The sequence below is a fragment of the Felis catus genome, chromosome B3 (assembly GCF_018350175.1).
Source record: "Felis catus isolate Fca126 chromosome B3, F.catus_Fca126_mat1.0, whole genome shotgun sequence".
Classification (NCBI taxonomy): Eukaryota; Metazoa; Chordata; class Mammalia; order Carnivora; family Felidae; genus Felis; species Felis catus.
The window spans coordinates 118,110,724-118,648,295 of record NC_058373.1 but is presented as its reverse complement, the minus strand read 5'-3'; the positions used below and the strand labels follow the sequence as shown (position 1 = coordinate 118,648,295).

The following is a 537,572-nucleotide window of genomic DNA, read 5'->3' as shown; positions in this document are numbered from 1 at the left end:
AACATTAAGGGAAGGGGAGGAATTATATAGGGAACCCTGTACTATTTTTGACCCACGTTTTTGTGGGTCTAAAATTATTTCAAAATGAAAGGTTTAAACAACAAAGAAAAATATCAGAGAGTGATGAAATCACCAAAAAGGATACCTTTGATCTTCTGTGCCCCACTTGTAGGGTTGGTAAAACCTGTCCACCTCGGATCCTTCCTCCTCCATATCTTTCAACATTTAGTCTTTCCCATTTGATTGAGGAACTTGTGTTATTTCTGATCCTGTGTCTAAAAATCCGCTGAAATACTTGAATATTTCCCTTGTCTAAAGCATCTAGACCTAAGCATATGATTTCTCCGGAGGAATCTGATATTGTAACAAGTCTAGAGAGAAAGGGCATTAGGGCCACATGTCTCCCCTGTGAGGGAGTCTTTAAGGAAAGGCTCCTTACATTCAGAGAGATTCGATTAAACGGAAAGCATAGTTTTCAAAATAAACACTTGCTGTCTGGGTACAAAAACAGCTATACTCTTAGCCTGGTAAGCCTGCTCTTGGCTCAGTTCCCAGAACTTTGAATTACAGAAGTTACCAAGGTGAGTGCTTGCCAGGAGTTTTGCCCTAGGTGGAGCTGTCAGTGGGGAGTTTGAGAGATTAACTCTTTCAGGTGCTATATCATTTACTTTTGTAATTAAAAAAAAATTTTTTTTTTGAGAGAGAGAGAGCATGAGTGGGGGAGAGGGGCAGATGAGAAACAGAATCCCAAGCAGGCTCCGTGGTCAGCACAGAGCCAGACACAGGGCTTAATCCCATCACCCTGGGATCATGACTTGAGCCATAATCAAGAGTGAGATGTTCAACCAACTGAGCCACCCAGGGCCCCCCTACTTTTGTAATTGTATTAAATCACTAGTAATCAATGACGAGATAGTTTGACCCAGAAACTATTGTACGAACAGAATGAAACGCTAGTTCACAAAAATACAATTTTAAAATATTTTAAGGAAGCTCTACACCCAACGTGGGGCTTACAACCCCAAGATCAAGAGTGGCATTCTGTACAGACTGAGCCAGGCAGATACCCCCTAAAAATGTATTTTCTATTTGCCAGTTCTCTGGCTATTCACCACCAGCACCATCCGTGCCCTGCAATAGCTCTGCTTATAACCATTTGGAAGAGCAGGATGTAAATCTTTGAGAAAATATGAATGCCAGTTTATGTGCAATGTAGTGAAAGCAGATTATTTGGGCAACTGGGGCAGCCTGCTTCAGGCTGATTCAGATGGTCTCTTTAATTATTCCTGATTCCTGCTGTTATAACTCTTCATGACTGCAATTATTTTCCAACTTCCCATAAGTAGGATCGTGCTAATCTCCATAAGCTCATCAAACACAGAAACAGAGCATCTAACTCTTAGATATCATATTCAGAGGAGAGCGCTCACTGTGAGACCCTCTCTCCCCCAATTCAGCCTGGTCAATCTGAATGTCCTCTGCCTGATCCCAGTAGCCAATTTAACATAGATTTTCCAGAAGTCCGGTTCTATATTATAGTAAGAGCTGGATTTCTCGGTGAGTCAGTAGGTCACTTCTCAATAGTGTGTCTATTTGTTGGCCCTTGGAAGCCTTCTTCTTTTACCTTTATTACTGGGAAAGTTTGAGGTGATTTATGGAGAAGGACTAAATAAATTTGCCCTTCAACATCATGAGGAGAAGTCAGAGACTCTTGTCTCAAGAGACCAGCTGAATGCTCCCTGCTGCTCTGATTTCTTGAAAGCCCAGGAGGTAGTACTCTCATCCCCTCATCTTTTTACCCTAAGCTTTAAACTCCAAATCTTCTCCCCAAATAGACTTTCCTCTCATAACATCACAGTTTTCTATTTTAATATTGTCATTATAAGTCAGACCCAGGTCCTGCTAGCTGGAATTGTCTTTGCTGCCTAACGTCCTGTCAGTGTTTTTTCCAGGTGCACAACCTAATTCTAGCATACCCCGTGGACTACATAGATTTAGACTACATAGTATTGTTTCCACTGGGGGTGCTTTGAATCTGGAGTGTGGTTCCCAAATTGGACATTTGAAATCTCTACCATAGGACCTTGAACTTGTCTAGGAGGTGATGATATCCTTGGATTCATGGATGGATTTAATCCTTGGATTAAATGAATGGCATGTGCAGGGTCTTAGAAGAATGTTGTATGTTCACATCATCAAGAACAACATGTAAGAACTTGGCCCTACCAGCAAGAATTACTGGGAACTAGTAGAAACCTCAATACTGGCTTATGATACACAGTGACTGCGCAATATTTACTTTAACCGATGCCAAAGTTCATATAGTTCCAGGCTTTGGACATACCTGAGACCAAACAAAAGCTACATCAGAATCCTGGGAATATGAAGAAAATCCAGAAAGTTGATACCTTCATGCAGATTTTATATAGTTCATCTTAGAGTGGACAATGCCTTTTCATTTCTTTATGAGTATGAAGTAAGGTAGATATAAAGAAACTGATTGGCATTTCTGTGATTGGTGAAGATCTTAGGGATGGCACAATATAGGAGACACTCTTGATGAACCCCATCATCCCTTCTCATGTGATTAAAAGTCAAAGGTGTCTGGAATTACAATTGTAGTGGGCAAGATCTTGTACTAGATAGATAGATAGATAGATAGATAGATAGATAGATAGATAGATAGATAGATAAAGAGAGACAGAGAGATGCAAGACAGTAGAGAACCCCATCATAAGACAAGAGAATCATTCTGTAATAAGAGCACCACCCATTCATGTACTTACGAGATTAAAATGGTAAGAAGAGTGCCTCGCTGGCTCAGGCAGTAGAGCATACAACTCTTGAATCTCAGGGTTGTGAGTTTGAGCCCCATGTTGGGTGTAGAGATTACTTAAAAATAAAATCTTAAACAAGCAGCAAAACTAAAAGGCAACCAACAGAATGGGAGAAGATATTTGCAAATGACATATCAGATAAAGGGTTAGTATCCAAAATCTATAAAGAACTTCTCAAACTCAATACCCAAAAAACAAATAATCCAGTAAAGAAATGGGCAAAAGACATGAATAGACACTTCTCCAAAGAAGACATCCAGATGGCCAACTGATACATGAAAAAATGCTCAACATCACTCTTCATCAGGGAAATACAAATCAAAACCACAATGAGACACCACCTTACACCTGTCAGAATGGCTAACATTAACAACCCAGACAACAACAGGTGTTGGCAAGGATGAGCAGGAAGAGGATCTCTTTTGCACTGCCGGTGGGAATGCAAACTGGTGCAGCCACTCTGGAAAACAGGATGGAGGTTCCTCAAAAAACTAAAAATAGAACTACCCTATGACCCAGCAATTGCACTACTAGGCATTTATCCAAGGGACACAGGGATAAAGGGACACATGCACCCCCATGTTTATAGCAGCACTATCAACAATAGCCAAAGTATGGAAAGAGCCCAAATGTCCATCGATGGATGAATGGATAAAGAAGATGTGGTATATATATATATATATATATACACACACACACACAATGGAGTATTACTCAGCAGTCAAAAAGAATGAAATCTTGTCATTTGCAACTACGTGGATGGAACTGGAGGGTATTATGCTACGCAAGATTGGTCAGTCAGAGAAAGACAAATGTCATATGACTTCACTCATATGAGGACTTCAAGACACAAAACAGATGAATGTAAGGGAAGGAAAACAAAAATAATTAAAAACAGGGAGAGGGACAAAACATAAGAGACTCTTAAATATGGAGAACAAACTGAGGGTTACAGGAGGGGTTGTGGGAGGAGGGATGGGCTAAATGGGTAAGGGGCATTAAGGAATCTACTCCTGAAATCATTGTTGCACTATATGCTAACTAATTTGGATGCAAATTAAAAATAAAATAAAATAAAAATTATTTCTCCAATAAAATAAAATAAAATAAAATAAAATAAAATAAAATAAAATAAAATAAAATAAAATAAAATAAAATAAAATACAATCTTAACAGACGTGCCTGGGTGGCTCAGTCAGTTAAGCGTCTGACTTTGGCTTAGGTCAGGGTCTCGCCATTCTTGAGTTTAAGCCCCTCATCTGGCTCTCTGCTGTCAGCGATGAGCCTGCTTCAGATCCTCTGTCTCCCTCTCTCTCTGCCCCTGCCCTCAAAAATAAATAAATATTAAAATGAAATAAAATAAAATCTTAAGATAAAATGGAAGAGGTAGAATTTCCTGCTGGCTCAGTCAGTACAGCATATAATTCTTGATATCAGGGTTGTGAGTTTGAGCCCCATGTTGGGTGTTGAGTGTTTATTTTTAAAAAAATAAAATAAAAATTTAGAAAAAAAAGATGTAGAGGAATTGCAATGCTAGTGAATGATTTTATGCAGAAGAATCTCAGGAAAACCACAAAAAGACCCAAAGCGTACCAATCTGTAGCACATCACTAATTTATGAGATTATAATGAATATGTGTACAGAATTTAAATTACTGGTCCATATTCATCTGATTAGTAAGGTTTTCCGAAAGAACCAGCATCAGAAAGGAAGTATTACTTACTGAAGACCATTATCTGTTGCTCTTTTTTGAAATGAAACTGGTTTAGTATTTGTATATTGTTGCTGTGGTATGTAAGTATATTGGGTTCAGACCGATTTAAGACATGAAATACACCCAGGGAGTCATCTTAAGCTGTCTTATGTTGGGTAAGAATGGTCAGGGGAAATCAGTCTAGCTAAGAAGATCTCAGTAATAGATTTGAGAAGCTGGGTAAGGAGCTCAGAAAAAGTAGAGACAAGTGACTCTTCTTGAAGTCTATATCATTAACTTCTGTCATAAAAGAGCAAAATGGAAAAATGTAGTAGAAATATAAAGTAGATAGGTTATCGCATATCAGATAAACACTACAGAAGGACATTTGCACCCATCCCTTGGAATAGACCTACACTGCTCCCTTTATGTGAATCAGTTCGGGATGCCTAATGTGGTTCTAAATACTGGTGGGCAACGAAGATGTGCAAGGAACACAGAGGGTCCTAACCTAAGGCAGGCAATTCTTCTGGAGTTTTCTTTCTTTTTAAATCTGTATTGATTTTTTTAAAAGTTAAATGTTGAGTACATCAGAAGAATAATTGAAAAATATGTGAGACTTTAAGGAAAAATAATGACCATTATCTAGTAGTAGTCATAAAACATTGTCTTTACTTCTGAAGCCCCTGTGTGCTGCACCCTGATCCCAATCAAAGGTAATCACCATCTTCAATTTTGTGTCTATTAACCTTTTAGCTTTCTTTATAATTTTATCATGTTTGTATCTTTGAACAATATTTTTTACTTTGACCAATTTTTGAATCTTACATAATACATTTATTTTTTTTTCTTGATCAAAGTTAAGTTTTTATTTAGCTGAATGCAAATCTTTTTTTTTTTTTAATGTTTACTTGTTTATTTTGAGAGTGAGAGAATACATGCTCAGGAACTGAGGAGGGGCAGAGAAAGAGGAAGAGAGAGAATCACCACGCAGGCTCCAACCTGTCAGCACAGAGCCAGACATGGGGCGTGATGTTTAGAAATTTGAGGTTATGATATGAACCGATATCAAGAGTTGGACGCTTAATGGACTGAGCCACCAAGGCACCTCTAAATGCAAATCTTATGAGTATATTCTACTTAAAAGAATAACATCTCTGTGTAGTATGATTTGTAGATCATACCATACAATGTATACTTATTTAAATGTATACTTATTTAAAGTATACAATTCAATGGTTTTAGTATATTCACAAGGTTGTGCAACCAGCACCACTACTAATTCAAGAACAATTTCATCACCCCAAAAAGAAACCCTGTACCCCTTAGCATCACTCTCCATTTCCGCCCAGGTGTCTCCACTCCCAGCCCTAAGCAACCACTTACCTACTATCTGTCTCTATTGATTTGGTTATTCTGGATATTTTTTACAAATGGACTCATACAATAGTGGTCTTTTGTGACCGGCTTCATTCACTTCACATAATGTTTTCGAGGTTTATATTGTAGTATGTATCAGTACTTACTTTATTGCAAGACAATATTCTGTTTTGTGGATATGCTGTACTAAATTTTAATTTTCTGTTGAATGATTTACACTTGGGTTGTATCTGCTTCTTGGCTGTTGTGAATATTGCCAATATTTCTTGGCTATTGTGAATATTTCTGCTGTGAGTACTCATGTGCAAGTTTTTATGCATATGTATATTTTTGCTTTTCTTGGATATAATCTAGGTCTGGAATTGCTGGTCATTGCAATTCTGTATTTAACCCTTTGGAAAAGCCAGACTTTCCAAGTAGCTGCACCATGTACAATCCCAACAGCAGTGTATGAGGGTTCCTCTTCTCCACATCCTCACTAACACTTGTTTTTATCTTTTTTAAAATTTTTTTTCAACGTTTATTTATTTTTGGGACAGAGAGAGACAGAGCATGAACGGGGGAGGGGCAGAGAGAGAGGGAGACACAGAATCAGAAACAGGCTCCAGGCTCTGAGCCATCAGCCCAGAGCCTGACACGGGGCTCGAACTCACGGACCGCGAGATCGTGACCTGGCTGAAGTCGGACGCTTAACCGACTGCGCCACCCAGGCGCCCCTTATCTTTTTTTAAAAAGTAGGTTCCACTCCAACATGGGGCTAGAACTCCCGACCCCACCATCAAGAGTCACATGTTCTACCTACTTAGCCAGCCTGGCGTCGCTCTGTCTATTTTATTATAGCAATTCTAGTGGGTAAGAAGTGGTATCTCATTGTGACTTTAATTTGTATTTTCCTGACGCCTAATGGTACTGAGCATCATTTCATGTGCTTAGTGGCAGTTTGTATATTTTCTTTGGGGAAATGACTATTCATATCATTGACTATTTAAATTCCCTCAGCCTGGAGTTCCACTCACTCTTTCATCTTCAATCAAGTCTCTGCTCAAAGACTACCTATTCGAATATGCCTTCTCTCACCAGTCTTTAAATAGATATCTTAAATGGTATCACCTCCCTCAGGCTCTCATCTTATATTTTTTATTCTTCACACCATTTATCATTTTATTTTCTTACCTCCAAACTAGAGTAAATGCTTTTGACAGCAAAGACTTCGTTATCTTTGTTCGTCTTTGCCAGGAGCTTAGAACATTCCCTGCCACACTGTAGGCTTTCCATAAATATTTGTGGAGTGAAGTGGGATGATTGAAGGCAACAACAGGAGAGAAAAAAAGCTTTTCTGTTACTTTTGGAGTTCCTTTCAACAAAGGTTGAATAAACACAGGTTTATTTCACCTTGACAAAGTAAATGCCATATTAGTAAGACCTAATATAAATCCATTTGATTATACATAGGAGATATGGAGTTTAAACAGATTGGTTAATATGTTTTCACTCTTATGTGGATCCTGAGAAACTTAACAGAAACCCATGGGGGAGGGGAAGGAAAAAAAATGAGGTTAGAGTGGGAGAGAGCCAAAGCATAAGAGACTCTTAAAAGCTGAGAACAGGGGCGCCTGGGTGGCTCAGTCGTTTGAGCGTCCGACTTCGGCTCAGGTCATGATCTCACGGTCCGGGAGTTCGAGCCCCGCGTCAGGCTCTGGGCTGACGGCTCAGAGCCTGGAGCCTGTTTCGGATTCTGTGTCTCCCTCTCTCTCTGACCCTCCCCCGTTCATGCTCGCTGTCTCTTTGTCTCAAAAATAAATAAACGTTAAAAGAAAAAAATTTTAAAAAGCTGAGAACAAACTGAGGGTTGATGGGGGGATGGGAGGGAGGGAAGTGTAGGTGATGGGCATTGAACAGGGCATCATTTGGGATGAGCACTGGGTGTTGTATGGAAACTAATTTGACAATAAATTTCATATATTAAAAATAAACAAAAAAACATTAAAAAAATAAAAATAAACAGATTGGTTAAACTGACTTTAATTTTCATGGAGATTTTATTTCATTCTTGTTGAAAAAATTCTTAGAACAACGTTTAACTATCATAATTCTGTTACCTTATATGTTTACTTTATACCCTATACATGTGCCTACTGTCACTTGAGGTTAAGGTGTCCATCTCTTATTTTCTGGAAGGAAGTCAATACTATATATGATCTTATAGCATTTTTTAGAGCACAAGATTGAACACACTAGGAAAATCAACCTGATATCTTGCCCTTTACTGAAATGTATAGTCCAATTACATTTAATGTAATTACTGATCTATTTGAGCTTAAATTATTATTTTCTTTCCTGCTTATTCTATAGTTTTTATCTTCTTTTAGATTTTTAAAAATTATTCCATTTGCCTCCTATATTAGCTTATGGTAATAACTTTCCTGATTTATTAACATTGAATAAAAATTAATATTTGTATCACCTTGTGAAAAATGCAATAACCTCTACTTATTTCCTTCCTACATATGCTATTTAATTCTTTGTGTATTTGAAACCCCATAGTATATTATTTGTAAATATTTATTTAGATTTATCTATATATTTACACTTTTCATTATATTCCATTTCTTCCTTCACCTACTTGCTTTCCCCTAGAATCATTATCCTTGTGCTTGAAGAATACTCTTTAGTTTTTCCGTTATTGCAGGTAGGCTATATTATCTAAATTCGTATTTTTCTAAAAATGATTTTATTTTGGGGGCGCCTGGGTGGCGCAGTTGGTTAAGCGTCCGACTTCAGCCAGGTCACGATCTCGCGGTCCGTGAGTTCGAGCCCCGCGTCGGGCTCTGGGCTGATGGCTCAGAGCCTGGAGCCTGTTTCCGATTCTGTGTCTCCCTCTCTCTCTGCCCCTCCCCTGTTCATGCTCTGTCTCTCTCTGTCCCAAAAATAAATAAATAAACGTTGAAAAAAAAATAAAAATAACATATTATATAATACATAATATACAATATAATGTAGATTATATTGTATATCTTGTGGTTATATATATATTATATATATATAATATAATATATTGGCTCAGGGCACAGTTGGTGAATTTGAGTTCCACGTCATGCTTTGTGCTGACAGTTCAGAACCTAGAGCCTGCTTTGGATTCTGTGTCTCCATCTCCCTCTCTCTCTACCCCTTCCCCACTCACACGGTCTCTCTCTGTCTCAAAAATAAATAAGCGTTAAAAAAAATTTTTTTTAAAGATCATAACTGTCATGTGTCCTATTATGGCTTCAAAAATATTTGCCACTGAAACTAAATGGCCACTGGACCAAGAATTTCTGCTTTAGAGCCATACAATAACCGTGTGTTCTTTGAAAAGTACTTGTTAAAGTCCCTCTATCTTTGAAGATCTCCAGCTTTAGAAAAACAACACAAGTGGGGCACCTGGCTGCCTCAGTCTATAGAGCATGCAACTTTTGATCTTGGGCCTGTGAGTTCAAGGCCCACATTGGGCATAGAGATTATCCTTTTTTAAAAAATATTTTAATTATTTTTGAAGGAGAGAGAGAGCATGAGCAGGGGAAGAGCAGAGAGAGAGGGAGACACAGAATGCAAAGCAGGCTCCAGGCTCTGAGCTGTCAGCACAGAGCCCGATGCGGGGCTCAAACTCACAAACTGTGAGACAATGACCTGAGCCGAAGTTGGACACTTAACCAACTGAGCCACCCAGGCGCCCCTGGGCATAGAGATTACTTAATAATAATAATAATATATATATATATATAAAGAGATTACTTAATTATATATATGTATATATATATATATATATATATATATATATATATATATACACATAAAGAAAAAACTTAAAAAAAAAGAAAAAGAATTCAAGGAATTTTTACTTCTGTCTACAAAATCCAACGTTATAGTGGCCACGAATATTGGATTTTGTGCATCACTGCACATACCACCTGAAAAAACAGAATGCCTTCCACAAGCTTTTATCTTCCAGTGTCCAAAGACCATTTAAAATGAATGTGCATAGGGGGACCTGGTTAAGTGTCGGACTTCGGCTCAGGTCACGATCTCACGGTTCGTGAGTTCAAGCCCCACTTCAGGTTCCACATCGACACTGTGGAGCCTGCTTGGGATTCGCTCTCTCTATGCCCTCCCGTGCTCATGCGCTCTCTCTCTCAAAATAAATAAACTTTATCAAAAAATATTTTTTAATATTTATTTATTTTTGAGACAGAATGTGAGCAGCGAAGGGACAGAGATAGAGAAAGGGAGAGGGAGACACAAAATCGGAAGCAGGCTCCAGACTCTGAGCTGTCAACACAGAGCCTGACACTGGGCTTGAACCCACGAACCAAAAGATCATGACCTGAGTAGAAGTTGGACGCTTAACCAACCTGAGCCACCCAAAGCCCCTCAAAATAAACAAACTTAAAAAAAAAAGTTTCCTATGTGCTCTGGAAAACCCAATACATGTTGTATGAATTAGATTTTTATTCATAGTATCTGGTCTATGATTACAATGTCACATTTTGCTGGACGGCACAGATTTTTTACCATTGAGATGTTTATGGAAGAAAGTTTGAATTTCCTGCCAGGCATCTACCTGTGCCCTTGACTGTGCCTTTGGCTCACCTCCATGCAGTATTGCTTGGCCTAACACTGCATGCACAGAAGCTCTACAAAGAGGAAAATAAGGTGGTTCAATACAGTGACCAGTTCCTGGGTAGTAGATTATCTGGGGTCTGTCTTTCCCATGGGCTTGTAACCGTTCAGAGGCTATACGAGCATAGAATTCACTCTTCCAGTTATGATCATCCAAGCCAACAAGAAACAGAAAAGGCCCCTGGGCTCTTTCCAATGGAATAATACTTTGATAGTTGAGTTCCTCCAGTGGATTATCCCAAACATCCAAAAAAATTAAAACCCCTGACTCAGTAGCTACAATTTTCCCTGGGTCACTGCCAAGACTGGGAATAAACATATCCTTGTAACGCAGAGGAGATATTGCGCTGGCCACACAGGAATTAATAAGTACAGTGGCTGTGATGCCCTTCAAGAAAGAGGCCATTGAGAGACACAGGTCACCTCCTTTGGAGAAGCCAAGAAGCCCAACACCAGGACCTTTCACCTGAAAAAGAACAAGCCTAGAATTTGTAAATGGAGGACATAAACAGTGATTTTATATTCTCTAGCTAGCTTTCTTAAATGTCATTTGCTTTCTTGTTTTTTATGCAACAATCCACAAAGCTCAAGTGTGTTTTCTAATAAGCAAATCAATTGACTTCCTAGTACACAGGCCTTCCACTAATATTTGTGGCAACTGGGTCAAGAGTAGACACAGAGACCCATGTACCCCATACTTAAACATGTAAAAGCTATTAAACAAACAAACTATTAAAATATATTATTTTCTTGGGGAGCCTGCGTGGCTCAGTCGGTTGAGCGTCCAATTTCAGCTCAGGTCATGATCTCACGGTCCGTGAGTTTGAACCCCGCAACGGGTCTATGCTGACAGCTCAGAGCCTGGAGCCTGCTTGGGATTCTGTGTCTCCCTCTCTCTCTGCCCCTCCCCCACTCATGCGCGCCCCCCCCCACCGAAAATAAACATTAAAAAATTTTTTTTAAATAAAAAAATAAAATATATTATTTTCTCCCACCTTGATAAATATACTTTCATAACAGTTTATAATGTCAGGCTCAAATTTGAAATCTTGGAACTCCTTGAAGTTCTGTACTGGAATGTGGCATGGGGGAGAGCTAGCCCCAGTCCTTGGTCCCTGGCCCCCATTCCTTCTCTTCCCATCCCTGGCTCCACCATGTACCTTGAGGGGCCTCTCACACATGTATATGGACACCCCAGTCTCCATATTTAAGGCCTAGGCGTATTCACATTGACAGACCCTGAGAAAAGACATAGGGCCTGGAAGCAGGATCAGTGCTATTTGGCAAAGAATTCTGGTATTACAGATCACAAGGGTATGGGGTGTTTGTGTGTGTGTGTGTGTGTGTGTGTGTAAGGCACATGGGTTCCAGGTGGATACATTCCCTGGGTCCCTTGGACTCCTCACCCTGTGGGCAGGGAGTGTGGCCGCCTAAGGCTTCTGTCCAGGACAGAAGCCCCTCTTGCCCAGGTCTAAGGGCAGAACTGATAGGATATATTGGTTTCTTCTTTTTCCCCTGGGGCCTTATCTCCCCTAATAAACCAATAATCACAGTTCAAGGCCATTGAGGTTCTAGCAGCTCTGCTAACAGACCAGTCCCTGAATTCTGACAGATTTAGATCACCCTTGTAGAACATTTTTTAACATTTATTACTTAACATTAGAATATTTGGGTTTCTTTAAATCTAGATAGTTGCAGAGCATGTATTCCACTTTTAATCACACTAAAATGTTTTGATTATTTTTTACAGTCTTAGATAAGAACTTTTTCTATAAAAACATAATAGCATTATCACATTTAACAAAATTAATGATTCCTTAATAGCATCCAGCACAGTCCCTATTCAAATGTCACCGACTGTCCTAAAAATCTCTCTTAAGAGTCAAACTTTTTCCTCTTTTTTTTAAATTTTTTTTAATGTTTATTTATTTTTGAGGGAAAGAGAGAGACAGAGTGTGAGCGGGCAAGGGGCAGAGAGAGAGAGGGAGACACAGAATCTGAAGCAGGCTCCAGGCTCTGAGTTGTCAGCACAGAGCCTGACGCAGGGCTCAAACTCACGAACTGTGAGATCACGACCTGAGCCGAAGTTGGACGCTCAACCGACTGAGCCACACAGGTGCCCCTACATTAATCTTTCTTTTAAATTAAATTAAATTAAATTAAATTAAATTAAATTAAATTAAATTAAATTAAATTATTATTTTATTTGAGAGCAAGAGGGAGAGAGAGAGCATGAACAGGGGACGGAGGCAAAAGGAGAGAAAGAGGGAGAACCCCAAGCATGCTCCATGCTCAGTGCAGAGCCCGACATGGGGCTTGATCTCATAACCCTGGGATCATGACCTGAGCTGAAATCAAGAGTTGGACACTCAACTGACTAAGCCACCCAGGTACCCCTACATTAATCTTATAAATGAGAAAAACTGAATCCCAGAGAAAGCACTTGCCTTATTCAGCATTATAAGGCCACTTGGGGGTAGATGGAGAAGCAGAATTTAAGGTTAGTAATGTCTTAGTACAACTCTTTGAATTATGGTCAAGAATTAAAGGAAAACAGGGGCACCTGGGTGGCTCAGTTGGTTAAGCGTCCAACTTCAGCTCAGGTCATGATCTCACAGTTCATGAGTTCAAGCCCCACGTCGGGCTCTGTGCTGACAGCTCAGAGCCTGGAGCTTGCTTCGGATTCTGTGTCTCCCTCTCTCTCTGACCCTCCCCTGCTCATGCTCTGTCTCTCTCTGTCTCAAAAATAAATAAAACATTTAAAAAAATTTAAAAAACAGACAGGAAAATAAACAGTTCCTTATTAAAGGAAAATAAACAGTTAAGTCTTAGGGATTGGAGAGAGATGGGTGGAAGTGAAACAATAATCCTAATAACTTTGGAAGGAACTTTTGTGTCTCATGACATATTTCTAGCCCCCAGTGTCCTGGTAGGGTTTTGAGATCCAGTCCTGTGTTGGCTCTACCCTCTCTCCCCTGCATTCAAGCAAACACCAGAACTCACCTTTGGATGCTGCAGCATGAAGTCTACAGCTTCTTCAAAGTACTCCAGGTGCACAGCATCCAAATATTCAGGGAGGTCTTCAAATTTGAAATAAGCCAAAGCAAGCACAGCAAAACCATGTCCAGCCAGGAGGCTGGCCCTGTATTCACAAAGGCCACCACCACTCCCAAACAGATCGATGATCCCGGGGAAGGGTCCTGCACCTGGAAAACACCACAGATCATAAGGAGCTTTAGACTCTCCAGAGACATTCTGGAGTTTCAGATTTTGGCAGGCAGTGAGGACAAGTTTCTCAAGCAAGAAGGAAGGCTGGGAGTGGAGGAGCAAGTGGAAGAAAGGACCTTTTTAAAATGTTGCCTTTTTTTTTTTTTTCCTTTTTAGTAACCTTCAGGGAGAAGGAAGGGGGGAACAAAATGCTTTATTTTCTCCAGAATTTTTCACCTAATTTTCAAAAATGAAATATATATTTCAAATTACAAGTAGCATATGATGAGATGTACATTTTCCACAAAATCTTCCTCAAAAAAAAAATCTACTTGAGAATGCTTGAAGAACTGTACAATGCTCTACATATATAAGGCGTATTGATATACTCCCCACCTCCTTGCATTCTCTGCTCCAACCTTAAAGAATGCTATCCCTAAATATGCTCTGTTCTCTTTGGCCCCTGAAAATGGTATATGCTATACTTCACTCTCCACTTTTTATCACCTGGTTACCTTCAGCTTTCAAATCAAAGTTTAGATCTCCCTTCCCAGAAGACTTCCCAGATCTCCCCCAAGGCTGAGTTGAGTCAGATACCCTTTTATGTCTCCATCAGCACCCTGGGCCTGTATTTCCCTTATCATAGCACTTAGCAAGCTTACAGATGCAAGTATAGTTACCTGGGTCCTTTATTAGGCTGTAAGTACAGTGAGGACCACGTCTGACTTCGCTAGCTATCGCATCCCACTATGTAGCATAGTCATTGGCTTAATACATATTTGTTAAATGACTGAACCCTTCTACGTTATTTACAAAAGTCTTGAGACAGAAAACAAATTTTAAATGGGCCACAAAGTAGCCATTGAAATAGTTAACACAAGATTGACTTGACTGAAATATCAGGTGCCAATATGGGTGGTAAAAGGTTTTTGTTTGTTTGTTTGGTTTGTTTTTGGGTGGGTGGGGGGATTCTTACTGATTCAGTCAGTATGATTTATTGAGTTCCCACTACATCCCTGGGCAAGCCTCTAGGAATCTGGACATACAGAGATGTATAAGATCCAAGTCCAACCACAGGATTTCAGTTGAGTGTGCAGCCACTGGCTAAGGTTGTGAATTGCTGATGAGCTGTAAGAATAAAGCAGAGCCTCCTGTTTTGGAGAATGACAGAATTCAGTTTAGGGATTCTCTGAGATATGGCCACTCCAGCATTTCTATACAGGAGGGGTTTCAGTCTGGAATTTGGTTGTAAAAGGTGGGGTAGGGGGTCTTGTTTCTGGGCCCCTTTAACCTAGTAAGCACCTTGTTTTTACTTAGACTAGGGTGTCTCAACCTTAGCACTCCAGACACTTTGAGTAAGATATTTCTTTGTTGTGTGGACTGTCCTGTGCATTCTGCATGCTTGGCAGCATCTCTGGCCTCTACCCACTGGATGCCAATAATATCCTCCCCCACCTTTTGGTTGTGACAACAAAAATGTCTCCAGGAGTAGGGGTTAATCAACCCAGATTGAGAATCACCGACAGACTGTTTATGATGGGGGAAGAGGACAATCAGTTTGTTTGTTTGTTTGTTTTTTTAGGATTACGGGGGACGGCCTCTAGATTAGCTCCCTTGGAAGTTCCACGTGAGAAGAGGCAAAGATCACTCTTGCACAGCAGCATAACTCATTACCTAACACTGGTATTTGAAATACAGCTGCGTGGCTGGCACTTAAAAGAAATGCACTTTGTGAGTATGTTGAATGCACTTTTTAGCATACAGCTCAGTGGCATTCGTCCAACATAAAGGTTATTTATGTGGAAGGGTGGTGGGTGCCCGGGGTGACGTGGTCTGCCCTGCCTGATCCCCGCGCTGCTCCCACCTGCCCTGTGACCCTGGCCCGGCCATGCCCGCCAGCCACCGAGCAGCCTGTTTTCCCATCTGAGAAATGGGCATGGATAAGATCGCTCATCGCCCTGGGCAGTGGAGAGCCCCAAAGACAGAAACCACTTTTTAGCATACGGGAAGTGGCATGAAATTTAAAGAGGAAAAACTTCCATCCAGAATGTATGACAAGCTCTGGAGTGCGGCGGTAAGTTTAGGAAATGTGGGTCTCAGTTACCAATTCTTTAGAACAGCCTGGGACGCAAGGCACTCACCAGGCGGCAGGAAGAGCGTGCCGCGCACCCGGCCCGCGCGCACCGGCACCCGCCGCATCCCCGGCCGCAGGAAGTCGCGCTCCAGCACCGCCCGGCCCAGGAGCCGCCCGGCGTCGGGCTCGTGGCCCTCGAGCACCTCCAGCTCCACCGCGAAGGGCGTCTGCACGTCCCGCTTCACCAGCCGCACCAAGGGCTTCTCGGGCTCCAGGGCCCAGAGCAGCCCCATGGGCTCGAGCCCCGTGAAGCTGCCGCCCAGCGCGGGCGCGCGCGCCAGGTCCAGGAGGCCGCCGGCGTCCGCTTGGTACAGCGCGCGGGCCCGGAAGAGCGCGCCCTTCTCGTCGCGCAGGGACGCGCGCAGCGTGACGGGCTGTCCCGGCGCGAGGCCGCGCACCGCGATGTGCACGGGCTCGTCCCAGCCGCAGCGGCCCGCTGGCTCCAGGTGCCAGGTCGCTGTCCTCCGGGCAGGTGCCCACGAGACCCGGCCACCAGACCATAGCTTTGGAGAGCCTGGCAGCTGACCCCATCGGCGGAGTCCAGAAGCTCGCAGTATACCCGCAGAGTAGGCCACCATTTTGTGTTTTGACTTTTGACCTCGTTTCAATGAACGCCGTGGAGAAAGTTTGAAACCAGTAGAGACCCTCTAGTGGCAGGCTGCCTCAGCTGCATGCTGAGAGCCCTGTGCGGCCAAGGAGGACGCTAAATTGAGCTTGGAGGGCCAGACTCTTGCACATCAGGTCAGTAGCTTACTTGTAAAAAAAAAAAAAAAAAAAAAAAAAAAAAAAAAAAAAAGCCAAAGCGGCGCCTGAGTGGCTCAGTCGGTTAAGCATATGACTTGGGATCAGGTCATGATCTCACAGCTCGTGATTTTGTCCCAAGTCCGGTTCTATGCTGACAGCTCAGAGCCTGGAGCCTACTTCAGACTGTCTCCTTCTCTCTCACTGCCCCTCCCCGGCTGGCGCACTCTCTCTCTCTCAAATAAATAAAAAATAAAAGAAAGAGCGAAAATAGATATACATGAACTTGCTTTATATACTGAAAAACCTGCACTTTTTACGTGGGATAAGAATTTCCTAGTTCTGCTTCTCATAAGCTTTTTGGCTTGTGCAGTGTTGGCTGCACAGGGGCTGGTTGCTGGCTGTCAATGGCTAAGACAAGTGCAGGCCTGGAATTGAGTCTTATCAATTTGTTGACTGATTCACTCCCACTAATAATTATAGGGCGTTTCATTAAAAGTGTGCATCATGGTGTTTTGCTTGTATATTTACCTGTGTATATGCTTATCTTCTACACTATCCTACATTTTAGGGGCCTAGCAGCATAACTCATTACCTAACACTGGTATTTGAAATACAGCTGCGTGGCTGGCACTTAAAAGAAATGCACTTTGTGAGTATGTTGACTTTTTTTTCCCCAATAAAAAGGTGCTTAATTCACAAATCATATTTTTCCATTAATACAAATATATGTATGTACATGCAAATAATATGGTTCTGTAAGGGTATACTTTTTTTTTTTTTAATTTAATTTGGAGAGAGAGTGGTGGTGAGGCAGAGAGAGAGAGAGGGAGAGAGAGAATCCCAATCAGGCTCTGCACTCTTCGTGCAGAGCCTGATGGAGGTGCTTGAACTCATGAACTGTGAGATCTGATATGAGCAGAAATCAAAAGTGTCAGAGGCTTAACGGACTGAGCCACCCAGGTGCCCCTGGAAATGTATGCTTCAAGTTAATAACTGTAATTAGCCCTAAGAAAAGCCTGGAATTGGGTAATGAGTTAAGAGGGTTGAATTTTATCTGTATTACTCGAATCTTTTACGATGAAAAATGTATTGATATAATTTAAAATGTTTTCCACTGTAGAATTCTATCTTAATTAAAACACGTGTAAAATGAGGTGAATATATCCAGGTGAAAACATTCCATTAAACTGCTGTGACAAGGAATATATATATTATATATATTAATATTTTATATAATTATATTATACATTGTATATTATATATTTATATAATATATAAATATTAATATTTGTATTAAAAATAACATATTATATGGGGCGCCTGGGTGGCGCAGTCGGTTAAGCGTCCGACTTCAGCCAGGTCACGATCTCGCGGTCCGTGAGTCCGAGCCCCGCGTCGGGCTCTGGGCTGATGGCTCAGAGCCTGGAGCCTGTTTCTGATTCTGTGTCTCCCTCTCTCTCTGCCCCTCCCCTATTCATGCTCTGTCTCTCTCTGTCCCAAAAATAAATAAATAAACGTTGAAAAAAAATAAAAATAACATATTATATAATACATAATATACAATATATTGTAGATTATATTGTATATCTTGTGGTTATATATATATTATATATATATAATATAATATATTGGCTCAGGGCACAGTTGGTGAATTTGAGTTCCACGTCATGCTTTGTGCTGACAGTTCAGAACCTAGAGCCTGCTTTGGATTCTGTGTCTCCATCTCCCTCTCTCTCTACCCCTTCCCCACTCACACGGTCTCTCTCTGTCTCAAAAATAAATAAGCGTTAAAAAAATTTTTTTTTAAAGATCATAACTGTCATGTGTCCTATTATGGCTTCAAAAATATTTGCCACTGAAACTAAATGGCCACTGGACCAAGAATTTCTGCTTTAGAGCCATACAATAACCGTGTGTTCTTTGAAAAGTACTTGTTAAAGTCCCTCTATCTTTGAAGATCTCCAGCTTTAGAAAAACAACACAAGTGGGGCACCTGGCTGCCTCAGTCTATAGCGCATGCAACTTTTGATCTTGGGCCTGTGAGTTCAAGGCCCACATTGGGCATAGAGATTACTTTTTTTTAAAAATATTTTAATTATTTTTGAAGGAGAGAGAGAGCATGAGCAGGGGAAGAGCAGAGAGAGACGGAGACACAGAATTCAAAGCAGGCTCCAGGCTCTGAGCTGTCAGCACAGAGCCCGATGCAGGGCTCAAACTCACAAACTGTGAGACAATGACCTGAGCCAAAGTTGGACACTTAACCAACTGAGCCACCCAGGTGCCCCTGGGCATAGAGATTACTTAATAATAATAATAATAATAAATAAATATATATATATATTAAGAGATTACTTAATTATATATATATATATATATATATATATATATATATATATATATATAAAGAAAAAACTTAAAAAAAAAGAAAAAGAATTCAAGGAATTTTTACTTCTGTCTACAAAATCCAATGTTATAGTGGCCACGAATATTGGATTTTGTGCATCACTGCACATACTACCTGAAAAAACAGAATGCCTTCCACAAGCTTTTATCTTCCAGTGTCCAAAGACCATTTAAAATGAATGTGCATAGGGGCACCTGGTTAAGTGTCGGACTTCGGCTCAGGTCATGATCTCACGGTTCGTGAGTTCAAGCCCCACTTCAGGTTCCACATCGACAGTGTGGAGCCTGCTTGGGATTCGCTCTCTCTATGCCCCTCCCGTGCTCATGCGCTCTCTCTCTCAAAATAAATAAACTTTATCAAAAAAATTTTTAAAATATTTATTTATTTTTGAGAGACAGAATGTGAGCAGCGAAGGGACAGAGAGAGAGAAAGGGAGAGGGAGACACAAAATCGGAAGCAGGCTCCAGACTCTGAGCTGTCAACACAGAGCCTGACACTGGGCTTGAACCCACGAACCAAAAGATCATGACCTGAGTAGAAGTTGGACGCTTAACCAACCTGAGCCACCCAAAGCCCCTCAAAATAAACAAACTTAAAAAAAAAGTTTCCTGTGTGCTCTGGAAAACCCAATACATGTTGTATGAATTAGATTTTTATTCATAGTATCTGGTCTATGATTACAATGTCACATTTTGCTGGACGGCACAGATTTTTTACCATTGAGATGTTTATGGAAGAAAGTTTGAATTTCCTGCCAGGCATCTACCTGTGCCCTTGACTGTGCCTTTGGCTCACCTCCATGGAGTATTGCTTGGCCTAACACTGCATGCACAGAAGCTCTACAAACAGGAAAATAAGGTGGTTCAATACAGTGACCAGTTCCTGGGTAGTAGATTATCTGGGGTCTGTCTTTCCCATGGGCTTGTAACCGTTCAGAGGCTATACGAGCATAGAATTCACTCTTCCAGTTATGATCATCCAAGCCAACAAGAAACAGAAAAGGCCCCTGGGCTCTTTCCAATGGAATAATACTTTGATAGTTGAGTTCCTCCAGTGGATTATCCCAAACATCCAAAAAAATTAAAACCCCTGACTCAGTAACTACAAGTTTCCCTGGGTCACTGCCAAGACTGGGAATAAACATATCCTTGTAACGCAGAGGAGATATTGCACTGGCCACACAGGAATTAATAAGTACAGTGGCTGTGATGCCCTTCAAGAAAGAGGCCATTGAGAGACACAGGTCACCTCCTTTGGAGAAGCCAAGAAGCCCAACACCAGGGCCTTTCACCTGAAAAAGAGAGAACAAGCCTAGAATTTGTAAATGGAGGACATAAACAGTGATTTTATATTCTCTAGCTAGCTTTCTTAAATGTCATTTGCTTTCTTGTTTTTTATGCAACAATCCACAAAGCTCAAGTGTGTTTTCTAATAAGCAAATCAATTGACTTCCTAGTACACAGGCCTTCCACTAATATTTGTGGCAACTGGGTCAAGAGTAGACACAGAGACCCATGTACCCCATACTTAAACATGTAAAAGCTATTAAACAAACAAACTATTAAAATATATTATTTTCTTGGGGAGCCTGCGTGGCTCAGTCGGTTGAGCGTCCAATTTCAGCTCAGGTCATGATCTCACGGTCCGTGAGTTTGAACCCCGCAACGGGTCTATGCTGACAGCTCAGAGCCTGGAGCCTGCTTCAGATTCTGTGTCTCCCTCTCTCTCTGCCCCTCCCCCACTCATGCGCGCCCCCCCCCCCACCGAAAATAAACATTAAAAAAATTTTTTTAAATAAAAAAATAAAATATATTATTTTCTCCCACCTTGATAAATATACTTTCATAACAGTTTATAATGTCAGGCTCAAATTTGAAATCTTGGAACTCCTTGAAGTTCTGTACTGGAATGTGGCATGGGGGAGAGCTAGCCCCAGTCCTTGGTCCCTGGCCCCCATTCCTTCTCTTCCCATCCCTGGCTCCACCATGTACCTTGAGGGGCCTCTCACACATGTATATGGACACCCCAGTCTCCATATTTAAGGCCTAGGCGTATTCACATTGACAGACCCTGAGAAAAGACATAGGGCCTGGAAGCAGGATCAGTGCTATTTGGCAAAGAATTCTGGTATTACAGATCACAAGGGTATGGGGTGTTTGTGTGTATGTGTGTGTGTGTGTGTGTGTGTGTGTGTGTAAGGCACATGGGTTCCAGGTGGATACATTCCCTGGGTCCCTTGGACTCCTCACCCTGTGGGCAGGGAGTGTGGCCGCCTAAGGCTTCTGTCCAGGACAGAAGCCCCTCTTGCCCAGGTCTAAGGGCAGAACTGATAGGATATATTGGTTTCTTCTTTTTCCCCTGGGGCCTTATCTCCCCTAATAAACCAATAATCACAGTTCAAGGCCATTGAGGTTCTAGCAGCTCTGCTAACAGACCAGTCCCTGAATTCTGACAGATTTAGATCACCCTTGTAGAACATTTTTTAACATTTATTACTTAACATTAGAATATTTGGGTTTCTTTAAATCTAGATAGTTGCAGAGCATGTATTCCACTTTTAATCACACTAAAATGTTTTGATTATTTTTTACAGTCTTAGATAAGAACTTTTTCTATAAAAACATAATAGCATTATCACATTTAACAAAATTAATGATTCCTTAATAGCATCCAGCACAGTCCCTATTCAAATGTCACCGACTGTCCTAAAAATATCTCTTAAGAGTCAAACTTTTTCCTCTTTTTTTAAAATTTTTTTTAATGTTTATTTATTTTTGAGGGAAAGAGAGAGACAGAGTGTGAGCGGGCAAGGGGCAGAGAGAGAGAGGGAGACACAGAATCTGAAGCAGGCTCCAGGCTCTGAGTTGTCAGCACAGAGCCTGACGCAGGGCTCAAACTCACGAACTGTGAGATCACGACCTGAGCCGAAGTTGGACGCTCAACCGACTGAGCCACACAGGTGCCCCTACATTAATCTTTCTTTTAAATTAAATTAAATTAAATTAAATTAAATTAAATTAAATTAAATTAAATTATTATTTTATTTGAGAGCAAGAGGGAGAGAGAGAGCATGAACAGGGGACGGAGGCAAAAGGAGAGAAAGAGGGAGAACCCCAAGCATGCTCCATGCTCAGTGCAGAGCCCGACATGGGGCTTGATCTCATAACCCTGGGATCATGACCTGAGCTGAAATCAAGAGTTGGACACTCAACTGACTAAGCCACCCAGGTACCCCTACATTAATCTTATAAATGAGAAAAACTGAATCCCAGAGAAAGCACTTGCCTTATTCAGCATTATAAGGCCACTTGGGGGTAGATGGAGAAGCAGAATTTAAGGTTAGTAATGTCTTAGTACAACTCTTTGAATTATGGTCAAGAATTAAAGGAAAACAGGGGCACCTGGGTGGCTCAGTTGGTTAAGCGTCCAACTTCAGCTCAGGTCATGATCTCACAGTTCATGAGTTCAAGCCCCACGTCGGGCTCTGTGCTGACAGCTCAGAGCCTGGAGCTTGCTTCGGATTCTGTGTCTCCCTCTCTCTCTGACCCTCCCCTGCTCATGCTCTGTCTCTCTCTGTCTCAAAAATAAATAAAACATTTAAAAAAATTTAAAAAACAGACAGGAAAATAAACAGTTCCTTATTAAAGGAAAATAAACAGTTAAGTCTTAGGGATTGGAGAGAGATGGGTGGAAGTGAAACAATAATCCTAATAACTTTGGAAGGAACTTTTGTGTCTCATGACATATTTCTAGCCCCCAGTGTCCTGGTAGGGTTTTGAGATCCAGTCCTGTGTTGGCTCTACCCTCTCTCCCCTGCATTCAAGCAAACACCAGAACTCACCTTTGGATGCTGCAGCATGAAGTCTACAGCTTCTTCAAAGTACTCCAGGTGCACAGCATCCAAATATTCAGGGAGGTCTTCAAATTTGAAATAAGCCAAAGCAAGCACAGCAAAACCATGTCCAGCCAGGAGGCTGGCCCTGTATTCACAAAGGCCACCACCACTCCCAAACAGATCGATGATCCCGGGGAAGGGTCCTGCACCTGGAAAACACCACAGATCATAAGGAGCTTTAGACTCTCCAGAGACATTCTGGAGTTTCAGATTTTGGCAGGCAGTGAGGACAAGTTTCTCAAGCAAGAAGGAAGGCTGGGAGTGGAGGAGCAAGTGGAAGAAAGGACCTTTTTAAAATGTTGCCTTTTTTTTTTTTTTCCTTTTTAGTAACCTTCAGGGAGAAGGAAGGGGGGAACAAAATGCTTTATTTTCTCCAGAATTTTTCACCTAATTTTCAAAAATGAAATATATATTTCAAATTACAAGTAGCATATGATGAGATGTACATTTTCCACAAAATCTTCCTCAAAAAAAAAATCTACTTGAGAATGCTTGAAGAACTGTACAATGCTCTACATATATAAGGCGTATTGATATACTCCCCACCTCCTTGCATTCTCTGCTCCAACCTTAAAGAATGCTATCCCTAAATATGCTCTGTTCTCTTTGGCCCCTGAAAATGGTATATGCTATACTTCACTCTCCACTTTTTATCACCTGGTTACCTTCAGCTTTCAAATCAAAGTTTAGATCTCCCTTCCCAGAAGACTTCCCAGATCTCCCCCAAGGCTGAGTTGAGTCAGATACCCTTTTATGTCTCCATCAGCACCCTGGGCCTGTATTTCCCTTATCATAGCACTTAGCAAGCTTACAGATGCAAGTATAGTTACCTGGGTCCTTTATTAGGCTGTAAGTACAGTGAGGACCACGTCTGACTTCGCTAGCTATCGCATCCCACTATGTAGCATAGTCATTGGCTTAATACATATTTGTTAAATGACTGAACCCTTCTACGTTATTTACAAAAGTCTTGAGACAGAAAACAAATTTTAAATGGGCCACAAAGTAGCCATTGAAATAGTTAACACAAGATTGACTTGACTGAAATATCAGGTGCCAATATGGGTGGTAAAAGGTTTTTGTTTGTTTGTTTGGTTTGTTTTTGGGTGGGTGGGGGGATTCTTACTGATTCAGTCAGTATGATTTATTGAGTTCCCACTACATCCCTGGGCAAGCCTCTAGGAATCTGGACATACAGAGATGTATAAGATCCAAGTCCAACCACAGGATTTCAGTTGACTGTGCAGCCACTGGCTAAGGTTGTGAATTGCTGATGAGCTGTAAGAATAAAGCAGAGCCTCCTGTTTTGGAGAATGACAGAATTCAGTTTAGGGATTCTCTGAGATATGGCAACTCCAGCATTTCTATACAGGAGGGGTTTCAGTCTGGAATTTGGTTGTAAAAGGTGGGGTAGGGGGTCTTGTTTCTGGGCCCCTTTAACCTAGTAAGCACCTTGTTTTTACTTAGACTAGGGTGTCTCAACCTTAGCACTCCAGACATTTTGAGTAAGATATTTCTTTGTTGTGTGGACTGTCCTGTGCATTCTGCATGCTTGGCAGCATCTCTGGCCTCTACCCACTGGATGCCAATAATATCCTCCCCCACCTTTTGGTTGTGACAACAAAAATGTCTCCAGGAGTAGGGGTTAATCAACCCAGATTGAGAATCACCGACAGACTGTTTATGATGGGGGAAGAGGACAATCAGTTTGTTTGTTTGTTTGTTTGTTTTTTTAGGATTACGGGGGACGGCCTCTAGATTAGCTCCCTTGGAAGTTCCACGTGAGAAGAGGCAAAGATCACTCTTGCACAGCAGCATAACTCATTACCTAACACTGGTATTTGAAATACAGCTGCGTGGCTGGCACTTAAAAGAAATGCACTTTGTGAGTATGTTGAATGCACTTTTTAGCATACAGCTCAGTGGCATTCGTCCAACATAAAGGTTATTTATGTGGAAGGGTGGTGGGTGCCCGGGGTGACGTGGTCTGCCCTGCCTGATCCCCGCGCTGCTCCCACCTGCCCTGTGACCCTGGCCCGGCCACGCCCGCCAGCCACCGAGCAGCCTGTTTTCCCATCTGAGAAATGGGCATGGATAAGATCGCTCATCGCCCTGGGCAGTGGAGAGCCCCAAAGACAGAAACCACTTTTTAGCATACGGGAAGTGGCATGAAATTTAAAGAGGAAAAACTTCCATCCAGAATGTATGACAAGCTCTGGAGTGCGGCGGTAAGTTTAGGAAATGTGGGTCTCAGTTACCAATTCTTTAGAACAGCCTGGGACGCAAGGCACTCACCAGGCGGCAGGAAGAGCGTGCCGCGCACCCGGCCCGCGCGCACCGGCACCCGCCGCATCCCCGGCCGCAGGAAGTCGCGCTCCAGCACCGCCCGGCCCAGGAGCCGCCCGGCGTCGGGCTCGTGGCCCTCGAGCACCTCCAGCTCCACCGCGAAGGGCGTCTGCACGTCCCACTTCACCAGCCGCACCAAGGGCTTCTCGGGCTCCAGGGCCCAGAGCAGCCCCATGGGCTCGAGCCCCGTGAAGCTGCCGCCCAGCGCGGGCGCGCGCGCCAGGTCCAGGAGGCCGCCGGCGTCCGCTTGGTACAGCGCGCGGGCCCGGAAGAGCGCGCCCTTCTCGTCGCGCAGGGACGTGCGCAGCGTGACGGGCTGTCCCGGGGAGAGGCCACGCACGGTGATGCGCACGGGCTCGTCCCACGCGCAGCGGCCCGCGGGCTCCAGCGTCACCGTAGCCGCCATCCTGATTATTGCGGAACAGCGAGGCCATCTCCCCAGAGGCACGTGTCCGGCCGGGAGTCCCTCCACCTCCCGGGGAAGCAATTGCAATTGGACACTTTGCGATATTCAGATTGGACGCTTGGACACGCTAAGCCGCTGTATGAAGTCAGCTAGAGTTTGTGAAAATCCACTAGTGTCTAATTGGAAGGAAGTATCTGCCGAAATAAGAGTTCATTATTATGCAATCCAGCGCAGTGAGTGTGGAAATAGACGTACCAAGACCGCTGAGATTGGGACAGATAGTAGTAGTTCGGAGAACCTGGAGTTTTATAAAGCATCCCAGGCGATTATAATTCAGATGATCAGTGGAGAAACAGTCCTAATCCTTCCATTGCCTCTCAGTCCTTTGCCAAGTCTTTTTCTAGAGTTAAGAGTACCTAGGGTGGCTTCCAGAGCAGGTAGATGTTTCTGGGATGAGATCTACCTGGGTTCCGGTCTGATCCTGCTCCTCAAGAGCCTGGTGATCTTTAGCAAGATATGTAATGAAGCCCCTGAATCCAGTCTCCTTATCTGTAAAAGGTTTATTGTGATGATTACACGGGCTAACGTGTAAAAGCACCGCACTAATCCACCTATAGTGGGTGCTCAGTAAGAGTTTTGCTCTTCATTCGCAAATCTTGACACTGGCAGTGGGAGGGTTGAGTTGTGTCTGAGTTCTGGCAGGAATCAAGTGGCACATTCCAAATGCGTAGTTTGTGGAGAGTTTCATAAAGGGCCTATTCCCAAAGGCATTGGCAAGGTTAAAAAACAAACAAGGTTGGCGGCAGACCCTTGGGCCTGAAGTCTCAAGCGAGAGGGCTGCCTGGCAGGAGTTGTAGCTATGGTGGTGGGAGGCAGGCAGTCCACTGTGAGATAGTAGGAGTGGAGAGAATAAACACCTTGACCTCACTCTCCTCTTGCCCTTCATATTCCTGAGTGTGTTTCTTTAGCTGAACCCAGGCAATCAGCTCAGCCTACTAGGTTACACAACAAGGTGGATGGAGCATACAGAAGATGCCCAGTGAGGGCAAGCTCAATATTTATAAGCTGAATAAAAAGAAGCCAGAGTAGGTCCCAGATCTCAGAGTTCGGTGAGCTTTGACTACTCTGTCTCCCGAGTAACTGCTGCAGGGTTTTTTAAACACCTGTTGCTTAAAGAGTTACAGGCTGTGCACAATCTAGGGACACTCAGCTTACAAAGACTTCGTGGGCTGTCACAGCCGCCAGCACAATTGAAATCTGCACTCAGATTTCAGAAAGCCATGGTGAAAGGTGACTTCTCCCTCTCCCTTCCCTGATACCCAGGATGCTGTGAAGAGACACAGAAATGGCTCCCAGGCACATGAGGGGAAAGCAGCTAAGGAGGAGGCCTTGCGTTGGTCCTTCAAAAGTGCCTTCCTGTAGGGAATTCAGCACGTAGGAACTCCATGGAAGAAATAAGTATTGTACAGGCCAACTGCCAGGGCGGCTTGCTCACAATATGAAAAAGAATCAGCTGCTGTAAGAGAGGAGCGACTTCATACAAATGCCAGTGTTTGTCTAGTGACTTGAAGTAGCTGTAGATTAATACCCCAATATGTGGCATATTATCTCCAATATTAAACATAAAAATTAATTTATGTGCCCCTATTTTAAGGGTAGGGACTTATGGATAGACAAAAGCCTTTGCCTGATTTAGGGTAGGATCTCTCTGGTTACCCCCAGATAATTACACACCCAGAAATGTTTGTATCTTGTAAAAGGCCCCTGAACTTTTCCATGCTTAACAGCCCCCTGACTTTTATTATAAATTCAATATGGAAAGGTTGAGTTTCAGAAAGAATTATTTCAGTGTTATCTCTGATCAGTATAGCATCAATGAGTAATTTCACTATCTGAATTAAACTTAGGACACCTGTTTAAATATTGCCTAAACAGATTATGTCAAATGTTAGAGAACTGGAAGTATCTTGGAGGCAAGATAAATCATTGGCTGCCAAGTGAGAGCAAACTGCTGTTAATGTCTAAAATGTAAATAAATACATACATACATATATACATATGGGGATCAAAAACAATGCCATGGTAAGATTAATAAAATAACAATCAGAGATGACTGAGAAAGATCTTCCTGTAGAGAAATAGTGTCAACCACAGTTACAGATTCTTTTGGGTTTTTTTATCCTCCGTTGACATCTGAGATCCATTTACTTTTCCAAAAATCCGAGTGAGAGTTAAAGGTGAAAAGGTTGGAGGTGGGATGGGCTCCCAGTTAACTCCAGTATTGGTTATGATTTCACTCATGATCCTGCCTGGGTCTATTTCTTGTTTACAGTTTTTGTGGGACAAGAAAGCTCCAAGTTTCCATTTCTTAGCAGCCAGTATACATCCCATTTGAGTAAGTCCCTTCTCCAAGATAGCGATAACTTAATTTCAATAATACTCTCGTGGTTACATAGTATTGTATCAATGGTAACTTCCTGATTTTGGTATTTGTAGTATGGTTATGTAAAATGTTAACATTAAGGGAAGGGGAGGAATTATATAGGGAACCCTGTACTATTTTTGACCCACGTTTTTGTGGGTCTAAAATTATTTCAAAATGAAAGGTTTAAACAACAAAGAAAAATATCAGAGAGTGATGAAATCACCAAAAAGGATACCTTTGATCTTCTGTGCCCCACTTGTAGGGTTGGTAAAACCTGTCCACCTCGGATCCTTCCTCCTCCATATCTTTCAACATTTAGTCTTTCCCATTTGATTGAGGAACTTGTGTTATTTCTGATCCTGTGTCTAAAAATCCGCTGAAATACTTGAATATTTCCCTTGTCTAAAGCATCTAGACCTAAGCATATGATTTCTCCGGAGGAATCTGATATTGTAACAAGTCTAGAGAGAAAGGGCATTAGGGCCACATGTCTCCCCTTTGAGGGAGTCTTTAAGGAAAGGCTCCTTACATTCAGAGAGATTCGATTAAACGGAAAGCATAGTTTTCAAAATAAACACTTGCTGTCTGGGTACAAAAACAGCTATACTCTTAGCCTGGTAAGCCTGCTCTTGGCTCAGTTCCCAGAACTTTGAATTACAGAAGTTACCAAGGTGAGTGCTTGCCAGGAGTTTTGCCCTAGTTGGAGCTGTCAGTGGGGAGTTTGAGAGATTAACTCTTTCAGGTGCTATATCATTTACTTTTGTAATTTAAAAAAAAAATTTTTTTTGAGAGAGAGAGAGCATGAGTGGGGGAGAGGGGCAGATGAGAAACAGAATCCCAAGCAGGCTCCGTGGTCAGCACAGAGCCAGACACAGGGCTTAATCCCATCACCCTGGGATCATGACTTGAGCCATAATCAAGAGTGAGATGTTCAACCAACTGAGCCACCCAGGGCCCCCCTACTGTTGTAATTGTATTAAATCACTAGTAATCAATGACGAGATAGTTTGACCCAGAAACTATTGTACGAACAGAATGAAACGCTAGTTCACAAAAATACAATTTTAAAATATTTTAAGGAAGCTCTACACCCAACGTGGGGCTTACAACCCCAAGATCAAGAGTGGCATTCTGTACAGACTGAGCCAGATACCCCCTAAAAATGTATTTTCTATTTGCCAGTTCTCTGGCTATTCACCACCAGCACCATCCGTGCCCTGCAATAGCTCTGCTTATAACCATTTGGAAGAGCAGGATGTAAATCTTTGAGAAAATGTGAATGCCAGTTTATGTGCAATGTAGTGAAAGCAGATTATTTGGGCAACTGGGGCAGCCTGCTTCAGGCTGATTCAGATGGTCTCTTTAATTATTCCTGATTCCTGCTGTTATAACTCTTCATGACTGCAGTTATTTTCCAACTTCCCATAAGTAGGATCGTGGTAATCTCCATAAGCTCATCAAACACAGAAACAGAGCATCTAACTCTTAGATATCATATTCAGAGGAGAGCACTCACTGTGAGACCCTCTCTCCCCCAATTCAGCCTGGTCAATCTGAATGTCCTCTGCCTGATCCCAGTGGCCAATTTAACATAGATTTTCCAGAAGTCCGGTTCTATATTATAGTAAGAGCTGGATTTCTCGGTGAGTCAGTAGGTCACTTCTCAATAGTGTGTCTATTTGTTGGCCCTTGGAAGCCTTCTTCTTTTACCTTTATTACTGGGAAAGTTTGAGGTGATTTATGGAGAAGGACTAAATAAATTTGCCCTTCAACATCATGAGGAGAAGTCAGAGACTCTTGTCTCAAGAGACCAGCTGAATGCTCCCTGCTGCTCTGATTTCTTGAAAGCCCAGGAGATAGTACTCTCATCCCCTCATCTTTTTACCCTAAGCTTTAAACTCCAAATCTTCTCCCCAAATAGACTTTCCTCTCATAACATCACAGTTTTCTATTTTAATATTGTCATTATAAGTCAGACCCAGGTCCTGCTAGCTGGAATTGTCTTTGCTGCCTAACGTCCTGTCAGTGTTTTTTCCAGGTGCACAACCTAATTCTAGCATACCCCGTGGACTACATAGATTTAGACTACATAGTATTGTTTCCACTGGGGGTGCTTTGAATCTGGAGTGTGGTTCCCAAATTGGACATTTGAAATCTCTACCATAGGACCTTGAACTTGTCTAGGAGGTGATGATATCCTTGGATTAAATGAATGGCATGTGCAGGGTCTTAGAAGAATGTTGTATGTTCACATCATCAAGAACAACATGTAAGAACTTGGCCCTACCAGCAAGAATTACTGGGAACTAGTAGAAACCTCAATACTGGCTTATGATACACAGTGACTGCGCAATATTTACTTTAACCGATGCCAAAGTTCATATAGTTCCAGGCTTTGGACATACCTGAGACCAAACAAAAGCTACATCAGAATCCTGGGAATATGAAGAAAATCCAGAAAGTTGATACCTTCATGCAGATTATATATAGTTCATCTTAGAGTGGACAATGCCTTTTCATTTCTTTATGAGCATGAAGTAAGGTAGATATAAAGAAACTGATTGGCATTTCTGTGATTGGTGAAGATCTTAGGGATGGCACAATATAGGAGACACTCTTGATGAACCCCATCATCCCTTCTCATGTGATTAAAAGTCAAAAGTGTCTGGAATTACAATTGTAGTGGGCAAGATCTTGTACTAGATAGATAGATACATAGATAGATAGATAGATAGATAGATAGATAGATAGATAGATAGATAAAGAGAGACAGAGAGATGCAAGACAGTAGAGAACCCCATCATAAGACAAGAGAATCATTCTGTAATAAGAGCACCACCCATTCATGTACTTACGAGATTAAAATGGTAAGAAGAGTGCCTCGCTGGCTCAGGCAGTAGAGCATACAACTCTTGAATCTCAGGGTTGTGAGTTTGAGCCCCATGTTGGGTGTAGAGATTACTTAAAAATAAAATCTTAAACAAGCAGCAAAACTAAAAGGCAACCAACAGAATGGGAGAAGATATTTGCAAATGACATATCAGATAAAGGGTTAGTATCCAAAATCTATAAAGAACTTCTCAAACTCAATACCCAAAAAACAAATAATCCAGTAAAGAAATGGGCAAAAGACATGAATAGACACTTCTCCAAAGAAGATATCCAGGGGCGCCTGGGTGGCGCAGTCGGTTAAGCGTCCGACTTCAGCCAGGTCACGATCTCGCGGTCCGTGAGTTCGAGCCCCCTGTCAGGCTCTGGGCTGATGGCTCGGAGCCTGGAGCCTGTTTCCGATTTTGTGTCTCCCTCTCTCTCTGCCCCTCCCCTGTTCATGCTCTGTCTCTCTCTGTCCCCCAAAAAATAAATAAACGTTGAAAAAAAAATTTTTAATAATGATTTTATTTTGATTTCATTAAATTGTTTTCAATAAACTTTATGAACAATACATGCTTCCATACTGAAGTATCTATTTTGCTAGTTATAGGCTTCTAGGTTGTCAGGTATTTTCTGTCATCACATTGAGGATATTATTCCAGTGGTTTCCCTTTTCCATTATTGCTGTTCTTAAGTCAGGTGTTAGATCTATTGTTTTTCCTTTGAAGGTTATCTTTTTTCTGTGGCTACTGGTAAGGTGTTTTTTCCCATATTTTTCTTTTTTTATACACATATTTTTAGATTTAGATTCAAATTAGTTAACATATAGTGTAGTATTGGCTTCAGGAGTAGAATTTTGTGATTCAGCACTTACATATAACACCCAGCGCTCATCCCATCAAGTGCCCTCCTTAATGCCTGTCAACACATTTAGCCTATCCACCCCCCCTCCCCACACTCACACACACTTTCTGGTAAGGTTTTTTGTTTTTGTTTTTTAATGTTTATTTATTTATTTTGAGAGAGAGAGAGAGAGAGTGCCCTTGCACACACAAGTGGGGGAGGGGCAGAGAGAGAAAGGGAGACAGAATCACAAGCAGGCTCTACACTGTCTGCACAGAGCCCAATGTGGGGCTCAGTCTCACAAACCATGAGATCATGACCTGAGCCCATACCAAAACACAGACTCTTAACCCACTGAACCACCCAGGCGCCCTGCTGGTTAAGTTTCTAATCTTTATCTTTCTTTTCAGTTTTCCTACATAACAAACAATTCTGTGGGAAGACTGCATTTTCCAAAGATCACTGCAACACTAACTCCCATCTCAGATGCTCTTCTAGAAAACTTGCCGTTTTCCTTATCAGGAGATGAGGGTCTATAGCCACTTCTCCTTGCACTTGAGGTCTTTGTGTCCACCTCAAACAATAGAGTACAGTTGAAATAATACTATGTGACTTCCAAAGCTAGATCTTTTTTTTTTTTAATTTTTAACATTTATTTATTTTTGAGACAGAGAGAGACAGAGCATAAACAGGGGAGGGGCAGAGAGAGAGGGAGACACAGAATCGGAAGCAGGCTCCAGGCTCTGGGCCATCAGCCCAGAGCCTGACGCGGGGCTCGAACTCACGGACCGCAAGATCGTGACCTGAGCCGAAGTCGGACGCTCAACTGACTGAGCCACCCAGGCACCCCCGAAGCTAGATCTTAAAAAATGCCATGTATTTCTGCCATCTTCTCTTGGGAAATTCATTCTTGAACCTCCGGTATTATGCTGTGAGAAAACTCAAGCAGCCTGTGGACATACCTATATATACAGGAATCACAACTGCTTTTAGGACTAGGTGGCAGGTGGAAGCTGGAAGGATTTCAAGGAGACTGTTAGTTAAAGCCTAAAGGGCCGCATGGAGACTATTATTGAGGGCTAAAGGAAAGCAATAAAAACTTACTGGAAGCTGAAGGCAAGAATGACACAGTAAGGTGAAAAATGGAAAATATACCTAAATGAATTCAATAATCTGGCTAAGGTGATTTCCTAGCAGAGTACCCACAGTGCCACCCGGCTTCTTCTTGCTGCTGTGATAAAATGCAAGAGGACAAATTAGAGAATGCTCTGTTAAATATGAAGGAAGCAGGACTTGCCAAGTTTGACAATAATACTGTTTCTCCTTCCCAGACTTCCCATGTGTTATTTAGTCTTTAAGTAAGACAGGACCTCAGGTCAAAGTCAAACCTGGAATGGGTCTGTGGAAGATCGTTCGTAAAGACCTCAGAGAGATTCAAGGTAGCGCTTCATGGAACATTTCAGACTGACAAAAGGCCCTCTGAAGATTTTAAGGTGTCCCTAGCAGATCCTATCAAATAACAGAGCTTCTACAAATCTTAAGAGTATTATCCTGCAGCATCCTCACAGGAAGCCCCAGGTAGGGAAGTTCTTATTTCAAATAGACTTCTAGTGGTATGTTTTATCTAATAAGGTGAATCTCACTAAGGTTTTTAGGAAACCCACATAGTTCTTAAGAGAATTGTTCTGGTAGAAGTACAAATTTGAACTAAAACAGAAAAAAAATGCCCAAAAAAGGGGGAGGGCGGCACCTGGGTGGCTCAGTGAGTTAAACGTCTGACTTTGGCTCAGGTCATGATCTCATGGTCTATGGGTTCAAGCCCTACATCGGGCTCTGTGCTGACAGCTCAGAGCCTGGAGCCTGCTTTGGATTCTGTCTCCCTCTCACTCTGCCCCTCCCCTGCTCATGCTCTATCTGACTCTCTCTCAAAAATAAATAAAAATTAAGAAAAAAAAGAACTTTGGACTCCTAATATTTTTCATCTAGGAAGCAGATTGAGGAGGCTTTGTAGTTACTAATTCAAGTTTTCTTATGGAAAATAAAGGTAACTCACGGGGCAGATTTTCAAAAAATGGTTACAATGTTTCCCATCCCACATTCTTCTAGAATCTCGCCACTCCCCTTTTTCAGAGGTGAACTCTATGTTCTCCTTGAACTTGGGTGGGTCTTTGTGACTGCCTTGATCAAGAGAGTAGGGCAAGAGTGATGCCATTTAGCTTCCAAGACTACGTCAAAAGAATGGCATGCAATTTTGCCTTGCTCTCTTGGATCCAAGCCCAAGTAGCCAGGGAGAAGGTCCACGAACTGTGAGATCATGACCTGAGCCAAAGTCAGACGCTCAACCGACTGAGCCACCCAGGCGCCCCCATAAGAGACTCTTAAATACTGACAACTGAGGGTTGATGAGGGGTGGGGGAGAGGGGAAAGTGGGTGATGGGCACTGAGGAGGCACTTGTTGGGGTGAGCACTGGGTGTTGTATGGAAACCAACTTGACAGTAAATTATATTTAATATAAATAAATAAAAAATAAATAAATAAGGGCATGAGAGTGAGACCCCCCCCCCCCCATGATGGAATTAGTGCCCTTCTAAAAAGAGGAAGAGAAACCAGACCTCACTTTCTCTGCCACATGAAAACACAAGGAGAAGTCAGCCATCTGTAAGCCAGATAAAAGCCCTTATCAGGAACTAAATCTGCTGGAACATTGATCTTGGACTTCCCAGCCTCCAGAATGAGATAAGTATCTTGTTGTTTCAGCCATCCAGCCTGTGGTATTTTGTTACAACAGCCCACGCTAAGACATAGTGCTTCTTGAATTGTGGCTTGATGTCCTTATCAGTTTTGGAAAATTCTCAACCCTTATTTCTTCAAATACATTTATGCAATGCTTTGTAGCCCTGATGTCAGGAAAATGAGGAATGATGCCTCTAAGAATGTCACACTATGATTTTCCAAACTATTCTTTTTTTTAATGTGTATTTATTTTTGAGGGGGGGAGGGGCAGAGAGAGAGAGAGAGGGACACAGAATCGGAAGCTGATTCCAGGCCCTGAGCTGTCAGCACAGAGCCTGATGCGGAGCTTGAATCTGTGAACTGTGAGATGACCTGAGCCGAAGTCGGATGCTTAACCGACTGAGCCACCCAGGCACCCCTCCAAACTCTATTCTTAAAGCCAGGAAGCAGGAAAATAAGTCACAGTCATTCATCCTTGGAACAGAGCTTAGACTTAACTATTCTTGGGACAGATGCTCCCCTTCTTACCTCAACTCCTCCTCCCAAAGAATTCATCTCTGATATCTGTGAGGAAAAGGTCAGTCTGGCTATCCTCATATCAACACCTCTCTATACAGTTTTGGCCAATGAAAATTCTACCCTGCTACCAGTATTTGAACCAGTAGCAAACATTGGATGGCAATTCTCCCAGAGATAAAAAAAGTAACCTAGTATTTATTCAACTTTAAAGTTCATCCACAGCTCAAAGTGGTAAGTAAAAACCATCTAGAAGAAAACACAAATTTTAACAGGGAATGCTTTTTATTTGTGTGTGTGTGTTGTATACATCTAACTGAATCTTCTGTAATATGCACGTATTACATTAGTAAAATTAATGAAAAAATAATTTATTCAAATTGTTACCTAAAACACATCATTAATACCCATGACATGAATTTAATGTTATCCAGGGGACAACCAATTCACATATGATTATTAAACACCAGAATCTGACCTTGAATTTCTTGTGTAGACAACAGACCCAACACATTACAATTTGGGAGAAGCTATATTCTGGGGACCTCCAAGATGTTTGCAGAAAAAGGTTAGAATTTGTTTCCAAGCATCTTCCTGGGCCTTAGAATGAGCCCTGGGCTCCCCACCCCAGAGCACAGGTTTGTTCAGTATTTTATGCACAGAAGCTGGGCACAGGGGGAAGTAAGGAGGCTCAATGTAATGCCCAGTCCCAGGATAAGAGATGATCTTAAGTTTTTCCTTTCCATGGGCCTGTAACCGTTCAGAGGCTATTTGGGCATATAACTCACTCCTCCAGTTATGGTCATCCTGACCCACGATGAAGAGGATGGGCCCTTGGGCCTTCTCAATTGGAATCATGCTGGGGTTCTCATAGCCTCCTACAGTATCATTCCGTGTATCCACAATGTCCAGGAGGCCTGAGAAAGTGACCTTGATTCTCCTCAGATCATAGCCCAATGAAGGGATGCAAGTCTGCTTGTAGTATATAGGTTTGTTTCCACTTAACCCAGATCCATTGATGGAAACTGTGGCTGAGATGTTCTTTAAAAAAGAGGCCATGGAGAGACAAATATCAGCCCCTAAAGAAATGCCCAGAAGCCCAATGCCTGGGCCCTTTACCTGGAAGAAAAGAAGAAAGAAGCATCAAGAATGTATCTAATAGAAAAATGTTCTACAATGATGGCAGCATTTTTCGTCAATAGCAGCTCACCTAGTGAGTGTTCATACTTTCAGTCTTAGTGAAGCTGAGGGTAGAGGAAAAATAAGAAGTAGCTGTCCTATTAGAGGTTGACAAAAAAAAAAGGAAAGAAAGAAAGAAAGAAAGAAAGAAAGAAAGAAAGAAAGAGAGAGAGAGAGAGAGAGAAGAGAGAGAGAGAAGAAAGAAAGAAAGAAAGAAAGAAAGAAAGAAAGAAAGAAAGAAAGAAAGAAAGAAAGAAAGAAAATGGGCATCTGGCTGGGTCAGTGGGTAGGTGGGTAGAGCACACGACTCTTGATCTTAGGGTCCTGTGTTCAAGCTCCACATTGGGCATAGAGATTAGTTTCAAAAAATAAATAAATAAAGGTATTACCTATTAAAAGAAAATGGAATGTAACTAGAGATGCTGTTACCTTTAATTTGTGAATTGGCCACAAGAGTATCAACTTCAGCTCAACTTCAACCTCAACCTCTTTCCCATATTAAACATATCTGGCTGAACACATGGCAAACAATTCTTTTTTTTTTTTTTTCATGGCAATCAAAGATTAACCTCACTGGCAAGTCTGGGAATCATTTACAAATGTTCCAGAGAATCATCCACTAGAGAATGCCCAATCATGGAGCCTGTGAAATTCAGGTCCACATTCAGGTAGGCACAATCAAGTCTCAATGGGCCTAGGTATCTAACTGTGTGGAATCAAGTTCTGTTCTATTAAGTGAAAGATTCATCAAACACCATCTAAATACACTACCAAATAATTAACTCTATAGAAACAAAGTTAAGACTTCAGAATCAAATTAAGTAGTTCTTAGCTTCTGAAATGCATGAGCAAGTTCTGGTCAAAATTTGGGAACACACATAGTAAATTAAAGATTAAAAAATCAAAATAAAAAGATTCCAGTGAAGGAAACAAACAACAAAACTAAAAGGTAACCTAAGGGATGGGAGAAGATATTTGCAAATTACATATCTTATAAAGGGTAGTATCTAAAATATAGAAAGAATGTATAAAACCCAACATGCAAAAAACAAATAATCAAATTAATAGATGGGCAGGGGCACCTAGCCAGTTCAGTCAGTAGAGCATATGACTCTTAATTTCAGGGTCCTGAGTTCAAGACCCACACTGGGCATGGAGCCTACTTAAAAACAGTTAAGAAAGGAAGGAAGGAAGGAAGGAAGGAAGGAAGGAAGGAAGGAAGGAAGGAAGGAAGAAAGAAAAATGGGCAGAAGACATGAATACGCATTTTTTCACAGAAGACATACACGCCAAAAAAAAAAAAAAAGAAGAGGAAGACATACAAGCCAACACACATATGAAAACATGCTCAACATCACTCATTATCAGGGAAATGCAAATCAAAACTATAATGAGATATCACCTCACACCTGTTAGAGTGGCTAAAATCAGTAACACAAGAAACAAGTGTTGGCATGGATGTGGAGAAAAAGGAACACACATATACGGGAATGCAAACTGGTGCACCAAATGTGGAATACAGTATGGAGGTTCCTCAAAAAGTTAAAAATAGAACTATCCTACAATCCAGTATTTGCACTACTGGGTATTTACCCAAACAATGCAAAAACATGAATTCAAAGGGATACATGCACCCCTATGTTTACTGCAGCATTGTTTACAGTAGCCAAATTAGGAATCAGCCCAAGTACGCATGATAGATGAATGGATAAAAATGTGGTGTGTGTGTGTGTGTATGTGTGTGTGTGCGTGTAGATAGATAGATATAATTGAGCCATAAATTTCACTCATAGGTGGAATTTAAAAATCAAAATGAGCAAAGGGAAAAAGAGAGGGAGGGAAATCAACAGACTCTTAACTACAGAGAACAAACTGATGGTTACCAGAGGGGAAGGTGGGTGGGGTTAAATAGGCGCTGGGGATTAAGGCTGCAGTTGTGATGGGCCTTGAATCATTATACTGCACACCTGAAAATAATATAACACTGTATGTTAACTATACTGGAATTAAAATTACAAAACTTAATTAAAGGGGCTCCTGGATGGCTCAGCCAGTTGAGCATCCAACTCTTGATCTTGGCTCAGGTCACGATCTCACGATTTGTGAGTTGGAGCCACACGTTGGGCTCTGTGCTAACAACAGGGAGCCTGCTTGCGATTCTCTTTCTCCCCCTCTCTCTGTCCCTCCCCTGCTTGCTCTCTTTCTCAAAATAAATAAATAAACATTAAAAGAAACTTAATTGAAAAAAGCATGAAAAACTAACAAATTAGAAACCCCATTTGCATAACAAGAGGAATTTTAATGTCCCTGAATAATTCCTTTAAATAAAATCTCACATGGATTTTATGATTAATTCCGCATTACTAAGCCATCTGACAGAGAAAGTGTAAATAGGCACCTAAAGCCAAGGAAGTCTCCAAAAGAAATCTCTGTGAAGGAAGACTAGAGCAGCATCAGGGCACCTGGTACAGGTGAGTGCAAAGTGACACCATCTCTGGATGTATTTCTGGAAAGAATGATACAATAAAGGACATTAGGAGAACCTGGGAGAGTTGAAGCATGTAGCACACGGCTTCTTCAAAGTAGGTCAGGTCTATGCTATCCAATTCCTTGGGAAGATCTTCAAAATTATAATAAGCTAGCGCCAACGTGGCAAAGCCATGACCAGCCAGAAGGCTGGCTCTGTATTCCAACAGGCCCCCTCCAATTCCAAAGATGTCAATGATCCCTGGGAAAGGTCCAGGTCCTAGAGAATAGAATAATATAAAGGAAAGGCATTACACATTTAATGAATTTGTTTTCCTTTTAGAGATCTTTCTAAATTACTTAGTGGGTTCCTATGAATCAAAGGCAAAAATCTGCTCCCCAAGTTACTACTGCAAAGGAACACAAGTACCTTGGAAAGAGGAAAATCTACAAAGTACCTTCTCAGTGATGAGTTTATCCTCCATACGATTCTATAAATTATCTACAAGATTCTAAGAATTTTTGGTTGTCAGGAGAGTAACAAAGTCTGTCATTAATGACTGCAGCATGGAAGGAGGAATTTCATGTTTCAGACAGTGTTGATACACAGTGTCCTGTTAGGGGATTGGACATAAAATTAAGAATCTTGAAATAAAGCTTTCTGTTGGGTTGCATCGACCCTTGGCTTTCGTGTGTGTGTGTGTGTGTGTGTGTGTGTGTGTGTGTGTACTGATATTTCAGATGTCTATCTAGAGAGAGGAAAGAAAAATAAATACCCAGAGATGACTTCAGGTGAGAAAGGCAGGGGAGTCTTAAGTGTGACCTGTGGCACCGAGGGGCATGAAGAAGTGGGGAAAACGCCTAATGCACCCAGGACACTAGAGAAGGATGACATGGCAATCCTTCCTTGATCGTTATCATTTTCCCTAAGACCAGTCGGGCTGATGAGATCTACAGAGTAGTTTTTAATAGCAAGGTGGACAACATGCCTACCCATTTTTTTTTTTTTTTTTTTACCTTCGGAACAATACCCACCTCATTGAGATATTACGGAGATTAAAAGAGATAATGCCAGCAAAACGCATAACACAGAGCCCAACATCTCAAAATACACACCCCGGTTTGTGCACTGGCTTAGCAATCATCAGCTTCTCTGTCCTTAGGGACGACCTAAATTCTCCCTAAAGCAGTACCGGAAACCACGGCCACCAGGGCACCCTGTCCCGCGTGCCTAGCACTCACCAGGCGGCAGGAAGAGCGTGCCGCGCACCCGGCCCGCGCGCACCGGTACCCGCCGCATCCCCGGCCGCTGGAAGTCGCGCTCCAGCACCGCCCGGCCCAGGAGCCGCCCGGCGTCGGGCTCGTGGCCCTCGAGCACCTCCAGCTCCACCGCGAAGGGCGTCTGCACGTCCCGCTTCACAAACCGCCAAAAAGGCTTCTCGGGCTCCAGGGCCCAGAGCAGCCCCATGGGCTCGAGCCCCGTGAAGCTGCCGCCCAGCGCGGGCGCGCGCGCCAGGTCCAGGAGGCCGCCGGCGTCCGCTTGATACCGCGCGTGGGCCCGGAAGAGCGCGCCCTTCTCGTCGCGCAGGGACGCGCGCAACGTGACGGGCTGTCCCGGGGAGAGGCCGCGCACGGTGATGCGCACGGGCTCGTCCCAGCCGCAGCGGCCCGCGGGCTCCAGGATCACAGTCGCCATCCCTGCCCAGATCCGCGTGTAGCGCTCGGCTGCAGTCGCGTCTAGACCGTGGAGAGCGCGCTGGAGGTCCGAAGGGATCAGGCGTCCCCCGGCACCCGACGGTAGGTGGTGGAGCCGCGTCAGGAGGCGTGTCAGGGCGCTTCAGACCCGTGGACCGCACGCCCGGGACTCGTCTCAAGGAAGAGCAGCAGGTCGTTCTCCGGAGCCTGGGCGGTGCGCGCACAGGGCGTCCTGAAATCTGGGTGTAGCGTCGAACCCGCCTTCAGAACACTTGTCTCCCTCTGGCCATTGTCACTTGAAGTGAAAATTGTTGGGTGATTGATTCGTGGTGAAACCATAGCCTAATGAGCTTAGGCAGAATTCCAAAAATTCCAGCCTCTTCAGGGAAAAGGGCTGCTTGTTTTTTGTTTTTTTTTTGGGGGGGAGGGTTGGGTTTTTTTTTCGTTTTTAATTTTCAGTACATTATAACGTACACACAAAAAGCGCTCAGACCGACCCTAAGAGTACAACCCAGGAAATTTTCACAACCGGAACATTCCCGTGTAACCAAGCACACGAATCCAGAAACATCATCACCAGCACTCCAGCAGCTACCCTCATTCCTGCTCTAAGCACCTCCCCTGCCCCCACAGGTACTCCATCCTACTCCAACAAAATGGGTTATTTTATGGAAATGAATCCTTCCATGCGTCGTCTTTAGTGCTTTCCGCTTTGGCCCAACATGATGTTTTTGAGATTCAGATTCATGTATATCGTTAGGCGTGGTTGCAGATGGTCTATTATCACTGCTTAATGCTATTCCATTTTGTGATAGGAAAGGATTTGTCAATTTTACTATCAATGGGCATTTGATAGTTCTCAGATTGGGACTGTAGTGCTATGAACATTCAAGAACCTATTGTTTGATGGACATATATGTGCTTTTCAGTGAAGTATATACCTGGGAGTGGAATTGCTGTATGGTAGGGAATGCATGGGTTTCAAACTTAGTAGATGCTAAAAGTCAACTTTTTGAATGTGACCCTTGAAGCAGCATAAGGTTCAAAGATGCCCAGCGTTTTATTTATACATATAACAGCTATGCTTTATCAATGCCCAAATGCTTTACATGCAAAATCCAGCATGTTCACAAAACACTGGGATTATGTTTCAAATATTGCAAAGGAAGAACTTGAGGCTTGAGAATATGAAGCCACGAAGTTTACTCTCTAATAAGTGACAGAGCTTTGACCAATTCCAAATGTGGAGCTCAAAAGTGAGAAGCAGCATGGTGGTGAAGTATAATCAGAGTTCTACCTCTGGCCTCATTAACTAGTTCTGTAGCCTTAGGCAAGTTTTTTTTTATTTTCCTAGGTCTCAGAGTTCTTGTGTGTAACATGGTAAAAGTCTCTCATAGAGGATGAAACAGGATACTGTATGTGAAAGTCTTAGAATGTGTGAAGCAAAATGTAATGTTTGATTTCATAATTGCCAGAGACTGAGCCCATGTGTGTTTCATTTCTCCTGGTCTGAAGATCATTGCCAAAGGTTTGTATATTGCTTTTTAAACTGCTCTGTACAAGAAAAATCATGGTTCTTTTTTAGAGAAAAAGAATACATTAGAAAAAAATTTAATTTAATTATTTATCTTTGAGAGAAAGAGTGAGCAGGGGAGAAGCAGAGAGAGAGAGAGAGAGAGAGAGAGAGAGAGAGAGAGAGAGAAGGAATCCCAAGTAGGCTCCAGTACAGAGCCCCATGCGGGGCTCAAACTCAGGAACCGCCAGGTCATGACCACAAGATCATGACCTGAGCCAAAATCAAGAGATGGACGCTTAACCAACTGAACCATCCAGGCGTCCCCAAAAATACATATTTTTTGAAACAGATGTAAGCAATACTGAAAAGTTTAAAATGTGAAGTGATAGAATCTCTTCTTCCAGTTCCCCCTTTCCCCGAAAGATGGGTGCATACATCTTAATTTTTTTCTGAATGTTTGCAGTGTGTAAGCATATGGAAGTGTGAACATACTGAATCTATGTTCTGCAACTTGCAGAACCTATGTTTTTATTTTTCTGTATATACAGGAATAGAATTGATAGGCCATATAGTAACTCTATCCTTTTGCTGCCAGACTGTTTGCCAAAGTATCTGCACCATTTTACAGTCCCATAGCGGTGCATGAGACTTCCAGTTTCTCCACATCCTTGCCAACACTCATTATTATCTGTCTTTTTCATTATAAACATCCTAATGGGTAATAGTTCCTTTGTACTTTTCATTTGCATTTCCTTGATGGCTAACGATGTCAAGCATCTTGCCATGTACTTATTGACCGTTATATATCTTTGGAGAAATGTCTCTTCAGATCCTTGTCCTGTTTTTTGTTGTTGTTGTTTTGTTTTTGTCCTTTTTTTTTTTTTAAGTTGGGCTGTCTTTTTATTATTGAGTTGAAAGGGTTTTCATATATTCTACATACATGTCCCTTATCAAATATGTGATTGACAAATATTTTTCCCATTCTGTGAGTTTTTCTTTTATTTTTTTTAAATAAAAAAATTTTTAAAGTAGGCTCCATGCCCAATGTGGGACTTGAACTCATGACCTTCAGATTAAGAGTCACATGTTCTACCCACTGAGCCAGCCAGGTGCCCCTATTTTTTTAATGGTATCCTTTGATGCATGAAAGTTTTTAGATTTTTTTGGTTATTATTTTTTAAGTAAGCTCTATGCCCATTGTGGGGCTTGAACTCATGACCCCAAGATCAAGAGTTGCATGCTCCACTGACTAAGCTAGTGAGGTGCCCCTACTCCTGTGTTTTCTTCTAAGAGTTCTGTAGTTTTAGCTCTTACATGTAGGTCTTTGATTCATTTGGAATCAATTTATGTATGGTTTGAGTTAGGGATCCAAATTCATTATTTTGCATGTGGATATCCAGTTGTCTCAAGACCATTTGTTGAAAAGATCTTTCTTTCCCCCATTGAATTTTCTTCTCACCCTTGTCAAAAATCAGTTGACTGTAAATATGAGGGTTTATTTCTGGACTCTCAATTCTGTTCCATTGATCTTTATGTCTGTCCTTAGGTGTGTACCACATTGTCTTCATTATTGTTGCTTTGTACTAAGTTTTGAAGTTGGGTATTACAAATCTTACAACTTTACTCTTTTTCACGATTCTGGGTTCCTTGAATTTCCATAGGAATTTTAGGATCAATTTGTCAATTTATGCAGAGAAGCCAGATGGAATTTTGATGGAGATTGCATTGAATCTATAAATCAATTTGCAGTCTGCTAGGGTGACCATAACAAATCCCACAGATTTGTGGTGGCTTGAATGACAGAAATTCATTTCCTACAGTTCTGGAGGATAGAAATTTAGGATGAAGGTATCAGCAAGGTTGTTTCCTTCAGGGGGCTGGGAGGGAAAAATCTGTTTACAGACCTCTCTTTTTGGCTTCTAGATGACCATCTCTGTGTCTTCACATGGTCTTCTCTCATGCATATTTGTGTCCTAATTTCCTCTTTTTATAAGGACACTAGCCATATTGGATTTGGGCACATTCATATGGCCCTATTTACTTTAATTACCATTTTAGAGGTCCTATCTCTAGGGTGCATAGTTGGCTCAGTTGGTTAAGCTTAGGACTCTTGATTTTGGTTCAGGTCATGATCTCAGAGTCCTGAGATCTGAGATCAAGCCCCACCTCAGGCTTCGCCTCAGGCTCCACTTCATTGGTTTCCACATCGGGCAAGAAGCCTACTTTAAAAAAAAAAAGTTACTGTTTTAATGGTTACTGTTAAAACTTTAACAGAGTGAAGAGTTACTCTTTGCCTTTCTGTCAGAAAATGACGAAGATCTTGGAATACTTTTAACTCTCATCAACTCTCATATTTTTGTTGCTTTCTGTTTCCATTTATTATCTGCTTTTATTTATTTTATCAGTGCCTTCTTTCCTGTGTTCATATAGCTATATTTTTATCTAAGTTATTGAGATAAATGATTGGTTCTTTTATTTATTTATTTTTTTTATTATGTTCCAATGAGTCTATTTGTGCTTTTCTTCTGAATACCAATATGGCTATGTACAGGAGGGTTTGATGTGGACTTTTTCAGTATTGTTTCATCATAATTTTTAACTAGTTTTTAACGTTCTACAGCTCCTTTTTTTTTTAATGTTTATTTATTTTTGAGCAAGAGAGATAGCACACGTATGTGAGTGGATGAGGGGCAGAGAGAGAATCCCAAGGCACCCTGGCACCCCTAACTTTCTACAACTCCTTTTTTAATCTGAGTTATTTATTTATTTTCTAAATCTGAGTATTTAGAAGGAGCTTTCATTTTAATTGAAAATTTAGGGGCACTTGGATGGCTCAGTTGGTTGAGCATCCAACTTTGGCTCAGCTCATCATCTCCCAGTTTGTGAGTCTGAGCCCCCCTGTTAGCCTGTCAGTGCAGAGCCTCCTTCAGATCCTCTGTCCCCCTCCCTCTGCCCCTCCCCTGCTTGCGCTTTCCCAAAAATAAGTAAATATTAAAAAGAAGTTAAAAATTTTCCCCAAGTAATTTTGTATATTGTAAAAGTCTAGGAGTAGGAAAGAGCTTAAAATGGAAACCAACAATCTTTTTCCTACCCCTCTTCTATCATAAAGTTCCATGTCCTTCCGGCAATCTCTTTTAAACTGTTTCTATTTTCACTTGCTTTTATGGTTACCTCCATTATACTAGATACTATGCCTATACCTCTATTTCTTAATTTTTACATTTTAGAATTATCTATTGACTCATGAGTGTTCAACGTACTCTTTCTTCCCCTCTCAGTGTTTGACAGATGTGTTACTTTTGACTATTCTGTTGATTACTTTTGTAATTTTAAATACTATATTTAAGTCTTTATTTCTAGTTCCATTGGATCTATGACTTTTTTTTTTTTAATGTTTATTTATTTTTGAGAGAGAGAGCATACATGCACACGTGAACCGGGGAAGGGCAGAGAGAGAAGGGGACAAAGGATCCAAATCAGGCTGTGCGCTGACAGCAGCAACCCTGATGTGGGGCTGGATGGAACTCACGAACTTTGAGATCATGACCTAGCCAAAGTCAGACGCTTAACTGACTGAACCATCCAGGTTCTTTTAAAGATATGACTTTTGAAGATAAAGATTTTAGGCAACCTCTATGTTTTCCTTAATGTTTTCTTTCACTTTTCTTCTCTCCCAGAGAGCTGTTAATATTCCATGTAGATAACAAATTTCTTGTTAATTTCTGACTAAACACCTTGCTTGGTGTTTATTTAAAAAAATTTTTTTTAACGTTTTTATTTTATTTTTGAGAAGAGAGAGACAGAGTGTGAGTGGGGGAGGAGACAAAAAGAGGGAGACACAGAATCTGAAACAGGCTCCAGGCTCCAAGCTGTCAGCACAGAGCTGGATGCGGAGCTCGAACTCATGGACTGCAAGATCATGACCTGAGCTGAAGTCAGACGATTAACAGACTGAGCCACCCAGGCACCCCTAAAGAATATATTATAGGGGTGCATGGGTGGCTCAGTCAGTTAAGCGTCCAACTCTTGATTTGAACTCAGGTCATGATCTCACAGTTTGTGGGATCAAACCTCACATCAGGCTATGTGCTGACAGTATGGAGCCTGCTTGGGATTCTCTCTCTCCCTCTCTATCTCTCTCTCTGCCCCTCTTCCACTCACACATGCTCTCTTTCTCTCAAAATAAATAAACATTAAAAAAAAAAGAATATATTGGGGCGCCTGGGTGGCTCAGTCGGTTAGGCGTCTGACTTCGGCTCAGGTAATGATCTCGCGGTCCATGAGTTCAAGCCCCACATCGGGCTCTCTGCTGACAGCTCAGAGCCTGGAGCCTGCTTCAAAGTCTGTGTCTCCCTCTCTCTCTGCCCCTCCCCTGCTCATGCCCTGTCTCTCTCTCTGTCTCAAGAATAAATAAAAATATTTATAAAAAAATATATATATATATATATATTATAGTCTACATCATTTTTATTCTCAGGATTTTCTTGAACTTTTTTATGTTCTGTACATTGTCAACTTTTATATATATTGTAAGAGTATTTGAGCAAAATATATTGTCTGTTGCAAACAAAGTTCTCTCTTTCTCTAACTAAACAAATTAATTAATTATGTAGTTTAAATCTTCTATATCTTTACTAATTGTTTATCTTAGATCTATTAGTTTCTTAATGGTTGAAACACATAAACGATTATTGGAGAGCTATAAGTTTCTTGTATTTCTAAAATGTTTGCTTTATGTATTTGAAACTTTATTAAATAGGTATATAAATGTGACTCTTCTGTTGTCTTGCTGAATTGCCTGTCTTTTTAATACATGGCCACCAAGAATAAACACTATATTTTCACCTCCTTTGCAGCTAAGAGTGAACGTGTAACAAAGTTCTGGCCAATTGTATACAGGCAGAAGTGGAATGTGAAACTTTGGGAAGTTATTCCCAAGGGAGAGGGTGCCCTTCTGCGCTTTTCTTCTTCCTGCTGGTTGGATTTGTATATAATACTAGAGCTGAGGCGGCTAGTTTTCCTTACCTTAGAGAGCAAAATGGAGTCTCCCATGTTAAGCAGGAGCCTGTGTCGAGCAATGATGCAAGCAGTTAAAGGTACTGCACCTATGAGATACAGCTAGGACCCGCATCAGCTGACCACCCAGAACTGATAACAAGCAGGAGTAGAGGAGGTCTGCAGAGACCCAAGATCAATTAAATCCCTTTAAAAAGGGGAAGATTTTTGCAGCAAACTGTCGGACTCTTCAGACATGACCCCTTCATGTCTGACCACTTAAAAAAGGCAGCTGCCACCGAAGGCCCTGCCCAGTTGATCTTGGAACAGAACTGAGATCCTTCACTGCCTAAATGGCAGCAAGTGCTGAGAGCCAACCTGGACCGGACCAAGGCCATGTCTCCACTGCCTGCCCACAGACTGACTTCATGTTTGGTTCCTTAACTTCCTACACCCTTCTGTTATCCTGTTGTGTTACTTGTCTTATGTTCTGCTCTGTGTGCTTGTAAGAAGCCAAGTTTAATCACATGGTAAAATGTCATTGAGTTTGGAATTCCTGAACCTGCTTTATAATTATGATTTACTTTGCTTTATGATTGAATAAAGCTGACATTGTGGAAAGATCCAAATCATGTGTGCGCTTTCATAGCACGCTCATGATGCTTATATCATGATATGGGGCTACTTAGTGATCATGGTATCTCCCCTACCAGATCACTATGATATTGAAGCCACTTAGTAAAGGCAGCAGAGCTTGGGCCCCTGACATTGCAGAAAATAATCCTTGCATTGTGCCACTTACCTGGAATATTTGCGTGAGAGAAATTAATATCTATGTTGTTTACACCACGGCTTGGGGGATTTTTCTGTCACTAGCAACCAACTCTAACCCTAAATCCTCTTTTTAACTTTTGTGCTGATAGTTGCGTCTCAGCAAGTCTCTTAAGACTGATAGGAATTTCTGCTAATTTAGAAAGGAGGTTCAGAGGTTAGGCCGCTAAAGAAATGATAAATTACCCCTTTCATTATGATTGGTGCAGGGAATTTGGGGCAAACTACTAAAGAAATAGTTCTTACAAGAGATTACCCTCACTTCTGATACCAACTGCAAGTTTGGTATGGGGGAGGGGTCTCAAAACTACCCACAGAGTCAATAATATGCTGGAATGACCCAGAGAACAGGCAGAAAGCTATTATATTCATATTGTGGTTTATTACAGGAAAAGGTACAGATTAAAATCAGCCAAAGGAAGATGTGTCCAGGAAGTTTCTATCATGGGGGCGGGGGGGGGCGGGCAGAGAGAGAGAGGGAGACAAGGAATCTGAAACAGGCTCCAGGCTCTGAGCTGTCAGCACAAAGCCTGATGCGGGGCTTGAACCCGTGAACTGTGAGATCATGACCTGAGCCGAAGTCGAGTGCTTAACCGACTGAGCCACCCAGGTGCCCCAGTGTGAGGCCTTTTAATCTGAAGGCTGAAGTTGGCTGCACATACTCACCCTCTAGGCATGTGACCACATGTACTCTGAGTGTGGGAGGACTTTATACTGTGGCTGTGGGTTTTCTCTTATCCTGAATGTTATTTATTTATTTATTTATTTATTTATTTATTTATTTATTATTTATATTTATTTGGGGGAGAGGAGGAGCAGAGAAAGAGGGAGAGAGAGAATCCCAAGCAGGCCTCACACTGTCAGCACAGAGCCCAACAGGGGACTTGATCTTACAAACCATGGGATCATGACCTGAGCTGAAATCGAGAGTTGGCTGTTTAACCAGCTGAACCACCCAGGTGCCCCTTACTTATCCTGAATTCTTAAAGCTAAGTAAACTTTGGGGCACCTGGATGGCCCAGTCGGTTAAGCGTCTGACTTCCTCCACTCAGCTCATGATCTCAAGGTTTGTGAGTTTGAGCCCCGCCTCAGGCTCTGTGCTGACAGCTGAGAGCCTGGAGCCTGCTTCAGATTCTGTGTCTCCCGCTCTCTCTGCCCCTCCCCTGCTCCGCACCCTGTCTCTCTGTCTCTCAAAAATAAATAAAAACGTTTAAAATATAGATAAATAAATAAAGCTAAGTAAAGTTGGTGCTGAGTAAAGCCTATTTGTTTCCTAAATTTGTGTAATCCAAAGCCAAGACGATTGCTATTAAGACAGTGTTTGCTGGACGTGGGGACCTCCCATTGGGTGGAGACCAGCAGCATAGATGATGAAAGAATTCACCCAAGGCCGAACAAAGGAGGTAGAAGTTTATTGAATACAGTGCAAGGGAGCAGAGGACAGTACAGCAAAGGAGAGACTACGTGCCAGGAGGCAGTGGTGGGGGCTGTCGTTAAGGGGGAAGGTGAGGAGGTATGGGAACCTATGGAATTGAACTTTGGTAACTGTGTCCGAAGGTAAGTAACCCACTGGTCAGCTAGGACTTCTGGTTATTTTGAGGTGGATTGCCGAATGGGCCTATTTGTATTCAGCCCAGGGGTTATTACCATGGCTCCTTCTGCCTTGCTCAGGTTTCTATTGCTAAAATTGGTTGCCTAGAAGTGGCCTCTACACTGGAATTTTCCATGCCTTAATTTTTTCTCGTACATTTCCCACCTCTTTATGTTTCAGCAAAATTATGAGAGGTTTTCTTAACTCTTCCTTCCAAATTCCTAATTTGGCTAATTAGCCATAGCCATTTTGTTTTTCAGCTTATCTACTGAATTGTTTATCTCAGCGATTATATTTGTAATTTCCTTTTTTTTAAGACTAAAAAAATTTTTTTAATGTTTACTTATTTTTGAGACAATGCAAGACACAAAGTGCAAGCAGGGGAGGGGCAGACAGAGGGAGACACAGAGTCTGAAGCAGGCTCCAGGCTCTGAGCTGTCAGCACAAAGGCCGATGTGGGGCTCGAACTCACGAACCGTTGGATCATGACCTGAGCTGAAGTCAGATGCTTAACCAACTGAGCCACTCAGGCTCCCCTTAAGATTTTATTTTTAAGTAATCTCTACACCCAGCATATGGCTCAAACTCACAACCCCTGGATAAGAGTTGCACACTTCACCAGCTGAACCAGCCAGGCACCCCTATATTTGTAATTTCCAGTGAATTCTTTGATTCCTTTTTCAAATTGCAATTTTTTTCTCATTTTCATGTGAAATATCTTCAAATACCAAATCTGAGGATGCTGAGAATTTTTTCTAAGTTATATATGGTTCACTGGATCATCTGTGTTTACTTTCGGGTCAGTGGTTCTGTTTGCTCAATGTGGTCCTTGTGATTCGTGCTGCTGGTTTCCCTCATGGTCCATTTATATTTATAAACAAAGGATTAGACTAATTGGTATAGGTAGATTGCAAGTTCCCTCTGCAGTTGCAGGAGTCTTTTTCCTCAACAGGCCTCTCTCCTCAACTCCTCAACGGAGAGAGTAAACCCCCAGTTACAAACAGTATGACAGTATTTCCCAGCCTCCTCTGTAGTTCTGTTGGGTTTGAATGACTAATGATGAGGGAGTGTGAGGCAAGCTGAGGGCAAAGTGCAGGCTAACAGCACCCGCCCTTCCCACATACACAGGGGATATGTGTGATTTTCCTCAGACACTCCTGGCTACCCAAGAACAAGGGAAAGGAAAGAAAACATGGTTGACTGATAGAGATCACAGTCACGCAGGACGGGAGTTTCCTTCAGTTTATGGATAACTTAGTAAACTGCAAGAAAAGGGCAATCTTATCCATAGCCTAATCTCCAGAAATCGATATAGACTCCATTTCCTGGAGCCCTAATATCACTCTCATTAAGATGTAAGGAGGTTTAAGTGCTTGCCATGGTGATGTGGGAGACAAAGGCAAATGAAAAATTAAATTCCCTTACTGACTACAGCCCAATGACAAGTCCTTGAAACAGGCAGAGTGACCTTCCTCTAGAAGTTCAGCTGCCTTGATGATGACACTTTGCTAGGGGCAATAGGGAATCTGGCTTAACATTATCCTGACCCCCCAGGATTCTGTAAATCTACCTTAACACATAAAAATTCCTTTGGAAACTTCCTTTATCTCAACTCCCCCAAGATATATGCTGGCAGTCATACTCCAAGCTTATGGTTCCCTGATACACATCTGAAGGGTCTCATGACTGAGGTTTTACTAAACGGTAATAAATGGTGTTTTCCTAATAGCAGCTGGACCCTCAAGGTCCTGGAAACCTTGCCTCCAAAATATCTTAGAGACTTTCTCTATCCCTGACCCCCTCCCCACCTGAAGGCATATAATCAGTTACCCTGTCGCAACCCCAGTGCAGCTCTTTCTGCCCAAGGGTCCTATCCCCGTGCGTTAATAAAATCACCTTTTTGCACGAAAGACGTCTTAAAGATTCTTTCTTGGCTGTCAGCTCCAGACCACCCCATCATCACCCCAAAACACCATCAACTAAGTACTAATGGGATGAGGGCAAAAATTATACACCCTAGGCTGGTCATAAAACACGACTCCTTTTCTCTTTCCTTCACATGGCGATTTTGGAAGCCAACCCAGATGTTCCAAATGGCAGGGCTCCATCATAGAAGCCTGGATCCATAAATCAATGCTTGAATAACAGCTACTTAAGTTTGGTTCCCAACTTGCTTCAAATTGTGAGGATAGTGACAAACCATTGTTGTTTTAAGCCACTGAGATTTCAGTTACCAGGGCATATCTAGCATAACCTAAATAACTGTTACCATGCCCAGGGCAATTGGTCCAGAGAGTCATCATGTTCTTTGTGTTTGTTCATTTTGAGTAAGATTTTTTTTTTTTTTGGAGCAGTTCATTTTTGAATAGTCTCCCCATATTTGGCCTATGGTTTCTTTCATTCATGTCTATCCCATTTCTTCTGTGTTTTATGTTCTAGGAAATCTTTATATTCTCTACACCTTTAAATATCACTCTTTTTTTATTTTCTAAGATTGTTATGGATTTATTCTTTTTTCTTTTTTTATTTTAAGTAGGCTTCATACCCAATGTGGGGCTTGAACTCACCACCCCTGAGGTTAAGAGTCATGTGATGTATGGATGTATGGACTGGGCCAGCCAGGCACCTGTTGGATTTATTCTTTTTTTTTTTTTTTAAGTTTTATTTATTTATTTATTTATTTATTTATTTTGAGAGAGAGAGCAAGCATGAGTGAGGGAGGGGCAGAGAGAGAGGGAGATCCTTCCCATGAATTGTGAGATCATGACCTGAGCCAAAACCAAGAGTCAGATGCTTAACGGACTGCACCACCCAGGCACTATGAATTTATTTATTTATTTATTTATTTATTTATTTATTTATTTATTTATTTATTTATTTTAATGTTTTTATTTATTTGTGAGAGACAGAGCATGAGCAGGGGAGGGGCAAAGAGAGAGGGAGACACAGAATCTGAAGCAGGCTCCAGGCTCTGAGCTGTCAGCACAGAGCCTGATGCAGAGTTCAAACTCATGGACTGTGAGATCATGACCTGAGCTGAAGTCGGATGCTTAACCGACTGAGCCACCCAGGTACCACTGGATTTATTATTTTTTTTAAGTATGTCTTGGGGTGGGGGCCGGGCACCTGGGTGGTGCTGATGGTGCAGAGCCTGCTTGGAATTCTGTCTCTCCTCTCTGTCCCTCCCCTGCTTGTGCTCTCTCTCTCTCTCTCTGTCTCTCTCTCAATCTCAAAATAAATAAACAAACAAACAAAAAACTTTTTTTTTTTTTTTAATGTGCCTTGGGACACCTGGCTGCTCAGTTGTTGGAATGTGCCACTCCTGATCTCAGGGTCGTGAGCTCAAGCCCCACATTGGGTGTACAGGTTACTTAAAAATAAAATCTCAAAAAAAAAAGTATTATCTTTCATTTGAAGGGATTTGGAAGAAGAAGAGTGATGAATTTAGTCCATCAAGTTCAGCCAATATTATTTCCTATATTTATTATCAATTTGTATTTTACCTTCTGAGAGCAGTCTTTTTATATCTTTTGGCCGAGTTTCTTATTGGTTCATAGAAGCCCTTTATATATTTCCTGTGTGTTATGTGTTATATTTTCTCCTATTCTGTAATTTATCTTTTAATTTTCTTTTGCCGTACCTTCACATTTTACAATGTTCAATCGCTTGGTCTTTTCCTCTAGTGTTAAAAAACAACATTCAACCAAGCAAATTTGAAGATCTAAGTGACCTTATTAATCGTAATTCATGAATTGGGCAGCATTCCGTCTAGGAAGTGGAGGGGAGCTGTGAAGAGTTGTACAAAAGGGAAGATTTTTAGAGGGAGAGTGGGGCAAGACGTTATTAGCAAGGTCACCCTTCCTTAGGGAGAGGATCAAGGGGTTTTATTATGCAGATTACCTCATCTTCCTTTGGGGAATGGCTAGGGCCTCAGGACAGATTCCTCAGTAATTGATGCCGACAGAAAATTCTTGACTGACCAGTTAAGACTGTTTATGGGAGAGGTTGGAATTGGGGGTTAAGCCCAGGTTTGGTGACTTGGCCTAAATGACACCGTTTTAGGCCTGTGATTTTCTTTTTAACAGTTTCTGGGTTTTGTGTCATGCTAAGGAATACCTTTCCCTATATATGATTATTACATTTTCTCTCTTATATTTTTCCCTAATCTCTTACTTGTATGGCTTTATTTTTTAACAGTTAAACATTTTTAATGTGTTTATTTCCCTTCAATGAGTTAATGAAGGCAGATCACAGGCATACCCAGAGATTTGTCATTCTTCTTTTGTTTGCTTTTAATGTTTATTTTATTTTTGAGAGAGAGCCTGCGAGCGCAGGGCAGGGCCAAAAACGGATGTTTAACAGACTGAGCCACCCTGGTGCCCCAACAGTTAAACTTTTATTCCTTCCAGCATTCAGTTGGTCTTTTAAGAATTCTTTAGACAGGGGTGCCTGGGTGGCCCAGTTGGTTAAGCATCTGACTCTTGGTTTGGGCACAGATTAGGATCTCACGATTTGTGAATTTGCATATGTCTGCCTCTGCTTCCACAGCACGGAGTCTGCTTGGGATTGCTATCTGCCCACCCCCTCTCTCGAAAATATATAAATAAACATTTTTTTTAAAAAGAATTTTTTGGTCATGTTAGTGACATTATAGTAGTTAAGCTTCTTTTGATTGCAAGTAAGAAAAACAAATTCAAACTGGTTTAAAAGAAATTATGGGAATTATACATTGTAGGGGAGGAAAAATGATTTCTCTCTACCCTTCAAAGTCTCCTAGCTGGTCTAAGAATTAAATTGACGTGAGGAGACAGATTAACAGGAGAGAAAAAACAAAGTTGTATTATGTGCACATGGAAGCCCAATAGTGAAATTCAGACCCAAAGCAATGGCCAAGGCAGGCAGTTTTTAAAAAATTATTTTTATGGTAAGCAGTCTTTATACATTTTAGACAAAGATACAGTACATTTGTGAGGAATTAACAGTACAAAAAAAGACTTGTGTTTAGGAACTTAAATTAGTAAGGAATTCTGAACAGAATTTGGGCTAAAGTAGTAAATTAGTAAAAGATAGCAAAGTTGGGGTGGGTGGTGAATGAATTCACCCAAGGCAGAAGAGATAGAAGTTATGGAGTACAGTGCAGGGGAGCAGAGCGCTGGACAGCAAGGGAGTGACTGTCTGCCAGGAGGCATTTGGGGAGTGGAAGGCGGCCAGCTGAGTTTGTGGGGGAGTGAGGAGGTATGGGAACGTATGGAATTTTCCATTTTTACTACCTGTGCCTGATTATTAAGTAGCCCATCGGTCAACTAGGGTCTATGGGTGTTTTGAGGTGGGTCGCCTAATGGGCCCAGTGGTCACTGTGGACCCTTTTCCTTACTCGGGTTTCCACTGCTCATGTCTACTGCCCAAAAGTGGCCTCTACAGTTGGTTTATACAGCCTTTTCAGCTCTAAATTCCCTATCTCTGGTGATAAGGATGTCTCTTTCCCTTCTGGTACAGGGAGGGTGCCTTTCTCAGGAAAGATTTATTTCCTTCTTTCTGGGGGACAGAGGGAGTTCTGAGTGTCCTTGCACAGGCTGGTTTTTTTTTACATAGTTTTAATTAGAAATAATCAATTTGTCATTGTGGTACATTTAGGGGTGTTCTGCCCAGGGCCCCTACAGCATCTATTAGAATGTCCAAAATCCAGAACACTGACAACACAGAACACTAGCAAGGATGTGGAATAACAGGAACTCTCATTCATTGCTCCTGGGAATGCAAAATAGTATAACCACTTGGGAAGACAATTTGGCAGTTTCTTACAAAATTAAACATACTTTACCATATGATCTAGCAACTGTACTCCTTAGTATTTACCCAAAAGAGATAAAAACTTATATCCACACAAAAACCTGCATACAGATATTTATATACCAGCTTGATTCATAATTTGCCAAAGCGTGACGCAACCAAGGTGTCCTTCAGTAGGTAAATGGATAAACAAACTTTGGTACTTCCAGACAATGAAATATTATTCAGCAATAAAAAGAAAAGACTATGAAAAGGCTATGAAAAGACATGGAGGAACTAAATGAAAGAAGCCAAGCTGAAAAGGCTACATACATTATGATTCCAGCTCTCTGACATTCTGGAAAAGGCAAACATGGCAAAAAGACCAGTGGTTGCCAGGGGTTGTAGGGGAGGGAGTGGTGAAACAGGTGAAACAGGTGAAACAGGTGAACATGAGGATTTTTAGGGCACTGAAACTATTTTGTATATTATAATGGTGGATTCATGTTATTATACATTTGTCCAAACCCATAGAATGTACATTACCAAGAGTTAAACAATGTAATCTAAGGACAGGTAGTAATAATGGGTCAATGTCATTTCATCAGTTGTAACAAATGTGGAGCTCTAGTGGAAGGTATTGGTATTGGGGGGGAGGGGGGCTGTGCATGTATAAGGGCAGGGGGCATATAGGAAGTCTCTGTACCTTCTTTTCAGTTTTACTGGGAACTTAAAACTGCTCTAAAAAGTCTTTTTAAAAAAAAAACAAAATAAGGAAATTTATTGCATGGAAATCAAGAATAAGTCTGGTTTCATATTTGTTTGATCAATAGCTCAGTGACGACACCAAGAACGATTTCTTTCTATCTGTTCTGCCATTCTTGATGTGATAAGGCGGCTGTCAGAATAATTGGGGCTTCAGGCTTCTTCATTCGTGTTTAGTGGGAGAGAGAACATTCAGATCTCCAAGTATGTGACCTAAATCACATATTTTCTTCTTTTTTTAAAATGTTTATTTTTGAGACATAGCCCATGCAAGTGCACGGGGGGAGGGGCAGAGAGAGGGAGACAGAGGATCGGAAGCTGGCTCCACACTGACAGTAGAGAGCCTGATGTGGGGCTTGAACTCACGAACCATGAGATCATGACCTGAGCTGAAGTCAGATGCTTAAATGACTAAGCCACGCAGGCACCCCTAAATCACATGCTTTCCCTGGATGGAATGTTGAGATTGGCTTAAACCAAACAGGGACCACCATCATTGCCTTTGCCGCCAGAGTGGAGTTAGCTTTCCCCAAAGCCCATTGCTACAGGGAATGGGTGATGCCTGAATACAAATCAGGAATTCTTCTAAAAGGGAGAGGGGTAGTGTTTGCTGGGTAAGTACTTGACAATATCCTTGAAAGCACTGGAAGAGACCCATTATGGCATTGATGGCCTTTAGAAGTTAGGGTAAGAAGGGAAGTTTGTTTTTTTTTTTTTATTTTTTTTTTCAACGTTTATTTATTTTTGGGACAGAGAGAGACAGAGCATGAACGGGGGAGGGGCAGAGAGAGAGGGAGACACAGAATCAGAAACAGGCTCCAAGCTCCGAGCCATCAGCCCAGAGCCTGACGCGGGGCTCGAACTCCCGGACCGCGAGATCGTGACCTGGCTGAAGTCGGACGCTTAACCGACTGCGCCACCCAGGCGCCCCAAGAAGGGAAGTTTTTAAATTTAGAGAAAGAAAATGGGATTGATAGGATTTATGACCATTAATGGAACTAATTAAGGAATTTGGAGGTTGACTTTTAGAAAACTCTTGTGTTTTTAGATTTGAACAGAGAATTTGACATTAGAAAACAGGAAACAAGAAGAAATTAAGCACATAGCAGTGCGAGATAAAAATTCTCCCTTCGTTTCTCTTCAATTCTCAAAATCAAGTGGAGAGGAGAGAAACACAGTGGAAATGAGTCGGGAGAAGGGGTTCAGGGGACGATACCCCAATATGTCCCTTAGGCATACTGATCATTTTGAGCTAAAGGCAATTGAAAAACAGCAGGTGCCGGAAAGGCCCTCATCCCCTCTTCCCCCTGAAACAGAAGATGAAACTCCCAGGTGAGAACCACCCTCCCTATACCAGGAGGAAAGAAATCAGTCTTAATACCAGAAGGAGTCAAGGCTGAGAGAAATCTGCACAAGATCTTATTAAAATCCTTCTTTTCCTGGGGCCCCTGGGTGACTCAGTCAGTTAAACATCAGATTCTTTTTCTGATTTTTTTTAGAAGATATTTATTCATTTTTCGAGGAGGGGTTGGGCAGAGAGAGAAGGCGACAGAGGATCCAAAGCGGGCTGTGCACTGACAGCAGCGAGCCCAATGTGAGGCTCAAACTCACAAACCTTGAGATCATGACCTGAGCCGAAGTTGGGCACTTAACCAACTGAGCCACACAGGCGCCTCAAATGTCAGATTCTTGATCTCAGTTCAGGTCTTGATTTCAGGGTTGTGAGTTTGAGCCTTGCGCTGGACTTAAAAACCAAAACCAAAACCAAAACAAACAAATAAAAAAACCTTCTCTTCCTTTAGTTTCCCCATATACTCTACTTTTTCACAATTGCCACTCTGTTCAATCTAGTATGTAAGTACTTGGGTTTTGCCACTTATTTGGGTTGTCCGTTTCTTGTGGAGAGTTCCTTGTACATGTAAAAATCAAATTGGTATGTTTTTCTTTTGTTAATCTGTCTTATGTCAATTTAAATTTTTTATTTTTTTAATTCATTTTTGAGAGAGAGAGAGAGAGAGAGAGAGAGAGAGCGAGCATAAGCAGGGGAGAGGCAGAGAGAGAGGGAGAGACAGAGTCCCAGGCAGGCTCTGCAATGTCAGTACAGAGTCCAAAGCGGTGCTCGATCCCACAAACCTTGAGACCATGACCTGAGCCGAAGTCAAGAGTTGGACGCTTAACCAACCCCAGGCACCCCTGTCTTATGTCAATTTAATTCTCAGGCTCAGGTAGAAACCCTAAGAAGGCAGAGGTGAAGCTTTGCCTCCCTACACAAGTGGGATAAGGTAAACCCACAGGAAATTCCTAGCAGAAGTTTTGTTGATACTAGAATAGTAATGAGTGTCAAAATAGAGCACAAATGAATGTTGCTGAAATGGGGAGTGAGGCAAGAAGTTCGTCAAATTCCTAGAATCAGTTCTTGACGACTCCTCAACAAGTATGGAAGATACAATACTCTTGTCAGTAAGATCAACCAGCAGTCTGTCCCGACACTCAGAAGAGCTGATCAAAGAAGTGTTCCCTAGGAATGATGGGTGGCAGATTGCAGGGCTGAAGAAATCATCTACTGTCTACACCAAGCATGGAATAATCTATTTTTTCTTTATTAGTCAGGAAATGAAATAAACTCAATATTCTGTGGTAATATCACCACAAGACCAAAACATGAGGACATAAAAAACATAGATAAAACAGAGACAAAGTATTGGATACGGCTGAACTTTAATGACAAAGTAAAACAATGTTTTCCATGAGAATCCAAGAAATTACACTGGTTTGACACTTTATGTATCCTTAGAACTCTGGTTTAGCTCCCCCGCCCTACTTTTTTCCACAATTCTCAATTGGTGGCCTCCTTTAAAGTTTGCTCTTCCACAAGAATGATTTTTTTTTTATTATATATTTAACACCCTTCCATTTTATACTGATTAAATTAGTAACATAGTATTTGATTAGCCAAGCTCCTGCAGACTTTATGATCCTTAGACTTTTTTGAGGTAGGGAATGTTTATTTATGGATCGTTTTCTTTCAGTGATTTTCCAGCATTATTCTGTTGAATGTTTGTAAGAATTTTTTTTCAAGAAAAGTAGATATTCAGAATTAAAAAAAAAAACAGCTATTGGAATTGAATGTTGGTTATATGGATGTTCTCTTTTATTTAATGGATATTCTTTTTGAACTTATTCATTAGTGGCGTATTCTGTATATTCTGTATATCAGGGAAGATCTATAGTTCTCATCCGATGTCTATCTTTCCTGTGTGTCTCCTTTACTACTGACACAGAACACTTTACTTCTGACACTTCTGGTCGCTAAATGTGTGGAGTGGCGTTTTTTCCTCACACGCAGCAATGTTCTGTGACACAAGCCGGGTATCCTATACCCAGAATTTAATTCAATGCTGACACTATCTACCTAGAGACAGTGTCTGATCTCACAGGTTAAGGGCTCAGTCGCCCAAGGCAGCTCCCACCCTATTTCACATGCCGATTCCAAGTGGTAGGGCCCCAGGTTACCCACAGATTTGGAGGTTCCCACAACCCTCTCTTCAGGTTCAGTTAATTTGCTAGAGCAGCTCACAACACTCAGGGAAACGCTTATTTGTGTTTACCAGTTTATTACAGGATATGATAAATGAGATAGACGAGCGGCCAAATGACAAGATACACGGGGCGAGGTCTGGGAGGGTTCTGACCACAGGAGCTACTGTCTCCATAGAGTTGGGGTATGTGTCACTCTCCCAGTGTGGATGGCTTCAACCTGGAAGCTCTAAAAATCTTGGAGCATGTGACTCTTGATCTCTGAGTCATGAGTTCAAGCCCCACGTGGGGTGTAGAGATTACTTAAATAAATAAAACTTAAAAAAAGTTATAACACATCTTAACTGTAAACCAATTATTCTGTTCTTTGAGTAATCTGCCACAATAAATGTAATACTATTGTCATGGAGAACGGGCACTTAGTGTAGTGGCTAGGAATTTAGCTTTCGAGTGGAAAATTATGTTGAAATGCAAAATTATGGATTTAAAATAGTTTAATTTCAAGTGTTTCTTTGGTAGAACTAGATAGATTACATTCTAAAATTGATTGAGGTTATACCTTCTTAACTTCTGTACAGACATAGTAATAAATTCACTTATCCCTTATTTCTGTCCAGGAATACACTCATCCTCAACAGTACCTTTTTTTTTTTTTTTAATTAAAAAAGTGACAAGAGTAACTCAAACATATTAAAGTTATGGAGTTTGAACATTTTTAGCTTCACTTTTACCTTATAAGAGTGTTACTTATTAGTCATAACCTAAAGTGCCAGTGAATTTTTGGGTTGCCTTTTTGCGGGGGTTGGGGGGGGTGGTTGCAAAAAAGAGTTCCAAGAAAGGGAAAACATGGAAAAAGCATAACCAAGTTATCCCATGAAAATCATGAAATTTTGTTTTTTTATTTGTAGGCATACCCATAAAATATACAAACTTATTCATTCAGGACAGGTATAGCTATTTGAGATGATATCTTATAATTTATAGCTATGACTATATCTTTCATATGTTATTGAAGCAAGAGTCCTAATGGAAGAACCCTCCCTTTGGAGCCACTTCTCAATTCATGTGAGGCTTACACATCTAGGGAAAATGTTCATGCGGGGTTTTTGTTTGTTTGTTTGGTTTTTCATGTCAGAATAGTTTTGAAGAGGCAGAAAGAAATTTCTCTTTGGGGGAGATTTCCTTCTGTGAGCCTAAACTTTTTCCACATAGAAGCTCTCCTAGAGAAGGGTCTTTTGGTCTGGAGTACTGTTTATTACCCAAAGAACTTCTGAGAGTATAACCTTTCCTCAATTGTGTTGCCACAGAGAATCAATCACATTCCAGCTTAGGAACAGAAGCTTCTTGGTGGAGAGTCTCTTTTCTAACCCATCATACACATACAACTTCTTGTCACTTTGTGGACTTGCTAGGGGATGGCATGGACTTTTTTTTTTTTAATGTTTATTTATTTTAGAGACAGTGAGACAGCACAAGCTGGGGAGGGGCAGAGAGAGAGAGAGAGGGAGACACAGAATCTGAAGCAGGCTGCAGGCTCTGAGCTTTCAGCACAGAGCCCAACGTGGGGCTCGAACCCACAGGCATGGCATGGACTTATACAAAAATGAGACCACATTTTGGCTCATGTGGTAATTTCTCCGCTTTTTGATCTGATTCATTGTCATTTGCTTTGGAGAAAAAGAAGCATCCTTCAAATCACATTTATAAATATCCTTGTAACTCTGGCTATCTTACAACTACTCAGTCCAGGTTACCCTGAAGGACACTGCCTTTATTTCTATGAAGCTGTAACTCTATTCATACTTTAGATTTTAATGTAATTAATAATTCATTTTCCAGGAAAGAAACTTAACTCCTCAATCAGATGTACCAGAAGTATTTATACTGTAATAGGGGAAGAGAGCAGTCCCTCTCACCTTGCTGTGCCCATTGGAGCCCATACTAATTCATACTCAACTGATTGGCTGATTCTCATTCATAAATCTGAATAGACTCCATCATTAATGTCTGCATTCTCTTTGTTTCACCTTACATGGGCTCTGTCCATCTTCATAACAAAAAGATAACTGTAATTTATTTTATTTTTATTTTTTTAAGTTTTTATTTTAATTCCAGTTAGTTAACATACAGTCCTATAGTCATTTCAACTGTACAACATAGTAATTCAACAATTCCATACATCACCTGGTGCTCATGACAAGTGCACTCCTTAATCTCCATCCCCCCCACCCAACTCCCCTCTGGTAACCATCAGTTTGTTCTCTATAGTTAAGAGTCTGTTTCTTGACTTGTCTCTTTGTCTTTTTTCCCCCCTTTGCTCACTTGTTTCTTAAATTCCATATATCAGTGAAATCATACAGTGTTTGTCCTTCTCTGACTGACTTCTTTTGCTTAGCATTATACCCTCTAGCGCCATCCATGATGTTGCAAATGGCAAGATTCATTATTTTTTATGGCTATAATATTCCATTGTGTAGACACACACCACATCTTTTTTAGCCATTCATCAATCCATGGACACTTGGGCTGCTTTCATATCTTGGCTATTGTAAATAATGCTGCTATAAACATAGGGGTACACGGATCCCTTTGAATTAGTGTTGTATTTTTTGGGCAAATACCCAGTAGTGTGATTGTGAGGTCATAAGGTAGTTCTGTTTCTGGCTTTCTGAGGACCCTCCATACTGTTTTCCGTAGCGGCTGCCCAGACTTGCATTCCCACCAACAGTGCACGAGTGTTCCTTTTTCTCCACATCCTTTTCAACGCCTGTTGTTTCTTGCGTTGTTAATTTTAGCCATTCTGACGGGTATAAGGTGATATCTCATTGTAGTTTTTTTTTTTTTAATTTTTTTTCAACGTTTTTTAATTTATTTTTGGGACAGAGAGAGACAGAGCATGAACGGGGGAGGGGCAGAGAGAGAGGGAGACACAGAATCAGAAACAGGCTCCAGGCTCTGAGCCATCAGCCCAGAGCCTGACGCGGGGCTCGAACTCACGGACCGCGAGATCGTGACCTGGCTGAAGTCGGACGCTTAACCGACTGCGCCACCCAGGCGCCCCTCTCATTGTAGTTTTTATTTGCATTTCCCTGATGGTTAGTGATAATGAACATCTTTTCATGTGTCTGTTGGCCATCTGTATGTCTTCTTTGGAAAAATGCCTGTTCATGTCTTCTGTCCCTTTTTTAATTGGATTATTTGTTTTTCCAGTTTCAAATTTTATAAGTTCTTTCTGTATTTTGGGTACTAACCTTTTATAAGATATGTCATTTGCAAATATCTTCTCCCATTCTGTAGGTTGCCTTTTAGTTTTGTTGATTGTTTCCTTCACTCTGCAGAAGTTTTTAATTTTTTTTCATAGTTTATTTATGTATTTTAATGTTTATTTAGCTTTGAGACACAGACAGAGCACAAGTGGTGGAGGAGCGAAGAGTGAGGGAGACACAGAATCCCAAGCAGGCTCCAGGCTCTGAGCTGTCAGCACAGAGCCTAACATAGGGCTTGAACTCATGAACAGTGAGATATTGACCTGAGCCAAAGTCTGATGCCCAGCCGACTGAGCCACCCAGGTGCCCGTATTTATTTTGAGAGAGAGAGAGAGGGTGGGGGAGGGACAGAGAAAGAGGGAGAGAGAGAGAGAGAGAGAGAGAGAGAGAGAGACAGAGAGAGACAGAGAGAGACAGAGAGAGAGAGAACCCCAGGGAGGCTCTGCACCATCAGTACAGAGCTTGATGCAGGGCTCCAACTCACGAATCATGAGATCATGACCTGAGCTGATGTCTGATGCTCAACCCACTGAGCCACCCAAGCACCCCAGAAGCTTTTTATTTTGATGTAGTCTCAATAGTTTATTTTTGCTTTTGTTTCCCTTGCCTCAGGAGACATATCAAGGAAAAAAAAAAAAGTTGCTGTGGCTCACGTCAGAGAGGTTACTGCCTGTGTTGTCTTCTAGGACTTTTATGGTTTCAGGTCTCACATTAAGGATTGTAATCCATTTTTGTGTGTGGTGTAAGAAAGTGGTCCAGTTTCATTCTTTTGCATGTTGCTGTCCAGTTTTCCCAACACCCTTTGCTGAAGAGACTGTCCTTCCTGTTGGATGTTGTTTCCTGCTTTGCCAAAGATTGACTCTATAGTTGTGGGTTTATTTCCGGGTTTTCTAATCTGTTCTATTAATCTATGTGTCTGTTTTTGTGCCAGTACCATACTGTTTTGATCACTACAGCTTTGTAATATGACTTAAAGTCTGGAATTGTGATGCCTCCAGCTTTGCTTTTTTTTCCTCAAGACTTCTTTGACTATTTGGGATCTTTTGTGGTTCCATATAAATTTTAGGATTGTTTGTTCTAACTCTGTGAAAAATGCTGTTGGCATTTTGAGAGGGATTTCATTAAATGTGTAGATTGCTTTGGGTAGTATAGACATTTTAACAATATTTGTTCTTCCAACCCATGAGCATGTAATATCTTTCCATTTCCTTGTGCCATCTTCAATTTCTTTTCATCAATGTTTTATAGTTTTCAGAGTACAGGTCTCTTAACCACTTTAGTTAAGTATTCCTAGGTATCTTATTATTTTTGGTGCAATTGTAAATGGGATTACTTTTTATACCTCCATCTTATTTCAGAAGGGATTAAAGGAGGGTCTCTTCACCTCCCCATGTCTGTGCTCTAAGGCCCAGTCAAGGAACGTGGTCATCCACACTGTTTTTTTTAAGTTTATTTATTTTGAGAGAGACAGAGAGTGCAAGTGGGGGGAGGGGCAGAGAGAGGGGGAAAATCTCAAGCAGGCTCCACACTGTCAGCACAGAGCCCAACGTGGGGCTGGAACTCACAAACCACAAGATCACAACCTGAGCTGAAATCAAGAGTTGGATCCTTGAACGACTGAGCCACCCGGGTGTCCCTGGCCATCCACACTCTTAACATCTTTTTGTTTCAGTCCTGAGGCTCTTTCAGGAACCTGCTCCACGATCTCTGAGGATGCTAAGTATTCCAGCATGATGAACAAGGGAAGAGATTGCCTTGGAGAGTATAGTTAAACCAGTCTGGTTTTTCTTGCCCATGTGCTTAGGAAGGCATGCAGAAAGCACACTCAGCAGTGCAGAGAAAGCTACCTACCTGCTATTACATTCCTGGGCATGGGTGGAAGAGGCATCCCTCAGCCCACTGAGGTTAGTGGGGACTAGAAACTATATAAGCAGCACATTTTCTTCATGTGAAAAAAAAGAAAACAAAATCTTCGAGTCTTTCATCGCTTTTTGCTTCTTTATTTTTTTCAAAGTTTACTTATTTGAAGGAAAGAGAGAGAGCCCACACGCACCCACAAGAGGGGGAGGGAGGGGCAGAGAGAGAGACAGAGAGAGAAAGCATCTCAAGCAGGTTCCACAGCTAGTGAAGTGCCTGATGCAGGGCTTGATCCCACAACTGAGAGATCATGAAAATCAAGAGTCGGGTGCTTAACTGACTGAGCCACCCAGGCATCCTACTTTTTGTTTCTTTTAGTTCTCAATTTTCTTCTATTTTAGTCCTGACTTGGCAGAGCCAGAAACCACAAGCCTCAAGTTAGCACCCTTACTAGAGTTTTTCAAAATGACATTTTATTTATTTAGGTGCTATCTGAACCTGAGGCAGGATTCTCAGTAATGTAGCGATTTAGAAAAATTCAATGAAAAAACAGAAGAGAAAGGGATATATAAATAATATAAACCATAATCCATATTAAGAAAAAAAATTACGTTGCCATGTTTACATCTTAATAATCTTCCTTTCCTCAGGGCACCTGGGTGGCTCAGTCGGTTGAGCATCTGATTTTGGCTCAGGTCATGGTCTCACGGTTTGTGAGTTTGAGCCCTGCTTTGGACTCTGTGCCTCCCTCTCAAAAATGAATAAACATTTTTAAAAAGTTTTAATAATCGTCCTTTTCTTTTTCTATAATTGTAAATATATTTCCATGTCTGTGTGGATTTCCTGTGCATATGCTATTAAATTTGATTTTTTCCCGTTAATCTGTCTTAGGTCAATGTGATTCTTAGTCCAGCTAGAAGGACTTATGACAGGACAGGAATTCTTGCTCCCCGACAGTGGAGACAAGGCTGAAAGCACTGAAAGGAAACAGCAACTTTATCTGTAATGTCCCAATATTTAAACTTTAATAAAAGTTGCTTATACTTAAGGCTCTGTTTTCATTCCTGACATTGTTTGTATGGAGACTTGTTGCGGACTTTGAGTCTGGAGTTCTCTCTTGTCCAGCAAGAGAGTGGATGCAGAATTAAATGTGAGAGAGGCTAATGTCTGGGAGGAGACAAGAGCCCTGAGTAAAGATCTTTGCTCTGTTTTTATTAGGATCAGAACGCTTACAAATGTGATGAACATGCAGAAAGAGACCATGAAACCATGAACATTAACTCATATGTGTGAGAGAAAGGGGGTTTCAAAGATATGTAGTGTTAAGCGTTTGGGTCAATACAAAACAAAATCTTTTCTGCTGAGCAGATGGTTGTTTACACAGGCATGAGGCGCTGTGTCTGCTTATCTTAACTTGCCTAAGGGAGAAGACAGATACAGCAGGCTACCTCAGGGTCAACAAGACACCTTTCTTTGGCTAATTAGCTCCACTCTGGGCAGCTTCACCCTGCTGCTGTCTATAGCCCTGTTGACCTATTCTGGACATTCCTTCCTGTGAAAGCAGCTTTCTGCCTTTGTACTATGCTGGGAGCGCTTTTCCCTGTTGACCTAATCTTGGATGCTTTCATTCTGTGGCTTCCCATTCTTCTGCTTTTGTACTATGCTGGAGGCGCTTTCGCCCTGTTTACCTTTTCTTGGATACTTTCATCCTAAACCTTGTTAACCCATTGGTGCAAGCTCAGGGAATTCCTAAACTTATTCCCCACAGAGACTATTTTTAACAGTAATGTTATTTAAAGAGAACGGAATAAAAACCCAAAAGCGTTAGCATAATACCTCAGATGAACTGACTTTGACGGATACTTTTTAGCATATATTGGTCTCACACTCACAACCTTCAAATACTGGGTTATGTTTTCAAGAGAGTCTGCCTAACTTTCCCCCACCCAAGTGTTTGTGGAAGAAAGTCTGGAGCTGCTTCCAAGCATCCACCTGGGCCATGGCATGAGCCCTGGGCTCCCCTCCCCAGATGACAGGACCACCCACCAAGGTGTGTAGGGAAGCCTGGCACAAGGGGAAGTAAGGAGGCTCAATATAGTGCCCTGCCCCAGGGTAACAGATGATCTGCGGCTTTTCCTTACCATGGGCCTGTAAGCGCTTAGAGGCCTCATTAGCATAGAATTCACTCTTCCAGTTGTGGTCATCCAGACCTACTAGGAACAGGAAGGCATTCTCAGCCCTTTCCACAGGAATGAAACTCTTCTGGTCAGGTCCCTCCAAAGGGCTGTTCAGCACATCCAGAATGTCTGCCAAGCCGTCTCTGGTCAGCTTGATGCGACTTTGCTCGAAGCCCACAGGAGGCAAAGTTTCATCCTTGTAGTGTAAGGCTCCCCCCACATTGGCCACAGAGCCATTGATTATGACGGCGGCGGTGATGCCTTTCAGGAACGAGGCCATGGAGAGGCAGAGATCACCTCCTTTGGAACTCCCAAGCAGCCCAACTCCCGGACCCTTTACCTGAGAAAAGAACAGAGGAGAGAGGAGAACGAGTCCATGAACAGTGCAGCATGATCTGTAGTGCCTGGAACTGGATACCAGGCAGAACTGAGTCAGAATCTGGGCTCTACCATTTGCCAATTTTACAACCTTGGGGTATTTACTTTTCTTCCTCTCTGTCTTTTTTCCTACAGTCTCTCCATCATCATTCTTGGGTGACTTCAACAACCATGTGGAGGACAGAGTAAATACTTTGGCTTCTCAGTTCCTTGACCTCAAACTTAAACAATGTTTTTTTCCCTACCCTGTCTCAGCCATCCACTCCCACTGTCATAACCTAAACTGAGTCATCATCAGTGAGTAGTTCATCTCTAAAACCTCAGCTTCAAGCATTCCACTCTCTGATCACCATCTTCAATAATTCCAGGCTAACCATTCTTGTACCACCCATGTCCACCTCTCGGTGGCCTTGACTGCCACTGTTGTTTTAACTATCAGTATGTCTCTTGTGTTCTTACTTGCCTCTCACTTACTTCAGATTTCAAGCTTCTTTGTTATTATCACTTCCTTGTAACCACCCTTAACGCTAAGATCTCTCTGCCTTTGGTCATACTTTCCTGGGAAAACACTAACCTTGGTTAAACCCCCCTATTCACTTCCTCCAGGCCTGTATTTGTGCAAGTGAACACTGCTGGAAAAAAACTACACATTTATGCTGACAGAGCTTACTTTCATTTCATGACCACAAATTTCAGATAAGCATCCATATTTCCCATCTATCCTGCCACATTTCACTTATGTGCGCTTCCCACTTCTGTAAAAGACTGTGTCACACCTCCTACCTCCTCAAGCCCCTTAACCTTTAACCTTGTTTCTTTCACTTTCAGCTCTTCTACTTGGTGGAGAAAATAAATAGCCCAGTAGGAACTGCTCCTCATTTTCCCCTGCGAGATCTACTTAGTGCCATGTGAACTCAAGCTCTATACCTTCTCTTCTGTTTCCAAAGAAGCATCTCTGTGCTTATCAAAGGCCCCCTGCTGCTTGTACTTGGGATCTCCTCTGCTCTCATTCTCAAGGACTTCACTCCTACAATTACATCATCTCCCTCTCCTCTTTCATAACTTTCTTCTCAAATGGCCCATTCCCATCAGTGTACTTAAATGCTCTAGTATCTCTTCCATTTTCACAACAGTCCCTCCACCTCACATCCACTCTGCCCTAGTTTTCTACTCTCTTTGACAGCAAAATTTGTGGAGACAAAATTGTCTATAGCTGTTCTTCTCGTCTTCCCTTTTCTACCTAATCCCCTCAGGGTAGCTTGGGTTTGCACTATTCCACAAGGACTGCTCTTGCCACGGTTACCAAAATCTTCTATTACAAGTGGCCATTTGAGGGGTGCCTGGGTGGCTCCAGAATTAAGGATCCAACTCTTGATCTCAGCTCAGGTCATGATCTCGGGGTCCTGAGTTTAAGCCCCACATCGGGCTGTGTGCTGAGCGTGGGGCCTGATTAAGTCTCTCTCTCTCAACAAATGACTAAACTTAAAAAGAAAAACAACCCCAAACAAACAAAAAACCAAATGGCCATTTGAGTCACCTGTCAACAGCAGTCTTTTTTTTCCTTATGACTTCTCCAATAGCACCCTTTACTGGTTTCAACCATTTACTCCTCATAAAAGAAAAGTACTAGGAATTAAATGATATGTTATTACCATCCCAATTTTTCGGAGGAAAGGGAGGCCCCAAGGTCATGGAACTAGTTACTAGTTGGTGAAATCAAACTTACATTTAACTTTAACTTTTGTCTGTCTACATCTTGTGCTGGTGCCATTACACCCTATCACCTTTTCTAAGAGTTCCACAGCTTCCCATCCACTGTGAGCTCTGAACTGTAAAAGTAAGTAAGGTGTATCTTCTGATCCTCTGAACCTATAAAGCCCTCAAAGCACTTCCTAATAACTAGCTTCTTTGGCGGCCCAGTTCTTCATTTAATACTGTGTTCTCAGAAGGGCCACAAAGAAGGGAGCATTGTTAGACACAAACATTTAACCTACGGCCTTCTGGAGATAAGTGATTACCTTCCCCTTTCCCTCTCCTTCCTGTATCGAACTTAGGGTTCTCACATGTGTTTGAGCTGAATATAATAAACTATAAAATACTGGAATTTAAAATTCCAAGCCGAAGAAGAACATCTTTAGTAGCAGAATATATGATAACATATAATTGCAGACAAACTGTCTACATGAAGTAACTATAAATGGTAATGTGTGTTGGGTACTGGGAGTAGCTGTTGTGAATTTGTCAAGTTGTATCAAAACCAAGAGCAGTCAGGAGAACACCTGATACACAGATCACAAAACCTAGAGACATTCCAACCTCAGGATGATCCAGCAGGTAGTTCACAGCTTCTTCAAAGTACTCCAGGTGGAGGGTCTCTATGCCCTGGGGGAGGTCTTCATAGTTATAATAAGCCAGAGCCATCACAGCAAAACCCTTGCCAGCCAGCAGACAAGCTCGATATTCCGGAAGGCCACCTCCAACTCCAAAAATGTCCACAATCCCAGGGAAGGGCCCAGGTTCTTTGGAAGAAGCAAAACACAAAACTGAACTATTTCTTTTTTTTTTTTTTTTCAACGTTTATTTATTTTTTGGGACAGAGAGAGACAAAGCATGAACGGGGGAGGGGCAGAGAGAGAGGGAGACACAGAACCGGAAGCAGGCTCCAGGCTCTGAGCCATCAGCCCAGAGCCCGACGCGGGGCTCGAACTCACAGACCGCAAGATCGTGACCTGGCTGAAGTCGGACGCTTAACCGACTGCGCCACCCAGGCGCCCCAAAACTGAACTATTTCTTAAACTCTTTGCAGTGGTGTCAAAAGCCATGTGTTGTCTACTTGGTGATGTCAAACTTTTCTATTGACAATCAGAAATGTTAGAAGACCTCTGGCCTTCAAAGATCCAGAGAGTGGCACAGGCTCAATCCACATTTCCCCTATGCCCAGAGCTTCAAAGCCCCATAGATTTTTTACAGTAAGTATGCATCACTTTTCTAATTAAAAATAATTTACAAGTAGACAATGAAAACAGCAAAACCACTGCCCACTGCCCCCCCCCCCCAAAAGTGACAATGCCAAATGCCAGAGAACATGTAGAGCAAGTGGAACCCTCATACATTGACGGTGGAAATGCAAAACAATACAGCCACTTTGGAAACCAGTTGAGCAATTTCTTATAAAGGTAAACATATACTTGATCATATGATTTAACAATCTCACTCCTAGGTGCTTACCCAAGAGAAATGAAAATTGGTGTTCATACAAAAACTTGTATGCAACAGTTTGCAGTGACTTTATTCATAATCTCTAAAGACTTGAAACCCAGCCTGAAAACCCAGTCCTTCAACTGTTGAATGAATAAAACTGAAGTATACCCATAGAATGGAGTACTACTAAGAAACAAGAAGAAACGATTGGATATATGGAGCATGAATGAATCTCAAATGCATTAAACTAGACTCTGTTTATGGGACATTTTCACCATTTACACAAAAAGTTTGTACTTAACATGCAAAATCTGAAAAAATGATAAGGCAAACACTTTACACCCAACACCTTAAGAAATAACTCAGTACTAACTATCCAAGCCCCCGAGTATCTGTGTGCCCCTTCTCTCCCTTTTCACTATGCTGAATTTTATCATTCTCTTATTTTTCTTTACAGTATTACCACTTATACATGTACCTTAAACAGTATTTTATCTTGCCTATTTTTTGAGTTTTATTTATCTGAATGGAATGATATTGAATGTGTTCTTCTGGGACTTCATTGTTTCACTCAGTGCTCTTTTGAAATTCATCCATGTTGATTTTTTTTTTTTTTTTTTTTTTTTAGGGAAACAGCTTCTTTCCTTCCCTTTCCTTCCTTTCTTCCTTTCGAGAGAGTGCTGGAGGGCGGGGCGGGGGGGGGGGGGCGGAGAGAGAGAATCCCAAGCAGTCAGCGCAGAGGCGTTGCTAACCCACCAAGCCTGAGATTATGACCTGAGCTAAAACCAAGAGTCAGACGCTTAATGGACTGAGTCACCCAGGCGCCCTATACCAATTTTCTTAACCTTGATATACTGTGGGAGTTAGAAGCAAACTTGCTATACTGAGAAACTATTTTAAAAGTCGTTAAAGACTTGGAACTACCTATAAAATGTTTTTGCTTTTACTTACAACTGTCTTTTCCATTTCCTTATGATGTCTTCTAACTGACCTCTAAGTTTTGCAGCAACAGAGCCACCTCCCCAGGCAGGGTACACTTTAACGTCCCCACAGACCTCTGCAATGTTGGGAGTTACATCCTTACTCTTGGTAGACGTGCAGGAGACCAGAGAAAGGCAGACAGGACAGCCTGGGACGCAAGGCACTCACCAGGCGGCAGGAAGAGTGTGCCGCGCACCCGGCCCGCGCGCACCGGCACCCGCCGCATCCCCGGCCGCTGGAAGTCGCGCTCCAGCACCGCCCGGCCCAGGAGCCGCCCGGCGTCGGGCTCGTGGCCCTCGAGCACCTCCAGCTCCACCGCGAAGGGCGTCTGCACGTCCCGCTTCACCAGCCGCACCAAGGGCTTCTCGGGCTCCAGGGCCCAGAGCAGCCCCATGGGCTCGAGCCCCGTGAAGCTGCCGCCCAGCGCGGGCGCGCGCGCCAGGTCCAGGAGGCCGCCGGCGTCCGCTTGGTACCGCGCGCGGGCCCGGAAGAGCGCGCCCTTCTCGTCGCGCAGGGACGCGCGCAGCGTGACGGGCTGTCCCGGCGCGAGGCCGCGCACCGCGATGTGCACGGGCTCGTCCCAGCCGCAGCGGCCCGCTGGCTCCAGGTGCCAGGTCGCTGTCCTCCGGGCAGGTGCCCACGAGACCCGGCCACCAGACCATAGCTTTGGAGAGCCTGGCAGCTGACCCCATCGGCGGAGTCCAGAAGCTCGCAGTATAGCCGCAGAGGAGGCCACCATTTTGTGTTTTGACTTTTGACCTCGTTTCAATGAACGCCGTGGAGAAAGTTTGAAACCAGTAGAGACCCTCTAGTGGCAGGCTGCCTCAGCTGCATGCTGAGAGCCCTGTGCGGCCAAGGAGGACGCTAAATTGAGCTTGGAGGGCCAGACTCTTGCACATCAGGTCAGTAGCTTACTTGTAAAAAAAAAAAAAAAAAAAAGCCAAAGCGGCGCCTGAGTGGCTCAGTCGGTTAAGCATATGACTTGGGATCAGGTCATGATCTCACAGCTCGTGATTTTGTCCCAAGTCCGGTTCTATGCTGACAGCTCAGAGCCTGGAGCCTACTTCAGACTGTCTCCTTCTCTCTCACTGCCCCTCCCCGGCTGGCGCACTCTCTCTCTCTCAAATAAATAAAAAATAAAAGAAAGAGCGAAAATAGATATACATGAACTTGCTTTATATACTGAAAAACCTGCACTTTTTACGTGGGATAAGAATTTCCTAGTTCTGCTTCTCATAAGCTTTTTGGCTTGTGCAGTGTTGGCTGCACAGGGGCTGGTTGCTGGCTGTCAATGGCTAAGACGAGTGCAGGCCTGGAATTGAGTCTTATCAATTTGTTGACTGATTCACTCCCACTAATAATTATAGGGCGTTTCATTAAAAGTGTGCATCATGGTGTTTTGCTTGTATATTTACCTGTGTATATGCTTATCTTCTACACTATCCTACATTTTAGGGGCCTGGAGTCTTACTAGCTGTGTGACCTCAACCTCATTCCTTATAGGTGTAAAAATAGCCAGTTGAGATTATACTGCTTGTCAAGTTGCTGTATTTAGGCAAACGTGATCTCTTTCTCATCCGGGACATTTCACCTTTTCCCCACTTTTTTTTTTTTTTGCAGTCAAGTCTTTGAAAATTTTTTTGATGTTTATTTTTGAGAGAGAGAGAGAAAGAGAGCTAGAGCGAGTGGGGGAGGGGCAGAGAACAGGAGATACAGAATCCCAAGCAGGCTCCAGGCTGACAGCACAGAGCCCCATGTGGGGTTCAAACCCACAAACTGGAAGAGCATGACCTGAGTGCAAGTCAGATGAGACACTCCACCGACTGACCCACCCAGGCTCCCCTCCCCACTTTTTCATAAAATCCACCCAGGAGTGGATATTTCATTAAACTTAACTTCAGGCCCTTTCCAAGGCCTTGTATTTGATTTTACATTCATGATTTTTCATATCCTTTTTATTAGAGAAACCTGCAAATTGTGTAAGCTTATTTCAAGCCCACAATTTGTGTTTGCCACTGCTCCCAATAAGGCCACCCAAGGACTTTTTACTTAGTTTCGAATGTTCTTCTGTCCTGCTGGTCATTAATCACACAACTCCCTATAGCTCTAATTACTTTTGCACTGGTTCTGTGGGATATTTCAGTGTATTTTGGGCACAGAAACTAAAGAAAGTAAATAATAATAGCTAGCTCTTAATCCTTACAAGAACCTTATGAGAAAATTAAGAAAATTAAGGTGAAATGATTTGCTAAAGTTAGATCAAGCAACTAGATATACTAGGATTTATATCTCTGCAATCAGATTCCAGAGTCTGTGCTCTGAACCATTATGTTTTAAATTTCTTCTTTTTTTTTTAAGTTTATTTATTTTGGGAGCGCACACACAAGCACCAGGGAAGGGCAGAGGGAGAGACAGAATCCCAAGGAGGCTCAATTTGGAGCCTGATGTGGGGCATGATCCCATCACTGTGAGATCATGACCTAGGCTGAAATCAAGGTGGACCCTTAACCAACTGAGCCACCCAGGCGTCCTGTATTTTGGGTAGTTTTAATTTTCTTCTTTGTCCATAATTTCTATCAGAAATAACATGGCTTTTATAATTAAACAGTATTTTTTTAATTGTATATAGCAACATAAAATGTGCCATCTTAATCATTTTAAGTGGGCTTCATGCCCAGAGCAGGGCCCAAACCCGTGACCTGGAGCTCAAGACCCAAGCAGAGAGGTGCCTGGTGGCTCAGTTGGTTGAGTGTCTGACTTCAGCTCAGGTCATGATACCATGTCTGTGGGTTCAAGGCCCACATCAGGCTCTGTGCTGACTGCTCAGAGCCTGGAGTCTGTTTTGGATTCTGTGTCTCCCTCCCTCTCTGCCCCTCCCCTGCTCATACTCTCTGTCTCTCAAAAAATAAAATGTTAAGAAAAATTAAAAAACAAAAAGACCAATAGTTGGACACCCAATGGACAGAGCCCAGGCACCCTCATTTTAACCATTTTTAAGTGTATAGTTAAATACACTCACATTGTTGTGCAACCATCACCACTGTCCATCTCCAGAACTTTTTCATCACCCAAACTGAAAAGCCCCCACAGCCCCTGGAAACCACTTTCTGTCTCTAGGAATTTGATTGTTCTAGTTACCTCATATAAGTGGAATCATTCAGTATGTGTCCCTTTGTGTCTGCTTATTTCAGTTAGTGTGTCTTTCAGGTCCATCCATATATGTAGCATGCATCAGAAATTCCTTCTTTTTTAATGCTGAATAATATTCTGCTGCATGTATGCAACGCATTTTGTTTATCCATCTACTGATGGATATGGGGTTGTTTTCACATTTACTATTGTGAATGTACTGCTATGAACATGAGTGTACAAATACCTGTATAAGAGCCCCTGTTTTCAATTCTTTTGGGTATATACGCAGAAGTAGTAGGATTGCTGGATCACATGGTAATTCTGTTTAATTAAAAAAAAATTTTTAACATTTATTTCTTTTTGAGAGACAGAGACAGAATGTGAGCAGGGGAGAGGCAGATAGAAAGGGAGACACAGAACCCAAAGTGGTCTAGCTCCAGGCTCCTTGCTGGCAGCCAAGAGCCTGACATGGGGCTCGAACTCACGAACTGTAAGATCATGACCTGAACCGAAGTTGAACCAACTGAGCCACCCAGGCGCCCCTGTTTTAATTTTTTTTAATGTTTTTATTTATTTTTAAGAGAGAGAGAGAGACAGAATGTGAGCAGGGGCAGGGCAGAGAGGGCGACACACAATCCGAAGCAGGCTCCAGGCTCGGAGCTGTCAGCAAAGAGGCCAGCGCGGGGCTAGAACTCACGAACCGTGAGATCATGACCTGAGTCGAAGTCAGGTGCTTAACTGACTGAGCCACCCAGGTGCCCAAATTCTGTTTAATTTTTTTCAAGTCTTTCAGTCTTTTCATCTCAGAGACCATGTCTTTTCACCCTTTTGTAAGGGTCCCAGGGTCTGAGCACAGCTTGAGCCCAGGCACTGAAGTGAGTGCTCATTTTCTCACTTGGTAGTGCTCACTTCTCTCAGTGGTAACCACCTGGATAGCATGGCCCCAGGTCAACACAACAGACAGAACCTTATGCCCAGAAATCTTCCCTACCGTCAGGACAAATTAGTTCTGTAAAGGAACTCCTGAAGACTAGTATTCTGGAAGTCTGGGATTTTACTATTAGAAATAGGGGATTTGAAGAATCCCTTTGTAAAAATAGTGTCATCAGCTGATAATCTAGCCAGGATTTGGGGACCAGGGGAGATGGAATTGAACTATGTGAAGGAAGGGGATTCAGTGGGGGGTGGTGATGAAAGGGGAACAGAAAAGACCCCAAAGACAGACCCATTCTACTTTACGGTTTGTTCTATCAGCCTAGTGATCTTCATGCCAGAGCTGGGTGTTCATGTGTTCACTGCTTTGCCTTTTCTCAGCGGTACTTATGAAGCCTAGTGGGGGAAAAAATTGAGCAGCACACATCTAGGGGTTTATTTTCAAAGGATGACTAAGGAATCCATTGTGGCATCAATCAATAAATACAAGGCAATTTCCCGAAGTTGTTTACAAAAGGAAATTAAATAAATAGTCGAAGATACCACTGATTGAACCTGCAAATTCTGTGAGCAGACTCATGGAATTATAAAGAGGTGGTTGCCTGGTAACCAATATAAACAGCTTTGGAACCTAAGAAACTACAGAAGGTTTAAGATGCTTTTTGGTGACTGTGTTGTAGGAGGCCATTTTGAAGGTAATTTCAAAACACTTCTATTTTACCAGTACCTGAAAAGAGTTTTCGTCAGCTGAATGATGTAAGACAGCCTGAAGTAGTTGAAAAGATTTTGATTAGGCGTCAAAACGGTATTACTTCAGGTATCAACCACTACTGTGATCTTAGTCATGTTTTTCCTCTCTGGGCCTCAGTTTTGATATTTGCAAGATATAAGAGTTGGAACAGAGTCATCTTTCTGGCAGTTACCTTAGTAATCTCAGGAGTCGGCAGTATATCTGTGTGAGTACATGGCCAGGAATAGTAATTAGAAAGCAGAGGGGAAAAAAATGAAGGAACTTTCTGATGAAAAAGAGGCAGCAGAGAGAGGGGTGTGAGTCAAGTCAGGTTGAGGCTGTGTTCCCTGATCCTGCTCTCCCCACCACCAAGCTTCTTTCATATATCCCAAATATAGCTCTTGGGGGGGCGCCTGGGTGGCTCAGTCAGTTGAGCGGCGGACTTCAGCTCAGGTCATGATCTCGCAGTCCGTGAGTTCGAGCCCCCCGTCGGGCTCTGTGCTGACAGCTCGGAGACTGGAGCCTGTTTCAGATTCTGTGTCTTCCTCTCTCTGACCCTCCCCTGTTCATGCTCTGTCTCTCCCTGTCTCAAAAATAAATAAAACGTTAAAAAAAATTTTTTTTAAAATTAGATCTTGGGGCTATGGCTTCTCTCAATTTAATGTGTATGAACACCTGTGAGAGCTGGTTAAAATACAGATTTCTAGGCCTCACTTGCAGCCTACTCAATCAATATTCTGGGGTGTAGCACACAGGATTCCTCATTTTTAAAAATTTTTTAACGTTTATTTTTGAGACAGAGACAGAGCATGAGCAGGGGAGGGGCACACAGAGAGAGAGACAGAGAGACAGAAACAGAATCCAAAGCAGGCTCCTGGCTTGAACCCACCAACCGTGAGATCATGACCTGAGGCGAAGTTGGACACTTAACCAACTGAGCCACCCAGGCGCCCCTGGGATTCTGCATTTTAACAAGCTCCTCAAATGATCTTGATGCAGAAGATCCTTAGCCATTAATACTGTTGTAGAAGGTGACTGTCCCTCTTGGGCCCTACCTTAAAATCTGTGGGTGGAGGGGAGAGTGTATTTTCAAAAGCTCTCAGAAATACTGTGCTAAGGTTTATTGCTTTTTAGCCTTCTTTGACAGTTTCTGCTGCTTTAATAACAAAGAAAAAGCAAGGTATTACTCCTTTTGACATGAATCATTCAGCCCACTATAATTATTTCTGGAGAATAAAGGTACCAGACCAGGGGGTGAGGGTAGGGGAAAATTTGGAACCTCTGAGATAGCACTCATTTTGAATCTGGATTCTTCTATTAGGTTTTACTTGGAGGCACGTGGCCTAGCCCTTCCAGCCCCACTCCTGCCTGTCTAGCCTGGTTCTGAGAGGCACAGAGATAATGTTGCTGTTTACCAGATTGTGGGGCCTGGTCTGCAGTTATCCCAGGTTTGACTACAGGATGCCATGTATTCAATTTCTTATGCTCTCAGTATACAAAGGCACCTGGACCTGCCACCCTGTTTTGTTTTGTTTTAAAGTAGGCTCCATGCCCAACATGGGGCTCGAACTCATGGCCCTGAGATCAAGAGTCGCATGCTCTACTGGCTATGCCAGCCAGGCTCCCCCTGCTTTTGGTTCTTAAGGGGATGTTTGTGCCTCAGTGTTGGTCTAGGTAACATTTAAGTTTGGATAATATGGAGCCTCCAAACTCCATTCATAGGTTTTTTTTCTTCCCTCTCTATCCACCTTCTAATTGCCTAGGGCCCCAATAATTCTAACCTGTTCCCTGAGTGCCCAATGTACCATCTAACTGTGGGACCCCAGAGACTTGCCTTCTGGCGGCAATAGTCCATACTGTAAATCAGTTAACAGTTCCTCTTAGTTGTGTAATACTTTGAAGCTTGCCAAAAAAAAAAAAAAAAAAAAAAAAAAACACAAACCCTTTCATACTTGCTCCTTAATTTTGAGCTTCATATCTACACCAAATTAGATATCAAACTCTATTTTCAGACTGGCAAACTGAGACAACCTAGAGATATTAAATCACTTCCCCAAGGTAACATGGCTGGGAAGTGCAGAACTTGGCCTTACACTTGTCTTCTGACCCTATGTCCGTCTAGGACAAGTCGCTTTTGACAAAACCCTTCAACATTTTGTCCTGTCCTCATTTCTCTTCAAAACACATCAGGTATTATTCCTCTTTTCACCAACCTGCCTTATTAGATGAGAATAACTATCCCTTGAGAATTTACAAAAAATGGCAATGCTAACATGGTATTCTCTCTGGGATGCTGGCACTGTAACCAAAGATTCTGTGTGTCACAGGCTAAAGAGTGTATATATATGTATTCTGGGACATCCAAAATCATTCCATATAGTCATCTTGGGGCAAAACTGGTCCTTATCTGTTTTTCAGGTGTTTAGGATCAAATGCCTCCTATCGTAGGAGCAAGATATTGACACACTGATGTGTTAAGAATGATAAAATGTTCTATTAGGCAATACACAAGGCACAAGAACACTAATATTGTTTTCATCTAACAATTCATCTTCAACCAGTAAGAGTAGGCACTGTTTCAGGAAAAGTATCACTTGTGACCACCTTCTAACCTTGCCATAACTTTTTTACATTAACTTTTAAAATACTCAGTGCCCTCATGGCCATGTTGCCTTCATGGTTGTGAAGAGATGGAACAACTAAATTTAGTCTTATGTGCAAAAAATCCTGGCGGGATATCATATTAACCACGTATGACTTAATCTGAGTGACAGCTAGATAACAGCAGGCTCTTAACAAAAAGAAGTACACCAATAGGTCAGATTCCATACACAGAAGAAAGTAAAAATAATCAATCATCATCATCATCATCATCATCAATCAAGCCCTGGGAAGCCAATGTGGCATGGAGGTGAAGTGCTCTTAAGTTGGAATCTGGCAACTAGGTTTAAAACCTGGCTCTTCTGCTTATGGCTTGTGTGACCTGAAGCAATTTACTTAACCACTCTGAGCCTCAACTTCTTCCCATTCACATTCAAGACTGTAATATCTTCCCCATGTAAAGCCCTTAGCAAATTGCAGGCACACCTCATTTTATTGTGCTTTACCTTAATGCACTTCACAGAGATTGCATTTTTTACAAATTGAAGGTTTGTGGCAATCCTGTGTCTATCACTTCCATTTTTTTCAACAGCATTTGTTTACTCTGTGTTTCTGTGCCACATTTTGGTAATTCTTGCAATACTTCAGACTTTTTCATTATTATTGTATTTGTTATGGTGATCTCTGATCATGACTCACTGAAAGCACAGATGATGGTTAGCATTTTTTAATTAAGGTATGAACATTTTTTTTAAGTTTATTTATTTATTTTGAGAGAGAGAAAGACAAAGAGAGCAAGTGGGGGAAGGGCAGAAACAGAGAATCTCAAGCAGGCTCTGTCAGCGCAGAGCCTGATGCGGGGCTCAAACTCATGAACCGTAAGATCATGACCTGAGCCCAAGTCGGACGCCTCGCCAGTTGAGCCACCCAGGTGCCCCTGAGCGTTGTTTATTAAACATAATGCTATTGCATACTCAGTCAATTAAAATTTAACTTTTACATGCACTTGGGAAACCAAAAAATCCATTAGACTCACTTTTATTATGATATTTGCTTGACTGCAGTGGTATGGAAAAAAACCCACAATATCTCTGAGGTACATCTGTACTCCATTATTGTCAATTATCATTATTAGATGAAGGACTTCAGAAGGAAAATTTTTTTAATGTTTGTTTATTTATTTTTCTGGGAGGGGCAGAAAGAGAGGGAGCATCCCAAGCAGGCTCTACGCTGTCAGCGCAGAGCCTGATGTGGGGTTCAAATTCGTGAAAACTGAGATCATGACCTGAGCCAAAATCGAGTCCAACACTTAACTGAATGAGCCACTCAGGTGCCCCCAGAAGGAAAAAGAAAAAAAAAATTTTTTTTAAAGATAATTTACCTTGAGAGAGACAGAGACTGTGCAAGTCAGGGAGGGGCAGAGAGAGAGGAAGAGAGAGAATCCCAAGCAGGCTCCACACTGCCAGCATAGAGCCCAACGTGGGGCTCAAATTCACAAAACCGTGAGATCATGGCCTGAGCTGAAACCAAAAGTCAGAGGCGCTTAACCAAGCCACTCAAGCACCCCAGAAGGAAAATTTTTAAAAAAGCAGTAAATGTAAGCTAGCTAAAACATGGAAACAGCTTGCTCCAGTAATTAAGAGGAGGTGATTTAGCTACTTGGTGAAATACCCTGTAGCTGTTAGACACTTTAACAGTGAGGACTATGTAGTAAGATGGTAAAGTACTGGGGGCTTTGGAAGGGCAGCAGAGACAGAAGACATGATCCTTGGGCAGTACAGTTAGCCAAATATTTAACAATGTGAGGTGTCACAGGATTGAGAGTTAAAATTACTGGTACAGAATCAGTGAATTGTACACCTGAAACTAACGCTGTATGTTAACTATACTGGAACTAAAAACACAGATAAGAAACTGGTACAGAGTAGGAGTGATTTATAAATTTGTGTGGGACATGGAGGCCTGGATAAGGTCAAGAAAGTTGTGGAGCAGGTAGGAACTGACCTAGGCCTGCAAGAATGGACAGAATTTGTCAAGGATGGAGTGTGCTAACACACACAGCGGGCACAGAAGGAAGCTCCACTCTGTGGAGGGAGCGATGGGTGGAGATGAGCTAAGAGACTCAAGAGGTTACAGTCGGACAAGGTCATAAACTGGGGTCACACTCATGGAGAACCCTGAATGCCAGGCTGAGGTATCTGAACTTTATGCTATAAATAAGCCTTTTGAACATACATAAAGCAATATTTGAGGAAAAATGAAGGGCTGAGATTTGAGAACAAATGGCAGAACTGGAAGCAAGGGGCTGATACAAGGAATGTTTAGAATGTTCACCATTTCTTCTTTTTTTTTTTTGTCCCTCTTCTAATTCACGTGGCTTCTCCCCACTCGGACCCACCCCTGCTCCCCTTATCTGTCTTCCCATTTCTTCCCTTTCTGTACTGCTATGGCCTACCAATTTCTGCTGACCTAGAGCTCTCACCAGTTCCTCCCATCTCCTCAACAGATACCTGGTCACACCTCCAAACCCTGCATCTGGACCAGGGAGTATGGAAGGAAGCCTTTGCTGGGAAAGGATGACCAGAACCCAACATGGAAAGACCTTTCTTTCCCACCATTTCCATCAGTCACTCCCCCCACGGCTGGGATGGGGCATGATCTTTACCCCTTCGAAACCAAGGAACAAGGAGGAATGTGCCTCTGTCTCCAGTGTACCTCCAGTCTACCACTTTAGCCCACATCGCTGTGTGCACCTCAAGAACCAATATCTGAAAAAGGCTGCTACAAACCTTACCTTCTCTGAGGAGGTGGTGTGGCAGCGAGGGCTTTCCAGCATCCCTTTCAGCCAGTACAACTTTGACCATCTCTATAATGCAGACCACATCATGCAGCCTACCCAGATCAGGAGGGCCCAATATGAGAAACCTATCAGCTTCAAGTTCTTGGGTTCTTCAGGTCCCTCAGCAAGGGTCACCTCCCAGGCTGTGAAGACAGAAAGCTCTGCTGAACTTAAGAAGCAGCTGAAGGAATCAAAGCCAGCAAGTGTAGTCCAGGAAAAACCTTGCCCTCTCATCCCTCATTCCTTCAGGGATCCGGACGTGCTAGGTCTGTCACTTTCTCCAGATGTGAACCTGGAAGTGAGGGAAGCCTGGCTTCCACCTCCTGAGAAGGAGGCCAGAGCCTGGGAAGCCATCGTGCTGGAAAAGCTGAACAAGCGCACTGCCCGATGGATCCAGAGCAAGCGTCCCCTAAGGTCTCGGGTATCCCCCAACAAGTGGCAGAGCTTTCTGCACCAGCAGTACGACTGGAGCCACATCCGGGATGAGCTTTCTTCCACCAGTGACCTGGAGCTCTTGAAACAGCTGGAAGAAGAAGAAACAGCAGAATTTGAGGATCGAAGTGTTATCCTGCCAATCCAGGAGAAAAAGAAGCCAGAGCTGCTGCTTCCTGTTTACTATAGGTAGACTGGCTGAGGCCTCTGGCACACCTTTGAGAATGCCCGGCTCCCCTTCCAGGACTCCTGAGTTAGTTCACATTCCTTATTTCAGAATGTGCTGTCCCATCAACCTCTTGGAGTACTCCACTGCCAACCTACTCTCTAAGATCTCCTTCAAGTAAGGTTTCACAGCCTAGGCACTACTGACATCCTGGACTGGATAATCCTGTTGTGGGGGTCTGCCTTATACCTTGTAAGATGTTTAGTAACACCCCACTGGATGCCAGTAACACTCTGTAGTTGTGACAACCAGAGAGGTCTCCAGTCATTGACACATGTCCCCTTAAGGGACAAAGTCACTCCCAGTTGAGAACCACTGCCTGTAAAGGGGTTGGTTTTGGGCCTTTCCTAACAGACTGAGCGATTCTGCTGATCCAGTTACTATGCAGGTGCTCCCAGAAATGTATCCATGGGGAAAATAAGGTTTGGTCCTGCCTCGCTTTGAATTAAGGAGCCAACGCGTCAGTGCCTCAAAAACGAACTGGCAGCAGGACAGAGAACTAAACAATTTGAGGGAAGATTACTGCATATTTCTGGTTGCTTCCTTCTCATTTATAGCTAGATGGAAGACTGGAGCTAGTCTAATGTCCCTGATTCCCAAAAGCGAACTAAAAGTAAGTGGGAATCCATTAATTTGTCCATTTATTAGATAAATATAAACTGCATTCCCACTACTTGCCAGGTACTCTGCAAAGTGCTGGGAATACAACGTAAACGAGACATATGGAACCTTTAAGGAGCTTATATGTTCATGGGGTGGAGAGGCATGAACTAAGCACATACATAATAAAGTGAAATAATATAGAATTGGTTCCCTTCCCCACGTCAGTGCAATCTCTAAGGGCACCAATGTTGTTGTTGTTTTTGTTTTTTTTTTAAAAAGGGTAATGCTGGGAGCATGGCCACTCTGTCATACTGTCCAGTGGCTACAGGAGTGGCTCTATTAGAGGAAGAGGAAGTTGGCTGCTGATAGGTACCTTCATAGGGCATCTTGGGAGCAAAGTGAATAGTTAAACATAGGTGTTTTCCAGATGCTCATGTGTGTATGAGGTGAGCTTAAAGAGGAGCTGTGGGTCTGATGGAAAGCAGGAGGTCCATCTCCCACCTTTCCCTTCTCTCCCTCTCTCCCTCCTGCTAAGATTGCCCAATTACTCGCCTCAAGTGCAGACAGGTGAACCTATGCCTGGCAACAATAAGACTGCTGAGGGTATCAAAGGAAAGAACATCTGCCAGCCCCCCAACCAGAGGTACTTTCGACAGGTGAATCCTCGAGCTGGAAAGTTTGCTTACTCCACAGACAACACCTTTGAACAGGAAATATACTTTGGTAATAGAGCTGGGGTGTCGTGCTGGGGGCTGGGTGGACATGGAGCAGGGAGGTGGAAAGTAGCCAGGGGATGAAACAGTCATGAGTGTGGACAAGAGGCTCTGGATGACCAAGGTGTTCATGGCAACATCCCCTAGTTACCAGCACAGGATTTTTTTGGGGGGGGGGCAGGGGAGGGGAGAGGGGCAGGCAGGTATCTGGTGCAGGCGAAACTGTTTTCCCTCTTCCCCTTTCTCTATCCCTTTCTGTTACTAAGGAGGCTGTGGAGGGTGGGGTCATAAAGTAAACAGATTTGGCTCTGAGAACAACTACCTCTTGTCTTCTTTCTTTCCCTTTGAGATAATCCCCCATTAAGGTGCTATGTTAGAAAAAAATCGTGGGATTTGGAGTCTAGTGGAGCCTGGCTTAGCACCTTTCCACTAACCTTCAGTAAGTTATGTAATCCCTCTGAGCCTTATGGACCTTATTTGTAAAATGATATTAACAAAAATGCACCTCAAGTAAAGAACAGACAAGAATAACAGACAAGCATCTATAATGCTTCTTGGCTCATGCTCAATAAATGTCCACTACCTTCCCCTTCCATCTTGCTATCCTTTAGACGCTTGGGCTTCCAAGATACACGATCTAGGTCTGTATGTTCCAAGCTGTTTATTCTTCCTTGCCCCCATCTTTTTCCTAAACTGTCAACTGAAAGTCTTCCTAAAGCATTTAACAGAATTATTCAGATGAAGGTATTTATGAATGGTAGGAAATGAATTAAATCTCCCTTTATTAGTACTTAACTTTTAATAGGGGACAATGCCTGTAAGTTAGACAGGTTCTGCTTTGGTTTCAAGCCTCTATGAAGCCACCAGCTCATATTTCCAAGCAACAATCACCTTCAAGGGATGCCCCACATCATGGTAGTCGTAAGTCCTAAGAGCTTAGAGTAAAGCAAAAAGAAATTGGGTCTGATCCTGGTGACTGAAAACCCAGCAAGACAGGAAGGACGGTGGTACTAAGGACTCCTTATTTATCTGTTCACAGATAAAGTCCAGGTCATCCACCAGATTGGTGCAAAGAGAGACCATATTTTCCTGGAAAACTTCAATAGGTACAAGAAGCAGCTCTCCAAAGTTTTCCCTGAAACCCCAGAAAGGTGGACTTCCCAGCCGGTTCCTGAAGCACGTAAGCGGGAAGTGGATAATAGGGGTGATGAGGGAAGTGTGGCTGTTTCTTTAAGGACCCTGTTTTATAGGCTGGGCATCACCAGCATGTAGCGGAGTCGCTTCCTGCCAACTAAAAATCATCTCATAAAATTATAAAACACTAACTGTAACTAGGAAGAACCTTTGTGGAACATCCATTCAGTTGAAATCAGGTCAAATTTAGATGTAACCAAGAGATTTAGGGCTTGGTCTCCTTCCAGGAGAAGTACATTGAACCCTTGATCCAGCACTGTCCTGTCCCTTTGGGCTGGCTCTACCGTCCCATTCCATTCTCAGACCCATACCTGCCTCAGGTACTAGGGTCATCCTCTGTTCTAAATTTGTTTTATATCATTCTTGGGGTGCCTGGCTGGCTCAGTTGGTAGAGCATGAAAGAGGAGAATCTTTTTCAAAAATTTTTTCTTGTTTTTGCTACAGGTTTCTTATAGCTTTTTTTTTTTTTAAGTTTATTTATTTTGAGAGAGAGAGAGAGAGGGAGAATCACAAGCAGGCTCCTCACTATCAGCACAGAGCCCAACTTAGGGGCTCAAACCCACAAATCGTGAGATCATGATCTGAGCTGAAATCAAGAGTCAGACACTTAACCAACTGAGCCACCCATGCATCCCAAGAGAGAATCTTAAGCAGGCACCATGCTCAGCACAGAGCCCAATGCCGGTGGGGGGGGGGGGGTCGGGTCAATTCCATGACCCTGGGGTCATAACTTGAGCTGGAATCAAGAGTGAGACACTCAACCAAGCCACCAGGAACCCAGAGCATGCAATTCTTGATCTCTGGGTTGTTAGAGTCCCACGTTGGGTGTAGAAATTACTTAAAAAAATCTTCAAAAAGAGAGTATCATTCTTGATTCTGACAGAGAGAGGGAAGAGAGATGGCTAGGAAATGAGCTTATGAAACAAAAAGTGCCCATCCTCCAAGGGACTATGCTTCCATGTCCCATGACCCTTCTCTTTGCAGTGTCACTGCTCCAATGGGCCTCCTGGCGAACAGAAACTAATGGTAGCGGTGGAAAAAGCACCCCAACAAAGCTTTTGATTGGGTCTATGCAAATCACCTTCTGGGGCTTCACTAGCTTCATTAGAGCTACTAATTGTCCCTACAGCAAGGCACTTTTGTAATACTGATTTTTGTGATATTTATTGATACTTAGGGGACTTTGTGAATGCATTTTGTAAACCATCAAGTGCTCTACAAACTCAAGGATTTATTATTAGTATACTACCTTCCCAGAAGCCAACTGGATTGTTTATATCCTCCCCTCTGAAAAGAGGTGAATCCATAGAGACAGAAAGTTGATCAGGTTGCTGGGGGAAGCGAGGAATAGGCACAGGGTTTCTTTTTGGGGGGATAAAAATATCCTAAAATTAGACGTTGTGATAGTTGTACAACTCTGTGAATATATTAAAAACCACTGAAATGTATACATTTAATTTTTTTTAATGTCTTTTTTGGTTTTTTTTTTTGTTTTTTTGTTTTTAATTTTTGAGACAGAGAGAGACAGAGCATGAGCAGGGGAGGGGCAGACAGAGGGGGAGACACAGAATCTGAAGCAGGCTCCAGGCTCTGAGCTGTCAGCACAGAGCCCGATGCAGGGCTTGAATTCACAGGATGTGAGATCATGACCTGAGCTGAAGTCTGATGCTTAACCGACTGAGCCACCCAGGCACCCCTGAAATGTATACATTTTAAAAGGATGAATTTTATAGTATGTGAATACTACCACAAAGATGTTATTTTTTTTTTAATTTTTTTTTTCAACTTTTATTTATTTTTGGGACAGAGAGAGACAGAGCATGAACGGGGGAGGGGCAGAGAGAGGGGGAGACACAGAATCGGAAACAGGCTCCAAGCCATCAGCCCAGAGCCCGACGCGGGGCTCAAACTCACAGACCGCGATATCGTGACCTGGCTGAAGTCGGACGCTTAACCGACTGCGCCACCCAGGCGCCCCACAAAGATGTTATTAAAAAAAGAAACCCCCCTGCTGCATTCAGATGCCTCACCACCTGCCTCAGGCATTTTTTCCCTAGTGTGCTAGATGCCTGCTATCTTCTTCCCTAGAACACAGAATATTTAATGAACTGAAGCTGTGGAATCTTTCCCAAACTTCTTTTTTTAAATAGTGTTTGAAATTGGGGGCACCTGACTGGCTCCATTGGTAGAGCCTGCAACTCTTGATCTCAGGGTCATGAGTTTCAAGCCCCACGTTGGGTGTGGAGCCTACTTTAAGTAAATAGTATTTGAAATTGTTCTGGGAGAAGGCAAGTCAGAATAGTAATATACATACACCTTCTTATAACTATTTTACTCCTTATTTCAGGAAATACTAGGTATGAGAGAACCTGAAAAAAAAAAAATAGGAAAATTCCTGGAGTTAGATGTGGGTAGATTATTTTACTCTCCATTTTGATTGAATTGAAAAACTTAGATAATTTCTTTAAAATGACAAAAATTCTCAAGATACAAAGTGTACTTACTGCTATATAGCCTTCATTTCCCCCAAATCATGATATAAAACTCTAGTGTGCCCACAAGATCACTACAGTTCTTATATATTAAGCATAGGTCTTATGGTACAAAGTCAAAGGCACCATTTGTTTCTGCTAAAAAGCATACTGTGCCTTTTATACCACAGAAAGCCACAAGGTTGTTGCTTCATGTGCTCCCTTCAGAGGACTTTTTTTTTTTTTTTACATTTATTTATTTTGAGAGAGAGAGAGAGAGAGGAGTGAGCGAGCATGGGGGAGGGGCAGAGAGAAGAGAGAGAAAATCCCAAGCAGGCTCTGCACCATTAGTGAAGAGCCCAATACAGGGCTCCATCCCACGAACTACAAGATCACAACCTGCACCAAAATCAAGAGTCAGACACCCAACCAACTGAACCACCCAGGCGTCCCATCTTCAGAGGACTTTTGACATAGAACATGGCTAATGGGTGTGTTTTAACCTGCCTAGAACTTAAAGGACCAGAAGTAGAATTAGTGTTGGCAGTTGTGCATGTTTATTCCCATGGAGGTTAAATACCAGAGATTCAAGAGTTTCTCACCACATCTTTTTTAACTCCCTGAGCAGGGGGACAGAGGAAGAAAGGAACTAATCCAGCCATGTCTCACTTTCTTGGGAGGGATTTCAAGCAGGCTGAGAGGAAAGAAATGGTAGAGTGTCATGTGGCAAAGTATCGACTCCCTGGGAGCTGACCTGTCTGGATGTGGTTCTACCACTCTGGCTGCACACCCTATACTGAAAGGAAGCCAGCCCTCAACAGGGTGACTGAGCTCCTCCAGTATGACCAACCTGCGGCAGAACCATTCGGAGGGCATGCTCTGTATGGGCATCTGAACTAAACTGCCCTCGAGTCTCACAAGACTCTTTACGTTAGAAGAAAGAAATGGTACTGCCTTCCTTGCTCAAAGGGAAGAATGGATTCAGAACAAATCTAAATGTGTTAGAATGAAATCTTGGAAGAAACACAAACCATTGGTAGTGACAGATTAGAGCATGAGACTGATAAGTGATGCAGCAGATAATGAATTTGGTAATCTGGAAAAGTTTTTATCTGTTTTGCCTTCTCCACACAACTGCTCTTCTTAGGAAGAGGCTTTCTGAATTTGACACCAGGGAGATCACCAAGTCTAGAAAATCTAACCAAATTTATATAATATGCTCTTCTGTCCTCAAATTTCCAGCTGTTATTGGTCAGAATGAGGAAAAACTCAGAGATACTAAAACCTTTCAAACTTAGCAGCTTGTAGCAATGTTCCTTCTCCCAAATTAAAAACATTAAAAAGAAACATAAAACCAGCACCTGGCTGGCTCCAGCGAAGAACATGCGACTCTTGATCTCAGTGTCATGAATTCGAGTTCCATGTTGGTTGTAGAGATTACTAAAATAAACTTAAAAAAAAAAAAAAAGAAAACCTCATAAACTAGGAATGGACAATTACACTCTACCTAAACTGCAATATATCAGATACTGGATTTTATGAGAAAATCTTACTACATACAAACATATTTATGTTCCTAAAGATTAAACTTATAAAAAGGTTTGCACAGATCTCAATCCCCCCCTACCCACCCCTCCATCAGCACGGCTTTATCATGTCTGGCATCAGGACTTTTCCTAATTCTCTATAATCATGGGAAAGTCTGCTCTCAAGAGTTTTGTTTCGCCTTAATGCGAGCTGGGAACACAGGGTCTAGGGCACTGGGGTAAGACTATCTCACACTGCTCTAATGAACAGCCTGCAGGCCTGTGCAAGGAGTCCCGCGCTGGATTGCTCTGCCCACCCCAGTCAAGGATCTGCTGCTCCAGGTGGATGAGGAGGATGTGCCCATTAAGACCAGGAGGCTGAAGAAGCAGGAAGAATCCCAGGAGAAGGCTATGACTTGGGAACTGGTGGTGCTGCAGCGGATGCTGCAGGAATGGAAGACTGCCTGGGCTCTGAGTAAGTGAAGGGGTGGGGGTGGGTCCAGAGATAGCAGTATATATTTTAGGGAGGAAGTTCTTACCTTGGACTAGTTTCTCAATCTCTCAAAATCCATTCCTTGCAAAACATACAAATCTGGTTGCCTCCTCAAGTTTACAATAGAGAAGAGCCTTTTACACAATCATAGTTGACGTATAGGCTCTTTGCATTGGCAGGTTTGACTTCAGAAATTTGTGTATACTCACTATCACTACATCGAGGACTCTTCTCAGACAGGGCCTGTCTCATGACCTCTGAAACTTCATGCTCAATAAATGATGCAAGAAGGGAATGACGAAATATGCTGCCCAAGCAATGGAAATGTAGTAATCAAAAGAAACTGTAGTTGGCTGCGGTATAAATAACCCTTTTCTCAAATGTGTATGTGAGGCTGGGATTCTCATATATACATTCTGCCTTTGGAGATATGGGCGTAGAAGGCTGAGTGCCTAAGGGCAGAGTAAAGGCCTAGCAAGGACTGTGTAAAGCTAGAAGACCTGAGGACTCAGGGCTGCTGGCCTGCAAAACACGAGACTAGTTTAATTAGCGTGGGACAAACAGGCAATCCATCACATATACTAGATTAGATAAACAAAAAAGGGTTGAAAGAGATTGAGAAAAACCTACTTGATGCTTGCAGAGAAGTTAGCAATAAAGTGAGGAAGACCCTGAAAGCCAGATAGAAGAGCCCTCAAAGGCAGGGAAACATAATAACCACTAACAGTTGAGCCCTTGTCAGGCATTTTGCTAAATACTTTGTCCAGTTAACTCATTTAATACTCAAAGTAGCTCAATATGGTAGGTTCTAGTATCATTACCATTTTACAAATGAGAAATATTAAGCTCAGAGAGGTTAAGTAACTCATCCAAGGTTACACAGCTAATAACTGTGATTCCAAACTGGGTATGTTTGACAACAAAGTACCCTTAATCACTATGTTTTATCACCCCTATTATTTTCCATATGGTAACAATGAAGAGCTATTTAAACAGAGATAGAATATAAAATGGGATGGGGGGGTGAAGTTGTGTTTGGGAACTGCCCCAGAGGGCCCATGGATTATCAGGGAAGTAACTTCCCAAAGAACCCTGGAGCCCTTTATTTGTCTGAGCTAATGTTTTGCTTGAATTGTGCTAGAAGAAAGCAGACTAACTCTAACCTGATGGTTTTCTTCTCATTTCCCTCCCTGTGGCATAGTTACTGAGTGGCACCATGAGACAGTAGAGGGCCTGCTGCGGGGCTTGGGGGACATGCATGATGACATTCGGATCCGAGCCATCATCACATGTGCTACAGCTGCTTTAGAAAGGCCCCGGATTGCCACCAGCCAAGGGGACTCAGGTCAGAGCCAGAATTGAACTGTTTGAGAATATAAGCAACTCAACACAGCCACAATGTTAACTGGTGCAGACCTTCAACCTTATCTGAGATTATTTTACAAATGTGGAAACCAAGGCCCAGACACTGGCCTGAATACACACAGCTTATCATCAACGGAGATGAAATTAAAATTCCTGACTTATGGTCCAGTGCTTTTTACATCACATTTCATTACCTTTTATTTACTCAGCAGTTTCATGGAAGTCCACATTGTTCCACCTTGAGAGATCCCATTTGTAATAGCCAAAAATTATATGTGTGTGTGTGTGTGTGTGTGTGTGTGTATACATTGTAGTCATCAAAAGAAACTGTAGTTGGCTGTGGTATAATATACATACATGTATGTGTGTGTGTGTATACACACACACACACACACACACACACACACACACACACACACACACACACACACACACACACACACAATTCACTTTCCCCTCCTGACTCTATTTTAGCACTTCTTTTGACAGCACATCTGAAATCCAAACTGAACTAATTGCCATAGACCCCTCCCCACTTTCCAGATCTCAATCAGCAGCCCTACAATACATCTATTTGCTGAGTCAGGGCCCTGGGAGTCCTGGACAAATCCTTATTCTTCCCATAACCAATAGATTCTACTCATTCTGCTTCCCTCTTGGTATATTCATCAGTCAACAGATGAATATAAAAAGAGGGAATTCTCTTCCCCTGACTCACTTCCCAGTCCTAGTCCCACCCCATGGCACTCCCAAGTCACCAATGTTAGTTTGGCATTTCACATCTTTCTTTGTGCTTTTCCAAATATATGCCAACATGCATGTAGGCTTTTCTACTTATTATAAAAATGAGTGAATTTTATCAGCCATTTCCTAGTTTTTTCTCCTTTAATTTGTGCACACGATGAATTCTCTTGTTAGGCTATAACAGATCATGATATATTATTCTTTTATTACTCCACTGGGTTTGATTTGTTAATATTTTATTTATTTGTTTGCTTGTTTATTTAGAGAAGAGAGAGCACAAGCAGGGGAGGGTCAGAGAAAGGAGAGAGAGAGAATCCCAAGCAGGCTCTGCATGGTCAGCGTGGAGCCTGACTCAGGGCTTGATCCCACAAACCATGAGATCACCTGAACTGAAATCAAGAGTCGATCAACACTTTACTGACTGAGCCACCTAGGTGTCCTGATTTGTTAATATTTTAAAATGTTTTATTACATTTGGTAGTTTACTTCTGTTAAGTTTTAGTTTTTGCTAGCTTTATAAAATGAACTAAGGACACAGCCATTTTTTCCAATGGTCTTAATCTCTTGGGAAAGCAATGTCAGTAGCTTTTTTCCTTAGTAGTAATAAGCACTGAAAAAGGAACATTTCCCATGTACAACAGCCAAAATTGTAATCTGCTGAAGCGCCAGTTTAACAAGACAGAAGGACCCAAATGATAAAGTGCTATTGAAAGGACATAAAACCAACTGACTTATTTCTCAAATGCCCTCACATTTTATGTGAAGCCTGGACTGGCACTTTTTCCTCTTTGCTGCTGGTAGCATCCTAATATTATTCTGTCCTAATATTTATTAGTCTATCATAATAGTCTGTTTGCTTTTTTGCCTTTCCTGCCAGACAAGGAACTCCTTAATGGCAGGAACTAATTTTATTTCTACGAAGTTGTTAGGTTTTTTAAAGTTTCATTTCACTTATTTTCTATCTACCAAGTTCCAGATAAAGGGCATTTCTGCTACCGGTTTTTAAATCTGCTGGAAAACTCCTCATTTCTCTTTACCTGATTAACTTCTATACTTGTCCTTCAGTTTTCAGCTATCAACTCTTCTGAAGAGTCTTCCCTGCCCCATTACCCAGACTTGGTTCATTCTCCCCACTACATGCTTCCACACATATACTTTTTTTAAAAAAGCTCTATGCCCAATGTGGGCTTGAACTCACGACCCCAAGATCAAGAGTTGCATGTGCCCCACATATACATTTTTTATTGTATACTTATTTCCTTGGGTATTAAATGGATGATGTATTTTCAGTGCCTGGCACAGATAAAACCTTCAGTAGGCAGCAACTGATTATTATAATCTTATCCCCAGATCTTCCACATACATACAAAGAACACTTTGCTCCGAATTATGCCTTCCATTTGATCCCTTTCACATGTTGGTGTCTAGATTGATTTGTTTTGTCTTGTTTCTTCCCCATACATTCTCAAAGAAAATTGTCTTACTCATTATTTCTTGAAATACTCGTTTGACTTCTACTTCTACATATTCCCCTAAAATACATGTTTCCATCTAGCCTATTCTTAACAAATCGCAGAGTAGCCCACAGCAGTAATAAAACTGGACAGATAAGAAATCTTAAAATTCCTCGTCACAGGTCCAGCTGTTTCTTCTTGGGAAGTCAGTTAGCCTATCTGAATTTCAAATTCCTTATCTCTAAAATGAGGATAACTGTGGATGAAAGGTCAACAGGCCCCTTCCCCTTCTACTTGAGAATTTGAACTTTAGTTAAAATGCCTACCTGTTGCCCAGATAACCTGATCAGGATAGGAACTATCTTTATAGGCAACATTGTTTATGATAAAAATAAACTCTGATAAATCACATTTGGACTGGAAAAAACTGTAAGTGAAATATAAATACTTTAAAGGGGCACCATCCTTTGGGCTTCCATGAATGCTGTCACTTAATAACAGGCATACCCTTTGTGGACCCTGGAATTATATCTATGGAGTTGTTCTAAGACATACTAACTCCTGTGGAACATAGCACTTGTCCCCAGAAGGATGTGTGGAATGCTGTACAAACTGCATCATGAATTCTGGCCAAAAGGAATGCCTGCTACTACCCTGTTGGAAAACTGTGCTCCTGTCTTATATTCTTCTGAAGACCGGTGCTTTGTGTGGCCTGAGTCTTGTGAGTCTGTTTAAACCTAAAAAGACTCCTGAAATAACTCACATTTCAGGTGGGCTCTACAGTTAATACCGGCCTTGCCTACGTCAATGAGGGCTAGAAGGTTGAATGGGATAACATGAAAACACTGTAACTGGCAAAGCACTACCTAAATATAATTGCTATTATTATTATTATTATAAATACAAAAAATATACGTGGTAAATAGGTTGATTTTCATCACTAAAACTAATGGTGAAGGTCACCATCGTCTAGCTAGAAACCTTCTGCAGCTTGAATCCAACTCTTTAGAGGCCAGATGATAAAGGATTGGGAACTGGCATACCCAGCACAGAAGTGAGCCATAAAAGCCTGCCCATTGCAGGGGCTCAGCTAAACTCTTATTAAGTAGCAGTAAGCATCTGCAACTGAGACTGAGGCCGACCACTGTGTGGCTATGGGAAGGAAGCTGTGTTTCAGGGAAAATCAACGTGGCTAGCACTTCTTACCTGGGTCTCTCTTGAACATAGACAAAGAGACGGTGAAGGCCCCATCTATCAAGGACTTGCCAGAGGTTCTACAGCCTGCCCTGGAAGCTGCTCTTTGTGATAAAAATGCCAATGTGCGGATGGCAGCAGCAGTATGCCAATATGCCATACAGTCACACAATCCCCTTGCCCGGGACATCATGCAGACTGCCCTTTTAAAGGGTGAGTAACTCCTTGTCACTTCTGACCTGGGTATATGGGGTAAAGACAGGACATCTCACCATCAGCTTTTCCTGATCCTTTCTTCTCCAATATCATGCTTTGTGATGTCTACTGTATTAGAGGGTTTGGGTTTATGTTTATGAACGTCCAGAGATAGCTATTCTTAGGGTACTTTTCCAAAATAGGTATATTGCCACCTAGTGGTACCTAAATATTTCATGGATACATTTGCTAGAAACCATGTCCCCTTTCGTACAAATTTAATTTTTTTTTTTTAATTTTTTTTCAACGTTTTTATTTATTTTTGGGACAGAGAGAGACAGAGCATGAACGGGGGAGGGGCAGAGAGAGAGGGAGACGCAGAATCGGAAACAGGCTCCAGGCTCCGAGCCATCAACCCAGAGCCTGACGCGGGGCTCGAACTCACTGGACCGCGAGATCGTGACCTGGCTGAAGTCGGACGCTTAACCGACTGCGCCACCCAGGCGCCCCACAAATTTAATTTTTAAAAGAAGTTTGTGTTTAGGGGCACCTGGGTGGCTCAGTCAGTTAAGCATCTGACCCTTGATTTTGGTTCAGGTCGCAATCCTAGGGTTGTGGGATCAAGCCCTGCGTTGGGCTCTTTGCTGACAGCATGGAGCCTGCGTGGGACTCTCTTTCTTTCTCTCTCTCTCTCAATCCCCTCCCCCCCCAGTCCCCCCTTCACACTCTGTCAAAATAAACAAACTTAAAAAAAAAAAAAAGGACAAAAGTTTGTGTCTGTGTGTTTATGTATGTATGTATGTATATAATCTCTACACCTAGCATAGGGCTCAAACTCAGGACTCCAAGATCAAGAGTCACATGCTCTTTGGACTGAGCCAGTCGGGAGCCTCACCACAGATTTCCTTTATTTATTTATTTTTTTAAATTTTTTTCATGTTTATTTATTTTTTGAGACAGAGCACAAGCAGGAGAAGGGCAGAGAGAGAGGGAAACATAGACTCCAAAGCAGGCTCCAGGCTCTGAGCTGTCGGCACAGAGCCCGACGTGGGGCTTGAACTCACAAACTGCAAGATCATGACCTGAGCTGAAGTCAGATGCTTAACCAACTGAGCCACTCAGGCACCCCACCACAGATTTAACTTTTTTTTTTTTAATGTTTATTCTTGAGAGAGAGAGAGAGAGAGAGAGAGTGAGAGCGAGAGAGACAGGGAAACACAGAATCTGAAGCAGGCTCCAGGTTCTGAGCTGTAAGCACAGAGCCCGATGTGGGGCTCAAACCCAACTGTGAGATGATGACCTGAGCCAAAGTCAGTCACTTAACTGACTGAGCCACCCAGACGCCCCCACAGATTTACTTTTAATTGAAAAGATGTAAATACTAAAGAATACTTTCTAAAAAGTAAAAGAAAAAAATCACCCCTGTTCAAACACATCATGCTTCCATTCTCTACATTAACTTACAGGCATTGTCCACATAAAGCAAAAAGTCGTCAGGTGATTTGCCCAAGGGGGCTGACCCCTCTCTGAAAAAGTGCGTTTCTTCCTTTCCTGGGGGCCTGAGCAGACAAGGACAACTGGCTGACTGGTTTGGCCTTCTGCATATAGACCTTCAAAAACCTAATTCATCTTCTTAAGAAAGCCTCCACTCTAGCCTTCCCAATCTCTAGGGGAATGAATAATTGTATCTCTTACCCAGGTCGTAAGAGCCTTGTTGCTGTTACTCAGTAAAAGCCTTTTAGGATTTGACTTTTCAGGTTAAGATTTTCAGTCTATATTGAAAACCTTGATGCGATCCATTTAAATATAGGCGTTGATTTCTATACAGGGAGGGGCACAAGGAAGTGAGATACCAAGCAGGGATCAGCCTTGAGTACCAATGCTGAAGGCTGACTGTTCACTCTGTGGGAGAGCAGATCACCATTTTTTTACCCCACCTGACAGGTAACAGCGTGGACAGCTGGGCTGCAGCTCAGTGCCTGGCTCTGGAAGGTGCTGCCACATACCCCGTGATTAAGAGGATCCTCCAGCAGCTGTTTAACAAGAAGAATGAGGACACTGAGCATCAGTCTTATATGCTCCTGAGCCATCTCAGTGGGGAGACAGTATGTGTCCATTACAGGGTCAAAGAAAGAAACCAAGTTGTGGGGAACAATTGAGTCTTTGAGGTCAGTACGTGTAAGGAATCAAAAATGCAGGTGGTTGAGTAAGACGATCTCACACATAAAGCTGGAAAAAGTGTGTGGGCGAACTGGGGTATACAGGTGTGTATACAAGGAATAGGGACACCTGCAACCGGAGAGAAAGGTGAGAAAAGTAGGTTGCAGATGGTTTCTGTGTTTGCAAAAAGAGTTGTGATATGTAGGATTTGCTTCTGCTACAAGTTTAGAATTGAAAACTGCACAGGCCCACAAGTGTCTTTACTTTCAGTAGAGATGTGAAACTCACAAAGACTGAAGCATATACAAATCACTTTAAGAGTAAAGACAGTTAAAGAGAAGGCCCCAGGAGTCTCTGTTCAAGTTACTAAATCTCTATTTTGTTCTCAGATTTATGATTCCAGAAGTCAGGGGGCTCAGATAGAAAAGTACCCTGTATCTTATAAACTACTCTTTCCTTTTTGGAAGGATGGGCATCTCATGTAATTGTGACATTAATTATGCTGAATGCCATGTTAGGATTGAACTTCTTCAAGGCTCCAGCATCTCTCAAAGTTATCATAAGTATCCACATAAGTCTTCCATTCCTCAGACCCTGATACACACCATGCTTGCTGTGGAGCTGAACAGCCACCAGTGGAAGGACCGGATTGTGGCCTGCCAGGCTCTTGGGCAGATCAGTGGAAATGTCAGTTTGGTAAGCCTGCTGTGTTTCCAGGACAGAAAGTCTAAGCAAAAGGAGGCTGGGAGCCCTTCCATGTTTTGCTGCTTAGTATCCCATTCTTACCAAGCAGGTCTTTGTCTTCACACTGCTACCTTAGTCCTTAACCCAGGATTATCTTCATATGCCACCATGTCTGACTCAAGCCACCTGCTCCTTAGCATGGTAGCAAACCACAAACTGTAATCTACCCACAAATAAGCAAAAAAAACAAAAAACAACCTAGGAGAATTTAGAAACTTTTATAGTACTTTTACATTGCCTTAACATTAATCTACCATTAAGTATCAGTCAGTGACACCTCCCTCCCCCCTCAACTGGTCCTTCAGCAAATAGTTTGAGAAGTATGGACTTAAACTACCCAACAACCCAACCATACTAGTGTCTATGTTGGCTCTGAGTGTTCAGCACATAAAGAAGGTATAAAACATAGTCACTACTGTGGCGCCTGGGTGGCTCAGTTAAGCGTCTGACTTTTGGTTTCCGTTCAGGTCATGATCTCACAGTTCGTGGGTTCAAGCCCCGCATCAGGCTCTGTACTAGCCGTGTGGAGCCTGCTTAGGATGCTCACTCTCTCTCTCTGTCCCTCCTCACTTGCTTTCTCGCTCTTAAAATAAGACTAAACACACAAATGATTCAAGAACAAGTGGTAAATGTAAGATACGCTCTTAATTTTCAGAGAGACATTACTGTAGGCTAAATCTATCAGTTTAAGTTCTGGGAAGGAGTGTGGGACAGATGGACTAGACTTGGACAGAACTGCAGAGGGACTTCCAGGCAAGGTAAACCCTGACCATCATTTGGGCTTTCACTTGACCTGCTTCTTGCCATTATTTTTGAAAACATCTTCAGCTATCCAAATGGGGATATCCCCTTCTTCCTGTGTGGCGCTGTATCTTTTCCTTGTAACACTGAGCACTTCCAAAATGGCCCAGAACACTGCCATACCCATGAGAAGTGAACACCTTCCACACTTGGGCCCTCGCATGTTGAGTGGAAAGCCCAAAACCTGGTAGAATTCAGTAAAATCACCTGAAAATGTTTTAGTCTGGGTTAATTCTGCCCCAGCTGCCATGTACCCTTCCTCTAAAGTCCTGACCAGCAGCACAGGCATGAACTGGGTTTGTTATAAGGGCAAAATGTCACTTCAGGCTAACTCAGTCAGAATCTCCATTTTAAATCTGACTCATTTGCACATTCACCTCCTTAGAACTTGGCACTCAAGATTGCCAACTAAAAGTAAAAAAGACATGCAGAGCAGGTAGGGGACTGACCAGATAAAAATGAGTGCTTCATGTCAGATTGCTGGAATGAAGAAAGGCACTATGTGTATTGGTCCTTCACTCATTCAATAAGCAAGCAGTTTCTGACCACACCCTACATGCTAGCCACTATGCCAGCACTGGGGATGCAAAAATATTATGTCTTTTCTTGATAAATGTTATAAATAGCTACAACAGAAGCAACTGTAAAGCATTACAGGGATTTCCTATGCTTGCAGAGGGCAGAGGAGAGTTCAGAGATACTTTTTGAGCTAAATCCTAAAAGAGAGGTTTCAAACAGGGAGAATAGCTTGGGCATATTTACACAATCATGAACTACAACTGTAGTAATCTTTGTCTCTTCCCTTCCTTTTTTTGAGAGGGGGAGGGAGGAGGTCAGGAGGGGAGTGGGGAGAGAGAGAGACAGAAGGAGGGAGAGAGGGGCAGGCAGGCAGAGGTCATGTGGGAGGAGGGAGAATCCCAAGCAGGCTCCACACCCAGCTCAGGGCCTCACAACTGTGAGATCATGACCTGAGCCGAAATCAAAATCAAGAGTCGGATGCTTAACCAACTGAAGGCACCCAGGTGCCCCTGTCTCTTCCCTTTTGAATGAAGTACTAATATATATAGTAACATATACAGGTCAACTGTCCTGCTTTGTCCAGAACACAGGACTTTTAGTACTAAACCTGGAAAAATCCCAGGCACAGTGGAATGAGTTGGTCACCCTATTAATGTATCACCATCACATTTTAAGTCCTTCAAGTACAGGTTACATTGACCTCAACATAGTAGTTTGGAGCCTAAGCTTAGCAAACTGGGTCTGAGTCCAGGTTCTAGCATTCAACAGGTTAACCTTGGGCAAGTAAACCTAAGACTATTTTGTCATCTGCAAATGGTAATCTGCCTCACTGGATTGTTTGGGAGGATTAAGTGATGGGTAAAAACACCTGGCACAGAGCCAAGCACAAAATTGACATTCAATAAATGGCAGCTATTTTATACCTAAATTATACCCCTTTATAGGATATGAAACATAAGTTGATCCGGCTGATGCTGAGTGACTGGAATAAGGAAGTGAGACGTGCAGCGGCCCGAGCTCTGGGGCAAATGAGCCTTGGGAAAGAGGTGCACGACACAATCAGGTAAGACGCACAGTTACGTACACAGTTAATGTACAGTTAACACGCACACAGTAACTTTTCTATTCTTGTGTTTAGGAAGCCTGGGATCTAGTCAGCCAGCATCTGCTGAGTTGCTTTGTATGCTTGGCATTGTATTAGGTCCCACTGCAGGATTATCTTAAAAATAAAAATTACCTGTCCCTATGGACACTAACAATGTGCCTAAGGAAAGAATCATTAATTGAGTGCCCACTAGGTGTTAAGCACTGTTTTGGATGTTTGAGGGTTCAAAAGCATGACATGATTCTGATTGTAGGGGCCAGGCATAATTTACAAATGCTTAGTAAGGTCAGCTTTCAGAGAGGATGGATAAGAAAACTACACAGGCAGGGACGCCTGGGTGGCTCAGTCAGTTAAGTGTCTGACTTAGCTCAGGGCATGATCTTGCTGTTCGTGAGTTCGAGCCCCACATCAGGCTCTTTGCTGTCAGCACAGAGCCTGCTTCATATCCTCTGCCTCCCCCTCTCTCTGCCCGTCCCCTGCTCTGTTTCTCTCAAAGATAAATAACCACTTAAAAAAAAAAAAAAAAAAAAGACTACATAGGCAAAGAGAAGGGAAGACATTTCCAGGCTGGGAGCCAAATGCGCAAAATGAGGATGGCATGTGTGAGGGCAGTGGAGAGAACTAGACTGTAACAAGAGGTACATGAAAGTTTCCTTTATTCTGTCATTCAACATAGTTTAGTGCCTAGCATATGCTAGTAATAGGGGTCCAAGTAAATAATGGAGGTCTCTACCCAGTGAAACTTCAACCTCACAGGCATAAGGCTGACTAGGAAAGGGTGGGAATGGATAATGGAGACCCTACAGAGGTTGGATTTTATCTTGAGGGCATTGGTGGTGGGGATGCCAAAAGTTTAAGGAGAGAAAATAAAAGCACTTATGCTTTATAGAGTCAAGCTGAGTCAAGGAAATATCCAGGAGCGTGTGGAAGCTCTCTCCCTTATTGGTGGGCTCAAGCTCATGACCGCCAAGCTTCTCCCAAGTTTCCTGAATTGCTTCTCTGATGACTTCATGGTAGTTCGGTGGGCAGCCTGTTTGGCAGCAGGTGCCCTGCAGATCCGTGATAAGATGGTGAGTCAAAGAAACATGTTGCCATCTTACCTGATTAACCTGAAGAGTGCATTACCTGAGCTTCCCTTGTTGTGCATACTACACTCACCATTCTGTGGGGACACAGAACGAAAGATCAGAAACTGGAAGGTTAAGGGGTAGACTGGCCACATCAATCAGTTAGAACCACATTTTGCTCCCAGCCAGCCCAGACTTAACTCTTAAGCACATCCCTGAATCCTGTTCTCACCTCAGTTATGGGCTTTATGATCAACTCCAGTGAATGGAGTTATAATCCCTAATTATTAGGGGGAAACCTGAATCAAGGTGTTCTAAAGAAGCCTGTATGACCACAGAACTGTGAGCGGAGGAAAATCTAGATAAGCGATAATTCAGCTACTGCACTGTGTGTGTAGACCAGTGCTTCAGCCTCCAGCTCATTTGTCACTAGAATTGACAGAAGCCCATTTTTCAGTTGTAGAGCATTTTTTGTTTTATTTGAGAGAGAAAGCGTGTGCATGTGAGCAAGGGGGAAGGGCAGAAGGAGAGAGAATCTCACACAGGCTCCACACTCAGTGCATACCCGATGTGGGGCTCGATCCCATGACCCTGGGATCATGACCTGGGCTGAAAGCAAGAGTCAGACACTGAACTTGAGCCACCCAGGTGCCCAATTATAGCACATTTTAGAGATAAGAGGGGTCCCTGTCTCTGGTTCACTTTTCCTCTGGTCCTCTCCACTCAACACTGCCCTTTTATTCATCCCAGGTCCTTGAATGCCTTTTGAACCTGATAGAGAGAGATCCTTACTGGAAAATCAAGGCCTTTGCCATTCAAGGTATGACAGGAGTGGCCCCAGCTCTTCAACTTCAAATAGCCTCCCAAATGCTAGTATAGATCCCCAGAATCTCTCTAGGAAGGGGATAAGGTGTAGCTGAAGGGATGATTACACCTTCTCAGAAGTTCTTGCCTGAGAAATTAAAGACTATTTTCTTCTTTTTAATTTTCAGTTAAAGATCCCAAGTCTAGATCTCTGTCAAACTTGTTAAGGCAAAGGGCTGACAAGACAGTCCCTGCCAATAGAATTAGGACTAAGTTCTAAGTAGGTATCCACTATAGGACTCTGTAAAAGACCAGATTCAAGACTGCTACAGACTTAAAACCCTGCCCTCAAATTTTCCCAGGGTTCCTTTTTAAGGATCTTTGGCATTACTTCTCTCTTGGACAATCTTTGCCCAAGGTAAACCTGTGAAGTAATTGTGTGTCCTTTCCCCATCATCTTGACTTGATGAGGCCAGTGTTCTGAGTTATCCGCCCCATTATCTCATCCCTAGATAAATAAGTAAATTAGTTTATTTTCATATTGTAAGGGGTAAGTATGGGATGGATCCTCCCTCCCCATCCCCACAGGAATCCTTTGGAGACAATGTCCTACTTTAACCCATCCGTAAAATTCTAATGATAATTGTCATCCAGAAAAAGATACCAACAAAATACTTAGTTTAAGATTTGCAATACTTAATTTAGCAGGTAGCTGTCTATATGTTATTACTATTTATTAATAAGGCCGTTTCTGGATGTTAGGATATATAGCCAACTCCCTCTTAAGTGACAGTGGAACATACATACTGCCCTCTAATGTCTGCAGCTTTGGGTCAGATTGGCCAAGTGAGTCCCCAGCTGACAGACCTCCTGCTCTGGGCCATCCACTATGAAGAGTCACCAGGTGTACGACTAGAAGCTTGCCGTAGCATCCTAGCCCTCAACCTCCAAGGGGACCGGGTCAGGGACACCTTCCTAGATGTGCTGCTCCTAGAGAACCATGAGGCTGTTCTAAAGTAAGCTCTGAACCTGACTCCTGCCGTGACCTCTTATACTGCCCACTCTCCCATCCTTGTTAACACAATACATCCCTGCGTTTCTAGGCTGTCTAATGGCTGTAAAAGCACAGGCTCACCTGTGCCATCCACCTACCTACCTATCTAAGTGGGTAACAGAAAAACTGGCCTAAATTAGATAGGTCATGAAGTTCACACACCTGTTCTCCATTTATCCAGCCAACATTTATCAAGTGTCTACTGTGATGACAGGCTTTAGAGTCAAAAAGACCAGGGTCTGAATCCCAGGCTCAGGTATATACTAGCAATGTGAACATGGGTAAGTTACTTAAACTTTCTGAGCCTGTTTTTTCATTACCAAATGCAGATTATAAATCTGCCTTATGGGTCTGTGGTAATAATTAAAGAGATGACATGTTTAGTACCCACCATTAAGGTGTTCAATAAATGGTACCATTAGTATCTTTGAATATATCCTCCTGGAAACTATACCAACATCCCTGTAAGCTAAGCACCATACCAGTTTTGCAGATAAGGCTCAGCAAAATGCAGTGAAGATTGGAATTTAGGATTCCTGTCTGATTCCTACTCCTGTGTTTTCCACCCTGATACCTTTTTTTTGAGGATAAAAACAATCTAAGAAGTACCTCTTATCTTTCAGGGAAATTCACCAGGCCATGAAGATACTCAACTTAGAAAATGAAGGAAACCAAGAAATGCTTCAGGAGATCAAGAACAGGGTAGTTAAGTGCAAGCTATGTTTTCAAGAGTTCCTCAGACCCTTTTCACCATCACAGAAATACTTTCTGCAACCCCTCAGATACATATTTTCTGAAGATACAAAAACATCTATGCAAGATCAGACTATAAAACCCTATTAGTAAAAAAAAATAAAAAATAAAAACATAAAAACAATCACCGCATCAGCCTATCAAGTAGCCCTCAAAATCAGGGTTGTTGTTTCTGAAATATATTTCCTTCCCCTCCCATTTTCTGCCCACCATCAACTAAACCCAAGTTGTTTTTTACAAGTAGACCTAGAGATGGAATGAGTGGCTAGAGCTAGCCCCCTAGATTTTCCTTTTCCTTTTTAACCTCCTAATCTGGGCTTTTACCAAAGAACATTCTAGTTCAACAGGTGGTTTTAATTTTTCAGAGTTGTTAGAGGAGATGAAGAAACAGAGGGACAAAGACTTTAAAAATGTAAGATTCTTTCTTCATATAATTCACAAAACCAGCTTCACATCAAGCAAGCATTTCTTAGGTTCCTTTCATCATGCCCAAAAAGCTAAAGTAAATTTCTCATTAACAAGTGTAAAACCAACATCAGAAGAGAATGCTCTGAGGCATTGTATCACCACCTAACACCAACAGGCAAATACATTACTTTATTAACGCTTTTTGATGATTTGCAATCTAATACAATTGTTTTTTTCAACATCATTTCTTCTGATCTAGATTCAAACACTAAGCCAAAAGGACTTGCTGACACAGAAAATATTCAGGATGGAGAGGGCCATAGGAAAAATGAAGGAGGAAGCAAAACGTGTCTACTGGCAGCCCAAGGAAGGGCATAAACCATTGAAACTCCATACTTTTCTACAACAAACTTTTCAGGGTAGGTTCCCTAGGGGTGAGTACTATCACGTGTGACTCCTTTAACAAGCCTTTTCTGGGATCTAGTGTTTGGGGAGTTTAGTTTTGAGCCTGGTAGGATGAGTCAGAAAAGGTTACTACCTTTCCTTCTTAGCTGCCATCCTTATAGTCCTTTTATTTTTTTTTCTGTCTGTCCCCTGGTTTTTATTTGCTATTTTGTCACTTAAAAAAAAAAAAAAAAAAGAGGTAGTTCTAACTGAACTGATTTGAAAAGTTAGGTCCAAAACTGACAGATTAGAAAAACAAGAGTATAAAACAAACCAAAAAACAAACAAACTACCGTATGTTTGATTAAGCATCCAAACAAAGCCTTGTGAGTTTAACTTTTAATAGTAGTTACCTCTGGAAAGTAGAACTGGAGAGAGAGCTATCATTTTTATTTTATGTACATCCATGCTTTCCCAACTTAAAAAAAAAGACCTCAGAAAGTTCTCAACCTTATATAGAACTGCACCTATCAGATATGGTGATAGGCTCTGAAAGTTCCAGACACAACCTAAATGAAGTGCAGACATCAAGCTGTACCAAAATATACTTACAAAATCTGTGTGCCCAGGTGTAGCGGCAGCCTCAGATCATTCAGCCAGCTGCCTACCAGCCACCACCCCAAACCCAGGTCTTCTGGTTCCAAGTCCAGTGCTCTCTCTGGTACACCAGGCTCTTTTCCACCAACCATGAAAATATTCACTTTCCAGGTTTGGGGAAGATTCTTCCAACTGCCAGAAAAAAATGAGAGTGGAAAGTAACTTGAACACCAGCCTCCCTTCATGGCCAGCTTGCTATAAGTTGGTTGACTGAGGTCTATGATAGCACAACTAGGTGACATGCTATCCCTTGGGGAGCAATGCCAGCCACTGATGCAAGCAAGCACGGAGCAAAAACATAATGCACTCTTAACTTTTCCAATAGGATTGTGCTGTTTGGGGTTCAAGTAGCATGATTAAAATGAATAAATTACCCCCAAAGTTATAGAATTGGCCTCAATCCTACAACCACCCCAAGTTACCTTTCACATCAGTCATTATAGATTTTTCCTATCTCCCACCCCCCAACCCAATTCCTTCATAATAATCTAGCCTTTAAAAAGAGAAACATTCTTTGGCACTTTAATTACTAACTTTTCTAACATTCATACAAACTCACAGTAGCAAACAAGATACTGACCCCAACCCTCCCCCCAAACTGAAGAGAACTCAAATGAAGGATGCAAATTCCAAATAAAAACTTCTAATGTCTCAAGCAGAATGACACAGCAAGTGCTACACAGTACGCTGAAGCCTGAGGGTGATGAAGCTGGTGCTCTGAAATGATCAGGGATCAAAGTTACTTCTGCAAAAATTGCTCCTTTTTTCCACCTCCAACTTCTGCTTTTACTTTTGTGCCTAGATGAAGTGGTGATTCCTGGAAAACCATCTGAAATTTGTGACATTAAAGCAGTCATAAAGGTAAATGTGAGCAGTCATAAAGGTAAATGGTTATCAAGGTAAGAACATGAGTCCCTCCTACCCCACCCCCCTGCCAAAAAGATGGTAATGGTGGCTAAGAGAGAATCACCACTGTCTTGCTTCCAACAATCAAGAAGAAACTAGTTCAGGTTAGAGGCATCTTGGTGAGCAGCAGCCCCTTGTCATATAACATGGTCGCTAAGGAAAGCTGGTCCTCCACCGTGTCACAGGGCAGGTCCCCTACTCTCACAAACTCTGGGTAGGAGCGGAGCAAAAGTTCCATGGCATCAGCTTGCTGTGGGTATATCTCCAAGCACTTAGGCTCTTCCAGATGATAAACACGGGAGTTCTCCACTGTATAATAGAGAAACAAATGGCCTCCCTCACCCACCAGCCGAGCTATCCCATCCTGAAGCATGTGCACTTCTGTTTCTGTTGTCAACTGGGCCCCCACGTTAACAGGTTCTCCAGCCTCCCAGCGAATTGGGAGCCCATAAACACTTAGTGCCCTCTCTCTATCAGTCAGCACAGGGGGCAGAGAGTCGTGGATGAAGTCTTTGGCTCGCTGGTCAGCCACAGCATCGACAGGGGCAAAGTGTCCCAAGCGGGCAACCAAGACTCGCACCTTCTCCATAAAAGCGGTTCTTCGTGGATCCTTGGAATCTGAGTGCTGGGCCCCCATGTAATCCATGAAATCTCGGGGAAGACCCCTTCGGAACTCCACATTTTCTTCCATGGCAGCCTGCACTGCCAGGGGCAGGACGGCCTCCAGGAAGTCGCCCCAGGTATTGCGCTGGTACGTGGACAAGGTGAGGTGCAGAGAGTGCACTCCATCTTGGCATTCGGCTTGGTGAATGAAGCCCCGAGGAAAGTAGAGCAAATCTCCAGGTTCCAGCACAGTCTGCAGCACCGGCTCACCGAGGTCGTCCTGGCTGAAGTTGGGACTGGATGTCAGGGCCAGCTCCTCGGTCGGGACCCGGGGTCGGTACACACGCCAGAGTTTCCTACCTTCCAGCTGCAGCACAAAAGCCTCGATGTCGTCGTAGTGGGGGGCAAAGCCCTGCGAATTGGGGGGCGTGAGGTAAACGTTGGAGCCAGCCATGCTGCCAAACTGCTCTTGGAGCACGGCCAAAAACTGCCACACTGTGGTCGAGAAAGCCTGCGGACAGAGGAGGCGCAGGGAGCAGCCGGCCTGGTACAGGGCCCAGGCGGCGGCAGGCAGCGCGCGGCCGGGGGGGTTCAGGGTCTCGCGCCGCCCGTTGACGTACCGAGCAGCATCCAGGTGCTGCCCGAACTGCACCTCCTCGTGGCGCAGCATGGAGTCCAAGTCTGCGGTGGAGAAAAGCCCCTGATAGTAGGCGTGGTCCTGCCGCCGCACCAGCACCGCCTCCCGCTCCCACAGACGCCGGTAGAAATGGTCGGGCGGCATGGGCGAGATGAGCCACTCAAAGAGGCGCGCGGCCCGCCGCCGGCTGCTGGGGATGCGGTTCAGCTCCGCCAGGACGCGCTGCAGCGGCGAGTCCCAGGCCAACTCCCCGCCGGTGCTATCCACCTGCGGCCCCGACAGCGTTGCGGGGGCCACGGATGGCGGGGCGGCCGCCAAGTGCTGGGCAGGGCACAGCAGCGCCGAGGTCTCCACCACGCGCGCCGGCGCAGCGGGCACCTCCACCAGGCGCGCGGGAGGCGCGGGAGCCGGCACTAGGCGCGCGGGCAGGGCGGGCGCCTCCACCAGGCGGGCCGGCGGGGTCTGCGCCTCCACCAGGCGGGCCGGCGGGGTCTGCGCCTCCACCAGCGCGCGGGGGGTCTGCAGGGAGCGGGACGCGGGCGAGGCCTCCAGCAGCTCTGCAGGCCCCAGGTGACCGTACGGCTCTCGCCGGGCCGCATCCGGGATGGTCGCTGCCCCACCAGCCAGCGGGTCTCCAGGATCGTCGACCGTCGACTCCACCCTCGAGTCCTCCGAGTCCTCGCTCGGCAGTGTCTGGGCCCTCAGTGCGGCCATGCGGGACGCCACGCTTCTCCTCAGCTGCCTTCGGATCTTCCTGGGCCTTAAGGGCAGGGCCAGGACCGACCCGCTGTGTGGCTGCGGCTGGCGCCGGCGTCTCAACCGCCCGCGCCTCAACAGCCCTGCGCTAGCCCGAAGCCCATCCATGGTGGGAGCACCTTCTGAGCCGGGCCAGGGCTGGCTAGAAAAGAGATCTCGCGGGGAGCGGCTGCGGGGCACTCTGGGAAGGGGGCGCGGCCTCCAGCCGCCTCCGGGTTGGCCACGCCTGCCATTCTTCCGCCCGGCGCCTCCCTCTCGCCAGGCTGGTGGTATGTCTCTCACCACCATAGCGGAGTAGCTGCCAGATCAGCAAGGATTTCACGTTTGCAGGGCAATTTAAAAACCAAACTGCCGGGAACTCTTTAATCTCTGTATATTGGAGTGTGCCCCAGGACGTCCTCATTCCCGAACAGCGTGTTTCCCAGCAACTTTGCACGGGAAGTCTCGAAATTCTTATTTTAAAGGAATGTCCTCGGGCAAAGAACGAAATTCCTCAGGCAAAGTTCAAACCGGAGTGGGGATGGGGGGCGCACCGGGTCTTCTTTCTGAGCAGATGACGTCATTGATTGACGCCATAACTTCCCTCCTCCTTTGGCCAATACACAATCTCAGTAACTGTGGAGGGTGGGGGGAGCCTGGCTGACTCATTTGGTAGAGCATATGACTTGATCTCGGGGTTGTGAGTTCAAATCCCTCCTTGACACAACCTCAAATTAGAAAAAAAAAAAAAAAAGGCACGGATAGACAAAATTCCAGTCATTTCCCTCTATGATATGAGAAAGAAGTTAAAGAAAGTTATGAGCTTTTATACTTGGATTCTTGATATCTGCCTTTTTCACCCCATCTGGGATTTTGTTTCATTAGCTACGACTTCTCCAGAGTTTTGGATCACACATCTGAATCTTAAATTGACTTATTAAATCTGAGCCTCTCATTTAGCAGGCACTGTTCAATGTGGTAGGTATGAGGGTGCAATTGTTGAGAACAGCATGGTCACTATTCCATGTAAGTATTATTGCTTTGTACACAAAGATTCTGTGTCTTCATTTGAATCATTTAAGATAAATTTCCAGGAACTGAATTGCTGGGCCAAAAGGCAAGATAGTTTTTGTTATTGTTAGAAGGTTTTACCAAACTACCTTCAAAAGGGTTTACCAAATTGCCCTTCTAAAGAGTTTAGTGTTGCAAGCAATTAGGAGTATGTTAGACTACATGGCCTATAGGGCCTTTTCACTGGTTCTATTTGATCCCCAGTCCTCTGGACTCCAAACACTTACCAAAGCTTTTAGGTTTTACCCTTGCCCGTGTGTCACATCCACCTTTTAAAATTTCTGCCTGTAACATGGTCTATTACAGTGGCCCACAATGGGGGCGATTTTGCCTCAATTGGGGATGGGGTGGAATGTTATATAGTGAATAGAGGCCAGAGATGCTGCTAAACATCTACAGTGCAAAGAACCTCCCCCCCCCCCACCACACACACACCCAGATAATTATCTGACCCAAAAGTCAATAGTGCTGAGACCAAGAATTCTTGGTCTATTACAAGTAGCCTCCCAACTGATCTCTATCTTTGATCTCTCCCTGTGCTAATTTATAACACAGGTAGCTACAACATTAATTTTCTCAGGTTTGTATACCCAGACTTGCCATCACCCCACTCAAAACCCATCTGGTATTCCATCCACCAATCCAAGTTCCTTAGCTAGGTACTGAAGTCATGTAATGCTACAGCTTTATCAGCCACAACTCTCCCAAGCTCTACTTCTGTAAGTTAAACTATTTATTGCTCCTTGCCTATGTTCTCCATACCTTTACTCATGCTGTTTCCCCCAAATGCTGTCCTCCAAACATCTTTTGCGAAAACCCTTATTAAAGCCCATTTCATATTCCATCTCCTCCCCAAAGGCTCTCCCATCTCTCTAAGAGAACTTTGACCCTTTCGCACGAGTTTAGCACCTTGTGCCTTGTATTGGTGTATCGTGTGCTTGTCATATTCCTTCCTAAACTTCCTAAACTGTAAACTCTTTCAAAGATGGTGGGATTTCAAGGAAAGGTCTTCCTTATGCCTTTTTCTCTTGCTTTTAGCAAACTGCCTTTCATACAAGAGGTGCACGGGAAATGTTTGTGGGAAACAGACCAACCAGAATTGATTCCTTGTCACTCATTAGTATCTGTGGCATTATTAGCCCAGTCAAGTTACTCTCTCAGGTCTCAGCAATCTTCTCTGTAAAATGGGAATAATAATTAAACTTACTTCTTCACTGAGTTGTGAAGATAAAATAATGCATATAAGGCATTTAGCACAGGGTCTGGTACAGAACTAAACACTTAAAAAATGGTAGCTATAATAATAATTTATTATTATGGAGCAAAGCCCTATAACATGGCTTGTGTGCCCTTGGCCTGGTTTGGAGGAACTTGGAGTGGGATAAGACAGGAAGTTCTTGAATTGGGCAAAGTGACAGCTGGGATGGGGAGATTAAGATTATTTTTGCATATGTTCCATGGAAGTTTAAGTAAATCTACAGGGACCATATCAGACAAGGCCATTGTGTAAGGAACTACTCTGCAGTTATTAGACCAAGGGTCAAAGTATGAGCTGGGGCGGGTGGCAGGAGGGCAGTATCATATCCTCCCAAGTCCTGTGTCTAGTTTAGGGCTTCAGTGTACAGAAGAAGGGACAGCAGGAAAGGGATCCCTCTTCTTAATTGACACACAGGTTGTGTGTGCTGGCGAGGCCAAAATATCAGATCCCTGGGGAAATGTTGAAGAAGGTAGTTTAGTTTGTCACTGGGAGATTTAACTACCTTTTCAAAGGGAATAGTTTTCAGTAGACTAGGGATACATCCTGCAGTGAACTAGGGGGATGGGCTGTGCTTCTGGGCTCACAAAGCTTGGGAAGAAATTCAGCTAAAGGAGAGCTCTAAATTTATATTTTCCACATCCGGTACAAACATCTCCTCTCAGTGTGTCCTGTGACCTCATCCTTTGCTTTTTCAACATTTTGTGATTTCCGCAAAGAGTGTTGTTGCTATCTGTCTTCTAGTTTCCCTTGTGACTGAGAGCCATCTTTTGGAGCCTGACTTTTTAAAAATTTCATCACTTTTCCTGTAATGCTACTTAGTTCTCACTATAAAAGCAGATATTAATAACCATCTTCAGAAATACAATTGAATGACATGGAATAATGTTCTTAATGTATCATTGGGTGGGAAAAGAAGCAGACACAACAAGTATTCCAGTAGGATCCCATGTGGGGGGACATTTATGTATGTGTGATGTGTATGTGTATACCTACCTATCCATATATGCATACATACTGTTAAAAAGCAACATTTGAGTAAGTTTTCAGATCTAATTGGCTTTATTCAACAAATTTATGAATTAGGAAGCATCCCATCCAGCAAGTAGAAAGGAGCTCCAAGTTGTACAAAATGGCAGGCATTTTATAGGCAGAAAGAGGGTGGGACAAAGAAGTTAAAAGAATGGGATATTTCAGTGGAGGTTACCTTCCCATAGGGGAAGACAAAGGGTCTTATCATACGGATTACCTTAGCGGTGCAGATCTGGAAATTCCAGACTGATTGGTTTAAAGTTCCACTGTTGGGAGAGGCTGGAAGTGCGGTTAGGTTTAAATGTTGAGTCTTGATGGGGTTTAGCAAAAGTGACTCCCTTGGGGCCTGTTGTTTATTTCAAAGAAAACATGCTACTAAAGAAAGTTTTGGTGTCTTTGCACCACAATATTTAACAGTGATTACCTTTGGGGGCGCCTAGGTGGCTCAGTCGGTTGAGTGTCCCACTTCAGCTCAGGTCATGATCTCACAGTCTGTGAATTTGAGTTCCGCGTTGGGCTCTGTGCTGACAGCTCAGAACCTGGAGCCTGCTTCAGAATCTGTGGCTCCCTCTCTTTCTGCCCCTACCCTGATTACTCTCTGTCTCTCTCTCTCAAAAATAAATAAACATTAAAAAAAAAATTTTTTTTAACGTGATTACCTTTGTATAGTGGGATTCAGGTGATTTTTATCTTCTTTGGTTGTTTGTATGTTCTGGGTTTTCCACATAAAACATACTGTTAATGAAACACAAGTTCAGCTGCCGGTCACTTGAAAGGCGAATACTCAAAAGACAATAGATAAGTTTTGACTGAAAAGGAATATGAGCTTTATTCAGGAGTCTGGCCATCTAGGGAGAAGGCAGACTCTTCTGCCCAGGTTTCTGCCTGTTCCAGAATTGTGTGTGTGTGTGTGTGTGTGTGTGTGTGTGTGTGTGCGCGCGCGCGCGTGAGCACGCGCGTGCGTTCGCGAGCGAAAGATCATGAGCCAGCAGGCGCCCGCTGCAGACTCCATGATGCCAGCCTCAGTTATCTTGGTACTACTCAGAGGTTGTGCAACAAGTTCTGGTTCCTTGGTACCCAAGGGTTGTGCAAGAATAGTCTGTTCTTTCTGCAAAGGAGGACAAGGTCTACATATGTGCAAAGAGGTCAGTAAAGTCATTTGTGTGACCTTAAAAATGAAAAACATGTTGCTAAGAGGTATCTGAGCTAATCAGAAAGCTAAGGGGACTTCAAACAGACTTGCTGGCTTCTGTGGTCTGGGAACGTTGTGGTCCTCTATTCCACAAGACCAGTGGCCAGCAAATCTCAAAGAAAGCAAATTGGTTCTGTTACAGATGAAGGTCCTTCATCTCCAGCAAGCAAGGAGTATGTTAACTTGAAGCTAGTTAACTCTTAAGATCAGCTAGAGTGCTGTTACAACATCCTTGTGCAATTAAAAATACAGTGTTTTTTAAGCAACAAACTTTACTTTCCCAAACTCATCTCATTTTTCTCGATCTCCAGTCTTTGTTTGTCTTGCTTTTCTGGTTTTTTTGAGTCAATAGAATTCTCTTTTAAAAAAGAGAGATGCCCCTGCATGGCTCAGTCGGTTAAGAGTCCAATTCTTGATTTCGGCTCAGGTCATGATCTCGAAGTTCGTGAGTTTGAGCCCCTTGTTGGGCTCTGTGCTGACAGTGCAGGCCCTGCTTGGGATCCTCGCTGTCCCTCTCTTTCTGCCCCTCCCCCACTTGCTCTGCCTCTCTCTCTCTCTCTCTCTCTCTCTCTCTCTCCCTCCCTCTCTCTCAAAAATAAATAAGCTTAAAAATTTTTTGAAAATCAAAGGAACTTGACATTCAGATTATAGAAGTTAATAATTGCTTATCAGAGAAGTTGCTATAGAAAACAAGTTAAATTAGGGCACCTGGGTGGCTCAGTCAGTTAAGTGGCTGACTCTTGATTTTGACTCAGGTCATGATCTCATAGTTTGTGAGTTCGGGCCCCACATCGGGCTCTGTGCTGATGGCATGGAGCCTGCTTGGGATTCTCTGTCTCCCTCACCCTCTCCCTCTCTCCCACTTGAGTGTTTGCACTTGCTCTCTCTCAAACTAAATAAACAAAAAAATAAATAAATAAAATTCAAATACACTGGAAGGTGTATTAGTTTGCTAGGTCTGTCATAACAAAGTACTACAGACTTGATGGCTTAAACAAAAGAAGTTTATTTTCTCATAGTTCTGGAGACTGGAAGTCTGAGGTCAGTGTATTGACGGAGCTGGTTTCTGTGACCTTGTTCCTTGTCTTGTGAAAGGCACCTTGTCTTGTAAAGGACACCAGTCATATTAGATTAGGGTCTACTTTAATGATCTCCTTTTAACTTAGTTACCCCTTTAAAGACTATCTTCAAATATCATATCCTGAGGTACTAGAGGTTAGGACTTTAACATATGAATTTTGTTGGGAGGGGCATACAATTCAGCCCCTAGTGATACAAGCTGTCTGGGTTTGAGGACCCAGAGGGGGTCTTGCAGGACCAGCCAAGAGGATCCTTGGCTTTATGCAGGATAGAAATCAAACTCAAGCCAGCAGGAAGTGAGATCAGAGTTTATTGAAGATATAGAGAGAGTGCTGATGCAGACAGAGCATCTGAGAGATTCCAAAAGGAAAGAAGAATGAGGGGCGCCTGGGTGGCTCAGTCAGTTAATCGTCTGACTTTGGCTCAGGTCATGATCTTACGGTTCGTGGGTTCAAGCCGCGCATCAGGCTCTGTGCTGACAGCTCAGAGCCTGGAGCCTGCTTCACATTCTGTGTCTCCCTGTCTCTCTGCCCCTTACCCACTCACATTCTGTCTCTCTCTCTGTCTCTCTCAAAGATGAATACACATTAAAAAAAAAAAAAAATTTTTTTAAAAAAAGGGAAGAAGAATGAGTCTTGTCTTTGTTCCCAATCTGGGATTTGGGGATGATGGTCTAATGTACTATCCTCTCAGGCATCCATGAACCGTTCAAAACAAGGCCGGTGCTCAGGTGTCCTCCATAAGTCACTTATGTCCCTGGAGCCAGGGGTCTCGGTGTCAGGAGTTAGTGGTGTCTGGAGTCAGTGTTCTTGGAAAACCTTGTGACCACCCCACGAAGTCACTTCTTAGATATCATCTATTGTGTCGCAAGACTCCAAAGAACTCATTAACTCCTTGACCTTTACAAGGAGGGCATACATTGTTTGTACCATAAGCCCGGATGCAGGGTGGGAGTGTAGGTCTTAGCAAGAATAGAAGCAGGAAAAGGAGTTAAAAAACAGCTTTTGGGGGGCACCTGGGTTACTCAGTCAGTTAAGTATCCAACTTTGGCTCGGGTCATAATCTCACAGTTTGTGAGTTCAAGCCCCGAATCGGGCTCTGTGCTAACAGCTCAGAGCCTGGACCCTCTTTGGATTCTGTGTCTCCCTCTCTCTCTGCCCCTCCCCCACTTTCTCTCTCTCTCTCTCTCTCTCTCAAAAAAGAAAAATAATAATAAACATTAAAAAAATTTTTTTAAATCAGCTTTTTTTTCATGGAGTCCCTTCAGTTTCCTTGTCTCAATAACAGGGGGGTGATATCTTAGAACAACCTCAGTTTTTCCCTCTTGTATATGGAAAAGCCAGTTCTTTCCTCCTCTTGTGTCTTTCTTATGTGTCTCCTTTACCCTTCACATACAAAACATTCACAACACTTCACTCGGACACTTCTGGTCCCCAGATGCATGAAGGTTTTTCTTCACAACAAGCAATTCTCTGCAACACCAGCTTGGGGTCCTACAATTTAACTCAATTCTAACCCTATCTACCTGGAGATAGTGTCCAATTCCACAGGTTAAGAGGGCTTGGGCCCTCAAGGCTGCTCCTGCCTTACTTCAGATGCCAATCACAAGTAATAGGTCTCCAGGTTACCCTCAGTTTCTGTCCAATTTGACTACAAATCTGAGGTTCCCGCAACCGCCTCCTTGGTTTCAATTAATTTCTTAGAGTAGTTCACAAAACTCAGGGAGACATGTTTACCAGTTTATTAAGGATACGATGAAGGGGACAAGTGAAATGAACAGCCAGACCAAGCCACATAGGGGGAGGTCTGGGAGGGTTCTGAAAGCAGGTTTTGTTCTTATGGAGTTGGGGTGTGTGTCACACTCCTGGTTGTGAATGTGTTCACCAACCAGAAATTCTTTGAACTCCACACTATTGGGAGTTTATGGAGGCTTCCCCCCACAGGCATAATTAATTATTAATTATTGGTTTCTAGCCCCTTTACCTTCTCTAAAGGTTGAGGAATGGGCTGAAAATCCCAAGCTTCTAATCATGGCTTGGTCTTTCTGGTGACCAGCTCCCACCCAGAAGCCCACCCAGGGTTATCTCAATAGACCAAAATATGCTCCACTTTCTCTTTATCACTTAAGAATTTACAAAGGTTTTAAGAGCCCCGTGTCAGGGAAGGGGTCAAGGACAAATATGAGAACAAAAGATGCTCTTACTGCTCTTAAGAAATTATGGGAGCTTCAGGAGCTCTGTGCCAGGAATGGGTGGTGGAGGAGACTAACATATATTTTTTCTATTATCTCACAGGTGATATATACTGAATCACAAGTTCCTTTAAGTACTTTTCCTTCATGAAGGAAGGATCATATGAGAAGTTGTTGAAAGGGGAATAGGAAAAAAGAGAAATAAAAGGAAAATAAAAGAAAACAAATGTCCAGGGCAGTGATTCTCAACCCAAAGTGATTTTGCCCTCAGGGGACATTTGGCATTGTCTAGAGACATTTTTTGGTTGTCACAGCAGGAAGTTGCTACTGGCATATAATGGGCAGAGACCAGAGATGCTAATAAACACTCTACAATGTATAGTACAGCCCTACAGCGAAGAATTATTCAACCCAAATGTCAATAGAATCAAGATTGAGAAACTCTAGTATAAACTTTCGGATGACTTCACCAATATAAAAAATTGAAGTCTTTGACTGAATTATTCTACTTTTAGAAATCTATCCTTTAAAATATTCACCTGTGGGGCACCCGGGTGGCTCGGTCAGTTGAGCGTCTGACTTCGGCTCAGGTCATGACCTCATGATTCATGGGTTTGAGCCCCGCGTTGGGCTCTGTGCTGGCAGCTCAGAGCCTGGAGTCTGCTTCAGATTCTGTGTCTCCTTCTTTCTCTGCTCTTCCCCTACTCATGCTCTCTCTTTGTCTCCCAAAGATGAATAAATGTTAAAAAAAAATTAAAAATATTCACCCATGTGATGGGGTGCTTGGGTGGCTCAGTCAGTTAAGCATCCAACTCTTGATTTTGGCTCAGGTCATGATCGCATGGTCATGAGATCAAACCCAACGTGGGGAGCCTGCTTAAGATTCTCTCTCTCTCCCTCTCTCTCTGCCCCTCCCCGACTTGCATGCAAGTACACTCTCTCTCTCTCAAAATAAATAAATAAACTTTAAAAAATAAATTAATTAATATAAACCTTTAACATAAAAAAATAAATGAAATATTCACCCATGTGTACAAAGATACACACATACAGATGTTCATTGCTTATAATTTCAAAATTTGAAATGATGCAAATGCCTGTTGATAGGCAATTGTTAACAAGAATGACAAGGAAGGATGTTTAAAATATATTGTAAATTGGAAAATCAAATCGCCAAACAATATATATGTTGTCTTATTTTTTGTTAAAAAAAAACACAATTCATACATTTATATATGGTTTCTTTATTTTTTAAATTTTTTTAATGTTTATTTTTGAGACAGAGAGAGACAGAGCGTGAGTGGGGGAGGGGCAGAGAGAGAGGGAGACACAGAATCTGAAACAGGCTCCAGGCTCTGAGCTGTTAGCGCAGAGCCCGATGCAGGGCTCGAACCCACGAACCGTGAGATCATGACCCGAGCCGAAGTTGGACGCTTAACCGACTGAACCACCCAGGCGCCCCTATATATGGTTTCTTTAGAACCATATATGTTGTGTGCATATGTATATGTGTTTACACAGGTGAATATCAGGAAAGATATATACCAAACTGAAAACAGATGTTTTCTCTGGGAATGGGATTACGGGCAATAGAAGAACTTTCATGTTTTACCTCATATATTTCTGATTTACTTTGGTTAAGGCCTCAAGGAATAAGCCTTTGCTTTGTCCAATGTGAGACAGATTGCAGCCTAACTTTGAGACTACTGACTTCTAGTTTTTAAGACTTACCAAATTACTATAATTCAGGGGTCAATAAATTGTGGCCCTCAGACCAAATCCAGCCTGTCTCTGGTGTTTAAACACTCCATGGAGTAGGAATGATTTTTATAATTTTGAATGTTAAATGAAGAATAATATTTTGCAACATAAATGTATACAAAACTCAAATTTCAGTGCCCACATGTAAACTTATATTGAACACAGCCACACTCATTCATTATAAACTGCCTGTGGCTACTTTCCCATGAGATGATGATTGAACCGTGAGATCATTACATGAGCTGAAGTCGGACGCTTAACCAACTGAACCACCCAGGCACCGGAAGCGTGTGACTCTTGACCTCAGGGTTGAGGGTTTGGGTGCCATGCTGGATGTAGAGATTACTTAAAAATAAAATCTTGGGGTGCCTGGGTGGCTCAGTCAGTTAAGCTTCTGACTCTTGATTTTGCCTCAGGTCATAATCTCACAGTTGTGGGATGGAGCCCCACATTGGGCTCTACAGTGGGTGTGGACCCTGTTTGGGATTCATTCTTTCTCCCTTTGCCCCTCTCCTGGTTACACTCTCTCGCTCACTCTCTCTCTCTTTCTCTCTTACTCTCTCAAAAATAAAATCTTAAAAAAAATTTATTTTAAATCTTTTTTTAGGGGCATTCATTTTTGAATGCCAGCTCTCTGTAAAGACAGCTTTCATGCTATTCACATTTTCTGATCTTATACTCTATTAAACTTTTGCCTGCTGCTCATTTAAAAAAAAAATCTTTTTAAAAATGCTTATTTGAGGGGGGAGAGGGGCAGAGTGAGGGAGAGACAGAATCCCAAGCAGACTCTGTGTCACCAGCCCAGAGCCCAATGTGGGGTTTGAACTCACAAACTGTGAGATCATGACCTGAGCCAAGATCAAGACTGATCCACCACGTGCCCCCAAAATAAAAAAAAAAATCGTTACAAAGATAAGTGTTTTCATTTTAAGTTTAAATAGATGCAAATGGTCTAACTTTTAACATGTACATATTCAGTATTTACACGTTGGTATATCTTTTGTTTGTTTTTTAAAATTTATTTGTTCATTTTGAGAGAGAGAGAGAGAGGAGTGGAGGGGCAGAGAGAGAGGGAGAGACGGAGACAGAATTCCAAGCAGGCTCCGCACTGTCAGTGCAGAGCCCGATGCGGGGCTCGATCCCACAAACCATGAGATCATGACCTGAGCTGAAATCAAGAGTCAAACACTTAACCAATGCAGCCACCCAGGTGCCCCTGTTTATTCATTTCAAAATTCTTTATTACTTATTTTTTCTTTTTTGAGTAAGCTCTAGGCCCAGCTTGGCGCTTGAACGCATGACCCCAACATCAAGAGTCAAATGTTCCACCAACTGGGCCAGCTGGGTGCCCCTTCATTTTTTGTTTTTTTGAGTTTTTTTTTTTTTTTCAGATTCCACATATGAGTGAAATCATATGGCATTTGTGTTCCTCAATCTGACTTATTTAACTTAGCGTAGTACCCTGCAGGTCCAGCCATGTTGTTGAAAAATGGCACGATATCATCCTCTTTTATGGCTGTAATATTCATGTGACTGTGTTTCTCACATCTTCCTTATCCATTTCTCTATCAATGTACACTTAGTTTGCTTCCATAGTTTGGCTGTTGTAAATAATGCCGCAATACACATGGGGATGCATATATCTTTTCAAATTAGTGTTTTTTGTTTTCTTTTGGTAAATACCCAGTAGTGGAATTATTGGATCATATGGTATTTATATTTTCAACTTTTTGAGGATACTCCATACGTGTTTTCCACAGTGGCTGTACCAATTTATATTCCTACCAACAGTGCATAAGGGTTCTTTTTTTCTCCACAGAGGATCTCTCTCTTTATTATTTCATGGACTAATACAGAAAATTGATATTAGAAGTATCTAGATTTCTGAGGATGCTTTAACCTAGGTACAGGCTCAATCCTGGCCATCACTATATTGGTTTATGGGTTGAAATAGAACAGGACTGCGTCCCCAGGGACTATTCACCCTGAGTGAACACACCTCCTCGGCACACCCCTGGAGCAGGTCTCTTTATTCACGGCTACAAGAGTGGCCCATTGCTGCTGCTGCTTCTGCATGATAGTAAAGACAGAAAATGTAGGCTAACCCCAAACATCACACAGATACCCAAGACTTCTTGGGCAGAAAATTCAGGCATATTTGCCACGTTAGGCTTCTGACTGGGGACAAGGAAAGACAGGTCTTGAATTCATATGATCTGTTTTTTTAGTTATTATAGTATTTAATAGAGCTGTTCTGATAAACCATGGCTCACGAGGCTTTCTCTTTGGGTCTACCTTTTACGTGAGACCACATGTTTGGCATATGCACTCATGTGTTAATATTTCTCTGCAGCCTGTCAGGCCCCGCACACCAAATCCGTGGTCACAGAGTCCAGTCCTGGGCCTAAACACAAGAAGCAGAGGTCGACCATCACCTGTGAAAGATCTACGCACTGCCCGGGAAAAAAGGATCGTGATGGGACCGTTTGGATCTGACAATCCAGATCTCTAGCTGGGTAAATACTCTGAGAGAAGTTTTTTCCAGGGTCATATCCTCTTCCCCCCGAAGGAAAGGTGATTATTTTTAGGACGATCCCTTCTCTTGCTCCAAGACAGGCAGCAGTGGACCTAGTCACATCCTGGTTCTTTAATTGATGTCGTACAGTCTCCTTGTCATTATGTATATAAAGAAAAATCTATTTAACAGTAGTCCTGTTTTTTTAATGTGCACCATTTACCCAGAAGGTTAAAGAAAATTGACATCACATTAGATGATTGAGCATATTTTCCCATACCACCGACAGGTTACAAACTAATTTATAGGTCAGAGCTCCAAATTTTACTAGAGTAGAAATATTGAAAGACCCATCATCTCTTGCAAGGTATATAAAGAGCCCTCTGAAACCCAAACTAGAGTACCATTTGTCTAGGAAAGAGACAGCTTTCGTAATTTTTTTTTTTTATTATCTACAAGTCTAGTCTTGTTCTAGAGCAAGTTCTTTACAAGGGTGTTACAAGAAAATCAGGGTGGCGGGCTGGCTCAGTCGGAAGAGCATATGACTCTACATCTTGGGGTTGAGAGTTCGAGCCCCACGTTGGATATAGAGATTACTTAAAAAATAAATTAAAAATTAAAAACAACAAGAACAACACAAGAGTGTAGTAAGAAAACCAAGCTGGTGCAATCATTTTCCCTTTGCACCACACAGGTGGGCATGAACACTTTTAGATCCCTTGGAAACATTGATGCAGTTTCACAAGGCTGATTAACAATTCTCATGAACCTCAACAGTACCCTATGGCTTTAAAGCTTTAGGCATGATGAAAGAGTTGCAAACCATGTATGTGTCATTAGATGGGAGTCTGTAAGAGCACACTGATGCAGGCCGGCCAGGTTGAGAACCCAGAGGGGATCCTGCAGGACCAACCAAGAAGGTCTGTGGCTTCATGCAGGATAGAAATCAAACTTGAACCAACTGGAAATGAGATCAGAGTTTATTGAAGATACAGAGAGAGTAGATACAGATGGAACATTAGGGAGACTCGAGAAAGGAAAAGGAACAGGAGTCTCATCTTCGCTTGGGTCTAGAGTTTTCCCAGAGGGTTGTGGTCTAGTGTACGTCTTCTCAGGGATCCAGGAACTGGTCAAAACATGGGTGAGTGCTCAGGTGTCCTCCATAAGTCACTTATGTCCCTGGAGCCAGGGGTCTTGGAAAACCTCGTGACCACCCCACGAAGTCACTTCTTAGATATCATCTATTGTGCTGCAAGGCTCCAAAGAACTCATTAACCCCTTGACCTTTACAAGGAGGGCATACATTGTTTGTACCATAAGCCCTGATGCAGGGTGGGAGTACAGGTCCTAGCAAAAATAGAAGCAGGAAAAGGAGCAAAGAAAAAAAAAAACAGCTTTTTTTCATGGGGTCCCTTCAGTTTCCCTGTCTCACAACACAATGCCAATAAAATAAAATAAAATAAAATAAAATAAAATAAAATAAAATAAAATAAAATAAATCCCCATGGAAGAGGAGAGACCCAGAATTCAAAGTAGTGTGACTCCAGCTTTCTTTCCTAAATACTGATCTCTATTTATAACTGACAAAGTTTTGGGACATTTAGAGGTGAAAATATAAACTATAAAATAAGTGAATCTTTCCCTTTTTCTTCTCTTCCAGTGACGCTGTTATCACCAGAAATATAAAAAGCAATAATTTCCACCATGAATGCCTCACAGCTATGGAACACAGGGAAAAAAGGACTTTGGGGGAGTATCAGCTAACCACAAAACAAAATCTTTCCTTTCCCTGACTCATGTAACCCGTGTTTTTATTTATTCGTTTATACATTCCCTCCAAGTGAAATACTGATTCAAAAAGTATCATCATGGATATCAAAGTTATTTCCACTTCTATCAAGCCCGAGGATTCTGGAATCTGGCTACCATGAGGCATTTGAGACAATAAATAATTCTGTACAAGTACTTTCTCAGCCCCTCTAGCTTTGACTTTGTCATTTCATAGTGAAAGGACTTTATTGTGCACTCTGCATTGCTGGCCAGAACAAGAGGGCCCAATGAACACTTCAGTCAGTCAGCAAGGCCAGACAGAAGGTCTAGTAGAAGGTCTGCACTGTGGGAGATGTAGCAGCCGCAGAAGAAATGACCCTTGTGCTCAAGGAGTTTACAAGGGGTTTTATAAGACATACATACAAGAATCTTTCAAAGACAATATGCTTAATCTAGTAGGAAATGTGTGGCACCCAGCAGATGTGCTGTAGGAGTCGGGGTGGAGGTGGGAGGTGCTGGAATAGTCATGAAGACACAGGAGTTTGTTTGGATCTCAGTGCACAGGACTTGGATAGACAGAGAGAAGACCCTCCAGATGAGGGGAAGGATATGAGAAAAGGCTGGAGGAAGGAATGAGCTTGCTTTTGTTAATCTGTTCATATAAACAAAATATTATACTGACAAAATACTCCAGGAGTATCCCAAACCCTTTACAAAGAGCCTTACCTGTCCTTCCCGACTAAAACATCTGTAGGACGTGCCCTTCTCAGTTGTCTCCTTTTTATTGTTCCTCTTTTCCTCTTTCCTCTCCCTTTCTTCTGCCACAGACGTTCATTATCTCCACTGGCTGATTAAACAAGTGACAGCTCACTATCCTACCCTAAAAGGAAGCTTCTGTTTGGCCCAGCATGTGAGAGAAATGCAGTGCCAACCTTCTCTTGGTTGAGATCTAGAGAAAACTTCCATTTTTCAACCAAGATTCATGTCTTTATCAGTTTACACGTACCAGCTAAGTTAGTATCCATTAGTGAATTACCATCAACAGCAATCTTCTTGACAAGACCAACAGCAAAGTGGGGCTTGTGGGTCAGAGGGAAAGCATCTGTGTTAGAATTTACTCCCTCTTCTTCACAATCTCCTCCTGGTTATCACTTAAATCCTCTCGCTCTACCATCATTTCTTTAAGAAAAAAAAATTTTTAACGTTTATTTTGAGACAGAGAGAGAGTGTGCACGCGCAAGCAGGAGAGGGGCAGAGAGAGGAAGAGAGAGAATCCCAAGCAGGCTCCTCACAGCCAGTGCATAGCCGGAAGTGGGGCTCAAACCCATGAACCATGAGATCATGACCTGAACCAGAGTCAAAAGTCGGATGCCTAACCAACTGAGCCACTGGGGCACACCCCCCATCATTTCTTGATGATCTATATTGTCAGCAAACATTTATTAAATGCATGTATTATTGGAGCGCCTGGCTGGCTCAGTGGGTTAAGTGTTCAACTCTTGATCTCGGCTCAGGTCATGATCTCACAGTTCATGGACCGAGCCCCGTGTTGGGCTCTGTGCTGACAGTGCAGAGCCTACTTGGGATTCTCTCCATCTCTCTTTTCCCCTCCCTTTCTCCCTCTCTCAAAATAAACAAATAAAACATTTTTAAAAATGCATGTATTTATTTACTCATCATGGATACGTCAGGAAGCATAAGACCGTTTCTCTCACTTTGAGGAATTTGTCATCCAGTTGGATAAAATAGGCTTGTCTGTTTAGAGGCAGCATCAGACCCTCTCAGGGGTCAAGAATGAGCTGGATACTCTAACATTTTTGAGACTCAAGAAGCACTTTATTTTTTTAAATTGTTTTTAACGTTTATTTATTTTTGAGACAGAGAGAGACAGAGTATGAAGGGGGAGGGGCAGAGAGTGAGGGAGACGCAGAATCTGAAGCAGGCTCCAGGCTGAGTTGTCAGCACAGAGCCTGACAAGGGGCTTAAACTCACAAACCGTGAGATCATGACCTGAGCCAGAGTCGGACACTTAACTGACTGAGCCACCCAGCTGCCCCAAAATAAAGAAATAAACTTTTAAAAAAGTCTAGATTGAAAGCCTTTTATGATTACAAAAGGCCCCCCAGTGTAGGATGCTGAGCAGTGTGGCACAATGGATAGAACACCAGTTCGGAAGTCAAACGCATCCGAATCCAAATAGTCTGCTACTTACCAATTGTGCGACCTTAGGTGAGTTATTTAAATTCTCTGATACTTCTTTTGTTTACTGTCAAATGAAGACAACAGTTCCTCTTATAAGCCTGTTTTTGGATAACATTTATTTTATTATTACTTTTTAATTAATTAATTAATTTCTGAATAACATTTATTTTTAAAATATGTCCTAAACAGTTATTATGTTCTAGGCACTGTTTTGGTTCTGGGGATACCGCAGGTGACCAGGACAGTCAAGGTTCTCTACATTACATCTCACACAAAAAATTGAGATTTTTACATGAAATCTCTCTGATGTTAAATAATGGCAACTAATTTAAAAATATTAAGACTACCATAAGCTAACACTGTGCCAAATACATCTATGTGCCAAATTCTGCCCTTAGGCTGATAGTTTGTGACTCTTGATACAGACTTTTCACGTGGTAATTTTCTAGAATATTGCCCACTTGGCTGAACCTTGGCACTCAGCCTGTTCCCATATGTTGCCCAGCACCAACCAAAGAAACATTTCTCAAAATTCAGGGAAATCATCCTAGCAAGTAATTGAACCAAGCAGTGGCCTGGATCCCATCTCTACAAAATGCTACAGCCTTCCTCGTTGACCCAATGAGGTCCCATTCGTTTTGCATGCCTGGGCTGAGCTGGTATGTTCTATAGGATGGATTTGGAAGAGATTGTGCTTTGTATGCCTTTCAAGATCATCCATCTGTCCTCTTAGGACCTCTGTGGGAGGCCAGTTTAGGACACGGTCTCACATGTTAGACCCTTTCATTTTCTTTTACCTGCTGATATGTATCCTCTCAACTGTTTTGGCCAAACCTGTAAGCATGCAGTAACGGTACAGGCAGCTCTTTCCTGAAACTCAATAATAGATGATTAATTTAATTTGTTTTAATTCTCTAACATGTTCATGATCTCAGAAAAAAAAAAGTTTTAAATTTATCTTGTAGCTCTTCAATTCACAATCAAACAACTTCACATTGCTCATTTATCTATCTCTGGAGCACTTGAGTTTGAACTCTGGGAAGAGGGAGTCTAGAGAGAGGATTCAGGAAATCAGTGCCTTCATTGGACCATACTATCCCATCAACAGCAAACTGTTGTTTGGAGTACTTCACCCCATTGGGTCATGGAATTCCCTAATGCCCTTAAGTTTGAAAAGCTAAGTGGAGCACACCCGACTTCCAAAAGTCTTTGCAAAGGCTATGTGATGTGATAGAAAAATGGTACACTTGAGTTCGAGTTTCCTTCTGCTACTAATAAGTATAGGACTCTGGGCAGATTACCTTATCATTCTGAGTTTTACTTTGATCATTTGTAACATGGAAAGAATAATAATTATCTCGTGGGTCGATTACAGTGGTTCTCAACCTGGTTGCTTTTTAAAATTGCTTTTTTAAAATGCCACAGCACGTGCCACACCTCCAGCAAATTAAGTCAGAATCTCTGAAGGTGAAACCCAGACACCAGCAAATTTTTAAAAGCTTCACAACCCATTCTAATATGCAATGAGGATTGAAAATAACTGGTGCGGCTTGAATAATGTTACTTGTGTAAAGCAGGTACTCAGCAGTTCCTAGTTAGTCCCCAATTTAAGTTTCAAACCAGCAATTGATATGTTTGGGATGTGTTCTTTTTTTTTTTCTGATATTCATAAACTTTAATGAACTCGTTATTAGTTCTTATTGTTTACAGATTTTTTTATTATGAAATTTATTGTCAAAGTGCTTTCCATACAACACCCAGTGCTCATCTCAACAGGTGCCCTCCTCAATACCCATCACCCACGCACCCCTCCCTCCCACTCCCCATAAACCCTCAGTTTGTGTTCAGTTTTTAGGAGTCTCTTATATTCTGGCTCCCTCCCTCTCTAACCATTTTTTTTCTTCCCCTCCCCCATGGTCTTCTGTTAAGTTTCTCAGGATCCACATAGGAGTGAAAACACATGGAATCTGTCCTTCTCTGTATGACTTATTTCACTTAGCATAACACTCTCCAGTTCCATCATCCATGTTGCTACAAAAGGCCATATTTCATTCTTTCTCATTGCCACATAGCATTCCATTGTGTATATAAACCACAATTTCTTTATCCATTTGTCAGTTGATGGACATTTAGGCTCTTTCCATAATTTAGCTATTGTTGAGAGTGCTGCTATAAACATTGGGGTACAAGTGCCCCTGTGCATCAGTACTCCTGTATCCCTTGAGTAAATTCCTAGCAGTGCTACTGCTGGGTCATAGGGTAGGTCTATTTTTGATCTTTTGAGGAACCTCCACACTGTTTTCCAGAGCGGCTGCACCAGTTTGCATTCCCACCAATAGTGCAAGAGGGTTCCCATTTCTCCACATCCTCTCCAGCATCTATAGTCTCCTGTTTTGTTCATTTTAGCCACTCTGACTGGAGTGAGGTGATATCTGAGTGTGGTTTTGATTTGTATTTCCCTGATGAGGAGCGACGTTGAGCATCTTTTCATGTGCCTGTTGGCCATCTGGATGTCTCCTTTAGAGAAGTGTTTATTCATGTTTTCTGCTCATTTCTTCACTGGATTATTTGCTTTTCGGGTGTGGAGTTTGGTGAGCTGTTTATAGATTTTTGGTATGTGTTCTAAGACTGCACCACTAGGTGTCGGTAAGAGCCATACATATTGGTTAGGAGTTTCTGATTATCTGTTGTCCAGGTAACAACTATGTACTATTACACAACTATTTGTTGAGTACCTACCTTATGCCAGTCACAGTGCTAATGACTCTTAAAACATGGGATTTCTAATCCTATATCAAGTAGGCAAGGTAGTTGTCCCAATCATGAGGAAGCCAAGGGTCAGAATGATTCTGTTACTTGTACAGGTCACAGTAAGTAGCAGAACTGAGATTCAAGCTTCATTAACCCATTTTCTCAGTCAAAACCGCTGAACACTTACTATACACAACATACTGTATGTATCTGCTATTGGGGATCCAAAGGTGAATAAAGCATAGTTGTCATCCTCTGGAAGTCCATCTTTACCCTTAATTCCTAGGTACATTTAGGAAGAAAAGATGGGCATGTTCTTTTACAGTTGTTATTAGCCTTGGGATAGCTATATCTTCTGAAGAACTCAAATGCTGCTATCCTAAGAGGATGGAATGACCCTTAGGTAGAGTTTCCTGGGATAGCTGTTCCACTGTACCCAGCCATTACAATAAAAGTTTAAAAATTTGAGAGCCTGTTAGATTCCTAAAAGGCTAGAGATCACATCTGGCCTGTTTTAACACTGTGGTATTTGCTAAATTTATATCCTCACTAACAAAGTATCAGCATAGAGTACGTATCTAATTTTTAAGCAATGAATATTGCTGAATAAATAAATGAATGCCCAGTACTCTGCTAAATGCTACAAAAAAGAGAGGGGGAAATGTTTAAAGAAGTCTGCACCTTATTCTGGTAAGCAAATCTGAATACTTCCTTCCAAAGGAAAGTTCTAAGGAAATGTTCTAAGAAGCCCCAACTGATTCATCCCTGTGGCAGGAAAGTCTCAGATCTTGGAGAAGTTTCTAAATGGGTCAGGGACCACTGGACTGTTATACTACTAGGTTTGATCAGGGGATCCAGAGGCAGATGGCTGCTTTAGGGTTTGTTCCATGTCACAAGGATACCAGTTGTGCTTGTCTCTAACCAAGCCTTTTGACAGTTAGGATCATAGGGATTACTAGGCTGGGTCAAACCCATAGGCCATTCAGTAGTCTCTTTGGAGAAAAGGTTATTTAAGTAGTGGAATGTAGACCTGATTATGAATCAGAATCACTTGAGGGAGCTTCGCAAAAATGAGATACAGATCCCTGGACCCTGTTTCACCCTAGTGAAGTGAAATCCCTGGAACTAAGAGAGGAAACTGGGATCCTTTTTTTTTTTTTTTTTTTTTAATTTATTTTGAGAGAGACAAAGTATGAGTGGTGGAGGGGCAGAGAGAGAGAGAAAGGGAGAAAAAGAATCCCTAGCAGCCTCCAAGCGGTCAGTGCACAGAGCCTGACTTGGGGCTCAAACTCATGAAAACGTGAAATCATGACCTGAGATGAAGCTGGACGCTTAACTGACTGAGCCACCCAGGTGCTCCAGAACCTGGGATTCTAATATAGAATCAGGGTTGAAAAGTGGCTGGTTCACTCATAAATGGCTCTGCAATTCATATACTTTCTATATTCTGATTATATTCCTTCCCTGGGTAAGAATTTCGTGCATTTATCACTTACAGTGTGAAGTAATATTCCTTTTTATCAGTACTAAGCTTATCTCTTTTGGAAGTTTGTAAATAACATTGAAATCCTAAGATTTAGGGATTTCAGCGATGAGTCCGTGTTCATTTAACCCACACTTTTTGTGGTACTGTGGATTTGGGTCCACTTTCCCCCTAAAGCGGGCCTATTAATCACATGCCCATTCTTGTGATTTTTTGTTTGTTTGTTTGTTTACAAGCAGCTCTGGCTTTATCAAGTGATCCATTCTGCATCAGGTAGACAACCTTTGCCCGCTTTGTGCAAGAGCAGAAAAATAATATCTGTTCCTGTGATAATTGTGACCTGGGATGGCTGCCGCTTTAGGTCACTCAGGACAGGTGAGCACTTGTTGCAGATTTGGGTTAAAGTCTTGTTATGAGTCTAGTCAGCCTGCTAGCTTTGGAGAGACCGGGAAGGGGCTTATACTTTTACTTAATTGTTCAAAGACTAACATACTCCTTCAGAATGACAACCTGAATGGTTTGCAGAAAGAAACCAGAGAAGGGAGTGGAGTGGGAGTATTTATAGAAAAACACACAAGGGGTTGAATAGAGAATACCAGCTTCACATACCTGCCAAATAAAAGGAAAAAGGTCTGATTTAACCACTTTCTTTAGAACAAAAACACTGAGTGATTGTAGGTAGAAAGCTACAATTGGGGTGATCATTTGGGGATCTCCAACTGTCCCTTGATGAATCCAAGTTTCTAAGTAGCCTTATGTACATGTAAAAAAAAGAGAGAGAGAGAGAGAGAGAGAGCGAGAAAGAGAGGAGAAAGTAGGCTTGGGAGAGATACTGAGAGAGAGAAGTGTTATCCAATCACAGCCTGTACAACCCTCTAGGCAAGTTAGACCTGGCCAGCATCTGTCTGCACAGAAAATTTATTAGAGCGTGGTTGGAAATTTCTAATACTCCAGAGATGAGATTTCTGGTTGTATTCCTTATGGACCTCAACAATGACCCTGCTCTAAGCTAAGGTTATTAGAAAATAGATCACTATTTTCTACAGCTATGAAACTGGGATTGGTCCGCCCAAGGTGAAAAAACTGTGGCCTCTGATTCCAATACGGGTGCTCAAAGATGCTCCGGCTTCCGTATGATCAACACTCCAAATAATAATAACTCCACATTCAAAATAATAATAACTTCTCCTGGCAATTCTTTTCATCTAGAGATTTCAAAGCATCTCACCAACACCTACTCATCCCCTAGGTAGCTGATTAAGCCACATCTCTGACATTCATCTTTCACTTGGGGTCCTCCCATAAATTGATGACTACGCTGAAAAGAGTGTGGGCCTCCTGACTCAAGGTCTCACCCTCAGTACCTACTCCACTTTGCTACCCAGGCTTGAGCAGTTTGTGGTACTCCCACAGGGCGTAGTTCTTTGTAGGGGCCTACGTATCAAATCTGCCTGCTTCTTTGCTGTCATTACCTCCTACTGACTGCATTTCTGGTTCCCTAGTGTCCTGGCAACTGAGCTGTGCCATGGTCACATCTGGGATGCAGGAACTGTTGAAGAATCCACAGGGATTCTTCATGTCTTGTCATCCTTTATCCCAGTTTGCATCTCCTCCCACAGACTCGAGGCCATCATAGTACTGTGTTTTAGGCTTATTTTTCCTCCTTCCCTATCTCCAGTCTCACCTCCCCTCAGCAACAGGAAGCCACAGGCCCAGAGGAAGGAAAGGGAGGGAAACGTCTTTTTTTTTTTTTTTTCCCCTCTCAGATTGCCCTCTTGTTCCCACTGAGGGACTGAGGCCATGAATATTGGGAAGAAGAAAGGATTAGAAGGATGAGTTTTTGCTTCTATCACTCATCCTGAGGGAGTTAGCTTCTTATTGATTGATTGATTGATTGATTGGAGGAGGGATGGCTCAGTGCAGACCCTTAAAGGGAAATCCGTCTTAGAGTCTGAGGGCCGCCATTTTAATATCCAGTCTGTATTTTAATATCCAGACCAGAATGGTCTCGGAAGAAATTGAACTCTCCCTGTCCCCAGTGTTGGGCCTTCCCCAAAGGAGTACCTCTGTCTTGGGGAGTCTAACAAAGACAGGCAGTGGGATTCCAAATTCAGAATGCAGGGATGGGCCCTATACACTGGCGGAGGGCTTTATTTAGTCATACTCCACTACTGTGCTTTTTACCTACTAATTACTATAACCACTAGTGATCATTATATGATAATTAGCACATGCCTTTTTTATAACTCCCAGAGCACCACCCCAAAATAAGTGATGGTGTAGGGTGGCAAGGCTGCTCCTAGAGACAACTCCTGACTCATTCATTCACTAAATATGTAGTGAATTACAGTGGGCCAGGCCCTGTGCTGGGCAGCTATGAGCAGCATGAATGTGGTTCTTGGTATCACAATGCTGACACAATACAGGAGGAATAGGCACTAAGGAAGTTTACATGTGGGATGTGTGTATCCAGTGTGGAAGGGTCGTGTGTATAAGAGGGGCACCCCACCCAATGGTGGCCGGGAGAGGGGAATGTCAGAAGGTTCCGCTGTAGTAGTAGAAGCTAGTCATGGAATCCAACTTAGGGTAGGCCTACACTGTTTGTTTAATTTCCCCAGAACATAACGTTGACACCAAAGCTGCCTCCTCATATTAACCCTACAAAGTAACTCCCAGGCTATGCCAAATACAGTGCCTCCAACTCCGCTTCTGTACAGTGGGACACTACCTTGGAAAAGTGTGGAAGTGTGAAATTCTACACAAGTGGAAGATGTTATTATTGTATCCCACTAAAGAGAGTCTTTCAGCGAGGAAAATGGCACCAGGGAAATAGGTGCAGAAATCAGAGTCTTCTATTTCCACACCCAAGCCCAATTCTCTGTGCCCTTGAAAGGGTCTGGGTCTGTGATGGGAAATAGGTTTGTCTGTCTCTCCTTGAGCAACAACATCCTTCTTATCAGCTGCTGCACTGAGAAGACACTGATGTCCTCTTGCAGGAAACTGACAGGAAAAGAAAGAAAGCCTACCACTAAATACACTTCCTGAGAGCAAAATGAAATGGCTGCGGCCCTGGCTGCCTGTAGGAAAGGGCTGAATAAATAAATACAACCATCCCTATTGTGTAGTCAGACTTCCTGGGGGCAAGTCCTCATCTTCCCGCCCCTTCTCTCCCTTCTAAAATTGGCCATCCTGCAGAGGAGCAGAGGTTTTCCCCAGCTACTGAAAGGTATTGAAACTTACAAGTCTCCAAACACCGAGAAAATACAGAGTTAGAAGGAGAGAAGACAAGACTCACAGAAGGAGGAACTTGATATTGCTACACACCTCTCCTTTAACCTCACAGAACTTTTTCAGCAACTTCTGCTTTGAACCTTTCTGTGCACAAGTCTGGTAATGTCTGGAGACAAGTCAGGAGGAGAGAAGCCTAGGGCTAGTGCATCTCAGAAAATCCATGGGCCTGTTAAAATCACCGCTGGGCAGGTGACCTGATTTGGAGGCAGAGGTGTAAACTGTCATCATCTGTGAATATTTATTGAGCTCTAACGGTGTAGCACCATAGCAGAAACTGCTTGAGAAGGTGACTCTGCAGCAAGAAACAGTTCCAGGGGCTCCTGGCTGGCTTAGTTGGTGGAGCACGCAACTCTCGATCTTAGGGTTGTAAGTTCCAGCCCCATGTTGGGTGTGGAGATTACTTAATAAAATCTTGAAAAAAAAAAAAAAAGAGAGAGAGAGAGAGAAACAATTCCAGTCTAAAGGATCCTAAGGCATTTCCTTGTGAGGAGCTTTTTTTCTTCTGCATGGAACACGGACAGAAGGAAAGAACATGTACACAAATGGGGCAGGGGAAGAAGGCTTTGGGAGGATAAAGAGAGACTGGGGATAGATACTTCTGGTCTGAAAAGATGAGATCAGATGAGTACTTGAACCTTTGTCTTTCTATAGTGTCTTTGGTCTAAAGATTATTTATACTTTAGGAGAACCCCCCTCATTTTTCTCATATAATCATGAGTGAACCCTGAGAAATGACTCAGAGCCAAAATAATGGGGTTTCTTTGATTATACTTCCTCATTTTCTCTGGCCATAGGCCACCCCTCCATATCCTCCTTCCTTATAAGGAACCTAGCTTCGACCCAGTCACTCCAACCTCTTAGTAATCTTTCTTTCATGTTGCAAACTAGACTCTCTTCCTCCTACTTTCTCTTATTTAAAAATTAAAAAATTAAAAAATTTATTTTTTATCTTTTAAAGTTTATTTACTTTTGAGAGAGAGAGAGAGGGAGACAGAGAATCCCAAGCAGGCTCTATGCCATCAGCCCAGCCCAGAGCCCAATGTGTAGCTTAAACTCACAAACCGTGGAGATCACGACGTGAGCTGAAATCAAGAGCCAGTCACTTAATCGACTGAGCCACCCGGGTGCCCCTTTCTTTTTTTTTTTAACTAAAAAAATTTTTTTTAAGTTTATTTAAGTGATTGCTACACCCAAACATGGGGCTCATGACCCAGAGATAAAGAGCTGCACACTCTTCCGACTGAGACAGCCAGGTGCCCCTCTTCCTCCCACTTTCTAATTGCAAAATTGCTATTCTTTCAGTCTCTTGGTTGTTGCTGCTCCCAATCCAGGTATGGAAACTTTCTCTTGAGTGTCCTTACTGTATCCACAGAACCCGTGTGGGAATTACCCTTTCTCTTATCCTCAGTTGAGGACTGACTTAGCAGACTGCACGGTGACCAGCTTTTTTTTTGAAAGGGACAAAGACTACACAACCGAGTCCCTGCCCCCCCTGTCCCCCCTCCCCCCAGAACTTCCATGGAGCCAAGCTCAGATTTCTGCATAAAGGAGGTGCTGCCATAATTAGCCCACCTTGCAGGTTTTGAGCATATCTTCTTTGAGCACATCCCCATAGCATAGGGCAGGCAGGAAATTAGGCTGAAGTTTAGATTTGTTGGCCATATTTTATGAATCCCAAATCTCCCATTACCTTCTGGCAAGTATACGATACACATAGATAAATGAGACAAAATATTTGAAAATAAGATCATCCTGGAAAGGTTACTATAATCATAGCATATCCAGTAGCTTGGAGAGGAAAACAGATATCACGTACTCATAAAAGTTAATAATAACTAATGGCTACTGTGCACATACCATGTGCTCAGTGCTTCCTGAATTATGTAGATTATCTCATTTATTCCTCATGAAGATTTTGTTCTAATAGCTAGAAGGGGGAGAAAACCATTATATACTCAATAATAACATAAATAGGAATAATAATTATTATATAAGCCAGTTATATATGTCAGGGCTTAAATTGAATATTTTCTCTCATTTAATCTTTTTTTTCTTACATTTCTTTATTTATTTTGAGACAGAGAGAAAGCGCAGGGTGGGGGTGGGGGGGGGTGGGCAAAGACAGAGGGAGAGAGAGAGAATCCCAAGCAGGCTCTGTGCTGTCAGCGCAGAGCCGGACCCCGGGCTCGATCTCACAACCGTGAGATCATGACCTGAGCCCAAATCAAGAGTCAGATGCTCGACTGACTGAGCCACCCAGATGCCCCTCTCTCATTTAATCTTTTATTTATTTATTTATTTATTTATTTATTTATTTATTTATTTAAAAATGTTTATTTTTGAGAGAGAGAATGAGAGAGGGAGAGAGAGGGGGAGCATGTGCATATGCAGGGGAGGGGCAGAGGGAGAGAGGGAGACACAGACGCTGAAGCAGGCTCTAGGCTCTGAGCTGTCAGCACAGATCCTGATGCGGCACTGGAACCCACGAATCATGAGATCATGACCAAGATCATGACCTGAGCAGAAGCTGGATGCTCAACCGACTGAGCCACTCAAGTAGCCCTCTCATTTAATCTTTAAATGAAACCTACAAGGAGGTGTTGTTATTATTTCCTAAGGTAGGCCACTTCAAAAGTGGCTCCAGTGATCCCCCTCTTGGTGTCTATATGCTCGTGTAATCCTCTCTCCTTCAGCGTGGGCAGGACCTAATGTCTTGCTTCTCAGTAGTAGAATGTGTCCAAAGTGATGCGATATCAGTTCTGTGATTAGATTACAAGTGACTGACTTCTGTCTTGCCAGAAGTCTCTCTTTTGCTGGTCTGCCCTCTTGCTTGCTTACTCTGATGATGTAAGCTGCCATGTTTTGAGATGCTTTGTGGAGAGACCCTCATGGCAAGGCACTGAGGGAGGCCTCATTCAATAGCTCCTGAAGATCTAAGGCCTTAGTCTAAAGCCTGTGAGCTACTGAGTTCTATCAACAATGATGTGAATGAGCTGAGAACAGATCCATCCCGACTGAGCCTTGAGATGATTACAGCCTTGTAAGACCCAGAGCTAGTGGACTCAGCTAAGCTCCATCAGGATTTCTGACCCACAGAAATGGAGATAATAAATGTTGTTTTAAGTTACTAAGTTTTGGGGTAATTTGTAACTAACGCATCCCATTTTGTAGATGAAGAAAACTGAAGCTTGGGGATATAAATCAACTTTCCCAAAGTCACACAGCTAGTAAATGGCAGAGTCAGGATTTGAACACATTTAGATTCAAGAGTGATTTCAAGTCTACTTTCTTACGTAATTCCAGTGCTTGGCAAACTGTAGTTCTAGAAGGCATTCTACTCTCTGAAATCCTTGGAATGCAGCCATGTTTCCAGGAAACTCTTTGTGTGTAAAACAGAGATGGACAAAAGTTTAAATGGTGCTTGGTGCTTTGAGCAGCCCACTCCCTGCTGCGGAAGAATGGCTGGTCCACCCATAGATCTAGTGATAGTAACCAGGGGCTCTATTCAACAGCATAATGGCAGAGCTAAGAGCTGCAGCCCATCCATTTTGCAAGCACTCAAGCTATCTTATCTATAAAATGCAAGGTGGGTAAAGGGGTAGTACACATTTTTCTTGAGGATGAAAATACATGCATTACATAATGAGGCGATCTGATGTGCTATTTAAAGATCATATGAGCCCTAGCATTAGAAAATAAATGGTTCTACCTGTAGCAACACCATTTTTCACTTAAAAAAAAACCACACACACACCTTTTTTTTTTTTTAAGCTTCTTCCCATCCATGGGAGACAGCTTTGAACTTTGAAACCACAGTGCTTTGTTCCAGCAGGGAAGGCAGCTTGGCACTTCTCTGTGTTGGAATCTCTGCAGTTTGAGATGGTGAAAACATCTTCTTCCAGACGGTTTCCCTTTCTTCATCCAGAGCCTTGTGCCAGTGATCACCTTTATAAAAGGTGGCCGCACGAATCTTGTCAGCTTTGCCCTGATGCCAGAGCAGCAGGCTTTGAGCTCAGGGAGGCTTTCCAGGTGGCAGCGGAGCAAAGATCCCATAGGGTAAAGTTCTGGCATGGTTCTCCTTTCAACCAGTGAGAGGCTACACTTTGTTGGTATAATTGTGCAAGCTGGTATAAAGTCCACAGCCAGAGAGATGGGGGTAGGACTCTAAGCTGGCTCAGAACTCTGTGGCCTCTTGACTTTGTCTAGCTTTCCTTACTCTCTTCTCTGCTGGCCCTGCCCCCCACCCTCCCTATCCCAACCCCTCCTCTCTAATCCCTTCATCCCATCAGTCTCCATCTTCAGGGATCCCTGACTCAGGGAACTACCTCTTATCAAATATCTTGGCTTGCTTCCAGTTGCTAGAAACAGGCAGCTCTGGCTCTTGTCTACTATCAGAATGATTTTCTTCCCCACCAGTTGTTTGTTTCGCTAATCCATTTGGAATTGTGTCTAGAATCCAGTGTTGGGGGAGGGGAATCCAAAAATAAACAAACAGAAAAGGAGCTTTCCCTAGTGACATTGCCCCCACCCCGGACTAAAATAGAAATGACAGGAAACCTGGATTCTGCTCCCTTGAAAAGTGATATGATGAAAAGAGAGCAGAAAGTAGCATCAGCATTCGCTGAAGCCCAAGGCCTTAGACATCAGGACATCGCCGCAAGTCCTTCATTTTCTACGTAATCAGGATTTATAAAGGCTATTTTTGCCTTTAATATACCTGCTATCCTGGTCTTGCTCAAGTGCCTCTGAACAGATACCATCTGCACCACCTCCACAGCCAGCCACACAACACAAAGCTACAGACTCCCTGACTCCAGTGTTCTTGCTTTCTAAGATGGGGTCTTAAGAGTGGTGAAGACATAACACAGGAAAGAAAAGAGAGGCTGGATGAATTATGTGGTAAGGTTATGTGATAAGGCTCATGCAAAAGCAAAACGTGGGGCACAAGCAATAAACTTTCTAGTACTGTGTGGACTTTAATAACATAATAAATAGCTTTCTGTTGGATCCAAGAATGTTCCTTAAAATCTTCCTTCTTTAAGATTTTTTTCTTTTCTTACTGGACTGAACATGTTTATTTTACTTTTTTTTTCTTAACTGATTTCCATAAGGAACAGGAGTGGTAAAATGTATATGTGCATGTATGAGTGAAAACATTTGTGAGTACTTTGTTTTCACGGAACGGAATGAATAGCTGACCTTTGTGGAAGTATTCCTTGTTTTGTGATAGTTATTTTGTTGAGTTCCTGGACTTAGATGGCAAGTCCTCTTAGTGAGGCTGGACTAATTCTATGTTCTCTATGGCACCAAATCACTATGGCTGTACAAGAGCCATTATTACCCCGAGTGCCATAATAATGCCCATGCCCTCCTATGACGTTATTGTTTCCTATCTGCCAGGACATTAATTGCCTTCTAACTTGCTCTAAAATTGGTAGGTAGGGCATACTGCCAAGACTAGAGAGAAGAAAGCTGCTGGTAATATAATAAAAGACTGTGTAAAGGATATGCTGATACCTCCTTCTCATTGGGGAATCTTCACATTTGCATGTTACTTCATTTGTTATGGATGTTAGCTCAGGCTTGCCTTATGTCTTGGCTTCCATCTTATCATGGTCAATGTCTGATCTTTCCTTTGACTGAATGATTCAGACATCTCCGAAGTTATTTTGACTTTTCCACTTTCCTTTACAGGCTTTTTATGAGTCATTGAATTGAAGGGGAGGTTATTTCTAAATTGGAAGGTGAGGATGAGGGAAGGGGGAGGAAAGTTCCGGAAAATAACTAGGAAAAGACACCTTATTGTTATAATTACTGGAGGAATAATTTCTGCTTAGTTTGGTGATATGTAGTTTATTCAAAGTTGACTAAAAATATAAGCTAGAAATTAGACTTTTTTTTTTTTTCCTGGATAACGAACAGTGAAGTTTTAGACTACTTGTAGCTTGCTCTGCAAAGGACAGGGAGGTGAGCAGAAGAGATATGGGACAAAGAGTTAGCTGGAAGAAGAAAGGGGCAAAGCACAAAATTTCTGAAGTCCAGATTCTCAGTCTCACAGGAAGTTCCCAACCATAAGGTAATGCTTGTGAGGGGGTGCCTCCTTGACCTGTCCCAATCCATCTCTGGTTTGTTTCATGGTCCATGGGTTTGTGTATTATAGGTAGAGTTGTGAGAAAGGTATATTTAAATCTGACTTAGAAATTTAAAGAGTAATCAGGCAAACATTTTGTTATTTAGGAGCATGAAAAGTGGGTGGAAATTAAAAAGAAAAGCAAAATCTAAGGATGGATATATTTCTAGGAGCACAAGAGTTTTTATAGCAACACCAGATTTCTCAAAAATGCGTTCTGTGACTTGTACCCAAATGAATAAAAAATGCAATCATTTATTCTCATGCATTGTGCTAATGTGAGAAAAGAACTGCAATTCATTCAACGGTCCTAATTTAGAATGCTAGGAAAAGACAAGCTTTCAAATATCTGACACACATCTAGTAGGGCTATTTATGAACTGCTGAACATAAAAATCAAATTGGGAGAAGGGGCGGGGAGGGACGGAATTCTCATTTCCAGAGCATCACACGGGTAAATGTGGCCCATTTCGTCCAAACTTGCTCATGGCTGCTTGGTCACTTGGCAGGAGCCAGGGGTGAGTCTGGAGAACTCTCAACATGCCACTTCAGTTTATTAACGACGTTGTAACTGCAACCAAAGTGGGCTGATTTCTACTAAATAAATGGTTGTGCTTTGCCCTTTAGCATGAAGACTTCTGGAAAGAACTTCAAGAAAATAGGGTGCATTGAGACTTCAAGAAGAGGACATTTTTATCTCTGTAAGTGCTTTTCTCCCAAAGAGTTGGAAAACACTCCTTAAACACAACCTCTGATGTTGGTGTTTTGTAAGTACCACCCTCTAAACTATCAGTGATAAACTTCTCCTAATAGGGAGGGAACTGGAGAAAGGGATGAGTTTACAGAATGAACTCTACAACAAAGAGTTAACCCTTCCCCGGTAACCTCGATTGTGAACGTCGGCCCCTTCCTTGCTTTCTACTGCGCAACCAAACTGTGCCCAAGTTTGAACCAACCCTGGAGCTACATCCCTTGCCAATTGACTTAACAGACATTTTCGGTAGCCTATCATAACTTCGAACTGCCCTACCATCAACCAATTACAACTAAAGCTTGGTCCAGGGCGCTGTGAGTCCGGGAGGGGGCTAATACCGGGTCCAGGAAAAGGGGCGGTGAGGAAGCTATGACAGACGGGTAAGTGAAACCAATCAGAATAGAGAGCCGCCGCCCCACTATCCAATGGAGAGGTAAGAACTATGAAACGGGGTGGGCCTGTTGTCATGGGGGAGGTGGTGGCGCTTGATGGCTACTGGCGGCCGAGGTAAAGGCAGTGGCGCTGGAGTTGGTTGGGGGCAGCGGCAGGTGAGTGCCGGTAGCGCGGGCCTGAGGTCTGGGGGCCGTCGCGGGGCGGAAACTCCAGCGCGGAGCTCCGGAGGCGGAGGCCGGAGGAAGGGGGCCTGGACTGTGGGCCGGGTCGGGCCGGGGCCAGGGCGGCGGCGGCGGCGGCGGCTGCGGCGAGTTCGCTCCGACTGGGCTGGTGGGAGAATGGCCCGGTTCTCGGCGGCGGAGTTCGCGTTGGCAACATAGGCTGGGGGCAGACCCAAGCGGTTCGTGCCGGGAGGTCCCTTGGGACGTCCCGCTGCTTGGGCGCTGACCGGCGGCCGGTGTGTGAGCGGTAAGTTCCCTGAGGAGACGGGAGCGGACGGGGTCCCGGAGAGGGGGGATGACCCGGGGTGACCGGCAACAACCTGGTCCAAGGACCGGGTGACTCGGGGATACACACCCAGGACAGCTGGGGTGCGAGGGAAGAGAGCAGAGGAACCCGGGAAACCCAGGAGCGGCCCGAGCGGAGGGAGCTGGGGGGCCGGGAAACTGGGAGTGGCCCGGGTCCGAGGGAGAAGAGACACCGAGGGCGGCCGGGGTCCGGGGTGACAGTGAGCGGCCTGGGTCTGAGCGAGGGGCGTCGAGGAAAGGCAGAGAGGGGGTTGGGGACTCTCCTGAGAAAGGCGGCTGTCCGAGGGTGGAGGACTCCGGGGGAGTCTAGGAGAAGCGGGTCTTAGGAGGGTGGGACCTGTGGAGACCTTGAACAGCTGGGGAGGAACAGGAGCTCCCAGCCCCCACCGCTTGTCTGGGATGGGAGACCCAAGGCTGGACTGGGAGCTCCTGGGTCTGAGAATCCGCGGGGGACCATGGGACCTGGAGCAGTAGTTCGGATTTGAGACTGGGGTGAGGGGGTCTACCGGGGAGTGGAAGTTCTCTCAGTTGGAGAGTAGTCACGCAAAATGACACAGGGGTGGGCGGGGAGAAATAATTTCCTTGTAGGAAGCGCGAAGTAGATAGGGCGTAGATAGGACGCAGTAGGAGAAAGTTGCTCTGGAAGAGAGTGGTGGTCTTGTGGAAATTGGCCGTAACAGCAGATATGAGAAATTTACAGTGTAGTTATTAGTAGATTCTAAGGACTTCAGACATAGAAGAAACTTCGGCTTCATAATACTAAGGTGGAAGAGAAGAGCATCCTAAAAGCAGGGTTAAGTGACTTGCATTCTAGTGGCTTAGAAAAAAAATTTTGTTTTAGGATGACACCAATGATATTAGAAAATGAGGACATTGACAGGATGGGGAATTTGAAAGGAAAAAGGGGAGGTGAGGAGTAGCTGAAACTAAGGGAGTAGGAAGGACTGGGGACGTGATCAGAAAGAGGGGAGTCATGAAAGGATAGACATACTCTGGCCAAATTTAAAATAAATTCCACCACTTAGCTTGGATAATTTAACCTCTCTGTGCAAATTTCCTAATCTGTACGATAGTGATAATAATAGTCCCTATTTCATAGGGTTGTTTTTTCACATGGGTTAATATTTGTAGAACTTTTAGAATAGTGACTGGCATCGAGTAAGCAGTGGGTACTTACTGACTAGATTGTTAAATGAGGATAAAGACCCGAGTTTTTTTAATGCTGTGATTCTCAAACTTTAGCTTGCACCAGAATCACCTGGAGGGCTTGGTAAAATACAGACTGCTGGCCAGAGTTTCTGATTCAGTACATCTGGGGTGGGTCCTGAGAATTTGCATTTATCTCAGGTGATGGTCAGAGGATCCCACTTTAAAAGCCACTTACTTCAATGAAAACAGTAATAATGTTTAAACTTCTCAAACTGTCTACCCTGCTAACGACAAGTAGAGGCAGATTGCAGAAATGATCCAAATATAAGGGATATCCTCTATTAAGCCCTATGTTTCTCAAACTGTGGATTGTGATTTATTAGTAATTTATAAAATCAGTTTAGTGGGTTACCACCAGCATTGAAAATAAAATGAAATAGAACAGAATTGACTGGCATTGCATTTGGTGAAGAAAAATGTTGTTTTGGGAAAATTTTCTTGTGTGTGTACTAGGTCACAATGTAAAATCTGTTTCTTATAGTCAAAGGAGTTTGAAAAACTGTTTTGAGCCATGCAGTGCAGCAAAAGTAGCCCTTCAGTAGGGCCTTCTAGGGGCTGAGTTTATTATTTATTTTTATTTTTCTGGTAATTCTGTCTCAGGTGGTCGTACGTTCTATTTAATTTCTTTAGCCTCCAATTTGGTTTCTCCTATGTTTGCCTGATCACCTACTGCGTTGTGCCTCTTTTTAGATATTGAGAATCTTTGGCATGAGGACTTAAGGAAATTTGAGTCAGAGAAATGAAATTGAGTGGTGTTTCACTTGTGCCCTCTTGTTTACCTTTCTTTTTATACCACGGTATGGTAACCCATTGTCTGTAAAAAACCTAAGTATGCACAGACATATTGGCAGTAAACAACTAACGCTGAAATGGACTGGTTTGAGAACAGTTCATGTATAGAAAATAAGTAAAAACCAAGTAAGACACATTTCAAAGAAGAAAAGCAAAGGAGTGTTTCCTTTTTAAAAGAGAGTGAAAGTAATATAAGACTTCTCATGGCCTTACACTAATACAAAACATATAAAAGCATTTTTTTTAAGTTTATTTTATTTTGAGAGAGAGAGATTGTACCCGTGAGCAGGGGATGGGGAGAGAGAGAATCCCAAGCAGACTCCCTGCTGTCAGTGTGGAGCCCTATGGGACCCTGGGATTGATCATGACCAGAGCTTAACTGAGCCATCCAGGAGCCCCTAATATGAAAGCATTTTTAAGGGAATCAGATATACTTGTGTATTTTAGATTTCTAGGCTTTTGAAGAGAGAAGAAAGTGATAATAATTCACAGTAAAATGCACCTGGGATAGAGGCTTAACTACAAAGCAAATAGTTTATTAAGCAGGAGCCTTTGTTTTGATGATTTTCTCCCTTGAGAGTGAACTGGATGTGGTACATGTTGTAAACTTAACTTGTTTGGGGACCTAAATACAATCTACAGTACCTTTTTACAGCTATATTAAGAATATGTGTATTTTCTGTGCTGTTCTTGGTTTCCTTTTTCTTCTGTAAAAACCTAGATGGTTTATATTTAGGAAGAGACGATTATATTAATTTTTGTGGCTACAGGAACAGAGAAAGTATTGAAAACTTAGAGATTCTTGCAGCTCTCTTTAAAATCTTTAAGGGATTTATGTGGCCCTTTCATTAATGTTTTATGAAATTGTGAAGAAACTCTTGGTGTAGCTTTGCATTAGGATTTTTACATAATTTTTTCTCTCAAAAATAATTGTTCTCAGATTTTTATATTTCATTAAAATTTTTATTTTTGTTTGGAAGCCTACAAAACATATAATCATTATACTTTTGAACTGAAAAAAATAAGCAGTCTTTTCACAAAAGAAATTTACTGATTTTTGTAACAAAGGTTCCAAGGATGAAAGCTTTTGAATTCCTTGCATTGCATTAAATGGAGGATCCCTGCCACCACAGTGGTTGTTCTTTAAGTCATTGTGCAGTTGGTGGACACATTTGTATAGATCATTCAATTCTTTGCTAATTGATGGAGGAATGTAAAACCTTAATTGAATGTGGGGGAAAAATATAAAAGTTCACTGTTTGTAATTGTGAACATTGACCAATTTGATTACTTGCTTTTTAATAAATGGACTTTATTCAGTTGACTTATTATTCATCCATAATCTAATCACACTTACCTATGAATAGCTCTGATTGCTCAACTCATTTTATAGTGAGATTTAGTAATCTGTAGTTGAATGAATGGTGGTTTCTAAGTCCCAAAGAAACTGTGTTCCTGACTACAATTTGGTGAGACTTAATTTCACATATCAAAGAAAATTCAAGTAAATGATTTAGAAAAGAAGTTCAATTAACACTAGTTAATTAAGTTTATTTTCTATTTCAGTAGCATTTTATCTTCTTTTATAAATAGCTTCTGATCTGCTCTCTCTGCTGCTGGCCTTCAACTACCCATATAATAAACCTTGATGGAAATGTTGGTGCCCGAGAATTTAGTAGTGTAAAGGTACAGAAACCTATGTCTGGTTTTCAGTTTGCTGAGAGAATTACTTTTATCAGAAAAGATCCCTTGGGAAAGTTACCACCTTAAAAAAAAGGTGTTGTTTTTTTTTTTTTTTAAGTTTATTATTTTTTTTAGAGAGAGGGAGAGCCAGCAGGGGAGGGGCAGAGAGAGAGAGGAAGACAGAATCCCAAGCAGTCTCCACACTGTCCGCGCAGAGCCCAGTGCGTGGCTCTAACACACTGTGAGATGATGACCTGAGCCGAAAACCATGAGTTGGACACTTAACCGACTGAGCCACCCAGGCGCCCCTTGTTTATTTAGTAGAGTACTTGAAAACCTGCATTTTATTTTTAGCTTGCCAAAACATATCTATTATGTTTGATAGATTGTGATTTCCACAGAATGACTCTTGAATTCTGAATTCCAGTTTCCGAATTCTGATACATGTTTCCTTGATAGGGCTAGGGAGAAAGGAAACAATTGTACTCCTTAAATATTAAAAAATAAATTTGCTATCTAATTTTTTTTATCTTGACATGATGATAAATTATTTGCCAAGAAGATTTGTTTCAGTCATATAACCTATTGGGATTTTCATTATTAAAGTTACAAGTACTGTATCAAACCTTAGGATGTTTGTTCAGATCTGAGCCACAGGTTCTGATAAATAGGATGTCCTCATGATACTGCTTATATATTTTTGAGAATATAAAATACACACTTGGAAATCTTAGAGCAAAAGGAGGATTGAAACTAAGGGAGAACGAGGAGAACACTGACATGTGTTTAAGGAGGAGTCTGGAGGATCTGTAGGAAGTATGTCTAGAGTAGTGAGCCCCTCTTGGCAGTTTTCCTAGAGTGACATATGTAAAGGAGGATGATCCTATTTGCAGCATTCTCCCATGGACATATTTTTTGTACTGTGCAGTTTCCACTGCCTGCTATAACTCTTCCTTTGTTATCTTCCACTCAGAAAAGCAGGTCAGAATGCAAGTGAATAGACTGAGAATTGCTAGTCCTAGAGGATGGGAGCCTGGGCAGTACCATGTGGATTTAGAAGGCTGGACACTTGTCTCTGCTTCTGCAACTCTTGGGAATAGGTCCCTAGCAGTCGTAACTAGGGCAAGTCATACCATTTGTCTTTCTCTGGTGGAGTCTGGGATTAAGCAGTAGGAAGAGACCCCCAGCCATCTTAAATGGGTTAACCAAGGAGCTAGTGTGTTAATAATTAATGTTCAGTGACTTCCCCTTCTCTCACCACCAAAGTTGAGTTATTTAGGGAGCAAGAGGGATTGAAAGCTGTAGAACACTATTTGGCTCCTGAATAAAGGGAAAGTCAGGGAAGCTAGCAACACTGAGAAAAGCAAAATTTGTAACTTACTTAAGATTGACCTTGGCTATCTTTGACCTTAGAGAAGTAAAAGTTAGTGATGCTTTGTCCTGGTCAATCGTGTACAAGTATACCTTCGGTGCTTTTTAGTTGTGTCATGTTGTGCTGCTTTGCATGATTTATGAAGGTTTATTTAAATATTTTTAATATAACCAACTTTGTTATAAGGAATTTTTGCTCCCCGTATTCTTTAATCAATATAATTTTTTTTTCAAAGAATCTTACGGAACCATAGAATACCCTGATGATGACAGAAGGATATTTGTAACTACTATATTATGAAATTGAAAAAGGCATTATGTTCTGAGGAAGCATGATAGAATGGACACAATCCAGGTTTTAGAATTATATGACCATGTTTTTGATTCCTGGCTCTATTATTTACTAATTTGTCATTTTATTGAAGCTCCCTTAGCCTCGGTTTTGTCATCCATAAAATGGAGCTTATAATAGCTTCTTTATCAGCCTGATAATGAGAATTAAATGAAAATCATTTTGTTTAGTGCCTTGCCAATAGTGGGCAGTCAACACATGGTGATGTTCATTATTAATAATTATAACAGTACTAAGCCTTTTGTTGACTTCTCTGTTTAGAAGGGCTAATATTCCAAATAGTGTGAGTATAAACAATTTGGCAGTTAGGAAAACCAGAATTTACTTAAAATTTTTATATGTGCTTTAAACATTTACCATCTTAGTTTGTTTATGTGGTTGGTTTAGTTTGGTAGTTAGACTAAAACATGGGGCAAATGAGGCTCATATTTTACTGTGTGGTCATGGGCTCTAGCATATTACCTGATCCTCTTCCAAATATGTATTGTTGTATGAGTTTTTGTATGCTTTTGTTAGCAGTGGGAACCCTTAACCCTACTTCAAGAAAAACTATTAAACATTATAGATTGAATGGTTCTAAGTTAGTTTTAAATGCCAGTTAGAAGGAATTAGTTATCCTCCCCTACAGTTAATACAGTCTTCTTTACTATTTAAGTAGCTTCCTTTGTTAAGGATTTGGTCAAAGGTGAAAGAAAAATCTGTATCTGTAGAAAGCTGTTAAAAGCTATATTTCTTAAATTACCTCTGATGAAAGCAGGTGTGTAATTTCTATAACATTCATGATGTAATGGACTTTGCCTTAAGTTTAATTAGTGTACATAATTTTTTAAAATTTTATTAAAAATTTTTTTAATGTTCATTAATTTTTGAGAGACAGAGTATGAGTGGGGGAGAGGCAGAGAGAGAGGGAGACACAGAATCTGAAGCAGGCTCCAAGCTCTGAGCTGTCAGCACAGAGTCCTATGCAGAGCTCAGACTCACTAACGGTGAGATCATGACCTGAGCCGAAGTCAGACGCTTAACCAACTGAGCCGCCCGGGCACTCCAGTTGTCTTATTTTTAGTCCTATCTGTGGAATAACTTGAATCTCTCTCTCTTTTTTTTTTTTTTTAAATTTTAACGTTTATTTATGTTTGAGACAGAGACAGAGCATGAACAGGGGAGGGGCAGAGAGAGAGGGAGACACAGAATCTGAAACAGGCTCCAGGCTCTGAGCGGTCAGCACAGAGCCCGACGCGGGGCTCGAACTCACGGACCATGAGATCATGACCTGAGCTGAAGTGGGATGCTTAACCGACCGAGCCACCCAGGCGCCCCTGAATCTCTCTTTTAATTCAACTATATTTTTTGCCTTTAAGTCACAGTAAATTCTTAATTACTTCCACCCAGATTGGCAGTGTGATAACTAATCCCTAAATTCTTTTGGGTTATGAAGTATAGCTATGGAACCGATTAGACACATTTTTCATTAGACTTGACTTGTATTTTATTTAAGCTAATATTTAAGTATTGGGTCTCCCTGGCATTGAATATCGTTGTTAGCAGTTCTCAATTTGTTACCTGCAACTCTTTGAGTTGGAGTGGATGTTTTCTACAGTTAATCCATTTTCTCATCAAATATTATCATAGACAAAAGTAATAAGTTCTAAAAATATATGTATAGCTAAAACATGTATTTTTAGAACTTATTACTTTCATACATATATACATATTACATGTATTATACATTTATACATATACATCATATGTATAAATGTTGAGATGAACTAAATTTTTTATTTTGAAGGCTAGACTGAATTCATAGTAGTTTTGGTTGACTATTTGCTCTGTCAGTGGATGTTGAATATATTCAGCTATTATCATATAGAGATCAGTTACTATTTTAACTTTTAAAAGGTTCATCCTTAAAAGCTCTCAGCCTACTTTTTCTACCTTTTACTTACCCAAATGTGCCATTTCAGAAACACTAGTATACTTCTGTTACCCCTAACATGGCAAATACATTCTTTTTTTTGTCTTTCTTTTTTTTGGACAGATATATTCAGACATAATCGACTACAAGGAAATTGCACATGTTTATACAGTTTGATGAGTTTTTACCTATTTATCCACCACAATCAAGATAAGGAACGTTTGGGGCGCCTGGGTGGCTCAGTCGGTTAAGTGTCTGATGTTTGGGTTCTGCTCAGGTCATGATTTCATGGTTCGTGGGTTTGAGCCCTGCATTGGGCTCTGTGCTGAGTGTGGAGACTGCTTGGGATTCTGTCTCTTTTTCTGCCCTTCCCTGCTTGTGTGTGCGCACTCTCTCTCTCTCAAAATAAGTAAAAAAAAAAAAAAAAAAGATAAGGACAATACTTAACCACTCTAAAAGTTTCCTTGTGCCTCTTTGTAATCTATCTCTCCTTTTCTACCCACAGAGGTAACCACTAATCTGCTGTCATCATAGATTAGTTTTCATTTTCTAGAATTTTATGCAAAGAGAATTGTATGGTGTGTGCTTTTTTGATAGGTCTGGCTTCTTTCACTCTACCTAATTTATTTGAGATTTATCCATGTTATTTTGTGCATCAAGAATTTATTCCTTTTTATTGCTGAGTAGTATTCCAATATATGGTTATATCACAATTTAAAAAATCTATTCTCTTGTGATATTGAATTGTTTCCAGTTTTGTCTTCAAATAAAGCTGCTGTGAACATTCCTGTATAAGTTTTTGTATGAACATGTGTTTTCATTTTTCTTTGATAATATATCTAGTAGTAGAATTGCTGGGTTATATGGTAACTCAGTTTTCTAAAGCAGCTATACCATTTTATATTTTTGCTGACAGTGGGAAATGAATATTTCAGTTTCTCCATATCCTCACCAACACTTTTTTTACTTCTGTTTTTTATTATAGCCATCCTAGTAGATGTGAAGTGATAACTCACTGTGGTATTGTTTTCAACTTCCCTGATGGCTAATGATGAGAATTTTTTCATGGGTTTATTAGATATTTGTTTATCTTTGGAGAAATGTTTTTTAGGATCCCTTGACCATTTAAAAAATGGGGTTATTTGCCTTTTATTATTGAGTTTGAGTTGTAAAAAATATACATTCTGGGTATAAGTCCTTATTAGATAAGTGATTTGCAAATATTTTCTTTTTTAGGGGGAAGGTTGTTGTTGTTTTGTAACCTCTACACCCAACGTGGGGCTCTGACTCATGACCCCGAGATGAAGAGTTGCATGCCCTTCTGACTGAGCCAGCCAGGCACTCCTGTTACAAAAGTTTAATAAAATATTCTGTCTTGTTATTAATTCTTCCAAGTAGTAGTTTGTTGGCCTTTTGGTCTGCTGTGGCAGTTGGGGTCATGGTGCTGAGGGAAGCAGTTTAGAGTTGCAAGAATGGGTTATAAATGAACCCACTGATTTAAATATATGGTTGTATGATTTCATTGTTATGTTACTTTATTTTTTTTAATGTTTATTTATTTTTGAGAGACAAAGAAGAGGACATGAGCAGGGGAGAGGCAGAGAGAGAGGGAGACACAAAACCCGAAGCAGGCTCCAGGCTCTGACCTGTCAGCACAGACCCTGACATGGGGCGCGAACTCACGAACCACAAGACCATGACCTGACTCAAGTCGGACACTCAACCGACTGAGCCATCCAGTCGCCCCCATCCTTATGTTACTTTATACTTGAACATTAAATGAAGTTCAGGTATCATTTTTCTGCTTACAGGGCAACCTTGTGTCTGTAGTTGTAGGCAAGCTTCCCTGCTGGACTTTTAATGGAAATTAGGGTCAGATTTTTTAAACATGTTACTTAAAGGAACAATAGTTTCTATTATACCCCTTCTTTTTTCCCTCTCTCCCTGCCTTTCCCCTCTTTGACTCACCTACCCTAGTATCTTTTTATCTAAAGAAGACATTTCTTTTGGATTAAACATATAGCCTTTTTCTGAGGGATGATCAAATACTAAGGCCTTATTCTTTATGGAAATTCAAGGAAATGTTCTATAGTGATGTTTAAAAACATAGAGAAAAATTATAAGGATTTTAATTAGCCGAGGTAAATTCACAATCAAGAATTAACATCATTAATATCAAAGTTTTTTTTAATATCAAAGTTTTCTATGTAATCCTAGTTGAAAGAAATAGCATGCTATTTTCCTTTTCATTTAAAGTATAGTAAAAATATAGTTCTTTTACAACTTGTGCGATTTACTTAGCCTTTTGAGATACACTGATTCTTTTTTTTTGAGAGAGAGAGTGAGCAGGGAGAGGGGAGAGAGTGAGGGAAAGAGAATCCCAACCAGGCTCCGTCTGTCAGCACACAGCCCAATGCAGGGGCTCAAACCCAGGAACCTCCAGACAATGACCCGAGCCGAAATCAAGAGTCGGACGCTTAGCTGACCAACCCACCCAGGCTCCCTGAGATAAACCGATTCTTTGTTTTAAGAACATTTAACTCTAAATTGAGCCCTTTTTTTCTGTGTTTTAATATGCATTAATTGTTTTCTTTTTGGAGATCTTAAAAGCAAAGTATAGTATACATCTTTTATATGGTATTTGAATTTTATGTGTTTCCTCTCTGTAGAGTTCTGAGGGCAGTACTTTGCCAAGTAAGAACTAATGTCCTGGGAAATTAGGTTGCTGGCTTGACTTCTTACTGTGCTTTTCTCATCTTTTTCATTGCTTTGTAAAAGAGCTGGGCTTACTTCTGTGGAAAATAACTAAATCACCTAATTATTTTCCTTAGCTCAAATTAAACATGATTGGTATATATTTGCATCATATTGAATTCTGTAACTTTTTCTTGTTATAGACTTGTTTAACATACCTTGAAGGTCTTTGACTTCATTTGATAAGTTGGCTATTTGTATAGCCAAGTAATACTAATGATGTGTTCCTTCAATGAATGTTCTTATTCTTTAGGTCTTTTCCCCCACCTCTAGTGGACCTAATCAGTGTAGGATATCACTTGTGCAAGAAAGCCCAGATACTTGTGAAATATAATCAAAGTCTCTATGATATTGACCCTTCATTATTTTTTAAATGATATTAACATTTATTATCTCTGTGTTTACCTTATGCAAGTTTTTACTATATACATAATTTTGGAACTTGCTTATTCTGTTCTACTCTATATACAGAGAGAGTGTGTGCTTGAGTGGGGGTAAGGGGTAGAGGGAGGGAGGGAGGGAGGGAGAGAGAGACAGAGAGAGAGAGAGAGAGAGAGAGAGAGAGAGAGAGAGAGAAAATCTTACGCAAGCTCTACATTCATCACAGAGCCCTATACAGGGCTTGATCCCATGACCCTGGGATCATGACCTAAGGCAGAAATCAAGAGTCAAATGCTCAACCCACTGAGCCATCCAGGAGCCCTTGGAACCTGCTTTTTTTTTAACATGCATTTTAATATCATTACAGTTATTTGAAAACAGTTTCAAACTGCTGAAGAAAATTCTATTAAAGGATATATCATCATTTATACAACAAGTTTCCATAGTTTTCACATTCAGATTGCTTATTAATTGCCAATTATTATAAACAAATCTGGGGCACCTGGTGGCTCAGTCAGTTAGGTGTCTGACTTTGGCTTAGGTCATGATCTCACGGCACATGAGTTCGAGCCCTGTGTTGGGCTCTGTGCTGACAGCTTAGAGCCTGGAGCCTCCTTCAGATTCTGTGTCTCCCTCTCTCTTTCTGCATCCCACCCCCACTCAGGCTCCATGTCTCTCTCTCTCTCTCTCTCTCTCTCTCTCTCTCAAAAATAAACATTAAAAAAATTATAAACAAATCTTCATTTATATTGCTAAACATATAATCTTTATCCACATTTCTATATTGTTAAGATAGATTCCCATAAGTAGAATTATCAAGTTCAGGTTTACATTTCTAAGGGTTCTCAAGAGAGCAAAACATTGCATAATTTCTTTCTAGAAAGGTTGTACAAATTTACATTCCCATTAGCAATGTATGAGCTTGAGATATATATCTTTGCCAGCAGTGTTATCATTTAAAAATATTTGCTAATTTGATAGGGAGAAAAGAGTAACTAGTCTCTGAAATTCATATTTTATCACTAGTGGAATATTTTAAATATGATCATTAACCTTTAAGTATTTCCTTCGAGTGAAGTTATGTTTCTGTTCTTTGTCTTTTTTTTTTCTCTTTTTGAGTGATCTCTAATTTTTTTTAATGTTTATTTATTTTTGAGAGAGAGAAAGTAAGTGTGCACTCATGAGCTGGGGAGGGGCAAAGAGAGAGGGAGAGATTGAATCCCAAGCAGGCTCCGTGCTGTCAACACAGAGCCTGATGTGGGGCTCGAACCTGTGAACCATGAGATTGTGACCTGAGCCAAAATCAAGAGTTGGATGCTTAGCCAAGTGAGCCACCCAGTCGCCCCACATGGTCTCTAATTTTTATGTGGAATCTAGGGATGGATAATATTCAAAGCTGTGATTTAATTTATGTAAATGATCAGCAAAAGTGGTTTAATGTCCTTTTCAATTTTGTTTTGCCCTCCTTCCTTGCAAGTGCTTTCTGATTTTGTCTGTTGTTGAATTTCATATAAATGGAATAATACTATGTATATTCTTTTTATCTGGCTTCTTTTGCTTAACATACTTTTGAGATTAATTTTGTTTTATATTTTTTTATTAAGGAAATGGAAAGTTACAGCAATAGTATTTAAAATGCCTTTTAAATGCAATGCCATTTAAGCAATGGCTAAACCATGGTTTGAGTATTCAGTTTATCTCAAGTACAAGTTGTATCTCCCTAAGACACTGTTTCCATCAAAGTAGCCATTTTAAGCCAGCCATCTTTTTATACATGGATAATTTCTGGAGGGAGCATTTAGGATGAACATGCACCAAGAATGCATAAGAAAAGAAAATATATGTGTACATACCTTTAAGAGTATCACTTAATAAAAGGAGTATCACTTAATAAGACCCTGGGGTTTATTTGGCTCTTAAAAGCACCAAGTTAAAAATTTTCAAAAGTTTATATTATGGCACAAAAGCTCAAGTGAGTTACTAAACAAAAAATAAGATTATTTTCAGAATAAAAATTATTTTCAACTAGGGATAAAAATGCATTTTAAAATGAGACAGAATTTGAAGAAAATAAGACATCCTCATTGAATAATAAATTCATATCATTATTTTAAACAACAGATAATTTCATAGGTTGTACAGTATTCCATTTTATGAATATCACACTTTGTTTTTCCATTCTTCTGTTGATAGACATTTGCGTTATTTCCAGTTCTGCCTGCTTTGAATAAGGCTGCTATAAACATTCTTGTACACGTCTTTTTGGGAACATATGTTTCATTTCTCTTGGTTGAATACTTAAGAGGGGAATTGTTAGGCCACAGGGTACATGTATGTTTATAAGAAATTGTTGGGGGTGCCTGGGTGGCTTAGTTGGTTAAGTGCGTGACTTGGTTTTGACTCTTGGTTTCGGCTCAGGTCATGATCTCACGGTTTGTAAAGTTGAGCCCCACTTCAGGCTCTGCGCTGAGAGCGCGGAACCTTTTGGGATCTTCTCTCTCCCTCTTTCTGCCCCTCCCCTGCTTGCTTGCTCGCTCACGCGCTCTCTCTCTCTCTCTCTCTCTCTCAAAATAAATAAACTTAACCATTTGGCAAATTCTTTTTTTTTTTTTTTTTTAATCTACTAGCAGTGTATGAATCCAGTTGCTGCCAATCTTTGCCACCACTTGGGTTGTTAATTTCTTTGATTTTTTTTAGCCATTCTCGTGGGTACAAAGTGATGTGTTAGAATGGTTTTAATTTGCATTTTCCAGATGAATAAAGATGTTGAACTTTTTTTTTTTAAATCTTTACAAAGCAAATTTGCAGATTAATATCAAATATCTTAATAAAAAGTTCAGGATGTTTTATCACTACATATGGATCTAGACTTATTAATCTGGTTTGTAAGATCAGAGCTTAATTTGTAATTAAAAGTAAAATGAAGGGGTGCCTGGGTGGCTCAGTCAGTTGAGCGTCTGACTTTGGCTCAGGTCATGATCTCATGGTTTGTGGGTTTGAGCCCTGCATCAGGCTCTGTGTCGACAGACAGCTCAGAGCCTCGAGCCTGCTTTGGATTCATGTCTCCCTCTCTTTCTGCCCTCCCCCGCTCACACTCTTTCTGTGTCTCTGTCTCTCAAAAATAAATAAACATTAAAAAAAATTTTTTTTAAGTAAAATGAGAAGGATTTATTTCAAGCGTATGATTTTTCACAAGTTATATATTGTAGTGATAATTCATACAGATTTATTGGAGTTAAGAAAAAATTGGCTGTTTATTTGTGAGAATTTTGTCTGATAGTAAATGATTCAAAAGGAAGACTTGAGGCTGTTTTGTAGAGCTTATTTTGAATTTGGTACATTGAATCGCTGATTCAGGAACATTAAAATTGCATAATCTGGCTAGGAAACTAGTCTGTATTTGAGCCACATGTGAGAACTGATATCTAGTAACGGGATCAGGTAGTAATAATACTAGCAGCAGCTAATGCTGTATTCTAGGCATTGTTCTAAGTGCTTTACGTGCACTAATTTAATTCTTGCAATAACTCCTATGAGGCAGGTGTTATTATCCTGTTTTCTTGTTGAGGAATCTGAGGCACAGAGGTTAAACAATTTGCCCAAAATCAGAGCAAATGGTAAACTCAGACATAGATAATCTGGCTCCAGAGGTCATATTCTTACCCTTCAGTGCTTAAGTGATTAAATGCAGTCAATTTTTAGTTTTTTATAGAGCACTATCCTTGTGTGGCAGTGGTGGTCATTGTTTAAATTGGGATTTCTTTTCTTTTTTATGTTTATTTATTTATTTTCAGAGAGAGAGAATCCCAAGCAAGGATTCTCAGCACGGAGCCCCACACGGGGCTTGATGTCACAAACCATGAGATCATGACCTGAGCCGAAAAACCAAGAGTCAGACTCTTAAGTGACTGAGCCACCCAGGCGTCCCAAATTGGGATTTCAAAGTTTGCAAATAGGTTCTCTGCAAGTCTCTCTCACTTCACTCTTAATACTAATACTCCTGTCATATATCCCAGGGTGGGGGTGATTTATGGAAGGAAAGTTTTATCTGAATTAACAGATGGTGAACATCTCTAGTAACCTGAGATTGAGTGCTTTCCTAGAGAAGATGTCATTTCTGTTTGTACCTTAATTGAGCCTTGGAATTGGAGCAACTACTTTCAGACAGTCTTCAGCAGTGTTTGTTTAACTGGTCTTTGTAAAAATCTCTAAATGTAAATGTTTAACATCCTCTGGAAACAAACTGAGTGAGATATGAGGTTGATGGAATTTGTGACTGAAAAATATTGGGCCTAATAACAGCACTCCCTAAACACTTGATATTTATAGATATTTATAACGTGCTGACCCAAGAATCCATTTTTAAAGCTCTTTTCTTCCTGGGGCGCCTGGGTGGCTCAATTGGTTAAGTGTCCGACTTCAGCTGAGGTTATGGTCTCATTGTTTCACAAGTTCAAGCCCTGTGTCTGGCTCTCTGCTGACAGCTCAAAGCCTGGAGACTGTTTCAGATTCTGTGTCTCCTACTCTTTCTACCCCTGCCCCACTCTCACTCTCTGTCTCTCCAAAAAATAAAAACATTAACAAAATTAAAGTTATTTTCTTCCTGAATCTCTCGCATGTTGGATTTAGATAAGATTAATCTTTTAGAGTAGGGCTAGGTTTTTTTTTAAGTTTATTTTATTTATTTATTTTGAGGGAATAGGGAGGGCAGAGAGAGAGGGAAAGGATCCCAAGCAGGCCCTGCATTGCCAGCGCAGAGCCCGATGTGGGCCTTGAACCCACAAACCGTGAGATCATGACATGAGCCGAAATCAAGACTTGGATGCTTAACCGACTGAACTACCCAGGCACCCCCTAGATTTTTTTTTTTAAGATTTTATTTTTAAGTAAGTAATCTCTATACCGAATGTGGGACTTGAACTCATAACTCCAAGATCAAGAGTTGCACACTCCACTGACTGAACCAGCCATGTGCCCTGTAGATTTTTGAATTTCTTTGAAAGAAGGTTAAGGAAGGAAATGAAAGTATGTATTGGCTTTTTATGTTGCCACACCTTTTGTATCTTTCTCCACTTCTGATTTGACGTTGTTGATATCATGGGTAACTTAAAGAAATTGGGGTAGATGGGAAGCATTTTGTGTGTATTGAATGAAAGGATATAAACTCTTCAATAAAGAAATGATGAGATAGGGGTTTAATTCCTGTGTGGCCACGCTATGATTTGCCTAAATGTTTTAATCTCTCAGGGTCTTTGTTTTTCTTTTATGAAGTGATGGTATTGGATTTAATGATCTTTAAAGTTTTTTTACTGCTGAAATATTCAAATTATTCTGAAATTATAATGAATAATATATGAATATAATTAAGTTTTTTAAACAGAAAATAAGTGCCAATGCTGTTTATAGAATAGCAACCATTTGTCACCAATCTTCATTAAGGATTGTAAGTCATATATCATTTCTATTTACACGTGGGCCTTTTTTATGCTCTGTTTGCCTCTCTCAGAGCTGGTATTATACTGTCTTTATTTACTGTAGCTTTGTAATAAATTTAGGTGTCTGGTATGGTGAGTCAGCCTCATACCCCCATGTTGTTCTTCTTTAAAATTATCTTGATTATTCTTCTAAATCTCTCTTAACCTTTAAAATTCTATGATTTTTGTGTATACTGTTTAGACTCCCTGGGTATTTTATCAGTAATCCGTACATTCTTATTGAATGAATATAGTGAACAACAGCCAGTTACTGTCTAAAGGCTTATGAACAACAGTGTTACAACTTAATATCAGTAAATTACGACTTTTGAGAATTTTGCTAAAAAACTTGCCTTTGTCTTTCAGACGTTTTTAATTAAATTATTCTCAAATTTGGGCAGGGTGTAATATTAAGTATCTTGAGTGGGTGTAATATTAAATATCTTGAGTGGGTGTGATATTAAATATCTTGAGTGGTCATACTCCCCTACCCCCTGCCTGCCACCTCTTTCCATATTCCTTTTGGATTAAAGTTTTGGAAGGAGTAAGATTTTTGAAAAATTGTTATTTAAAATCTTTTGTTTTTAATTTTTTTAAGTGTTTTTATTTTTGAGAGAGAGAGAGAGAGAGAGAGAGAGACAGAGACACAGCACATGAGTGGGGGAGGGGCAGAGAGAGAGAGGGAGACACAGAATCCAAAGCAGGTTCCAGTCTCTGAGCTGTCAGCTCAGAACCCAGTGTGGAGCTTGAACTAGTGAACCATGAGATCATGACCTGAGCTGAAGTCAGTCACTTAACTGACTGAGCCACCCAGGTGCCCCCCAAAATTGTTTAGACAGTTTAAAACCACCTTAAAAGTCATGTTAAATTCCATGTGAAATTGATGAAACATTCTTTCAATGAGCATGATCACTTTTTTTTTAAATTTTTTTTTTAACGTTTATTTTTATTTTTGAGACAGAGAGAGACAGAACATGGATGGGGGGAGGGTCAGAGAGAGAGGGAGACACAGAATCAGAAGCAGGCTCCAGGCTCTGAGCTGTCAGCACAGAGCCCGACGCGGGGCTCGAACTCACAGACCGCGAGATCACAACCTTAGCCGAAGTCGGACGCTTAACCGACTGAGCCACCCAGGCGCCCCGAGCATGATCACTTTTTTACTTTAAAACTAGTTGTGTATATGAGCTCCATCATTTGAAATTTAGATCTGGAAAGGACCTTAGTTTTCATTTACTTGAAAATACTTTATATTGGGGCACCTGGGTGGCTCGGTAGGTTGAGTGTAGGACTTTGGCTCAGGTCACCATCTCATGATTCCTGAGTTCGAGCCTTGCATCCAGCTTACTGCTGTCAGCATGGAGCCCACTTAGGATCCTCTGTCCCCCCTCTTGTGGCACTCCCCCCACTTGTGCTCTGTCCCTCAAAAATAAATAAACCTTGGGGCATCTGGGTGGCTCATTCGGTTAAGTATCCAATTCTTAGTTTTGGCTCAGGTGATGATCTCATGGTTGATGAGTTTGAGCCCTGCATCAGGCTCTCTGCTGTCAGCATGGAGCCTGCTTTGGATCCTGTCTCCCTCTCACTCTGCCCTCCCCTGCTCACTCTCTCTCCCTCTCTCTCGAAAATAAATAAGCATTAAAAAAAAATAAACCTTTAAAAAGAAAAGAAAAGGGGCGCCTGGGTGGCGCAGTCGGTTAAGCGTCCGACTTCAGCCAGGTCACGATCTCGCGGTCCATGAGTTCGAGCCCCGCGTCGGGCTCTGGGCTGATGGCTTGGAGCCTGGAGCCTGTTTCCGATTCTGTGTCTCCCTCTCTCTCTGCCCATCCCCCGTTCATGCTCTGTCTCTCTCTGTCCCAAAAATAAATAAACGTTGAAAAAAAATTTTTAAAAAGTAAATAAAAAGAAAAGAAAATACCTTATATTTTCATTTTATAGTGGGTGAAGTTGAATTCTGTAGCACACTCACTGAAAATTTTCTGTTCCCTAACATCATTGAATATTTCATTGGGATTCTACAGTTTCTCTATGCTGTAGCTGTTTTGATCTTGTTAGCCTCCTCTTCCTGTGTGTCCTTCACTTTTTGCCCTTTTTGTCTTTTTATTAAGGCTGTTTGCTCTGCTTCGAATGAATGTTTTTCCTGTTATCCTTCTAAGCCATAATAGAACCATCTTCTTATATGAGGGCTTTCTTATTCATCACTTTTTCTACATTATGTCTCTTTCTCTTTTGATCCCATACCACTTTGTAGCAAAATTATATGGCATAGTATCTGCTTTGCATTTATTTATTTATTTATTTATTTATTTATTTATTTATTTATTTATTTATTTTTCTGCTTTGCATTTATAGTTAAATATACATTTTTCTCCTTAAGTAGATAATGTACATACTGGGAACAGGATCTTTGTCACTTTGACTTATTCTTTGTCACTCCCACAGTTGCCTATCATAGTTCTTTGCATGTAGTGGATCCTCAGTGGTGTTGGACTTGAGTTAACTTAATCATCTCTGCCCCCATGAAACGTATAATGTAGTGGAAGGGGATATACAATAAGAAGATAAATAAGTACACAGGAAAATTGCCATTTTAGAATATGCAATGAAAATAATAGTATGCTGTGATGGGAGAATAAAGGGGGAACTAGTTTTGATCTTGTTGGAGAAGGCCACACTTAGGGTTGACATTTGAATTGCTATGAAGAATTAAAAGGAGCCATCATGCACAGAGCTAGAGGTATTCTGTGCATGTGAGAAGACTAAAGTGGGAAAGAGCTTGAATTTTTGAGGAACTGAAGTAAGGCTGGAACCTTCTAGGTGTGAGGAAAAGTAGCTTTTTAGATGCTACTTTAGATAGGTATAAAGAGGTCAGATCATGAAGTGCCTTGTAGGTTGCTGTAGGGGATTTGGATTTTGTTCTAAAGGTAATGGGATACTATTGAAGGATGGTAAGCAGAGGATAAGATAAATATCTACATTTTGAAAACATAAATGGCTGTTATCTGGTAATTGGATTGTAGGGAAGCAAGAAAGAAAGCAGGAAGAGCAATTTAGGAGGGTGTTGGAAGTAGAGACAGATGGATTCAAGATACATTTTAGCTGTAGAGTTTTCAAGATTTACTGATGGATTAGATGTGAAGGAGAAAAAGAAATCAAAGGAATAAAAGCTTATTCCCAAATTTCTGGCTTGGCGTTTATTGAGATATAGGTGGAGTGGGAAAAGAACATATAAAAAATCTTTTTTAATATTTATTTTTTATTTATATTAGAAAGACAGAGTGCAAGCAGGGGAGGGGCAGAGAGATGGAGACAGAATCTGAAGCAGGCTCCAGGCTCCAAGCTGCGAGCTGTCAGTACAGAGCCTGATGCGGGGCTTGAACCCACGAGCAGTGAGATCATGACCTGAGCCGGAGTTGGATGCTTAACTGACTGAGCCACCCAGGTACCCCGAACATTTTTTTTTTTTTAATTTTTTTTAATGTTTACCCATCCCTGACAGAGAGACAGAGCATGAGCAGGGGAGGGGCAGAGAGAGAGGGAGACACAGAATCTGAAACAGGCTCCAGGCTCTGAGCTGTCAGCACAGAGCCCGACGCGGGGCTCGAACTCACACTCACAGACTGCAAGATCATGACCTGAGCTGAAGTCGGACGCTCAACCGACTGAGCCACCCAGGCGCCCCCCGAACATTTTTTTAAGAGGATGAGAATGATTGTTTTGGATCTGTGAATTCCAAGTGACATCTGAAATGATAATGTTGGGATATGGGCGGCTGGAGCTTAAGGAAAGGTGCTGTTGGGAATTGTCATTATATAGATGGGATCGAGAGGCATGAGGAAAAGGTAAGATCAGCTGTCTGGTACTGAGCTCAGAGCAACCCCAAATATGCTATCTGATGAAGGGGGAGGAGGGAGTTTATATGGGGAAAAACTAGGATTTGTCATGTCATGGAAGCCAAGAGAGGAGAGAGGAACCGTGCCAATTTGATATATCAAAATGGAAATTATTGACAATTTTGTGTTGGCCATCTCTGTATGTCTCTCCAGATCTGTTTTTGCCCTTTTCTTCTCTGCTTTGTGCTTCAGAAGGCTGACCTCCATGGTTTATATCACCCAGGCTTCTTTGCCTTCTAGCTTCATGTTGTGTTCCGCCAGTGGAGGTACAATTGACAGGAGATTGGACAGTGGAAGGAAAAAGAGATTAGAGTTTTTATTCCTTTTCCTCTTCCCTGTGTGGCTGCAGTTTAGGCAAAAACTGCATACCTCCACCTGTGGCTGCTTAGCTGCAAAGTACCTTTTCCACTGCCATAGCCTTTTCTGGTTCCAGTAACTTAAGGTTACAGAGAGGTGAGAACTTGTACCCCTGTACTTTCTAGGTGTTTAGAGAAGGTAATAGCTTCTTAATAGCTCTCTAAATAGTCTGTCCATTAAGCTCTCTTCATTTATTCCTTTAAGTATGCTGTTTAAAAGGCAGTTTCAATGAACTTGTGAAGGTAGATCAGTTTGGAGCAGGTTGAATAGTGAATGAAAGGTTGGGATTAGAGACTGTGAGAGCTGATACTTTTCTGAGAAATGTGACTATAAATGTCAACTGAGGAATGGGGGAGGAGGTGGGGCATAGCTGTGTAGGGAATGATGGGGTACTCGTAAAAAAAACCCTGTAACTATGGGAGGTAATGGTACATGTTTACATAAAAATGAGAATGATCTTGTAGAGGAGGAACAATTGATGATACCAGAGTGAATTATGAAAGGAAGGAAATCTTTAAGTGAAAGATACTACAAAGAGCAAACTTCAGTGGCCATTTAATAGTAATCAGAGATACTTACTCATTTTAAAGTAGGGGAAAAGAAGATGACTGGTTCAGTTTGGGGGGGGGTATGTTATAGATTTGGTTGTGGAAAAATAGGGAGCTTTCATCTGATGGCTTCTATTTTCTTAATAAAAGTATTGTAAACTAAGGAGCAGGAGAAATGGAGAGGAGGGGTGAAATGTTTAAGGATTGAGGACAAGTTATACAACAGCTACTACAGAGAGCTTTTAGAGTAATATTGCTGTGGTTGAAGTTGTTAATTGTGAATTTAGGACAGTAATCAGTCTGAGTGGATATGTGATTTTTGTCACTATTTGGCTGCTCTGTTTTGGTCATAGAGAAGGTTAACAGGAGTTTTGGTAGGAGAGTGTGAAGGAGACGTGGGAAACATTAAATTGGGTGCAAGCAGTAATTGAACTGTGAAATCTGTATTGGATAAAAAAGACAAGTGAAACCAGGAGAATGATAGGGAGAAAGTGGCAGTGGAGGGTTTCATAAGTAGGTGGTCTCATTAAAACCAACATTTATTTGGGGGCACCTGGGTGGCTCAGTTGGTTGAGCATCTTTTTTTTTTTTTTTAAGTTTATTTATTCATCTAGAGAGAGAGCACAAATGGGGGAGGAGCAGAGAGAGAGGAAGAGAAAGAAAGAAAGAACGAATTGCAAGCAGGCCCCGAGCTCTTGCTGCAGAGCCCGATGTGGGGCTTGAACTCACAAACGGTGAGATCACGACCTGAGTATGATTTCAAACATGACATTTTAAAGCCTATTAAAAAATATCTATTTGATAAATATGAATATTTATCAAATCAACATCCTTTGTTAACTGCTTTCTACATATATATAGCACACAGGAAAATTTCCTCTGATAAATATCTGGATCTATGTGGGATCTTTCTTTTTTTTTTTTTTTTTACATTTATTTATTTTTGAGACAGAGAGAGAGAGAGCATGAACGGGGGAGGGTCAGAGAGAGGGAGATACAGAATCTGAAACAGGCTCCAGGGCCTGATGTGGGGCTCGAACTCACGGACCGTGAGATCATGACCTGAGCCGAAGTCGGCTGCTTAACCGACTGAGCCACCGAGGCACCCTATGTGGGATCTTTCTATGAAATTTGTAACATAAGATATAAATTTATTTTCCCTTAAAACCATTAAAAAGCTCTTATTCAGGGGTACCTGGGTGGTTCAGTTGGTTAGGTGTCTGACTCTTGATTTTGGCTCAGGTCACAACCTCAATAGTTTGTGAGTTCAAGCCCCATGTCGGGCTCTGTGCTGGTCTCGTGGATCCTACCTGGAATTCTCTCTCTCCTCTCTGCCCTTCCCCAACTTGTGCTCCCTTGTGTGTTCTCTCCCTCCCTCCCTCCCTCCCTCCCTCCCTCTCCCTCTCCCTCTCCCTCTCCCTCTCCCTCTCTCTCTCTCTCTCTCTCTCTCTCTCTCTCTCTCTCTCTAAATAAAAACTCAAAAAAAAAAAAAAAAACCCAAAAACCCAGAAACCTCTTATTCATTGCTGGTACTGTCTTTTTAGAAAACAGTTTGGCAGGTACTCATATACAGTTAAACACACACGTACCGTAGTGATCTAGTAGTTCCACTCCTAGGACTCAAGTGAAAGGAAAACTTACAGTCAAGCAGAAACCTCTGTGCTAATGCCCCAAACTGGAAACAAATTCAAATGTACTTCAACTGTGAATTGATCAACTCTGGTACCTCTGTACAGTGGAATACTATTTGGTAGTGCATACAGCAGCATAGGTGGATATCGAATGCATTATGCTGAGTGAAAGAAGCCAGACGTAAAAGGCCACATACTGTATGATTCTATTTTAGGATATTTTGGAATTAGTGAAGCTAAAGGGACAGAAAACTGTGGTTGCCAGGGAGTGGGGGGCATGCGGGAATTTTTTTGGGAAGTATTCTACATTGCATGTATCTGTTCTGTATCTTGATTGTAGTGATGGTTATATGACTGTATGTATTTTTCAAACTCAGAAGTATACACTTGAAAGTGAATTTCAGGGGGTGCCTGGGTGGCTCAGTCGGTTAAGTCTCCGACTTCGGCTCAGGTCATGATCTCACATTTGGTGAGTTTGAGTCCCACGTCTGGCTCTGTGCTGACAGCCTGCAGCCTGTTTCAGATTCTCTGTCTCCCTCTCCCTCTGCCCCTCCCCAACTTGCGTGCTGTCTCTCTCTCTCGTTTACTCAAAAATAAACATCAAAAAAAAAAAAAAACAACTGAATTTCAGGGTGCCTTGGGTAACTCCAGTTGGTTGCATTCAACTCTTGATTTTGGTTCAGGTCATGATCTCATGGTTTGTGAGATCAAGCCCCACGTTGGACTCCTTGCTGACAGTGTGGAGCCTGCTTGGGATTCTCTCTCCCCCTCTTTCTCTGACCCTATGTGCATGCATGTGCTCTCTCTCTCTCCCTCAAAATAAATAAATAAATAAACATTAAAAAATATTAAAGTACTTTGGAAAACTCTCAAGGAAATGTTTAAAAAAATGTTTTTTAATGTTTTATTTATTTTTAAGACAGAGAGAGACAGAGCATGAGTGGGGATGGGGCAGAGAGAGGGAGACACAGAATCCGAAGCAGCTTCTAGGCTCTGAGTTGTCAGCATAGAGCCGACGCAGGGCTCGAACTCACGAACTGTGAGATCATGACCTGAGTCGAAGTCGGACACTTAACTGACTGAGCCACCCAGGTGCCCCTCAAGGAAATGTTTTAGATTCTACTTATGTGACTTTTTTGGGAGGAGAGAGTGATAGGCATCATTAGCATTTGTAAAGTTCTTTGAAACTTTAGAAAACATGAAAATTTGGAATTTGTTTATGTGGAGCAAACATTCCTGTCAGGTGTTTTAAAGAATGTTATAATGTTAGAATTAGTAGGGAAAAAGAACCTGAAGCCTAAGTTAGGTTAGCCAAAGTCACACAACTAGTTAGTGACAGAGGTAGGTCTAGAATTTAAGTAACGGATTACTAATTTGATGTTTGTTTTACTAAAACACTTTTTATTCTGAGTTATTCCTTCTAGAGACTATTTTTAATTCCTTTTCGGAACCTTTCAATTGTGTCATCCTAAAGCTGGAAACCACTCCCTTCCTAGTGGTAGGAAAGTCCTGTGTCTGGTTGATAATAGGACTGTGTCTGGTTGATAATAGGAAGGCTAAATTTGAGAGATCCTGCATCACTTAGAGTTTGCTTAGACATAATCAACAAGTTTAGTTATAAAGACACTTTTCTTTAGTTGTGGCAACCTGTATGCTTTAGTTTTGGAGTTGTCAAAGGCTACCAGTTAGAAATAGGTTTTTGTAACTTTATTGCATTAAAAAAAAAAAAAAAAACCCTTTTCAGATTATCATGATTATTAAGTGGTAGGTTTTTTCTGGTTATTTTAAGTAACGAGGATTTATCTTACAAATACCCATGGGTATGAGGAAGCACCAGAAAGTCTTAATTAGTTACACATTCAGGAAATGGAGAATGGAATGTCCAGAATATAACAGATTTGTCTTCTTTTTTTAAAGGAAAGTATAATTTAATTATTTTCTATTATTTTCTTTAAGTTTTTATTATTGAAGTATGGTTGACATACAAGGTTATATTAATTTCAGGTGCACAATATAGTAATTAGACAATCCTATACATTATACAATGCTCATCTCAGTAAATATAGTGACCATCTGTCACCATACGGTGTTATTAACTATATTCCCAATGCTGTACTTTTCATCTCTATGACTTATTTATTTTATAACTGGAAGTTTGTACCTCTTAATCCCCTTTACCTATTCTGCCTATCTCCTGTTCTCTCCCCTCTGGCAACCACTAATTTATTTTCTGTGTTTATAAGTCCATTTCTATTTTGTTTTGCTTTTTAGATTCCACATATAAGTGAAATCATGTGGTATTTGTCTTTTGATGTCTTACTTATTTCACTTAGCATAATGCCCTTCAGGTCTGTCCATATTGTTGCAAGTGGCAAGACCTCATTCTTTTTTATGGCTGAGTAATATTCCTCTTGTATGTGTGTGTGTGTAACACATCTGCTTTATCCATTCATCTGTCGATGGACACTGAGGTTGCTTCCATGTCTTGGCTATTGTAAATAATGCTGTAGTGAACAAAGATGCATATATCTTTTTGAATAGTGTTGCTTTCTTTTGGTAAATACCCAGTAGTGAAATTATTGGATCATATAGTATTTCTATTTTTAATTTTTTGAGGAACCTTTCTACTGTTTTCCATAGTGGTTGCACCAATTTACATTCCTACCAACAGTGCATGCAGGTTCTTTTTTCTCCACATCCTCGCCAACACTTGTTATTTCTTTTCTTTTGGATAGTAGCTATTCTGACTGGTGTAGGTAATAGCTCATTGTGGTTTTGATTTGCATTTCTCTGATGATTAGTAATGTTGAGCATCTTTTCATGTGTCTCTTGGCCATCTGCATGTCTTCTTTGGAAAAATACCTATTTAGGCCCTCTGCCCATTAAAAGATTTTTTTAAATGTTTGTTTATTTTTGAGAGCTAGAGAGTGCGAGTGCGAGCACATGCACATGAGTGGGGGAGGGGTAGAGAGAGACAGAGACACAGAATCCAAAGCAGACTCCAGGCTCTAAGCTGTCAGCACAGAGCCCAACGGGGGGTTTGAACCCACCAGCTGTGAGATCATGACCTGAGCTTAAGTTGGACACTTAACCGACTGAGCCACCCAGGTGCCCCAGGCCCTCTGCCCATTTTATTATTTATTTATTTATTTGTTTGTTTTTTGTTTAACTTTTTTATTTTTTAAAATTTACATCCAAATTAGCATATCATGAAGCAATGATTTCGAGAATAGATTCCTTAATGCCCCTTACCCATTTAGTCCATCCCCCCTCCCACAACCCCTCCAGCGACCCTCAGTTTGTTCTCCATATTTATGAATCTCTTTTGTTTTGTCCCCCTCCCTGTTTTTATATTATTTTTGTTTCTCTTCCCTTATGTTCATCTGTTTTGTCTCTTAAAGTCCTCATGTGAGTGAAATCATATGATTTTTGTCTTTCTCTAATTTCACTTAGCATAACACCCTTCAGTTCCATCCACATAGTTGCAAGTGGCGAGATTTCATTCTTTTTGATTACCGAGTAATACTCCATTGTATATATATATACCACATTTTCTTTATCCATTCATCTATCGATGGACATTTGGGCTCTTTCCATACTTTGGCCATTGTTGATAGTGCTGCTATAAATACGGGGGTGCATATGTCCCTTCGAAACAGCACACCTGTATCCCCTGGATAAATGCCTAGTAGTGCAATGGCTGGGTTGTAGGGTAGTTCTATTTTTAGTTTTTTGAGGAACCTCCATACTGTTTTCTAGAGTGGCTGCACCAGCTTGCATTCCCACCAACGATGCAAAAGAGATCCTCTTTCTCTGCATCCTTGCCAACATCTGTTGTTGCCTGAGTTGTTAATGTTAGTTATTCTGACAGGTGTGAGGTGGTATCTCATTGTGGTTTTGATTCGTATTTCCCTGATGATGAGTGATGTTAAGCATTTTTTCATGTGTCGGTTGGCCATCTGGATGTCTTCTTTGGAGAAGTATCTATTCATGTCTTTTGCCCATTCTTCACTGGATTATTTTTTGGGTGTGGCCCTCTGCCCATTTTAATCAGATTATTATTATTATGTTTATTTTTAGCGTTGAGTTATATACATTCTTTATATATTTTGAATATTAACCCCTTTTCAGATATACCATTTGCAAATATTATTGAGACGTAGTGAGCTTTTACTGTCCCTCTGTGTTCACCTCCCTCCTCGTATAGAAATTTTATGCTTGCCTGTGGACTCCAATTCTAGAACCAGGTTTAGAGTTCTTGCCCTTCAGAGATATTGGTGATAGTGTGGATATTGCAGATCTAGTCACAGAGCTAGCAGGTGGCCTGGTTACTTTTTTGGTTTTGAAGCTGGGTCTGTGTCCTGCAACCTTCATTGGAGTGATTTAGTATAAACCATACCTCCAGGCAGAGTTGGCAAGTTGTGTTCTTTTTTTTTTTTTTTAAAGATTTTATTTTATTAATTTTTTTTTTTTAATTTTTTTTTTCAACGTTTATTTATTTTTGGGACAGAGAGAGACAGAGCATGAACGGGGGAGGGGCAGAGAGAGAGGGAGACACAGAACCGGAAACAGGCTCCAGGCTCCGAGCCATCAGCCCAGAGCCTGACGCGGGGCTCGAACTCCCGGACCGCGAGATTGTGACCTGGCTGAAGTCGGACGCTTAACCGACTGCACCACCCAGGCGCCCCTAAAGATTTTATTTGTAAGTAATCTCTGTATCCATTGTGGGGCTTGAACTCACATCCCTGAGCTCAAGAGTCGCATGCTCCACTGACTGAGCCAGCCAGGCACCCCGAGTTTTCTTTATGAGGGAGCCCTACCCCAGCCCTTGCTCTGGCTTAGCTCTGATAAACCCTCTGTCTTATATGGAGCACTTTTAGTCCCTGTTCCCCAGGGAAGCCAAACTTCCAGCTGCCACTGTTTCTGGACTAGGACCCTAGTGGGTTCGTGGCTTTAGCACTGCTTGCCAATTTGCATTTATGTTTCTTAGTGCTGCTTGAGAGAGATTTATGTTCATTTTTGAGCTAGTTATGCATTGTTTATTTATGTATTTGACATATTTTGTATATTGTTATTTGGGTGAATTTACTGCACCACGTAGAAATCTTTTTAATCTTTGAAAGTCACGGTTTTTCATCTTTAAAATTGGAATTATAGGGGCTCCTGGGTGGCTCAGTCAGTTGAGCGTCCAAGTTCAGCTCAGGTCATGATCTCACCACTCGTGGGTTTGAGCCCTGTGTCCTGCTTTGTGCTGACAGCTGGGAGCCTGGAGCCTGCTTTGGATTCTATGCACCACCCCCCCCCCCCAACCTTTTCTGGCCCTCCCCTGCTCGCACTCTGTTGCTCTCTCAAAAATAAATATTAAAAAAATAAAAACGAAATTTGAATTATAGCCATTACCTCTTGTTTTTTATGCTGATGAAATGAGATTATATACATACTGTATCTGAATTCTATGAACAATGCCTAGCCTATATAAGTGCTTTATATATGGCAGCTCTTAAATTTTCAAGTAAGTCCTGTAATTCCTTTTTGGTTTCTGTGTTTAGACAGATATCTATATCTATATCCATTTCCATATCCATATCTATATGTATAATGACCCCAAAACACTGGTCAATCAGTATTTGAAATTTCTGCAAATATGTCTGGGGATTATGGCATGTTTTGAGGCTTTTGGGTAAGACATTTAAATCTAATTTTAATGTGTGTCTTAGCAACTTTGAATTTGAGGTTTTTCAAGATGAATTGCAATTTTTTTCAATATAATAAAGTGCTTAAGTGCTTAATTCTTTGTATTTGTGCTGGCATTTTAAAATATTCAAACAATTGATATTAAGTTCTATTGCATATATTTTCCATTAGCTACTAATAAAAAAAGTCAGTGCAGTATGTATAGATATCACAGAGATTATGGAAGTTGTAATGGAGTGAATTTCAAGTCAGGAAAAGGGAAGTGACCGTGTGTATGAGGGAGAAAATTAGGGTTTTGTTTGAGGTAGAGTTTTTGGCTTAAACAAGCATAGTTATGACTGAGTATAACTCTTCTTTGGGAAAGAGGAACAAAATGGTGAGATAAAATATAAGGCAGGTGCTCCTGGCTGGCTCAGTCTGTAGAGTATGTGACTCTTGATCTTGGGGTTGTGTAAGTTCAAGCTCCATGTTTGGGTCTAGAAATTACTTAAAAATAAAATCTTAAAAAGTATGTTATAAGACAGCATGTGTGTAGTTTATAACTAATATGCTTGCATATTTTCACTACCTAAAGTCTTCACCCTACTCAGACTTTACCTGTGAATTTAGAAGTATAGATGAAAAGAAATAGTTTCTTTTAAAATAGAAATTCAAGGGGCGCCTGGGTGGCTCACCTGGTTAAGCTTCTGACTTTGGCTCAGGTCATGATCTCTCTGCTCATGAGTTCAAGCCCCACGTTGGGCTCTGTGCTGACCGCTTAGAGCCTGGAGCCTGCTTCGGATTCTGTGTCTCCCTCTCTGTCTCTCTCTGTTCCTCCCCTGCTCACACTCTGTGTCTCAAAAATAAATAAAAACATTAAAAAAAAAAAAAAAAAGAAATGTCCAGGGGTTCCTGGGTGGCTCAGTTGGTTAAGCCTTCAACTCTTGATATTGGTTCAGGTTGTGATCTCACAGTTGTGGGATCAAGCCCTGCATCAAGCTCCATGCTGAGTATGGGGCCTGCTTGGGATTCTCTCTCTCCCTCTCTCTCTGCACCCCCCTCTCCACACATGCACTCTCTCTTTCTCTCTCTCTCAAAATAAATAAACATTAAAAGACATACAATAGAAATGCCAAATTATTATTCTTGGGTTTTGGATTCAATTTAGTGGAGAGTTGAGTCTTGTAGATTATTGTCTATTACTTTTTAGGAAGACTATATTATTCTGCCCTTTAGAGATGAGTCTAAGAAGATTGTGCTTGCTGATAAATGATCTTCCTTATTACTTCAGTTGAAATAATAAGATATACTACTTCCTTTTTCCTTTTACATCAAACTCTGAGTATGCCTTTGCTTTTATTTTTGTCTTATATTGTAAACTATTGTGTGCACATGAGTGTTTGGATCTATGAAAGTGTATTATCAATTAAGAAGCATAGCACAATACTATTTAGAGTTTTAAAGTAATCTACCAGTCATGAATGAGAACTAACTCAGTATGCCATCTCATCATTTTGTTATCCTCAAATGAACTTCAGAGAATTTATTCTGAAAGGACTGATCTAGTAACTACGTTAGAGGTGCTGTGGTTAAGCCGAGATTTTATAAAGTTTTTAATGGTTATGCATGTCTCCCCAAATGGAAAGGTTTTAAAAAAATACATTGTTAACCCTTTAACTCTCAGAATCAATGGTGTGGTTCTGGAATGTTGGATTAAGTAGAAGATTGATTAAAATTGCGATCCAGAACCTTTTCGATGTTAGGAAGTAATTACATACTATATATCATGGTAATTGCTAAAATTTTACTTTTTTCTGGGGTGTCTGGCTGGCTTAGTCAGTGGAGCATGCAACTCTCTCTTTTTTTTTAAATTTTTTATTCATTATTTTTGAGAGAGAGAGAGAGAGAGAGAGAGAGAAAGAGAGAGAGAGAGAGAGAGAGAGACTGAGAGCAATCAGAGAAGGGGCAGAGAGAAAGGGAGACATAGAATTGGAAGCAGGCTCCAGGCTCTGAGCTCTCAGGACAGAGCCCCACGTGGGGCTCGAACTCACAGACCGCAAGATCATGACCTGAGCTGTAGTTGGCTGCTCAACCGACTGAGCCACCCAGGCACCCCAACTCTTTTAAAAAAAAGTTTATTTATTAGAGGGTGCGGGCGCATATGAGTGGGGGGAGGGGCAGAGAGAGAGGGAGAGAGAGAATCTGACAGCACAGAGCCTGATGCAGGGATTGATCCCATGAACTGTGAAATTATGATCTGAGCTGAAATCAAGAGTTGGATGCTTAATTGACTGAGTCACGCAGGCACCCCTGTGACTCTTGATTTGGGGATTATAAATTTGAACTCCATGTTGGGTGTAGAGATTACTTAAAAATCTTTAAAAATTTCTCATATTCAGAAATAACTACTATGGGTAGTACAACTGTCTGTGATACATCAAAATACATTTCTGTTGTATTGACTGATGAGTTGTTTTTTTTTTTAATTTATTTATTTTGAGAGAAAGAGAGAGAGAGAGACAGAGACAGCACAAGGTGGGGAGGGGCAGAGAGAAGGAGAGAGAGAATCCCGAGCGTGCTCCATGCTGTCAGCACAGAGTCCAATGTGGGGCTCCAGCTCATGAATCGTGAGGTAATGACCTGAGCCGAGGTTGGATGCTCAACCGACTGAGCCACCTAGGTATCCTAGTGAGTTTCTTTTTATCTGTATTGCCATATTGAATCTTTGGGAAGCAGTATAGTTTGATGGAAAGAACACAGGATTTGAAATCCGAGGACTTGAAGTCCTGTCTCTCAGTTTACCAGCTCTGTGACTTTGACCTTTTTTTGTTGTTCTCCTTATAAGTAATATAAAAAGAATAATGGTATCTGTCTCATAGAATTGCTATAAAGATTCAAATTAAATAATGCTCTGTAAACTATAACATGTTTTGAGTGTTACAGTGCTTTTCAATTGGGACATTTGTTGTATTTTAGCAAAATAACACTGCCCTCAAAGATTGATGTCACATGGGTGAAAAAATTGCCAACCTTTGGTTTAATGTATCAATTTCATTTAGGGTAAGTATCCTTGTGTTTTAATCTGCCTTTATACTTTCTCTAATAATAAATTTCTTCGCTGTATGAGGATTTCTTCTTTGCCAAAGTTAGAAATTGGGTAGGCTTTATCATTACATTCAGCTTTATGGTGTCATGAAAATAAAGGCTGTATGGAGGCCACACTGGGACTTATCCTTTCTTGTAGTCACTGGTTTTCAGTGGGGTCAGTACCCCTATGAATGTTTGAATTTTTGAAGGTGCACTTTTGGTTGCCACAGTAATGAAGGTGGGGTGGGTATATATTATTGGCATTCAATGAGCAGGAGCCAAAAATGCCATATATTTTACAATGTTGGAGACAGTTCTGCATGATTTTTGAACTTTTTCCCAGATCTTGTAGGTGAAAAACCTGTTTGCACTTATCTGATGTTAATTCTGTTATGCATTTAAACACATTAAAAAAGGTTTTTTTGCAGCTTTTTGCCCATGGGTCCTGTCCTCTTGCTTTAATAAAATCACCTTTTTGCACCAAACCAAATAAAAAAACAAACATATTGTTTTTAATGTTTATTTTTGAGAGAGAGCGCAAGTGAGGAAGGAGCATAGAGAGAGAGAGGGAGACACAGAATCTGAAGCAGGCTCCAGGCTCTGAGCTGTCAGCACGGAGCCAGACATGGGGCTTGAACTCATGAACTGTGAGATCATGACCTGAGTGGAAGTCAGACACTTAACAGCCTGGGCCACCCAGGCACCCCACATTTAAACACATTTAAACAAAGTAGTATTTTGTATGGTTTTAATAGACACTAAATTTTCCAGGAATGCAACTACTTAGTCTTACATTGTACTTTGTTTTGTTCAGAACTTTAATGAGTTGTTAACTGTTTTGGAAAATCGTATTACCGATGGCATTGCCCCTTTTGGCATCTGATTTTCCAGTACAACTCATTTGTGTCCGTCTACTTTGTAGATGTCGTGTGCATGGCATTTCTGTGTATATGTGCCAGTGTCTATTTCCTTAATAATATGAAATCTAGGATGGTTATACCTGAGCATTTACATATTATAATGTATTATTTTAAGTTACTTTCCTTTTTCTTATATTACATCAGGTATCATCTTAATTTTTAAAAACTGAGGATAGAGGGGCGCCTGGGTGGCTCAGTCGGTTTAGCGTCCGACTTCAGCTCACGTCACGATCTCGCGGTCCATGAGTTCGAGCCCCGTGTCGGGCTCTGGGCTGATGGCTCAGAGCCTGGAGCCTGCTTCCGATTCTGTGTCTCCCCCTTTCTCTGCCCCTCCCCCGTTCATGCTCGGTCTCTCTCTGTGTCTCAAAAATAAATAAACGTTAAAAAAAATTTTTTTTTTTAAACTGAGGATAGAAAAATTGCCTTCATTTCAGGTTTGTGCTCTTAAAAAAAAATCTTATGTTTTAGTGGGGTTTCTGGATGAAGCTTATATATTTTTTTTAATTTGATTTTTTATTTTTTAAAATTTACATCCAAATTAGTTAGCATATAGTGAAACAATGATTTCAGGAGTAGATTCCTTAATGCCCCTTACCCATTTAGCCCATCCCCCCTCCCACAACCCCTCCAGCAATCCTTTCTTTGCTCTCTATATTTCAGAATCTCTTCTGTTTTTAAAATTTTTTTTTTCAACGTTTATTTATTTTTGGGACAGAGAGAGACAGAGCATGAACGGGGGAGGGGCAGAGAGAGAGGGAGACACAGAATCGGAAACAGGCTCCAGGCTCTGAGCCATCAGCCCAGAGCCCGACGCAGGGCTCGAACTCACGGACCGTGAGATCGTGACCTGGCTGAAGTTGGGCGCTTACCGACTGCACCACCCAGGCGCCCCCAGAATCTCTTCTGTTTTGTCCCCCTCCCTGTTTTTATATTATTTTTGTTTCCCTTCCCTTATGTTCATCTGTTTTGTCTCTTTTTTTTTTTTTTTTAATTTTTTTTTTCCAACGTTTATTTATTTTTGGGACAGAGAGAGACAGAGCATGAACGGGGGAGGGGCAGAGAGAGAGGGAGGCACAGAATCGGAAACAGGCTCCAGGCTCCGAGCCATCAGCCCAGAGCCTGACGCGGGGCTCTAACTCACGGACCGCGAGATCGTGACCTGGCTGAAGTCGGACGCTTAACCGACTGCGCCACCCAGGCGCCCCTGTTTTGACTCTTAAAGTCCTCATATGAGTGAAGTCATATGATTTTTGTCTTTCTCTGACTGACTAATTTCACTTAGCATAATACTCTCCAGTTCCATCCATGTAGTCGTAAATGGCAAGATTTCATTCTTTTTGATTGCTGAGTAATATTCCATTGTATGTATTTACCACATCTTCTTTATCCATTCATCCATTGATGGGCATTTGGGCTTTTCCCAAACTTTGGCCATTGTTGATAGTGCTGCTATAAACATGGGGGTGCATGTGTCCCTTCGAAACAGCACACCTGTGTCCCATGGATAAATGCCTAGTAGTGCAATGGCTGGGTTGTAGAGTAGTTCTATTTTTAGTTTTTTGAGGAACCTCCATACTGTTTTCCAGAGTGGCTGCACCAGCTGGCATTCCCAGAACGAAGCTTATATTTAATGGGACTTTACATTGCCTGCCCAGGGAGAGATAGGAGGTGCATGTTGACCTATGTTATAGGTGTCCATCCTTCTTTTTCCTTCCCCTCTCTTTTCCTTTTCTGTTTTCCCTTCCCATTATGAAGTATTTAATACGCAGACGAGAATATGGTACTGTGTATGTAAGTAATGAAGCATGTAATAAAACCAATAGCTGTGAACTCATCACCCAGGTTAAGGAATAGAACATCACCAATATTGTTGGTATATTTCTCCTTGATTTCCACTCACCTGCCTCTCCACTGGGGATGAAACTATTCAGAAATTTATTTTGGTTTTATTATTCCCTTCTTTTAAGTTTACTGCATTTGTATGTATTTCAAAACTATATTGTTTAGTATTGCCTATTTTTTAGATGTAAAAATGGAACCATGTTACACATATATACATATACTACATATATATTTTTATTTGCTTTGGCTAATCAGTATTTTTTTTTAAGTTTATTTTGAAAGAGAGAGAGACAGAGACAGAGACAGAGACAGGGAATCCCAAGCAGGCTCCGCACTGTCAGCACAGAGCCCGATGTGAGTCTCAAACCCACGAACTGTGAGATCATGACCTGAGCCAAAATCAAGAGCCAGACGCTTAACCAGCTAAGACACCCAGGCACACCTCAGTATTCTGTTTTTAAGATTCATCCATATCAGTGTGTGTAACCATGATTCATTTTCTCAGATATATGTATTCGTTGTAAGACTGTACCACAATTTACCTTTTCTTCTAAAGGTGGACATTTGTTTTATTTCCATTTTGTTGGTATTGCACACATATATTTGCTTGTCTTCAGGTGTAAACATACAAGCATTTCCTTACAGCAGTGAATTTTAAACATTTTTGATATGGTGACCTGCCCCCCATACACAGAGTTGAAAGAAAAATGAGATTGGTATTCATCCTTAATATAGGTGATGCACTCATCTCTTCCATTTTACTTCTCTCTCTCTCTTTAATTTTTTTTTAACGTTTATTTATTTTTGAGACAGAGAGAGACAGAGCGTGAATAGGGGAGGGCCAGAGAGAGAGGGAGACACAGAATCCGAAACAGGCTCCAGGCTCTGAGCTGTCAGCACAGAGCCCGATGCAGGGCTCGAACTCACGGACCGCGAGATCATGACCCGAGCCGAAGTCGGATGCTCAATTGACTGAGCCACCCAGGCGCCCCTCTTTCTCTCTTTAAAAAAATTAAAAAAAAATGTTTTATTTCTTCTTGAGAGAGAGAGACACACAGAGTGTGAGTGGGGGAGGGGCAGAGAGAGGGAGGCACAGAATCTGAAGCAGGCTTTGGGCTGAGCTGTCAGCCCAGAGCCTGATGTGGGGGCTCCAACCCATGAACCGCGAGATCATGACCTGCGCCGAAGTTGGATGTGTAACCAACTGAGCCATCCTGGTGCCCCTACTTTTCTCGTCCTCTTTAAGTGCTAATTGTGACCCAAATGTTTTCACAGTTTAAAACAGGTGTCTTGGTTTCTGGTGGAGAGCAGTGTGTTGACTTGACTTAACTTTGCCTATAGAGTGTGCCAGAGGGCAGCGTCTCATGAGGTGAGAGCACACCTGGATAAGCAGAGCACTGCTCCCACACCTGGAAACTTCTGGTACTTGAGCTCAATAAAGTTTCAGATAGGACTAAATTTGGATTCACCCCTTACATACCTTTCACTCCTTTATGGAATGAATTACTTAGGTATGCCCTAATCAAATATGTGAGTTATACCAGAGTCAGACCATTCTCAGAGGATGCAAGGGGCAAGATGGGATTGGTTGGAGCTTTCTATTCTTGATGTTTACTTTGATGTCCGACTTGGCCCTTCTTTTTGCTTATTTTGACCATAAGCTGTGTATTCTCAAAGGATCACATCTCGGTAGTTTATTCTTCAGTTTTCTGGTGATTTTCTAATGTGCATATGCAGATACTTGAGATCTTTCCTCTTACTGGAGTTCTTTGCTATATTCTAGGTAGCTTGATTTTTTTGCTGAAGAGGATGAGAGTTAGTTTACATGGGAATTTATTTGACTTTCATCTTAAGTAACTTATAAAAAGCACAGAAGCTACATGTTTTAACTCTGATTTAGTGTCTTATTATTTAGAATAGGTATGTGAACTGTAATTTACAGAGCTATGCTTTGAACTTCAGATGAAAAATATTTACATTTGGTACTATTTTTTTATGTTTAGGTTTTTAATTTAATTCCAGTTAATGTACAGTGTTATATTAGTTTCAGGTGTACAGTATAATGATTCAACAGTTCCATACCTCATCCTGTGCTCATCATGACAAGTGCACTCTCTAATCTCTGTCACCTATGTAACCCATCTTCCACCCCCCTCCTTTCTGATAACCATCAGTATGTTCTCTATAATTAAGAATCTGTTTCTTGATTTCTCTCTTTTTCCCTTGTTTGTTTTGTTTCTTAGAGTCCATATAATGCAATATGGTATTTGTCTTTCTCTGACTTATTTTGCTTAGCCTTATACTCTCCAGCTCCATCCATGTTGTTGCAAATGGCAAGATTTCATTCTTTTTATGGCTGAATAGTATTCCATTACACACACACACACACACACACACACACACACACACACACACCACATCTTCTTTATCCAGTCATCAATCAATGGACACTTGGGCTGCTTCCACATCTTGGCTATTGTGAATAATCCTGCTATAAACATAGGGTGCATGTATCCCTTTGAATTAATGTTCTTGTAGTCTTAGGGTAAATACCTAGTAGTGAGATTACTGGATGGTAGGGTAGTTCTACTTTTAACTTTTTGGAGAACCTCCATATTGTGTTCCACAGTGGCCGTAGCGGTTTGCAGTCCCACTAACAGTGCACATGTGTTCCTTTTTCTCCACATCCTTGCCAACACCTGTTGTTTCTTGTGTTGTTGATTTTAGTCATTCTGACAGGTGTGCATTTGGTACTATCCTTGATGACTTGTGTAGGGGATACTGAATAATAATAATAGAACAGAAATAACCAAAGTAATGCATTTTTTTAATCTCACTTTTTATGAATACAACTCAAAAATAATAAACAGTGTTTATTCCAGTCTAGAAGATGTGTTATTGTTTTCATTATAATTTTTTTATTGTAATAAAATATACATAACATAAAATTTACTATTTTAACCACGTTATAATTTTTTTCATTTTAACTATTTCAGAATGTACAGTTCAGTGGCATTCAGTACATTCACATTATTGTGCAGCCATCACCACTATCCATCTCTAGAACTTTATCTTTCTAAACTGAAACTCTGTACACATTAAACAGTAACAGCTTGTTCTCCCCTTCCCCCAGCCCATGGCAACAACCAATTCTACCTTCCTGTCTGAATTTCACTGTTTTGTATATCTCAAAAACATGCAATCATACAATATTTGTCCTTTTGTATCTGGTTTTATTTCACTTAGCATATGTTTTCAAGGTTCATCCATGGTGTAGCATGTGTCAGAACATTGTTTTTTAAGGCTGGATAATATTCCATTGTATGTATATGCCACATTTTGCTTATCATTTAATCTTTCAGTGGGCATTTAGGTTGTTTCCATCTTTTGGCTATTATAAACAATGCTGCTATGAGCTTTGCTATAAAAAATATCTGAGTCCCTTCTTTCAATTCTATTGGTTATATACCTGGAAATGGAATTGCTGGATCATGTGGTAATTATGTGTTTACTTTTTCTGAGGAACCACCATATGGTTTACTGTTTTTTTTTCCCTAATTAATAATTATAGATCTGCATTTTCATTAAAAATTTTTTTAAGTTTATTTTGAGAGAGAGAGAGAGAGAGAGAGAGAGAGAAAGAGTGTGCATGTGTGCACACAAGTCAGGGAGGGGCAGAGAAGGAAAGAGAGCGAGAGGTCCGCATTATCAGCGCAGAGCCCGACCCGGAGTTCAAACTCACTGACTACAAGATATGACCTGAGCTGAAATCAAGAGTCAGATGCTTAATCGACTGAGCCACCCAGGCACCCACCCCTGCATTATCATTTTTAATGGCTGTATAGGATTTCAGTGTATGGATATATCATGGTTTATTAGATACTTCTGTAATGGTAATAGTTTTGCTATTATGAACAATGCTATGATCATTCAACAGTACTATTTATTCATCAGATACTAATTGAACACTGGCTACGTGCTGGGCGTATGCAGTGGCTCTTCTGTACATATATATTTAAACACATCCATTTACTTAGAATAAATTTTTTTAATGTTTGTTTATTTTTGAGAGGGGGGAGGGGCAGGGAGAGAGGGAGACAGAATCTGAAGCCGGCTCAAGGCTCTGAGTTGTCAGCACAGAGCCCAATGTGGGACTCGAACCCATGAACTGTGAGATCATGACCTGAGCTGAAGTCAGACTCTCAACTGACTAAGCCACCCAGGCATCCCTAGAATGGGATTTTTTACATTTTACATCCCTAGAATACATTTTTTACAAGTGGGACTTGTTGGGTCAAAGGATGGGCATATTTTGAAATGTCTTTATTTTCTTGAAAGCTCTTACAATGATAAACTGTTGATAGATAGAATCTCAATAGTAGTGAATAGGAGTGCCAGATTTTATATGCCTTATAGAACACTTATGGATCTTACTGATTCACATCTTACTGATGTGTTATATGATTATAACACATACCTTATAGAACAGTATGGATCTTACTGATATTTTTAGTATTTGTCAATCTGAAATGATAATTTGTGTCTCTTACTAATGAAATTTACATCTTGTGCTTATGATTTTATTTCTTCTTTCGTAAGTTATATTTTCATGTGTTTCTACCCATGTTGTTTTATTAATTTATAGGAGCTGTTTATACATTAAGGGCATTAAATCTCTGTTTTATATTGTAGATACTTTACTAATTTGTCATTCATGTCTTAACTTTCCTTCATGATGACTTTTGCAGTGTAGATGTTTTACATCTAAAATAAAGTTATTTATTGATTGATTGATTGTAATCTCTACACCCAATGTGGGGCTCAAACTCAGGACCCCTAGATCAAGAGTTGCATGCTCTTCCAACTGAGCCAGCCAGGCACTCATAGATGTTTTACATTAAAAAAAAAATTTTTTTTTTAACGTTTATTTATTTTTGAGAGACAGAGGAAGACAGAGCGTGAGTCAGGGAGAGACAGAAAGGGAGACACAGAATCCAAATCAGGCTCCAGGCTCTGAGCTGTCATCACAGAGCCTGATGTGAGGCTCAAACCCACGAACGGTGAGATAATGACCTGAGCCAAAGTCGGACTCTCAACTGACTGAGCCACCCAGGCAGCCCTGTTTTACATTTTTATAGTCAGTCTATGATTTCTACTTTGGTACCTTGTTCTGGTGGTCTTTCCTCACCCTAATTTAACATTTATGGGGTTTTTTTTGTTGTTTTCTGTTTGTTTTGCATATAATAGATTTCTAGAAAATGTCTTTTAGAAATAAAAATCTCTGCATGAACTGATTATATCTATGTTTTGGACTAAATCTAATATCATAAATAGGGAAAATGAGGTGTAGAAGGTAGGTGAGGAATCGAAACTTAATTTTTTTTTTGTTTTTAATGAAAATCTTCATAGAGATTAATGAAAACTTTCTAGACCTGTGCTTGCCATAGAAAACAAAGTACATATTGAACCTAATTTGCTTTTTAGTGATCTCTGAAGAAGTTAGGGATGTATTTCCATGTTCCTTATTAATTTAGTTATGTAGGCTATGGTAGATGGGAGAAATGATCCACCAACCCCAGAGATATTCTAAACATTTTCTTAAAAGTTTATTTATTTGTTTTGGGTTGACTTGGTGGCTCAGTCGGTTGGGCAACTGACTTCTGCTCAGGTCATGATCTCGCAGTTCATGAATTTGGGCCCCATGTTGGGCTTTGTGCTGACAGCTCAGAACCTGGATCCTACTTCAGCCTCTGTGTCTCCCTCTCTCTGCTCCTCCCCTGCTCGTGCTCTGTCTCTCTCTGCCTCTCTCTCCCTTTCAAAAAAAAAAAAAAAACATTAAAAAAGTTTATTTATTTATTTTGAGAGACAGCAAGAGAGAGGGAAAGCATGAGCAGGGGAGAAGCAAAGAGAAAGGGAGAGAATCCCAAGGAGCTCCACACCCAGGGTGGAGTCCCACACAGGGCTTTATCCCACAAGGGTGAAATTGTGACCTGAGCTGATATTGAGAGTTAGACACTTAACCGACTGAGCCACCAGGTGCCTGGATCCCAGAGATATTCTAAAAACAGACTCTCCCTGGGCACCTGGGTGGCTTAGTCAGTTGAGCCTCTCACTCTTTTTTTTTTTTTTTTTTAATTTTTTTTTTCAACGTTTATTTATTTTTGGGACAGAGAGAGACAGAGCATGAACAGGGGAGGGGCAGAGAGAGAGGGAGACACAGAATCGGAAACAGGCTCCAGGCTCTGAGCCATCAGCCCAGAGCCCGACGCGGGGCTCGAACTCCCGGACCGCGAGATCGTGACCTGGCCGGAGTCGGACGCTTAACCGACTGCGCCACCCAGGCGCCCCAGAGCCTCTCACTCTTGATTTTTGGCTGGGGTCATGATCCCAGGGTCTGGGATTGAGCCCCGTGATGGGCTGTGTGCTGAGCGTGGAGCCTGCTTAGAATTCTCTCTCCCTCTGCCCGTCTCCCCCATTTGCGCTCTTTCTCTCTAAAATAAAAATTAAAAAACATTCTCTCTCTCTTTTTTTTTTTAAGTAGGCTCCATGCCTAATGTGAAGCTTCAACTTATGATCCTCAGATCAAGAGTCAGGTGCTCTACCAACTGAGCCAGCCAGGCACCCCAACCCCAGAGATATTCTAGAATTTACTTGCTCCCAAAATTTCTTGCACTATGTGTTAGAAGTTCCTGAAATGGATGTTGGTTCAATTGATACTCTGCTTTTTGCTTTTATAGTCATTTTTCCTTTTCTAAGTCCCTAAATCACGTTCCTTGAGACTTTTGATTGCTATTTACCTCTGATCACTTCTCTATCCGGTTGCCATATCTGGTCCCTATTTTTTTTTTTCTTTTCTGTATTTTTATTTTTTTCTATCCCTTTTGTTTCTTTCCTCTATTTCAACTTAAAGTGCAGTAAAGATTGGAAGCACTTTACTTCTGGCTTTGAAGAAACTAATCATACTATGAAATCTTCAGTTTTTATGTACAGATACTTTGCAACAATGTGTACATTTTAGGTTTCCTTAAACCCTTGAGTGTACAACTTTTCTGGATATTTGAGTTTTGCTAGCTACTTGGATGATAGTGTACATGTAGAGGAAGTATTGTCATTTGACCTAAAATACAATTATAAAATATATTAATATTTATAATGCAATGATACCGGGGTGCCTGGCTGGCTCAGTTGGAAGAGCATGTGACTTTTTTTTTTTTAAGTGTTTTATTTTATTTTGAGAGAGAGTGTGTGCTCCTGAGAGAGAGCATGAGTGGGGGAGGGGCAGAGAGAGAGGGAGACACAGATTCCAAAGCAGGTTCCAGGCTCTGAGCTGTCAGCAGAGAGCCCGATGTGGGGCCTAAACCCCACATCGAGATCTGCGAGATGATGACCTGAGCCGAAGTTGGATGCTTAACCTACTGACCCACCTAGGCATCCCGGAGCATGTGACTCTCGATCTTGGAGTCGTGAGGTTAAGCCCCATGATGGGTGTAGAGATTACTTAAAATGAATAAGTTAAAACTTAAAAAAAAAAATATGATATTATAAAAATGTTTTTGAGCTTTATGAACTTAATAGTGAACCTGCTTTGTGACCTTGTGACCAAGTCATTTAAGGTGGCGTATTTTTTATTTTGTAAATTTAGATGATCTTTTAGCTTCCCTTTCCTTAGATAGAATTTTGTTTACATGGCAAATGGAAGAGCCAAAGATTTAAAAGTCAGAGGACCTTAGGGATCATCTGTTGTCTATTTTGTTTCTTCTACAAATATTTACCTGGTACTGTTTTAGTCTTGAGGATACAGTGAAGTCTCTGGCTTCATAAAACTTACAGTCTTTTATGAAAAGAAGGTTGTGAAGAAACTGTGTAATCTTATTTAAAGATTCCTCACTTCATTTTGGTGGGTCTTTTTTTTTTTTTTTAATGTTTTATTTACTTTTGAGAGAGAGAGAGAGAGAGAGAGAGAGAGACAGAATGCAAGCTGGGGAGGGACAGAGAGGGAGACACAGAATCGGAAGCAGGCTTCAGGCTCTGAGCTGTCAGCACAGACCCCGACGCGGGGCTTGAACCCACAAACCGTGAGATCATGACCTGAGCCGAAGTCAGACACTCAACCAACTGAGCCACCCAGGCACCCCTGGTGGGTCTTAATATGCTCAAAAGAAAAAGGATCTCTTTCCTTATATGGCAAATCGCAATTCAAAAACTGTAAGGCAGGAGGAAGGGACCCTGAATTAGTACAGTGCCTCTCAAAATTTTCTTTGTATGAATCACCTGAGGTTCATGTTAAAATGCAGAACCTGTTTAGTAGGTATAAGGTAGGGCCTGAGATGGTACCAGTTGGCGAACCACATTTTGAGTACAAGGAATTCGTATGTAATTAAGAGAAGAGAATAGCATGCTACTACTTGGAGAAGAATGGTTTGGAGCCATGCAGCACAGGCTTGGAGTTGTGAGTAGCACATCACACTTGGCCTTGGCAAAATGTAGTTATGAGAGCTGTTAGTGGTTACATATTAAGAAGGGATATGATATTAAGGAGGTAATCACCCATTTTTTGAAAGTCATTCAGAATTGAGATTGGATGGTGATTGGGTCTAACACCTTTGAACAGATACTGGGAAGTGAAGGAGGATCTTCGGGTATGATGAAAGTAAATATTTAGTTGGATAAACAGAATTTATGAGTTAAGTTTTGAGTAGGAGGTCTTAATTTGTAATTGGGAAGGTTTCCTCTTTATGATCACTGTAATTGGCATAGCAATTCTAGTAAAAAAAAAAAGTAAAAATAAGTGTTTTGTTGTTGTTTTTTAAAATAGATACTGTAGTTTTTTTCCATAGGCATGTTCTTTGTGGGAAGTATGTCAGATTTTTGTCTTCCAGGTCTGAATAAAGCTTAAATGCTGTGCTTAAGTTTCTTTCTCTGATCCGTTCCTCTAGGGACAGCTACTTGGAACATAAACCAACCTGGGAGTTCTTTTCCTTTCCTTCCTTCCTTCCTTCCTTCCTACCTTCCTTCCTTCCTTCCTTCCTTCCTTCCTTCCTTCCTTGCATCCAGTTTATTTATTTTTGAGAGAGAGAGAGTGTGCACCTGTGCGTGTGTGCATGCAAGTGGGGCAGGGGCAGAGAGAGAGAAGGGGAGAGAGAATCCTAAGTAGACCCCAACCTGTTAGTGCAGAGCCTGACACAGGACTTGATCCCATAACCCTAAGATTCATGACCTGAGCCAAAATCAAGCGTTGGATGCTCAACCGACTGAGCCATCTAGGCACCCCTGTTTTGCTTTTTAAAACAGGCCTGCGTATCCAGGTTCTAATATGACAGGTCTGGGTACTTAAAATACACACTTAAAATTAGTTTTGAATGAAAACTTAAGAATTTTTACTTTCAGCTATTATAACTTTAGTTCCTGTTTTTTTAAAAAAGCCATTCGTTCATTCAGTCCTTTTTTCTAATAAACTATTTATTAATACTTGCCATTATTAAGGAATTGTACTAGGTGCTAGGAATATAAATGGAGCAAACTTGGTTGTTAAGCCTTCAGATGTTTAGAAGTTAGTGTACAAAGGTACCTCTGAGTGTAAATCAGTGTTGTAAATAATCTCTTTTGTGCCAGGTCATTAATATATGATACATTTTTAATTTGTCTTCTGGAAAGTATATAAACCAAATTTTTGGGTGGATTGTCCTTTGTTTTTACATTTTATCTATTTACCACAACTCTGTGTTATCTGTAATCATTCCTGTTTTGCAAGTAAGGAAATTGAGATTTAAAGAAGTTGAGTAATTCTTCATACAATTATAAAGCTCTAAAATCCCACTTAATTTGGGGCACCTGGCTGGCTCAGTTGGTGGAGAGTGTGACTCTTGATCTTAGGGTTGTGAATTCAAGCCCCACATTGGGTGTAGAGATTACTTAAAAAAATAAAATCTCGGGGCGCCTGGGTGGCGCAGTCGGTTAAGCGTCCGACTTCAGCCAGGTCACGATCTCATGGTCTGTGAGTTCGAGCCCCGAGTCAGGCTCTGGGCTGATGGCTCGGAGCCTGGAGCCTGTTTCCGATTCTGTGTCTCCCTCTCTCTCTGCCCCTCCCCCGTTCATGCTCTGTCTCTCTCTGTCCCAAAAATAAATAAAAACGTTGAAAAAAAATTAAAAAAAAAAAAAATCTCATTTTTTAAAGTTTTATTTATTTAAGTAATCTCTGCACCCAATGTGGGGCTTGAACTCACAACCTTGAGATCAAGAGTTGAATGCTCTTCTGACTGTGCCAGCCAGGTGCCCCCACCCCCTGCAAATAAAATCTTAAGTAATAATTTAAAAAATCCTACTTAATTTAAAAATTCATTCATTCCGCTGTTTTACCTCTTGTATGTTGCAAGGTGTAAAGCCTCTATTACAAAACTTAGCCTGTTAAGTTGTATTTGAGGTTTATGTGTCTATTTCCCTATTAGATTGGGAGATTTTTAGGAGCAGGGACTAATCTTATTTATTTTGGGGCTTCCCCAGCAACTGGTAGAGTGTCACATTTTAGGTACCTAAAAAATGCTAGTTGAATGGTAAATATGTGGAATGTTAGAAGTAGAGGGGGTTTTAGAGCTCATGTAAGTTGCATACATATAAGAATTTCTAAAAAGAATTCTATATTGTTTACATAGGGCTATATAGGCTTTTGATTTTGACTCTTCAAGATATTTAAAAAACTATACTACTGTCTGTCACATCATCTCGTAAAAGAAACCATTTTAATAACAAAAAATAGGAAAGACAATCTCAAAGTAAGCACAGTTGGTAACTTTACACCCATTTTTTAGTCATGGCTGGCATCTGTTTAAGGATTAGATTTCAGGAACCATTATCTAAAACAACCCTCTCCTTTTAGAGATGGTATATCTGAACCCAGAGAAGTATCAAAATTCTTACAGCAAGGCAGAATGATAACTGAGTTTAGAACCCAGATCTTCTAACTCCTAGCCCAAGATTTTGATCCAGTCACCACAGTCTTCATTACATGGTGGGACTTAGGCACAGAGAATTCTTTTTTTTTTTTAAGTTTGTTTTTGAGAGAGAGAGTGTGTGAGCAAGGGAGGGGCAGAGAGAGAGAGAGGGAGGGAGGGAGACACAGAATCCGAAGCAGGCTCCAGGCTCCCAGCTGTCAGCACAGAGCCCAATGTGGGGCTCAAACTCACCAACCGGGAGATCATGACCTGCGCCAAAGTCGGACATTCAACCGAGCCACCCAGGTGCCCTAATTCGTTCTTTCAGTAAGATCATATATCTAGTAAGAAGTAGAACTGGATCTTGAATCCGCATTACTCCACTTTTAGTGAAACCTGTGTGTTCACTTACATGTAATCTTAACCTACTCTGCCAGCACCCATTTAGTTGTGGAGATGGAATTATAAGTGATTGAAAGGAAATGTTTATATTTAGTATTTTCTTTCCTTAAAAATTTCAGATTTGGGGCTTCAGCAACTTCTACCAGGGAGGAGGTCCAGTACAGCTGCTGTTGCAACCCAAGGTCTTGATTCACATCCATAGATTGGAATATTGGTGTACCAGCCATCCTCAGATACCTCACTAAGGACAGGTATGTGAAAGAGTAAAGAGAAGAAAAGTAGAATGACTGTAATGTTTTCCCTTCCTATTTCTAGTTAGATACAAACAGTTGACTACCTTTAAAACTTGGCCCTTTATTCCAGTAAAAATAAAGCATTTGAAATCTTAGGTGAGTGGGGCAAAATATTTTCTTGATGGTAAAATATGTGTCAAAATGTTAACAGTGGTGAAACTTAGTGTAATTAAAGGTTTTCTTCTTCCTCTTTTTGTGCATTTTTCAAATTTTATTTATGAGCTTATGTTATCTATTGTTTACTTAGTGGTTCAAAACATACCACAGTCATTTATTTTGATTATGTTTCTGTAATTTGGTCAAGACTTACTTGGGGGGGACAGTTTGTCTCGGTTAATATGTAGCCTGAGGTGGAGTAGCTGGAAGGGTGGGGTGGCTTGATTGGCTGGGCAGTGGAATCGTTTGAAGGCTTGCACACTCGTGTGTCTGGTGGTTAACGCTGGCTATTGGCAGGGACCTCAGCCTGGGCTCTTGGCCAGAACACCTACACATGACCTTTCATTTTGGCTGCTTGGCTTCCTCACAGCATGGTGGCTAGGTTCCAAGAGAGAGCATCCCAGGAGAACAAGGTGAAGTGCATGGCATATTTGACTTAGTTTTGGAAGTCACATAGTCTTAAATCTGCTTTTTTCTGTTGGTTGAAGTAGTCAGTAAGGCCCACCTGTGTTCAGAGGAGGGGGTAGACATAGACCACACCACTTGAAGGGAGAAATATCAACATCTCATTATAAGAAGAGATACAATGGGATGGAATCTCCCATTGTAGCTGTCTTGGAAGAATATAATGGGCCACAGTTTGTATTACTTTTAAGATGAAGAATATAAACAACATGTATAATATATGAAAAGAGGAATATTGGCAGGAAATTATGGTGTCTGAGTCCAGTAAGAATTTTGCGTGCGTTTCCTGAGTAGAGTATGATGCTGAAAATAAGATGCCTAAACAGGAAGAGGTGAAATAGATTTTGAATTTTTGTTTGTATCAACAAAGCAGCATAATGAAAAATAGAGATAAAAATTTATAAACAAGATGCAAAATAAAATTCGGGGGCATCTGGGTGGCTCTGTTGGTTGAGTGTCTGACTCTTGATTTCTGCTCAAGTCATGATCTCACAGTTTCTGAGTTCGAGCTCCTTATTGGTCTCTGTGCTGACAGCATGGAACCTGACTGGGATTCTCTGCCTCCCCCCCCCACCCCAAAATAAATAAACATTAAAAAATAAGATCTGCATCTTCGGTTTTTTGTTTTTGAGTCAGAATTGACTGAGTTTATGAAACAATGTAGTTTATATTTCTTTTATTTTAGTTCAAAGGCTACTTGTTTTTTCCCCCCCTTATTTTAATAATTGGAGAATTATTTGGGAAACTGGTTTCCAATATGGTAGATTTAAGAAACTAGTGCCAGTGTTATTGTATGCATCAAGTTTGTTTTTTCTGCTGCTTTTGAGGAAAACTGTGTAAGCTCTTTTTGGATTATACAATTTTACTTGCTAAATTTCTGGTAATTAAACATTTTTTTCCAATGGAACAAGAAAACTTACCAAGTTGTAGAGTATTTGGTTGTATTAATCACACTTACTCACCATTTATATAAATTACCTGTCGCAGGTTTGAATATAGCTAGTACTTAATTTCTGGATGTAATGGGGTAATATTTTTAGATTATCCTCTAAGTATTACATGGAGATGTTGTTCACTATAGGTGGGAAATAAGCTATAATTAATATGTACTATTATATATATACATATACTCATTATCTCTTAGACCCAGAAAATTTTTTTGCTGTCTAGATATGAGCCTAATTTGGCAGCATTGGTTCAGTCCTATTTCCTAGGTACTCACAGGTAGATATCCTACAGTGGAAAATGACTGAGCCAGCAATTGTGACAATAGAGGTAATCTCAGAAGTTTGCTCTTTACTGTGAATAATCAGAATTGACTGAGTTTATGAAATAATATAGTTTATATTACTTTATTATTTTCAATTCAAATTCAAGTTAGTTAACATACAGTGTAGTCTTGGCTTCAGGAGTAGAACCCAGTGATTGATCTCTTACATATGACACCCAGTGCTCATCCTGAAAAGTGCCGTCCTTGATGCCCATCACCCATTTAACCTGTTCCCCCTCCCACCCCTCCAGCAACCCTCAGTTTGTTCTCTGTATTTAAGAGTCTCTTATGGTTTGCCTCCCTCACTGTTTTTATCTTATTTTTCCTTATCTTCCCCTATGTTGATCTGTTGAGTTTCTCATTCCATGTGTAAGTGAAATCATGATATCTTTCTCTGAGTTATTTCACTTAGCATAATACCCTTTAGTTCCATCCACATTGTTGTAAATGATTTTATTCTTTGAAACAATATATTTTAGTTCAAAGTGTAATAAATGGGAAAGCTGTTCTGTTTCATTTTTCATTTAAAAACAAGATGAGATGTTTTCCAGTAGACATAGATTGGGAATAATGGTTAGTGTAAAATATTGTATATTAAATAACAATAACAACAATATATGCATATATACACAAAAATATATAAAACCTTTTGTCATTAACTTACCTTATTTTTTGTTTTAAGCATTTTTAAATTTATTTTGAGAGAGAGGGAGAGAGTGTGTGTGTATGTGTGTGCAAGTGGGGAGGGGTCGAGAGGGAAAGAGAATCCCAGGCTGCACTGTCAGCGCAGAGCCCAGCACAGGGCTTGATTGATCGCAAACCACAAAATCATGACCTGAGCTAAAACTAAGAGTCAGATGCTTAGCCGACTGAGCCATCCAGGTGCCCCTGTTTTAAGCATTTAAAATTTTTTTTTAATGTTTATTTATTTCTGAGAGAGAGTGTGAGAGTCAGAATGTGAGCAGGGGCAGGGCAGAGAGAGAGACGGAGACACAGAATTCAAAACAGGCTCCGGGCCCTGAGCTGTCAGCACAGAGCCCTGCGCGGGGCTCTAACTCGGGAGCGTCAAGACCATGACCTAGGCCGAAGACTGAAGATGGACGCCTAACCGACTGAGCCACCCAGGTGCCACAACAATAAAACCTTCTTTTTTTTAAAAAAAATTTTTTTTTCAACGTTTATTTATTTTTGGGACAGAGAGAGACAGAGCATGAACGGGCAAGGGGCAGAGAGAGAGGGAGACACAGAATCGGAAACAGGCTCCAGGCTCTGAGCCATCAGCCCAGAGCCCGACGCGGGGCTCGAACTCACAGACCGCGAGATCGTGACCTGGCTGAAGTCGGACGCTTAACCGACTGCGCCACCCAGGCGCCCCACAACAATAAAAACTTCTAAAAAACCTATAGAAATTGCAAATATGATTGTGTTTACTCTGTGACATTTTATTCAATCCATGGAAGGAGGTAAACGATAAAAGTTCTTTTGTAAAGATGAATATGTAAATATTCTTTTAACATGCAAAAAAAATTTGAATAATTGTGGAAGGCAGAAATTTTATTTCTTTGGGGTTATTGGTTATCCTACTCATCAGCATTCTTTTTTTTTCTTTAGTATTCCCATCTCTAAAATTGCAGTGACACTCCATTGAAAAATGACATTCAGTTCATGCTTATACAGATTTTTGGCAAAACAGAAGTTGTGTGACTTTCTTCTCTGGAACTCCCCACCCCATTATTAAAAATTAGAACACTGGGGTGCCCGGGTGGCTTAGTTGTTTAAGCTTCCAACCTTCAGCTTAGGTCATGATCTCATAGCTTGTGAGTTCGAGCTCCGCATCGGGCTCTATGCTGACAGCTCAGAGCCTGGAACCTGCTTCAGATTCTGTGTCCCCTCACTGTCTGCCCCTCCCCCACTTGTGCTCTGTCCCTCTGAAAAATAAACATTAAAAAATTTAAAAAAAGGTATAACACCTTTTGTGTATGAAATATTTAACAAAAGTGTGTACAATTTGTGGTAAGGAAGTGATTGGCATTGCATAAAATTTACCATATTAACTCTTTTTTAGTGTAATGTCAGTAAATACATTCACATTGTTGTACAACCCAATCTCTAGAACTTTTCATCTTGTGAAACTGAAACTTGATACCTGTTAAACAACTCCCTATACTCCCATCCCCTTGCCCCTGGCAACCAGGATTCTATTTCTGTCAATGAATTAGACTACTCTAGGTACCTCATATAAATGAAATCATACAGTATTGTCTTTTTGTGACTGGCTTATTTCACTGAGCATAATGTCCTCAAGGACATTTGATGTAGTATATGTGAGAATTTCCTTCATTTTTGTTTTAAATTTTTTAAAAATGTTTGTTTATTTTTGAGGGGAGGGGAAGATCAAGTGGGGGCGGGGTTGAGAGAGGGAGACACAGAATCCGAAGCAGGCTCCAAGCTCCAAGCTGTCAGCCCAGAGCCTGATGCGGTGCTCGAACTCACGAACCGTGAGATCATGACCTGAGCTGAAGTCGGAAGCTCCACCAACTGAGCCACCCAGGCGCCCCAGAATTTCCTTCATTTTTAAGGCTAAATAATATTCTATTATATGTATATACCACATTTTTTTATCCATTCTATAAAAATAGTTTCACTTGTTCCTTTCCAAGTTGGATTTATTTTATTTTTTTTCTTAATTCTCTAGCTAGAATGTCTAGTACAGTGTTGAATAGGACATTGTTTTTTAATGCTTTTTTTTTTTTTTTTTTTTTTTTTTTTTTTTGAGAGCATGCAAGCAGGGAAGAGGGGCAGAGGGAAAGAGAATCTTAGGTAGGCTCCACACTAAGTGTGGAGCCTGGCTCAGGGCTCAGTCCCATACCCATGACCTGAGCTGAAATCAAGAATTGGACACTCAACTGACTGAATGACCTGGGCACCCTTAATGCATAACTATTTATAGTGTTTAATAGAGCTAGGCTTATTTTCTGCATTTTGCCAAGGAGGTCTTGCCTTTTGACGCATAGGATGATGTTTCATGTTACGTGAAGTACTAAGTTTTCTTTTTGTCAATTCAGTAATATTGTAATAGCTGAATCGTTCATCAAGACAAGATTATTTTACATTATAAGGTATCGTTAAAAGTATAGATTTATCTTGATTTTAACCTGATTATAATATTAAAAAAATTTTTTTTAACGTTTTATTTTTGAGACAGAGACAGAGCATGAATGGGGGAGGGGCAGAGAGAGAGGGAGACACAGAATCGGAAGCAGGCTCCAGGCTCTGAGCCATCAGCCCAGAGCCTGACGCAGGGCTCGAACTCACAGACCGCGAGATCGTGACCTGGCTGAAGTCGGATGCTTAACCAGCTGAGCCACCCAGGCGCCCCGTTAACCTGATTATAATATTTTAAAGAAATGTTAGCTTCTGAGAAAGTTTGGAAGTTTACTAACTCCAAGTTACTTTTACAAATTTACAAATTGAGGAGTCTGTGTCAGAGGATTGACAGTAAAAACTTCCTAGGTCCCTGTTCATTAGGATACAGATTGTATGTTAATCGGTAAACATTCATATTAGTGATCTAAGGATAAGAGAAGTGAACAGGTGAGGAAAATTGTTGAGGTCTGATTGGAAGAAAGTCATGCTGTCATTAATGGAGATATTTTACAGAGATGTTTTTCTTTCATCATCTATCTGTGGAAAAGAAAACTTGTTCATTAATTCTGAATTTCAAATAACTGTTTGAATTTATAAGAAAAAACTATAAGAAAGATGAATCTTAAAAGCCTTTTCTGACTATAGCAGGAGGAAATCAGAACTCCCCCTCCCACTGGGATAATTTAATCTTTGGAAAAAAGAGACTTTAAGAATTTTGACATCTTTGAATCTCTTGAAAGTCTTAAAACTGGATAAATATCAGGAAAGTCCAATTTTGACAGTAGTTAGAGGTAAATTAGAAAATCAGTGCTTAAGGGGCACCTGGGTGGCTCAGTCGGTTAAGCGGCCGACTTTGGCTCAGGTCATGATCTCGCAGTCCATGAGTTCGAGCCCCGCGTCGGGCTCTGTGCTGACAGCTCAGAGCCTGGAGCCTGTTTCAGATTCTGTGTCTCCCTCTCTCTGACCCTCCCCCATTCATGCTCTGTCTCTCTCTGTCTTAAAAATAAATAAACGTTAAAAAATTTTTTTGAAAAAAAAAATCAGCGCTTAATAAAACCAGGGTTAGAATGAGCAGTGAGGGGTGAGTTAAAGATTAATCAGGTATTTTGACATTGATATTTAAGTCACATCTCCTCTTTTTGAGTATTATGTGTTAATACTAGTTTATATATATTAAAAAGTTCTGTTTAACAGAAAAACATAATGGAATGAAAAATGTGTTATTTTCAGAGTCTATTAATCATATAAGAAAAAGTGGTTATACATATCATAAAACTGTACCACTGTCCAGCATGTTGCATTTTATCTGATTTGTGACACATTGATTAAGAAGGAGAATAGAGGCTTGAGTACCTTACAGAGCTAAGTCTGTAAAGTAATGACAATGCCATTAGAAGGAATTTCTCAGATCTCAGGGTACTAAATTAAAAAATTAACTCTTGGGGCATCTGGGTGTCTCAGTCAATTAAACATCTGACTCTTGGTTTTGGCTCAGGTCATGATCTCACGACTCGCAAGTTGGAGCCCCGCATAGGTTCTGTGCTGATAGTGCTGAGCTTGCTTGGGATTCTCTCTCTCCCTCTCTCTCTCAAAATAAATAAACGTTTAAAAATAAAAAAATTCTTTCACCAGAGCAAAGCTGAGATTGTATTGATTGGGTCTGGTTTTTGGAATTTTAAGATTAATAAGAATATTGTTTATTTTATTGATGTAATATGTACCTGTTAAATATGTAATCTCAGTAATTTTTGATGTGATAATTTGATAGCCTTACTCTGCATTTTAACTTGAAGCAAGTCCTCTTTGCGTTCTCACTATCACTGTCTTACATTTAGGTCTCCATGGTGTCTTTTGACCGTAAATTAGGCCCCTTAACAACCTTTTTACTTCCACCTTTCTGTTTTCTAGGCAATTAGGAACTTACTTTGCATAGATTTCTACATTAAAATATTCACATTATGTTTAGTTTTTGTTTTCAAGCAGTTTTATTGACAAATAATTTATATACATAAAATTCACTTGTAAGGGTACAAATCAGTGATTTTTAGTAAATTTACAAAGTTGTATAGTCATCACCACAATTCAGTTTTAGAACATTTTCATCACCTCCTAGAAATCCCTTCTGCCTATTTGTAGTCAATTCTTATTTCTAACCCCAGCCTCAGGTAATCATAAATCTACTTTCTGTCTCTAAAAATTTGCTTTTCCTGGAGATTTGATATAAATGGAATCATACAACATGTGGTCTTGTGTCCAGCTTCTTTTACTTACCTTAATGTTCTTGAGGGCCATTATATTGTAGCATGTATCAGCATTGTTCCTTTTTATTATTGAGTAGTATTCTGTTGTATGGATATACCAATTTTATTTATTTATTTATGAATTTATAAATTTATGATTTTATTTTATTAAATTTTTTAAAAGTTTGTTTTGAGAAACAGAGAGAGTGAGTGGGGAAGGGGCAGAGAGAGAGAGTGAGAGAGAATCCCAAGCAGGCTCTGCACTGTCAGCACGGAGTCTGATGTGGGGCTCAAAGCCACAAACTATGAGATCATGACCTGAACTGAAACCAGGTGTCAGATGCTCAACTGACTGAGCCATCCAGGCACCCCTGATTTTATTTTTAAGTGATCTCTACACCCAGCATGGGGCTTGAACCTACAACCCTGATATCAGGAGTCACATGCTCTACTGATTGAGCCAGCCAGGCATATACCATCTAATGCTGGATATACCAATTTAAAAAGTTAATTCATCAGTTGATGGGCATTTGAATTATTTCTACTTTTCATCTATTATTTTATTTATTATGTCATCATTTAAACACTTTCTACTTTGTACATTTAATATATTTATACATTTAATATATTTGACCATAATAATGTCTAAATGTAATAAATATACATATATTGAGGGGATATACTCAAAAGTTTTTAGTAATGGGTATGGGATCAAAAAAGTTTGGAAGTCACTGTTCTAGTCCACAACAGTCAGAAAATAGAAAACATCTAGAATTATCCTTAGTCACAGGTCTGATTGTACCATTCATAATTATACTTTGCTATCTGTGAAGAAAAGGTAAATTTCTTAATGTGATGTTTAAGGAGCTGTACCTTTATGGACCTACACTTTTTATCTGTTTTCTAGCTACACTTCAATCTTACAGCTCAGTGCTTCTGTTTATTTTTACGGGTTTTTTTTTTCAGTGCTTCCTTTAAGATTATTCTCACCAAATTCCTTGTAGTTCCTTTAATATACGATGCTTTTCTGCCTTTGAGCTTTTGCCAGCTCTTCCTACTTCCCAGAATGCTGTGTCCTGCCCACCTTGTCTTTTTAGGGGTACCACAATATATCATTTAAGCTCCAGCTAAATCACTTCTCTGAAGTGCTCCCTAGCTTGTCCATTGAATTGCTTCATCTTCTGCAATAACTCTGTATCTAGTACGTACCTTTATTATAGCAGCTCTCAAACTAAATTGCAGTTATTTACTACATCCTATCCTAGACTGCTACCTCCTTGAGGACAAAGAAGGGGCCTTATTCATCCAATACTTATTGCTTAAGTGAATGGAATAGCCTTATGAATGAGGCACTTGGATGACCCTGATAGTGATTACTTCTGGATGGAGCTCTACCCATTATCTCAGTTTTCAAAGTTTTTGTTATGTATTACATTGGGTCCATACCTACATAAGTTGAGGGTGAGCTCAGAGTTCATAAACAACTTTATGGACTCATTTCCCTGAGGACACAGAGAAAAGGAAAAAAAAAATGGAGTTTGTCCTGTCCACTTGGAGGCAAGGGCTCCATTGAATGGAGAGGAAGGTTCCCCTCTAAATTTTCACCCCTGGAGGCTTTCTATTTTCAGATACTCTTGCTGCTGCTGCTGCTGCTGCTGCTGCTTTGCTGTACTCACCACAGAAGACCGGGGGACTGGAACATGAAAGGATGGGGAGAAAGAGAGGAAAAATTCCCAAAGGATTTGGGAATCCTCACTTTTTCTGAGCGTTACACGTTCCCTTTTCTAGCTTTGAGCGAGAGCTAGAGGGCTTCTTCTGTATTTCTCACCACCTGCGCCATAGTGCTCACTTCTGAGTTTTGGATTGTGTTGAGTTTAGGCTGGAAAATACTAGAGGAAAGAAATGTTAAGTTCACAGCAGGTTCAGTGATACTTTGAATTCTGGTGCTGTTCCCAAATCCACCTGTAATATTTACTTTTCAGGGTCTTCAAATAGTTGTTGATGCATACTGTCCAGGTTTTATAGTTCAGTGAGAGATAAAGGGAGGTGTTTGTTTATCCTATTACCAAACAAAAAGTCTTCTCAGTACTTTGGTTTTAACATTTTATTTTGATATAGTTCTAGATTCATAGGAAGTTGTAAAAAGAGGAGAGGTCTGGTGTGACTTTTACCTAGTTTTCCCCAGTGGTTATATTTTACATAGTTATAGCAAAATGCCCAAGCCAGGAAACTAACATTAATGCCAACTTTTATTATGAGACATTTCAAGTGTGTAAGAATGTTGAAAGAAGAGTACATTGAACATCTGTATCTCTCTGATAATTCAGTAACTTAAATATTTTGTCATACTTTATATATATGCTTTATATATATATTCTAATACATGTGTATTTTTTTCTGTGAACCATGAAAGAAAGTTGCAGGCATCATTATACTTCATCCCTAAGTACTTAAGTGTCCATCTTCTAAAAAAAAAGGTCATTATACTTCAATAAATATGTAATAAAAGCAAATTATTTTTCTATTTAACTCCCAATACCGTATCATACCTAAGAATATTAGCAATATGAATTTGGGGAGACAGTGGTCTTAATGTTCCCAGGTTTTTGTTTTGAAGTTTACTCTTGAAGGCTTAAGTTATTATTTGAGGGGATGGCCCTCTTGATGATATACTCTTGGTAATTGTTTTGAGAGTCTGAGCTCCTACCATGTGTGCAATTCAGAGCCCCTGGATCTTCCTGATTCTGTATTCTTGTTTTCTGTCATTCTTCCCTCAGCTCAGACTTCCTAAAGCTGTCTGAGCAAATACTTAGAATAGTCCTTATCAGGAGATTATAACTTTGTCAGACTGATTTAGGACTAGCAAGTAACTTTGGTTTTAGTTATTTGTCAGGAAATTACAGTTAAAGTTGTGGTAGAGTTTCTGATATGGTGGTGTATAAGGATTGTATCCAACTCTAAGTAATTGAAAACCTGACTACAAGGCTTAAACAAAGAAAGGTCTGTTTTTCTTACATAATTCTGGAAGTAGGCAGTTGCTCATGTTGTTTCAGTGGCTTAACAGTGTTGGGGCCCATATCTTTGTGATTTGCTTGGCCTTCATGGCCCTAAGACAGCTCCAGCTTCAGACTTCCACCCACATTTAAGGAGGAAGGCAAAAGGTCCAGGCTGAGCAAAAGCTTTCCTATTAGTGCTTCTAGCAAGTTACTTCTAATGTCTCCTGGGCCCAAATTGGGTCCTATAGTCACTTCTAACTGTAAGTAGCTTTTGGCCTCTATAGTGAGAGGCAAGGAGGAAGGAAGGATTTGGGAATGGCTTTTTAGGCAGCCAGTTAATAGAATCTGTCACAATTATATGATTGCATTCATTTTCCTTGAAAAATTCATTTGACTTCAGTATGATATTTGGTACATAGGTGCTTTATGAATATATAGTAACATCTTACTGGGTATTGTGGGAAACAAAAGGAATTTTACTAATATTATATATATATCTTAAAATATAAATCCAAGTTAACATATAGTAATAATTTGGGCTCTGTCAATACTTTGGCTATTGTCAATAGCACTGCTAGAAACATTGGGGTGCATGGCATGTGCCCCTTTGAATCAGCACTCCTGTATCCTTTGAATAAATACTTAGTAGTGCAATTACTGGGTCGTAGGGTAGTTATATTATTAATTTTTTGAGGAACCTCCATAATGTTTTCCAGAATGCACCAGTTTCCATCTCTGATTTTTTTTTTTTTTTTTTTTTTTTAGAGAGAAAGAGGGTGCCCACATGTGAGCAGGGGAGAGAAAAAGAGAAAAATCTTAAGCAGGCTTCATGCCCAGTGCAGGTCTTGATGGGGGGGCTTGATCTCACAATCTGAGATCATGACCTGAGCTGAAATTGAGAGTCCAGTGCCTAATCGACTGAGCCACTCAGGAGTCCCAAAAGGAATTTTAAATTTAGTTGTGAAGGTGAGCTTTTGCTTATGCAGGGCAAACCTTAGCTTGAATTTTGGGAACTTGGGCATGGTTTTAAATATGTAAGCATCTGTTTTCTCATCTGTGAAATGGGGTTAATAATACCTGACTTTTAGGGTAATTGTCAAATGTGAAGGAGATAATTTATGTAAGTACCTACTACAGTGCCTGCTGCATTGGAAGTGTGACAAGGAGATATTATTAGACGTTGTGCTAGAGTGGAAGAGCATGGACTTCATAGTTGACAGACTTGATTTGATTCTTAGTTTCACTACACAATAAATGTGTGGTGTTAGGCAAATCAATTAATCTCTCTGAGATAGTTTATTAATGTGCTGTGTTTATCTCTCAGGATTATTAGAAGGATTAGAGATTCTATTTGTACGGTGCAGTACCATGTAGGCTTTCAGTAAAAGGCATCTATTCCTGGGGGTGGCTGGGTGGCTAAGTCAGTTGAGCATCTGACTCTTTATTTCAGCTCAGATCATAATCCCAGGGTCATGGGATCAAACCCTGTGTCAAGCTCCATACCGGGTGTGGAGCCTGCTTGGGATTCTCTCTCTCTGTCCCTCTGCCCCTCTCCCCTGCTCATGTTCTCACTCTAAAATTAAAAAAAAAAAAAAAAAATTAAAGCATCTGTTCTTACTATTTTTAGTTATTACTTATAAAATTATAATAGGTAGGGAATCAGTCATTGAATTTACTTTAGAAATTTATGTGAGGTTTACTTTATTTGTAGTAAAAGGGATATTCATTAGTAGTGAAAATGTTTCATCTGTTCAAAAACATCAGTCAGCTGCAGAAACTGGACACTATTACTCTTGGAAGCAAAAAGATTTCTAAATTTAGTTGTGAAGGTGAGCTTTTGCTTATGCAAGGTAAAATGGCATGAATTTTGGGACTTTGATATAATGGTGTTGTGTTGTGAATCTCACTTGTTCTTTTTTGCTCAGTGCTCTCTTAAGATTTAAACATATTTAAAATTTAGTTTAGGGGCATGTGGATGACTCAGTAGGTTAAGAGTCTGACTCTTGATCTCAGCTCAGGTCTTGGTCTCAGGGTCATGAGTTCAAACCCTGCATTGGACTCCATGCTCAGTGTGAAGCCTACTTAAAAAAACAAAAATCTATAACTATTGACAGTTGTATAATATTCCATTGTATGCACATTTCTACATTTTATTTATTTGTTTCTTTAGTGGATTTTTAGGTGTGGCTTGGAAACTGCTAACACAAAAGTACTGCTATGCATTTCCTTATACTTTTGACTTGTGCAAAGGTTTCTTTGTGGTATATACTGAGGAAAGGAATTGCTGACATATGGTCTGTATACATAATTAATTTTACTAAATATTGCCAGATTGTTTTCTAGAATGGTTGCCTAGTTTATGCTCCCACCAGCACTGTATAAGGGTTCCCATTTCCTTAAATCCTTACCAGCGTTTGGTCTTATCCATCTGTTTAGTCTTGCAATCTGATGGGTATAAAGTAGTATTTTGTTTTAATTTATATTTATGTGATTGAACATGAGATTTGACATCTCTTTATTTACTTGATACCATTTGCATTTCCCTTGCATGTTGAGTAAAAAATTTACCCAAATCATACATATTTGTTGTAGATATTTTTTAAATTTGTCTTTTTTTGTTATTGTTTTTTTTTTTTTTGTAGATGTATTAAGACAATTTTTTGTACAGAGTATTTTTTGTAATTTTTTGAGTTTATTATTTATTTTGAGAGAGAAAGAGAGCATGAGCAAGGGAGGGGCAGAGAGTGAGGGAGAGAGAGAATCCCAAGCAGGCTCCGCACTGTAAGCATGGCATCCAATGTCGGGGGTTGAACTCCTGAATCATGAGGTAATGACCTGAGCAGAAACCAAGAGTTGGATGCTTAACCGACTGATCCACCCAGGTGCCACCCCTCCAATTTTTTTTAAATGTTTAGTTTTAAGAGAGAGAGAGAGAGTGAGCTAGGGGAGGGGCAGAGAGAGAGGAAGACACAGAGTCCAAAGCAGGCTCCAGGCTCTGAGCTGTCCGTACAGAGCCCAACATAGGGCTCCAACTTACGGACTGAAAGACATGACTTGAGCTGATGTCAGACGCTCAACTGACTGAGCTACCCAGGCACCCCTGTAGGTATATTTTTTTAATTTATATTTTTTATTTTTTATTTTCAAGAGAGAGGGGGAGAGAGAACGAGCAAGCGTGTACCTGTGTCGGGGAGGAGGAGGTGGAGAGAGAGAGAATCTTAAGCAGGCTCCACGCTCAGTGCCGAGCCTGACCCAGGGATCATAATCTGAACCAAAATCAAGAGTTGGGTGCTCAACTAAGTGAACCACCCAGGCGTCCCTGTTGTAGATATTTTTGAAAATGCAGATCATCTATAATACCCTCGTCCAGAGATAATTATTGTTAACTTTGGCTATATCTTTCTGGTCTTTAAATATTCATACACATATAAATTTATACACAAATGTGTATTTTTGTTTATTAATAGGATCATATACCCAGTTTTGTAATGTACACTTTCCATTCCACAATGATTTATGACCATTTTCCTGTGTTTTTGGGAATGTATCTATATTACCATGTAATAGGTGCATATCATTTCATTTTATGGCTTTAAGTTATTTGATCTTATATTGTGGGATATATATGGTTTTTTTTTTTTTTTTTTTTTTTTTTTTTTTTGCCATTAACAATACTTTGGTGAACTGTTAAGCCTAAGCCTACATTTTGATGAGGCAAGGCTAGAGGGATTATGCTCTTACTCCCTTTGTGAAACTGGGCTTATAGTAGTAAGTTGCAGCTGTCTCAGTTTATTTTCCGCTTGAATTCTATGGTTGCTATTAACACCTCGATGTTGCAGGGCTAGACTTTAAAGAATTCCCATTTAGGCCTTATTCTCTTATTTGCTCGCTCTCTCTTTTTCTCACTTTGGCAAGGCCTGGTTAGTAAAGGATAGTGGAAGAATAGTGGATAGATCTGTATTTAAATATCCTTGTCCCTTCTGATAGAGGGGCTGCTAAATTTCAACTGTCAAGAACTCTAATCTAAATTGATAACTCCATTTTATTTTTTAAACTGTTAATAGCTTTTTATTATAAAAGTAAGAATGTTATAAAGCAGTTGAGAAAACAGAAAATGATAAAATAAAATTCCCATAATCCTTCTACTCAGAGATAATTGCTATTACAGTTTTACCTTATATCCTTTTAGATATTTTTCTACATGGTGTGCATTGGCTTACCAGAACCAGTAATTAAATAATTATGCAAGCCAAAATCATTGATAACTTGATATTAGCTACAGTGGGAATAGTTACACCACAGAAATTGGCAAATGCTATAAATCAGGGCTTCTTTCTCTCTGCCTAAATCCATCCAGAGCCAGTTATCAGCACACTACTGCATACACACACACACATACACACTCACACTTAAACTCACATTCACACATATGTATATAGTATCAATATAGATCTACTTCACTATTAATGGCTTCATAGAAGTACGTTGTATAGATCAGTGGTTCTTGGTGTGGTCGTTGGAGCAGCAGTATCAGGGTTACCTGGAAATGTTATAGACATGTAAATTCTTAGCCTCCATCCAGACCTACAGAATTACAAACTCTTCTGTTAGGGCCCAGCCAGTCTATGGTCCTACAAGCTCTGAGGGTGACTCTGATGTAGAATCACTGATGAGAACCAGTGGTATAGATATACCATAAATTATCTGATTGGTCTGATGATTTTTGTGTGATAAATTTCTAGATATATGCTCATTTAAAAATCTGTAGATGGATAGGCAAGTTGTATTTTAAAAAGACTACTAGTTTCCATTCCCACATGAAGTCTACATCAGTTTCTTTCTTTTTTTTTTTTTTTTTAATTTTTTTTTTTCAACGTTTATTTATTTTTGGGACAGAGAGAGACAGAGCATGAACGGGGGAGGGGCAGAGAGAGAGGGAGACACAGAATCGGAAACAGGCTCCAGGCTCTGAGCCATCAGCCCAGAGCCTGACGCGGGGCTCGAACTCACGGACCGCGAGATCGTGACCTGGCTGAAGTCGGCCGCTTAACCGACTGCGCCACCCAGGCGCCCCTACATCAGTTTCATTTTAGGTTCTAGTTCCATGGAGAGAAAAACAGGTTAAAGATCTTCTTTTCTAGCTGCATCTCTATCAATTTATCCATCCTAGAACTCATTTCACTTGCATTGTCTTCAACAATAAAGTGTTTTAATGTTATTTATACTTTCAAAAAGAGGACAGTTCAGACAGAGGGGAAAAAAACCTATGCCTTGCTTGCAGAACACATCTAGCATCATGTGTGACTATACCTGTGAGTACCTACCTTTAATCCTCATGTGAATGATTAACTCATGCTTCTTTCCTTACCTTTGGCATATTACATTGTTCTGAAACACCACTTTAAAGTGTGTTAAGACCTGCTTGCTGTGAAAGTTGCTATTAATGGTTATAAGCTGTTAGAAAGGGGCAAAAGATCCTAGCAAGAGCTTGTGACTCCTCTTGTAAATACTTTATTTTAAAGATTTTTGTTAGGGACTCCTAGGTGGCTCAGTTGGTTAAGTGTTCAACTCTTGATTTCAGATCAGGTCATGATCTCACAGTTCATGAGATTGAACCCTGAGTTGGGTTCTGCCCTGACTGTGGAGCCTGCTTGGGGTTCTCTGCTGCCCCACTCCCCACCCCATTACCCCCACTGTGCATGCACATGCACACTTTCTCTCAAAATAAATGAATAAACTTAAAAAAAAAAAGAGTTTTGTTAGGTTAGGAGCTAGAATTTATTAGTATTGGCTAAAAGCGGATAATTTAAGCAGCTTTGCTATATTTCCTTGGCCCTGATTTTTGGCACCCATGTTTCTTCATTTTGAACTTTTATTGAAGAAGAGTTGCAAACATCAAAACTGGCCCTTATCCCAAGCTTCATCCTTAAGGTACTTTTTTTTTTTCCTTCCCCCTAGAATGAGTGCTTTGGACTCAAAACTTAATTTTATGATGACATTAATAGGGTCTGCCAAATTGCCAATATTCTAGATTATACAGCCTCAGAAACGATTTTATTATTTAACAATTTAATGCCTTAATTTAGGCAGATTAAACTTAAATAGTTCTGTTTGAAGTGATGTCTCTCCAAAGTTTATGTTCTTGACCTGAACAGTTAAGTTCTCAGAGATTCTGCTCGGAAGGAAAAAAGAAGATTGGAATTGAAATGATAGCCCCAAGTTCTTTGTTGTTTCATCTTAACTTCCAGTACAGTGTGATAGCTTGGATATCTGCTTAGCCTGGATTAAGTCACTTGATTTCTTGGTGCCTCAGTTTTCTTATCTGTAAAATTGAGCTGCTGATGATACCCATCTCACAAGATTATTATCAGGATTAAATACAATATATGTAATGTGCACAGCATAATTCTCATAGGTACCTAGTAATAAGTAGATGCCTTTTGATTTCTCCATTTTGTTGTTGTTGTTGTTTGTTTTAGAGAGAAAGAGGGAAAGGGCAGAGGAAGAGACAGAATCAGCACAGAGCCTGATGTGGGCCTTGATACCATGATCCTGGGATTATGCATGACCTGAGCCAAAATCAAGAGTCAGATGCTCAACTGACTGAGCCACCCAGACACCCCACGATTTCTCTTCTTGATATAAGCATTCCTCATACATAGCTCTCTCCTTTGATATTTCCTCTCCTTATACTGGTAGTTCTTAACTTGTCCTCCTTTCAGAATCTAATATAAGGAATGATCTCTCTTATCAGAAAAATTTGCCTATTAAACTTTACCTGTTGTTTGGGGGAGTTTATAGGACCCCCACCACACCCCACCTTTCCCAGAGCTCATCTTTGAACCAGGTTGAGGATATTTGCAGACCATCTCCTAGGCAGACTCTCCAGTTTCCTGGATTCAATTGTCATCTCAGTATAGGTGGCTCCTAAATTTGGTTGTCTGGTGAACTTCTACTTGCTGGACAGATTGATCATGATATCTTTGTGTAGTAGAGACTTAATAAGTAAATGGAGGAATAATCACACATTTTAATTGTTGATATAGGCCAAATAAATTATGGCTCTATGTGGCTAGTTTTAGAGATATTCCTCACTATAAGTTACAGCTAATAAAGTTAAGTGAAGTTATGTATTGATTTAGGCACAACTGTCTCATTTCTTGTGGAATCCATTGACACTTAAGTGTGAACTTGTGAAAAAGGTTTTGGTCACAAATTCTAGTGAGGGAATGAGTTTCCAGGAAACCCCTCAAATGTGGTAGCTTCTTTCGGACCATCAGGTTATAGCCAAAATGTAATCTCACCTGAAAATTTGCTATTTCACTGCCAAGAATTATGGACAGCTGTATGTTATTAGAGCCTTGTGCCTTCATCTCTTCCATCTCTTCTCCCCACAGTTTTAGGTAGGACTCTAATAGTTGCAGGGGACAGAAACGCAATTTAAGGGGGAAGAAGAGTTATTGGCCCAAGTAATTGATATGATTTGATAATTAGAGTCAAATCTGATTTAGTAGAGATTTAGGGGCTCAAATGACTGTTAGGGGCTCCCACTTTTATTTCTTATTACTCAGCTCTATTTTTCTTTACTTCTTTTCCTTCTGAGACAGGTAGCTTTATTTATGTATGTAGTCAAGGAAGAAGGCTGCAAGCAGGCCCAGTTTATATTGGTTTTATAACCTCAATCCTGGAGAAAGAGAGGTAACTTTCCTCTAGTATCAGAAAAAAATCCTGGGAAAGACTATGGACTTGATTGCTAAATTACCTATATAAATGATTCTCAAAGTGTGGTCTCTGGGCCAGCATTATCAGCATCATCTGGGAGCTTATGAGCAATGTAAATTCTGGGGCTTCTGCCCAGTTATACTGAATCTGAAACCTTGGAGTTAGGGGCCAGCAATCTGTACCTTAACAAGCCTTCTGGGTGATTTCTGATGCATGCAAAAACTTGAGAACCATTGAACTATAGTATCAATATTCAACAGCTGTCTGAAATCGAGAAGCAGAATCTTCACCTTTGGAATAATTAATGGTTTTATTACTTTCCCTAACAAGTGCTGGTGAATGATTTTTTAAAATTTAAATTTCTGCAAGATTACGGTCTGTACAGTTCATTTTGAGCATTTTAATTCTCTTTAAGTAGATGAGTTTCTCTAATTTTTTAATGATATACTGTCATCAGGAAAAAACCAAAGCAGAGTAACATTATTTGCATGCCATGTATATACCAGTCAGGTCAAATATGTTTGTACACAGGTCTTGAGTCCCTCACACAATTCTCTAAAATAGGTCCTGGTTTTGTATCCCCATTGTTGCTTAAAAACAACAACAACAACAACAAACAAACAAACAAAAAACCTGAGGCTGAGAGAGATTTGTCTGACATAGCCTCAAGTTGTGGATCTCATCAGCAGAAAAGTAGAGTTTGAATGTAGACATTCAACAAGCATTTTATAGCGCGTCTGCTGTGTGCTGGGACCTGTTTTAAGTATCAAGATACAAAACTGCTTAAGACCTATTTTTGTCCTCAAGGAACTTAGTCTCATAAGGAAGACAAGACAGTGCAGAGTGCAGGGTAATGACTCCGATAACAAAGATACTGAAAGAGTGATTTTGTACACTGTCAAGGGAGCTTCCAACTTTGCTTGGAGGATTGGAGAAAACTTCAAAAAAAAAAGGATATGAGCTTTGATGTTTAAGTAGACATCATTTTGAAAATTCCTTTGATAGTGGAGCCTGGGTGGCTCAGTCGGTTGAGCTTCTGACTCTTGATTTTGGCTCAGGTCGTGATCTCAGGGTTGTGGGATTGGGCTCTATGTCGGGCTCTGCTCTGAGCGTGGAGCCTGCTTAGGATTCTCTGTCTCCATCTGCCCCTGTCCTTTACTCACGCACTCCCTCTCTCTAAAATACATAAAATGAGAAAAGATTTTAAAAAATTCCTTGATAAGCACAAAAATCTCATTCTACTTTCATGTTTAATGAAATTTTAAAGTAAATTACTTTTTCTAAAAGCAAATGAGAGCAATGTTAACTTTAGAGTGCTTTTGCAAACAATATTTGCCTTTTATCCCATTATCATAATGTGTTTTCGTGTCCTTGAAGGAGGGGCTTGTTTTAGCACTTCATAATTTTAAAAGCTACATTGTATGCCATGGTAGATGTGCCTTAATTTATTCAGCCAGTCCCCCAACTTCTTTTTTTTTTTACATTTAAGCTTATAGTTTTTACTGTTATAAATGGTGCTATGGTGAATGTTTTTTACATTCATCTTTGTATACTTGTATTATGCCCTTATTATAATTCCTAGAAATAGAATTAATGGACCAAATATTTGTATTAGGCATTTATATTCCTCTTTTTGTCATCTGTCATTGTCATTTGCCTTTTTTTGTTTTTAAAATACTCTTCATATGTTATGCCTTCATAACATGAGTTATATTTTAGGGGTTTGGTACACTTGTTTTTCATTTTTGTTGATAAGTAGATAAACGTAGTTAATTTCTGGTGATCTTTTAGCATGTAAGCCTGTTAAAGTAAGGCAATACACATAAGCAGTTTGTCTCTGTTAATATAGTTTAAGGTAGTACACTTAAGAGGAAAGAATGCCAGTAGAAATCACAATGTACATATGGTCACATCTTAAACAGTGGCTATTTAATCATATGATTTTATTTTATTATTGTTTTAATATTTAGTTTTGAGAGAATGCAGGTGGGGGAGGGCTAGAGAGAGGGGGACAGAGGATCTGAAGTGCACTCTGTGCTGACCGTCTGACAGCAGCAAGCCCAAGGTGGGGCTCGAAGTCATGAACTGCAAGATCATGACCTGAGCTGAAGTTGGATGCTCAACCAACTGAGCCAACAAAGTGACCCAATTATATGATTTTAAAGTTATTTTTGTCATTTATGTATTTCCCTATCCAAGATATAGGAATAGTATTAGCTTTGTTTTTGCCTATCTTATAAAATAAGAAAAGATGTGTATAAAGTGGGGGCCACAGACATTATGTGACATATTTAAAGTCATATAGTTTGAAAGTGCCAGTGAGGATTTTACCACAGGTGTTCTGACTTCAAGTCCAATATTCTCTCATCTGTGTTACAGCCCTATTAGAGATATGGTATATAGAGCAAAAGAACTATAGAAAATAAAGTACATATGCTACATCACACCATCTGTTAGCTTTTCCCATGATACCATAGCCTTTAAAAAACAAAAAAAAAAACAAACAAAAAAAAAACCCCAAAAAACCACATGCCTTTGAATTCCATTTTCTGTTCCAAACAAGTTGATGAGAGATTCAGATGGAATTTAAATGAACAGAAGAATATATTCTGAGATGGGTAGATTACTGATAATAAAAGAGAAAATTATAGAAATGATAGTATAAAGCTGGAAGAACTATGGCTACCTAAATGATATTGGAATATAGGAAGACATAAACAAATGGAAATATTAGAAAATAAGAATACTGTTAGTGCAGTGACTTTTTGTCTCCAAGTAAACTTTTTTTCATCCTTAGGTAGAGAGATTTCTCTTTAGATGATAATTGGTCTCCAGGATGGAGCTGACTTTGGACACACACACACACACACACACACACACGCACACACACACACACCCATACCACCCCTGTAGATTGTGAACATCAACATAAGTTATGGTGATATGAATATGGGCCACAATGCATTTTTTCATGTAATTTATTCCTGGTGAAAAGTGTACACTATAGTCACATCAATTAGTGATCTGGCCTGCAAGATGTACATTTTCCTTTACTAAATTTGTCAAAATTCTTGGAATTTTCTGGGAAACAAATCCAGTAAATACATTTGTTTCAGCCTTTTTTTTTTTTTTTTCATTTGAAACCCTATTCTTAATAGGGGATATTAATCTTGCCCCTGAAGAACTTTGGATCTAGTATGAAGTAAACTGGTGAATATGTACCTGTCAAGTTTCTTCTTTAATACTTGATTTACAAATGATGAAAAATGTGAAACTGAGTACTCAGACCCACAACAGAGAGGCAATACTGATTTTTAAAAGAAGTAATAAAATATGTATAAATCATTTATTCTAATAAACTTCTACCAAATTTGCTTTCTACTGTACTACAGTCATTAAAATTTTCATTTCTTTTTTTTAATAATTTTTTAAATGTTTATTTTTGAGAGAGAGCACGAGCAGGGGAGGAGCAGAGAGAGAGGGAGACACAGAATCCAAAGCAGGCTCCAGGCTCTGAGCTGTCAGCACAGAGCCCAGGCTCTAACTCATGAACTGTGAGATCGTGACCTGAGCCAAAGTCAGACACTTAACTGACTGAGCCACCCTGGCGCCCCTAAAAGTTTCATTTCTGATTAAAAAAAATTTTCTTTACAAGGAAGTTATATCTTACCACGGAGATGTTTTCCAGAATTTTAGTTTTAATGGTAAGGTTTCTTCTATTGGAATTCTTAAAGCATCTGATAGATTAGGTGTCCTTTATTCCCTTTGATTTATAATCTCACTGGTTAGGATTAGGCTGGGTACATATTAGAGTATCAATGAAATCTTTGTGGTTGCTAGATACTAAGGACCTTTAAAACCTTTAGATTGTACAATATAGGAAAAAGTTTGGAGTTTTCTTTCCTGTTTTTTTGTTTTTGTTTTTTGTTTTTCTGTCAGAACTTCCTGATGGTATTCAGTTAGGACTCAGGGATTTTCTTCTAGAGATCATGCAGCCTGTTCACTCTTTAGGAGTTACTCAGAATCTTTTTTCCTTTGTGGTATGTGCTTACCAGGCAGAGTAGCCATGGTATTCTAGTAAGAAAACCTATTGCCAAAACACCCAGTAGAGCAGAAAACTGACCTACTTAATGCTGACAAGTTGAAAAAAAATCTGTGGAATTGTACCAGCATTGGATCAACTTCTTCCTTCTCTTAGGGTGAATGGGGTGGGGGTAGAGAAGAGGATAAGAAAAGATAGTGAACTGCTGCAGGGAAGTAAGTAATGTAGTAAATGAATAATTACCTGAAGTTATTTAATTAAAAGCTATTCATCTGGTAGAATTTGAAGGCCTCTAAAACTTAAAAACTTTAAACTTAAAAAAAAAAACTGTAAAAAAAATAGGAAATTCCTAGGGATTTTATGCTAATAATTTAGGAAAGCCCTCTAGGTAAAGTTGTCTGCCAACATTTGATGAATAATTGTTTTTTTGCAGGATATGGTGAAGTTATTTTTTTTTTTCAGTTTATTGTTTTATCAGTGTGTAGTACATTTTGGAGTTTATGGGTACTGAGACAAAAAAAAAAAGAATGTTTGGAATATTTATTTGTAGCAAGTGACTATGGGCCTTAACTTTGTCAGACTCAGCTTTTCCAGTGTTATCCAATCTAATTTTCACTACTCTCAGTATCTCTAGCATCTAAATTTTAGAGATGTGCTGTCCAGTACAGAAGCCACTAGCTATATGTGGCTACGTAAATTTTAATAAATTAAAACTATTCTGAATAAAATAAAAACTCTAGTTCTTCTGTCAAACTACCCACATTTTAAGTGCTTACTAGCCGGATGTGGCTAGTGGCTACTATATTGGGTAACACAGATGTAGAACATTTTCATCACTAGGGGCGCCTGGGTGGCGCAGTCGGTTAAGCGTCCGACTTCAGCCAGGTCACGATCTCGCGGTCCGTGAGTTCAAGCCCCGCGTCAGGCTCTGGGCTGGTGGCTCGGAGCCTGGAGCCTGCTTCCGATTCTGTGTCTCCCTCTCTCTCTGCCCCTCCCCCGTTCATGCTCTGTCTCTCTCTGTCCCAAAAATAAATAAAAAACGTTGAAAAAAAAAATTTTTAAAAAAAAGAACATTTTCATCACTGAAGAAACTTGTGTTGGAAGTTTCTGTTGGAAAGATCTGTTGTATCGTGTTTTCTAACCCCCATTGACCAAAGCAGGTCACATGGATAAAATGCAAATTAAAGAGTTAAAGAAATAGATTCCACCTCTTGATAGGAAGGTAGCTAAGTCACAGTATAAAGGAGTGTACATAAGGAATGAAGAAATTGTTGCCATTTATTTTATTTATTTAAAAAAATTTTTTTTTTCAACGTTTATTTTTGGGACAGAGAGAGAGCATGAACGGGGGAGGGGCAGAGAGAGAGGGAGACACAGAATCAGAAACAGTCTCCAGGCTCCGAGCCATCAGCCCAGAGCCTGACGCGGGGCTCGAACTCACGGACCGCGAGATCGTGACCTGGCTGAAGTCGGATGCTTAACCGACTGCGCCACCCAGGCGCCCCAGAAATTGTTGCCATTTAAAAAAAAAATTATTTATTTTGAGAGAGTGTGCATGCATGTGAGCATGCACAAGTGGGGGAGGGACAGAGAGAGAGAGAGAGAGAGAGAGAGAGGGAAAGAGAGAATCTCAAGCAGGCTCCATGCCATCAGTGAAGATCCCACGAACTGGGAGATCATGGCCTGAGCTGAAATCAAGAGTCAAATACTCAACTTACTGAGCCACCCAGGCACCCCTATGGCCATTTTTGCGAAAATTTCCTGCTATTATTTTCTGGACAACACAAGGACATTGTTACTCTTTCATTACATTTATCATTTCCCTCTTGGTTGCTTGTTTTTGCTTTGTTTTTATTTTGTTGTTTTAAATCTCTAATTATTTTACATACTTCCTTTTTCTTTTTTCCTATGTTACCATGCTTCCATCTGAGATTACTACCTTTCTTCATAGATACTTCCTTTCTTTTACTATGGGTGTACTGGTAATGAATGTTCTGTTCTTACCTGAAAGCATTTTTTATTTTGTCTTTATATTTGAAGGATTTTTCTTCTTTAATAATGAGAAATTTTATTTCTTCCCATTTTTTCCCTAAATTTGTATTTTCATTCTCCTTTCCTCAGAGAATTTATCCTAATATTTTTATGCTTAAACATATTTTAAAAAATATTAATTCTAATATAGTTCACATACAGTGTTATATTAGTTTCAGGTGTACAATATAGTGATTCAGCAATTCTATACATCATTCAGTGCTTATCACGGTAAGTGTACTCTTAATCTCCTTCTGTTTCATCCATCCCCCCACCCACCTCCCCTCTGGTAACCATTCTTTTGTTCTCTAGTTAAGAGTCTGTTTTCTTTAATCTCTTTTCTTTACTTCATTTTTTTGTTTGTTTTGGTTTACTCATGGTGTTTATTACATATTTTCTCTTAATATAGTGAATATTCAGAATGAGAAATCATTACAGGTTTTAAAAAGGCTCATAAAACCACACACATCAGAAAATAACATTATTATTAACTGGCAAAATGGTCATTTTTTTTTAAGTTTCCTTCATTTGATTGCCTTTTTAAAAATTTTTAACCTTTTAAGTTTTTTTATTTTTTTAATTTACATCCAAGTTTGTAGCATATAGTGCAACAGTGATTTCAGGAGTAGATTCCTTAATGCCCCTTACCCATTTAGCCCATCTCCCCTCTCACAACCCCTCCAGTAACCTTCTGTTTGTTCTCCATATTTAAGAGTCTCTTATGTTTTGTCCCCATCCCTGTTTTTATATTATTTTTGAATCCCTTCCCTTATGTTCATCTGTTTTGTATCTTAAAGTCCTCATATGAGTGAAGTCATATGGTATTTGTCTTTCTCTAATTTTGCTTAGCAAAATACCCTCTGGTTCCATCCACATAGTTGCAAATGGCAAGATTTCATTCTTTTTTATTGCTAAGTAATACTCCATTATATATATATATATATATATGGAGTAATACTGCATTATATATATATGTATATATATATGTATATATACATATATATACATATATATATGTGTGTGTGTATATATATGTATGTGTGTGTGTATGTATATATATATATATCTCACATCTTCTTTATCCATCATCCAGCATTGGACATTTTGGACTCTTTCCATACTTTGGCTATTGTTTTTTGTTTTTGTTTTTGTTTTTTAATTTTTTTTTTCAACGTTTATTTATTTTTCGGACAGAGAGAGACAGAGCATGAACAGGGGAGGGGCAGAGAGAGAGGGAGACACAGAATCGGAAACAGGCTCCAGGCTCTGAGCTCGAACTCACGGACCGCGAGATCGTGACCTGGCTGAAGTCGGACGCTTAACCGACTGCGCCACCCAGGCGCCCCCATACTTTGGCTATTGTTGATAGTGCTGCTATAAACATTGGGGTGCATGTGCCCCTTCGAAACAGTGTACCTGTATCCCTTGGATAAATACCTAGTAGTGCAATTGCTGGGTTGTAGGGTAGTTCTATTTTTAATTTTTTGAGGAACCTCCATACTGTTTTCCAGAGTGGCTGTACCAGTTTGCATTCCTATGTTTCCTTCGTTTCTTAAATTCTACATATGAGTGAGATCACATGGTATTTGTTTTTGTCTGACTGACTTGTTCCACCAGCATTATACTCTAGATCCATCCATGTTATTGCAAATGGCAAGATTTCACTTGTTCTGGCTGAGTAATATTCCACGGTGTAAAACACTACATCTTTACGCATGCATCTATCAATGGACACTTCATAATGTGGGCTGCTTCCATAATTTGGCAATTGTAAATAATGCTGCAGTAAACACTGGGGTGCATGTCTCCCTTGGGATTAGTGTTTTTATATTCTCTGGGTAAACACCTAGTAATGGAACTACTGGATCATAAGGTAATTCTATTTTTAACTTTCTGAGGAACCTCCATGCTGTTTTCCACGGTGGCTGCACCACAGCATTCCAGCAGCAGCAGAGCGCAGGGGTTCCTTTTTCTCCACATCCTCACCAACACTTGTTTCTTGTGTTGTTGGTTTTAGCCATTCTGACAGGTGTGAGGTGATATCTCATTGTGATTTTGACTTGCATTTCCCTGATGGCTAGTGATGTTGAACATCTTTTCATGTGTGTGTTAGCCATCGGTATATCTTCTTTAGAGAAATGTCTGTCCAGACATTTAGAGAAAGTGGTCTAGTTTCATTCTTTTCCATGTAGCTGCCCAGTTTTCCCAATGCCATAGGTTGAGGAGACTGTCTTTTTGCCATTGTACATTCTTGCCTCCTTTGTCAGAGATTAATTGACCATATAATTGTGAGTTTACTTCTGGGCTCTCTGTTTTGTTCCATCGATCTATGTGTCTGTTTTTTGTGCCAGTACCATATTGTTTTGACTACTACAGCTTTGCAGTAGGTCTTGAAATCTCCGTTTGTGATACCTCCAGTTTTGTTCTTCCTTTTCAAGACTGCTTTGACAGTTTGGGGTCTTTTGTGGTTCCATACAAGTTTTAGGATTATTTGTTCTAGTTCTGTGAAAAATGCTGTTGGTTATTTTGATAGGAATTGCATTAAATCTGTAGGTTGCTTTGGGCAGTATGGCCATTTTGACAATATTTGTTCTTCCAGTCCATGAGCATGGAATGTCTTTCCATTTCTTTGTGTCGTCTTCATTTCTTTCATCGGTTTTTCAGAGTACAGGTCTTTCACCTCTTTGGTTAAGTTTATTCCTAGGTATTTTATTATTTTTGGTGCAGTTGTAAATGGGATTGTTTTCTCAATCTCTCTTTCTGCTACTGCATTATTAGTGTCTAGAAATGCAAAGGATTTCTGTATACTGATTTTGTATCCCATGATCTTACTGAATTAATTTATCGGTTCTAGTAGCTTTTTGGTGGAATCGTTGGGGCTTTCTATATGTAGAATCATGTCATCTGCAAATAGTGAAATTTTTTACTTCTTCCTTACCAATCTTGGATACCTTTTATTTCTTCTTCTTGTCTCATTGCTCTGGCTAGGACTTCCAGGGCTATGTTGAATAAAAGCGGTGAGAGTGGATATCCTGGTCTTGTTCCTGATCTTAAGGGGAAGGCTCTCAGTTTTTCACTGTTGAGTATGATGCTAGCTCTGGGTTTTTCCTTACATGGCCTTTTTTATGCTGAGGTATGTTCCTTCTAAACCTGCTTTGTTGAGGGTCTTTATCATGAATGGATGTTGTACTTTGTTAAATGCTTTCTCTGCATCTACTGAAATGATCACGGTTTTTCTCCTTTCTCTTGTTGATGTGATGTATCACGTTGATTGAGTTGTGAATACTAAACCACCCTTGCATCCCGGGAACAAATCCCACTCGATTGTGTGATTGTGGTGAAAGATTTTTTAAATGTATTGTTGGATTCGGTTTGCTAATATTTTGTTGAGGATTACTGCATCTATGTGCATTAGAGATATTGGTCTGTAGTTCTCTTTTTCTGTAGTGTCTATCTGGTTTTGGTATCAGAGTAATGCTGGCTTCATAGGATAAATTTGGAGGCTTTTTGAAGGGTATTTTTATTGGGCATAGAATTCCAGCTTGGCAGTTATTTTCTTTCAGTATTTTAAATATATCCTTTTGTCTTCTGATTCCACTTTTTGTTGTTGTTAGGGAAGCAGTGTCTTTGGGTTCCATTAGTTTTTTTTTTTAATTTATCATTTTTAAAAGTTTATTTATATATTTTTGAGGGAAAAATAGAAGCAGAGAGATAAGGAGAGAGAGAATCCCAAGCAGGCTCCATGCTGTCAGCACAGAGCCCAATGCAGGGCTTGATCTCACAAACCATGAAATCATGGCCTCAGCCTAAATCAAAAGTTGGATGCTTAACCAACTGATCCACCCAGGTGCCCTTCTTCAGTTTAAATAATTCTTCCAGGTGGGTTTCTTTGTATGTAAGTTGCTTGGATTCCATAGACCCCTTTGAATCTGTAGCTTGATGTGTTTTGTCAGGTTTGGAATATTTTTAAGATACTGTTTCTGCCCCAGTCGCATTCACTACTTCTGGGATTCTGCAGAACTGTATGTTCTTTCTTTCTCTGTAGCCTATATGCCTCTCATGTGCTTTTCTTGTTTTTCCATCCTTTTTTTTTTTTTTTTTGTCCTTCATGTGGATATTTTCTATTGATCTGTTTTCTAATTTATTTAGTGTCAAATCTGTTATAAGCATGTTTTTCTAATTAATTTTATATTTATTTTTTAGTTTCAGAATTTCAGTTTTATGATTTTTTATTTGTCTGTATAGATTCCAAGTCTCTGGTGAAATTCTCATCTATTTTCCTGAACATATTAATCACAGTTCTTTTAAAATCTGTGTCTGGTGATTTAAGATATTTGGATCACCATTTGGTCTTTTTTTATTGCCTGCTTTTTCTCTTGTCTTTCAGTCATTTGGTCTTGTCTCCTAGCATTTCTGGTAATTTTTAAAATGAATGTCAGATATTGTGTATAAAAAATTATAGAGGGTTTTAATGATGATACTGTTCTCTAGAAAGGATTTAATTTTCTTGTAGTGGTATTTAAAAGTAGGAGCAAATGACCTTGATCCAATACAGGCTTGAGATGACTTGAGGCTTTGTTTTAGACTTCTTAAGAGCTGGTTTAAATCCAGTTTCCCCTTACTCTGAAGAGTGTTGTCCTTCAGAGGTATCAAATGGAATCCTGGGGTATTTGCCAGAGGCTGTCCTTCTTGGCAGGCCCTGAACTGTAATTTTTCTTTTCCCAGCACTGTGAACCTACCAGAAGTTCTACTTACCTTTTTGGCTTTAAAATAGCGCCCCCCCACCCCCCCCAGCTCTCTTGCTCCATGCACAGGTTAGGATTCAGTAAATACCCTAAGGGCAAATGCGGTACAGAATTTCCAGATTCATTTTTCTGTGGTTGCCTTTTATGTGGAATCTCAGCCCCTCAAATCCTACCTGTCTTGATAAGCCCTGAGCTCTAATTTCTGTCTCTGCAGTCCTGTGAGACGGCCAAAAGGTCTAGTATGCAGCTAGTTGCCTCAGGAAGAAAAAGTAGTGAATGTCAGACTTAGCTCTGCCTTTTCTTTTCCTTTGGTATTTTGGCTTCTCATATCTAGTCTGCTTTCTGTGTATATTTTTTTTGTTTTTAAATCCTGTTTTTATAGATTTTGTTGCCAGGAGAATTGATCAGACACAATCTACTCTATAATAATTTGTAAGGGATGTCTCTTATTGAATCATTTCCTAAATATAAGTTATAATAATAAAGCAATATTATAAACAATTTTAAGGATTTACTAATCATTTGCAGTGAACTTGACAGATGAGGATCCTGCCCTCATGCTGTTTTTATTCTTGCAGAGAAGAGACGTATTAAGTACACATTTATTTATATTGTGATAAAGTATAAAAGAGAAGCAGGATGTTACTTGCTTATTATAGAGATTTAGTTCAGGTGAGAGAGGCAGTGGTCAAGGACAGTTACTTTGAGGAAGTGATATCTGAACAGAGCTCTGAAGAATGAGTAGAATTGGGGGCAGCTGGGTGGCTTGGTTGGTTAAGTGTCTCATCCTCAGCTCAGGTCATGATCTCCTGGTTCATGAGTTCAGGCCCTGCATGAGGATCTGTGTTGACAGCTCAGAGCCTGGAGCCTGCTTCAGATCCTGTTTCTCCCTCTCTCTCTGCCCCTCTCTGGCTCATTTGTGCTCTCTCTCTCAAAAATAATAAAAATTAAAAAAATAACAAGTAGAATTAACTTAGGGAAAAGTAAGCAATTGTTAAAACTATCAATTAGAGAGACCTTATGGTGAAAGGAAGCATGGCGGGTTTAAGATATCAAAGGACAGGTGTAGTTGGACCAATGGGCAAGCCCAAAGTTATGCCAAACTTTTTACAAGCCTTATTAAGGATTTTATCTTTTTTCCCCTGCTTTTTCCAATTCTGATCTGATCATTGGTCTGACTCTAATTCATCTTCTGTCCCTAAACAGAGTTATTTATTTTAGTTATTTATTTGGTACAAATATATTAGGTGCCTTTTGAAAACAAGGTTCTAAATTAGATGCTGAAGTTGATTAAAGACAACATGAAACATTGGCTCTAGAGTCAGACAAACCTGAGTTAAAATGTTACCCTACTAATTATCTGTATAGTTTTGCATCAGTTATTTAATATCTCTAAACCTGAATTTTCTGATGTGCTAAATACTAATGGAAGTGATAATAGGATTAAATGAGCTGACTGATAAATATCCTCAGTAAGTGGTGGCCCTTTTTCTTTTTCTTTCTTTTTTTTCTTTTCTTTTTCTTTTTCTTTTTCTTTTTCTTTTTCTTTTCTTTTCTCTTTTCTTTCTTTTCTTTCTTTCTTTCTTTCTTTCTTTCTTTCTTTCTTTCTTCCTTTCTTTCTTTCTTTCTTTCTTTCATTAGAGAGTGCAAGCAGGGGAGGGGGCCAGCGGGAGAGAGAGAATCTTAAGCAGGCTCCATGCTCAGAGCAGAGTCCAACATGGGGCTTGATCCCACAACCCTGGGATCATGACCTGAGCTGAAATCAAGAGTTGGATGCTTAACTAAGCCACCCAGACATCCCAACAGTGGCCCTTTATTACTATTAAACAACTATAAACTATGAATTCTACTCTCAAGGTGCTTAAATTCCATAGGACATGATCTACACCAATAGTTATAATATGTAAAATGTAGTAAATGCTACAAGAAGTTTTTGAAAAAGCAGTGATTCAGAGGAAGGAGATACTGCTTCCAGACTTGGAGTAATTAGGACTGTTTAATGATGAATATTACGTGTGATAGACTTGGAGCTAGCCATTTTCAAAAGTTAATTTGACATATAGCTATCTTATTCATAAACTTTTACATTTTATTGGGCTTAACAACCAAACTCCTGATTTCTCCCCTCATAATATCCTGTGAAACCATATGAAGAACTTGGCTTCCTTTCTGACCTCGTTTCCCATTCTCCCTTTACTAAGAAAGCTATATAGCTACATTATCTCCTTTCTATTCCTCACTGGGCATAGTTCTGCCTCAGGAATTGGGCACTTGGTGTTCCTTTGACCCAGAATGCTCTCTCTCACCTGTGTACTTGGGTTTTCCCTCTTACTACTCAATATCTTCAGATCTGTCTGCTCAAATATAACCTAGTGAGATTTTCCACTCCCAGAAACCCCACCCCTGTCACTGCTGCTGCTGGAGTGCAGAAGAGTGGGGTGCCCAGTGTAGAGAGAAAGTGTGGAGAGGAGTTAAGATGATGGAGAAATAGGGTGACCCGGATTTCCCTCACCCTCAAACACAGCTGTATTGAGGTCAGATCACTTGGAACACCCAGGAAATTAATCTGCAGAGTGGCAGAAGGATCTCCACAGGTAGAGGAGACAGCTCGGCAGGATCTCAACTAACAAATCAAAGCACACCTGATGGAAGGTCCAGACACTCTACCATGACAGGCAAGGAGGAGTTTTGCAGAGGACTGAACAGTGGGATAGAGCAACCAAATGTGCAACAACAGAATGCAGGCAACACACTCCAAAAACACTTCCTGAAGTGCCAGGCCCTGGACAGTGTATGATCCCTTTTTAATATAGTAGTACTCACAGGTGCAGGACACATTACAAGCTATTAAAACACCTAAAGGACAGAAACCTAGCCAAAATCATGAAACAGAAGAATTCTCCTCAAAAGAAAATCCAGGAAGAAATGACAGAGAATTGCTCAAAACAGATAGAAACAACATATCTAAGAATTTAGAATAACATAAGACTAATAGCTGGGCTTGAAAACGTAGAAGACAGCAGAGAATCTTGCTGCAGAGATCAAAGACCTACGAAGTATGGTGAATTAAGAAATGCTACAGGGGCGCCTGGGTGGCCCAGTCGGTAAGTGTCCAACTTCGGCTCAGGTCATGATCTCACTGTTGGTGAGTTAGAGACCCACGTCGGGCTCTGTGCTGACAGCTCAGAGCCTGGAGCCTGCTTTGGATATTGTGTCTCCCTCTCTGTCTGCTCCTCTCCCACTCACACTCTGTCTCTCAAAAATAAATAAACATTAAAAAAAATTTTTTTAATGCTACAAATAAGATGCAAAATAAACTAGATACAAGGACAGCGAGGATGGAGGATGCAGAGGAGAGAATAGGTGAAATAGAAGATAAAATTATGGAAAATGATGAAGCTGAAAAACAGAGGGAATGAAAATTACTGGATCATGAGGGGATAATTAGAGAGCTGGTGATTCCATGAAACAAAAATAATACCCATATATAGGAGTTCCAGAAGAAGAGGGAGAGAGAGGGGAACAAGGTTTATTTGAACAGATTATAGCTGAGAACTCCCCTAATCTGAGGAAGGAAACAGACATCCAAGTCCACGAGGCACAGAGAACTCCCTTCAAAATCAAAAACAGGTCAACACCATGACATATCATAGTGAAACTGGCAAAATACAAAGATAAAGAGAGCTGAAAGCAGCTAGCGACAAACGGGCCTTAACCAACAAGGGTAGACACATAAGGGTAGTAGCAAACTGTCCACTGAAACTTGGCAGGCCAGAAGGGAGTGGCAGGAAATATTCACTGTGTTGAATAAGAAAAATATGCAGCCAAGAATCCTTTATCCAGCAAGGCTGTCATTCAGAATAGAAAGAGAGATCAAGGCTTTCCCAGACAAACAAAAACTAAAGGAGTTCATGCCCACTAAACCAGTCCTGCAGGAGAGCCTAAAGGGTATTCTGATAGTGGAAAGCAGCAATGACTACAAAGGACCAGAGACATCACCACAAACATGAGACCTACAGCTAACACAATGGCACTAAATCCATACCTTTCAGTAATCACTCTGAATATAAATGGACTAAATGCCCCAATCAAAAGACATAGGGTATCAGAATGGATAAAAAACCAAGATCCATCTATGTGCTGTCTACAAGAGACTCATTTCAGACCTAAGGACACCTGCAGATTGAAAGTGAGGGGATAGAAAACCATCTATCATGCTATTGGACGGCCAAAGAAAGCTGGAGTAGCCATACTTCTATCAGACAAACTAGATTTTAAAACAAAGACCGTAACAAGAGATGAAGGGCATTATATCATTATTACGGCGTCTATTCATCAAGAAGAGCTAACAGTTGTAAATGTTTATGCCCCCAATATGAAAGTACCCAAATATATAAATCAGTTAATCACAAACATAAACACCTGTATAGATAATAATACTGTAATTATAGGGAACTTGAATACTCCACTTATAGCAATGGACAGATCATCTAGGCAGAAAATCAGTAAGGAAACTATGGCTCTGAATGACACATTGGCCTAGATGGACTTAACAGATATATTTAGAACTTTTCATCTTAAAGTAGCAGAATATACATTCTTCTCGAGTGCACATAGAACATTCTCCGAAATAGATCACATACTGGGTCACAAAATAGCCCTCAATAAGTATAATAAGATAATATTATCTTATAAGTATAATAAGATAATAAGTATATAATAATACCATGCATATTTTGAGATCACAATGCTATGAAACTTGAAATCAATCACAAGAAAAACCCTGGAAAGTCCCCAAATGCATGGAGGTTAAGGAATATCCTCCTAAAGAATGAATGGGCCAACCAAGAAATTAAAGAACAACTAAAAAAAAAATATGGAAGCAAATGAAAATGAAAACAAGATAGTCTAAATCCTTTGGGATGCAGCAAAGGCAGTCCTAAGGTGAAAATACACTGTGATTCAGGGCTATCTCAAGAAGCAAGAAAGGTCCCATATACAACCTAACCTTACACCTAAAGTAGCTAGAAAGGCAGCAGCAGAAAAAGCCTAAAGCTAGCAGAAGAGGAGAAATAATAAAGATTAGAGCAGAAATAAACAATATAAAATCCAAAAAAACAGTCGAACAGAGCAATGAATCTAAGAGCTGGTTTTTTGAAAGAATAAAATTGATAAACCCCTGGCCATATGTCTCAAAAACAAAAGAGAGAGGACTCAAATGGTACCAAATAGGACCAGAGTAAAATCATGAATGAAAGAGGAGAGATCACAACCAACACCACAGAAAAACAGATCATTAGAGAGTACTATGAAAAATTATATGTCAACAAACTGGACAATCTGGAAGAGATGGACCAATTCCTAGACACTCACACACTACCAAAACTCAAACAGGAAGAAATAGAACAGACCCATAACCAGCAAAGAAATTGAATCAGTTATCAAAAATCTTCTAACAAATAATAGTCCTGGACCAAATGGCTTCCCAGAGGAATTCTACCAGACATTTATAGCAGAGCAGAGTTAATACCTGTTCTTCTCAAACTGTTCCAAAAAACAGAAACGGAAGGAAAGCTTGAAGCCAACCTTACCTTGATTCCCAAACCAGACAAAGACTCTACTAAAAAGGAGAATTAGAGGCCAGTATCTCTGATGAACCTGGATGCAGAAATTCGTGACAGGGTACTAGCAAATCGAATTCAACAGTATATAAAAAGAATTACCATGATCAAGTGGGATTCATTCCTGGACTGCAGGGCTGGTTCAATATTTGCAAATCAGTCAATATGATACGTCACGTTAATAGAAGAAAGGATAAGAACCGTATGATCCTGTCAATAGATGGAGAAAAAGCATTTGACAAAATACAGCATCCTTCCTTAATAAAAAAAAACCCTTAAGAAAGTCAGGATAGAAGGAACATACTTTAACATCATAAAAACCGTATATGAAAGGCCTACATCTAGTATCATCCTCAATGGGGAAAAACTGAGAGCTTTCCCCTCAGATCAGGAACATGACAGGGATGTCCACTCTCACCACTGTTGTTTAACATAGTGTTGGAAGTCCTCGCAGTAGCAGTCAGACAACAGAACAAAATAAAAGGCATAGACATTGGCAAAGAAGTCAAACTTTCACTTTTTGCAAATGACATGATACTCTACATGGAAAATCCAAAGACTCCACCAAAAAACTGCCAGAGCTGATACAGGAATTCAGCAAAGTCTCAGGATATAAAACCAATGTACAGAAATCGGTCACATTTCTATATACCAATAATGAAGCAACAGAAAGAGAGATCACGGAATCGATCCCATTTACAATTTCATCAAAAAACGTAAAATGCCTAGGAAGAAACCTAACCGAAGAGGTAGAAGATCTCTGAAAAGTATAGAAAGCTTATCAAAGAAATTGAAGAAGACACAAAGAAATGGAAAAAAACATTCCATGCTCATGGATTGGGAGAACAGATATTGTTAAAATGTCAGTACTACCCAGAGCAATCCTCACATTCAGTTCAGTCCCAATCAAAATAACACCAGCATTCTTCACAGAGCTAGAACAAACAATCCTAAAATTTGAATGGAACCACCAAAGACCCCGAATAACCAAAGTAATGTTGGGGGGAAAAAAACAAAGCTGGAGGCATCACAATCCTGGACTTTAGCCTGTATTAGGAAGTTGTAATCGTCAAGACAGTGTGGTATTGACACAAAAACAGATACATAGATCAATGGAACCCACAAATGGACCCACAAGTATATGGCCAACCAATCTTCCACAAAGCAAGAAAGAGTATCCAATGGAGAAAAGACACTATCTTTAGCAAATGGTGTTAGAAGAACTGGTCAGCAACATGTAGAAGAATGAAACTGGACCACTTTCTTACACCACACACAAAAATAAATTCAAAATGAATAAAAGACCTAAATGTGAGACAGGAAACCATCAAATTCCTACATGAGAAAACAGGCAGCAACCCCTTTGACCTTGGCCACAGCAGGTTCTTACTTGACATGTCTCTCTCCGAAGGCAAGGAAAATAAAAGCAAAAATGAACTTTTGGGACCTGATCACAATAAAAAGCTTCTGCACAGCAAAGGAAACAACAAAACTAAAAGGCAGCCTAAAGAATGGGGGAAGATATTTGCAATGGCATATCGGATAAAGGGTTAGTGTCAAAAATCTATAAAGAATTTACCAAACTCAATACTCAAAAGACAAATAATCCAGTGAAGAAATGAGCAGAAGACATGAATAGACTTTCCCTTTTTTAATTTTTTTAGTATGTGTTCATTTTTTAAATATATATATTTTTACATTTATTTATTATTGAGAGTCAGAGAGAGACAGAGCATGAGCAGGGGAGGGGCAGAGAGGGGGAGATACAGAATCTTAAGCGGGCTCCAGGCTCTGAGCTGTCAGCATAGAGCCCACTGAGGGGCTCGAATTCACAAACCAGGAGATCATGACCTGAGCCGAAGTCAGATGCTTAAACAACTGAGCCACCCAGGTGCCCCTTATTCAGTTTTTTTTTTTTTTTGAGAGAGACTGAGTACAAGTGGGGGAGGGGCAGAGAGAGGGGGAGACCCAGAATCTGAAGCATGCTCCAGGCTCTGAGCTGTCAGCACAGAACCCGATGTGGGATTTGAACTCATGAACTGTGAGATCATGACTTGAACCGAAGTCAGACACTTAACTGACTGAGCTACCCAGGTGCCCGTAGACGCTTTTCCAAAGAAGACATCCAGGTGGCAAACAGACACATGAAAATATGCTCAAAATCACTCACCATTAGGTAAATACAGATCAAAACCACAGTGAGATACCACCTCACACTGGTCAGAGTGGCTAAAATTAACAACTCAGGCAACAACACATGTTGGTGAGGAAGTGGATAAAGGGGAACCCTCTTGTACTGTTGGTGGGAATGCAAACTGATGCAGCCACTCTGGAAAACAGTGTGGAGGTTCCTCAAAAAATTAAAAATAGAATTACCCTACAACCCAGCTATTACACTACTAGGAATTTATTCAAAGGATACAGGAGTGTTGATTTGAAGGGCCACATGCACCCCAATGTTTATAGCAGTGCTATCAATAATAGCTAAATTATGGAAAGAGCCCAAATGTCCATGAAGTGATGAATGGATCAAGAAGATGTGGTATATATACACACAATGGAATACTACTTGGCAATGAAAAAGAATGATATCTTGCCATTTCCAACAATGTGGATGGAACTAGAGTGTATTATGCCAAGCAAATAAGTCAGTCAGAGAAAGACATAACACATGATTTCACTCACATGTGGAATTTGAGAAACTTAACAGATGATCATAGGGGAAGGGTAGGAAATAGCTTACACATAGTAAGATCTGATTACATGATACCTGTTATTATGCAGTTTTGTACTTAGATTCAGACTGAGTATAAGATGTGAGTGATAGACTTAGCACAACTGAGAAAGATTAGGGGCACCTGGGTGGCTTAGTCAGTTAAGTGTCCGACTTCAGCTCAGGTAATGATCTCACAGTTTGTGAGTTTGAGCCCCACGTTGGGCTCTGTGCTGACAGCTCACAGCCTGGATCCTGCTTTGGATTCTGTGTCTCTGTCTCTCTCTACCCTTCTCCTGTTCATGCTCTTTCTCTTTCTCTCTCTCTCTCTCAAAAATAAACATTAAAAAAAGAAAAAAGAAAAAATGACTATTTCAGAACAATTTAAATAGTACTTTCACGCAAGAATAATTTGCAAGTACCAAAACTATTAGGTGAAAGTTTGATAAGGAACGTGATATTTACATAGCCTCAAGATAGTTCCTTACAAAATATTAACTTATTACAAAGAGAAAATTAGTAACTTTACAGTAGAGAAACTTGGCAGGAGACTCTTTTACCAAATGATCAAAGTTAGTATCACTGATAATAGAACCCACTAGCCTCTTGGAGTTTTCGATATGTGCGTGAAGGACCCAACATTACTTTGTGACATTCCTGTAAAAAATGCATAGCCTGAGTTTAAACATGAGAGACCATCAGACAAACATAATTGAGGGACATTCTGCAAGATAACTAGTCTATATTCTTTTAAAATATTAGTTTTAAAAGACACAGACTAAGGAACTGTTCAGATGGTAAGTTTCTATAGAGACATTACCACTAAATGTAATGCAAGGTCCTGAATTGGATTTTGGACTGGGGAAATCAGTAGCTTTAAAGGACATTTTTAAGGCAGTTGGAAACATTTGAACATGGAGTGTAATTATGTAACAGAAATATTAACATTGATACAATACTGCTCTGATTTGCTACACTGTGGTTATCTAAGTGCATATCTGTCTTCCTGGGAAAATACATAGAAACATTGAGTGCTGCTCATACGTGGATCCTGAGAAACCTAACAGAAGACCATGGGGGAGGGAAAAAGGGAAAAAAATAGTTACAGAGAAGGAGGGAGGCAAACCATAAGAGACTCTTAAATACTGAGAACAGAGGGTTGATGGGGGGGTGGGGGAGAGGGGAAAGTGGGTGATAGGCCTTGAGGAGGGCACCTGTTGGGATGAGCACTGGGTGTTGTACGGAAACCAATTTGACAATAAATTACATTTAATAATAAAAAAAGAAACGAGTGCTAAAATGGTACAGTGTCTGCGACTCACATGGTTCAGGAAAAAAAAAGTGTGAAAGAATGACAAAGCAAATGAGGGAAATGTAAATAATCAGTGGTATTTGCAAGCTATATAAAATAAAAAGCTACCTAAAAATTCCTAAGTCACAATTTTTCATATTTGTGAGTTGTGATTGAACAACTTGATTTTATTGGTTATTAATAGAGTCACAAAAAGGACAAAAATTATTCTCATCACTTAGAGAAAGTAAAGTAGTGAACGAAATGCTTATCAAGTTGAAAAATTACAAATTGTTAAGATACAGAGCAGAAGGACTTGAATTTTTGTTTGGAGTTCTGTAATGGCCAAGTTACCTCAAGCACCTTATTTTCCTATATTCATTTCCTTTGATATGTTTACAATAGGTTTTTAAAGGATTTCCTAAGGATTTCCTATTTAACTAATAAGTTTTCTTTTAAAAGGGTGCTTTGTGAAAACAGATTGCCATATTCTAGACAAAAACCTTTATAAATTTATTAAGAAAATTTGAAGGCTATTTTTGGAATTATTTTTTGTTTAGTTTTTTAAAGTTTTAATTTAAATTCCAGTTAACATACAGTGTAATATTAATTTCAGATGTACAATTTAGTGGTACAATTCCATACAAAATGCAGTGCTCATCACAACAAGTGCACTCCTCCTCAATCCCCATCACCTATTTCACCTATCCCCCACCCCCCAACCTCCCTTCTGTTAACCATCAGTTGGTTTTCTATAGTTAAGAGTCTTTTTCTTGGTTTATGTCTCTGTCTCTCTTCCCCTTTGCTCATTTGTTTTGATTCTTAAATTCCACACATGAGTGAAATCATATGGCGCTTGTCTTTCTCTGATTTCACTCAGCATAATACTCTCTAGCTCTATCCATGTTGTTGCAAATGGCAAGATTTCATTTTTTATGGCTAATATTCCACTGTATATATTTACCACATCTTCTTTGTTCATCAATTGATGGACACTTGGGCTGCTTCCATATCTTGGCTATTAAAAATAATGCTGCTATAAACATAGGGGCACATGTATCCCTTTAAATTAGTGTTCTTGTATTCTTTGGGTAAGTACCCACTAGTGCAATTGCTGGATCATAGGGTACTTCTCCTTTAAAATTTTTGAGGAACCTGCCTACTGTTTTCCAGTGACTACAGCAGTTTGCATTCCCACCAGCAGTGCATGAGTGTTCCTTTTTTTCTATATCCTTGCCAACATCTGTTCTTGTGTTGTTGGTTTTAGTCATTGACAAAGATGATGTGATTTGTCATTGTAGTTTTGATTTGCATTTCCCTGATGATTATTGATGATGAGCATCTTTTCATGTGTCGGTGTTTTTGCAATTATTTGTTAAAAGGGAATATATTAGGGAATGGACATTCTGTATTAAATCTTTGAGCTAGGGGCGCCTGGGTGGCTCAGTCATTGAAGTGTCCAAGTTCAGTTCAGGTCATTGCTCACAGTTCCTGAGTTTGAGCCCCACCCACATCAGGCTCTCTGCTGTCAACATAGAGCTTGCTTCGGATCCTCTGTCCCAGTCTCTCTCTGCCCCTCCTCCACCCATTCTCTTTTTCTCTCTCAAAATAAATGCATAAACATTAAAAAAAATAAATCTTTGAGCTACAATGAACAATCATTTTAATAATTATTTTTATGTAATAAGTTATTTTAATACTTAGTAGAATTCTTGCTATTAGACTGGTGACATTCATAAAAACTCACCTTGATAATATTATTGATGAGCTGTTTAACAAAATTATCCTATAGGGCTTTTGTAAAATATTATTCCTATCATTCCTTTAAAAACAGGTTTTTATATTGTATTACTAAAACTTCCCCCTTCAAAGAAACAACTAACTTTATCACAAATAGATAATGTTACAGATGATTTATTGGTAAATGCAGGTATTAATAGAAATGTGTTTATTTATTGTAAAATTATTTTATTGAGATTCTAAAGGCAGCAATAGTGACAATTAAACTTGTTTGACCCATAAAATACTAGTTACAAATGAAATAATCATTCCTTAGTAGTAATATACTAATACCCTGCTTTGATGACATGCCTCTTTGTCTTTTTCTTACAGAAATTTCTTCCTACCATAGCTAGGAATCACTCCTTGTCGATACAGCTATTCACGTTTTGGGCCCCTTGAATACTATCAGTCTTTTTTTTTTTTTTTTAAATGTTTATTTATATTTGAGAGAGAGAGAGAGACAGACAGACAGACAGACAGACAGACAGACACAGACAGCATGAGTCGGAGAGGGACAGGGAGAGATGGAGACAAAATCTAAAGCAGGCTCAGACTCTGAGCTGTCAGCACAGGAGCACAGCCTGGTGCAGGGCTCCAGCTCACAAGCTGTGAGATCATGACCTAAGCTGAAGTCGGACGCCCAACGGACTGAGCCACCCAGGTGCCCCTGAATACTACCAGTCTTAGAAAGGATATGTACGGAATGGAATTTGTGCGAGTTGTCAGCAAACAACAGTGTCTATTCTGTTCGTCTCTTTCTTTGTGTCTACATAGTATTTTATATTTCACAGATTCAGTCTTTTACCTCTCAGGCATTTGACTTGTAATTAGGGGAATTATTTGTTACAAATTAGAGGAGATTTTGCTTCTACACCAGTGTGTGGATTTTATAGTTTCTCTGGTAACTTGGAGTGGTCATTTTACATCATTAGAATAAAGTCCTGTTCTCTGGGGTAAATTGAGAATCTCCTCTTTGTATTTGGTGTACCTGTATTTTGTTTGGAGTTACCCTATCACTGTAACATAGCAGTAATTATGTTACAACAACAATTTTGTGAGATGTTTATTATTCTCATTTTACAGATGAGGAAACTGAGGCTTGGTGAAGTTACGAAACTTGTCCAAAGTCACACAGCTTACTGTAAAGGGCACAGCCAAGATTCAGAGCCAGGTCTGTCCAACTTCAAAACTCTTAATTGTAGCCATGAAACTTTGAAATAGCTGTTAAATATCAACCTATGATAAGTTATATTGCTATTAATATTGCTTAACTGTTGTTTAACTGTTACTAATAATTTTTTTAATGGTGAGTTTTTCTGTCCATGATAATTTTATGTACCTTTTAAATATTGTGAAAAGAAGTGTAACATAGTAATTGAGGGTCTGGGCTCTCGAGACAGATTCCTGGTTATGAATCCCTAAGCTTTTCTACTTGTGTGACATTAGGAAAGTGACTTAACTTTTTCTGTACCTCAGTTTTTCTGTCTGTAAAATTGTGATAGTAATATTATCCACCTGATAAAGTTGTAAAGATTAAATTATATAATATGTACCAAAGCACTTACAACAGTACCTGATACATAGTAAGCAATCAATAATCATCTCCTAGGAGTTAGTAAAACAAATGATCATTATTTCTATATTAGGAAACTGAATAAGGAAAGTTTAAGCACCAATATAAGGTATCATAAAATTCACATGAACTAAAATTAAATTTGAATAAGTTAGACCTAGGGAAAATCATACATTTAATCAATTTCACATCTGTGGTAGAACAAACTGGGCAACTGCTTATGAGCCTCACAAGTACAAGAATATTTTACGTGTAAGGACCAAACATAGTTCCACTATAAATACCCTTTGAGCCCTATATGATCATTGTATTATGAATGTGTTTTATCTGTTTTCTCCTTATAAATGCAATTTATATTCAGAATAAATGTTTACATTTTTAGGTGGCTTTTAAGGAGATATTTTGGCAATATTTGTAGATAATGACAAATAACCAAAACCTTATGTGTTATGTAAAATGTTGGGAACATTTCATCATTTGCAGGAATAGTTACCAGAACTTAACATTGTATTGAATGTGCACAGTGATTGACCTTTGAACTGGTGGGGCCACAGCACATTCAGCTAGAACTCATCCACGTACTGATCACGTACTCTTTACTAATACTTGTTCATTGCAGCTGTAAGAATTCTTGGGGCGCCTGGGTGGCTCAGTTGGTTGAGCAACCAACTTTGGCTCAGGTCATATCTCACGGTTTGTGAGTTCGAGCCCCACGTTGGGCTCTGCTGACAGCTCAGAGCCTGGAGCCTGCTTCTGAGTCTGTGTCTCCCTCTCTCTCTGCCCCTCCCCCACTCATGTTCCGTCTCTGTCTCAGAAATAAATAAATAAACATTAAAAAACATTAAAAAAAAAAGAATTCTGAAGTGCCACATCCACTCTTACTATAGCTTAAAGTAAAATATGTGATCAGTGACTAAGAAGTTTATACCAATTGCAAACATATGCATAAATGGGAGTATTTTGGGTCAAGTTCTGCAAATATTCCAAAGCTGTTGTTTTAAAATGGGACTTGCCCAGGAGTGCTTGGGTGGCTCAGTCAGTTGAGTGTCTGACTTGATTTAAGCTCAGGTCATGATCCTGGGGTTGTGAGATCGAGCCCCATTGGACTCTGCACTGAGTGTGGAGCGTGCTTGGCATTCATTCTTTCTCTTTCCCACTCCCTCTTCCTCTCTTTCCCCCTTTTCTCCCCTTCTCTCTCTTCTTCCTCTCCCTCTCCCCATTTGCCCCCTCTCTGGCTTGCACTTTCTCTCAAATAAAAAAAAAAATATATATGTATGTGTATATATTATATATATGTATATATATTATGTATGTATGTTGTATATATATTACATAGGTATATATAAATCAAATACATAAAATGGGACTTGCCTTGTATATGAGCCCAAGATCTCCCTGTAACTTTTTTTTTTTAATGGTTTTTTATTTATTTTGAGAGTGAAAGAGTGAGCACAAGCAGGGGAGGGCAGAGAGAGAGGGGGACAGAAGATCTGAAGCCGGCTGTGTGTTGCCAGCAGAGAGCCTGATGTGGGGCTTGAACTCACAAACTGCGAGATCATGACCTGAGCCAAAGTCTGACACTTAACCAACTGAGCCACCCAAGTGCCCCAGATCTCTGTAACTTTTTAAAAAAGATCTTTGTAACTTTTAATCTACACATGCATTAATTCTGTTATATGATACCGAATCTTCCTATCCTTGAACATGGTATGTCTTTCTAGTTCTTTAAATATTTAAAAATATCTCAGTAAAGTTTTTTATTTTTCTCTAAATGTCTCTCAAACCTTCTCTTTGAATTATTAGATGCCTTTTTTCTTGTTACTATTATAAATAGTATACTTTTCCTCTTTTGTTTTTCCTTTCCATTTCTATTTGCTGATGTAAGCTTTTTTGGTAAACAGATCTATGTTCAGTCACCTTACTAAATTACTTTATTAAAATAATGTGAATGCAAATTGTGTCTTCCTTTGCAATGCTTACATCTTTTCTCCTTTTTTTGTCTTACTATACTAGTTAGGACTTACAGTATAATATTCGATACAAGTGTTAATAGTGGGCATTCTTATGTTGCACTTAAAAAAATTTTTTTTAATGTTTATTTATTTTTGATAGAGCGTGAGCAGGGGAGATGTAGAGAGAGGGAGACACAGAATGCAAAGCAGGCTCCAGATTCTAAACTGTCAGCACAGAGCCCAACACAGGGCTCCAACTCACAGACTATGAGATCATGACCTGAGCTGAAGTTGAATACCTAACTGACTGAGCCACCCAGGCGCCCCATGTTGCACTTAATTTTTAAAAACAAGTGCTTCATGGAATGCCTTGGTGGCTCAGTTGGTTAAGCATCTGATTTCGACTCAGGTTATGATCTCACGGTTTGTGAGTTCGAACCCTGTGTCGGGCTCTGTGTTGATAGCTCGGAGCCTGGAGCCTGGAGCTTCGGATTCTGTGTCTCCCTCTCTCTCTGCCCCTCCCCTTCTTGCATACTGTCTCTGTCTCTCTCTCTCTCAAAAATAAACATTAAAAAAAAAAAAAAACAAAGTGGGTGCTTATGTTTTATGATTAAGAATAGTGCTTGCTGTAGATTTTTTTTCTTTTAAGTTTCTCTGTTTAAGTAAACGGTACACCCAACATGGAGTTCTAACTCGTGACCCAGAGTTCAAGAGCACATGTTCTTCCAACTCAGCCCCAGATGCCCCACTGTTTGTTGTAGGTTTTTCATAGATATACTATAGGTTAAAGACATTTCTGTTGCTAGTTGGCTAAGATGTTTTTTTTGTGTGTGAAGAATGAGTATTAAGTTTTATCAGACACTTTTTCTGTACTTGTGAGATCATATGTTGTCCTTCCTTATTCTGTTCAGGGTGGTGAATGACATTTATATATTTTCTAATGTTGAATTACCCTTGCATTGCTGGAATGAACCAAACTTAATCATGATAGTCTTTTTTTTTTATATACATACAAGTGGATTTATTTTATTAGTATTTCATTTAGGATTTTTATATCTATGTTCATGGGTAATGTTGGCCCATAATTTCATTTCTTACATTATCTTTGTTTGATTTTGGTGTTCAGATCATACCAGCCTTGGGGTGCCTACTTGGCCCAGTCGGTAGAGCATGTGATTCTTGATCTCAGGGTTGTGAGTTCAGGCTCCATATGGGTCATAAATCTCAGTTTAAAAAAGTAAATTAATAAAAACAAATGTCAAAAAGATTATAACAGCCTCAAAGAATGAGTTGAGAACTATTCCTCCCCCCTCCACTCTGGTCCGCCCATCGCCACTAACGGTTTATGTAAGACTAGAATGATCTGGGGCCCCTGGGTATCTTGGTCGGTTGAATGTCAGACTCTTGACTTTGGCTCAGGTCGTGAACTCATGGTTGTGGGATCAAGACCCGTGTTGGGCTCAGAACAAAGTGCGGTTGGGATTCTCTCTCTCCCACTGTCTCTGCCCTTTCCCTCCTTGTGCGCTCTCTCTCTCTCTCTCAAATAAATAAATTAAAAACAAAACAAAACAAGACTAGAATGATCTGTTTCCTGTTTCTTGAACATTTGGCCAAACTTCTGTTCAACTGTCTGGGCCTAGTATTTTGGGGGGAGTGAGTGGGCTTAGAATTTTTTTGGTAGGTATGTATTCAGTTTTCTAATGGTCTTATTTAAATTTTCTGTTTGTAGTTACGTCAGTTTTTAGAAAAATTTTTTCTTTGGGGCGCCTGGGTAGCTTAGTCAGTTGAGCATCTGACCTCAGCTCAGGTCACAATCTCACGGTCTGTGAGTTTGAGCCCTGCATGGGGCTCTGTTTTGTCTGTTTTGTTTTGTTTTGTTTTGTTTTGTTTTGTTTTGTTTTGTTTTTTAAGTATTTGGCATAGGGGCACCTGGGTGGCTCAGTTGATTAAGCATCTTACTCTTGATTTCAACTCAGGTCATGATCTCACAGTTGATGTGTTCAAGTCCTGTGTTGGGCTTTGTACTCACAATGCTGAGCCTGCTTAGGATTCTCTCTCCCTCTCTGCCCCTCCTTGCTCATGTGCATGTGCGTGTTCTCTCTTTCTCCCAAAATAAATAAATAAACTTAAGAGTATTTGGCATAAAGTTATTCAAAGCATTCTTTTATTATCTTTTAAATTTCTGCTTAGTATTTCTTTTTTATTCCTAATATTTTTTGTGACTTCTTTTTTTCTTCATCTATCTTGCTAAAGCGTTTATATATTTTCTTAGCTGTGTCAAAAACTAGTGCTTGACTTTGATTTTCTCTATTGTATGTTTTCTGTTTATTAATTTTTGGCCATTTTCCTTTACATACCTTTTAAGTGAAAAGCAGAATCTAATATAAGGACATTAGAGTATCTCATATTTTCCAAGGACAGGATTTCATGAAGAAATTTTTTTTTAATGTTTATTTTTGAGAGAGAGAGAGAGACAGAGCATGAGCAGGGGAGGGGCAGAGAGAGAGAGAGAGAGAGGGAGACACAGAATCTGAAACAGGCTTCAGACCCTGAGGTGTCAGCACAGAACCCAATGCAGGGCTCAAACTCAAAAGCTGTGAGATCTTGATCTGAGCTGAAGTCGGATGCTCAACTGACTGAGCCCACCCAGGTGCCCCCCAGGTACAGGATTTCAGTCGGCCTTAAGAACAGCTGCACCCAGGGGCTTACAGTGCTACTAGGACTTTACTTCTTTCGTTTGAGTCTGTTTCTTTTGTCTCATTGTCAACTGGGTTTTCTATTCTTCGGTCTACATGGCAGAAAATGGTGACAGTGAGCCTCTGAGTGTGATGTCATTCCCAACTTTGTGTGCTCTTGATTCCTCCAGTGATTTCAGATTTTTCCATCTGGATCACTTCTTTGTTTTTGAAGATTTTTTTTTCTTTAGAATTCTCTTTAATGAGATTTTTTGTAGTAAACTCTGTTTTTGTTTGTTTTTGTCTGAAAGTGTCTGTATTATTTTTTTTTGATAGGTATTTCACTAGGTATAAAATTACAGGCTGGCAGTATTATTTTAGTCATTGGAAGAAATAATTCCACTCCCTTCTGGTTTCCATTGTTTATATTGATAAATCAGCTGCCTAATAGTTGTTAATATAAGTGAATGTGTCTTTTTTTTTTTTTTTCTTTTTTTCTTTTTTTATCTCTGGCTGCTTTTGTACTGTTTATGTTTTTGGTTTCCTGAACTTTCATATGCTGTGCCTAGGTATAGATTTCTTTTTATTTTTCCTGTGTGAGACTTTTACTGTGAATTGCTTATTTTCCCTGGAAAAATATTTGTGGTTCTTCTTTGAGACCCGAGAATGAAATGCGCTGCTTCAAGGGTGTATACCTTTAGTTTTTTCCCCCAGATACCTCAAGGTACTGCAACATGGTGACTAAATTTATCCCTAGAGGTTTTGTGCCACCCTAATGGGGTGACTGTGGATTGCAAATATGTGTATGAGCCTTCTTGTCCACAACCTCTTAGAAATCCTTGTTCTCTTTGCATCAAGAAGACAAATTTCCTTGTCCTTCGGTGATGAGATGTGGGAAGAGATGGACTGGATTTACTTCCTGTTCACTCTTTTCCTGAACATAAAACTTTTGGGGTGTGTGGGGGGGGGGCAGGTCTCAGTTTTATGCAGAAAGGGTCTCCTGTTACATTTCCATGTTGGGTAGGTCTTATTCTTTGATTTCTGTTTTCTCCCAAGAGATCATCAAAAGTGAAGCTCAACTTGGTGAGCTATGCAGATGTATACAGGATAAAAACTCTTTCATTATGCCACTGCTCTCTTTGAGTTTCTGCTTTCTTATAGATTGTGGTCTGGTTATTCCTTTATGATCTTGTCAACTCTTCATGCTTCAGTGCTTTTAATATTTTTTTTTAATTTTTTTTTCAACGTTTATTTATTTTTGGGACAGAGAGAGACAGAGCATGAACGGGGGAGGGCCAGAGAGAGAGGGAGACACAGAATCGGAAACAGGCTCCAGGCTCCGAGCCATCAGCCCAGAGCCTGACGCGGGGCTCGAACTCACGGACCGCGAGATCGTGACCTGGCTGAAGTCCGACGCTCAACCGACTGCGCCACCCAGGCGCCCCAATATTTTTTGAAATAAAATTTTACCCATCACTTTTAGCTGTTTTCAATGAGATAATTGGGTGAAAATCTAGCCTGATATATTACTGGAAGTGGAATTTTATTCTAATTTCTTTGTGTTTTCTTTTTGTGATTCCTTCAGATAGATGCTTAACTCGCCAATTACTAGGCTTTTTTCTCATATAAGCATTTAAAATTATACATTTAGGTCTTTCATCCATTTTGAATTTATTTTTGTGTATGGTGTAAGAAATTGGTCCAGTTTCATTTTTCTGCATGTCGCTAAATTAACTCAGGAAACAACAGATGTTGGTGAGGATGCGGAAGAAGGGGAACCCTTTTGCACTGTTGGTGGGAATGCAAACTGGTGCAGCCACTCTGGAAAGCAATATGGAGGTTCCTCAAAAAATTAAAAATAGAACTACCCTATGACCCAGCAATTTTATCCAAAGGATACAAAATTTATCCAAAGGATACAAAAATGCTGATTTGAAGGGGCACGTGCACCCCAATGTTTATAGCAGTGCTATCATCGATAGCCAAATTATGCAAAGAATCCAAATGTCCATCGACTGATGAATGGATAAAGAAGTGGTGTGTGTATCTATATCTATATAGATATACTGTGGAATACTACTCGGCAATGGAAAAGGATGAAATCTTGCCATTTGTGGGGCGCCTGGGTGGGTGGGTCAGTCACTTAAACATCTGATTTTGATTTTGGCTCAGGTCATGATTTCACAGTTTGTGAGTTCTAGTCCCATCTTGGGCTCCACGCTGACAGTGCAGAACCTGCTTTGGATTCTCTCTCTCTCTCCTTATCTCTCTCTGCCCCTCCCCTGAGTGTCTCTATCAATAAATAAACTTAAAAAAAAAAAACTTGACATTTGCAACAATGTGGATGGAACTAGAGTATCTTATGCTAAGTGAAATAAGTCAGTCAGAAAAAGATACCATATGATTTCAGTCATGAAACACAACAATTTGAGAAACACAACAGATGAACATAGGGGAAGGGAAGGAAAAATAAGATAAAAACAGAGAAGGAGGCAAACCATAAGAGACTCTTAAATACAGAGAACAAACAGGGTTGCTGGAGGGGAGGTGGGTAGGAGGATGGGTTAAATGGTCGATGGGCATCAAGGAGGGCACTTTTTGGGATGAGCACTGGGTATCGTACGTAAGAGATGAATCACTGGGTTCTACTCCTAAAGCCAGACTACACTGTATGTTAACTAACTTGAATTAATATAGGGGTGCCTAGGTGGCTCAGTCGGTTAAGTGTCTGACTTCGGGTCAGGTCATGATCTCACGGTTAACAAGTTTGAGCCCCACATAGGGCTTTCTGATGTCAGTGCTGAGCCTGCTTTGGATCCTCTGTCTCCCTCTCTCTCCCCCTCCCCTGCTTATGCTGTCCCTCTCAAAAATAAACATTTAAAAAAATTATACATTTATAAGTGACTTAATAAGGTTTGAAATGGAATATTTTCATTATTTTTAACTATATCCATTTAAGATTTTTCATTTTCTATTATAATTTTTAGGTATATTTGCTCCTTTAAGCCATGACCTATGATCCTCAAGTCAATTAGGAGTTTTGAAATACATGAATTTTAAAAGATTTATCTTTTTTGTTATATTTAACTCACCTCTAAAAAAAATTCATGATTTTCAGTTTGGTTCACAAAGCAAGACTCAACTATGTGCTATATGTAAGAGATATAAAAAGTGATTTAGAAAAGCTAAAAATAAAGGGAAAGGCAAAGATATGCAAAGCAAATGAAAACAATATGAAAGTATGGGTTGCTCTGTGACCACTCTTTTTAGGGATTTTTCTCCCCTTCCTGATAACAAACTTTAGTGAATAACCAGTATTCCATATCATTGAAACTTTTTGAAGTTCTCGGAAGATTGATTTTATATTAATTATTGAATGGTCATTTTTCTTTCTTCTTCTCCTGCCCCTGCCCCTTTCCTTCCCCTCTTCTCCCTTCCCTACTTCCTCTTTTCCTTACACTTTAACATCTCTGAAACTGGGATCTATCTCATATTGGTATGCATCTTACTACTCATGATATTTCACAATTAATGAACAGTTATTAATAATTAATTTTGGCAGGAATTTTTCTTAGTGTAACATATCTTGCAATCTCTGGCATGTTAGTTTTGGTGAAATATACATTATACGTATCATGACTCTTCCTTCATTCCAACCCATCCCCTGCTTGAAATGCATCCCCTTTTTTGTCCTTCCTTTCCTATGCTTACTTATATCATTCAAGACCTTAAGGGTAGAAATAATCTTTAGTACTTCATGCTGGTTCCTCTTCTGCCAGCACCTAGCATAATATGTTGTTGGACACAGGGTTTTAAACAAGTAAGGGAAATGTGTACATATAATGAATCATAGCATGGGCTGTGATATATTTATATTAGTGATCAATTTTTTAGCTTGTTAGTAAGAGAAGATAAACATGTACATTTTGGATAGAAAGAACAGAGCCCAATGATTCCTATATAAAGCAACTTTGAGAATTCATTGGATCGATGCTTAGTCATCTGATGATGGTCAAGGGTTTAACCAATGAAACAAAAAAAAATTATGAACTATAAACACTGAAGGAAATAAAAAGAATGGTATAATACAGAATAATAGAGAACGGTATTTAGAAAGAGGAAAAAAGAAGGCCTCGTCAACAAGATATATTTTTTTTAAATACTTGCATATCCACAAATATTTTTTTTTAATGGTTATTTTTGAGAGAGAAAAAGAGCATGTGCAGGGGTAGGTCAGAGAGAGTGGGAGAATCCACAGAATCCAAAGCAGGCTCCAGGCTCTGAGCTGTCAGCACAGAGCCTGACATGGGGCTTGAACTCGCAAACTACAAGATCGTGACCTGAGCTGAAGTCTGACACTTAACCAACTGAGCCACGCAGGTTCCCCAATAAGATATTTAGGTTGAGACTTGAGATATGAATGAAAGACAGAAGTTCTTGAAGGGTCTGAAAGAAAAGCATTTCAGACAGGGAAATAGCCAACCCAAAGTGGAAGAGAGCTTTTAGTTAACTGAAAGGCTCATAGCTGGGGAGAGTGTCACCTCAAGGTAAGAGAGGCAGGCAGGAGCTATACCTTATATGTTAACATTTACTCAACCTTTGTGATGTTCTGGGCATTGTTCCATGCATTTCTTGGGCATTGTCAGTTATTCTGCCATACTGACTTCCCAAATGCTGAGAGTTTGGATTTAATTTGAAGGTGCATTAGAAAGCCATGGAACTATTATGCAGTGCATGATTCATTTTACGCTTTTAAAGATTACACTGGCTACCTTGTACACAGTTGATCAGAGGGGGACAGTAGAGGAAATAAAGATAAATTCTGGTTGATGGCTTATACTAGTAAGATAAGAGGGAAAGTTGTTTTGGACCATGGTTCTGATGGTGGAGATAAAGAGCAATGGACAAACTTAAGATAATATTTTATAAGTCTTTTGTTAATGGTTTGGATAAGGGGAGAGGATTGTGAGGGAAAAGGAGTCTGATCACAGAGCGGAGAGGGTTAAAGAATTGAAGAGATGATGTATGTAGATGATATGTGAAGTTATTTGTGAGGAAAGGAGTGCAGAGCTGTTTTTAACCTTCTTATTTCTATAATTTTTCCAGTGACATTTCTGTCTCTCTTTTAAATTCTTGGAACCAAATATATTTTTATTCTAGTCTGCCTCTCCAGATTCAGCACCTTTTTCTCATCCCACACTTAACAGATGCTTAGAGGAGGGAAGTCAGTGTAAAAGTAGGCTAGCATTCTCAGCAGTTCTGCCCTTTTTCATCAGGATGTTCCTTGCTAAATCAGTCCTTGCTATATCAGAGAAAACCATTTTGTTTTATAAGTACAGTTTAATTTTTGAAGGAACACCATTTTAATGAAGTCAGTTGTATATATTTGTATTGTGAGGTTAGGGGTGATGGTCATATTTTTATGTTCAGTCTTAACATGCCTTAAAAGGTAGAGGTGAGTATAGCTGAATTGCAAATTCAGTTCACCGATTGTTTTCTCAATTGAAAGGCAAGAGATCAACTAAAAGATAAAATTGATTGTGTAACTAACCGAAAGAAAAAGTCTTCAGAAGAGATAGCTTTGTTTCTTTAATATTGCAGGTTTTTTAAATATTACAAGGTCAGCTTTTGAAACCACTGTTGACTGCAGTTTTAAGTAGACAGGTTCTTTACTCATTTTATGAAGCTCTAGTTTTCTCTTACAGTCTTTTAAGAGTGAATAAAGAAGCCAAAGCCACATATCTAAACAAAAGAAATAATTTTGTAAACAAGATGAGTGGGAAGATTAAAAGGAAGGTAGAAACTGAAAATTAAACGCTGATGATAGATCAGGGTCACAAAATACTGTTTAAATCCACTTAAATTTTCGATAGTTACAGAATCCTTTGAGATTCTGATGAAAGTTGAAGAATCTGGTCCCAGAAAGTGCACAGACAATTGCACATTCAAGTTTGTGTGTAATATTAGGGCATTGCCAAATCTGAAGAGCCTGATGCACGATGCCCTGGTCAAGAACATGTGGTGTAAAAGGCAGTCAGGTTGAGGGAGTATATGGCTGAAGACTTTTGGCATTCAAACTGTGACAGTGTTCCCTTCTCAAATACCAATCTTTAGGACAACCAAGATTAATTTGTTGTTTTTAAGCCTCTGGTCTGACAGCTGATAGCAAAACAACTTTTAGTTTTAGCTATTGAAAAATTAGAATAATCTGTTCTTAAAATCTTTTCTTTGAAAATGCTGTAGATGGCAGAACTTTCTGAAACAAGGCAATATTGTGTTCAGGATATCCTAACATACGTAACTCATAAATTTGAACTGGAATAGAAACAAATTTTAAATTAACCAACAACTGTGTATATACAAGAACTAAATGAATGTTTCTTTTGAGAAGTAAATTTTAAAAAAAGCAAAACCAGCCCTTTATTCTTTCTACTTTTCTATGAATCTGTTTGTAAATTAATTTTTATCATAAAAGTGACTGAGCTTTTAAAATGAATTTTATTGGGGCACCTGGGTGGTTCATTCGGGTGAGCATCAGACTTCAGCTCAGGTCATGATCTCGAGGTCCGTGAGTGCAAGCCCTGCATCGGGCTCTGTGCTGACAGCTCAGAGCCTGGAGCCTGCTTTGGATTCTGTGTCTTCCTCTCTCTCTGTCCCTCCCTGCTCACTCTTTCTCTCAAAAATAAATAAATGTTAATAAAATAAAATGAATTTTATTAATTCTGTAAGTTTAATATTGAGTATTTTAATTTTACTGTGGATGATGAAGCTGTACTTTGTTGCAATTCACTTGGCTCCGTGCCTAAGTGGAACACTGAGCCAGTGATACAACTTAATAAGTTATAAATTGTTTCCTGTTAGGCAAATTATGCCAGTTAGGCCAATATTTAATGTAATCCAGAATTCTTAGAATTCATTGATTCAGTAGGAGATTGACTAGATGACCTACTGCTGAATCCTTTGGCCATGTGGAAAGTCTAGGATTCCTTATATTTTTTAAACTTACTTAACTTGATGAAATAAAATTTTTTTTTTCACTCTAAATGTCTTATGACTTGAAAGCATATTACACACCATAAGAAATAGTAGAAATCAAAGAAAACTCAGAGATGAAATACTTTTTGCTTGTGGTACAATATTCTTTGTTAATGTAATGATTATTTAATATGTCATTTTTAGCTTAAATTTTAGTGAGTGAATAAAAAAAAAATGTTTTTGGCAGATGGACAGTCAGTGCATTTTTTTTTCTCATAACTTTCCCTGTAGAATTCTGGAATAGAAGTGTGAGGAAGAATATAGTAGGATTGTATATTTTCACATCCAACCATATTTGTTTAGAGAATAATAAAGTTAAAGGCAATAAAATTAAATTTAGGTTCTCTTTGCTGTTCTACTCAGCAAGTTTCTTCTCTACAGTGTTTTTGTGCCTCCCATAGTGTGAGCATACCGTGTGATTCTAGTGCTAGATAGATGCTTTTCTCATGGCATAGTTCCTAAGCATAAGGCAGCTACTTTAACTGTATTCAGTTGAAAATAGCAAACTGTTCCATACTAGAAAAATCCTGTTTGTGTTGGATTTATTGCAAGATAGTGTAATACTATACTTTGTGGATGATTTGAGGTATTCCCAAGATAATTATCAATTTATGTGATTTTTGCTTTTAGTGCTATCTTTGGAATAGCCTTGTGGGATTAGAGTCTCCTGAAAAAAGAAGTTTAGCTAATTTAAGGAAATTTGTGAGTTTTCTATTTTTTTTCAGGTTTTCAAAATGATACCTATGGTTTAATAGTTTATTTTATATATTGTTACATTTGGTACTAATTAATACATTTATAAAAATTAGAGTAATCTTACCATTTTGGCTTTGTTTCTTTTTCTTACAAGGAAGCAATCTTAAGTGTCAGGGTCAAGTTTCCTGAATGTGTCTTTTATATCTCCTATGTATATCAAATTTGGGCTATAGTTTTGGGGTTTTTTCTCCTCATAGTTAACTTTCTGAAGCATACTGTTGTTTTTTCCACTCGTCCTTATAATTTATATACAAGAGAGGCCTAAAGTTAGAGGTGTGGTTGTGACTATAGAACAAATAAAAGCAAACAAATATAATGTAGGGGGGAAAAACTCTAGAAAGTTCCCATTTCTCCAAGAGTTGTACCTCTAAAGGCTTCTGGTTCATTCCAGATTTGGCTGGACAGACTAAATTTCAGTGACTTTATTTTTTTAAATAAAAGTGAGAAAGTCTTTTAACTTTTATAACTATGTGTGATTTATTTTTCTTACTCTTTGTTAGATGTCTCTTAATTATGTGTGCGTATGTATTTATATTTCTACATTCCCCATCTTAATCCTCAGTTTCAGGAAAGGATTTTCCACCTTAATCTTCACCTAAAATTATAAAATAGTTGATCTATCCAAAAGAATATATATAACATATGTGGGGTATAGAGCATAATGAACTGAAAACTTGTGTATCTACAACTCAGTTTAAGAATTAGAACAGGGGTGGGGTGCCTGGGTGGCTCAGTTGGTTGAACATCTGACTTTGGCTCAGGTCACCATCTCATAGTTGGTGGGTTCTAGCCCCATGTCAGGCTCTCTGCTATCACCGTGGAGCCTGCTTTCGATCTTCTGTCTCCCTCTGTCTCTGCCCCTCACCTGCTCACTCGCTCTCAAAAATAAATAAACATTTAAAAAACTTAAAAAAAAAAAAAGAATTAGAACAGGGGCACCTGGGGTGGCTCAATCAGTTGAGCATCCAACTTTGGCTTGGGTCATGATCTCATGGTTGGTTCATGAGTTCAAGCCCTGCGTCAGGCTCTATGCTGACAGCTCAGAGCCTGGAGCCTGCTTCAGATTCTATGTCTCCCTCTCTCTTTGCTCCTCCCCTGCTTGCTCGCTCGCTCTCTCTCTCTCTCTCTCTCTCTCAAAAATAAACATTAAAAAAATTTTTTTCTTAAAGAATTAGAACATTACTGGGGTGCCTGGGAGGCTCAGTCAGTTAAGTGTCCAACTTCAGCCCATGTCATGATCTTATAGCTTGTGAGTTCAGGCCCCACATCAGGCTCTGTTCACACAGCTCAGAGCCTGGAGCCTACTTTGGATTCTGTGTCTCTGTCTCTGCCGTCCCTCACTCATGCTCTGTCTCTCTCTTAAAAATAAAAATAAAAAAAAAGAAAGAAGAAGAATTAGAACATTATTTAACATTCACATTATAGGGATCCGAGAAAGAGAAGAGAAAGAAAGGGGGACAGGAAATTTATTTCAAGAAATAATAGTTGAAGACTTCTCAAATCTGGGAAAGGAAACAGAAATCCAGATCCAGGACACAAAGAGAGCCACAAAATCATACCAAGACACATAGTAATTAACATGGCAAGGAGTACCGATAAGGAGAGAATTTTTAAAGCAGCAAGAGAAAAGAACACAACTCTCCATATACAAGGGAAATCCCATAAGGCTCTCAGCTGATTTTTCAGCAGAAACTCTACAGACCAGAAAGGAGTGGCATGATATTTTCAAAGTGCTGAAAGAAAAAAACCTGCAGCCAAGATTATTCCTACCAGCAAGGTTATTTAGAACAGAAGGAGAGATAAAGAGTTTTCCAAACAAAAATTAAAGGAATCCATGACCACTAAACCAGCCCTACAAGAAATGTTAAATGGGAGTCTTTGAATGGAAAGGAAAGACCATAAGCAGGAGTGAGAAAAGTTAGGAAGTACAAAAGCAGTAAAATTAAGTATGTCTATAAAAATCAGTCATGGGATTCACAAAATAAAAGGATATAAGAAAGTATGACACCATATACCTAAAAAATGGTGGGGGTGGGTAGTAAAGAATGGGTTTAAACTTAAGTGACCATCAACTTAATATAGACTGCTCTATGCCTAAGAAGTTATATATGAACCAATGGTAACCACCAGTAAAAAATCTGTAATAGAAATACAAAAAATAAAGAGAAAGGAATCCAAGTATATGGCTAAAGAAAGCAAAAATCATGAGAGAAGAGAGCAAGAGAAGAAAGGAACAGGGAAGAACTACAAAAACAGCCATAAAGCAAATAGCAAAATGGCGGTAAGTACATACCTATCAACAATTACTTTGAATGTAAATCGACTAAACGGTCCAATCAAAAGACACAGGTTGGTGGAATGCATAAAAAAGTAAGACCTGCCTACAAGAGACTGTTTTCAGACCTAAAGACACATACAAATTGAAAGGGTAGGGATAGAAAAGCATTTATCATGTAAATGGAAGTGAAAAGAAATCTAGGGTAGCCATACTTATATAGGACAAAATATACTTTAAAACAAAGACTGTAACAAGAGACAAAGAAGGACACTACATAATCTAAAGGGGAATAATTCAACAAGAAAATATAACAATTGTAAAAATTTATGACCCAACCTGGTAGCGCTGAAATACATAAAGCAGCTAATAACAAACATAAAGGAACTAATTGATAGTAATACAATAATAGTGGGGGACTTCAACACCATATTCACATCAATGGATAGATCATCAACAAGGTAACAGTGGCTTCGAATGACACATTGGACCAGATGGAGCTAAGAGATATACATTCAGAACATTCCATCCTAAAAGAACAGAATACATATTCCTTTGAAGTATGGAATATTCTCCAGAATATATCACATATTAGGCCACAAAACAAGTCTCAACAGATTCAAAAAGTTGAAGTCATACCATGCACCTTTTCTGACCACAGCACTATGAAACCGGAAATCAACCACGCACACACACACACACACACACACACACACACGCACACCTGGAAAGAACACAGATACATGGAGCTTAAATAACATGTTACTAAACACTGCATGGGTCAACCAAGAAGTCAAAGAGGAAGTGAAAAAAAAATACAATGAGACAAATGAAAACAAAAGCACATTGATCCAAAAATCTTTGAGATGCGAAAGCTGTTTTAAGAGGAAAGTTATTGGAGTATAGACAAACCCCAAAAGCAAGAAAAATCTCAAATAACCTAAACATACACCTAAAATTAGAGCTATAAAAAGAACAAATGAAACTCAAAACCAGTAGAAGGAAGAAAATAAAGATTAGAGCAGAAATGAATGAAATAGAAACTAAAAAACAGTAAAACAGATCAATGAAACCGGGAGCTGGTTCTTCAAAAAGATCAACAAAATTAATAAACCTTCAGCCAGACTCATCAGAAAAAAACAAACAAAAAAAGAGAGGACTCAAAGAAAATCAGAAATGAAAGAGGAGAATTAACAGCACAGAAATGCAAAGGATTATAAAGAATATTATGAAAAATTACATTCCAACAAATTGAACAACCTAGAAGAAATAGATAAACTCCTAGAAACATATAACCTCCCAATACGGAATCAGGGAGAAATAGAAAATTTGAACAGACCAATTACCAGCAATGAAATTGAATCAGTAATAAAAAATACTCTCAAGAAACAAAAAGTCCAGCACCAGACAACTTCACAAGTGAGTTATACAACACAATTAAAGAAAAGTTAATACCTATTCTTCTAAAAGTATTCCAAAACACAGAAGAGGAAGGAAAGCTTCCAATTCATTCTGTGAATCCAGCGTTAACTCTGATACCAAAACCAGATAAAGACTCTACAGAAAAAGAGAACTACAGACCAATATCTCTAATGCACATAGATGCAGTAATCCTCAACAAAATATTAGCAAACCGAATCCAACAATACATTTAAAAAATCTTTCACCACAATCACACAATCGAGTGGGATTTGTTCCCGGATGCAAGGGTGGTTTAGTATCCACAACTCAATCAACGTGATGCATCATCACATCAGTAAGAGAAAGGAGAAAAACCGTGATCATTTCAGTAGATGCAGAGAAATCATTTGACGAAGTACAACATCCATTCATGATAAAGACCCTCAACAAAGCAGGTTTAGAAGGAACATACCTCAGCATAAAAAAGGCCATGTAAGGAAAAACCCAGAGCTAGCATCATACTCAACAGTGAAAAACTGAGAGCCTTCCCCTTAAGATCAGGAACAAGACTAGGATATCCACTCTCACCACTTTTATTCAACATAGCCCTGGAAGTCCTAGCCAGAGCAATGAGACAAGAAGAAGAAATAAAAGGTATCCAAGATTGGTAAGGAAGAAGTAAAAACTTTCACTATTTGCAGATGACATGATTCTACATATAGAAAGCCCCAACGATTCCACCAAAAAGCTACTAGAACCGATAAATTAATTCAGTAAGATCATGGGATACAAAATCAGTATACAGAAATCCTTTGCATTTCTAGACACTAATAATGCAGTAGCAGAAAGAGAGATTGAGAAAACAATCCCATTTACAACTGCACCAAAAATAATAAAATACCTAGGAATAAACTTAACCAAAGAGGTGAAAGACCTGTACTCTGAAAAACCGATGAAAGAAATGAAGATGACACAAAGAAATGGAAAGACATTCCATGCTCATGGACTGGAAGAACAAATATTGTCAAAATGGCCATACTGCCCAAAGCAACCTACAGATTTAATGCAATTCCTATCAAAATAACCAACAGCATTTTTCACAGAACTAGAACAAATAATCCTAAAACTTGTATGGAACCACAAAAGACCCCAAACTGTCAAAGCAGTCTTGAAAAGGAAGAACAAAACTGGAGGTATCACAAACGGAGATTTCAAGACCTACTGCAAAGCTGTAGTAGTCAAAACAATATGGTACTGGCACAAAAAACAGACACATAGATCGATGGAACAAAACAGAGAGCCCAGAAGTAAACTCACAATTATATGGTCAATTAATCTCTGACAAAGGAGGCAAGAATGTACAATGGCAAAAAGACAGTCTCCTCAACCTATGGCATTGGGAAAACTGGGCAGCTACATGGAAAAGAATGAAACTAGACCACTTTCTCTAAATGTCTGGACAGACATTTCTCTAAAGAAGATATACCGATGGCTAACACACACATGAAAAGATGTTCAACATCACTAGCCATCAGGGAAATGCAAGTCAAAATCACAATGAGATATCACCTCACACCTGTCAGAATGGCTAAAACCAACAACACAAGAAACAAGTGTTGGTGAGGATGTGGAGAAAAAGGAACCCCTGCGCTCTGCTGCTGCTGGAATGCTGTGGTGCAGCCACCGTGGAAAACAGCATGGAGGTTCCTCAGAAAGTTAAAAATAGAATTACCTTATGATCCAGTAGTTCCATTACTAGGTATTTACCCAGAGAATATAAAAACACTAATCCCAAGGGAGACATGCACCCCAGTTGTTTACTGCAGCATTATTTACAATAGCCAAATTATGGAAGCAGCCCACATTATGGAAGTGTCCATTGACAGATGCATGCGTAAAGAAGATGTAGTGTTTTACACAGTGGAATATTACTCAGCCAGAACAACAAGTGAAATCTTGCCATTTGCAACAACATGGATGGATCTAGAGTATAATGCTGGTGGAACAAGTCAGTCAGAGAAAAACAAATACCATGTGATCTCATTCATATGTAGAATTTAAGAAATGAAGGAAACAAAGAAAAAAGATTTAAAAATCAGACTCTTAACTATAGAGATCAAACTGATGGTTACCAGAGGGGATGGTGAAATAGAAGGGGATTAAGAGTGTCCTTACTGGGGCACGTGGGTGGCTCAGTCACTTGAATGTCCCACAGTTGATTTTGGCCTAGGTCATGATCTCGCAGTTGGTGAGATCCAGCCTGGTCAGGCTCTCTGCTGTGTGTGGAGCCTGCTTGGGATTTTCTCCCCCTCTCTCTCTCTGCCCCTTCCCCCACTTGCATACTCTATCTCAAAAGCAATAAATAAACTTAAGAAATATAGTTACCATGATAAGTACTGGGTAATGTATAGAATTGTCATATGACTATGTTGTACACCTGAAGCAAATATAATACTGCATGTTAACTATACTGGGATTAAAATTTAAAAAAATAAAGAATTAGAACATTACTAAAACTTTTAAGTCCCCATGTGAACTTTTCCCTGTTATGTCCCCCTTTCTTTTACCTCAGTAACACTGCTCTTAATTATGTTTATCATTCTTTTATTTTCTTTAGTTTTGTTAATTATGTAGGTATCCTTGATGTTATCTTGTTTAGTTTTGCATATTTTTGAGAGGCAGTGTAATGTCAGAAAACTAAGAACACAGATTCTTATGCCAGGTGGTTCTGCCACCATGTAATTTGGGCAAATTACTTCTCTGTGCCTGCTTCTTCATGTATGAAAAAAGAGATTAAAAATAGAATTTACTTGGGCCACCTGGTGGTTCAGTTGGCTGGGCATCTGACTCTTGATATTGGCTCAGGTCATGATCTCAGGATCGAGGGATTGAGCCCCCAGCCCCGCATCTGGCTCTGCGCTGTCAGCTCACTTTGTCTCTCTCTCTGCCACCCCGCATGTGTGTGCATGTTCTCTTTCTCTCTCTCTCAAAATAAATAAATAATCTTTAAAAATATAGAATTTACCTGATAGTACTGTTTTGAGGATTAAATGAATCATTACCTGCAATGTGTACAGTGCCTGTTATATAGGTGATATTTTCTCAGTGTTGTTAGTATGCATATAAATGAATCATAATATAAGCAATTTGCTCCCTTCTTTCAACATTGTGATTGTGAGATTCATCCATGTTATATGCTGTAGATCATTCCTTTTTACTTCCCTTACTCTTGATTAATTTATTTTTTGAGATTTATTTTTTATCAAGGTATCATTTTTACTTCTGCAGGGTATTCTAATGTGTGAGTATTCTGTATTTCTTCTCTGAATGGATAATTAGATTCTAGTGTTATTTTACTGTTACAACAAACAGTGCTACATAGATATTATGTTGCATACCTTTTTGTACACTTGTGTGAGAATTTCTCTAGAATGTAGACCTAGAAATGGAATCAGTAAATTGTAAAGGAATAGGTGTCTTCAACTTTCCTAGGCAATGTGAGATTACTTTTCAAAATGGTTGCACCAATTTATTCTCCTATTAAGGGAATAAGAATGCTTTTGCTCCATGTTTTATTATTTGATTATTTAATATTTGCTAAACTGACAGAGGTAAAATGACATATGGTGTTTTGATTTGCATATTCCTGATTACTCAGAAAAGTGATACTTATGCAGTCTTTCTGAGTAGTCCATTCTAATGTAAACAACCACTATAGAAAGTCTTGTATTATTATAGAGTTACTCTTGTTAAAATATTTTTATATTAAAATAATCCAACTTCATTACCGTAAAACTAACTACATATGCCACATTGATAAGCCATTGTTAGAAATTATACTTTTTGTTCCATTCATTCTTGGTCTTTTTAGTTTCATTACGTTTTTCTAACAGGTAAGACCATTTCCAGCTTGTGGCTCACCATGTGAATCAATTATTGTTCCTTATTGTATATTAGAGAATTTTTGTTTGTTTAAAGACATAATAGTACTATACCTTACATGACTGAACTGGCCATAGAAGATTCTTTTAGGAATTTTAACCTCCTTAGTTGTTGAGAACATGTCAGATGAACCTTTGCTTACTAGTTAAGTTTTTCTTAACAGAGAATCGGTTTAGAATGTTTTCCTTTATTTGGGGTTTTATTTTGCCATTTTCTGTATGTGATGTTTTTAGGGGGCATTTCGGAGTTAATCCTATAATTAGTCTCTTCCCTTTCATGCCGGCTTCCTGTGGTTAGGGACAGTTATTTCTTAACAATCTGTAAACTTGCACATGAAACTCTTACTATAGTATTATTCACACAGTGGATGCCTGATATTTATTATATCTTCTTGTTCTTTATTCTTCCCTGTGTAGAGCAAATTACTCTAAAATGTGCATGTAATCCATCATACATTCATACACTTAGGCAGTGTTGAAGAAATTTATTTATTTTGTTAAGCATGAAGTTAAATTGCCATGAAAAATAGGACAGTTCAGCTGATCTTTTGATTGATACTGTAGATAAGACTTCCTGTTTGAAACAGTTGATCTGTTTGTGTTTAATTTCAGCATTAATAGTGGGATCTCATATACCTGTCTCCCATTTAAATAGACTTAATGTGATTTCAACAGATACTGTATCAGTGAACAGTGCATTTTCTAGAGCTGTTAAGGAAATCAGATTCAGGAGCACTTCTATTAACCATCTGGATCCAGTTCACCATCATCTGTTGTATTATTATAGTAGCCTCCTAATTGTCTCCCTAACCTCATGCTTTTTCCCTTCAATCCATTCTTTTTTGTTTTTAAGTGAAAATTCAGTGGTATTTATTAGTACATTCACAGTGTTGTACAACCACCACCTCTGTTTCCAAAACATTTTTTATTCATTCATTTATTTTTTTATGTATAATTTACATAGTGTTATATTAATTTCAGGTGTACAGTATAGTGATTCAGCAATTCCATACATTACTCAGTGCTCAATATGATAAGTGTACACTTAATCCCCTTTGTTTCACCCACCCCCCTACCATCTCCCCTCTGATAGCCACTAGTTTGTTCTCTGTATTTGAGACAAGGTTTTTTGTTTGTCTTCTTTTTTCTTGGTTTGTTTATTTTCTTTCTTAAATTTCACATATGAGTGAGATAATACATTTGTGTTTTTCTAACTGACTTATTTCACTTAGCTTTGTATTCTCTAGGGTCCATGTTGTTGCAAATGGCAAAATCTCATTCTTTTTTATGACTAAGTAGTATTCCATTGTACACATATACCGTATCTTTATCCATTCATCTATTCATGGACACTTGGGTTGCTTCCATTATCTGGGCTATTGTAATAATGCTGCAGTAAACATAAGGGTGCATGTATTTTTTTGAATTAGTGTTTTCATTTCCCTTTTTTTTTTTTTTTAAGGTTATTTATTTTGAGAGAGAGTGCACACAGACGTGCAAGCCAGGGAGGGGCAAAGGGAGAGAATCCCAAGCAGGCTCTGTACTGTCTGCTCAGAGCCTGATGTGGGGCTCGATCCCATGAACTGTGAGATCATGACCTGAGCTGTAATCAAGAGTTAGATGCTCAACCGAGCTGCCCAGACACTCCAATGTTTTCATTTCCTTTGGGGAAATTTGCAGTAATGGAATTACTGGATCATATGGTAATTCTATTTTTAACATTTTAAGGAACCTCCATACTCTTTTCCACAGTGGCTGTAGCAGTTTACTTATAAAACTCACTTGAGACCTAAAGACACGTGCAGATTGAAAGGGAAGGGGTGAAAAAACATTCCTCATGCAAATGGAAGTAGAAAGAAAACTGGGGTAGCAATACTTATATAAGCCAAATAGAATGTAAAACAAAGAATGTAATAAGAGACAAAGAAGGATACTGTAATCATAAAGGGAACAATCCAACAAGAGAATGTAACAATTATAAATGTTTATACACCCAACATGGGAGCACCTAAACACATAAAGCAACTATTAACAGACATAAAGGAAGAAATTAACAGTAATGCAATAATAGTAGGGGAGTTTAACACCCCGGTTACATCAATGGATAGTAGTCATCCAGACAGAAAATCAACAAGGAAATAGTGGCTTTGACTGACACATTGGACCAGATGGATCTAACAGATACAGTCAAAACATTCCATCCCAAAACAGGAGTATACACATTCTTTTCAAGTGCACCTGGAACATACTATAGAATAGATTATGCTGGCCCACAAAACAAATTTCAACAGATTCAAAAAAACTGAAATCCTATTCATGCATCTTTTCTTAAAAAAATTTTTTTAACGTTTATTTATTTTTGAGAGAGAAAGAGACACACAGAGCACGAGCAGGGGAGGAGTAGAGGGGAAGACAAAGAATCTGAATCAGGCTCCAGGCTGCACACTGTCAGCACAGAGGCCAGTGCGGGGTTCAGACTCATAAATCGCGAGATTGTGACCTGAGCCTAAGTCAGCGCTTAACCGACTGAGCCACCCAGGTGCCCCATCATGCATCTTTTCTGATCACAACATTATGAAACTAGGAATCAATCACAAGGAAGAAAAAAAAAAAAACTGGAAAGATCCCAAATACGTGAATCTAAAGAACATGCTATAAACAATGAATGGTTCCACCAAGAAATCAAAAAGGAAATCTTCAATCCATTCTTTTTTTTTTTTTTTAATTTTTGTTTACTTTTGAGAGCGAGAGAGAGAGAGTGAGTGTGAACAGAGGAGGGGCAGAGAGAGAGGGAGACACAGAATCCGAAGACAGCTCAGAGCCTGACACAAGGCTCAAACCCACAAACAGTGCAATCATGACCTGAGCCAAAGTCGGACACTTAACTGACTGAGCTACCCAGGCATCCCTCTTCAATCCATTCTTAACCCAGCAGCCAATTGCAAAACAAGTTCTATTTAGAACCTTGAATGACTTCCCATTTCTCTCAGAGGAAGAATCAGTGTTTAGCCTACAAGACCCTATATGACTTTGCCCTGTGTAACCATTTGGTCTCCTCTCTCCTTTCTATTGTCTTCATTTTGCACTGAACACACTGACCTCCTTTCTTTTTGTCAGACACTCAAGACAAGCCAGCCCCTCAGGAGCTTCACACTGATTATTTTCTTTTTCTGGAACTCTCATCCTGTTCATATAGCTCACTTTTTTAGCTCCTTCAGTTCTTTGCTCAAATATTACTTTCTTAACTTAAAACTTTATCCCTGCCTCCAGCACTTCTGATCCCCCTCTTAACGCTGTTCATCTTTTTGTGTATAGACTTACCATCTTCTAACATGCTAGTCAGTGGTGTGCTAGTAAATGTGTCACTGCTAGTTCTCTGTGTAGTTGTAGCTTGAAGGATTTTCTCCATCAATTTCTTAGATCCGGACATTAGTAAAACAATCATTCAAGCTATGATTAGTAGGTTTTGCCAAATTCTGGGGTGTAAATACTTCCACTATGGCTGATTTCAAGCCACCAACATGAAGTCACTGAATATGATGTTGTGGAGATACAGAATAGCCTAGCATTACATACTTTTTCCACATACAGATACAAAATCATACATAACTTCAGGAGCATAAATAATAAAATGTAATAAAATGATCAGGAAGTGATAAGTTTTTAGTATTTATTACCTTTGTTTTAAATAACTTATTTAGGGGGCACCTGGGTGGCTCAGTCAGTTAAGCGTCCAGTCTCAGCTCAGGTCATGATCTCCTGGTTTGTGAGTTTGAGCCCCACATTGGGCTCTGTGCTGACAGCTCAGAGCCTGGAGCCTGCTTCGGCTTCTCCCTTTCTCTCTGCCCCTCCCCTGCTCTTCATGTGAGCGTGCGTGCTCTCTCTCTCTGAAAAATAAACCTTTAAAAAATAATAAAATATACAGGGGTAGCCGCATGAAGGTAAGTAGCAGACCTATCTACTGAAACTTGGCAGGCCAGAAGGAGTGGCTGGAAATATTCAACGTTGTGAATAGGAAAAATATACAGCTAAGATTCCTTTATCCAGCGAGACTGTCAATTGAGAATGGAAGGAAAGACAAAGGTTTTCCCAGATAAACAAAAACTGAAGGAGTTCATCACCACTAAACCAGCCCTACAAGAGATCCTAAGGGGGACTCTTTGGATTGTTGCAAAGACTACAAAGGACCAGAGAAATCACTACAAGCATGAAACCTACAGATAATACAATGACACTAAATCCATATCTTTTAATAATAACACTGAATGTAAATAGACTAAACGCTCCAATCAAAAGACATAGGGTATCAGAATGGATAAAAATCAAGACCCATCTATTTGCTGTCTACAAGAGACCCATTTTAGACCTGAGGACACCTTCAGGTTGAAAGTCAGGGGATGGAGAACCATGTAACATGCTACTAGAAGTCAAAAGAAAGCTGAAATAGCCATACTTATATCAGACAAACTAGATTTTAAACTAAAAGACTATAACAAGGGATGAGGAAGGGCATTATATTATAATTATGGGGTCTATCCACCAAGAAGAGCTAACAATTATAAATTTTTATGCACCCAATTTGGAAGCCCCAAATATATAAAACAATCACAAACATAAGCAATCTAATTGATAGGAATGCGGTAATTGCAGGTTACTTTAATACTCCACTTACAACAATGGACAGATAATCTAGGCAGAAAGTCAATAAAGAAACAATGTCCCTGAATGATACACTGGACCAGATGGACTTGACAGGTATATTCAGAACTTTATATCCAAAAGCAGCAGAATATACACATTCTTCTCAAGTGCACATGGAACATCCTCCAAGATAGATCACATACTGGGTCACACAGTGGCCCTCAATAAATATAAAATAATTGAGATCATACCATGCACATTTTCAGATCACAGTGCTTTGAAACTTGAAATCAACTACAGGAAAAAGCCTGGAAAACCTCCAAATGCATGGAGGTTAAACATCTTACTAAAGAATGAATGGGTAAACCAAGCAATTAAAGAAGAAATTAAAAAATATATGGAAACAAGTGAAAATGAAAATGAAAGTCCAAACCCTTTGGGATGCAGCAAAGGCAGTCCTAAGAGGAAAATACATTGCAATCCAGACCTATCTCAAAAAACAAGAAAAATCTAAAATACAAAATTTAACAGCACACCTAAAGGAACTAGAAGCAGAACACCAAATAAACCCCAAGGCCAGCAGAAGAAGAGAAATAATAAAGATTAGAGCAGAAATAAAAAATATAGAATCGATAAAAAGAGTAGAACAGATCAATGAATAGCAGACAAACTAGATTTTAAACTAAGAATGAAATGAAACTAAGAGGTGGTTTTTTGAAAATAAATAAATAAATACATAAATAAATAAATAAATAAATAAAATTGATAACCCCCTAGCCAGACTTCTCAAAAAGAAGAGAGAGGACCCAAATAGATAAAATCACAAGTGAAACTGGACTTATCACACCTAGCCCCTCAGAAATACAAACAATTATCAGAGAATATTAGGAAAAATTATGTGCCAACAAACTGGATAACCTGGAAGAGAGGGACAAATTCCTAGATACCCACACACTACCAAAACTCAAACAGGAAGAAATAGAATATTTGAACAGACCCATAACTAGTGAAGAAATTGAATCAGGTATCAAAAATCTCCCAACAAATAAGAGTCCTAGGTCAGATGGCTTCCTAGGGGAATTCTACAAGACATTTAAAGCAGAGTTAATACCTATCCTTCTCAAGCTGTTCCAAAAAATAGAAATGGAAGGAAGGCTTCCAGACTCATTCTATGAAGCCAGCATTACTTTGATTCCCAAACCAGACAAAGACTCTACTAAAAAGGAGATTTAGATGCCAATATCTCTGATGAATCTGGATGCAGAAATTCTCAACAAGGTACTAGTAAAGCGAATTCAACAGCGTATAAAAAGAATTATTCACCATGATCAAGTGGTATTCATTCCTGGGCTGCAAGCCTGGTTCAATATTTGCAAATCAATCATTGTGATACATCACACGAATAAAAGAAAGGATAAGAACCATATGATCCTGTCAATAGAGGAAGAAAAAGCATTTGACAAAATACAGCATCCTTCCTTAATAAAAACCTTCAAGAAAGTTGGGATAGAAGGAACATACCTAAACATCATAAAAACCATATATGAAAAGCCCACAGCTAATATCATCCTCAATTGGGAAAAACTGAGAGCTTTCCCCCTAAGACCAGGAACATGACAGGGATGTCCACTCTCACCACTGTTGTTTAACATAGTGTTGGAAGTCGTAGCCTTAGCAGTCAGACAACAAAATGAAATAAAAGGCATCCACATTGGCAAAGAAGAAGTCAAACTTTCACTTTTTACAGACAACATGATACTCTACATGGAAAACCCGGAAAAGGCTCCACCAAAAAGCTGATAGAACTGATACATGAATTCAGCAAAGTCACAGGATACAAAATCAGTGTACAGAAATTAGTTGCATTTCTATACACCAATAATGAAGCAATAGAAAGAGAAGTCAAGAAATCAGTCCCATTTACAATTGTACCAAGAACCATAAAATACCTAGGAATAAACCTAACCAAAGATGTAAAAGATCTGTATGCTGAAAACTATAGAAGACTTATGAAGAAAATTGATGAAGAAGACTGAAAGAAATGGAAAAACATTCCATGCTCATGGATTGGAAGAATAAATATTGTTAAAATGTCAATACTACCCAGAGTAATCTACACATTCAATTCAATCCCAATCAGAATTGCACCAGCATTCTTCTCAAAGCTAGAACACACCTAAAATTTGTGTGGAACCACAAAAGACCCCAAATAGCCAAAGTAATATTGAAGGAGAAACCCAAAGTGGGAGGCATCACAGTCCCAGACTTTAGCCTCTACCACAAAACTGTAATCATCATGACAGTGTGGTATTGGCACAAAGACAGACACATAGACCAGTGGAATAGAATAGAGAACCTAGAATTGGGCCCACAAATCTATGGCCAACTAATCTTTGACAAAGCAGGAAAGAGTATCCAATGGAAAAAAGACAGTCTCTTTAGCAAATGGTGCTGGGAGAACTGGACAGCAACCTGCAGAAGAATGAAACTAGACCACTTTCTTATACCATACACAAAAATAAACTCAAAATAGATGAAAGACCTAAATGTGAGACTGGAAATCATCAAACCTCTAGAGGAGAAAACAGGCAACAACCTCTTTGACCTCAGCCACAGCAACTTCTTGCTCTATACGTCTCCAAAGGCAAGGGAATTAAAAGCAAAAATGAATATTGGGACTTCATCAAGATAAAAAGCTTCTGCACTGCAAAGGAAACAATCAACAGAACTAAAAGGCAACCAATGGAATGGGAAAAGATATTTGCAAATGACATACCAGATAAAGGATTAGTATCCAAAATCTATAAAGAACTTACCAGACTCAATACCCAAAAAACAAATAATCCAGTGAAGAAAAGGGCAGAAGACATGAATAGACTCTTTTCCAAAGAAGACCTTCAGATGGCCAACAGACACATGAGAAGATACTCAACGTCACTCATCATCAGGGAAATAGAAATCAAAACCACACGGAGGTACCACCTCACACTGGTCAGAGTGGCTAAAATTAACACCTCAGGAAACAACAGATGCTGGCAAGAATGTGGAGAAATGGGAATCCTCTTACACTGCTGGTGGGAATGCAAACTGGTGCAGCCGCTCTGGAAAACAGTATGGAAGTTTCTCAAAAAATGAAAAATAGAACTACCCTATGACCCAGCAATAGCACTACTAGGAATTTATCCAAAGGATACAGGAGTGCTGATTCATAGGGATACATGTACCCCAATATTTATAGCACTTTCAACAATAGCCAAACTATGGAAAGAGCCTAAATGCCCATCAATTGATGAATGGATAAAGAAGATGTGGTTTATATATACAATGGGCTACTACTTGGCAATGAGAAAGAATGAAATCTTGCCATTTGCAGCAATGTGGATGGAACTAGAGGGTAGGTATTATGCTAAGTGAAATAAGTCAGTCAGAGAAAGGCAGATATATGTTTTCACTCATACGTGGAACTTGAGAAACTTAACAGAAGACCATGGGGGAAGGGAAGGGGAAAAAATAGTTAAAACAGAGAGGGAGGGAGACAAACCATAGGAGATGCTTAAATACAGAGAACAAACTGAGAGTTGATGTGGGGGGCAGGGGAGAGGGGAGAATGGGTGATAGGCATTGAGGAGGCACTTGTTGGGATGAGCATGGGTGTTATATATAAGCAATGAATCATAGGAATCTACCCCCAAAACCAAGAGCACACTGTACACACTGTATGTTAGCCAATTTGATAATAAATTGTATTTTTAAAAATAAAAAATAATAAAATAAAATAACTTATTTAGGGGCACCTGGATGGCTCAGTTGGTTAATTATCTGGCTTGTGATTTCGGCTCAGGTTATGATCTCACAGTCTGTGGGATGGAGCCCTGAGTCGGACTTGCACTGACAGCATGGAGCCTGCTTGGGATTCTCTTTCCCTTGTGTGCTTTCTCTCCTTTCTCAAGAGAAATAAACTTTAAAATTTTTTAATAATTTATTTTATGGTGTATAATTTAATTTTTAATAAAGGCTGTGTTTAATACCCAGTTTGCGAACATGCTGAAAACTTATTTGATCTTATCTGTAAATAATCTGCCTACTTATTTTCTATCTTCATAGAGGCAGGCTTTTTTCTTTTTATTGCTTTATGGCATGGTAGATAGTCAATAAATACTTATTAATAAGTTTTAATTAAAATATTCAAGGTTTTGTAATATGTAAATTAAAATTTACATGAACAAATGTCTACGGGATGCTGAGTAAAACAAATCTTATCTTCAAATAAATGTGAAACCTCTTTTCTCTTTTTTTATAATTTTACCCTTTTTTTTATTTAAAAAAATTTTTTGTAATGTTTCTTTATTTTTGAGAGAGAGAGAGAGACAGAGCGCGAGCCAGGGAGGGGCAGAGAGAGGGAGACACAGAATCCAAAGCAGGCTCCAAGCTGTCAGTACAGAGCCCGACGCGGGGCTTGAACCCACGAACTGAACCGCGAGACCATGACCTGAGCCGAAGTCGGACGCTCAACCAACTGAGCCACCCAGGCATGCAAACACCTGCCTCTTGATTTCAGCTCTAGTCATGATCTCACGGTTGTAAGAATGAGCCCAGCATCAGGCTCCACACCCAGAGTTTGCTGTTATAATTGTAAAGCTTTGATGGTTGTAAAAATGTTACGTAGAAATAGGAAAATTAGGGGGAAGAGCTTGATTGAAAGGAAACATGAATTTGATTTGAAGACATCTGAGGTGGAGTTGGGAGTATATGACTATAATTCACACCAAAAAATCAGGGCTAAGTATTAACTTTCTATGATATATATAAATATTATGCTTAAAATTAGTTGACTTTTAACCCATTAAAAAAAATCTCAGTATAATCTTTGAATTCAAGGAAGAAAAGATATAGCTTCAAACTTAAATATTGACAGGGACATTTAAATTTTGCTAATAAGGTGAATTACATTGATTTTTGAATGTTACTTAACTGCATTTCTTAGAAAAACTCCATGTAGTCATGATGTATTATCCTTTTAATGTTTGGTTTGATTTGCTAAAATTTTGTTTAGAATTTTTGCATGTATGCTCATGAGAGATACTGGTCTATAGCTTTTTTTTTTTTTAATGTATGTTTATTTTGAGAGAGAGAGCATGCACACACACACATGTGAGCCGGGGGAGGGGTGGAAAGAGAGGTAGACAGAGAATTCCAAGTGGGTTCCATGCTGTCAGCACAGAGCCTGACTTGGGGCTCAATCTCAGGAACTGTGAACCTCTGGGACGCAGCAAAGGTCATAAGAGGAAAGCATAGATCTCAGATACACAACATAACCTTACACCTTAAAGAGCTGGAAAAAGAACAGCAAATAAAACCCAAAACCAGCAGAAGACAGGAAATAATAAAGATTAGAGCAGAAATTAATGCTATTGAAACCAAAAAAAAAAAAAACCCAAAAAACAAAAAAACAATAGAACAGATCGATGAAACCAGAAGCTGGTTCTTTGAAAGAATTAATAAAATTGATAAATCACCAGCCAGTTTGATCAAAAAGGAAAGGACCAAAATAAAATCAAGAATGGAAGAGGAGAGATCACAACCAATACAGCAGAAATAAAAACAATAACAAGAGAATATTATGAACAATTATATGCCAATAAAATGGGCAATCTGGAAGAAATGGACAAATTCCTAGAAACATATACACTACTAAAACCGAAACAGGAGGAAATAGAAAATTTGAACAGACCCATAACCAGTAAAGAAATCAAATTAGTAATCAAAAATCTGCCAAAAAACGAGTCCAGGGCCAGATGGCTTTCCAGGGGAATTCTACCAAACATTTAAGGAAGAGTTAACACCTATTCTCTTGAAGCTGTTCCAAAAAATAGAAATGGAAGGAAAACTTCCAAACTTATTCCATGAAGCCAGCATTACCTTGATTCCAAAACCAGACAAAGGCCCCACTAAAAAGGAGAACTATAGACCAATTTCCCTGATGAACAAGGATGCAAAAGTCCTCAACAAGATATTAGCCAACCGGCTCCAACAATACATTAAAAAAAATTATCCACCACGACCACATGGGATTTATACCTGGGATGCAGGGCTGGTTCAATATCCGCATAACAATTAACGTGATTCATCACATCAATAAAAGAAAGGACAAGAACCATATGATCCTCTCAATAGATGCAGAGAAAGCATTTGACAATATACAGCATCCTTTCTTGATAAAAACCCTCAAGAAAGTAGGATAGAAGGAGCGTACCTCGAGATCATGAAAGCCATATATGAATGACCCAATGCTAATATCATCCTCGATGGGGAAAAATTGAGGGCTTTCCCCCTAAGGTCAGGAACATGACAGGGATGTCCACTCTCGCCACTGTTATTCAGCATAGTATTGGAAGTCTTAACCTCTGCAGTCAGACAACACAAAGAAATAAAAGGCATCCAAATCAGCCAGGAGGAGGCCAAACTTTCACTCTTTGCAGATAACATGATACTCTACATGGAAAACCCTAAAGATTCCACCAGAAAACTGCTAGAACTGATTCATGAATTCAGCAAAGTTGCAGGATATGAAATCAATGCACAGAAATCGGTTGCATTCCTATACACCAACAATGAAGCAACAGAAAGAGAAATCAAGGAATCGATCCCATTTACAGTTGAATCAAAACCCATAAAATACCTAGGAATAAATCTAACCAAAGAGGTGAAAAATCTATACACTGAAAACTATAGGAAGCTTATGAAAGAAATTGAAGAAGACACAAAAAAATGGAAAAAGATTCCATGCTCCTGGCTCGGAAGAACAAATACTGTTAAAATGTCGATACTACCCAAAGCAATCTACATATTCAATGCAATCCCTATCAAAATAACACCAGAATTCTTCTCAGAGCTAGAACGAACAATCCTAAAATTTGTATGGAACCAGAAAAGACCCCAAATAGCCAAAGCAATCTTGGAAAAGAAAACCAAAGCAGGAGACTCTTATTAACCTGATAGAAGAATTTGAGAAATATTCATCCCCTCCCCCCCGCCCTTCAATATTTTGCTAAGAGTTTGCAGAATTGGTATGATTTCTTTTTTTTTTTTTTTTAATCTTTATTTTTGAGAGAGAGAGAGAGAGACAGAGACAGAGTACAAGCAGGGGAGGGACACAGAGAGAGGGAGACACAGAATCCAAAGCAGGCTCCAGGCTCTGAGCTATCAGCACAGAGCCTGACGCAGGGCTGGAACTCACAAGCTGTGAGATCATGACCTGAGCCAAAGTTGGACACCCAACCGACTGAGCCACCCAGATGCCCCATAGAATTGGTATGATTTCTTAAATGTTTGGTAGAATTCATCAGTGAATCCATAGCCCAGGAGTTATCTTTGTGGAAAGATTTTTAACTATAAATCCAATTTCATTAATAGATTAGGTATAGGACTGTTTATGTTATCTATTTTGTCTTAAGTGAACTGTGGTAGTTTGGCACTTGCAAGGTGTATTTCCATGTTATCAATGAATTTGTTAGCCTAAACTTGTTCATAATATTCCCTTATTATTCTTTTCTATAGTGATGACATTCTTTCATTCTTGATATTGATCATTTGTATCTTTTTACCCCCTGATCAGTGTGGCTACAGGTTTATCAGTTTTGTTGATCTTCTCAAAGAATAATCTTTTGGTTTCCCTTTTTCTATTTTCCTACTTTTTACTGCGTTCTGTTCTGATCTCTACTCTTTCCTTTTTTCTGCTTACTTTGCACTTCTTTGTCCCTTTAGTTTCTATAGGTGGAAGCTTAGGACATGGTTAAGTAAGACCTTTCTTTTAAAAACAAAGAGTACAGACATTTTGGGGCACCTGGGGAGCTCAGTCAGTTAAGCGTCCACATTTGGCTCAGGTCATGATCTCATGGTTGATGAGTTCAAGTGCAGAACCTGATAGTGCAGAGCCTGCTTGGAATTCACTCTCTCTCCCTCTTTCTCTCCCTCCCCTTCCCCTCCCTCCCTCCCTCTCTCTCTCTCTCTCTCTCTCTCAAAATAAATAAGCTTATAAAAATAGATATTTAGTGCAGGGTTTCTCAATAGTGGCACTATTGACATTTTAAGCTAGATGAGTCTTTGTTGTAGGGCTGTCCTATAGGATGTTTAGCAGTGTCCCTGGCCAATACCCACTAGATGCCAATAACACCTCCCTGGGAACAACCAAAAATATTTCCAGATATTGCCAAATGTGTCCAGATATGCAGTGAATGTCCCTGGTTGAAAAGCACTGGTTTAGTGCTATCTTGCTAAGTATTGCTTTTGCAGCATCCTGTAAATTTTTATAGATTGTGTTTTCATTTAGTCCAAAAGACTTTCTGAATTCCCTTTTGATTTGTACTTTGACCCATGGGCTATTTTGAAATGTAGTTTACAAATATTTGGTGATTTAATTCCATTGTTGTTAGACATCATACTTTGTATGATTCCTTTTAAATTTGAGAGTTGTTTTATGGCCCAGAACATGGTCTATGTTGCTAAATGTTCCACATGCACTTCAGAAGAATGTATAATCTGTTATCATTGGATAGAAGAATTCTATAAATGTCAATCAGATCATGTTGGTTGATACTGTTGTTCAAGTTTTGCTGTTTATATACTTGTTGATTCTGTCTACTTATTCTATTGGTTATTGAGAAGGGAATGTACAGCCACTCCAGCTTTATTTTGACTACTATTAACGTGGTGTATTGTTTTTTGTCTTTTTACTTTTAACCTATTTGTGTCTTTATGTTTAAAATAGGTTTACTGTAGGGGCGCCTGGGTGGCTCAGTTGGTTAAGCGTCCCACTTTGGCTCAGGTCATGATCTTGCAGTTCATGGGTTCCAGCCCTGCATTGGGCTCTGTGCTGACAGTTCGGAGCCTGCTTCAGATTCTGTGTCTCCCTCTCTCTCTGCCCCTCCCCTGCTCATGCTCTGTCTCTCAAAAATAAACATTAAAAAAATTTTTTTAATAAAAAAAAGTAGGTTTACTGGAGACAGCATATAATTGGATCTTGCTATTTTATCCATTAATGAAGAGCTAGTTGGTCTGTTTGACTACTGGATAGCTAGTGTCACTGTTTACGGTGCTGTCTTCTCTAACTCGTCTATTCCTGATCTCACCTGGAATATTTTGAGATGGGGACCCACATGGTGGACAGAATGGAGAGTTATTGCATCTTCCTCTTTGGACCAGGCAGTTGCCCACAAAGGGAGGGCAACCCTCTGAGAACCATGTAGGGAGCCAACGGGTGTGCCTGGGAGAGATGGGACTTTGGCATCTGACTTGTATTGTTACTGGCCAATCAAAACCTTCACTGGCCTTAGTACTCTGTTAAACTGGGTATTAACCTATTAGTTGTTGAGTTGTGGAAGGTGAAGTGATGGATAGGAGAGAAATCTAGCACAGTGGCTATTTACTATCTAGAATGTAAGCATTGCAAAAATGTAATCACTGGTATGGCTGTATGTATTAGTACATACTGGCCAGTTATGTAGTGCGTGCACTTCTTACCATGTCTAAGTAAGCTGAGTTTAATTCTGTTTGCTCTAATGCACACACTGTTTGCCCAGATAAGTTAGTTTGCAAGAATTTCTTGGAGCAAACAATGAAGCTAATTACTGGTTTAGTCTTATCACCCTGGGCAAAAGAAAATTTCTTGCAGCAGATATATCATGTTGACTCAATTCTCTTTGCTACTCTTACTTTTAAACTTTTCATTTCCCTTTTTCTAGCTACACCACTACCACTGGCCTAGTTCAAGCTGTTTTCATAAATTGCCTAGACTATTTAAAACTCCTTCTAACTCATTTATAGTCTTTTGCCCTCAGATTTGTTTTCCATACTACCACCAGAATAATCTAACTATATTGCAGTTCTGACCATGTCATTGACGTGTGTAAAACCTTTTAGTGGCTTCTGGTTGTCCATAGGATGAAATCAGTACCTGATCTTTGTCTGCACTCTTCTTGAATTTCTGCCTAGCATTTGATTTCCTGCATCTATTTGTTTGTTGATGCTGTTGCCTCTACCTGGAATATCTTTTCCCTCCTATTGTATGTGGCTAATTTTTGTTCTTCCTTTAAAAGTTAACTCGGGCAATATCTTCTATAGGAAATGTTTCCTGAACCTTGATTGTGCTTCCAGAGCATACTTTGCATAGTGCTATTATTACATTAACCTTTCATGAGGGGAGAGAGCCACCTAAAGGCAAGTTGTCTTATTAATTTCTGTATCCACTAGCATCTGCAACAGGGCCCAGCACATAGTAAGTTCTCAGTTTTTACTGACCCAAACAAATTGGGTCAGACAGAAGGGGAGGACTTAAGGGGAGGTAAGAGGTGATGATTTAACTTTAAATTGATGTATTTGAGGCAACACCAATGCACCTAAATAGAGGAATTTGAATACAAGAGTAAGATTATTATTATTGGGAAATCATCACAGTTGGAGTGATGGTTTAAGTTGATTATTTCACCAAGAGTGATAGTATAAACAAGGAAGTACAAATTGAGGACCGATATTTGGGGAATACCCTCAGTGGGTGGGAAAAAGTAGAGGAAGCCCTCAGAGTATCGGCAGCAACAGAGGTGAAGAAGATAAACCAGAGGTGTGGGGTATTGGGGTGGGGAGAGACAACAAGGAAAGAAGTGTACAAAGGAGAGCTGGAATCATGGTGTCAAATTTTGCAGAGCAGTTAAGAATGAGAACTGTGAAGAGATTTTCTACATTTGGCAATTATGTCTAGCTAGTACAATGGGGATGACTTTTTTTTAAATTTAGTTTGTGGTACAAAGTAAGATTTTTTTTTAAATTTTTTTAACGTTTATTTATTTTTGAGACAGAGAGAGACAGAGCATGAACGGGGGAGGGTCAGAGAGAGGGAGACACAGAATCTGAAACAGGCTCCAGGCTCTGAGCTGTCAGCACAGAGCCCGACGCGGGGCTCGAACTCACAGACCATGAGATCACGACCTGAGCCAAACTCGGCCGCTTAACCGACTGAGCCACTCAGGCGCCCCCAAAGTAAGATTTTTTGTTCTCATTTTTTATACTAACAAAAATATATACTTTACCTGTGTTCAACCAGGACTTTCTCAAGGGGCATGATTTTCTTTATTTGGTAGTAAAGTTTAACTTTATGGAGGGCCTATAGTGGATGTTACTTTATATTAACAGGTTTTGTATTTTTTCTTGTTGTCTCTTTTGTCTTTGTAAGCAAAATCATTATATATAGATTACTTGAAAACAGAATGTTTGGTCTCTCCCTTGGTTATTTACAAACCATTGGTAGTTACTCATTAAGAAGTAACAAGCAAGATATTATATTTTCCTTTTGCCAAGTTCATTTTAGAACTGTTATGATTATATCACTCATTTTCAAAAAATTTTCAGCCATGAAACCCTTTCCTTAAACATATATGGAATCCCAATATGTGAATCAGATAAAGTGGAGTTTGTCTGTTTGAAGCTGTGACAGGGACCTGATGTCCCTCCTGAATTGAGTGTAGTCTTCTAACTTTGTTCTCTTTATTTCCACAACCAACCAATGGCACCTGGGTCTCCTCCCTGGAAATCCTAGGGCTACTTAAAGCATAATTTGAAAATCACTGATAAGTAATACTCTCTGTAGAAATGCTGATAATGATTTTAGTACTGAAAGTCACAAGATTTTTTTTTTTAATTTTTGAGAGATACAGTATGCACAGGGGAGGGACAGGGAGAGAGCAGCGGGTCGGGGAGAGAGCGGTGGGGGGGGGGTAGGGCGGGGAGAGAATGGGCAGGCTCAGTGTGGGCAGGCTCCACACTGTCAACACAGAGCCCTAAGCAGGGCTCAAACTCATGAACTATGAGGTCATAATCTGAGCTGAAACCAAGAGTTGGACGCTTAACCAACTGAGCCACTCGGGTCCCAGTCACAAGATATTTAGATTCCAAATCTTGATACTTCTATTCTGTTCTCTTATTGGTCAGCAGAATGTACAACAATAAGTAACTGCCCAAAGATGAAATAAACCTATACTAGAGTTATTTAGACAGAGACCGTATGTCTTCCTTTAAGGGAAGTTGTCAAGGTGGTTCTTTTGTCAGTGGGAGGCTGGCCTACCATTATCTCTGCAGTCTCTTCCAACACCGGTGATTCTCTCTGCTCCTATATGTCTACATTTATCCTACCTGGTAAATATTATCTAATATGATGGGGGTCTATTTTATCTTTTATTTCTTCAAATTTATAGTGTGCCATGTATATGAGAGATCCTGTGTTAAGATGCAGGGGTAGTATTTAAATAAATAAGATAGAGTTTACTATTAAGGAAATAGAAAATTGCTGTTAGTTTTGATGAGTGCAGTAAAAGAAGTAATCCAAGGATATTAATGGGAATCATATGAAATGGAAGGACCTAACCCCATCCAGCTAGGGGCTTGTCAAGAAGACAATGCTACTAGCTTCCCTGAAGACTCCCAAGTTGACTCTTCAAAGATGAGTAGACTTTAATCAGAGGCAAATGGGGAAAGGTCTTGCTAGGCAGATGGAGGAACACACAAATAGGCTCTGAAAGAGGGCATGCCTTGTTTGGAGAGTTGTAAGTAGTTTAGTGTGGCTGGAGCTTAGCATGTCAATGGGGATTGGTGAGTGAAGCCAGATGAAAAAGGACTGTGTTTTGCCAAGTTTAGGAATTTGGACTTTATCTGGAAAGTATTGTGAAGCAAGTGAAGGATTTTAAGCTGAGTAATTGCATGGTCAGATTTGTGTTTTATAAAGCACTCTGGCAGTAATCAAGAGAACAGATTAGAATGGACCTTTCTTGGAAGCAAAGCAACCATTAAGTAATAGACTTTGGCAATAATTTACACAAAAATGTCTGAGGATAGAACTGATGTGGTGGGTGGGGGAATGAATTCAAGATATACTAAGGAGGCAAAAGCAGCAGAATTGTTGGTCAGAGAAAGAGTGAATGAGGAGATGACTTTCAGGTGTCTGACCAGGACAACTGAGTGTAGGTTACCCCCCTACGCCTCTTTTTTTGCTAAGAGAAAGAAATTAAGAAGAAAGGAATCTCTTGGGCTTTTTACCTCAAGATTCTCAGAGTGCCAACTTGAGCAAGGATATAGGTTTTTTTTTATTTTCTTATATTTGTGTGTATGTTTTAAAGTATGATACGAGGAAGTAATAACAGGATGTATTGTCAGGAAAGGTTGTGGAATTTTGGGGAGGAATGAGGGGAGCCTATTAGATTAAGGTAGACTCTTATTTAAAGTAGTTTAGGAATGAGTCATCTACTTAAAGGCAAAAGAGTGGACTACCTTTTGTCCAGTCGTGTGATTATTTAGTATCTACTTCATATACTCTACAAATCAATTGTGATTTGAGAAAAAATAAATTCATTTTTAGAAAACCCAGGGGTTTTTACATTGCCATTTGTCAGAATTTTTACCTTTTAAGAAGATGTGTGGTAAGATTGGCTCGTCTGTGCAAATTAGCTAATTTAGTAATAGTTCTGGTGTGGCATTATGCATTTTAAAATACAAAATTATTTTCCTCAGAATGCTAACTTTGATTTTTGAAGCTTTTCATTGGTGTCATGTGGGAACTAATGTTCAATTCCTTGCTATTTAACACTCTGACAGAGATGTTTCCTTTTATACCTTTGTCACATCATTTTCAAAAGTTAAGATCTCTTTGAGGCTGGTTGAGGTGGTTAAATCCCTTCAGGGAAAGAATGAACAATGCTATGCTCCTTAACGGAAAACTGGAGATATTGGTTTCAGATTTTGAGACCCGTTCTGTAAAGGGACACTTATTCATTACATTTATTCATAGGTTCTTGAATGTCCTGTTGTTTTTTATCAGTTAGGTCTTCCTTCCCTGTAGTTTTGTGATTTCTACTGAAGGCATTAGAGAGGTACCTCTTCTAGTAACAAAACCAAAAATGACTATAGTTTAATCCCTTTTAATTTACAGAGTTAATGATGAGACTTGGACCTTTATAATGGAAAGCTATTAGTTTACTTTCATTCTGTAATAATTATAGATATGAAAGTACATTCTGATGTTATACTACTTGCAAGAATTTTTTTTCTTTAGAATAATTTAATCCTAGTAGAACTTCTTCTTTAAGTATGTTTAAAGGAAACTTTATTTTCTTCCTTTTTATAAAACATCTTTATGAAAAGGTGGTTACAGTCCATGCTTTGTTTAATGTTTTCTAATAGTAAGTCAAAAAGGTCCTAAATTTTAGTGTTTAGAAATGGTTTTTTTCCTAATACGTATGAAAGTTTTCAAAATGTTTTCAGAAATCGTTAGCAGTCTATAATTTGACCTACATGTACAGATTTCCTTATTCAGGAATTAGAATGGATTTGAGGGGTAGATCAATAGGAATATTCATTGGATTTTTACAATTAAAATGCTTGAAACTTCTTAGAATAACGTCTCTTCAAATCATACAAGTTATTTGAATTAGTATTATAGTTGTTTTTTTGAAAAATGAAATGATTTGTTTGAGCTTAGAGTCACTCTAAGAAGAGGGATACTAATTGCTCATTTTCTATTAAACCAAAATGTTTAGTTTGGAACATTAGTTTTTTATCAGCATAGTAATCCAAAGTTTAAATATATGAGAAGATAATAACTTCTTTTTCATATTTCTTTTACTCTGTCTGCAGGTTGTAAAAATTAAAATGAATAAACTACGGCAAAGTTTTAGGAGAAAGAAAGATGTTTATGTTCCAGAGGCCAGTCGTCCACATCAGTGGCAGACAGATGAAGAAGGGGTTCGTACTGGAAAATGTAGCTTCCCAGTTAAGGTAAGAGCTCGTGCTTCTGTAATTCTAGATGTGGAAAAGAATTGATAGTCTATTGTGTGTGAAATCCTATTAATTAGGACAATTAAAAGAGAACCCTCTAAAAATGAATCTCTTCATCTTCAGCTTCAAGGTAGAATTAATAAAGAAAACAATTATAATTAGTGATTTTTTTTTCTCTTTATATTTAAATAGGAATTTCTGATATATACTCTAGAATCACTACAAATAAGATCATTTCTGATGAAAAACTAATCCTGAAATACCTAAAAATCCCAAATTATTATTATTATTACTATTACTATTATTATTTTTTTTTAATAACAATTTTGAATGGATAGCTTTCCTTGTTTTGTTTTGTTTATTTTTGAGAGAGAGTGAGTGAGCACAAGCAGGGGAGAGACAGAGAGAGGGTGACAGAGGATCTGAAAAAGAGAGCCTGATGTGGGGCTTGAACTCACAAACCTAGAGATCACAACCTGAGCCAAAAGTCGGACACTTAACAAACTGAGCCACCCAGGTGCTCCCAAGTCCCAAATTATTACAAATGAAATTATTTTGAGTGGTAAATGTTTACTAAGTGGTGGAGCAGAGGGAATAGGGAGTCTGTTTTCTTAAATACAGGCCTGGTGTGTTCTAGAAAATCTTAAAAGAGTTAAATCAAAAGGAATTTTCTCTTTAATCTTATAACTGTTAATCTTACAGAGGTCATTTAAACTAATGCCTTCACCTGTAAGATCAGAAAATGGAAGCTCAAAGAAGTAATAACATAATGAAGATCTAGAGAAGGGGGTGCCATATAGGTGTTTTTTCTTACTATTACTTGACACTCCGAAGAAGGGTCACATTTAAGGTCATGAAAGAAGTGTGCATGTTATACTCTTTAGTGAAAAGAAGTAATTTATAATTATATAAGCATGCTATGAGGGGTATTAAGTGTGGATATAAAAAAATAGAAGGAACTAGACCAAAATGTTAATATCTTCCAGAAAAAAATTTAGTCTAATATAAAATGTTAACATATTTCTCTATTTTGTACATATTCTTATGTATACATAGTCTTATTGTGATTTTCTACCATTGATTGAAACATAGCCTGAAGCTTCAGAAAGGAAAAAAATCTATATGACAGAAAAGTGATTTATAGAATATACGTTTTAAATAAATACATGAAAAATATACAAATTTTTCCGCAGTCTGTCAATTACTAAGCATTTTCTGGGGTGCCTGGGTGGCTCAAGTTGATTAAGTGTCTTGACTCTTGATTTCAGCTCAGGTATTGATCCTAGGGTCATAGGTTTCCAGACTTAGTAAGGATCCTGCTTTCTCTCTCTTCTGTGTCTGTCTGTCTGTCTGTCTGTCTGTCTCTCTCTCTCTCTCTCTCTCTCTCTGTCTTTCTCTTTCTCTCCCCCGCCTTCTGTCCCTCTACCCTGCTTGTGCACACAGTCTCTCAAAGAAAAAAAAAAAAGAAATCCTAATCACTTAGCTTTGCTACTTATTCGCTGAAATAAGTTCTTTTATAGGAATAATAAACTTAAATATTTTATTTAAAAATTTTTGGCATGATATTAAGATATGAAAAAAACCCTCTCATACAAAAACTAACACTCTTCACTTCCCCCAACCTCACCCCCCCAAAATAGGCTCATTTTGATTATACGAGTAGTGTGGAAATGGGTACTCTTACACATTGTTGATTGCTTGGAATATAAATTATAACCTATTAGGAGAGCAATTTGGAAATATCAGTTAAAATTTTAAATGCACTTTTCATTTGACCAGACATTTTACATTTAAGAATTACATTTAAGGGGCACCTAGCTGGCTCAATTGGAAGAACATGCAACTCTTGATCTTGGGGTAATGAGTTTGAGCCCCAAGTTGGGTATGGAAATTACTAAAAAAAAATAAACTTAAAAAAAAGAATTACATTTAAGTACATTCACAGATATACTGGCAAAAGTGGTCATCTTAGCATCGTTTGATAGCAAAAATCTGGAAACAAGTTAAATGCCCATCATTCTGGGATTAGATAAAGAAGTTAGGAATCCATTAAGTGGAATTCTTTGCCACTATTAAAAAACAAGAGGGGCGCCTGGGTGGCTCAGTCCATTAAGCGTCTGTGCTGACAGCTCAGAGCCTGGAGCCTGCTTTGGATTCTGTGTCTCCCTCTCTCTCTGTCCCTCCCCTGCTCATGCTCTGTCTCTCTCTCTCAATAATAAATAAACGTCACACACACACAAAAAAGAATAAGGTAGGTCTGTATTCATTTAATAAAATTTTTTGAACACCTACTGTGCACCAGACATATGCTAAGTGGTAAATAAAAAGACAGTTCTTGCTCTTGTAGAGTTGATAGTGTCCTTGTAGGAAGACAGACTTTAATTAGATATTTGCATTAATATGATTACAAACTGAGATAAGTGCTTTTTAAAAAGGGAAGGCTATGGTGTAAGAAGTTATATGAGATGAACCTGGAAAGAAATAGGGTGGGGCCCATGTAGGCCATGTTAAGGATTTTGGACTTTAAGAGTTACTGGAGGGGCGCCTGGGTGGCGCAGTCGGTTAAGCGTCCAACTTCAGCCAGGTCACGATCTCGCAGTCCGTGAGTTCGAGCCCCGCGTCGGGCTCTGGGCTGATGGCTCGGAGCCTGGAGCCTGTTTCCGATTCTGTGTCTCCCTGTCTCTCTGCCCCTCCCCCGTTCATGCTCTGTCTCTCTCTGTCCCAAAAATAAATAAAAAACGTTGAAAAAAAAAATTTTTTTTTAAAAAAGAGTTACTGGAAGCCACTAAATGGTGTGGGTTTTTTTCATCTTTTGTTCATTTTATTGTGGTAAAATATGTAACATAAAATTCACCATTTTAACCATTTCTGTGTGCATAGTACACTAATATTAGTAACATTCATATTGTTATGCAGTCATCAGCACCACCCATCTCCAGAACTTTTTCCTCTTCCCAAACTGGGACTGTGCGTGTGGTGTGGTTTGGAGGTAGTCCATAGTAGGTGCAAAGAGTCTGGTGAAAGATTATTACAATAATCCAGAGGAGAGATCATGTTTAGTCTGGACTAAGATGGTTAACTGTGGAGACGAAAAGAAATGAAGTAAATTGAGAGATAATTAAGAGATAAAGGCAATAGGAATTGGAAATGGACTGAACCTAGGGAATGAAAAAGAATGGTGTTAAGGCTGATACCTGGTTTCTTGTCCCAAACTGATAGAGGTGATGATCATTGACTGACAGAGGAAACACTGAAAGAATATTCTCTGACATGCTCATACAGAAAGATGACTTTAGTGTATTATTAAGTGATAAAGGCAGGGCACGAACAGTATGCATAGTATGATTCTGTTTATAGTTAAAAAGAAAAAATCTGGGGTGCCTGGGTGGCTCAGTCTGTTAAGTGTCTGACTTCAGCTTAGGTAGTGATCTCATGGTTTGTGAGAGCCCCACGTCAGGCTCTGTGCAAACAGCTCGGAGCCTGGAGCCTGCTTCAGATATTCTCTCTCTCTCTCTCTCTCTCTCTCTCTCTCTCTCTCTCTCTCTCTGCCACTCCCCCACTTGTGCTCTGTCTCTCAAAAATAATAAATAAATGTTAAAAATTTTTTTAAAGAAAAAAATCTATATATCTGCTTATATATATAAGAAATACCTGTTAAGAAGACACAAATAAATATGAATTACAGAATGGGTGTGAAGGTTTGGGGATCTTTTTACTTTTCACTATGTATCCAAAGGAACTAGTGACATTTCTTGTCATGAACATGTTATATTTGTAATAAATAAACATATATATATTTTTAAAAACCTCATTCACCGGGTTCTGAGAGGCTGGTATATAGTACTGAAATAATTGAAGTAAAATTAATCGAAGCACTTCCAATTGGCTATGAAATATACAACTTTTAAGTATTTTGTGTGTGATAACTAAGGTTCACTATCATTCATTGGTACTGTCATTTGTCATAAGAAACAGCTGATTAGATGTGCCTTAGAGATAAACATTTAAGATGTAAGATTTACATCTTATGCAGGCAGGACACCTTACTTAGGACGTTTTTTGTATGATCTTCTCCAAATGGTGTTTTGAAATCCTTTCGACAAAACATTCATCCCCTCTTCTACGTTGTGGCTCCCCACCCCTTATCTGCCTTCCCTTTCCACCCCATGCACTTAAGTACAAATGCCATATGGTTGGATAGGAGAATCAGAACCTGAATTATTTTCTATAGCCTAAAAATAGATGAATTTCCTCAAATATAGCTGGACAAATGATGTCTTATCTGGCCTTGCCTTGGGGACTACTGAATTCTGAACTACTGATGAGTTGGTATAAAAAGTTTCCCATGTAGACAACTAGTAAGGTGGTGAGCATGCTCACTGAGGAAGAACACGTTTGAGGTAGAGAAGATGAATTCCTTTTGAGGTGTCTAGGAAAGACGGACATGAAGATACCTACTTAACCACAAACACCATGAGTTTTCATTTTGAGATTACAAATAAATTCTAGTAAGTAGGCAAATTTGCAAATAAGGAATCCTTGAATAATGAGAGTTGACTATATATAAATTATCATTGAAGTCATGAGTAAGTGAGATTGCCTAGAAGAAGTGAGAGGAGAGGGGGGCCTAGGACAAACATAGAAGGGACAGGCAGTGAAATGGGTTATCTTCAAAGGAGAATAAGAATGAGTAGCCAGAGAGGTATAAGGGGAACCTGAAGAGTGTGATCTCAGAAGCCAAGTTTCAAAGGAAGGAGAAAGTGGTCAAGTGCTATCGAGGAGAAAATGAAACTTCATTAATTTAAAAATTTGAAAGTCCTGGTGATTCTAATGATAGCACTTACAGTGGAGTCATAAGGATGGAGTCTAGATTGAGGAGTGAATGGATGCAAAATAAGAAGGAAGATGACAAATCTAGAGATTACTAATTCGAGAAGTTCATCAGACAAGGTTGTGTGAAGATGGGGAGGGGAGAAAGGGAAGTATTACAAAGCCCACAAGAAAACTTTTAGTGGTGATGGCTGATTATTATATTGATTGTGATCATGGTTTCTCAGGTTGCAAGAACTCAGCATATTGTAACTTTAAATATATATAGTTCATTATATGTCAGTTATACCTCAATAAGGTAGTTAAAAAAATTTTTAATGAAAACGTTTGTCTTCAAAGGAGAGCAGAAAGGCAGAGTAGCAAAGGGAGTGTGAGGTTGAAAAGCTGTGTTTTATTGTTGTTTTTACCAGTTTTACTGGATATAATTTACATACCATAAAGTTTACTCAGTTAAAGTCTATAAATCACTGGTAGTTTGATTTTATGTTGAATTTTGTTTTTAAGGTAGGAGAGACTTGAGCATAACTAAAGGGCCTTTAAGAAGCATGTAGAAAGTGGATTTGTTTTAGATGGAGGAAGGATGCTGCTTCTATTTTAATAGTAGCAAAGGTAACAAACGGTGTGTAAATGCCTTACATTTATGGTGTTGGTGGCTTAAAATTGGAGTTTAAAGGCATATTTTCTCAAGGAAATAGGAAGTGAAGACATCTGTAGAAGAGTGAGGAGAGTTGTGGAATTAGATTTGAAGACATTAGAATAGCTACTCCAGAGAATGGGAGATACAGAATATGCAATTACTGGAAATAGAAATGTGATTACTAGACTGTAATCAAGTGGAACTGCAACTAGTTTGATCTCTGCCAAGTATGTTAAAGTATACTGGTGCCTGTATAAGTACAATTTAGTATTACAATTTAATTAGTAATTAATTAAAGTAGGTTTCAAACCTTGTCTTGCAATTCTGCTAGTGTAACAGAGATCATCTTTTTTTTTTAAGTGTTTATTTTGAGAGAGAGAGAGGGAGAAAGAGAATCCCAAGCGGTTCTATGCTTAGTGCAGAGCCTGACATGGGGCTCAATCTTGTGAACCGTGAGATCATGACCTGAGCACATATCAAGAGTCAGACACTTAACTGACTGAGCCACCCAGGTGCCCCAATAATTTTTTTAATGGAGGAGGAATTTTAATGTTAGAAGTGAAGTATTACCTATAAAAACTTAATGTAGTGGTTCTCAAAGTGAGGTCCCCAAAATCTTTTCGTGAGATCCTGAAGTACTTTCTTTTCCAACTATATATCTGTGTGTGAAAATATGTATCAAAACGACATATTCCAATAGATTGAATCTAGATGCAAATTTGAGAATCTAGTTTTCTATTAAGCCAGATATTAGCCAAATTTGAGAATCTAGTTTTCTATTAAGCCAGATATTAGGGAGATTTGCAGAAATGTGAAACAGTGCCACCCTTCTCACAAAATTGTTTCATTTTGATATAGTTATTTTCCATTAAATGCCATTTACATTAACATGTAAATGCATTTATTATTATTTTTCAATGAATTAAATATTTTTAAAAGTTCTTAGTTTTAATTTCTAATATAGTAAAATTATCAATAGATATAAATGACACAAACAAAAATGCTTTGGGGTCCTCAGTGTAATTGGGTCCTGTGACCAAAAATTTTGAGAACCGTTGATTAAAACAGTATACTTCAGGGGGCGCCTGGGTGGCGCAGTCGGTTAAGCGTCTGACTTCGGCCAGGTCACGATCTCGCGGTCCGTGAGTTCGAGCCCCGCGTTGGGCTCTGTGCTGACGGCTCAGAGCCTGGAGCCTGTTTCAGATTCTGTGTCTCCCTCTCTCTGACCCTCCCTTGTTCATGCTCTGTCTCTCCCTGTCTCAAAAATAAATAAAACGTTAAAAAAAAAACAAAAACAAAAAAAACCAGTATGCTTCATCAGTTAAAGTAATATACTAAGTTTACTTGTAATTGCGTACTAACATTATATTTTAAAATGCTAGTGTTATTTTCGGTTAAAATCAGTTGCTGGAATCTAAGCCAGTTCATCAGTCCTTTGATTTGTAATTAAAATCTTAATTCTCTAGTTATGTAGAATACATACAGAATGCTAAAATGGACCTTCTGTTGGATAGATTCTGGATTTCATATTATCTTCAAATTTGGGAGATTTGAGGGGCTAGATACAGGATTTATGCTTATTAGTATTGTTTGTAAACTGATCTAATTCAATTCACTGCTAAATGAGATGGAAGGACTTCATTCCATTGGTTTAAGGTTATAATCCTGAACCAAGAAGTGGGCTGGTATGTACAAATCGGATAGACCAAATGGAGAATTGAGCACATGAATGGCTGGAATTGGATGTGTTTACCTCCTGGACCAACATTTTGCTATATTAAGTGATCTGCCAAGTTGTTCTGGGCCCCATTTCTTTCTAAGATAAGGATTGCCATTGTGCTAGAAGTTTTAAGAGGTAGTATTTTAATAATAGGGTTTTTTGTGTTGTCCATTAGAACATGGTGAGGGGGATCATCTCCCCACCCCCTGCCCTAGCAACACCAAGCAGCTCTTAGACACCAGCGTAGTGTTTGAGAATTCATCAGATTCCAGTTTCATGCTTCAGTCCTATAAGACTTTCCTCTCACCCCCTACTTCAGATGCCAGTCACAAGCCCCAGGCTGTTAACCTGTGTTTTTGAGTAACCAGTTACAGATTGGAGATCCAATGATCTCCTTAGAGATTGGCTAGAGCTGCCCACAGAACTCAAGGGGACACTTACATTTAATAGTTGATGAAAGGACATGATAAAGGGTATGAATCAACAGTGAGATAAAGAGATATATAGGGTGAGGTTTTGAACAAAGTAACTTCTGGCCTCATGGAGCTTGGGGACTGGCTTGGTGGCATGTGAAAATGTTCTGGTTACCCAAGTATGGAAGCACTCCAAAAATAAAAGCCAAAAAACTGTCCTTTTGGGTTTTTATGAGGTATCATTACATAGTCATAATTGACTAAGTCATTGGCTGATTCAGTTTCTAGCCCCTCTTCCCTCTCCAGGGGTTGGGAGGTGAGACTGACAGATCCAACCCTTTATTCACATGGTTGGTCCTCCTGGCAACCAGCTGCCATCCTTAGGTGTTTTCCAAGAAAGTTGCCTCCTTTATGGAACAAAAGACACCTTTATCACTCTCAATACTCAGGAAATTCCAAAGATTTTGGGAGCTGTGAGTCAGGAACTGTGGATGAAGACCAAATATATATGAGAAATATATTGTGGTTATCTGAATGACCAAATCTGTGTTTCTTATAAATCACAGTATCACACAGGCTTTTTTTATTTTGCGTGTAAGCATATAGCCATGGTACAGAAAGTAGGGCTCTTGCTATTTCAGTATTTCTGATCCAGTGGCTTACCTAACATGTAACGTGTATTTTGATGTACAATGTTAATACTAAATTAAAAGTTACTAAATATACTTTTGTGCACGAATGCACAAAAAAAAATAAAATGGGAAAATAATCACAGATACCAATGGCATTTTTAAAATAAAGATTCTATAGGGGTGCCTGGGTGACCCAGTCAGTTGAGTATCTAACTCTTGATTTTGGCTCAGGTCATGATCCCAGGGTCATGGGATCAAGCACTGCATCAGACTCTACTCTGAGTATGGAGCCTAAGATTCATATTCTCTCTCTCTCTCTCTCTCTCTCTCTCTCTCTCTCCCCCCCCTCTCCCCTTCCCTCTCTCTCCCCCCCCTTTCCCTCTCCCCCTTCCTCTGCCTCTCTCCCCTACTCTTGCCCTTTCTCTTTCTCTCTCTTAAAAAAAAATATAGGCAAATAAACTTGAAAACATGGATAGAATTGGTAATATTCTTGGGTTGTATAAATGACCAAAACTAACTCCAAAGAAACAAAATATAAAAAGACCAACTCCTGTAGAAGAAATATCGTAATATGTAAAAGTTACCTACCTCCCTTTTTCTACTTTCCAACCCTAACATACCAATTAATATATTTTTTTTAAGTGTACTCATTTATTTTGAGAGAGAGAGAGAGAGAGAGAGAGAGAATGTGCATGCATGTGTGAGTGGGGGAGGAGCAGAGAGAAAAGGAGAGAGAGAATCCCAAGCAGGCTCTGCACTGCCAAGCGTAAGGCTCAACCCCTCGAACCACAAGATCATGACCCAAGCTGAAATCAAGAGCCAGATGTTTAACCAACTGAGCCACCCAAGTGCCTTGGGAACTATTAATCTTTTAACGAAAAGATGAAAGTCATGCTTTATTTGTTCATCAGAGCCTTCCAAATTCATTTTATAAACTTAGAAATTTCTTTTTATATGTGTAGCATTCTAAAACTTGACAGCATAAGAGAAGGAAACTACAAACTAAATTATTGTATAGATATTAACACAAAACTTTTGACAAAATATTAACAGACAGAATCCAGCAACCTAATTTAAAGTAGGGCACCTGGCTGGCCAAGTCTAGTTGAGCATCCAACTCTTGGTTTTGGCTCAGGTCATGATCTCACAGTTCGTGGGTTTGAGTCCTGCCATCAGGCTCTGTGCTGACAGCGTGGAGCCTGCTTGGGATTCTGTCTCTCCCTCTCTCTGCCCCTTCCCTGCTCTCTCTCACACTCTCTCAAAATAAATAAACTTAAAAAAAAAAAAAGAATAATTTATACCCTCACTCATCATTATCTAAAGATAAAGACTAGGGAGTAAATGTCTTTTATATCAGAATGGGACAGCCCCTTACAAACATACACACAGAGACTTCCTACTGCTTTTCCTTTGGCTAGGATTGAATTAAACTTCCATGCTATAGTTGCAAGGAAAGCCAAGAAAGCAATTATTTGCTATTTTCAGCCTGTACCAAGGAGTTAGGCTCTTTTGGCAGGGGAAATCCGTTGAAAGACTGGCTGACATGTAGGCAACTAACAATGTCAGTCACTGTCATTATATCATATCTATACTTCTTAAATATCTATCCTCTGCCTTTTTGTTCTTTCTCCTACTGCTACTGTTTAATCGAGTCCTCAGCTTTTTTTTCTCCCTAGACCATTATAGTTCTCTTGACTGTTTTTCTTGTGGCTAATCCCTTTCAAACTATTATCTTAAGGCTGTAATAGTGATCTTCTTAAATTGCAGATATGACTATGTCATTTGCCTGCTTTCTGTCCTTCATTGGCTCTGTAATAAATTTTAGAGAGGCATCTAGAGCATATGCTTTCTTTTTTTTTTTTTCAATACATGAAGTTTATTGTCAAATTGGTTTCCATACAACACCCAGTGCTCATCCCAAAAGGTGCCCTCTTCAATACCCATCGCCTCCCCTCCCCTCCCTCCCACCCCCCATCTACCCTCAGTTTGTTCTCAGTTTTTAAGAGTCTCTTATGCTTTGGCTCTCTCCCACTCTAACCTCTTTTTTTTTTTTTCTTCCCCTCCCCCATGGGTTTCTGTTAAGTTTCTCAGGATCCACCTAAGAGTGAACACATATGGTATCTGTCTTTCTCTGTATGGCTTATTTCACTTAGCATCACACTCTCCAGTTCCATCCACGTTGCTACAAAGGGCCATATTTCATTCTTTCTCACTGCCACGTAGTACTCCATTGTGTATATAAACCACAATTTCTTTATCCATTTAGAGCATATGCTTTCAAGCCAAACTACCCAAGTTTGTATTGGTGCTATGCCAGTTATTATTAACTGTGACCATAATCAAATTACTTAAACCTTCTCCACCTCTGTTTCTTCAGCTGTAAAATGAGAAATAGTACTTATCTAATATAGGTGTTCTGAGAAATAAATGAGCAAATACGGTACATGAAAAACACAACACTGCTGGCACATAGTATACAATAAATTTTGGTGCTGCTGTTATTGTTATTTGTTAGATGCCAACTGAATACTGGAGTTCTAAATCTGCATTTCTCATTTCTTGGGTTTTTTCCTTAATTGAATTTTTAACACTGTAAGTTAAATATCTTCTCTTGAATAGGAGTCAGAAGCTTTTGATAGATGTTTGATGCCTGAGGACTTAATGCATTGGTCGCAGCAATCTCTTACAGCTTTAAAAATTCTATTTATCCCAAGGGATGGGACTTTTATTGCTACTCATAATTTTATTGTCTGAATGTGACAATCTTCTGCATATGCAATAATGTTTCATTTCATAGCTGCCTCACACTGTAATTTTTTGGAAGATGCTCCAGTTGATTGGTAGTGATCCAAACGTAAGGTTCACATATATGGTACCAATGAAATAAATCAATCGAAGTGACCAGTTGGTTAATAGATAGATACATTGTATTCATTTCTTAGTTCTCTAGCTTGCTAACAGTGACAACTATACATCATAATCTGGTTTTCTGTTTGAAACATTAAAAATTTGGGTGTGCCTCGCTGGCTCAATCAGAGGAGCATGGGACTCTTTATCTCAGGGTCGTGGGTTCAAGCTCCCGGTTGGGTGTAGAAATTACTGAAACATTAAAAATTTAGGAAAAATGTTTCTTGTTTCAGATAACTTTTTAACATAAACTGTGAAATGTTATTTGTTTATGAATCCCAAGCATTTCAGTTACTCATGATTTGCTGTGCATTTTGAAAGGAAGTGTTAGCTCTATTCAGAATCTCTTAAGAGCTGATGATTTTGTTTATGACATAATATGATGCAGTGAGATTTCTGTTACATGATAGTGCTAGTGAATAGTTGGTGATATCTGATTATTTGAAGCCAACACTGAATTCCTGTGGTCTAGATTTAGAGGATTGTGTTCTTTTTCTTTCTTTTTTTTTAAATTTTTTAAAAGTTTATTTATTTTTGAGAGAGAGAGAGTATGAGCAGGGGAGAGAGAGCGAGTCCGAAGCAGGCTCCAGGCTCTGAGCTGTCAGCACAGAGCCCGACATGGGGCTCAAACTCACAAACCACGAGATTATGACCTGAGCTGAAGTTGGACTCTTAACTGACTGAACCACCCAGGCGCCCCTAGAGGATTGTGTTCTTAAGAACTACATTATGATTTTATAACCATGATATGTGAATTAAAATTTTATTAAAATGGTATTGAATTTAATTTAAACTTAAAATTTTTCCTTGAAGTAATATATGCTTGTGGTGAGAAAACAACACCTTCTCTACCACTAATCCCACTTCCCAGGGACATTTAACCATTTTTATTTCTGCTTCTATAATTGGTAATATTTTACCTTCTTTAGATATCATTTTAGTGTCTGTTCTTAACTTACCAGTTTTATCATTGGTTCTCCACTGTAAAGGTGACAAAGGATCATTTAACCCACATATCCTGTCCTTCCATCTTCTCTTTGTCTCTTCTCCACCCAGACTTTTGGAATTACTATTTTTGGTTTTTCTATTAGTTTCCTATACTCATAAATTTTTTCTTCTTTAATTTTAGATGGTATGTTTCGATTCTCTACCATATAAAATAAAAATACTAAAACCCCTAACTCTCTTACCTTCAAACTTATGTCAACTGTGCTTTTCTTTTTAGTATTATAAGGTCAGTAACATTTACATTTTGTCCTACAACCATAAATTGTCCCTTCTTTTTTTCTTTTCTTTCCTTCTTCTTTCCTTTTTTTTCTTTTCTTTTTTTTTTTTTTTTAGTAAGGGAATGAGAGAGAGAGAGAGAGAAGCAGGGCTAATGCTCACTTGACGCAGGGCTCATGCTCACCCAAAGTGGGGCTCTTGCTCACCTGTTGGGGGGCTCAAACTCAAGAACCATGAGATCATGACCTGAGCCAAAGTCCGATGCTTAACCGACTGAGCCACCCAGGTGCCCCTGTCCCCCTTTCTTTGTCAAGTTTAGTGTAAGAGGTTTCAGTATAATGATTCTTAATTGTTTAATGTAGAGCTAAGTAATGTGTTACATTTTCTTCTCTATGAGTCTAGTAATTCATTAATTCATTTAAAAGTTATTCAATTTACTGAATGCCTGCTGTTTGCCAGACAGTTTTCTAGGCATGGGTAGTATAGCAAACAAAACAGACAAAATTCCTGCACAATGAAAAAATAAAAATGTATGAAGTACCTGGTATATCAAAAGGGTTCTAGGTTTGAAGGAAGTGCATGGTGATAAGGATAGTGAAATTTAAAATAAGATGGTTGGGGGAGCCTTCACTGCAAAAGTGACTTTTCAGTGAAGACTCAAAGAAAGTAAGAGGCAGATTGTAGACAGAAAGGGCAGCAAGTGCAAAGGGTCTAGGGCAGGAGAATGGTATGTTGGAGACACAGCAAGGAAGCCAGTGTATTTAGAGCAGGTAGTACAAGTAGAGGTAAGATCAGCTAAGTAGCAGAGTGCCTGATCATGCATGTAGTTTAATACTTTTCACACTGGTCAGATCTATCATCTATATTTTTACTACAAATATCTTATAATACTTCTTATACTATCCTAAATGAAATATATACATAGTATAACCCACTTATGCTTACATAATTAAATATATAAAGAAGAAACAAAAAAAACGTTAATAAAATTAAACCAGTGTGTGAGTGCTTGGACATAATTACCCTAGAAGACCTAAAGTAGTAAACCTTTACCTTAGAATCACTGTGGATGAGAGCTGCAAATGTAGACTGATACGATATATTGATAACTCATATACCACAAGTGGATTGTAAGTGGTGATGTTATTTTCTGAAATGGTGAACAGCTTTTGGTAAAATTCTTATCAAAGTAAAATTCTTTCCTTGATTGACATAGCAATTGCAATTATGCAAAAAATATTGTGTATATATGTAAAATGGAGTTAGAGTTTAAATAATTACAAGTAAGTTTTTTATCCATGCACTTAAAATGGATACTAATGCCCAGTAGCACAGTCAGATGTCATACAGGAAGCAGGGTATCATCTGTGCACAATACCTATGAGTAATTTTCCAAGTCACTGTTACCAAAAATGCCTCCATATATTTCCTGAACACACCCCTTTGAAAAAACCAGTGGTATAGAGTCTTATAAGACCATTTTAAGGACTTTGGCTTTTATTTAGAGTGAAATGAGAAGCCACTGGAGAAATTTGAGCAGAGGAGTGACATTATATAACTTAGATTGTAAAAGGATTACTCTGACTCTTGTGCTAAGAATCTACTGTAGAGAAGAGCAAGGGTGAAAGCAGAGAGACCAGTTAAGTGGCTGTTATGAAAATCCAGACCTGAAAGATGATGATGGCTTACATCATGGTGATAGTACTGAAAGTGGTGAGAAGGGATTAGATTCTGCATGTATTTTGTAGATAGGGCTGGTGGTATTTGTTGATTTATTAAATTTGTGAAGTGTTGACAAAGAGAAAGAGAAATCAAAGACAGTGTCAAGGTGTTTTTTCTTTTTTAAGTTTGTTTGTTTATTTTGAGAGAGAGAGCATTCACACAGGAGGGGCAGAGAGAGAATCCCAAGTGAGCTCCCACTGTTAGCAAGGAGCCTAACTCAGGGCTTGAACTCACAAACCGTGGGACCATGACCTGACCTGAAATCAGAAATCCAATGCTTAACTGACTGAGCCACCCAGGCATCCCTAGTGCCAAGGTTTTTGATCTGAGCAATTGGAAGGGTAGAGTTGCCATATTATTTTAGGAAAGACGTTGTTAGAAGAATAGATTCATGAATGAAGGATAACATCAGGCATTTAGTTTTGATTCTGTGATTGGTGTCTTTTTCAAAATTTCATTTTCTGCTTATTGCTGTTCTAGAAATACAATTGACTTTTTAAAAAATTGAAATATAATGGACATATAACATTATATTAGTTTCAGATGTACAACATAATGATTCAATATTTGTATATACTGTGAAATGATACAATTGGCTTTTGTATGTTGAAATTATATCTACAATCCTTCTAAACTCATTTATTAATTCTAATAATTTATTTGTATATTCCTTTGGGTTTTTTACTAATACAGTTATATTATCTCTGAATAATTATTGTTGTATTTCTTATATATACTTAAAAGTTTTTTTGTCCCTTTGTTTCATTGGTCAGGGATTGATATATAACTCTGAGTAGAATTGGTAATAACAAGAATTCTTACCTCATTCCCAATCTTGCCACAGTTTATCAGATTAAACAAGTTCCCTTCTGTTCTTGGTTAAAAAATAGTTTAAATTATGAGTGGAAACTAGGTTTTATCAGAAGTGTATTCTGTACCTATAGAGGTTATATAATCTTTATCTTTAATTCTGTTGGGTAGTAAATTATACTTAGTAGATTTTTTGAATAGTTAACCTTACATTCCTGGAATAAGCTCAACTTGATCATTAGAGGTACTCAATCAAGTTGAGTTTACTGAGTATATTTCTGGATTCTCTTTGCTAATACTTTGTTCAAAAATTTCACATCTATACTTTTGCTCCTGAATGGATTGTAATTTTTCTTTCTCATAATGTCCTTGTCTGGTTTTATATTAAGAGAAGCTGGATTACAGTTTTAAGAAGGCTCTGTCTACTTCAGGTTTACTTCTACTTTTAGGGAATTCTTTTTGGCATTTGAATTGAGATACTTTGGTGTTCACTGGTGTTAATCTAGTTGGTCTGGAACTCTAATTCTTCACTCTTCAGCAAATTGAAAATGCCAAAAATTCATTCTGTTTAACATGTTCCTGTTTCATGTAATTAAAAAAAAATGTTTTTAATGTTTTGTTTATTTTTGTGAGAGAGACACAGAGTGTGAGTCAGAAAAAGCCAGAGAGAGAGGGAGACGCAGAATTCGAAGCAGGCTCCAAGCTCTGAGCTGTCAGCACAGAGCCAGATGCAGAGCTCTAACCCATGAACCCTGAGATCATGACCTGAGCTGGTCGGACGCTTAACCAACTGAACCACCCAGGCGCCCCTGTTTCCTATAATTTTTGTGGGTTGGTTCTTAAAGGCTTGATCGGATTTAGCTTAGATTGTGTTTGTTTGCTTGCTTGCTTGCTTGCTTGCTTGTTTTTCCAGGAATACTTCATTGGTGTTGTGGGCTATGATCAGGAGACGCACAATAGCTGATTATCTTTTTGTGATATCAGTAGCCATTCATGATCATTGCCTGGGATTATTAAATCATTAAGTTGCAAAATGGTGATACTTTAATTCTGTCATCCTTTCTTTACTTATCAGCTATAATATTTTTATAAAGCAAAATCCCCCATATCTACTCTTTGGTTAGCAGTACTATAGTGTTACTAGGAAAGTCAGGGTAATTTCATTTATGAAGGAAATATTGAGCTCTGAGGAAGAATGCCCCCCACCCACTTCAGCCATAAACAACATTGCCAAAATGGATGACTATTCCTATTTGATCAACCTCTCTTTCTTTCTTTTTTTTTTTAAGTAGACTAGCATTAAGTTAATGTATGTAAGACCAGTAAACTATAAACCATTATTTGAATAGCAAAGTTGCAGAGGTAATGTGAGATAGTAAACAGAAGACAGTGAGATAGTTGAAAGAAGAAAGATCTAGAAGTGAAAAGATCAAAGTTTTACTCCTGGCTCTGTTAATTTACTAGTTATATGACTTTGTGTAAATCACTTAACTTTTTTGACACTCTGTGCCACATTTGAAAGGTAAAGTTTCTGAATCTCTTTAAGTTCTTTTCAGCTTTAAACTTCTGTGATTAGATTTAATGCATACATTTAGGTCAGATGACTTGTTCAAATGTAATTGTACTCCAAAATTATATGTAAAAGTAACCCATTTTAATTTGACTTAACTACTCTCCTTTGATTAAAGGCCTGAAACAAGTTTTGATATCATGTTCTACACATCTACATCCTATATTTGCTATATAATACTGGACATGTATACCTGATAATGTGCCTTACACTTTCTTGTAAATTAATCATTATGTTACTTTTTGCTAATGTTGGGAAGTGTTGACTACGTAGTCTTTCACATCAGAACTCCGCATTTCTTCTCATAGCTAACATTACCAAAAATAAGGGGGGAAATCTATTTGAATAATTTTTTCAAGAAAAGGAAAAATGACCTAATTCACCCAAGAATGAAATTCCACATACTAGTTTTTCTAAAGTACATTTTTGTGAATAAAAGTCCCTTACTCAGAAGGAGTTTGGAAAAGGCATACAGACAAAAGAAGTCCCAGTGTCAAATATTTTAGCCATTAAAACACAAGTCAGCTGCAATTCTTCAGTGAGATAGTGTCTCAGAAAAGAAAAGAGACCTCTTTAATAATATTTTTTTCAATGGGCATGTTTTTCTCATAGTCTAGTAAAGCACAACACTGATTTCCATCTCCACATTTCCAAAATAGATTTTGCAGCTAAGAGTCATTCCATATATGAGATATTTTTGTTCTCTCCTTTCCATTAAGTCTCCCTGCCCCCCCCCCCTTTTTTTACCGGGATAAATACCCATAAGAGATCAGTTGAAGTCACCACAATGATAGAATAAAATCCTCTGGAAACACTTGGAAACCTATATTCATATCTCAGCACCTAAAGGTAACTCAGCGACCATAAAACCCTACTTTGTCATTTTATTATTAATAGAAAATGGAAACAGGGATTAAGTGACTTGGATATAGTATTAGGAATGAGTCCTAATAAAGAAAAAGAAAGAAAACACAGATATATAATACTAGAGATAAGAAAGTGAGGAGACCCAATCACAGATTTAAGTTATGTGAACATTATATAGTTTATGGTGATAAATTTGAAATTTTAGATTAAGAATGTTCTAGGAAGGGGGCGCTGGGTGTCTCAGTCGGTTAAGTGTCCAACTTCGGCTCAGGTCATGATCTCACAGTTTGTGGGTTGGAGCCCCACATCAGGCTCTCTACTGTCAGCACAGGGTCTGCGTCAGGTCTCTCCTCTTTTCTCTCTGCCCCTCCCTCCTCTTCTTTCAAAAAAAGAATGTTCTAGGAAAATATATATTACTAAAATTAATTAAAGTAGGAAATGAAAAGTTGAATAGGCCTGTAACCATGAAGGAAATAGTGTTTTTAAAACCCAAAACTATCTCCCCAAAAAGATTATAGATGGTTACACAGGTTGATTCTTTCAAAACCTCAAAGAATAATTCTTATGCTCTTTAACTATACCAGAGCATATGGGGGTTGGGGGAGAAAAGAATGGTTTCCAGATTTTTTTATGGCATTAACAGAATCCTGATATAACAAAGATAGCATAAAAGAAAAAGAAAACCATAGACCAGTTCCACTTATAAATATAGATGAAAAAGTAGGCAGAAAAATAGAACAAGTAGGATCTAAAAGTATAATAAAGACCAAAGTAGGGTTTAACTTAAGAATCCACAAATAATTCAGTATTAGGAAATTTGATATAGTTCATCACATTGATGAACCTAAGAAAAGGACTTTATCATTGAATGGAAGCAAAGTTGAATGATACACACTTGTGGATTTCAGAACTTAGTACAAATCTATAGTAATCAAAACAATGTCATACTGACATAAGGATAGATGTATAAAACAATGTAATAGAATTGAGAGTACAGAAATAAACCTATACATCTGTGGCCAATTGATTTTTGAGAAGGGTACCAAGACCATTCAATGGGGAAAGAATGGTCTCTTCAACAAATGGTGATGGAACAACTTGATTTCCACATTGAAAAAAAATGAAGCCAGACCTCTACCTTACACTATGTACAGAAAATTAACTTAAAAGTTAATATAAGAATATAAGAATAGGGGCACCTGGGCAGCTCAGTTGGTTAAGCGTCCAACTTCAGCTCAGGTAATGATCTCACTGTTCCTGAGTTGTAGTCCTGCATCAGGCTCTGTGCTGATAGCTCAGAGCCTGGAGCCTGATTCGGATTCTCTGTCTCCCTCTCTCTTTGTCTCTCCCCCACTTGGTGCTGTCTGTCTGTCTGTCTGTCTCTCTCTCTCTCTCTCTCTCGCCCCCCCCCCTCAAAAATAAATAAACATTAAAAAAAATTTTTAAGGAATATAAGACTATTAAGTCTTATAAACCATAAAATTCGTAGAAGAAAACTTAGTGGTAAATTATCATGACCTTGGATCTGGCAATAGATTCTTAGAAAAGACATCAAAACCATGAGCAACAAAAGAAAAAATAGATAAACTGGACTTAATTAAAATGTAAAATTTTTGTGCACTAAGGAAGTTATCAAGAAGATTAAAAAACTGCAGAATGGGAGAAAATATTTGGGAATCACATGTTTGATAAGAGTCTAGTATTTAGAATATATAAAAGAACATGATTTAAAAATAGGCAAAGGACTGGAATAGAAATTTCTCCTAAGAAGATGTACGGATGGCCAACAAGTACATGAAAAGATACTCAACATCATTAGGTATTAGGGAAATACATATCAAAACCACAATGAAATGCCACATCACACCCACTTGGATGGTTCTCCTTTAAAAAAAAAAAAAGGGAAATAAGTTTTGGTAAGGATGTGGGGAAACCAGAATCCTTATACGTTACTAGTGGGAAAGTAAAATGGTTCAATTTCTGTGGATGGCAGTTTGGTGGTTCCTCAAAAAGCTAAACATAGGGGTGCCTGGGTGGTGCAGTCGGTTAAGCGTCCGGCTTCAGCCAGGTCACGATCTCGCGGTCGGTGAGTTCGAGCCCCGTGTCAGGCTCTGGGTTGATGGCTCAGAGCCTGGAGCCTATTTCCGATTCTGTGTCTCCCTCTCTTTCTGCCCCTCCCCCGTTCATGCTCTGTCTCTCTCTGTCCCAAAAATAAATAAACATTGAAAAAAAAATTAAAAAAAAAAAGCTAAACATAGAGTTATCATAGGACTCAGCAATTCTGCTGCTAGGTATATACCCTCAAAGAAGTGAAAACTCAAATAAATACGTGTACATTCATTCTTGTTTATACCACCACTATTCATAAAGTCAAAAGGTAGAAACAGCCCACATATCCCTCAGTGGAAGAATGGATATACAAACTATGGTACATACATACAGTGGAATATTGTATGTATCAGCTATAAAAAGTAATGAAGTTCTCCTATATACTACAATGTGTGAACCTCAAAAATAACTTGCTAAGTGAAATACTCCAGACACAAAAGATCACATATTGTATGATTTCGTTTATATGAAATATCCAGATTAGGTAAATCCATACAGACAGAATGCAGGTTATTGGTTGCTAAGGGGCTTCGGGAAAGTGCTGCTACAGGTAGTAGATGCTTAATGTGTACAGGTTTTTCTTTTGGTTTTTCTTTTAGAATTAAATAAAGGCGGTGATTGCACAACACTGAATGTACTAAGTGCCACTGAATTATTCACTTTGAAATGGTTATGTGATGTGGATTACATCTCAATTTTTTTTTACAGTTTAAAATATTATTCAATCCCAATAAATCTTCTTAGCAAAATAGGAATAGAATAATACATTCTTTAAATGAGTAAAAAACTGTCCCAGGGTCATACATGGTGAAATATTTCCATTGAATTTGGGAGGATGATGAGGTTGCTCTTTTTTTTCTTTTCTTTTCTTCTTTTTTTCTTTTTCTTTTCTTTTTTTCTTTTTAGAGAGAGTGAGTAGGGGAGGGGCAGAGGGAGAGAAAGAATCTTAAGCAGGCTCCATGTCTAGCGTGGAGCCTGATGTAGGGCTCAATCTCACAACCATGAGATCATGACCTGAGCTGAAATCAAGAGTCAGAAGCTTAACCAACTGAGCCAACCAGGCACCCCAGGGTTGCTCTTAGATAGGACTGTTATTCAACACTGATTTAGAAATGGTGATAAGTACCTTTGGATAAGAAAATAAAAGTTACAGGGGCGCCTGGGTGGCTCAGTCGGTTAAGCGTCCGACTTCAGCTCAGGTCACGATCTCGCGGTCCGTGAGTTCGAGCCCCGCGTCGGGCTCTGGGCTGATGGCTCAGAGCCTGGAGCCTGTTTCCGATTCTGTGTCTCCCTTTCTCTCTGCCCCTGCCCCGTTCATGCTCTGTCTCTCTCTGTCTCAAAAATAAATAAAACGTTAAAAAAAAAATTAAAAAAAAAAAAGAAAAGTTATAAAAGTGGGAAATCAAGACTTTTTGTGTCTTATTTGTTTCTGCAGATGTTATCTTTGAAAAACCAAGAGAATCAACCAAAAAACTGCTTAAAATTATAGGAAACTCCAGTATTTTGGCTGCTTACAAGATATACTAAAACCAATAGATAGCAAAAACAGTTTTGTTGAAAAATATGACAGGTGTTTTCATTCTTGCAAAAAGTGTGTTAAGCTACCATAGAAATATTCCCAATACAAATATCTAGAAATGCTGAATACATTTATAAACAACCTTTTTCTCTTAAAACACATCTGAGCTTTCAATAAAGACAGATCTCTCCAGTTACTAGAAATTAAGAGGGAATTTGCAAACACAGCAGTAATTATGCTGGCATGGTACAACCTAGGAGGTAGAAGATTTGTGAGCTAGAGCCTTTGGTTTTAACATTCATTCTAAAAGTCCTGGACTGGGGCGCCTGGGTGGCGCAGTCGGTTAAGCGTCCGACTTCAGCCAGGTCACGATCTCGCGGTCCGTGAGTTCGAGCCCTGCGTCAGGCTCTGGGCTGATGGCTCAGAGCCTGGAGCCTATTTCCGATTCTGTGTCTCCCTCTCTCTCTGCCCCTCCCCCGTTCATGCTCTGTCTCTCTCTGTCCCAAAAATAAATAAACGTTGAAAAAAAAAAATTTAAAAGTCCTGGACTTATAAAAACCAGAGCATCAGAACTGAGAACCCAGCATAGAACCAGAAACTTCAGTGGGCTTTATAATCAGTGAAATAGAGAACTAAGAGAAGAAGCAAAAAACAAAACAAAAAAATTAAAAAGCAGAATCTTGCGTCTGCTCAGATCCTGGGTGAAAAAAAGGAGTCTCTAAGGAAAAATTGAAACTGTGGATTTGGACTTCAGATGCTAAAACCTGCATGGTGTAAGAATCCTCAAATTAATTACAATAGGTCTTAGGCTACTGATACACCTGGGGTATCTTTTAGAAGCAAATATAAAACCACTCCATATTCCAGAATGCATGAATTTCCCTCAGTGAAATTGAGCTTCAGTGAGGATGAACTTACAGTTTAAAACGTAAGTTATAAATCATATATGGAAATGATCAGCAGATATAATAAGGATTATATAATAAAGGACAAGATTAGCTCTGTAAGAACTTGAATTGATAGACTATAGAGGACACTATAAAATATGTATATATAAAATCATTAGAGACATACAAAAATTCAAACCATAAGAAAAAAATAAGACATGAAAAAAAAGGAATTAAATCTGACAAAGAATCAAATCTGAGCTTCTTAAAATGAAAAATACTGTTACTGAGATTGTATTTGGTGGATAGATTCAATAGTGCATTAGACCTAGCTGAAAAGAGAATTGGTAAACTGGAAGGTAGATTTAATAAAGTTACCCAGAATGCAGCACAAGATGATAAAGAGAAAATATGAAAAAAGAGATGAGGAAACATGGATGAACAAATTAAAAAGGCCAGTAGAACTTCCAGGCCTAATGGGAGCTACAGGAGGAGAGAGGAAGATGAATTCATTTAAGGCAGTATTTGAATCCTCAGATTGAAGAAGCAAATAAGATAGATTAAATATAGTCTGATATATTTTTGTCCAATTGATTTTTGACAAGGGTGCAGAGTCCACTCCAGGGGGAAAGAATTGTCATCCATGCATCCATTGGGACAGCTGGATTTTCACATTAAAAAAAATTTTTTATGTTTATTTATTTCTGAGACAGAGACAGAGCATGAGTGGGGAGGGGCAGAGAGAGAGGGAGACACAGAATCAGAAGCAGGCTCCAGGCTCTGAGCTGTCAGCACAGAGCCCGACGCAGGGCTCGAACTCACAGACTGTGAGATCATGACCTGAGCCGAAGTCGGTGACTCAACCAACTGAGCCACCCAGGTGCCCTAGGATTTTCACATTTAAAAGAATGAAGTTAGAGCTCTACCTTAAACCATGTAAAAAATTAACTTACTGAATCAATGATCTAAATATAGGAGTAATAACCATAAAATTCATAGAAGAAAGCACAGGGGTAAATCTTCATGATTTTAAATATGGTAGCAGAATCTTAAATAGGACATCAAGAGCATGAACAACAAAAGAAAAAATAGATATATTGAACTTCATCAAAATTTGAAAGTTTTGCGCAAAGGATGTTTTCAAGAAAGTGAAAAGACAATATACAGAATAGGAGAAAGTATTTGGAAATCATGTATTTGATAAAGGCTTAATACCCAGAATATAATGAAAACTCTTACAACTCAACAATTTAAAGGCATACAACCCAATTAGAAAATGAGCAAAGGAATGAAAATACAACAGTTCAAAACCTTTGGGGTGCAACAAAACTTTCCTAAGAAGGGAAGTGTATAGCAGTACAGGCCCACCTCAGGAAGCAAGAAAAATCTCAAATAAACAACCTAACCCTACACCTAAAGGGGCTAGAAAGAGAACAACAAACAAAGCCTAAAGCCATCAGAAGGAAGGAAATAATAAAAGATTAGAGCAAAAATATATAGAAACTAATAAAACAGTAGAATAGATCAATGAAACCAGGAGCACTGGTTCTCTGAAAAAAATCAACAAAATTGATAAACCTTGAGAGAGAGGGAGAGAGATAATCCTGAGCAGGCTCTGCAGGGCTCGATCTCACCAACTGTGAGATCATGACCTGAGCCAAAATCAAGAGTTGGACACTTAAACAGCTGAGCCACCCAGGCACCCCCTCTAGCCAGACTTACCAAAAAGAAAAGAGAAAAGACCCAAATAAGTAAAATTACAAATGAGAGAGAAGAAATAACAACCAATCCCACAGAAATAAAATTATAAGAGAATATTTTGAAAAACTATATGCCAACAAATTGGAAGACCTAGAAGAAATGTATTAACTCCTATAAACATATAAATTACCAGAACTGAAACAGAAAGTAAACTTGAACAAGCTGATAACCAGCAAAGAAATTGAATTAGTAATAAAAAAAAACTCCCAACAAACAAAAGTCCAGGACCAGATGGCTTCACAGGTGAATTCTACCAAACATTTAAAGAAGAGTTAATACCTTTTCTTCTCAAACTATTCCAAAAAAATAGGAAAGAAAGGAAATTTTCTAAATTCATTCAGTGAGGCCAGCATTACCCCAATACCAAAACCAGATAAAGACACCATTAAAAAAGAGAACTACAAGCCAATGTCCCTGATGAACATAGATGCAAAAATTGTCAATAAAATACTAGCAAACTGAATCCAACAATACATTAAAAATATTCAGCCTAATCAAGTGAGATTTTTTTCCCTAGGTTGCAAGTGTGGTTCAGTATTCGCAAATCAATCAACATGATATATCACATCAATAAGAGAAAGATAAAAAAGAGAGAGAAAGATAAAAACTTTGATCATTCCCATAAATGCAGAAAAAGCATTTGACAAAGTACAACATCCATACATGATAACTACCTTCAACAAAGCAAGTTTAGAGGCAACATACCTCAGCATAAAAAAGGCCAAGTATCAAATATGGAAAACCCAAAGCTAGCATCATACTCAATGGTGAAAAACTGAGAACTTTCCTCCTACAGTCAGGAGCAAGGCAGGGATGTGCACTCTCACCACTTTTACTCAACATGGTGCTAAAAATGATAGCCACAGTAATCAGACTACAAAAAGAAAAGGCATCCAAATTGGCAAGGAAGAAGTAAAACTTTCACTCTTTGCAGATGACATGATACTATATATAGAAACGCCTAAAGATTCCACTAAAAAACTACTAGAACTGATAAACAAATTCAGTAAAGTCTCAGGATACAAAATCAGTGTACAGAAATCTGTTGCATTTCTGTATCCCAATAATGAAGCAGCAGGAAGAAAACCTAAGGAATCAGTCCTATTTATAGTTGCACCAAAAGCAATAGGATACCTAGGAATAAACCTAACCAAAGAGGTGAAAGACCTGTATTCTGAAAACTATAAAACACTGATGAAAGAAATTGAAGATGACACAAACAAATGGAAAGACATCCCATGCTCATAGGTTGGAATAACAAATATTGCTAAAATGTCTATACCACCCAAGGCAACCTACACATTTAATGGAATCCGTCTCAAACTACTAACAACTTTTTTCACAGAGCTTAGAACAAGCTATTCTAAAATCTGTATGGAACCACAGAAGACCCTGAATAGCCATAGCAACCTTATGAAAGAAAAAGCTGAAGGCATCACAATTCTGAACTTCAGGTTATATTACAAAGCTGTAGTAATCAATATACTATGGTACTGGCACAAAAATAGACACATAGATCAATGGGACAGAATAGAAGACCCAAGAATGAACCCACAACTATGTAGTCAATTAATCTTCAGTAAATCCAGAAAGACTATCCAGTGGGGAAAAGACAGTCTCTTCAACAAATGGTGTTGGGAAAACTGGACAGCTACCTGCAAAAGAATGAAACTGAACCACTTTCTTACACCATACACAACAACAAATTCAAAATGGATTAAAGACCTGAGTGTAAGATGTAAAATCATAAAAATCCTAGAAGAGAACACTGGCAGTAAATTTCTTTGATGTTGACCATAGCATATTCTTTCTAGGTACGTCTTCTGAGGCGAGGGAAACAAAAGCAAAAGTGAACTGTTGGGACTACATCAAAATAAATGTCTTCTGCACAGCAAAGGAAACAATCAACAGAACTAAAAGGCAACCTATGGAATGGGAGAAGATATTTGTAAATAGCATATCTGATAAAGGGTTAGTATCCAAAATCTAAAAAGAACTTATAAAACTCAACACCCCAAAAATGAATAATTAAAAATGGGCAGAAGAGATAAATAGACATTTTTCCAAAGAAGACATACAGATGGCCAGCAGACACATGAAAAGATGGTCAACCTCACTTATCATCAGGGAAATGCAAATCAAAACTACAGTGAGATAACACCTCACAACTGTCAGAATGGCTAAAATCAAGAACACAAGAAACAGGTGTGGGCAAGGATGTGAAGAAAAGGGAACCTTCTTGCACTGTTGGGAATGCAAACTAATGCAGTCACTCTGGAAAACAGAGTGGAGATTCCTCAGGAAGTTAAAAATAGAATTACCCTACAATCCAGCAATTGCACTACTAGGTGTTTACCCAAAGAATGCAAAAATATTAATTCGGAGAGATACATGTACTCTGGTGTTTATAGCAGCTTTATCTACAATATCTAAATTATGGAAACAGCCCACTGTTCATCGATTGACAAATGGATAAAGATGTGGTGTATATATGCAATAGAATATTACTTAGCCATAAAAAAGAATAAGATCTTGCTATTTGCAAGGACGTGGATGGAGCTAGAGAGTAGTATTAATGCTAAGCAAAGTAAGTCAGAAAAAGGACAGATACCATATGATTTCACTCATGTGTAACTTAAGAAACAAATGAGCAAAGGGGAAAAAAAAGAGGCAGATGAAGAAACAGACTCTTAAATATAGAGAACAAACTAATGGTTACCAGAAGGGAGGTGGGTGGGGGGTGGGTTAAATAGATGACAGAGATGAAAGAGTGTACTTGTTTGTGATGAGCACTGGGTGGTGTATAGAAATGTTCAATCACTATATTGTACATCTGAAACTAATATTACACTCCTAACTGGAATTTAAATAAAACTTAAAAAGTATATAAATAGGCCAAATTTTAAAAAATGAGCAAAGGATATGAATTGGTATTTCTCCAAAGAAGATATACAAATGGCTAATTAGCACACAAAAAGATACAGATACTCAGTATCATTAGTCATTAGGAGCATGCAAATCAAAATCACAAGATACTACTTGTTTAATACTACCTATTAAAGGATGGTATAATTTAAAAAATGATAGAAAATAAAGTGCTGATGAGCATGTAGGGAAATTGAACCCGTCATACACTTTGATGGGAATGTTAAATGGTGCAGTGCTATGGAATATACTTATTAATCTAGAAAGAAATGTACAAGAGTATTTTTGAAGGCTACTATAAAACTTCAGAGATATAAAAGACTTGAATAAATAGTGTTAGATGGAATAGGTCAGTATTATAATGTCAGTTTTTCTCAAATTAACTAGTGAACTTAAGGTGATCTTAATTAAAACACCAAAGTTTTTTTTGGACAGCAATTGAACAAAATTATTCCAAAGTTGATACCAAAGATTAAACATAGGAAATAACCAGGAAAATTCTGTGGGAGAAAAATTAGTGAAAGTGACCATGCTAAACCATGTTAAAATGCATTCTTAAATTAACCGTAATGATCAAAATAGCATGTTATAGTGCCACAATAGAAAGACACAACAGTAGAACAAAATAGAAAGTCCAGGATAATGTAATTTTAAAAAATATATATTTGGCATTTCAAGTCAGTGATTAAGGGTAAAGAAACAAAAAGAACTTAATATATATGACAAGGCACTAAGAATGAGCTGCCAGAATTTGTTAAAATGTCAGAACAGTGATGCAAATAGTTCAGTTGCTAAGATTTTACTCTTTTCCACTGCTTTATTTTCTTTGCTTATTGGACCACAAAATTAAAATTATGTTTTTGGACTTTGAAAAAGGCCAAATATCAACAGAAAATAAAGCAATCCATGGGGCGCCTGGGTGGCGCAGTCGGTTAAGCATCCGACTTCAGCCAGGTCACGATCTCACGGTCTGTGAGTTCGAGCCCCGCGTCAGGCTCTGGGTTGATGGCTCGGAGCCTGGAGCCTGCTTCCGATTCTGCGTCTCCCTCTCTCTCTGCCCCTCCCCCGTTCATGCTCTGTCTCTCTCTGTCCCAAAAATAAATAAAAACGTTGAAAAAAAAAATTTAAAAAAAAAAAAAAAAGAAAAGAAAGCAATCCTTTCTAGAGCTGAATTCAACTAAGGAGGTATTTAAAAGTCCATCATTGTCTTCTAAGCTGAAAAATAGAGCTTTCCAGAATTTGAGTGTAATACACCTATCACTATTGCATCTAACTGAATGATGAAAACAGTCTTCAGTGAGAGAGTACTTTATTATTTCTGAGTGTGAGTCAATCTGAACATCTAGAGCTAGTTCAGAGCCACCAAACATTTGACTTTTCCGATAGCCTATAATTTGGGGGTAAAATTGTTCTAACTTAGTAGAAAAAAGAGGTAAGCAAAGATGACGAAATATGGAATCTGTCTTAAAGTTATCCTTTGTTGAGCCAGACAAAGGTACACAGAAAATTTGCTACCAGCATCCTTTCTTATTGATATGAAATACTATTATGTATTGTTTTTAATGTAGTAGTTTAGAAATTCTCTAAAATTTGAAGCCCTTGTGTATACTGAGTATCCATAATGGATTCAGTGATGTTGAGTTTGAGAAAACATTACCACTGTTTCTCATCTATAAAACCAAAGAGTGGAACTAAATGTGGATCTAGATAGAAAGTGTTTAGAAAATAAAATTTGTAGCCAAAATCTGTTGCACTTGACAATCTAAAATAGAATATGTAAAGATTTATCTTGTTGGATTTCATATTATTCAGATTTGGCCTAAAGAGGTTAGACTCCTTCAGCTTAGAACTATATATAATACATCATTTGATTCACTAAAAAGTGAGGATTCTTCCTATTTATATAATGTTCACTCAAAATTATAGCTGTTAAAATTCTTCAGACATTTAATTATTTTGGTCTTAGGTAATGATCGTTATGATTGATGCCTCAAGTTACTTGAAGTCAAATAGTTTCCTAAATTGATTGTAATACACTGGTTTTATGCACTTATGCAGTATTGGAAAGATTTGAGTAAAAATGAAAAATTCCGTACATATGAGCATTATAAGATGGTTCTTGGTCAGGCTGCTTGGGTTTGAGTATTCACTAGCTCAGTGACCTTGGGCAAGTTACTTAAACTCTATGCCTGTGTTTCCTGGGGTTCTTGTTGTTCTGCTCTCCCATACGTTCCCACTATTTCACCTCTATGCAGGGCCAAATGGTGGGAGATATACAAAGGGGGAAAAAAGCAGAAAGGGTGTTGGTCCCATCTTCCTGGAATCACAGTTTCACTAACCAGGAGGAAAGTTCCCCTCCCTCAGAAGTGTGGCTCTTGCAGGTTTCCATTGCTGCCATCAGTGCCACCACCACAGGATATTTTGGGGAGCTGGGATGTGAGACAACAAAGAATTAAGAGAGATAAATAAAAGGGAGTATGATTCCTATACTCTCTCCTGATCTTAGAGCCACAGCTAGAGTGCTTTTCCCAGAGTTCTTTTTTATTTCCCTCAGAGTTCTTTCTTTGCCACAGCACTCACTTTTGGATTTCTGGCTGTGTTAAGTTCAAACTGGAAGCATCAAAAAAGAGAGGGAAGAAAAAAGGAGGAGGAGAATGGGAGGTAAACTCCCTGCCAGTTCAGAAGTACTTTAGGGTGCCTGGATGGTTCAGTCGGCTAGGCATCTTGAGAGTCGGGCTCTTGATTACAGCTCAGGTCATGATCTCACAGTTTAGTGAGTTCAAGCGCTGCATCAGGCTCTGCGCTGACAGCTCAGAGCCTGTGTGGAATTCTCTCTCTCCCTCTCTGCCCCTTCCCAGATCCATGCTTGCTCACTCATTCTCTCTCTCTCTCTCAAAATAAATAAATATTAAAAAATATATATCTAAGATCCTGGTATTCTTCTTGAATTTCTTTTCTACTCTTTACAAAGGAGACCTCAGATAGGTGCTCCATGCATTCTGTCCAGGTTTTATGGTTTCATTCAGCGGGTTGGACAGAGAAAAGTGGGTCTACTCAATGTTAACCCAGAACCAGACCATAAATTTCCTTTTAAAAGAGAGCACTTTCTGGGGCGCCTGGGTGGCTCAGTCGGTTAGGCGGCCGACTTCGGCTCAGGTTATGATCTCGCGGTCCATGAGTTCGAGCCCCGCGTCGGGCTCTGTGCTGACAGCTCAGAGCCTGGAGCCTGTTTCAGATTCTGTGTCTCCCTCTCTCTGACCCTCCCCCGTTCATGCTCTGTCTCTCTCTGTCTCAAAAATAAACGTTAAAAAACTTTAAAAAAAAATAATAAAATAAAAAAAAATAAATAAAAGAGAACACTTTCAGGGCCGCCAAGGGGGTTCCGTCGGTTGAGTGTCCAACTCTTGATTTTGGCTCAGATCATGATCCCAGGGTTGTAGGAGCTCATGAGGTTCTGTGCTGAGCATGGAGCCTGCTTAAGATTTCCTCCCTCCTCCCTCCCTCCCTCTCCCTCCCCTGCTTGCAAGGCTCGCACTCCCTCCCTCCCTCCCTCCCTCCCTTCCTCCCTCCCTCCCTCTCTCTCTCTCTGTCACAAAATAAACAAATACATAAATAAGAGTACTTTTGTAATATTCCCACCATCCCTTCTGTTTTCTCTTACCTATTCCCATGCTAAGGTACAGTTTGAATTACATTACTGTAACCTTGCAAAAAAAAGCTTTATTAGCTCTCTATGGACTCTAGGATTAAAGAGAGACTCGGGGCCCATGGGTGGCTTAGTGGGTTAAGCATCCAGCTCTTGATTTTCGCTGGGGTTGTGATCTCAAGGCTTGTGTGAGTTCGAGGCCCATGTCTGTCGGGCTTTGCGTTGACAGTGCGGAGCCTGCTTAGGATTTTCTTTCCCTCTCTCTACGCCTCCCTCACTCACACACACACTCTCTTTATCTCCAAATAAATAAACATTTGTAATAAATAAATAAATAAATAAATAAATAAATAAATAAATAAAAAATAAAGACACATTCCAGCATTAAAGTTCCCCAGCTGTATATACCTCATGTTCTAGCCAAACAGGAATACTTGCAGATATATAGTTATGCTTTTCTACACCTATAACTTTTGTTAAATTCTCTTGGCCTGAAATAGTTTTCTAGCCTTTCAATTTTTGCCTCTTCAAATTCTACACATCTTATAAATATTTTTTTAAATGTTTATTCATTTTTGAGAGAGACACAGGGACAGAGACAGAGCGTGAGTGGGGGAGGGGCAGAAAGAGAGGGAAACACAGAATCCCAAGCAGGCTCCTGGCTCTGAGCTGTCAGCACAGATCCCAGCTCAGGGCTCAAACTGACAAACCCCTCTACACATCTTTTAAAGCTTAAATGTACTGCCCTCTTAAAATTTGTTTTTTAGTTCTCTGCCCTGCTCTTATATGCTTGCCATAAAAGGAATATGTGATCTCTTCATCCTTTGAGTAACTGTTCTTTTTATTTGTGCCTTTTTCAATATGTGTGTATACATATACATACATGTATTTATATATGTATACATACACAGTTGATTTTAGGATTATTTTTTGTGTTCAGAGACACAGTAACTGTGTCTAGCACAGGCTATTATGTTCAGATCCAATAGATTTAGGTAACATTTAGTGCTTACCATGTACTTTTTCACTTCTCTATAACAGCTCTTTGAGACATTTATTCTAAATCTCATTTATATGAGGACACTGAGGGTTAGAAACATTATCTTAACTCTTCTATAGTAGTAGTTTCTTACGTGCAGAAATTTTGATATTCAATTTTCTACCAACTGATACTTGCCATATAGTAGCTACTCAATAAGCATAGCAATAACCCTAACTTTTTTCTTCTTTTCTACAGTACCTCGGCCATGTAGAAGTTGATGAGTCAAGGGGAATGCACATCTGTGAAGATGCTGTAAAAAGATTGAAAGCTGTATGTATTTGATGGTTGCCAGGGTTGATCTATATGCTGAAATATTTTTTTTAAAGATTTTGCTCAATAAATTTTAATGATTTGCTATCCAATAACAGTATTTCTCTTAAGGCAAAAGATGTGGGCTCTCTAATAAAGAGCATCTCATGTTGTCATCCAAAGATGTCAATAATAAAGACCAATTTTGCCAATTTAGGCCAGACATTATCCAAAAGTTACTTTTGATTCAGAACCTAAATTAAACAAGTGGTATGAAATCTTACAGATGAATAATGTTCTAAAACCAAGAGAAAACTATTAGAGTTAGTGTCTTAACTGTGGTAACTGGGTTTTAATTACTGATTTTAAATTTACTACAATAAACAGCTTTCCAGGAAAAAGTAGAAGATAGAGTTACCTGTGATGATGGCTAGTGAGGTTTACAGTTGGGGGGAGGGCTTACTATTTTGGCTACTACTCCCCAGTTTCCTTCTATATACTCCTTTAACATAAACAGTGTATTTGCCCTGCCTTTTGCACAAACTTGAGCATACGTGAAAGGGAGAGGCCTTTTCCAGGATACATAATGTTTTCTTTGCCTATTATACCATAAAACAAATCCCAGGCACAGGCCTGTGTATTTAGTAAAAGGAGAGAATGGATTCAGAATTCATAAAGGTTTGCAGTAAAGTGTTAATATCATATTGTGGATAGATTTGAAGAATGTTTCATAAACTCTGACAATCCTCTTCGCAACCTTCCTTCTCTCCAATGTGTGGCCTTTTACCCTTTTGCTATGAAAGCATTAACCATTACTTTTGCATGCCCTGCCCTAGACAGCATTAAATACTTGTTGCTTTAGGTTTGCTCGTATGGTAGGCTGTCACAAGTCTGGCTACTAGTGAGTGCTTTTTTTTTTTTTATCAATTTGCTTAATAATCAAAACTTTTCTACTTCTTGGTACATCTCATATGACCTCTCTTCTGTAATCCCTCAATATAAAAGATACAATAAAAAAGAAGCAACCAACTTAGAGAGGTCTATTATATTTTGGAACAAATGTCTGTGAATCTATTGTAGAAGGGAAAGGAGAAAAATAACTGATTATAGTATGCAAAAAACTAAAAATAAACCAATATGTAGACACATGTACATATACACACACATACATAACATTTACCTCAGATTTTGGTCATTTAAATTCTTAAATGATTGAAGCCCTTCCTAGTCTAATCATCATTAATGTTAAAGGGATTATATTCATCTATTATGATATGTGAAACTATAATTTATAGATTGGTCATGTCCACTTGAGTTTATTCTCCAGTTACATACAGCCTAAGTAATGTAATTTTCCAAGAAACATAAATTCAGTCTCTTCTTTAACAAAATAATTCTAAGTTCACTAGAAGAATAAGTTTAGCTTAGAAAATTTTTCAAGTAATGCAATGATTTGCCCTACTAGTCATTAAAGAATATTTTAAGCATCATAATACTAATGATCGAAAACAATAGACAAATCAGTGAATATATTACGTAGACCTGAAACAAACTACAAATAGTTATTAAATGTTATAACTTATATAACTTACACTTAGAAGGCTAGTCTTTTAATTCACAGTGTGGCTTCATGTTCACTTTCTAAATAAGGGAAAACTAGGGATGGTTTCAGTTTGTACAGAATATATTAAGAAATGGTATTTAGTTTAATGAGTAGTGAATCCGCTTAAGTGGTTTTTTTGAGAGAGGGTGAGAGAGCTTGAGCAGGGGAGGGTCAGAGAGAGGGGGAGACACAGAATCTAAAGCAGGCTCCAGGCCTGGCTCGATCCCAGGAGACTGTGAGATCATGACCGGAATCGAAGTCGGATACTTAACTAACTGAGCCATCCAGGTGCTCCTTAAGTGTTTTTTTTAAGCCTACTTTTCATTAGAAACATCTCTTCATTATATACATAAGTTAATTGTGTAAAATACAAATGAATAAAAACAGTACATAAAATTTCTTGCAATCCCAGAGATGGCCATTATTCACCATCTAATTTTATTTTTGTTTTTATTTAAAGCTTATTTTTTTATTTGGAGAGAGAGAGAGAGAGAGAGAGCGCGCGCGCGCGCACAAGTGGGGTAGGAACAGAGAGAGGGAGGGAGGGAGAATCACAAGCAGGCTCTGCATTGCCAGTGCAGAGCCTGACACAGGGCTCGGACTGACAAACTGAACTATGAGATCATGACGTGAGCCAAAATCATCAGTTGGACGCTTAACCAACTGAGTCACCCAGGCGCCCCTTCACCAGCTAGTTTTAAAACTAATTTTTTTAGGAGCAACTGGCTGGCTCAGTCAGAAGAACACGTGACTCTTGATCTCAGTTGTGGGTTCAAGCCCCATGTTGAGTGTAGAAATTACTTAAATGTATAAAGTTAATAAAAAAAACTAATTTTTTTAATCAAATGAAATTTTTACCTTTTTTTTAACCATGAAGATTATAAACTATAAACATGATTATTTGAGGTATGGGACTATTTAGTTAATAAAATTTAATGGGTTTTATTTTCATCAGAAATAGTAACCAAATTGCCATTTAAAAAATTATGCCTATGCCTGGAACAGTGTTTGGTACATAGTAGCCACTCAAAAAATATTTCTAGAATGAGTATACAGAAAATAATTAGGCCCTCAATATGTGGTCAAATCAAATCTCCTAACAATTATCATTACCATATGTTACATTTAGTGTTTTAAAGTTTATGAAACCCTTTTATGTATCTCTAAAATATCCTGATTTCCCTATGGTCGTTTATGACTAATACAAAGTTTTATATATGTCAATTGCTTTTCTGGATATACTTAAACTTTTAAACTTTCAGGGGAAATTGACCACTTCTGAACTTTTCATTCAAAAGTTCTTTAAAGTTTTTCAAACTAATGCTACCCAAGAGACTTGGGGCAAATGTTGTGTATAATTTCAGATAGATAAACATGTATTTAACAAATAAGATTGAATTTTTGGGTAATCGGGGTCAATTTCCTATTTATTATAGTCAATAAAACTCCCCCTTACAAATATTCTTTCTAATTCTATACTGAGAGGCTTGCAGTAAGTTAGAATTCTTCAGGATGTTATTCTTCTCAGACCATATTAGTTCACAAATATTTATGATTTTTCTGCTCTTTCATAGTTTTACTGTGCAGAAATTTCTGGTTGCCTCCTGCCCCTTATCAAACATTCATCAAACATCTATAATCTGCTGTGCCGGATGGTTATATTGTACCAAAAGCTATGTCTCCTTCTTAGAGTTTCAAATAAATGGAAGTAAATGTAAAAGAAAATTAAAGAAGAAATATGTAACTAGTTTGAATGCCAGAGTTTTAAAATTTAAAGAATTATATAGCTCAAATATATCAGTTAAGTAGCAAAACAAACATCGTAAACTTATTACTTGGATGATAGTTGAACTAAAAATGTGACATTCTAGAGCTTCTTAAATTTATAAATAATTTAGGAAGCTGGATAATTTGCAAGTATGGTTTCTATTTTTCCTCAATGTAGTCTCTTATAATTTAGGATTACTTTAATATCAACTAGAAGTTATGTGCATAGTTAATATTCTCAAACAAAAAGATACTGTAACTAAACAAAATTGAATTTTCAAAATGCTTTTCAAGAGCATAAATATGTTTAAATTCTTTTTACTTTGTATGATAAAGTTAGTTAAAGGTATTTTTCTACTCATTTATTTTGTGACATGAGTGCACAAATTAGCTGCATTGGGACTTAGATTGTATAGGATAAATAATAGAAACAACTATTGCCCATTTTCAGTGCCTTTAATGACATAGGCAGTTGCAGGATGAGTAGTAATGTCATTTATCAGTCTATTTTGTAAAAAGTGTACAAGGCCTTTGGTTATCTTGCTTGACACTAGTTCAATACACTCTTCCTTTTAAAGGTCTTTTCTTCCCGTTGTCTCTGAATGTCTCTCCTTCTCTGTCTGGGTTTTAGACTAGTTTCATTATACTGACAGTTTCTAATATGTTGTTTTTTTATTCACTATTTGATATATTTGCTTTAATATATGTTCTTGTTTTAGCAGGTAAAAGAATCATAACTTGTTTTAAAAAAAAACACTAATATTCTCTGATAGCTATCTTTTAATGCATTTGCACGTCAACTTTTTTTGTTAACATCTGAAGTCTTTTATGAAGAGGGCAAACTACATGTTTAACAAGAGCTTTCCTGGGAGCTAAATTAAATATTAACAGATCTCCTTCCCTCTCCTCCCTAGCCCTCAAGAATGGTGAATCTTTAACTTGGGCTGCATCTTTAAAAGCTGATGGTTACTCACAGTCTAACAAAACTAGGGTCACCAAACTTGGCAGTAGAAATAAACTTACTCTTATTACGATAACTACCTCAATTACTTCATTGTTTTTCCAGCTTAAGTTCAAAACATTTTTTGGAAATATTTGATGCTGTTTGTGATTTTCAAAACTTAGGTAGAAAACAAACTATTCAGTGTTTGAGAGTAGTGAATGAGTTTATAAATTGTTTGAGAGAGCAAAATTTCAGTACATTTGTCTTTTTCTAGATACTTATCCAACATTAAACGCTGATTTTAAAAACGAAAAGCTTAAAGTATAGTTCAACCAGAGTTAGGAAATGTAAAGTTGAGACAGCTTGGGTTAGAACCCATCTACTTTGCATTCAAGTTCTGATTTTAAATGGTAGCCAGCTTTCAAAGTTGTACATGCTTAAAGATTGGTGCTGGGACCATAGTTAGCTCTCTCTTATCTACATAGTTTCAGAGCTGTATACTTAGAACTGTCAATGCAAGTTTCTTTATTCTAAAACAGTAGCATTTTAAAAGAAAACAAAACCCTATTTTTAAAATTTCTTTTGTGGTTCTTGTTTGGTTCTCAGATATATTTGTTTTTTCAGCTGCAATGAAAACATTAGCTTTGTGTTCTTTATAGCTGATTCATTCTCTTTTTGGAATAGAACATATCTATTATTTCCCCCATGATTGTTGTGGAATTGATCAGCCCAGATATAACATACAAATTGATCCTAATGCATAAGTAAGGATTCTCTAAGTAACCTCTTGAACTCAGTAAGAAAAAGTTTGACAAGGATTCTTGCTACATACTCATAATTTAATTTTATGCGTTGCATTTTTTATGTGGTTATTCAAATGTGGACTGTTTTTTTAATTCATGACTTCCACATAGTTGACCACTGATGTTTACATTGAAAAAAATGTATATGGAAATTGAAAAATGTATTTACTACTCACTATTAGGAAATTTAAAATGCAAATCTTGCCAAACCAATATGTGTTCATCTTTTTCTCTGCTGCCAAATTTGGATAATCTCTGTTTCAAAAGTAAATACAGAATACTAAACTAACTAGTTGCTCTGCATGGATACACAGGTTCTGATTTCTTCTCACTCCTTTCATGGATTCTTAGGCCATATAGTATGTTTCCCTGCATTTTCATGCACCCTTCCTTTTTCCCTGTCACTCCTGGTATGGATAACTCTTTAAAACTCTCACTCCCTCCCCTTCTCCTACTTTGCCCTTTACCCAACTTCTGTATGTGCTTATTGGTGTGAAACCCTGGGACATTTAGCCCATACAATAATAGCGCTCGACTTGTCCCCCTGTTCCTCCAGGAAAGGAAGTTCTTCAAAGGCTTCTTTGGAAAAGTAAGTTTGATGCCACATTCGTGCTTGCTTTATAAGGAGTTACACCCCTAGTATAGCACTGACATTGGTTTCTTCATAATACAGGAATTGATTTGACTATAGAGGGAAATTAATAAATTGGAAACTTGCTATCTATGATGTTAACTATGTGTCTGTTGATACTAAAATCCAGTAATTAAAGCAGATAAGTTAAAAGAGGATTATTTCCTCAAAGCTAGGTATTAAATTTAATTTGATCTTACAAAGCTGTTCATACTAGCATATTAGCTGGGTTTTTAGCAAGTGGGTTTTACTTAGTGCTCAATGTTGAGGGAGAAATGGGAAGAAACACTAAGTTCAAGTGGAAATTGAATGTACACATTTTACATTCAGTGCTAATACTTTTTTTTTCAGTCTAAATCAAATTTCAGGTAAAGTGAGTGAAAGTACATAAACCTACATTTGGAGATTCTGTGATTTTTGTTTTTTAAAACCTGGGCTGCTAATCTAAGAAAAATTATCTTAATTAGCAGTCTACCAAATATCTATCATTATGTGTGATGTTCTTTCTGTACATGCTTTTCAAGTAATGATTATTTAATGTTCAGAGTTTCTTAAAATTAAGAATATATTTACAAATAGCTAAATACATTTCTAACATTTTTGTGTCAAAGCTTATCATTGTTTAGTTTTGAGTAAGTGCTACAAAATAATTCAGACTGAGACAGCATAAGAAAACACTACTGTCATTGGATAACTGACTATAAATTATAAAAAATTAATGTGAATATAAAAATCCCATCACAATTTTTTTTTTTTTACAAGGTGGTTTTGTTACCTTGGAAATTTGTTTTAAAGAACAAATAGTTTCCATTTCTTAAGTAAATATTTTAGTAGTAACTTGTTTTTACATGTTCATGTAGGTCACCTTTATACTATAAATTTGTCTATAAACAAATTTGAAGAGCTTGAATGGCTTGATTCAGTTTACTGCTGTGAATCTGAAATAGAAAGTCATATAATTTACCCACATATGTCACAATAAAATTTCTTAGTAGACATCTTGAGTTTGAGTTAAATTAACAAGTCTATATCTAGAAAGAACTAATCCTATAGATATCTGCATCATTACAGTTAACCCTGAACAATGCCAGGGATCAGGGCCTTCATCCCTCTCCGCAGTGGAAAATCCCTGTATGATATTTGACTCTCCATGAACTTAACTACAGTAGCCTATTGTTGACCTTACCGATAACATAAACAGTCCATCAACACATATATATATATTTTTTTAATGTTTATTTTTGTGAGAGAGAGACAGAGCACAAGTGGGGGAGGGGCAGAGAGAGAAGCAGACAGAAGATCTGAACATGCTCTGCACTGAGAGCAGAGAGCCCTAAGTGGAGCTCAAACTCAGGAGCCATGAGATCATGACCTGAGCCAAAGTCGGATGCTTAACCAACTGCGCCACCCAGGCGCCCCATCAACACATATTTTGTATGTTATATGTATTATATACTGTATTCTTATGATAAAGTAAGCGAGAGGAAGGAAAATGTTAATTAAGAAAATCTTGTGGTACCTGGGTAGTTCAGTGGATTAAGTGACTGAATTCAGCATAGGTCATGACCTCACGGTTCATGAGTTCTAGCCCCACATTGGGCTCTCTGCTCTTGGTGTGGAGCCTGCTTTGCCCGCTTCGGATCCTCTGTCTCCCTCTCTCTGCCCTTCCTCCACTTGTGTGTGCTTACTCTTTCTCTCTCTCTCTCTCTCTCTCTCTCTCTCTCTCTCTCTCTCTCTCTCAAAAGTAAACATTAAAAAAAATTTTTTTAATCTTAAAAAATACATTTACAGTACTGTATTTATCAAATCTGTACATAAGTGGATTTACACAGTTCAGTATTCAAGGGTTAACTATATAAGTAGGCATTATAATTGTTAAGGAAGTTTTTGTGGATATTTATTCTTTTCCAAATAGAATTTCTCAAAGCGATTTTACATCACCATAATTATTATACAATTTAAACTAGCTTCCAAGTGATCAGTTTTTAATATGTCTACTTTAGTAAAACAACCTTGGGGCACCTAGGTGGCTCAGTTGGTTAAGCATCTTGATTTTGGCTCGGTTCATGAGCTCATGGTTTGTGGTTTGAGCCCTGCTTGGGTTTCTCTCTTTCTCAAATAAATAAAAAAAATAATAATAACCTTGTATAGACCTTGCATAGAAGGCTAGGTTATAGAAAATATTGATTTGGTTTATAGAAAAAACTTGTTAAAAGGTTATACAACATGCTGTTAGGGAACAAAGGTAGCTTTCAACTCAAAATCATCCCAAAGTGGCAATATTCATTGCTATATAGAATGGAGTCAGGGTGCACTTACAGTGTAGCTGAACTGGGTCACACTGTTGCATTTTGCAGCATGATTATATGGCATGAGAAAGAAAATTAAGAATCATCTCAATCCTTAAAATAACCCTGAAATTATTATTCTCCCTATTTTACAGTGAGGAAACTAAAGTTTATAGAGGTAGGTGTCCTGCCCAAATTCACAGATCTGATAAGTGGTAGAAGCTAGAATTTTGGACCCAGATAATTTGACTCCAAAGCCCACATTCTTAGTCACTATGCTATACAGTCACTGTGTTTTCTTATTATTTACAACGAAAGTTTTAAAGATTGAAGCTTGGGGTGCCTGGTTGGCTCAGTTGCTGAGTGTGTGGCTCTTAATCTCAGGGTTGTGGGTTAAAGCCCCGCATTGGGTATATAGATTACTGAAAAATAAAATCTTTAAAATAACATAAAAAGATTTAACCTTAAAAGGTGCTAATAAATAGCTTCCTATAAACTTATTTCACTTTATGTTTTTTTGTTTATTTATTTATTTTGAGAGAGCGTGTAAGCAGGTGAGGGGCATAAGGAGAAGGAGAGAGAGAACCCAATCAGCCTCTGCACTGTCAGTGCAGAACCTGATGTGGGGCTAGAACCCACAAATGAGATCATGATCTGAGCCAAAATCAAGAGTCAGACTCTTACCTGACTGAGCCACCCAGCCACCCCTCAACTCACTTTTTTTATTAAGGCTTTAAAGAGTTTTTTTCAGTGGTTCAAACCAACATTTTATTTATTTGGAGATGTTTATTTATTTTTAATTTGTTTTAATATTTATTTTGAGAGAGAGAGCGTGAGTGGGGAAGAGGCAGAGAGAGTCCTAAGCAGGCTCTACACTGGCAGCACAGAGTCCAGCTTGGGTCTTGATCTCACAAATCATGAGATCATGACCTGAGCTGAAACCAAGAGTTGGACGCTTAACCGACTGAGCCACACAGGAGCCCCTTATTTGGAGATATTTAAATCATACTAGTGAGTTTTACTCTCACAGAATTTCCTTAAAAGACGCTCAGCAGATGGGCAGTAGGTGTTGTATAGAAGTGTGGAATCACTAAATTGTACATCTGAAGCTAATATTATACTATATGTTAACTAACTGGAATTTAAATAAAAACTTTTTTAAAAAGGAAAAAAAGATACTAAACAATCTCCTACTAGCATCTGTGAACCATTGTGACTGTCAGAATTCTTTTGTTATTGAAGGGAGAATTCTTTTTATGGCAGGACAATTTTATTCTAATGTATAATTTTTTATGTTATAGTAAGTCATTTAAAATATTATAAAAACCAACGGGGAAGAAGCATTACCCATAATCTCAGCAGAAATGTGCTTTTAAATGAAAAACTTTAATTTGGAGCCTTTTAAATCTTTCAAATTGCCATTACTCAACCCACGTGCACACTAATCTACAAGAAATTGCCTGGCGGAAGAGACTTGGTTTGTCAAGTTTGCCAGGTCAGTTGTGACTTAATGAAAGCTGAAAATGAAGAATCTCATCGAACGGTATATGATAGGTTTTTTGTTTTGGGGGGTTGTTTTTGTTTTTGTTTTTTATTGCTTATTTACCTTTGAGAGAGATAGAGAGACACAGTATGAGCAAGGGAAGGGCAGAGAGAGAGGGAGACACAGAATCCGAAGCAGGCTCCAGGCTCTGAGCTGTCAGCACAGAGCCCGACGCAGGGCCTGAACCCACAAAGTGTGAGATCATGACCTGAGCTGAAGTCGGACACCTAACCGACCGAGCCACCCAGGCATCCTGGTAGGTTTTTGGGGTTTTTTTTTGTTTGTTTGTTTTTTTGTTTTTTTTTTAATTAAAGTATAGTTCACATATATAGCATGTTAGTTTCAGGTGTATAGTGATTTTATAGTTAATTATATTTTGAGACACTGTGATAAAGGTAGTTATCTTCTGTAACCATACAATGCTACTACAATATTTTTAACTATTGAGTTTTTAATCCAGTACAGTTTCTCATAAATTTTGACACTTTCTTAGCCTTCATGTCATGTATGGTTTAGTGGTCGAAGATAAAGAAAACAAGTTAGGAAGAGGGGTGTCCACCAAGCACATTTGCATAAAAGTAGGTAGATGAAAGGATTATTAGCCCTGAATCGGGATTTATAGATCATCGCCAGGAGGATTGCTTCCTCTTTTTCCTACGTTGTTTCCTGAACCTGACCAATGGGTCACTTCCCTATTCCTGCATCACCAGTTAATGGAAGCAGTGTCTCCACAAGCTTTTGCAATAGGGAACAGATAAACCTGAGTCTGTTACTGTATTATTAGCTCATTGTAAGCTTATATGCCTCTTGGGTCTTTTTGTTTTGTTTTTTTGAGAAAGAACACAGGCACGTGTGGGAGAGGGGCAGAGAGGTAGACAGAGGGTCTGAAGCAGGCTCTGCGCGGACAGCAGAGAGTCCAATGTGGGACTCGAGGTCATTACCTGAGCCGAAGTCAGACGCTTAACCGACTGAACCACCAAGGCGCCCCAAGCTTACACACGTCTTTAGAAAGAAGGAAAAAAACCCCGAGAACCATTTTCCAAACTAGCTACATTAAATTGCTCACCATTGTTAGGAGAGCCAAGAATGTACTCAACTTTTTAGGATGTACTGCATACAGCTTCATTAGTGTATTTGGCCGTACCAAATAAATACTTGATTAACCCAAGTGATTACATGGCACTTAACATTTGATTGAAAAGGATTTTATAATTTTAATATATTTGAGGAACCTCTGAGCTAGGTAAACTATATTCCCATTTTATGAGGAACTGATTGAATACAGAGATATGAAATGTTCTTAGGCTATTGTATTAGAAAAATTCCAGTCAGTCTACCTCCTGTGAGTCTCTCTTCTATGAATTTCCTTTACTACTCACATAAAATATTCATTTCTGGTCCCCAAATATGTAGAGATTTTTTTTTTCTCCCACACCAACCGATTTTTTGCAACCTCAGCTGGTTATTCCACACTTTAGCTCAGTTCTAACACTGTCTACCTGGAGATAGTGTCTGATCCCACACCTTAAGGGCTCAGTCCCACAAGACTTCCCCTACCCTACTTCCAATGCCAGTCACAAGTAGTAAGTCCCAACGTTACCTACAACTTCTGTCCAGTTTGGCTAAAAACTGGAGGTTCCCACAATTCCCTCCTCTGGTTTAATTTGCTAGAACAGCTCATAGAATTTAGGGGTATACTTAATTATGTTTACTAGTTTATTAAAAGATACGATAAAAGAAACAGAAGAAGAGCTACACAGTGTGAGGTCTGGGAGGGTTCTGGGAGCTTCTATCCCTGTGGAGATGGAGTGTGTCACTCTCCTAGTACGATGCGTTTGCCAACCTGGACGCTGTCTGAACCTTGTACTATTGGGGTTTTATGGAGGCTTCCTCACATAGGCGTGATCAATTATTAATGATTTCTAACCGCTTTCCTTCCCTGGAGGATGGATCTGAGGTGAGGCTGAACAAGCTTCTCATCATGGCTTGTTCTTTCTGCTGATCAGCCCTTATCTAGGAGCCTACCCAAAGTTGCCTCATTGAACAAAAGATGCTCCTTATCAGTGTCCTTATCTCTTAGGAATTTACAAGGGTTTTAGGAGTTCCGTGTCAGGGATGGAGTCACAGACCAAATATCAGAACAAGAGATGCTCACAGTGCTCTTATCACTTGGGAAATTAGGAAGTTACAAGGGTTGCAGAAGCTTTGTGCCCAGAACCAGGAGCAGAGACCAGTATATATTTTCCATTATCTCAAAGCGATTTGCTTATATTCATATAGAGCTTTATAGTTTGTGATATGCTTTGACCTAATTTCTTATTTACTGTTCACAACCACTCAAGGAATTAGGATAGTTCATGAAACTACATTTTACAACCAAGCTCAAAGAAGTCACCCAGTTAGTAGTAAAGAGCAGTGCCTACCCTGAAACCAAGGTTTTCTGAAACTTGGTGCAGAGTTTTTCACCTACTCCATATTGATGTTCTCTCAGAAGTACGCTAGATAGCACAAGGGCCTGAATGTTTCCCACAAACATGCATTGTATGCCTTGCACAGTTTATAAATTTGAATTAGTTGCCAAAATGTCAAACATGAGAGTTTTCACATGAAACTTAGAATATCTTAAGAATTGGAAGATCTCGTAAAACAATGCTTTCTATGTGGCAGCAGTGGCTTGAGTTGAGTAGCCAGTGTACCCTTTGGTTGCCTATTTGCCATAATCCCTGCAACTCCCTAATGTCCTTGCACTCAGCCTGCTTCACTCATTTGTTTTCTGCTTTTAACCCTGTAGATATTTGAGTTTATGAACTCCTCCCCATAGATATTTGAGTTTATGAACTCCTCCTTGGGCTATTATGTCACTTTGAATTCGGAGAGGGGAGGGCACTTCTAACTGTGTAAAAATCACCAAAAATACTATATCTGTTCTTAGCAGATCCTGTTAATGTCCTGCCAAATATATCTTTTCATGTTCTTTTGCTTTTTCAGTTGTTAAATGGCATAATTAGAAATGGTTGTGTCTTTTAGAGAATGCATGGTTGAAGAGTAATATGTGGTTATATTACTTTCAGTCCTAATTGTTGAGAGAAAACATTTTGTGGTATTTATGACTACTCTTCAAGTCAGTGTACTCAACATCTACATTCTGTTTTAGATTTCCCAGATTTTCTTCTCTGTAACAAATCATACTTACTGCTTACCTTCATTCTGGATCCTTTTCTTTAAGAGAGAGGGAATATCTGCTGCCTCTTTCCTTGTTTTCCTGTTTTTTAAATTCCCATGCCCTTATGTAAATTTTACCTTCTTTTGTATTTTATTAGATGCACCTTTTATGATTTGGGGTTTTTTTTTCCCCTTTTGAAGTCCATTGTAACAAATTTCTGAAGGAAAAAAAAAAAGACAATCTCAAGAGTTATCAGAAGATTTCCAATTATCCTTGGTTTCATTAATTCCTATAACATGATCAACTAATGTGTCAAACACTGACCTCTTCTAGATTACAAACAAATTCATCAACTTTTGGAATCATCTTTTTTAATTTGTATTCATGAAAACACAGTGGTTCTTGAGCTCAAATCACACTGTGTAAAACATACTAGGGAGTATGCTAGGCTATCTAGATATAAAGATGAGCAAGACAATCTTTTTTTTTTTTTTTTTTAGCTCTTACTTTCTCATTTTTAGGTAACTATTTGACACTTCTTTTTTCCTTAAGCCTCCAGAATTTCTTACTCTGTTCTCTTTCAGCTGATGACCTTGCTTCTTACGTCACTGAAAAAATAGAATCAATCAGAAGAAAATTCTAGCATGCGCTGGCACCGCATCTACTCACCTACCTACATCCATGCCCATATGCTCTGTTTTCCCTCCTATTCAGGAGATGAACTGTATGAGCTCCTAGCCGAGACCATCTCCTCCACTAGATTCTTGTTATTCCAGTTCTTTATTACTCCAGCAATGCTCCCCACACTCTTTTCCATATCAGTTTTTCTTTCTTATAGTGGATCAAAACAAATCATCTTTATTTAAAAAATGTTTCTTCTTGGTGCCTTCAGTTTCTGCTCTCCCTTCCTCTGTTAAACCTATTTAATCAGTCTTTTTACCTTCACCACTCCACCAAAGCTGTTCTTGTCAAGTTTTTTTCTGTATCATTATTCTAAAGGTCCTACCTACCCCCTTACCTGACCTATCAGCAGATCTCTTAGTCCATTCCTCCCCTCCTATAAAACACAGTTCATCTGGAGTTCAGGGATCCTGCTCTTGGTTTTCCCTCATGTTGCTGCCTACTTCCCAGTCTGTGGAGTCTTCTCTGCCTACACCTCTCCCTTGATGATCTCATCCAGTGTCATGGATTTAAATACCATCTCTGTGCCAATGACTGAAATTTCTATCTTGACATTGCCTCTTGACTTCATAGTGGTGTTTCCATCATAGAAGCAATATAGCATAGGGGCTAGGGCACAGACTCTGAAGAGTCAGGTTCTTGCATTTAATCTTGGCTCAGCCACTTACTAGCTTTGTGACCTTGGGAAAGGTTCTTAACTATTCTGTATCTCAGTTTCCCCTCTATAAAAAAAAAATAATAATAATACCAACCTCATGTGATTATTGTGAAAATTAAATAAGTAAATATTAGCAAAGTGCACAAAACAGCCTGCGATAGTGGGCAACTGTTAGGTATTGTTATCATCATCATCATCATCATCATCAAACACTTTATATGAGGCATTTCATACTCCCGTGTCACAGACCTAATTCCTAATCTTTTCCTCCCAAACTACTTTCCCCTAATCTTCCCCATCTCACTATACAACAACTCTGTACCTGTGCTCTGCCTAAAAATCCTGGATCTAATCTTTACTCCTCTCTTTCTGTTGTACCCTATATCTATTCCATCAACAGTTTCTGTCTCATTACCTCTGCACTGCTGCCCTGATCCAAGCCATCTTCTCTCACCTGAGTCATTGCAGTGGTGTTCTACTTCTGCTTTCATTGTTGTTCCCCTTACCATCTGTTCGCAAGATATCAGCCTGAGTGATCTTTTTAAGACAGAGGGCTCATTGTGTTGTTCCACTGCCCCAGATCCTCCAGTAGCTTTTTGCCCTACTCAGAATAAAAGCCAGAGTCTTTTAGGCCTTCTAGGCCATGGTACATGAATTCCCACTGTCCCTTCTCCTATCTTCTACTCTCCCTCAGTTCCATCCACCCTAGCTTCTTGGATATTCCTTGAACCCACTAGCTATGCTTCCGCTTCAGGACCTTTGCACTTGCTGTAACCTCTATTCTGGAATACACATCATCCAGATATATGCATGGCTCACTTCATCTCTTTCCATTCCTTCTTCAAAAGTCCCATTCTCAGTGAGGCATTCACTGAGAACCTCATTTTAAATTCCAAATACCACCTTCCTCTATATACACATACTTTGCGTTCTTCCTCTTTGCTTTATTTTTCTCTGATAGGGCTTATCACCATTTGCCATACCATACAGTTTATTTATTTGTCTTTTCTTCGCTAAAACATAAGCTCTCTTAAGACTGAAATCTTCAGGGGTGCCTGCGTGGCGCAGTCGGTTAAGCGTCCAACTTCAGCCAGGTCACGATCTCGCGGTCCATGAGTTCGAGCCCCGCGTCAGGCTCTGGGCTGATGGCTCGGAGCCTGGAGCCTGTTTCCGATTCTGTGTCTCCCTCTCTCTCTGCCCCTCCCCCGTTCATGCTCTGTCTCTCTCTGTCCCAAAAATAAATAAAAACGTGGGAAAAAAAATTAAAAAAAAAAAAAGACTGAAATCTTCACTTAGTTTGTTCACTGCTGAATCTTTAATGCCTAAAATAGTATGTGATCCATAGGACCTGCTCCAAAATATTTGAATTAGTGAATGAATAAATGAATGAATGACAAATGCACTGCTTTCAAGTTCAACCTGTAGTGGAAGGAATCAGGTAAAGAAATGGTTCCCAATTATGTGACAGAAACAGGTATTACTAGAGCAGAGAGGAAGATTGAATGTGAGAGTGTGATGAAGGCTTCTAGGAGGAGGTGACACCTAAGGCTGAGATGTAAAATAATGACTTCCAGTTAAACTAAGAGGAGAAAGGCATTTCCGACAGAAGGAACAGCATTCACAGGACCACTGGGATGAGAGAGAAACATGCTCTCCTACTCACTCATTCATTCAAGCTAGGGATATGCAGAAGGAAACAGATGCCCCACGCTTTGGGTATGGTTGACCAAGCATCGGGGAATTGTTCATTGTGAGAAGGGGCATGATGAATTTGGTTTTAGACAGGTTGAATTTGAGATACCTGTGGAATCTTCATAGTGTTAGAATAACCCCTAGGTTCCCCCCTTCTGACAATTAAAAGTGACTTAGCAAACTGGAAGAGCTGAACTGCCTCCAGAAATCTTTCTTTGCTGTTTGTTTCAACCTTCATGCTGTTTGCTACCTTTAAAGGCTCCTCTCACTTATAATGCAGGAAATATAGTGTAACTTAATGTCCCAGATTAGAGGGTTACTGTAGTGTTAGTGAAACAGCCATTAGAGATAATGCCAGCCTCAAATACTGGTGAACGTTGTGTTTCTTTCCCTTTGCCATTTTGTCCTTTAGGGAATATTCACTGTATCTTGGAATTATAAGACAAAATTTGTTCCTTTTACAGTTCTGTTCGTAAATTCAAATATCATTTTAAGGTCTTTCTCAGATTAAAAAAAAAAAAACGAAGCCCATTTTTCTGTGAAACAAAAGCTTCTTACTCATTTATTACAAGGCATACCATGTTATAGTTTCCTGTTAGCATGTCATTACTCTGTAATGACTGGGTTATCTCTGTGTGTAGGTGTGACAGAAAGACTGACCAGTGATTCTTTACATGTTGGGGTACACTCGAAGATCATTTTGGTTTGTAGAGAAAGAACGTTGCACAATAGAGTGGCAAGTTACTTTTGCTCAGAAAGAGTGACTTGCTCTGCCTTTCCTGCCCAAAGTGGTCTGTTTACTGCAGTTGCTTCTTAACATTTCATTTATGCCAAATTATGCTTCCTGTGTGTCTTTACAGCATTTATTTGCTTTGGCTTAAACATTAGAACAGCTGTTTAACCTTTTTGTTCTAATCTACTATCATACATCTAGCAGAATTGTCTTGCCTGCAAATATCACTTCTATTTATGTTGATTAATTGCACGTTTTTATCTCATTGGTGATTTTGGGAATCAGAACTTTGGAGTTGGGCCGCACTGAGATCTGAGTTGCAATTTAAAACAATAGATAGCATATAAGCACATTTGTAAAAGAAAGAAGGAAAGGAGAAGGGAAAGATAGGGAAGGAAAAAGGAAAGAAAAGAAAGAAAGAAAAGGGAAGGGAAGGGAGAAGGGAAAGAAAGGGAAGAAAAAGAATAAGGATAATTCAGAGATATAATTCCAAATGAGTGTAATATTTCAATATTGTCTTTCCAAAAAGATTTAATTAGTGGTTACTTTTCAGGGATTATGATGATTTACATCAGAGGTTGGCAAACTATGGCCCACTGTTTTTATAAATAAAGCTTTACGGGAACAAAGCTATGCCCATTTGTTTACATATTGTCTGTGGCTGCTTTTCCACTACAGTAGCAGAGTTAATTAGTTGTGGCATAGACTCTATAACCTGCAAAGCTTTAAATATTTGACATCTTGTCCCTCACAGAAAGTTTGCCAATCTCTGATTTAAACAGTTTAAAAACGTATTTCTCCAACTGGAAGTCTGAAGTACTTCCCTAGGTAATACCAATATGTAAAATTAAAGAGCAACCCTAAGGATATGCCTACCAAGACTATCACCAATATGTGATCATCATCCTTTTTCTTTCTTTAAGTGATGTCTACTTTTTAAAAACAAGCAAACAATCTTTGGAGATAGGTAGGTAGATAACAGTTCTTTGTTGTAATTAGTTATTTCAATTGCCTTTTATTGTGAGTAGCTTTTATATTTAGGGGAAAGTGATCTTTTAATATACTTAGCTAAAGTTACTATTTCTGTGTCAGTTTTGCAATCATTTTGTTTCTTCGCTTCTATTTTCATTTGAACATTACCTGTGCATTTCTCTTACTTGCAGTACAAGTTTCTTAATTCAATAATTTGTAATAGATCCACTAACTGCTATCATTTTCTCTTAATATCAGAGTCTGTTTAATTTCTGTATTGGCTTATGTCTACCTATATAAAAAAGTGCTTATGGCAGATGTTAATTTTAAAATTCTAAGTTGGACTTATAGAGAGTTGCATGGTTTCTAGCTCAGTTATACTTGACATTTGTCATGTTTCACTCATAGGTTAGTGTGATCTTCTCAGATTTTACCAGTTTAAATATGAAGTTACTTAAGTTCCGTCCATGTTATTAAACGCATCTTCTTTCCTTGAAGAATAAGCAATTTTCTTTTTGTTGTAAAACCATGTTTTTCATAAGTGACTAATCAATGTGAACTACCTATAACTTTGAAATTATTTAAAAAATAGTTTTGGAACAATGGTAATGAAGTATTATGTAGTCTTTTTTTAAGGGGTGTTTGCATCACTAAGATGTACCTAAATTCTGTATTTCATACTTGCTCTGGGTTATCTTTGTATTTCAGTCTTTCGGTTAGCTAACTTTGACCTTCCCTCCTAGGATATTGGCTTGAATAGACATTTTTAGGGCACATAAAAGCAAAAACTTTGATCTTCTATGACTTTTATCATTTTCTGAAAAGTGCTTGGCGATCTTAGTTTATATTATCAGAATGGAAGACTATAAAATGCACAAATACTACAGGAGCATTGCTACCATAGAATATGTATGATGAAGTCTGGACTTAAATTCAGCTACAGGTGTCTTTGAGTGTTAATATCTCAACATCTGATTGAAGTAACTATATGTATCCAAGAATCGGCACCCAAATGTGGGAACAAATACAAGAACTCATACTATGTTTTCTTCCCCTATTTAGAAGATCAAAGGCCATGGAATATGATAAATACAGTGCCTCAGTGATATATTAGTACAATACCATAAAATTTATTATATAGGCATACCTCAAAAAGCAGAGATGTTTTCATAACAGTGTAATTGGGCCAAGAAAATGTTATATTTTGCTACATATGGTAAGGAGACTAAATGAGGAACAATCCCATTCTAAAATGACCTTTGAGGGGCACCTGGCTGGCTCAGTCAGAGGAACATGCAACTCTTGTTCTCGGGATCATGAGTCTGAGCCCCACGTTAGGTGTAGAGATTACTTAAATAATGACCTTTGATTTTTTTTCTGCTTTCAGTCTCCCAACCTGGAAGTAGTCCTATCTGTTGACTCAGATGCTGAACACTGCAGACTACAGTTGAACAATCAGTGGACTGATAAAGCTGCAAATTTAAATTTCTTACACAGGATTTTCACTGTCATTTGTCAGTCTTCTGTGTTACTGATCAACTTTCCCTTATTCCCTTTAGGAGATATTTAGCAACTTTATTCCTTCAGCAGATATTTCTTTTTTTTTTTTTTTCCTAATGTTTATTTTTGAGAGAGACAGAGTGTGAGCGGGAGTGGGGCAGAGAGAGGGGGAGACATAGAATCCAAAGCAGGCTCCAGGCTCTGAGCTGCCAGCACAGAGCCAATGTGGGGCTCAAACCAACAAACCGTGAGATCACAACCTAAGCCAAAGTTGGACACTTAACCAGCTGAGCCACCCAGGCACTCCCAGCAGATATTTCTTAAACTCCTGTACTGTGTCAGGCATTGTTCTAAGCTCTGAGGTTACAACAGTAAATAATAAAGATGGAAAAAATCCCTGCCCTCATGGAGCAAATCCATGGTGCAAAAGCTTAGGGTGACTGTCCGAGCCCCACTCAGACCTCTTCTGTAAAGGCACCTGCTACTATGTGGATACTGGGTCCCAGCACCTATTTTTTATCTTTTTTGTCAACTTTTAAATTGTGTTTTATTGAAGTATAGTGGACACACAATGTTACATTAGTTTCAGGTGTACAACATAGAGATGCAACAAGTCTATACATTATGCTATGCTCACCACAAGTGTAGCTTCCATCTGTCACTACAATGCTATTACAGTACCGTTGACTATATTTGTCATTATGACTGATTCATTCCATAACTGGAAACCTGTATATCCCACTCCCATTGACCTATTTAGTCCATTCCTCCCCCCTTCCCCTCTCTCATCAGTGTGTTCTCTGTATTTATGGATCTGTTTCTGCTGGGGGGTTTTGTTTGTTTTTTAGATTCTACCTACAAGTGAAATCATATGATATTTGTCTTTCTCTATCTGACTTATTTCACTTAGCATAATACCCTCTAGGTCCATCCATGTTGTCACAAATGATAGGATCTCGTTCTTTTTTATATTCCATTGTGTGTGTGCTTTACCCTTCTTTATCCATTCATCTATCGATGGACGCTGGGGTTGCTTCCATATCTTGGCTGATGTAAATAATGCTGCAATAAATACATGGGTGCATATATCTTTACAAATTAGTGTTTTCATTTTCTTTGGGTAAATACCCAGTAGTGGAATTACTGGATCATATGGTATTTCTATTTAATTTTTTCAATGGCTGCATCAGTTTACATTCCCGCAACAGTACATGAGGGTTTCCTTTTCTCCACATCCTCGCCAGCACTTGTTATTTTTTTGTCTTTTTTATTCTAGCCATTCTGACAGGTCTGAAGTGATATCTCATTGTAGTTCTGATTTGTATTTCCTTGCTACTATAGTGATGTTGAACATCTGTGTATGCATCTGTTGGCTATCTGTATGTCTTCTTTGGAAAAGTGCCCATTCAGGTCCTCTGCTCATTTTTAATCAGATTATTTAGGGTTTTTTGGTGTTGAGTATTTTGAATATTAACCCCTTATTGGATATATAATTTGTAAATATCTTCTCCCATTCAGTAGGTTGCCTTTTCATTTTGTGCATGGTTTCCTTTGCTGTACAAAAGCTTAGGAAAGGTTTTTTGAAGAGAGTATTTAATATTTACAGATTCTTCTTGCCTTTCATTTACTTCTCAACCCAACCTAGTCTGACTTCCACTTCTGTATTAGTCAAGACCTCCAGAAAAACAGAACCACCGTCTGTTTTCTCTTTCTGTGTGCATGTATACACACATATATGTATATGTATATATTTAGATATCTATATCTATACATATATAGAGAGGGAGGGGCTTAAGAATTGGGGCAGGCAAGTCTGAAATGTATAGGGCCAGCCAGCAGGCTGGATGCTCAGGCAGAATTTCTGTATTAGAGACTTGAGGCAAAATCTCTTCTCAGGGAAGCCTGTTTTTAACCCTTAAGGTATTCAACTGATTAGATGAGTCCTACCCATATTATCAAGGGTAATCTCCTTTATCCAAAGTCAGTTGCTTGTAAATATTAATCACATCTACAAAATATCTTCAAAGCAACATCTAGACTACTGTTTGACCAAAAAACTGTGTGATCATAGCATAGCCAATTTGACACACAAAATTAACCATTACAACTCTATCACTCTATCACTTCTTCATTGCTAAATCCAGTGGACACTTTTCACATCTTTTCTTGCTTAATCACTTTGCAACACTTGACATTTTGGACCGCCTGCTGTTTCTTGAAACCCTTCTCACTTAGTTTCAATAACCCTAGTCTCTCCATTCTTCTGTCCCTTTGGCTATTCTTTTTCTGATGCTTCAGAGACTCATTTTCTCCCAATTATTTAATTATTGATATTCTCTCCAGGTCTTGGCCCTCTTTTTACTCCCATGATTGATATTTCCCAAACTAAAATTCCATCTTAGAATTCTCTACTGAGATTCAGACCTAAATATCCAATAACCTGTTGTTTGTCTCTACCTGGATATTGCATAGGCATCCCAAACTTTGCTTGTCTAAAACTGAAATCCTGTTCTTCCCCTCTCAAACTTGTTTTTGCATCTCTTCTTTTCTCTTAGTTTGTGGTACCGTCTTTACCTAATTACCCAAGTCAGGAACCTGAGAGGGATCTTCCTATTTCTCTCTTATATTTTCCATTTAAAACTTTCTCATCTATATCCCAATCTCAATGAAAAGAGCTTAACCCTCATTTTCTGCCATCTGGAATCATGTTGTAGTCTTTCAGCCTCCTTTTCAGTCTCTTTCCAACCCATCTATACTGCTGCCACAGTGATATTTTTTAAATGCATTTAAAAATTCAGTCAGTAGCTCCTAATTGCCTATGTAATTAAGATAGAATTCTTAAGTAAGTGTACAAGGCTCTCCATGGCTAGGCCTTTCCTATGCTTTATCTTCCACTGCTCCTCGCTTACCCATCCCACTTTCAAGCTTTTAAAGAGCACAGACTTGCCATGTTTGCTTCCATATCCTGTGCTGCTGTTTCTTTTGCCTGCCATGTCCACAACCTCTGTCACTTCCCTGACTCCTTACCCCTACCTTGTGCATCTAGAGAAATTATTTCAGAACCTAGTTTGATCTTCTCCTTTGAATAACCTTCCTTGATTCCACAAATAGATTTGACCATGCCTCGTTGCTGACATCATTATACATTTTTCAGCTCTACTATAACACTTCCTACTATATTATTTATTTTTTTGTTTAATCATCACCTTTCAGTGGGCTGTAAACTTTTAAGTGTTTCTGCTGCCTGGCATGTGCTAGGCTCTTATCAGATGCGTGGTGATAGTGGAGATGATGAGCCCAGAGTAAAGCACACAGTTCATTTAAATAAGGCCATGCCTTCCATATGGAGGAGCTCTGGGCTTGGACACATACAGAGGAGAATGGTAGACATTTCTTTATCCTCTTCTGTCCCTTCTAGAGGCTGCTGCAACTTTTTACTACCAGTTTCCTTTTAATTTATACTTTTTAATGATGTTCTAACACCTATTCTCAGCGTTTATTTTGCGTTCGTTTTATTTTGCTTGTATCCTTGGAGCATTTGAAAAGACAGGAAGCTGTTAAATTACTATTACAAAGTCCCACTGTCTCATTTTCATTCCATCACAAGAGAAATCCTACATCAGCTTGTTCTCACATGATTCTTGTGTGCCAAAAGAAGTCTTTTCTCAGCCAGTAAAAAGAATTGATGTAATAATAATAGTATTTTTTTTAATTTTTTAAATCCTCCTATGTCCCCAAAATGTCTCCATGCATTTAATGTCAAATTAAAAACTAAACCAGTTCTGTGTTAATCCTGAGAGAAGAAATAATGGTCTTTAAAGATTATTATAGAAATAATGAAGACTTCTTGGGTATTTAACATGAAAATTTCAGATGACCAAGGGTTCTGCTGTACACATTGGAGTCAGAGGATAGGTCAGCATCTCAATTTAGACCTATGTATATTGCTTTTTACTGTAAATACGTTTGTAGAAGATACTTGTGGTGTAACTCCTTATGTATTAATATTTACCTGACTCTTGGTTTTCTTGGTTGATTTTTTAAAGGGGTGAAGAATCTACTTATGAATTCTTTGCCCTTTATGGAATGTGATATCATGGTTTTGAGTCCACCTGTCCCTTCCCCCTTACTTAATTTTATCTTATTGTTTTGCCTTGTGTTTCTACAATAATGGCTTTGGCTTGTTTTTTTCCTGAATGTTTCTGCAGTTTGGTTTGAGTATCTGGCTTTGGGCACCCCTCCTGAACTCGGACTCCATCTGTACTTGTGACTTTTGGAAGGCAGAAGTCAGTGTTTTCTATTGAAGATGACTTTTTTTTTTAAATATTATATATCTGTGTGTCTCCCCCCTTCCTTTTTGGTTTCTCTTAAAAGACTGGAAAGAAAGCAGTTAAGGCAGTCCTGTGGGTATCAGCAGATGGACTCAGAGTTGTGGATGAAAAAACTAAGGTAAACATTTTATATGCTTTAATGTGTTACTGTTCATGTTTTTTAAATTTTATCCCTAATGATCAGATATAATGCCATTAAGCTGCTGCACTCACTCTATCCTTCCACTTTGTCCAAAGTACAGTCTTCTGAGATACTAGTGTTCAGGAAACGAAATTAGTTACTCATTTACCTTATAAAAAATACAATTCTCTCAGTATTTTGCTCTACATGACAGCATGTTTATGTAGTAAGCATTTGAACTTAATGTTAAGATTTCATTCTTACACATTTTAAGAAAATGTTTAGCCCCACAGATTTGGTATAAAAGATGATGGACCTTTTACCAAATTAAAAAAAAAAAAAGACCACACCTGAAGTTTCTTCTTGTTCCTTAATAAAGGGAACTATATTCTTAGAAAGTGATATTTGAAATGATTAACCTGCCATTTAACCAAACACCCAATTTAAGTGAAATCTTAAGGACTAGTAAATGGCTTATTTGGTTAACATTTACTTAGAATCTACATAATATCTCAAATCATAAGTGGCATTTATCATTTGAAAGAAAATGATCCTACTGCATAAAGAATAAAGACATAGAGAGGGGCAGGTGGGTGATGCGCACTGAGGAGGGCAGTTGTTGGGATGAGCTCTGGGTGTTGTATGGAAACCACTTTGATGATAAATTATATTAAGAAAAGAGAGAGACATAGACTCTGACCTTAGAGACCATAAAAGTGTTATATAAGCACATTTAATCATTAATTAAAATTTCCTAAGAGACCTAAAGCCTGGAGAAATTTTAACATGAAGGCAATTTTTTCTAAAAAAAAAAATCATGTATTATTGAAGGGTTGGGGGGGGAGTCTGCAGGTAAAGAGCAATTTTGATGGGTAATTTGTCTGATACATTTTAAGTGACTTAATACAGCTGCATGAGTTCTTTTGACCTTCCATCTAAGGCTTTTTTTTTTTTTAATTTCAAGAGAAGTGGTACCCTTTTTTTAATGTATGTTTATTTTTGAGAGACAGAGTTTAAGCGGGGGAGGGGCAGAGAGAGGGAGACACAGAATTGCAAGCAGGCTCCAGGCTCTGAGCTGTCAGCACAGAGCCCAGCTTGGGGCTCAGACTCACGAACTGCGAGATGATGACCCAAGCCGAAGTTGGACACTCAACTGACTGCGCCACCCAGGCGCCCCTCTACACATCTTTTAAAGCTTTGAAAGCTTAAATGTACTGCCCTCTTAAAATTTGTTTTGTAGTCCTCTGCCCTGCTCTTATATGCTTGCCATAAAAGGAATATGTGAGCCAAAGTAGGACACTTAACCGACTGGGCCACCCAGGCGTCCCAAGAAGTGGTACTCTTAAATGTACATTATTATTGAAAACAATGATCATTTAAACTTATTGTTAAGAACTTATGTATTTTTTTTAATGTTTTGGATGAAATGTGTTATACATGGAGGCTATTTTTTAAATTGTTTTATACCAGTTAGAAAGTGATTTTGCCCCCTGCTGGCTACTTGTAGCACTGGTATTAAATTGGTTCTTTTTCCACCTTTAGTGATAATAGTAATTGGTGGCTTTTCACCCTTGGACTCATCAGGAATGGAAAAGAAATTTTGCAGTGCATATAGTCTATAAAGGGCTCATATTTAGAATATATAAAGAACTCCTACATATCAATAAGAAAAATGACAGACAATCCAAAAGAAGAATCATTTTGCTAAAGAGGAAATTCATAGTAAGCACGTTATGCAAAATAAAATCATAATGAGCCATTATGGTGATGCTTTATAAAAACTATTTTGTTTGATTTTATGTTTTAGCTCTTTCAGCCCCACCTCAGCATCTAGGGATTCTAGACTGGGAATATCACATAGAAGAATCTCAGAGCCTCAAGATTTTAAAAAACATTCTGTGTAATGTTTATACTGTGTGTATACAGTGCCATTCAGCAAGTATATAAAAAAGTCATAGTTAAAATTAAATGATCACTAAGTTAATATAAGTTATAGGAATCAAATGAGATATAGTGATTTACATATATTATCAAATTGAGCATGGAATATACCATGATAAAACTAAAAGCAGCAAGCATATGTTTTAGAACAGAAGATGAAGTGAGAGAGGCATCTGGGCAGAGTGCCTCTTGGGATTTCTCCTAAGTCAAATTCTTAGTATTCAGGCTGCTGGCCTCAGATCTAGCTATTTCATAGTCTCAATTCATTTGCTGTGGAGACTCTATTGTGAAGTGAACATCCTGTGTTTATTCTGAGAAGCTTGAATAACTTGATAAGTCCTCTGTTCCTTTGTGCTTCCCTTTTTCTAGGACCTCATAGTTGACCAGACAATAGAAAAAGTTTCTTTCTGTGCTCCGGATAGGAACTTTGATAGAGCCTTCTCTTACATATGTCGTGACGGCACCACTCGGCGCTGGATCTGTCATTGCTTCATGGCTGTCAAGGACACAGTGAGTCCAACAGTGTGGATTTCATCATGACTAGCCTCAGTTGGCCAAGCAATTTTTTTTTCAAATGTTTTATTTATTTATTTTGAGAGCGAGAGAGCGAGCGTGTGCACAAGCATGAGTACGGGGAGGGGCGGAGAGAGAGGGAGACAGAGATCCCAAGATGCAGGGCTCAAACCCATGAGCAGTGAGATCATGACCTGAGCTGAAGTCAGACACTTAACCAACTGAGCCACCCCGGTGCCCCTCCACTACATTTCTAACATGTACCTGCTGTTACAGCACTTGGAAGTGTCAAACTAGCCTGCTTTTACTCCTTTTATTCAAGTAGTTCACACTCTTGGTGTGACCCTGAGCCCACAGAGCTCCATAATTAGCTGAGATCCAAGGTCATTAAAGGAAAGTAAAAGTGCTCTGGTGATGGTTGCTGCTAAACTTTACTTGAAACTTTTCATTATTAGAACTGTGTTCAAGATTCTTACATGTATTTATTTGCTAATACATCTGGGTATAGATACTGACATTGAAAGGTGCTTATAAATTTATTTGCAAAGAAATTCTATAAATGAAAGAGCTGAGTTGGAGTATATTTTCAGTTAATTAAGAAATAAAAATACTGGGGCACCTGGCTGGCTCAGTCAGTGGAGCATGTGATTCTTGATCTCGGGGTCATGAATTCAGACCCCACGTTGGGGGGTAGAGATTACTTTAAAGAAAAAAAAAACTAAATTATGGTACATTGAATTTCTGGCATGCCAGAAATTGTTGCATAGTAGAAATTTTTGGTTTTGTTTAAAAATAGAGAATAATTAACCTATTATCCTTCATGTAAATTACCCAAAATTCTGACTTGAAAGACAAGTCTCTTAGATGATGATGATCTTAACTACAGTAGAGCATTGAATGTGTAATTGTAATTACTGAGTTTTATATCTTTTTTTACTTGAGAGAGAAAGAACATGAGTGGCGCAGAGGAGCAGAGGGAGAGAGAGAATCTTAAGCAGGCTCCACACTCAGCACTGAGCCTGATGCAGGGCTCAATCCCATGACCCTGGAATCATGACCTGAGCCAATATCAAGAGTCAGATGCTCAACTGACTGAGCCACCTAGACACCCTTGTAATTACTGAGTTAAAAAAAATTTTTTTAATGTTTATTTATTTTTGAGAGAGAGAGAGAGAGAGAGAGAGAGAGACCGAGTACAAGCAGGGGAGGGCAGAGAGAGAGGGAGACACAGAATCCCAAGCAGGCTCTGGGCTCTGAGCTGTCCACACAGAGCCCGACGCAAGGCAGAACCCATAAACCACAAGATCATGACCTGAGCCAAAGTCAGACGCTTAACCGACTGAGCCACCTACCCATCCCATTTTACTGAGTTTTTTGTAAGGCCAGACAGAATAAGGCAGTATAGTCATTCCTGAAGGCTACAACTCAATAAAATCTTGCCAGTGTTTAATCTAAAAGGAAAGTGGTGGCTGTACTCTAAAATTCACCAAAATGTTTTTTCAAAGCTGTTGGAGACAGCGCTATAAACTGTAAGAGTCCAGGCTCTGACTCAGATCTGGGTTTCAGGCCTTGTTCTGGTACTTACTAACTATGGGATTTAGGGAAAGTTACTTGACATTCTTTAAGTCTTAGTTTCCACTTCTATAAAATGAAGATAACAATTGTGAAGATTAAAGTAGGTAATTGATGTAAGCACTCTTAGTATAGAGTCTGACACATGATAACTGCTCTGAAAACCGTGGCTAATATTGTCAAAGCTGTACCTCCTTGGTTTGACACACTGTGTTAATGAGTTGAAGTAAATAAACTACACTTTCTTCCTTTGTCTCTCAGATCTTAAGCCATAAAGCAATGCATTTTGCTATCACTATACTCACAAAATCAAGAGTTCAAGAGTTTCCTTATATTAATTTAAAAACTGTTTTATTGTCAAATCCTGGTATTTCATTTCAGGCTGTTTGAATCTCCTTGGCCAATGGTTCTTCTGTATCAGAATCACCTGGAGGGCTTGATAAAAACAGTTTGCTAGGCCCCACCTTCAAGATTTTTTCATTCAGTGGGTCTCAGATGGGGCTTGGGGAGGGTCTGTCTTCAAGAACTTCTGCCCTAGGCCTAGGAGCAATAATAAACTTCTTTGGACAATAGCTCTGTCCTTGTAATAGAGCTGTGTTCAAAAGCAGACAGGTTCTAAAACTCCCGTTCTCTTTCCTATTTCATGCTTCAGTGCCCTACCCTTGTATCATCCTCCTAAGAAGGTAGATGGAAACTCATGTGGACTCATAAAAAGTAACTCATTCTTTTAATAAGCAATAAGCAATTAGGTGAAATATTACAGTTTACATTTGTGTGATATTTTAGGGAAAAAAGGCATTTCCGATATTACTCCTCCTTATGATATCTGATATTGGCATATAAAATTCAGGGAAATTACTTGAACCATATGTAGGAGCAGCTACAGCTACCTACATGGTGTGATTTTGAAAACTCCACAAAGGGCTCTCTGTTCTCAAATATCTCTTCTTACTATTAGTGATGCCAAAAGTTACTATATCATCTCTAACTTTGTTATTTCACAATTAGGGATATGCTTTAAAATACAGATAACCCTGTTGAAAATAATCCATTGAGTTTATTAAATTTAGGTAATCCAGCATTTCTTTAAAATAATGTTAAGTTTATATAAGCTCTCTTCTCACACAGACAAATCAGTTTTATCTAATTCCTTTTTAAGTGTACAGTGTGGGTGAAAACCTACTTTAATTTTTGCCTGTGTGTGGTTGAGAGGGAGAGTTGTGAGAGAGCTAGAAGATAGGAAAGGGGGACAGCATCAAAGCAATGAGGGTCTAGAATGGGGTAGGGTGTTGGGGAGGGGAGTGTGGCATTTGGATAGAGGAGACTGAGAAAGCTAAGCTTTCCTTTTCATAATTCCCTTGTCATTGCTGGAGTTGTATTAGTTATCCAAAGTCTTAGGTTTGTACCTTTTGTTCTTGGTTTGCACATTTTGTCCTAGATATGTTGACAGTCTATTCAAGGTCCTGAAACTTGCCTGCCTTTCCAGTAGTTTCTTAGAAATGCTGGTACATATTACCACTGTTCCCTTAATTGGCAAATGTAAGATTTGTGTCAAGACTTAGGGCCTCAAACCTTGAGCAGTGTCTCTAAAGCTAATATGAGTAACAGAGAGAACCTGACTGGTAAGGTCTCAGTGGCTGGTCACAAAAGTACAGGTTACTCATAGTCACTTTACCCAGTGCCCACTACAGTAAAGTATCATTAGCATTACCTAAGGTAATTTATTCATTTAATTTGCCGTATTAATATATTAAAATATAATTTTAGAGGCGTCTAGGTGGCTCATTCAGTTAATCATCCGACTCTTGATCTCGGCTCACATCATGATCTCACGGTTCATGAGTTCAAGCCCCACATTGGGCTCTGTGCTGACAACACGGAGCCTGCTTGGGATTCTGTCTCTCCTTCTCTCTGCCCCTCACCTGCTTGTGTGATCTCTCTCCCTCTCTCTCAAAATAAATAAATAAACTTCAAAAATAAAATATAATTTTAAGCTGGACTTGCCAACATTTTGCCTTGTGTAAAAACAGACTTATTTGAAGATGGCAGAACAGCATGAAAGTATTTTTTGCGTCTTGTGTCCATGAAATACAGCCAGATCAACACTAAACCATCCTGCAGACCTAGAAAACTGATTGAGGATTAACACAACAATCTGCACAACCTGAACCACAGAACTCAGCAGGAATTCACCCCAAAAGAAAGAGCAGGAAGAAACGACAGCCAGGGACTTAACCAACACAGATACAAGCAAGATGTCTGAACCAGAATTTAGAATCATGGTAATAAGGAGATTAGGTGGAGTCGAAAATAGATTAGAATCCCTTTCTGTGGAGGTAAAAGAAATAAAAGCTAGTCAGGATGAAATAAAAAATGATATAACTGAGCTGCAATCTCGAATGGATGCCATGGCAGCAAGGATGGATGAGGTAGAGCAGGGAATCAGCGATATAGAGGACAAACTTCTGGAGAATAATGAAACAGAAAAAAAGAGGGAGACTAAGGCAAAAGAGCATGACTTAAGAATTAGAGAAATCAGTGACTCATTAAAAAGGAACAACATCAGAATCATAGGGGTCCCAGAAGATGAAAAGAGAGAAAAAGGGTAAAAGGGTTATGTGAGCAAATCATAGCAGAAAACTTTCCTAACGTGGGAAAGACACAGACATAAAAATCTAGGAAGCACAGAGGACTCCCATTAGATTCAACAAAAAACGACTGTCAACAAAGCATATCATAGTCAAATTCACAAAATACTCGGGCCAGGAAAGAATCATGAAAGCAGCAGGGGGAAAAAAGTCTTTAACCTACAAAGGAAGACAGAACAGGTTTGCAGCAGACCTATCCACAGAAACTTGGCAGGCCAGAAAGGATTGGCACAATATATTCAATGTGCTGAATCAGAAAAATATGCAGCCAAGAATTCTTTATCCAGCAAGGCTGTTATTCAAAATAGGAGAGATTAAAAGTTTCCCAGACAAACAAAAATTAAAGGAGTTTGTGACCACTAAACCAGTCCTGCAAGAATTTTAAGGGGGAACTCTCTGAGGAGAGCAAAGATGAAATAAATAAATAAATGCATACATACATACATACATACATACATACATACATACATACCCAAAGCAACAAAGACTAGAAAGGACCAGAGAACACCACCAGAAACTCAAACTCCACAAGCAACATAATGGCAATAAATTCATATCTTTCAGTACTTACTCTAAACATCAATGGACTAAATGCTCCAATCAAAAGACAAAGGGTAACAGAATGAATAAGAAAACAAGATCCATCTATATGCTGTTTACAAGAGACCCACTTTAGACCTAAGGACACCTTCAGATTGAAAATAAGGAGATGGAGAACCATCTATCATGCTAATGGTCAACAAAAGAAAGCTGGAGTAGCCATATTTATATCAGACAATCTAGACTTTAAAATAAAGACTGTAACAAGAGATGAAGAAGGGCATTATATCATAATTCAGGAGTCTGTCTACCAAGAAAACCAAACAGTTGTAAACATTTATGCTCCAAATGTGGGAGCACCAAGATATATAAATCAATCACAAACAAACTCATTGAAAATAATACCTTTATAGTAGGGGACTTCAACATCCCACTTACAGCAATGGACAGATTATCTAATCAGAAAATCAACAAGGAAACAATGGCTTTGAATGACACACTAGACCAGATGAACTTAACAGATATATTCAGAACATTTCATCCTAAAGCAGCGGAATATATATTCTTCTCCAGTGCACATGGAGTGTTCTCCAGAATCGACCACATACTGGGACACAAATCAGCCCTCAACAAGTACAGAAAGATCGAGATCATACCATGCATATTTTCAGACCACAACGCTATGAAACTCAAAATCAACCACAAGAAAAAATTTAGAAAGGAAACAAATACTTGGAGACTAAAGAACTAAAGGAATGAATGGACTAACCAAGAAGTTAAAGAAAGTACATGGGAAGTTAAAGAGTACATGGGAGGCACCTGGGTGGCTCAGTCGGTTGAGTGTCCGACTTTGACTCAGGTCATGATCTCATGCTCATGGGTTCGAGCCCTGCATCGGGCTCTGTGCTGACAGCTCAGAGCCTGAAGCCTGCTTTGGAATCTGTGTCTCCCTCTCTCTCTACCCCTCCCCTGCTCATACTCTGTTTCTCTCTGCCTCTCAAAAAATAAAAACATTGAAAAAATTAAAAAAAAAAAAAAAGTACATGGAAGCCAATGAAAATGATAACACCACAGCCCCAAATCTCTGGGATGCAGCAAAGGTGGTCATAAAAGGAAAGTATATAGCAATCCAGGCCTTCCTAAAGAAGGAAGAAAGGTCTCAGATACACAACCTGACCTTATACCTTAAAGAGCTGGAAAAAGAACAGCAAATAAAATCCAAAACCAGCAGAAGACAGGAAGTAATAAAGATTAGAGCAGAAATTAATGCTATCGAAACCAAAAAAAAACAGTAGAACAGATCAATGAAACCAGAAGCTGGTTCTTTGAAAGAATTAATAAAATTGATAAATCACTAGCCAGTTTGATCAAAAAGGAAAGGGCCCAAATAAATAAAATCAAGAATGGAAGAGGAGAGATCACAACCAATACAGCAGAAATAAAAACAATAATAGAATATTATGAACAATTATATGCCAATAAAATTTGCAATCTGGAAGAAATGGACAAATTCCTAGAAACATGTATACTACCAAAACCAAAACAGGAAGAAATAGAAAATTTGAACAGGCCCATAACCAGTAAAGAAATCAAATTAGTAATCAAAAATCTCCCAAAAAACAAGAGTCCAGGGCCAGATGGCTTTCCAGGGGGATTCTACCAAACATTTAAGAAAGAGTTAACACCTATTCTCTTGAAGCTGTTCCAAAAAATAGAAATGGAAGGAAAACTTCCAAACTCTTTCTATGAAGCCAAGACCAAAGACCCCAATAAAATGAAGAACTATAGACCAATTTCCCTGACGAACATGGATGCAAAATCCTCAAGATATTAGCCAACCAGTTTCAACAATACATTAAAAAAATTATCCACCACAACCAAGTGAGATTTATACCTGGGATGTAGGGCTGGTTCAATATCCACAAAACAATCTGTGATTCGTCACATCAATAAAAGAAAGGAAAAGATCCGTGTGATCCTCTCAATAGATGCAGAGAAAGCATTTGACAATATACAGCATCCTTTCTTGATAAAAACCCTCAAGAAAGTAGGGATAGAAGGAGTGTACCTCAAGATCATAAAAGCCATATATGAAAGACCCAACGCTTGGGGCGCCTGGGTGGCGCAGTCGGTTAAGCGTCCGACTTCAGCCAGGTCACGATCTCGCGGTCCATGAGTTCGAGCCCCATGTCGGGCTCTGGGCTGATGGCTCAGAGCCTGGAGCCTGTTTCCGATTCTGTGTCTCCCTCTCTCTCTGCCCCTCCCCCGTTCATGCTCCGTCTCTCTCTGTCCCAAAAATAAATAAACGTTGAAAAAAGAAGAAAGACCCAACGCTAACATCATCCTCAATGAAGTAAAACTGAGAGCTTTTCCCCTAAGGTCAGGAACATGACAGGGATGTCCACTCTCGCCACTGTTATTCAACATAGTATTGGAAGTCTTAGCCTCAGCAATCAGACAACACAAAGAAATAAAAGACATCCAAATTGGCCAGGAGGAGGTCAAACTTTCACTCTTCGCAGATAACATGATACTCTACATGGAAAACCCTAAAGATTCCACAAAAAAACTGCTAGAACTGATTCATGAATTCAGCAAAGTTGCAGGATATAAAATCAATGCACAGAAATCAGTTGCATTCCTATACAACAATGAAGCAACAGAAAGAGAAATCAAGGAACTGATCCCATTTACAATTACACCAAAAACCATAAAAAACCTAGGAATAAATCTAACCAAAAAGGTGAAAAATCTATACACTGAAAACTATAGAAAGCTTATGAAAGAAATTGAAGAAAACACAAAAAAATGGAAACATATTTCATGCTCCTTGATAGGAGGAACAAATATTAAAATGTCAATACTACCCAAAGCAATCTACATATTCAATGCAATCCCTAACAAAATAACACCAGAATTCTTCACAGAGCTAGAACAAACAATCCTAAAATTTGTATGGAACCAGAAAAGACCCCGAATAGCCAAAGCAATCTTGAAAAAGAAAACCAAAGCAGGAGACATCACAATCCTGGACTCCAAGCTGTATTATAAAGCTGTAATCATCAAGACAGTGTGGTACTGGCACAAGAACAGACACTCAGATCAATGGAACAGAATAGAGAACCCAGAAATGGACCCACAAACGTATGGCCAACTAATCTTTGACAAAGCAGGAAAGAATATCTAGTGGAATAAAGACTGTCTTTTCAGCAAGTGGTGCTGGGAAAACTGGAAAGCGACATGCAGAAGAATGAACCTGGACCACTTTCTGACACCATACATAAAAATAAACTCAAAATGGATGACAGACCTGAATGTAAGACAGGAAGCCATCAAAATCCTCAAGGAGAAAGCAGGCAAAAACCTCTTTGATCTTGGCTGCAGCAACTTCTTACTCAACACGTCTCCAGAGGCAAGGGAAACAAAGGCAAAAATGAACTATTGGGACCTCATCAAAATAAAAAGCTTCTGCACATCCAGGAAACAGCAAAACTGAAAGGCAACCGATGGAATGGGAGAAGATATTTGCAAAAGACATATCAGATAAAGGGTTAGTATCCAAAATCTATGAAGAACTTACCAAACTCAACACAGAAAAATAATCCAGTGAAGAAATGAGCAAAAGACACAAATAGACACTTCTCCAAAGAAGACATCCAGATGGCTATCCGACACATGAAAAAATGCTCAACATCACTCATCATGAGGGAAATACAAATCAAAACCACAGTGAAATACCACCTCACGCCTGTCAGAGTGACTAACATTAACAATTCAGGCAACAACAGATGTTGGCGAGGATGCGGAGAAAGAGGATCTCTTTTGCACTGCTGGTGGGAATGCAAACGGGTGCAGCCACTCTGGAAAACAGTATGGAGGTTCCTCAAAAAAATTAAAAATAGAACTGGGTGCAACTACGACCCAGAAATTGCACTACTAGGTATTTATCTAAGGGATACAGGTATGCTGTTTCAAAGGGGCACATGCACCCCAATGTTTATAGCAGCACTATCAGCAATAGCCAAAGTATGGAAAGAACCCAAATGTCCATCAATGGATGAATGGATAAAGAAGATATGGTGTATATATATATACAATGGAGTATTATTTGGCAATCAAAAAGAATGAAATCTTGCCATTTGCAACTACGTGGATGGAACTAGAGGGTATTATGCTAAACAAAATTAGAGAAAGACAAATATCGTATGACTTCACTCATATGAGGACTTTAAGACACAGAACAAATGAACACAAGGGAAAGGAAGCAAAAATTATATAAAAACAGGGAGGGGGACAAAACATAAGAGACTCTTAAATATGGAAAACAAACAGAGGGTTACTGGAGGGGTTGTGGGAGGGGGGATGGGCTAAATGGGTAAGGGGTATTAAGGAATCTACTCCTAAATCACTGCTGCACTATATGCTAACTAACTTGGATGTAAATTAAAAAAATAAAATTTAATTTAAGAAAACAGACTTGTTTGTGGTCCAAGCTTATTTGTAATTGTACTGTAACTCTAAAAAAGTTTTTTTAAACCTTCTGTTATGTACAGGGTGAGAGATTGAGTCATGCAGTAGGCTGTGCATTTGCAGCCTGTTTGGAACGGAAACAGAAGCGGGAGAAGGAATGTGGAGTGACTGCTACTTTTGATGCCAGTCGGACCACTTTCACAAGAGAAGGATCATTCCGTGTCACAACAGCCACAGAGCAAGCAGAAAGAGAGGAGATTATGAAACAAATCCAAGATGCCAAGAAAGGTACAATCTGTTCTATTACAATTTATGTTTATTTAAGCCATTTTTCCCAGCAGGTTAATATTTGGAAGCTCTCAGGGGCAAGCTTTCTCACAAAGAGAACTCTTAGCAGTATATGACGACTTTAAGAACAAAGCTGAAAACCTAAACAAAGGCCTTTCCTTTACAGTAAGTGGTTTAGTGGCTTCCAAAGTATTTACTCTTTCCATTACCAGAAGCTGTCTGAGGAGGCTGAGAGTGCAGCTGAAGAAGCTGCAAAGACATTACCCCCCGTGTTTAAAAACAAAATTGGGGAAATCTACATCCTGGAACAGACTTCTGATTTTGATGTATCTGATCTCTGTGAGAGGTACTTGCTACCAAGGACCTACATTCTTGAAGGAAGAAGTACAAGTTGCAGGTTTAGGCTACAAAGGACCCACTGATGGTGATGCTAGGTACAAATGTGGGTAGAAATTTCACAGTGATGTTGTTCTTATTAGATTATTACTGTGTTTTAGTGCTTTAGTGAAAAAAGTCCATAGAAGCTAACCCCTCTTTTTCCCATAGCCAAATTTTAGTGTGTGATTTTGCAAAGTGTGATTTTTTTGCAGATACACATGGCAGCATAGCAGAAATACCTGTGCGGACAATTCAGGTCACTCAGAAGTCTCTTGTGTAAAGTTGGGTTTGAGTGTATTGTAAAACTAAATGATAGGGCTTGGGGGGAAATGCTTTGCATTCTTGTGTGCAGCTAGAGTTGAAACCCACAAGGAATATTTTGGAATTAAAAAGTTCAGTATAAATATACAAGATTTGATAAAAATCTTGCTCATTTTTTACTGTATGCTTTTAGTTCTAAACCAGCCACTAAAGAATGCCATTCATTGAATACTGACCCAAACAACTCTAATTCTTAAGGTAAAAAAAGGGTACACATTTTATTTGAAATTAAATTCTTGATTGTGAATTTTTTTTTATTTCTTATAAACATTTGTGCCAGAATACCAAAGAATAAAATACCATGCTATTTTTATCAGAAAATTTAATATGCATAGCTATTATTTAGTGTGCTACAGTGATTTTTCAGACTGGAAGCATATTCTTTAATACCATCAAATAATACTCTTGGCTACACACAGCAGCTGCCAAAGTGGTTGAGTCTAACATCTAGAGCATTATGAGGGGAGGCAGGTAGAGATTTACCACATTCAGAATGGGACTCAGCTGGTACTTACATGGAAATAGTTTTGTATTTAGGTATAATCCAGTTTAAACTTTTACTTATGGGGGTGCCTGGCTGGCTCCGTTGGTGAAGCGTGCAACTCTCACGGTGGTGAGTTGGAGCCCCATGTCGGGTATAGATTAAAAAAAAAAAAAAAACTTTAAAATTTTGCTTCTGTATGCTTTTATTCAAATGAGACACAAATGCACATTGTTTGTGATTTAAAGACTGCCTTTTGACATTCTTTAATATCTAATCAAACTTACACTTGTTTAGACCTTTCTGACTCTGCCACTTCCAAAGTCCTCTCTCCCAAAAAACAAGCAAACATTGAAAACTATGAATCATCATTCTATAAACGATCTCACATTAGGAGTTCATAGGTGCTGGGTTTTTTTTTTTTTAATCTTGGTCAGTGTCTTAAAGAAAATCTTAAGTTATGAATCATTGCATGAGAATCAAAGATCTGATATTTGTGTCTTAGTAGATATATCATGTGACACGTAGTAGGATATTAAACCTTTTATTTGTCTGAAACGTAGGAGATCTGAGCCCTGCTTGTAACCTGCCCTTTAAGAGACTTTGGGAAGCAGATGGGTAAAAGGACATAAGAAGGTTTTGAGTTCCTTGACTGTATAAGCCGGAATTATTTGAAGACTGCTAAGGTCCTCTTTCTCTTGACTTTCTTGAGCTGAAACAGATAAGACAGCCGTTGGCTCATCAGTGGCTCCTGGCAACACTGCCCCATCCCCATCCTCTCCCACCTCTCCCACTTTGGATGCCACTGCCTCTCTGGAGACGAACAATCCTCATGCCATCCCACGCCGGCATGCGCCCATTGAACAACTTGCTCGCCAAGGCTCTTTCCGAGGATTTCCTGCTCTTAGCCAGAAGATGTCACCCTTTAAACGCCAACTATCCCTGCGCATCAATGAGTTGCCTTCCACTATGCAGAGGAAGACTGATTTCCCCATAAAAAATGCAGGTAATGCAGCATCCACCTGACTCATAAGTGCTTTGCACTGAAGCACTATCGTTATTTCCAGTGGTAACACTAAACCCATCAAACTAGCCACCCTCTCTTCTGAGCCTGGTTGATGGTTGTATGTATCTTGTGTCATTTCCCATTGAGAGAAAAGTAAGGTTCATGGAGAGGGTCGTGAATCCTTCATTTCTCTTCAACAGATAGGTATCAGAGCCATGATGGAAATTCCTACACTGAGCTACAAGGTTTGTGATTTGTCCTGATGGAAGTGTGCTACCTCTCAGCCAACCTGCTTCCAAACATCAAGGGTCTCGAGTTTCCATTCTAATCCTGCCATTTGGGACCCAACAGAGAATTAATTTAAAAGGCTTTGGAAACACATCTATTCAAATAGCATTACTCTCAGATGTACCAGGAGAAATGGATAAGTGCTCATTGTCCTTGTGGCTGGTTGACTCCGTACGGAGGAAACTCAAAACGGGTCTCCTGTTTAAATCAAAAATCTGTTTTTCATCAGAGACAGTGAGCTTGCTCACATATATTCATTACCTTTCAGAACCGCCACACAGGCCTTTGTGTGGCCCCTGTACAGCTGAGCCAGCCCTGGTAGCTCTATCCTCATCATAAGATCCAGAGCTAAAGTGTCAGATCTGGTCAGTGCTTTTATTGGGCTCTATTTTACTTCACTCTGAGACATGACAAGCCAGTGCTATAACAGAATATGAGGAAGACTGTTTCAATAAGACACTCCCAGTGATGGTATAAAAGTCCAGAGTGTTAAGTTCTTTTGACGGATGAAAGGAGGCCTAAACAACAGTTGGCCTGGATGATTACTGAGGGTCTTTCCAGCTCTCAACACCTATAAAAATGGAAACTCCAGATGCTTCTAATACCTTGTCTTCAGTCTTCTTCTGGAGCAGATGGGAAACAAAAACCATTCTTTTCATAGTTGAGCAAACCAAAGGTTCACCACACATTATCAGCTTCCCCTGTGACAGAAGTATCCCAGAGTCAATATTAAGAACAAAGCCTAGGAGCACCTGGGTGCTCAGTCTGTTAAGCATCCCTCTTCAGCTCAGGTCATGATCTCATGGTTCGTGGGTTCAAGCCCTGCGTCGCACTCTGTGCTGACAGCTCAGAACCTGGAGCCTGTTTCAGATTCTGTGTCTCCCTCTTTCTCTGCCGCCCCCCTCACACTCTGTGTGTGTGTGTCTCTCTCTCAAAAATAAACATTAAAAAAAATTTTTTTTAAAGAACAAAGCCTATAGAGTCCTGGATTTCAGTTTACTTTTTCATGTTATCACAGTTCACATACTTGCTACTTCAGGAAAAAAAAATGAGTGATGATATTACTGTAGCTTATTACAGAGAGAAGGACTAAGCTGCCACTGGTGCCCCTGATTTTAACCCATCTTCTGATAGAGTTACTAAGTGGCTCCAGAACTCTATGCAGATCACAGCCTTGGGAATTAGTTGGAAGGCAAACAGGTTGCAGATGTCTTCCAGAAAAATGTAGCTAACTGACACAAAAAAAGAATACCAACTTCTCAGTAGTTTCACACAGGAAAGGAAATAAAGAACTGGGCATTTGCAGGGAGGAAGATAGTCCTTAGTACATAAATTGTTGACATTTTATACTAAATTTTTGAAGCTGCTTTTATAGCCCCACTTGACAGTTGAGACTTTTCCTTTCGCAAATAAGGGATGTGTTATAAAATGCCACCTTGTGTCATACTGTTATATTTCAGGATTAGTTTTTCTGTCTGGAACCATTTTCTGTTTGCCTTGCAGTGCCAGAAGTAGAAGGGGAGGCAGAGAGTATCAGCTCCCTGTGCTCACAGATCACCAATGCCTTCAGCACACCCACGGAGGATCCCTTCTCATCTGCCCCAATGACCAAACCGGTGACAGTGCTAGCACCACAGTCTCCTGCCTTTCAAGGTTGGTGCCCTCTTAGCCTGCTCAGCTGTTCTCTGTGAAGCTTGTACTTTCATGACACAGCTCACTCACTCTCGGTGGGCATTCTGAGCTTCCCAAGAGCTGGTCGGACCTGTTAATTTCCCTGTTGGATGATGTCTCAGATTTGTTAATTCCCCTTTTCCACGATGTCTTTGTGCTTTGTTCCCGTTCCTTTTTCCTAGAATGTCTGCATTCATCACTGCATGTACCTTTCTGTCTTTGATCCCATTCTGTTAAGAGCTTCTGTAGTCCCAACCCACTGCTTTACTTCCCACTTAACTATTCAGAGTATCCAGCCAGTTCTCCAGAAGCAGCAGTCATCAGAGTTGGTTCCAGCGTATGCTTTCTTTAGCAGAGTGGCTCTCAACCCGAGGCAGTTTTGCCCCTCTCAGGGAAAATTTGGCTTTCATTGGTGACATTTTGGGGTGTCACAGGCTGGTAGGGAGTGGCTGCTACTGTCATCTGGGCTGAGGCTAGGGATGCTACTAAACATCCTTCAGTGCACACAATGGCAGCCCTCACAGCAAGGAATTTTCTGGCCCAAGTTATCAGTAGTGCCAAGGTTAAGAAGACTTGGATTCACCTCGTCTCCATCCTACCACAAGAGGCTCATAAAGAAAAAGGCACTTCTTTTGGCTTCTTAGTTCATTTCATCTTCTGTAACAAGTGTCCTAAAATTTACCTTTGTGAAGGCATTGAGGACTAACTAAAAGTTGTTGTTTCCAGGATACTGAGTTAATACTTGGTGTTGACTCTGAAGTCAGCAAAGAGTCTATATATAACTTAAATAATAGACTTTTAGAATTTGAACTTTTTTTTTTTAACGTTTATTTATTTTTGAGACAGAGAGAGATAGCATGAACAGGGGAGGGGCAGAGAGAGAGAGAGAGAGACACAGAATCTGAAACAGGCTCCAGGCTCTGAGCTGTCAGCACAGAGCCCGACGCGGGGCTCGAACTCACGGACCGTGAGATCATGACCTGAGCTGAAGTCGGACGCTTAACCGACCGAGCCACCCAGGTGTCCCTAGAATTTGAACTCTTACAATCGCCATTTCTTCATTTCTTTTGAGAAAGAGCTCAAAACGGGGAGACAGTACCCCATTCCTTTCTGAGGAAGCTACCAATGCTTTTCCTTCAGAGAGTCTCTTTTAAAAACAAAAACAAAAAAATCTATTATAATCATGTGCACCAAATGGCTTTTCATTTCATCTAACAAATGTTTATAATACCAACGATAGGCACAATTTATTGAGCAGATATTAGCACAGTGCCTGCCACATCATGATGAGGACTCAGCATTTTCTCATTTAATCCCCACAACAACCCTTTGAGGTAAGCAATATGAATCAGGAAAATGAGACTCAGAGAGGTTGAATAAATTTCCCAAATTGCACAGACAGGATTTAAACCCAGGTCTTTCTGAATATCGTTATCTGTTAACGTTCCGCTACCTATTTCTGAATTTACAGTGCCTATTTACAATGGCATGTACAAAACTAATAGAACATAGTCCTTTCCCTGCCCACAAGCGGCTCCCAGTCTATGAGTGAGCTAGTCTTTTAAGACAAGCCCTGGGGTAAGTAATACCGATGCCATAAGCATGGTTGCCCATCTTGAAGAGGGAGTGATTGAAGTATAGGGCAGGGGAAGGTGCTTGCTCCATACTAACTATGATAGAGAGCTGGGATAAGGAATAGAAACTGATGGAAAAGATGTCTGGAGTAAAGGAGCAAGGATTAAGAGATTTTCATAAAGAGAGACAGGAAAGAATAGTAGTGCTTTGAGATATTATGAACATTACTGAGGGAAAAAAACTTCAAAGAGATGAAATTAATTCTGTAGCGAATTAAACATTAAGCAAATGAAAATATAAAAATGTATTAAGCAAATGAAAATATATACCAAATTTGTTTTCTCATTTGTAGTATGATGATACCAGCCTTATGGGATTTTTGAGAGAATTAAATAGGATGATGAATGCTTAAGTACTGTTAACATAGTGTCTGGCACATCATAGAGGATCATTATATTTAACCCATTGTTATTGTTGGCATAATTTGATCTTTTGGAAAAGTGGTAGGAGAAGGAAATGCTTTATCTACATCTTATGCCAACGGCTAAGCTATACCTAGAATTGATTTTTGCTGCTTGTAAGACAGAGCAGCTCTGTTCAACTTAATTGGAAATTGTTTCTCTAGGCTTCATTCCCTCTCTCCCTGTTCACATATTTTCCTAGAACAGTCATTTGACTTTTTTATCAGTATAGCTATTTTAATTACCTCTAATTCCCTCTTTGCCCAAAGGTTTGTGTATCCATTGCAAGATGGCATGGTTATCCCAACACCAACTTTTCTGTCTTATCTGTTCCACCGTTATCACACATCGGCCTGACCGAGCTCCAAGGGGTCACCCATTCACCCTGCATGAATTAACTCCATCGATGTTGTCTGCTCCCATTGTAGCTAATGGCACTGACTCAGCCTTCCATGTGCTTGCTGCTAAGCCAGCCCATACTGCTCTAGCACCCGTAGCAATGCCTGTGCGTGAAACCAACCCTTGGGCCCATGCCCCTGATGCTGCTAACAAGGGAATTGCAGCCACACATTCGGGTAAGGTGGCCATGGGTGGTGGTGAGGATTCTGGGATCAGATAAGTGACGCCGATTCAGAAATCAGCCATTTACCCAAGTGGGAACCGGGGAGGAATCCTTTCAGGAAAAGTGTGTTCCCTCCTGGAAATAAACTATTAGGAAAGGATGGTGAAGGAGAGGAACTCAGGAGATTAGACTGATAGTTTCTAGGGCTACAGAACACAACTACCCCTTAGAACTTTCACAAAATACAGATTCCTGGGCCCAACCCTGAGCTGACCACTGGATTTGGAGATAAATGGATATGCCCGTAACAAGGGTGGGAACCTTGCCTCTTACAATGGCAGGCCTACAGAAAAAGCTTTGTTTTTTGCTTTGCTTTACTTTCTAGTTTTTCTGTAATGAACATTTGTTAACTATAAAATCAAAACAAATTTTAATAGTAATAAAGGCAGTTCACCTGAAAGATAACATATCTCTCGAAGCAAGACAGGGGCCACAAAGTACAGCACCATGTCCCTGGTTATTTTCTTTTTATTCTGTTAGAGCAAAAGGTGAATCACCTTGGGCTCTTTAGAGCATGTGCAGGCCAATTTCTGTAGCACGGAGGAGCCACAGCAATAGGAAGGGGTTTCAGATGCCAGCCAGCTGCCTTAGTTCCATGGAGTCTGAGCCCTATCTAGACAGCTCCTCAGTGTGGCTGCGATAGCAGCATGGTCTGACAGGTTTCCTTTGTCCTAAAGCAAAACCTCCTCAGCTGGTAATAGAGACTTTTCTCACACCTGCTAGAACTACAAAGTGTCCCATTAGGGGCATTTGTTCCACATGTTAGGATCATTCAGGTAACCAAGGTTATCAGGTAAGGAAAGAAGCCCCTAACGATTCTGATTCTTTTGTCTCTCTTGATCTCATTGGTTTCAGGGACCGAGTGGAGTCAATCTTCTGGTGCTGCATCTCCAGGTCTCTTCCAGGCTGGTCACAGACGCACTCCCTCTGAGGCTGACCGCTGGTTAGAAGAGGTGTCCAAGAGTGTCCGGGCGCAGCAGCCCCAGGCCTCAGCTGCCTCTCTGCAGCCAGTTCTCCAGCCTCCTCCACCCACTGCCATCACCCAGTCAGCGCCATCTTTCCAAGGGAATGCATTCCTCACCTCTCAGCCCGTACCAGTGGGTGTGGTCCCACCCCTGCCACCAGCCTTTGTCCCTGCCCAGTCCTATCCTGTGGCCAATGGGATGCCCTATCCAGCCCCTAATGTGCCTGTGGTGGGCATCACTCCCTCCCAGATGGTAGCCAACGTGTTTGGCACTGCAGGCCACCCTCAGGCTGCCCACTCCCATCAGTCTCCCAGCCTGGTCAAGCAGCAGACATTCCCTCAGTATGAGACAAGCAGTGCTACTGCCAGTCCCTTCTTTAAGCCTCCTGCTCAGCACCTCAACGGTTCTGCGGCTTTCAATGGTGTGGACGATGGCAGGTTAGCCTCGGGAGATAAGCACACAGAGGTTCCTGCAGGGGCCTGCCCGGTGGATCCCTTCGAAGCCCAGTGGGCTGCATTAGAAAGCAAGTCCAAGCAGCGTACTAACCCCTCTCCCACCAACCCTTTCTCCAGTGACTTACAGAAAACATTTGAAATTGAACTTTAAGTAGTCTCTATGGCTTATGTATTTTGCCCATACTTAGGCAAGGACAGGGGCAGAGGTCAAAGAAGCAAAGGGAACTTTGTGTTCCCAGTCAGTATACTTTTCACTAATCCCAAAGGTCTTAAGGAGCATGTCCAGGCACAGAGTGCTAGGAGAGGTGATTTTGAAAAAAATGGAAGAAACATTCCTAGAGAAGAGTTGTCTTGCAGTTGGGCTAAAGAAGTCAAGGAAATGTTGCCCTCTGTCCCCCTCCTACTCCCTCAGCCCCTTAAAAATCTCTGGCAGCAGAGAGGCAGAGTATCTGAACAGGAATCTGTATTCAAAGCACATTTACTGGAATATAAAACACAACGGGAAGCAAAACAATCACCCTTCATTTTTCAGGCCATTCACCTGCCGCCTCTCACTGGCCTGTCTTAGAGATCAAGAACATGGTGGCCTGTGCTTGGGCTGGGGACGAGAGGCAGGCCGTGCTGCCAGAATTCCCAGGAGGGCACAGCAGCTGCCCAACAGAGCTATATTTTAGGGGTAAAGTTGAGCTTCCACTTTGAGTAAGAATAAATATTATAAATATATATCAAAAGCCAAAATCTTTATTTTTATGCATTTAGAATATTTTAAATAGTTCTCAATATTAAAAAGTTGTATGAGTTGTAAGTAATCTTGCCAAAGGTAAAAGGGTTAGCTGTAAGAAATTGTACATAAGATTGATTTATCAGTGATGCCTATTGATGTGGAGAGAGGAGAGGTTGGGAGTTGCAGATGGGATCCCTATTACTTGGTATCATTCGTTGTAAGTAGCACCTTGCAGCAACAATCATGCGTATGACCAATACAGTCCCTAGGTGGTAGTTTTAACGAAAATGAAAGAGCAGTATTGTCCTGGTTTTAAACCTGTGATGAAGTCCTAATGTAATTTTAATGGAATCAGTCTGAATACCTTCTACAGAGAATACGTATTTTCTTTTATATACTGCTGCAGTTTCCTTATGTTAATCCTCTACTTTTGTTTTAACACTAAGGTGACAATGACTTAATCATATCCATGGACGGGAGCACAGGTTACTGTGTTGATTTGTCATGTGGGTCTCGGGTTTTGTTTTGTCCTTTAGATTTTGTCCCCACCAGCTTTGTGGGGATGGAGATTCTGGTTTAATAGCTGTGTGTGAGCCGGTCCCCCCACTTGTGGCGAGAGCATCCCGTTGCCAGTTGTAGCCACTTGACCTCTGGTAACGACGTGAGATCCCATCTCATTTTTACTTTTGAACGTTGGCCTTACAATCAAATGTAAGTTATATATATTTGTACTGATGAGAATTTATAATCTGCTTTAACAAAAATAAATGTTCGTGGTAGAAGCTTTTGCCCCTGAAGGGCTGGTCTTTCCCCTTTTCTTTATTAGTAAATGTGTTTTAGTTTTTTGGTCTGTTCTTGCTCCATTCTGCTGAACTCCAGTTTGATGTCTAGAAAATCTTTTATTGGGACTTTTTTTTTTTTATTGAAGTATAATTTGCATACAATGTTAACTTCAGGTGTACAACATATTGATCTGATAATTGTATACATTACACAGTGCTCACAATAAGTGTGGTCACCATCTGTCACCACACATGTTATTACAGTATTGTTGACTACATTCTCTCTGCTATACCTTTCATCTCTGTGACTTACAACCGGAAGATTGTATCTCTTAGTCCCCTTTATCTATTGTGCCCATCAGCAGGACTAGTCTACTCTTAAAATTCACTTTTGTATTTATACTTTAGGCTTTGGTTCATCCTAAGCATATCTCTGATGTCAGATCCTTACTGCTCAAAGTGTGGTCTGGAACAAGAGCATGGACTTCACCTAGGAGTGGAGATACAGAATCTCAGCCCCACCCCTGACCCCGCCCCCGACCTAGTAATCAGAATCTACACTGGAACAAGATTCACATTCTGAGAAGGCCCTGACTGAAGCAGTGAGTCTCAGCGTTGGATATGTATTAGAACCACCTGGGAAGCTTTTAAAATTCTCATGTCGGGGAGCAGGTGGGGACCCACATTCAGGTATTTTATATATATATATATATATATATATATATATATATATATATATATATATTTACTTATTTTTGAGAGAGAGAGTGCAAGTGGGCGAGGGGCAGAGAGAGAGGGAAACACAGAATCTGAACCAGGCTCCAGGCTCTGAGTTGTCAGCACAGAGCCTGATGAAGGGCTCAAACTCACAAACTGTGAAATCATGACCTGAGCCAAAGTCAGATACTTAACCTGACTGAGCCACCCAGGTGCTGCTCAGGGTGTTTTTTTGTTTTGTTTTGTTTTGTTTTTTAAAGAAAAAGCTTCCAGTATGGAAGAGGGTTGAGAACCACTTGTCTAGATTTTTATTGTTTCCCTAACCTTGGCCCGCTCTTTTGTGACTAGTTCTAAGAAAAGCTAGCTAACCTGACTTACCTTCTAAATTACATTGCCAATTGGCAAATAAGGAATTGGGGAGTCCAGGAAAATAGCCCTTAGTTTCCAATTTGTATAGCAAAACCAGCCATGATAAATGAAAGGGGATGCTCCTATTTTTTTTTTAAATGGAAAGAAAAAACTACCTCTGCCCCTAACCCATGTTTCCTGTGCTGAATGAGAGGTAGACGAAGAAGTATCACTCACCCATGATGCAGTTTGTCTCTTTTCCAGCCAGTGCGTTGGTAATAAAAGTCAGTTTTCCCTATAATGCCTGTCTTTCCTGTGACCCAGAATAACCTGTCGCTTAGCCTTGGCTTAGCCCAGCCAGTCTACTGGAGGATGGGTAGAAGGTTAAAGTGGAAAGGGACCTGGAAGCTCATTGAATCCAGGCCTCTTGTTTAGCAGCAAGGAACCGGAGGTTCTGAGGGATGGAGAAGGATTTCTTCCAACTGAAATCCCTTCATTGTTAATACATTGCCTTCTCCTCCATTGGTCCCCTATCCTGCTGCTGCCTGTTTTTAATAGTCTGATTTTTATCTGGAAGCAAACATTTTGCTTCACAGATTCCTGCTTGGGGAAGAGAGGCTCCCAGTTGGTCACTGTACAGAACAGGTCTGTCAGCTTGATGCAGGTGTGAGGCAATCCTCACCACCAGGCTCTGCAGGTCAGCCTCAGGAGAAGGGCTTCAGGCACCAGCTTCTGATGAAAGTAAGGAGCTCCCCCCGACCCCGGCCCCATCCTGTCACGCTCACACAATAACGCAGCTGCCGCTCCTTCATCCCACATCCCTGTACTGAGCCTTACGTGTCGTGTTCCACTTTGGCAAGAGCTTCACAAACATGCCATTAACTGTATGTACAGATGCGAGTTGAAGCTGGTTGCTACACTACCTGGAAGGGGGAGGTTGACTAGAGTAATGGACCACTGTTTGACACTAGATGAGATGGAGTTCTAGCAAAGAAACTTGCCTGACACAGCAAGAGTTAGCTTTAAATGAAGTGAGAACCCTGGTAGCTTGCTTTAGAACCCAGTGAATTGATCCTGTATAACAGAAATTATAGAAGGAAGCCGTAAAGTAAAGGGTGTCCTTATCCAAGCAGACTCCTCTTGACCGCTGCCTGTAGTGTCGGAAGCGAGGCAGGTGCTGTCTGCTGCTGAGGCACAGCACTGTGGGGTGGGGGTGGGGGGGGGGCTGGGGGGGTCAGGGGGTCGGGGGCTGAAAGAGCCCATTCTCTAGAAGATCGCTCCCTTTGCCAGCCAGAGACAGCAGCCCGAGACTTGCTTCAGGACTGGGGCTGGAGCTAGCCCTCATCCCTGCTGCCAGACAGGCCGAGCGTGAGGCTGGAAGCGGGAACAGCTAGCACAGCAGAAGCTGGAGTAATACTCGTTGCCACAGAGCTGGGCCTGCAGGATCAAATCACAGTTGGCCAGCTCAGGCTGATCCATACACTCCCTGCTGAGGTCCCTGGACTGGGCTGCCAGTGCTGTAAAATAAGGGAGAGAAAGTGGTTAAGGAAGCTGTGTACGCTGAAAAGTCCCACCTATTCTTTCTTTGCCTTAAAGGAAAGCAACACTAGATCTGCCAGATTCCCAAAAAGTACAGTTATTCTGGAACCTTTTAACACGTGTGTCTACAGTGCCTCCCCACCCCCCGCCATGGGCCTCATTTAGGCATGCAGTGGTCCTCCGGTTGTCCTGCAACCTCAGCCCAATGCAGACTCCCAAATAGTGACTGACCGGATGATTAAACATCTCCTGAAGCTAACTCCTACCCTTGCAATTGTGACCTGAAGAGCTGAATGACAGCTGCCTTAGCCCCTGGACTGGGAAGGGAGTAGGATCAACCTAAGTAAAATTCTGAGTTGGCAAGAGCTGTCCTCTCATTGCTGATTTAATGTGTTGTGCCTTCAGTAGCCCCAGTGCGTCTCAGTTGCTTCATTCCCCATCTTCCCAATTTTCCCACACTCCCCCGCCCCCCAGAGAGAGCAAGTATTAGGCAAAGTGATTAGAACAGCCTTGTGAACTATGGCTCTAATACTGCACTGAGCACAAAAATGCTGGTTGCCACCCCCCCAACCCCCCGCCTAATGTGCCAGGGGCTTCTGTATCTTAAAAATCCTTGTGAGAAGGGCACCTGGCTGGCTCAGTCAGTAGAGCATGTGACTCTTAATAGCTGGGTCAGGAGTTCGAGCCCACGTTGGACATAGAGACTTAAAAAAAAAAAAAAAAAAAAAAAAAAAAAAACGCGCCTGGCTGGCTCAGTTGGTACAGCATGCAACTACCTATCTTGGGGTCATGAGTTCCAGCCCCACTTTAGGCATGGAGACTACTTTAAAAATAAACAGGACTATTGAAAAAACAACCCCTGTGTTTCATTCTGCTTCTTCCTTATAGGACTGAAGTGGCCTTACCTAGTTAACTTCCCCTTTCCCTTCTGGAAGGGGCTTTTGGCTTAAGCCAGAGTGACACCTTCCCTAAAGTCAGACCTCATAGGCTTAATCTCTCTCTCCCCTTGCTTCCTCCCAAAAATACAACTAACAGACTGTATCTGAGTAGTGAATGACTTTTGGTATATCAGTATAATAAGAATACAAACTACAGATGACCCTTGAACAACTTGGGTTTGAACTGCATGGGTCCACACTTTTTTTTAATGAATACTGTATACAGTACTGTATTTCCTTTGATTTTCTCAACAATTTCTCTTTGTTGTAAGAATACACTATATAATACATATACAATATGTGTTATCAGTAAGGCTTTGATCAACAGGCTACTAGTAAAATTTTTGGAGAGTCAAAGTTATACCCAGATTTTTGCAGAGAGTATTGGCACGCCAATCCCTGTGTTGCTCAAGCATCAACTGTACCTACATTTACATAAATAGCAAGCCATTCGTACATATTAAGAAATCTGTCACTCTGGCATCAACTTTCTCTGAGCAGTTGCAGCCCGGGGGCCTATCACAGGGCCCAGAGGTTTGGGGTCCCACACGATGGTTAAGCACACCAGCTCTGGAGCCAGAAGGCCTGAGCACAATCCTGGCTCTCCTATTCCCCAGCTGGGTGACTTTGGGCAAGTTACTTAAGCTCTCTGCCTGTGTTTCCTCATCTGAAATGGAGATGATAATAGCACCTTGGGCACACAGTAACTGTGGCTAAAATTTGAGTGCTTACCTGTGTTTTGTTCCATAGCCTCATTCCCTCTCATTCAAAAAAGTGAGTGATGCCCTATGTTCTATCCTTACAGTGTTTTAGGCAAGTCTCTTAGGCAAGAAGGTTGAGAGGTCCTCAAAAGAAGTATGTCCCTTACACCAGAGCAAGACTAGGTCAAGACCCCCTACTCTGATGCTAACATTAATTGCAGTATGCCACCAGACCATGAATAGGGCAGAGTAAGGCATGAGGCAGCCTCAAGCAGTGAGACCCTACAAAAAGCATAAACAGGTGAGAGCAGAAGTCTGCAGCCTAATCAGAATGAATACAAAGACAGGAGAGACCGCTTCTAAGCATGAAAGGTGCCCACAAAATATCTAAGATTAGCAACACTCTTCCAGCAGAGGGCAGGAGCCTGACTCCGACGGCTCCTGTCCTGTCCGGGAGGCCCATCATGCCAGACCATTTCGGCTTACAACCACACATCAGCAGGAGCCCCACCAGACTTTGCCCTCGAACAAGGTTCTGATTATAATTCGGCTTCTCCTGTAGACAGATCTACAATTAATCACAAACATGAACACCTGGCTCCTCTGACAGCTCTTTTTCTCACATAAATCTGCATTCTGGTTTATCTAGAGTCTTGTTAAGTTTGGTTGGTATGTAGACAAGAGATCAGTATGCTGGGCACAGTAGAGATGAGAAGCGGCCCCTGCAGCACAGTGTTTTTGCCAACGTAATGCCTTCATGCACACATGCACTCAGTCACCAAGCCTGAGCACCTAGTGATGCCAGGCACTGACCTGGGGGCCTAAGGACTCGAATCCCAGTGGCTGTCCTAAGGAGCTCACAAACTGGAAGCCTACATGTCAGTCTGATCCACTAAGCAGCATTTCTACTGCAGACCTTCATCCTCTAGCACTGGCCAGTTCCCGCCTTCGGCGTAGCAGACAGGCAGCAGCCAGGCCTGACAGCCCTTGCTAAAACAACACTCCTGGTGCAGTGCTGCAGCCCTGATTGCTGTGAACGTCCAAGCGGACAGGAAAGGCCCTGGCACCTTTCCCCCAAGCCTGCTGGAGGCCTCCTGAGAACTGGTGGCTCGGCCTGGGGCACTGCCCTGCTGTCCAGGCAATCCATGAACCCAGACCAAGGACACGTGGAAGGACAGGCTGGGCACAGGGCAGAGCCTCCTCTGCCCCCTTCCCTCTGGCTTATTTGAATATAGGGCTCTTATGAATCCATCTTCTCAAAGTGTGAAAATAAGTGCATCTCCAAATTAACACCTCTCAAATTAGACTGCATCTGAATTGATGGTCTCTTAGCACTGTCTTTAACAGCATGTTTTTCTTAGTTTCATACCACTAATTGTTTTGCGATATGGTGCTTAGGTTTATTGAAATGTAACTCAGAACAAGAGCTAGAGGATATAAAACTAAAATATCAAACTGCCCAGTAACAGGTGTGATACTTCAGGGAAAAGAAAATTAAATATGAGGACTAGGTTGTAGTCCCAACTGGGCCACTAATTTGCCGTGTGACTTGTGGAGACATCACGTAAGGTCTCTGGATATCTGTCTCATTTGTAAGATGACGATACTAATACTTGCCCTTCCCTTTCTGAGTTATATGGTCAAAGGGCCATGAAGGCACTTCTCAATCATAGGACCACTTTTTGCCATCCTAATTAGAATGGACAGACTTAATGGTCTGCCTTAAGTATTACATATCCTACTTCTCAAGATCAGTAAGTCTAAATGATATTTAACGTCATCTATTAAGCTATTACCAGATGCCCATCATCTGCATTATTTCCCTCACCTCGCCACAGCCCTCTCAGGTGGTGGAATAGCCCTCTGTATATGTGAGAAGAGGGAGGCTCAGGAGAGCCCCTTGCCACAGGTGACACTACCAGGAACCGGCAGAGTGAGCCAGGACTCAGACTAGAGTCACTCAGACCTGTGCAGCACAAAGCCGGCTTTTGGGAACAAGTGAGTCCCTGGGGTGGGCCTCTTACCCGGCGGGCCCACCTTCACCTCCGTGCTGCGGCTGACTGCCTGGCTTCCACGGTAGGCACTGCACGTGTAGGAGCCCTCGTCTCTGGGCTGCAGGTTGTGGATCAGCAGTGTGCCATCTGGGGACTGGTAGACTCGATGCCCGTCGGCCCGCACCGGCAGCCCATTCCTGAAGGGGACAGGACACTGGGAGAGCCGTCCACGGCCTCTGGTCTTGAGGCCCTAGGAGGCCATGCTGCCACTCCCAGCGCCCCAGAGCCCAGAGACAAAGGGAGGAGGTAATCACTGTGGACAGAGGACCCTCACTTCAAGAAAGAGATGGGCCAGGTGCCAAAAAGAACACTATCGGAGCAAAATAACTCAAAAGTAGAGGGAACTCACCCCAACTGAGCACACTGGTCTAAGTTACCATGAATTTGCCTCTTATCCACAAGGGAAGCCCCACTCTCACTTTTTATCAACAACAGTCTTTCCAGCAGCTATGTGGTGCTGGGCCCTGTGCTGGGCAAGCGACGTAAGCACTCCCTGCCTTGAGGGTACTGGGGTAGGTGTTTAGGGGCACCCTCCCTGAGGAAGACAGAGCTGAGACCCGACTTGAGAATGAGGAGGAGCAGCTGGCCAGCCAATGGGAGAACAAAGGGACTCGGGAGCTGGAAGGCAGAGGCCATGGTCAGAGCAGGGAGGGAAGTGGACAAGGCCTCAATGGGAGTTTGGACTGGACCCTGGGGGAATGGAAGAGTGTGAACTAAGCAGGACTGACAGAGTATCTGCCCTTGGATGACTGGGCCTAGGACAAGCCTGAAAGCAGAGACCAGGAAAGTGGCTCCTACAGAAGTGCACACATGGGTAAGGGGAGGATGTGCAAGGTAAGGGAGGAGAAATGAAGGACCACAGTGGTTACTCAGGGTTGCTGGGTAATGGCGGTGCCCCTCCACCATGGGGAGATCCAGGGCGGGGAGGACGGGTCAACGGTGAGTGCTCTTTTCCACCACTTGGCATTCTGGGTGCCCATGAGATACAAAGAGGCATTGGATTTGAGGTCTGGACCCAGATAGTCTATCAGCCCTGGGTGGCCCTGGAAACCACGTGTCAACAAGGTTGCCCAAGGTGAAGTTAGACAAGCCAAGGACCAAGGACAGACCCTGAGGTGCATCCGCCTCTGAGACATTGGTGTGAAAAGGTAAACCAGCCAGGAAAACAGAAGCAGCAGCCAGAGAAGGAAGAACATCAGAAGACAGTAGTTTCCTGGAGCCAAGAGGAGGGAGCATGTCAGGAGGTGCAAATGGTCAGCAGAAGAACACCTCTCAGGTCATGTGGGGACTGAGATAACGTCCAGAACGTTTAGGAACAGGTCAGTATCCTGGAGTGGTGGGTGGATGTGAGCCCCTGTGCAAGGACTGAGCTGTGAGTAGGGGGTGAACAGGTGGAGACCCCCAGTATGAACAGCCATACTGTGAGGGGGAGACTCCAGATGAGGCCAGGGTCTGCAGGGAAATACAGGGTCAGAGGAGGGTATCTTTTATGTTATGCTTTGAAAGCGGGGACTCCTGAGCATGTTTGCTGCTGGTAAGATCAAGGAGAAGCAAAATTGAAGACAGAAGCGCGAAAGGATAAGCAGAGGCCCGACCTGATCAAGGCAGGCCTGCACCAAGAACTGCTAAAAAGCCTACGGAGGCTCCCTGCCTCCCTCCTGCGTGCAGGCCCCTTCCCATCCTGACATCATCTCTCCAGTACTCACCTCTGAGGCTTGATCAAGAACATCCTTCCCCTCCTCAGCCAAAGTCACCTGCATTGCCACCCTTTGATTCCCCCAGATAGAAGGCAGCCTCAGTGCTCTGTGCACAGATAGCACTGAGGGCAGACCTCTAGAGCTCAGGGGACACAGGGCCATCTCCTGCCTGGGGAGTATCTGGGGGGCTCAGATTACCCCCAAGACCCCCAGAGCCTAGGCTATTGCTGACACACTGCAAGGAGGAAGGGGGCCAAAAAAAAAAGTTGCTGAAAGAAGAAATGAACGAATAAAAGAGCAACTGATCTGGTGTAAACGACACTGAAGTCCCCATAGCTGAGTATACCCAGTGGTTCTCTACCCCCATCTCCAGATACTGTCAACTGTCATGACTTGGGAGGAAGTACTACTGGCATCTAGTGGGTGGGTGGCCTGGATGCTGCTGAACACCGTACAATACACAGAACTGCCCCAACCACCAAAAGTTATCAGGTCTGAAATGTCAAGAGTGCCGAGGTTGAGAGACCCTGGTGTAGCCCAACCAAAAGAAAGAGAGCAGTCCTGTGGGGTCCCGCTGTGTAGGGAAGGGGGTGCTGCCACCAGGCCTGCAGGTAGGAGTTGAAGAATGAAGGCCGCGGGCAGTGGGAACAGCAGTATCGCTGCAGAAAGGTGAGCGTCTTCTCCAAACTACAAGCCTCTGAGGGCCAGGCCTGCCTGGAATAGAGCCTTACCTGGACCACCTGATGTTTACACTTTCTCCTGTCACCACGCATAGCAGCCTGGCCGTGTCACCCTCTGGCACCAGCATAGTAGAGGGCAGCTCTGTGATGGCCAGCTCCCCTAGCGCAAGGAGGAGGCATTGTCAGCCACCACACCAGTCCTGCCCCACCTGTGCCACCTGACCCTCAGGACTGCCACCTCACCCAGAACTCTGAGCTGGACCCATCTCTGGTCTCGGTCCTGCCCGTTGAAAGCGACACAGGCATAGAAGCCGCCATCTTCCGGAGCCACGTGGCTGATGACCAGAGAGCCATCGGGCTGCAGCTGGTGTCTAGAGACAAAGCACAGTCAGGTAGCTCCTCCCCCAAGGGGCTGGAAGAAATGGGGGTGGGGCAGGGTCTTCCTTTCCCCATAAGAGGCTGAGTGGCCCTTTCAGTGGGGTCTGAGCAAAGAGCCATCTAACCTTAGGCCCTGAGGTCCTGCAGATGCTGAGCTCTCTCGTTTACCTGAAGGCACCTGACTTTTAAGCCTGGCAATAAACCATTTCCAATCTCCAAATACAAAATAATTCTGGTTTGGGTTTCTAGTTCTTGCTGTGCTCATTCAGTAGACTCAAATCTTGGTTCTGCCACTTAGGAGCTGTATGGCGTGTTAAACTCCTGTGTGTAAAATGGGGGAGCACCTACCTCCACATGGCTCTCCTGAAGACTGTATGATAGAGAACAAGCCTCATACTCCTAATGGGCACGATACACGCCCATGCTGTTATGGTTACAGCCAGAAATGGGTCTGCCTCCATTTTGTCCCTCAGCCATCACCTCTCCTTAGCTAGCCTGTTACTTCTGTCCACTAACCACAGTGGAAAGACCCAGAAACCCAAATGTTGGTCTGCCCAAGGAGCCCTACCCCCAGCGGTATCCTCTCTCAAGAGCCTCTGGAGTCCTGCTCAGAGGTGGCACCTGGCAGCTCCCTCCCCTGAGGCCTGCACAGGGACAGGAAGGGGAAGAGAGGAGCTGAACAAACCTGGGGGAAGAGAGGGGCTGCCCATCTCTTTGCCACTCAATGGCTGGGGGTGGGAAGCCCTCAGCACGACAGGTCAACCGGATCCGCTGACCTGGACGGGCGTCCACCACCCTAGGCTGGTTCCTGTCCAGAAGCAGCCTGCAGAACAAGCACCCCACAGCCATGAGAGGGGGGACTCTGTCTGCACAAGCATCTGACCCCCTTCTCCCTCTCCAGCCACATTCAGCTTCCTAAGAAAGCTGCTCTGTGCTGGTCAGGACGTCACCAATAACTACCCGGGGCAGTCTAAAAGCCACCTCCAGCTTTCTCGCTTTCCCCACCCCCAACCACCACCCCAGAATCTCGACTGTCTGCTCCCCGCCCTGCACATCTGCTTTGAGATCCTGCACATCTGCCCTGCACAAGGCACTTTGACTTGGGCCCCTCCAGCCCTCTGCAACCCCTCTATAAACTCCCATCAAGGCCATCTCAGGCTCTCCAGCTCCTGCTCTGCTTCCCTTCCCTCAGCTCCTGTGCCCTGGGCCATGGGCCAGTCTCAACTGTTTGGGGAAGGGAAGAGGGCTCCCTTTCCACCTCCCTAGTCCTTGCCTGGCAGAGCCCTGTGACCCCACCCACTCTCCCTTCCTTTCACCACTGGGACCCCCATCGGCCCTGGCCCTCCAGTGGGGTAGGCTGAGAGCAGAATGGCGTTGCTGCACTGTTACCTGGTCGTGGGCCGAATCTGCAAGGAGGAGACAGCCCCCAGGCCCCCCGCGTTCCCCACTAGGCTGGACTCCCGAGGACTGTGGCCCTGGGCTGGGTCCCTGGTCTGAGGGAAGTGCCTTGGCTCAGCCTCAGACAGCACGGCCACGTCACCCCCTGTCATGAGGCCAGGAGAAGGGGTGAGCTGTGGGGGGAATGCAGTGGAAGGAAGGAAGGGCCACGAGGCTGGCCAGGGACGTGTGGAAAAATGAGGGTCACAAGGGGGAAGACATCCACCTTGGCCCAACTGGAGCACGTGGTCCCTGCCAGCAGAAGGGGCCCCTCCAGCGTGGGAGCACCCTGGCTCAGGCCCTCCCAGCCAGCGCCTCCCACCTGGGGCCATGACAATCCTCTGGGTGTGGGGTGGGGACGGAGACCTGTTCCGCTGGGCGTGGGGTGGGGACAGAGACCTGTGACACGAAGCTGGATCTTCTGAGAGTCACGGCCTGGCCTGCTGCTGCCACAGCTGTAGGTGCCAGTGTCCTCTGCCCGCAGGGGACTGATGACCAGGGAGCCATCGGGCTGCAGCTTGTGCCTGAATGAGGAGGACAGTGAGCCCAGGCCCCCTCAGGCCCCAGTGCTCCTACCAGAGTGCTCCTACGGTAACCCTGCCTGCACCCTCCCATCCCAGGGGAGATCACCTGTCAGAGGAGATGGGCCGCCCATCTTTCTGCCACCTGGCATGGGGCTCCGGGGAGGTGTCGTCTTGACAGAAGAGGCGCACTAAGTGCCCCAGGGCCGCCTGCACCAGGGCCGGCTCTGAGCCTGCCAAGCTGATCCTGGGAAGTGGGGGTGAGAACCTGCACTAACAACACAAGCGCCAGGGCCAGGGACTCCCCCTCCATCAGTGTCCCACCACAGAGAGCTCGGTGCCCATCCTGTCTCGGGCACCTTTGGGGTCACAGGGTCCCCTGGGAGGCCCAGTTCTAGAAGGCAGTGGCCTCAGGAATTCACTCCACCCCCACCCCGGCTCCCCACCACGCCCTCGGACGTAGCTACCTCAACCTGGTCCTGCAACAGCAGCAAGGGAGGTACAGAGCCCAGGGCGTGGAGAGGTCGGGAGAGAGAGCTCACACCAGATTCCCGTGTGGAACTAAACCACTGCTTGATCCCTTTGGAATTTCAAGTTTTACTTATTTGTTTCTATTCTCCCCAAAAGTCTCATTAATAGGACATAGTCCCAAGACTGTGGAACCCATACTAAATCTAAGAGAGAATATCACCATTTTGCAGGTCAAGAAACGGAGGCTTGGAGAAGTTGGATGAGTTGCCAAAGGTCACGAAGCCCGCAAGCTTTTCCAACTAGACAGGCCCCGGGGCGTCCCGGCAAGATCAGACCCAGGCACCACCATCTATTGGCGAAGCCCCCCCCCCAGGCAAGACCATTTGGAGGATTTGAGGTTAGGGATGGGGCGGGAGGATCTGCGGACTTCAGGGTTTGGGCTCCAATGGGCGCAGCTCCTGACCTGGGGAAGGTAGGCCTCACCTGTAGGAAGAGCTGTGGGAGGGCGCCGCTGGCCTCCCGGCATCTCCGCCCAGTCCAGGGGCACTGGGCCCAAGCTCCTGGCCCAGGGGCCTCTCTCCAAAGGCCTGGGCGTGGCCCTCCTCTCCAGGCCCAGGCTCTCGGTCTCGCCACCAGAGGCCACCAGAAGGCAAGGGCCTCGTCTGGACTGTGGCCCCCGTCCTGTGCCCGCCGGCCTCTTGCTGGCCTCCAGGACCGCTGCCACCACCGTCTCTATGGGTGCTCTGGCCAGAGGCCCCAGGCTCAGGTCTGGGGGGCTCCTGTTGACGTCCCCGGCAGCTGCTCACGCACTCCTCTTCGGAGGCAAAGTTATTGCCGTTGCCATGGCACCCGCCATACCAGAAGCGGTTACACTGGCCCACGGAGGGGACGAAGTACCAGCGGGCGGCCCAGTCCGTGCAGGAGCCATGGGCACTGGGCAGCAGGCACCGCACAGGGTAGGCTGAGGGGACAGGGAGGGGGCAGGGAGGGGGCAGGTCATCAGGCTGCAGATACTGCCCCGGCAGAGCTCTGCCAAGAAGTGCCCACCGCCCCCTCAGCCTCAGATGTGGGAGCCAGGCTCTTCCCAAGTTCACAGAGCGGGTCTACACCCGTCTGGGCCCCTGACCTGGCCCTGGAGACAGTCTGCTCACTGCCCAGACCTACCTGGGCTGGGATCACCAGCAGCCTCCGGGATCAGCCCATCCACCTCCACCCACAGAACTAGAGCGCTCCAGAAGGTCAGGGCCATGAGCAACCTGGACTGGCTCCCTCATGCCCCTCCCCATGCCTGACCCAGGTCCCTAGAGTACACACACGCACCGAGCTTGGCTTTGATGTACTTAGCTCGCGATAAGAACCCAGCCCTCAGCTCGCAGGGACATCTGTGAAGAGGCCCAGCCTCTGGACCCGCCTCCAGCCCCCAGCCAGCCTGTTCTAATGGCCTACCTTCCCAGCACAGCCCTGCTCTGCCTCTCTACAGACACAGAGGTGACTGCGGCTGGCCCCTGCGGGGGTCCCATCCAGGGACCAGCCTCCTGCAGACTCTGACCACCAGCCCATCTGGCTTTTGAGGTTCCCATGAGGGTCCCTGCCGGTGCCACCCACATATCCCATGCTCCAGTCTCAATGACCTCCCTCTAGGACTCATCCCAGGCAGGGTGGGGACATCCCTGTCCATCTGGGCTCTGACCACCCTATACCATCTCTGCCTCTGGAAGGGGCTGAGCCCCCATGGTGGGGGCGGGGCAGGACAAGCCTTCCTTGTCTGTGGGCGCCCTGCCTACAATTCTCCCCAACTCCCACAAGCAGTCAGATGGTTTCAAATGCAAACTGTTGGAAACAAGAACAATATGGCACTGTTCTCTGACCTGGCACCTAGCAGGTGATCAGTAAATATTTGTCAAAGAAATGAATGAATAACTGAGCTGGTAGGAAGATCTGGGTGGGGCTCTGTGGTGGTTAAGGGGGGCAAAGCGGGACCACAGCCTACTCACCAGGAAGAATGAAGGGGCATCCACTCACCATAGCTGGGCTGGCCCACACAGCCTTCCCCAAGAGGACCAGCAGCAGAGGCCACATTATCATAGCAACAGCCAAACCGGGAGCCCTGGCACTCACTGGGCTCCTTCTGCTGAGCCTGGGGCTGGTGGGCCTTGGGAGCCTGCGGAGGAAACCCAGACTGGGAAAGTTGGGAATAGGTCTGGCTCTTGGTGGGGACTCTAGGCTGCCTGGGGAAGGAGGACAGGAAGAGGGAGGGACAGAATTGCAGTACCCCAGCCTCAGGGGAAGGTCAGATGGACCCCCCCTGCACACACACACCCCCACTCCAGCCTAGGCCCGTATCTGAAGCCCAAGTGCAGAGAGTCTGGATCACAGTGGCGCTGAGCAGGTGCGGGACTCCTGCCCACTCATGTGAACCAGACACTTACTGTGGAAGCCACTGCTCTCGACACCGGCCTTCTCCCGGTCTTATCACTGCTGTAAGATGCTGCACAGCCAGCTTGATGGGGCCCCTCAGCCACAGACACCCCATCAGGGCAGCACCCATACCTAGACAAGCATTACACAGCAGTCTCGTCACCACCCAACCCCTGATCCCCACCCTCACGGGATCCCCCGAGCTTCCAGCATCCTGGAAACTGGGCTCTGAGGCTCCCTACGCTGGGAGCTGAGCAGTTGAGGATCCGAACGGGAGACACCGTGTCCTTCCACGTGGGGCATACCATTCTGCATGCCAAGCCACATCCACCAACCACTCAGTGGCAGCCAGGGACACAGCAGTAACACGATGAGCAGGGCCGTGTCTCCTGATACCTGACGGTTCCTCAACTCCTACCCAAGTCGGAAACCCCTAACCGAGGAGAAAATTCACTAAGCCTGCACAAATCTTGGCTTCCCGGGTAGGTTTTACAAAATCGCAGCAGATGGGGGATGGGGAAAAGAGGGGTGAGCAGAGCCCTCCTCCTGTTTCAGCTCTGTCAACCACAAGATGGGAAGGAAGGGGAAAGAGGAACACATCAGAGCGCCTTCCGTGTGCCAGGCATCCTGGGACAGTTCCATCCTCACGGCAACCCGGCCTGTGGCTGTCACTGTTCCCAGTCTCACAGAGGAAGCCAAGACCAAAGGAATAACTTGCCCTGATCACGCAGCACACAGCGGATAGATCGCCACCGGGCTGCTGGCCCCAAAGTCTGGGCTCTCAGCGCCCCAGCCCCGGAGAGACCGGTAGCCTGGTTTGGATCTGGAAGCTATCTATCCCACGTGCCTTCCCAGAGCCTCAGGCTACACCTCAACGGGCTGACTTCGCTAGCGAAAGTGGAAATTCTTACCCCCACTCTGCACATTAGGAAGGTCAGTGACAGGAAGCAGAGTCCCCAAGACTGCACAGTCAGGGCAGCTGGGAGATAACACCTCGGAAGTCCCATCCCTGAGCTCTGCAAACCCCACCCCCTCTCTGCTCGGAGTCGCTGCCCTGCCCATCAGATACCATCCCCCGGCCCCATCTCCCTTCTTTGACTTGGTGAAGAGGAAGAGGCACCTACCTGCTCTGCTGACATGAGGCCCCAGGACAGCCCTGCCACTGTGGCCCAAGAGATACAGTGTGGCCGTCAGGACAGCACCCATAGGGGCTGAGTCTGCAGTCGTGGGGTGCCAAGCCAGACTGTCTGTGTGGGGATTGCTGAAAAGAGGGGGCTGGGGCTGGCAGGTGGAGGCCCTGGGCTCCTGTGGGGATTCCTTGGGCCGAGGGCTGCTCTTGACGGGCCCACCACTGGCCTCTGGAATCTAGAAAGAAGAGGAAGCAAAAGACACATGAGGTGTCCACCTGGACACCTCTCCATCTATGTGCACACCAGACCTACCTCTCCCCAGCCCCCCTAAACCACCTACCCCCCCCCCCAACCTCCATCTCCAGGGCCCTGTGTTGGGGGCTTCCACTGAGCTTCTCACCTGAGGTGGGGGCCGCCTGAGGTCCCAGAGATATGCGAGGATCCCCGGGGCTGCTGTGCATGTCCTGCATGCTGGGGACGCCTGCAGGGAGTGGGCGGTCAGGCCCACGCCGTGGCCACGCTAACCACCACGTGGTCCCACCCCACCACTCAGGCAGCGCCTGGGGTACCCAGGACAGCAGAAGCGAGAACGAGCACACCTGTGATTTCCTAAAACACCCTTCCCCTGTTTCAAGAGTCTTTAGTCCTAGAAAACACTAATGTTACATGTTGCGCAAAAAGAAAAGCCAGATATAAAATTAGCATCGGTGTTTGATCCCAACTACGTAAAACAAAACAATGATACTTTTAGATTGAACTGATGAAAAGACAAACAATCCAATTAAAAAATGGGCAAAGTGGGGCACCTGGCTGGCTCAGTTGGTAGAACAGCCAACTCTTGATCTCAGGGTCGTGAGTTTGAGCCCTGCACTGGGTGTGGAGATGACTTTAAAATCTTAAAGGGGTGCCTAGGTGGCTCAGTCCGTTAAGCATCCTACTCTTGATCTCTGCTCAGGTCACAATCCCAGTTCTTGAGTTCGAACCCCACATCAGGCTTTGCACTGATGGTGCAGAGCCTGCTTGGGATTCTGTCTCTCCTCCTCTCTGCTTCCCTCCCCCCCCCCACCCCGCTTGTGCACCTGCTCACTCTCTCTCTCTCAAAATAAATGAACTTTTAAAAAACGAAAATCTTAAAAAAAATAATTTTAAAAATGGGCAAAGAACTTGAACTGACATTTCTCCAAAGAAAATCTACAAATGGCCAATAAGCACACGAAAAGATGTTCAACATCATCGGTCATTACAGAAATGCAAATCAAAGCCACAGTGAGATACTCCTTCACACCCACTAGCATGGCGGTCATCAAAAAGGCTGAAGTAAGAAATGTCAGTGAGGACGTGGGTGAACCGGAACCCTCAGGCACCGCGGGTGGAAATGTAAATTGGTGCAGCCACCATGGAAACAGTTCGGCAATTCCTCCAAAAGTTAAACATAGAATTATCATAGAGCCTAGCACTTTCTAAGGCATACACCCAAGAGAAATGAAAACACATGTCCACACAGAAACTTACGCATGAGCATTTATAGTAGTCTTATCTGTTAGGGCCAAAAGATGGAAACAACCCAAATATACATCCACAGAAGAATGAATAAGCAGGTTGTGGCATAGCCATGGAATTGTTATCAGCCATAAGAAAGAGGTCGTGCTGATGTGTGCTCCAGCCTGGATGAACCTTAAAAGCATTCTGCTGCCTGGGTGGCTCAGTCGGTTAAGCATCTGACTCTTGATTTCAGCTCAGGTCCTCATGACTTCACAGTCACTGGATCGAACCCCGTGGAGGGGGGGGTGGGGGCTGGAGCCTGCTTAAGATTCTCTCTCCCCCTCTCTTTGTGCCCTTCCCCCTACACCACACTCTCTTCTCTCTCAAAATTATAAAATTGAGAAAAATAAAAACATCCTGCTGAGTGAAAGGTAGGCACAAAAGGTGTATTATTCCTTTTATACGATACATCCAGAACAGGCAAATCCATAGAGACAGAAAGCAGATCAGCTTACCAGGGAAGGCAGTTAGGGTTAGCGGGGAGTGATTACTTAAGGGGTACAGCAGGGTGCTTTTATGGGTGAGGAAATATTTTAAAACTAGAGAGCGGGTGATCGTACAACATTGTGAGTACACAGCACCAAAGCATACACTTTGCAACGGTTAATGGTATGTTACGTGAATTTCACCTCAATAAAAAAATTCTATATTAAAAACACTTGTTTCAAAAAAAACCACAATTTGGGGCGCCTGGGTGGCGCAGTCGGTTAAGCGTCCGACTTCAGCCAGGTCACGATCTCGCGGTCTGTGAGTTCGAACCCCGCGTCGGGCTCTGGGCTGATGGCTCGGAGCCTGGAGCCTGTTTCTGATTCCGTGTCTCCCTCTCTCTCTGCCCTTCCCCCGTTCATGCTCTGTCTCTCTCTGTCCCAAAAATAAATAAATGTTGAAAAAAAAAAAAAAAAGATAAAACTAAAAAAAACAAAAAAAACAAAAAAAACAAAAACCACAATTTGACAGATGAAGGGATGGGAGTAAATCATGAAAAAGCACATATAGCAAAATAGCAAGTATAGAATTTAAGTGTGGGTACATGGCTGCTTGCTATACAGTTCTTCAACTATTCTGTATGTTTAAAATTCTTCACCAGCCTTCCTCAAAAAATTAAAACTAGGCGCCTGGGTGGCTCAGTCCATTAAGCGTCCAACTTTGGCTCAGGTCATGATCTCACAGTTCATGAGTTTGAGCCCCACATCGGGTTCTGTGCTGTCAGCCCAGAGCCTGGAGCCTGCTTCAGATTCTGTATCTCTTTCTCTCTCTCTCTCTTTCTCTCTCTCTCTCTCTCTCTCTCTCTCTCTCTCTCCTTCTTTGCTTGTGTGCTCTCTCTCTCAAAAATAAAGATTTTTAAGAAATTAAAAGTAGAATTACCACATGACCCCCAGTAATTCTACTATTTACCCAAAGAATACAAAAACACTAATTCAAAAAGATGTATGTATCTCTATGTCTATTGCAGCATTAATTACAGTAGCCAAGATTTGGAAGCAACCTAAGTGTCCATCGACTGATGAATGGATAAAGAAGATGTACATATGCACAATGGAATATTACTCAGCCATAAAAAGAACGAAATCTTGCCATTGGCAACAGCATGGATGGATCTAGAGAGTATAATGCTAAGCAAAATAAAAGAAAGACAAATACTCTAGGATTTCACTCATATGTGGAATTTAAGAAACAAATGAACAAAGAAAAAAGAGAAACAGACTTGTAACCACAGAGAACTGATAGCTTCCAGAGGGGCAGCGGGTGGGGGAAACAGGTTAAGGAGATTAAGAGCACATTTACCACCATGAGCACGGAGTAGAGAATTGCTGAATCACTGCATTGTATGCCTCGAACTAACATAATACCGTATGTTAAATATACTGGAATTAAACAAACAACCAGGCCTGTCTTCCTGAGCAGATGAGGGTCTGCTCAGAAACATGAGAGATTTTTTTCACCACCTTATTGTCCAACTTGGTAACAAACTTACGAAAAATTATGAATTATATACCATTCCCGTGGGTGAATTTTATGGTATGTACTTAACCACTTCAGAGTTATCAAAAAGATTTTTTGTCATAAAATGGAGAAAACCACAAAAGGCTGAGTAAGTATGAACAGGAATTTTTTTTTTTATGATGCATAACAGCACTCACCCCAAAATGCTCCTGGTGAAAGGTTCTGAGCACTTCGTGGGTGTGGGGGGGGGGTGTGGTGGCAGGATGGGAGTGGGGGACTTCCTTCTATTTATCTGTGTGTTTCAAATTTTCCACAATACGCATATTACCACATAATGGAACAAAGTTATAAAAACTAAGTGAAAATTCCATCTCCACAAGGACTAGCTCTTGCCAGCCCCCAGGGAATATTCAAAAAATACTTTAGGGCCGGAAGACCCTAGCAGATACGCAGTAAAATCTGTTTTCGTTTCATGGCCTCTCCCACCCAGGCCGAACCCCGGGAGAAGGCAGACTCACACTCTCTCCCCAGTTCCGTCATCTCCTGCGGGCACCCCCAGAACCGCATTCACAGTCCCCAGCCAGCAGGCCCCTCTGTCAGCTCAACTTGAAAGACACCTTTCTGCCCAGCCCACCCTGCCCCGGCTTCCCCTCTTCTCACCCACCTTTCACGCTTTACTTGGAGTCCGGGGCCCCTTCCCACACACCACGTGGGCCCCAGGCTCTGCTGGGCAAGTGCCTGGCCCTTCCTGTTCAGGGCCCCTGTGAGCGCTTGCATTTCTGCAGCCTGCTCCCCGCCAGGCTCCTGCTCCCACAGGCTCCGCTTCAGACTGTCCTCCTAAATAGCTTTCACGGGGTCACTATCAACCTGCAAAGCTTTCAATGGCTCCCCTGGGCCTATCGGACAAATTTTTTTTTTAAATTTATTTTTAACGTTTATTTATTTTTGAGACAGAGAGAGACAGAGCATGAACGGGGGAGGGTCAGAGAGAGAGGGAGACACAGAATCTGAAACAGGCTCCAGGCTCTGAGCGGTCAGCACAGAGCCCGACACGGGGCTCGAACTCACGGACAGTGAGATCGTGACCTGAGCCGAAGTCGGACGCTTAACCGACTGAGCCACCCAGGTGCCCCCCTATCGGACAAATTTAATCGGCAGTCCCGGCCTGAGGTCCCCAGCCCTAAGAGCCCCACCTACCCTGGACAGACCTCCTGCCACCACCCCTGCACCCTGGCTGAGGGCTGGCTCTGGGGCCCTACTGGCCTCAGGCAGAGCTAGCTACTGAGCACTTGGAATGTGACCAGAGTGACCGAGAAACTGACTTTTACGTTTATTCTAATTAGAATTAACTTAGTTTTACACTTAAAAACTGATGCTCGATTCACTTAGTGGAAAATGCTTCAGTATGTTTGGAACAACTTCAGTATGCGAGTCTACTCTTCCAACTGTACATTTTATGAAATCTAAATATAGATCAAGTATGCCAGTGAAATTTTAGCAACTGAATTAAGATATGCTGTCTGAGTGATGCACAGAATTTAGAAGATTTATTTTTTTTAATCTTGTGAAAAAAAGAATGTAAAATATCCTGCCATTTTTTATATTGCTTACATGTTAAAAATATTTAATTGGGTTAAATAAAACATTATTTAAAAAAAGGTTTTTAATGTTTATTTTTGAGGGGGAGAGACAGAGCGACAGAGCACAAGCAGGGGAGGGGCAGAGAGAGAGAGGGAGACACAGAATCCGAAGCAGGCTCCAGGCTCTGAGTTGTCGGCACAGAGCCCGATGCGGGGCTCGAACCCACGAACTACAAGATCATGACCTGAACCGAAGTCGAACGCTTAACCGACTGAGCCAGCCAGGCGCCCTGAACAAAACATTATTTAATATAAATTCACCTGTTTCTTCCTCCTTTCTTAAGTTTATTTATTTTGAGAGAGAGAGAGAGAGAGAGAGCGAGCAGGGGCGCAAAAGAGGGGGAGGAGCAAAGAGAGAGAGAACGGGAGAGAGACAGAATCCCAAGCAGGCTCTGCACCATCAGCGCAATGTGGGGCTCAAACTCATGAACTCTGATATCATGACCCGAGCTGAGATCAACAGTCAGACGCCCAACCAACTGTGCCACCCAGGCGCCCCTTCTTCCTACTTTTTAAATGCGATTCTTAGAACATTTTAAGTAACAGATGTGGCTTGCCCTCTATTTCTGCCAGCAAGTGCTGCTCTAGAAAGAGAAGGAGCACAGGCTTCCGCAGGACTCCCCTGGGCACACCAGTTAGCACCGCAGCGTTAGTAACGGTACCTACACCCCAGAAGCCACCTAAGTTCTAACTTCCCGCCCATCACGGACTTCTGTCGAGAAGTCAGGAGATGAGAAAACGTTCACACACCAAATGGCTGTAAGGGGGGGAAAGCATGCACAAAATCCCACACACAAAACAAGGAAACACACTCGATTCATCGCACTAACGCATGGGATCGAGGCAATCCCACTTGTCTATATGCTGCTTTCCTAATATCTTCCAATTTTCTACAACGAACACAGATTATTTTTATAAAGGTAGCAGTGAAGGTTATTTCTTTTGCACTTCAGCCTGGCCTGAAATGCTTTCTGTTTCCTTCCTTTCTACCTCTGTGAATGCCTCCCTGGGGCAGGCTCAGGGCCTCCTCTTCCAGGAAGGTGTCAGTGGTTCCAGGGGGCTGGACTCAGAGGAGCTGGAGGGCCCTCCTGCTCATGCACCACAAAGGCCAGGCCAGGCCGAGGCACCCCAGGAGCCTGGCCCAGGGGCCCCCCCACGGCCTCACCACCACTGCTTCCGACCCTTTGCTTATCAAGCTCTGTGTGTTCAGGCACGGTGCCAAGTTACCATCGTAAGAAAAGCACCCTTATTAACCCCATTGTACGGGTGGGCAAATTGAGAATCAGAGAGGAGAGGCACTCACCCAGAGCCACGTGGCTGGTCAGCAACAGAGAGTAGAGACTAAAACTCAGGTTAGCTGCTAACTCCAGACAACTTGCTCTTAGTCACCGTGGCAGGGGCCTCCCTTGGAGGTCTACCATCGTGGCTCACGGGGCCCTCACCACTAGCACGTCAGGGCCAAACACACCTTCCTACGGTACCAGGGGCCGCCACCCACACTCTCCTCCTCCCAGCTGAGCCCCAACCCACATTCTTCCTCAATATCCCGTCCTCACACCGAGCAAGTACCGGCCTCTGGGCCCTTTGTCCTGCAGCAACTCGTACCTGGGACATCTTTCCCGGTCAGGATGGGGGGGAGGGGAAGGGGAAGACAAGGGCAGGAGCAGTGTGTGAGGACAAGCTCTCCTGGACCACCTCCCTCCTCTGTACTCAATCACGCAGTCATTCGATGATAAACATTTACCGAGTACCCACCTCGTGCTAAGTTCTGGGGGGGGGGAACCAGAACTAAGTTCTGGGGTGGGGGGAACTTAAGGAAGCCAGTAGGCCTGACAAGCTGTATGCAATCACTGCGGCACAAGGAAATAATCCCAAGAGTGACGGCAGTTACGTGGGCTTTGGGGGGTGGGATGGGGACACGGCCTCAGATGGGGAAACCGGGCTGATCACGGGGCTGCACAGAGTTAGAGGCTGTGGGCGGCAAAGCCTTCAGCAGACAGAGACGCAGGAGCCCCACCGGTGCCCGGGTGGCACTTAGGAAGCGCTGGCTGGTTCGTGGTGGGGAAAGAGGTCAGGCCAGGCACACTCCACACCCCCTCCACCCCCACCCCGTCCTCACCTGGAGGAAGGTGGCAGGGCTGTGTGTTACAGGGCTCCACCTCCCCAGGCTTGGACTGCGCCAGGCTCCCACAGCGGCTGGGCGGCCCGAGGGCACAGACGACCTGGCGACGCCGAGTGCCCGAGCTGCAGCTCTTGGAGCACTGGGGCCCGTGGGGTAGGCGTGCAAACAGAAGGAGAGAGACCCTGAGGCTGGGGGTCCCCACAAGGAAGGGAGGGGGAACACGCCCGGTAATGCAGGTCAGACCCAAGCATGGTCAAGTGTCCGGCCACCTGTCAGAGACCCAAGGGGCCGGGATTGGGCAGCAGCCATGGAAGGGAAGGAGGCAAGTGCTCACTAGACCCCAGGCGCCCACATGCCAGGCCTGGTCGCTGACGGGGGGACAGTCTTCATGCGCGCAGGGCTCAGAGACGGGGGGGCGGTCCTCCAAGGGGCACGCTGTCGCCTGGAGCAGAGACCCCTCGTCGCCCCGGCAAGTGACACTCCGCTTCCGGATCCCGGCACCACAGCTGACAGAACACTGTAAGGACCAGGCTGTCAGCAGGAGCTCGTCCTCGCCCGGAGGAGCCACGCCAGGGCAGACAGCTGGAGGCGCACCTGCCGGGCACGGAGGGCGGACAGCACTCTACTGCCCACGTCCGGTTCCCGGGCTCAGGGAGGCTGAGTCACTCTTCTGAGGCCACACAGCCTACACCAGGGCTGCTGACACCAAGCTTAGGTACATTTTCCACATCCCCTCGTTCGAGAGTTGGACATATATACGTGCCAGAAGCAGCTGACCAGCAGCCCCAGACAGTGCCAGCTCCTCCCTCATCCCCAAACAACGGGCTCAGCTGCTTCTTCGTGCCAAGGCAAAGCCTTTCCCACCCTGCCTGGGATCCTGGAGAAGGAGGAAGAGTCCAAGAAGCTCCTCCTAGCCCCCACCTTGGCCACAGCTCCCAAGACCGCCTGGCAGGTCACTTTACCTCCCCGGATCTATTTCCCCAGCAGAGGAGAAGGCTCCCAGTCAGACTCTGCTGCCGCCCAGGCCCCCAAGGCCCAGCACCTGATTTCCTCCCCTCCCTCCACCCCCACCCCGGCCCCTTCTAGGCAGGGGCCTCACCTCTCCCCAGGGCTCCGCGCTCCAGGATGCACAGCGCTGCAGGTTGCAAGGCCGCACAGTGGGGGGCTTCCCGGGCAGGCCTGCACACCCGGCCTCCTCAGTGGCCTCCTGGACGCCGGCCCCATCGGACAAGACGCAGTAGACAGAGCGGGACTGGGAGCCGCCGCCACAGGAGGCTGAGCAGGGCGACCAGGGCCCCGTCTTCCAGCTGGCAGGGAGCAGGAATCCGGTCAGGCTGGCCCAGCAGCAGGAGCCGGAGCCCAGGCCCAAGCTGGCACCGGCTGTCACACGCAGAGTGGACTGGGGATCCCCCAACCCGGCCCCAATCTAGGCCTGACAGGTGCAGGGGGGAGGGGAGGCAGAAAGCTCTGCACCAAAGGCCAAGCCCTCCACTTGCCATCTCCCACCACCGAGCACTGGTCCCTACAGCACGGAGCCTAGCTGCCCGTTTTAGCTTTCCTGTCCTCACTCGATCCCCCTTTCTCCTTCTCACCAGGTGCCCTGTCGTCCCCAGCCAGACTCCATTGCCACTGCATCTGACCTTAACTGGGGCATCTCCCAGAGGGGTCGTGCTCACCCACTCGTGGAGTGGTACCGCCCGGCCCTGTGGCACAAGGACCAGAGGATAGGGCAGCCCCGAGTGCCCCATGCAAAGCCAAGCCCACCACCATCCCGAGAGGCCAGCTGCCACCAAGGCCATGAGAGTGGAAGGACTGCACCAACGTGGCAGGGAGCCTGTGGCCTGCAGATTACCTGTTCCTGCAGGCACGCTGGGCCCCAGCAAGGTGCCATGCTCTGGGCTGGTGCAGGTAAGAGGTCCTTGGTGCGTGAACAAAGGCATGGCTGATGCCCACAGGCCCTCTGGCCCGATCGCTGGCCCACTTCTTGGCATCTGCCAAGTCCCCTGCTGGCTCAGACAGGGCCTCCAGTACCTTTCCCCACTCTCCCACCACCGGCCTGGACATTCTGAGCACTGGGCACACATGAATGGACAGAACAGCCCTGGATCTCATGCCCGTGCCCCTCTACTGCTTTCCCCCCGTGGCAGCTGCCTCTGCCCCCCTCTGGCCACAGCTGTAGGGAGACCTGGACTAACCCAACTGTTTGCTCAAGTGGCCTAGAGACCACACTGCCTTCCTATCCAAGGGCCCGGGCCCCACCATGGGAGGAGGGGGCTGGCAGAGGCCTCACCGCTTGGTCTGCGGACAGGGGTGAGTGCTGCAGGGGCGGTGGTCAGTCGGCCGCAGCTGGGGCTGGCACATGTGGTCAGGGTAGACCTCGTTGTCAGTGGTGCAGAACACTGGGCGGGACTGGTGACCTGTAGAGGCCCGGCCATCGTGGGCGGGGGGGGGGGTCAGTCAGCCTCCACCAAACGCATTCTCTGGGCTGGGCATCATTCTGGACACACCCCAAGTGTCATCTTGATTCTCAGCTGACCCCCTGGGATATGTGCCATCATCATCTCCAATTTACAGATGAGGAAACTGAGGTTTGAGGAGTATGATCTGCTGGTGATGGAACCCTACCACGATGCATGGTCATCGGCTCCGAGCCCAGCCTCCGCTGCCACCTTGGGGAAGCCTTCTTTGGTTCTCTTAGCTTAGAAGGGGGGGGACCCTTCATGGAGTCCCCAACCCCTGGGTTTCCTCCAGGTGACCCCCAAGACATGCAAATGTCCCACGTACATGTCCGTCTCCCCGGGGCTGCCCTCACCTCCACCGCACTCGGTGCTGCAGTCACTCCACGAGCCGTGGCTCCAGTGGAAGCCGGGCCGGGGGCTGCCCAGGGGCAGGTGGTACTCGTAGCTCACGCCTGGATTGGGCTCCTGGCTGAGGAGCTGTGCGGGAGGGTCCTCACTGAGGCCTGCCCCCAGTGGGATCCCTCTTCATCAGCAGGACAGTGGCCCCCACCTCGCCTCTCGGGGAGCAGATGGCCCCGCTCCCTGGCAGCCCCTCACCTCAATGACTAGGGGCTCTGAGGTGGGGCCACGAGCCAGGAGCCGCTCAGGCGCCAGGTCCCCCTCGGCCCCTCGCTCATAGTGCAGGACGGTGCTGGCCACAGGCAGGGCCCAGGCACCCCCGATGGTCCAGTGCCCGTTGAGGTAGTATTCGCCACGGATGCTCTTCACCGCTGTGCAGAGGTGAGCCGCCCGGTCAGCAGCTGGGGCAGGACCCACCGCCCTGCCACAGCCCAGACTCGCCCCGGACCACTCACCCAGGAAATTCCTGCTGGCGGCCGCCTCCTCCACCCGGATGCTGGTAGCCCCCGAGGGAATTATGAGGATCTGGTTGTAGCCTGCAGGGGCAAGGATACTCTGGGCCCACCCATGCCCCGGCAGCACAGACGGGGTCAGGGACAGGCAGGGCTGGGCAGCTTGGGGAAGAGTCCTCCAGAAGGGAAAGTGGCCCCGCAAAGGTGAGAAGGGTCGGCAGGCTTGGGCACCCAAACTGACTGGGGATTTGGGGGGAGGGAGGAGGAAATGGGGACCGTGGGGGAGGGTTGAGCAGGGGCATCCAGCTGGTGGCAGTGTGAGATCACACTTGCCAGATTGGACCCTCCCAGTGCCATGAGGGTTACTCGGATGGAATGGAAGGCAGGAGAGGAAGGGACAGGCAACACACCCTCGTCTCAACGGCCTGTGGGCCCCTAGAGAACCCCCACCTCTGCTGAGGTCATTGGCATCAAAGGTGCCTGTGACGGGGTAGCAGGTGGTGCCGTCACCCCCACACTGCAGACACTTGTCCTCCTCCTTTGATGAGTCTAGGTTGTGGTCACAGCCAACGGCCTACCGGGCAGAGGAGGAGATGAAAAAGACCAGGGGGAGTCACAGATACACCAGGATCCAAATGCTGGTCGCTGGTCAGATCAGGGAAGAGCAGTGAGTACTCATCAGCCATTGAGGCCGAGTAAGCATTGGATGTAGCCTGTGGCCGGCCATCTACCTCTTCTGCCGGCTCAGCACCCGTCTCCCCTCCTCTGGCAACAACACCTCATTTCCCACAGTGTGGACAGAGCCCCCCAGCGGTGGGTGTGGGCAAATCAGCAGGTTCTACGCCTTGCTCAAAGAGAGTGGTTCACGGGACGCCCCGAGCCAAGACAAATCAGAGGGAGCCCCAGCTCACTGGAACTCCTGGAAAGAGGGCACCCTCTCCAGCCAGAGCTTGGAGCTGCTGGTGGCCACGTACACACCTCACGTTTCCAGCAATCTCATCCAGGCACCTGAAGTCGCCAGCCCATCCCCCGATGGCTCCCCCCCACCCTTTGTCAGTTTTAGTTGGGCTTCTGTAACTTGCCACCCAGAGGGTTGCTCTTATCCCGGTGCTCAAGTTTTCAAAGGGCAAAGTTAAAAGGTCCTAGGGCATCTACAATGCAAAGACACCTTAGAAGCTGGTCATGGTAAGACATCAAGCTCATGAGAGCCACTGGCCCTGCTGGCGTGGGGCAGGGGACATCCTTCAATAAGCCCAAGGCCAGGATGGGCAGCATGGGGGGAGGCAGGGAGCAGGTGGGAGGTGGGCAGAGGCGCAACTCACCCGGCAGCTGCCCTCCACACATACGTCCCGTTTGCCAGGCTCGCAGGGCGTCCCGTCCACGACAGCCTCCCTGTGCTTGTAGTAGAAGTTCTCCCCCTTGGGAATGCAGTTCAGTTCACACTTGTTCGGGGCTGAGCAGGCAAAGGGAAAAGCTGAGACCCCGGGCAAGCACCAAGTCCTACCCTAGGAACAGGGAAGCATGGGCAGGGGCCAGAATCACACAGATGGCAGAGAGAGAAAGCCCTTGCAGCAGTTCCCCCAGTGGCTCAGAACCCCGCCCCACCCCAGGGAGAAGGGACGGCCACAAAACTGCTGCATTCCTGGGGATCAAGTTGAAGAAAAACCCCAAGATAAAAAGCCAGCCACTTGAAGAGGTCTACCTCATCCTTATAGACAAGCCCATGGGTTAACAGTCAGCTATTCTAAGGAAATTATTCATAGAATACTATGCACGTTGACTTTGCTATAAAGAATTACAAGGACTAGGGGCGCCTGGGTGGCGCAGTCGGTTAAGCGTCCGACTTCAGCCAGGTCACAATCTCGCGGTCCGGGAGTTCGAGCCCCGCGTGGGGCTCTGGGCTGATGGCTCAGAGCCTGGAGCTTGCTTCCAATTCTGTGTCTCCCTCTCTCTCTGCCCCTTCCCCGTTCATGCTCTGTCTCTCTCTGTCCCAAAAATAAATAAACGTTGAAAAAAACATTAAAAAAAAAAAAGAATTACAAGGACTATGCGGTAACGTGCGAAGATGCTTATAACACACGATGCAAAATGGTGCTATGTAATAATTATAAATGCGTAAATGTATACAGAGAAAATAATGTGAAAAATGCTAAAATGGAATGTTAGACCAATCCTGTGAAACACCAAAGAAGGCATCCCTTGCATGACCCTTTCTAACCTTTCCTCTGTGTTCCAATTTTTTTCTTTTTAAAAATTTTTGTAAACATTTGAGAGAGACACAGAGGGAGACAGAGAATCCCAAGCAGGCTCCACGCTGTCAGCACAGAGTCTGCTGCAAGGCTCGAACTCACAAACCGCAAGCCCACAGCCTGAGCTGAAATCAAGAGTTGGACGCTTAACCGACTGAGCCACCCAGGTGCCCCCTTATTTTTCTATAATACGGATACATTTAAATTATCCAGGCAGAGCAAAGAATGTCAACAGGCTCCCCTGGGGCCACTCCTCTAGCCAAGACCCTCTTCCCCATCCCTTGGTACACACAGGATATAAACGCTCATTGATTCGGAATCCAGAGTACCATACTTCCCAGGAGTCATTTGCAATGGGCAGTGAAAACTAACACTCAGCATTAGCCTAAGGAATCTTCTGACGCCTCTAAAATGTTTTAATTACCTACAAGTGTTTTTTCTGAAACCGTATTGCTCTAAAAATTAACCACTCTCCCCAAAGCTCTTCAGAGCAAGCCCTTGGGGGCCAGAGATCCTGAGTAAATGGACTCTTGCCATACCAAGCCCCTTGCAGCCCCAGCCTGCAGTTGGCCCAAACATGGACCCACCCTACCAGCCCTCCTCCTCCCCAAGGCTTCTGTGCACCTTGAGGACCTCTGTGCACCATGAGGAATACTTCTGGAGCAGGCCAAACAAAGCCGCGCTTCACATGGCAAGGACGTGGCCTTCATGGCTTTGTTTGAAAAACAGAGATGGAGGGGCGCCTGGGTGGCGCAGTCGGTTAAGCGTCCGACTTCGGCCAGGTCACGATCTCGCGGTCCGTGAGTTCGAGCCCCGCGTCGGGCTCTGGGCTGATGGCTCAGAGCCTGGAGCCTGTTTCCGATTCTGTGTCTCCCTCTCTCTCTGCCCCTCCCCCGTTCATGCTCTGTCTCTCTCTGTCCCAAAAAAATAAATAAACGTTGAAAAACAGAGATGGAAAAAAGGATGGAGAGACCTCAAAATGACCCCGGCTGCTGTGCTGCAGTGGGCACACGCCAGGAGAACGGTGGCACCGTAAGGTTGTTGTTGTTGTTTAATGTATTCGACAGAGCGTCTGTAAAATGGTGGTAGGAATTGTGTGATGGAAGATCAATGTACGGAGGAGATCCCAAACAGGCGGGGCGCAGTGCAGAGCAAGGCGGGGTGCAGCAGCAGGGGCCCCGGTGCGGAGGACCGCCACTCACCCCCGTAGTAGGGCAGCCATTTGTAACGCTTTCCCTGGAAGTCCTGGCCGTCGAACTGGGCACACTGCTCGGCCCGGAAGTCCCTGGCACCGGTGGGGCAGCTCTGCGGGGGGGGGGCCAGCAGGGAAGGGAGGGGCAGGTGGGCGCTTCCTCCCCCCCCCCCCCCGACCCCACACCTCCTTGCTGCTTGGTGCAGCTCCAGAGCACCTCCTTGCTGGGGCTTTGGACTGCTGGAGGGGAGGCTGTCATTTGCGGTGTGGGGTGAGGAAGGGGCTTCCCGCAGCCCAGGCTGTGCACCAGTGGGAGGACGCCCCGGGGACTGGGAGGTCAGCCGGGTAGGGGGGTCCCAGAGCTTTACCTCAGTGTGGCAAGAACGGTGGCTCCGGACAGGGCCCACGCAGCTGGAGCCTCCGTCTGTCCTGAGGATGAGAACGCACCGCACCGGGAAGGCCGGACCCCGCCAACCAACACCCCCTCCTCCTCCTGGGGCTCCCCCGCAGGCCCCGCTGGACAGAGGAGGGATGCCTGTGCACGCACAGGTTCCCCCAGGTAGGTGTAATGAGCCCCGAGTTTATACTTGGAAGAAGCTGGACTCAGCAGCCTATTCTGGACTTTCTCTAACTCAGGGCTACTTGGCCTCATAAAGCAGATTTCCAAAGAAGACCCCAATTCTGCCTTTGGAGATAAAATAAGACGGAATATATGCACATCTGGTAAGGTTTTTCTGCCATTTAAGGTGTATATGAGCATAAGGTGCTTAGAATAATAGCTCATGTCTCTCTTCCTCTTCACGCAAGGTTCTCAGGAAGAGTGAGGTAACCCACCAACAGGCAAAGGGTCACCCCCTTGTTTTGTGCCCCACCCGCCATGGCACCTATCAGAGCGCAGGGCACATAGGCGCTTGATCCCTCACTTATTAAAGCGGGAGACACGTATACTTAAAGAGGCTGCCGGTGGAGAAAATGCACAGGTTAGCAATTGTTGAAGATCGTTCAGTAATTCACCAAGAATTTACGACACCTGCCACCGGAAGCATTAGGAACTAGAGACTCGGGCACGTGAGGCAGGCCTGTCTCTAGTTCCCCTGAAATCAGGTTGATTGTTGGAATCAGAGTGTACGTATGTGGGAAATGGACTTGATTCCAAATATTCCACCGATGCTGCTCCCAGGACAAACCTATTGCTCAGGACCAGCGGACTCCCCGACCAGCCTGCCCCCTGCCCTCTTCTAACAGGCTGGCCCCGGCCAGCCTCCCCTACCTCTGGGAGTAGCAGGGGCGCTCCCGGAAGCTGATGCCCCCTCCGCAGGTCCGGCTGCAGGGGCCCCAGCTGCCCCAGGGGCCCCAGAGGTCACTCTGCCGCCTCACCTTGGGAGCCTGGAGGAAAAGACACGCAGAGGAGTGTGAGTCACTCAGCCCCCCACAAGGGCACTGGGGCTCCCCAGAGGACCCTTGCCTAAAAACATTCCCCGATCTCACCTTGGGAGCCAGGCCCTTCAAGGACTCGGCAAGAACACCAGGCACCCCGAACATTCATTTACAGAACTCGCCGGCTTTCACCATAAGGGGCCAAAAGCCCTACTGCAAGCAGGCCCTGGCCTCCTGTGCCCAGCACCCACGAAGCAGACATCCACTTGCCCGGCAGATGGGAGGGAGGGACCAAGCCTGCCAGATCTTAGAGCCGGGCTACCTACCCCTCCACACTGTCTCCCCGAGGAACGAAAGCACATTTGGCTTCAGCCACGGGCAGCACAGGCATGTTTTGTTTCTCTATAATTACTCAAACCACAAGCTGATGGTGTGGAGCCAGAATAAGCGGGTCCAGCCCGTCCTCCTGCTGGCCTGTCCTCACCTGCTCCTGCTCTCAGTACCCAGTCTCTCCTGCTCTGACTTCCTCCTCCCAGGGCAACTCAGGGGCCCCCTTTCCTGCTGCGCTCTTCCCAGGGCTGTGCTGTGCCGTGCAGGGGTGGGGGTGAGAGAAGGTGTGAGTGGGTGGAAACAGAGACAGAGGAAACCACTCCTGACCAGCCTGGGGTTGGCAGGCAGTGACTGGGCGTGATGGCCAGGGTGCATATCCGCTTTATTCATCCCCAACCCCTGTCAGCACTGAGAAGAGCCAAGAAGCACTCGGGGACCCCGTGGTGGCTCTGCCCTTGGCTGAGGCCAGAAATAGGAGGCAGCTGAGCTGGGTGCGTGCAGTGGAGGGGCGGAGGAGAGTTCTAGGCCCCACCTGAGCTCACATGGTGTGGGGAGGAGGAGGCAGGAAAAGGTTGCTCAGGTGTTCCTAAGACAGAAAGCACCTAATAGGACCCAGGTCGTTTTGTGCACCTTGACTCACTTCACCTGCACAGGAACCTGAGGGTGGGTATTATAACCCCCAATTAAAGGGAATCTAAGGCCTGATGATTTGGTTACGGTCACACAATTGTTAGGGGGTGGCTCTGGGTTTCCTCCTGGGGCCTTGACTCTGACAACATAGCCCCTCCACCTGGGCGATGATGGCTTCATGCCCAGGCACCAGAGAAAGCCTGTGCCAAGGATCTCATGGTGTGACATTTAGGGAGCAAGGACCATGGAGTGGCAGAGGTGGCCGTGGGCAGGTGGCCTCTAGCCCACCCATCACTCTGTGGCCCATGCTGCCTGGCCCTACCCCTTCTCATCCTTGACTCACACTCTACAGAGGCGGCATTTCCCCTCCTTCCCCAGGGACTGCCTGTCTCACAGACGGTGGACAGGGATGTGGGGGTCCCCCTAGCAAAGAGCTCTCCAGGGGCAGGATGGGACCTGGCTGCTTCCGTGCCTTCCACCCAGTCAATGTCAGCAGAAGCTTGGCAGGAGCAGCTCCCAGGACCAAGCCCAGCTCTGTGGCCCCTCCTCTCCTGGAGGTTTGTCCTGCCATCTAGAAGATTTTTCATATAACCTCAGGCCCCCAGGTTTGCTCTCCAGGAAGCTGTTCTTCGGGCCCTATTAACAAAACAGCTACACTGATCACCAGTGGGCTCCCGTGTCCTCTAAATTTGCACTAATGCAGTATCCATGAGCCTCGTGTGGCTATTTAAGTTAATTAAAGAAATCAAATCAAAGAAAAAACAGTTCTTCAGCTGCACTAGCCACATGTCATGTGCTCGGTAGCCACGTGTAGCCACTCGGTAACCAAGTGTCTATCTTACGGGACAGCACAGATTCAGGACGTTGATCATCTCAGAGAGGTCTGCTGGCCATCCTTGCCCTGGATGCCAGCCCCCAGCAAGGAGGAATGACCGGCACCCACAAACCTCGAAGCACAAACAGTCAAGCTGAGGGGCAGCCCGCTTTGTCCCAGGCAGACTGCAGATGGGATGAGCCATCTAGCCTGCGTCTTGGCTTGTGCCAGCACAGCCCCCTCCGCTTCCTTCCTCCCTGGAAGACTACTGGGTGGGGGGAGGGCAGTGGCAAGTTGCCATTCCTGCAAACTGCACCCTGCAGCCTGGCGGGCAGCTCCGGGCACCTTGACTAGACCCCTTCAAGGTGCCATCCGCTTTTAAAGGAACTTTATTGTTTTTGGCCTTCCCCGCAGGGACAGGGCTCTGAGCTGCGGTGGGGTGGCTCCTCCCTGGTCCTAAACCCTGGGGAATTCCCCATCCCCCATTCCCTGCTCCCAAGCTGGGAGCCTGGCCAGGTAGGGCCGCACTCACCGAGGACCCAGGGGCCGGGGCCAGCAGCAGGGGCACGAGCAGGAACATCCGGATCTCGGCCTGCATCTCAGCCTGTGGGAGAGGCCGGGGTGGGCAGGGCAGGGATCAGGACCGGTCAGTGGGTGGGCAGGGGTGCATCCCTCCCTCCCCGTTGCCCACAGGTGACCAGAGAGCCACAGGGGGACCAGAGGGAAGGCCATGGGGCTCAGTGGCGCTCATGTCGGCAGGGAGGGGTGGGGTAGAAGTGGAGAAGGCCTACTACTGGCTTCTAAAAGTCCAAGAGTATCTTCTTTCACGATTCAAAGGGGAAAAAAAGAGGGCAATTAAAAATACTTCTCGTTGAGGGGCATCTGGGTGGCCCGGTGGGCTGAGTGTCAGACTCTTGGTTTCCACTCCGGTCAAGACATGGTGGTTCGTGAGATGGAGCCCCCACGTAGGGCTCTGTGGTGACAGCGCAGAGCCTGCTTGGGATTCTCTCTCTCTCCCTCTCTCCCTCTCTCTCTGGCTCCCCCCTGCTCACATCATCTCTCTCTCAAAATAAATAAATAAGCGTTGAAAAAAATACTTCTTGTTGAAAGACCGGTTCAGAATCAAAGCAATCAGCCTATTTTTAATTTAGCAAGAGGTTGCTTTTTAAATTTTTGTTTTTTTTTTTTTTTTTTTGAGAGAGAGCGTGAGAATGAGTGGGGGAGGGGCAGAGAGAGGAGAGAAAGAATCCCAAGCAGGCTCCACGCTCTCAGCTCGCAGAGCCCAAGCAGGGCTCTATCTCAAGAACCCCGAGATCATGACCAGAGCAGAAGTCAAGAGTTGCACGCTGCACCGACTGGGCCACCCAGGCGCCCCAAGAGATTGCTTTTTAAAAATCCATTACAGGGATGCCTGGGTGACTCAGTTAAGCATCCAACTTCAGCTCAGGTCATGATCTCCAGGTTTGTGGGTTCAAGCCCCGCGTCGGGCTCTGTGCCAACAGCTCAGAGCCTGGAGCTTGCTTCAGATTCTGTCTCCCTCACTCTCTGCCCCTGTCCCACTCATGCTCTGTCTCTCTCTCTCTCTCTCTCTCTCTCTCTCTCTCTCTCTCTCTCTCTCTCTCTCAAAAATAAATAAACATTAAAAAAAATTTTGTTTAATCCATCACACCAGTTGTTTCTAAAACTTGTTAATATAGGGGCGCCTGGCTGGCTCAGTGGGTGGAGCATGCGACTCTTCATGAGAGGGTTGTGAGTCTGAGCCCCACGGTTAGGTGTAGAGATTACTTAAAAATAAAATCTTAAAAATATATATATATATATACAATTTTTTTAAAGAAATTCTCTGGGGGCGCCTGGATGGCCCAGTCAGTTAAGCACCCAACGTGGGCTCAAGTCATGATCTCCAGGTTTGAGTTCAAGCCCCAAAGAATCAGGCTATGAGCACAGAGCCCACTTCTCATCCTCTGTCTACCTTTCTCTTCCCCTCCCCCGCTCAGGCGAAGGCAGCGCACTCTCTTTTTTAAATGTTTTTTTTTTTTTTAACGTTTATTTATTTTTGAGACAGAGAGAGACAGAGCATGAACGGGGGAGGGTCAGAGAGAGGGAGACACAGGATCTGAAACAGGCTCCAGGCTCTGAGCTGTCAGCACAGAGCCTGACGCGGGGCTCGAACTCCCGGACCGCGAGATCATGACCTGAGCCGAAGTCGGCCGCTCAACCGACTGAGCCACCCAGGCGCCCCAACGCACTCTCTTTCAAAAATAAACATTTTTAAAAGTTGCATTTAAAAAACTCTCCCAAGATGCTTTTAAAGCTCAAATGCTTTAAAAATGTCAATTGTAACCCTACTGTAAACCCAAGTCAGCATTTCTCTGCACAAGAAAGTCACCACAAGTAGACCCCAGTGTGGTGTGTGTGTTCAGTCTGTGCACTGTACCAAAGAATGACATAAGCAATTTGCTCCTTCAGTACAAAACAGCAAGCGAGTACTGACTTGTAAGTTCAAATTTACAAATCTGTAATTCTACCGATGTTCTAATTTTTTTTTTTTTTTTAGCATAAAATGACTTCATTTTACAAGGACAAAACAGAGCACACACAAGCCAAGTTCAGCAAAATTTAACCTGGCACGTTTAGCGACGTACATGCTTCGTTAATTTAGCACAAACACTGATTCATTTGGTCGTTATTTTCACAGTCAAATCAGAGGTTCCCGGGGCTTGCAGGCGGGGGGGCGGGGAGGACGGCCTTCTCTCCCCACACCCCACCGCCCAGGACGACCTCTGCTCTGCGCACCCCGCCCGCCCCGCAGCTCCTGTAACAGCACCGTCCTGTTCTAGGGCTCCTGCCAAGATGAGTGTTGGGGAGATGCTTCTCTAAAGCCGGCTGCCTTAAGGGGCGGAGGTGAGCAGAGCCAAGGGAGAGACGGAAGGACAGAAGAAAGACCAGACTTAAAATTGCTACTAGGTACCACCACCACGGCTGCAGTGACACTAGATCAAGGCCCACATATGCAATCCCAGGGTCCTGGAAAGCCTGGAAGGCTATTTCAATTCACTTGGGAGAAAAACGCAAGAAAGACCAGCCCTGGGTCTTGGGCACCGGACTACTCTGCGGGGCTCCCCCAACTGCCCGAGGGCAGGGCCCGCTGCGCACCCGCCCGACAGTGGGGGCTCCTTTCACACCGTGTCCCCGAGGAACGCGTTGGTGCCGGACCTGGGCCGAAGCGGAGGCCAAGCCCGTCTGCTCCTCCTCGCGGGGGCTGGCCCGCGACCCGTACTTGGGGTCCCTGCGCGCCAGGCGCCACGTGTCCGCAGGGTCCCCAGCGGCTGCGGAGACGCCCGAGGCCGGTGCGACACCCTTCCCCGTCTGCCTCCCACGCAAGAATCTTCCCCACGTCGGTCACGAGGAGGCGCCCGCGGTCCGCAGTCCCGGCCCGGGGACGTGCCCGCGCCCCCCACCCGCCCGCCCGGGAACGCGCGGGCGCAGACCCCCCAAAGTGGAAAGGTGACCTTCCCACGCGGGGCGCCAGGGCCACCGGGCACGTGCTGGCCCTGACGGCACCTCCGGGAGGGGCACGCTCGGTCTCCTGGGCCCGGCGCCTGGGAGGCGCGGCAAAGGCGTCCCACCGAGGCAAGGTCCGAGGGGGCGGGCGGCGTCTGCGCGGGGCTCCGGCTGCGTCCGACCGCCCACCACTAGCCCCAGTGGCTCCCGGCGTCTCCCGCCCGCCGGTGACTTCCCAACCCCGCCCGAGGTGCGGTGCGGAGCGGTGACCTCGGTGGACAGAGCCGGAGGCGGGTTCCCCTCCGGGACCCCCTACTTCCTCCGATACCGCTCTTCCTGCGGGCCAGGCGGGGCACGTTCCTGCAGCAGCCCCGGAGCGAGCCGCCCCTGCCCCCGGGGCACTGTCCCTCCCTTTTCCTACCTGGGTCTCCGGCCGCGCGGGGCACGCAGCACTGCTCCGTCGGTGCCCGCCCCTGGAATGGGAGGTTGGCCTGGCGGCGCGGAACGCCTGCGGAGGTTGGACTTTCTCTCCCTGCCGCTGGCTGGCTTCTCCCCGCCCCATATCCCCCCCCCCCCCCGCCCCAGCCAGCCCTGCAGACACCCACCCCCAATCCCAGTGGAAAGCCCCCGCCCCCCTGCAGTGACCCGTGCTGCATCCCCTTGGGTCTGTGCCAGAGCTTGGCTTGCCCTCCATTCTGTGTTTCCTCTACTGGGGGGGGGGGGGGGGGCACCAGTCACCACCCCGGTCCCACTTCCTCTGTCTAAGCCATCCATCTCTGTATCATCCCGCTCCATGCTCACCTTACATACAACACACCTCTGCGTCCAGCCGTCCGCCTCTTCCACCCTTGAATTCTGTACAGGCAGACCTCACTTTCTTGTGCCTCCTTGGGTTGTTGGTTTGGAGGATTGAGGGTTTTTGGTTGTTGGGTGGTTTTGTGTTTTGGGTTTTTTTGTTTTTTGTTGTGTTTTTTTGTGTGTGTAATTTGCTTGATTGCACTTTATTGCATTTTTTACAAAGTGAAGGTTTGTGGCAACCCTGCCTAGAGCAAGTCTACTGGCCCCATTTTTCCAACAGTATTTGCTCACTTCGTGTCATATATTGGCAATTCTGGCAATATTTCAAAATTCTTCATTATTATATGTTATGGTGACCAGTGATCAGTGGTTAGGATGCCCTGAAAGTTCAGATGACGGTTAGCATTTTTCATCAATGAAGTCTTTTTTAATTAGAAAAAAAAATGTTTTTTTTAGGGGCACCTGACTGGCTCAGTTGGTAGGGCATGCAACTCTGTTTTTTCTTTTTTAAATATCTATCTATCTATCTATCTATCTATTTATTTACTTATTTATTTAGAGGGGAGCAAGGCAGAGAGAGGGGGAGAGAGAGAATCCCAACCAGGCTCTGTGCTGTCAGTGCAGAGCCCCCTGTGGGGCTCAAACTCACAAACTGTGAGATCATGACCTGAGCCGAAATCAAAAGCTCAGCTTAACCCACTGAGCATGCGACTCTTATCTCAGAGGTTGTTAGTTTGAGCCCTGTGCTGGGCATACAGTTTACTTTAAAAAAAAATGTTTTAGGGGCGCCTGGGTGGCTCAGTGGATTAAGCGTCTGACTTCAACTCAAGTCATGATCTCACCGCTCATGAGTTTGAGCCCCGTGTTGAGCTCTGTGCTGACAGCTCAGAGTCTGGAGCCTGCTTCAGATTCTGTCTCAGTCTCTCTCTCTGCCCTTCCCTCGCTCATGCTGTCTCTCTCTCTCTCTGTCTCTCAAAAATAAATTTAAAAACATTAAAAAAAATTTTTTTAATTAGTTTTTTAGACATGTTATTGCATATGTCATAGACTACAGTATAGTGTAAACCTAAGTTTTATATACTCTGGGAAACCAAAAAATCTATTTGACTCACTTTATTGTGATATTCGCTTTATTGCAGTGGTTTGGGGCTGAACCTGGCGTATCTCCAAAGTGTGCCTGTACTTCAGCCACAGCTGTTTCTCCTCACACAGGCTGCTGTTTGCTACCCTCCCAGCCAGCTTTTCACACTGCCTAGAATGCACTCTGAAAATCCACTCTACCTTGCAAGCTACTACTCACCCCTCAAGGCCCTGACCAAATATCACCTCTTCTAGAAGCCTTCCCCATACCGTAGCAGGCAGAATTGGTGCCCGCCCCGCTCCCTCAGTCTCTGTCCCTGTCTGCTGTAGTTTATGGTGCATCACTCTGTCGGAACCCGAGTCTCCCTGACTCACCTTGTAAGAGGCGAAGGACAAAGCTTGCCTCCCCATCGCCTGTGCCCAAGGCACTAGTTAGGATCAAAGTAGGGACTCAATACATGTGATACATTTCATTTCCTTTCCGCATTGTCCTTTTTCTCAGCAAAGGCACTTCTTGCCTGCCATCCCTTTTTGACTGAAAATCACCTACCCCCAGGAAAATAGCATTGGCCCTGGGCCGCATGGGAGGTGGGGAGGTCACACGGCTGGTCCCTTTCCCTCATCTCCTTTATATTTTTTTTTTAATTTTTTTTTCAACGTTTATTTATTTTTGGGACAGAGAGAGGCAGAGCATGAACGGGGGAGGGGCAGAGAGAGAGAGGGAGACACAGAATCCAAAGCAGGCTCCAGGCTCCGAGCTGTCTGCACAGAGCCCGACGCGGGGCTCGAACCCACAAACCGCGAGATCATGACCTGAGCCAAAGTCAGATGCTCAACCGACTGAGCCACCCAAGCCCCCCTCCCTCATCTTCTTATACCTTCCGTCCTTTACTTACCCTGGGCACTGGTCGTTTCTCCCATGGCCTCCTTTCGGGCAGAGAAACACCAGTAGGAAGCTCCCCGCCCCCGCTGAGAGCGGCAGCCCCCGTAGATCATCTCTCTAAGTTGTCACTGATGCTCAGACAAAACGCTTATTAAAACATAGGCATTTTACATCTGTCCCATTTCTTACCCATCAGTGAAGAAAGAAGCGGCAGCAGCTGTGTAGCAGGGGCCCCTGGGGACGAGTGTGACTTCTTAGGCAAAGATACAGCTTGGCAGAGAAAAGGGAGTGGAATTACCCAAAGCCTGTCTAGAAAAGGAAAATAGCGTCTTCCATTCAAGAAGCCCCACTCCCTGCCCCCATCAGCCAGGAATTTTCTGGGCTTGGTCAAAGGTCCCGTAAGTGGGAGGAAGCTGCTTCTCCTGCTCTGGGGGGTGGGGCCGCTGAGGCACCTTCCTGGTCCGCTCCTGTTTTTCCTCAGTGATCCCTTCTCAGGCACCCAGGCCCATGAGTTCTTGCTCCCCGCCGCCGCTGCAAAGAAGACCCAGAAGGTAGGGAGGCAGAGTCAACACGCAGCGTGAAGGAGCCAGGCTCGAGCAGTTCCTGGCTTGGGTAAGTAGCCCTCTCCCAAGCCTCAAGTTCTCTACCCCAGAGGGATGTGTGAGCACGGTGCCCAGAACATAACTGTTCACCAAAAATTGTGTGCACCATTGGTGCACACACACACACACACACACACACACACACACACACAATGGTGATTTAGAAAGAAGATTCTGGGGTGAGACCAGAGACCTTCCCTCTCATTGTAAATCCCCCTCTGCCTGGCCCTTCTACCTGCTGGTCTGAGAAGCCCAGGGTGCAGAAGGGGGTACAGCGCTTGGAGGCAGACAGACCTAGACTGGGAACCTGTTCTGCTCTGTGTGTGAACTTAGGACTAAATCACGTCACCTCCTTAAGCCTCAACTTGCTCAGCTGAGCCTCACACAGAGCGTGGTAGAGTAGGGAAGTACTTAGCCGCTATAAAGCTCCTACTAAGTGCGTGCTCAGCAAAAGTTCCTTCTGCCCCGTGCTCCCTCAGCCTGTTTCCTGGGTTCTTTACATCTGGATCATCTCAGCAGATTGCAGATCCAGGGACACAGCCTAGAAATAAGTGGCCAGATCTTCTTGTAAGGCTGGGTTAGAACGGAAACCCATTCCAGGCTCCAAGGATAGGCCACTTCCAGGAGGCCGTCCCTTAAAGCCTACCTCTGTGCTCCCACGGCGCCGGGATTGCACTTTGGAACTACTACAGTGATGATACGAATGTGTCGCTTTCCTCCCTCTAAATTGTGAATCTTGCAAGGTCAGGGAAAGTGGAAGCCGCTTTATAGCGGCTAAGTACTTCCCTACTCTACCCACCCTCTGTGCGAGGCTCAGCTGAGCAAGTTGAGGCTTAAGTAAGGACATTGAGAGCTCATGGAACGGACAGGAAGCCTGGAGAATCAGGCACAGACAAGGGCCAGACTCCCCACCAATGCCATAGACCATGGCCCAGGAGCAGTTCTGGGTAGGACTGTCCTGTTGGTCTCTGGAAGCTGCCACCACCACTTTCAGGTTACAATGACCCATATCATCCCCAGAGAAAACCCTGAATGGTCCTCGTAGATGCCAACCCCAACAGGAAGGAGCACGGCTGCACCCTGACCGCCAAGACCTACGAAGCAAGAGTCGGCAGGTTGCCCGGATGGGAACCTCGTTCCGATGTGCAGCTGCTGGCACGCGGCGCTTGTTTAACTGGACTTGGAGAGGATGCTGCTTCTCTTCTTCCCTCTCTTGCTGATGGTTGTTTATTCATTCCAGGGACACTTGAAGGCCTCCTCTTCCAGAAGCTGCGGAGAGACCTGTCCAGTGGTGGCAAACGCGTAAGTAACACCCAGCTCTCTGGAGGGAAAAAGTGCTGCCCAGTAGCCTTTATCAACTTCCGTGGGTAAATACTCCATGGCTGTTTTCAGGCTACCGAGGTGATGTCGCTAAGCACAGAGCTGGGAAGAGATGTGGTCGGCTGTCCCAAGCTGTCGCAACACACAGACCGTCTTGCCCTTGGGGAGTTTACCTTCTAGTAGGGCACTGCATTCTAGCGCTATGTGTTAATCCAGAATAAAACTATCTGCAAAAGGAAATCCAAAAGGAAAAAGAACGCTTCACATGAGAGGATTTCTCCGTTTCTCTCTCTGCCTTTTCTTCCCTCCCCCTCCCATGCATCTATCCATTTCCCTTGCTGGAGTCATTCAAAGTTGGGGGTGGGTGGGGGAGGGGAGCGTTAAATGCCCCTTGCCAGTCTGCCCCTCAACTTGACTCTGTGCTTTCAGATCCCAACACTAATCTGCCTTCCTCCCCCTGTTGCTGCCATGTCCAGGTCAGGACCTTGAAACACCGAGCAAGACCATGAGAAGAAGTCCAAAGCTCAGTATATCTGACAAGTGCTGTCATAAGATAAGCCACCTGACCTGTGGAGGGGAGGTTTATGCTCAAAGGTGGGACAGAAATACAGCTCCCCGACACTTCCTGCAGACACGAGGGCCACCCAGAGAGAAAGAACAAATCCTGGGATGTCCTTCAGTGACATCGGGCCTGACACAGACCCACCCCATCTGCCCCATCCTCAGTCCAGATCCCGGGACAGGGCACCAGGAGGGAGGGCGAGGCCATTCGAAGACGCTTGGTGTTAGGGCAGCAACACGGAGGGAGGTAGGGGGCTTTCCAGAAAATATTTCCTGATTGGCTTCCACCCAGCAGCTCCAGCCTCAATCTCATCCCTTTCCTTCCACACGGGAACACACACACTCACCCCTGCACACATGTGTGTGCACACACACGCTCACACACACCGTAAGGGTCGGCCTACAGTCTCCTGCAGAAGCTAACTGCATGAACTCCTGGAGACATTAAGGAAGAAGGTGTGAGGAGCCCACTTTGCCCACCCTCTGCTTCCTAAGTGGGAGGGGGCTTCAGAGCTCAGGCCCCCACAAAGGTCAATGTGGGGTGTGGGGCCAGTCTGCAGCATGCAGGCCCGGAGGGTCCCCCTCAGCTCAGGGTGGGTGTCCCATGGCTGAGTGGCAGTGGCCTCGGTGCCCCTATCAGCAGTGACAGGGACAGGGCAGGTCCTCTCTCCCCCTCTGAAGACCCCTGTGCCTCTGCCTCAGCATCCCCTGCTCTGCTGCTGCTGTCCCCTGTGGGCTGCCAGGGAGGGCCGGGGACTGGGACCCCCACAGGCCAGCTGCCAAAGCTCTTCAGATCCTTTCTTCTCGGTCTCTCTCCACCGCACTCTCAGGGCACGGCTCATCTCCTCTGCCGCTTCAGCCTCTGTATTTGGATAATTCTCAGCCTGGAAGCTGACGAGTGTCTGTGCCTTGCGCCAAAGGCCTAGAAACATTACTCAGAAAGTCAGAGGACCAGCACCTCTCAATTCGGAAACGCAATTCCCAATGCTCAAGTTAAATGAAAGGGGAAATTCTACTAACTTTGTCGGGGGGGGTAGGGTGGGGTGGGGAGCTTCCCTAACTTCAGTAATTTGTGAACCTATTATCCTGACCCTTATTTTAGAGCATGATACCACTTAAAAATGCATGGACATAAAACTAGGTCTAAGCCTTTTATTTTTACAGCTTTATATAACTATAATCCTATTACATATGTCTAGGCCCCAATTCCTTATTAGAAACTCTCGGGGCCAAATGTGTTTCACGGTTGAGCATTTTTCAGATTTTAGAAGTTACTAAACTGCATATGACGTACTACCTCCAGTACTTTCTGGAAGCTTTCTTTAATCAAAACCAACCAACCAAAATCAACAACAAAACTACATGCACTTATACCTCTGCAGCAAAACATACAAATATTCACCTAAACAGGCTAAACTGAGACTCTGAATAGCCTCAGGCCACTCCTACTCACAAGCCTAGGAGAAACCTTTTGGTTTTCAGAGCCTTTTGAATTTCATAATTGCAAATAAGGGATTGTAGACCTGCGCAAATTAAACACAACATGACTACAAATGGGGTTCACAACGTTAGCACAATGTTAATGACGGTGACAGAGGCCGGTGGCCTGCTGAATTCCATCGTGGGGGAGGCGGTGGGAGACGGTGGGGCTGGAAGAGGTGTTAAGTCCATGTAGTCCCCAGGCCTGGGTTGGAATCTGGCATCTGTACTCACTGGCTGGGACGTGTCCGGCAAGTTAACCTTCCTGCATGGCAACTTCTTCATTTTTAAAAGGAAGACAATACGGGGCGCTTGGGTGGCTCAGTCGGTTACGCGTCCAGCTTCGGCTCAGGTCATAATCTCGTGGATCATGTGTTTGAGCCCCCCATTGGGCTCTGTGCTGACAAGAGCCAGGAGCCTGGTTCAGATTCTGGGTCTCCCTCTCACTCTGCCCCTCACCCGCTAGCACTCTTTCTCTCCGCTCTTTCTCAAAAATAAAAAATAAAATTAGAAAAAAAAATTAAAAATTTAAAAAAATAAAAGGAAGAGCATAGATTAATGTAAACAAAAATCAATGTTAAAATGGAAACTTCCCAGGAATCAACCGCCCCAGGGGCTGAGAACAAAGGAGGGCAGCAGAGAGATGGGGGTGGCCCTGGGGACCCTGAAGGCTCTCAGCACAGGCCTCCACTCAGCACACACCCTGAATTCCAGTTGTGACTGGGCTGCACTGGTGGCTAGAGTAGGGGAGGAAGTTCTCAAAGCAGGGTTTGCAGAAAGACACCAAATACACAGCACAAGGCATGGATTCGGGGAACATCAACTTTAAGATTGGGAGTGTGCTATGTTGGGGGGGGAGGGGTGAAATATATTGGGTAATGGTTTATGATGGTGTTGTGGTTATCTTTCTGTTGAAACGAACCTACAACAACGTGATGAACCCTGAGAACACTGTGCCAAGAGAAATAAATGAGACACAAAAAGACAAATACAGCATGGTTCCACTAATTTGAGGTCCCTAGAGCAGTCTAGTTCATAGAGACAGAAAGTAGAATGGCAGTTGTCAGGGGCTGCCGGGAGGGCGGGGTGGAGGGCTGGTTAGTCCGGGACATCTGTGGTGGTGACAGCTGCACAACATTATGAACGGCTTGAATACCTATGAACTGCACACTTAGAAATGATTCCGATGGTAACTTTTATGTATATTCAACTCCAGACGTTTCTGCACGGGGCTGCTACTTCGGGAAGTGTCCTAGATGCTCAGGGTCTCGTGTTCCCCTGTCGTTGAGCTTTAGTTAGAAAATTTCCAACTTGACAACACATTATATTTGGAAAAAAAAAAAAAAAAGAAAATTTCAGAAACAAAGACTCTGCATTTTACAGAAGAGAAAACAGTCCCAGAGAGGTGATCCAACTTGACAGAAACAGGTCTCCAGTGCCCCTCTATCCTGGAGCTAAGAAGCACAGGCTCTGGGCTGGGCCGCCTCTCCCACCTGCTTTTTCTTTTTCTTTTTAAGTTTCTTTATATTTATTTTGAGAGAGAGAGAGAGAGAGAGAGAGAATCCACACCATCAGCACAGAGCCTGACATGGGGCTCGAACCCATGAACTGTGAGATAATAACCTGAGCTAAAACAAAGAGTCGGATGCTCAAATGACTGAGACACCCAGGTGCCCCTTTTTTATTTTTATTTTTTCCCACCTTTTTGTTGTGCATGAGTCTGGGCTGTTCCTCGCCATCTCAAAGCTTCCATTTTCTCACCTGTGAAATGAGGAGGGTTCCCTTCTCACAGGGTGGGATGTGGTCGACCTGAGACTGTGCTTGTGATGGGCTGGGTGTAGTGTCTGAGGCACATTGATAGGAAATGCTCAGTGGAATTGGTTTCACGAGGCAACTAGGTTCCTCTGGGGCTTTTCTTGGTTGAATGAGGGGTAAGTACAAGTATTAAGAACTGTGCTGTCCTTTATTCCTCCTGCATTCAATGTGGTGACGCTGACCCAGGACAAACCCATATATTTATTTCTCAACATCACAAGCGTGCCTGGGGTAGGAATTCTGTTTGGATTCAACTCTGGACACCCCCTATAAAATGCAGGGTCGCTTAAGCAGATAAGGCTAATTGGCCTCCTGTCTCCACATTCTCCATTATAAACAAGGGCAAAATTAGTAAATGTTTGTTCCTACTTAAAACATCTTCCCTGTTTAAACAGACCTGTTTACGTCGTCCTGCATGGAAATCCCCTCCTGCGGACCCCTAATCCACCATTACTTCATTGGCTTACAAACACTTGTTGAGCAACTACCTCCCAGGAGGCCTGGGATGGGGCGGTGAGTGCACGCACCCAGCTCCCCCCACCGCTTCCTCCCGCTGGTCCCCACACCGCTAGAGGGTGCGGCGGGGGGGGGGGTGCGTGGGGGCTGGCGGCCCGCCAGCTGGGAGGCACAGCCTCGCGGTCTGCGTGCACTTGCCCACACTGGCTCCCCTCATCCTGCCAGAGGCGCCAGGGTGGACGAGAGACCTTCTCTGCTGGCTTCCCTGTCCAGAGAACCGGGCCGCGACAAAATAAGAGGCGTGTGTCCGGGCTGCTGGGGGAGCCGCGTGAGCGTCAGACCCCCGGGAAACGGAACGAGGCCGCAGGCCCGCGGCCCCCACGGAGGGAGTCGGATCCCGGGGAGGGGTGAGGCGGTGGCGGCGGCCGGGGAGGGGCGGATTTAGGGACGCGGCTGCCAAACCAGCTGGGCCGGCCAGCCCCGTGGGGGGTGGGCCCCGGGGCCCGGGGCGGGGCAGGAGCCCCGTGCGGGGGTGGCCAGGCCTCGCCCTCCTCCTCTTCCTCCACCTCGCCCGCCAGGCTAGGGCGCTGCTGGGGGAGGCGGGAGACGGAGGGCCCTAACCAAGCAGCAGGTGGGCAGGGAGCCCGCAGCTGCCAGGCAGCCCTGCCTGCTCACCTCGACGTCCCACTGAGACCGGCCTCTCTGGGTCAGATCACCCGCCTCCCCTCACAAAAATGTTTACCAGTGCATTTGACTTAAAAACAAAAATCAATCCGTGCAATTAGCACAGGCTTGGAGTGCCTTGGTGAGTCACATCTTTAATGACCAAAGTTGCATAATCACTTGTAACACGTCTATTTATTACCTCATCGGTTTCTCTAGGGCACAAGAGGGAAAGGGGAAAATCTGGTCCTTGATGGCCAGAAAGAGTCCCTCAAAGGATAACCTGCTACATGTGGACAGGGGTGGGGAGAAGACGGTCCGTAGGTCTCCCTACAGTGGCTGCTCCGGGGTCATTGCCACGGGCCCATCTGACACAGGGGCACCTCGGTTCGGGGGCAGTATCCTCCATCACCAGAGTCAACACACTCACCCCTAAGCTAGCTGGTTGCACTGTGGGGTTCCCACAAAGGCTGAAGGCCCTTAACACTCACGGAATTCCCTTCTGAAGGGCCAGGAGAGCCGTCTGAGTGCCAGAGTAGCCATAGAAAGAAAATGTGAAGTCCGTTCTGCCTTTACCAGCCCTGCCCTAGAAAGCAGACAGGAAAGAGACCAGAGTGAAGGCAGAGGTCAGACAGGATATGAGAGTCCTTCCCCTTCCACTGGGACTTCACAGTCCTCAGGCCTGATGATGTCTTCTTATTATTTGCTTTGAGAGAGAGAGAGAGAGAGAGAGAGAGAGAGAGAGAGAGAGAGAGCGAGCGAGCATGAGCAGGGGAGGGCAGAGAGAGGGAGAGAGAATCCCAAGCAGGTTCTGTGCTGCCAGGGCAGAGCCTGCCACAGGACCCCATCTCATGAACCATGAGATCATGACCTGAACTGAAATCAAGAGTGGGATGCTTAAATGACTGAGCCACCAAGGCACCCCGATGATGTCTACTGATGACCTTCTGGCTGGGTTATTCCAGAGAAGACTCCTGAACTAGGAGGGAATGGGGCAGGGGAAGGAAGCTTGGGAAACCAAGGCTTCCCAAGCAGATAGATTCCCGCGATGGCAGAAGAATTGGCAGAGAGGTCATTTTCAGTCTTTCAGAAAATCTTAACAAATCCTACATTCACATCTGTCTGGCTCATGCAAGTAAAACCCAGTCACCTCACCAAACAAGCTTAACGCCATTTTACAGCATGTGTAGGTAAATCTAATTAGTAAATAGAAAAACAAATTACTACTAATAGGCTACATACAGTACTTGGTGGACAAAATCTTGAAAAATCTAGATGCAGGATAAAGTCCCCCAAATCTCTCCTCAGTGTCTCCCAGTATTTGAGAGACTACTGTGTGTCCATCACTGTGCTAGCCATGTCCAGAGGGGATGCACCGGCCCTTAAAGAATTCACATAAATCCGGGTATTTAAAGTAGTATATACTGACCTAGCTCCTGGTGTTATTTCTACTTTTAGATCTTCCTTATACATATCTCTGAGTTTAGTGGCTCTTGACTAGGTCTGCTACCCAAGAAAACTAATCACAATCAGAACCTTACGTGCATTCCACCTCAAGGTATGCTTATGGGTAGAGGGGTAACAAAATCCTTTCCTCTTTTGCATAGGGAATTGACCTGGCACAACTATGCAGTTAATTTTTGGGGGGGGGGGCGGGGAGAAGGGCAAACAGTGGCAGCAAGAGTATGTCACCCTTTATCCTAAGAAATAGGACTCCACTGGGGTGCCTGGCTGGCTCAGTCAGTGGAACATGCAACTCTGGATCTCAGGGGTTGTGAGTTCAAGCCCCACATTGGGTGTAGAGATTACTTAAAAAAAAATATATCTTAAAAAATTAGGACTCCAACAAACCTGGGTTGAGGCCCTTCCATTTCTTCCCTTTAGAGGGTGTGGCATACAAGGCACAGAAGGGCAAGCCTGTGTAAGAGAATGAATCTTGGTCAAGATTAAGAGTCCCCCGGGGGTGCCTGGGTGGCTCAGTCAGTTGAGCGTCCAACTTCAGCTCAGGTCACGATCTCACAGTTCGTGGGTTCGAGCCCCACATCAGGTGTCGGACTCTGTGCGGACAGCTTAGAGCCTGGAGCCTGCTTCGAATTCTGTGTCTCCCTCTCTCTCTGTTCCTCCCCTGCTCATGCTCTGTCTCTCTCACTCCTTCAAAAATAAATAAAAACATTTAAAAAAAAATAATTTAAGAGGTCCCCTGTGCTGAAAGGCCCGTGTAGCAGGTCAGGTCACATCCTCCATGGTTTCTACAAATCATCTAATGAAGAAGATATATTCTAAGTACCTATGGAAGATTGTTAGCTAAATGGGTTTTCCTCTGGATAAACCATCACTTTAATTCAGAAACCAATTATCCTTGGGTGTCTCATACACCTCTTCCTTCCTGATTTTGTTTTTGGCATATGTTGTCTTCGTGCCAATTCTGACTCTTCCCTTTTTCTCAAATTTGGTTCGAACTTTGTTTCTGGAAAACATTCCCATCTTAAACCCTGTCTTTTGCGGATCCTTCCATTGCTCTGGACTCCCAAATATAAGGGGGCAACATTGTACTTACGGAAGCTGTCATTTCACTTCTAACCAGATCCTAAGCAAGTACTCCCCACCCCCCCCCCACCCCCACCACACACACACACATGCAGAGCACACAGAAAAGTACCCAGAGAGAATGGTTGGGCTACAGAAGACTGTGGTACTTACCAAGTGATGCAGGAAGTCCAATGTCATTATTCTTGCTTCTCAACTCTGCCAGAGGACATTCTTCATCTCGTTAAGAACACTGTTGTCAGTACCCCCAAAAACCAGAAACCTCTCCCAGCAGATGACAAATCATGATAGTTCTGTGGCAAACTTTCGTGACATTGCTACAAGATTCAAAAAAGCAAATGATGCGATTCCCAAAGGAGGGAATGAACAATGAACACCTTCCATGCTTCCTGATGCCCTTAGCCAATATAACCAGGAAGGCACCTCTCATATGCTCCTTCTGAGAACAATGGCCAAATTTGGTTTTCTTGCCACGATCTTATTTCTGATCAATCATTCCCAACATTTTATATGCTATTCACTATTTAGAAACAAAAGGTTTTGGAGAGTTTTAGGAAAGTGACAGGACAATCAATAAAAGTAATGTTGTTTTTTTCCATTGATGTGACCTACATAGTATTTTTTTTTTTTTTTTAAGTAAGCTCAACACCCAACATGGGGCTTGAACTCATGACCCTGAGAGTTGCATGCTCTACTGACTGCGCCAGCCAGGCACTCCCATAATGATTTTAAAAAGATAACCCTCCAGCACATAAAATATCTGCACCGCACTACAGCATACACGTCCTGTGAGTTGTTTTGACAGCTTTTACATCAATTTGAGTTAGATATTTTCTAGAAAAAATTTTTTTCAGAAGCCAAGTATTCAGAATAGTTGTTTCAAGACTTTTCATGGACTTAATACTATATCCTTCAGAGCTGTGGCCTGCTATGGTCCATACCCTTCCATTTTGAGTGAATAACAGGAACAACACATTTATGTTTCTTAACTGTGTCCTGATAAAGGTTCAGCAGTTCCCAGTTACACATTATACTACTTTCACGTAAGAAAATTAGCACAGCTGGATTCATGCAGTCTTTATTAATTTGACAAACACAGGAAAACCTGCAATCTATCAAAATTATATCTCACCAAGAATCTGAAAGGTATTTTAAAAAAGACGTATTCACAGTCTGTCTGAATCATGTACAAAGCAGTGCCTGTAGAAGCAAAAGCCAGAAGACAAACATGTCAACGTTCCCGCTGAAGCCTGCAACCGGCACCTCCAATCCCGCGGTGAACAATCCTGTACTACTTTCTACAGCTGATTGATTTCGAAGCTGCCCTTTTGCAACGATTATTTATTTTCAAAGGAAAACTGCTTCCTGGGAAATCTTTCCTGCTACGCACACCAGGCTCAAGTGCTAACACCACAACCACGTTCCAGGGCCCAGGGTGGACCCAGCTACTTCCTGAGGGCATTGTTGCAGGCATCCAAGGCCCTGGTAAACATTCAAAGAAAGGGTTTGTTTCAGCACCAGGCTGATTTTTAATGCACGCATCTGAGGTGTTTCCTGCCAGAGGAGAGGATGGTTCAGATGATGCCATCCAGAGGATTCAGGAGGTGAGCATGACGACACCCTTGTTAGTACACTGCTCAGCAATTTCACTGAAGCCTGTGAAGAGTTGAAACCATTGTTTTTAATCTCCTGTGTTTAGGGGCATTTAAAGAGAAGCAAGAAAATCGTTAAGGATCACTTCTGGTCTCAAACTCATGATGATGATACTGTTTCATCCCAGGGCAAGACCAAATGTCCAGTTTTCAAGTTCCCTTTGCAGAGTCAGCTTTGTGGACACCCCCGGAGGTGAGGAGAATGGCGGGTCAGGCCGTTATGGACTATCCAAAAGCAGATAGAGGAAAAGGAGTACTTCATTGAAAGGGTTGGTTTCTGGAAGAATCAAGATCACCTTTGTAACATCAATTTTATAAGCCCTCAGTGATGGTAACCATAAGAAGGGGTTACTGACAAGTACCCAATATTTTAGAGAAGTTCAAGATGGCATGTATCAGGAAACAGGAAACTACAGATGTATTCTGAGGATAGGTCTTACTCATCTTCACATCTTTAGACTCGAGCACCATGCCAGGAACATGGAAGACACTGAAAAAATGTTTTCATAGTGGCCTCTGAGCTCTTTCTCTTCTAGGGCTAGATCATGAATGGGGCAAATGTGCAAGGCCAGGCCCTGGAGGTCAGGCTTCCTCGAGACGCTGACCCTGGAAGATCTTATGTGGGAGCTTAACCTTTGTCTCATATTCTACAAATTATGACCAGGATGACTATATAGTTTTCTGAGGCCAAGTAAAGGCCAAGTACTAAACTTACTGTATGGACACTGGTTATGGAAGAAGGGTTTTTAAAAACAAGAGACACTTTAAAAAGTGAGGATTCAAGAACTCAAAAGTGAAAAGCCCATGCTTCTGTAGCAAAATCAATAAATCATTCACTTATGATTGTTTTCTTTCAAGTTGCTTAGAAAGCTTTTTTTTCTAATCAAGAAATTTAATCATTTACAGTGAGAGTGGTGATCCTAGGACCGACCATACACTAACCTCGTGAGAATCAAGAACAGGAGAACACGCTCTTCCTCTTTGAAAAAAGGTCCGTTATCTTCCAAATATGGTTGGTATGCCCACAGGCTAGTAGCAACCTTCTGTATGTACACACTCTTGGTTCCGCAGGCCAGTCAGACCCAGACATTAGCGGTCACTCTCCTTCCTCCTCTTCATCAAGCAGGTTGCCTGGGCTGATCCTGCTTTGTTGGGCCAGCTCCACAGCCACCCCTGCCCTGTGTGAGGGCACATCCTCAGTGGACTTGCTACTGTTTTCCCTGGTGATAATCTAGTTTTCATGGTGGAAGACTAGCATTTTGACATTTCAAAAACAACTGAATTAACCCTAAGAAGAAAGTTCAAAGTTCTGTATCTGAGATTGGCGATTTAAAGAGTTCTATGCTGAGCTGTGGTCCGTCCTGCAGAAAGCGAGATTTATTGCCATCTTTCTACATAGGACAGTGATACAAAGGATGGATTAAATCACACACACACACACACACACACACACACACACACACACCACATACCCTCTTCTGGGATAAAACCTTTCGTGAAAGATATGGTACTTTTGGGACCTTCGCACTAATAACTAGTCTAGATCAGGGCTCCCTCAAGACTGCCTCAAATCATAAACATATTCAGGTGGCTTTGCTGTAGTGGTTCAATCATGTGTCTTTCTAGAAGTTAATACCCACATTGCTATATATGAGGAAAAAGAATCCTGGAAAAAAGGGGCTAAGCAAAGAGATGCGAGAACCTATTTTAAGCCCCACTCTTTCTGTGCATTGACTTGTTTTTCCTGCATTTCTCAACTACCTAATATGAGCCAGTTTTTACTTATACTCCAGTTATACTCCCAACAGCACACTACTGCTAAATTTAGTTTCTTATAAAAAAATATGCTGTGACAGAAAACAACTATTCTAAACTCCAAGGACGGGGTACCTGGGTGGCTCAGTTGGTTGAGCGTCCAACTTCAGCTCAGGTCATGATCTCGCGTTCGTGGGTTCGAGCCCTGCATCGGGCTCTGTGCTGACAGCTCAGAGCCTGGAGCCTGCTTCGGATTCCGTGTGTGTGTGTGTGTGTGTGTGTGTGTGTCTCTCTCTCTCTGCCCCTCCCCGGCTGGCGCTCTATGTCTCTCAAAAAAATAAAATAAAACATTAAAAAACAAAAACAAAAACAACCTCCAAAGGGAACTGCAAACTAGATCACATGATAGGCTGGAGAGAAAGCAGGAACAGGAAGAAAAGCTGGCCTTTCTTCAGCCACAGGGGGAGACTAAATGTCTCACAAACGCTTATAATCTCATCACTGTGGCTAAAGGTGGTCAGTGGTAAAAGAAGGGCTATGCCCAGCAAAGCTCCACTTAAAGGTGTCATGTGCCCACAGGCCGATGGCTCCGTTTATGTGCACTGTCCAGCTGAACTGCGCAGGACCTCAACTCCACTGCCCACTTCAAAGGTATAAAGGTACACTGAAATGAAGGGTAAGGCAGAAGGGAAAGCACAAAACACCCAATGTGAGGTTCTTGAGGAATAACTTGGCTCTCCTCCTTAAGACCTGCCCACGGGACATTAACTCATTTTGTCCCATCGGCTGTTAGTGGTCCCATCTTTTCTCTTCTCGGCATCTGGTTCGCCTCCTGACCCTTGGTTCTCCCGTGGCTCACCGAGTAAAATCATGGCTTTCTCCAAATTCTTGCTTTGTACTGATACAACTGACTTTATAATCCACCAGCTTTTGGCTATTGGTTTAAATTCTGACCTAGTGTCAGAGACAATGAATGGGTTGTAGTAAAAAAAAGAAAAAACAGGACAGGAAGTGCTTCACCAGCCATTTTACTCTTCTTTAATTCTACTGTCTTTGGGCACACATTGTATTTGCTACTGAAGAAATTATGACAGTGAGGCTGACAGCACTGATTCATTAACACATTCTTTGCACCACACAAAGAGTAAAATCCTAGAATAACTGGATCATCTGCTACCACAACAGAGCTGTCTCATTTGCTGTAGAAGAGAATGCTTATGGGGAGTCAGGGAGAGATGGGAACAATGGAAGCATCCAGGGCAAGTAAACCTACAAGTATGTCTAAAAATAAAGAATTTGGTGGAAAACCCAGAATTCACCTAAGGCTGACAGGAAACCGTTTAGATATAGTTCCATTCTTTCCAGAAATTTCTGAATTTGGAACCTGAGGTTAAGACTTTTAGGATAAAGCAAGTAAGTTCAGACTGGCCATGGGAAGAAATGCAACCATAGATGAGTTTCAGTGCTTGAAAACAAAAATTTTCAAAATCAACCTACATATCTGACTTGACTCAAGGTGAAAAAAAAAAAAAGTCTTATTTAAAAATGATAAGTCTGCAGCAGAAAGGTTTGAAAGTGAAAGTTAGAGCCCCTTTTCAAAAACCTTTTCGTGTTGCTGCTGGTGCCTGCTCTCCTTACAGTACCTCCTGAAAAGGTTCAGAGTTCAATACAGGTTTATTAGGTTGATCTTCAACATGTAGTTTAAGATGAAGAGTCCTGTTTGGTTTAAACCTGTTTGGTTTAACTTCTCGGTAATGGGAGTCCTGAGAGTCTGCAGTGTTGGTAAAATCCACCTGTGACCAAGGGTCAAATTGCTGGTGGGAGCACAGCAACTTCTTGGTCCGTCCCTCCTCCTCATCCTTGTCCCTCAAATCTGGTAGTTTTTGCACCGAGGGACTCAGTCCGTCATGATGACGTGTGTTCAAAACCATTTTCTGTAGACATCTTCTTCCAGTGCCCAATGGTACAGGTGGTCAGGAAGACTTGGAAGGAAGCTGCGAATGTCCAGCTGGGAATCTTGCCTTTGTTAGATGTGGACACAGTAAAATCATCTTTGTCCTCCCCAGGTTTAATTATAGTCAAAGGAGAAAAATCCATGGGATTCTAATTGCAAATATACTATATATAAAATTGATGGAATGCTAACTGGTCCATAAAGGGCTGTACAAGATAATCTGTGGCAAAGTAGAAAACAAGCCCAAAGGTGATAGAGATCGGAAGAGCTGGCAGAGCTTTCTTGAAAATGGCGAGGAGTAATAATGTAAGGCACAGACCCTGTGGACAAGAGGGGAGAGACACAAACTCAGGCAAAATTAGGAAAGTATTTCATGCAAAAACAACCCAATCACAAGTATTTAGTTCACTGAATATTATCCTTTGAGCTTAAATTTTAGGGCAATTTTTTTCGTTACGTTTGGAAACAACATTTATTTTCCTTTACAATACAGAGTTCATTATGCACACACTTAATTCTAGGTAAGGAATAGAATCTAAAAATAAAACTATTTTTTAAAAATTAAATAATACTGAAATTTCTACTTAAAATATTGAGTTGGCTACTGTGAGTTTAGTTTGGCTGACTAAAGTCCTGGAGGCGAGAAGCACCCTTTATGTTGTACGGGGGCAAAGAGATGCTCACCGAATAAACCAATACAAGTTCATGAAGCATATACAAGTTTCTCTATCTGAAAGTAGAGCGTTCCTATGAAGCCTTTTGTAAGCCGAAACAGCATCAAGCGAAGCATATCCCCACTTCCTGAAAGTTCCAATTATGCCACTTTTTTTAATGAAAGACCTTCATTAGTATGATAACGGCCTTTTTGTAAAAGCAAAAATCTTCCTTGGATTTCTTTCTGTTATCGAAAACAGCAAAGTGGTTTAATCTGCACCTTCAGAAAGCAGGAGAACACCTGTGTTGCTTTCTTGTAAACACAGAGCAGCCATATAATATTGTCCGTTTTTTTACCCTAACTACTAAGACAATGTCTGAAAACTGAGCATTTCAAGTTTATCCAAAATAAGTCATTTTCCTCTTAAAAGATACAACACATCCAGAAAAGTAAATAAAAATAAAGAAAAATAAAACACATGAAAATTCTAACTGGTTTTATGATCATGATAAACCACAGAGGTCAGCATAAAATAAACTCGTAAGTAATGGCTCTCAACTCACCTCTCATCTAACTTCATGGACACATATCAGACATCACATCTTTAGCAAAAATACCAGTAAGAAATACCTTAAGAGTTACTTATAGTTTTGAAAGCGTCGGGGTTCATGTTGTGGTGCTACAAGCAAGACCTATGTGGCATCGAGCGCTGTGTTAGCTTTTCTCGCCTCAGACTTGCTGCCCCCGGAATACTGCCTGCTGCAGGTTGCGGCATTAAAGGCAAAACCACCACCAGACTCAGGAACAAAGTGAGGATGAGTACCCCTTTAAGACTGATCTAACACAGCTATTTTCCTTCATGTCTACGCTGCCAGGCTTGAAGCAGCTGTTCCCAATCAGAGGTGCTTATCAGAACTTTCCGGGGAATTAAAAAAAACCCAAACAATTAAAACATTAAATATCTCAGGGCAGGGATGCACAATTTTAATGGGTAATTTTAATGGGTGGCCAGGTGGCAAACTATTTAGGTGAGGTTCAGTTAATTTGTTTAAAAAAAAATTTTTTTTTTCAACGTTTATTTATTTTTGGGACAGAGAGAGACAGAGCATGAACGGGGGAGGGGCAGAGAGAGAGGGAGACACAGAATCGGAAACAGGCTCCAGGCTCTGAGCCATCAGCCCAGAGCCTGACGCGGGGCTCGAACTCCCGGACCGCGAGATCGTGACCTGGCTGAAGTCGGACGCTTAACCGACTGCGCCACCCAGGCGCCCCCAGTTAATTTGTTTTTAAAAAGCTCTCCAGGTGAATGGCACACTCAACCCAGCTAGGGTGAAAACAGACTGCCTTAGGGCCACTTGGGTGGCTCAGTCCATTAAGTGTCCTACTCTTGGTTTCAGCTCAGGTCATGATCTCGTGGTCTCATGGTTTTGAGCCCTGCATCGGGCTCTGTGCTGGCAGCGCGGAGCCTTTTTGGGATTCTCTCTCTCCCTCTCTCTCTGCCCCTCTCCCACTTGTGCTGTCTCTGTGTCTCTCAAAATAAATAAATAAACTTTAAAAAGCAAAAAATAAAACAGACTACCTTAAAGGGACAGCATAATCAGAGTTCTGAGGTGAGGATTTCAGACATGTTTTTATTAGTGTATACTTACAATTAATATGGCTACAAAACAGGCTATGGTTGTGTTCCAGTCTCCACTGGCTGTTGCAGAAGCTTTACCAACCAGAACACTGTAGAAAATGAAGTCTCCTAATCCAAGTTTTACTCCCCCTAAAAAGGAAAGATTATGAATATAAATGTTTGTTACTTTCTGCCATCAATTCAAAACTGTCACTGCCACATTCCATCCTGTATTGAATGAGAAAGCAGTAAAGGACATATAAATTTTGGCTTTAGCTAGGTTTTCTTTCTTTTTTGTTTTCCTCCAATATGAGTTTCAGATTCTGTATGACTGGCTCTGGGGTCTTCAACATTGAGATGCTGTTGTTACATATAACAAGGAACAATAAATAACAGCAGTCATCTATTGACTGCCTGGTTTACACCTGGCACTTGTTCTAACAAATCTTCACAAGAACCCCTATAATTTACTTCATAAAATTCACCCATTGTTCAATTATTGTAAAAGATGTAGAGTTGTCCAACCATCACCACAATCCACATTTCCATCACCCTAGGCCTTAAGCAACACTGATGTCTTCTCTCTCTATAAATTTGGCTTTTCGAGACACTTCATAAAATGGACACGTAACACTATGTAGTCTTTGTGACTGGCTTCTTTCACGTAATGTATTTTCGAGGTTTATCCATGAAATTGCACTTGTCTGCACTTTCTTTTTACTGGTCAGTTTTCCACTGTGTGAATACACTAGTTGATGGACAATGGAACGTATTCATTTTGGGGCTATTATGAATAATGGTGCTATGAACATCATGCTGTGACCAGGCGTACACATCTTTGTGTGGACATTGTTTTCATTTCCATTGGGTAGATTCCTACAAATGGGATTGCTGCGTTATATGGTAAGTTTATCTTTAGTTTTTTAAGAAACTGCCAAATTGTTTTCCATACTGGCTGCACCAGTTTACATTGCCACCAGCAAGACCTCAGGGTTCCAGTTTCTTTACTTCCTTCACCAACGCCTGATATTGGTACCCTTTTTGATTACAGCCATTCTGAATAATGGTGTTGAGCAGAGTTTCATGTGTTTATTACCTCTTATATTTCTCCTTTGCTGAAATGTTTATCCAAAGCATGTCCCTATTTTTTAAATGGGTAATCTCCTATTATTGAGTTGTAAGCATTCTTTATATATATATCCTTAACACAAGTCTTGAATAGACTCGAAATGTGGTTTGTATAGCTTTTCTCACAGTCTGTGTCTTCTTTTCTTTTTCTTTTTATGTTTATTTATTTGAGAGGAGGAGAGAGAGAATGCCAAGCAGGCTCCACACTATCAGCACAGAGCCTGATGTAGGGCTGGATCCTAGGAACTGTGAGATCATACCTTGAGCCGAAATCAAGGGCTGGATGCTTAACCGACTGATGCCACCCAGGCACCCCTCTTTTCCTTTTCTTAATGGTATCTTAAAAAAAATTTTTTTTCATAGCAAAATATACAACTCAACGGCATTAAGTAAACTCACACTGTTGTACTCCATCCTCATCATCCATTCACAGAACTCTTTTCATCTTGCAAAACTAAAACTCTGTACGCATTAAACACAAACTCCTCCTCCTTTTCTCCCTCCATCCTCTGGCAACCATCATTCTATTTTCTGTCTCTAAGTTTGACTACTCTAGGTACTTCATATCATACAGTATTTGTCTTTTTGTGACTGGCTTACTTCACTTAGCATAATGTCCTCAAGTTCATCCATGTTATACAGCATGTTAGAATGTCCTTCCTTTTTAAGGCTGAATAATATTCCACTGTGTGTATGCACATTTATACACTCATCCATCAGTGGACACTTGGATTGCTTCCACCTCATGGCTATTGTGGATAATGCTATGAAATTGGGTGTACAAATATTTCTCCTCTTAATGGTATCTTTTGAATGCAAGTTTTTAATTTTGGTGAAGTCCAATCTATCAATTTTTTCTTCTATGTATCAGTGTTGTATTGAAGAACTCTGCCCAACCCAAGGTCATAAGTTTTTCTCTTTCGTTTTCTTCTAGAAATTTATTTTAACCACTTACATTTCAGTTTATGATCCATTTTGAGTTCATTTTTGATTGTGGGCATGATGGATGGATAGGGTGAGGCAGGAGTTTCCACTCATTCTTTTGCATGTGGATATCTAATTGTCCCAGCACCACTGGTTGAAAAGATTACATACCCTTTTCCTGTTGAATTATTTTAGCATCTTTGTAAAAAAAATTATTGACCATAAATGTAAGTATTTACATCTAGACTAGCAATTCTGTTCCACTGATTTATATGCCTCTCCTTGTGCCTGAACTGATTACTATGGCTTTACTTAATTTTTTTTAATGTTTATTTATTTTTGAAGGAGAGAGAGTGATCATGAGCAGAGGAGAGGCAGAGAGAGGGGGACAGAGGATCCGAAGCAGGCTCTGTGCTGTCAGCAAGAGAGCCAGATGCGGACTTGAACTCATGAACCATGAGACCATGACCTGAGCTGAAGCTGAACACTTACCCGACTGAACCACCCAGGTACCAAATTACTATGGTGTTAGAGTAAGTTCTGAAATCACATAGTATAAATCCACCAATTTGTCCTCTTTCAAAATTGTTTTGGGTATTCAAAATTCTTTACATTCCCATTTTTTTGAAATGTAGCTTGTAGACACTGACAAGCTGATCCTAAAACTTACAAGAAATGCAAAGGCCATAGGTTTTCTGTTATCCAACATTTTTTCCCTTCAAATTCTTTTCAAAAAAAGATATAATTAAGTAAAGGCTAGGGATGCCTGAGTGCCTCAGTCAGTTAAGCATCTGACTTTGGCTCAGGTGATGATCTCATGGTTCAATGGTTCAAGCCCCACGTCGGGCTCTGTGCTGACATCTCAGAGCCTGGAGCCTGTTTCAGATTCTGTGTCTCCCTCTGTCTCTGCCCCTCTCCCATTCATGCTCTGTCTCTCAAAAGTTTAAATAAAACGTTAAGAAAAAAAAAGTAAAGGCTAAAATATGGATTCAAAAGATATGTTTTAACTTGGGATCCATTATTCATCCATAAAGCTTTAAAAGTGGCTTTCATTTTTCTGTTAAATAACTATTCCCAAGTGAAGTTTGACCCTGGTTTTAACGTTCAGTTGCCTGGGTTAGAGAAACCACTTCCAGGGGAGAGAGGCAGAGGGCCCTGAGAAGTAGTGTGTTCCACATGTGGGTGAGAAATAAGCAGAGGGCTGGTTAATAAGATATTACAGAGAAACCAGTGTTCTTGAGTTGTGGGAGCCAGAGTGAAATCTTCCTTAGTGGAAAAGATAAACATATGACCCATGAAATCCAATGCTATGAATTACTGGGTCAGCTACCCTTTAACTTACTAACCTTCCCAGACTGATGAATATACACACCAGTTTCACATGTACAGAAGAGGCCAGTGCTACTATTTAAGTACTTGTATGATCCAGAGCAAGTTGATTAACTTCTTTTAATCCTCAAATTCCTCAGCTCTAAGATGGGGATTATGAGCTATTACATAGGGCTGTTATCAAGAATTAAAAATTAGGGGCACCTGGGTGACTCAGTCAGTTAAGTGTCTGACTTCAGCTCAGGTCACAATCTCACAGTTTGTGGTTTTGAGCCCCGTGTCAGGCTCTGTGCCGACAGCTCAGAGCCTGGGGCCTGCTTCGGATTCTGTGTGTCCCTCGCTCTCTGTTTCTCCCCTGCTTGTGCTCTGTCTCCCTCTCTCAAACATAAATAAACAAAAAGAAAAAAAAAGGCCGGGGTGGGGATGCCTAGGTAGCTCAGTCGGTTAAGCATCTGACTTAGGCTCAGGTCATGATCTCATGGCTCGTGAGTTCAAGCCCCGTACTGGGCTCTGTGCTGACAGCTCAGAGCCTAGAGCCTGCTTTGGATTCTGTGTCCATGTCCCCATTTCCCTCCATCTCTCTCTCTCTGTCTCTCTGCCCCTCTCCTGCTCACGTTCTCAAATAAACATTTAAAAAAATGAGTTAAAAAATAATACAGGAAACGTTCTTGGCACATATAAAGGCTAAAATATATAACAGCCTTAGAAAGACTTGGATTTCAATTTCAAATGTTAAGTGCCATAAGAAACTAAAACTAAGTTCTTCAGAAAAAAAATGTTACAGAAATGAGATTTTTAAAATAATGCAGGGAAAAAATTTTGCAGTTATCTGAAAACAAATATGTATTTAGAATATTCAAAGAATCATTACAACTCAATAATTAAAGAGGCAAATAAAAATGGTCAAAGAATCTGAATATAGTTCTCCAAAGAAAAGATAAAAATGGCCAATAAGCACACAAAAAATTACTCAATATCATTAGCCATTAGGGAAATGCAGCTGAAAACCATAATGAGACACCACTTTATACCTACTCTAGATTATAATCAAAAAGATAATAAGTGTTGGTGAGGATGTGGAAAAATTGGGGCATTCACACACTGCTGGTGGGAATGTAAAATAGTATGGCTGCTTTGGAAAACAGTCTGGCAGTTTCTCAAAAGGTAAAATACAGAGTTACCATAGGACCCAGCAATTCTACTCCTGGGTATATACCCAACAGAAATAAAAACATGTCCACACAAGAACTGGTACATGAATGTTCATAGCAACATTATGCATAACAGCCCCAAATGGAAACTCAGATGTCTATTATCTGATGAATGGATAATAAATGTGGTATATACATAAAATGTCATATTATTTGGCTACAAAAATAAATGAAGTACTGACACATACTACAACACAGATGAACTTTGAAAACATTGGCCTAAGTGAAAGAAACTAGTACAAAGGATAATATAGTGTAGGATTCCATTTATATGAAATGTCCAGGATGGGCAAATCTAAGATAGTATATTTGTTGGTGTAGGGGGGACATGGGAGCTAATGAGTATAGACTTGCTTTCTGAGATGATGAAAATGTTCTAAAATTCACTTGTAGTGATGGTTGCACAGCTCTGTGAATATAGTAAAAAATCACTGCATTGTGTACTTTAAGTGGGGGGGGGGATGGGAGGGACTGGAGAGCTGGACAGCTGAGGATTGTGGGATTTCTTTTGAAAGTAATGAGACTGTTTTAAAATTAACCGTGGGGTGTCTGGCTGGCTCAGTTGGTAGAGCATGCAACTCCTGATCTTGGGCTTGTGAGTTCGAGCCCCATGTCAGGTACAGAGATTACTCAAACATAAAGTCTTAAAAAAAAAACAACAACCTGCCTATAATGTATTATTTTACCTTTTTACTACTAAAATCTCTTCTTCTACTTGAATAGTAAAATTCCTCTCCCTCACTTCCCCTGAGGTTACAGAAAAGAATCTGTAGAGTCAAATTTCCACTCCTGAAAACAACAGGCTAATTTTACTACGTTGATAAATTTTAAGTCTACTGATTAGTAGTACACTTAGGATGAGCCTGCTACTGGCATGATGTTTGAGGGAAGTATATTCTGAAATTCACTAAAAGGAAGACCAACAGCCTTCACATGGGAGAAATATATTTTAGGGGTGCCTGGAGCCTGCTTCAGATTCTGTGTCTCCTTCTCGCTCTCTGCCCCTCCCCCACCCATGCTGTCTCTCTCTGTTTCTCAAAAATAAATAAATGTTTAAAAAATTTTTTTTTTAATATTTTACATTTCTAATTAAAAAAACTCTTCAGTTTTTGATTAAATGTTGATTTTAGAAGGTTGTTCAGATATGGTTATGTTACTGGATGCTAAGATGATGAAAGAATGTCAATTATTAGTTTATAGTGGTCCCAGATAAAGAAAATATCATTCTGAAGTTAGGAGGGGCAATACTTGGGTTTTCCTTTAAAAAAAAAAAAAAAAAAGTAGAGACAAAGAGAACATGAGAGATGATCAGGAGAGAGCACTCAAGTTGCAAGGTCAGTCATGAAAGACTGCTATATACTCAACAGCTGTATTACTTCTTTCTTTTGGCTGTAGGCACCTTTGAGAAAAGAGAAAAGAAGATGCAACCTCATTATGGTGGTAACTCTGCAGGCAGAGAATATATCAGCAAAGGCAAGCTTAAGCCTGGCTGTAAGACGAGGCAACTGTGTCTAGTTTCCCTGGAGTGTGAAAGTCACAGACTGTAGCGGACTCTAACATCTGGAAAACTCAGCCAAGCACCAAAGTTAAGTATGTGCCAAGTTCTGACCCAGTTAAAAGACTAAACCTGAGCTGGCTGTATGTAAGAAGTGTTCTGCTGAAGCTCAAGGATAATGTCAAGATCATAACAATTAGTGATTAGTGAGTAAAGAAGCTAAGAAATTTAGGTGTTTGTTTCTTTAAAAGTACTTAATATTTTCACTGTAATGTTGTAATCAATCAAGAGTTTCACTTTTCTGGGGAAAAAAACCCCACAGAGAATAATTTAGTTGGAAAATGTGCTAATCTCTTAATAAATCACATCTCTAAGACTAACTGAAGAGACGACTGAGCCCTAACCAAAGGGGGGGGGGGGGAGGGGCTCTACTGGCTGATAATGTTCCCAAGAAACCCCAACTGCTAACCAAGGTCTAAGTGACAACATATCTTAGACACTGAACAAATGCTTGCATTTCTCCCAATAACCAAAATCCTTTTGTCTTTAAAATTAATAAAATACAGTGCTTGCCAGCAAAGGGAATAATGATGTAAAAGGTTGAAACATTCAAACTCACAGGTCTCTACACACCAAAGAGGAAATATACTAATGAAATTTTTGTAAATAAATATTATAGTCATGAGTCTTACTGGAATAATAATTTCCAAAAAATCTTTTATCTTTTAAAACAAATGCCAAAGTTCAGGCTGTAAAAGGCCATTTCCAAAAATCTGAGGGGCAGAATTTGGCCCATTAACAAATGTAACTATGAGAAAAGCAACAACTATTAATATTTCCCACTAAATGCTATACTCTGTTATTCAGAATTAGACTGTACCACTCTTGATCCATTTTATTTTTGAGGAGTTTGGTAATGTAGCACCTAAAGGAACTCATGACTTTTCAACACAGAGTAACACACATACTTTCTTCTGGGTCCTCACTGGCTAGGATGCTGCTGGAAAGTTCCTGCACAGCAGCTCGTGACTCAGTCGTGGAGTGATGAGGCCCTAGGCGGTTGTCCCTCTGGGCTTCCCACTCTTCACTGAAGCCACCATCATCGCTCTCTGTCACAGGGTCTTGGGACTCCCCTTCTGTGCCTTCAAGAGAAAGTGGAAATTACAGCTCTGTAATACTTAGGAAAAAATGTTAATACCTTTAAGAAAACTCCACGGAAACAGTAACTACCCGACTGTCACTGCAACTAAGTTAGCTGGCTCCTAAACCACAAATCACAAGCTGTAAAAGTACCTGGAGGTTGCCTACCCGATAGTCATTTCTCTCCTTGTTTCCTGAAGGCAGAGTCCGGATTTGTTTAGGTTTCCACCTATCCTGCACATGACTCTTCCCAATGACAGTTCTAAGGCTGAGGCTGGTACTAGCCAATGTGTGTTGAGGCCAAGTCTGCTCTGAATTTGGGGGGAAGTTTTTCTCACTCTTTTGAGACTCAAGAAGAAACAAACAGCCCCTTTCCAACCCTGGATGATGTCTTATCTGGATAAAATGCCTGGAACTGCAGTTGCCATCTTCTGGCCATGAGAAGCCGTGGACTGAGGACCAAGATTGTATCTAAAGATGACGGAACCAGAAGAAGGAAAGAACCTGGGCCCTTGATGATATCAACGAACCATAAAATTCCCCAACCCCACAAATGCCTACACCTTAGGACTCAACTCTAAGTTAACACAAGAGAGAACATAACTCTTCTTTGTTTAAAGCAACAAAGATCTGATCTCGGCTGCCCAAAGCTTCCTAAATGATGGCACTCACCAGTGGCTTCAGTGACCAGGATAAAAAGCATACCATTATGGGAGGTGGGGTGAGGTAGGAAAGTGGGGGTGAATTTTTTTTATGGGCCAGTCATTTTGTTACAATGATCAATCTTACTGAAAACTGTGAGCATAACATGAAAGTCCTGAGAAACTTCCATACATTAAAAATAATTAAAATACATGTGAAGTTGATAATACCTTTTCTCTCCTTTATTATTATTTCTAATAAAGGTAAAACATGCTCATAGCAGAGGGAGGTTTACCATGAACAAGTAAAGCTTGCATCCTTCAGACCTCTCACTTGCATGGAATTCTTCTGGGAGGGGCCAGAGCAATTCTGTATCTGTAATTTGTATTCTTTTTCTTAACCATGTCTTCACAAAACCTGAATCTTCTATGGTTTGGAGTTTACATAATCACATAAACATAAGCTAAGCATAAGCTTTATAAATAAAAACTGCACTGCCTGCTCTGCCCCATCCCTCCTCACTCCTACTTCCAAACCTTCAGACATCCCTCTTGGGAGCCCTGTGTCTTTTTGTTCCAATGTAACTTCTAGTTCTTCTAACACAGTGGTTTTTAGCTAGGGGGTAGCACCTCCCTTCCAGGGGGTGTTTGAAGAACCAGGATGGGGGCCTTTTTGGTTACTGCAACACCTCAAAGCCACCATTAGCATTTAGTGAGTGGGGGACCAGGAATGCTAAATATCCTGCAGTGAGGGGAAGTCCCACACAATGAAGAATTGCCCACCCAAAATACCACAGCACTCCCGCTGAGGAGCTCTGAAGTTCAGCCAGGTCCTTCTAACTACAAGGCCTCTCCCCATGTCTCCTCTTCTAGAAAGTTCTTCAAATCTTCAGCTGGTTCATCACCTACTGTCACTTCCTCAGGGAAGCCTTCCTGACTTTCCAGAGTAAAGGAAATTCCTCTTCTATAAACTTTCATACCAACTTCTACATCTCCTTTGTAGGCTGATCACAAGTGTATGAATTATTTGTGGAATTAGTTGTTGAACATCTGTATCTCTCCAAATAGGTTAGAAGCTCCACAGGGACAAGGTATCTTGTTCAGGGCTGTACCCCAGTGCCCAGAAAAACACCAGGCACACAGGAGCTCAATCACTACTTGTTAGAAGAATAAAATCTTGATGTACCAAAACCACATTCATACTCACATATATAACTCATAGATAACAATCTTTTAATTTTCTTTAGTTTCACACAGGTTAACATAATAACTGGCCTTGTAACAACTGTTTCCAACGTATTTCCTACTTCTCTACCAGGACCGCTGTGGGGTTCTCAGGGGACAGTGCCCTCCTTGCAGCATCAACTCGGCAGATCTCCTGGCTCCACAAAACCCCAACTTCCCTTTTCCTGACAAACAGTAACTCGATTAAGGCCCTTTTTTCTTCTCTCACCAATCTTTACTCTGCCTGTTTTTCAGCTTCCTCATGAGGTTAGCTCTTTTTGTTTTAAAAATAACTTTCCTTTCTTCTTGACTATTTATGGTGTGCTATTATTCCAGTTCTCTCCACCAACTCCTACCTTATGTTCTCCTTAACATCTTCGGTAGTACCCACAGAGGCCTTTTGATCTCCCACCCTGGATCATTACTTTTATTCTCCTCCAGAAAGTCCTGTCCACCTGGAATATTTTATCTTCTTGGTATAAACATGATTGCATCTCAAGTCAAATTATACTTAAATTACCCTGGCCATATCAGATAAGAGGCTCTCATTTTTACAGGTTTGGAAACCAAGATTATTTTTCCTTTTTTAAATCATAGCCTCAATTTGAACCTTTCCATACTGGTATTAAGGGCACTGAATGGCAGAAGTTCTTCACCTAGGGTGCCTTGGGTGTGCAGTTGGGTTTAGAGTGTCTGAACTCCTTAAATATTTATCTGTATTTACTGGGTATTACCACAGCTTTCAGGAGGTGCTCAAGAGTCCATGACCAAAGACAGAGGTTAAAATCATTGCTTCTTAGCTCACTGTCAGCCAATATAACAGGACAATGACCCAGAAAAAACAGGAAATTACCAAATAAAAGTCACCTACTTTGTGCATTACAATTGGAGTTTTTGGATACCTTCCTTTGGGCTTCTGGGTCTCCTTCTGCCATATTCACCAACCACACCATTGTTGCTGTTGGGAAAGATAAAAGTCCAGATAAGAACTTTAAACACAGAAAGTATGTGACTAGAGAACAGGCCATTATCTTCCTACACAAATCACCAATCTTCTTAATGTTGCCTTAAGTATCTTTAACAATCAGAAATAAATGCAGATTAAAAACCATAAAAGGTTTTCTTTGATTTGGGCAGATTAAAGAAAAAATCCTAAAACTGAGCATTTACTCTAGCTTCCCAACTGCAGCTGCTATTGTAAAACAGTTCCTCATTATTTCCAGTCCCTGCAAAGTAACCAGAGAGAAAACTGTTCAGGCCAGTCAGACTCAAGCTGGACTAGCTGAATTTCCTAAAACAGTGTGAAATCACTGATGAAAATTACTTATTGGAACTAAATCAGAGAACAAACCAGGGCTCACAAAAGCATCAGATGATCATGATGATTCTAAGGATGACTGAATAAGTTTCTTTCACATTATGCCTCACTTCTGGATTTTCAATAATGCTAAACTACAGGATATACAAGTATTAAAAAAAGGTTAAAAGCAACAAACATAAAGGGGATAGTCAACTGGCTTATTCTATGTCCCTTCCATAAAAATAACATATATATCTATATAGATCTAGGTATATACACACATCTCTGTCACATTTTAGTTAAAGGACAACATGAATACTTTAAAATGGTGCTTCTCCTATATTGCAGGTGGGTTAAAAAAATGGTATAGCTCCTATGTAGCTCCTGTTGAAAGAGAATTTGGTAACCTCTAATAAAACTGTATGTGCCAAAAAAAATGAAATCTTGCCAGTTGCAACATGGACGAACCTAGATGTTTATGCTACTACACTAAAATAAATGAATAAACAAAACAAAACAGAAGCAAATCCATAAATACAGAGAACAAACTGGTGGTTGCCAGAGGGGAGGGTGGACGGGGGATGGGCAAAACAGGTGAAGGGTATTAAGAGGTACAAACTTTGAGTCATAAAATAAGTCATATGGATGTAAAGTACAGCATAGGGAATAAGTCAGTAATATAAGAACTTTGTAAGGTGACAGATGGTAACTATACTTACCACTGTGAGCATTTCATAATGTGCATAAATGCTGAATCACATCTGAAACTACTATAATATTGTATGTCAACTATACTTCAATTAAAAAAAAAAAAACTACCTGTGCATTAACCCTTTTATTCAGGAATACCACTTTTGGGAAATATCCCCAAAATACACTAACAACAATACAAAAATACTTATAAACATGTGCATATAGGGCTATAGCAGAAACCAAATGCTAGCAGCAACCTGAGTCTAATCTATGGTCACAGTAAACAATTTTAAATAAGACACTTGGCATCTATGAATTTCTGGCTTGTTATCACTGATTTTATAATTATATCCATGTTCCTAATACCCTTAGGCTTTCTGAGTAACTTATGAAACAAATACACAACCAAAGAAGCTGAAAATTCTTTTTTTTTTTTTTACCTTTTTTTAATGTTTATTTATTTATTTAATTTATTTATTTTAAGATTTATTTTTGAGAGAAACAGAGACAGAATGCGAGTGAGTTAGGGGCAGAGAGAGAGGGAGACACAGAATCTGAAGCAGGCTCCAGGCTCGGAGCTGTCAGCACAGAGCCCGACGGCGGGCTCGAACTCATGAGCTGAGCCAAACTCAAGACCTGAGCCAAAGTCGGAAACTCAACCGACTGAGCCACCTGTTTAATAAACAGGTGTCCCAGGGCACCTGGGTGGCGCAGTCGGTTAAGCGTCCGATTTCAGCCAGGTCACGATCTCGTGGTCCGTGAGTTTGAGCCCCGCGTCGGGCTCTGGGCTGATGGCTCAGAGCCTGGAGCCTGTTTCCGATTCTGTGTCTCCCTCTCTCTCTGCCCCTCCCCCGTTCATGCTCTGTCTCTCTCTGTCCCAACAATAAATAAACGTTGAAAAAAAAATTTAAAAAATAAAAAATAAAAAAAATAAACAGGTGTCCCTGTTTATTTATTTTTGAGAGACAGACACAGAGCATGAGCAGGGGAGGGGCAGAGAGAGAGAGGGAGACACAGAATCCAAAGCAGGCCCAAGGCCCCAAGGTGTCAGCACAGAGCCCGATGCAGGGCTCAAACCCACAAGCCAGGAGATCATGACCTGAGCCAAAGTCGGATGCTCAACCGACTGAGCCACCCAGGTGCCCCTAGAAGCTGAAAATTCTGTAACAGCTACACTTTGTTTACTGAGGCTTCAGGATTTTAAGGTCAGACAAGTTTCATTATATGATAACCCAACTAAGTGGTCAAAGTCAACATAATCCAGGTATGCAATACACTCTTAAATTCAAACCCAAAGAAGAGAAACTCTGTATAAGGCTTATGAATTTCTGTAGCCTTCTTGGCAATGAAGGTAGCAAGTATTTATCTGATTTTCTCTATGCAAGTATGAAAAAATATAACAACAAACTCTTTTGTTTTAACATTTAATAGCACCATGGAGGGGCGCCTGGGTGACTCAATTAAGCATCCAACTTCGGCTCAGGTCATGATCTCACAGTTCGTGAGATCAAGCCCCACATTGCGCTCTGTGCTAATAGCTTGGAGCTGGAGCCAGCTTGGATCCTGTATCTCCCTCTCTCTCTGCCCCTCTCCCACTCGCACTGTCTCTCTCTCTCTCAAAAAATAAACAAACATTAAAAAAAAAATTAATAGTACCATGGATATCAGGCGTCAGCAAACTTTTTCTATAAAGAGCCAAATAAATGTTTTGGGCTTATGGGTCACATCTGGTCTCTGTCACATACTCTTCTCTTTTCTTTTCTTTTTTATTAAAACTGTAAAAACCACTCTTGGCATACAGGCTGTACAAAAACAGGTTGTGGGCCAGATTTGGCTACAGGCAGTAATTTGCTAACCACTGATGTAACTTATCATGAACAGAATATGTAGTTGTTGAATGAATTAATATTACTAAAATAATATCTAAAAACCCACTTCTGAAACTTTTAACACCAAACATCTCAGATTAGAAAAATATGCAATTTTAAAAATTAACATAATCTAAACTCCCCCAAACTGATATGAAATCAAAGAAATGCTTTGAATGAAATGATCTACCCTCAAGGAACTATTAGCCTCAGTTTTTGATAAGCTACCAGAGTAGACCACCTCTACTAGGGAAGAATGATTTAGTTCCAAAGCCAGGTGTACATTTTTCCTGTCAGATTGATGGAAACAGAAAACAAAAAAATGCTGCTCACATTTTGTGAGGATAAGATGCTTTTGCAAACCAAATATCATTAACTGGGGAAGAGTATAGAAATGCAAAAAAGGATTGCTTTTTTAAAAATTATTTTCTTAATGTTTTTTATTTTGGGGCGGGAGGGACAGAGAGAAAGGGAGACAGAGAATCCCAAGCAGCTTCCAAGCTGCCAGTGCAGCCTGAGATTGATGTAGGACTCGATCTCACAAACCATGAGATCATGACTTGAGCCAAAATCAAGAGTCAGATGCTTAACCAACTGAGCCACCCAAGCAGCCCCAAAGGACAGCATTTTTAAAGAGCAAATAGTAGGGGCGCCTGAATGGTTCAACTGGTTAACTCAGGTCATGATCTCAGGGTCTGTGGGTTTGAGCTTGCATCAGGCCCTGGGCTGACAGCTTGAAGCCTGGATCCTGCTTCGGATTCTGTGTCTCCCTCTCTCTGACCCTCCTTTACTCATACTCTAATATAAAACAACAAATATTAAAAAAAAAAAAAAAAAAAAAGAAGCCCTCTCAAACTCAGTGATTTATAAAATCCTCATGACAGATTTAGTATTTCATGAGAACAGATGCTTTCTTGGACCTGTCTGATATACACAGAAGGTAAAGGTTTATGCTTAATGTTTTTCCACATATGTTGAATTACTGTTAAAATATCTTAGAATGTCAAATGTTATGCAGACTTGAGTTTTTAAAAATGTGACATGCAAATGATATTTTAAAACAACAAAGTAAATGCTTATTTGCTGTATAAAATCAGTATGTATGTTTAATGTTGTGGCAAACTGAAAAACCACTGCCAATTCTTCACCCCTCCTGCACCCATGCTCGTGCCATGGCTACTGTGAACGGCATGTCGTTCTCCTCCTCTTCCTGACCTGGGGCTCAGCCATGTGGTTTGCTTCAACCAATGACATGTGGAAGGGGTGACGGCATGCTAACATCGAGCCTAGGCCTTCAAAGGCCTTGCTGCTGCTCTGTCGTTCCTCTAGCCAGTAAGAACAGGTCTTCGAGGAGCCCACTGCTGGAAGGAAGGGAGCACGTGGAGCTGGGCTAGAACAGCCAACTCAGATCAGATCAGTGAATCAAACCACCTGCAGATATGGGGGGGGGAGGGGCAGGGGGCAGGGCGGTGATAAGTGACTCGTATTTTTAAGGCACTGAGTTTTAAAGTTTTAAGGTTTCAGTTTTAAACCACCTTAAATGTGTCACCACATTATTGTGACAGAAGCTAACAGTAGACAGAACAGTAAAACAATGTAAAATTATGAAAACACAAATAATAATTTAAAAACTCAAAATCCCTCCCCTTTGACATCCATAATTAACTTTTTAAAAAACACAAGGGACAATTAAAACTCTACAAGTGGAGAAAGGTATAAAGAAAAATATAAAAGCTACCAAATCTCTAAATCCCACCTCTCAGAGGTAAACACTACTAGCCTTTTGTCAGTTTTTAAAAAGTATCATCAGGATTGCATGTATGCAGACATCCATAGACAGCTCCTTTCCCCTACTCCTCCCACAGGACACTGCATTACTGCTTTCAATCTTGCTTTCTGTTTTTAGTATGTCATCTTTAACATTAAAAAAGAAAACACAACTGGACATATACAGAGCTACTGCATTTTTTTTTTTTTTTTTTGAAAGAGAGAGAGTGAAAGTGAGCGAGCATGCTAACAGGAGAGGGGCTAAGAAAGAGGGAGAGAGAATCTCAAGCAGGCTCCAAGCCCCAGCACAGAGCCCAACTTGGGCTCGATCTCACAACCGTGAGATCACGATCTGAGCCGGAATCAAGAGTCAGATGCTTAACTGACTGAGCCACCCAGGTGCCCCACTGCCTCATTCTTTTTAATGGCTGTACAGTTATCTATTTTATGATTGTACCAGAATAATTTGCAAGTGTTCCCTTTGATGGATACTTAGGTTACTTCTAACCAGCATTCATTATTAACATTTGGTGGAACATTCTGTATGCACAAATATAAAAAACATAAATGGATTTTTATTTCCAGGAATAACACATAAGAAGCTCACACCCAAATGTGATTAGGAGTAAAATGTTCAAAACGTCATCTGTTCTTTTCTGCTAAAAAACACAGGAAGCAGATGATAATAAATTTATACTGGAGAAAGAGTAACACAACGATCCTTGCATTCCAGACAATGGGTTTCTTAACACTTTATCAGACTTCTCTAGCTACAAGCACAGTCCCCACCTTTCCACCTCCCGCAAGTGACCTCACATCGAGTTCACAAGAAGATTAAGGTCAACTAACATGTGCTCTCAACTTTACCTGTATCTTTCACTATGTCTCACTACCCTCTGCATTTCCGTCTTCCTTTTTCCTTCTTTCCAGGTCTTTCCCTGTTCTCATCTAATTCCTCTTCCTGAACTCCTAGAGCAATTTCTACCTGCTTTGTTGATAACCTTGTTCCATTAATCATTCCTTCTTGCTGGTCGTTTCAAAGGCTTTCTCCACAGGCTCCTTCCTCTCAACCTTAGAAACACAGTTACATCTTCTGTCTCCTGCCAACACCTTTCCTCAGACCTGCTCTCCTCTCGTCACCACTGCCCTGGCTATGAGACAGGAATCTGCAGCAGTAGGTGATGTGTACTGTCCCAACCCTCCTGCACCACCCATTCTCTGGCCACACCATCAATTCCACTGCCAGGATCAGCAACAGCAAAACAGACACACTTCCTTCCCTTAGGAGCTATTGCCTCTGGTCCTATCACTCTACTGAAATGCTCTCTTAATTGCCACTGAAGATGTCCAAGGCACCCAAATCTATATGGTTTATTTAGTCCTCATTATCTTTGGCTTCTTTGTAGCATTTGACATTCTCTCCTTAAAATTGCTTTTCTAATAACCCAACAGAATAATAGGCAAGAAAAAAAAAAAGCCTACAAGGATATGTATCATATTGATTATAGGGGTAACTGCTAGTAAGGTATTATGATTGGGGATGATAGTTACAGTGAAATTTTGCTTTATCTACCATATTTAATATTTTCCAGCATAATCAGTTGCACAATTAAAACTTTTGAAAACATGTAAAACAATACTATACCCAGTCACAAAATAAGAAATATATATAGCTAAGAAAAACATGAAAAAAAAGTCCAAATAATCACTAATAGTTATTAGTTAATAACCCAAGATGCAAAATAAATAAGAGGTTATTTTTTGCCTATTTGTTTCACTCACACGTAATAATGAAGGTATAACGAAACTGGTACTTTAACACTACTAAAGGAAATATAAACGGGTATAGCCTTTTTAGGAGGCAATTTGGATCTATCAAAATTTAAAGGCATACATCTTTTGACTTAGCAATTCCATTTAAAAAAAAATTTTTTTTGACGTTTATTTATTTTTGAGAGACAGAAAGAGAGATTGCGTGCACATGAGGGGGGAGGGGCAGAGAGAGAGGTGTAAGGGTTAAATTGTAGTGTAGGGCTAACTCGTAGCTTGAAAAATAAGAGCTTTGTTCTGACACTGAAGGTCAAGAGATAACAGCCTTGCTTTACTCTTGTAAATTATGCTTCCTACTCTTGTAAATCAGGCTTTACCAATGAAGGAAACAAAAGCTCAAAGAAAAGAGCATCACAGGCAATGTCAAGGAGATCCACTGGTTGCAACTTAGCGAAGAAAGTCTAAAATAATCACCTCATCTGGGAACTGTTTCTAACTCATCTGGGAACTGTTTCTCTGTTCTGTTCCCAGGTAATGATAAAACTATGTGATCGGCTTTAAAAACTCTGTACCCCGGCTGTTTGGGGCCGCACTCTGATCAAGAGTGTTGGTCCCGATCGGACAGCCTTGCCTCTCATTGCAATAAACTTTGTTGTGACTGTCACTGGTGCCCGTAGCATTCTGTTTCAGGAGTCGTGTGGATGCAACAAGGGAGACACAGAATATGAAGCAGGCTCCAGGCTCTGAGCTGTCAGCACAGAGCCCAATGTGGGGCTGAACTCACAAAACCCGTGAGATCATGACCTGAGCCAAAGTCGGATGCTTACCCGACTGAGCCACCCCAGCGCCACAGCAATTCCATTTTTAAGAATGCATCTTACAAAAATATTCACAAAAAATGTATGCTCTCTGCAAGCACTGTTTGTGACAGAAAAGAAATGGAAATGATCTACAGGTCTACCAATAAGGACACCTATTTCTGAGCATCTATGTAAGAGAATACTATGTAGCCACTTCACATACTGACAAGGAAAACAAGTCCTGATACTCGTTTTTGAAGTGGAAAGTCCTGGCTATTCCAATTGTCTGATATTTTCCTCTCTTTAATTGTTGTCTCTTCATTTTCTCACTCTCTAAACACAGGAGTTGACAAAGTTCTCTCCTTGACAACCTCTCCTCATCCACTTCTGTCTGAACCACTCATCCACTCCCAAAGCTTCAACTACCACTGCCACAATGACCCTTTCAGTTCTGCACTTCTAATGTCAACCTTTCCCCAAGAACTAGCACTTTGCTTCTACACTTCTGGTGGAAATTTCTCCCTGGATGACTCAGAGGTCCCATCAACTAAATAAGATATGTGCCCAGACAAAACTAAACATTCCTCAAACAAGAGAAATGTTTCATCATCACCTTTCCTTCAGGCTTAAGACTTCTCTCATCGGTTGCTAGGAATTACCTACTAATTCTACCTCCAAAACCTCTTGTCAGTCCTCTCCCTTGACTGCCATTCCCAACACCAAAATTCAGACCTTCATCATCTCCCACCTAAATTGCAGCATTATCTGCTTAGTTATGCTTCCCATTACCTCAGTTTTCACTGCCCCCAATTCATCTTGCACAATGCTGCAAGCTTATAAAGCCACAGCTCTGATCACATTTCTCTTGTGCTCAAGAACCTTTGTGATTCCTCAGTGATCACATACAGATATCTAAGCCAGACACACAAAGCTTCCTTGATCTTGCCCTAATCTGCCTTCTTGCCCTAATCTGCCTTTCCAATTTGTACTCCGTGTTGTAGTCAATCTGAACATCTGAAATCTGATAAAGATGCCCCATTCTTATGTCTCAAAGACAGTCTTGTGATAAACCCCCTTATGGAATCAACTCTTCCATCTGTGTCTGCAGAAATCCTACCATCCTTAAAAGGTTCAATCAATCCAAATGCTATCACATCCATGAAGCCTTCCTGATCCCCCAGCCAGGTTTTTCCCTCTTCGAATTCTCTTGACACTTTGTGCCACTTCTGGATCAGGTAAGAACGCCTTGGATGTTGCTTATTTATACACTCTAAACTGTAAGCAAAGGAGCTTTAAGGAAGGCAAAGTATCTTAAACATCTTTATGTCCCCCACAGTGCTCTGGCAGCAGATCTGGTCAAAGCCCAAATGCTTATGTACCAAATGATTAGGAAGAATATGACCCCAAAATAACAACAAGAGGAGCAAACAGATTGTGAAGGAACAGTACCATTCTTTCAATGAATTAGGGCAAGCTTCGCTGGCAGTAAGTGTACATAACAAATGCTCATTCTTGACATACGAGACTTTAAATGAGAACACTGGCTCCCCATTATCTAAATAGTTCTTCTTCTCTAAGTTTATTTATTTTTGAGAAAGACAGGGTGAGCTGGGGAGGAGCGGGGAGAGAAAAGAGAGAATCACAAACAGGCTCTGCACCATCAGCATGGAGCTCGATGCAGGACTCAAACTCACGAACCATGAAATCATGACCTGAGCTGAAATCAAGAATCGGATGCTTTGGGGCGCCTGGGTGGCGCAGTCGGTTAAGCGTCCGACTTCAGCCAGGTCACGATCTCGCGGTCCGTGAGTTCGAGCCCCGCGTCAGGCTCTGGGCTGATGGCTCGGAGCCTGGAGCCTGTTTCCGATTCTGTGTCTCCCTCTCTCTCTGCCCCTCCCCCGTTCATGCTCTGTCTGTCTCTGTCCCAAAAATAAAAAAAAAAAAAAAAAAAAAAAAAAAAAAAATCGGATGCTTAGCTGACCGTGCCACCCAGGCACCCCTATTTCTTCTAGTTCTGTATCTATTGAAAACTGTCTTGAACTAGGTTCAAGTGGAAGACAGTAGTTACCAAGGAAACAGGAATGTGTAGAAGTTCCCTTAATGTTATCTATGCTTTTAAAATGAGAAAAAGTAGACGATAACGACCACAACCACTTGTGTTTGAGTTCCTATAAATTCTAAGCTGATTACTAACTTAACATTATTCCAAAATACTTACAGGAGTAAATGAGAGCTGGAAAGAGAGTTTCATTTCTTTCCTGAGCTGTTTCAACCAGCATACGAAGTGGGCCTTTTGGACACAAAACAGCCACTAAATCTAGAAAGAGAAAAAAAAATTATTTTTAATCTGGAAAAATATATCAGCTCAACTTGTAAATGGGTCTGCTAGGGAGGAATTAACCAAGGGAAAAGGGGTAATGTCTTATTTAGAGGGGAAGATGTTGAATGAATATGAAATAAACAGCAGGTAAACTGGTGGGGGGGAAGGGACAACCTAAACAAGATACACAAAACCACACAGAAGATCCACGTAAATTTCATTTTGGTTTTGCCTGCTAGTTGGTTAACAGTGTATCATTACTGAGTTCTAGGAATACCTCTTCCCAGTTTGAAGAAAAGAGGCAGAGATAATGACAAGTTCTTATTTCTGCTTATTGGAATTTCCGATCTCCAATAAGCAGAAACAAAGACAAGCCACTTCCAAACAAATCTTATCAGGAGCCACAGATGGAAGCTTTACACTGAGAGGAATTTAATAGAGGGAATTACTCCATTTTTCAAAATATGGAGTAAAAGATTCATTCCCTCTCCTTTTTAAAAACAGTGTAGGGGGGCACCTGGGTGGCGCAGTCGGTTAAGCGTCCGACTTCAGCCAGGTCACGATCTCGCGGTCCATGAGTTCGAGCCCCGCGTCAGGCTCTGGGCTGATGGCTCAGAGCCTGGAGCCTGTTTCCGATTCTGTGTCTCCCTCTCTCTCTGTCCCTCCCCCGTTCATGCTCTGTCTCTCTCTGTCCCAAAAATAAATAAACGTTGGAAAAAAAAATAAAAAATAAAAAAAAATAAAAACCAGTGTAGGTACTACTTAGGGATACTTGAAGTAAGAGGGAAGTAAATTTAAAGAAAACAAAATAATAAATCTTTGCATGAGAAACTTTAGTATTTCTTTTGTTCTCCTGTCAAAAGCATTTCACAATATGCAAGCCTCAGAATGCATGTGGAGCTGAAAAGTGGCCTATTTCATAAAAATAGCAACTCAGAGAGGAGGAGATTTGCCTCAGCTATTTTTAATTCTTTCTCTTTCCATCAACTGCAATTTTTCTTACATTTTCTGTGCCATAAAAATTCAAAACACAGAAGTACAGAAAATTTCAAATATTTAACACTATTAAAATGGGTAGCTACATTTGTCAAGGAAGACTTGACAGCTTGTGTTGACACTGTCATCATTCAGATGCATTTAAGTAAAAAAACCCCTCACACCTGCAAGTGGTCATGTCTCCTTTTATACTACTACCACTCATATACTAAAGCACACAAAGAATTCTCAGCTCTCACTGCTTCCACTTTGATTTGTTTTGAATGACAAAAGGGAAATTTGCCGTGCTCTGAAATAATGAGATTTTCAACCCGTTTGAAGGGGCTGTGTCCTGTAACTATCTCGGTTTTATGACATGCTGCCCCTTACAGAATCGCTAAATGATAAACTCCCTTATTTTTAGAACAATTAAAGTGACTTTTAAGAATTTTTAGAACCTGTGTGACAAATTAAAAAATCTTCAGACCTTATAAAAAGGGAGTTGAGAATCACTACTCTAAATGATGGATACAATCTCTTAAAGGAACTCAAAGCTCTGTAGAAATAATTTGTATCATGTATGGTAGAAAGAGGGGTAAATGGGAGAAATAATGTAACACAGTAGAAAGCATACTGGACTTGGGATTCAGATTCTAGATCAACACTGTAAGCCTGGGCAAATACTTTACTTCTCTAAACTTCAGGTTTGTTAGCAGTAAACAGGAATTATTGCCTTGATTATGGGATTTTATATTTTGAAAAATAACAGCTAACATTTACTGATACTGTTCTAAATGTATTATATGTATTTTTTCATTTACTCTTCACAATAACTAAGATTTAGGGGTTGAGCATTGTGATTAATAACAGACGGCCAATAACTGATAGGAGAGGAGCCTGGTTCTGAACCGAAGGCAGCTGCCTCCATAAGTGGCACTCTTTGTTTTTGGACATAAAAAATAGCACCAGACTCATTATTACAATTCACCTGTAATGTCTACTGATAGAAAATGCCACGTTCCATTTAATTAAATTTTAACTTGCTTGTGTATGTCACAATGGTGCTCTGTGAGGCCTGTAGCCTGGGGCTGGTAGGGACGGTGACAGTCCCACTGAAACCCTTGTTCAAGAGCCCAGCATTGTGTACTTTTACAGGTGAGATAGTCACTATTAATGTGGAACTCACTATTAATGTCTGGAACTCCACAGTGGATAAAGTGAGGCCTAGACTGTGGCTTTAATTTGTAGAGACATGTGTAACCTTGATATATATTCTGGTTATCTGTGAGGCCAGAGATTCTCACAGTTATTTTCCTTAAAGAGGAAAACCTTGGATAAGTAATTGCTGTTGCTACCATTGGTGGAACCAGATGACTACACCATTGGCAATGGCCCAGGCGTCTGTAAAAATGCAGAGATGAAGTCACTTGTTGGCTAGGATAAGATGATTGGCTAAAGTTCAGCTAATTTTGCTGACCTCTGGATCCCACTCTCTTATCAAGGATGTCTGGGTTAGGGAACGAAAAGAAGGAGCTCTTTAGTAAGTTTCATCACGTGTAACTTTGATGCTGTCCATCAGGTGTACAAACTCCCACTGCCGTCCACTCGTTTGTTCCCAAAGGGCTTCCCAGGTAGCCACAGGTCTGAGAGAGGGGTGACCTCTTCTAGCACCCTGTCAACCAGCAGGGGACTAAGGATAGAAGGGGCCACCTCTCTTGTAGGTGCAATGCTCCAGAAGGCCCAGACTTGGCTCTATCCTGTAGGTAACATTTCTGTCTTAGCAGGGAGGCCCTGGTAGTTGTCTTGAACTTGCAAAATGCTGCCTCCATGACACACAGAAAGATATGGAGCTCCACAGGTTCAGGGCCTATGAAAAACTTTTGTTTCCAGGAGAGCTCAATATGTACTCTCCAACTTCCACTCTAATGGTATATAGCAGGAGACTGAGGAGGGCAGTTTCTCACACCAGAATCCACGGGCAACTTCTGATCATAAGCGGTCCAGAGATTTCAGGTGTGAAAGGAGGTTGCCAGAGCTTCTACAGTGAATGATTCTCTGGAGGTGGGGAGAGGGGACATTAAGGGAAGTGACTGTTCTATTACAATTTGGAGATTCTTAGAGCCCTTTATTGTAGAAGGCCCTAATTCAAGATGGGCCAATTTGTTATTAACAGTATAAACAGGCTTAAGTAAAATTTGTAAATGAGGGATAGGTTGCCTCCAGATCCCAAAAACGCCTAAAAAAAATATGGGGCTTATTTTAACATTGTGGATATAGGGAGGCTCTGTTGCTATTTCTTGACGGTGTCAGAGATGTAGAAGGCCTCAGTGTGGAGTTATTTCCAGAGACTGTATTGTAAGCCCTGGGTAAGTGAATGGGGTAACTGCTGAAACATCAGCAATGTTCTGGTCTCAAGGCTGTCGAACATGATAGCACAATGAGAACAGAGCCCCCTGATCTCCCAGGAGCCAGTTAGGGAACCAGAGCCCTCTAATTGCCTAGCAGTCCTCGAAACTGCACATCTTCCCTACATGCTTTTCCGTAAACACCAGATGTGTGTTTGGTCTACGTCTGGAGGCTCTTTGGGTTTTCCTCCCATGTTTTCACATTCTTTGATGTTTATACCTGGCGAACACAAAATAAAGACTATGTGCAGTTTGGTGCTGCTGCTGTTTCACCGGTAGAGGCAGCCCTGCACATCCACTCAGTCTAAGTGTCTGAGAACTTTCTCTTCAGTGTGCGGCTACACCTCAGCCCACCAAATAATTTTCAGGAATTCAACTGGGGTGGCAAAGCCTGGTACTATGTATAGGCAATGCCCACCCCATTTTTTTGAGCTCCTTTGTGAATATTTGTATATCTCCAATGAGTATGTCAAATGAATCTCTTCAGAGGATAATATCATCAGTGTGATGTTGTATCTGTGCTCCTGGAGAAAGCTGGATGTGGTTAAGATCTAGACAACAAAAATAATACACAACGGTTGCACTGCTGAAGAATTCCATGAGCAGCTAGGTAAAGATCTAGCATGTGTCCCTTTGAAGGTGAAAGCAAACTGCAGCTGTTGAAAAGGCACTGAAGAACATATTAGTAAAATCTCTGCAAAGTATTTACCAGCTGCTGATTAGATGGGGGCCAGAACTGGCCAGAACACAGCTATACAATAATAGATGAGTACTCTGCAAACCATCAAGTACTGTACAACCTAAGATCATCACGAAAAGCACAAACAATATATGACTTCTATAGTTCTAGGACTGCTCAAATATGAGAACAGAACCAAATTAATTCTATTTCCACAGACTTTTTCTTTATTAATCAAGTGGGGATGGTTAGGATTCCTACTACAGGTCACCTAACATTTTAATAAGCATTTGAATAGCAATAAAAGAGCACTGTCTAATTATAATCAGAGACCACATGCTGACCTCTGAAAATGGATCTCTTTTTGGCTTTCGTGCAGGGCGACAGCCACGAAGTACATACCTATACAGCTGCTTTTGTTATTCATGGCAACGGCACATTCTGACTGTTCAGCACCCATGTCACACTGGTTGTTCATGAATTTGAATCTCACACTGCCCACATACGTTTTATTTTTAAAAGAATAATTCTACCCAGGTTACCTTATAAGAAGTAGGTAACCTAATTTTGATTTTAAAAACCAACTGAGCATTTTATGTGTATAAAGTACTCTGCTAGTGTTTTTCAACATATGTTCTGAACTCTTACAACTCTGGGAAGCATCGTTCCCATTTTCCAAATGAGGAAACGGAAGCTCAAAGAGTTTGAGGCACTTTCCTACTGTCACAAAGATACTCAGTGCTAGAGATGAGACTTAAATCTGAGTCCTATAGACTTCTAACCAGAAGTCTATGGATCCTTCCACTAATCCATCACTGGGTTCAACTGGGGGGCAATCAGAAAACATTTTTAAAGAACTTAACCTCAAAACAATGGAGATCTTTATATGAAAAAGATACTATAGCTAATTACTTATTTACTGAAGAGCTATGGGATGTAACAGTTATCACTTTCCTAAGTCAAGATAACTGGAAAAGGAAGGGAAACACACCAGTGAGGTACTTCTGTGATGAACAAAATGTCAGTCTTGAGTTTTACCATATACTGAAATCACAGCCAAGATGAGCCATGCTGTCCACTCTGGGAGGTACTTGATAAATACCAAGGCCATGAGGGCACTGATCATAATGAGATATGCCTGCTGGAGTCGCAGCGGCCCTTTCCAGTGAATGGCAATCATTCCCACCACACCAAAATTCCAGATCAGGAGTGCAACAGTAATGTAGTCCATGGCAACATTGTAGGTTTTAAACACTTCCCTGAAAAAAATTAAACAGAAATCTAAAAAGATTTATATATAGTAATTTTCATCAAAGCATTGTTTAGAACTATGGTTCCCCCAAATTAGATATTCCTATCTCACCTTCATATTTTCATATCTTATTATCAACTGTGCTATTAATAGTTTCCTTTAAATTAGTTCACTTTTCCCCTCAAGTTGAGCTTATTTTTCTTTTTTTTTATTAAAAAAAATTTTTTTAAACGTTTATTTATTTTTGAGACAGAGAGAGACAGAGCATGAACAGGGGAGGGTCAGAGAGAGGGAGACACAGAATCTGAAACAGGCTCCAGGCTCTGAGCTGTCAGCACAGAGCCTGATGCGGGGCTCGAACTCACAGACTGTGAGATCATGACCTGAGCCGAAGTCGGACGCTTAACCGACTGAGCCACCCAGGCACCCCTATTTATAATTCTTTGAAAGAGAGAGAGTGAGCACAAGCAGGGGAGGGACAGAGGGAAGGAGAGAAAGAGAATCTTAAGCAGGCTCCACACCTACCACAGAGCCCCTGACATGGGGCTTGATCTTACAAATATGAGATCATGACTTGAGCCGAAAACACGAGTCAGGTACTTAACCAGCTGAGCCACTCAGGTGCCCCAAGCTGAGATACTGATTTAGGCTCAGGTCATGATCTCACAGTTTATGAGTTCGAGCCCCGTGTTGGGGTCCGCACCGATGGAACAGAGCCTGCTTGAGATTCTCTCTCTCCCTCTCTCTCTGCCCCTCCCCTCCTTGATCTCTCTCTCCCAAAATAAATAAAAATAAACTTTAATATTTAACTAAAATAGATTAATTAAAAAATTAAACATGTGGGGAGCCTGGGTGGCTCAGTCAGTTGAGCGTCCGACTTCAGCTCAGATCATGATCCCACAGCTTGTGGGTTTGAGCCCTTCATGGGGCTCTGTGCTGCCGGTTCAGAGCCTGGAGCTGCTCTGCATACTGTGTCTCTCCTCTCTCTGCCCCTCCCCGACTCGTGCGCACTCTCTCTCAAAAATAAAGAATGATAATAATAAAATTAAACACGCAAAATAAATTTTATAGCTAGGACATATGATGTTATCAAGAAATTTAGTGTAGCCATTAAAAAAATATATATACATAGATATTTTACAATACTAACCAGCCTTATATATACCAGGTACAAACTACATATAAAAACAATTATAATTTAAGAGTAATTCATCAACAAAGTACGTGGCTTTAAGTCACAGTTATATAGATCAAACAGATTTAATTTCTGAAAAACAGACCAAATATTTCACCACTTACCCCAAGTAAATGAATGAGAAAAAGAACAGCAACAACAGAGATGAAATAATAAGCCAGGCATGGATGACCTGGAAAAGAAAGCAGTTCAATGTAACTGACAGATACTATAACCCTACAAAAAGGCAAATTTCTTACTTCAAAAATAATGTATTATTTCTGTATGTGTTATGCTTTTCAAATGGCAGAACTCAAACTGATTTTGGGATCAGTGCATACTTCTATTAGAACGCTTTGGTGCTGAACTACTGCAGAAGAGAGAATTCAGCAAGACATATACAGACCTTGTTCCTCTACAAATATATGAAAATTAAAAAAAATTTTTTTTAATGTTTATTTTTGAGAGAGACAGAGTGCAAGTGGGGGAGGGGCAGAGAGAGAGAGAGACACAGAATCTGAAACAGGCTCCAGGCTCTGAACTGTCAGCACAAAGCCCAACGTGGGGCTCAAACCCACGAGCTGCAAGATCATTACCTGAGCCAAAGTCGGACGCTTAACCAACTAAGCCACTCAGGTGCCCCAGAAATATGTGAAATTTTAAGAAGAATACAGTCTAAAATGAATTATGAATTCATTTGACTTTTGGGGAACCAAAGGTCCACACTTAAACTTTAAAGGAGCAATATTTTCAATGGAAATTTTTTGTGGTATTTCTGAAATAAATAGAAAAAACTGAATACAATAAAATTGAAAATCAGATATTCCATTAGGTGACTTGTATATGCATACATTAACTGTATTAACAAAAATAAGCCTTTAAATTATATAACCATTTGATGAAATATTCAGAATCTAAAGTTTCAGTAAGTATTAGAACACTTTCTATTTTATTCAACATGGTTCATTACTAAGTAGTAATATTACGAATTCTTTGGAACACTTCTAAGTCCATCATCATGCACAATTCATACAGCACTATACAAATATTAGTCACTATTACTCATGTACAGCTTATGAATATGAGAGATAGAATCAGAATTTGACTTTTGTCATCTGTTACACAAGATGAACATTTTAAATGTTAATTTTATGTAACAGGTGTATTTGGGAAAATACAATACAACCCAGGGAGCCTGGAGATTTTAAGAACAGAACGGAGAAGCACAAAAAAAAACTGTCAAGTAATTTCTAACCAAATTGAAATTATTTTGAGGTGGATACACCCATTATATGCTTCAATCTTTCAATGAAGCTTACTGTTTAATGACAGAAGTTACTTAACCAGTAAATTTTCCAAACATAGTCTCTTACCCAGAGTATTATTTTGTCTTCATTAAAAAAAAAAAAACTCCCACACCCACCTCCCAGATCCAGTTGTTCCAATAATCAGGCTCTAAGCTATCAAAATCTAGTTGTGATTAAAATGTATGTTAGTTTTTCTTTCTCTTGTGGTTCTGTTTTGATTACCCAAGGTGATCTATGATTGTCAATGCCTTTGAAAGATTTCTGCTGCCTCTTTTTCTTTAGAACAACTTTATAAAATGGTACAATTTGGGGAAAAGTCAAAAGAATGGCTTTACATGGAAGCTGGTATTCCTTGGACATCTGAATATTCTAAACTGACTACCTGAATGCAACAAACTTAATTTCTAGTGTTCTTTCACAAAAATTTCCCCCAACAATGTATTATAAAAAATTTTTCAAACATACAGCAAAGTTTAAAGAATTTCACAGTGAATATCCAGCTACCATTCACATTTTCCTATACTTGCTTTGCAGCATTTCTATCCAGTTCGCCATCTATTAGTCCTTTTTATTTTTAATACATATCAAAGTAAAGTGAAGACACCTATACACTTCCCTCTGAATACTTCAACTTTAGCAAAATATTCTAAAGGGAGCCCTTCCTCTGGTTGGTCTGCAGAAAACCCAGTAAAGCTGAAAGAGCAAAAAGCAACCTCCTTGCGGGCTTCCCAGTCCCTCATGCTCCCAAGTCTCAGCTACAGAAATAATCCATTACAAAACTAAAAAGTTATATAAAATATTACAAAACAGAAGAGCTTTAACAAGTGGAAGATGTACATTGGTACCCCGTATTAAGTGCTGAATTAAAAAGCAGGAGTAAACACTGAATACTAGAAATTCTCATCTTTCTTGAGATAAGCTCTTTGTTTTTTCAGCAAGGGAACATGGGGGCATTATTTTAAGAAAGCATTTATCTGAAAAGAAAAGCAACATATATGCATAATATTGAGAAGATAAACACTAAAAGAAGGAAACAATTCCCACTGATTGGGGACAAAGTTGTTAATTAACTTTTTTTTTTTTTCAGGTATGTTTTCTGTCTGCATGTATAAAGACCTTTTAACAATATTAGAATCAAGTAATATACAGTTTAATATTCTGCCTTTTAAAAAATTTTTTAGTTTATTTTGAGAGAGAGCGAGCAAGCAAGAGAGGGGTAGAGAGAGAATTCCAAGGAGGCTCCGTGCTGTCAGTGCAAAGCCTCCTTGGAATTCTCTCTCTGCCCAATGAGGGGCTTGATCTCATAAACTGTGAGAGATGACCAGAGCTGAAATCAAGAGTCGGATGCTTAACCAACTGAGCTACCCAGGTGCCCCTTAGCCTTTTCTTATTTATTTAACCTTTTCTTATTCCCAATTTCTTAGGGAATTACAATTTCCAATTTTTTCTCAATTGTAATTTATGCTAGGATAAATATCTTAGCATGCACATATTTTCCTGCATTTCAAATTCTTTATTTCAGATATATCATGAAAGCAAAATTATGGAATCAAAGTGTACAGACTCTTATTACTGACTATTGATATATATTGGCTTAGTGACTTCACACACAAAAAAGCCTGTATTAATCTTTACCAAGTCAATAGGTGAAATGTATCAATTTGTTATTCTAATGTTTCTTGTTTTTCTATTGAGGAAACATATATACACATCTCTCTGTTTCTCTCCTGGCCATCTTCATTTCCTTTGTAATTCCTGTGGCTTGGGTTTCTAAAAATTTATAGGATGTTCCTAATTTTTTTTCTTTTTATAAAGATTTCATTTTTTTTTTTAAAGTAATCTCTACACCCAATGTGGGGCTCAAACTTACAAGCCAGAGGTCAAGGGCCACATGCTCTACCAACCAAGGCAGCCGCCCCTACGTAGGAGCCAGGCGCCCCTACGATGTTCATAATTTTCTTAATAGTTTGAAAGGGCTCTTCATATTGTAAAGATATTAGCCCTTTGTCTGTAATAATGGTTTTTGGTCACTAATGTTATGATTTTCTGCATTATTACCTGAATTCAAAGCCTCTTCTGATGATGACTAAATAGCACTTGCCCTTTTACTAGAACATCAGGTGGTAAAACAGGCTTTTTTTCCTCATCTTGCAAAAATCCCTAGTTCAGCTTTCCTGTGCTAAAGGCTCTGAAAGAAAAGAGCCATGCTTCAGTGTAGAACAGCAGGCATCTCCTCTAAACCCTGAACTAGCCAGGCCGGAAATCATGTGCTTTTGGTAAGTTATATAGCTTCATCTATAACCTGATATGTAATAATTAACTGCCTTTTCAGTTTCTACCTTTTTAAAAGTTTGTTTGGTCTTTTAGCTTCTTGTGCTTCTCACAGACATTGCACAACCAACCACTGACATAACAAATCTTCAGGGTTTATTTCCAAACAGGTCCTGGCAAGTTTCTGAATTTCTGACTCAAAAGCTCCTTTTATTTTACTCTAGGAATCAAAGTAAACAACTTGTTCCTATAGAATTGGCTGTGCCTGCTAAGACTTGAACTTAATGTTAAAAAGCAAAACAAAACAACACCCATGAACAAATAAATGTAGAAATGTGGCTGAAAATGAACCCTTGCATACTTTCTAAAAGAGTTACATGAGATGTAACTAAAAGATGCACAAAACTGACCAAAAATGTATCAAGAGAGGTTCAAGGTGCCATGGAGTAAAAGCACACCTACCCTGTCTCTCCTGCCAAACGCAACCATAAAACTTGGAGAGAATGCATGCAGCTGCTAGGTGAGGACTCTGAAAAGTGAACAGAGTCAGGTGGGCTGGGGAATGAGAAATAAGTTGATCACTTTTTCCCCTCCAGTACTATCCTCCTCCATTAGAATTCAATGCAGCTCTGACTGGGCATTAGCAAGACAGTGAGAGCTCTACAAGCCTAGGTCTGGAAAGGAACAGGAAAGAGGTCTCCTAACAAAAAAGAGAATGTACAAATCTCAATTTTGGGTTTTTCCTTTCACCATTCTCTCACATTCAGCTCTCAAAGAATCCTGTGGGGGTGGCAGTGGGGGTTGCAGGAGCCTAAAGTTCAGAGGGGAAGTTTCCTCTGTAACCTGGAGGAGCTGTACTTCCCAGAGAGTGGGGCACATTGCACTTGTTTCATTTCTGTCCTCCCACTTCGTGGCCCCATCATTGGTAAAACAAAGCCCCGTCATTGGTAAAATAAAGTCATTTCTAGCTGGAGGAATGGAAAAGGGAGGCCAAAAAACCCAAAAAGTACCAGGGAGATCACAGAAAGGAAGAAGCTTAGGAAAGCAAACTTTTAAAGCTGTTATGAACTTATTGGTCCTTCCTCAAGGTGTACAGGTGTGGTTATAACCCTAAACAGGATACAGACTCCCCATAAAACGCAAAGAAGAAAAGTCCAGCAGAGCAGAAGCATGCACCTAGTAAGTAAACACAGGCAGGCAAAGTTATTGTCATGAAGATACTTAAACGGGGAGGAGAATGGTTTGCAGCAAGGGTTTACATCATTCGCTCTTTGGTTTTCTGAGTATTAATGACACTTGCCATCATCATACACACCTGTCTTCCATCTTTTCCACTTGCTAACAATGTCAAGACTACAGATGGCCAACACTTAGGTTAACACTCCCACCCACTCAAACTTTCAACAAGCAAGGTTAAATTCTGCATAATTTTAAAGTTCGTGAACACTGGAAAGGTATTTGATTTTACTAAATACCAGCCAAATGCAAATTAAGGCATTTTGTTTCATCTATAAAAATTAAAATTCAATGCTGGTAAATGTAGGGTAAGACATTCTCATTCTCTACTAGTGTTAAGTACAAACTAATACTATCATTTTGAAAAAGGAATTTTGCACACCATAATGATTAAAAATATGTAGAAAATTCATCCCTGAAATTCTGTGTCTAGGATTTTACCCTAAGGAAATAATGTGAAAAACTGAAAAAGCTCCACAAAGACATTCATTGTTTAGAATAGCAAAAAACTGGAAACAACTTAAATGCCCAACATCAGGGAGATTAGGGAAAGTAAATTACAATACGCTCATTGAGTCAAATGTTATGTAGCCTTTAGACATATTTTCTGAGAATTTATAATATGGAAAAATGCTTATCCCAAAGTAAAAGAAAGGACACATACTGATTATACATTTTATCTTAACCATGTTAAAGAATATACAGAAATAAATAGAAGAAAATCGAGTAGACTTCAATATTTGGAAAGTTATCATTCATTTCTTTTCTTTGAGAAAGACCCTACAGGCTCATGACTTATAATAATTTGTGATTTTTCTGAGGCACGCATCTGAAATATGTGCCAGGTGGCAAAAATTCAAGAGTGAATCCCTTAGCTAGCAGGTGAGCTAAGTGGGCAGAGGCTGGGAGTGTTGGGCCTGTGTCTTTCCCGCACAATCTCCCCTGCCCTTATTTCCCAAGGAAAGAACTAGTGCTCCTGCAGGAGAGATAGTAAGGGAATGGATGGCTCCCAATACAGAAGTGGGAATATAACCAGTCACCAATGAGTTTAACACCAGGGTCTGAAGGAGGCTCTACTGGCCTGTACTCAAGAAAATCTGGAAATTAAAAATTAAATTTTTAAAGTTAAACTAAAAATTAAAAAAAAATTAAAACTCAAAATCAAATCAGTTCTACAACATAAGACCCTTTTGTACAAGACAGGAAAACCCAATCACAAAAAGAACATGGTAGAAACCAAAGCTCCATATCTCACGCTCACCTTATAGCACCTGTATTTATACAGAACCACCAGGAGAATAGTCATGACAACAATGACGCTGATCATGATAGCAGCATTCAGAATTGAGTGTAGGGCTCTCTGCCCCACGGTCTCGGTGTCTTCTGTGAATGGGGTATAGATTCTGTAATAAAACAAAACACAAAAGCCCCAGGTCAAACCACATACCCTCTCCTTGTCTTGTTTCTTTGATTCAAACCGGTATCTTTAAGTGACCTTTTTTCCATCTCAGCAATCTAGCCAAGAATTTTAGCTAAGAAAATTAGCTATACTTTAAATTAAGTGCTTTAGGGTTGCCTGGGTGGCTCAATCGGTTAAGCATCTGACTCTTGGTTTCAGCTCAGGTCATGATCTCATGGTTCATGAGATCGAGCCCCATGTTGGACTCTGTGCTGACAGTGCAGAACCTGCTTGGGATTCTCTCTCTCCCCCTCTCTCTCTGCCCCTCCATGACTCCTGCTGTCTCTCTCTCAAAATAAATAAACTTCAGAAAATAATAAATAAATAAATAAATAAATAAATAAATAAATAAATAAATAAATAAAGTGCTTCAAGATAAAAAGAGATATCCAAAATATGGAGAGGTGGACTTCCGTGAACCAGACACTGGCTCCATCTAGTGGATGCTTTATATTGAAATAATTACTCCTCAAATGTTCTGTCTCCATAGCTTATTAGCAATTTGTTAAAAGAACTGGGTTCTGCCATATACCGAGGCTACAAATAGTTGTCAGAGGAAGAGGGCTTATAATACAGTGGCTTACAATTATTTTTTTTTCACCTATAGGAACTGTTCTGATATAATATATCCATCTTCCCCTTGGTTTCTCATTCACATAAACATGCTTTTATTCCAGGTCCTCAGTCTCCCAGCTAAAAGACTTTTTTCTGACTTCTTTACAGTTAGGTGTGGCCACGAGGCTAAATATGGTCAATGAGTTATAAGCGGATATGTTGTGCTGAACTTCTAAGAAAGGCGTTAATTCTGCTGAGATGTCTTATATCCTCTTCTCTGCCACTCCTTCCTGCTTCCTGTTGTCTGATTTGAAGCCTAGAGCTCCAGTACCAATAAGGAACCTTGAATAACATAAATGATAGAAGCTAAAGGAAAAGGAAAGAAGACTGAATCCTTGAAAAATGTGAAGTCACTATACCAATCTGGACTGAGTACCCAATACCACTCTCTGGGAAACAGATAAAATATGTATACCATTTAAACCAGTTGTTTTCATTTCCTGTAACAGGGTCAGGCAACTTTCTGTAAAGAACTAGAGAGTACACATTTTTTAAATTTTATTTTATTTCATTATTTATTTTAGAGACAGAGAGAGAGTGCAGGCATGGGTGGGAGAGAGGAGGAGGAGGAGGAGGAGGAGGAGGAGGAGAAGAGGAGGAGGAGAAGAAGAGGAGGAGGAGGAGGAGGAGGAGGAGGAGGAGGAGGAGGAGGAGGAGAAGAAGAAGAAAGAGAGAGAGAGAGAGAGAGAGAGAGAGAGAGAGAGAGAGAGAGAGTGAATTTTAAGCAGACTCCACACTCTGCACAAAGCCCAATGCAGGACTCGATCCCACAACCCTGGGATCATGACCTGAGCTGATATCAAAAGTAGGGATGCTCAACTGACTGAGCCACCCAGGCACCCCAAGAGAGTACATATTTTAAATTTTGCCATATGGTCTCTGTTCCAACCACTGAACCCTGCCATTGTAGTATGAAGTCAGTATGAAGACAGCAATAGACAATATATAAATGAATGAACATGGTTGTGTTTCAGTAAAAGTTTATTTTTAAAAACAGGTGGCAGGCGGATCTGTCCTTTGGACTATGGCTTACTAACCCTTGTTCTATAACATGTAGCCCAAACTAACTCTAACGTATACAGATAATATTACCTAGTCTCTTTTGGCTACTGTCTCCAATCCCTGACCTTTACTCATTATCTTAGCGTTTCTTCCAAAACATTACAAGTTTGGCTTTCAGAACACCACACAGTTCGCTAATTTCAAATTCCAAAATTCACTTAAAACTCTGTTTGAGCCCAATGGGAGTCCCTGAGACAGAACTAGGTGAATCTGAAAGCACTTTTCTTAAAGGCAAAGGGGTCGTACCAACAGCACCAGAGAATCAACACAACAGTCTCCCAAGAGTCTAGAGAATGCCAGCTTGTATTAATTCTTCCTCCTTTCATTTAATGACTTTTTACTGAGCATTTATTACATAACTAGCCCTGGACACTAGTTGCCCTCATAAGCCTTACAGTATAGAAGGAAACCAGGCTGTAAATACTGTAAATAAATAACAGATTTGCATCTTGTGACAGGTGAAAAAGAACAGGTTGCTATGAGAAAGAACATCAGGAAGGACCTAATTCTCTTATGAGGATCAGGGCAATTATCTTTGAGTACTTAGACATTTAAGGGAAGATGAGAAAGATGAGAGGAATTAATCCATCGAAGTTAAAAAGGAGGAGCACCTGGGTGGCTCCATAGGTTGAGCATCTGACTCGGTTTTGGCTCATGTCATGATGATCTTGCGATTCATGGGATTGAGCACAGAGCCTGCTTGAGATTCTTTCTCTCCCTCTCTCTCTGCCCCTCCCCCAATCACACACACATATGCTCCCTCTCTCTCTCTCTCTCTCTCATTCTCTCTCTAATAAACAAACATTTTTTAAAAAGCCAGAAAAGAACCTTCCAGCAGAACAATGGGACCAATGGCCCTGAGGTGGAAAAAAATCAATATTCAATTCTTTACCTGCTCAATTCCAAATAAATTCAGCTCTATCCAGTGATACCATACATGAAATAAGATTCTGTAGCTCTCATTTTCTCTACTTAAAGCATCAAGTAATAATCACCCCTCATTATCTCAACTGCTTCTGGCTGTCCGAGAGAATGAACTCTCTAGCCTTTGTGCCCCTTCAGAGCAGAGGCCACCAAAGTGATAATGACACAGAATGAAGAAAAGCCGTATCAGCCTTGAGAATGATAAAACAAAACACTCATACATACAGCTGTCCATCCTTCCGGGTATAGAAGCTCACTGATTTGATGGTAGCCACGACCACCACCATACAGAGAGTCACCGGGACAAAGAGCATGATCACATGTTTGGCGCCATATTTCAACGTCAGCTCTTCATCTTCTTCTTCATCTTGTTCCACCACCTGCCGTGAGTTACCCTGGGGTCGTCCGTTAGATAGCTCAGGGTTGCCACGCCTCCGCCTTTCACTGCTATGCTCAAGCCGTTCTCTACTGTCATTCTAAAAGCACAAGAGGAACTATTTTCAGTAAGTCAGACTCCCCAGAATCAAGGTATTCTATATTAAACACAGAAAACATAACAATTAGACCTGAGATTAAGAAGAGGCCCATCATTACTTGAGTTCTGAAAGTCTGAGGCAAAAAGAATCAATTCACAAGAGATGTGCAGTTTAAAAGTCTAGATTTTATTCGCCACTGACCGGTGAAGGAACCCAGGTCCTCTCTCTCACCTGGCTCTTAGTTTACCTCATTCTCACCTTCCATTCTCAACCTAAAGCAATTGTACTCATCCTCTGAGGTTTGGCTTAAAAACTGACACCTGCATGAAATGTGCTAATGCTTACAAGCACAGTAATCTCACCTTTCTCAAAATTATAAAGTGCTTTCTATCTGAGGTTTCTTTCATACCAGTTTTACAAGGAACTGTCTCACCTTCTTAATTTTAAGTAAGCTCTACACCCAATGTGGGGCTCGAACTCATGACCCGGAGATCCAGAGTAGCATGCTCCACCGCTGAGCCAGGCAGGCACCCTTCACCTTCATTATTAATAAGATTTAAAATCCCTGTGCTGGGGGCACCTGGGTGGCTCAGTCAGTTGAGTGTCCGACTTTGACTCAAGTCATGATCTCATGTCTATGGGTTCAAACCCAGTATTGGGCTCTGTGCTGACAGTTCAGACCCTGAAGCCTGCTTTGGATTCTGTCTCCCTCTCTCTTTGCCCCACCCCTGCTTGCGCTCTGTCTCTCAAAAAATAAAACGTAAAAAAAAGTTAAAAAATAAACAAAATCCTTATAGTGATATACAAGGGATCTATTTCTTACAATTTCATGTAAATCTACAATTCTCTCAAAAAATTTACTTAGGGGCATGTGGGTGGCTCAGTCAGCTGGGCGTCTGACTTTGGCTCACATAATGATCTTATGATTTATGAGTTACAGCCCTGCATTGGATTCTGTGCTGAGCTCAGAGCCTGGAGCCTGCTTCAGATTCTGTCTCCCAATCTCTCTGACTCTCCCCCACTTGTGTTCTCTCTCTCAAAATAAACATTTAAAAAAGTGTACAAAAATTATTTAAAGGATTTTTAAAAATCTTTAGAGAGAGATAAAATTAGGCCTTATACAATTCTGATACCCCTCACCTTGCCTGTATTAGAGGGAACAATAAATATTTGATGAATGACAGAATAAAACTAGAACCTTCCTTAGATTCTACTTTCCTCAGTCTCTTAATCCAAACACTATTTTCATCCTTGTCCTGGGTTTACCCTTTCTTACTCTTCAAGTTCAACTTCCTTTTTGTTATCATTGTTCATATATTTTTTAAATTTAAATTCAAGTCAGTTAACATACAGTGCAGTATTGGTTTCCGGAGTAGAAACCAGTGATTCATCACTTACATATAGCACTCAGAGCTCATCCCAACAGCACCCTCCTTAATACCCATCACCCATTTAGCCCATCCCCCCACAGACCTCCCCTCTAGTAACCCATTTCTTGTCTGTATTTAAGAGGCTAATATGGTTTGCCTCTCTCTCTGTTTTTATCACATTTTATTTTTCCTTCCCTTCCCCTATGTTCATCCATTTTGTTTCTTAAATTCCACATATTTGTCTTTCTCTGTCTTACTTCGCTTATCACTGTTCATATCTAAAACTCAGTTTTTGTAAAGGGGAGAGTGGATACCAAGAGTATTAACAACAGTAATAAAAATAATAAATAACAGGAGAAAAAGAACAACACTCCTCTTCCCAGATAAGTACAGAATAGGAGATGAAAACAGACTGATAGTCACTGTTGCTGGTAAAACGTAATCCGCTTGGCTAAGCACCCTACTCTTGGTTTCAGATCAGGTCATGATCTCGCGGCTCGTGGGTTCAAGCCCCACATCAGGTTCTGTGATGTAGTTTGGAGCCTGCTTGGGATATTCTCTCTCTCTCTCTCTCTCTGCCCCTCCCCTACCCACACTGTGTCAGTCTCTCTCCAAATATACAAATACACTTAAAAAAAAAGAAGAAGAAGAAGAAGAAGAAGAACAACAACAACAACAGGTTCTCTTAGGGGGACTTAGGTGGCTCAGTCTGTTGAGTGACCAACTCTTGATTTTGGCTCAGGTCATGATCTTACAGTCATGGGATTGATCTCATGGGTGTGGGATTGAGCCCCATGTGTGGAGCCTGCTTAAGATCCTCCCTCTCCCTCTTTCTCTGCCCCTTCCCTGCTTGCACATATGTGCACGTGTGCTCTCTCTCTCTCTCTCTCAAAATAAAGAAAGAACAGGTTCTCTTGGGAAAATCATGTGAGAACATGCCACTTTTACCTTGTTTTTGACTAAGTATTACTGTTATTCATTAAAAATACATTATAATCTTAATAACAGCTTAACATTATTACAATGTACTGGAGATTGTGATATGTGCTTTATGTTAAATTCTCACAGCCTCTCGTCATCACCACTTTATAGACAGGGGAATGGCCATAGCTAGAAAGCATTACAGACAGGGTTTGAACCCAGGCATGCCCAACTACAGATATCAAGCTCTTTTAAAATTTTTTTTTTATTTTCATTTTTGAGAGAGAGAGAGAGAGAGAGAGAGAGAGAGAAAGAGAGAGAGCGTGTGCGCGCGCCTGAGTGGGCAGGGGCAGAGAGACAGAGACAAAGAATCTGAGGCAGGCTCCAGGCTCTGAGCAAACAGCACAGAGCCCAGCATGGGGCTTGAACCCATGAGCCACGAGATCATGACCTGGCCCAAGTCAGACGCCCAATGGACTGAGCCACCCAGGAGCCCCCCAGAAAACAAGCTCTTAACCACCTCTCAATGTGCTGTTCACAAGACAACATAGGAGCTCTGCAGACTCAGTGTGGGCTGAGTTCGCTTTTACTTTATTTGGATATATTCATCCCATAAGTAATTATCAAAATTCTATATTCTAGGTACTATACTGTGGCAATACTGAAATTAAAAAGATCTAGATGCTGTCCTCAAAAAGATCATAAAGTTAGCTTTAATACAGGATAACTATTACAACAGAGACATGAACAAAGTGCTGCAGGACTGATCATTCCATGTGGTCAAGAAAGGCAAGGTAAAGATACAATTCCTGAGCAGAAGAGTGACTGTGGTGAATGGAAGGTGAATGGGCTCCAAGCAGACATGACTGTGGGACTGAGGTGTGAAGTTAAAGAGCAAGGCCTACACAGAAAACCAGTGAGTACGCCTGAGCTAGCTGGGAAACAGTCTGTCAGGGCTGCTTGCAGGAAAAGGTTAGGAACAGGTTGTAAAGAACCTCATTTGCCATGCCCAAGGTCTTTAGACTTTGTCCTGTAGACAATAAAAAGTCATAAAAATTGCTGGGGTGCCTGGGCAACTCAGTCAGTTAAGTGTCAACTTCAGCTCAGGTCATGATCTCACGGTTTGCGCGTTCAAGCCCCACGCAGGGCTCTGTGCTGACAACTGGGAGTCTGGAGACTGCCTCGGATTGTGTGTCTCCCTCTGTCTCTCTGCCCTTCCCTAGCTCTTGCTCTCTCTCTCTCTCCCCCCTGCTCTCTCAAAAATAAATAAATAAATAAAATTTATTTATTTATTTTTGGATTTTTATTTATTTTTAGGTTTAGGTTTTTTTTCCTTTCATGTCTTTTATTTTTATTTATTTATTTTTAATATATGAAATTTATTGTCAAATTGGTTTCCATACAACACCCAGTGCTCATCCCAAAAGATGCCCTCCTCAATGCCCATCACCCACCCTCCCCTCCCTCCCACCCCCCATCAACCATAAATAAATTTTAAAAAATTAATTTAAAAAGTCATAAAAATTGTTAAGGTTGAGGAAGTGACACATTAGATTATGTTTCATTTTGGAGAAACCTGGTAGAGTGATGACGAAAAACAGATGTATAAGAGGTATTTCAGAAGCAGAACTGACCAGGTTTTGTGGCAAATTCCATGTGGATGGTCAGGAAGGAGTCAAGGATGATCCTAGAGGTTTCTAGCATAAGGGACTAGGAAGGTGGTAATGGCACTAACAGAGCAAGGAACACAAGAAGATGGGCAGGCTGGAGGAAAGATAGGTTTATGTGAGGCACCTGCAACCAGGCAGCAAAGTCCAAGGGTAGTTAAGAATACCAAGCCCAAGGGCACCTGGGTGACAATCAGTTGAATGTCTGACTCTTGATTTCGGCTCAGGTTTGAGTTCGAGCCCCTCATCAGGCTCTGCAATGACAGCGCAGAGGCTGCTTGGGATTCTCTCTCTCCTCTCTGCCACTACCTTGATCACACGCTCTCTCTCAAAATAAATAAGCTCAAAAAAAAGTTAAAAAAAAATTCCAAGCTCAGAAGGGAGTTGGGGGAAGTCATTAGTTTCTATAGTTATGTAAATGGATGAAATCTCAGGGACAGTGTATAGATGGAAAGCAGGAACAGTATGGACTCGCTGGTCATTATGTAATGCAACAAGGGGGGTGGGGCGGACAAAGGGGGATGACGACCAAGGAGAGAAGTGAATAACCTCTAAACTTCAGCAGCAGGTGATAGGAGAAAAACCAGCCAAAGAGATTAAGAGAATAGGGGGGAGCCTGGGCAGCTCAGTCAGTTAAGTGTTTGACTCTTGATTTCAGCTCAGGCCACGCTCGCACTGCTGGTGGGTTTTCAAGCCCCACATCGGGCTCTGTGCTGGCAGTGCGGAGCCTGCTTAGGATTCTCTCCTGCTCCTCCTCTGCTCCTCCCCTGTTCATGAACACTCTGACTCTCGCTCTCTCAAAGTAAATAAGTATTAAAGAAAAAAAGAATGCTACATTAAAAAAAAAAATAGGGGAGAGGAACCCAGGAACCCAGAAATTCCAGGAACCAATACATCACAGAAGCCAAAGGAGAAGTACATTTCAGAGGTGTCATCAACAGTCAGGCTGTATGAGAAATGAAAAGCCACCGAATTTAGCAGCAGGAAGTTGGCCAATATTTTTACAAAAGTAATAAAGAGGGAAGTCAGATCATAAATCATAATAAACTGGGGAATGAATGGAAACTGAGAAATTAAAGGCAATCATTCTTTGAAGCAAAAAAATTTTTAAAAGATGTGACAACAGAAGGGATTCACATTTGAAAACATTTTAGGGGTGTTAGAGATTTGAATGTACTTATCAAGTCACAGTATAGAGTTAGGACTAGTGGAAGAGACTGATGATATAAGCCAGGGAATAGGGTAGGGGATAAATGGGGGGGAACAAAGGATCGAGGAGTTGGCCTTACAAAGGAACTGATGCCCTCTACCAGCTTGGAGGTCAGGAAGTAACTCTTTGACCTCACAGAGAAAGTATTTATGAAGATTCTCAAACCCTATGAGGAATGGGAAGGAAACTATTCCAAAGCACCAAAGGTAGAAATATATATACCACTCAACAAGAAAGATAATTTTTGCTGAACACACATCATGGAGTGGCCAAGTCCAGTAGGAAGGAAATGAAGGCTCAGGAAGACAGGGACACAGTGTGACAAGTAGCTGAGGAGCAAAGAGTTGAGGGAATTCATATTTCTATTTTCTCTAAAGGAGGTGATGAAGTCATATGCTGATAAGAATGTTATGTTTGTGACTAGGGTTCAGCAATACAATTATAACCAACTTAATGGGTCGATTAATGTGCAGAATAAACTAAAATACAAATATGGGTGCCTAGGGGGCTTAGTCTGTTGCGTCCAACTTTGGCTCAGGTCATGATCTTGAGGTTCTGAGTTAGAGACCCACATCAGACTTGTTGCTGTCAGTGCAGAGCCTTCTCGGTTTCAGATTCTCTGTCTCCCTCTCTGCCCCTCCCCAGACTGCTCTCTCTCTCTCTCAAAAATAAACATTAAAAAAAAAAAACCTAAAATACAAATAATAATAGCTCTCTCTATATAGTATTTGATCATTTACAAAACATGCTCACATCATCTCATTTATTCTTTTCCTATGTTGAAAAAGATTTTGGTAGATGAACACTAAAACAATTTGTTCAAAATCTCAAGTCCAACAGCAGAGGCAGGAATCAAATTGAAGTCTCTTGCTTTTGAAATCTGTTCTTTCTAGGGCACCACAGCTGTCCTATTAGGCTCCATGAACAGTGTAATTGGGTAAGTCTAGCATGAAAGAGGCAATCATAATATGTTCTTTCACAGTACTCAACTGGATGTTCCAGTTTATAATGAACGCCAACCCCACCCTGCCCTGCCCTTGAAGCTGATATGGGATGCTAGAGCACTAATGAACCCTTCCTCTTTATAGTACCTCAGATACTATTCTTAAAACTGACTATAGGTTTTAAATTTTTTTAATAAAATGTATTTAAACAAGTAAAACTTTCACATGGTTCTAAAGTCAAAGAGTATAAGAAGTAAGAAAATCTCCCAGTAACTCTCTACTTAGTTGTCTCATCCTCCAGGTTACCAGTCATTGTTCTCTGCAAATCCTTTCAAAGTTTATGTATATACAAGCAAATACAATATATATTCTCATTCTGCCTTAACACAGAAATGGTAGCACAATAAATGCACTCTGTATTTTTATTTCTTTGCTTAACTACGGATCTTAGAGATTTTTTTACACACCAGTACATAAAGTACATCCTTATTCCTTGAAAAAAAAAAAAAAAAACTTAAACCAGCTACATAACTAGTGTATGAATGTATCATAATTAGGCCAATCCCTAAAGAGGGACATTTAACTTCCTTCCAACTTTTTGCCATTTACAAACACTGCTACAATGAATTCCCCCTGCAAGTTATTTCACATGTGCGGAACATATTTGTAGGTAAGTTTTCTGAAGTAAAACTGCTGGGTCAAAGTACAAACACATTTGAAGTCCTGATACAATTGCCAAATCCCCCTCCCTACGGGTTGTGCCAATTTAAAGACTCAACAGTATAGAAGAGTTCCTATCTCAACAAGCCCTTGTCAACACAGTAAACTATGAAATGCTTGGCTTTTTACCAATTTGATAGGTTAAATATGGGCTCGCAGTATAATTTTAACTTCTATTTCTTTTATTATTAGAAAAGATGAGCATATTTTTTTCTATTAACTAAGTATTCATATCCTTTGCCATTGGCTTATGCTACTTAGAACCATATTTGGTACTTTGTTTTAGTTTCTAGGTATAATTACTACACTTACTAATTAGTTTTTTAAAAAGTGAATGCTCGGGGCGCCTGGATGGCTCGGTCGGTTAAGCTTCCGACTTCGGCTCAGGTCATGATCTCACGGTCTGTGAGTTCGAGCCCCGCATCGGGCTCTGTGCTGACAGCTCGGAGCCTGGAGCCTGTTTCCGATTCTGTGTCTCCCCCCTCTCTGCTCCTCCCCTGTTCATGCTCTGCCTCTCTCTGTCTCAAAAATAAATAAACGTTAAAAAAAAATTAAAAAAAAAAAGTGAATGCCAGATATATAGGAGACAAAGGACAGATAAGGTATTTGTTCTCATGAACTGATTTCAAACAGGGGGAGAGAGGTAATAAATGTGGGATGGTACTATAACAGGGTGATGTGATAAAAAGTACGTGGGATGGGACTACTTTTAGATAATGTGGTCAGATAATATCTTCCTGAGGAAGTGGTATTTGAGCTGAGACCTGAAGGATGAAAAGATGTGAAAGGCCTACTGTAAAGGATGAACTCAGCAGGTCAAGGGGTGTCCAACCCCTGTACATACCAAAGAAAGATTTGGCCTAGTTCCTGGGCGATAACCTCTAAGCCTTTGGAATATCCTGCCTGTTAAGAGTGTTTTTATTTACATGAAGCTTTGGGTCACATTGCTAACAATGTGATCTACGGTGGAAGTCTTGGGCCACAAGGTATCTGCTTGACCTTGGGAGGGGCTGGAGAACTATGGTCAGTCATGTCTACATGACCAACAGCCAATAAAACTCCTGGACACCAAAGCTCACGTAAACTTCCTGGTTGGCAATACTCTGCATGTTGTCACATGCTGTTCCTGGAAGAATTAAGTACTGCTCCTCCAACTCCGCTGGGAGAAAACAACTGGAAGCTTGTGCCCGGTATCTCCTGGACTCTGCCCTACATGCATTTTTCTGTCACTAATTTTAATTTGTATCCTTTCTCTATAATAAACTATAACCAGTGAGTATAATAGCTTTTCAGAGTTCTGTGAGGCCTTCTAGCTAATCACTGAACATGAGCATGATCTTGAGGAGCCCCAAATATACTTGTGCATTAAAAACTACAAAATATTTGCTCAGAGAAATTAAAGAGCAAGAGCAAATATAGAAAAATGAGACTACATCAAACTCTAAGACTTCTTTGCATGAAAAAAACAATCAACAGAGTAAAAAAGAACCACAGAATGGGAGAAAATATTTGCGAATCATGTATCTGATAAAGGGTAAATATCCAGAATACATTTGGATGTAATGCAACAACGACAAAAAACAAATAATCTCATTTAAAATGGGCAAAAGACTTGAACAGACATTCCTCCAAACAACATAGACAAGAGGCCAACAAGCATATAAAAAGATGTTCAAGGGGCACCTGGGTGGCTAAGTCGGTTACGCTTCCAACTTTGGCTCAGGTCATGAATTCACAGTTTGTGAGTTCAAGCCCTGCATCAGGCTCTGTGTTGACAGCTCAGAGCCTGGAGCCTGCTTTGGATTCTGTGTCTCCCTCTCTCTGCCCCTCCCCGCTCACACACGTTCTCTTTCAAAAATAAATAAAACATTAAAAAATAGCTTTTGGGGTGCCTGGGTGGCACAGTCAGTTGAGTGTCTGACTCTTGGTTTGGGCTCAGGTCATAATCTCACAGTTCATGAGTTCGAGCCCCACATTGGGCTCTGGGCTGAAGGCACAGAGCCTGCTTGGGATTCTGTCTCTCCTTCTCTCTGTCCCTCCTTTTTTTTTTTTTTTAAGTATTTATTTATTTACTGGGAAACAGAAAGACAGAATGCAAGCAGGGGAGGGGCAGAGAGGAAGGGAGACACAGAATCTGAAGCAGGCTCCAGGCTCTAAGCTATCAGCAGAGCCCGACACGGGGTTTGAACCCACGAAGTGCAGGATCATGACCTGGGCCGAAGTTGGACGCCCAACTGACTGAGCCACCCGGGTGCTCCTGACCCTCTCCCGCTTCTGCCCTCTCCCTGAAAAATAAACTTAAAAAAAAAAAAGATGTTCAAGATCACTAATCATTAGGGAAATACAAATCAAAACTACAATGAGATATCATCTTATACCCATTAGGATGGCTACTAACAAAACAGTAACAAATATTAGGATGCAGAGAAACTGAAACCCTTGTGCACTATGGGTAGGAATGTAAAATGGCATGGCATTTATAGACAAAAGATTAAAAACAGAATTATCATATGATCCAGCAACCCTACTTCTGGGTATATATCCAAAATAATTGAAAGCAATATCTTAAAGAGATATTTGCACACCAGTGGTCACTGCAGCATTATTCACAATAGCCAAGACAGAGCTACTCAAATGTCCATCAACAGATAAAGAAAATGTGGTACATATGTATAATGGAATATTATTCAGCCTTAAAAGAGAAGGAAATCTTGTCACATGTTAAAACATGGATGAAACTCTGAGGACATTATACTAAGTGAAACAAGTCACAAAAAGACAAATGTTGTACAATTCTACTTGTTGAAGTATCAAGTATCAACTCAAAAAAACAGAAAGCATAATTGCGATTGCCAGGAGCTGGGGGAAGAGGGAAACGAGGAGTTGTTCTTCAGTGTGTAGAGTTTCAGTTTTACAAGTTGAAAAATTTGTAGAGCTCTGTTGCACCACAATGTGAGTACAGTTAACACTATTGAACGGGACACTTAAAAATGGCTAAGATAGTAAGTTTTAAATTTTGTTATATATTATTTACCACAACTTAAAAAAAAAATGTTTTTGGGAGGGTGCCTGGGTGGCTCAGTTGGTTAAGTGTTCAACTCCTTCTCAGGTTGTGATCTCGTGGCTCATGAGTTCAAGCCCCACATCGGGCTCTGTGCTGACAGCTCCGAGCCTGGAGCCTATTTCAGATTCTGTGTCTCCTTCTCTCTCTAACCCCTCTCCCGCTCAGGTTCTCACTGTCTCTCTCTCAAAAATAAACATAAAAAATTAAAAAAAAATTTTTTAAAGACCTAAATAAATGTATGGATACGTTGTGTTCATGGATTGAAAGGCTCATTATTGTTTCTTTTAATTTCTTAATTCTTTATTTTTAATTATTTTTAATTTACATCCAAATTAGCATATAGTGCAACAATGATTTCAGGAGTAGATTCCTTAGTGCCCCTTCCCCATTTGACCCATTCCCCCTCCCACAACCCCTCCAGTAACCCTCAGTTTGTTCTCCATATTTATGAGTCTCCTCTGTTTTGTCCCCCTCCCTGATTTTATATTATTTTTGTTTCCCTTCCCTTATGTTCATCTGTTTTGTCTCTTAAAGTCCTCATATGAGTGAAGTCATATGATTTTTTCTTTCTCTGACTAATTTCACTTAGCATAATACCCTCCAGTTCCATCCACGTAGTTGCAAATGGCAAGATTTCATTCTTTTTGATTGCGAGTAATACTCCATTGTATATATATACCACATCTTTTTTATCCATTCATCCGTGGATGGACATTTGGGCTCTTTCCATACTTTGGCTATTGTTGATAGTGCTGCTATAAACATGGGGGTGCATGTGTCCCTTCAAAACAGCACACCTCTATCCCATGGATAAATGCCTACTAGTATAATTGTGAGTCGTAGGGTAGTTCTATTTTTAATTTTTTGAGGAACCTCTATACTGTTTTCCAGAGTGGCTGCACCAGCTTGCATTCCCATCTTTTTTTTTTTTTTTTTTTTTTAATTTATTTTGAGAGAGAGAGAAAGCGTGAGTGAGGGAGGGGTAGAGAGAGACAAAGAGAGAGAATCCCAAGCAGGATCTGTGCTGGGCTCAAACCCATGAACCACAAGATCATGCCTGAGCCGAAGTCAGATGCTTAACCAACTTAGTCACCCAGGCTCTCCAAGACTCATTACTGTTAAGGTGTCAATTATACCAATACCTCACTCCCAACTGATCTATAGATTCAATGTAATCTCAGTCAAAATTCCAGCAGGCTTTTTGTAGAAACGCTTGCAAAATCCATATGGGAATACAAAGGACCTATGCTATTGGAAACAACTTGCAAAGTTAGAGAACTAATGCTATTTGATTTCAAGACTTCTTATACAGTTACAATAATCAAGAAAATGTAGCGGCACAAAGACCGACAAATAGACCAACAGAACAGACCAGAAAGTCCAGAAATAAAAAGATACATATTTAGACAACTGATTTTTGCCAAAGGTACAAAGGCAATTTGGTGGAGAATTTTTCAACAAATGGCACTGAAACAATTGGAAATCCAAATGGAGAAAAATGAACTTTTTCTATATCTCATATGATGTACAAAAAAATTATACTATACAGACTTAAATATAAAACCTAAAACTGTCAAGTTTCCAGAAGAAAACATACAAACTTTTGAGAACCTGAGTTAAGCAAAGATGTTTTAGATATGACACCCAAAAAAAGGTCCACAAAGGAAAAAACTGATACAAAAGATTTCATCAGTATCTAAACTGACATATTTCCACTTCTCAAAAAACACTGTTAAGAAAATAAAAACGGGGCGCCTGGGTGGCTCAGTCGGTTAAGTGGCTGACTTTGGCTCAGGTTGTGATCTTGCGGTCCGTGAGTTCGAGCCCTGCATCGGGCTCTGTGCTGACAGCTCGGAGCCTGGAGCCTGCTTCTGTTTCTGTGTCTCCCTCTCTCTCTGCCCCTCCCCCGTTCGCGCTCTCTGCCTTTCAAAAATGAATAAATGTTAAAAAAATTAAAAAAGAAAAGAAAAGAAAAGAAAAGAAAAGAAAAGAAAAGAGAAAAGCAAAGCAAAGCAAAGCAAAGCAAAGCAAAGCAAAGCAAAGCAAAGCAAAGCAAAGCAAAGCACCTAGGTGGCTCAGCTGGCCACCAAGCATCCAGCTTCAGCTCAAGTCATGATCTCATAGTTCCCTAAGTTTGAGCCTTGCTTTGGGCTCTCTGCTGTCAGTGAAGAGCCCACTTCAGAACCTCTGTCCCCCTCTCTGCCCCTCCCCCGCTTGCTCTCTCTCAAAAATAAGTATTTAAAAATAAAGAAAAGAAAAGGAAGCCAGACAAAAAAGTATGTACTGTATGATCTCATCTGTACAAAAGTCTAGGAAGTGAAAACTAGAGTATAGTGACAAAAATTTGATAAGTACTTGCCTGGGGATGAGGAGTAGCTGCGGAGAGGCAAGAGGCAAAGACTGCAAAGGAACACGAGGAACTTTGAGGGTGATTAAGTTCACGGACTGTGGTGGTTGTTTCAAGGATATATTCACATGTCAAAACTTACCAAATCGCATACTTTAAATATGGGTAGTTTACTGAATGCCAATTATACCTCGATAAAGCTGTTCTAAAAAATAAAGGGTCTTTCTCAAAGGGGTGTGTAGGTGCTTTCAAAGTGTTAAATAAGGAGAGTAACACTAGAACTACTAATAGATTTCCAAAATGAAAAATCTTCGCAGCTAAATATTAAGATGATGACTTAGCATTAATTAAAAAAAAAAAACATTTTATTATGGAAAAAGTTAAAACAAATACTGTCAGAAATGTAAAATGAAGTCCCATGTGCCCTTCACTCAGCTTCAATTATTAACTCATGGCTAATCTTATTTCATCTATTTTCCCATACATCCTGCCCCTGTGTATGAGGCAAATTTGGATGCATCATTTCATTCAGAGATATTTTAGCACAGACTTCTAAAAGATAAAGAACATATAGGCCTTTTGTGTGCGTAGCTTGGTAGGTCATTTCTATCTTTAAAAATAGACTTTACTCTTTAGAGCAATTTTAGGTTCACAGCAAAACTGAGCAGAAAGTACAGAGTTCATAGGGCCGTTGGATGACTCAGTTGGCTAAACCTCTGACTCTTGATTTTGACTCAGGTCTATGATCTCACAGTTAGGGGATTGAGCCCCAGGTCGGCTCTGTGCTGACATCGTGGAGCCTGCTGGGAATTCTCCCTCTCCTTCTTTCTCTGTCCCTCCCCAACCAGCCCCCATGTGCCGGTGCACACATGCTCTCTCAAAATAAACATAAAAAAACAAAGTACAGAGTTTACATATACCCCTTGCCCTCACACAGCCTTTCTACCCCATCAACATCCTATACCAGAGTGTACAATCAATGAATGTACATTAACATGTCACTATCACCCAAAGTCCATAGTTTACATTAAGGTTCAGTCTTGTGTCACACATTCCATGGGTTTTGAAAAATGTATAGTAATATGTATCCACCATAGTATCATATAGAATAGTTTCACTGTCCTAAAAATCCTCTATATTCTGTTTATCTCTCTCTCCCTACTACAACTCTGGGAAACCACTGATTTTTTTTTTTTTTTTTTTTACCGCCTCCATAGTTTTGCCTTTAAAAGCTATTTTCGGGGGGGCATGGGTGGCTCAGTCAGTTAGGCGTCCAACTTCAGGTAAAGTCATGATCTCATGGTTCATGGGTTTGAGCCCTCCATCGGGCTCTGTCCTGACTGACAGCTCAGAGCCTACATAGAGCCTGCTTCAGATTCTGTGTCTCCCTCTCTCGCTGCCCCTCCCTTGCTTGTGCTCTGTTTCTCCAAAATAAATAAGTGCTAAAAAAAAATTTTTAAAGCTATTTTTAAGGTTCAGAAAAACAAGTGCTATAGCCATTATAAATGCTTTCATTTCAGTGGCAGAGGGAAGGATTACTCACTATATAAATGTTGTAAGTGTCAGGGAGGGTGGGGTCCTTTGGGAAATGGTAAGTATGTGGGAAGTGAGTTCCTATGAAGCCAGATTCCCCACATCTCCTACACGATAAACTCAGAGGCTTTGTTTTAATTCCTTCTCCCTTCTCCTTACTTCAGAACAGGATGCAAGTACAAGTCCAGCCACCCAAGGCATGTGAATCCTCAAACAGGGAGAATACTTTTCAAGCAGCAAAAACTGTGGAGGTATTTTTAATTCAGTGTAGTGCTTGTTTTGTTTTGAACCTTGTTTTCTGTCTGCCTTTTTTTTTTTTTTTTAAGAGCGAGAGCATTTGCGCAAGCCAGCAGGGGAGAGGGGCCAAAGGAGAGAGGAAATCCCAAGCAGGATCCAGGCTCAGCACAGAGCCCAACACAGGGCTCAATCCCATGGCCCTGGGATCATGACCTGAGCCAAAATCAAGAGTCTTGGACACTCAACCAACTAAGGCACCCCTGCTTTTTTTTTTTCTTTAAGTTTTACTATTGTAATTAAAAGATTATACTTAGGGGGTGCCTGGGTGCTCAGTCGGCTGAGCATCCAACTTCAGCTCAGATCATGATCTCAGGGTACCTGGGTTCAAGCCCCATGTCGGACTCTGTGCTGACAGCTCAGACCCTGGAACCTGTTTTGGATTCTGTGTCTCCCTCTCTCCCTGCCCCTTCCTGGCTTGTGTGCTCACTCACGTGCTCTCTCTCTCTCAAAAATAAATAAATAAACTTAAAAAAAAAAAAAAGCCTACTATTAACCATCACCTTACACTATTGATTGGATAAGCCCCCCCCAAAAAAAAAAATCCTACTATTAACCATTACCTTATACTACTGATTGGATAAGCCATAAGTAACACACGATTGAAATTATCTCAAAATTCTCACTGTTACACATAATGCTTCAACGAATATGCTTGTCTACATTTCTTGGCACTCTTATGGTAATATTTGTATAACATAAATTTCCAAAAGTGGAAATCCTAGGTCAAAATGTGTGTACATTTTTAGACTTAACTGCCAAATTATCTCCAAAAGGCCTATGTATTTGCAGACTCAATTGACAACTTGCTTCCAAATAAACAGAAACTAGGGCGCCTGGGTGGCTTAATCTGGTAAGCATCCAAGTTCGACTCAGGTCATGACCTTGCAGTTCATGAGTTCAAGCCCCATGTCAGGCTCTGTGCTGACAGCTCAGAGCCTGGAGCCTGCTTTAGATTCTGTGCCTCCCTGTCTCTCTGCCCCTCACCTGCTTGCATGTGGTCTCTCTCTCTCAAAAATAAACATCAAAAAAAAATTAACCAAATAAACACAAATTAAACTCCCATGAGCCACACATGAGAATGCCTATCTCCCCATATCTTTAGTAGCAAGGAGTTTCTTTTATTTTTTTTTTACGTTATCTCTACCCCCAAAATGGGGCTTGAACTTACAACCCAGGGTTGCATGCTTTACTCACTGAGCCAGCAAGGCACCCCATAGTGGGTTTCAATCCTTGCTCACTGATAGGTGAAAAATGAAAAGTTTTCACTTCTGTGTTTCTTCTTATTATTAAGGTTGATCAACTAGTCTTTTCGTGTATTTACAGACATTAATATTTCTTCTTATATTAGTATTGTTCAAATCCTTTGGCCATGCTGTTACTGAATTGTTCATATTTCTTTTGACTTCATAAGAATTCTTTGTACATTAAGGTATATCTGTCATTATGCATTATCAGCATAATAATAATTTGTCCAGTTTATTTTTTCTTTTTTTTGTTTGTTTCTATTTGTTTTGTTTTTGCCCAGTTTATTTTTTTACTTTATTCATGGCAGTTATTGCCACACTTAAGTTTATAATTTTATATTGCTGGGGCGCCTGGGTGGCTCAGTTGGTTAAGCGTCGAACTTTGGCATAGGTCACAATCTCACAGTTCGAGAGTTCGAGCCCTGCACTGGGCTCTGCACTGACAGCACAGAGCCTGCTTGGATCCTGTCTCCCTCTCTCTCCTATCCCTCTCAAAAATAAACATGAAGAGAAGAGAAGAGAAGAGAAGAGAAGAGAAGAGAAGAGAAGAGAAGAGAAGAGATATGAGGTTAGTTCTATCAGTCTATGATTTGCTAACAACTTAAAGTTCTTTGCATTTAATGTTTTGAATTAAAAAAAGATAATGCAGAAAACCTTTATTTTTAAAGACTAAACATGCTGTAATTTTATAAATTTAGCAACTGAAGGTATTGGACTCACATAAGTACGCTTCAGCAATTGCTTTATATAGAGAATCATTATTGATCTTTCAATGGATTACTACTTTAAGGTTTCTATTTTATTTATTTCTATTTCATTTACAAAGGACTGACATTTTCTAGTGTAAATCAGAAAGGCTGTTGACAATTTATTTCTTTAAGGTCTAGAAAATTTAGGTCAGAATAAAGGAACATGAATAAAAATTCCAAAATCCCATTTATGAATCTTATCATTTTTCTCTGATGTCACTTTCCCTTCATTTCTTTACCTAAATAATTCGTTCTCAAACCCCAGACTGAAAGCACTGGCAAATTCTGAGAATGGATCAGAAATGCAAACTCTGTGACCCTATCTCAGACTTACAGGATCAGTAACTTTGGGGTTGGGAGTCAAATAATTTTTATTAACAGTTCTTCCAGAGGATTCCAATGCACAAGAAGGTTTGAAACTCCCTGCTCCAATATACATTTTAATTTTTTTTAATATTTTTTAATTTTATTTTTGAGACACAGAGAGAGCATGAGCAGGGGAGGGGCAGAGAGAAAGGAAGACACAGAATCCGAAGCAGGCTCCAGGCTCTGAGCTGTCAGCACAGAGCCAGATGCGGAGGCTCAAACTCATGGAGTGTGAGATCATGACCTGAGCTGAAGTCGGATGCTCAACCGACTGAGCTACCCAGGCGCCCCTCTAATATATGTTTTAAAAAGGCTAATCAACAATATAAAAAAATCCTAAACTTACTCTAAAAAATTCTTCTATGTTTTAGAAAACTAAGGTCTCAGCTAATCCACATAAAAGATGTAAATCTACACCAACTCAAAACATGAATTTTCACTATTCTGAAGTTTATACTTTCAATTTCCTCTAGTTCCAGTATATTCCTGTCACATCAGATGAAATGGAGGCTTCTGGCAAAAAACGATGACAAGTCAAGGAAAAAGAGCTCTACTCATCAAAATTTTGCACCAGAAAAATAAAACATTACAAACTATTTTAACAGGTACAGTAAAAGTAAACCTAAGGATTATGACAGATCACAAACTACAGAAAAAGGCCCAAATAATGTTCTTGTTAGAGCTCCTTTAATATCCAAACTATACAATACATTTAGGAAACCAAGAACTTCAACTATTTCACAACTTGTAAGCTTTGGCCTCTGTCAGAAATAGTTGACTCATTAGCTAGCTTCTAGAGATGGTGAGTAAACTAATGGAAAAAAAGTAAAAACTTTTGATAGAATGCCACCTCTAAGTAAGCAAGGCAAACTTTTTTGAGGGAAAAAGAATAAAATGAATTCTCCACTTAGCTCCTGTGACATACCAAACTACCTTTTTTTAATGTTTATTTACTTATTGAGAGAGAGAGGGAGAAAAGAGAGAGAGAGAAGGGCAGAGAGAAAGGGAGAGAGAGAATCCCAAGCAGGCTCCGTGTTTACAGTACGGCTGACAGCGCCAGTGCAGGGCTTGAGCATGCGAACCAGGAGACCCTGGGATCACGACCTGAGCCGAAATCAAGAGTCAGACGCTCAACAGACTGAGCCACCCAGGCACCCCAAAACTTACTATTTTTTAAGGAAAATTTTCTAAAATGCATTGTAAACATTTCAGTCTTTTAAACTGGAGACTGACAAACATACCTCGAGGGCATAATGTAATATATGGCGATCAATACAGGCGCTTTCAAAGACCCAATGCTAGCATGCTGTTTTAGTTTCTTTTACATCAGTTGCTCTAACTCTCCTACTACTCTTACTCACTCATCACAGAGAACCTTGAATGCTTCTCCCCTTTCCATAGATATTCCTCAAATAGCACACTGTCCTTTTGCAACTTTTCTTCACATTCAAAAACTTCTTTTAAAAATAATTTTCTAGGGTCGTCTGGGTGGCTCAGTCAGTTAAGCGTACAACTTTGGCTCAGGTCATGATCTCATGGCTCGTGAGTTCGAGCCCCACGTTGGGCTCTGTGCTGACAGCTCAAGAGCTGGAGCCTGCTTCAGACTCTGTGTCTCCCTTTCACTCTGCCCCTCCCACACTCATACTCTGTCTCTCTCTCTCTCCTTCAAAAATAAACATTAAAAAAAAATTTTTTTTTTTAAAGACAACTAGTAGAAAAATGGGCAAAGAACATAAACAGGCAATTCGCAGAAGAGGAAATGCAAATGGCCAATAAGCATAAGGAAAAAAGTTCCACCTTATTAGAAACTAGGAAAATACAATTAAAGTAACCTGAGGAGTCATTTCAAACCCATCCAACTGATACACACGAAGTCAGACAATACCAAAAACTGGCCAGGATATAAAAGAAGGAAAACTGCTGTATGCTCTTGATATATAACCACTTCAGAAAACATACTGGCAAACTCTAATACAATGTAAGATCCATATACCCAATCATAGTGATTATCATTGAGAAGCTCTTACATGTGCAGAAGGATTAATGACTAAGAGTATCATTGCAACACTGCTGGTTACTGTGAAAAACTGGAAACTATTAAATATTTATAAACAAAAACTAGATCACTTTTATATGTTCACAAAATAAATAAAAAACGAATGAACTAGAGCTTTACGCATCTATATATACATAAATTCCAAAAACAGGTCTCTTCTGCAACATGTACTTATGCATTTCAAAAATGTGGGAATTTTCTTCTACAACTTTCACAAACACACATATATTTCATACACAGTTTTAAAACCTGCAAAGTGGTGATACATTAAATATCGCTTATGTTCATAAATATAGTAAGCATGACAAACACTAAATTCAGGATAGCAACTAAAGGCCAGGAAAGTAAGAAGGGGAATATGGGAGAGAGGCTCCAATTTTATCTTTAATTTCTTTCTGTTATATAATTAGACCATCTGTCCAAATTAATTGCAAATTTTGTTTAGTTTGGTGAGGATTTCATTTCACATACAATCAATATATAACAGAAACAGAAAAACCTTAATGAAAATACTCTTCAAAATTAACAAAGTATACAAAGCAAACATGACAAGACATTAAAGTTTAATAAAGTTGGGTGGTAGGTAAATGGGTACTTATTACATTATTTGTCATACTTCCTGCATACGCTTAAAATATTTCATATTAAAAATTTCAGAAATAAACATCTGGATTAAAACAAGACCACAATTTTTCAGCTCTCTTGACTAATCTCATCAAACTCTAACTCCCTTCACTGTGAATGAGATTACCCATAGCTGACAAAAGGAAAACCTCTTTTCTGGGCTAAGGCAGCCCATCATCTATCTGCTAAGGATGGAGGAATGAAGTCATGGGCAACATTTTGTTTCTGGAAAGACAGAAATGTTTTAAATGTTATCTTCTACTTGAACACTAACGATATACCATTGCAATTATACTTGAAGTTACACAACAAAGTCATCTAACTGAGTAAGACTGGGTTAATCAGATCCAAATGATTTTAATTTCATTATACTTCTCATAGGGTAATCACCTTGATCTTATTTTCTCAGGACTGTCCCAGTTTTAAAACTGAAAGCCCTGTGTTCCAGGGACCTCTCGGTCTTGGGCATACCAGGACAGTTGGCCACCCTAAATCCTGGTCACAACAAAACTTAGGAGAGAGAATTTATCTAATAAACCATCTTAATTATACAGATGGGAAAAATGAGGTACTAAGAAATTAAGTGAATTAAACCAACTTACAAACAGCTGTTTCAAATTACACCTGGATGAGAGTTCTTTCCTTTAAAGGGCCTATTTATAGGTCACTCAGCCACAACCGCTAATTGCCAATTCATCACTGTTCCTGAATCCTCATAGGTCCCCCAAACCCAAAGGATTGCCCCATAAGTTCAAGACTACAGATGCTCCTGACGTTGGAGGAAGAGACAGAGTAAAGAAATAGAAGTCCATTTTTTACACTGATATCTGAATAAATTCTGTAAGAAAGTTACTTTCCTTCTAGTTTCAAAAATATGTTTAAATGAATGTTCATTTATTTTTATAATATTTAAAATAACCTATATGCACACTCTAGGGGATATATTGTCATAGATAAGCACCTTAACAGAACATTTTAATAGCACTTTAATTCAGAGGCCCTAAATATATGGCCCTAAAACTAAATAATGTTTGTGACAGTATCTAGCACAGGGTCTAACTCACTGAAGACATTCAATATGTTAGTTTCCTTTCCTGAGCAGCATGGAAAGACTGAAACTTTCCACATCTCTCAATTTCCTTGTGATTCTTCTAAACTAGCCACTGAGCAAATAAAGAAAGAAGCCTGATAAGGACTTTTGATGCCTGCAGAGGCTCGTCTTCATGTGCTTGTATCTAACAAATCCACTCTCCAAGAGGGGAAATAAAAGAGCTGCTTTCAATTAATCCACAAAAAACAGTCATCTACATTCAATTTAAATTTGGACTTACCCCCATTTTTTCATAACCAACCAAAGCATGTACACAATGGCTTCTTTATAGCAAAAAAAAAAAAAACAAAAAACTTAACAATGAGATTCTTTTCCTTTTTGGTTTTGTTTTGTTTCAAGTACACTGGTGCAAAATGAATACACAAGACTTCGTATTTTCCTTCCCCAGAATTTTTTCATACAATATCTCCTTTTAGTATTTGTAACATTTTCCTGGGGTAAGAGATAGTTGTAAGAACAGAAAGAACACTGGAGGAAGCTTGACATTAGAAAGCACAGTTTTATGTACCAGGTTTGTCCTATAATTTTCTATGTGATCTTGGACAAGCATTTAAACTGCAAAATGGGAATAATACCTATCCCATGGTAACTGGAAAGTATGAGAATGTATACAGAAGATATTTGTAAGCTGCAGAAGACATTTTTAAGAAGGTAAACAAAAGATAAACTTATTTGATATCCCATAATCAATGGCAGGGTTAAAATTAAATAAATCAGGCCTGGTTTTCTAGGCAGTGGTCCCCTAAAAGATCTGGAAGGTACCATTGACAACATTAGCACTAAGACTTGCTAAAATTACACGAGTACATGTAATTATCAATAAAAATCCCATGTCAACTGTAACTCCTCTACAGCACCCTTTATTTCAATTTATCAATTACTAAGGTATAAAACAAGGCAGACAAAAAAATATATATATAGACCATGAAAGCCCCACAAAACCTGAGTGTGAGGGACGTAAGTAATACTGCATTAACAATGGAGAGCTAACTATGTGCCAAGCACCATTCCCACAGCTGGGGATACAGGGTTACACAGTAAAGGGAGGCAGATAAACACATTAACAAGTTAGTAGACAGTATGGTAGAAATGCTGATATGTGCTATGCACAAGTAAAGCATGGAAGGGTATAAGGGGTAGTAGGGTGGGGAAGGGGAGTAGAGGAAGGAAAGGCCTCACTGATAGGGTGACTCATGAGGTGACCTAAATAAAGCAAGTGAAGAAAGCCATCTGAGAAGAATGGGAGAATAATCCAGGACCCAGAGACAGAAATGAGGAAGCAGTGAGTAAGGGAGAGGTTAATAAGACATAAGACAGAGATGGGGGCAAAGGAGAAGAATCCGATCAAGACCTCAGACCTGATTTTTTCTGAGATGAGATAGCTTTGGAAGGTTTGGAACAAATAGGTGACATATAACTGTGTTGTTGTTGTTGTTGTTGTTGTTGTTTTTCCCCAAAATTTGTTAGTGGTGGAATCTTTTGTTCAAATGGATCCACAGAAGATCAATATGTAAAAAGATACAATAGGAGCTGCTCTAGTTAAAGAAGGGAAGTTTCTTAGTTAAGAAACTAAGTTGGGACTGTCCCCATGTTCCCTCTCCCTACTCTGAAGTAACAGTTTTACAAAGTCTGTGGAATTGAAACTACCAAGGAACTTCATAATCTGGTCTCATGCTAACTTTTCAAAAATCTATTCTGGGGAGGGGCGCCTGGGTGGCTCAGTCAGTTAAGCTTCCGACTTCGGCTCAGGTCATGATCTCGCAGTTGGTGAGTTCGAGCCCCACGTCAGGCTCCGTGCTGACAGCTCAGAGCCTGGCACCTGTTCCAGATTCTGTCTCCCCTTCTCTCTGTCCCTCTCTGGCTCATGCTCTGTCTCTCTCAAAAATAAATAAACATTAAAAAAATTTTTTTTTGGTTTAAATCCATTCCAGGGAAATAGCAAAAAGGAGCATATCGAGCTGCTGTTACAAACATGTTTCCACAAAAACCAGTCTTTGTAACACCCATTATCAACCAAGAACTGAGGTAAAAACTCTTCTCCTCTCCCTTCCTTCACACACCCCTCAGACTACATACTACCCTTTACAGCTTGTGTTCCCTTTTAGGGCTTCCCCTGATAATTATTTTAACTTGATCTCACTTGATTAAAAATGTTCTGGCAGTACAGTGTGACCTGCCTCTGATGACATATCTCTGGATACAGCTTCCCTGTCTATTTATATTTTAGGAAAATTCTTCCTCCACTAGTGTTATTTCTTCTATCAGTGATGATAGAAGTTTGCTCTACTCTAATCCTACCCATTCATCAAAGAATATTTTGTGAAGCCTTCCTCCTCACATTTTGACCCTTAATTGGAATCCTAAATCTTAGTGTGAAGGGCACTTCCAGGCCATCTAGTTAGTGCTCTAGCTCATTGCTCATTCCACAGACTAACTCTCTGCAGATGTGGTTGGTAGTTTTCCAGCCTTCTCTGGAACTGCTTTTAGTGACAAACACAATAAGCCACAAGGCAGTCCGCACCCTTTCAGATGTACAACAAATTATGAGATAATTCTTTTTTATTGACCCAGAACCTGTTTCCTTCCACCACTGGTTCTGCTCTCTGGTTCTAACAGGGGAAAGTCTGATCCCACCCCACCCGACCTGACCCCTCACAGCCTGCATAGCTTATAGTTGGCCTTCTATGTTCCCCCATTCTGGCTCCATCTCTAAAAATCCTACCAATTTCCCAGCTATCTCACAGTCCATCTGTGGGATCTACATTCCATCTGTAATGATTAGCTAACAGAGTTGCAGGCAGGTTGGGCATCTGTGTCTCATAACGCTAATTACACCCCTTTCTTGATTCTCTCCTTTGAACTCTTTTTTTTAATGTTTATGTTTATTTTTGAGAGAGCGAGCAAGCATGAGCAAGGAGGGGCAGAGAGAGGGAGATACAGAATCTGAAGTAGGTTCCAGGCTCCAAGCTGTCACCGCAGAGCCCAACTTGGGGCTCAAACCCATGAACTGTGAGATCATGACCTGAGCCAAAGAAGGATGCTTAACCGACTAAGCCACCCAGGTGCCCCTCCTTTGAACTCTCTTAGGATTTCTACACTCAGTCTTGCATTCATCACTGTGCATTCTCCCAATGAGCATTTACTGGGCACTGTCAGGAACCATGCCGGGTACTGAAAAAATAAAAGTAAATAAAATGTACTCGGCCCATGGAAGAGCAAGAGTAAGTTAATGTAAAATAACAAACAGCTGGGGAAGTTGGAGAGGCTTTAATAGAGGAGGTGATATCTGAGGCAGGGAGAAACTATATTAACACCTACATCTCACACAGCCTTGTGTCCCCAGCACTAAATGGTACAATGCTTTGCCCTCAGTTGAAGTTCAGCAAACAGGTAAATTTGATAAAGCAGAAAAAGCTTGCTCAGTCCCCTCAGCCTCTCTCGGAAATGAGGGAAGGTGGTCACTGAATCCGTAGTCTGGCAAGGGCAGTTTCAGGGGTTGACACTGTACCTGGCTACGTACAGTATTGCTCAGGTGGTTGTCCTCGGACATCTGTGCATTCTGGAAGTAAGACAAGGGTGCAGGTAACTCTGTCATTGGAGCAAGCGTATAGAAATACTTTTTCACAGAAAACAAAACCTCTTGGGGTTCTGAAAAAGGAAAAAGAAAACAATCCTTTGTGCATTACAATTATACTTTTATTTTCAAACACTTCCATAAATTACATTCAGCCAAAACAAACCTTTCTTTCATGTGTTCTCCTCCAAGCCAAGCTTTCTAAGGACCTCTCAGGCTGCTGTCATTTGCAGGCTCCCGGATCAGGTCTGAAATAGGATTTTACCAGGTCACCCAGAGTTGATCAAACCCTTGTAAATCTATTCACATGAATCAAACACTTATAATACCAATTTGTAAACCAGAAATGTATTAATCTGCCATCAACTTCAAGTGACAAACTTTTGTCAGTTTGGTAATGAGTAAATCTACTTGAGAAACCAAGTATTTTCAATCACAAATATATCTGATGATTTCAGATTTAGAGCAAAGGGACCTAAATGATATTAAAGAATGTTCTCTTCAACATTCCTTTTCCTATGATGACTAATCCAAATTAACCTTTCTATCTCCGTAAAATTGTCTAGGGCTTTTAATTTTGCAAAATTCTCTTTGTCGTCTCATTTATCCTTACCACAATGCCCCCAAGCCAGGGGAAGCAGGTAACATACCCATTTTACAAAAGCAGAAGAGGACCTAAGTTCAGCGACTTGCTTAACATCACACAACTGGGCAGACCAGGACAAAAATCACAGACTCCTAACTCCCAGCCTTAGATCTCTCCTTTGCATCCTGGCCCAGCCTTATTTACACATTCCATTCGGTCTCCCAGAGTTCACCCTGGGGGGGGAGGGGGGGCGGGGACACATTCCCATTTGCCTGTCTGCCTTAATTTCCATCAGCCAATATTTTTATTTCAACTTCCCTTTTCATAGAAAGTCTTCAGAAATACAGAAGGAAAAAAAATCTGTTTGTATACCTAAGCAGTATTCTCATTTACACACAGTAAGACATTACCACTTACACACTCACACGAAAGTATTTTGTCAATGTCCGGTTTCATTTTCACTTTCAACTTGGGTATCCTCTACCTTGTAAATACTCTACTTTTTACATTCTAGTGATTTTTCATCAAAAACACCGAAGGCAGATTAAAAACACACACACAGAAAGTAATTTTCTCCTCTAGTACTGAGTTCAAATTAACCCTTAATTACCTATACCTAGATCATTTAAATCATGGCAAATTTTTAATCAAGGCATGCTTCCCCCCTATCCTACATACTTTTAAATACCATGCCAACCTTTGTCCTCCCTTCCAGCTTCAGCCCATGGGTAGCTGATGTGAAATCAGGGGATTGCAAATGAATATTAACTAAATAAGAAATAACTAATGTAAATTTGTTTTAAAAATAAAGTTAAACATATAAATAGAGACAACAGTCACCTTTATGTGGTTATTTACTCAAAGTGGATATTTGGGAAGTTTTTGCGAGTATTGGTAATGTTTTGTTTCTTGATCTGGGTGCTAGTTACACAGGGATTTCAGTCTGTGAAAACGCACTCAGCTCTGTACCTATGAGGTGTGCACATTTCTATATGCTTCAATTTAACAATTCAGAGATTTTTGTGGAAGTAAACCTACATTTATGGTTATTCATACCATTGGTCCTGTCTCTTAAAACGAATAAAATTAAGACTTGGCAACATGTATGTTAGCTTACCTAAAAGAGAGCTGCATGCCAATAGAACAGATATATTTTTTGTAAGTCCAATAAACATTCAAAGTAAATATTCTGATCTATGCTTCTAAGATATTTTAAAGTTGACTATCATTGAAATTTTAACATTAATGTAGCATTAATGATCAGCAAACAGAGCACATATTATTCCCTTCTTTCCCACAAAAACATCCAGTATAGTACCTATCACCTCAGCTAACCCAGAAATGCCAGAGGATGGCAAACAGAAAAAGCTACAAGTTGGTCACTTCCACTGATTGCCTGCTATACCAGATCATTTGAAGTATAGCTCTATTACAGAAAAACCTTCAGAAATCTGTCATTAATATTCTCATATAATCCCTCAGAAACAAAATAACAAATAAATAAGAGTGTTAGCCAAATGAAACAGCAAAATACAAGAAGGGGCCATGCTGGCAAAAATAAATAAAAAGTAAGTATATTACCAGATAAAATAGGAAAAGAAAAGTGATTGTCTATTTACTAAATAGTAGTTTACTGGCTTTTTTTTTTTTAACGTTCATTTTTTTATTTTGAGAGAGAGAGCCGCGAGCGGGGAAAAAGGCAGAGAGAGCAAGCTCTCGCTGTCAGCACAGAGCCCAGCTGGGCTCAAACTCACTAACTGTGAGATCACGAGCTGAGCTGAAATCAAGAGTCAGATGCTTAACAGAGCCACCGAGGCACCCCTACTGGCTATCTATTTACACCAAAACTCAAAGACAGACACTGAGGGGATTTACTTAATTGCATTCACTTCATCCACTTTACATATGAAAGCCATGTGGCACACAGAAGTCTACTAACTTGCACAAGGTCACATCCAGTAAGCAAAGGAGCAAAGCAACGGCTCACATACTACACATTATGCTGCCTCTGTGCAACAAACTCCATCCCTGCCCTTTGGGAGTTTACAATAAGCATTGAGTTACATTATGAAACAAAAAAAGTTATAGTGAGCTGATTTTTATTACTACTAGAACTGCTGCTTAGAAGTAAATGAGATCTTTAAAAAAAAACCTAGTAAATGAGATCTTAAACTTCAATGACTGATCTAACTCTAAATTAAAAATTGAAGTGTCGGGGCGCCTGGGTGGCTTGGTCAGTTAAGCGTCCAACTTCGGCTCGGGTCATGATCTCACGGTCCGTGAGTTCGAGCCCCGCGTCGGGCTCTGTGCTGACAGGTCAGAGCCTGGAGCCTGTTTCGGATTCTGTGTCTCCCTCTCTCTCTGCCCCTCCCCTGTTCATGCTCTCTCTCTGTCTCAAAAATAAATAAACGTTAAAAAAAAATTATTAAAAAAATTGAAGTGTCAAAAGTTTTCCCAATATATACTCCTAGTATTTGTATCTGGTCATTTTAATTTTAGTAGTTTCTACCAGTATCTTTAGGTTTATAGGATCTGTTCAGGTATTACAAGAAACCACACAAACTGATTATCACACTGGAGATTTCTCAGACAAGTCTTGTAAGAAGCATCAATAATGTGGTAGTCACTTTGGCATATCCCAATATCACTTTCAAAGGCACATCCTGTATTTACATGTGAAAAATTAAGGGTCAGGAAAGGTGAAAGAATTTGCCAGTGCATGATTATGGGGCAAGTAACACCGGTTCCGGAACCCAAGTATTCTGATGCCCAGCCCAGGTCTTTTCCAGTTCACTTAGAGAAAGCTCATGCTTCCACTGATGCTTAGAAGATCACAAAGCTACAGGGTGACCCTTCTTGGAAGGGCTGCTCTTTACATGGAGCTCAGCAGGAAGCACAGGCAAGCACCAGCCTGGCCTGGTGAACAAACAAACATTGTTGGTACAAAGAAAGGCACAGGCAAAGCCTGATTTGATTCTGGTCCAGTAACAGCTGAAAACAATTGAGTACTGCATGAAGAAGGCCAATGACCCAACTGTCCAGGCAGTGTGGCAAAGGACACTACTTGATTTTATAACATCCTTAGCATTCTTGCCCTGAGAACCAAAAAACAAAACAAAACAAAAAAACAAACAAAAAAAACCCCAAAAGGTAGCTGTTGGGAAGTGAAGATCTTGTGACCCGAACTGCAAGGGGACGGAAGTAGATTTTGCTGTTTTCTCTCTCTGGCCACCTGCTAAAGATTTTCTGAGACTGACAGAGCACAACACTTGAATTCACTGCCATCCATTTCCTTTTTCTCAAGACACGTGCTCAATCAAATAAAAGGAAAAAGAAATCCTTCTCTGATGGGCAACTAAAATTTCCATTATACACAATGATACTAAAAAACCCCAGAAGAATACAAATAATCTCAAAGCTTACATATGCTGAACAAAAGTCCATCTAATCAGAAAACCTATCCATCAGCACTTCAAAAAGTATCATAAGAGCAAAGGTTTAGAATCCCAAAAATAAGTTTATTAAAAGTCCCATTTAAGGAAGCACCAACAGAAACATACATTTCTGTCTCTCACTCCATCTCAAGGTAACAACTAAACCTCAAACTCTTACAGTAAGCTTACTTAGTTACTGATATTTCTTTCTTCACTGTCAGAGATAAACGTAAAAATTTGTGTTTTTTTTTTAAAGTTTATTTATTTATTTGGGGAGAGTGTGCACATACACAAGCTGGGGAAGGAGCAGAGAGAGAGGGAGAGAGAGAATTCCAAGCAGGCTCCCACAGCCTGACTCCAGACTTGGACCCACAAACCTTGAGATCATGACCTGAGCCAAAATCAAGAGTTGGACGCTTAACGGACCAAGCCACCCAGGCACTCCAACAAAATTTGTATTCCACATAAACAAACATCTCCGTGAAACTTATCACGATCTTGTCCAGCACAAAGAGTTGGTGGTTTAATGACTCTAGTCAATTGACTAGTTTCTTCTTCACTTAGAAAACCACCATAAGGGGCGCCTGGGTGGCGCAGTCGGTTAAGCGTCCGACTTCAGCCAGGTCACGATCTCGCGGTCCGTGAGTTCGAGCCCCGCGTCGGGCTCTGGGCTGATGGCTCAGAGCCTGGAGCCTGTTTCCGATTCTGTGTCTCCCTCTCTCTCTGCCCCTCCCCCGTTCATGCTCTGTCTCTCTCTGTCCCAAAAATAAATAAACGTTGAAAAAAAAAAAATTAAAAAAAAAGAAAACCACCATAAATAGGGGTGTCTGGGTGGCTCAGTTGGTTTAGCATCTGCTTCAGCACAGGTCATGATCTCACAGTTCATGAGTTCCAGCCCTGCATCTGGTTCTGTGCTGACAGTGAAGAGCCTGCTTCAGATTATGTCTCCCTCCCTCCTTTTGCCCCTCCGCTGCTTGCACTCTCTCAAAAATAAATAAACATTAAAAAAAAAAAACAAAAAAACCCACCAAAAATATTTTTTTTAAGTACCTTTGTATCGTGATGCTAAGAAGTTTTTAAGTGCCAAATGAGACTGTGATTTATTTTCCACAAAAGTTATTTATCAGCTTTGATGTTAGTTTGACAGCTTCTTCCTGGACAGGCCGCCCAAGTTCTGATTATATGGATGGGCTGGGAGAGCCTCTATTTGAGTTTTCAAAACCTCACATCCAACAATAAATGTAACCAATCTCCAAACCGCATTCATAATTAAATTTAATAAAAATAATTTGAAATTAACTTAAAACTTCAGGAATATATATATACTGGAAAGACTCTGAATTTTAAGAGACTGGGAGCAAACAATTTCCTCAGTCTTACAGGAGGCTTTGTGAAGGTGGTAGACTCCAAAAAGAGCAAGGATAGTGATATATCTATTTGGTGATTTTTTTTCCCTCCTCCGTCCCACTCTACTTCTGTGAGCCATCTGTGGTAGATTAGATTATTATTCAGCAAATATTCACTCCTCCCCAGCATCTCCCAGGGAAAAATAGACTTCCCCACGCCCGGGATATCGAGCTCGGCTCTGTGACTTGCTTTGGCGTCAAGGTGGGTGCAGCCTACTAGCCACCCTGTGCCTTTGTGCACAATCATCTGACTTGCTTTGGTCAAAGGGATCTCAGCAGATGTGACACAAGCAGACTGCTGAATTTTGCTTGTGGAGTTGGTCTTCTTTTGCTTCTGCTGTTGCCTTGAGAAGAGCTTACCATGGGTAGCCACTGCCCCTTCAGCCTGGGCCCCAGAATAAGACATGCAAAGCAGAGCTACCCTAGCTGATCCACAGTCCTGCAACTTGAGGCAAATACGGAGTCAAATACTCTAAGGCACTGGGTTTTGGGGAGGTCTGTTATATAGAGTTACTATAATTGTTTTTAAATAATAATGGTTACATGTGCTCAGAAGATGCACTGAAAATGAAAAAAGACTTACAAATCCAGGATTCTGTATCTGAAACCCTTAAGACTAAATGTGTTTGGAATTCGTATTTTTCTCAGATTTTATAAAGGTAGTACAATGCAAATACTGTATGTTTTTAATGCTCCCTCAAAGTCTTAGAATCACAAAATAAACACATTAATAAATATATAGTGAGGGGCGCTTGGGTGGCTCAGTCAGTTAAGTGTTCAACTTCAGCTCACGTCATGACCTCACAGCTCGTGAGTTTGAGCCCAGTGTTGGGCTCTATGCTGACAGCTCAGAGCCTGGAGCCTGCTTTGGATTCTGTGACTCCCTCTCTCTCTGCCCCTCCCCTGCTCACGCTCTGTCTCTGTCTCTCAAAAAATAAATAAATGTTAAAAAAAATTTTTTTTAACTATATATATTATATAGTGAAACATATAAGTAGTCTTAAATTACAACAATAGGTTCAGGTTAGATTTTTCTATCAAATGAATGACACAAAGCCTTTTGGTTTTTTCAGGGGCTTTTGGATTTCATAATTGTGGACATGGGACTATGGTCTTATATTATCAATATCTGTAATCATTTTAAAGAATCTTTCCCCAAGAAACCTTTACTTTCAGTAACTCTACATGGAAGGTATGATTACTCCCAGTTTGTCTCAAATTCATTGTGGAAATGGGTTGAATACAAGTAATCTTTAATGAAAACATGACTACTCACATCTAACTAATTTGTAAATCAGTGGTTATACTCAGCAATCCTTGCATTCTCTCTTTTGCTTTACATCAGTTTAAGGAACTGTATGGGGCAGTGTGAAAACCAAACATTAATACCCTTTAATCAACACACACTTTCAGGGTTTCTTCTACAAAACCAGACATTGTGATAGGTGTTGGGGATGCTACCAAATCAGATAATGCTTCTGTTTCCTTAAGGGGCTAACTCAGTAGAGGAGAAGTCAGACAAGTATATTTTTATATTAATTACATGTTGAAATAAAAACTTTTAGATGTACTAGGTTACATAAAATAGACTATTAAAATTAATTTTATCTACTTCCTTCTACCTTTATAAAACTTGTTCATTAAAAAGTTTTAGGGGAGAGGCGCCTGGATGGCTCAGTGGGTTAAGCGTCTGACTCTTGATTTCAGTCCATTTCATGATCTCAGCTTGTAAGATCAAGCGCAGAGCCTGCTGGGGATTCTCTCTTTCCCTCTCTCTGCCCCTCTCTGCCAATAAACAAACTTTTAAAAAAAGTTTTAAATTAACATTTGTACCTCATACTGTTTCCACCAGACAGTGCTGCTCTAAATCTTCAGCTCCTTCTGCTATACCAGGCCAGATACTGAAAATTCCTAACAGCCTTCTTCCCGAAGCTTCCCTCCCTTCCTCAGCCTTTGTGACACTGAACTCTGGAGGTTCTCCTCCCGCCACTCATTCTCCTCAGGTGGTTCCTCGCCCTTCTTCCACTCCTTCATTCTAAGTGTTCCTAGGGTCTGCGTGGGCCTCCTTGTCCCCTTCCTTTCATTAGGCATTGCTCCAACATCAACTAGAAAGTCTATTTCAGTGACTCTCATATTTACAGCTCCAGGTCTGTCCATGGGACATCTTCACCTGCTGGCACTTCCAAAGTGATACTTCCAAACCACTTCCTCATGTTCCTCTCTAAACTAGTTCTTTGCTCCTAACTTCCTTATTTCTGCAATCGTTTCCCCCTTTCTCCAAACTTAAAACCTCCTACTCAGCTTTATATTTTATTCCTTCTCTACTGGATGCCATGTCCTGTTCATGCTTTTCCTTTCTAAGCCCCTGTCATCACCAAAGATCAAACTCCCATCATATCTCACCTGAATTATGCAAAGTCACCTCAATTCTCTTATCCATTCTAGCCCCCACTATTAATGTGCCTAAAGTTCTGACCACAACAGTGTCACTCGTAAAACACATTCCAAATCTGCCTAACATCACATGAAGAGTCAGTATTAAAGGTCTTTGAAAGGTTTTTCAGAATATACCATAAAGAAGTCTCTCCCTATAATCTTCAATAATATTAGTGGGAGAGGCACCTGGGTGGCTCAGTCGGTTGGGCATCCGACTTCAACTCAGGTCATGATCTCACAGTCTATGAGTTTGAACCCTACATCGGGCTCCAGGGCCTAGAGCTTGCTCCAGATTCTGTGTCTCCCTCTCTCTCTGCCCCTTCCCCACTCACGCTCTGTCTCTCATTATTCAAAAAATGAATAAACGTTTAAAAAAAATTTTTTTTTTTTTTTTAATAATATTAGTGGGGCACCTAGGTGGCTCAGTTGGTTAAGCGTCCGACTTCGGCTCAGGTCACGATCTCAACAGTTTGTGAGTTCAAGCCCCGAGTCAGGCTCTGTGCTGACAGCTCAGAGCCTGGAGCCTACTTCAGACTCTGTGTCTCCCTCTCTCTCTACCCCTCCCCTGCTCATGCTCTGTGTCTATCTCTCAATAATAAATAAATGTTAAAAAAAAATTTTAATAAAATAATATTAGTGGGAAAGCAGGAGCAGAGGAAGCCTGGATCTGAGAGAGGAACAGGATCACCTAAGCTTTGGTAACATATGTTGTACTTTCCTGCTAGGGTGGTTCTCAGAGACCAACTTCAATCTTCAGTTTCCCCTAAATGAAAATCCTTGCAGCAGTCTAGGACAGTTACAGCCATTAACTTAAAATTCAGCAAAAATCACATCCATTCAAAGAAAGTATACCTAGGACCAGAAGAATGGAAAACCAGATACTAGATGCCACTTCTATTATCTACTGGGCGAGGGTAGGGGGAGAATCCATGCACTCAATATATATGATCTTTTTCTCATTGTTAAGGGTTTATTATTAAATGGGGGTGGGGGAGGGCTTAATTGGTTGAGCTCTGCAAATGAGTTAAGGAGAAATGAAACAAACAGGCTTTTTTGCAGATGACTGAAATTAGCCGAATGCAACAAGCTCCAATCTACTTTGCTGTTTTATTCTCCTTCATAACAGTTATTTTAATGGTCAGAGTGGGTCACTAGAGGCTTAAGATCCAGAGAATCCCTGTTTGTGATACACCCTGATTATAATACCCTTCCCACTTTAACTCCAGGAGTGAAAACCTTTCCCTTTCCACTGTTAAAAAAAAAAAAAAGAACTCAAATAACAAGACTCCCTAACCAGATGTGGTTTCTACTTGCCTGAAACTTTACAGAATGTTACAAGCTTTACAGCGTGCTCTGTCACATAGTTATACATGCCACAGTTATTTGCATCTTATCCTTATCTCCCAAAGTCCTGAATACTATATTAATCTTGCCCAAAGCAGGCAAGTAGTGCTTTTAAAATTATTATTAAATTTCTCTCTTACAATAAAAACATATTTATTTGAAAAGCATCCGAACGAGAACAAAACGTAAATATCCAAGACACATGCAAAGCAATGAATATCATGCCTCGCGACAGTTCCAACCAAGGCAAAAGCATCAGACCCTGTTTTCCTCCTCGAGCGTCAGACACAAGGAACTCAGCCCTGAGTGCCACTCGCTTCCCCAGACAAGGACACACTCAGGGCATGAGGCGCGGAGTTTCACTAGTTGCTCAACCAGACCGAGGGCAAGGAGCTTCCTCTTTCTCCTGCTCCACTCCAGTCAAGACCGGCAATCCCGGCCCAGGGCACCTGCGCCCTGAAACGTCTTCGGGAAACCAGCACTTCCGGAACAAATCTACGGAGGGGAATCTCTTCAACCTGACCGCGCGCTGCGCCGGGAGCAGGAGAAACGGGCCGCCCCTCCTCGTTCCCCACTCGGGGTTCCTCGGTCCCCGCTCGGCCGCGCCCCGTTCCTCATCCTCGAGGACACCGGCTCCACGGCCCGGGTAGCGACACAGGGCCGGGCCCTGCCCGCGACCGCCCATGTCTGCACCGTGTGAGGGGCACCTTCCCTTCTCCCCTAAGTCCCCATCACGCACCTACTCTTCCCTCGCCGCCGACACCGGCCCCTGGCAGGGGAGGCTCCTTCCAGAGCAGCCGCTGTTTTGTTTCCGATGTGAAATCGCAGCCTCTGGAGCTGCTCGGCCTAGGCCCCGCCCAAAAGGCTTCACTGGTGTCGTCATTTCCGGCTCTGGCGTCGTTGGCGGCCAGCCGGGGGAGGGGCGGGACCTGTAAGGGCAAGAGCAGGGCCCACCGGTGCAGGGGCGGGGCCTAGAGAAAGAGGGTGGGGCTTCCGGTAGCGCGGGCGCAGATTGCGGGGCAAACCCTGCGCTCCAGCCGGCCCAGGGAACTAGAGGAACCCGCCCAGAGTGCTAGCTTGAGTCTGAGATTGTCAGGGATTCGAGGCTGCTCTTGAGCTGAGGATGAACGTTTCTACCTCACCTGGGCCCAGCGGGTGCTTCTTCTGGCCTACAAGTGATGGCAACTTAAATCTAACGTTTCTTTCATTTATCTATAGTACCTACTTATAGTGTTTCTCAATGCGAATCAGCTGCACCACAGTCAAGAGGATACTAATTAAAATTGTAAATATCTGTGCCCTCCACACCCTACCCAATGAATCAAAACTTACGGGAGGAGGGGGGGTGGAACCTGAAAAACTGCATTTTAAACAAACATAGCTGGGTAGTACCTGGGTGGCTCAGTAGGTTAAGGGCGGCAGACTTTGGCTCAGGTCATGATCTTGTGGCTGGCGAGTTGAAGCCCCGCCTCAGGCTCTGTGCTGGCAGCTCAGAGCCTGCCGCCCGCTTGGGATTCTGTTTCCCTCTCTCTCTCTGCCCCTAGCCACTCCCACCCCCCCACCCCCCACCCCCCCCCACCCCCCGCCGACCCCGCTCACACTCTGCCTGTCTCTCAAAAGTAAATAAACATTAAAAAAAAAAAAAAATTAAACAGCCCGGGATTCTTAAGCTCCAAAGTTAAAATCCAGTCTTCTTAGATAATAGGCTTCCAGAGAGCATAAAATGTGTCTATTTTTGAAATGCCCAGAGTATTTCATACACAGTGAATTGCTCAGCGGTCACTTAATTTCCGCGTCTGCCAGCTTTTCGTCCAAATTGCAATAAAGACAGTACCAATAACTAACTCCTTAAGTAGTATGGCATACTCAGACACTCATCCGAAAGCTAAGAGTAAAACTAGTACTACCATGTAAAACCAAAGGTGAAGAATAGAGAAATGCTCAAATTCACAGGTAATCTGAAAACTGACAATGAAATCAATGATGCATGGCATCTGGTCAAATGATATCTTTTGCTTCTTTTAAATTCGTCCCCCAATATAGCCCTACATGTTCCTAAAGCATGGGTCCCCAATCCCTCCCTCCTCTCCCCACCCAATACATTGACAGATTTATAAGTTTTTTCCATGAACAGGAAAGAGATATGTTAGAGGAATAAAAATGTTGACACTCCCCCTTCAAAACATTTAAGTTTATTTGAGAAAGAGAGGGAGCATGAACAGGGGAGAAGCAGGGAGAGAGAGAGGGAGAGAGAGAATCCCAAGGAGGCTCCATGCTGTCAGTACGGAGCCCAATGCGGGTCTCAGTGCAAAACTGCAAGATCGTGACCTGAGCTGAAATCAAGATCCTGATGTTTAACCGACTTAGCCACCCAGGTGCCCCCTCAAAATATTTTTTTAAGTTTGGTTTGTTTGTTTGTTTGTTTACTTATATAGAGAAAGAGAGTGAGAGAGGGTGGAAGGGCAGAGAGAAAGGGAGAGAATCCCAATCAGCTCAGAGCTATCCTACCTATCAGAGCAGAGCCCAACGCTAGGCTTGAACCCACACACTGTGAGATCATAACCTGAGCTAGAATCCAGAGCTGGATGTTTGACTGAACCACCCAGGCACCACCCCCCAAAGATATTTTTTTTAAATCTTCACTGAATGCAATCTGGTAATATGTGTAGAAAGTCTTAAAATGCTGGTAAACTATTTTTAGAAACAATCTCAAAATATCTGTGCAAAGATGTTCATGAATTATTATTCACATCTTACAACAAATTATGGTTCATCCACTTCACAAAATGCCATTAAAAGTGTTTATGAAGGTTATGTGTAACAGAAATGTTCTGATTCTGTTAAGTTAAAAAAAATAGACATGACATTTATGCATATGGGGGCATGTGGGTGACTAAGTCGGTTAGCCTCTGTCTCTTGATTTCAGCTCAGGTCGTGATCTCACAGTTCATGAGACTGAGCCCCACATTGGGCTCTGCACTGACAGCACAGAGCCTGCTTGGGATTCTCTCTCTCACACTCTCTCTGTGCCCCTCCCCTGTTCCTGCTCTGTCTCTCTCAAAATAAACAAACATTTAAAAAAAGATTTATGCGTATGTATAAATACAACTATGTCAAAACACAATCCTGCAAAAAGAAACAAAACGGTTATTTTAAAAACAGCCACCAGGGGCGCCTGGGTGGCGCAGTCGGTTAAGCGTCCGACTTCAGCCAGGTCACGATCTCGCGGTCCGTGAGTTTGAGCCCCGCGTCGGGCTCTGGGCTGATGGCTCAGAGCCTGGAGCCTGTTTCTGATTCTGTGTCTCCCTCTCTCTCTGCCCCTCCCCCGTTCGTGCTCTGTCTCTCTCTCTCTGAAAAATAAATAAACGTTGAAAAAAAAAAAATTAAAAAAAAAAAAAAAAAAAAAAAAAAACAGCCACCAGTGACTGAGTAACTGGACCACAGATAATTTTTCCTTTCGTTTTAGGGATTTATTCATCTTAGAAATATAAACATCCTGGGGCACCTGGGTGACTCAGTTGGTTAAGCATCCGACTTTGGCTCAGGTCATGATCTTGCAGTTTGACAGTTCGAGCCCCACATTGGGCGTGCTAGCTCAGAGCCTGGAGCCTGCTTCGAGCTCTGTTTCTCTCTCTCTCTCTGCCGCTCCCTTGCTCACATTGTCTCTCAAAAATAAATAAACATTAAAAAATTTAAAAAAGAAATATAAACATCCTTGGGGGGCCTGGCTGGCTCAGTTCATGGAGCGTGTGACTCTTGATCTTGGGACACGAGTTCAAGCCACATGTTGGGTGTAGAGGCTACTTCAGTAAATAAATCTTTAAAAAAAAATACACATATCCAGGATTTGCTGAGGAAAAGCAAGCAAAGACATTGGGAATGACAATCCTGGGCATCAAGGAAGAAGAGTCCCAAATAAGGAGCTAACTGATCGACTAGGGTAGAGCCTATCACATCAGAGTCTCCTTTTAGGCTATCACCAGTCATCAGTGGGATGGTGATATAAACATTTGAGACTTGAGGCATTTGGAGGGAACATATAACTATAAGCTACTCTTTGTGGAATCTCAATAGTGGAAAGGAGTAGGAAAGGTTAAGTTTTTGTGTTCTTTAAAACTTTTAGTCCAGACTGAAGAAAGAAAATAATGGAATACTTGAGCAAGGCTCAAGAAATTGCAAAATGTAGTTAGAAAGTAGGGCAGTGGAGATCTCCTGGATAGGATGGGTGGAGGTATCTATAATTATCTACAGAAAATAAGGTTTAAGACGCATATCATCATCAACTGGAAAGCTAGAACTAGAAAATATGCCTAATGCCTTTTTTTTTTTTAGTCGTCACACCCAGCATGGAGCCCAACTCAGAGCTTGAACTAATGACCCTGAGATCAAGACCTGCAGGAGATCAAGAGTCAGATGCTTACCCTACTGAGCCACCCAGGTGCCCCGCCTAATGACTTTTTTAAAGATAAGGTTTTATTAAACTTGAGACTGAGTTGCTGAGTAAGGGGGTGGGGGTTGGGGGAATCAAATGACTTGCACTCAGTGAATATTTTTTCCACACCTACTGTATAGTACTGGAAGTTCAAAAACAGTAAAAGCTGCAATGTTTGTGAAAAGGAACTGAAGTTCAGTAAAAGAACAAGAAATACAGCACCGAGGAGCCAAAATATCTGCAGCGGTGCATTTATATTTTCCCAAGGGTTTGGAACTTGGGGACAGGAATGGAGAAGCAAAATAATATGAAGGGTGGCAAAAAACAGTATTAAGTGGAGCGCCTAGGTGGCTCAGTTGGTTAAGTGTCCAACTCTTGATTTGGACTCAGGTCATGGTCTCAAGGTTCTTCAGTTCGAGCCTCATGTAGGGCTCTGCTCTGACAGCCAGGAGCCGGCTTGTGATTCTCTGTTGCCCTCTCTCTCTTCCCCTCCCCTACTTGAGCTCTTGTCTCTCAGGATAAACTTAAAAAAATAAAATAAAATGAAAACCCACAGTAGTGAGTGGTGAAAGATGAGGCAGATGGAAATCCAGAGTGCCAGATCTATTGGTGGAGACAGTCTATTACAGATTAGAGGCTAGAGCAGTCACTGGTCACTAGCACGTAGTGTTAAGACCTGGTCAGAGAACCAACACCATTTCTTTACGCCACTGATTCCAAGGCAATCCTACTCAACACTTTCTACACAAAAGCAGGTTGCCATTTTTTTTTAAGTAAGCTCTACGCCCAACGTGGGGCTTGAACTCATGACCCCAGAGACTAAGAGTCACCAGTTGGTCAGTTGGATCTACCAACTGACCTACGCAGGTGGCCCTTTATTTATACACAATGTCACTGCCCCGTTTCCTATGGGAATAAAGAATTGAAATAGAATAAATTGTCATCAGAGCTTCGTGCTTGGCCACTATCTCATTAGCTCTCACATCAGTCTTATTCATTGCAAGGATCATCTCCTGAGACTTGGACCTGATGAAGATAAAAAGCTAGTTATCTCTTTACTTTTTGTTTTTTAGAGAGAAACAGAATGCATGAGCAGAGAAGAGGGTCAGGGAGAGAGACAGCTTAGGCAGGCTCCACACTGAGTGGAGCCCACACTGACATGGGGCTCAATCCCACAACCCTAGGATCATGACCTGGGATGAAATCAAGGGACCCAACCAACTGAGCCACCCAGGCTCCCCAAGGGCTAGTTATCTTTTTTTTTTTTAATTTTTTTTTCAACGTGTATTTATTTTTGGGACAGAGAGAGACAGAACTTGAACGGGGGAGGGGCAGAGAGAGAGGGAGACACAGAATCGGAAACAGGCTCCAGGCTCCGAGCCATCAGCCCAGAGCCCGACGCGGGGCTCGAACTCACGGACCGCGAGATCGTGACCTGGCTGAAGTCGGACGCTTAACCGACTGCGCCACCCAGGCGCCCCAAGGGCTAGTTATCTTATCTTCTATTTTTAGCCTTCAGTTCTTGTGTATGTTTGTATTTTATGAAATCTTTTTTTTTTTTTTTTTTGAGAGAGAGAGAGAGAGAGAGAGAGAGAGAGAGAGAGAGAGAGAGACAGAGAGGGAGACACAGAATCCGAAACAGGTTCCAGGCTCTGAGCTGTCAGCACAGAGCCTGATGCAGGGCTCAAACTCACAAACCGCGAGATCATGACCACAGTCAAAGTTGGATGCTTAACCAACTGAGCCACCCAGGCACCCCTAATCTCCTCCTTAACCAAGAACTTGGGCCCTTCCTTTTAAAAAGTGTGCCTCAATAAAATACTTAAAAACTAAACTTTAATATATAGACTTTTCACCTATAGTAACAACTAGTCTAGTCTCTTCACTAGGGTGTATTTACTAGTATTTTTCAATTGACAGGAAAGAAATGAAGCTTTGTAGTTTTTGGATTCTACAACCTAGCGTTCACTAATTTTTCCTTTTGTTATTTAAAAAAACCAGGAAAAATAGCTGTTCAGAACTATTTAATTGCTTCAAAGATTTGCGAGAAACGTTTCATGTGGAGGAATTTTATTAACAAGCACTTCCCTCTCCTTAGGTTGATGTCAACATCTAGACCAGATCTGTCCAATGTAACTTTCTGCAATCATAATCATGTTCTATGATCTGCAGTCCATCTAGTATTGCTAGCCACTTAGCTATATATGGCTATTCAGCACTTGAAATATAGTGTGGCAAAAAAAAAAAAAAAAAAAATATATATATATATATATATATTTTAGTCACGTGACATTCAAACATTTGAAATATGCTAGTGTTACTGAAGAACTGAGTTTCAAAATTATTTAACAAACGTAAAATCTTTGATAGTGCAGATCTAAATGGTGAATTAGAATCCTATATATAGGCCTCTAGACACCTATCTGTCAAGAACACTGTTGCATTGGGTAGACTATGTGATCTCGAAGTTCCCTTCTACATATTACTACCTCTGCTAAGAATCTAATGTCCCTTTCCTCTCAACCATGAAGTTAGTTCAACAGTTCAGACAGTACTTTGTGTGTATATTAGCATTCCTCTCATTATTCCTTCTTCACCATTACTGTCTGCTAGTAGAGGAATCTTGTCTTATTAATGTCTATCAGTCTACCTACCTTTTAACATGAATGCCACATATTGTGTTTCAATGGCTAAAAAGTTATACACCAAAAAGCAAAAGGACTGCCTCTTAACAATTCAGCCACCACTTGACACGAGAAGCTAGGTCATAAATCCAAGTACTATGTGATGTGGCAAAGTAGGTAGACGTGGGAGTGTCATTTAATGCAGACAACATGGCTTGAAAAAAACTTTTATTTACTTTTGTTTATAGAAATTATTTTCTTCCTGGGCATTTTAGATTGCTATTCCTAACCTTGGCCTTCATACGAGGTAAGTGATAAAATGAAAGGCAAAGATACTGTCGAATAAAGATGAAACTGTAAGCACTCAAATGTAAATAACAAAATTACATCAATAATTCAACGTAATCACATTTCAAAAATTCTACCATTTATCAAAAATTATAAGCTCACTTTGGCCCACAGTATGCATATTATAGTAATAGTTCTTGGGTTTGAAATACATATATGTGAATTTCCCAGTTTCCTTCCTGACACCTAGACTGACCATTTCTCTGCCTATTTGGGATTCTGTCTCATACTCTTTATATGCAGTGGCATTCAGAGATCAATTTCAACATCCCTTGTTGAGCAATACTATTTCTCAATTTCATATTGTTAAAAGAAGTCTGATATATGACCTGAAAAGATCTGTAAACATTCTGACATAAAAGCTTTCAGTAGTTTTGTGTAGAAAGTAAAAACGATTATAGAACTCATCAGAAAAAGCTGAGTAAATAAGCCTCATATACACACTACTATTTATTAGCATTGCAACTTTTTTTTACTTCATATGGAAGGAGACAGTAAGTGTTTAGTTTCATATGATTTGCGAGCTGTTTCTCAATTTGTCCAGCATGTATCTAGCACTGGTGCCTGATTTGTACCTGATTAGAAACAGCACTCTCTACAAAATCATTTGCCTCTACTACATATGCAAGTGTTATGGTAAGAACCAGAATAAGTGAAAACAGTTCTCTAAGGAGAAAATGTTCTGGGACTAGCTGGGAATAAAGCCTAGAATATTACAGTCAGTCTCAGGCACCACTTTTGGAAGATTATGTTATGTTCATGAACATACATAACATGCATCTATCTGCCTCAAAAAAAAAAAATGTTTCTCTCTTTAAAGTCCACTTAAAAAGAAAATTACACTGCATTTGTGTACTGTTAGGACAAAATACTAGTACAGGTTTCCCTGGCTTTTCAGAAGTCAAGTTACTCCACTTTTACGCAAGACCTACATAGACCTACATTAGCACCTTTTTTGTCCCAACCAAAAGAAATCTGAACAGGATTTTCACTTTTACGAGAAAAGGGAACATACAGCAAAAATAGCAATCTGCGTTTGTTTTACAGTGAGCCCTTACAGAGGCAGCAAGAGAAGCGCCACCAAGTTCCTTCCTGGGGGACCACACTCAGCATAGGGCCACCACAGCTTTGAACTGTGTCCCTGATTGATCTGGATATATTTTGTGTGTCTGTTAGCAAGACATATTCTAAGATATCAGATAAGTGTGACAGAGGTTACCTTTGGGCCAGGAATAAATACTCAAAATAATTTCTCCATATAAATTAATGGTTATTGTGTCTTCACTTTATGCCATTTCAGCTTTCATAACGTTTCACAAGGGTGCCCCTGGGTGGCTCAGTTGGCTCAGGTCATGATTCATGGTTCCTGGGATTGAGCTCTGTGTAGAACTCTGTACTTGGGATTCTCTCTCCCTCTATTCCCCACCCCTACCCCGCCTGCTCACGCGGATGCCTGCATTCTTTTTCTCTCAAAAATAAACAAACATCAAATGTTTCACAGGAACGCTCAACTTCAATAGCACGGGAAACCTGTACTGAGAACATACCTTAAACTGCTAATCAAAATGTAGTCCCTAGATCAGTTAACACTGGCATCACCCAGAAGCTGGTCAGAAATGCAAATTTTCAGGCCTCCCTCTAGCCCCACTAAATCAGAGTCTACATTGTAATAAGAGCCCTAGCTGATTTAGGTACACATTAAAGTTTGAGAAAAACTACTTCAAACAACTGATCTTTCCTCCATTAACAAATGTACATATTTAATGTTATTTATAGGATCAAATGAGGAAAAAGCATGATTTATTTTCTGCCAGGTCAAGAATGATTCTCAAGATTTTCATGTAATTTTACAACAACTTGAATGAATGGGCACTATAAAGATTTCCAAATTGAAATTAATCTATGGGCAAACGGTAAAGATAACCCAGAAAGCTCAAGTAATTTATTAGAAATGTTCTTACGTGTATTCTCCCAAACACTAGAATACACTAGTTTATACATGTCCGATTCTTTATATGCAAATCTGAAAAACAAGAAACTGAAAACCTTATAAGCTTGGTGGCAAACCTGGTCTTGAGTGGATAGGAAACCATTACAAATGATCTTTAACCCAGTGACTGTGATCACTCCTGTCCCACTGCAGAAATGTGATGTATGAGTTTGGGATCGCAACACAAATCTTAGTGGAGATGTGAAACAGTATATGGTATGTGCCCCAAGACTTGCAGATAGGGACCCTCAAGATAAATACAGTGAGAGAGCTGGAGAAGATAAAAGCAAAAGAAATTAAATCTATCTGAATAAATCTTCATGCTAATGCTGGCTAAATAAACACAACCTAATATGATGCCCTAAAAGCAGTAACACAGTAAGATAGAGAGGAATGATAAACTGTTTGAACAAGGTACAAAGCTGGAGGGATTAATCTGAGAAAAGGCTAATCAATTTGTAGATGGCAAGGAGCATGAACTTTCTGAAATTTTCCCTGGAGAAACCAGAACTTAAAAATGATAATACTAAAAGACTGTATTCTCCACAAATGTATAGATTAATCCAAAATAAGGCAAATGGCCCCTCTGACCTTCAGTTACTAACACTCATAAAAATCAAGTACATCAAAAATTCAGCCCACATTTTCAAGTTCTGTTTCTAGTATGCACTGTACAATTACAACATGATGCCATTTATTTAACAAGACTCTGAAAGAATGGGTCCCCAAGATCAAATATATACAGTTTTAATATTGGAAATATGTACATAATGGAACCACCTCAAGGTTCAATGTTAAGAACAGTGTTTCAAATTCCTTTTAAGATGTAAAAAAAAAAATCTAGTAACTCAAGCTCAGTTATGCTTTTATAACAAACCCCACTACCCCCAATTTTTATCTTTCTTTTAAATAAATACTCAGACATGGGAATAACTGCACCTAATTTGTGTTAAGAACTGTTTAAAACCTGTTACATTTTCAGGTAATTTTGCTCCCTGGTGAAATTCTGTTCTACAATAAAGAAAGCCCCATAATATGTCTCTAAGAACACCATCAGTATATTTTTTAAACATTGGTGAGCAGAGGTAAACGAGGTGTGTGCGTGCATATACACTCATAAGATATAAACCTTTACAAAAGTGAAAACAAAAAATTAGTGGTAACTGCCATAAATGATTTACTTTACACTCTTAAAAATAAGATGTAAACTTTGCAAACTGCCATGCTCAATTCCTGTTGGTCTTTTTTCCAGATTTTCCTAGTCTGTAAAATTACCTAATTTTACCTTTTGTTTTTAAAAATGATTTTTTTCATCTATGCTTTGCAGATTAAGGGGGTTTTTGTTTTGTTTTGTTTTGTTTTTTTCAAACAAAAGAATACACCAAAATAAAGCTAAGGACCAATTAGTGCAAAAATGCATCAAATAACGTTCTCCAGAATGTAAGGATCTGCCTCATTTCTGAACAATGAAATTAAGGGGAAAACCATTATGATTCACGTTCCCTTAAAAAAGACAGGCTGAAGCAGCCAGCTATCAACAGGAAAGCCCCATTCCATTCACCAAACTGTTGCTGGCCACAAGAGAATACCATGCTCTGGGACACTAATAACCTAATTATCCCAGACATTTGGCTTGGCATAATACCACGTTTCCTTTAGAATTCTACTCTTCAATAAGGAAATGTTTAAGGGAGCCCTCCAAAGAAAATTAGGGAAAAGTAAGACATTTATACACATTCACACGAACACATTCATACAGAGATACAGTAGGAATGGATTGTCTGCTAATCTTAGCACTCTAATTTTAAATTCCATGCCTTCAGGAGGGCTTGCCATTTTTGATCAAGGGGTGGGAAAGGTAATAGGTATGGTGGGTATTCTTTCAATTAAAATCATTCATGTAGGTTCCTATACAGTACAGTTCAACATTAAGTGCAATTCTGCAAAAGAATTGGGGAGTCATTTTAATATTTACAAGAAATAAATCAGCAGAACAAGATTATATCAGATAGGCTGTGTACAGTAGCTGCGGCTTATAAAACATACCAGTAATTTGTACCTGGTGAGTATAAAGAGAACCAAGGTAGGATTCAGATGTCTTTACAACCAAGGGAGTACACAGGGCATCAACAAATTAGAGGACAAAAAAATTCACATTTTCTACATTGAAAAAAAAAATTACAGATCTCACAAATGTCTTTGAAGACAAAGAAAAAGTCAAAGTCCTCTGAAGGGTGGGAAAGAAGAAGCAATCTGAAACGGAACTCTAAATGTAAAAAGTTTTACTTCACAAGACCAATTTTCTTGGCTTCTGTTTCATATATCAATAATCTCCACATTTTGACTATAAAAACTTCTGCTTCTTCATCAAGTACCTGGAAAAGGAAAAGAAAAAACTGAAAAGACAGTAACAGATATAAAGCAATCATCAGCATCTCCCATTGGTGACTGTAGTTTTTTTTTTTTAAAGGTTTTTATACATTGACAAACATTTACTTTCATTAAAATGACTTGAAGGAAATCTGTCTAGTGTGAGAAGTGTATTAAGTAGTACAAATAAATTGCACACACAAGGGGTGCCCGGGTGGCTGAGTCGGTTGAGCGACCAACTTCGATTCAGGTCATGATCTCACAGTTTGTGGGTTTGAGGCCCACATCAGGCTCTGTGCTGACCGCTTGCTCAGAGCCTGGAGCCTGCTTCAGAGTCTGTGTCTCCTCTCTCTGCCCCTCACCCACTCACGCTTTGTCTCACTCTGTTTCTCAAAAATACATAAATGTTAAAAAAAAAAAAAATTTTTTTTTAAATTGCACACACAAGAAAAGGCAGTGTATTCAGGAAAATTCCATGGCCTATCAAATACTAACACCACGATACTTTGTCAATTCCCTTAAAAAATCCCACACAAAATTTTTAAAAATTCCCTTAAATTTTTCAGTGATGACAATTAATTAAAGAACTCCTGGGGCACCCGGGTGGCTAAGTCAGTTAACAGCTGACTCTTAATTTTGACTCAGGTCATGAGCCCAGGGTTGTGGGATCAAGTCCTGCATCAGGCTCTGCACTGAGTGTGGAGCTTGCTTAAGATTCTTTCTCTCTCTCTCTCTCTCTCTCTCTCTCTCTCTCTCTCTCTCTCTCTGTTCTTCCCTATCCCACCCTAAAATACAAAAAAAATTTATTTTAAAAATACTTCTGTTCTTTTGTTTGTTTGTTTGTTTTGAGAGAGTGGGACAGGGGCAGAGAGGGGGCTAGAGAGAGAATCCCAAGCAGGCTCCACACTGTCAGCACAGAGCCCAACACGGGGCTCGAACTGACAAAATGCAAGATTATGATCTGAGCCAAAGTCAAATACCCAACCAATTGAGCCACCCAGGTGCCCCAAAGAGTCAATTCTTAAAAAAAATAAGAAGAAGAAAACTTAGTCAGACTCCTATGAGCCAGACTTGTCCCACAGTTTAAGAGAAATGTGCACCAACACTAATCAATGTGAAAAATATACCTTAGAAATAATATAGAACTAGGTACAAAATACAATCAAAGTTCATTAGTTTATGTATAATGAGGAAAGGTACAGTTTGAAAAAGCCAGATTTTTAATAAGAACAAAATACTACTTGAGCTAAAAAAAATTCAATTGCGTTTATTCAGGAAATATTTAGAGGGTGAGCTTTTGCAGAACCAATTGACAAAACTAGCTCAATTAGCTGCTTCCTACTCTGATCAACAATGAGCCAGAAAATTAAAACAACATAAATAATTGACCAGTAAAGAGTCTAATTATACTCCGGGGGTAGCTGGGTGGTTCAGGGGATTAACCATCCAAATCTTGATTTTGACTTGGGTCATGATCTCACAGTTCATGGGTTTGAGCCCTGCATCAGGCTCCATGCTGACACTGCAGAACCTGCTTGGGATTCTCTCTCTTCCTCTCTTTCTACCCCTCCCCAACTCATGCTCATGCTCGCTATCTCTCAAAATAAATAAACTTTAAAAAAAAAAAAAGCGCCTAATTATACTCCAAATATCAAAATATTTCAACAGATCAAAATGGATGGACACTGACACGACAGCTTCTCTGACAGAGATTGCAACTCTGCCAAGGCCAAATACTACAACAGTTTTTTTGTTTTTAAAATAATCTCTACACCCAATGTGGGGCTCAAACTTGCAAACCCCGAGATCAAAAGTCACATGCTCTTCTGACTGAGCCAGCCAGGCACCCCTAGAACATTGTTTGTTTTAATTCCTTAACTCAGACCCAACTATAAAATCCCTCTCTCAACCCCAAGGATAACCTTTTGAAGAGGCCTGAAGGTCAGGGAAATTCAGATTCTATCTATCCCCAAGGAGGGATCTATTCACATTTCTCCTTTCATCTGAGGATCAGCATTATGAAGTCAACAAGCTTTTCACAAATACTTTATCAAAAATTCTAAACAACAGCTGCCATCAGGCTGGCTGGATAACAGAAAACTAATGTTACCTGGCTTTAGACATCATATAGTGCCCAGACACAAAGGAGCTCGACCTGAGAACTCCCTTTGGTTAGGCACCCCCTACGCCCTTTCCTGACAACTCTGCAGCTAGAAATATGAGCTATTCCAGGGACCTGTCATCTAAGAACATGCTTGGTGTTTCTTCCCCGACTCATCTTTCTACTCCTGCCTTCCCACTCTGCCTTTTGGACTCCATTACTCTTTATACTAACTACTCTCAAATTCTTTAATTAGTTTTTTCACCTATTCACCTTAACTGTAAACCTGGTGTGTCCCTGAAAGACCCTGACATTCCTGTAGCCTTCTCAGGAAGTTCCTTACTTTCGAAGCCTTAGTCTCAGAGAGGGGAAGCTGCTGGGGCCTCCCTGTTTCTTTTTGCAAACATTATTCTGACCGAGGTTCACGAGCTCTCACTACGCTACCTCCCACTCCGATAACAGCCATCTAGCAAATACCTAGTCTTCCACTCACAACAGATGGAACACTCTAGCTTTGCTTCCTATATTTCTCTTCAATCTCTGTCCAAACACACAGGAATTTCCACTTCTATGTGTATGACCCAGGCAGAAAATTCACGTATAGTCTAAACCAGGACATCAGCTTGACCCCAGAAACTGTCTCTCATGGCAATATTTGCAACACACCATTGTCTGGATCACTTGTCTGATTGTCTGAATACATCACTTCTTTCTTAAACATTCTACTCTTTCACTATAACCGCTCTTCCCACAGTGTCACTGGAACCACCAGCCCTTCATTCATGCAACCACCAGCTTCATTCCGATGTCACTGCCTTCTCTTCCTAGCTTGGATTTCACAGTCCATTCAACCATTCTCACTTCCACCATCAGTTCTGCTCCTCCTTTCTTTTCTCACAAAATCACAATGTGAAATAAATGCAACTACTGACCTGATTCTAATATTCAAATTACATGTAAGTCGGACTTGAGTTTAACTACTACCTGTCCAAGTGACAAAAGTTACAGAAGTCTTTCCAAGTCTGCTTATTTTATTTATTTAATGTTTTTAAAATTTATTTCTGAGAGAGAGAGAGAGAACAAGAGGGGAATGGGGGTGGACAGAGAGACACAGTACAGAGGATCCGAACTGGGCCCTGCACTGACAGAAGCAAGCCTGATGCGGGTCTCAAACTCATGAATCGTGAGATCGTGACCTACACCGAAGTCGAACACCCAAACAACTAAGCCACCCAAGCACCCCTTCAAGTCTCAGTTTAGATGGTAATTCCTGTGATGCTTGTCCTAACTGCTCCATCTCCTCTGTCCCCACATCTTTTTTTTACATACCCCCATGATAACAAGTATATTATAGTATCCGAATTAGTATACCTATCTCCCTGCTACTTCTTTAAGAACAGACCCAGTAAGCACTTAATGTTTTCTAAAGGTATGGATAGATCCAGGATTTATATTTATGATACATACAAACAACAAAGGCAAGGGAGGGAGAGAAGACTGTTAATGTTGTCTAATGACATCTTGACGTGAGTACTTTTTAACTTCTTTTAATGTAGATTCACATTTTAATTCAGACTTCTAAAAAGATAGATTCTGGAACCAACAAAGGTAAAAATTTAACCAAATACAGAGAAGATTAGTCTGTTTACAGATATTGATTAGAGTAGTAATAATAAATGTGACTTACCATGGCAACATCATCTAAAATGCTCTGAGGTGAACTATGAGCCATAACCTAAAAGAAACAAATAATCATCATTTTGAAAATGAATTCAAAATTAGCAATATAGTCAAGAAATGTTTAAAGTGCCCTCAAACTAATATGGGAATTCCTTGTGACTAAAGAAACTTTCTATAAATTTCTTAATTCCCAGAACCCCACTCTCTTCAATGGAAGTTTTCCACCAGAACTTGGGATCTCGATCATTATACTATGTGTTCTAATTCAAATCTGGAGTACAAATTTCAGTGCTACAATAATTACAAGTGGAAAGGGCAGCCTAAGTTTGCTAGAACAGTAGTGGTAGAAAAATAAGCACCTCCTTGAAATGTAATTGGTTATTCCTTTACAGAAATATAGTGCTTCTACTATAATAACTGCTTATTAACAATAGTAAAGCTTTGCCTCCAGGAGACAACGGAAGGATGTAGTATACGTTGGTGGTTAAGAGTATTAAAACTACAAGTTATACAGACTTGGCTCTTACTATGTAACCATGGTCAAAATACAATCTCCCCCTAAGCCTCAATTTCTTCATGTATAAAATGGAGATAACAATAGTAATTTATACTTCCTAAGGTTGTTGGGAGGCTTAAAGAACATAAACTCCCATTAAGATGCTTAACACAGTACCTGCAAAGAACACAGCTCGGCACACAGCAAATCAATCAATAAAAAGGACCATTATCATTCTATGAAGGAAACTATTTTGCTCCTCTTTCTAAGGATGGATGACTGACAAACTGATGAGATAACCTATCAGCTGTCTCCACAAAAACCTCCCCAACTTGGGGTGCCTGGGTGGCTCAGGCAGTTATGCAATCTGACTTCAGCTCAGGTCATAATCTCATGTTTCAGGTGTTCAAGCCCCACATCGGGCTCTGTGCTAACAGCTTGTAGCCTGGAGCTTGCTTCAGATTCTGTGTCTCCCTCCCTCTCTCTCTGCCCCTTCCCTTCCCTGCTCGTGCTGTCTCTTCAAAAATAAACATTAAAAAAAAAAAAAAAAAAGCTTCCTCAACTGTACTTCAGCAGCATTCTAACTGTTAAGACAAGAAGGTGGTGGCAAGGCATTCTTGGGGGCAGAAGAGAGCAAAAGTGGCAGCAGTCAGCAAATCTGTTCTCCTTGACCCTCTGAAATGAAAGCATATGGCATAAGGGTATGAGATAGGGTGGAGGCCATGAAATCTCTTACCTGAAACTACCATAGACTTAATTTTGCAAGACTTTTTTATTTTAAAAAGTGTCTAATATTTTATTTTATTTTATTTTTTAATGTTTGTTTATTTTTGAGAAAGAGAGACAGAGCGTGAGTGGGGGAGGGGCAGAAAGAGAGGGAGACAGAGAATCTGAAGCAGACTCCAGGCTCCGAACCGTCAGCACAGAGCCCAATGCAGGGCTTGAACCCACAAACCGTGAGATCATGACCTGAGCTGAAGTCAGATGCTCCACTGACTGAGCCACCCAGGCACCCTGAAAGTGTCTAATATTTCAAAGATAACACAAATGTTGGGGATGGAGGGAGTAAAAGACTAACCTTAGAACAAACAAAATCAACTAATGTAGCTTCCTCTTCACCTATGTATTCTATAATTTTCTTATTAATCCATGGTCTAATCCGTCGTTCCATCAATATCTGCAAAATAAAGCATGGTTACTCAATTAAAAGAACTTTTTATTACATTTACTAAAAAGTCTAATATGTTAGTGATTTTTCATAAGACTAAAATATAGCATGCTATCATTCACAAGTTGAACTAAGACAGGTAGGTATCAAGATACAATTACTTGCTTCTGAAAGTTTATGAAGACTTTAAGTACCACCAAGAATTTCCTGAATCGTCTACCTAAATTCCTTGGCAGGTCAAGATGCCAGCCAAATTATCATCGGTATTTGGCATTAATAGAATCAACTGAGTTTGTATGCTATGATCAAAAACTACTTCCAATAAAAATGAAATACAATTTGCTACTCACAGAATCCACAATAGACCAATCCAGGGGATAAGCAAAGAGCTCAGGTTTGGCTGTAGGGATTTTCTCAATGAGGCTCTTGATGTGTTTGCGCTTTTCTTCAGTGTTTACGGTGCCTTTGGCAGCATTTTTATCATCTTCACCATAATCCAAGGGAACCAGTTTCCGTTTTCGGGGTACATCATCACTGTCTTCATCCTCAAATTTGTTAAAGACACTATCTACAGGGAGTTTCTTTCTCTTCACAGAGTTAGGTTGACCAGGACTATTGGAAGCACCTATAGTAAAAATTCTATATTAGCATGATGACTTCTTCAACTTTCATTTCATTTTACAACCCACCATCCCTCAAGAGCATTGCATAATATACTTTCACAAATCTCAGAGAAAGATCCCAACTGTAAAAAATAACTCACTACTCACAAGTGCTAGAAAATTTAACTTTTCACTTCTTCTCAGAACTTGAGGCAGCTGCAGATATAGGAGCACTAGTAGAACTACGAAAACAATCGTGAGCTAGAAAAGCATTTTTGAGTATTTTTCTATCTACCTACCAAGCAGCACATTACTTATGTTTTTTCCTTAAGGCAAAATTTAAGTGTATACAGGGGGGGAAAATAAAGGAAAGAAGGAAGAAAATGCTAACGTACCCAGTTTAAGACTTAGTCCTATTTTTGGCCTATGTTCCTCAGGTTGTTGTTGATCTGGTGAATTTTCATGAGGAATAATAATACCACAAGGAGACTCATCCCCAGGAGTGTTGGGAGTGGCATTGCCACTGGCAGAGGAAACAGATGGGGCAGAACTGATGGGCCTCAGAGTTGGTTTGAGACAGGGCTTTTGCTCTGGCTCTTCTTCCTCTTCCATGGGTTCCTCTCGTTTTTCTTCTTTTTCTTGCTTTTCTTCTTCCTCTTCCTCTGATTCTGGTTCTTGCTTTATTTGTGGTTGTCTGCGCCTTTCAGCCTCTTGTTCCATCTAAAACCAAAAGATAACGTGACTAACTTTAACAGATCACAACTATACTCAACCAGCTTTTTATTTTATATTATCTTTCAAAAAAATCTTTTTCTCACTAGGAATAATGAAACACTGCTTGCTTCTATAATCAGAAAGCTTCATAAATCTGTATGTTAGGTACTCTGCAAAATGTTTTTTCATTTTTAACATTTATATATACAGTTACTTATACCCTTCAGATAAAACAAAGGTAAATACATAACAGGTGGCTAATTCAAAATGAAAAGATAAGTTTATATATTTTTGTTAAAGAAATTATAGCTCAAAGTTTCATTTTTTTTTAAATGTTTATTTATTTTGAGAGACAGGGAGAGAGAAAGGGAGAGAACTGGAGGGGTTAGGCAAAGAAAGAGGGAGAGAGAATCCCAAGCAGGCTATGCGCTGTGCAGAGCCTGACGCGGGGCTCAAGTTCACCAACCATGAGATCAGGACCTGAACTAAAATCAAGAGTCAGACGCCCAACTGACTGAGCCACCGAGGCACCCCCCAAAGTTTTATTTTACAACAGTATAGATAATACATAAGAGGGAACTCAAACCCTAGCTTGGTCATAACTCATTTGTTCTATGGCACCTGGCTGGCTCAGTCGGTATAGCATGCAACTCTTGATCTTGGGGTTGTAAGTTTGAGCCCCACAGTGGGTGTAAAGATCAATTAAAAATAAAATCTTAAAAGATTTTTTATTTGTTCTTTCTAGGTCATGGCTAAGGGCGGTAGTCACTTTTGTATTCACGAACAGGAAAAGAAATGGGGAGGGTGGCGCCCGGGTGGCTCATTTGGTTCCGCATCTGACTTCAGCTTAGGTCATGATCTCACGGCTCGTGAGTTCAGGCCCCACGTTGGGCTCTGTGCTGACAGCTCAGAGCCCGGAGCCTGCTTCAGATTCTATCTCCATCTCTCTCTGCCCTCCCTCTCTCAAATCTAAACATATAAAAAAAAAAAAAATGGGGAACATTTTTTGGAGTTAAAAGCCTATTAACAGAGCACCTGGGTCACTCCGTTGGTTAAGTGTCCAACTCTTGCTTTCAACTCAGGTCATGATCTCACAGTCATGAGATCAAGCCCTGCATCGGGCTCCAAGCTGGGAGTTGAGCCTGCTTAAGACTCTCTTCCCCTCCCCAACCCACACTTTAATAAATAAATAAAAATAAAGCCTATATGTCAAAATGAACACTCTCCCTGAAATCATGAAAGATCACACACACACACACACACACACACACACACACACACACAAAATAACCATTAAAAGCATTATAAAAACTTGAGTGAATAGATCAATAATTTCTCTAAGCATGAAACAGAAAAACAGGGCAAAAAGATCCTTAACTATGTAACAATTAATAATTGGTACATGACATGACTCAACGCCATAAAACTATCAACTCACAAAGTAGGACAATGACAACTAAACAATGTAAGGCATTCAAACTCACTGACAGAGAATCAAAACATAAAAACACACCTAATCTGAATGTTACAATAGTAAGGACTTAAAAGACTAACAATACACTACGATGGTCAAGGTATAAAAAAAAGACATAAAGGCTATACACTGGCAAAATTCTGGTGGATTATACTCTATTTAAAGGCACATTAGAAAATAGCATGTAAATTATAATCCCATTTACAAAACTTATCTGAGTAGGATATATATATGCCAGTGTGATGACATTTAAAAAGCAACCACAAATCATGGCGCCTGGGTGGTTCAGTTGATTAAGCGTCTGACTCTTGATTTCGGCTCAGGTCATGATCTCACAGTTTGTGAGTTCGAGCCTAGAGTGGGCTCCACGCTGATACCACAGAGCTTGATTGGGATTCTAGCTCTCCTCTCTATGTGCCCCTCCCCCTGCTCATGCACTCTCTCAAAATAAACATTAAAAAAAAGTTTACAATACTATTAGCTTCATAATATATTAAGAACTAAGCACTTTTCTAAAGTGACACACTGTTCTTCTTTTTTTTTTTTAAAGAGAGAAAGAACACCAGCTGTAGAGGGAAAGAAAATCTCAAACAGGCTCCACGCCCTGTGCGGATCAGGTCACAGGGCTCGATCTGACAACCCTGGGCTCATGACCTGAGCTGAAATCAAGAGTCAGATGCTTAACTGATGGAGCCACCCAGGTGCCCAACACACTCTATTCTTAAAAGAAAGGGATATGCTATGTCCTATAACAAAGTCATTTCCTCTTTTTTAAAATGTTTTTCTCTTTTTAATGTTTACTTATTTTTGAGAGAAAGAGATGGAGCATGAGTGGGGAAAGGGCAGAGAGAGAGAGGGAGACAGAATCCAAAGCAGGGTCCAGGCTGTGAGCTGTCAGTACAGAGCACGACATGGGGCTTGAACTCGCAAATTGTGATATCATGACTTGAGCCAAAGTCAGATGCTCAACTGACTGAGCCACCCAGGCACCCCTGTTTTCCTTTTAAAGTGAAAAGTTGTTCATGAAAACATCTTCAATTTATTTAAGAAATAAAAGATTTCAGGTGGCAATGAGAGAAGGAACTCAACCCACAAAAGTCAGGAAGTGTCAACGCACATTACAGGAAGGACAGATTTCTATAAATGTTTTCTTAGATGACATTCCTTTAACTTAGGTAATATTCACAGAAATTAAGGAAGAAAACAGCTGGAAGATGTTTAGAATTAAAATTGTAAATCAACTAACACTGGTGATTTGTATGATAGAATAAAGAAAAAGACAATATTCTCCCCAAAACCAGCAAGATACATGAAACATAAGCTGCATCTCCCTTATAAGAATACTGTTGTGAATGTTATATTATCTCACCCTCTGGAGCTCTGCGTCTGGATCCGGGTGTCCTTCAGCCAGAAGGCGCTGCCTGATTTCCTCTAGCTCTTCCTTCTCTCTTTTCCTGTCCCGTTCATCTGCTTCCATTTCCTTTTCCCTATCACGCAATCTTTTCTGAAGAGCGCTTCCTCTGCAAAAGTAAAACATAACAGGCCTTAACATTCACATCAGCCAATAAACCTAACAGAAGTATCTTCTCCAGAAGTATCTTCTTTAAATACTAAAAGCTATATGATAAAAGAATGAAAAATGTGTTACTGTTCTTTATCTGCAGAACACCAACACCCAAGACAATGTGCTACCTGGTAATGTTTAATAAGGAAACATTGTCTTCTCATTTACCACCATGACTCATTCTTAAGTCATTTTATTTATTTGTTCATTTTTAAGTTTATCTTGAGAGGGAGAGAACATGAGCGCAAGAGCAGAGAAAGGGCAGTGTGTGAGGAAGAGAGAGAATCACAAGCAGGCTCAGTGCTTACTCGGGGATCGATCTCAGGAACCATGTGATCACGACCGGAGCTGAGATCAAGAGTCAGCACTTAATTGACTGAGCCACTCAGATGCCTCAAGTCATTTTAAATAAGTATCTAAAACAAGTAGAAAAGCAGTTTTCAGATGAAAGAAAGCTCTCATTTTGTACTTATTACAGAGAGAAACCCTGACACATAACTTGTGTTCTTTTGGATGCCAAGTTGTGAAAAATTAATACAAGGAGTAGTAATACCATGAAGAATAGTTCTTTTTTTTAATGTTTGTTTATTTTTAAGAGAAAGAGACAAAGCGTGAGTGGGGGAGGGGCAGAGACAGAGGAAGACACAGAATCCGAAGCAGGCTCCAGGCTCTGAGCAGTCAGCATAGAGCCTGATGCAGGGCTCGAACCCACGAACCATGAGATCATGACCTGAGCTGAAGTCAGAGGCTTAACCGACTGAGCCACCCAGTCGCCCCGTTCTTTATCTTCAATTTAAATCAATTCTTTCCATAATGGAAAACATCCTAGAAGGAAGTAGTGCAGAATCAACAGAAAACAAGAGATTCTCCCTACCCAGCAGTTTATTATATATCCCAGAATGTTGAAATTCTGTAATACTGATTTTACAATTCAATAATTTACTGACTTTTTTCCCCTTTTCTAAAAAGTCAAATCCTTGGTGTGCACTTAAGTTGCTAATTCCAGGGGCACCTGGGTGGCTGAGTTAGTTAAGCGTCCGACTTGGGCTCAGGCCATGATCTCTCAGTATGTGAGTTCAAGCCCCGCATTGGGATCTGTGCTGACAGCTCAGAGCCTAGAGCCTGCTTTGGATTCTGTGTCTCTGTCTCTCTCTGCCCCCCTCCCCCACTTGTGCTCTGTCTCTATCAAAAATAAATAAAATGTAAAAAAAAAAATTGTTAATTCCAATGTTTTAATTATGTGCAGTGAGTATATTAAAATTACACATTAAATGCCTTCCCTACATGCCTGGATCACGTCAGGTACATGAGATTAAAAAAAAAAAAAAATCACAATATTGTCCATAGTTTCAGGGAAATTATAGTTTGGGATGGAGGAAGGGGAACAAAGCAAACAAATTTACACTACTGTCACAGCACTAAAATTAGAGTAGTTTATTATTATTTTTTAATGTTTACTTTTGAAAGAGACAGCACAAGTGGGGGAGGGCACAGAGCAGGGGAGACACAGAACCCAAAGCAGGCTCCAGGCTCTGAGCTGTCAGCACAGAACCCAATGCAGGGCTCGAACCCACGAACGGTGAGATCATGACCCGAGCTGAATTCGGACCCTAAACTGAGCCACCCAGGCGCCCCTAAAATAAGAGTAGTTTAGAAATGCCATGGGAACATGACTTTACAGGAGGAGGAAAGGTAGGCTTTACAACCCTCACTTCAGAAAAATACGTCAATTGGGCAGCGGATGGGATGGTGTTTGGTTGGCTTTGTAACATTCTTGAAATCCTTGAAGACAAAAATTTTTAGACCACCTTAAATAGTTATTACTAGCTATTGGGGCGCCCGGGTGGTTCAGTGGGTTAAGTGTCCAACTTCTTCAGCTCAGGTCATGATCTCATGGTCCCTGTGTTTGAGCCCCGCCTCGGGCTTTGTACAGACATCTCGGAATCTGCTTCTGATTCTGTGTATCCCACTCTCTCTGACCCTCCCCCACTCATGCTCTGTCTCACTCTCAAAAATGAATGTTAAAAAAATTTAAAAAACAAAAACTAGTTATAACTTGTTATAAAAACTGGACCTCTTTAAAACGCATGAAAAAAATTAAGCGGTTTTAATACTATTATGGACACCCCCCCAAAAAGATAGAATTGTTGATCTCTTTCCAACAGTTCTCCCCTGTACTCCCCAAAACAACATATCAAATATGGGGGTGATTACAAGGTAGAACATGCAGGTTTTCTTTATTATCCCACTGAGTGAACCTGTCTGCTCTGGTAGGGAACATAAGGCTAATACTGAAAGATGAGCTCATAAAGCAAGGCTTATTTACCTGTAATATTTGGGATCATCTCTATCATCGTCATAATCTTCTAAGAATTCTTTTAGTCGTTTAGCTTCTTTTGCCTGTGAGAAAATTGAAGACAAAGTGTACAAAATTAACATGTGGGTAATGTTAGGTTACCCCCTTAAAAGGTCGTATTTGTTAGCCCCTCCTCCTTTCTTGGGAAATAGATTTTTCTCATCCATATCACTTGAATATTATAATTCTCATGTACTTGATATATTTAATTTAAATAACATTAGATATATTCTATCCTTTACTCTTGAAACAAGTCAGATTAAGGACTTATCCTTGCAAAAAGCACATACAGTATGCCACATATAGTATTTACTCCCTGAATATAATCTTCAACATATGGTAATGAAACTTGAGCATACGAAGAAACAAAATTGTAAGCTATTTTATAGAATCTATTAAAAAAAAAATTCTACATTTCATTTGTAGGGTATTATGCTATAGAAAGCAGTTTTTATAAAATGTAGAATTGAAAATCCAAATCATGTTCACGCATAAAAATCTAGGGGTGCCTGGGTGGCTCAGTCAGTTAAGCGTCCAACTCTTAACTTTGGCTCAGGTTATGATCTCAAGGTTCATAAGATCAAGCCCCACATTGGGCTATGTGCTGGACATGGAGTCTGCATAAGGTTCTCCCCACCTCACCCCCGTCACTCCCCCACTTGTGCATGTGCACGCTTTCCCTCAATCAATCAATCAATCAATCAATGTAACACCTATCTAACTCTGAGTGCACAAACCATTAAAGTATAGAACTTTCTCTTATTTTTGGAATTTCAAATATAATTATATTTAATAGCACTTACAGGTAACAATTACATAAAGCTATACAATATAAGTAAATAAATATTTACTTAGAATTTATATTCTCATCTATTATATCAACAACTTTTGTATCTACATACAAAGCAGATAATGCTAGGCTTCTAAATAAAAGTTCATTATTTTGACTAAAGTAAAATTTTAATAATTTCATCCAGTTCAAATGTTACCTCTCTGTAAAAACCTCCCTAACCTAACCATCTATCCGTCACAAATTCCTACCCCCAGACAGAATTAGTCGTTCTTTCTGTACTCCCTAAATACTGTAAACACACATTTACCATACCTTAAACACTCACACACACACTACAGTAACTACCTACCTAAAGTTAGAAGTAATAGTTACTCTTGTGTGCCCAGTACCCAGCACAAGCCCAAGGCTGGGATATAATGTACACACAAAATGGGTCAAATAAATGAAAACAGGCTGTCAAGTAGAAACGACAAAATTTACAAATACCTAATTAAAATACAGGATGGTGCATGAGGCACATACTAAAAATACAAACATAAGTTACCAGTCTTGAGGAGTAGAAACTTTTACTTTTTACATCATATACTTGTTACTCGCTTATGTTTATATAATGAGCACGTAACTGCTTTTGTAACTGGACTTTTTTAAAGCTCTCAAAGAATAATAGGAAATTTTTCTCTAGAAAGACAGTTTTCAGATTTGCTTGTTAAGAAGCAGAATCACTTCAAATCTATTCCACCATGTTGTTCGTGGCAAACATTTCTTATTTTAACTGTTTCTCACTATGTTATTCTCTTCCTATTTTCTAACCTAGCGATGAGAAAGAAATTCCAGAATGGGAGCACCAATTCAGGAGAACTGAAATTATGTTCATTCTCTGGCATTATGGATCTACTACACAGAAAACCCATACTATCTATCTAGTTGCTGCATGCACCCTCTTTTGGTTACTTACAAATACTCCCTCTATGTTTCATGTTCAAAAGCTATTTGAAAATTCCTAAGTTCTGTGACGTTTTTGGAAGAATAATCTCCTAACTGGAGATAATGAAACCTTCATGAAATTCTGGCAAAGACAGAACACATGGAACATGCCACTAAAACAAATACTATATAAAATCTTTTGTCATTCTACTTAGTAACGGCCTACGCGAACTGCTTTACTATTATCGTTTATCAAAGAGCGTGAATGCAAAATGTAAGGTTCATTTTTATGATTATCATGTATTTAAAAGAAACAGAGCATAAGGAAAAAAGTAATTCATAAATACTATATACTGAAGATAATAATTTTGATTTATAAAAACAGAGGTCTTTCTTTACACTGTATGTTAACTGGAATTTAAATAAAAACATCAAGAGGGAAAAAAACAGGTCTTCTCATGGCACGATTCCCTTCATCCACATATACTACACCAATACAGAACAGTATCAATGCCTCTTCAAATTCAAAATGTTGCAGATTCTTAATCAAAGAATGTTCTATAACTAATCATTTTACACATTCCTCCTCTATGACAGATTCACTTCAGTGGTATTGCCAAAAGGTAATTTTGTTTATAGGTAGCAAAAATGTGAAAAATAAGAGTAAGAAAGATTTTGGTGGTCTGGAATTGTCTGAAGATTATTTGAAATATGTAAAAATTAAGTTATCTATACTGAGAGCTTATACATTTTAATTATAAAGTTACTTCTAATTCTAGTTAATGGTAAAGAATTTGATCTGCTTTTTATTTGAAAAATCACTTATCAACCTAGAATAATTACCATTTCTCTTCTTCTTTCTTCTTCTCTTTCGGCCTCCTTCTCATACTCCCGGGTTTTCTTCCGTTCTCTGATTTCCCAATTCTTAAGGCGCTAAAAAAAAAAAAAATTGCCAAAGCTTCACAAATGTAAGCAAAGGGCCCCAACATGTTTGACTAGCTTACTGACTAGCAAAGCTTTAAAACTGAAAGCATTTCAAGGTTTGGGAGTTCAACCCCACATCAGACTCTCTGCTGTCAACAAAAAGCTTGCTTTGAACCCTCTGTCCCCCACTACTCTCTCTCTCTGTCCCTCTCCTGTTCACGCTTGCGCACGCGCACACTCTCTCAAAAATAAATAAACGTTAAAAAATTTTTTAATTAATTAAGAAAAATTTAAAGCATTTCCTCAATTTACCTCTTGGTAAGCAGCTTCTTTCTCGCGGAGTTTTCTTTCAAGTTTTCTTCGTTCATAAGCATCCTCTTCATCCTCTTCTCGGTCCCGCTTCTTGTCTTTCTCTCTCTCTCGTTCCCGTTCCCTTTCTCGCTCTCTCTCGCGCTCTCGTTCTCTTTCTCGTTCCCGTTCTCTCTCTCTCTCTCTTTCCCGCTCCCGTTCCCTTTCACGATCTCTGCTCTTTTCTCTATATAAACAAAAGATTTACAAAGTCTGTCAATCCCTCTGTTTTCCTTTAAAACCGAGGGAAAGGAGGACAACATATATTACAAAATACACAAAATCACAGGCCAGAATTTAGCATTTGATTTCTGCAGAATTGTAAACTCCTCTACATTCACCAGAAAGACACAATATAATTCTAGTCCCTAATTCTAAACTGCATTCTAAATTCAGCGTTAATGCTTATCAGTATTTCAGAAAACAGACAAACCCACATATAAGAAATACCAAGGACTGACAAACAAGTTAAAAGATAGTCTACCCCACTAGTGATCAAAGAACACAAATGTTGGCAAAGATGTGGAGAGAAGAGCACTTTGGCATGTTGCATGGATAAATTATAACTGTATCTACCAGCAATGAAGTGTCCTCCAATATTTAAGTCAAAGTGATAAAAAAAAAAATTGCAGAATATATGTAGTATGATGCCATGGATCTCATTAAATACAAATATATGTATGTACATAGTACATAAAACAATAGTTTATGTATTCATATCTGTAGTAAAAGTATGCTATTGTATATATGTCAAATTCTCAATAACGGTTACTCAAGAGGATAATGATTATTCCAGCAGAGGAAGTTAAAAGATTTTAATGCCCACTAAAGATTAAGGACACTGGATTTCTAGTTTCAGCAACTGGTGGACTAAAAGTGGACCTCCTTTTGGTTACAATCAGGTGAAAATCTACAACACAGAAATGTATTATCTGAAAACCAGCTTGGGGAAAAAAGGTGAGTTTTTCATCCTTCCCCACTTGCTTCCTTTGTTCATTTTTTCTTTACCTCATTCCTAAATAATTTAAGATGATTCATCAAATTCAACAAAATTAAGGAGAAAAATAATAAAACAAAGTGAAATTAACTAGAAGTCCTAAATAGAGAATAAATTGAGAGCTGGGCCGGGCGGGGGGAGTTGTGGCCATACAGCAGGCTACAGGACCACATACAGACATGAGTGGCTAAAAGCAGTGGTCCTAGAGCTGATTTCCCAGGACATGGGACCTCAATGAAATGGTAAATAGAAAAGATGCCCACCGACCCAGGGAGACAACAGGGACTCATGTCTTCCCAGAACACCGGGTGGAGAGTGGCTGCATTCTGGGTCCGTGTAAATCCTGGCTTCAGACAGTAATTAACTCTGAAGTTGAAAACCGTTACTTGAACCAATGCTTACGTGCGTGAGACAGTAAGCCAGGCACGCTCTGTGGCTAAGAAAATTCTCTCCTCACAGAAACATAAACAGTGTGGAGAGTAACAACGTACAGTTCTACTGAAGCAATCAGCAAACAGTAACTTCCACCAAACCTTACCTTGATCGACTCCTGTCCTTATTCCGATCCGAGCTCCTTTCCCGATCGCGGTCCCGGTCTCTCTCGCGGTCTCGGTCCCGATCTCTCTCTTTAGTGCGGTCACGATCCCTATCCCGTTCTCGTTCCCGCTCCCGTTCCTTCTCCTTTTCTCGTTCACGTTCTCTTTCCCTTTCTCGTTCCCGTTCTCGCCTTTCTCGTTCCCTTTCACGCTCCCTCTCTCTTTCTCTCCGTTCTTTCTCAATTTCCTGTCTTTCTTTTTCCTTTTTGCCTTTCTCTTCTTCCAGTTTCTAGAAACCAATAAAAGTACTTTTAGAGTTAACTCTGTAGCTCCAGTATTCAGATATTTCCCGGCGCAATGCCCAATATGGGGAACAAAAATAACCAAACCACTGGTACTTTAATATTAAGTACTTGTGGTTTTACTTGGCAAATTAAACTGAAGCAATCACAAGACTATATAGATTGCGTGCAAACCCAGATACTCTACACAGACCAGGAATCTCCAATCTTGGATGCTGGGAGATTGCGTCAAGTGTGGCTGGCCACTCAATGATTACGTAACAACTAAAATGACCATGAGGAATGTGGTGATTAAAAATAATATCTAGAAATACAATCACTTAGCTAAAATGTAATTCCTCTCATTATGAATTTCTGTAAACCAGTGCAACTACTGATTTACTACTGATACTAAATATAACCCCCAGACTTCCCATTACGTAAAAGGTTACTACTTGAAGGTTTTAAAGGGGAGGTGGGGGAGGAGAGTCAGGTCACTGTAATACAAATAATCTTCTACCCTCTGGTTTGCCCACCCTCCAAAAGATAAGCTGAATTCAGCCAAGATTTGCCCTATTATCTCAATGGAAACATTTACTCCCACCATTACAAGATGGACAGCCCACCAAATACAAAAAGTTTGAAAATACACTCACTTCAAGCAAAAATGTACATAATTGTAATAGTCTCATTTCACTTAATTTTAAAAGCAACATATTTATGCCCATTATGCCTATAAGACAATAAAAATATATCAACAGTGATAAATCCATCCTTGGAAGGAACGATTGCATATGAACTTACAGATGCTGTGCTAGGACATGGATCGCCAACACTGGATTAACCTTGCCTACAAGCTATGTTTCTGGGAGGAAGAGCAAGTACATGGTTCACAAATAAACCAAATAACAGAGTCAGACCAAGTTTGTACCCTGACAAGATTACCAGTGTACCACACGGTTTCTACACAAACTCCGAAAAAAAGAAAAAAAAGAAAAACCCAAACAGGAAAAACAAAACGAAAACAGAATACATTTATCCCTTTGGTTCCATGTTTAGTGTCACCGAAAAGAAATTTAAACTGCAACAATAAAATGTGCATTTTTTTTTTGTCTTTTCTCAGTCATGTAAAGCATTTAAAACAACTTTAAAAAGCAATCTTACCTGTCATACTCTTTTTCTCTCGCTCATGGTTCAGAGAACTGACAGAGGATTATGAAAGAGAAGCTAATGCATGAGAAATCAATATATTCAGCTGCTGTGCCAGTCTATATCAAAGGAGAATGTAGGCAAAGCCAAGACTGAATACACTGAAGTTACAAAGAGAAGAGAAAAGAAATGGTAGAAAGAGGACAGAAACTGAAAACTATTTAAAGGGGTAAATTAGAATGTCTGAAACAGTTCTAATGGACTATAAAAATTTGTATTGTAAAATGAGGCTAGACTACACAAAACTTACCTCAGTGTCATACACTTATAAAGAAATGTTTATTTCTGAGATAATAGATACTTACAGATCTATTTTAGCTGTTCCAATAATAATCTCTTTTGTAGGATTTAATGTTTTTGCTTTTGCTTATTCACTGCACTACTTCTTTTTTAGATGTATAGTTCCACTTAATGTAAATAATAATTTGTTTCAGAACTCATTTCAAAAGTTTTGTTCTAAGTAAATGAACAAGTGAGTGAATCTGGACCATACTAAATGCACTTCTAAAACAATCTATATGCAGTAGGTAGACACACACACACACACACACACACACACACACATATATATATTTTAAGACAAACACTAGAGAAAGAGAATATGGAAGTGAGTCTAAAAGGATGTAAGAAAGTAATGAAATAATGAAGAGGAAAGGACAGGAAAAAAAAATCATAAATCTTACCTTAGTCTCTCTTCAGACTCGTCCGTGCTGTAAATGGACGCCCCCTGCCACGCTGATACCCTGACAGTCCGTGGTTATTTAATAAACTCATACCAAAACATGCAAAGGTTCACTGAGCTCATTTTTTGTTACTGGAGTTTCAAATGTCCCCTTTAACCATACCACCCAACAAAATGAACTATATTTTGTTTTCATTTTGATCTTTTTTTAAAATCCATTTTGGAAATTCAAAACATCCCCACCCCCCCCACCCCCCAACAACAGTGAGATAAGTCTAAGGCAGTCAAATGCCTGACAGCTTCTCAAACTCTGAAGCAAATATCTTTTGAATTAATTTGTTAAAAACACAATTTCATCATACTTTACCAATGACATGACAGGGTTTAACAAATAACAACAAGGGGGTAAACCACACACACAACCGTATACCATTTTCAAGCTTACTCAGGCCCTGAATTTGCGTATTGAACCTAACCAAAAGTATCCCACAGTATCCCAAAAGTATCCCAACTAATGACTTCCCACAGACTACCATTTAAACTCAAAATTAATTTGGGAAAACTTTATTTGTGCTTTTAGATACTTAGTTCCCGGAAAAGCACTGTGTATGTGAGCTAGGGCTGGGCATCTGGATAATAAGTGTTCAGCAGCACTGATTCAATAGCATTAATTGTCAACTTGGGATTTGGAAAGCAGTTAGAAAAAAGAAGATCGTATAAAAGAAAAAATGAACACTTAACACTTCACTGAGTTAAAGATCACTCAGTATTTTGAGTAATAACCAGTAACATCTTATTATCTCTAACATGAAAATACATTTCATGCGATATTTGCATTTTACCGTCCATAAGCATCACCTTCAACACCAGCGAACACTCACAGATGCACTGTCATTGAGAGAAGCTTTCAATAGGCAAAACTCGTGAGTGGGATTTACTATGCACAAATACCCATTTCCAAGCCAGTTACCCCTTTGCATATTTTTCTGAGGGGGCATCCATAAATATAATAAAAAACAGAAGCTCATACTTACATCCTATTCCTTGTTACTTTCCAAGCTGAGAGTTTCATCTTGCATTAGTCACCATATGATCTCTATCATAATGGTGGGGGTCAATGAATAGATTAGCTTTATGGGAATTTACAGTTCTTCCATGCATCTAAAATTTGGTAAGTCTGGTAACCACTGACCTACTTTTTAAAATCTCCCCCTCTCAACTTAAATCTACACAAATATAAATCTTAAATTTCAATCTCGGCCCTAAAGCAAAGGTTTTCCTACGATTAAGTTAAATAAATGCCCCCAGCAATACACTACAGTGTAGGTTATCCTGCTGCCCCACTGAATCTAGTTTAAATCTGATCTTGATGTTTATGTTAAAATCTAAAAGTAAAATTAGCTTTTATTCATACTCAAGTGAGGTGACTGTAGAGTAGTCAGTAACTGCAACAACTAAGCACAATATGTCAAGGACCACTTTAAAATGGTATGGTCTTCTGTTTCTTTGTCTCTATCTAGATATTAATTAACCTATAAAAAGCATTTAAAATTATATTCTAATGTAAGGTTGATTTTTTTTTTTTTTTTGTCTGTTTGCTTTGGATTCTGTAAAAAGTCTAGATTGGTATCAAGTGAAAAAACAAGAATACTACCTTGTGTGTGTCTCTGAATTTGCTGATCTCTCGGGATATCAGATCTCTTTTGTCTTCTTCCATTTCTATAGCATTTATATCCTCCTAAAAAAAGATAGGGGGGGATAGGAGAGAACGCATTATAGATCAATCTACATCAATACAAATATATTAAAACTAGAAGTTAGATATTCTGTACACCTTACAAACAGATAGTAACTAAACAAACAGAACTTATATAGTAAGAAATCTAGTGATCTAAGTTAAATAATGAGATGTCAGATGAACAAGAATCACAAATCTGGCCATTAGCAGTAAACAGTCATTGTCAATGTAAACGAACCTTAGTGATGAGTGGATAAGGGATCAGTGGGGCCACTGGAAATCTACGGAAAATCTGCGGAAAAATCCACAAAGATTAAAAAAAAAAAAAAAGCAATGAGTTAACATTACTCTGCACAACAATGCTCTGTATGTTTATACTATAAGCAATGCAAGATTTCTGTGACATTTTCTTGATTTCAAATTACTTAATAAAAAAGATTTCACTCACTCTCTTTAATCCCTCCTGTCACCTACCACCTCCTCACCCTCCAATTCCCCCAGGCAATGGAATAAGCAAAGTCTCACTAGCAGGATTTTTTCCTCCAAACCCAGGAAAAAACCATACCAACAAAATTCACCCATAATTCCTGCCATACAGCAGGATTTGATTCTTTCCTCCCAACCCATAACAAACAAATATGTCTAGTAATTTTTTCCCTTCCCATTAACACTGGAAGAGGAAGAACAAACTCTAAAACATCAACTACCCTATGACTATCAATTCCCATTCCCAACAACTGGCATTTCACTAGACAGGTTTTTAAGGTCACATAAGGAAAAACAAGCCAAGTGATAAAAATGTATTTGTCCAGAAAGCTAATTGAAAATGAAATTCAAAATAAAATAAGGCACTGAAATTCAAAATAAAATGACTGTAACTACCCCTTCATTTTAAAAACTAGAGTGTATGTTTCACAGTACTCTTTCATGGCACAATAATCTATGCACGTAAGATACTTCCAATATTTCAAAAAAATACTCCCCATAATTCTCTAAATTTATCCAAAGCAATGAATATTAAAAAAAAAAAAACATTTTCTTTCAACCTGGACTCCTTACTATTTAATTAGCTTAGGCAGGCAAAGAGTGGTAAATTAGAATACCCTGGGGAGGAGTGTTTCATCTTGTACTACTCTTTCACAGTCCTCCAGTTAGAAGTTCAATGGTGTTACTGTCCACAGAGGGAAATAAGCAGTAGTTTATAAGAAAACGTGGCTAAGAATCAAAGAATGGGTGAAAATCCTCAGTGAAGGACATCTGGTATCCTGCTTAGAGCAGGGATAGAACAATATCAGGGAGTAAGACAAAGCAAAGCCAGCCCCTTCACGGCCAAAAAAACAAAAACAAAAAAACTTCCTTTGTCCCTTAGTACCAGCTTCTACTTCGTGAGTTAAGGTTTTTTCTTTATGAAATTTGAATCCACAGATAAATACAAGCATCCATGCCAGTGCATTTCAAACACACAAAACAAACATTCTGGTAAAAAAATTCATGAGTTACTTGATTAAACATGGTCAAATTAGGCTTAACTGTATATTGTTATAAATGCTAGTCATTTTATTTTCCCCTTGAAAGTGAAAATAAAATGAAAGCACAAGAGTGACACCATAAAAAGTAAACCGTAGAAATGACTCTGTTGTCAGAAATCAAATAACACATACGTCCTCCTTCTTTTCCTTCTTCTTCTTCCTGGGGTGAGAGTCAGATTCCTGTGAGGGGGCATTGAGCTCACTGGAGTATTCTCGAATTAAAACTTCAATGGCCCCTTTGATCATCTGATCTCTTCTCTTTGTCTCTTCATCTAAGGCTTCTTCATCATCATTAGTGACAGTTTCTGGCCTTGCATTCTTTAAAAAAAAAAAAAAGGCAAATTCAGGGGCAGGAAGGCAGAAAAAAAATAAAAAAAAACAAGAAAATTAAAATCGTTCTAAAACAAGGTAGTACACAAAACAAACATGTTTTTCTCCAAAAGAGCATCTCTGTAGTCTGAGTAAATGCAGATTTGGTTTTGTTCTTAACTTCACAAAACTAAACTTCATTTGACTTACTGATTTTTCTCAGATACTGATACTTTATCATTTTCTTTTGCTTTCTTCCTTTAATAGCTAATATTCTGACCCCCAACCAGTTACAGGAAGATTAAACCACAGGACTAACATAGTACACAAATACATCTGCAAAGCTTTCAGGTTTTCAGACTGTCTTGCTCAAATACTTCCACAAACTAATGATATTTACTACATTAACCAATTCAGACTTGAAAATTTAATTATGTGAAAAAAACAAAATACACTTGTATGCACACTATGACAGCCACCTTTACAGACACCATTTAAAATAAACAAAAGCAAAAAATAAATAAAAATAAAAATAAAATAAACAAAAGCATGTGCAGGTTAAACAAATGAAAAACACTAGGTAGCTATATACAACAAAACGCAAGCATTAAAAAAAAAAAAAAAAAAAGACAAAACAAAACGCAAACATCAGATAGGCCAGGGGCTGAAACAACTGCATCTCTTTTCCCCTTCTGCTTTCTATAATGTGGAAATACCACTTAAAAAAAAAACCAGGTACTTATACTCTAAGAAGGAACCAACTCTAAATACTACATAAGTCTTTCTCCCATGACTTGCACATGTAGTATTACAAAAAATAAAAACACAAAATTCATGTTGTAATGCTTCTCGCAAGTAACTATTTGCAGGATTTATTACTTTTTAATATTTATTTATTTATGAGAGAGTGTGCACAAGCAGGGAAGGGGCAGGAAGGGGTTGGGGGGGTTGGGGGGGTGGCGGACACAGAATCTGAAGAAGGCTCCAGGCTCTGGGCTGTCAGCACAGAGCCTAACATGAGGGCTTGAACCCACGAACTGTGAGATCATGACCTGAGCCAAAGTCGGACACTTAACCAACTGAGCCACCCACGTGCCCCTAGGACTTTATTATATTTTAAAAGAAAACTAGACTAATTGTGTTGATGTGAAAAAAAAAAAAAAATTACTGACTTCTAACGTACTATAATTCTTTTTGTTTTTATCTTAGTTCTATTTTAAAAGGCACCTGGTAAAGGAATTAATTCAATTCAAACTACAAAATTTAATCATATATATTTAAGTTTTTTTGTTTGTTTGTTTTTTAGTAATCTCTACACCCAACATGGGGCTCAAACTCACGACCTCGAGATCAAAAGTCACTTGCTCTTCCAACTGAGCAAGCCAGGTGTTCCCAAACTACAAAACTTAGAGAATGACCTCAAAATTTGGGGTAATTTCGTTACTCTCAGTCTTTTCTTAAAACTAGGAAAAACAGAAAAGTATGACAAGCAAAAACATAAAGATGTATACAAAAACTTTTGTAATTTAAAACCGTACACACACATGCCTCAAAGTAATTATCTATTTACTTGGTAAACATGTTGTTATGTGTTTTCAGATTCAAATAAGAATGCTCTTCTGCATAAATGCTGGCTCTTGTCACAATGCATACAACTATTCAAGGTAAGTTTCACATCTTGTGGCTCCTTAATATAACTTAGTGATGTCAGATTTCATAATTCTGAAAGCAACCTTCAATGGATACTTCTTCAACAGGCAAATTTTTTTTTTTTTTTTTTTTTTTACCAGCTCACAACCCTGAGATCAAGAAGACCTGAGCTGAGATCAAGAGTCAGGACACTTACTGACTGAGTCACCCAGGCACCCAACAGGCATCTATTTCTTAATTTTCTCAACAAATTTTTTTTTTCATTAGGAAAAAAATTTTTTAAGTAATCTCTACATGCAAAACGGGGCTCGAATTCAAACCCCGAGGTCAAGAGTTGCATGCTCTACCAACTGAACCAGCCAAGCGCCCCCTGGCTCAACAAATTAAGAGACTACTATCTGCAAGGTAGGTACTAGGCTAGATGGCAAAAAATTCAACATGGGGAAAAGAAATGACCTTGCCCTTAAGTATTTAGTAAATAGGATAAGAAGTTACGATACAGGTAACTTCAAGTTAAGTTATAAAGTGTGGTATAAAACTAACCACTCGAAGTTCCTCACTTTCCCAAACCTGCCTCTTGATCCAATCTTGCGCCAACTTTTTACTTGGTTATCTTGGATAAAGAAGTTTTATGCAAGAACAGTAATTAAACTTAAAATTTATTTACCAAAAACACTGTAATCTATAACTGTGGTGATGTGTTTTTACTTTAAATCGATAATATATGGCAATAAGGTCTCTGTGCAGCATTCACTAAAATCCCTTCAGTAATGCTTCTGCTTCTTCACAGGTCTTTTTTCTTTTTTAATAATTTATTTAAGTTTATTTATTTATTTTGAGAGAGACAGCATGAGCGGAGGAGGGGCATAGAGAGAGAATCCCAAGTAGGCTCTACACTGTCAGCACAGAGCCACCAGGTGCCCTCTCCACAGGTTTTAAATTAAATAATTAACCTGCCAGTAAGTTGCCACTGAAACTGTAGGTCCGGAGACACACATGAACCATTTCAACCCAAATCCTCAACTGCTGAGACCTAAATTCTGTATTATGAAAATACCTTTGGGGTGCCTGGGTGGCTCATTTGGTTAAGTTCTGACTTCAGCTCAGGTCATGATCTCACAGTTCTTGGGTTTGAGCCCTACATCAGGCTCCACGCTGACAGTACAGATTTGAGCCCCTCTCCCTTTACCCCTCTCCCACATGTGTGCACCCTGCCCTTTTTCTCTCTCTCTCTCTCAAAATAAACTTAAAAAAAAAAAAAAAAGAAAGAAAGAAAACACACTTTCTGAGAGACCATCAAGTCTGTCTTTAGCATTTCCCCTACATTCTAAACTCCTTTCCACGAACCCTCTACATCTCCATGCTTTCCTAAGCATAAGACTAGAAGTAGGGTTATAAATCTGAAGGCCTGGTCATTTAAAAATACTCAGAAGCCCCTGAGGTCCCTCCCACCACCATCCCAAATCAAATTTAAATATTAGTATAGCTGGTCTTACCTAAGTTAGGAGTAAAGCATTTGAAATGAATTCACACCTTCTGAATGACTACCGTCCTCTGATCTACAGAGAAAATGTACATTTTTAGGGGCACCTGGGTGGTTCAGTCAGTTAAGTACCTGTGTCTTGGTTTCAGATCAGGTCATGATCTCACAGTTCATGGGTTCAAACCCCACATCAGGCTCCATGCTGATGGTGCAGAGCCTACTCGGGATTCTCTTATCTCCCTCCTTCTCTGCCCCTTCCCCCACTTGTTCGCATGCTCGCTCACTCATTCTATCTCAAATAAAGTTAAAATTAAAAAAAAATTTTTTTTAATATTTATTTTTGACAGAGAGAGACAGATACAGAGCATAAGCGGGGGAGGAGCAGAGAGAGAGGGAGATACAGAATTCAAAGCAGGCTTAGGCTCCAAGCTGTCAGCACAGAGCCCGACGTGGGGCTCAAACTCACAACTGTGAGATCATGACCTGAGCCAAAATCGGGATGCTCAACCGACTGAGCCACCCAGACGCCCCTAAAGTTAAAATTTTTTTTAAAAATGTGTATTTTTAGAAGGAAAGCTTATTAGCCCAAATCTCTTCACCAATTGTTAATGTAAGAAAACCAAAAATAACCAGACATATCATGGAAGGAAAAGTTCTTTTTGGTTTCAACTTAAGGTCTACTTCTGGGTCTTCAACCATACACAATTTTCTGATTTCCAGTTTTTTCTTCACTTCAGAAACAGAAAGCACGTTCAGTAACACTGAGCAGCAAAAGATGAGGGGGTTAGCAGTACAAGAGGACCACAGAAACCAACTGAATATCTGCGAGGTTTATGTGGCCCACCTATTTAGCTCTTTTCAGAGGAATTAAAAGCTTCAATAGTAAAGCTACTGGTGGTAAGGCTGAAAAACACCTCTTCCAGGCTCACTCTTTGGCACTGACTTGGTTTTGACTCTAGGGTCCAAAACAAGAACTTCTTTGGGAACTTAAGTAAAAGCAGAGCACTTTCTTTTGAGAAAATGTAGATTCAACCAGACTAATCTCCAGCAAAGATGTAAAAATTAAAGATGTCCCTATCTGCAGCATGCATCCTCAATTAAAATGCAATGCCAAGAGGCTCTGTCCAGAGATTATCTATACTTCCAACACTGGTCAGAAGTCATTTTTTTTTTTTTTTTTTTTTTAGTTTATTTATTTTGAGAGAGAGAGAGAGCAAGTGGGGGAGGGCAAGAGAGAAAGGGGTAGAGAGAATCCCAATCAGGCTCCGAAATGTCAGCACAGAGCCCAGTGCACAGCTTGAACCCACGAACCATGAGATCACGACCTAAGTTAATGTCAGACACTTAACCAAATGAGCCACCCAGGCACCTCCAGAAGTCATTCTTGAATGTGTGGTTAACAACCACTACTTGTGATGATCAAGCAGATCTCTCTACTCCTAATTGCTACTCCTGAACAGCCAGAAAGCAACAGGGCATGAACTACATCAGTATGGCTACCCCAAAAGGAATACTTTTACTGATGGCCAAAGATTGCTCCTACAAATTCTGCAAAATCTATATGAAAACTTTCAATCAAGCTGTTAGACAAGACACATAATTCCTCTTGAAATTCTGGGTGAAAGTGCTTACTTCTGCAGCACATATACTAAAATTCTGGGTCAAGAAAAATCTCTCTTTCTAGACAAACTTGTGTTTCTTTTCTTTTTTACCCAGTAAGAACTATACAAATAATTGTGCTTTGTCTTCTGCTTGGGAATCAGGAAAATGCCTGAATACATTATCATATGAGTTCCTTAATGTCTCATTTTTTTTTTTTTTTTTTTGAGAGACAGCACAAGTGAGTAAAGGGCAGAGAAAGACAGAGAGAGAATCCCAGGAAGGGCAGAGAGAGAAAAAGGGAGACGGGGAGAGAAGCAGGGCTAACCCGAAGTGGGGCTCATGCTCACCCCAAGCGGGGCACGACCTCGCCCAAAGTGGGGCTCAAGCTTCACTGGATGCAGGACTCGAACTCAGAACAGTGAGATCATGACCTGAGCCATCCTTAAAAACTGAGCCATCCAGGCACCCACTCCATGTCTCATTCTTGTTATCATCCATCTTAGGTCAGTTTTCTACACTTCTCCACAACAATCAACAATAAAGAAGAAAGAACAACAAATACCTTCTCATATTTTATCTTGAAAAATCATGACAAATCTGTAATCTACTCCATAATAGTTACATTTACTTAAAAGTTATTTGAAAAAAATGATCTGATAAAAATATCTGAGAAGATCAAAAATTATCTGATCAGCATTGCTTTTTCTTTTCACCAATACTGTTGAGTAAGTTGCCATTCTAGGAAACTATGCCCTGTCTTGTGACTTCAAGTATCTCTGGGCACTATGCCAAATCCACCCAGACGGCAGGTCTGTGAATGTTTTAAATTTCATCTTACCTGAAATAATTGTTCTGTTTTTATTGGAGGTGGCTACAATTCTATTCTTAAAGATACAAACAGATTTAAATTATGGTTCCTCTCACTAATAGTGATTAGAAATTAAATCAAAGTCACAACTGTGCATTTCCTTATACAAAAAAAGTGATTTGCTTCATGTACAGAGTACATGATCTGCAAATGCTACAAATTAAACCACCTCACCAGCTAATGATTAAACACAGGGAAAAAAAGAAAGACACCCAGGGAATTATATAAAAACTGTGAAGACATTAAATCCATGCTTTATTTTAACTAAGAATTCAGTTATCACTGCAAGGAAAATCTAAAAAGTCTTATTTTAGAGTTGTGGGTTTTTTTGGGAGAGAGACAGCGAGAACACAGGGCGCCCACGGGGGAGTGGCAGAGGGGGTGGGGGAAAGAATCCCAAGCAGGCTCCATGCTGACAGTGGGGCTCAAACTCTAACTGTGAGGTCGTGACCTGAGCCAAAATCAAGAGACAGGTGCTTAACCGACTGAGCCCCCAGGTTCCCCAGAGAGTTGGTTTTTTGATGTGACAGGAAACACTGTTGCTGTGAAATACAGCTTCTACTCCAGAGAAGCTGCATTTTATTATTTCTTTACAAAACTAGGTAAAGACAGTAAGATTACCAGGTGAGCAATATAACTGCAACTGCCACTCAATAAATGAGCATCCCATTCTTGCTATGGGCAACATACTGTCCTAGGTTCTGCAGAGGTACAAGAGGAAGAGACACAGTCTGTGAGCTTATTGTCCTTCCTGTTTGTAATCAGAGACATGGAAATCAAACAGGGCACAAGGGGGATGAGAGACAGATACCAACAATATATGTTACAAAGCAGACTGTCCTAACACCAGTAAAAACCTGGAAACATAGATGGGAAGAGAGGAATTAATTCTGCCTGAGAGAAATCCAGGATAGGACTGACAAGGACTGTATGAATCAAGTAACATTGTAATTAGATCTGGATAGAACTGCAACAGGGAGCTTGGATGGACAACAAGGACACGAGATGTCAGAAAAGCACAAAGGAAGTTTGTGGAGATATATGATTGACATGAGAAGGACTGATGAGAGAAGCTAGAAAGGTAGACTGAACGAGCCTTGAATGCCATACTAAGAAGACAGGCTTTATACTATGAGAAATTCAAAACCATTAAGGATGTACGAGCACACAGTTGACATACTTATGTTTTAGAAATATAGGCGGTGCTAGAATAATCAGATGAGAGGAATGAAATCCAGAGAAATCAGTTGAAATTTACTAAAAGTCCAAGAAAAGACAGAAGTAAAAGTCTATTTACAGAATACAGAGAATCAATCTCTATTTATGAAAGAAAAACAAATTCACATATTCCAATTAAAACTATATTCATCCATACAGAGAAAAAAGTCTGGAAGAATATGCAACAAAAACATATACAGGGGCTCCCAATGGTGATAGGATTATGGGTGCTACTGAATTTCTTCTTGAAATAGTTTGCTTTACACTGGGTGTTATATGAAAGTGATGGATCACCAAGTTCTACTTCTGAAACCAATACTACACTGTATATTAACTAACTTGAACTTAAATAAATTAAAAAGTAAAAAGTAAATAGATGTGTCTAGGCAGAACTCACAATAAATGCTGATTAAACTGTAAAAAAAAAATTTTCAATAAATGACGGCATGTACTTAAAATAACAGTTTGCTTTATAAAGGTTTTTGTTAATGCTTTTTTTAAGAGAGAGAGAGAGAGAAAAAGCATGCATGAGTGGGGGGAGGGGCAGAGAATCCAAAAAAGGTTCCACAATGACAAGACAGACTAATGTGGGGCTCAAACTCACGAACCGCAAGATCATGACCTGAGCCAAAGTCGATGCTTAATTGACTGAGCTACCCACGTGCCCCAAGATTTTATTTATTTTTTCTTAGTGTTTATTTATTGCTGAGAGAGCGTGAGCAAGGGAGGGGCAGAGAGAGGGAGACACAGACTCCAAAGCAGGATCCAGGCTCTCAGCACAGAGCATGATACAGGGCTTGAATCTACAAATCGTGAGATCATGACCTGAACCAATGCCAGAAGCTTAACCAACAGCCACCCAGGCTCCCCCCACGATTTTCTTAATAACATTTTCTGAGGTTTTGTTTGCTTGACAAAGAATATACACTGTTTTTGTAAAGGAGGGAAGAGTAATACCAAGAAAGCTATTTCTATTTTGAATGACAATGAAAGCGTAAGAGCAAAAAGGCATTTTTGTTTTTGTAGAAGAAAGAAGGTAACAATAAATCCATTTTAAATCCATTCAAGTTTGAGATGCCAAAAGGAAATAGGAAATACACTCAGGTTTTAGCTATTTTTTGTTTTGCTGAAAGGGAGTAATGACGAATACATTACAACACATGAAAATTTCCTTTACTTTAACTTCACTTAATATGGGACCCAACTGAGGAAAGTAGTAAGATTTATTTTCACTTATTTTAGAGCTTGTGGTTTTTTTTTTTTTTTTTTTTGAGAGCGAGAGAGAGCACACACTCATATGGGCGACGACAGAGGAAGAAGGAGAGACAAAATCCCAAGCATGCTCCACGCCCAACATGGAGAGCCCAAAGCGGGGTTAAATCCCAAGACTCTGAGATCATGACCTAAGCCAAAATCAAGAGTCAGACACTCAACCAACTGAGCAACCCAGGCACCCAGAACCTGTGTGATTCTTTTTTTCTTTTAGTTTATTTTTATTTATTCTGAAAGAGAAATAAAGAGCAAGCAGGGGAGGGACAGAGAGAGGGAGACGGAATCTGTGCTGACAGCACAGAGCCTGACATGGGGCTCCAACTCATGAACTGTGAAATCATGACCTGAGCCAAAGTCAAGAGTTAGATGCCCAACTGACTGAGCCACACAGGTGCCCCAGAACCTGTGTACTTCTAAAAGAGAGGGCAACTAATTAAAATTGTGTAAGCTGAACTATATTTTGTTGTACTTACTTACAAAGCTACCTTAATGAATTAGCTGTTAGGAACAGTCTGTACCAGTGTTTTCTCTGGCAACTTAACCTTGTCCAGCCTCCCTCACTACCTTTATCCTAACCTGGAACAAGCAAACCAACCATCATCCACCCCCTATGGGTAGATAAAAGACTTCGATAAACTGCAAAAATACCCTCCTGCTTTTAGCCACAAGTACATATTATGATGAGGATGATCTTGTGAAGCCCCATATTAGATTCCCTTATAAGAAATACTTACACTGAAAGAGCACAGTAAGCCTAAAAAGACAGCACTATAAAAAACATACCCCATTAGAAGCTTTCTTTTTTGCTTTCCATTCATCCAGTTGTGCCTTTGTCTTTGCATCAACTTTAACAAGTAGTTTCTTCTCTCCAATCTGCAGGTCATGCAGTAACCTGAGCGCACGGAGGGTAGATTCAGGTTCCTTATACTCACAGAAGCCAAAGGCTAAAAATGGGTGTAAAGAATTCATCAAATATCAATAGTTATGAAAACACAGTATTTATGGAAAATTAAAATAATTAGAGACCAAATGTTTTTAATACCAAGATTTTTCACATTGTCACTCCTCTCTTTCCTTCAATTACCTTTGATTTTTTTTAACACCCTCAAACCGAAAGAAAAAAAGAAAATCAGGAAAGAAAAATTCTAATCAGGGAAATTGTTACTTATTAGAAGTGCTGATAAAATATTTAGCAGAACCAGCAAATTTCATAATGGAGTCTTTTAATTATTTCCTGAATTCATTCCACCCAGACTTCCTAACCGTTAGCGACAATTATATGACATCAGGCTGCTTGAACCTGTTAAAGCTCTTTTCAACTCTGAGTCGTTAAACTACAAAAGTACTGAACTTTTATCCTAGTTATGAGTCTAATTTTTCTGTGTCTGTTTCATTTTAGTAACTACTCTAAGCATTATTACCATGACTTTAAGCCAGAGATATTAAAACATAAATTTTAAAAGAGTAATCTAAAAATTTAAAGTAAAAAAACAAACGAATCCAAATACGTATACAGTTAAGGAAATAACCACACAGAAAGGAACTATTTTGAGTGATTTTAATTTTTTTTTTCTTTTTTTTTAAATTTTTTTTTCAACATTTTTTATTTATTTTTGGGACAGAGAGAGACAGAGCATGAACGGGGGAGGGGCAGAGAGAGAGGGAGACACAGAATCGGAAACAGGCTCCAGGCTCCGAGCCATCAGCCCAGAGCCTGACCCGGGGCTCGAACTCACAGACCGCGAGATCGTGACCTGGCTGAAGTCGGACGCTCAACCGACTGTGCCACCCAGGCGCCCCTAAAAAAATAAACATTTTTTTTAAATGTTTATTTTTGAGAGAGAGACAGAGTGTGAGCAAGGGAGGAGCAGAGAGAGAGGGAGACACAGAATCCGAAGCAGGCTCCAGGCTCTGAGCTGACAGCACAGAGGCTGATGCGGGGCTCAAACTCACGAACTGTGAGATCATGACCTGAGCTGAAGTCAGACAATTACTGACTGAGCCACCCAGGTGACCCTAAATTTTTTCTTTTAACGTTTATTTATTTTTGAGAGAGAGACAGAGTGAGTATGGGAGGGGTAGAGACAGAGGGAGACAGAGAATCCGAAGCAGGCTCCAGGCTCTGAACTGTCAGCACAGAGCCCAATGCAGGGTTCAAACTCACAAACCGCGAGATCATGACCTAAGCCAAAGTTGGACACTTAACCAACTGAGCCATCCAGGCACCCATCTTCTGAGCGCCTTTAAAGCAGTAAATTTGACTCTAGATTTTTTAGTGTGATATATCATAAAGACAAAGACCTGTCAACAGAAAACTTCTATCACCATATTGCTGATGAGTGTAGATGTTATTAGTCTTACATTGTTGTATATGAAATATGAGATGAACCAAGCCAGTAATTATCATCCCAATGTCCTTGAAACTAGATTCTCAGTATGGGAATACAGATATAACAGAAAAGCTTAAATAAAAACCGTTTAGTCCTGAATGTGAATTAACGTGCATTGGAAAAATGTAAAAGCAAAGACTAATAAACAAGTCTTGTGATGAATATACCTAATTGCCAGCTTGTGATTTTTAAAGCAATTTACCACTAAAAAAACCCAGAGTTCCTTAAAGAAATGGCTGACCCTAAGTCGAGGACAGAAGAACTACTAGATAAGCTTAGATTCCAGATTCCAAATAACAAGGTAACTATTAAAAACAGGCTGGTGACAAAACCAGTGGAAATCTAACTTGCAGAGGCGTCTTAAGACAATTTAAGCTTCACTAGCAATAACGACAATAAATTCTTATTAAGTATAACAACAAACCGAATAGGCTTCAATCCTTAAGTTCACAATGGTTCTTTAAAAAAAAGTCACTGCTGGGGTGCCTGGGTGTCTCAGTCTGTTAAGCGTTGGACTTCGGCTCAGGTCATGATCTCATGGTCCATGAGTGCGAGCCCCGCATCGGGCTCTATGCTGACAGCTTAGAGCCTGGAGCCTGCTTCACATTCCATGTCTCCCTCTCTCTCTCCCCTCCCCAACTCATGCTCTCTCACTCTCTCTCTCTCAAAAATAAATAAAGGTTAAAAAAAATTTTTTAATAAAATATAATAAAAAAATAAATTAAAAAAGTCACTGCTAAAGAATGTTGAGGACACAAACTCATCGTTTTGAAAAAAAAATCAAGGAACCAAAGCATTCACCCTATTTTCCTTACATCAATTATACCTCTAACCAAATACTAGATGGAGATAGAGGTTTATTCTTACAGCAGTAGTCTAATAAAGACTTTTTAAAAATGTTTTTTAACATTTATTCATTTTTGAGACACGGGGGGGGGGTTGGGGGGAGAGAGAGAGAAAGACAGACAGACAGACAGGGTGAGTGGAGGGGGGGCAGAGAGGGAGACACAGAATCTGAAACAGGCTCTGTGAGATCATGATCTGAGCTGACAGACACTTAACTGACTGAGCCACCCAGGTGCCTGATTTATTTTCCTTTTCTTTTCTTTTTCTTTTTTTTTTCTTTTTAATGTTTTGGGGGTCACTGGGTGGCTCAGTCAGTTAAGCATCGGACTCTTGGTTTCAGCTCAGGTCATGCATGTTCTCATGGTTGGTGAGTTCGAGTCCTGCATCAGGCTTTGAACTGACAGTGTGGAACCAGCTTGGGATTCTCTCCCTCTCTCTCTGCCCCTCTCTCACCCATTCCCTCAAAATAAATAAAAACTTGAAAAAAAGTATTAAAAATTTTGTTTAATGTTTATTTATATCTAAGAGAGAGAGACAGAGACAGAGTCAGGGCAAGTAGGAAGGGGCAGAGAAAGACACAAAATCTGAGGCAGGCTCCAGGCTCTGAGCTATCAGCACCGAGCCTGACACAGGGCTTGAACTCATGAGCTGTGAGGTGATGACCTGAGCCAAAGTTGGACACTCAAGTGGGACGCTTAACTGAGTGAGCAACCCAGGCACCACAAGAAGATTTATTTTTCAATGAATGAATGACAGTAGTCCTCAAATTAGACTAGCGCATTTTGCAATCCTCCAATGAATAAATCAATCCAGGAACAGACAATCAACAGCTGCATCTCAAACCACAAAAAATTAAAAAAAAAAAAAAATAATAATAATAATCTAGTGTCTGATGATGGAAGAACAATACCTTTAGAAAATTCTTATAAATAAAAGCATCAAAAAAATAACACATATGAACTCAAATCAAAGTCTCAAGATACAACTACCAACCAGTTTACATAAAATACGGAAGACAGGGGCGCCTGGGTGGCTCAGTCGGTTAAGCATCTGACATTGGCTCAGGTCATGATCTCATGGTCCATGAGTTTGAGCCCCGCATCGGGCTCTGTGCTGACAGCTCAGAGCCTGGAGCCTGCTTCAGATTCTCCCTCTCTCTCTGACCCTCCCCCGTTCATGCTCTGTCTCTCTCTGTCTCAAAAATAAATAAACGTTAAAATAAAAAAATTAAAAATAAATAAATAAATAAAACATTAAAAAAAAATTTTAAATAAATAAATAAAATAAATACAGAAGACAGAGAAGCACTGGCATATTATTCTGCGTGGAGCTGCAATCAGCAAATCTAGACTAAAGAAACACTACTGGGAAAATGACATAGTTTCTTCCACAAATAACTGCAAAGGAAAAGAGAGCGAGAACTTAAAATATTTTTAAAAAGTCTTAAAAATATGCCAGCCAACTGCAATATGCTATGTATAGATCCTGAATTAAACAAAATATTTAAAAATTGGTATTTGTGACATCTGAACACTGACTTACAATATTAAGAAAAATAGTTAATTTTTGAAGGTCTTATGATAGTATTTTCAGTAAATTTTTTAAAAAACTCCTATCTTGTAGAGATACACACTAAAATAGGATGAGTGCTTGGGATTGCTTAAAAATAATATATAAAGAGGGGGTGTGATGGGTGCTTGGGATTGCCTAAAAATAATATAAGAAGGCGGTGCCTGGGTGGCTCAATGGTTAAGCATCTGACTCTTGATTTCGGCTTAGGTTGTGATCTCATGGTTCGTGAGTTTGAGCCCTACATCAGACTCTGCTCTGAGAGTGCAGAACCTGCTTGGGAGTCTGTCTCCCTCTATCCTCTGCCTCTCTTTCTCAAAAATATTTTTAAAACAATAAAAGAAATTAAACAATAAATTTAAAAATAACATAAGGAGGAAATGGATAGGGTACAGCTTCAGCACAATTGACCATGAGTTGATAAAGCTAGGTGATGAGTATGTGGAAGTTCATCACACTACTCTAATTTTATATGTGCATGATTTTTTCCATAATAAAAAGTGTTTCAAGAATGTACATCAGTCGGGGTGCCTGGGTGGCTCAGTCGGTTAAGCGTCCAACTTCAGCTCAGGTCATATCTCACGGTTTGTGAGTTTGAGCCCCGTGTCGGCTCTGTGCTGATAGCTCAGAGCCTGGAGCCTGCTTCAGATTCTGTGTCTCCCTCTCCCTCTGCCCCTCCCCTGCTCACGCTCTCTCTCTTTTAATAATTAATAAACGTTAAAAAAAATTAAAATCTTTAAAAAAGAACATACATCAGTCATTAAGCATCTGACTTTGTCTCAGGTCATGATCTCATGGTATGTGAGTTCTGGCTCTGCATCAGGCTCTCTGCTGTCACCATGTGGAGCCTACTTCGGATCCTCTGCCCCCCCCCCCCCCCCCGCCCAACTCCCACCCCTCCCCTAGCCTCCCCACACCCCGTCTCTCAAAAATAAACATTAAAAAAAAGAATAATGTACACCAAACAGGTGCTTTTACCAAGAAGAAAGAACAGCCTGCTTCTAAGACAAACAGGTCATCTCACCATCAGTTCTCCTGCTTCCTTCCTAAGTGTTGAATGCTAATCATACACTCCTGCTCCGAGAAAAACAGACTTTTCAAAACAATACTGTAAAAAAAAAAAAAACTCTGAATATTTTTTCCTCTCCTACCTCTTTCCTGTTAATGCTTTTCCACTTTCTAATCTCAACTCCCAGCTAAATCTTTCCAACCACCTTTAATCCTATTCCAGTAAGAAGGAAGACAAAGAGTGCTAACAGAATACTCCATGGTTAAGGGAAATAAGAGTCAAACATGTAAGAAGCTATCTATATAGCTTAAAATGATCTTAATAAGAAAGAATTACCTACCTTGAAGTTTCCCAGATGCACCTTGTACTCGCTTCCAACTCAAAACCAAGCCACATTTCTTCAAAATAAAAAACAAAAAATGATCATTACCATTTAATAAAATAAATTAATTTGTAATAAAAATAAGAACACAATCATATTTCCACCAGGAGAAAAATAAAAGAAAAAAGAAAAAAATCATACCAGCTATTAAATTTCTTAAAATTCTCTCAATTCCCACAAGCTTATTATATAAAAGCAATATACATCATTTAAAAGAAAAATAATAAATTCTTACAGATTCTTATTTGCAGAAAATTGGCTACCTTTTAATATAGAAATTTTACAGCATTATTTACCTTATCCAAAATATATACAACACCAAAATTACCAGTATCATAGTATTTAAAATAAACTATAAAAAAATTCAAGTAAATTAGTCCATAAAAATTATGTTTTAAAACACATGTATATACTATAAACAACTTTTTAAAGATTTTTTTTAAGTAATCTCTATACCCAATGTGGGGGCTCAAACTCACAACCCCAAGATCAAGAGTTGCATGCTCTACCCAGTGAGCCAGCCAGGCACCCCTATATCATAAAAGTCTTTTAGTAACATGGGGAAATGCTTGATAAGGATACAAAAATAACATGGGACATGAAATTGCAAATATACAGTAAGACTTTATGCAATGAAAAAAATTTTCGATAAATCAGAAATATGAGTGGAGCAGGTTACCTGAAGAAAACATTATTTTGTTTACTTGCAAAGTTTTTAAACATTATTTCTAATTATTAAAGTAAAAGCTAGAAGGTTAAAAAAAAAGTTATTTGTGGAAAATGGTAACTGAAGACTGCCTGTCAAAACTAAGAGAATGCATGTATTTTTCACATCTTCCTTCACAGAAACCAATAAAATGAAAATCAAGGAATATAAAAGATAAAAACCCATGAGATCAAACATTGCAGGGGGAAACAGCACCAGAATTCAACAAAATTTTAAGAAGACAAAAGGCAAGGGGCGCCTGGGTGGCTCAGTTGGTTAAGCGACCAACTTCGGCTCAGGTCATGATCTGCCCATCCGTGAATTCAAGCCCTGCGTCAGACCCTGTGCCTGTGCCTGTGCTGACTGCTCTGAGTCTGGAGCCTGCTTCAGAGTCTCTCTCTGCCCCTCCCCCACTCGCGCTCTCTCAAAAATGAATAAACATTAAAAAAAATTTTTAAAGACAAAAGGCAAATGGAAGGATGGGAACTCATTCAGTGTATCAAAGAAAGCCATAACTCCCAAGTGTTAACAGATGAAGATACTACTGAGAAAGAATTAGGTTAATGGATTCTACAAAGCCAAGTGGACCTAGACTAGAGGTAAAAGGTGCGTACAGTAGAGAATGGGTTGCAGAATGAAGCTGAATAAAAACAGGTGCTTGCCTGACAATATGAATATGGAACAATCAAAGCCTCAGAGTTCTTTTCAAGCAACTACTCTAATCTCCACCCCCAGAGAAGATAGCCTGCTATCTTTATAAGAAACTATACTATCCCCATCCTCAGGTAAAGAAAGAATGAAGTTATGAAGAAAGTGAACAGAACAGATATGAAAGATCAGGAAGGGATACAGAATGGGTAACAAGGGCAGCCAATCATATGCTCACTAGGCATGAAACCAATCAACTGATGGCTAAATTACCCTACAATGATGTTCAACATTTTACAAACCCAGCATTTCCACACAAAAAGACTTTTAATCCCTAACTCTTAAATGTAAGCAATCAAGGATCACTAGACATTTAAGGCCTTAAAAGAAAAATAAGGGGTACCCTGATGGCTCATTCAGTATAGCATGCAACTTGATCTCAGGGTTGTGAGTTTGAGCCCTGCACTGGTCACAGAGCCTACTTAAAACTTAAAGGGGAGGGGCGCCTGGGTGGCTTGATAGGTTAAGCGTCCGACTTCGGCTCAGGTCTTGATCTCACAGTCCGTGAGTTTGAGCCCCGTGTCGGGCTCTGTGCTGACAGCTCAGAGCCTGGAGCCTGTTCGGATTCTGTGTCTCCCTTTCTCTCTGCCCCTCCCCTGTTCATGCTCTGTCTCTCTCTGTCTCAAAAATAAATAAACGTTAAAAAAAAAAAAATTAAAAAAAAAAAAAAAAAACTTAAAGGGGAGCCCCGGTGGCTCAGTTAGTTAAGCATCTAACTTCGACTCAGGTCATGATCTCACAGCTAGTGAGTTCGAGCCCTGCATCAGGCTCTGTGCTGATAGCACAGAGCCTGCTTGGGATTCTCAATCTCTCTCTCTTTCTCTCTCTCAAAATAAACAAACTTTAAAAATAAATAAAAAAGATGTTTCAAATAGAATATATACATTATCTCCACACAATTGTACACAAATATTCACAGCACCGTTATTCACGACAACCAAAAAGTGGAAATACCCCAATTGCCCATCAACTAATGAATGGGTAAACAAAATGAGGTATGTCCATCAGATGGAGTATTTGGCCATAAAAAGGAACGAAATACTGATATAAGCTACAATATAGACGAACCCTGAAAACATTAAGTAAAAAAGAAAAGACAAAACACAAAAAGCCACACATACCCTATGATTCTCTGTCTATAAAATACCCACAATAGGCAAAACTACACAGACAGAAAGTAGGATAGTGGTTGCCATACACTGGGGAGAGAAGAGAATGGGAAGTGACTTACAGGGTACAGGTTTTGTAGTTGGGGTGATGAAAATGTTCTAGAATGAAGTTAGTGGTGATGTTTGTACAACTTTGTGAATATACTAAAAACAACTGAATTATTATGAAGGGTGAATTTTAAAGTATAAGTATTATGTCACAATAGAGATGTTTTTTAAAAAAATGTCCTCCCAACATTCCTTTGGAAAAAAGTTGGCATTATCTTGTAAAACTGAAGATAAACATGCTGTAAGACTCAGAAATTCCACTTCTAAGAGAATACATGACAGAAGTTTTTTCATGTTCACTGAAGACATGACATTACCAGTAATCATACAGCAAAAAATAGTGTTAAGAAATAGAAACAATCCATAAGACTATCATTAGAAAATTTTAAATTCCAGGTCATGATCTCTTGGTTTGTGAGTTCAAGCCCCACATTGGGTTCTGTGCTGACAACTCAGAGCCTGGAGCCTGCTTCGGATTCTGTGTCTCCCTCTCTCTCTGGCCCTCCCCTGCTCATGCTCTGTTTCCCTGGAGCCTGCTTCGGATTCTGTGTCTCCCTCTCTCTCTGGCCCTCCCCTGCTCATGCTCTGTTTCTCTCCCTGTCTCAAAATAAATAAATAAATAAATAAATAAATAAATAAATAAATAAATAAATAAATATTTTTTAAAAAAAGAAAATTTAAAATTCATGGTACATTACTACAATCCAATGGTACATAGCAATAAGTAAACTAAAGGTATATACATATTAGGTGAAAAAAACCAAGTTATATACTATAGAATTAAAATTTAATTATAAATTTTCTGAATATATAAATATGTAATTAAAGTAAGAAATACACACATGAATGATAAACACCAAATTTAGGATAGTGGTTTACCTCTGATAATTACCTCTGTGAAAAAAGAAGTGGGAATTGGGGCCAACTGTAATGATTTATTTCTTTTTTTTCAACGTTTTTTTTTTTTTTTTTTTTTTGGGACAGAGACAGAGCATGAACGGGGGAGGGGCAGAGAGAGAGGGAGACACAGAATCGGAAACAGGCTCCAGGCTCTGAGCCATCAGCCCAGAGCCTGACGCAGGGCTCGAACTCACGGACCGCGAGATCGTGACCTGGCTGAAGTCGGACGCTTAACCGACTGCGCCACCCAGGCGCCCCTGTAATGATTTATTTCTTAAGAAAAAAATCTAGAGATAGTATCACAAAATACTGAATCTGACGAAGCTACGTTTTGTGGTGTTTATTTCCTAAGCATTTTTTAATTCAAGGATCATACACTCTACAAAACAGAAATGGCAATAAAATCAAAAAGGAGAAGATTTTAAAATCACTTCTTTAAAAAACAGAGGAGATTATGGAGGGAGAGAGTACAAGCACTGTTGCTTTTTATTATAAAATCATTATTATTTCACTTAAAGCGCATTCATCACCAGGATAAAATTTTTAATCTTTTTTTTTTCTGTTTATTTTTGAGAGAGAGAGAGGGCATGGGACAGAGCATGAGCAGAAAGGGGAGAGAGAGAGGGTGACACAGAATCTGAAGCAGGCTCAGGGCTCTGAGCTGTCAGCCCAGAGCCCAACGTGGGGCTCGAACCCACTAACAAGCGAGATCATGACCTGAGCCAAAGTCGGAAGCTTAACCAACTGAGCCACCCACCCGTCCCAGGATAAAAATTTTTAAACTAAGAAAAAAAGAAAACCAATGAGGCAACTGGATGGCTCCATCTGTTAAGTGTCTGACTTCACCTCAGGTCATGACCTCACAGTTAATGAGTTCAAGCCCCACATCAGGCTGTCAGCACAGAGCCCACTTTGTATCCTCTGCCCCTCTCCTGTCCATGCTCTCTCTCTCAAAAATAAATACACATTAAAAAAAAATTTTTTTAAACATCAATGTCAGGGGCACCTGGGTGGCTCCGTCAGGTAAGCATCTGACTTTGGTTCAGGTCACGATCTCACAATTAGTGAGTCTGAGCCCTGAGCTGGGCCCTGCGCTGACAGCTTGGAGCCTAGAGACTGCTTCAGATTTTCTGTCTCCCTCTGTCTCTGCCCCTCCCTGTGCTCGCGCTTCTCCCTCTGTCTCTCTCAAAAATAAACCTTTTTTTTTTTTTTTTAATTTTTTTTTTTTCAACGTTTATTTATTTTTGGGACAGAGAGAGACAGAGCATGAACGGGCGAGGGGCAGAGAGAGAGGGAGACACAGAAACGGAAACAGGCTCCAGGCTCTGAGCCATCAGCCCAGAGCCCGATGCGGGGCTCGAACTCACGGACCGCGAGATCGTGACCTGGCTGAAGTCGGACGCTTAACCGACTGCGCCACCCAGGCGCCCCCCAAAATAAACCTTTTTTAAAAAATGTCAATGTCATGAAAAACAAAAACAAAACAAGCAAACAAACAAACAAGCAAAAGACAGGAAGCTATTCTGTATTAGAGAAGATGTCTAGGGGCGCCAGGGTGGCTCTGTGGTTAAGCATCCAACTCTTGATTTTTGGCTCAGGTCAGGAGGCTCAGGTCGTGACCTTATGCTCTTATGAGCCTCATGTCAGTCTCTGCCCTGCCAACAAAGTATAACAATTCAGTACAATGTATAATCCTTGACTGAATCATAGCTAAACAAAATGCAGCAATTATGGAGATTATTGGGAAAATTACATATGAATTGCAAATACATTCAGTTAACAATATTATATCAGGGGGAAAAAATACTGTATCAGCCTTTTTTTTTTTTTTTTTGCGAGAACGCACAAGTGAGCGAGGGGCAGAGAAAGAGGGAAAGAGAGAGAATTCCACAAGGGGCAAAGACAGGGAGAGTGGGAGTGGGAGGGCTCGAGCTCATCCCCAGTGAGGCTAGAGCTCACCAACCTTGAGATCAAGACCTGAGCCCAAGTCAGATGCTTAACCAACTGCATCACCCAGGTATCCCAGCCTTAAATTTCTTAAGTATGATGATGGTTTTGTGATCATATAGGAGAATGTCCTCCATCTTAGGAAAAACAGGAAGTATTTAGAGATGAAACATCACATCACAACTTAATCTCCAATCATTCAGAAAAAATGTGTGGGTGTGTGTGTGCGCGCAGGTAGAAAATAAATGTGGCAAAACAAAATTGTGTTTCACTATACTATTCATTCAACTGTTTTGCAGGATTGAACATTTTCAAAATAAAAAGCAGAAAAGGATTATTCAGTCCTTTCTGCGTTTTCATAAATTTGAAATCGATAATAAAACTTAAGAATGAAAAACAGTTTAACACTTACAGCAAGGAGCTGTCTTATAAGCATGTCTGAAGCTTTCTCAGAAATGTTGCCAACAAAAACTGTAGTAGTGGGACCACAATTTTCATCATTTTCTTTAGCCTTTAAGCCTGGATGATCCTTTCTTGCTCCCAAATGCTTTCCAACCATGGACACAGTGGGTACTAAAACCTAGAGTGAAAAAAAGGCAGTAAAATTGGACCTGGCAATTAAATTCCCATCACGTTTAATGTAACATTAAGCTAACAACAATTTTTAAGTAGTGCATACACAGCAATTAGTAAAGGTTCTACATACCTAATCTAAAGCTCCTATCATTTTTCATTAACACAAAATTATTTGCGACAAGTTCTATTATTAGATAACCTTTCTTTTAAAAACAACTTGGAAAAGAAAATAAAAATAAACATAACAATGTTCTTTATATTTAAGACCTAATTCTTAAATGTCCACGATATCATAAGTGATTTAAAATTATCAAATATATCCAGGAGATCCGTCACAACTCTACTCTGTACAAACATAAAAGCAAATTTCAATTATCCCTGCTAATCCTCTGACAAGAGTATTCAAATACTCTCACAGCATTCTCCAAAACTTAAATTTTACCTTTATCAGTTGCATTTTTTACTTTTCCTTTGTAACTTTCAACTTCCCAGAGAACCAATCTTACTCATTTTTACATCTGAAACTGAATTTAGCAAAACATCCACAGAAGGCACTGAATAAAGAGCGGTGAACTGAGGGAGCTGCTCCAAACCCCAAGTCCCACCTTTTCCTAGGCTGAAATGCAAGACAGTAAGTACCTGTCAGGTGGAGGTTTTCCAAAATACCCCAACAATGGGTATCTGATCCAAGAAAAATTAGACCTCCCCTTGGTCTGAAGAACCGTATCTTCTTAGTGGTCGGCCTCACAGCAAATTTGTTTCCCCACAGAGTTACCATCTCCTTTTTAATATAGGTAACACCTCCTTCTCCCTCCCATTTCAAAATCCACAGGTAGAGAAACAGTTGAAAGTAATGAGATCTACCCTCCCTCATAGAATTCCAAATGAAGCTTCATATTCTACCAGTTAACTCAAAGAAAAATTCTGGCTAAATAACAGTTAAGAGAATTATTATTTATTCATGTGTAGTAGCATGTTGGCATTCTTAATGAAGATGCTGAGAATGTACAAAAGCTTTGATGAATGTGAAGAATTAAGGCTTAAGAAGACTGAAAATGAAACAGTTTAGCAGAATAAAGGCTTCAATAAAACTTTACAAAGCTTAAAGATACCATAACAGACAACAGAGAAAAAATAGGTTGGAAGGGGCTAAAAATTAGGTAGGTCTGAGGAAAGAATGGAAATATATTCAACTCAAATTTCACTTCAGAATTTAAATTTCTGCTAAGACCATTCCTACAGTATTTTTTCTTTCTTTTATGAGATTAGGCATATCAGATCATTCTCCTATCTCCCAGGACCAAGACAAAATGAGAGAATGGTGAAAAAACCAATGTCCTAAATCTGAAAAAACAAGTATATGAAGAGTGTAGAGAATACGAAGGAAATCATAAAACTATTTAGGGAGCCTATTTTAGGGGCAACTGCATAATATGCATAGCTGAGTGAAAATGATACTCAAATACATGGATGCTCTCACTCTCCACCATTCTTTTAAACATTAAAATACTTTATCAAGTTGTTTAGCTTTAAAAGAAGTATTACTACTGTATCTCCTCATTCCTCCTTAAAATTGTACTTACAGTTGGAGCAGGAGCCATAATGCTCATTGGTACAGGAATCATTGGGGTCCCTGAGGAAAAAAGCATAATAAATTGTAAAAATACAAGTATATAAGACTACATTCTATATCAACTACGTGCCATACCAACAGATAAAAATGCAGGACTAATGACAATGAGATATTGATGAATGCCTTATTTTCAAAAGCAATGGGGCATCAGACCAGTCCATATAAACTTACATAACAACAAAAAAAAACTATTCAAAAAGCAAAAAGGCTGCCACAATATGCTTTCGTCTCAGAAGTTTAAAAAACTCTATAGTTGTTGATTCATGTTCATCTGATTCAGTACATCCTGAAAGCCAGTAACTTACACAAATACAGGTTCACTTATGGGTAAACAACAGTATTAATGAATCCTTCAAAAGGTTAAAAAAAAAAAAAGGTATCAAATGAGAAACGAATCTGGAAACCTAGATAGAATCGTGTTACTGCTGGTTCTTTAATAAAAACAAAAATCAGGGGCACCTGGGTGGCTTAGTTAGTTGAGTGTCCGACTCTTGATTTCACCTCAGATCACGATCTCAGGGTCATGGGATTGAGCCCCGAGTCAGGCTCTGCACTGAGTGTGTAGCCTGCTTTAAGATTCTCTCTCTCCCTTTGCCCCCTACCCTGCTCACACTCTCTCTAAAAATTAAAAAAATAAGGCAGCCTAGGTAGTTCAGTCAGTGGAGCATAAGACTCCTAATCTCGGGGTCATGTTTTCAAGCCCCACGTTGTGCATAGAGCTTACTTTAAAGAAATTAAAAATAAATTAATTACTTAAAAAAATCCAAAATAAATCATGCAAAAAATATGACCAGGAATGTCAGTCAGTGTCAAAGAAAATCTCTAAGACAAGTATCTGCTGCTCTGAAGGTTTAAGAGAGATTAATGGGCTATTACTGACATCGTAGTGAAATCTGCATTTTTTTTTTAATTTTTTTTTTTCAACGTTTTTTATTTATTTTTGGGACAGAGAGAGACAGAGCATGAACAGGGGAGGGGCAGAGAGAGAGGGAGACACAGAATCGGAAACAGGCTCCAGGCTCCGAGCCATCAGCCCAGAGCCTGACGCGGGGCTCGAACTCACGGACCGCGAGATCGTGACCTGGCTGAAGTCGGACGCTTAACCGACTGCACCACCCAGGCGCCCCTGCATTTTTGTTTTTAACTACATTGTTTACCGATCAATGGCTACTGTATAGAGTGTCCTTGTGTATATAACTAATGAAATCTTACCATTTGAGTACTAAGAAAAAGAATGCAATGAGGGCAAAAATCAGTGAAAGATTTTGTCCAGTTTTCTAACATAAATTTTAAAATGCTTCTAAATACATCTCAAGAAGTTCCAAAGTCGCTCTTCAGTTCAAATTTAACATCAACTTAAAAGAATTCTCCAGCTGAGACTGGTAATAAATTCTTAAACATTTAACATTATCCATTTATCTTCCAATATAACTCACTTAAAATAACTTTTAAATGAGAAAAATCAGGATTCCTATCAATACACCAAAAGAATATTACAAAAACGGAAAAAACATAGAAGTGCTTGGCTGGCTCAGTGGGAAGAGCATGCAACTCTTGATTTCAGGGTCGTGAGATCACAATGAATGTAGAGATTAAGTAATTAAACTTAAAAAAAAATAAAAGACTTCGGAATCAAACCTGGGTTCAACTCATCGTTATGTCATGACTAACTATGCAACCATGGCCAAACTCTTAAGCTACAGTTTCCTCAACTGTAGTAAGGTAATCATTTCTTTGGAGTACCTATGAGACTTACGGAGATCATTTGTGTGTAGCACTTAAATACAGTGGATGCTCAAAACTAGAATTCATCAACCTATCTAAAGTTTTCACTTTGTAAAATAAAAAAATAAATCCTCCTCCCTTTTTATCAACTGTAATCTATATGGCACCTTTTCCATAGGTAAGCTGTTAAAGAAAAAGTCAGAAAGACATAGTAGAAAAAAAATGTTTTTTCCTTTTCTTTTAAAGTAAGCTCTAGGGGTGCCTGGGTGGCTCCCATGATTGAGCATCCAACTTCGGCTCAGGTTACAATCTCACAGTTTGTGAGTCCAAGCCCCTAGTTCGGCTCTGTGCTGACAGCTCAGAGCCTGGGGCTTGCTTCAGATTCTGTGTATCCCTCTCTCTGTGCCCCTCCCCGACTCTGGCTCTGTCTCTCTCTCAAAAATAAACATTAAAAATAAAAATAGTAATAATAATAAAGTAAGCTCTAAACCCAACACAGGGCTCAAACTCACAACCCTGAGATCAAGAGTAACACGCTCTACCGAGTCACCCAGGTGCCCCATTGTTTGTTCCTTTTTAATAGTTACTAAAATTTGAATAATACTTTTTTTTTTTAACGTTTATTTGTTTTTGAGACAGAGAGAGGCAGAGCATGAACGGGAGAGGGTCAGAGAGAGGGAGACACAGAATCTGAAACGGGCTCCAAGCTCTGAGAGCCCGACACGGGGCTCAAACTCACGGACCGCGAGCATGACCTGAGCCGAAGTCGGCCACTCAACCGACTGATACACCCAGGCACCCCTGAATAATACATTTCTTAGCCCAACTTACTAAATTTCATGCAATATGAAATTCATAATAGAGAATGTATTACTACTCATTACAAAGATCTATACATGCTAAGTATACAAAGTGTGAACAGTGCAATACTATGCTGTTTTTAAAAAACAGAAATAAGAGGGAGGGCACCTGGGTGGCTCTGTCGCTTGAGTGTAGGATTCTTGATTTTGGCTCATGATTTTGGTCATGATTTTGGTCATGATCCCAGGGTTGTGGGATCAAGCCCTATGTGCTGAGGATGGAGCCTGCTTAAGATTCTCTCCCTCCCTCTCTCTCCATCACTCCCTTGGCTTGCATGTGTGCCCATGCTCTTGCTCTCTCTCAAAAAAAAAAAATTTTTTTTTTAATTTAAAAGAAAATAAAGAAAAACAGAAGCAGGGAAAGAGTATACATAAGCAAACACATCAGGATATGCATAGTTCATCTCTGAAGCGTGCACACTACAAACTGGTAAGAAAGGCTATGTTTGGGAAAGGGAATTCTCAAGAACTATGGGGAAAAAACTTTTTCTATATGCATATATTACTCTTTAGGGAAAAATTACGGTTATTTTTCAAATTTATTTTCTAATTTAATATAGAATTTGACCATCACACTTAAAAGTGCAATTAATTGCATTAATAAGCAAGAGAAGAAAATGATTCATGAACATGGGTTATGTGTGGTCTTGAATTACTACACGAGTTTAGCATACTACTTTATTATTTACCTTTTAAAGTATTGATGCTCTACAAAGAATGCACAATGAGTTGCAAACTAAAGTCTGATTTATCACCCAAGTATATTTCCCTGAACAGAAATGATACTGTATGCTATTATAAACAGAATCAGAATTAATAGTGTTATTCTGAATAAATGCCCACATTAGTATGGCAATGACCAAACAGGCAAGAAGAAACACTTACAATCCGGTTTCAGGAGCAGCTGACCCACCTTTTTTTTTTTTTTTTTTTTTAACGTTCACTTACTTATTTGAGAGAGAGACAGAGACAGAGAGAAAGAGAAGACGTGAACAGGGGAGGGACAGAGAATCCCAAGCAGACTCCACACTGTCAGCAAAGAGCCCCACACGGGGCTTGAATCCACCAACCGTGAGATCACAACCTGAGCCAAAATCAAGAGTTGGACACTTAACCCAGGTGCCCCCTGCTGACCCATTTTAAAAGATATGCAGAAAGTAGTCTTAAGAGAAACAGGTTTCACTTATCTTCTACTTCCGTTTAATAATTTGGTATAATGTTCATCAGAAAAGGTTAAATTTAGTATTTGCTCTTTAAAAAAAATGGACTTAAACTTTTTTAAAGTTTATTTGAGGGAGAGATCGCGCGCGCGCGCGCGCGCACACACACACACACACACACACACACAGAGAAAGCGCATGCGCACAAGCAAGGAGGGGCAGAGATAGAGAGGGAGAGAGAGAATCCAAGCAGGCTCCACACTGTTAGTGAAGAGCCCAATGCAGGACTCAAACCCATGAACCATTAGATCATGACCTGAGCCAAAGTCAAGAGTCGGAAGCTCAACCCAACTGAGCCACCCAGGTAACCCATCAAAGGAATTTAAATCTTTTCTATAAAACCAATCTACTAGTAGGGAAATTAAGGCACTGATCTTTCAGTCACCTTTCCTGATTCTGAATAAGTGATTATGCTTCATTCCCAATCCCTTAAATTTCTTCATAAAGAAATTTTTTAAAAAGTAAACTATTCTTTCCTATAAAGCTATATAACACAAGGGTTTTGTTTAAAAAACATATATCATGGGGGACACCTGGTGGCTCAGTTGGTTAAGTGTCTGACTTTGGCTCAGGTCATGATCTAGAGATTCATAGATTCAAGCATCATGCTCTGTGCAGACAGCTTGCTTCAGATTGTGTCCTCTCTCTCTGCCTCTACCCCACTCGCGTTGTCTCTCTCTCAGCCATGTTTATCTTGTGGCTTTTCATACCTACTCCAACACTGCTATATACTTGCCCTAGGAGTAGGAGGCCTCAAAACTGAGTCCGTAGAATGTGTTGTGAATTAACAACCCATCTTATGAGCCAACTTCAATGTACTGTTGATCTCTCAACAGTAAAACACTGTAATTTCAAATAGATAATCCAATAGTTAAAAAGAGGTCTCTGATATAAGGCTTCCCTCAAACAGGATGCCTGGGTGGCTAAGCGGTTAAGCATCTGACTCTTGATTTCAGCTCAGGTCATGATCTCACCGTTTGTGAGTTCGAGCCCCACATTAGGCTCTGTGCTGTCAGTACAGAGCCTGCTTGGGATTCTCTCTCTCCCCGTCTGCCCGTCCCCTGCATGCACTCACTCACTCTCAAAATAAATAAATTAATTTTAAAATTTTTTAATTAAAAAAAAAAGCTTTCCTCAAATATTTCTGGATTATTTACGGGATCATTTGATTTCCGCAAAAAAGCAAACATAAGAAAAGCAAAACTTCTCACATACAAATTAAGGACAGCTCTTAAGATACTGTCTTTTGGAAGAGAAGGTGATTTTGTATAAGATTTTTTCAGCCCTGTTAAAAATATCTGAACTACTGCCCAAAAACCAAAGGAAAACTCTTGCTCTCTAGGCCAAGCAATGTTAAGATGTACCTCAAGATAATGGTTCTCACCTGCTTTGGATTCTGTGTCTCCCACTCTCTCTACCCCTCCTCTGCTTACACTCTGTGTCTGTCTCTCAATAATAAATAAATGTTAAAAAATAAAAATAAAAAGATAATGGTTCTCAAATGTGGGTTCTCTTAGTTTTGCTTAAATAGATCCTTAGGATCCGCCTATGAACTTATTGAAAATAAACATTCCTAGGCCCCAGTACCTTGAGGATCTGAATCAGTGGGTTGGAGTAGGGCCTGAAAAAAAAATTCTTTTTCTTTGGACCTCAAAGAGCTTTGGAGAGAGGAAGCTTTTATATGGTAATCTGGAAAGCTCTCCAAAATATATTACCAAGCATAAAAAAAGGGGTAGAACAGTACATATAGGATGCTACTATACATCTACATTAAGAAAAAAAAAAACATTGGATAAAAGAATATATACTTGTGATGGCATGTTAATATGTTATGTACTAAAAAGTATCTGGAAGAATAAAGAAACTAATGACTGTTTAAAACAGTTTCCCCCTCAGGGCGCTTGGGTGGCTCAGTTGGTTGGGCATCCGACTTCAACTCAGGTCATGATCTCATAGTCCATGAGTTTGAGCCCCGCATCGGGCTTTGTCAGCTCAGAGACTAGAGCCTGTTTCGGATTCTGTGTCTCCCTCGCTCTCTGCCCCTCCCCCACTCACGTTCTGTCTCTGTCTCTCTCAAAAATAAGTAAATGTTAAAAAAAAATTTTTTTAATACAAAAAAGTTAAATAAAAATAAGTTTCCCTCTTTCGGTAAGAGATAGTAGTAAGTTATGTAGGAATTCAAGGAAAAGTATTCACTGTATACCTTTTTGATGACTGAACCATACGAACGTACTGCCTTTTTAAATTTTTGTTTAATGTTTATTTTTGAGAGAGAGAGAGAGACAGAGACAGAGACAGAGTGAGCATGAGTGGGGGAGGGGCAGAGAGAGAGGAAGACACAGAATCTGAAGCAGGCTCCAGGCTCTGAGCTGTCAGCACAGAGCCTGATGCGGGGCTCGAATTCACAAACTGAGAGATCATGACCTGAGCTGAAGTCAGACGCTCAACTGACTGAGCCACCCAGACACCCCCCTATTTTTTTTTTTTTAAATAAAGGGTTTTTGTTTTTTTTTTAACCTCCCCAGATGAATTTGATACTCACCCAGAGATGAAAAGTACTGCTACAGGAAAATGATACATCACATTTCCAAAAGGATGCTAACAGACATCTTTACTACTAACACATATCATTTTCCTAAAGTTAACAGTGTAATGATGCAACTGCAGGTTAAAGAAACAACAATATCCACAAACTTACCTGGAGGTACAGGTGGAGGAAAACCAGGAAACTGTGGGGGTGGAATCCCTGGTGGGAGTGCTGGGATTCCCATGGGAGGGCGATTCAAATGAGGGGGAAAAGACATTCTTACTGCAGCGGTCTAAAGAAAAAAATCATGACAAATCATTTTATTTGAAATCTTTGCAATTTGATATGCCTGGTTTGTTGGCCTTCATTTTTAGAGTATCTGCAAAATTCTAAAGTTTTCTTACCCAAAGTAGTTGGCAAAGACCCTCTTTTCTCTGTCTGTCCATTGAGAATTTTTAAAACTTAGATCTTTTCTAAAATAAGTTCCCAAAATGTACACGATCTAAATTCAGGATAGACTCCTACAATCATGTGGGAATACATATAAAGGAAGAAAAAAATTTTGAGGTTCAGTTAATATCCAAAAATTAAAAACCAAACATCAACGAATCTTTTTAAACCAAACTCAGAATCCTGGAAGGTTATCTAACAGTTTTTTTTTTTCAAGTGTTCTGATGCAGTCATTTTTTACACACATCAGCACCCTGAAAACTAAATGTACAAAGTTACGCAGTATTTGTTGACTCAATGTTGGCCAGTTCCTCAAGGACAAATGACTGTCTCAGTAAACTATAAACCTGAGGGGGAAGAAACCGCCTGACATCAGGTCACATGGTAACCATTCAGATATAAAGAACACAAAATTTGTGACAGTGAGAAAGATGTCATAATTTTTGATAAAAGCAAAACTCTTAACCATTCTTGAATGAAATTCAATGAATGAATGAAATTCAAGAATCAGATGTTAGCATTTGATTTAATGTAAGAATACACTGAATCGCTTCATTTGATTTATATTACTTAAAAGAAATTTAATTTTGTGTTTTAGCTAAATGAATGTATTTAAGACTCCTTTATGACCAAATTTTATATTTTCATCAACATACTTGAGTGTCCAGAACTATAAGAAAAAGTAGAAGAACAATGTGATGCCCTAGGAAGATTCCATGTACCAATTTTAAAAAGCAGCCAAAATCAGTGATCCCGTATCAGTGATGGCACTAAATAGTAGCAATTTAATGAACAGGATGTTTGTTGGATACTAGGAAAAATTTCACCTACACTCTACAACTGAAGGGGTCTAGAGTTGTTTGAAGCTTTTAAAGAACATTTGTACTATTTCTGTGTGTGTATTTCATACACTGATTTACTCACCCTTCAGAAGAGAGAAGATAAAAAGTGCATGTCTTCCACTTCCTCGCCCCCTAATCCCAAGAGTTTGGTATATACCGTTGTATTCTTCTAAATAGCTTTCTATACACAAACTAACATATAATTATTTGTGTTTTTCTGCAAACAGTATAATCATACTATATTGTTACGTGCATTTCTCCTTCATTATCATTAACATCTCTTCATATCAGTTCACAAAGTTCTATCCCAACCTTTATAATGCAGTAAACTACCATAATACAGGTATACAATAATTATTCAATCAACAAGGATGATTGGCTCCACATTTTGCCTCTTACAAGTAACATTGAACATTCCTAGACATACTGGATATATAAATCTATGCACCTGTGCAAATAACTTTATAACACAGCTTAGTACTGTATGTATCTACACTTTACCTCCAAATCATCCTCCAAAACTAACGTACAAATTTATATCCTCACCACCAACACATGGGTATGTATGCCCTTTCCTCAGATCCTCAACATCACTGGAGTAAATCAGTGTTTAAATTATAACAGTCTCATAGGTAAAAAATACTCTCATTTCAATATGTATTTCCTTAATCACTAATGAGGTTGAGTATCTTTTTACCTGTTTATTAGACTTTTCTTTAAAACAGTCTTAGATAAGCATGTCCTTCAGGCTCACAGCTGTTCTTCCTCAGTGTTGACTTAATAAGTTAGGATAATACAGGATTATTTAGGATAATTCTATAAAATCTAAACTTCCATTTCAGAAAACACAGTACACTTAAAATATTTACAAAGCTTTACAGGTAAAACAAATTCCTAGAATTTCATACACTTAGAAAATAAGGTACTGGAAAATGCTTTAAAATCTCAAGCATCAGCATAAATTAAAAAGGAAAAATGGAACTAATTTAATATTATAAATGTGTTGAATTTTTAATCTTTTTGTAATACTTTTTGCCCAAAAACAAAAACAAACATTCTACAGGAGGGGGCAGAAGTGTATCTCCTTTCAAAAGAGGGCTACTGTCCTACTTACAGAAGCTCTTCTATTATCATTATAATACTCTATCTCAGCACTTTCTTAGGAGGGCAGTTGGTATTAATACCTGTTGAATAAATAAATTAGTGAATGAATCAGTAAACAAATTTATTAACAAGCTCCCATGTGCCAATTTCTATGCTAGCAATGACCCAGTGTCTAGCCTCACAATGTTTTTACAAAGACCGGAGCATGAATTTATTGCCAAGTATTAAGCTGTAACCATTTTTTTAAAACCCTTTATGTTCTTGGTGTTTCAATTGTATTTCGTGGCTCTTAAATGTATAATTCATTCTGTAAGAATAACCAGATTATATGTTTTATGCTAACGTATGCATTCTAGTCACTTCTAATTTTTGTTATATGTCCCTTTCATTTAAAACCATCCAAAACTTGCTTATTCATAGGTGAAACTTCAAAGGTAAAGAAAGGTATCTTAATAAGATAATGGTCCCTCCTATGGTCAGAAAACAAACAATTCCGATGATCACTGACCAATATTAATGTTCACTTTAAACACCCTAAAGTGAGAGTATCAACCACTTTTTTCAACATAAACTTTTATGTTTTGGCATGTGTGAAAATGACTAAGAATACTTTTATAACCATAAGCAAAGCTGATCAGTTTTTACCTACAGTTGATAAATTGTAATATTCTCATAATAAATTATATGGAGATTCAAAGTTGGTAGGTACACTATCAACAATAGCCGAAGTATGGAAAAAGCCCAAATGTCCATCGATGGATGAATGGGTAAAGAAGATATACTATACATATACAATGGAGTATTACTCCAACAATCACAAAGAATGAAATCCTGCCATTTGCAACTATGTGGATGGAACTAGAGGGTATTATGCTAAGCAAAATTAGTCAGAGAAAGACAAATATCATATGACTTCACTCATATGAGGACTTTAAGACACAAATGAACACAAGGAAAGGGAAGGAAAGCAAAAATAATATAAAAACAGGGAGGGGGAAAAACATTGAGACTCTTAAATATGGAGAACAGAGGGTTACTGGAGGGGTTGTGGGAGGGAGGATGGGCTAAATGGGTAAGGGGCATTAAGGAATCTACTGAAATCATTGTTACACTATATGCTAACTTGGATGTAAGTTAAAAAAATAAAATAACAACAACAAAAAGTTGGTAGGTACGTTGTAGAATAAAGTAGGGAAAAGAACATGGGAGCACTTTACTTTAAATATGGTGGTTGGGCCTCACAAAGAAGGTAGGCAAACTGAACGAAGACTCCAAAGAGGCCAAGACAGGAAGCCTCATATATGGAGGCAACAGCCTTCCAAGCAAAGAAAACAGCAAATATAGGAGCCTGAGGTGATCATGTAGTGTTTTGTGGGAGGAAAAACAAGGCCAACAGCTGGAGCAGAGTACTTGAGGAAAGCAAAGATAAATGCCAAGTATTACTTGGGGGAGCGGGCTCACAGAATGTAGTACTTAGTAGGCCACTGCAACGGTTTTGATTTTTACTCTGAGATGGAAAACATTTGAAAGGCTTTTGACCTGACTTACACTTTAAATGTGTCACTGGCCACTGTGTTAGTAAGACTGGCATTTTAATAGCGTCACTGGCCACTGTGTTAATGAGACTGGAGAACAAGTGGAGATGCAAAGGACTACTACTATAATAATACAGACAGGAGAGGGTAGTCTGGAATAGGTGGTGAAAGTGTCAGATTCTGGATGTACATGTACGTATTTCAAGTGTAGCCAATTGCTGAGGGATCACACAAGGAGTTTAAGAAAAAGAGAGCTGCAAAGGTTATTTTATTAGCACTGAAATGATTTAGGTAACATTTACAAAATACTTGTATTTTTCACTTTCACTCGGAGGGCTTCACTTTTAGAAGGCTCAAAGCATTTTTTTTTTTAGTAAGATTTTATTTTTAAGCAATGTCTACGCCCAACGTGGGGCTCACACTCACAACCCCGAGATTAAGAGCCACATGCTCTTCCCACTGAGCCAGCCAAGCGCCCCTGGAAGGCTCAAAGCATTTTTACCGGCTCAGTATGAAACCTTATAGCCCAAAGTAACAAAATGAGCACCTATCACGCGAGTATTCCCTATCTTTAGTGCCTACTTCAGTGTGGCAGTGGTCATACAGATTTATTACGCGTTTGTCAAAATTCACTGAAATTAAATGGGTGCATTTTATTGTATGTAAATTTTATCTCAATAAATCTAGTTTCCTCTGTCCAAAAAAAAAAAAACTTTAAATAACATGTACCCCTACCACTCAACATATGCGTGCATTCTGCTTTTCTTTTTTTCACTTTTTCCTCTTTATGTTTTTTTTTCTCCTTATGCTGTTAAATCACTCCTTTTCTCACACCATTTACTGCTAATAACCATTCCTCCATTGCAGATTTATCCCAATATAAAAAATATTTCACCTGGAATAGATTTACTGGCTAACCCCATCCAGACCCGGTGTGCCAAATTTCTGAATGGTAAGAGGCAAATGAACCAACAGATTCTCCTGAACAAATACTTATACAACTCATTCATTCAACAAATATCTAGCTCCAATTGTGTGTCAGATTCTTTTCTAAACATTATTTTCCTACAGTTACACTGCCAGTCCAGTAGCTCTTCATTGAATATAAGTAAGTGATCAATACTGTAGCGTGTATTGTTCCCTGCTCTGCTTACAGCCTACAAGGTACAATGGACTGACATACCTGTCCCAGCCTAAGGAAAGCAAGCCCCTCAAAACTGCATCTCAAACTGAATTTCTACAGAAGTGGAGTCTTCGGGAACTATTCCTAGGAAAGAGTATTCCATATCCAAAGAAGAATAGGAAATGCTTGATTAACAAAATGTTTCTTTTGCAGGAAAGCTTTTCAGAGGTATGAAAATACTCAAGTGTTTTAAGTCTCCAAAAAGGGACGTGATCTTTTTCTTAGCTTTCCACTTTGCGGTTTTACCATTTTCAATGATTAAAAAGCGATACTATTTACAGAGAAAAATTAGTGGTAGTCTGGAGCTGAGGTGGGAACAGGGAGTGACTTGCAAACCGGAAAGAAGGATCCTTTTGGGGGTAACAGTCACACAACTCTGAACACTTACTAAAAATCATCAAATTGCACATTACAACAAGTGTATTTTATGTATCAATTACACCTTAGTAAAGTTGCTTTAAAAAAAAGCAATATCAATTCAGAACAAGTTCAGGCTAAATCCAATTAAGACCTGTAAATTAGATAATACTGAATCACTATTAATTTCCTGATTTTGTTCACTGTACTGCTATTAAATATGAAAATACCCTTATTCTAAGAAATATACACTTACGTATTTAAGGGCTAAGGACACCTCATCTGTGGCTTACTAGCAAAACATTTCAGAAGAAAACTATGAAGAAAAAGAGGAGAGGATAAAGTAAATTTGTGAAATGTTATCATTTGGGGAATCTGGGTGAAAAGCTATTTAAGAATTCTTTCTACTATTCTTGCAACTTTTTTGAAGTTTGAAATTGTGCTGATTAAGTTCTAAAAAGCAGTATCAGTAATTCTGGTGGTGTAAATGTTATGTTCTTTTTAGTTTCTGAAGTTTCAAAATTTTTTTAAACAGCAAGAGAAAAGCTATTCAAAAACTTTAAGGGATAATCAATCGAAATCCTCTTAGGAATGGCAGTGGTAGTTGTCAGAAAAGACTATCAAGAGGTTAAACAAAATACACAGAATGTTTTTGTAAGACGTTAAAAGATTTGATGACTACTTCTGCTTCCAAAGTTACAAAATAGTCAATACAATTTTTCTTTAAATCGTATATAAATGAAAAAACTATATAGCTAATCAGTGACCCAAGAAGTTACTTGAAAATCCCAAACTAATATCGGGTCTGAAGTAATTACCAATATTAAAATGAACTCATTTTACTTTAATAACAGATTTAAAGCCTTAACACAGTAAAATAAAAAGATACCAAACCACAAAAAACAAACAAACAAACAAAAAAAAAAACAAAAAAAAACACCTTGGCCCAAACTATTATTAACATATAGTGCCTACATGCAACATTGGGACAATGAAAACATTTTCTTACTAGAAATGTTTTGGAATCAAACATTCAAACATACATACATACATACAGGAAAAACCATATTTTGGAGACCAGAAATGGGAATCCGGTAACTCCAAGAAGAATTATTATTTAATAAAAGTATTAACTAACATTTTATTTACTTCTGTTTACAAAAGCCTTCAACATACATTATCTCACTGAATCTCCCAAATTACCTGGTGTAGATATATCATTGTCCTTTTACAGATGAAGAAGCTATTTTGTCCATGGAAACACAATAAGTGAGTGGGGACTCCAAGGTCCCCACTATCCTGAAATTACCAATCCAAAGGCTGTTTTCACTGTATCACAATGCCTCTTTCTAGTAATAACATACCAAGAAGAAACTTTTTAAGGGTTAACTTTGATTTTATTTAGAAAAGTCTATTCAGAGTACATTGGACGAAACGTTAAGAGTCAGGATCAGGCTCTTGTACTTCACTGAAATCTCTTAAATAACAGTATCAGTTAATGCAAACTAAACACTATGTGACTTAGACATCGCACTAAGGATTTTACATACTTTTTCTCAATTAATCCCTAATAACAATAACCTATGAAGTGGATACTTTTATAATCCTCAATTTACAGATGAAGAAAAACCAAAGCTTCAAGAAAAGTTAGATTAATTAGAATAGTATAGTATCTGCTTGAATCATGAGGACCAACTGAATGCCTTTCAAGGCCCCTGAATGTTTTTGGAAAGCTTTTAAAAATCAAAGTTCCCAAGACCATATAAAAATTGTTTATACTCCACTGCCAACTACCTAATTCACAGTACTTCATACTAGAGCAGTCTGGTACAAGAGAAGTCCAATCTCTTCCCTCCTTTAGTCTGCTCCTCTCTGCCCAGGATCAAAATGGCTTTTCCATGGCAATATAAATATCCACATTACATAACTTCAAAATAATCTTCGTACTCCTAGATCTACTTCGAAAAACGTATTTAAAAAGTACTGAAGACCAAAGAAGAGTAAGAAAGAAGTAACACATTTTAATGTGGAGCTTGGTCATCGCCTAGAATGAATGGGGATATAGTTTACTGCAACCTCCAAAGGAGGAAGGGGGCAGGACCACAATACTCATCACAATCTTAGACAAGCAAACCAAGAGGGTGCCAAAAAAGGTGGGCATTAGCTGAATCCGGAGTGGGTGTGGGGGAGTGCACTCGGTGGAGGGCTCTGGATGACCAAAGAGGAAGGGAAAGAAATCCGTTGGTGGCCGGCACCTCGCTAAAACGGGTGGCTGCTCTCTGGCTTGTGGGCAAAGCCTGGGGCAAGAGTGTCCCAGGCCCGGAAAATCTACAGTAAGGTTCCCCAGGCTCGGGTTAGAAAGGGGCCTCAGGGAAGGGCTCCCCAGGGGCAGACCGATCGTTTTGTGGCAAACGTGGAGCCCAGAAAAGGCCCAGGCGATCCACTCAGTGACGGGCCGTGGGAGGGAAAGAGAAAGTGGGCGACAATGCAAGGAGGAAAGCTCTGGCAGTAGGTCCCGGCCTCCACGGGTTCCTGCTGGGCCCACTGGTTTTCGAGGCCTTAGAGAAGTGAAGAAACCCAAGCCTCGTGCCAGCCCCCTCCCCCACCCCAACCCCTCTTCACCCCCAATCCCAACCCGGCCCTTTCGCACCCTCCCTGGTTTCCCCTACTCCCGGTCTCCCGGGTCTCCCGGTTCCCACACGCGTTCAGAGGCGTGGACTCACCCGCCGCTGAGAAAACAGTACGGTCTTCGCGGCCTTCCGGGCTCCAGGTTACGAGTGGGCTCCACCGGTTCGAGGTTTCTGCGCACCGCTCGCCGGGAGACTGGTTCCGAAGCGCCTACTCGCACAGGCCGCAAACACAGCCGCGCTGCGCGGGGAGCTTCTGGAGGTCTTCCTCTTGCCCGGCATGCACTGCGGCCAGGCCGACTGAAGGGGAGAATCATAGAGAAGAACGTGTATAGATAGTCTTCCCTTTGGCTCTGAATCACCACGCAGCGGCCAATAACCATAGAGAAGGAGAGCCTGGTGGGGACTAGAAAGGCTCGAACTGTAAATTACGACCCACCCTGCCATTTTTGATTGGAGCTGATTGAATCTTATGACTACGAGACGCCATCTTGAGGTCAAGGTTCCGCTGCGCGGGGCGCTGGGGTTGTTAGATTCTCACTGTTTGTAGTTTGTGTTTCCGGGCGTACAGGCTTGTTTTGTGGCTCGTTGAGGTGGGATGGACTGCTAACGGGGCTTCACCTAGCACGTTAGTGCGCACTCCCAAATGCTAACTTTCCCCTGGAAAACAGCTATTCTTGATACCAAGAAATAACTGCCAGAGGGCGTGGTGTGTTGTTTTTTTTTTTTTTTAAGTGCACGCGCACACC

General features: G+C 40.8%; 10 protein-coding genes, 3 long non-coding RNA genes and 1 other non-coding gene across 54 annotated transcripts; 6 read left to right on the top strand and 8 right to left on the bottom strand.

Annotated features, from left to right (window-relative positions):
* Positions 1–10,376: 10,376 nt before the first annotated feature.
* LOC105260271 (acyl-coenzyme A thioesterase 6) lies at positions 10,377–16,667 on the bottom strand. Its single transcript, XM_045060197.1, has 3 exons — positions 15,916–16,667; positions 13,571–13,773; positions 10,377–11,033 (listed from the first exon to the last, which is right to left on the bottom strand). The coding sequence occupies exons 1-3, from the start codon at positions 16,484–16,486 to the stop codon at positions 10,428–10,430; spliced, it is 1,380 nt and encodes a 459-aa protein (XP_044916132.1). The 5' UTR covers positions 16,487–16,667; the 3' UTR covers positions 10,377–10,427.
* A 3,023-nt stretch (positions 16,668–19,690) lies between these two features.
* On the bottom strand, positions 19,691–25,758 carry LOC123386139 (acyl-coenzyme A thioesterase 6-like). The gene is made up of 3 exons (XM_045060199.1): positions 25,247–25,758; positions 22,898–23,100; positions 19,691–20,347 (listed from the first exon to the last, which is right to left on the bottom strand). The coding sequence occupies exons 1-3, from the start codon at positions 25,701–25,703 to the stop codon at positions 19,742–19,744; spliced, it is 1,266 nt and encodes a 421-aa protein (XP_044916134.1). The 5' UTR covers positions 25,704–25,758; the 3' UTR covers positions 19,691–19,741.
* Positions 25,759–25,797: 39 nt separating this feature from the next.
* LOC123386142 lies at positions 25,798–27,813 on the top strand. The gene is made up of 2 exons (XR_006599779.1): positions 25,798–25,936; positions 27,027–27,813. It is a non-coding gene; the product is annotated as an uncharacterized LOC123386142 (long non-coding RNA).
* Positions 27,814–35,442: 7,629 nt separating this feature from the next.
* On the bottom strand, positions 35,443–40,718 carry LOC101092524 (peroxisomal succinyl-coenzyme A thioesterase). The gene is made up of 3 exons (XM_006932977.5): positions 39,980–40,718; positions 38,815–39,017; positions 35,443–36,211 (listed from the first exon to the last, which is right to left on the bottom strand). The coding sequence occupies exons 1-3, from the start codon at positions 40,431–40,433 to the stop codon at positions 35,606–35,608; spliced, it is 1,263 nt and encodes a 420-aa protein (XP_006933039.3). The 5' UTR covers positions 40,434–40,718; the 3' UTR covers positions 35,443–35,605.
* On the top strand, positions 36,264–36,334 carry LOC111561212. The gene has a single exon (XR_002743567.1). It is a non-coding gene; the product is annotated as a small nucleolar RNA SNORD56 (small nucleolar RNA).
* A 25,032-nt stretch (positions 40,719–65,750) lies between the features above and the next one.
* On the bottom strand, positions 65,751–72,035 carry LOC101092274 (acyl-coenzyme A thioesterase 1). The gene is made up of 3 exons (XM_003987826.5): positions 71,465–72,035; positions 69,431–69,633; positions 65,751–67,076 (listed from the first exon to the last, which is right to left on the bottom strand). The coding sequence occupies exons 1-3, from the start codon at positions 72,033–72,035 to the stop codon at positions 66,477–66,479; spliced, it is 1,374 nt and encodes a 457-aa protein (XP_003987875.4). The 3' UTR covers positions 65,751–66,476.
* A 23-nt stretch (positions 72,036–72,058) lies between these two features.
* Positions 72,059–121,540, top strand: HEATR4 (HEAT repeat containing 4). 7 transcript variants are annotated; one of them, XM_019833266.3, is made up of 18 exons: positions 72,059–72,198; positions 81,199–82,152; positions 83,328–83,515; positions 84,545–84,685; positions 88,968–89,171; positions 90,391–90,534; positions 93,980–94,159; positions 96,086–96,246; positions 96,893–96,997; positions 99,310–99,428; positions 100,360–100,540; positions 101,288–101,357; positions 102,168–102,357; positions 103,019–103,097; positions 103,816–103,975; positions 105,400–105,458; positions 119,414–119,576; positions 121,236–121,540. In XM_019833266.3, exons 2-17 carry the CDS (start codon positions 81,242–81,244, stop codon positions 119,570–119,572), a joined length of 3,051 nt encoding a protein of 1,016 aa, XP_019688825.1. In that variant the 5' UTR covers positions 72,059–72,198; positions 81,199–81,241; the 3' UTR covers positions 119,573–119,576; positions 121,236–121,540. The 7 variants fall into 7 exon arrangements, with proteins under 7 accessions (XP_019688825.1, XP_003987874.2, XP_044916126.1 ...); XM_003987825.5 differs by lacking the exon at positions 72,059–72,198 and adding an exon at positions 75,514–76,056; XM_045060191.1 differs by lacking the exon at positions 72,059–72,198 and adding an exon at positions 76,045–76,117.
* On the bottom strand, positions 100,110–107,968 carry RIOX1 (ribosomal oxygenase 1). 4 transcript variants are annotated; one of them, XM_045060195.1, is made up of 3 exons: positions 104,553–107,968; positions 100,629–100,632; positions 100,110–100,519 (listed from the first exon to the last, which is right to left on the bottom strand). In XM_045060195.1, the coding sequence occupies exon 1, from the start codon at positions 107,785–107,787 to the stop codon at positions 105,604–105,606; it is 2,184 nt and encodes a 727-aa protein (XP_044916130.1). In that variant the 5' UTR covers positions 107,788–107,968; the 3' UTR covers positions 100,110–100,519; positions 100,629–100,632; positions 104,553–105,603. The 4 variants fall into 4 exon arrangements, with proteins under 4 accessions (XP_044916130.1, XP_044916129.1, XP_044916128.1 ...); XM_045060194.1 differs by having other exon boundaries at positions 100,110–100,632; positions 104,553–104,729; positions 105,178–107,968; XM_045060193.1 differs by having other exon boundaries at positions 100,110–100,632.
* Positions 121,541–138,387: 16,847 nt separating the features above from the next.
* Positions 138,388–342,259, top strand: NUMB (NUMB endocytic adaptor protein). Of its 11 annotated transcripts, none has more exons than XM_003987807.5 (13): positions 138,388–138,504; positions 184,202–184,333; positions 225,680–225,767; positions 265,519–265,659; positions 297,076–297,150; positions 302,802–302,834; positions 320,481–320,555; positions 322,869–323,009; positions 332,326–332,530; positions 334,423–334,716; positions 336,508–336,657; positions 339,140–339,286; positions 340,189–342,259. In XM_003987807.5, the coding sequence occupies exons 4-13, from the start codon at positions 265,534–265,536 to the stop codon at positions 340,902–340,904; spliced, it is 1,962 nt and encodes a 653-aa protein (XP_003987856.1). In that variant the 5' UTR covers positions 138,388–138,504; positions 184,202–184,333; positions 225,680–225,767; positions 265,519–265,533; the 3' UTR covers positions 340,905–342,259. The 11 variants fall into 11 exon arrangements, with proteins under 11 accessions (XP_003987856.1, XP_019688820.1, XP_019688816.2 ...); XM_019833260.3 differs by lacking the exon at positions 138,388–138,504 and adding an exon at positions 138,637–138,817; XM_019833261.2 differs by lacking the exon at positions 225,680–225,767.
* A 1,222-nt stretch (positions 342,260–343,481) lies between these two features.
* Positions 343,482–381,038, bottom strand: PAPLN (papilin, proteoglycan like sulfated glycoprotein). Of its 12 annotated transcripts, none has more exons than XM_045060183.1 (28): positions 380,893–381,038; positions 374,971–375,042; positions 372,558–372,673; positions 371,656–371,716; positions 371,298–371,400; positions 369,169–369,299; positions 368,297–368,420; positions 367,850–367,930; positions 367,593–367,765; positions 367,349–367,472; positions 366,827–366,953; positions 366,389–366,454; positions 365,636–365,843; positions 364,871–365,053; positions 364,534–364,675; positions 357,689–357,769; positions 357,283–357,523; positions 356,170–356,290; positions 355,763–355,919; positions 354,224–354,701; positions 353,379–353,516; positions 353,148–353,272; positions 352,701–352,854; positions 351,997–352,134; positions 351,177–351,304; positions 350,985–351,093; positions 348,527–348,693; positions 343,482–344,841 (listed from the first exon to the last, which is right to left on the bottom strand). In XM_045060183.1, the coding sequence occupies exons 2-28, from the start codon at positions 375,034–375,036 to the stop codon at positions 344,666–344,668; spliced, it is 3,918 nt and encodes a 1,305-aa protein (XP_044916118.1). In that variant the 5' UTR covers positions 375,037–375,042; positions 380,893–381,038; the 3' UTR covers positions 343,482–344,665. The 12 variants fall into 12 exon arrangements, 11 of the variants coding, with proteins under 11 accessions (XP_044916118.1, XP_044916120.1, XP_044916115.1 ...); XM_045060185.1 differs by lacking the exon at positions 380,893–381,038 and adding an exon at positions 380,717–380,802; XM_045060180.1 differs by lacking the exon at positions 380,893–381,038 and adding an exon at positions 378,364–378,505.
* Positions 378,325–387,778, top strand: LOC102902309. 5 transcript variants are annotated; one of them, XR_006599777.1, is made up of 5 exons: positions 381,120–381,315; positions 382,546–382,607; positions 383,102–383,219; positions 386,876–386,993; positions 387,162–387,778. It is a non-coding gene; the product is annotated as an uncharacterized LOC102902309 (long non-coding RNA). The 5 variants fall into 5 exon arrangements; XR_006599776.1 differs by lacking the exons at positions 386,876–386,993; positions 387,162–387,778 and adding an exon at positions 378,325–378,458 and having other exon boundaries at positions 381,185–381,315; positions 383,102–384,479; XR_006599775.1 differs by lacking the exons at positions 386,876–386,993; positions 387,162–387,778 and adding an exon at positions 384,017–384,479 and having other exon boundaries at positions 381,126–381,315; positions 383,102–383,433.
* A 6,787-nt stretch (positions 387,779–394,565) lies between these two features.
* Positions 394,566–467,125, bottom strand: PSEN1 (presenilin 1). Of its 4 annotated transcripts, XM_045060189.1 has the most exons (13): positions 466,968–467,125; positions 457,189–457,270; positions 456,969–457,096; positions 445,481–445,521; positions 432,975–433,225; positions 429,951–430,092; positions 424,001–424,068; positions 422,488–422,708; positions 417,289–417,387; positions 407,744–407,830; positions 404,836–405,009; positions 397,812–397,930; positions 394,566–395,827 (listed from the first exon to the last, which is right to left on the bottom strand). In XM_045060189.1, exons 2-13 carry the CDS (start codon positions 457,197–457,199, stop codon positions 395,672–395,674), a joined length of 1,497 nt encoding a protein of 498 aa, XP_044916124.1. In that variant the 5' UTR covers positions 457,200–457,270; positions 466,968–467,125; the 3' UTR covers positions 394,566–395,671. The 4 variants fall into 4 exon arrangements, with proteins under 4 accessions (XP_044916124.1, XP_003987854.1, XP_006933031.1 ...); XM_003987805.5 differs by lacking the exon at positions 445,481–445,521 and having other exon boundaries at positions 456,957–457,096; XM_006932969.4 differs by lacking the exon at positions 445,481–445,521.
* On the top strand, positions 400,286–404,247 carry LOC109500914. The gene is made up of 2 exons (XR_002158780.2): positions 400,286–400,341; positions 403,768–404,247. It is a non-coding gene; the product is annotated as an uncharacterized LOC109500914 (long non-coding RNA).
* A 10,438-nt stretch (positions 467,126–477,563) lies between the features above and the next one.
* On the bottom strand, positions 477,564–537,110 carry RBM25 (RNA binding motif protein 25). Of its 4 annotated transcripts, none has more exons than XM_023255809.2 (20): positions 536,920–537,110; positions 534,453–534,512; positions 528,897–529,017; positions 522,344–522,393; positions 520,597–520,764; positions 514,665–514,722; positions 509,294–509,454; positions 500,241–500,426; positions 498,818–498,871; positions 498,496–498,579; positions 494,672–494,958; positions 493,101–493,323; positions 492,708–492,797; positions 490,118–490,191; positions 487,597–487,747; positions 484,435–484,759; positions 483,788–484,062; positions 483,348–483,446; positions 481,781–481,828; positions 477,564–477,997 (listed from the first exon to the last, which is right to left on the bottom strand). In XM_023255809.2, exons 3-20 carry the CDS (start codon positions 529,000–529,002, stop codon positions 477,905–477,907), a joined length of 2,532 nt encoding a protein of 843 aa, XP_023111577.1. In that variant the 5' UTR covers positions 529,003–529,017; positions 534,453–534,512; positions 536,920–537,110; the 3' UTR covers positions 477,564–477,904. The 4 variants fall into 4 exon arrangements, with proteins under 4 accessions (XP_023111577.1, XP_044916113.1, XP_003987853.1 ...); XM_045060178.1 differs by lacking the exon at positions 534,453–534,512 and adding an exon at positions 529,130–529,246; XM_003987804.6 differs by lacking the exon at positions 534,453–534,512.
* Positions 537,111–537,572: the final 462 nt, after the last annotated feature.

What these genes read in the sequence shown, in the direction of transcription:
- LOC105260271 (XM_045060197.1), bottom strand. Translation starts at nt 16,486, where the DNA reads ATGGTGGCCTACTCTGCGGGTATACTGCGAGCTTCTGGACTCCGCCGA. An exon ending in CACGCTCTTCCTGCCGCCTG is followed by an intron (nt 13,774 to 15,915) that starts GTGAGTGCCTTG and finishes GGTGTTTTCCAG; the next exon opens with GTGCAGGACCCTTCCCCGGG. An exon ending in TCATGCTGCAGCATCCAAAG is followed by an intron (nt 11,034 to 13,570) that starts GTGAGTTCTGGT and finishes GTTCTTTTTCAG; the next exon opens with GTGAAAGGTCCTGGTGTTGG.
- LOC123386139 (XM_045060199.1), bottom strand. Translation starts at nt 25,703, where the DNA reads ATGGCGGCTACGGTGACGCTGGAGCCCGCGGGCCGCTGCGCGTGGGAC. An exon ending in CACGCTCTTCCTGCCGCCTG is followed by an intron (nt 23,101 to 25,246) that starts GTGAGTGCCTTG and finishes GGTGTTTTCCAG; the next exon opens with GTGCAGGACCCTTCCCCGGG. An exon ending in TCATGCTGCAGCATCCAAAG is followed by an intron (nt 20,348 to 22,897) that starts GTGAGTTCTGGT and finishes TCTCTTTTTCAG; the next exon opens with GTGAAAGGCCCTGGTGTTGG.
- LOC101092524 (XM_006932977.5), bottom strand. Translation starts at nt 40,433, where the DNA reads ATGGCGACTGTGATCCTGGAGCCCGCGGGCCGCTGCGGCTGGGACGAG. An exon ending in CACGCTCTTCCTGCCGCCTG is followed by an intron (nt 39,018 to 39,979) that starts GTGAGTGCTAGG and finishes TCTATTCTCTAG; the next exon opens with GACCTGGACCTTTCCCAGGG. An exon ending in ACATGCTTCAACTCTCCCAG is followed by an intron (nt 36,212 to 38,814) that starts GTTCTCCTAATG and finishes CTTTTCTTCCAG; the next exon opens with GTAAAGGGCCCAGGCATTGG.
- LOC101092274 (XM_003987826.5), bottom strand. Translation starts at nt 72,035, where the DNA reads ATGGTGGCCTCCTCTGCGGCTATACTGCGAGCTTCTGGACTCCGCCGA. An exon ending in CACACTCTTCCTGCCGCCTG is followed by an intron (nt 69,634 to 71,464) that starts GTGAGTGCCTTG and finishes CTTCTTCCAAAG; the next exon opens with AACCTGGGCCCTTCCCTGGG. An exon ending in ACCTGCTGGATCATCCTGAG is followed by an intron (nt 67,077 to 69,430) that starts GTTGGAATGTCT and finishes TTCTTTTCTCAG; the next exon opens with GTAAAGGGTCCGGGAGTTGG.
- HEATR4 (XM_045060191.1), top strand. An exon ending in CCAGCCGGTTCCTGAAGCAC is followed by an intron (nt 84,686 to 88,967) that starts GTAAGCGGGAAG and finishes TCTAATGAACAG; the next exon opens with CCTGCAGGCCTGTGCAAGGA. An exon ending in TCAGTGGAAATGTCAGTTTG is followed by an intron (nt 96,998 to 99,309) that starts GTAAGCCTGCTG and finishes ACCCCTTTATAG; the next exon opens with GATATGAAACATAAGTTGAT.
- RIOX1 (XM_045060193.1), bottom strand. Translation starts at nt 107,787, where the DNA reads ATGGTGGTGAGAGACATACCACCAGCCTGGCGAGAGGGAGGCGCCGGG.
- NUMB (XM_019833256.3), top strand. Translation starts at nt 138,445, where the DNA reads ATGGCTACTGGCGGCCGAGGTAAAGGCAGTGGCGCTGGAGTTGGTTGG. An exon ending in AATGTAGCTTCCCAGTTAAG is followed by an intron (nt 265,660 to 297,075) that starts GTAAGAGCTCGT and finishes TCTTTTCTACAG; the next exon opens with TACCTCGGCCATGTAGAAGT. An exon ending in CTGTAAAAAGATTGAAAGCT is followed by an intron (nt 297,151 to 302,801) that starts GTATGTATTTGA and finishes CTGTTCCTCCAG; the next exon opens with GAAAGGAAGTTCTTCAAAGG.
- PAPLN (XM_045060180.1), bottom strand. Translation starts at nt 378,504, where the DNA reads ATGGGGCGGGGAGAAGCCAGCCAGCGGCAGGGAGAGAAAGTCCAACCT. An exon ending in GCGCGGAGCCCTGGGGAGAG is followed by an intron (nt 365,054 to 365,635) that starts GTGAGGCCCCTG and finishes TGGTCCTTACAG; the next exon opens with TGTTCTGTCAGCTGTGGTGC. An exon ending in TCAGGCGGCCCCCACCTCAG is followed by an intron (nt 357,524 to 357,688) that starts GTGAGAAGCTCA and finishes TCTTCTTTCTAG; the next exon opens with ATTCCAGAGGCCAGTGGTGG.
- PSEN1 (XM_045060189.1), bottom strand. An exon ending in ACAACCACCTGAGCAATACT is followed by an intron (nt 445,522 to 456,968) that starts GTACGTAGCCAG and finishes GTTCCTTTGCAG; the next exon opens with TCTTTGCCTCTTGCCTCTCC. An exon ending in CAGTGAGGACCCAGAAGAAA is followed by an intron (nt 397,931 to 404,835) that starts GTATGTGTGTTA and finishes TTTCCTTTTTAG; the next exon opens with GGGGAGTAAAACTTGGATTA.
- RBM25 (XM_045060178.1), bottom strand. Translation starts at nt 529,171, where the DNA reads ATGGACAGACAGAGAAAAGAGGGTCTTTGCCAACTACTTTGG. An exon ending in AATTCAGAGACACACACAAG is followed by an intron (nt 494,959 to 498,495) that starts GTAGTATTCTTG and finishes ATTGGTTTCTAG; the next exon opens with AAACTGGAAGAAGAGAAAGG. An exon ending in GATGATCCCAAATATTACAG is followed by an intron (nt 487,748 to 490,117) that starts GTAAATAAGCCT and finishes TTACTTTTGCAG; the next exon opens with AGGAAGCGCTCTTCAGAAAA.